General features: G+C 41.9%; 5 protein-coding genes and 1 long non-coding RNA gene across 23 annotated transcripts; 3 read left to right on the forward strand and 3 right to left on the reverse strand.

Moving 5' to 3' along the window:
• The first annotated feature begins 15,025 nt into the window (after positions 1–15,025).
• On the forward strand, positions 15,026–104,661 carry cnsta (consortin, connexin sorting protein a). Of its 3 annotated transcripts, none has more exons than XM_069930863.1 (11): positions 15,026–15,114; positions 28,818–29,229; positions 52,168–52,334; positions 58,076–58,106; positions 58,904–58,990; positions 61,695–61,806; positions 70,301–70,322; positions 72,039–72,135; positions 86,131–87,035; positions 96,154–96,283; positions 101,015–104,661. In XM_069930863.1, exons 2-11 carry the CDS (start codon positions 28,881–28,883, stop codon positions 101,218–101,220), a joined length of 2,106 nt encoding a protein of 701 aa, XP_069786964.1. In that variant the 5' UTR covers positions 15,026–15,114; positions 28,818–28,880; the 3' UTR covers positions 101,221–104,661. The 3 variants fall into 3 exon arrangements, with proteins under 3 accessions (XP_069786964.1, XP_069786965.1, XP_069786967.1); XM_069930864.1 differs by having other exon boundaries at positions 72,093–72,135; XM_069930866.1 differs by lacking the exons at positions 28,818–29,229; positions 58,076–58,106 and adding an exon at positions 58,554–58,603.
• A 19,738-nt stretch (positions 104,662–124,399) lies between these two features.
• Positions 124,400–145,646, reverse strand: LOC138762349 (transmembrane protein 179-like). Its single transcript, XM_069936117.1, has 4 exons — positions 145,192–145,646; positions 141,151–141,288; positions 125,211–125,289; positions 124,400–125,133 (listed from the first exon to the last, which is right to left on the reverse strand). The coding sequence occupies exons 1-4, from the start codon at positions 145,644–145,646 to the stop codon at positions 124,963–124,965; spliced, it is 843 nt and encodes a 280-aa protein (XP_069792218.1). The 3' UTR covers positions 124,400–124,962.
• A 19,289-nt stretch (positions 145,647–164,935) lies between these two features.
• LOC138760366 (saccharopine dehydrogenase-like oxidoreductase) lies at positions 164,936–228,014 on the forward strand. The gene is made up of 12 exons (XM_069930867.1): positions 164,936–165,198; positions 196,064–196,173; positions 200,571–200,651; positions 206,063–206,192; positions 209,210–209,259; positions 210,612–210,742; positions 212,208–212,325; positions 220,746–220,865; positions 220,968–221,024; positions 223,254–223,365; positions 226,493–226,574; positions 227,678–228,014. The coding sequence occupies exons 1-12, from the start codon at positions 165,018–165,020 to the stop codon at positions 227,781–227,783; spliced, it is 1,278 nt and encodes a 425-aa protein (XP_069786968.1). The 5' UTR covers positions 164,936–165,017; the 3' UTR covers positions 227,784–228,014.
• Positions 228,015–231,101: 3,087 nt separating this feature from the next.
• kif28 (kinesin family member 28) lies at positions 231,102–282,257 on the reverse strand. Of its 9 annotated transcripts, none has more exons than XM_069930882.1 (23): positions 282,014–282,257; positions 280,839–281,030; positions 278,211–278,417; positions 274,831–274,866; positions 273,266–273,484; positions 270,310–270,464; positions 269,399–269,510; positions 266,714–266,781; positions 262,327–262,469; positions 261,822–261,943; positions 260,871–260,961; positions 257,908–258,046; positions 256,295–256,418; positions 252,883–253,027; positions 250,669–250,787; positions 250,064–250,171; positions 247,560–247,834; positions 247,016–247,150; positions 243,163–243,329; positions 237,214–237,317; positions 235,654–235,795; positions 233,346–233,518; positions 231,102–233,131 (listed from the first exon to the last, which is right to left on the reverse strand). In XM_069930882.1, exons 1-23 carry the CDS (start codon positions 282,056–282,058, stop codon positions 232,931–232,933), a joined length of 3,222 nt encoding a protein of 1,073 aa, XP_069786983.1. In that variant the 5' UTR covers positions 282,059–282,257; the 3' UTR covers positions 231,102–232,930. The 9 variants fall into 9 exon arrangements, with proteins under 9 accessions (XP_069786983.1, XP_069786982.1, XP_069786984.1 ...); XM_069930881.1 differs by having other exon boundaries at positions 233,346–233,530; XM_069930883.1 differs by having other exon boundaries at positions 233,346–233,530; positions 257,986–258,046; positions 282,014–282,255.
• Positions 282,258–283,365: 1,108 nt separating this feature from the next.
• ahctf1 (AT hook containing transcription factor 1) lies at positions 283,366–414,892 on the reverse strand. 8 transcript variants are annotated; one of them, XM_069930873.1, is made up of 37 exons: positions 414,624–414,892; positions 414,226–414,278; positions 402,668–402,793; positions 393,399–393,652; positions 390,736–390,916; positions 386,716–386,923; positions 386,292–386,408; positions 376,369–376,453; positions 375,477–375,627; positions 374,164–374,296; positions 360,821–361,002; positions 359,344–359,405; positions 355,473–355,601; positions 352,804–352,894; positions 351,608–351,697; positions 347,154–347,294; positions 346,181–346,285; positions 345,964–346,063; positions 345,623–345,746; positions 345,433–345,489; positions 344,791–344,937; positions 339,247–339,437; positions 333,212–333,356; positions 326,871–326,999; positions 324,526–324,670; positions 323,858–324,008; positions 306,710–306,802; positions 302,178–302,373; positions 301,649–301,846; positions 298,316–298,775; positions 297,865–297,985; positions 296,528–296,643; positions 290,542–290,717; positions 286,467–288,906; positions 285,292–285,392; positions 284,784–284,917; positions 283,366–284,655 (listed from the first exon to the last, which is right to left on the reverse strand). In XM_069930873.1, exons 3-37 carry the CDS (start codon positions 402,783–402,785, stop codon positions 284,442–284,444), a joined length of 7,485 nt encoding a protein of 2,494 aa, XP_069786974.1. In that variant the 5' UTR covers positions 402,786–402,793; positions 414,226–414,278; positions 414,624–414,892; the 3' UTR covers positions 283,366–284,441. The 8 variants fall into 8 exon arrangements, with proteins under 8 accessions (XP_069786974.1, XP_069786975.1, XP_069786976.1 ...); XM_069930874.1 differs by lacking the exon at positions 414,226–414,278 and having other exon boundaries at positions 352,804–352,891; XM_069930875.1 differs by lacking the exon at positions 414,226–414,278 and having other exon boundaries at positions 298,316–298,739.
• LOC138760372 (uncharacterized) lies at positions 414,532–416,706 on the forward strand. Its single transcript, XR_011355568.1, has 2 exons — positions 414,532–415,051; positions 416,333–416,706. It is a non-coding gene; the product is annotated as an uncharacterized lncRNA (long non-coding RNA).
• Positions 416,707–530,982: the final 114,276 nt, after the last annotated feature.

The following is a 530,982-nucleotide window of genomic DNA, read 5'->3' on the forward strand; positions in this document are numbered from 1 at the left end:
TGGATGGAGATACAGCACTACTCTGTATGATCCTACTGCCCAGTCATGATGCTGATGGCTCTGTGCAGGTTTTAAACAGCCTGTTAGAAGAGTCAACCGTGTCTTTTAACATCCTGTAACCATAGAGGTCTGTGCCCAAGATGGCAGTGCCTGTGCTGGGCAGTGTACCATGAGCGGTGTCAGACTCTGGGGGAGCAGCGGAGAAGGAGAAGGTTGGGAGATGACCCTACAGGTAAGTCACCACAGCAGTGGGCCAGCGAGGGTCTCAGCTGCAGAAGGATCCACACCAGTTGCTGGCTGTTGGCAATATGCAATCAAAAGACTTGCACAGGCTGCAGGGCTGCTGGTGACCTGCAGCCAAAGGAATCACACCAGTCTGCGGACTGTTGGAGACTGACTCGTGGGAACCATGTAATGGAACCAGGATTTGAGAGGGTGCTGAGGACAAGAAGGGCTCCTGAAAGACCCCGGATGCTAAAATCTTTTTGATCCCATTGAGGGTTTGGATCTGGAGTTTGGGTTGCTAATTTAAAAAAAAATTAAATTAAATCTAAATTTTGACATATGGCGCAGTAACAGCCGATTTCGGCCCATGAGTCCGCGCCTCCCAATCTACACCCAATTAATACACACCCCCGGTATGTTTTGAAGGGTGGCAGGAAACGGACTGTGCGGGATTTGAACCCCAATCGCTGGTGCTGTCAAGGTGTTATGCTAACCACAACGTCAACCATGCCACCCATGATGGTTTGAACAAGAGTTTGTGAGGCTACGGAGGCTGTGGGAATGTTGGAGGTGAATCCGCAGACATTCGGTGACTCTGAAGTTGCTCCCTTTTGCTTCTCTTTCTCTTTTTATTAGAGACGCTGGGCAATGCTCATGGCGACTCTTTGTTTGCCATTATGACAGGCAAAAGCTTAAGTATATTGTGGATGTGTATTGTTACGTGACAATAAAGGAACCTTGAACTTGGATTTCTTGTCAAATTCAGGGCTGAGTCCCCAGCCTTGAATGTCTTCAGCAGCGACTTGACTTCCAATTAGTCACATAAAATTCTGCACATTACTGATGAAAGTGGTATTCATCGAGGCTGTTGGCTGAATCCTTGAATGTGGACTAGACTACTAATTCAATCAGTGACATAAGGATTTCAGCTGTATCCTTGGATCACCACTAAATGAATTTTAATACTAGGCCCTCCCTCCTCGGCTTCTCTTTGTATGTGGGAAATGCCAGTTGATTTACTTTCGCTTTTCTATCAGAACTATCTTATTCTCAGTCACCTACGTGTAAAAGTATTATTCTCTACCAATTGTTGGGTATTTTTTACAGCTTTGCATTCCTTTGTTTATGTCCTCTATAATTGTCCTCAGTAATCCATCATCCAGATTATTTCTTTAAGGGCTGAATCCAGGCAAATAGGACAAGGTCAGCATTGACAAGTTGGGCCGAAGGGCCTATCTCTGTGCTGTCGAACACTGAATGTGAATAAACAGTTTATCCCCATGGTAACACGGGGCTCACCCTCTCAATTACATGATCATTGCCCAAACAATCTCTCTCCACCCTCTCTGCGAACTTGGAATGAGAGAAAACAAGTTAATTCTCAATTCTGGCCGTATACTTTTGATCTGAAACTTTATAAATCGATCCACAGGGTGCTGCCCTAATCTGCCACGATATTAGAGTATTTGCTGTTTTTCTTTCAGATTTTCTTCATTTGCAGTTCTGAGATTTTCATCCAGAATTTTCTGTTCTTATTTTTGATCCTGAATCACTTTGAGTATGACTAAAGTTCGAAAGCAGGCAAGGTTGCTGCAGTGATAGTCTTTTAACAACTGCTGCAGTAGCTTGCATTTGTGAATACATAACCATCAGTGAAAGGAAGAAGTGACAATCTGCCAAGTTGCCCTACGCCAGCGGTTCTCAACCCTTTTTTCCAATTCCACTCGCATAACACCTGATGCCATAGGTGCTCTGTGGAAACAAAACAAGGGTAAGAACCATTGCCATACACAAGCCAGCTTGCTGCCTCAGTCACCACACACATCATTTAAACATACCAGGTATCTCGGTACATTTTGCAAGATTTCGAAGACTGAGTGACTTTTCATAAAGGCTTCAAGCACTATCACAGAACCATCGAATTGTACAGCACTGAATCAAGCCCTTTGGCCCATCGAGCCCGTACTAAATTATTTAGTCCACTGAGTCCCATTCGATCTGGATCCTGACTATACCTCTCCATACCCCTCCCATTCATGTACCTATCTAATCGACTCAAATGTCAAAATTGAACCCATACTCTCATGTCCCTCTTGGGTGAAGAAATTTCTCTTAATCTTCCCCTTCAACATTTTATCTTTCACCTGCCCCCCCCCCCCACCGCCCCATTTCCTCTTGACATTATCTCACTCAACATCATTGGAGAAAGCCTGCTTGCATTTTCTCTTTCTGGACCCCTCATCATTTTGTATACCTTTATCAAATCTCCCCTCAATATCCTAATCTATTCACCCTTTCCCTAAAACTCAGCTCTTCAAGTCCTAGCAACATCCTTATAAATAAATAAAGTTTGTGGAGGTTTGGTATGACACTAGAAACCCTGGAAAATTTCTACAGATGTGTGGTGGAAATTGTGCTGACCAGCTGCATCATGGTCTGGTATGGGGGCACTAATATCTTTGACCATAAAACCCTGCAAAAGGTAGTGGACATAACCCAGAACATCACGGGTAAAAACCCTCCGCACTATCGAGAACATCTACAGGGAACACTGCTGTTGGAGAGCAGCAGCAATCATCAAGGATCCACACCACCCAACTCATGCTCTATTCTCGTGGCTGCCAGCAGGAAAGAGGTGTAGGTGCCACAAGACTCGCACCACCAGGTTCAGGAACAGCTGCTACCCCTCCACCATCAGCCTCCTCAACAACAAACTCAATCAGGGACTAAGGACCCTTACTTGTGCACTTCATTGATTTTTTTAAATATCTCTCTGTATTGCACAGTCAGTTTGTTTATATTCGTTATCTGTTTAAAGTTCTTTGTTTACATGTATATGCTGTGTACAGTTTTTATTTGCACTACCAATAAGTGGTAATTCTGCTTTGCTCGCAAAGAAAGAATCTGAGGGTGGTATGTGATGTCATGTATATACTCTGACAAGAAATATGAAAATATGAAATCTGCACTCTTTCAATCTTATTGAAAGCTTTCCTGTAAGGTGGGTGACCAAAACTGCGAACAATACTCCAAATCTGACCTAACCACAAAACATCCCAGCTCTTGTCCTCAATACTTTGAAGGCCAATGTGCCAAAAGCTCTCTTAACAATCCAATCTACCTGTGACACCACTTTCAAAGAATTATGCCTCTGTATTTCCATATCCCCATGCTCTGTCGCACTCTACAGAGCCCTACAATTAAGCATGTAAGTCATACCCTGGTTTTTTCTCTCAAAGTAAAATGCTTCAAGCTTGTCTGGATTAAATTCATGTAGTCATGTAGTTTCCATTGCACTCTAAATTTCTGGTTGAATTCTGCTGCTCTAAGAGGGGTCATGTGGTTTTGCAAACAGAGGGCCATTTCATGCCAGGCCCCTACCTGGAGGCTGGCTCCAAGTGCGGAGGGAGAACATAAAACTTTTCATAATGCAGCCCTAAAAGGCTACTCCAGCATCACATTCACGTTGAGTGGCGCCTCGTAGTGCCCTCCAGATTTGATGGAGGCAGGGCGACTGGTGCCGTAGTGCCACCTGTTATAAATATGCAGTGGAGCAATGGTTGTCTACCCTACCCATAATCCCCCCCCCCCCCAAGAAGCTGGAACCGCTCTGTGTTTCGCAGAACAGTTCCAGTTGCATGGGGAATTATGGGTAGGGAAGATGGCCATTGCTTTGCTGCATTTTGAGCGACAGAGAATGATCCCAAAGGCTGAAGTGGCCCTGTGAGGCTGTGTAGCCCACACTGTTCACCCGTGATGGCTCCCGCCAGCCTCCACTGCCCTGACTGCTCCCGCCGGCCCCCGTTGCCCTGACAGCTCACGCCCACTGCCCCTGCCTTGAGGGGGCCATAGAGGGAGAGAGGTGAGTGGGGAGATGGGTCTCAGGCTGATGGTGTCATCAGTTAGTCCCTAACCAGCTGCTTGCGGTGGCTATACATTCATGTGGGGCAGGGGAACTCAGTGCTCCACCAATGATCCTTCCCCGAGAAGGGTTGCATTTGGCTACAGTACGTTCAGAAAGGTAAGTCTCCTGATGTAGGGGCAGAGAACCTCCACCTTTACAATCGAGTATTTTCCTTGCTTGAAAGGGCAGAGAGAGAGAGAGAGAGAGAGAGCGAGAGAGAGAGAGAGAGAGAGAGAGAGAGAGAGAGAGAGAGAGAGAGTCAGTTGATGGCAGCAGGTTCTTGGTGAAGGCTGCAAAATTGGAAACTTGGTAAAGACCCCATTTGAAGACGGGTTTTGAGTTCCAAGTTCAGCCTATTCAAAACCCTTGTAGTCAATTACAAGAGGACTTTGGCTAGTTAATGAATTTCTCCTGAAATAGGGGAAAAAGAAGAGGTAACCTGGAAGAATAGGTTATCTTTTTGGAGAAACCCAAGAGGGGGCAAGTTTCTTTGACAAGTCTTTGAAGTGGCTGACTGAAGGAGATGAGTTTGTGTGTGTGTCCAACAAGCAAAGAATATATCTCCCTGAAACCAATAAAGACCTTCCTTTGCGGTAACAATTTAAGGCTCCAGAGCCTGGTTTAGATCATAGATGTTAAATTCTATGCACAATGTGGAAAATTGTCTGATTCCAGTGAACTCGGAGAAGTGAAAAGTGAATGACTGGACAGTGAAACAAAGAAATTTCCTGAGCACGCACATTACATACAAGTGCACTTAGAATAAGAAAGGGGTTGAGTTAATAGTAATGTGTTAGAGATTGATCTTATTATTAAATATGAAGAAAATTAAAAACAGTTTTGTTTAATTAACCAATGTCTTACTGAATTTCTGTTACTGCTGGCTTTTGGAGTCTTCTGGGCTCGTAACACCCATTAACTGGGATAAATTATGTATGGACTGATGCAGTGCAACTGGAGGCCATTATGTCCCATTCTTTGCTTATTCCTATTAAGAGAGGCTATTTAGTGCCCCATTTCATTTTTATTTCTCTTTTTAATTCAGTCAGGAATACTTGACGTTCATTTCTACTCTTATTTAAAGTAGATTGCCATTCCATGGCCCGTGCAATGGGATTCAGAATTCATTCTGAGACATTTGTAAGATGCAGAGCCAAGGGGCTGGATACATTTCACAAGATTACATGATATCCACCGGCTGCGTGCTGACAGCCCCGCCAACTGCCCTGTGCTGTGGTGTCACTAGGGTTGTAGTCACCCGATGCGGTAATTCACAGCAGCGCTGAGCGAAGGAGGGGGTGGGGGCGTTTGCCAGCAGGGTGGTAGGATTGGTGTGGGGGCTGGTGGTGGACTGTTGGGGGGGGGGGGAGCAGGGCAGTAGGATCAGTGTGGGGGCTGGTGGTGGGCTGTCAGGTTGGGAGCAAGGCAATGGGATCGGTGTGGGCTGTCAGAGGGCAGAGATTATCCAACGCTTCCATTTCCCTCCCTTTGTTGGAGAGGTCGTACGCATCCATTGTCATTAAAAAGCACAGCCTATGTCCATCTGGACCTGGCAAGCTGGGTGCCCCTGTCACACTGGAGCCAATGAGAAATGCATAGGCTCTGATACTACCTACCTTGGCAGGTAAATACCGGGATCAAAATGACCTCCCATGCAGTGTTGGTCCTGTTCACAAAGGCAGGCGAAACAGTAAAAAGCTTTCAGGGGCAGTGTGAAAGTACCGACTCGTGAGACTCTGGATGTGCTTGACGAGTTCTTTGCCTCTCAGATGATTATAGTGATTTTGAAAGATTTTAGATTTTTTTTTACAATAAAAATGTCTTTCTAATATACCTGTATCTTAAAAATGTGTTGTAGGGCGGGGCCTGAGAGAATTATGGAACCAATTGCGTGGTATTTTGAGTAGAATTTTAAGATCAAGTTTTTGTATCTGGCCAATCAAGTCGAACCCTGTTTTTGGCATGTTTTTTTGGGTGCTTCAAGGGTTGCCGAAATATATGGTTCTTTCCACACATTGACTGGGACTTCTATACTGAAAGGGCTGGATGGGTTAGAATTCAGGAAAGTTTCTACAATCTACGTATAGAGATCCCATATACAGTGCTCGCCAGTATGTTTGAATCTTGTAGAAGAACATCTGTGCGATGTCTCAAGAAAGCACCCTCTATTATCAAGGACCATCACCACCTTGGCCATGGCCTCTTCACATTCTTTTCATCAGGAAGGATGTACAGGAGCCTAAAGGCGAATACCCAATGGTACAAAAACAGTTTCTTCCCCAGCTCCATTGGATTTCTGAATGGACAATGAACCACAGACATTAACTCACTTTCCCCATCTTTTACACTAATTTACATATATACATACTGAATATTTAAATAGTGTTACTGAACTGTAATTTACAGCAATTTCTGCACCTGTAATGCATAATGCTGCTGTGTAAAACAACAAATTTTGTGACACCGGTTCATGACAATAGATTAGAACCATAGAACATTACGGCACAGAAAACAGGCCTTCTGGCCCTTCTCGTTTGTGCTGAGCTATATTTCTGCTTTCTCCCACTGACCTGCACTCAGTCCATAGCCGTCCATACCCCTCCAATCCAGGTACCTGTTCACATTTTTCTTGTATGTTGGAATTGAGCCCCTCGTTCAACACTCCCACTACTCTCTGTGTGAAGTTCCCTCTAATGTTCCCCCTAAACATTTCCCTTTTCACCCTTAATTCATGTCCTCTGGTCTGTATCTCAGATAACCTCAGTGGAAAAAGCTTACTGTCATAATTTTAACTACCCTCATTCTTCTCATTCCCCTCATTCTTCTACGCTCCAGGGAATAAAGTCCTAACCTGTTTAACCTTCCCTGTAAGTCAGTTTCTGAAGTCCCAGCAACATCCTGGTAAATCTTCTCTACACTCTTGCAATCTTATTGATAACTTTCCCATGGTTAGGTGACCAAAACTGTACACAATACCCCAAATTTGGCCTCACCAACATCTTGTACAACTTTACCATAACATCCCAACTTCTATATTCAATACTTTGATTCATGAAAGCCAATATACCAAAGGCTCTACAACCTGAGTAACAACCTCAGCCTCAATGTGGACAAGATGAAGGAGATGATCATGGAATTCAGGAATCACCACCTTCCACTACACATCAACAACTCCGTACTCAAGAGTGTGGAGAGCACCAAGTTCCTTGGAGTTCACTTAACTAGTGACTTAACATTGACACTCAACATCTCCTCACTTGTCAGGAAGGCACAACAGCGACTTTCTGAGAAGACGGAAGCAGGCAAGGCTACTGCCCACTATTATGTCAACCTTCTACAGGAGCATTTGCGATAGTGTTCTGGCCGGCTTCTTCACAGTTTGGTATAGTTACTGCAGAGAAATGGATCGAAGGTCAATCCACAGAACCACAACAGTGGCAAAGAGGACCACTAGCGTCTTCTCCCCACCCCACCTCCCCCACAATTGACATGATCTACCAGGATCATTGTCTGAAGAGGGTATGCAAAATCATTGAGGACCCCTTCCACCTTGCATACAGCATCTTTCAGCTGCTCCCATCAGGATAGAGATACAGGAGGATCAGAGCCAGCACCACCAGACTGAGGAAGAGCTTCATCCCACTGGGAGTGAGAAATCTGAACGACCAAAGAAACTGCTCACACCAACCATCCAAGGCTCTAATATTCATGAACCAACATACCAACATTTATTTATTTTTATAGATGAATAGTTGTCCTGCTGTAATGGTACACCACCGGCTTACTGCAGGAGGCAACCTCTATACCTGCAGGAGTGTACCACCGGCCTACTGTAGGGGGCAACCTCTATACCTGCAGGAGTGTACTGCCGGCCTACTGCACGGGGCAACCTCTGTACCTGCAGGAGTGTAAGGGGACAGGACAACACCTGGCCGGCTGTCAATCAGTCGGCCTAAATGGATCAAGCCCCACCCGGTCAGGTGACAATCACCCTCCGGGATATAAGCCTGCGCTGGTCTCCCGAGGCCTCACTCAGAGTTGCTGCAGATACAGCCAGCCTAGGTCTGTGGAAGTCTTTGTGGATTAAAGCCTGTTGAACAGTCTTTACTTTGTGTGTGTTTGATTCTGGCTAACAGCGCACCAGAATTTAATCCACAAAATTTTCCCACAGCTGTCATAGAAAATCTCCTGAGCCCAGGGAGCCTCGAAGTCAACCCACGCCACCCAGAAGCCCAGACGCGCTTTGAGATCTGGCAGCACGAGGTCAAGGCAATCATCGAGGTGCACACAGGTAGCATCCTGGACTCAGATCGGAAGAGGCTGGTCCTACTCCGGTCAAAGCTGGGTCCCCACGCCTTCCAGGCATCCAAAGGCTGCTCCACATACAAGAGCACAATGGACACTCTTGAGAACTTGTACAAGCCCCCCGTAGACAGAGGTTTCATCAAGGCGAAGTTGCGACGACTCCTGGAGGAAGGTGTCATAGATCTGTGCAAGGTAGCTCCTCAACACCTGAGCCCAGCAACCCGGGGAAACGGCTGAGTCTTACCTGGGACACATGCGAGAGTTGGCCCAACCACGTCTGGCTGAACCCAGAGTAGGCGCAGAGGAGGTCAAGAGGCTGATCCAGGACGCCTTCGTCCGAGGGCTACACTAGAGGGCCAACCGGCAGAAGCTGCTGGAAGATAGTATCTACGCCCTGACCAAGACAGTGGAAGTGGTCCGAACCCTGGAAGTTGCAGCCCTGCACATCGAAGCCTTCAATTCCAGGTTCCCCCAGGCTCCCTCATGGCCCTCTCACACTGCAGCTGCAGCCCCAGACTGAGCTGGGGAGGAGAATGTTGCTGCAGCAGGTGCCTGGCACCCCTTTAAGTACTGTGGGTCCTGGTGTGGGACAGACCTATGATCGCGCCGAAACTGCCCGGCTAGGAACGGGTACTGTTCCCGATGCGGCAAGAGAGGCCACTTTGCTAAAGTGTGCCTCTCGAAACCAGCCAGCTGCTCAATGGCCCTCTATGACCTCCCCACCTCCACGTGTACGTGCTGGGCGGCACCATTGTCCCCGTTACAACTTCCGCCTTCCCCAACTCCAACGGTGCAGCATCCGGCTCTGCCAGCGACGATCGCAGCATGTGCCCCGAGCATCCAGACCAGCCCCTGCCCTCGCCAGAACCGCTCACCGAGATCTACAGCGACAACACTTCCGGCTCACGGCGTGATGTCACTTCTGGCAGACATAATGACGTCACTGCCTCCGGCTGCGACCACGCCACTTTCCCCGGCGCAACAAACACAACTGGGGAAGGAGGCCAGCCACGCAGCGGGCCCCCATATGCCGTCGCCATCTTGAGCCAGGCAGCGGCCTACATGGAGGGCCCCTGATGATAAGAAGAACAATGTGGTCAACAGGGGCGATGACCAGGCCACCCTACCGACGCTTCCCATACCTCTTGACGCCATTGGCTGCCGCACACTGCACCCACGACCGACTTCGACGTGGTCAACATGGGTGATGACCAGGCTGCCCTATCAACGCTCTCCATGCCTCCATACGCCATAAATCACTGCGCACAACTGGAGAATGACGACTCCGATCCCGAGACGGTCCTGGGTGCCACCACGCTGACTAGGGACATCCCTCATGACCTCGGGCGCTCTCTGATGGATGTGCAAGTCAACGGGCAGGTAACAAAATGCCTGTTCGATAGTGGCAGCACCGAGATCTTCATTCACCCGATCGTGGCCCACTCCCTGAGATTAAAAGTCCACCCCACCACCTGCTTGATTGCCCTCGCCGCCAAGGATAAGACTGTTGGTACCCTCAGGCACTGCTCGGCCGATATAACTGAGGGAGGTGAGATTTACACAGGGTTCAGGCTCCTGGTCATGCCCAAACTCTGCGTCTCAGTCCTCCTGGACCTAGATTTCCAGTGCCACCTGCAGAGTGTCACCCTTCCCTTTGGGGGCCCCCAACTTCCACTCACATTACACAGCATGCCAACCTACCAGCCCCGGCCAACCTGCGGCCACTCCACACTATGCATCGTCCCATCGGCGCTCTTCCCACATCTTACGCTAGGCTGCAAGCTGATTGCCGCCAGAAGTAGATGCTATTGCGCCGTAGACAGAGGTTTCATCAAGGCGAAGTTGCGACGACTCCTGGAGGAAGGTGTCATAGAGCCCAGTAACAACCCTTGGAGAGCCCAAGTCCTGGTGGTCAAAGGGGGAAGTAAGCCGAGGATGGTCGTGGATTACAGCCAGACCATTAACTGGTACATCCAAATGTATGCCTACCCCCTGCCTAGGATCGCCAACATGGTCAACGAGATAGCCCGCTACTGGGTTTTCTCCACGATTGACCTGAAGTCGGCGTATCACCAAATCCCCATCCACCCGAAGGACAAGCCCTACACTGCCTTTTGAGGCAGACAGGCACCTGTACCAGTTCCACTGAGTTCCCTTTGGGGTCACGAACGGGGTCTCCATCTTCCAGTGGGAGATGGATTGCATGGTAAACCAGCACAAGCTAAAGGCGACGTTCCTGTATCTGGATCACGTCACTATCTGTGGCTGTAACCAGCAGGACCACGATGCTAACCTGGAAAAATTCCTCCAGAAGGCCGGGGAGCTGAACCTCACTTACAACAAGAAGAAGTGTGTGTTTAGCACCTCCCGCCTCGCCATCCTGGGGTACATTGTGGCTCATGGGGCCGTCGGCCCAGATCCAGAAAGGATGCGCCTATTAATGGAGCTACCTCTCCCCCCCACGCTAAAGGCCTTCCGCAGGTGCCTTGGCCTATTCTATTACTTGCAGTGGGTCCCTTGCTTCTCGGACAAGGTCCGCCCACTGGCCCAAGCTACAACTTTTCCCCTCCCACCCGAGGCGCAGACAGCCTTCATCCGCATCAGGCAGGACATCGCGGATGCCACGATGCAGGCCGTGGATGAGAACTCCCCTTTCCAGGTAGAGAGCGATGCCTCCGAGTTAGCCCTCGCCGCTACCCTCAACCAAGGGGGGCATCCCATTGCTTTTTTCTCTAGGACCCTCCACGGCTCCGAGCTAGGGCATTCCACCATTGAAAAGGATGCCCAGGCGATTGTGGAAGTGGTCCGCCACTAGCACCACTAACTGGCTGGCAGGAGATTCACCCTCCTCACAGACCAGTGGGCCGTGGTGTTCATGTTTAACACTACCCACAAGAACAAGATCAAGAACGACAAGATCTTGCGCTGGAGAGTCGAGCTGGCAACCTACAGCTACGACATCCAGTACCGCCCCGGGAAGTTTAATGACTCCCATGATGCCTTCTCTCAGACCTGCATGTCTACGCATGACGACAGGCTGCAGGGATTGCATGAGTCCCTCTGGCATCCAGGTGTCACTAGGTAGTACCACTTCATTAAGTCCCGGAACCTGCCGTATACCATCAGGGATGACAGGAACATGACCGAGGCCTGCCGGGTCTGTGCAGAGTGTAAACTATTTCTTCTGCCCGCCCCAGGCCTATGTCGTAAAGGCCACTCGCCCGAAGCACTCCATGCCATTCAGTCGCTGCTATGTACGGCTACCAACGAGACCCCTCATGAATGTCTGTTCACATTCCCCAGGAAGTCGGCGACTGGAATGTCCCTCCCAGCATGGCTCACGTCCCCTGCGTAAACACTTACGGACACACAAGGCTGAACCTCTGGTCGAGCAGGTCTTCCTCCTACACGCGAACCACAACTATGCCTATGTTAGGTTCAGTGGTAGCAGGGAGGACACAGTCTCAACCAGGGACCTGGCACCAGCAGGTGCACCCACCATTCCACGCATCCTTCAACCCAGGACGCCACCGACGGGGCATACACCCCCATCCCAAGGCATCTGTAAATATTGTATTTTGTATAGTGGGTATGATTCCTTGTTACTCCCCCCCCCAGGACAATTTTAAAGAAGAGGGTGAATGTGGTGGTACACCACCGGCCTACTGCAGGGGGCAACCTCTGTACCTGCAGGACAACATCTGGCTGGCTGTCAATCAGATGGCCTGAATGGATCAGGCCCAACCCGGTCAGGTGTCAATCATCCACCGGGATATAAGCCTGCACTGGTCTCCCGAGGCCTCACTCAGAGTTGCTGCAGCTACAGCCAGCCTGGCTCTGTGGAAGTCTTTGTGGATTAAAGCCTGTTGTACAGTCTTTACCTTGTATGTATCTGATTCTGGCTAACAGCGCATCACACCTGCATATGTATTGTTTGTCTATAAATGTGTTATGTCTGGTTGTTTGTCTGTGTGTTTTGCTCTGAAGACCAGAGAATGGAGTTTTGTCAGCTTGTATTTGTACTTTCAGATGGCAATAAACTTGACTTGATTTGAGCTCTCTTTAAAATTCTCATTCTGAAGAGGTCAGGCTTGGAATTTAAAAGCTTGGTGGCAAGGAGGGTGGTCCTAGGTTTCCATGGCATTGAAGACATGGTGAGCAGTGGCCATTGTATCAGGTGGTTTGTGTTGGGAGCAAAAGCAATTTAAAGTAGAACCACTGACTTGAAGAAGGACTAACATCAATGTGAGAAGAGGGAATATGATCAAAATAAAGTGGAATCAAAGATTGTTAGGTGAAAGTGTAAGGGATCTTTGAACATTTTAAACATTATGAACAAACCATCCCCACTGATTCCTGAGAACCTCTACTCCATCTCCACTCAGTGGAGAAGGACCAGGATGATGTTGAGAATCTAGAGGCCATGTACTGGTAACACACAGAGGCCCAGAGATGTGGCGAAGGAGCACCATCTCATAAGCTATCTGCTCACTTGCTTCTTGAGCTGCCCAATCAGATTGACTCTCAGCCTCCTCCACACCAAGAGAAAAAGTCTGGCCTACAAGCCTGCTGAGTTTCTTCTGAACTGTCTCCCAGGCAATCACATCCTTCCTTTGTGTGTGACCAGAATTGAGTGATACACCAAGTGGCCTCGGCAATTTTTAAAATAAAGTTATACTACAACCTCTTTGTTCTTATATTCGGTGACCCTGGCACCACAGAATAATAATGTGCTGTCTTCACCGCCTTATCTACCTGGTCTTCCAACTTTAAGAATCATTGAACCTGTACATCAAGGTCCCTCTGATCTTCAAAGCACCTTGGGCCTTGCCATTCATTCCATATGCCTCACCATCACCATTACTCCCAGAGTTAATCAAACTTGCACTTACTGGGATTAAAATCCATCTGACTTTGTTTTGCCTCTATTTCCAACTGATCAATATTATTCTAAGATTATCCTTTTCATTATCAACACCACTAATTTTTGGGTCATGCGCGAACTTGCTCATGGTGGTGCTGATATTCACATCCAAAGAGTTAAAGTACTGTATACATCAAATGGGATACAGTGGTTCCAGCTCTGATCCTTGTGCTTCAGCTCCATTTCCCCATCAATTTTTTTTCCCTCTATCCTCCCACCTGTATCCTCTTACCTCTTGCATGTGCTCCTTCCCCTTCTCCTCTCCTACCCCCATCTTCTTAATCAGGCACGAGCCTGCTATTTGGTCACACCTCGATGAAGGGCTCAGGACCCAAATGTTGGTGACCTTAGCGTTTCTTTCATTGCTGCCAAGTGTCTCCAGCATGTTTGCTGGACCCCGGTGCCTGCAGACTTTCTTGTTTAAAAACCTAACACAAGCCTTAAGCGACAGGCCCTTCAGTCCACTTTGTCTGTACTGAACCTGAGGCACAAATTCAACTAAAACTGCACCCGATTATGAATCTCTCCAGCACATCATGTGCATCTGGTCAGGCAGTATCCATGGGCAGAAAGGTGGCAGGTGGGTACTCAAGATACCAGCATCTGCAGTTTTTGTGCATATTTATCTATTTATACCCACAATTTCCTGCACATTTACGTGTCCATCTGGAAGATCTTTGGCTTGGCTTCATGGACGAAGATTTATGGAGGGGTATGTCCACGTCTGCTGCAGGCTCATTGGTGACTGACAAGTCCGATGCGGGACAGGCAGGCACGGTTGCAGAGGTTGCAAGGGACAATTGGTGGGTTGGGGTTGGGTGTTGGGTTTTTCCTCCTTTGTCTTTTGTCAGTGCGGTCTTCTTCAAAGGAGGTTGCTGCCCGCCAAACTGTGAGGCGCCAAGATGTACGGTTTGAGGCGATATCAGCCCACTGGCGGTGGTCAATGTGGCAGGCACCAAGAGCTTTCTTTAGGCAGTCCTTGTACCTCTTTGGTGCACCTGTCTCGGTGGCCAGTGGAGAGCTCACCATACAACACGATTTTGGGAAGGCAATTGTCCTCCATTCTGGAGACGTGACCCATCCAGCGCAGCTGGATCTTCAGCAGCGTGGACTCGATGCTGTCGACCTCTGCCATCTCGAGTACCTCGACGTTAGGGGTGTGAGCGCTCCAATGGATGTTGAGGATGGAGCGGAGACAACGCTGGTGGAATCGTTCTAGGAGCCGTAGGTGGTGCCGGTAGAGGACCCATGATTCGGAGCCGAACAGGAGTGTGGGTATGACAACGGCTCTGTATACGCTTATCTTTGTGAGGTTTTTCAGTTGGTTGTTTTTCCAGACTCTTTTGTGTAGTCTTCCAAAGGCGCTATTTGCCTTGGCGAGTCTTAAAGATACTTAAATGCCAATGGAGTCTAAAACCTAGTCTAGTGAGCAAAATGGTCAAATGAAAGCAGTGGCCAGTTTCGAGGGCCGCTGCACCCTGCAGAGGGCGGCAGAGTGGGAGTCAGCGCACGGAGGGGGCCGCTCGGCGCGCCCGAATGCTGATTGGCCGTCGCCTCGCTCGGCGCACCCGAATGCTGATTGGCCGTCGCCTCGCTCGGCGCGCCCGAATGCTGATTGGCCGTCGCCTCGCTCGGCGCGCCCGAATGCTGATTGGCCGTCGCCTCGCTCGGCTCTGGCGGAGAGCTGTGAAGGGCAGCGGTGGTGCCCGGATGTCGGAGGTGCGAGCTGGAGTGCAGGTGCCCGGGGTTTGAGCAGGTGGGATGCCCGCCGAGGGGGAGGGGGAAAGAGGGTGCGGGGGATTATAAAAAAAGACAAATAGAGCGTCACGATTTACGGGAGATCTTGGAACGTCAGGCGGAGCCGCGATTGGAAGGGGTCGGGGTCGGGGTCAGGGTCGGGGCCGGGGCCGGGGCCGCTGGCTCGAGCTCTTGTCCGGGGTGCAGGCAGCGCGGTGCATGGTCCTGCTCCATTGCCCCTCCCGCGTTACCTGAGAGATGCCACTTTGTGCTGTGGTCCTCGCGGAGCAACATCTGAGATCTTTTAAAAGACGCTCAGCAGGCCGGGCAGCATCTGATCTGCGACGTCTCACTCTCTCCACCCCACACCCCCACCCCCCCCACCCCACACCCCCACCCCCCCCCACCCCACACCACCCCCACCCCACACCCTCCCCCCACCCCACACCCCCCACCCCCCCCACCCCACACCCCCACCCCCCCCCACCCCACACCCACACCCCCCCACCCCACACCCTCCCCCACCCCACCCCACACCCCCCCCACCCCACACCCCCCCCACCCCACACCCCCCCCACCCCACACCCCCCCCACCCCACACCCACACCCCCCCCACCCCACACCCCCCCCACCCCACACCCCCCCCACCCCACACCCACACCCCCCCACCCCACACCCTCCCCCACCCCACACCCTCCCCCACCCCACCCCACACCCCCCCCACCCCACACCCCCCCCACCCCACACCCCCCCCCACCCCACACCCCCCCCACCCCACACCCACCCCACCCCACACCCCCCCCACCCCACACCACCCCCCCCCCCCAAGATGCTAACCGACCTGCTGTGTGTCTCTGAGGCAGGTTCTGCCTCTCTTGTTGGATGTGACCCAGTCCTTCACCTGGGTGCCCTCTCCTCTGGGGCAGTGCCTGGCCTGGGTGGGTGCATGCTCGTCTCAATGTGGGCATGTGCTCCCCACCCCCTACCCCCATCTGTTCCATCTATGGGCTATGGCATGCCCCAACCTATCTGGACAAGCATGGATGGCTTCAGAGAAAGTTTTGGAAAATGGAATTGATGTAGAGGCGTTTGATGTTTAAAGAAGTGAATGGGTGTGAGGGTACTTGCAGCAGGTGAAGCATCCACCTACCTGTCCATGCACAGTTTGCTCCTCACATAGCTGCATGTCAATTTTTTTTGCCAGTGTAGAAATCTATGCCAGCTTTGACTGGTTGTGGAAAGGAGTGTCAGACGCACCTGTGCCCGTTTGTTCACAATTACATGACAGGTTGACAAGCTGTGTTGTCTTATTTAAACTGTTTAATTCTCCAGCGGGTCTGTGCCCAAATTGAAATTATGAGTCCCATATGTAATCTGTCCACTTTTCCATTCTCTGTGTGATTCATTTCCATTGCCTGGTTAAGGTATTTTTATATAGAAACATATAACCTAGTTCTCTTGTTTGCTGTTCTTGTGGGTTTTTTTTTGCTAATATTGGGAAATTTTGTTTTCATTGTTATAGACTAAAAGCAAAGATCCATTCAAAGCCTCTCATAAAAGTGAACTTTTCTTCGTAAAAGTGAATTATCGTAAAGCGAGTATTCATAAAACAGGGTATACCTGTATTTACACAGATGCCAAAAAACATGAAAGCAAAATATACACATTGTCAGCAAGTTACAAGATCACCTTTGGAAGATACAATTATTCACATTACTGCAAAACTGTCAATTCCACAGTTACAACAATGAGAAACTACATCTTCCAAAGGTGATCTTGTAACTTGTTGACAATGTGTATATTTTGCTTTTATGTTTTTTTGGCATCTGTGTAAATACAGGTATATCCTGTTTTATGAATACTCGCTTTACGATAATTCACTTTTACGAAGAAAGTTCACTTTTATGAGAGGTTTTGAATGGATCTTTGCTTTTATGAAAATAGCCTTCAATAGTAGTGACTGGGTCTTCACTTTATGCCATTTCGGCTTATGAAAGGTTTCATAGGAATGCTCTAGTTTCATAAAGTGGGGTATACCTGTAGTTCATTTGATTTGCATTGCAGTCAACTGTATAGCTTAACTGTGAAATCAGTTGTGTTGATATGTTTGTTCTTGGCTTGGCTTCGCGGACGAAGATTTATGGAGGGTTAAATGTCCACGTCAGCTGCAGGCTCATTTGTGGCTGACAAGTCCGATGCGGGACAGGCAGACACGGTTGCAGGGGAAAATTGGTTGGTTGGGGTTGGGTGTTGGGTTTTTCCTCCTTTGTCTTTTGTCAGTGAGGTGGGCTCTGCGGTCTTCTTCAAAGGAGGTTGCTGCCTGCCGAACTGTGAGGCGCCAAGATGCACGGTTTGAGGCGATACTACTATTTTGTTACTGGTTTCAGTGATGAAAATTTAATTTTGTGTGGGCTAAACAAATAGGCTGTTCCAAATTGCACTCAATTATTCTTGCATAACATCCTGTATTTAGTTCAGAGATTATTCCATGAGATTATTATCATAATACATGTCACAACTGTGGTTTTGCAGGATAGGTTGACTGCAATATGAATTCATGTTTATTACATCTCCAAAATGCATTGTCCAAACAGTGCTGGAACATTGGCCTTCAAGAATTGCCAATTCATTCAATAGCACAATTTACTGGTGCAGTAAATCTGAAATAAAGCTGGATACATTTGCTGCTGTGGAGAAAAAAGCAAAGTTTACATTTAAAAGACAGCAATGATGACTTGTCTGATGGATATGTTTTAAAAAAATATATATTATGGAAAGGTTTGGTAATGTAGATGTGGTGTTTTCATGTGTAAATGAAACCATAACCAAAGCCTGTAGGCCAATAAGAAGAGCAGTAGCAAATACATTAGAGTAGTGGAGTGTGGAACTTTCAGCTACAAGGAGTAGTTAAGACACAGAGCATTAGTCAAATAATAATGAGAGTGAGGAATAGAAGGCTATTGTTGATAGAAAGTATGTGAGAAGCTTAAATGCTTATTGTGTTGTAAATGCCAAATAATTTTTAAAAACTGAAATATAACTGTCCTTGAGAAAGTACCACATGTACCAAAAGGAGTTCTAAAGGGTTTGATCCAGTCGTAAAGGATTACTAATGAATATGAAAACTGTGAAACTGGCACACTCGGGGTGCCAAACTAGCAATTTCTGGATTACTGTATTGGATATTATTTCCATTTACTCTTTCAATTCACACTTTTCCCAAGAGTGTTACATAATTAAAGCAAATCTGGTGAATCTATGAAATGTTTAGGCTGCTTTGTCTTGGGTGGGTTGAGATTCTCTTGGTTTTGAAACTGAACTGAGCAAGTGGAAGGTATTCCATTTGCACACCTGAATTATGCTTTATTCACAATATATTGACTTTGAGGAGTTAGAAGCTGAGTTATTTGCTGCAAGGATAGTGGTGTAGGTTTGAACAGTAAAAAAAAAAAGTTCAAAAATATACTGGGGATGTAGGTTAATTGGGTATAAATTGGGCGGCACGGACTCATAGGCCAAAATGACTTGTAACTGTGCTGTATATCTAAATTCTAAAAAAAATCCCAAAAGTAATTGCCAGCTTGTCATTTGAACATCGGACCAGAGTGTTTAAGCTATGCTGTAACTGCACATATCCAGTTAGACAGCTTGGGAGTCAGAGTGGGCCGAGTCAGAATGGTAAAGCTTTGGTGAGGTAAGAGGCGAAGGATAGTAGGAGTTCAAGTAAGAAAGGACCAGCGAATTCAAGGAATAAAAAGGATTCAGCAGGTAGGCACACAGGGCAGGTTTCAAATATCATTTTTTTCCTCTAGTCGTAAACAGTGGGAATGGAAGCCAATGCAGAGGAATGCTCCTCTTGCAGAATGTGGGTCATCAGGGAAGCCAGCAATATTCCTGTCTACTTTATCTGAGAGAAGTGCATTCAGCTGCATCTCCTTACAAGCCAAGTTAAGGGATTGAAGCTGGAGTTGGATGAACTGCGGTTCATTCAGGAGACCGTGGTGGGGGGTGGGGGATGGTGTGATATTTGGGAGTTAGAGATACTATCACAACTAGGTGGCAGTAGGTGGGTGACAGACAGGAGAGGGAAGGGGAACAAGAAGGCAGTGCATGACACCCCTGTGGCCATTCTCCTTAATAATTAAACCATTTTGGATACTGTTGGAGGGGATGACCTACCAGGGATAAGCCACGGCGATCAGGTTCTGGCATGAAATCTGGCCAAGGGAAGGGAGGAGAAGAGGTGAGCTGTAGTGATAGGAGGTTCCATAGTTAGAGGGACAGATAAGAGGTTCTGTGAAAGGGATTGAGAATCCTGGATCATATGTTGCATCCCTGGTGTCAGGTCTGAGATATCTCAGATCAAGTTCACGGCATTCTCAGGAGGGAGGATGAGCATCCAGATGTCAAGGTCCATGTAGGGATAAATGGCATGAGTAGGAAGGGTGAGGAGGTCCTGCAAGGAGAGTTCAGGGAGTAAGGCACTAGGTTGAAGGATAGGACCTTCAGGGTTGTGATCTCAGGATTGCTACCTATGCCATGTGCTAGTGAGGTTAGAAATAGGTGGGTAATGCAGCTTAACCCATGGCTAAAGATGTGGTGCAGGAGGGAGGGCTTCATTGGGCTCTCTTCCAGGGAAGGTGGAACCTGTTCTGATGGGATGGTTTGCATCTGAACAGGAGGGGACTAATATCCTTGTGGGAAGGTTTGCTTTTGCTGCTCTGGTATGTTTAAACGAGATTTGCAGGGGAATGGGAACCAGAGTGCCAGAGCAGACAGAGGAGTGGAAGAGGGAAAAGATGATGTGAAAATTGCTTGTTGGAAGTCAATGGTGGAAATATTCACAGATGCATCTATTTCAATGCAAAGAGTATTGTAGAAAGGCAGATGAGCTTAGAGCGTGCAGAAATATGACATTGTGGCCATTAGTGAAACTTGATTGCAGGAGGGGCAGGAATGGCAGCTCAGTGGTCTGGACTTCCATTACTTTAGATGTGATAGAATGGGGGTTATAAAAGGGGGAGGAGTGGCTTTGATGCATTCCTTGATGAAGGGCTCAAGCACAAAACATTGGATATGTATTTTTACTGTTGCTACACTTTGTCCTGCTGAGTTTTTCCAGATTTGTGTTTTTACTGCAGGAAACAAAATGGTGATAGTAGGGGATTTTAATTTCCCACATATTGACTTGACTCCCATACTGTAAAAGAGCTGGATGGCTTGGAGTTGGTCAAATGTGTTCATGAAATTTTTCTAAATAAATATATAGAGGTACCAACTGGAGAGAGTGCAATACTGGATCTCCTATTAGGGAACAAGACAGGACAGCTGACAGAAGTATGTTTAGGGGAACATTTTGGGTCCAGTGATCATAATGCCATTAGTTTCAAGTTAATTACAGAAAAGGATAGGTCTGATCCTCGGGTTGAGATTCTAAATTGGAAAAAGGCCAATTCTGAGGAAATGAGAAAGGATCTAGAAAGCGTGGAGTGGGATAAGTTGTTTTCGGGCAAGGAAGTGTGAAGTAAATGAAGAACCTTCAAAAGTGAAATTTTAAGAGTACTGAGCTTCTACGTTCCCATCAGGATTAAAGGCAAGGGTGGCAGGCTTGGAGAACTTTGGATTTCAAGGGATATTTAGGATCTGGTTCAGAAGAAGAGAGGGGTGTGTAGCAGGTTTAGGCAACATGGTGCAATGAGGTACTTGAGGAGTATTTAAAAATGCAAGAAAACCCTCAAGAAAGAAATCAGGAAGGTAAAAAGAAGACACGAAATTGCTTTGGCAGACAATATGAAATAAAATCTTAAAGGTTTTTATAGGTATTTTAAGAGCAAAAGGTAGTAAGAGAAAAAAAATTGTCCACTTGAAGATCAGAGCGGTTGGCTTTGCATGGAGCCAAAAGAGATGGGGGAGGCCTTAAATATTTCTTTCCATCATATTCACTCAAGAAACAGGCACAGAGTCGTGGGAAGTAAGGAAAACAAGAAATGAGGTCATGGAATCTATACAGATTAAAGAGGAGAAAGTGCTTGCTGTCTTGAAGCAAATAAGGGTAGATATATCCCCAGGACCTTTACAAGATATTCCCTTGGTCCTTGAGTGAGGCTAGTGTAGAAATTGCAGGGGTTCTGGCAGAAATGTTTAATATGTTTTTAGCCTCGAGTGTGATGCCAGAGGATTGAAGGGTAGCTCACATTGTTCCAAAAGTAGCTGGTGTTGCTGGCTCCCTACATAGCCACGTCTGAGGTGAGGAGAACTCTATCCAATGTGAGCCCACACAAGGAAGCAGGACAAGACAACATACCTGGTCAGTTGCTGAAGGACTGCACAGACCATTTGATATCCTCAATCCCTCACTGCAGCAGTCCATATTTACTGCAAGGTTCCAGACAGCCTCCATCATCCCAGCACCCAACAATAACAGGCCTCAATGAATACTGCCCTTTTGCACAGACCTCCATCATTATGAAATGTTTTGAGAGTATGGTGATGGAACACATCAAAGCACACCTCCCAGAGATGCTGGACCCATTTCAATTTGCCTATCGAAGAAATTGTTCCACGGACAATGCTGTAGCCTTGTTCCTTCACTCTGACCTAACCCACCTGGAGAATTCACCTCATATGCTAGGCTGCTGTGCATTGACCAGCTCGGCATTTAATAAGATCATTCCCCAGAAACTGGTGGAAAAGCTGTCCTTGCTGGTACTCAGCACCCCTTTATGAAATTTGATCCTGGAATTCCTAACATAAAGACCACAGTCTGTCCAAGTTGGTAGTGGAATGTCGAGCACCATCTCACTGAGCACTGGTGCACCTCAGGGCTGTATGTGCTCAGCCCACTCCTGTTCATGCTACTGATCCATGACTGCATCACCCGATTCAGCTCCAACAATATCATTGTTTGCAGATGACACAACAGTAGTTGGCCTCATCAACAACAATGAGTCTCACTACAGAGAAGAGGTGGAAAATTTCGTGAAATGGTGCAAGAGTAACAACTTGAGTTTCAACATGCACAAGATGAAGGAGATGATCATGGACTTTGAGGACCAGGAGTTACCACCTTCTGAACAACTCTGCACTAAAGAGAGTGGAGAGCACCAAATCTCTTGGAGTTCACTTAAGTAGTGTCCTTTCGTGGACACTCAACATCTTTTCGCTTGTCAGGAAGGCGCAGCAGCGACTGTACTTCCTGATAAGACTGAAGCAGGCAAGGCTGCCGGCCACTATAAGAGTTCTATTGAGAGCGTCTGGTTGATTGCATCAGTGTAGTATGGTTGCTGCCGACAAATGGATCAGAGGTCAATCCACAGGACCATAAGAGTGGCAAAGAGGATTACTGGAGTCTTCCTGCACCCCCACTCCACCCCCCCCAATCGACATGATCTACCAGTACCATTGTCTGAAGAGGATGCACAAAATCATTGAGGACCCCTTCCACCCTGCACACAGCATCTTTCAGCTGCTCCCACCAGGGAATAGATGCAGGAGGATCAGAGCCAGCACCACCAGGCTGAGGAACAGCTCCTTCCCACAGGCAGTGAGAATGATGAACAATCAAAGGAACTGCTCACACTAACTCTCCGAGACTCTCATATGTACAAACAATATTTATTATTTATTTATATGGATGAAATACTTGTCCTGTAATGTATTGTTTTTATGTGTGTTATGTTTGGTTGTGTGTCTGCATGTTTTTCACCGAGGACTGGAGAATGCTATTTTGTCGGGTTATACTTGTACAGTGAGATGACAATAGACTTGACTTGAGCTGCTGTAATGGCAATGTTGCTGCTGTGGACTCCGTGGAGATGCAGCATTGTTCCACGGGATTCTTCCACCTGATCCTAATGGCGACAGCTCCAAACAGTCTTTAAATTGCCTGTTTTGGGATCCAATGGTGTGTATTTTTAAAAAAAAAACTCCTGCAACCAACTCCTGCCCAAGATGATGACGCCTGTGCTGGGCAGCATACCACAAGGGGTTGCTGACTCCACGCCACCAGAAATGGGAAGGACACCCCTTCCCCCCCCCCCACCCCCCACCCCCCACCCCCCTGAGAAGATTTTTTGGGAAAAGACCGTGGCAGCAGACCAGCAAGAGGCTCAGCAGCAGAAGGACCCACGCAGACTGCAGGTGGCTGGCAACTTGCAGTCAAAGGACCCAGAGAGGCTGCAGGCTGAAGGAGACTGGCTTATGGGAACCAGGTATCAGAACTGGGTGCTGAGGGCCTCGGGTGCTGAAGGCTTGCTGATCGTCTCGGAGGTTTCAACCTGGAGCTCAGATTGCTGATGTTATGAACAGGAGTATGTACAACTGCAGAAGCTGTGAGAGTGCTGGAGACGAATTCATGAACACTCTGTCTCTGAAGGGATTCACTTTTGCTTCTTTCTCCTAATGGTGATTCTTTGCCTGATGGCAGATAAATGTTTTTTAATTTTTTTAAACTTTTTTATTTTTCACACTGTGAACCATATCAATCAAAATACACACAAACATTTCCCTCTTAAATATACACAGTGGCATTTTCTCCCCTTTTTTCCCCCCCTTACCTTCCCTCCCCCCTCCAAACCCATTAAATGTTCAACATATACAATACAATAAAACCATTAAACAATGTCATCGTACAATGAAAATAAACAAGGAAATTGTGTCATCTATTTTTACACACTGGGTCAAGTCATTTTGTCTTATCATTTTAGGGGGTGGAGGTCCGAGGCAAGCCCTCTCTGTTATGTTCCCTGTATGGTTCCCAAATTTGTTCAAATAATGTGACTTTATTTTTTAAATTATATGTTATTTTTTTCCAATGGAATACATTTATTCATTTCCATGTACCATTACTGCACTCTCAGGCTCTTCTGATTTCCAAGTTGACATAATACATTTTTTTGCTACAGCTAAGGCTATCATAATAAATCTTTTTTGCGCTTCATCCAGTTTGAGGCCTAATTCTTTACTTATATTACTTAGAAGAAAGATCTCTGGATTTTTTGGTATGTTGCTTTTTGTGATTTTATTTAATACCTGATTTAGATCTTCCCAAAACTTTTTCACTTGTCACATGCCCAAATTGCATGTACTGTTGTTCCCATTTCCTTCTTACAGTGAAAACATCTATCTCAGGGGTGTCAAACTCAAATTCATGGAGGGCCAAAATTAAAAACTTGGACTAAGTCGAGGGCCGAACTAAATATTTATTGAAAATTTTCAACAACATCTGCATGTTTTCTCTTCTTTCAACATATGTAATGTTCAACATTTTCTTATTAAAATAAATGTTTAATAATAGTTTTGGATAAACTCTTTCCAGAAGCATTAACAAATGAGAAATAAAATATTCAATAAATAATATTTCTCTATAGAGGATTTGTCAAATGTTGCTAGTGTGCTGTCGAATAGTAAAATCTGAGGGCTATTGAGAATGTGGGAGAATAACATGATTCCTGAAACAATCAAATGGGTGACTGATTGTGGGCATGAACTCTAGCAGGGTTATTTGCCATGCCCTTTTTCCATTGGTACAGATATCCTTTGATTTACACACTTTTCAAGTTTTATGCCTAATGAGCTTGTATCCAGGTGCAGGACCATTTTTAACCAGGAATATATTTATCACTGTGACATGAAACTATTGGAAGATCGTTTTATCCTGAGATTAAAGTTCATAATACTTACTCAGGCCTGTGTGCGGGAGGGCGGGGTTTGCGGGCGATCGGGTTGGACAACGACAGAGCGGGGGCATCGGCTCTCGCTGCAGGGCGTCATCTCGGTGGATCAGCGGCCCCGTCACCATGAGTTGCGGGTCGGCCTGCGGCAGGGAGGGGGAGTGGGCAACGGTCCTGGCGAGGTCAGGCCCCCCCTGAGTTTCTGCCGGACCCCCCTTGACCTGCTGAGTTTCTGCCGGACCCCCCTTGACCTGCTGAGTTTCTGCCGGACCCCCCTTGACCTGCTGAGTTTCTGCCGGACCCCCCTTGACCTGCTGAGTTTCTGCCGGACCCCCCTTGACCTGCTGAGTTTCTGCCGGACCCCCCTTGACCTGCTGAGTTTCTCCCGGACCCCCCTTGACCAGCTGAGTTTCTCCCGGACCCCCCTTGACCTGCTGAGTTTCTCCCGGACCCCCCTTGACCTGCTGAGTTTCTCCCGGACCCCCCTTGACCTGCTGAGTTTCTCCCGGACTCCCTCCCCTTGACCTTCTGAGTTTATCTCGGACCCCCCCTTGACCTGCTGAGTTTATCTCGGACCCCCCTTTGACCTGCTGAGTTTCTCCCGGATCCCTGTTTGACCTGCTGAGTTTCTCCCGGATCCACCTTTGACCTGCTGAGTTTCTCCCGTACCCCCCTTGACCTGCTGAGTTTCTCCCGGACCTCCCTTGACCTGCTGAGTTTCTCCCGGACCCTCCTTGACCTGCTGAGTTTCTCCCGGACCCCCTTTTCTTTCCGTGCCGGTGTCCCAGGACCTTTCCAGGGCAGTCTCCGCGCACAGGACCGCGCTGGGATCCCGGTCAGCGGTGGAGGAGCAGGTGAGCGCGGCTAATCCCAATCTAGCCCACGCCACTCCCTACCTGCCCGACCAGCCTCGCTCTCCACGTGTACTCCAGGCACCCGCCGTCGCCCCCATCGCCCGGCGGGGAGCCCCAATCTTCCCTCCGGTGTCCCAACTCCATCTGCAGCTCCAAGAAAAGCTGTGCCACTGGGGTTCCGGGCACTGGAAGTGGCCTTGGCTTCCCCTGACACCGGCCAGGCCGCGCTGCGGTGGGGGGGTGGGCGGGGGGACACAACAGCGTGTTTATAAAACCACCCACCACTACTTTTCAAGGACCAGGATTTTTCTCTCTCTCTCACCCTGGGACACAGCGGTTACTGTGCATGCGCTATACTGGCGTGGCGGCCAGCGGGCCACCTCTAATACATTTTTGATATGATCTTGCGGGCCACCCGCGGGCCAGAGTTTGACATGTGTGATCTATCTGATAATGTTGGATCCCATTTTTTTTAAACTTTTGGGGTGTGATATACAACCTGTGTAACTAATTATACTGTATCATATGTAACCTTGTGTTTATTATATTCTAAATTATATATAGTTCAAGCATAACTTTTCCCATGTTTCATTTTTTATCTTTATGTTTAACAGCAGATAAATGTTGAAGTATATCCTGCATATTACATTTTGAATGTATTATTGAGACAATAAAAAGAACCTTTGACTTTTGAACAACTACTCTTGTTTCTGTGTTATTACAGCTTAACAGTATTTTGCTATTTAAACATATTCTGGATATTTATTTGAACTTCAGACCTTTTCCAGAAAATTATCTTGCTTAACTGATTATCTCAAATTCCTAAAGAGACCTTTGCAGCTATTATTACTGATTTCCAATGGTTCGAAGACTTTAGGCCAGTAGTTTTCAACCTCTTTTTTTCTGCACTCTTATGCTATAGGTGCTCTGTGGTTTGTAAGGGACCACAAGGTGGGGTGGGGGGGGTGGGGGGGGGTGGGGGGCGGAAGGTTGAGAACCACTGCCTTAGTCTGAATCTGGACCAGATTAAACTTGGCACAGTTTTATAAATTTGGTTTATTTCTAGAGGCAAATTTTAGGGGATTAACATTTTTGAAAATTGTGTTAATTCTTATGTATGTAATTATAAAGTATTTTACACTGGAGTCATGTATAATGCTCTTGGGCTCAATTTCACCCCAACTTCCTCACCCCCCCACCCTCCACATGTACAACCCAGGTCCAGAAATAGTTGCTACCCCTCAACCATCAGACTCCTAGGCAACAAACCCAATCGGAGACTCATTTAGGGATTTCTACTTTGCACATTGTTTATTATTATTGAATATTTATTTTCTGTATTGCACAGTTTGTTGATATTGTGTTCTTTGTTTACATTTCTCTCTTTTGTATCCGAATCTTTTCCTGAGTACTTGTCTTTTGCAATATTGTTAAGTAGAAACTCAGCCCAGCCCGCAGGAAAAATAATCTCTGGGTTTCATATATTATTTCTGTACTCTAACAATAAATTTAAACTTTGAACTTTTTTTTAATTACTTTCAGACTTTTATTCTTTGACTGGCCTTGCATGTTCTGTCTCCTTAAGTTAAGATACTATCGTGGTTAAGTTATTGGGCTTGGATTCAGAGGATACAACTTGTAGTCTGGAGAAAAAAGTTTTTGACACGCAATCTCGTATTTTGGATGACTTTGCCTGCCCTCTGAAGTGGTCTGACAAACTACTTTGTTCAAGGGCAAGATTGATGGATAATATCTTGACAACCTGCACCATCCATATAACATTGAAGCATGTTTGTCCATATGCAAACTTGTATTGCCCAATTAAACATTCTTTTGCATGTCTCTTTTGTGATTCTTTTCTAAAAATTCTTTTACTTCTATCTTCATTTTAAAATATTCATTAAAAAAAAATGAACCTTAAAGAAACTAATCATTTTCTGGCACCCTCATAGCTATTTTTAACAAAATACTTCAGCAAAATAAGAATATGATCATATAAGCATCTCTGTTCAATATAATGGACAAAACAATGTTAATTAAAATACCAACTGTATTTTGCTTCATGATTAAAAGGTATTTCACATTTTAGCTGCACCTAAAATTATTTGTATTTGCTCTTGTAACTGAGAGTATTTTGTTGATTTATTAAAATGTACTGTATTTCAAATATTTTCTTTGAAGCTCAATCTGTATATTATGTAAATCTCAGATAAATGCTTCACGTGTCACCTCTTTGGTAACTGTTCCTGCTGCTACAAAAGTTGTGCCATTTCTCTCACACTTAATTTCATTTATTATCCTAACAAATTATTGTTTTTGGTAGTGAAGTTATTTGTTTTTCTGTGAAAATTATTCTGAGGTTTGAAGACTATTTGATTTGGTCCAGTCAGAATCTGGATCAACAAGATAATTTTCTCTTCTTCAAGCTGGTCTGTCTAAATTTATGATAATTGTTCTGTTCTGTTTTGCTTCTCACTGTCAGTCACATTGTTTCTCTGGTTTAACTACTTTTATTTTAGTCATTTGACTGGCAGGAGGGAAGTAGTTGATGAGGGTTAGGGTGCAAAATCTGCTTTAGTTGGATCATGTTGCCTTTCTCATCTGTCTTTTGTTTAATATGCACTGCATAAATAATTTAGCATTGTTGCTGGGAATACGATGCAAAATCCACAAGAAGCAGCACACCAGAAAAGCAGTTTTTTCAAAAACACCTGCATTTCACTTTGAACAAATATCCTTGTATTGTTAATACTGGTTTCTGTTCAAATATTAGGTTTTATATTACACTTAGAAAACTTATTAAAATTCTAGCAAATAACATAGATTGAGAAGCTATAAAAATAGTTTAAAATACGTGTAATAATCGACACCTGTCTAAATAGGTAGACAGGAGCTTCTGTGTGCAAATGTCGAAGAAACGGACCCAATTTTCCTTAATCTTGATATTCCTTTAAATATTCAACAGTGACATAAAATGTGCTGTATAATTACCGTGGATACTGCTACGTGAACATGTTGGGATGCAGTTTTGAGAGTTTTGTGATTTTCTTTTTAAACTCCTTGTCAGTTGCATGTCTATTCACTGTACTACCAATATGTTATTCAGGTTAAAAATAAACAACCATTAAAGCTGTTGTAGTTCTGATTTTGAAAGAACATTTACCTTACTAAATTGATTTTTTGAATTTGTTTACCAGATTAATGTTAAAAAATTTTCTGAAGAAAATTGATGTTTCCAGGCTCATCTCCAGAACATTCTCATGGATGAAGGAGAATTGCTTAAGATTGAACGAGAAACGACGGACAAAGTCTGCAATGAATGTGTGGGAAACTCCACCTCACTAACTTCAGATGAAAATAAAAATCAGATTTGTGAAGCACAATTGGTCTCGGCATGCAATGATGAAATAATGGGAGGCTCTGAGCAGGATTTAATCAATAACAATGAAGGTAACTGTGGTGAAACTGACTTTGAGATGACTCAAAGTGACTGCATAGAGACAGACTGCAATGTTAAGAAAGAAGTTTCAAAGAACATCGCAAACCCAAATGCTAAATTATTACAGGAGAAAGAAATGATCTGCAGCGTATTGAAAGCCACCTCTTCAGGTAAGTTTTCAATTGGAATGATTTATTACTTCAACTAATCAAAGTGTAGCTTTTTTTTAAAAATGGAAGGAAATACAGTAGAATCCTCAAATTTGGACTGCTCAGGGATTAGATTGGTCTGGATTTCCTATTCTTGGGCAATTCTTTGAAAAGGTAAATTTAAGGAGGAATAAAGAAATGAACAGGTAAATTTTAATAGTTTATTCATTAGCAAATATTGGCATGCTTCATTTATCAAAATGAGCAGTTTTAAAGAAAAATAAAATGCTTCTATGCATCTGTGGCGCTTTCACATGCATGCACGCATGTACACAAAAGCCTGCAAAATTTCAGATTTATTGTCAAAGTGCATACATGACTTCACATACAACCCTGAGATTCTTTTTTCCCTGTGGGTAAGGCAGAATTACCACTCCCTGGTAATGCAAAAAGACTGTACACAATGTATACATGTAAACAAATAAAGAACTGTCAACAGGAAACAAATTTTAAAAGTTTGAGAGTTTTCGAAAAGTCCAGATTTCTGGCATGTGGAGTTTTGGACTGTAGTTGTCAGTTTGTGTTTCTTTCAAATAAATTTTCTTGCCAGTTCTTATTCCTGTTCTTGTCCTTTGAAAGGTAAAAATTTTCCTTTGAAATACAGCTCCATCAGATTCATCTTATTTATCAGTTGGATCTCACCGTCTAAACTTTACCACAAATGCCAGTTTTCATCAAGTAATATCTCCCATCTCCCTAGTTTTCAACTCTGTCTCAAAACACTTGGATACCAAGAATGCCCATGTTTGACCACTGTTCATAGACTACAGCTCTGCCTTCAGTACCACAGTCTCCATAAAACTAGGGTCTGGGCCCTAGCAACCCCCTCTCCAACTGCATCCTTAGAACCAGAGAACACAACAGCATAGAAGTAGGCTCTTTGGTCCATGCCAAACTATTTTTCTGCCAAATTTCATCAATCTGCACCTGAATCATAGCCCTCCATAACCCTCTGATCCAGGTACCTATTCAAATTTTTCTTGAATGTTGAAATCAAAGCAGCATCCACCATTCCTGCTGGCAGCTCTTTTTGCACTCAACCCTCTGAGTGAAGTTCCTTCTCATACTCCCCTTAAACATTTCACCTTTCATACTAAACTCATGTCCTTGCATTCTTGTCTTGCCCAACCTCAGTGAAAAAAGCCTGCATGCATTTACTCTATCTAGACCATGTAGACCAGTGAGTCTCAAAGCAGTGGTGGGCAAACAATTGGAAACAATTCTAAGAGACAAGATTTATCCCCCAAGCATCATCTTCTTGGGGGATAATCAGCATGGCTTTGTGATGGGCAAGTTATACCTCATGAACCTAATTATTTTTCAAAGAGATGCCAAAAGATGTTTATGAAGATGGGGTAGTGGATAAGGATTTCAGGAAGGTTTTTGACAAAGTACCCCATGCTAGGTTTATTCAGAAAGCCATGAGCATGGGATCCATGGAACCTTGGCTGCTTTGATTCAGAATTTGTTTGTCTATGGAAGGCAAAGTGTGGTACAGATGTCTCACCTTTTATTCGGAATCGTCGGGACTAGACACTTGCCGTTGTTCAGAATCTTCCAGATTTCTAAATCAATTTGATTTCCATCCCTCTAAGCCCGCCTGAGTCGAGCTGCTGCATGCACACCCCACCCAAATTGCACTGCCGTCTCTCCCCCACGCCCGCCCGAGTAGCATTGCTGTCTCTCCCCCCTTGCCCGGCCAAGTCACGCTACCATCTCTCTCTCTCTCTCTCTCTCTCTCTCTCTCTCTCTCTCTCTCTCTCTCTCTCTCTCTCTCTCTCTCCCCCCCCACTGGTACAGCGGGGAAGAGAGAATTGCCCTCATGGTTCCCCTGCTGTGGTGCTGGTACAGCGGTTTCAGCTGTGAGGGGGATTATGGGTGGCGATGAAGGCTATTGAGCTGCCACTTTTGGGCCAACTGAAAGTGCTGCGACGCTGGACGAGCGTCAGTAAACGTGATTCAGAGGAGTTTATAAAGTAGTGGAATGCAATGGGATACACGGGAGTTGAGCTTGGGTTGTGTCAAGTCATGTTTGGTGCCAAACTCCATCTTTGATGAGCAGGTGTCATCTATTGGGAAAAAAAATGTGATGGTTTTTGGAATTCTGGATAAAAGGTTAGGCTCCTGTAGTAGATGTAACATTCTGACTGTAGGCCACTGACATGGTGTTCCACAGGGATCTGTTCTGGGACACCTGTTCTTTGTATTATAATTGACTTGGTTAATAAGTCAGTAAGCTTACGGATGACACGAAGTTTGGAGGTGCTATGGAGAATATAGAAGATTGTCATAGATATAGGCAGGTTTCAGAGTTGGGCAAAGATGGCAGATGCAGTTAAATTCTATTATGTGCAATGATGCACTTTGGAAAGTCATATCAGGGCAGAGTACGTTGTCAATGGTAAGATTCTTAACACTGCAGAGGAACAAAGGATCTATAGACTTGAACCCCAAAGAGCTGCACAAGTTGGTAGGGTGTTAAGAAGTTGGATGGTGTGCTGGCCTTCAATAGTCGAGGGATTAAGTTCAAGAGTTGTAAGGTAATGTTGCAGTTCTACAAAACTCTGGTTAGACCACCCTTAGAATATTCCGTTCCCTTCTGGTTGTCTCATTACATGAAGGATATAGAAGCTTTAAAGAGATTGCAGAGAATATTTACCAGGATGTTACCTGGAATGGAGAATGTCTTGTGAGGCAAGGTGAACTGAGCTGGTAGTTTTCCCTTTGGAGTGACAAAGGATGAGAAGAGATTAATAGAGGGATACAAGATTTTGAGAGGCATAGATAGGGTGGACAGACAGTACCTTTTTTCCCCAAGGTAACAATAGTAAGAACTAGAGGACATTTGTTTAATGTAAGCGGAGGAAAGTTTAGGGGAGAAGTTCGAGGGAGTTTTTCACACATAGAGAGGTAGGTGCCTAGAATGCATTAGAACATGGAACGTAACAGCACGTGACAGGCCCTTTGGCCCTTGATGTTGTGCCGACTCGTATATTTCTTTTTTTTTAAAGTACTAAAATCCTCATTACCCCGAAACCCTCTATTTTTCAGTCTAAGAGACTCTTAAATGTCCCTAATGTTTCAGCCTCCACCACCATCCCTGGCAAGGCACACCCATAACTCTGTTTTTTTTTAAAAAAGAAACTTGCCCCTGATGTCTCCCCTAAACTTTCTTCCCTTCATCTTGTACATATATCCTCCGGTGTTGACCCTGGGAAACAGATGCTGGCTGTCTATGCCTCTCATAATCTTGTAGATCTCTATTAAGTCTCCTCTCATCCTTCTATGCTCCAAAGAGAGAAGTCCCAGCTCTGCTAACTTGCCTCATTTGAGTTATTGTCCAATCCAGGTAACATCCTGTTAAATCTCTTCTGCATCCTCTCCATAGGTTCCACATCCTTGCTATAATGAGGTGACCAGAACTGAACACAATACTATGTGTGGTCTCAACCAGAGATTTGTAGAATTACAGCATGACAACTCTGCTCTTGAACTCCATTTCCCTATGAATGAAACCCAGAATCTCAAAGTCCATCTTAACTATCCTATCCACCTGTGTGGCGACCTTGAGGGATATATGGATTGGAACCCCAAAGTCCCTCTGTTCTTCCACACTTTTAAGTAACCGACCATTAACCCTGTACTCAGCCTTCTGGTTTGACCTTCCAAAATTCATCACCTCATACTTATCTGGATTGAACTCCACCTGCCACTTTGTTCAACTCTGCATCCATTTATTTAAAAAAAACTTTATTTATTCGTTCCAAAAATAAATAATATTTGAGATATGCAGCAATTAAACATAAACATGAATTTTTTTTATATATAATAGAAAGAAAATAAAAGACCCCTCCCCCTTCAGCCAACTCTCCAAAGGAGAGCCATAAAAAAAGAAAAAAGAAAGAATATTAAAGAAAAAGTTAAATATACATATTAAAATCTAATCAATATAAATTGAAATGTAAATATTCTGAGTATAACAACCACTTATTAATAAAAAATTATAATTATCACGTGAAACATAGGTGTTTTTTTTGATTATTAAACAATATTTCATCTCATTATGCCATCTATTAATATCAATCATATTTGTATCTTTCCATGTACTAGCAATACATTTTTTCACTTCGGGTAAAGCTAAATATACAAAAGCAAGCAGGAACTTATCTAATCCCAAACCTTTCAGAGGTTGCAAACTACCCAATAAAAATACTGTTGGATCTAAAACTATTTTAATCTTATACAGGTATTCTAAAAATGATTGAATTTTCTTCCAAAAAGATTGTATATGTATACATAACCAAACAGCATGAAAAAAAGAGTTCCAACCGTATCACCACATCCAAAACACAAATCTGATTCATGAAATCATATTTTTTAAATTTTTCAGGTGTCAAATATAATTGATGTAAAAAAAATTGTAAATCATTGCATACTGTGCATTTATCAATCTCGTTAGACTATCATAACAGATATCTAACCAATCATCTTCAGAAAAAATAAAACCAATATCCACTTCCCATTTAATTTTAGCTCTATCCCAACCCTTTTTATCCATACCATCCTGTAATATTTGATACCTAGATGAAATATAACCCTTCTCTGATACCTTCATAAGAAAAGCCTCAAATTTAGTCATTCATCACCTTTGTTAACCTCACCAAAGCCTTTGACACCATGAGCAGGAAAGGGCTTCGGCAAATACTAGAGCGCCTCCGATACCCCCCCCCCCAAGTTCCTCAACATGGTTATCCAATTGCATGAAAACCAACAAGGTCAGGTCAGATACAGCAATGAGCTCTCCGAACCCTTCTCCATTGACAACGGCGTGAAGCAAGGCTGCGTCCTCGCACCAACCCTCTTTTCAATCTTCTTCAGCATGATGCTGAACCAAGCCATGAAAGACCTCAACAATGAAGACGGTGTTTACATCCGGTACCGCACGGATTGCAGTCTCTTCAATCTGAGGCGTCTACAAGCTCACACCAAGGCACAAGAGCAACTTGTCCACGAACTACTCTTTGCAGACGATGCCGCTTTAGTTGGCCATTCAGAGCCAGCTCTCCAGCGCATGACATCCTGTTTTGCGGAAACTGCCAAAATGTTTGGCTTGGAAGTCAGCCTGAAGAAAACAGGTCCTCCATCAGCCAGCTCCCCATCGTGACCACCAGCCCCCCCCCACATCTCCATTGGGTACACTGAACTCAAAACGGTCAACCAGTTTACCTACCTCGGCTGCGCCATTTCATCTGATGCAAGGATCGACAAAGAGATAGACAACAGACTCGCCAAGGCAAATAGCGCCTTTGGAAGACTACACAAAAGAGTCTGGAAAAACAACCACCTGAAGAAACACACAAAGATCAGCGTGTACAGAGCCGTTGTCATGCCCACGCTCCTGTTCGGCTCCGAATTATGGGTCCTCTCCCGGCATCACCTACGGCTCCTAGAACGCTTCCATCAGCGTTGTCTCCGCTTCATCCTCAACATTCATTGGAGCGACTTCATCACCAACATCGAAGTACTCGAGCTGGCAGAGACCGACAGCATCGAATCCACGCTGCTGAAGACCCAACTGCGCTGGGTGGGTCACGTCTCCAGAATGGAGGACCATCACCTTCCAAAGATCGTGTTCTATGGCAAGCTCTCCACTGGCCACCAAGACAGAGGTGCACCAAAGAAGAGGTACAAGGACTGCTTAAAGAAATCTCTTGGTGCCTGCCACATTGACCACCACCAGTGGGCTGATATCGCCTCAAACCGTGCATCTTGGCGCCTCACATTTCGGCGGGCAGCAACCTCCTTTGAAGAAGACCGCAGAGCCCACCTCACTGACAAAAGACAAAGGAAGAAAAACCCAACTCCCAACCCCAACCAACCAATTTTCCCTTGCAACCGCTGCAACCGTGCCTGCCTGTCCCACATCGGACTTGTCAGTCACCAACGAGCCTGCAGCAGACGTGGACTTTTACCCCCTCCATAAATCTTCGTCCGCGAAGCCAAGCCAAAGAAGAAGAAAAGAATATCTCTACCAAACATACATTTTACCAAAGATTGAATTTGATAACAAAGAAATAAAGAGTTCTTATCAATACCAAAACCTTCCCTCATCTAATTAAAAGATAAAAACTTAACTCTTTAAAACAATCTCCCAAATTTTTCACACCTTTAAATCTCCAATGCAATAAACTTTGATTATGCATTGAAAAAGAAATAAGTTGATTATTATACAATGGAGTCAAAGCCGATAATTTACCTCTTAGCCCTGTCATTTTATTTTTCTTTATCCATAACTTCATTAAATGTTTTAGTATAGGCACATTATATTGTTGTAACAAATTTATATTCCATCTAAACAAAAACTGATGTATTTCAAATTCAGAAATACTTGCCATCTCAATTTTAGCCCAACTAGGAGGCCGTACCAAATCCATCAATGAACTAATAAATTTAAGTTGGGCTGCTTCATAATAATTTTGAAAGTGTGGTAAACATAGGCCCCCTAACTCATATTTCCAAGTTAATTTATTCAAAGCTACTCTCGAAAATGTACCCCTCCATAAAAACTCCCTAACCATTTTATTCAAATCTCAAAAAAAAATTTTATCAAGTAAATACGGAATAGATTGAAACAAATATTGTATACGCGGAAAGATATTCATCTTAATTGTATTTATCCTTCCCATTAAATTAATAGGTAAATCTTTCCATTTAATCAAATCAATTTTAATTTTTTTCATTAACGGAGCATAATTTAATTTATATAAAGATTGATAATTAACATTCAAAATTATACCCAGATATTTAATTCGATCAGTCCACTTCAAATTAATAATATTCTTATAAACTGAATAATCTCCTTCACTTACCGGTAAAATTTCACTTTTTTCCCAATTAACTTTATATCCAGAAAGACGTCCTTATTGTATTAAACATTCCTTCAAATGCAAAAGTGACTGAGCTGCGTTTATTAAATACATCATCAGCAAATAAATTAATTTTATACTCCTCATCTAAAACTTTCATACCTTGTATCGTGTGTATTTTGTCTTATCAGCTGTGCTGAAGGTTCAATCACTAATGCAAACAAAGCTGGTGAAAAAGGACAACCTTGACGAGTTGATCGAGTTAACTTAAAAGATTCTGAAATCAAACCATTCGTCAATACTCTAGCTACTAAATTAAGATCTTTCATCAAAGCTTGGACCTGAATTGCCATCTTGGATTTCTTAACTTTCTTCGGAGATTTATCTAATAAAGGTTCCAAAACACAATTAAAATCACCACCAACTAAAATATTATCATTAGCCTGACCCAAACATAAAAATGCATCTAAAATAACTATTTCATCATCTGCATTTGGGGCATAAATATTAAGTAAAGTCCAACATTCACTAAAAATCTTACAATTCAATTTAAGAATACATCCTGCCTTTTCCTCCATTGATTGTAATTCAAAAGATAAATTTTTATGTATCAAAATTGCTACACCTTTAACTTGAGGATTAAATGAAGAAGAATATACATGCCCAACCCAGTTCCTTTTTAATTTCATACTTTCCTTCACATTCAAATATGTTTCTTGTAAAAAAGCAATATCAGTTTTCATTTTCTTAATATACGCCAAGACTCGCTTACGCTTAATCGAACTGTTTAATCTTCGAACATTAAAAGTAGTAAACCTCAACTTTGACATATCTACTATTATTACTAAATACCAATAATATCTTTGTATAAAAACTCAAATCAACGTATATAGGCCCTCCAATAGAAAAAAAATTAAAATGAAAATTTAAAAAATAATAAAGAAAAAAAAGAAAATCCCCCCCTCCAAAAAAACTACCAAAAGGTAGTAATCCCCTAAACAAAAATTGAGTGTGGGTCACCTACCAGTGGCTGATGACTAGTAAAGAACTTAGTCCAAATCTCTCCCTCCCCAGCCAAATAATCAATAACATCAAAATATCATAATAACAAAAAAAAGAATAAGAAAATTCTTCTTTTCATCCAAAAGATTCCAATCTTGGAGATCCCATTTCAGATCCCATTCCCGTTTTTCCCATTTCTGCCATTTCTTCTGTTTCCAAACCAACCAGATTTTTCTTTAGGAGATAATGGTAGACTAATGAAAAATGGAGGATATTCAAAAAAGAAATTTTGCGGGTACAGAGTAGATATGTCCCAGTGAGGATCAAAGGAAAGGCTGGAAGTCATAGGGAGGCTTGGTTTTTGAGGAATATTGGAAATTTGGTTAGGAGAAAAAGGGAGGTGTACAAGAGGTATAAAGAACAGAGAGCTGACAATTTGAAGGAGGACTACAAGGAGTGTAGAAGGAATCTTAAGAAAGAAATTAGAAAGGCCAAAAAAAGGCACGAAGAGGCTTTGGCAGACAGAGTAAAAATAAATCCAAAGGGTTTCTATAGGTACATTAAAAGTAAAAGATTAGTGAGGGATAAAATTGGACCCCTTGTAGATAGCGAGGGTAGGCTGAGTGAGAAGTCAGAGGAAATGGGGGAAATTTTGAATGATTTCTTTGCCTCGGTATTCACTAGGGAAAAAATTATTGAACCAGTTGAAGTAAAGAAAAATAGTGGGAAGGTCATGAAGCATATAAGGATAACCGAGGAGGTAGTGATGGCTGTGTTGAAAAAGATAAAGGTGGATAAATCTTCGGGACCGGACAAAATATTCCCAAGGACACTCAGGGAGGCTTGTGGACAGATAGTGGGGCCATTAACAGAGATATTTAGGATGTCACTGGCCACGGGGGTAGTGCCAAAGGTTTGGAGGGTGGCACATGTTGTTCCGCTGTTTAAGAAAGGGTCCAAATGTAAACCTGGGAATTATAGGCCCATGAGTCTGACGTCTGTGGTGGGTAAGTTGATGGAAAGTGTTCTGAGGGATGGTATTTACAAATATTTGGAGGTACAGGGATTGATAGGGAGTAATCAGCATGGTTTTGTCAGGGGTAGATCATGCTTGACAAACCTTATTGAGTTTTTTGAGGGGGTTACAAAAAAGGTTGATGAAGGGAAAGCTGTGGATGTTGTCTATTTAGACTTTAGTAAAGCTTTTGACAAAGTTCCCCACAGGAGGTTAGGAAAAAAGGTGGAGGCATTAGGCATAAATAAGGAGGTAGTGCAATGGATTCAGCAATGGTTGGATGGGAGGTGTCAGAGAGTAGTGGTGGAAAATTGTTTGTCCAATTGGAGGCCGGTGACTAGTGGAGTTCCTCAGGGATCGGTCCTAGGTCCACTATTGTTTGTTATATATATTAACGATCTGGATAAGCAAGTTTGTGGATGATACAAAGATTGGTGGTGTTGTGGACAGTGAGGAAGATTACCGTAGATTAAAAGGTGATTTAGGAAGGCTGGAGGTGTGGGCTGAGAAATGGCTGATGGAATTTAATACAGATAAGTGTGAGGTGTTACATTTTGGAAAGGCAAATCTAAATAGGTCATATGCATTAAATGGTAGGCTATTGAGATGTGCAGAGCAACAAAGGGATTTAGGAGTGATGGTAAATAGTACCCTCAAGGCTGATACTCAGGTAGATGGTGAGGTGAAGAAGGCATTTGGAATGTTGGCCTTCATAAATCGGAGTATTGAATTCAAGAGTAGGGAGGTTATGATGAAATTGTACAAAGCATTGGTGAGGCCAAATTTGGAGTACTGTGTACAGTTTTGGTCACCAAATTATAGGAAAGATATAAACAAAATAGAGAGAGTGCAGAGAAGGTTCACGAGAATGTTGACAGGATTTCAAGGTTTGAGTTACAGGGAAAGGTTGTGCAGACTAGGGCTTTTTTCCCTGGAGCGTAGAAGATTGAGGGGGGACTTGATAGAGGTGTTTAAGATTTTAAAAGGGACAGACAGAGTAAATGTGGATAGGTTTTTTCAATTAAGAGTGGGGGAGATTCAAACTAGAGGGCATGGTTTAAGATTGAAGGGGGAAAATTATAAGGGGAACATGAGGGGAAATTTCTTCACACAAAGGGTGGTGGGGATGTGGAATGAGCTTCCGACAGACGTGGTCGAGGCGGGATCATTGGTTACATTTAAGGAAAGACTGGATAGTTACATGGATAGGAGAGGACTGGAAGGGTATGGACCGGGTGCTGGTCAGTGGGACTAGGAGGGTAGGGATTTGTTACGGCATGGACTAGCAGGGCCGAACTGGCCTGTTCTGTGCTGTAAGTGGTTATATGGTTATATGGTTACGTCTTTGTCCTCTTATATCTGGCAATGAATCAGGAAAAATCATTGCTTCACGATCATTTTCAAAAAACCGAAATTGATAGTCTCCATAAAACAGCTTCAACACTGCAGGGTAGCAAAAAGTAGACTTGTAACCTTTACGCCACAAAACTTCTTTAACTGGATTGAATCGACGTCGACGTTGAATGACCTCTTGACTCAAATCAGGATAAAAAAAGACTCTGCTATTCTGAATCAATAACGGGGCGTCCAACTCTGCATCCCGTCTATATCCTCTTGTAACCTTTGACAACATTCACCTCCATCCACAACTCCTCCAAACTTTATCATCTGCAAACTTACCCATCCTTTCGCCTCTTCGTCCAGGTCATTTATAAAAATCACAAAAAGCTACTCTCTGCTTTCTGCTGTCTCTCATGAGGGACCTTGTCAAATGTCTTGCATATAGACCACATTTACTGCCTTGCCCTCATCAACTCCTAAATTTCTTTTGTTACCTTGTCGAAGATGATGATGGAGGGTGAAACATTTAAAATACCTTAGACAAGCAAATGGATGCAAGAAAAATGGAGTTATGAGTGTTTGATGAGGGAAGTGTTAGATTGTTGTGCAGTTTGTTCATACAGGTTGGCACAACAGAGAGGGGTGAAGGGCCCATTCTTTGCTCTGTTCTATTTTCCTGATAATTTTGTATACCTCTATCAAATCTCCCCTCACTCTCAGACATTCCAAGGAATAAAGTCCTAACCTTGTCAATCTTTCTCTACAACTCAATTCCTCAAGATCCAGCAACATTCTTGTAATTGTTTTCTTTCAATATTATTGATATCTTTACTATAGGTAGGTGAACAGAACTGCACACAATACTCCATATTTGACCATGCTAATGTCTTGCATAACTTCAACACATCACAAATCCTGTACTTAATAATTTGATTTATGAAGGCCAATGTGCCAAAAACTCTCTTTATGACCCAATTTACCTGTGACGCCACTTTCAAGAAAATATGTACAGTACAACTCCGATTATCTGAAATCCTCAGTTATCCAAAATTTTTAAAAAATTTCTGAAATCAGAAATCCTCATTTATCCAAAATTTTTTCGAAGCTAAACTGACTGGGAACATGGGGCAGTGGCAGCAGTGGACCTTGGGCTCCCAGCGGTGGTGGGGACCTTGGGCTCCCAGCGGTGGTGGGGACCTCGGGCTCATAGGGCTTCTGTGGGGAAGTGTCGGTGATCGGCGGGACCAGCATTTTTTCAGTGAGAATTAAACATTATTTTAAGAAGTGAAACACAGAATTCTGTGGACACCATGTTTGAAGTAAAAACACAAAATGAAGGAGAAACTCAGCAGGTCAAACAGTGTCCTTTATGTTGAGAAAGCAGAGATATGTAACTGATGTTTCGGGCTTGAGCCCATCATCAAAATATGAGAAAAAGCTGGTAGTATTGCTACTGTACCATATGTTACATATCTTGTTATTTGTAAATCTGCAGAGGTTTCATTGCAATTGATTTACTGCTTTTTTGGTTTGTTTTTCTAATAAAACTCAATAAAAATAATTTTAAAAAAAAGGAAAACACCAATGAGTGTCAGAATAAAACAGTTGGGTGGGGGAATGGGGCAGGGCAGAGATGATAGGTGGAGCAGAGAGAGAGGGAGGGGAAGCTATGTTTGTGGAAGAAGGCAGACATTTTAGAAGTTCTGGACTGGAAGACCTCATCTTGGGAATGGCAGAGATGGAGAAATTGAGAGAAGGGGATTGAATCCTTGCAGGGGGCAGGTTGAGAGGAAGTGTAGTCCAAGTAGTTGTGGGAGTTGGAGGGTTTATAGTATATGTCTGTGGAAAACTGGTCTCCTGAGATGGAGACAGATCCAGGAAGGGGAGATTGTTATTGAAGATTGACCATGTGAGTTTGAGGTTAGGGTGGAAGTTGGATGTGAAGTGGATAAGCTCATCGCGGCAGTCCCGATGTAGTCGTCTATTATACTGTAGGAAGAGTTGGGGTGGGGGGGGGTCTTGTCTGTGTAGGCTTGTAGCATGGATTGCTCCACAAAACCTCCAAACAGGCTGGGTCCCATGTAGGTATCCATGGCTACTTTAATTTGGAGGAAGTGGGATGATTTGAAGCAGAAGTTATTGAAGATGAGGACAATTTCTGCCAGGCGAAGGAAGGTGGTGGTAGAGGGTGACTGGTCGGATCTTTGGTCCAGGAAGAAATGAAGTACTTTCAGACCTTCTGTGTGAGGGATAGAAGTATAAAGGGATTGGACATCCATCGTGGAGGTGAGGCGGTCCGGTTTGAGGAATCGAAAGTCGTTGAGATGGAGGGCATGTGAGGTGTCGCATTTGTGGGTGGGAAGGGATTGGACCAGGGGAGAAAGTAAAGACAGAAACAATGGGCCTTCCCAGATGGTTGGGTTTGTGTATCTTGGGTAGGAGGTAGAAATGGGCAGTGAGTGGAATGAGGTTGGTAGCCATGGAGGGGAGGTTTCCAGAGGTGATTAGTTTGGAGGTGGTTTTGGAGATAGTGGCTTGATGTTTGGTGGTGGGGTCCTGTGGGAGGGGTCAATAGGAGGAGGTGTCTGAAAGTGTCAACTGGCCTCAGCAAGATAGAGTAGAGTGTGCTAGACTACAACTGCCCCACCCTTGTCGGTGGGGTTGGGATTGCTGCGGAGAGAGTGGAGGGCAGAGTGTTTTGAGGAGGTGAGGTTGGAATATGAGAAGGAGTGAAAAAGTTGAGACAGTTGATGTCTCAGTGGCAGTTGGAAATAAAAAGGTCCAGAGCGGGCAGTTGACCAGGATGAGGTGTCCAGGAGGAGGAAAAAGGCTAGAAGCAGAGAAAGGGTTCTGGGGGGGAAGGGGGTGATGTGGAGAGTTGCAGTTATGGAAGTGGGCCCGGAGGCAGTTGAAGAAGTGTTTGGCATCACGGCGTGAGTGGAACATTAAGGTGTGGGCAGAGGGGGACAAAGGTGAGGCTGCTACTGAGGACTGAGTGCTCCATCTCAGAGAGGGGAAGGTTGAGGGGATAGTAATAACCAAGCAGGGGTTAGAGTGGGGATTGGTGGAATTGGGGGGAAGGGTAAGAGGAAGGTTGGGAAGGTCTGAGGGTGGAGGTGGGGGCAGTTGTGGGGGGATGAGAGGGGTTGGTGAGGTTAGAGGGGTGGGGAAAAAAGAGAAGGGAGGGAGGTCGGTGGGGGGGGGGGTGAGAGGGATAGGGAGGGTAGCCGGGGGGGGGGGAAGCGATGAGGTCTGAGGGTTGGAGAAGAGGAGAGCAGGGTGAGAGAGTTGGGAGTGGATTGGGGAGGAATGTAGGAGGATGTGAGTGGGATCCAGTAGCGAGATCAGGACTATGGTGACAGTCTGTGTCGGGAATTATGTGGTGCAAGTCAGCAGGGGAGGCTCCAGCATCATCTTCTGCAGATCCAGTGCTGGAGTCAGTAGTCAAGGCGACAGGAGTTCTGGTGAGTAGAGAGTTGGGGTCAGTGTTGCGGTGAGCAGCTGTGGCGTCGGGAACTCCGTGGGGTTTGCAGCCGAAGTTGCTGTTCCAGTGAGCAGCTATGGTGTCGGGAACTCTGATGTTATTTTAATGCTTAAAAAGCTTTACCTTGTTGCTTAAACATTGTTACAAGTGATTTGCTGATGGTACTGGGCTGTTTTTAAAAAATGACCAGTTCTCCGAAAAAAAAAATGATCAGAAATAGGCCTGGTCCTGACCGTTTTGGATAAAATCTATATTCCTGATCCCTTGTTCTACTGCACTCCACAGTTCGCTACCATTTACCATACAACTCGTACTCTAGTTTGTCCTCACAAATGAAATTCCATCTGTCATTTTGCACCCCATTTTTCCAGCTGGACCTGATCCTTTGAATACAAGCTTTGAATGTTGTCCACAACTCCTCCAATCTTTGTGTCATCTGCAAATTGCAGATCGATAAAGATGATAAACAACAATGGACTCATCCCTGAGGCACACCACTAGTCACAAGCCACCAGTCAGACTACCACTCTGTGGCTTCTCCTGCAAACCCAATGCCTAATCCACTTTACTACATCATCTGGGATACGGAGCAAATTAATAATCTTGTCCAATCCACCATGTGGGGCCTTAATAAAGTTTATGTACACAACATTCACTGCTTTCCTTTCATCAACTTTCCTGGTAATCTCCTTGGACATGACCTACGATTCACAAAGCCATGTTGACTCACCCTCTTCAGTTCCTGTCTAACCAAGTACTTATATTTCTGGTTTCTTACGGATGTCAGGCTCACCTTTCTATAATTTCCCAGGTTATTCTTAGATCCTTTCTTAAAGCTATTCTTCAAATTTCTGGTACTTCACCCTTGGCTATGGACAATTTGAGTACCTCTGCTGAGCCCCCTGCAATTTCTGTACCAGCTCTGGGTATTTATCCACTTTTTTTGCCTCAATTCAGCAAGCACTTCTTCGTATATAATCTGTAAAGGTTCCATGACCTCACTGCTTGTTTTCCTTACTTCCCACAACTCTGTCCCCATTTCCTGAGTGAATACGGATGGGGAAAAAAGATAATTAAGATCCCCACCCCATCTCTTTTGGCTTGATACAAAGCTGACCACTCTGATCTTCAACAGGACAAATTTTGTCCCTTGCTATCCTTTTGCTCTTATTATTAATAGAAACCCTAAGGATTTTCCTTCACCTTGCCTGCCAGAGCCATCTCATGCTTTTTTTTAGCCCTCCTGATTTCTTTCTTTTTTTTTTTATTTTTTGTGTTCCTCGAGTACCTCATTTGTTTCTTGCTGCCTTAGCCTGGTATGCACCACATTCTACTTAATCAGGTCCTCAATATCTCTCGAAAATCAATGTTGCGGGATTGACACATTGGCTCCTGATTCCCTTGGGAAATTAGCTAAAAAAGTTTTAAACAAGCTTAAAATAGTTTTAAAGTCTATCTAAACCTCCTTACTTTACATCCAAATAAAGAAAAAGTCATAACGACATCAGGAACCCGAGAAGAAAAAAGATTTTGGGCCTACCTCGATAAAGAAGCATGACTCTGGACTTTGATCTGCCTCCTGATGTCATGAGCTGCTGGAGGTGGCTTCTGTCGGCACCACCCCACCCCTAGTGCGGAGAGATGGCGTCGATGGAGAACCCTTAAGTGAATGCGCATGCGTGGTCCGTCAAACTAGGAGCGCAGCAGTCCCTCGGAGAAAAGTCAGGGACTTTGACCTCTGCACAGGAGGAGGAAGAATCGAGCTCAAGAAGAGGCTCTTCAGCCAAAGAAGAGGAGGTAGAAGAAATTAAATCTGGATCTTATTAAAAAAAGACTTATCTGTAATGTTAATGGAACAATTTAAAGTCATGAAAGGGGAAATGAAGGAGGGATTAAAAGAAGTTAAATTAGAGATTAAAGCTGAAATTAAGGAGATGAAAGAAGAAACTGATAAAATATTGGATGTAGTAAATAAAATGAAAAATAGATTAGAGAAAATGGAACAATTACCAATGTGCAGATGATGTTCAACATGTTGATGACAGGATGAATAATATGGAAGATACAACTACTGGTTTAATTACAGTAAATGAAAAACTTTCTGATAAAGTGAATATCTTGGAGTATTTTAGCAGAAGAAATAATATTAAAATTGTGGGTCTGTCAGATTGGAGTCTTAAAATATTTGGAGAAGATAGTTTTGAAAATAAGATTGAAATTGAGAGAGCTCATAGGACCCTGAGACCTAAACCCTCTCTGAATCAGAAACCACGATCCATAATAATAGTTATTGCGCTATCAAGATGGAGAGATGGTTTTGAATTTGGCTCTGAAGAGAGCGAAGGAACAGTAAGGTCCTCTGTTATGGGAAGGGAGTAGGATCTTGCTTTACCCTGATTTGAGTGAGAATTTATTGAAGAGAAGGAGAGAATTTAATACTGCTAAGAAGATGTTATATGAGAAAGGTTACAAGTTTGTTTTTTTGATACCCGACTACTTTGAAGATTTTTGTTCCTGGACAACAGAATTTTTTTTTACAAACTTTGTGCAAGTGGAAGGGTATGTTCAGTCTTCCTTATTTTCTTTTGTTCCTTTATTTTAATTTTTTAATTGGGATGGAAGAATTTGGTGATTTATTTCTTACTTTATATTAATCAATTGAATTAAGTGATTTAAGCTTGCATATTGAATATACCAAGGGAGTTGGGAGGAATGAGAGGTGTTGATTTCTGCGGGATTACGTGTGTGTTTGTGACCGTGGTCACAACCTGTAAAATGAATATCTTTGTATTGTTGTTTTTCCTTTTCTGTCTTTTTTGGATTCCTGGAGGAGGTGCTGCAAATGCATAGATTTTGTTCGATTGTGAGGAGGTCTGTGGGATGGAGTGAGGGAGAAAAATTAATTAATATTTGGTTTAATGAGTAAATTTATAAAGTTTGTTCATTTTAATGTTAATGGGTTAAACAGAATAATAAAAAGAATGTTAACATATATTTAAAGAATTGGGAGATTTTTATATTAACAAAAAGAACATTTAAAATTAAAATGAGATTGGGTACGATATGTGATGTCTTCATTAGTTCCAAAGCAAAATGGGTAACAATTTTGATTTTTTTTTAAAAAACATCTTCCTATTAAAGTTCTAAACATTTGTACAGACCCTGCATATATTGTCAAATATTTTTGGAAATGTGGAGACTTTTAAATTTGTATACTCCAAATATCAATGATAAGAAATTTATTCAAGGTACTTTTTTGAATTTAGCAGAGACGCATGAAAATATTTTAATAGGAGATTTTAATTTTAGATAGATCTACTCGAGTAGTAACAAGAATGAAAGCTGCTAAAGCTACATTGGGTCTGATGAGAGATTTGAATTTGATTGATGCATGGAGAAGAATTAATCCTAGAGAGAAAGATTATTTATTTTATTCCAGTATGTTTGATTCTTATTCTAGAATTGATTTATTTTTGGTTTTGGCTCAAAAAGGTGATTTGAGTGTTGCTGTGGCTTTAGATGCAGAAAGGACATTTGATAGATTAGATTTGGATTTGGATTACATTTTTAAAATTGGGTTAAAGCTTTATTATTATAGTCCAAAAGCAAAAGTAGTAACAAATGGACAGGTATCTATGCCATTTAATTTAACAAGATCAAGTAGACAATCAAGTCACCAAATTTAATTTTTTTAGCTATAGAACCGCTTGCTCAGATGATTCACTTGGAATTTACACATTTACAAAAGGGTTTTGGGGTAGGTCATGAAGAACAAAATCATTTCATTTGCAGATAACGTCTTAATATATTTGACTGAACCTGAGTCATCTTTACATAGATTATATGCCCAATTGAAGGAATATTGGAAAGTTTTGGGTTATAAAATAAATTGGGATAAAAGTGAAATTATGTCTTTGACAGTCGGTGATTATACCCAGTGTCAGAGTGATGGGGAGTTTAATTGGCCAAAAGAAGGTATTAAATATTTAGGAATACGTTTGAATAATAATTTGAAGAATTTATATAAATTGAATAATTTATCTTAAAAAGAGTGAGGAAGATTTTTAAATTTGGATACATTTGCCTATAGTTTTAATTGGAAGGGTGAATTGTATAAAAATGAATGTATTTCCTAGGATACAATATCTTTTTCTGATATTACCAATATTAATACCTCAAAAAAAATTTCAAGAATTAAATAAATAAGGACATTTCTCTGGAAAGGTAAAATGGCAAGAGTTTCTATGGAGAAGTTAACGTGGAAATATGAATTAGAAAGACTACAGATTCCTAATTTTAAGATTATCAAGTGGCACAGATGAGACTTGCTTCTTATATTTGAAAATGTAAAACAGGCATGGGTTAATATAGCACTGAATAAAATTGGAGAAAAGAAATTGGAGGAATTTATATGTAAATGGGAATCAACCCTGTTTGGTTGCTGATAAAAGGCACAACACTATTTAAGTACTTAATGTTTGGAATAAAATTGTTGGAGGGTCTTTATCACCTTGATTAATCAAGGAATTGTTCATGTGGAAGACTGTGATGAGAGAGGGCAGTTAAGGTCGTTTGAACAATTGAGGAATAAATATGATATACCATGGACTACTCTTTTTTATTGATTTCATTTAAGGGCATATTTGAGAGATAAATTAGGGGCAGCAATGTTTTTGTCTAATTGTACTGGGTTAGAATTTAGGAGTGGGTATGTTAAAAAATGTATCTCTTTGATATATTCGTTATTGCAAGAAGGAACTCTTAAATTAAGATTGTATAGATCTAGGCGGAGATGGGAAACAGACATAAATATTATGTATTGGGAAAATTTATGTATAGATTCTATGACGAATACTATTAATATAAGGTACAGATTAGTTCAATATATATTTTTACATCTATTATATCTTACACCACAGAAGTTGAATGGATTGAAATCAGATTCATCAGATCAATATTTTAGATGTGAGGATGTGGGATCATTTGTACATTCAACATGGTCTTGTCCAAATGTGAGACCCTTTTGGATGTCTATGTAATTTTTTTACAACAAGTTACAGGAGGTGTTTTTCTGTTAAATCCTGATCTGTTTTTATTTTGAAATATTGGAAGGTACAATTCCTAAATTGAAATTGTCAATTTAAATTTGTCAAATTAGCATTAGCAATTGTTAGGAAATGTATTGCAATTACTTGGAAATTGGTTACGACTTTAACATTGCCAAGGTGGCATGCTGAAATACAAAGATGTATTCCTTTGGAAAAAATTGCTTATAATCTATGAAATAAATATTCTTATGTTTTTACAAATTTGGCACCCATATATTCAGGTAATGGGATTAAATTTATAGAGGTTTCCTTTGTACCTCTTTGGTCCTGCAAAATTCTCCTGTATATGTTTTTGTTAGAACTGATGAGTTGCACTGCACGACATCTCTCTCTGCATTCCAAGATTCTTTGCTTTTTTTCATACAATTTATTTTTCAATACTTTTTTTCTCTTTTTTGAGGTGGGAGGGAGGGAATTTGGGATGGGTTGAAAACCATCGTGTATGTAATCAATTTGTTTTTTTTTGATATCTATATTATAATAATTGTAGTTACTGCATTTATAGAGTTTCAAATAAAATATTTAAAAAAAGAAAACCACTGTTCTCTTTTTCTGTTAGTCTTTCCTTTAATTCTGACAGGAACATACAAACTCTGTACTCTCAAAATTTCACCTTTGAAGGCCTCCCACTTACCAAGCACATCTTTGCCAGAGAACAACCTGTCCCACTCCACACTTCCTGGATCCTTTCTGATAAATGTAGAATCTCAACCAGATCAGACCGATCTTTTTCTATAATTATAGTACAACTTTGATTATTCAAAATCATCAATAGTCCGAAATTTTTTGGACCCAGAAGTGATGTCTGCTCGGCTCCAAAAGTTATTTTTAGATAATGAAGGATTTCAGAAATTTTGAAGCCAAAATGATGTCATTTCACATCCAAAAAATTTCAGATAAATGAGGATATCCGAAACAATCAGAAATCCTCAGTTTTCGGAAATTTTTTCAGAGCCAAAAAGATGTCACTGGTTGAAAAAAATGTTGAAATTTGGAAAAACCTCTGAGTAGAACTTAAGAGTTTTTGGAGTTGGATTTATCTTATTTTGTTCAGGTTGTTTTTTGGTGAGAATTAAACATTATTTCATGCTTTAAAAAGTCTTCCCTTGTTGTTTGTTGTTGTTTAAACACTGTTGCCACTGAGCTGTTTTTTTTTAAAAAGAAAATGACCAGTTATCCAAAAATATCATTTATCTGAATTAGGCCCGGTCCTGACCATTTTGGATAATGGCATTAGATTACAGTAATAGATCAAAAATATTTTGCATGCGCTTCCGTCACCTGCCTTGTTTCGTTCCCTTATCAGAGAACCAGTATTGAACTCTCTCTTGTTGGGACTGCTACATAGAAAATTTCCCTGAACACATGTTATCCTTTTACAGTATGGGTACCCCAGTCAAAATGTGGAGAGTTAAAATCACATACAGATTGTAACTTTGTCTCTTGCAACTTGCATCTCCTTACAAATTTGCTCCTCCAATTCTGACTATTGGGAGGGCTAGAATATAATCTCATTAATCTGGTCATCCCTTTCTCATTCTTAAATTCCATCCATGTAGTCTTAGTGGGCAAGCCCTTTTGTCTGTCCTGTCTGAACACTCCTGTGACATTTTCCCTGACTGTCAAAGCCGTCCCTCATCTTTCAGACTTCTCTCTCTCTCTCTCAATCCAATCTAAAGAAATGGAGCCCTAGAACATTGAGTCTTATCCCTTTCTGTATAACAGATTGCAATCAGTGAAAATTATAACACTATCTCTTCCACGATCACACTACGCCATTAGGATGTGTACTCAGTCACCTACTACATCCCTCTTCACCCACGACTATAAAACTAAATATTGTTCCAATGTCATCTTCAAATTTGACAATGACATTACAGTAGCGGACTGGATATAAAATAGAAATGAGATGGAATGTAGGAAAGAAATTAAGACTAGTGGCATGGTGCAAAGCTAACAACCTCTCTCTCAATGTCACTAAGACAAAGGAGATAATCACTAACTTTATGAGAGGGGCAGAGTCCATAGATATGTCCACATTGAAGGTTCTGAACTCAAAAGAGGAGATAGCTTCAAATTCTTAGGAATAGATATCTCCAATGACCTGACCTGGGACAAGCATGTTGATGTGACAGTCAATAAAACGTACCAATGCCTCTATTTTCTTTGAAGAGAAAGGAAGTTTGGCAGATCTCCCTTATCCCTCACCAACTATTAATCATGCTCCATGGAAAGCATACTTGCTGCATGCATCACGGCACGGTAGGGCAGCTGGTCTAATCAAAATCAGAAGCTACAGCAAGTAGTGAATGGTGCTCAGAATACACTTCCCTCCCTTTCATGGACTTGCTCTACTTCTTCAACTGCCTCGAAAAGACAGCCCACATACTGAAAGATCCATCACATCCCAGAGACGCTCTATTCTCTCTCCTCCCATGGGGAGAAGGCTTAAGAGTGTAAAAGCACACACCAACAGGGTTAAAACAGTTTCTTCCCTGCGTCCATCAGGCTCCAGAATGAACCCCATAGCACACACATGTCAAACTCTGGCCAGTATAGCGCATGCACAGTAATACAACAAATCCCAGAATGCATTGGCATCAGCCCGCTAATCGCCCCCACCTCCTCTGTTTACGTTGCAGGGTCTCACCGTGGACTCTGGTTTTGGGGCCTGGCCGGTGTCAGGGGAAGCCAAGGCCACTTCCCAGCGCCTGGAACCGGAGGCCTCAAGCCTGACCTCGCCAGGACCGTTGCCCACTCTCCCTCCCTGCCGCAGGCCGACCCGCGACTCACGGTGACGGGGCCGCTAATCCGCCGAGATGCCGCCCTGCAGCGAGAGCCGATGCCTCCGCACCGTCGTGTCCCCCCGCCCGCCCCCCCCCCACCCCCCCCCACCGCAGCGCGGCCTGGCCGGTGTCAGGGGAAGCCAAGGCCACTTCCCAGCGCCCGGAACCGGAGGCCTCGGGCCTGACCTCGCCAGGACTGTTGCCCACTCCCCCTCCCTGCCGCAGGCCGACCCGCGACTCACGGTGACGGGACCGCTGATCCACCGAGATGCTGCCCTGCAGCGAGAGCCGATGCCCCCACTCTGTCGTTGTCCAACCTGATCGCCCGCAAACCCCGCCCTCCTGCACACAGACTTGAGTAAGTATTATGAACTTTAATCTCAGGATAAAACGATCTTCCAATAGTTTCATGTCACAGTGATAAATATATTCCTGGTTAAAAATGGTCCTGCACCTGGATACAAGCTCATTAGGCATAAAACTTGAAAAGTGTGTAAATCAAAGGATATCTGTACCAATGGAAAAAGGGCATGGCAAATAACCCTGCTAGAGTTCATGCCCACAATCAGTCACCCATTTGATTGTTTCAGGAATCATGTTATTCTCCCACATTCTCAATAGCCCTCAGATTTTACTATTCGACAGCACACTAGCAACATTTGACAAATCCTCTATAGAAAAATATTATTTATTGAATATTTTATTTCTCATTTGTTAATGCTTCTGGAAAGAGTTTATCCAAAACTATTATTAAACATTTATTTTAATAAGAAAAAGTTTAACATTACATATGTTGAAAGAAGAGAAAACATGCAGATGTTGTTGAAAATTTTCAATAAATATTTAGTTCGGCCCTCGACTTAGTCCAAGTTTTTAATTTTGGCCCTCCGTGAATTTGAGTTTGACACCCCTGCCATAGCAGTACTAACATTAATTGATCTTCCTTTCATTATAATCCTATATTTTGTAAATTGTGCTCTTTACATGGCTGTATGTAATGTTAGAAATCATCTGTTTGCAGAAGAATTCTTTTCACTATACTGAATATTTTGTGACTGAAGAAAACAAACTTGTATATTAAAACTATACTTTTTGAATGCTTTGAAAGATTGAGCTCTGTTTCTATTTCTCAGTTGGGAAAAAAATTAAAGCAACTGTGATATGTTTTATCTGTCTCTCCATTGCGATGTGTGTCCTGAATATTTAAAAAAAAAATCTGGTGACTGGCTAGAAATTCATGCTACTGTGACTACTTTTGGATCTTCAATGATAATGACTGTTTTTATCCCTTTGTCAGATGGATTATCCAAGCCACTTCACACTGTCGTTTGTCTGGGAAGTGATGAGATAAGAGCAAATTGTCAGCAAGTTGACAGGGATGGACTTCTCCAGGCTCTATTCAACTGTGTCCAGAAAGCTACAGAGCTAAATGATTGCAGTACACTGCCACACCTTCTTCATCAGGTACAGAAAGTGTTATTAAGCAGAAATGTCTGGAGACACTGTGATTGTAATGCAATATACAAAAGTTCTAGGGAAACTCAGCCTCTAGGAAGCAAAAGGATACAAGCAATGTTTATGGCCTGACCCCTTTGCCAAAGTTTGCACAAAAAAGCATAGAAAGGTAGGGGGAAGATAGGAGGGAAGATGGGGGAGTTTGAGGAGCCCAGGTCAACAAGCAAGAGGTGGCAGGTAGATATGGGTGGGAGGTCAGAAGTGATAGGCATATGTAGTAGTTCTCTGAATGGAGAGTAGCTCTCTGAATGGAGAGAGAAGGGGATGAGGATTTGGGGGAAAGGAGACAGGGATGGGGAAAGAACAAGACAAGGGAAGGGCCTAACGGACACTGGAGAAGTCTCTGTTAATGCCCTCCAGTTGTACAGGGCCCAGATAGCGTGTTGTTCCTCAAATTTTCAGGTGGCCTCAGTTTGGCAGTGCATGAGTCCATGGTTAGGCGTGTGGGTGTGTTAATGGTGTGTGCAATTGAAATGATTGGCCACTGGGAGGTCCCCATTATTGCAGCATATAGAGCGAAGGTGATCAACAAAATGATCTCCCAGGCTGTGTCTAGTTCCCACAATGGGAACACCAGATGCAGTAAATAGCCCCAGCTGATTCACAGGTGAAGTGTTGCTTCGCTTTGAAGGACTTTTTGGGGTCACAGTGGTGGTGAGGGAGGAGGTGGGGGCACGTGTAACATTTTCTGAGGTCACAGGTTCCAAGGGAATGATTAGTGGGAAGGGATGAGTGGATAAAGGAATCCTGGAGGGAGTGGTCCCTGCAGAGAAGGGAAGATGTATCTGGTGGTGGGATCATGTTGTAGGTGGCAGAAATTGTGGAGAATAATATGCTGAACACAGGGTAAGTGAGAACAAGGGGGCAGGGGACCTGTATGGGAAATATAGGAGATGAGGGTGAAAGCCAAATTTATGACAGTAGAGGGGAAGCCACTTGTTTTGGAGAAGGAAGATCTCTTCAAAGATTTTCTGTGAGTAGATGCAATGGAGACGGAGGAATTGAGAGAAAGGAATATCATTTTATAAGGGACAAGGTGTGAAGAGGTGTGGTCGAGTTAACTGAGAGTTGGAGATTTTTGTAAAAAACACCTGAAGCGTTTGTCTCCCAAAATGATAGATGGAGTCGGAGATCAAAGAAGGGGAGGATGTTGCAAGAGATGAACCAAGTGAATTTGAGGTTGGTGTGAAAATTAGCAGTGAAGTGGATAAAGTTGATGAGCGCATCACAGGTGCATGAGGTAGCACCTATACAGTCATCAGGGGAAGAATAAAGGAGCCTTGGCCATGTTGGCTTGTAGTATGGATTTCTCCACATAGCAAACAAAAAGACAGGCATAGCTGGGATCTATGTGGATATTGCTATCAGCCCTGAGGACCCTAAAACCCAGCAGCAATAGAAATCTACCAAGACAAATGGTTACTTAAACAAAAGTTTCTTTTAATTTTCTTTAAACATAAAAGCAGGATCAAACTTGAACTGAGTATTATTAACTTAACACCCTTCTAATTCTAAGCGCACGTGTAGGTAATGTGTATATGTTCAAGAAAGTTCTTGGATTCACAGCCCAATCTCACTTCTCACTCCTCCAAGTTCACTGGTATCAGGTAATTCTTACACTGTGCACAGAATTTAACATTTATGAATTTTCACTAGGCTCTGGTGTTTAAAGTTAAATGGTTACCGCTCAGGAAAGTTCTTGTTGGTTTCAGAGAGGGAGATTTTTTGCTCATTGGCCACATACAAACTGATTTCATCTGATCAGCCACTTCATTGTCTTGTAGAAGAAACTTGCCCCATCATGGGTTTTCCAAATTATAACCTCTTCTTCCAGGTCACCACAGAGTTCCTCTTGTTTCCCTTATTTCAGGAGAAACACTAGCCAGCCATTTCCTCTTGTAAGGACCACAAGGGTTTTTAACAGGCTAAACTCAAAACTCACAACCCGTCTTCAAAATGGGGTTTTCAACAAGCCTGCCAGTTCGCCATGTTGCAGCCTCCAAAAGCCACTGCAGAACTGATATCTCTCTCTCTTTTCTCTCTCTCTCTCCTTTCTCTCGCTCTCTCTCAAAAGAGAAATCCTTTTATTCTCTCTGCTTGTGAAAAAAACACCTTTCTAAGGCTCCAAAACCCAATCCTTGAAAGATCTTATCAGCACTTTGAGGCTGGACTGTTTTATTTGCACCTGCTTTTGAAATTCTTTCCAAAGCAGTTTCATTGTCTTTGCAAAATCACTAGTGCCTGAATGTAGTTTCAGCCAAAGCTCTTGCATTTTAAATAAGATTTTTTTTTTGTTACTCTGTTTGTGAAGTGACCTACATTGAACCTCCACAATCTATCTCTTTTAAAGATATATTAACATATATATATAATATAAAATATAATACAACCTGTAACAGTATCCCTTTGACTTGGATAAAGTGGGATGAGTTAAAGGAGAAGTTATTGAGGGTGAGAACAAGTTCTGCCAGGCAGAGGTTGTGGCTGGTGGATGGGGATTGGTTGGGTCTGTAGTTGAGAAAAAATATTTTAAAAATCTTTTAATTTTTACGTTAAATTAATTTACCACAAGGTTCAAACTTATTATGGCCATTGAAAACTATTGCACCTAATTAACCTGCAACCCTGTACACTTTGAAGAATGGGAGGAAACAGAAGCACCTAGGTAAAACCCATGCAGGTCACGGGGAGATCGTACAAACTCCTTACAGACAGTACTGGATTCAAACCTGGGTCGCTGACACAGCAATAGCATTGCGCTAACCGCTACACTAACCGTGCTGCTTTAAGACCTGTGCAGTATGGGGGATGGAGGTGTAGAGAGTGTGGATGTCCATGGTGAAAATGAGGTGGTCGTGTTCAGGGAACTGGAAGGGCATGTGGAGTATCAGAGATGTAGCTACCTAAAATGCAAAACAAAAGGATCATTTGTAGTTCATTGTACCGTTCACATGATGAATGCATGACTTTGAACAATAAAAGATCCTTCCCGTGAGTTTGTACTGTACATAATAAATGTACAATTTTATCGCCTCCTATTATTTTCAGGAATTCCCATTTATTCTTGGATATGATTTAGAGTTCTTTATATTATTGCATCTTATAATAGCTTCCAAGGCAATGAAGTAAGAATGATGCACGAGAACCAGGAATAAATCTGAACAATACAATGTTCAGATTGGATTTGGATCAAATATTCAATTTTTTCATAAGCACGGACTCAAACTTGACATCTCCCTGCTGCTTCTGAATATTGCAGAACTGGGTAATAGTGCTAGCCAATTTGCTTCCTGAAGACAGGCTTGGAATTTAAAAGCTTTGAGACAAGGAGACTGCCTTTTCAGTGGATCTGGATTTCCATGGCCTTGAAGACCTGGTGAACATTGACCACTGTATCAGGTAGTTTGTATTTGGATTAACATTGATGAGTTAAGAGGGAACCTGGCTAGGATAAAGTGGAATCAAAAATTGTCCGATAAAAGTGTACGGGGACAATTAAAATTTAAGTACAAAGCATATCCACTGACTAACTTTGCTCCATCTCTGCTCAGTGAAGGTGGTGTTGAGCAATGAGGGTGGTGCTGAGCAATGAGGCCATTCATTGGGAAAACACAGAGGCCCTGAGATGTGGTGGAAGGAGCTCCATCTCATAAGCTGTTTGTTTACTTGCTTCCTGAACTGCCTCAATCAGGTTGGCTCTCAGCCTCCTCCACACCAAGGGCAAAAGTCTGGCCTACTAGTCTGTAACTGAAATGTTTCATCTCAGGCAACCTCCTGGTGAATTTTGTCTAAACACTGTCCCATGCGATAACATCCTTCCCTTGATGTGACCTGAATGGCACGTGGTACTCCAAAAGGCAAACCAATTTTTAAAAATCTCTTTACTTTATACCCCTCGCACCAGAGGTTAAAAATGTGCTGCCTTTTCCGCTTTTTCTGCATGCGCTGTGTTAGGTCTGCTTTGTTCATGAATGAGTGAGACAAACACCAGGCTGAGTCGAAATCAGGGTTCTTTGTTCTTTATTACCGGATTGTAACACTTGCGACTAACAAAGTTAGCCGGAGAATGCATTCTGCCGTTATCAGCAAAATGGTGATTTTTTATACCCTTGGATACATGCTTAGAACATCATCATATCATTACTTGTCCAATGACTAAAACTGTTGCTATCCTTTCCCTGCTAGCTTCCTGCCTCTCAATCCATCAATGTCTCTCTTATCTTGTAAGTACAAGGATGCATTCTGTTACTCCTTAGTACTGGGTGACTCCTTCTCCGGTCCCATCTCATGATGTTTTACCTAACAGGAGTACAAGGACACCTCCCCTTCTTGTTACTGCCCTGTACAGGGTAACTCCCTACACATTCCCATCTCATGATGTTTTACCTTACAGCTGCCAACTTCAAGAATCCTTGAACCTGCACATTGAACCTTAATCCACCTTGGGCTTTACCATTCATTCCACGTGCTTCACCATTCCCAGTACTTCTAAAGTTCACCAAACTTGCACTTATTAAATTCCATCTGGCTTTGTTCTTCTCATTTTTTCAACTGGTCAATATTATTCTAAGATTATCCTCTTCATTATCAACCCCTCTAATTTTTGGGTCATGTGCAAACTTACCCATTGTGGCTCCTATATTCACATCCAAATCATGAAAGTGTACAACAAATGGTATATTGTGATTCCAGCATTGATACTTGTCCTGCATCACTGATCTCAGGCTTCCGTACATACAAACAACTCTGCAACAGAATGGAGAAGCTGAGATTCTTTGGAGTTAGCGGTTGAGAAGCAGTTTAATAGAGATAAAGTAGATCATAAATGTGGTTTATATAGTGTAACCAGAGAGATTTTTCTATTAGTTATTGTTTGAAGACCAGAGGCTCAAAGTGGACGTAGGAGATATGAAGATCAACATTATTGCACAGAATTTCATTGTTATCACCATAAGATTGGTGGAAACAAATACTTTGGACTTTCAACAAGGAATTAGATGTTTATTTAAAGGAAAATCAGTTGTAGGTTAATAGAGAAACCATGAATAAAAGTGACAAAATTGGTTGTTTACAAGAAACTGCCATTCCAAGAGCTAGAATTATTTTGTCATTCCATGTCAACATATTAACGAAGTTTATTAGTTATATGTTAGGTATTGAAAATACTGTTTTTATCTGTATTGCCAAAATTTATGGAGTTGAATCATAACCGACCAAACTAACAATAAAATTTATACTTAGATTCATCTTTGGAAGAAATATCTTTAATGTTGTAGGTTTTTTTCCCCAAGTTGAGGGTAATGCAGTTTATTTGTCTGAAATCTCTTTGGCAGCTGTATTAACAAATAAAATTACAGTTTATAACTTGACAGGTGACTTGATAATTGCAGCAAGCTTATAAATCTCTGTCAGATAGCGAAAGTCAATAAATATAGCGCTCATCAATGGAACTTTTGACTTAGAGGTGTACTTCTGCAGAATTTTATTCTAGTTCATTTTTGTAATTCTTTGCAGAGTTTAAAAAAGAAGCAGGATCAACAGTTTTCATTATGTGGAGATGAAAGTCTGCAGCTGCTATAGCTTTTTGCATTAAGTTTGGATATTTTTGATCATACAGTTCTTGACATTTTGTCATAAAGTGCAACACAATGTAACAGTTCTGGGATTACCTCTTATTTTCTAATTTTTAGATTGCTGAAGTCTATTTTGATGAAGAAGAATGTATCCTTTTATCTTTCTACTTTTTCATATTTTCACAATTGACTTTCAATACTCAATGTATTAATTTTTGTCCACGGGTGATGAGTTGAGTAGTTTTGTTGGTTTAATTTTTTTCTCTGCTACCTTGACCTTGTTTTGGTGGAGATATGTTATTCTCAATGTTAAATATTTGGAACACCATCAGACCTGAGTTTATGCTCAATATAGTGCATACACTATAAACAAATGTAACTATATAAAAGTCAGTGAGTACCTCTATTCTTATTCCCTCTCTCAACTTGTGGCTGGTGAGGGGAATCAGAACTAAAGTTTATTTGATAGATGAAGACTCACATAGTGACTTTTGAATCCAGCCATCCCACTATCAGGAAGCAGACATCGATGCATCTGATTGGACCAGTTGTATTCATTTTCCCTTTTCATGTGTTCATTCATGTTGTCCTGCAGATACTCGACAATATCCTCTCAGATTATAAGAATCTCAGCAGTAAATTGTGGTAAATAATTTCAAATCTGGAATGCATTTGAGTCAAATAATGCCTTCTTTTGTAATGAGGACTATGCTATGCAAATCAAAATATTTTCTTGATTTGTATTATAAAATCATTATATTTCCTAGTAATGGCACAGAATCTATTATACATTGTTTCTGTAATGTAAGGTTAGGAATATTGTTTCTGTAATCTTAAATCCCAAATTGTTCTCATACCATATGATGGAAGACCTTGCTTTTTAACTTGATCTGTCCATTTGATGCATGAAGAATGTGATTTTTTTTTCCTTTACCTTGCATTTAGATGAGAAAGCAATACAATTTATTCAGCTGGAAAAATTGTATCATCAAAAATTGCTGACAAATCTTGCTGCCATTCAGGAGTGCTGGGGTATGAACGATTTAGATCTGTAATGAACGCTATCATTTAAAAAAGTGTTGCTTTCAATATAATTTGTGCTTCTGGTCCAAAGAACTTCTAGTTACGACTGTACTGTACTTCTGAATTTGGACATCATGTAAATTAAGGCTCATATATTTAATTCTTAAATTTTCAGTCTCCACCTTCATCAGTTGAATAAATTTTAGTAGTCCCGTATAGTGTTTTAGCTGAAAAATATTTATTTTCCCTATTGTTAAAAAACCAAGTAATATTGAAATTATTTTTTTATGAAGAAAAACAAATAAAGTGAAAGTACTCAACAGGTCCTCTAACATTTACAGATAAAGAAAGTTATCATTTCAGATTAAATAATCTTTGACAGAACTAGAAAAGTGAGAAAACAAGTTATTTTTATGTTACAAATGGTTGGGGAAGGATTGGATGTGGTTTTTATGAACTTGGTTGGGAAGCAAGATTAAAAGCTCTGTGAGGAAAGATCGTTCAGATAACTTCATGAAAATTGTGATCTACTCATAGCAGATGGTCCTCCAGTTATATTAGCATTTGTTTGATCTTTTTTCCGATTGGTCTAAGTGGTTAAGTACCCTCAGATGTTCAATAAAAGAGTCAAGGCAGAAAAAAATTGGCTGGGCCGTGGGGCCAAGAGAAATGCAGTACAATTAATTATAGCTTTTTCAAAAAGACAAAGGAAGCATGATCAACTGCATATGGCATATAACTGAAGGTTATATTAAAATTTTGCAACACATTAGTTATATTTCGTTTACAGAGCACAATTCTAGTGACTATCTTGTCAAGGTAATTCAGAAACTGAAGAAGGTAGAAAAAAATTTCCAAGGTTGAAACCAGAATGTTATCTATATTATCACGGCAAGTTACAGGTTTGTGTCACTGTAGAAGAGAAGTCCAAAAATTGACTTGTTAGGCCTTTGACCAGATTTCGCGTTTTCATGTGTGTTGAGACCAAATTTCATTGTTAAAAAATCTGTTTGGGGAATTAAAGATGAACCTTTTTGTCTGGAGAACAATGTGAATGAACTTGATAGAGCAGTGATATTCTGGGAAACAAAGTGAATAAATTCTGGAGATGCTCTCCTAACTACTGAAGGAAGGAACAGTCGTTCTCTGAAAGGTTTAAATGAAACTTGAGGTTAACTTTGCAGGAAGGAAAATGCAATATCAGCATTCATTTCAAGAATACGAGAATATAAAAGTGAAAAAGTAATGCTGAGGCTTTATAAGGCATTGGTCAGACCACGTTTGGAGAATCAAGAGTAGTTTTAGGCCTCGTGTCTAAGGAAGGATGTTATTAGCATTGGCGAGGGTAAAGAGGATGTTTACAAGGTTAGTCTTGGGCATGAGAATGTTCTGGGCCTGTATGTTCTTGCTGGAGTATGGAATGATGAGGGGGGACTTCATGAAAGCGTACCAAATATTGACAGGGCTGGATAGAATGGACATGGAGGTGTTTTCAATAATGGGTGAGACTAGGACCACAGTCTCAGAATAAAAGGATGTCCCTTTAGATCAGAGATGAGAAGTTACTTCAGTCAGAGGGTTGTTGTTTTGAGAATTCCTTGCCATAGACGGCATATTTAAAACTGGGATGGATAGGTTCTTGCAAGTGTGTCAGAGATTATGGGGAGAAGAAAAAGAATGGGGTTGAAGGAAAAAAATACATCATCCATGATTTGAATGACAGAACTGACTTGATGAGCTGAATTAGTCTGCTCCTTAGTCTTAAGGTTTTGAAAGCTGTTCCACTTAAGCTTTTGCTGTACTGCGCAGATTAATGCAATAACATATTTAAAAATACCAATACCTTTAAGGGTAGCAATTCAACAGAGTTGCAGAATAAGTTGTCAAGTTAAATGGAATTATAACCGAGGTGTATGATCAATCATGATTTCCCACTGCGATTGTAATAATTTTGTGTGCAGAACAGTTGAAATCAGTACCAAAAAAGCACATTGAATTTATAGATTTGATTTTTGTTCTTTATTACCCATTATCCACCACTTCTCACCCATCTTTACCCTCTGAAGCATTGAATTTTATGAGAATGAAAGTACTTTTTAATAGTTTTGTATTCCTGGTTTGAGATTAATTTGGATTAAAACCTGAGCCATTAAATTTCCTTTGTTTTAGTTTACATCAAATAAAGTGTAATGTTTGGAATAGTTTGCTCCTGTTGGGCAGAATATTTGCTTGTTTACAAAATTATTTTACTTAATAGGAGAGAAATGTTTCTCCACACATCTGTGGCAAGATAAATGCTGACATTTTTCATGCAAGACTTTACCTCACCAGGCTGTGGTGACTTCTCAATGTTTTTTCCACTAATCAGTATTCTTTTCTCATCATGGACTGCAATCTAATGACAGAAATTAATGTTGACAGGTACATTTTTGGAAATTGAGAGGGCAACACTTAATCACTGAAGCATGACTAATTTAAATATTTTTGCAAGATCACGTGGTGCATGTTCTATGTCATGCAATAAAGCATTCATATATGGCATGTTAATTTGGTATTCTAAGTGGTGTGATAATAAATGAGGGACACAATTTGAAGTACTACAGAGCTTGAACTGTTTTGACAGTATGGCTGATGAATTTGTTTTCATGTCAGGCAAGCCTTTGAGATGTTAATGAGAAACTTTAGCTTCAGCTGACTTTTTCTGATCTTGCAGAAATGAAACTGGAAGCAGCAAAGGCAAGGAAGACTGTGCAACGGGGAACTGTTCAATCATTAGATAATGATAAAATAAGGAGCCTTACAGAAATATGTGCCTCACATTGTAGGTATGTTCACTATTTGCGCTATATTATTGCGTACATTTAGTTCAAGCAAATGTTTGTGACTATGTTTTTGGACATCAGGGACTGTTCCAACAGCACAAAAGGATTGTGTACAACCGTGCACTATTTTAGGGTCATTCGCTGTGAATATTAATTCAATTAAGTATATTGTTTTTGTACAATTGTACATTTGAACTAAAATTCTCTCTGGCTGCAGTTGAACACATATTTTGTAAAACTAGAATATATATGACAATAAATTCCTTATTATTTACATGGGGTAAAAGTTCACTGGGGATTATTGTTTTAGTTACTGGAGCTATACAATCCCAAACTGTGGGAGGATGTGGAAAATTCTTCTTCTTCTTTCTTTGGCTTGGCTTCGCGGACGAAGATTTATGGAGGGGCAACGTCCACGTCAGCAGCAGGCTCGTTTGTGGCTGACAAGTCCGATGCGGGACAGGCAGACGCGGTTGCAAGGGAAAATTGGTGGGTTGGGGTTGGGTGTTGGGTTTTTCCTCCTTTGTCTTTTGTCAGTGAGGTGGGCTCTGCAGTCTTCTTCAAAGGAGGTTGCTGCCCGCCGAACTGTGAGGCGCCAAGATGCACGGTTTGAGGCGAGATCAGCCTGCTGGCGGTGGTCAATGTGGCAGGCACCAAGAGATTTCTTTAGGCAGTCCTTGTACCTCTTCTTTGGTGCACCTCTGTCACGGTGGCCAGTGGAGAGCTCGCCATATAACACGATCTTGGGAAGGCGATGGTCCTCCATTCTGGAGACGTGACCTAAAAAAATAGTAAGAGTGGTAGTCCATTCATTCCTGCACCGCCATTCAGCACGATCGAAGTCTGTCTCAACGGTAAGGTGGTGAACTAGTTAGTGAGGTGTCTTACAGTTATGAATTCGACCCTATCTTGGGTGTTGTCATTTGGAGTTGCATTATTCTCCCCATGACCATGTGGATGTCTTCCCAGTGCTCTGGTTTTGTACCCCATCTCAAAGACATAATAGATTGATTGGTCACTGTAAATTACCCCTTAGTGCAGGTAAGGGGCAAAAAGGATCCCAAGTGAAATGGTGATGGGGATATAAAGTTGCTTGAGGAGAATGAGATCATAAGGCACAGGACTGATGGGAATGCTCATTTGATGTTGATCTGAAGGGCTGAATAGCTGGCTCGTATGCTGTAATATATGATCATCACTTTCCTGTACTAACTTTTGATGCCCTTTGTGTTCAAAAATCCATTTGTCTTGACTGTACTTAGTGACGGAGCTTGCTTTTTTTTTAAAATTTTTTATTTTTCACACCATAAATCACATTAGCCATGATATACACTATTTCTTTTTCACACATATACAGTGACTTTTTCTCCCCCCCCTCCTCCCAAGCCACCCCCCCACCCCCCCCTCTCATCCATTTTAGGTATACAATCTAGGTTGCATTAAGCCAGTCAGACAATGTTGTCATTCAACAAAAATACACCAGAAATTCTACTGAGTCCATTCTTTTCTTTCCTTCTCCTTCCATCAACTTAGGTAATGTTTGTCCCCGGTAGGTTTTCGCTATTGTATTTAATGTAAGGCTCCCATACTTGTTCGAATATTTCAATATTATTTCTTAACCTATATGTTATTTTTTCTAATGGAATACATTTATTCATTTAAATTTAGTAGTTTCTTCCTTTTAATTTGGTTATGTATTCCATTAATATTTAAAGTCATATAGTTCAGCGTAGCCCTTTTATATTTTGTTTATCTTCTCTTTCCGTTTTTCCATCATTACCTTTCCTCCTTTTCCATTTCTGTTTTCTTATTTTCAACTCTTTATAAGACAACATTCCTACAACATCCAACATTTTCCTTATTCTCCTATTTCTATCTTATTTATCCCCAATCTCCCCTTCCCCTCCTGAGTTGTCCTTTATCCCTTGTCGGACAACCACATCTCCCCTCTCCATTTGGATTTGCGAATCCACTCGCAAGCGTCAATTGATTTTGCAGTGACCGCTATTTCCCCCCACCCCGCCCCCCCCAGAAAAGATTTCACTTTTCATATGTCACAAAGGTCACTCTTTTAATTCCCTCCTTATTCTCTCTATTCCATTACCTTCCCTTATTAATTCTTGTCTATACTATCTATATTTTCCTCTAAGTACAGATACATTCACGTATGCACATTGTCTCTATTCACTCTTATACCTCTTTACCCGCATACATATCAATCGTGATCATTTTTACTCTCATTACCCGTCTTCATCCCTCAGTCTATTTTTGTCTTTACCCACATACATATCAATCGTGATCATTTTTACTCTCATTACCCGTCTTCCTCCCTCAGTCTATTTTTGTAATTGTTCTGCAAATTTTCGTGCTTCTTCTGGATCCGAGAATAGTCTGTTTTGTTGTCCTGGAATAAATATTTTCAATACCGCTGGATGCTTTAGTATAAATTTATACCCTTTCTTCCATAAAATCGCCTTTGCTGTATTGAACTCTTTTCTCTTCTTTAGGAGTTCAAAACTTATATCTGGATAAATGAAGATTTTTTGCCCTTTATACTCCAGTGGTTTGTTGCCCTCTCTTACTTTTTCCATTGTCTTCTCCAGTACCTTTTCTCTTGTAGTATATCTTAGGAATTTTACTACAATAGATCTTGGTTTTTGTTGTGGTTGTGGTTTAGAGGCCAATACTCTATGTGCCCTTTCTATTTCCATTTCTTGCTGTAGTTCTGGACATCCTAGGGTCTTAGGGATCCAATCTTTTATAAACTCCCTCATATTCTTGCCTTCTTCATCTTCCTTAAGGCCCACTATCTTTATGTTATTTCTTCTGTTATAATTTTCCATTGTATCTATTTTTTGAGCTAGTAGTTCTTGTGTCTCTTTAGTTTTTTTTAATTAGATTCCTCCAATTTCTTTTTTAAGTCCTCTACCTCCATTTCTGCTGCTACTGCCCGCTCTTCCATCTTGTCCATTTTCTTTCCCATTTCTGTTAAGGTCATCTCTATTTTATTCATTTTCTCTTCTGTGTTGTTTATTCTTTTTCTTAAATCATTAAATTCCTGTGTTTGCCATTCTTTAAATGACTCCATGTATCCTTTAATAAGAGAAAGTATATCCTTTATCTTGCCTTTCTCTTCTTCTTCTATTTCACTGTACTCTTCCTCTTCCTCTTCTTCTACCTCTGGGTTGGCCATCTGTTGTTTCTTTGTTGCCCTTTCCTTCTCTTCTTTCTTGTTTCTATTGTCTTTTGTTGTCTCTTCTTGCTGCAGGTGTTCTGCAGCTGTCGTTGCCGGCTGTGGAGATCGACTCCCCAGCTGGTCCCCCCTCCCGTCAGTGTGTTTTTTTTCATGCGCGGTTGCGCACTTTTACTCGGCTCAGCGAGCCATTTTTGTAGTCCATTATTTACCGACCTGAGGGAGCGGGTTTCTCTCTCCGCAGCGGGCCTCTTCGGACAGGTAAGGCCTTCACCTTTTTCCTCCTTTGTCTTCTCTTCCTCTCTTCTTACCGTTGCTTTCGATTTTTCTTTTTTTGTTGCCATCTTCTTTCCACCTTTATACTCACTTTTCTGTAACTTTTATTTCTGTGCCTTTGTGTTTTCCTTTGTTTTTCCCGACTTTTCTGGAGAGGGCTGGAGTTCACCGTCCGGCCACTACTCCATCACGTGACTCCTGGAGCTTGCTTGATTAAAAAAAAAACTCCAAAGATTCACTGCCATCAGAAAAGAAGAAATTTCAATATGCACAGTCTGAATGGGCGACCACTTATTTTGAGACGCTGACCACCACCTCCCCCTGCCCAAACCATCTTGGTTTGAGATGCTGCAGCCAAGGAAAAATGCCTACATGTACCATATATTTTGGAATTTGCTTTGGCTTTGATTCTGATTCTTAAACCTGATCTCAAGATCAAATTGTTCCACAACTACATTGCTTTAATTAAGGCAAAATGTTCTGAGGTGTGAATTAACTTCTACCCTCCCACCCATACCAACTGTCTGATGTTTGCTGAGTAAATATATTGCCTTTATCTAAAATGAATTGTTTTTCACCATTTTCTTACTTTTTGTTTATTTTTAGTAATATTTTAACCAGCATTAACAAAAAAGTATTTATATTTTAATATTAAAATAAGAACAATATTGCTTGTAATCTGAAATAAGATGTTGGATATTAGAGGAATCCTTGGGGCCCGGCATAACAGTAGCAAAATGTATCTGTACAGTGACTTTAATAACATACGATCTATCACAATAACATTATCAAATAAACAGGCAAGAGGTGGGTACGAGTTGAAGGGCCTCTTCTGGGAGGAAAGAAGAGAAAAAAGATGAGAAGTGATGGGGGAGGGGATAGCTCTCTGAATGGAGAGGGAAGGGATGAGGAGCTGAAGGAAAGGAGATAAATGGAGGAAGAGAGAGAGAAAGAGATGGGAAGGGCCAAATGGAAACCGGAGAAGTTGATGTTCGTGTCATTTGGTTGGAGAGTGCCCAAAGGGAGTATTAAGTATTGTTCCTCCAACTTGCGGTTGGCCTCGGTTTAGCAGTGCATGAGGCCATGGAGACTTGTGTTGGTGTGGTAATGGGGTGCAGATTGGAAATGGTTGACCACTGGTAGGACCCTGCTATTGCAGCAGACCAAAGGTGCTCAACGAAACAAGCTAATTCTACATTTTATATTTTTTTATATTTGCCGCAAGCTTACTTTCGTAATTTATTTTTGCTCTCTTGATTAGTCCCTTTGTCCTCCTTTGGTGCATCTTGAACTGCTCCCAGTCTTCGGTTGTGGTACTTTTTTTGGCCAATTGATATGCTCTCTCTTTGGACCTAATGCTGTCTCTAATTTCCCTTGTTATCCACGGTTGAGTCACCTTTTTTGAGTGGCAGGCGGTGACCAGTGGGGTGCCACAGGGATCTGTACTGGGACCCTAGTTGTTCACAATTTACATTAATGATCTGGATGAGGGGATTGGATGTAATATCTCCAAATTTGCAGATGACACTAAGCTAGGAGGGGTTGTGTGCACGGAAGATCAGGAAGCTCCAGTGTGATTTGGATAAATTGAGGGACTGGGCAGATACATGGCAAATGCACTACAATGTGGATAAATGTGAGGTTATCCACTTTGGTAATACAAACCGGAGGGCAGATTACTATTTGAATGGCAATAGATTAAGAGATAGGGAAGTGCAGAGAGACCTAGGGGTACTTGTACACCAGTCTCTGAAGGCGAGCATGCAGGTACAGCAGGCGGTTAAAAAGGCAAATGGTATGTTGGGCTTCATATCAAGAGAGTTGGAGTATAGGAACAAGGATACCTCACTGCAGCTGTACAGGGCCTTGGTGAGACCCCACCTGGAATATTGTGTGCAGTTTTGGTCACCTTATCTAAGGAAGGATGTTCTTGCAATGGAGGGAGTGCAGAGGCGATTCACCAGGCTGATACCTGGAATGGCAAGAATGACTTATGAGGAAAGATTGCGCAAATTGGGATTGTACTCGCTGGAGTTTAGAAGATTGAGAGGGGATCTCATAGAGACATATAAAATTCTGGCAGGACTGGACAGAATGGATGCAGATGGCATGTTTCCAAGGATGGGAAAATCCAGAACCCGGGGCCATAGTTTGAGGATAATAGGCAAACCATTTAGGACTGAGATGAGGAGGAATTTCTTTACCCAGAGGGTGGTGAATCTGTGGAATTCATTGCCACAGAGGGCAGTAGAGGCAGGTTCATTAAATATATTTAAGAGGGAATTAGATCTATTTCTTCAGTATAAGGGTATTAAAGGTTACGGAGAGAAGGCGGGGACGGGGTACTGAACTTTAAGATCAGCCATGATCTCGTTGAATGGCGGAGCAGGCTCGAAGGGTCAAATTACCTACTCCTGCTCCTATCTTCTATGTTTCTATGTTTCTATCCAGTCTGCCATCCCTTCTGCTCTCAAACTCTTGTTGGCCTGTATTCCTCCCCATGCTCCTCCCCCACCTTTTTATTCAGGTTCCTGTCTCCGTTTTGCTCATACCTTAACAAAGGACTCAAGCCTGAAATGTTGGTTATCTATCTTTGCTATAAAGAAAGCTGCATGATCTGTTGAGTTTCTCCAGACTACAATCACAGCCCCTGCAGACTTCCTTGTTTAACTTCACCAAAGTTAAACAAATTATTTCACTTCCAAGATTTTTTTTCTTTTATATACTTGCAGTAATTTAAGTCTGATATTCATTTATATTTGTTTTTTTTTTTGTTTGTATCAGGGACAAATATTCAGCCACTGTTTGGACATGTAACTTATTTAAACTTGCTTCATATCCCCTGGAAAATTCAATTAGTAGTTGTGTTCTTTTTCCTTGACCAACTAATGCGTTTGAATCAACTTTAATGCAGTAAACAGAAGAAAACCAAATGCTCCTTCTAAAATTGGAGTTGCGATGTTTGTATTGAGGGTGAATCTCATCATTTCAAATGATTCTCTGCCATTAGTTTTCAACCACTAATCATTTTGTGGTTTTAAGTCTTGGGTCCATCTCATGGTCAGTTAAGAGCTACATTTGGACCAAATGTTAAATATTACCATCATTGTCTTATAGCTTTGGAAATTAATGCTTTAAAAACTTATGATACTTGTAATTGACCCCAATCTATGATGTGATCTATAGTCAGTCCTTTCATCATTTGGTGTCACGTTGACTGTTTTATGTTCCTTAGGTTCACCACTGTGCACTATTTCCATCTATGGCCTAGGCTTTCACAGACAAAGCAGGATAAGTCAGCATGAGGTTTAAAGGCAATGTAGAGGAAGGGAAAAAAATGGAATCCATAGTTGCAGAAATAGTGTCTGTGTATTTAAAAAAAAGCCATAAAATGAAGAATGGAAAACATGAGCAAAGCAAGAGCCAAGATTAAATTGACAAGAGCAAGTACAGTTCAAGTTTAAAATGTGGAAAATTGTGTGAAATATTTCCATTACAGTATATAAATCCAAGAATGGACAAGAATGGTTTAGACAGGTAAGGAAGGAGTGAGAATTTGAGTTAATATTTCAGACAGCAATATTTCGTATGCAATTTTGGCCTGTATCTATCGTAGCATTCAAGATCAGAAGCTGTGACAAGGAACCTGTATTATGCTGATTTCAGGAAAAAAGTCTGTAGTTTAGGTTATATAGTCTTAATCGTGCATACCTCTCTTATTCTATAACCCTTCCTCCTTTAATTTCATCCACTTAAATGCCTGAACAACTAATTCTGAGAGTGACTTCCATAGTCTCTGAAAAGGGCTTCCCTTAAATTATGTTCAGACAAGAAGTCATCACAAACAGTGGTGCAATGGATGAGAAAGTTTATGCAAATACAGAGGTTAACGGAATCAAGGTAAGTAGCAGGATGGGCAGTGGTGGGGGCGGAGCATACAAGGTCGATGAGAGTAAATTGCATCAGTGGTTCTCAACCAGTGGGCCACGGTATGGATCCATGTGGGTCTTTAAAAATGTTGAATCCTTTAAATTAGATAAAGATGTGTTTCTTACAGAGCTGCCTTTGACACAAAAATATTGCTTCATCACTGCCATTAGTGGGCCAAGGCATGTTAGGCCAGAAGCCAGGTAGGCCTTAGACTGAAAAAGGTTGAGAACCACTGCTTTAATGGAAGACAGATGAACTGGACACTCTTTTACATGCCCCCCACCCCCCCACCTCACGAAAAACCTCCCTGAAAACTTGAAATCTGGATATTTCTTACCATTTCCCAGTCTTGATGAAAGATCACCAACCTAAAACATCAATTCTGTTTGTCTCCTCATGGATGCTAATTTCACATTTCCAACTTTCACTGTCTTTCATTCATGTAGATGTCAAATACTTTTTTTATTTTAAATTTTTTTATTTTTCACACTGTGAACCATATTGACCAAAATACACACAAACATTTCCCTCTTGAATATACAGTGTCATTTTCTCCCCTTTTTCCCCCCTCCCTTCCCTCCCTCCTTCACTCCCCCTCCCCACCCACTTAACGTTCAACCTATATGATACATTAAACCCATTAAACAATGTCATCACACAATGAAAATAAACAAGAAATTTGTGTCATCTACTTTTACACACTGGGTCAGTTCATTTCGTCTTCTCCTTCTGTCATTTTAGGGGGTGGAGGTCCGCGGTAGGACTTCTCTGTTGTGTTCCATGTACGGTTCCCAAATTTGTTCAAATACTGTGATGTTTTTCTTAAATTGTATGTTATTTTTTTCCAATGGAATACATTTATTCATTTCTATGTACCATTGCTGTATTTTCAGGCTATTTTCTAATTTCCAGGTTAACATAATACATTTTTTTGCTACAGCTAAGGCTTTGAAAATACTTTGAAAATGATTGTAATAGGTATTTTGACAGTGCTATCTGCTAAAATGCAGACTTCTTTTTGATTTGTATTTAAACTCAGTTTGCTTTTTAAATCTTGTCAATGGTTAACATTGAAAGATTGTTTGTTTTTTTTTTCAGCCCAAATCTACCAGGTGGAAAAGTAAGTATTTTCTTTAAATAACAATTAATCACTTAGATCAGGTGTTAATATCATGGTTCAGTGTTGGACGTGTCAGCTGTGACTTAGTTGATAGTACTTCGACCTTGTAATTCAGGAGATCATGCATTTAAGGTCTACTTGGGATACATGAGCATTATGGCTGAATAACACTCGAGTGCAGACCAGGAGATGTGCTACTCCATCAGAAATGCAGCTTCAAATGAGATGTTAATCCAAAACTTTGCCTGAATTTGGATGAATGTGAAAGTATGGCTTTGAAGATGATCAGAGGGGGCCTGTAGTTTGGGTGCTGTGGCCAGTATTTATCCATCACTCAAGGTCATTACAAAAACAGTTTAGTTGTTCATTTGAACATTGCTGTTTGTGGGACATTGCTATCTTTGATTGAACTCCTACGTTGGGAACCATACTTCAAAACCGTTTTGATCATAAATAGTTTTAGGACACCTTGAAAGAGCCACAAAAGTTGTTGCACAAATGCAAATCATTTATAATTTCATTGGTCAACATGAGTTTGGCTGTCAGATTTACTTCTGCAAGCGCTTTTTTTCTATAAAATCCGCATCAATGCGAACTCAAAACTGAATACTGTGGTTCTTTGCGCATTCCTTTTGGTGATTTATTAATTTTATTAGGTAGTTAATATGTCATCTATTGACTGTAGGAAGTAACATGAAGACTGAAGTTTTTATGAAATTTCCAGTATTTTTATTCTCTTCATTGGATTATTTCCTTCAACTGTTTGACTCTGTACACTTTCCAGTTGTCTGACTGAAGCTCGCTTCTTGTTCTTGCTGCGCAATTGGTGATGCTTTATCCATTGTGCTATTGCAGTATCTTTCTCCCCAAAAACAGCCACACTTTTACAAACTTCTTTAAAATACTTTCTTAAAATTCTTGAATGCCGCTTATGTTCATTGAACTCTCTTATTTTTCACTTAATGTGTAACATGAAACTTTAAGAGAGACATTAGGGGTATTTTTTTATATACAGAGTGGTGGGTGCCTGGAATATATTGTCGGGGTGTTTGAGACTCTTGGATGAAAGAAAAATAATGTTATGAGTTAGGAAGGGTTTCATTTTTTTTAATATAGGTATATATAAATTGGCACAACTTCATACTGTGCTGTAATGATATCTCTTGATATCATTAATTGACAAATCAATTAACTTCAGTCTTCTGCTATTTAATAAACCAGAATCCATTGTCTTTTAGGTAGTTCTGAACATATTGCACCAAAGTTGAAAAAAGTAGGCTGAGTCTCTGGAGAAATTATGTAAAGCACATTTGGACAAGATAAGATTTCCCCAAATAATATCATGTTTCTGGTTTGGATCCTCAAACATGGCAATCTTTTTTCCATACATGCCATCTTTCCACAGAGAAATAAGGATGTCAACGATTTTTAATGCTGGGTTGGCAGAGCAATTGTTGCCCTCCCTGTAAATAAAATTCAAATCTATTGACATGAAGGCTAAAATAAATTCTTCATGATTGAAAAGGTATTGTGCTAAAGATTTTGCAAAATTTTCCTTTTGTAAACAGAATTAAACTTTTAAGCATCCAAATAGCAGGTTTTTTTGTTCATATTTCACATAAATATGAATTATTGGGATGATGAAACTGAGAAAATTTTGAATACAATACACTGATGTGATGTTTTCTCTTGCAAGCCTAATTATATGTTTGTCAGATTTCAACATCAGCAGAATGTTTCTACAAAACTGAATGCCATTTCACTTCAAAGGAAGAAGATGCTTGCAAGGACATTACTACAGAAAACAACTCAAGTATGTATGGAATAATTTAAATCTTTAATGTATATATTCCTTTTGTTTAGTGAAAAGGTGAAGGTTTTGATTAAAATCTTAGAATGGTCCTTTGTAGTTTAAAAATGGCCATTACTTGGGGCATCCTTTGAACCTTTGGAGGTTTCTAATAGGTCTGACCTTAATCACCATATTTCAGGTAATGAAGATGCCATTTGGGAGTAAAGACTCCATTAAGCAAGTAATTGCATTAAATTGGACAAACATAAGTGGCATCCATATGACTTGAATTTCTGCATTTGTTCCAATGATCATTAAAACTAAAACATTTCCACTCAAAAAAATCTTAATTTGGTGAAATCAGGCCACAGAACAGAAATAAAATGGGAATGTTTTGTGAACGATCAACTCTGCTATCATGAAATTTTAAATTTGGAATTGTTAAGCTTTTCAAAAGAAATGGTGCCATATAATTTGTTTCACTTCGGTTGGTTAAGCCTTGGTGTGCACTGCCCTCGGCTGATAAGATTTCTAGTTTCATAAGTACCTTCTCGGAAACTAATAATGACAAGCTATGTGAAGTGAAGAAATGTTTATACAGATTGCCCTTGATTCTGCTCCTATATCCTATTGATTTGGTGTGGGATCACCTGTTCACCTGCAGGATTACCTGTTGTGACTATGTTACTTGAGACCGTTCTTATCATCATTAAATGTTTCTGATCATTTAGTCACAGTGGAAACAAATTCCATTGTTTAATTTTAAAAAAAATGGAAACATAAAAAAAGAGGTCATTTTCAATTACAGATGACTCCCAAAATAATGGAGCTATGTTTCAAGAAAATGGGCCTTATCACTGATTTCTGTTACGAGGCATCAAGAAATGCAAATTTCATGAGCACAAATTTTATTCCATATCTCATTTATCAGGGCAAATTTTCATAACCCTAATTAGGGTTGCCTAATTAAAGGTACAAGGACTGCCTAAAGAAATCTCTTGGTGCCTGCCACATTGACCACCGCCAGTGGGCTGATAACGCCTCAAACCGTGCATCTTGGCGCCTCACAGTTTGGCGGGCAGCAACCTCCTTTGAAGAAGACCGCAGAGCCCACCTCACTGACAAAAGGCAAAGGAGGAAAAACCCAACACCCAACCCCAACCCACCAATTTTCCCCTGCAGCCGCTGCAACCGTGTCTGCCTGTCCCGCATCGGACTTGTCAGCCACAAACGAGCCTGCAGCTGACGTGGACATTTACCCCCTCCATAAATCTTCGTCCGCGAAGCCAAGCCAAAGAAAAGAAGGGTTGCCTATCATTTTAAAAAAAACACTTCACTAGAAGGTCTCCAACCCCATTCAAGTGAATGGATCCACATTTGATGCAACAGCTGTGATGTGAAACTGGATTCAAAGTGTACCTGGATTCTCTGCTTAGTAAAAATTGGAACCTTCTCATGGAAAGTATGACACAGAAGGCAGCTATCTAACCTATCGTGTAGTGACAGTTAAAGACCCAGCCTATGACTTATTCCAGGTGGTCTGTGGTCTGCAGGTCACAGCTGTTCAAGAACGAAGCCAAGTACTTACGAAGAACAGTGAGTGTCCACTTCCACTACTCTTTCAGGCAGGGAATTCAGATTCCAATCGTCCTCTGAAAATGTTCTTCCTCATCTCTCCTCTAATCTTTTTACCGATTACTTTATATTTAGGTCCCTGGTATTTCACCCCACAACTAAGGCAAATTCATATTTCCTATTTATTTAGACCTGTCGCAATTTTAAACATTGCAGATCATTTAAATACTTGGCCACCTCTGCTCCACAGAAAACACTACCCCAGCCTATTCGGCTTGACATCACTGCTAGATTTTTCTACTCCTGGTAACATGTTAAATTACCTCTGCAGCTTCTCCAATGAAATAGTACCTTTTTCATACCCTGGATATGACAACTTCATGCAGTACTGAAGCTGTGGTTAAGCTAATATTGTATGCAGTTCTATCTTAAACCTTCAGCTCTAATATTTAGTACCTTGTCAAATAAAGGAAAGCATTGCAAATACTTCTCCAACTACATTTCAGAATCTGTGGTTGTACCCTCTGAGATTTCTTTGTTCCTCAACACCAGATGTTTTGTAATTTGACTAGTCTTGTTATACTTACTCAAATGCATAAATTCAATGGTTTAAATTGAATTTTTGCAACTGTTCTGTATAACTGATCAGACAACATCATGGTCTAAAACATTCTCACTGTCAACATGGCCAGTTCGCGCAGAACCGCCAGTTAGTTTGTCAACCCACTCTGGCCCTATCATAATACTCTAAACAAGAGTACTCTTTAGGAGGCATTAAGGGTTTTTAAAGACATTAATATGACCAGAGGCAAAGCAGCAAAAGAAAGGCATGCATTAAAAATGACCGAATTCAAAGTCATCTGCCACTAGGGGTATCGACCACACCCGGTCGACGAGGGGGGTACTGCTTAGCAGTTTGGGAGGGAGGAGGGGAATTTGTGTGACTGCATTTGATTGTTAAGTTAGTAAGTAGTGGGGGGAGTTTCTGTTTTTGTTTCTTTATTGGAGATTTTTACTAGTTTAGAGGAGGAGCCGGTTTAAATGTAAGAGTAAGTTTTGTTAAGTGCCACTCTATAGGTGATAATGAATAATTTGATTTTTGAGACGTTTAATGTTAGGGGGGGTTAAATCATCCGATAAAACAGAAACGTGTACTGGATTATATTAAAAAGCTGAAGGTGGATATAGCATTTTTGCAAGAAACTCATTTAAATGAGAAGGAACATTTGAAATTGAAAAGAGACTGAGTTGGACATGTGATTGCTTCATCTTTTAATTCTAAGGCCAGAGAAGTAGCCATTTTGATAAATAAGAAAGTACCATTTATTTTTTATTCCTTTTTTATTAATGCTGGTAGGATTTTGGTGGTGAATTGTAAATTATTTTCCGAAGTCTGGATTTTGATGAATGTTTATGCACCAAATGAGGATGATGAAGCATTTATTACAGATTCTTTTTTAAATTTGAATCAATCAACTGGAAATATTTTAGTGGGAGGGGACTTCAATTGTTGTCTAGACCCTTTGTTGGATAAATCTCCAAAGACTGTGAAGAGAACTAAAATGGCAAAGAGAATTATCGAGGAAATGAAGGATTTAAATTTGGTGGACATATGGAGAAAATTGAACCCTACTAAAAAAGATTACTCTTTTCAATTGGCACAGCATAATTCTTTTTCTAGAATTGATTTATTTTTAGTTTCCGCTCAATTGCAGGGTAGATTTCTACAAGCAGAGTATAAAAGTAGAATTTTGTCTGACCACTTGTTGTTGGCCTCTTGTTTAGGTACTGAGAAGGGTAGCAAATACTTAATGTTTGAGATTTAATGAGATGTTATTAAAAAGACCTGAGTTCATTAAATATATTAGGGAACAAATTATTTTTTATTTACAAATGAATCAGGATTCAGTACAAAGTAAATTTGTTTTATGGGATGCTTTAAAAGCATATTTGAGAGGTCAGATCATTAGTTATCTTCTTCTTTGGCTTGGCTTCGCGGATGAAGATTTATGGAGGGGTATGTCCACGTCTGCTACAGGCTCGTTGGTGACTGACAAGTCCGATGCGGGACAGGCAAGCACGGTTGCAGCGGTTGCAAGGGAAAATTGGTTGGTTGGGTGTTGGGTTTTTCTTCCTTTGTCTTTTGTCAGTGAGGTGGGCTCTACGGTCTTCTTCAAAGGAGGTTGCTGCCCGCCAAATTGTGAGGCGCCAAGATGCACGGTTGGAGGCGATATCAGCCCATTGGCGGTGGTCAATGTGGCAGGCACCAAGAGATTTCTTTAAGCAGTCCTTGTACCTCTTCTTTGGTGCACCTCTGTCTCGGTGGCCAGTGGAGAGCTCGCCATAGAACACAATCTTGGGAAGGCGATGGTCCTCCATTCTGGAGACATGACCCACCCAGCGTAGTTGGGTCTTCAGCAGCATGGATTCGATGCTTGCGGACTCTGCCAGCTTGAGTACATTGCAGAGTTCTCTCCAGTCTTAAAAAAAAAATTCTACTAGAACTTTTCTTTCTGAGCATTAGTTATACAGCTAGAGTTAAAAGACAATACTTGATTGAAAGTCAAAATTTGGAAAAAGAAATTGAAAAGTTAGAAAAAGAATTTCAGAAGAATTCTACTGAAGGTAATAAAATCCATTGATCTAAATTAAAATTTCGATATAATATATTGCAATCATATAAATATGAAAAAATGATTCAAAGATCGAAACAGCATTATTATGAGTTAGGCGAAAGAGCGCATAAGGTTTTAGCTTGGCAATTAAAAACGGAACAAGCATCAAGAACAATTAATGCTATTAGGAAAGATTCAGAGATTACTTATAAACCTCAGGAAATTAATGAGGAATTTTTTAGATTTTATAATGAACTGTATACATTTGAAAGTAGACAAAGCACTGAGCAAATTGATTTGTTTTTGGCTAATTTAAATTTGCCATCATTGACTGGGAAGAATATTAATGATTTAGATTGTCCTTTTACGGAATTAGAATTAAAGGAAGCATTGCAATCAGTGTCAGGAGGAAAGTCCCCGGGTGAAGATGGGTTTACAGTAGAATTTTATAAAGAATTTAATGATTTGTTGTTTCCAGTTCATATGGAAGTTCTGAAGTAGGCAACTGAGATGGGCTCATTTCCAGAATCGTTTTTGAGGGCGTTGATTACTGTTATTCCAAAGAAAGATAGAGATAAAAGTGTCTTCTTATCGACCAATTTCTTTATTAAATGTAGATTATAAAATTGTTGTGAAAATATTAACTAACAGACTGGCTAATTATTTGCCAAAATTAGTACATGTTGATCAAACTGGATTTATAAAGGGTCGATACTCAGTTGATACTCACTAAATTGATTTCTATAATTAATGCTGCTAGACAACAAGCTAATCAACCAATAGTAGTGGCGTTAGATGCCGAAAAGGCTTTTGATAGGGTTGAGTGGAAATTTTTATTTAAGGTTTTAGAAAAATTTCAATTTGGACTGATTTTTACTACTTGGGTTAAAGCTTTATATACTAATCTTACACCATAAATAATGACGAATGGTTTGACTTCATCGGCTTTTACATTATCTCGATCAAATAGGCAAGGCTGTCCTCCTTCACCAGCGTTGTTTGCATTGGTAATAGAACCTTTAGCTCAAGCTGTTAGACAAATTTTGGATATCAAAGGTATTAAAGTAGGTGAACAAGAATATAAGATTAATTTGTTTGCGGATGATGTTTTAATATATTTAACATATCCTTTGAGGATGCAGCAAAATTTATTACATCAAGAAGTGTATATCATGGCTAATGTGATTTATGGTGTGAAAAATAAAAAATTTGAAAAAAAAAGATGGCATACTGTCAGGTTATAAGGTTAACTGGGAGAAGAGTGAAATATTGCCAATATTAAATGAGGATTATTTAGATTGTAGACAGATTACTAAATTTAAATGGTCTGATAAGATTAAATATTTAGGAGTTATAGTTAATAAAGATTATCACGATTTATGTATTTTGAATATATAAGCCTTTGTTGAATAAGATTAAAAATAATTTATAGAAATGGAAAATTTGCCATTAAGTTTAATTGGGAAGGTAAATTGTATAAAAATGAAAATTTATCCTCGTATACAATATCTTTTTCAATCTATTCCATGTGGGATTTCGAAGAAATTTTAAAAAAGAATTAAATAAATTAATTCAATTATTTTTATGGAAGGGTAAATTATCTAGGGTCTCTATGCATAAATTAACGTGGCATTATGAATGGAGAGGACTTCAACTACCAAATTTTCAAAATTATTACAAAGCAGCTCAGTTGAAATTTATCAATAGGTTGTTTGATGTTCAACAATCACCGGTCTGGGCTAAAGTTGAGTTAGATCAAATTCTTGAAAAAGAAATGAGTCATTTTATTTACAAATGGAATCCTTTGTTTTGCAAAAATATAATTTACCAGTATTGGGTATTTGGTATAAGAAGGATCAGCTTGTAGGATCTAAAGGGAAAATTTCTATTAAATTACCATTGTATCAGAATAAATTAATTCTGTTTTCTTTAAATAATCCTTATTTGAAAAATTGGAAACTGAAAGAAATTAGTATTGTACAGGATTGTTTTGAAACGGGTAAATTTTCTACATTTAATAGATTACAAGAGAAATTTGGTATTTCTGCAAGTTCTATTTTGGCTTATTATCAAGTTCGAAATTTTTTGCGAATACAATTTGGTAAGGAATTAATTTTACCAAGTCAATCTAAGTTCAAGATTATTATGGTTGGCAAGGACACGAAAGGATTTATATCAGATATGTATAGGTTGTTGCAAGAAAAGATAAAGTTGGAATAGATGGAATAAAAGAGAAATGGGAGAAAGATTTAGATATTGAATTGACTTGGGAGGAATGGTCAAATATGTGTATGGACAGTGTTACAAAATTAATTAATGTGAGATATAGTATGGTTAATTATAATTTTATTCATCAATTATATTTGACTCCTGAGAAGTTGAAGAAATATGGATTTAGATTAACAGATTTGTGTTTTAGATGTGGAGAAAAGACAGGTACTTTTGTGCATTGTGTATGGTCATGTAAGAAAGTTAAACTTTTTTGGGAAAAAGTTCTTAAATTTTTGAGATTTATTTACAATCAGTTTGCAAATGGATATAATGATGTGTTTACTGGAACATATAAATGCTGTTACTTTGGGATTGGTTGATAAGCCACAATTGGCATTTCTGCGGTTAAGGTTAGCGGTTGCAAGAAAATGTATAGCGATAACTTGGAAAAATGATGTGGAATTGAATATACAAAGATGGCATAATAAATTGCAATCGTGTTCATATTTGGAAAAAATAACTTACAATTTACAAAATAATTATTCATTTTTTATTAAAATGTGGAGTTTATATTTGGATTATATGATTATTGATCTTAAGTAAGAGTTGGCACGTTGATTAATTAATTTTAAATGTATAATTTTTTTTAAGCCTCCGAGGGGTGAGGGAGGGAGTCAAGATGATATAGTTAGTGGAGGGGGGGGGGTTATTGTCATTTTTTTTAATACTTATACTATTTCTTCTTTTTATATATCTGTATTTGTATCTTGTATTTCCTTTGTTTTTGTAATATCTTGTAAAATTCTTAAATAAAATTTTCAAAAAAAAACCATTCACAGACTTTGAATAAGTTGTACCTTTTATTTCTAGTGTTTGAATAAGATTTTATTAGATATTTGTAACCAGCACATTAATATGAAGATTTAAATGACGAGCAAATTGGTTGATGTATTTTGGTATCAAATTTCAGTCAGGAATAATCTAAAAAATTCTATGTGGCTGAGGATGTGGGATAATCAATGTGGCTTTGTGTGGTAGGTCGTGTTTAACCAATCTTAGTGTTTTCGAGGAGGTTACCAGGAAAGATCATGAAGGAAATGCTGTGGATGTTGTACATGGGCTTTGACAAGGTCCCACATGGGAGGTGAGTTAAGAAGATTCAGATGCTCAGTATTCATTGTGAGGTAGGAAACTGGATTTGACATTAATGTACAGGAGAAGCCAGAGAGTGGTATTGGTTGATAATTTCTCAGTCTGGAAGCCTGTAACTAGTGGTGTGCTTCAGGGATCAGTGCTGGGACCATTATGGTTTGACCTGGATGATGATCACAAATTACTGTACAGGAGCATAAGTAGGGCCATTGGTCCATATGGTCTGCTCTGCCATTCCAATCATGAGTTGATCCATCCTCCCAGTCAGCCCCTCTCTCCAGCTTTTTCCAAGTATCTCTTGATGCCTTGACTAATCAAATGCCTGTCAAACTATGCTTTAAATACACCCAAAGACCTCACTTCCACAGCCACCAGTAGCAATTAAGTTCCATAGACTCAACCTTCTGACTAAAGAAATTTTTACGTGACCCTGTTTTAAATTGACGCCCTTTTATCCTGAAGTTATGCCCTCTTATCCTAGAATTCCCTACTGTGAGAAACATCTTTGCCACATTTATTCTGTCCAGGCCTTTGTGCATTTGGTATGCATCTAGGTGGTGTTTTCAAACCCCCCCCGACCCGCACATCCTTATTTAAGTACAGAGTACAGCTCATAAGCCAATAAGCATTCCTCAAATGCTGACCCTTTCATTCTAGTAAATCTTCCCTGAACTCTCTCCAACACTAGCACAGCTTTTCTCGAATAAAGTCCCCAAGTGATTTTAACTTTATGCAGTATTGAAGCTGTGGTTAAACTAATATTGAATGCAGTTCTAGCTTAAACTTTCTGCTCTAATATTTGATACCTTGTCAAATGAAGGAAAGCATTGCTCTATAGAATCTCAACATTACATCCCTGCTCTTGTATGCTATTCCTCTAGAAATGAATGCCTTCTTCACCACTGACTCTATCAGGAAGTTAACCTTTAGGTATCCTGCACGAGGACTCCCAAATCCCTTTGCAGCTCAGAATTTTTAATGTGGTAAATTGGATCAGAAAATTTGCAGATGACACAAAGATTAGAGCCATTATGGACAGTAAGGAAGGTCTTCAAAGCTTGCAGAGGGATCTGAATCAGCTGCAAAAATGGGATGAAAAATGGCAGATGGAATTTAATGCAGACATGTGTGAAGTGTTGCATTTTGGAAGGACAAACCAAGGTAGGACATACACGGTAAATGGTAAGGCACTAAGGAGTGTGATAGAGCAGAGGGATCTAGGAATAGATACGTAATTCCCTGAAATGGCATTGCAGGTAGACATGGTTGTAAAGAGTGCTTTTGGCATACTGGCCTTCTTAAATCAAAGTATTGAGTATAGGAGTTGGGATGTAATGGCAAAGTTGTATAAGGTATTGGTGAGGCCAACTTTGGAGTATTGAGTGCAGTTTTAGTCACCTAACTACTGGAAAAATATCAGTAAAATTGAAAGAGTGCAGAGATTTACTGGGATGACACTGCGTCTTGAAGAACTGAGTTACAAGAAAGGTTAAACAGTTTAGGATTTTATTCCCCGGAGCATAGAAGAATGAAGGGAATTTGATAGAGGTGTACATAATTAAGAGGGGTACAGACAGAGGGCAAGTAGGCTTTTTCTGCTCTGGTTAGGTGAGATACAAACCAGAGGTCGTGGGTTAAGGGTGAAAGAAAAGTTTAGTGGGAACATCAGGTGGAATTTCTTCACACAGAGAATAGAACGAGCATGGAACGAGCTGACAGCTAAAGTGGTGAACATGGGCTCAATTTTAACATTTAGGAAAAAAAAACTGGATCAGTACATGGGGATGGGGATGGAGGGATATGCGCTGGGTGCAGGTCAGTGGGACTCATCAGAATAATAATTCACCACTAACTAAAGAGCCTGTTTTCTGTGCTGTCATGTTCTATGGTTGTAGAATAGTCTTGTCACAAAACGCAACGTTGCACACTATTTTGGAAGAGGAAAACAAAGATTTATGCCTGTAAATGCCGGAAAACTGGAGAAACCTACAAAATACCTAAATTTTGTTTTACTGGTGGGTACAGAGCAAAGATAGAGATTTATAATGAGCCCTGACAACCTAAAGTTGGCAAATTTTGCACAGGCTATCATTTGGCCTACTCTAAGGATGAGGGGAGAACACTCCACAGATTATTATTATCATTGCCCTAGACGTCTACTGTTTCAGAACAGTTTTGGAGAGGTTGCAAAAGTTTCTATCAGAGGACAAGGATTTTGAGTCATCGTCAGATTGTATCTAACTTTTGTCACGAACTATCATTCCTCAATATGAAAATAAGACAGAAAGCGCATTGCATAACCTGGTACAGAAATTCTCTCTTGCTAGCTTAAAGCATGTGAAATGCTAGCAGCAAGGCCTAAAAGGAGCAAAGTCTCCAGTACAACACTGAAGAAAACCTGTTTAGAAATGGCCCCACAAGCTACTGAGCTGGCTGTAATTAATTAAGTTTCCGGAACATCAAGTCATTTAGAAACAATTTTTTTAAATTAAATAAATTTGCATTTTTTATATTTTTAAATAAAATTAGCTGCATAAATAATTAGAAACATTAAACAAATAATTTAAATGGAACGGCTTTCTCTTGAAAAACTTAAAAATCCACTTTGAAAGTAATATTGTGAATCCTGCACCGGATCTAATTTGGCACTCCATGTTAGTATTGATTTCCTAATGAAAATACTGAAGGCAGTGTGACGGATTATGTTATATTTAATGTTGTTATATTTAATAGATATGTTTTAAATGGAGAAAAATCGTGGCAATTTTTTTTGTGTAGGTCATATGCAAATACTTCAAAACAGATTTCATTTAAAATGCCAGAGCTCTGCTCAAGCCAGACAGTTCAGGCTCCGGGTGCCTTTGTAAAAACTTTGAAGAATGCCTACAGAGACTTCACAAGTAGGTGTTAATTGGATATGCTGTGGAGAAATGGATTATTGTTTTGGAAAACAACAGATCAATGGAACTCAGAAGTTTGGTTCCAGTGCTGCTGTCTGAGTGCAGAATGCTGTTTTAAGACGGTCATGTGGTTTACTGAGTTTGTGAGAGAGAGAGAGAGAGAGAATTCAGTTTGACAGTTCAGCAGCAGCAGCTGGGACTGGAATAGGACAAGCTGGCAAGCTTGTGGAAAAACCCCATTTTGGAAGATGGGTTATGAGTGCTTAATTCAGCCTGGTCAAAGCCCTTGTGGTCCATTCAAGAGGAGATGCCTGACTGTATAATGTTTCCTTTGAAATAAGGGAAATAAAAAGGAACTCTGTGATGACCTGAAAGAAAGAGGTTATCATCTGGAAAACCCTGATGGGGAAGTTTCTTCGGCAAGACATTGAAGAGGCTGATCAGAAGGAATCAGTTGTGGGTATCCAACGAATCTCTCTCTGAAAACTGACAAGAACCTTCCTGAGCACCAAAGCCTGGGGAAATTCATAAATTTAAATTCTGTGCACAGTATAAGAATTGCCTGCAACAAGTTAACTTGGAGGAGTGAGAAGTGAGATTGGACTCTGAATCAAAGAACTCTTCTGAACTTGTAGACATATTACATATACGTGCACTTAGAATTAGAAGGGGGTTGTTAATTGTAATAAATTAAAGTTTGATCCTGTTTTCGTGTTTAAAGATAATTAAAAGCAACTTTTGATTAAGTCACCATTTGCCTTGGTGAATTTCTATTGCTGCTGGGTTTTGGGGTCCTCTGGGCTCATAACAGCAGTAAAACATGAGCTTTGCAAAGGAGCAAATGGCCACTTTTTGTGTTCTGGATCTGTCAATAAATTTGGGATTTCTGCATTTGATTTGCGTGTGGACAAAAAAAAACCTAAAATTTGATTCAAGTGAGGTGTGTGGTTCCATTTCACCAGAGGACATGTGTACAAAGTGGAGGGAGGGAAGTTTAGGTAAGTTTTTTTACGCAGAGTTGCGCGTTTAAGAGACTCCTGGACAGGCACATGAATGGAAGAAAAATAGAGGGTTATGTGGTAGGGAGGGCTTACTACCTTTTTTAAGGAATATGTGGGTCAGCACAACATTGAGGGTTGAAGGGCCTGGACTGTGCTGTAGTGTTCTCCATTTCCCAGTAAAATTTGGGTTAATAAGAAATGCTTCCCAATGCTATGCTGAATGAAGAAACTGATCTTGGTATTTCTCATGTATGCTTTGTGATCTTATTTAATCAAGCTTTTGTCCAAGCCACATCTTGTTATCATAATCTGAAATCCTCATATCATGTAATCTTTTTAAAATATTTTCTTACTTTTTATCAGCAAGGAAATGCGTTGATTTATCTGCTGTTTTCACTAAATTGTTCAATTTGTCATTCATATTTAATAGAAAAGGTCATTAGTAACAAGATACAATGACATATGCTAGATTGTCATTTTAAACCTATCACATATGTTAAAGATGGGGTATAATTTAATACTGGTGTCCAATCACATTTCTCAGCTAAAATCAATGACAGTATTGATAGGTACCTTTAATTATCTAAATATTGATTTGGATAAGGTTAGAGTTTAGGAGAGGGAAAGGGAGGAATTTCTGAACACCAATTTGTTGGCAGCCCAAGTAGTAAGGAGATGTTGCTGGATTTGTTGCAGGCAAATGAAGTAGTGAACAGCTAGGTAAGATTGAAGTCTGCAGACACTGTGATTGAAGTAAAAGCACGATGCTGGAGAAACTCAGCAGGTCAAGCAGTGTCCTTTATATAGATACCAACGTTTCGGGCTTGAGCCCTTCATCGGGTAATATTGGTGATTGGAACAAGGTCTAGTCTACTAATATTTGAAGAACAAATTTGGATAATGTGCATCTTAGATGAGATACGATGGGATCCTTAGCAGAGTGAAGTAAAATAAGAGGCTGAGAGGAACATGAGTTTTGGAAGACTGGGATGATTTTAATGAAGCACAGAGGATGGCAAATTTCCCACGAGAGCGAGGGAGGGTGTCCATAGCCAAATATACTTGAAGGACAGGTGAATTATTAAAGTAAGAACTGTGCTAAATACAGTGTTTTGAGAGAAAATAAGGTGACAGTTGATTTAAAAGTAAACTCAATAATCATCTGCTACATTCATAATTGGGCTGGGAGTAAGAGGGTAGAACCCATTGGGATAAAAGTGATAAGTGCTTAAAGGCACCAATAAACGGAGCCTTTAGCACATTATCCAAAATATTTAAAGTTAATTTGCAACTAAATCAATTCACCAGACACAGTGGGTAGTCAGCAAAGACTGTTTATTCAAACTTGCCTCCTCTTTTATATTACTTCTGGCCCAGACCCCTGGGTCCGGAAGTGACATCATCACGTGTCTGCAATGCACCCAAAGGGCGCGAGGCTTCTTAAAGTGAAGACGACGGGAGCCCCGTGCCATCTGATAGGTGGGAACCTAACTCTCTAGTGCGCTGCGATGTGGCCTGCAGCTCTGTGCATCCTTTCGGCTAGCTGAGTGAGCAGTGATTAGGCCTGCGGCAGGGTGCGGCCATTCGGCCAGCTGCTCAGGCAGCAGTTGACCCCGCTGCATTACACGACACTGATCTTTTTTCATATTTATACTTATAAACAGGGCCAATAATTTTATCAACAATATAATACATCTCCTTTTATTTGGTGAAATGTCCCAGAGGTATTAGCAAACTAAATTTGACACAGAGGCACATCATTATTACTCAGATGCCAAAATGCTTAGCCAATGTGGTGGATTTTCTGGTGCATATTTAAAGAGGAATGATGCTGCCTACAGGACCCTCTAAAACAATATTTAGCATCGCAGAAATAAACCCATGCAAAGGATTAGTATTAGTAATATTTTCAGAAACAATTGTTCACTTTTTGCATTCATGTGCTGACTTGCTTTCTGGAGCTAAAGTAATTTGCAGTTTCAGAAACATTCTCTTCCACATAGGATTGCAAGGTTTCAAACAGCTATTGGAAGAAGTGGAGAAATTAGAGGTTGGGGATGCTTTTGCTAATTTGCTGTCCCACAGAATCCCATTCTTCATCTTAAACATTGTTTTTATCATTAACAAATATTTTGATTTTCAATGAGAACAAAATAAAAGACTATATTTATTTTGATACATTTAACATGAATGCTGATCTGGCGGTTCTTCCTAAACATTGCAATAACATTGGTTTTTTTTTAAAACGATTCTTAAACTTAGTAAAATGAGAATTTTCTTCTACTTTAATGTAGATTCTTGGCAAGTTGAGTTCACTGAAAATAGGTAATTGTTAGTAAATGTACAAATACCTTGATCGTGTGAGTGCATCCTGCGTGAATGGATAATGTATAAAATCCTTTAAAATTTAATGTCACTTATGCCTGCTTACTGAATGGAGCAGAGCCAGGATTGGCAGATGGGATTTCACTCGGCAATAATGATTCACAGACCAAGCATATCAATTTTTAAAGGACTCTGCAGCAACTAACTGAAACATGTGTTTCTGTGCTCTGCTTTTAGGTTTAACAGCCCAACGACTAGGTGCACCAAGAGTGCAAACTGTAAATTGTGATTATGCATCATTGGAAATGATGGAAGACAGGATAGAAGATTCCACTGAACCATTACAGGTTGCAGTAACAATTGGTGAATGCTGTGCCAGAGACTCTGCAATGTATGCTGCCGAACCATCAGTGGAGGGAGAAGTAGAAGCTGTAAAAGCCAGGATGCACTTTAATGTTGCAACAGAACATTTGTATTTGGAAAACATCAAAACAGATGAAAGCTGCTTTCAGCCACATGTCACAATGCCGGGCAAGGACAACCTGACTGCGAAAAAAACAATCAAGACAGAATCTTTCTCTGATGTGACACAGGTTGTTTTAAATGCTGTTCCATTTTTTCATGAAGAAATAGAAAGCTTACAACATAGTTTGAAATTTGTTGGCAAAACTACTGAAGAAAATGGGCAGTTGAGTTTGAAGTGTAACAAAACATTACAGTTCAATATAAATAGTGAAGCAATATCAAAACATAGCAATCATGTATCACAGAAACATGCTGGAAATAATTCTAATGATTGTATAAATGGAGGCACTTGGTCTGTACGGAGCACAAGTCACTCAGAAGAAACTGTGGAGATAGCTGGTCGAACAACAAAACAAACCCACACAAATCTCTTGAGTGCAATGAGTGAAGAACATCAGAAGATAGATTCAGAAGTGGAGCAGGAAATTCAGTTCAGTGAGTTCCAGATGTCAGATGAAATTTTGGAGCAACAAGGTGATGAAAATGAGGAAGAAGTCTCCTGCTTTAAACATAATGCTGTGTCATCCAGTCAGAAGAATGATACTGAAGAGTTAATGCAATTCGGTGACAATTCACTTTCCTTGGATGAACTTGCGAAAAGAATTCAGATAGAAGAGGTACTTTTTTTAAAAATTAAACTTTCAAAAATGCATCTTTTGATTTTAAATGGATGTTATTCTAGAACAGCCATTCTCAACCTTTTTTCGCAATGCCCCCCCTCCCCCACCTTGGGACTCTGCTCAATGTTTATGGGTCCCCTTCCCTGTGAAGCAATCGTTTAGTTGGTTTCTTCCGCACTTCTCTCCTATCGACTACATGAAAAATAATCTTATGATTTCGGTCCATACCCCCCCCCCCCCCCATGTGCTATGGGCCCCAGGGGAGCTGTACTCTGTTGAGAATCGCTGTTCTAGAATGATAACAGCACAGCACGTTATTTGGCCCTTGAAATTCCAGCTCTGCAAAAGCAGTGCAGCTCGAGCTGCTCCCCTTTCTCTGCTGTCCTGCAATTATTTTTTTCCTTTTCAAATACTGATCTATTTTTGAAAGTCATAATCAATTCTGCCTTCATCTTGCTCACAGCAAAGGTATCCTTCGATGATAAACAGTCATGGTACCAAAATGTTTTTTTAATTTGGTTATTTTCCCAAAGACTTCAAAACTTGTTCTCTGGTTTCCAACTCTTCCAGAATGGGAGCAGTTTCTTTAAGGTGGCACGGCTGACGTAGTGGTTAGCACAATGCTGTTACAGCGCCAGCAATTGTGAACGGGTTTAGAATCCCGTGCTGTCAGTAAGGAGGTGGTCTGTGAGTTTCCTCTTGGGATTCCAGTTTCCTCCTACCGTACAAAATGTACCAGGGGTTATAGGTTAATAGGGCTAAATCCCTCATTATTTTCCAAGGCATTCACAACTTCATAATATGTAGTGACTACAGATGGTAGCTGAATTAATTTTTCATACCTTTCTCACTTGTTGTTTTCATGGTAATAGGGTGGCAAAAATGATGAATTCAGTTCTTGCTGAAACTAGTTTGACATCACGCTATGTGAGGACTGTACAAAATTTTGATTTCACTGAAAAAAAAATTGGAAGGGATGAGTGTCCATGTGAAAGATCTTGAGCCTAATGCTTTCAGGATTTGAAAAGAATAAAAGATTATGCTGAATCATAACATTCAAAGGGGAGGGAGGCTTGATCAGGTGGGAACAGTAAGAATGGTTTCCCTGCTGAAGGAGTGTGTGGTACCACAGGGATGAGCTAAGGGATTGACCATTCTTGAAAAGATTTGGAGGAATTCTTTATCTAAAGAAGATATTTTGAAATGACCATGATTTTGTTGAGTGGCTAAGAAATTAAAATTCAAATACCAGGGAATTGAGGTTTAAGGGTTTGGCCAGGAAAATGGAGTTGAACCTGACAGAAGGGTAACTTTGAGGGGTTAGATTGCATGCTCATTTTCCTTGTGTACTTGAGTTTCCTATGTATTTATTTATGAAAGTCCCATTTGTGACTGCTTTCCCAATCTGCTCTGCCATCTTTAATATTTTATGCATATGTAGAACAGCTCTCTGTTCCTGCAAACTAGCTGATATTAAGCACCCAAATTCAAGAGTAAAACTCAGATGAAATACATTTCTATTGTATAACATATAACAGGTTATGGCATGGAAAAAGGCCATTTTGGCCCTTCAAGTCCACGCTGGTTCACTCAACAACTCCACTAGATCCCCCCCACCTTTTCTCTAACCGCCTCCTATCCATGTATATATCCAGCCTCCTCTTAAATGAAAGAATTGACTCTGCCTCAACTATTTCCGCTGCAAGATTATTCCATTCAGCCACCACTCTTTGAGTGAAGAATCATCCTCTAATGTTTCTCCTAAAATTTTGCCCCCTTACCCTCAACTTGTGTCCTCTTGTTTCAACCTCCCCTGCTCTCAAGTGGAAGAAGAGTCCACTTGTATCTAGTCTAATTCCCTTCATAATTTTAAACACCTCTATCAAATCCCCTCTCAAACGTCTACGTTCCAATGAATAAAGTCCTAACCTCTTCATTCTTTCTCTGTACTCTAGGTATTTTAAGCCAGGCAACATCCTTGTAAATCTTCACTGCACCCTCTCCACCTTATCTATATCCTTCCTATAATTTGGAGACGAGAACAGAACACAATACTCCAAACCTGGCCTCACTAATGCCCTAAACAGTCGCAGCATCGCTTCTCAGCTCCTATACTCTATGCTATGATTTATGAAGGCTAACATACCAAATGCCTTAACCACCCTGTCAACATGGAAATCCACCTTCAAGGAATCCTACACCATAACTCCAAGATCTCTTTGTTCTTGTGCATTCCCCAATGTCCTCCCCTTTACTACATATGTCCTATTTCGATTATTTTTACCGAAATGAAGCACCTCACACTTCTCTACCTTAAATTCCATCTGCCATCTTTCAGCCCAATTTTCCAGACGAACCAAATCCCTCTGTAATCCCTGAAAACCTTCCTCACTATCCACCACTCCCTCTATTTTTCTATCGTCTGCTATTTACTTACCCAGTTAACCACCCCATCATCCAAATCATTAATATAAATTATGAACAACAGGGGACCTAGCACTGATCCTTGAGGCATGCCACTTATCACAGGCTTTCATCCTGACAGACAGTTGTCCACCATGACCCTCTGCTGTCTCTCCTCCAGCCACCTCTGAATCCATCTTACTATTTCTCTATTAATCCCTAGTGACTGAACCTTCCTTACTAACCTTTCATGTGGAACCTTATCAAAAGCTTTACTAAAATCCAGATAGACTACATCAACTGCCCTACCTTCATCCACCTTTCTTGTCACTTCTTCGAAAAACTCAACAAGGTTCGTCAAACATGACTGCCCCTTCACAAACCCATGCTGGGTGCTCCTGATCAATCCCTGCCTATTCAAATATTTATACACACCATTTCTAAGAATACCCTCCATAACTTTCCCTACCACCGAAGTCAAGCTTACAGGCCTATATTACTTGGCCGACACCTCGTGCCTTTTTTTTCTTTTTCAATCTTTTTATTATTATTATAATTTATAAACACATACAGTTCAAAGAGATATTTAAAAAATACATAGTAAGTAATGAATTAATACAGAGATATTAAACAATAATATTACAGAATAAAAATATATCATAAAAAAAAATTTTTTGATCAGTTTAGGGTGTGAACTATCTCTAAAAAAAAGATATAATTAATAACAATATATGAAAAAAGAGGAAAAAAAACCCCAAAAAAGAAGAAAAAACAAATCTGAATTAAAAAAAACTTTAAAAAAAACCTACAGATATAGCTAAACCACGCCGATCACTCCGATCTCATCTTACAGCCCAATTATCATACATAATCATAGAAAGAAAACAGAGCCAGATCAACTCACCACAAATGAAAATATTGAATAAATGGTCGCCAGGTTAACTCAAACTTAGAAGGGGATTCATAGACAGAGTTTCTAATTTTCTCTAAATTTAAACAACGGAACTACATTAGCAACCTTCCAATCCTGCAGCACCACACCCTCCTCCAGTGATCGTTGAAAAATCACTGACAGTGCCTCCGCTATTTGCTCCCTGACCTCCCTTAACGTCCTGGGGAAAATCCCATCAGGACCAGGAGACTTATTCACTTTTACTGACCCTAGAAGCTCCAAAACCCTCTCTTTACTAATCCCTATCTTTTCCATAACTAAGCCATTTGCCTCACTTATCTCACATAGTCCAATGTCCTTTTCCTTCATGTATGTCTTTGTATTTTTTTTTATTTGTAAATTAACTAAAAGAAAATTGTTTATTCATTTGTAATTTCAGTCTGCTTACTTGGAATATTTAGATTTTGAATATGTTTAAGTAGTGGAGAGGGGATGTTACGTAGTAAACTTAGTCATGAGGGCACTCCGTAAAGTTGGAAGTTCAAGGAACTGAAGATAATTTATTGACTTAGCCAAGAAATTAGTTGAAGAGCAGGAGATGAATGATGGAAATAATGGCTAGTTACTTAAATTGGCAGGATGTGATGAGTGGTTTCTAGCAAGGAGGTGTTGTGGCAGCAATGATTGGCTCTAAGACCTTGATTAAATTAGCCGTATCATAAACAGTGTAGATTGAAACACATCACGGATTAAACAGACATTTGTCACCCACTTCAGAATTTAAAAGCACTCTGATTTTATTTTGGTGTTGTTGATGTGATTTGGGGGATTCAGGTTCAAAGATAAAATGTCATGAACAATTATAGAAAATAATCAAAGGTTTGAAGTGCAGCCGACTGCTTCAAAGAAACACATACATTCGCAGTGTGGGAGGTTAAACTCTGAGATCTATTGAGGCTGGAAGGGCTCCTTTTATACAGTTGGAGTTTCCGCTGTTTGTTTGATTGGCTGACATCAGCTGCATGAATAACAATAGCGGGTGGGAACATTCTTGCATGTGAATACCCTTCGTCCCCAGCCTGTTATTGATCTGATAGCTTGGCCAGCGCTATTTTAGGACTGCTGGTCTTGTACTGCTCCAGCTTTCAACTGTGCTAGTTTGCTGTGTTGTTATACTGCTGTTGTGTGGCTTGATCTCCGCGGTGGCAGGCCACCACATGACCCCCCCACCCCCCACCAAGAACCGGCGCTACAGTTCATAGTCCCCAATGTCTTTAGTGGTCTGCCTCTGCGTTGAGGTGCTGGTGTGTCCAGTTTGAAGGTGGCCCCGTTGTTCCAGATGACTCAGAAGGGGCCTTTGTGGGACTTCAGTTGGGTGGACAGTATCTCCCTCTGCGCATGAACACATACTCACAGTCTTGGCGTTCTTTTGGGATGTTGAACTTGGCTTGCCCGTGTCTAGATGGTGGGATCAGAGCCAGGTTACTGACCTTTTCCCGCAGCCTGTTCAGGAAGGTGATTGTATCCTCCTGTTGATCTCTGGCCAGTGGGACAAAATCCCTTTAGATGAGCTTGGCGGAGAATGTGTAGAGGTCTTCCTTCGGGGCTGTATGAATCCCCAGCACTGCCCATGGCAGTTTGCCCACCCAGTTGGGGCCCTTGAGTTTGGTCGTAAGGGTGGCCTTGAGGTGCTTGTGGAAGTGCTCAACCAGCCTGTTAGACTGCGGATGGTATGCTGTCATGTGGTGCAGCTGAGTGTCCCTCAGGCTGGCAACGTTGGTCCAGAGGCTCGAGGTAAATTGTGCGTCTCTGTTGGAGGTTATGCAGCCTGGTAGCCCGAACCTTGCTACTCAGGACGAGACGGGTACCTTGGCGCAGGACCTGGTGGATGTGTTGGCCAGGGGGGATTGCTTCTAGCCACCGGGTGAAACTGTCGACCACAGTGAACAGGTAGCGGAAACTCTGCAAGACTGGTAAAGGTCCCATTATGTCCACATGAATGTGGTCCATCCTTCATTCCATTGGCTTAAAAGGCTGCGGGGGGACCTTGGTGTGCTGCTGTACCTTGGCTGTTTGGCACTGCGTGCACATCTTGACCCACCCACATATAACCACATAACAATTACAGTACAGAAACAGGTCATTTCAGCCCCTCTAGTCCACACCGATTTAAGAGAACTCCACTAGTTCCACTTACCCGCTCCCTCCAATCCCCTCACATCCATGCATTCATCCAATCTTCTCTTAAATGACAAAATTGACCCTGCTGCAATCACCTCTTCCGGAAGCTCATTCCACTCAGCCACCACTCTCTGAGTGAAGGTTCCCCCGTGTCGCTTCTAAACTTTTGCCCCCTAACCCTTAACTTATGACCCCTCATTCCAATCTCACCTACCTTCAAGGGGGAAGAGCCTATTCACATCTACTCTGTCCATCCCCCTCATAATTTTATATACCTCTATCAAATCCCCCTTCAACCTTCTACGCTCCAATGAATAAAGACCCAGTCTTGTATTCTAGATACTGCAATCCAGGCAACATTTTAGTAAATCTTCTCTGCACCCTCTCTACCTTATTGATATCCTTCCTGTAATTTGGAAAACTGCACATCGTATTCCAAATTTGGCCTCACCAATGCCTTGAACAGTCTCAACATCCCCTCCCAGCTCCTATATTCTATGCTTTGATTTATAAAAGCCAGCATACCCAAAGCCTTCTTTACCAATCTATCCACATAAGAATCCACTTTCAACAACGATGAACCATTGTTCCAAGATCCCTCTGTTCCTCTGCATTCCTCAATGCCCTCTCCTTCACTGCACATGTCCTGTTTTGATTATTCTTCCCAAAATGAAGCACCTCACACTTAACAGTATTAAACTCCATCTGCCATCTTTCAGCCCACTCATCTAAGCAGTCCAAATCCTTCTGCAGTTCCCAAAAATCATCTTCACTATCCACAACTCCCCCTATTTTTGTATCGTCTGCATATTTACTAACCCAATTTACCACTCCATCATCCAAATCATTAATGCAAATGACAAACAATAAAGGACCCAACACCGATCCCTGAGGCACACCGCTCGTCACCAGCCTCCATTCTGACTGACAGTTATCCACCATGACTCTTTGGCATCTATCTTCTAACCACCGTTGAACCCATCTGACTATCTCAACGTTAATACCTAGCACCTGAACCTTCCTTACCAACCTTGCATGTGGAACCTTATCGAAGGCCTTACTGAAATCTATATATACTACATCTACTGCTCTACCCTCATCGACCCCCCCCCCCCCCCCCCCCCAGTCATCTTCTCAAAGAAATTCAACAAGATTTGTCAAACATGACTTTCTGCTCATAAACCCATGTTGGGTGTCCCTGATCAGTCCCTGCCCCTCGAGATGCTTGTACATATTATCTCTTAGAATACTTTATATTAGTTTACCAACCACTGACATCAAACTTACTGGCCGATAATTGCTGGGCCTACACCTGGAGCCCTCTTTAAACAGAGGAACCATGTTTGCGACACACCAATCCTGCGGCACCATGCTCCCCCTCTCTAGTGATTGTTGAAAAATCACTGTCAGAGCCTCTGCTATTTCCTCCCTGACTTCCCTCAAGGTCCTGGGGAAAATCCCGTCAGGATCCAGAGACTTATCCACCTTTATATGCCTCAAATGTTCCAACACTCCCTCTTTCCTAATCCCTACATTTTCCATAATTACCCATTTTGCTTCACTTATTGTACACGATTCCATATCCTTTTCCCTAGTGAATACGACGAGAAGAACTCATTTAATATCTCCCCCATCTCATTTGACTCCACACACATTTGTCTGCTCTGATTCTCTAATGGACCAATTTTATCCCTCACTCTCCTTTTGCGATTCACATATTTGTAAAAACTCTTCGGATTTACTTTCACCCTGCTCGCTATAGCCACTTTGTACCTTCTTTTCGCTATCCTTTTTTTTTTAAAATTTATTTAAGATTTCATAACATGAATGAAATAAAGGATTACATTTAAAAAGAATAAAAGTTCTTTTCGCTATCCTATTTTCTTTCTTAAGCTCCTTCTTACAATCCATGTATTTTCTGAGCATCTCGTCCATACCCCGTATTTAATGTCGACCTCCCTCTTATCTTGAACCAACTTTATAATCTCACTTGAAAACCACGGCTCTCTCGAACTTTTGGCCCTGCCTTTTATTCTAACAGGAACATAAAGATTCTGCACCCTAAAAATCTCACCTTTAAATGACCTTCAATTCTTCTCTACCTCCTTTCCATAAAACAAATCAGTCCAAACCACTCCTTGCAAATCCTTTCTCATTTCATCAAATCTGGCTTTCCCCCACTCAAAAACCTTAAATCGTCAGACCAGACTTATCCCTTTCCATAATTATATTGAAACTAATGGTACCATGATCATTGCATCTGAAGTGCTCCCCAATACACACCTCCATCACCTGCCCTAACTCATTCCCCAACAGTAGATCCAACACTGCCCCTGCTGCAAAAAGCTATCCTGCAGACATTTTACAAATTCTAATCCATCCAACTCCTTCACAGAATGTGTCTCCAATCTATATTAGGAAAATTAAAATCCCCTACTAACACAACCCTGTGCTTATTACAAATCTCAGCTATCTCCTTACACATTTGCTTCTCTATTTCTTGCTCCCCACTAGGTCTATAATACATTCCTATAATTGTAACCTCACCTTTTCCATTTTTTAATTCCACCCATACTGCCTCCCTTGACGAGCCCTCCAATCTATCTCACATCAGCACCACTGTAATATTTTCCCTGACAAGCAACGCCATCCCCCCTTACCACAGTGTGCATGCTGCTGTTTACCACCACGCGATGTGTTGGCTCGATCTCCGCGGTGACGGGCTGCCACAGTAGTAATATTTCCAGACAAGGAAGGATTGGGTTTAAATATAATGAGCTGCTTGGAATATTAAGTTTCCCTTGCACAAGCATCCTCTCGAGATCAAAGCCCCTTGCAGACTGGAAAGGGTGCAGAAAAGATTGACAAGGATGTTTCTGAGACTGGATAGGCTGGGACTTTTCTCTCTGGAGTGTTAGAGGCTGCAGGTGGTCAGACATACATAAATTCAAGAGAGGCTGAGATTTAAGGTGAGAGGGGAAAGATTTAAAGAAAAACAACTATTTCACAGAGGCTGATAAGTATGTGGAAGGTCCTGCCAAAGAAAGTGGTAGAGACAGGTAAAATTTGTGACAATTTGAAGACATTTAGACAGAAACATGGATAGGAAAAGTTGATATAGGTCAAATGCATGCAAGTGGGATGAGCTGAGGCAGACAATTTGGTCAACATGGACATTTGGGCCAAAAGGCCACATTCCATGCTGTATTACTCTGACTTCAAACCGAGAGATTATTGGTTTTTAAACATTTATATTTGCCAGGAAAATACCCCTATTCCACTTCACTCGTGTTCTCTTGAGCAGGTGGATCAAGCCTTGGGTGGAAATTAATCTGATAAAATGTATAAATGAGCACCATTCCTTTATCCAGCACTAATGTTACAGGAAATAAAAATGAAAAATTAATACTGGGTTTTATTTTTGCTCAAAAATTGTGAAGCAGTGTTAACTCAGTGTGAAATTCTCATCTTTGACTGTAGATCAGAAGTGGTTCAGCAATGTGCACAAATTGAATTATTCAGATGCCCGAAACGTTGGTTGTCTTTTACTTTATATGGACACTGCGTGGCCCGCTGATTTTCTCCAGCACCTTTTTGTACTGCAATTGAATTATTATATACTTGTATTTTTTCCAACAGAGTATCCATGCAGAAGGTCTTGTTTCAATACTGAAGAAAGGAAGTTCAAACAAAACAGTCACACAGGCACGACAAAAGCGGTCAAAGAGAAGAGTAAGATTTCAGGATCCCCAAGACATGCTTGATCAGGGTAAGATAATGCCATATCAGTATTATTGGATGTTTTCTATGCACGGTTTGGATTAAATATTGGTTCTTGAATTTGCAATACAAATTATGTAAAATTAATTATCAAATGCTCAGTGTTAATAAATAACCCAATTTAGAATGTAAAAAAAGGGTTGAAATCCAGCTGCAAAGATTGCGTCCATCTTTTGTACTTATTGTATAACTTTTCAAGTTACTAGGTTTTGTGAATATAGTAGTTGTTGAATCCAGAGAATGAACATCGATTTAATAAGTTTATGCATATTTTATGGTGTGGTCTTTTAGACATGCACATACAACAGACCATGGGTATATGGTCAGAACTGAGAGCCTTGATGTTACTTAGGTTATCACTTATTTTTTTGATGACTTGATGCAAGTTCTGTTTTGTATATTTTGATTTTCATTGCACTTTTTTAACTCTCCATTTTCACTTCACTTCTCTCAGATCTCATTTGATATTTTTCAGTCTCCCAGATAGGAAGAAGCTATTAAGGATTTCAAATATCCAGTGCTATTGTACTTTATGTGCATCTGGTTAGCAAGATTAAAAGTACAAGTGAGGGGAAGGCTTTGAAAAATTAAGGAATTTTATAGTATGGAAAGATGTCAAGTGGTAGTGAAATGCTTCATTTCATTTGTTACGAGCCTAGAGGACCCCAAAACCAAGCAGCAATATTCGCCAAGACAAATGGCTACTTAAACAAAAGTTGCTTTTAATTATCTTTAAACATGAAAACAGAATCACACTTTAACCTATCACTATTAACTTAACCCCCTTCTAATTCTAAGCGCACGTGTATGTAATGAGTGTACAAGTTCAGAAAAGTTATTTGATTCAGTTCAATCTCACTTCCCATTCCTTCAAGTTTACTGGTTGCAGGCAATTCTTATACTGTGCACAGAATTTAACATTTATGAATTTCACCAGGCTCAGGAAGGTTCTTGTTAGTTTTCAGAGAGAGATTTGTTGTTTGCTGGACACCTACAATTGATTCCTTATAACCAGCCACTTCAGTGTCTTGCTGAAGAAACCTGCCCCATCAGGGTTCTCCAGATGATTACCTCTTTCTTTCTGGTCACCACAGAGTTCCTTTTTGTTTCCCTTATTTCAAGTGAAACATTAGGCAGCCAGTCCTCTTCTCTTGTATGAACCACAATGGCTTTGACTAGGCTGAACTAAACACTCACAACCCGTCTTCCAAATGGTGTTTTTCCACAAGCTTGCCAGCTTGTCCTGTTCCAGTCCCAGCTGTTGCTGCTGACTGTCAAACTGCAGAACTGATCTGTCTCTCTCTCTCTCACAGAGAAAAAAACCGGTTTGACTCTCTGCAAAACCACATGACCCTCTAAGAACACCAAGTTCCCCTCCAGATGGCCTGTGGCTCTGAGAGTTATTTCATCTGTTGTCATTTTGTACAACAGATCCATTAGTGATGTCTCTTGGGCACTCACCAAAGCCTTTGCAAAGGCTCTTGGTGACGGAATGTCTAGCATGAGCAGAACTCCAGTATTTTAAATAAGGTTTGTTTTAAAGTGTTTGTATGTGACCTACACTAAAAAGACCTGGCCCAATTTATCTCCCAGAAAAACATATCCATATATAATACAAACACAGCATAATCTGTCATACACTCCTGGTAACAATGAGATTAAATATTGACTGCAGTTAATATATATCCCGAGAGCAGAGGAGATGCCTTAATAAAAGGTAATTTTCAAAATAAGCTGCGTTAAGGTACTGAAACTGTTCCTAAATTCTTGATTTTGATTATAATACCAAAGTATGATCTCATTGGTTGATGGAATTCTTTGCCCAAAGAAGCACAAGAGGCTGGCTCATTACATATATTTAAGACATAGAGATTTTTCAAAGGTAAGGGAATTAAGGGTTATGGGGAAAAGGCAAGAAGGGAGAGCTGAGTCCAGGGCCAAACCAACTATGAAAGGCAGAGCAGGCTCAATGTGCCAGATGGCCACTGTTGCTTCTATTTTCTATGTTCTTATATTCACAGGGATGCATAATATTAATCCTGTGAGGGAAGTTATTGGAAGTGAATTGAAACTGCTGTATTTTTAAAAGTAGCGTTTTGGGGAAAGTTGATATTCCCTTGCTGTGATGTCTACTGATATATCTAATCCAGTGTTTCCCAAACTGGGTTCTGGAAAGGCATAGGGGTTCCACAGAAGAAATGACAGAGTAATAACAATCTGCGTGGGTGAAACTGGTGACTATGGGCCAGAGTTGGTGCCATGCCATTACCAGGGTGACACACGTGGTGGTTTCTGGGAGCTGGTGGCGGTGACATGAAGATTTGCGGCATCTGGGGAAATGGGCTCCAAAATACCAGTGTCCAGCCTGTCACCTGCAGTAAGTGAACGACAGGAGGGGTGCATGGCCAGTGGTGTCTGGCATGGTGGAGGCAGCCCAGGGCTGCGGCGGGGGTAGCCAGGCCTGTGGCAGGGAGCAAGGGGTGCTGGGAGTAGCCTGGGCACATGGCAGGGCAAGGTTAGGGTGGGTCCTTACTAAAGATCAGCCTGGAGCTTGGGAGGTTGTTAATCCGCTACTGGTGAGTTTATTTGCTTTCTTACTACGATTGTGTATATACCAGGTCTTTTAATCTGTAATTTCCAAGTGCTCCCCTAAAGGGTTCTGTGAACTAAACAGTTTGGAAAGCCCTGATCTAATCCATTGTGGTTCAATGTGAACTGCAGAGCAGCTGGCGATTAAAAACGATCATAATCTGTTCACTGTGCCTTTCGGTGAGTTGCGTAAATCGGAAAGAGAAATTCTGCAGAAAAATAGCAATGACAACATCTACAATTTTTTTTTCCTTCACAATTAGCACTTTTCTCGGGGGTATATTGTAACAGCACTGATTTATAAACAAATAAAGAATACCCTTACTCGTTTCTTTCAGCGCATCATGAAGTCGATTTTCTTTTAGACACTAGACTCAACATTTTATTCTTCAACTCCCCAACACCACCCAGCCAAACCCCTCTAACCTTCTCAATGGCTCACTGCCCCATGGGTCATCCTGTTGGACTCGTACTCCTCCTCCTGCATCTGAGATCCATCACCCATATACTGTCGCTTTAACACACCCATGCATACACGCTATTACACACATCACTTATGTTATCAGCAGCGACCGGCACCACTCCCGACAGAGGCAAGTATGAGATTGTGACAATATCATGCTTTTTTAATAATCATGCAATATATATTAATCCCATGGTGTCAAGATGATTTAGGTTCTTTTCATCTCTTCAAGAACCTCATTGGGTATGTACTAAGAAAAGATAAAGGATTGCAGCCAGTGTATGATATATATGTATATAAATAGATATCTATATAGATATATATTTTTATGTGTGTACAGTAAAACCCCTTGGTATTCGGCATCCACAGGAATTGGTAGATGCCGTACAAGCGAGTTTTCCAGTTGCTTGAGACTCACTCTTAACTAATATACTCCTAACTAATGTACCTGCATTAAGAATAAACAGTTTAAAAGTCAAAAATACTACACTTACACTGAACAAACTTGCATGAATATATAAACCATAAAACATTTAACTTTATTTTCGGTCTCATTCTTTGAAAACATTTAACCGTCACTGCAGCTATAGGTTCCTCCAACTTCACGGAACAGCCAGAAAGAAAAAAAATTACATCATAATTAATTCCCCCACCCCCCCAATTTACAGATAAAAGCCTTACTAATATAGAATACTCATAAAGATAAAGACTCATCATGAAGAAAGCACACCAACACCTCTACTTCTATAGGAATTTTTGGGATTCATTTGTCATTAGAAACCTTGCAAATTTCTACAAATGTATTGTGGAAATTGTGCTGACTGGTTGCATCATGGCCTGGTAAGAGGGGCATAAATATCTCTGAGCAGAAAGCCAAGGAAAAGGTAGTGGATGTAGCCCAATACATCATGGACAAAACTCTCCCCACCATCGAGAAAATCTACATGAAACGCTGCTGTCAGAGAGCAGCAGCAATCATCACGGATCTACACCTCACAGAACATGCTCTGCTCTCACTGCTGCCATCAGGGAAGAGATGCAAGTACCACAAGACTCATACCTCCAGATTCAGGAATAGATGCTACCCCTCAACTGTCATACCCCTGTACAACAGACTAATTCAGAGACTCATTTAAGAACTCTTATTTTCTCATTATTTATTTGTGTATTTGCACAATGTTTATATTTTTGTTTACCTTTTGTATACTTTTTTTTTGAGTAAGTTGTATGTGATGTCATCTATGCACTCTGACAAGAAATTTGAACTTTCTGACAAGAACGTGCCTAAATGTTCCAACAAAGCATCACTGTTGGTCTACATACCCTGCAGATGAGTGTTTGTCTTGATTGAGGCCTTATTCCATGACAGGTATGGAGAGGCAGTGAGATTGGCCTTGAGCACTGGAAACCTGGTGAGTGCAGGTCAATGAAGAGTCCAGTGGTGATTCCAAGTAACAGACCAACTCTAGTTGCTCTTCTTGTGTGACAGTCGTTGAGTGCAATTTTTGATGAGGGCTGCCAGGTTTACTCTATTTGGGAAATACAGGAACAAAATGCAACAAATAATTGCAAATTCACATTTTGTTAAAGTACTTTTGAATTAGTAGAATGTCTGTAGAAATGTAGATTAAAGTGTTCATCATTTTATATTGTTATTTTTCTCCTTAGAGGAAGGAAATGGAGATTCCTGCCTTCTCTTAGTCCTGCTGTGTATTGTCACAGTACTTCTGAGCATCTTGGGAACGGCACTTTATTGCACATTTGGTGATCTGGAGTCCACTGTTTGCAGAGACTTTACCACACAGATGGACTTTTACTCTACTCAGTTTCAACAAGGCTTTGAAAAAGTGAAGCAATGGTTGTTATTTTCTTAAATAATGGTATATCCACACACAGATGCAGGTGGATCACATCTTGATGCTCGTGCTGCAGTGCAGTAACTAATCTGGAATGTAATTGACATTAGGTCACAACACAGGAACTGAAAATACTGAAGCTTCAGACTTCAACTGTTTGTTGCTTGACATGACTTCTTACAAGGAGGACTGAATACACAACTCGATCAATAATGTTCGCAGACCATGTTCAAATTACAGATTAATCAATCATTTTCAGAAGAAATCAGTTTTGTATAATTTGCCTGTTTGGGAACTTGGCACTTAAAGAATGTAATCATTTGGATTTGAAATGATTCATCTGTTCTTTTTATATAGCAGATAATATTGGATTTGATTTTACTTGTCAGTTTTACATTGGTTTCATAAAAAATCATTATCTGTAGGTTTGGATGTCAAAACCATTTTAATTTAGATTTCTTTGCATGTCTTTTCAAAGCTAACATTTTATACAGATCTCAAATTATCAGTGATTGAAATGTATTAATCTTTTGTCCCCACTATTTTTTCCTGCATTTAAAAATAGCAAACAGATGAATGATTTTTTAAGATTGTAATTTAATGTTTAAATGTACAGATTGTCGTTGAAGTAATCTGCCATATGTAATAGGGAATGTTGTTGAGTATTGCTACATTTAATTTGCTGTTTTTCATAATTCTAACAAACTATGGGAGTGAATAAGTTATAATTTGCTATATCAGCCAATGGGCTTCCTCATCATTGTTCTGTTAAATTCATTTCTTTTTAAATTGCGCTAATAATGTTCTGCTTTGTGATGCTTTCCAATTTATGTTTTATTTGAAACAAAGTACAAAGATACAAAACATTCCAAGTTAACATTTATAATTTCCCTCGGCAATGCTGGGAGAGAAGGGATAAGCAAACGAGGAAGAATCCACATAAAATTAGATTTAATCAAAAAGTACCAATTTGGCTGAATTGTCCTAGATATTTACAGCAATGCTAATTGCATATCTCTGCCTTAGGCAATTTTGTGTAATGTTAAATTTGTTTTGTTACATGATAATAAATAGAACCTGATCCTTTCAAGCAAAATTGGTGACATTGGTAATTCAGAAGCCTGGCTCCTTGCAAATTTAACTGGATTCATTTCACTCAACCCTCATAGTTCTTGAATCTTTTTATGTTCTCACTTAAAAACATTCAAGTTGGTATATTCTGAATGACTTTTGGTTTGTTAAGATGAACTTGATTTGTGCTTTATAGCAAGAATAGTGTTTTCCTTGTTGATTTCTCGTCACAACGCTGCTGCCAACATATATATCTGCAGGACAAAAGTTGATTATGCATGTTGGTTCTTAAAAAAAACCAGACATCTTTGAATAAATTTGGCAGTAAATAATAAATTTTATTATTTCTGAGGTACACATACAGGCAAGTACAATGCATGGCATATTTAGTCCAATTTTTGTTGCACCACAAAGCATAACACACTTATCATTTCAAAATTTAATCATCTTTGAATTTAATATTGATCTTGTATATGGAGAAATTATTCAAACCCGTAGAATTAGTTTACATTTCAAAAAATAGGAAAACATTTTGGAAAGGTGTGATGGCCTTCATTAACCGTGGGATCAAGAGCCACAAGATGATGTTGCAGCTATTCAAATTCTTATCTGGACCCCACTGACAATAATTGACACTGCATGTTCAGTTCTAGTCACCTCACTACAGGAAAGATGTAGATGCTATAGAGAAAGTGCAGAGGAGATTTACAAGGATGCTTTTTGGATTGGAAAGCATGTCTTTGTGGAGTGATGGAGGGGTACAAGATGATGATGCATTGATCGTGAATGGCTCGAACCTTTTATCACCAAGGCTGAAATAGCTAACACAAACAGCATCGTTTTAAGATTTTGGTGGTGGGGGGGGGGGGGAGCGGAATGCAAGAGGCATGTTTTTCAGTAGTGGGTACATGGAATGCATTGCCAGCAAGAGTGAGGCAAGTACAATAAGGATCTTTTAAGAGACTACTAGGTACATGGAACTGTGAAAAATGGAGGGTTGTACAGTTGGGAATTTCTAGGCTGCAATCAGTCAGTTATTAGGTCGGCACAACACTGGGCTGTAGATTTGTGTTCTATGTATAAAGTGAGAGCAGGTCTCTCTCCAACTATATGCAGACACTGTTTATCATATTTTTTTAAAATTGAAGAATTACATCAACCTCTTGATATCACTGCATAGCACTTTTTAAGTATTGCTTCCTTTACAGATTTTTATGTTGGCACCTGCAAATGCTGTTTATAACAATTGCACAGTGCTACAAATTCAGAGTATATTGGTCAGTACTGAAAGAAGGTGAACACTTAATGTTTGTTTTAAAAAAACATTTTTGCTCTTTTTCTACCTTTTGGTATGGTAAAACACTGGCAGATTTAGGAATCATCCCAGTAAATTTGTCCTCCGTCTGAATGATATAACCATTTAAGAATTTCAGTAAAGATCTTTAAAGTTTAACAAAGCTTCTTTTAACTTATATATCTAAAACATTGCTAACTTTAATCTTTGAATGTAACACTGCATACTGAAAGACATATCATAGCCACAAATTACTGGCTGGTTCAGTACACAATGAAAAATTAAAGATATGGAACTTCATTTATTTAGTATAAAGAGCGAATCATCTGGATTTATTTTCCTCTTGTTTGTTATTTCACAGATCTAGCATGTAAAATTTCAGAAATGTAAGATTTGAACTCTGTAATTAGATCACTGCATCAGAATCTGCAAATTGTGAACAATATATAAATGTGGCCACAGTCATAATAGTAATTTTATCACTTTATTATTGATTTTAAAATGAAAATCTCTGCTGAGATTGAATGATTGTTGTAGTATTGTAAATGATTTCCATCATCCACCATGCATTTTGGGATCAGAACTTTTGATTTAAATCTCTTGCAAATAGAAAAGTGTGAAATTTTATTTGGTGAATTTTCCCCATCGACTTCTGTATTAAAATTAATTTAATGTACAACCTGTTCATCTCTTTCAATGTGTCACATACTTACTTTTGTCGGGAGTGGTGCTGATGTAAGCAAGTGCGAGTGTGTTAAGCATCTCAGGTTCAGGAGGAGGAGAGTGAGTATCAGGATCACACGTGAGCCAAGGTCAAAGGGGTTTGGGGACTTGAAGAATGCAATGTTATGGTTAATGAATAATAAAGTGAGTTGACCTTATGGTGTCCTGAAAGAAATGAGTGAGTGTATTCTTTGCCTGTGTGATAAGTCAGTGCCATTTATAAATGTATGGCATCCAACAATGCAAAAGCTTAATTGCTACTGTAAATAATTCAGTGTTATGTATATACGACTTGTGTGCATATGACATCACTCATATACAGTATACTAGGGGGAACCATTTTATTTCTGTATTAAACAATGAATGAAGCATCACATCTCCGCGTATAGTGTTTTCTGAACATCAAATACACGATAGACCAGTGACAAGGTTGAAATCACTCTCTCTATGCTCCAAACATTGAACTGAGATTTGAAAAGATAAACGCCGTGGCGGTGAGTGGAACCAACGGCCATCAGCCTCCGCAGTCACTGGCCCCAACAAGCGAACCAGTGGGTGAACGGCAAGGGCAGCTTAAAGTGCAGCCACACGAAAATAGCGCTGGCCTTGCTGCACAGCCAAGGACAGCATGAGGGGAAGGGAATTTTTAAGTAGGGGAGTACCTATGTATGGGAAACCTGCTTTTTGTTCTGCAGGTTGTGATGTCAGTAAAGGGGAGCAACAGCAGGAATGGTGCGAGTATAAAAGTCAGGCCTGAGCCCCAAATAAAACAGAGCTTAACCTGATTACACTACATCTGTGTGTCTTCTTTCAACTAGCCTCCAGCTACAATTGGTGACCTTGACTGATTCGATGACATTTAAACCCAATGATGAGTTAACCAGCAGCAGTTCCACGCAGTCACTGTCAACATTCTGGGCAAATCAACCACGTGTGTTTGACCAGAGGAGGCAATCGCAATGACAAGTGGTGTTTCTATTACCAGAAAAGCGGCACCGAAGCCCACCAGTGCAGGCCGCCATGGGACAGGACACCAGGAACAGGCAGTTGAACCCCACACTGAGGGCTGCCGACAACAGAACAATCTGGACCTACAGTACCTGCAAAGTCCAACTGCTGTTGGGAGGCAGCATCTTATGGGTGTTCATGCTGTCCGCAGTGGAACAGCCACTCCTCGGGACAGACTTCCTGTGTGCTTACAGCCTACTAGTGGACCTCAAGAAACAGAGATTGGAGGAGTCACGTGATGGAGTAGTGGCCGGACGGTGAACTCAAGCCCTCTCCAGAAAAGTCAGAAAAACAAAGGAAAACACAAAGGCACAAAAATAAAGTTAAAGAAAAGTGAGTATAAAGGTGGAAAGAAGATGGCGATGAAAAAAGAAAACTCGAAATCAACGGTAAGAAGAGAGGAAGAGAAGACAACGGAAGAAGAAGGAGAAGGCCTTACCTGTTCGAAGAGGCCCGCGGTGGAGAGAGAAACCCGCTTCCTCGGGTTGGTAGAAAGTGGACTACAAAAATGGCTCGCTGAGCCGAGTAAAAGTGCGCAAGCGCGCATGCAAAAAAAACACACCGACGGGAGGGGTGACCAGCTGGGGAGTCGATCTCCACAGCCGGCAATGACAGCTGCAGAACACCTGCAGCAAGAGAAGAACACAGAAGACAACGAAAACAAGAAAGAAGAGAAGAAAAGGGCAACAAAGAAACAACAGATGGTCAACCCAGAGGAAGAAGAAGAGGAAGAGTACAGTGAAATAGAAGAAGAAGGGAAAGGCAAGATAAAGGTGGTACTTTCTCTTATTAAAGGATACATGGAGTCATTTAAAGAATGGCAAACACAGGAATTTAATGATTTAAGAAAAAGAATAAACAATACAGAAGAGAAAATGAATAAAATAGATATGACCTTAACAGAAATGGGAAAGAAAATGGACAAGATGGAAGAGCGGGCAGTAGCAGCAGAAATGGAGGTAGAAGACTTAAAAAAGAAATTAGAGGAATCTAATAAAAAAGTTATAGAGACACAAGAACTGTTAGCTCAGAAAATAGATATAATGGAAAATTATAACAGAAGAAATAACATAAAGATAGTGGGCCTTAAGGAAGATGAAGAAGGCAAAAATATGAGAGAGTTTATAAAAGATTGGATCCCCAGGATCCTAGGATGTCCAGAACTACAGCAAGAAATGGAAATAGAAAGGGCACATAGAGCATTGGCCTTTAAACCACAACAAAAGCCAAGATCTATTTTAGTAAAATTCCTAAGATATACTACAAGAGAAAAGGTACTGGAGAAGACAATGGAAAAAGTAAGAGAGGGCAACAAGCCACTGGAGTACAAAGGGCAAAAAATCTTCATTTATCCAGATATAAGTTTTGAACTCCTGAAGAAGAGAAAGGAGTTCAATACAGCAAAGGCGATTTTATGGAAGAAAGGGTATAAATTTATACTAAAGCATCCAGCGGTATTGAAAATATTTATTCCAGGACAACAAAACAGACTATTCTCGGATCCAGAGGAAGCACGAAAATTTGCAGAACAATTACAAAATAGACTGAGGGATGAAGACGTGTAACGAGAGTACAAAAGACTGAGAACTAAAAAGACACAAGTTTTGAACTCCTGAAGAAGAGAAAGGAGTTCAATACATCAAAAACGATCTTATGGAGAAAAAAAAACTATTCTCGGATCCAGAGGAAGTAAGGAAATTTGCAGAACAACTACAAAACAACCAGAGAGATGAAGATATGTAATAAGAGTAAAAATGACCACGATTTACATGTATGTGGGTAAAGAGGTATATGTGTGTATATGTATAATGTGCATACATGAATGTATCCGTATTTAGAGGAAAATATAGATAGTATAGACAAGAATTAATAAGGGAAGGAAATGGAATAGAGGGAATAAGGAGGGAACTAAAAGAGTGACCTTTGTTACATATGAAAAGTGAAATCTTTTCTGGGGGGGGCTGGGTGGGGAGGAGTTGCGGTCACTGCAAAATCAGCTGACGCTTGCGAGTGAATTCGCAAATCCAAATGGAGAGGGGAGATGTGGTTGTCCGACAAGGGATAAAGGACAACTCAGGAGGGGAAGGGGAGATTGGGGATAAAGAAGTTTTAAATAGGAGAATAAGGAAAATGTTTGATGTTTTAGGAAAGTTATCTTATAAAGGGTTTAAAACAAGAAAACAGAAATGGATAAGGAGGAAAGGTAATGATGGAGAAACGGAAAGGGAAGATAAACAAAGTATAAAATGGCTACGTTGAACTATATGACTTTAAATATTAATGGAATACATAACCAAATTAAAAGGAAGAAACTGCTAAATTTACTGAAAAAAGAAAAAAATGATATAGCATTTGTGCAAGAAACACACTTAACTGAATTGGAGCACAAGAAATTAAAGAGAGATTGGGTAGGACACGTAACAGCAGCATCGTATAATTCAAAAGCAAGAGGAGTAGCAAAATTAATTAGTAAAAATGTCCCATTTAAAATAGAAGAGGAAATAATAGATCCAGCAGGGAGATATGTAATGATAAAATGTCAGATATATTCGGAGTTTTGGAATCTACTCAATGTATATTCACCTAACGAAGAAGATCAAAAGTTTATGCAAGATATCTTTTTGAAGGTAGCAGATACGCAAGGGAACATATTAATAGGAGGGGATTTCAACCTGAATTTGGATTCAAATATGGACAACTGGGAAAAAAATTAACAGAAAGAACAAAGAAACCAAATTTATAATTAAATCAATGGAAGAAATGCAACTTTTGGATATATGGAGGAAACAACACCCAAAAGAAAAGGAATATTCATATTACTCGGCTAGACATAAAACATACTCAAGAATAGACCTATTTTTGTTATCAGCTAGTATGCAACATAGAGTAAGAAAAACAGAATATAAAGCTAGAATACTATCGGACCATTCACCCTTAATATTGACAGTAAAGTTAGAGGACATCCCTCCAAGAATGTATAGATGGAGATTAAACCCCATGTTACTTAAAAGGCAGGATTTTAGAGAATTTATTGAAAAACAAATAAAAATGTATTTTGAAATAAATACGGAATCAGTGGAAGATAAGTTTATACCATGGGATGCAATGAAAGCATTCATTAGAGGGCAAATAATAAGTTATGTAACCAAGATGAAGAAGGACTATAATCAGGAAACAGAGCAGTTGGAAAGGGAAATAGTAAATATAGAAAAAGAATTAGCAATGAAGGAAGATACAACTAAAAGAAGAGAATTGGTGGATAAAAAAATAAAATATGAAACACTACAAACATATAAGGTGGAGAAGAATATAATGAAGACAAAACAGAAATATTATGAACTAGGTGAAAAAACGCACAAAATCCTAGCATGGCAGCTTAAGACAGAACAAGCTAAGAAAATGGTATTGGCATCAAGGAAAAAAGACAAACAAATTACATATAATCCAAAAGAAATTAAGGAAAACTTTAGAGAATTCTATGAACAATTATACTGAACTGAAAACGAAGGGAAAGAAGGGAAAATAGATGAATTTCTGACTAAAATTGAACTACCAAAACTAGAAATAGAGGAACAAAATAAATTAACAGAGCCATTTGGAATAGTAGAAATACAAGAGATAATAAAAAAATTACCAAATAATAAGACACCAGGAGAGGATGGATTCCCAATAGAATTCTACAAAACATTTAAAGACTTATTAATTCCGCCCCTCCTGGAAGTAATCAACCAGATTGATAAAACACAAAGCTTAAAAGATTCATGTAAAACAGCAATAATTACAGTAATACTAAAGCAAGGGAAAGATCCACTCTCACCAGCGTCATATAGACGCAGATTATACACAGATTATAAGATTATAAGATAATAGCTAAACTATTAGCAAACAGATTAGCAGAGTATGTACCGAAAATGGTAAATTTAGACCAAACTGGATTTATCAAAAAAAGATGCACAACAGACAATATTTGTAAATTTATTAACTTAATTCATGCAGTAGAAGGAAATAAAGCACCTACAGTAGCAGTTGCTTTAGACGCAGAGAAGGCCTTTGACAGAGTAGAATGGAATTATTTGTTCAAAGTATTGCAAAAATTCAGTTTACCAGAGAAGTATATTAATTGGATTAAAGCATTATATAAGGGACCGTTAGCGAAAGTGACAGTAAATGGACATGTATCAAAGCAATTTAACTTAAGCAGGTCAACATGGCAGGGATGCCCATTATCACCTTTATTGTTTGCGTTAGCTATAGAACCACTAGCAGAATTGATAAGAATAGATAATAATATAAAAGGAATAAAAATAAAAGACAAGGAATATAAAATCAGTTTATTTGCGGATGATGTTATAGTGTACTTAACAGAACCAGAACTATCAATAAAAGAATTATATAAGAAATTGAAGGAATATGGAGAAGTGTCGGGTTACAAGATAAACGTAAATAAAAGTGAAGCAATGCCTATGAATAATGGAGATTTCTCAAAATTTAAGAAGAAATCACCATTTAGATGGCAAATGCAAGCAATAAGATACCTAGGTGTACAAATAAACAAAAATCTCGGCCAACTATATAAACTCAATTATTATCCACTAATGAAAAAATTACAGGACGATTTAGAGCATTGGAAAGATTTACCACTAACACTAATAGGAAGGATAAACTGTATTAAAATGAACATTTTTCCAAGGATATTATACTTATTTCAGGCATTGCCAATACAACTGACAGAGAAATTCTTCAAGGAGTTAAAGAAAATAATAAGGAAATTTTTATGGAGAGGGGGGAAACCGAGGATAGCACTAGATAAATTAACAGAATGGTATAAACAAGGAGGCTTACAACTGCCAAACTTTAAAAATTATTATAGAGCCGCACAATTAAGATACCTATCAGATTTTTATCAAACAAGGGAAAAGCCAGATTGGACGAGATTAGAATTAGATAAAATAGGGGAAAAGATAGCTGAACACATATTATATAAATGGGATGAAAAATGGGTACAACATAGAAGTTCTCCAGTATTACATCATCTCCTCAATATTTGGAAGAAGATTCATGTAGAGAGAAATAAAACAAATTATCAATTACCAAAACTAATATTGACGCAAAATAAGCTACTCCCTTTTACAATAGATAACCTTTCCTTTAGAGAATGGGAAAAAAAGGGATTAAAAGAATAGAAAGTTGTTTTTCAGGAAATAGATTATTATCCTTTGAACAAATGAAAGATAAGTACAATATAACTCAAGATACAGTGCTGGCATATTACCAATTGAGATCCTACTTGAAGGATAAATTAGGAAGCAGTTTGAGTTTGCCAGAGGGAAGTAACCTTGAATATGTGATTACAGATACAATGATAATCAAAAGATTTATAACAAATATGTATATTAAACTGCAAGAAAAGGAGAATGAGGAAACAAATGGTAAAACTAAACAAAAATGGGAACAAGATTTAAATATAAAGATAAAAAAGGAAACATGGGAGAAGTTATGCTCTGGAACGATGAGAAATACAATAAATACGAGGTTACGTATGATACAATATAACTGGATACACAGGCTATACATTACACCTCAAAAGTTAAATAAATGGGACCCAACAGTATCTGATAGATGTTTTCGATGTAAAAAAGAAATGGGAACAACAATTCATGCAATCTGGATATGTGAGAAAGTAAAAAAATTTTGGGAAGATCTAAATCAGATATTAAATAAAATAACAGAAAACAATATACCAAAGAATCTAGAGATCTTCCTCCTAAGTAACATAAAAAACAAAGAATTTGGAATTGATTTGGAGGATCTAGCCGTAGCAAAAAAATGTATTATGTCAACCTGGAAATTGGAAGATAATTTGAAAATACAACAATGATATATAGAAATGAATAAATGTATTCCATTAGAAAAAATAACATAGTTTAAGAAATAATATTGAAATATTCGAACAAATATGGGAGCCTAACATTAAATACAATAGCAAAAACCTACCGGGGACAATCATTACCTAAGTTAATGGAAGGAAAAGGAAATGAAAAGAATGGACTCAGTAGAATTTCTGGTGTATTTTTATTGAATGACAACATTGTCTGACTGGTTTAATGTATCCTAGATTGTATACCTTAAATGGACGGGAGGGGGGAGGTAGGGAGGTTGGGTTGGGAGGAGGGAGTGGGGGGAGAAAATGGCACTGTATATGTGTGAAAAGGAAAAAGTGTGTACCATGGTTAATGTGATTTATGGTGTGAAAAATAAAAAATTTTTAAAAAAAAGAAACAGAGATTGGCAGATGCCAAGACTTTTCAAACATTACCCCTCAAAGACGCCAAGCTCCCAGCACTCCACCTGGACGTCGAACATCAATCAAAGTTCCCCACGGCGATGCCCCGGCATGTAATACAGCACCACATCCTGACCCAGGGCCTGCCACTCCATGCAAGGGCAAAGCACCTTCCTCCAGAGAAGCTCCAGCTGGCGAAGTAGGTATTCAGGAAGCTGGAGGAGCTCAGCATCGTACAGTGGTCAAGCAGCCCATGGGCTTCTCCCCTGCGTATGGTACCCAAAACAACTTGGGGCTGGAGACCACGCAGCAACTAATGCCAACTCAACAAGGCCACACCAGATCGGTACCCTGTGCTGCATATCCAAGACTTTGCACCTAACCTGCATGGGGCAAAAATCTTCTCCAAGGTGGACCTCGTGAGGATATCATCAAATCCTAGTTCACCCCAATGATATCCCCAACACTGCTATCACACCGTTCAGCCTTTTCGAATGCTGCTCGGGCTAAAGAACGCTGCACAGACCTTCCAGTGACTCATGGACGCAGTGAACAGAGACCAAGACGCCACCTTCGTGTACCTAGACGACATCTGGTGGCAAGCAGGAACCAACAGGAATGCAGGATGTACCTCTGCAACTTCTACACCTGACTGAGCGAGTTCGGCCTGATGATCAACCCAGCCAAATGTTAGTTCGGATTGGAGGCCATCAGCTTCCTGGGCCACAGGATAACCCGGGAAGGAGTCACACCACTACCCAATAAAGTGGAGGCCATCCAGACTTTTCCTAGGCCCAACATGACGAAGGTCTACTGGAGTTCATGGGGATGATCCATTTCTACCACAGATTCATCCCTTCAGCTGCCAGGATCATGCAGCTCTTGTTTGCCTGGATGGCAAGCAAGGTGAAGGTCATCACCTGGGACAAGGAGTCAGCAGAGGCTTTCGTGAAGGCCAAGGAAACCTTGGCGGGCACCGCTCTCCTAGCACATCGCAGGGCAGACACTCCCAACAACCCTGACAGTAGAACTGCGATCGGCAGAGTTCTGGAGCAGCAGATTGAAGGAAATTGGTGGCTGCTGGCTTTCTTCAGCAAAGATCTGCAGCCTCCAGAAATTAAGTTCAGCACTTTCGACAGAGAGCTACTGGTGCTCTACTTAGCCATCCGCCACTTCAGGTACTTCTTAGAGGGCAGGTCCTTCACGGATCACAAGCCCCTGACTTTTGCCTTGGCTAAGATCTCGGACCCTTGGTCAGTAACGATACCTGTCTTACATCTCTGAGTATACCACAGATGTAAAGCACATCTCTGGCAAGGACAATGTCGTGACCAACACACTGTCCGAGTAAAGTATCCATGCGCTATCAAGGGGAGTGGATTTCACGGCACTGGCAGAGACGCAACTGGAGGTCAAGGAGATGCCCCAATACAGGACTGCCATATTGGAACTGCAGCTCCAGGACATCCCAGTTTGCACAGGTATCACCACCCTCCTGTGCAACATCACCAGCCAGGTCAGATCTATCATCCTAGTGGCTTAGAAATGGCAGGTTTTTGACTCCATCCATGGGCTGGCTCACACATCCATCAGGACCATGGTCCACCTGGTGGCCAGCAAATGTGTGGCATGGATTGCGGAAACAGGTCAGCGGGTGGGTGAGGGCATGCACGCAGTGCCAAACTACCAAGGTACAGCGGCATACCAAGTCCCCACCTCAGCACTTTGAACCCAGAACGAAGGTTCAACCACGTCCACATAGACATAGCAGAAACCCTGGGATACTGGCAAGGATCCTACTATCTATTTTCCGGGTGGCCAGAAGCAGATCTGGTGGCAGACACGTCTACGAGCTTGTGCGCCAGGGCGCTCATCTTGTCCTGGGTGGCACGGTTCGGGTTACCATTCTACGTCATGTCTGACAGAGGGGCCCAGTTCACCTCCAGTAAATGGTCTGACCTCACCAGCCTGTGGGGTGCCCAGCTGCATTATACAACAGCCTGCTACCCACAGTACAACAGGTTGGTGGAGCGCTTCCACAGGCACCTCAAGACTGCGCTCATGACCAGACTCCAAGGACCTAACTGGGTAGACAAGGTACCATGGGTACTGTTGGATATCTTTACAGCACCCATGGAGGACCTCAACATCTCTTTGGCTGTGTACTTAACAGAACCAGAACTATCAATAAAAGAACTATATAAGAAATTGAAGGAATATGGAGAAGTGTCGGGATACAAGATAAACGTAAATAAAAGTGAAGCAATGCCTATGAATAACGCGGATTTCTCAAAATTTAAGGAGGAATCCCCATTCAGATGGCAAACGCAGGCAATAAGATACCTAGGTGTGCAAATAAACAAAAATCTAGGCCAATTATATAAACTCAATTACAATCCACTAATGAAAAAATTACAGGACGATTTAGAGCATTGGAAAGAGCTACCACTAACACTGATAGGAAGGATAAACTGTATTAAAATGAACATTTTTCCAAGGATACTATACTTATTTCAGGCATTGCCAATACAACTGACAGAAAAATTCTTCAAAGAGTTAAAGAAAATAATAAGGAGATTTTTATGGAGAGGGGGGAAACCGAGGATAGCACTAGATAAATTAACAGAATGGTATAAACAAGGAGGCTTACAATTGCCAAACTTCAAAAATTATTATAGAGCCGCACAATTAAGGTACCTATCAGATTTTTATCAAACAAGGGAAAAACCAGACTGGACGAGACTAGAATTAGATAAAATAGGGGAAAAGATACCTGAACACATATTATATAAATGGGACGAAAAATTGGTACAACATAGAACTTCTCCAGTATTACACCATCTCCTCAATATATGGAAGAAGATTCATGTAGAAAGAAATAAAATAAATTACCAAATACCAAAACTAATATTGACGCAAAATAAGCTACTCCCTTTTACAATAGACAACCTTGCCTTTAGAAAATGGGAAAAAAAAGGGATTAAAAGAATAGAAAATTGTTTTTAAGGAAGTAGATTCTTATCCTTTGAACAAATGAGAGATAAGTACAATATAACTGGAGATACAGCGCTGGCATATTACCAACTGAGATCCTACTTGAAAGATAAATTAGGAAGCAACTTGAGTTTACCAGAGGGAAGTAACCTTGAATATGTGATTACAGATACAATGTTAATCAAAAGATTTATAAAAAATATGTATATTAAACTGCAAGAAAAGGAGAATGAGGAAACAAATGGTAAAACTAAACAAAAATGGGAACAAGATTTAAATATAAAGATAAAAAAGGAAACATGGGAGAAGTTATGCTCTGGAACGATGAGAAATACAATAAATACGAGGCTGCGTATGATACAATATAATTGGTTACACAGACTATACATTACACCGCAAAAGTTAAATAAATGGGACCCAACAGTATCTGATAGATGTTTTCGATGTAAAAAAGAAAGGGGAACAACAATTCATGCAATCTGGACATGTGAGAGAGTAGAAAAATTTTGGGATGATCTCAATCAGATATTAAATAAAATAACAGAAAACAATATACCAAAGAATCCAGAGATCTTTCTCCTAAGTAACATAAAAAATAAAGAATTTGGAATTGACTTGGAAGATGCACAAAAAAGATTTGTCAAGATAGCCCTAGCCGTAGCAAAAAAATGTATTATGTCAACCTGGAAATTGGAAGATAATTTGAAAATACAACAATGGTATATAGAAATGAATAAATGTATTCCATTAGAAAAAATAACATATAGTTTAAGAAATAATATTGAAATATTCGAACAAGTATGGGAGCCTTACATTAAATACAATAGCGAAAACCTACCGGGAACAAACATTACCTAAGTTGATGGAAGGAGAAGAAAAGAAAAGAATGGACTCAGTAGAATTTCTGGTGTATTTTTGTTGAATGACAACATTGTCTAACTGAATTAATGCAACCTAGATTGTATACCTAAAATGGATGAGAGGGGGGGGGTGGGGGGGTGGCTTGGGAGGAGGGTGGGGGGAGGGAGAAAAAGTCACTGTAAATGTGTGGAAAAGAAAAAGTGTATAGCATGGCTATTGTGATTTATGGTGTGAAAAATAAAAAATTTAAAAAAAAACATCTCTTTGGCTGAACTCATCTACAGAGCTCCACTGGTGGACCTGGGAGAATTCGTACCATCCCAGGCATACTGCAGGACGACTCTGCAGCGTTCCTCAGAAGGCTGAGGCAAGGAGTCGGCAACCTGGCCCTGACTCCACCTTCCAGGCACGGACACACGAGAACCAACATACCCAAAGAACTACAGGACTGTGAGTATGTTTTCATTCGCAGGGGTCCACACCGTTCACCGTCATTTCTGAGCTTAGTTAACCATTATCAGAAGCACGTACCAAATAAGTCAATGCTGTGCAGCCCACTCCACCAACTGTTTATTTTTTTTTAAAAAGACCAGAAACAGTACTGGAATGATGAGACTAGTCATGCAGTGGACCGCTTGAAAGAAATGCATCGTGACAATGTTCTCGTCCACCAAACATAATAGTGCCCAAGTCGCTATTTTCAGGCTATGCTTGGGCAATTGTTTACAGATTGATGGGTCAAGTGCAATACACGAACATGCTGGTGAAACTCAAAAGGTCACACAACAGCTATAGGAAGTAAATAGCAATCAATGTTTCAGCCCTGAACCCTTCATGAATATGGGGGAAAAACAGGTAGCTGAGTGATGAAAAGGTAGGGGAGGAGCACAGGCTAACAGTTAAGAGGTGATTTCTTTGGCTTTGGCTTGTCTTCTCTATGGGAGGAGAGGTGAGTGTACTCTGGCAGTGGTGACCTCTACTGGCATACTACTCCCAGAAGCCCATGATATCTAGGGTTGCCTAGCATTTATGCTGCCAACTTGGGCACCAGACAGTGCAGTTGGATGTCAATAGACCTATCAACCCTATGCACAGCCAACAGGTGGGACAGGCAGACACATGCTGGTAAACAGTGTCTTTGCTCCCCCCACTTTTTTTGGGTCAGCATCAAAAGCAAGAATGCAGTTATAGCAACACAGCCGTATTGATAAACACTCATTTTCTCCCACTGATGCTGCTCAATCTGCTGAGTTCCTCCAGCAGATTGCTTTAGTTCACCTTGAGTTTCTAATCAATGGAGTGTCAGACCCATACCTTTTATTCTTGGGGCTAGAATCCAGCATTGTTGCGTTATAAACAGGGACAGTAGTCTGTTTCTTCCACAGCAATCAAAAGAGCAAATGAAAGGCTGTTAAGGAGATTGCATCAAGCAGAGGCAAGAATCTTTCTAGAAGTGGCCAGTCTGAGCTCTCGTGCAGTTATCACATTTTATTCCTGGTAAAATCCAAAACATCTTTGGGCTATAATAATTTCAGAATGGATGCTATTTCCTTTCAACAAAGATGATTATTTTGCCCAAGATAACAAATTAAAGAAACAGCTGAGAGTTTGACAAGGCATTGATGAGAAGTTTCATGCTGTGTGTGGAGGCAGTGAGTGGACCCAGGCTAGGGTTTGTGGGGCAGCCATTTTTATTGCAGTTTTAACGTGCAGGCTGTGAGCTCGAGGAGGAGAGAAGGCCAAATGCATAGGGGCAAGTGATATCAGCAGGGTTCAGGCACCAGATTTTAAAAGGTAAGCTCCTTTCCACTTACTTCAATTGTTGTGTGTGGAGGCAGTGAGAAATTAGGTGATTAGGAGCGTGTTCAATTGAGACAAGTGATCCCAGGGCTAGAAAGCAATAGAGTTAAGAGAGTAATAAAAGAGGGATAGCTATTGGAAAAGCCAGCAGCGTTACAGCTTTGTCTCTCAGCGGCTTTGTCGAGCAGCGACTGAGGAAGAGCTTTCTCCTCATAAGAGTGTTAAGTTCCTTTAATTGTGATTATTGAAAGAATTAAATTATGGAGCCAGCAGTTAGGGCAGTCCAATGTTCCGATTGCAGGATGTGGGAAGTCAGGGCAGCACGAGTGTCCCTGATGACGACACCTGCAAGAGATTCGTTCGGCTGCAGCTTCTAGGACACCCGAGTTAGGGAACTGGACAAACTCAGGAACATTCGAGAAGCAGAGGTTGTGATAGATAGGAGCTTCAGGGAGGCAGACACCCCTAAATGTAGGGAGGAAGGCAGCTGGGTGATAGTCAGGAGAGGGAAGAGGAAGAGAAAGCAGGTCAGCCCTGTGGCCATTCCCATTAACAATAGGTGTACAATTTTGGATATTGTTGGTGGGGACAACCTACCAGGGAAAAGTTGTAGTGGTCAAGTTTCTGGCACAGGGACTGGAACTGGACCCTCAGCTCAGAAGGGAAGGAGGAATGTAGTCATGATAGGGCTACAGACAAGAGCTTCTGTGGGAAAGATCAATTACCCTGGATGGTTTGTTGCCTCCCTGGTGCCAGGGTCCGTGATATCTCAGATCGCATGCTCCCGATTCTCAGAAAGGAGGGTAAGCAACCACATGTCATAGGCTATGTAGGGACTAATGACATGGGCAGAAAGGGTGAGGAGGTCCTCATAGGAAAGTTTTGGGATCTAGGAGGAAAGTTGAAGGAAAGGACCTCCAGGGTTGCAATCTCAGGATTGTTTCCTGTGCCACGTGCAAGTGAGGCGAGAAACTCAAAGATAATCCAGCTTAACACGTGGCTAAAGAGATGGTGCAGGAGGGAGAGCTTCAGGTTTCTGGATCATTGGGCTCTGTTCCGGCAGGAAGGTTTGCACCTGAACTGGAGAGGGACTAACAGGTAGTTTTGCTAGTGCTGCTTCAGGAGGGTTTAAACGAGATTTGCAGGGGGAGGGGAAACCAGAGTGTTAGAGCAGATAGTAAGGTAGAGGATCATGCAAGGACTGAATGTAAAGACAGGGTTATACAGGAAAGAAATGGCCTCACGTGCATCTATTTCAATGTGTGGAGTATCGTCACTTAGAGCAAGGATTGCCACGTGGGATTATGACATTGCTACAAGTGAAACTTGGCAGCTCAATGTTCCAGGGTTCTCTTGTTTCAGACAGGAGGAAAGGAGGTGGTGTGGCATTGCTAGTCAGGGAAAATATCACAGCTGTGCATGGACTCGTCTACAGAGTCCATATGCGCGGAGCTGAGGAACAGGAAGGGCATGAGCATGCTAATAAGAGTGTATTATAGACTGCCAATAATGCAAGAGAATTCGAGTAGCAAATCTGTAGGGAGATAGCAAACCAGTGTAAGAAAAAGTTGTGATGATAGGAGATTTTAAAACTTTCCACACATAGACTGGGACTCTCATACAGTAAAAGGACTGGATGAGTTGACGTTTGTCAAATATGTACAGGATAGTGTTCTTCATCAAAATGTAGAGGTACCAACAAGAGAAGATGCAATACTTGATCTTTTAGGGAACCAGACAGGTAAGGTTGCAGGAAGTATGTGTAGGTGAGCATTTTAGGTCCAGTGACCATAGTATCATTAGTTTCAAGTTAATTATGGGGTCGAGTCCTCGAATTGAGGTTCTGAATTGTAGAAAGCCAATGTTGAGGAAATGAGGAAGGACCTCAGAAGAGAACAAAATCATATGAAATAGCAGCAGGACTAGGCCATCTGCCTCGTCAAGCCTTCTCCGCCATTCAATAAGATCATGGCTGATCTGATCATTGACTCAACTCCACCTACTTGCCTTTTCCCCATATCCCTTAATTCCTGTTTTATGTAAAAATCTAACTGAACCTTAAATATGTTTAATGAAGTTGCCTTAACTGGTTCCCTGGTCAAAGAATTACAGATTCACTACTCTCTGGGGAAAAATAGTTTTTCCTCATCTCTGTCTTAAATCTACTCCCTTGAATCTTGAGGCTGTGTCCCCTAGTTCTGGCCTCACCTACCAGTGAGAACAATTTTCCTACCTCTACCTATCCTTTTCATAAATTTGTTTCTATAAGATCTCCTTTCATTCTTCTGAATTTGAGTGTGTATAATCCTAGGTGATTAGTCTCTCCTTGTAGGTCAACCCCCTTATCTGTGGGATTAACCTGGTGAACCTCCTCTGGACTGCCTCCAACACCAGTATATCCTTCAAGTATGGAGATCAGAACTGTACACAGTACTCCAGGTGCAGCCTCACCAGTACCTCTTATAGTTGCAGCATGACCTCCCTGCTCTTGAATTCAATTCCTTTCGCAATGAAGGCAAACATTCCATTTGCCTTCTTAATAACTGGTATCTTCCACCCAACGTTTTGCAATTCATGCACAAGCACTCACGAGTCCTTCTTCACTACAGCATGCTGCAGTGTTTCACCATTTAAATAATAATCTGCTCTTCCATTTTTCCTACCGAAGAGGATGACCTCACATTTACTAACTCCATCTGCCAGACCTTTGCCCTTTCACTTAATTATATCCTTCTGCAGCCTCTCCACGTGCTCTGTACAATTTTCTCTTCCACTCAATTTAGTATCTGCAAACTTAACTACACTACACTCTTCCAGATCCTCAGTGTAAATGGTGAACAGCTGCAGGCTCAGCACCGACCCATGGCACCCCACTTCCCGCTGTCTGCCAATCAGAAAAACACCCATTTATCCCAAGTCTCTGCCTTCTGTCAGTTAACCAATCCTCAATCCATGTCAATATACTTCCCCGGCTCCATTCATCTGTATCTTGTCTCTTGTGTGGCACCTTATTAAACACCTTCTGGAAATCCAAATATACAACATCAACCTGTTCCCCTCTATCTACCATACTCATTATATAACCATATAACCATTTACAGAGCAGCAACAGGCCATGTTGGCCTTTCGAGTCCGCACCAAGAACTCCAGCAAGTTTGTCAAACAAGATCTGTCCTTTCTGAACCCATACTGCATCTGCCTGATGGAACCCCTTCATTCGAAATGTCTATTTCATTTTTAATGACAGCTTCAAGCATTTTCCCTGACTACAGACGTCAAGTTAACTGGCCAATAGTTATCTATCTTCTGCCTACATCCCTTCTTAAAAATGGTGTGCCATTTGCTGTCTTCCAATCTGCTGGAACCAATCCAGAATCCAGAGAAATTTGGTAAATAACTACCAATGCAGTGACCAACTCCCGCTTTTTCTTTCAGTAGGCTGGGATGCATCCCATCAGGTCCAGGGGATTTGTCTGCTTACAGTCCCATTGGTTTTCTCATCACTTTTGTAACAATTATTTTAATTAAGGCCATCAACTCCCTTTGCATTCCTATTATCGTTCTTTGGCATGCTGGATGCATCTTCCACTGTGAAGAATGATACTAAAATGTGTTCAATGCCATTTTTTTACTCAAGATCAATTTCCCTCCCTCATCTTCCAAGGGACCCATGTTGACTCTAGCCACCCTGTTTTATCTACAACTTTTTTTTTAACAATATGTTTTTATATTTTGTGCTAATTTACCTTCATAATCCTTCTTCCCTTTCCTTATTTCTCATCCAGTTGTCTTTTGTTGCCTTTTAAAGTTTTCCAAATCCTTCAGTTTCATACTACTCTTGGCTATTTTGTACTTTAATTTTATACTTTCTTTTATTTCCTTAGTTAACCAAGGCTGACTCTTCCTTCTCTGACTGCCCTTATTTTTAAAGGGGTATACATTTTGTTGAGTTCAGTGAAAAATCTCTGGAAGTCTTCCACTGTTTGTCAAATGTTCTGCCAACTAGCCTGTGCTCCCAGTCTATGTTGACCAATTTCTCCCTCATCCTGTTGTAGTCTCCCCTGTTCAAACATAATACACTAGGTTTAGATCTAACTACTGTACCCTCCATCTGTCTGAGAAATTCAATTATACTATGATCCTTTTTCCAAGAGGGTCCCTAACTACTAGATCATTAATTTTGCCTATCTCATTGCACAATTCTAGATCTAAAATACCATTCTCCCTTGTTGATTCTTTAACATGCTGCTCAAGAAAGCTATCACAGATGCATTCTATGAAGTCATCCAATACGATTTTCGTTAAAGTCCCCCATGACAACTACATGCCTCAGCTATCTCTGCGCTATTTGGTGGGCAACAGACAGCTGCGCTATTTGGTGGGCAACAGACAGCTGCGCTATTTGGTGGGCAACAGACAACTCCCACCAATGATTGTTTTTCCTTTACTATTCTTAATCTCTACCCAGATAAACTCCACATTCTGCTCTAGATTTTACAGTTTCTCACTATTGCCCTGATCTCATCCTTGATTAAGAGTGCCACCCCACCACCTTTACCTTTCTGTCTCTCTTTTCATATTACCTGATACCCTTGAATATTTAATTCCTAATCATGTCCATCTTGCAACCATATTTCTGTGATGACCACTAAATCATTTGCCAATTGGAATGTTATTTTCTGACAAGGATGCATTCAATGACAAAATTTTGTGAATGCAGAGATTTCATGTTCCTACCAGGAATAAGGGGGAAGTTAACAGATATAGGGAATCTTGGTTTTGAAGGGATATTGGAGAGCTGGTTAAGAAAAGGAGGCTGTATATGTGATATAGAAAATAAGGAGGAAATGAGCTACTTGCATAGTATAGAAAATCTAAGAGAATGCCTAAGGAGGAAATTAGGAAGGCAAAAAGAAGTCATGAAGGTGCTTTGGCAGATAATGTGAAGGGAAATCCAAAGAGTTTCTACAAGTATATTAAAAGTAAAAGGATAGCAATGGACAAAATTGGACCCCTAGGAAAAAAAGTGGTCAACTATGTGTGGAGCTTCACGAAATGGGAGAGATCTTGAACAATATTTTTTGCATCAATATTTATGCAGAAAACTGGCAGAGTGAATAAGGATAGGAGGGAAACAAATAGTGTCATGGAATAGATAAAATTTAAGGAGAAGGAGATATTTGCTGTCTTGCAACAAATAAAGGTAGACCAATCCCCTGGACCAGTTACGACGTTCCCCTGCACCTGGAGGGAGACAAATGCTGAAATTGCACGGGCCCTGGCAGATATATTTAAAATGTCCTTAGTCACGGGGATGGTGCTGGAGGATTGTTTAAGAAGGGCTCCAAAAGTAAACCATGTATTGATAGGTCAGTGAGCCTGACATCAGTTGTATGCAAATTATTTGAAGGATTTCTGAGAGATAGGATATATAGCTATTTGGACGGGCATCAGCTGATTAAAGGACAGTCAGCATGGCTTTGTGCGTGGTAGGTCGTGTTTAACAAATCTTGTCGAGTGTTTTTTGAGGAAGTTACCAAGAAGGTTGATAAGGGAAAGGCTGTGGATGTTTATATGGACTTTAAGGCCTTTGACAAGGTTCTATGAGAGGCTGGTTTAGAAGGCAAGGACACTAGGTTTACACTAGAGAGGTTGCAAACTGGATTAGTGGATGGTGGCTTCTCAGACTGGAGGTCTGTGTTGAGTGGTGTGCTTCAGGGATCTGTGTTGGGACCATTATTGTTTGTTATCTATACAAATGACCCAGATGATAATGTGGTGAATTGGATTAGCAAGTTTGTTGATTACACAAAGATAGGAGAAGTAGTGGATTGTGAGAAGACTTTCAAAGTTTACAGAGGGATCTGGACCAGTTGGGAAATAGCACCAGTAAATGGCTGATGGAATTTAAAGCAGATAAGTGAGAGAGGTTGAACTTTGGAAGAGTGAATTAGGGTAGGATATACAATAAATGGTAGGCCACTGAGGAGTGCAAAGGAGCAGAGATCTAGGAATACACATACATTGTTCCCTGAAGGTGGCGTCACATGTGGACAGGGTTATAAAGAAAGCTTTTGGTATTTTAGCCTTTAGAAGTTGGGATGTTATGTTGAAGTTATTCAAGTCATTGGTAAGGCCACACTTAGAATATTGTGTGCAGTTCTGGTTACCCAATAGCAGGAACGATATCAATAAGATTGCAAGAATGCAGAGAAGATTTACTAAGATGTTGCTGGGTCTTTGGGAGTTGAATTACCAGGAAAGATTAAACAGGTTAGGACTATATTCCTTGGAACAAAAGAAGGATGATGGGAAACTTGATAGACACAGTAGATGAGAGTAGATTATTTCCACTTATGGGGGAGATAAATAGGAGAGGTCACAGCTTTAAGCTGAAAGGGGAGAGGTATAAGGGGAACATTAGGGGAAAGCAATAAAGATCATCCTGTCTGTTTAGCCTGTGTCTGGACACATTTTTCCTGTGAATCCACCAAACTCAATTTAATCATTCACACCATCACGAGTCTAGTAAGCACTGTATTTACCATCTACAAAACAGATTACATTCACTCAACATGCACCATGTACATGGAACTATCTGCAGATCCCCTTCCAGTCAAATATGCAGACTTAGAAATACAACTGATTATTAATTGTGAAATTCCCTATCAATAGCACTCAAAATATTTAACCATAAATGGCTCATGGATTTTTTGTTTCCAACTGCCAGCTTTAAGTAACTTTACCATACATTGATCTGCATTATCATTGCCAATCCTCATTCTTACAACCTTTTCTAATTCCAATCGACAGACTTTGATCATTATCCATTGATGCTCTCTAGTGCAGTCTTTGATGGAGGATGCATTTTTTGTTGATTATTTAACGACTATTGATACAAATTGGTCAAAGGCATTCAATGCAATTGACAGCCTTCATTGGAAAATTTGAAATGTTATCTTTCAATCCATTAAACACTAAAATGGAAATCCTTTCCACCCAAAATGTATGCCGATTTCCTCAATGCAAACAATCATTGTTCAACAAACTCTTGGAAGGAATCGGTTTTGTGCCACACAAACTTAGTTACCCATTCAATTTTAAATGAGATTGGATCTCATACTCAAGGAAGATTTGATTTCAATAACTGAAAAATTAAGCAGTTAAGAATTTCATTTCAATTTATTCCAAAACACTGATTACATCTTCAAGGGAAATAGAGGTGATCAGAATCTGCACAAATAACCTCGGTATCACAAATGTTGCAGAGGGGGAGGAAAGAAAACAAGTTGCCACAAAATCCAATTTGCCCCAAAATAGCAAAGGGATGGGTTTGCATACCACAGAAATAAATGCATCTTATTTCCACAATTTCTCTCCTGAATATGCATTTATGCATTGCTCTTTCACTTACAATCATCTATTATATATTTAAACATTCCAGAACACTTAGAACAATTTCTGAATAATGAACTGTAGCAAGTCAACATGTGCCTTATTTATTAAGCACAAAGAAGAATCCACTCAGCAAATAATGTGCACTGGCTCATTCCAAATTACTTACAAATAATGTCAAAGCAAATTATCCATTTACTGACAAGATCAGAAACTGGACCAAAACAGATTTGGTTTTCTTCCAAGACAAAAATTCAAGATTCTATTATATGAACACATGCTGAATCTACTTTCCTGTTAGTGAATTGCAATTCATTTACAGTTTTTTTGACTAAATAAACACATTGGTCACTTGTCCACTACAGTATTCTTGTGATCGTGGGCTTTGAAGTGCTTGTTTGTACTGTACAGAAAAGTTGTCTTTACTACGATTTTGAGAAAATTTCATGAAAGCAAGTATTGTCAATATAATCCACATCACCCAAGCACACCAGAGGCCAAACTGAAAAAAGATAACATAGTAGTTAATGATCAGTATTTAAAAAAATACAAGCAAACCAATTGTGGCATAATATTTACCTGTGCAGTACCAAAATGATCGTAGAACAAAGTTGGAACTTCACTCAGATTAAGAGGTTCTTCTTGGGCATCTCTGCAACTGAAACAACGAATAGTTATTAACTGACTAAACGGCTAAAAAGCATTTCTTTCATAACAGCATCTATTAATCAACAAAAAATGTTCATGGTTGCTTTAATCCAGAACAAAGCTAGTGCATAGGAGCAACAAAAACTGCAAATGCTGGAATCAAGAGTGAACAAAGCTGGAGAGTCTCAGCAGGTAAGGCAGCATCCAAGGAGATATGGTCAGTCAAGATTTTTTTTGTCAGAAACATTTTTAAGACCAAAATGGGAAGAGGAGATATCAAGCACAAAAGAGAGGAGCCAAGAGAGGATAGGATACTGAAGGTGGAGAGGAAGAGAGACAAGGAGAGAGTGGAAGAAAATAGAACAGAAGCAGGTAAATGGAAACAGTAGAACCCAATCAACATTGGGTTACATTCATGCTGTTGGGTTCCAGGAATATAATGTCAAGGTTTGATGATGATGTGGTTTGAGTCAGAAAGCAGTTGAAATGTGTTGGTGGGAGAGGAAGAAGCAAATGTATTTCAGGTATACTTGTGTATCTGTGGGAGTCATCTATTATATCCTGTGCTCCCGTTGTGGCCTGCTCTGCTTAGGAGAGCCTGGGCGCCAACTGGGATCTCCCAGCAGCCAGCAGCCAGCATTTCAACTGACATGCCAGTCCATGGCCTTGTGTTCTGTTAAACCAGGACGATCCTTAAATTGGAAGAGCAAAACCTAATTTTCCTACTCATCATTCTCTAGCCAGATGGCATTAATGTTGACTTGTGCTTTCAACTAGCCAACTCCCCATTCTTCCTCTCTTCTCCATTCCCTCAGCCTTCATTCCTCCAGCCTCCACCCCTTCCCTCTCAATTCATTGCCTTTAAGTGACCAAAGACCCTTTGCCCTAATGGAGGTAAACAAGAAAATCTGTAGATGCTGGGCTCTAGTGCAGTACACAAAAGTGCTGATAAACTCAGCAGGTTGTGCAGCATCCATAGAACAGGAGGCAGTTTCATGCCTGAACCCTTCTTCAGGAGTTTAAAGTCAGGGAGCTGCTGGAATAAAAAGGTGGGTGGAGGGTAGTTGGGGGTGGGAGAAGAGCACAGGCCAATAGGCAAGCAGCATCAAGAGATACAGGAGAGAGGGTAGAAAGTAGCAATGAAGGATAGCTCTCTGATAGAGAAGGGGGAGGGGAGGACACGAGCTCAGAGAGAAAGTGAGCAAGGGAGTGCGAGCCAGGGAAGGGTTTAAACAGAGAATGGGAAACTAGTTGGAGACTGCCAAGATGGAACACAAGCAGTTCTTACAATTTGTGGGTGGCCTCAACTTTTCAGTACAAGGCCATGGATAGACATGTCAGTGTGGGATTTCTAGTTGTTGGCCACTGGGAGTTCCTTGCAATTGCACCAGACAGAGCAATGAAACAAAACTCACCCAGTCTCCCGGATGTGGAGGGAGCCATATTATGAACACCAGATTCAGTAAATAACCCCATACAGACTTACACAAGTGTTGGTTCTCTTGGATCACTGTTTGGGGCCCCAAATAACAGTATACCTCACAAGAACCTCAAATTGAAAAGAGAGCTTCATAAATAAAGAGAAAGTTGCAGAGTTATGGAGTAACTGCTTTACTGGTTTGAAACTACACACTTGGAAGCCTGCCCAGTACCAGGGTCCTTAGCATTCCAATGGGCAGAAGTGACGTCAACTTCCAGGCCACAGCTTTACCCCACGCCGAGCGTCTCTGTATGCCACAAGCTGCTGATGCTGGTTCGCTTGTGCAGGTGAGTTGGCACGTGACCCCCAACCCCCCCCCAGAACCAGCAATGGGAGGTGCAGGAACTGTAACCTGAATACAGTGTTTGGCGTGGTCAGCCTCGTCTCCTAGCAGGTGGTGTAATGACTGGTCGTTCGTTGTCCAGGTGTGCCAGTTTGAGATAGTTGATGGTGAATGCCTCCTCCTGGCCCCCAATTTCCAAAACACAGGTGGTCCCATTGAGTCGCACTACACTGAAGGGTCCTTCATACGGCCGTTGTAGGGGCAGTCTGTGTGCTCCTCTGCTGCAGGTTGTCAGGTACAAAGGAGGGTGCTGCTCTGTGGTGGGACAGTGCAACTGGAGCCAGTGCCCCTAGACTCTCCTAGAGCTTGGTCAGCACCTTTGTCAGCGTGTCTCCTTGGCCATGGGGTGCAGGCATGGACTTGCCAGGTAGTGAGCCATAAAGCAACTCGGCCATTGACTGTGCTAGGTCTTTGGGTTGTGTGTGGATACCCAGCAGCACCCAGGGGAGCTCATCTACCCACCTGGGTCCTTGGAATCATGCCATCAGGGTCAATTTTAGGTGCCTGTGGAAATGCTCCACCAGGCCATTTGATTAGGGGTGGTACACAGTTTGGCATAGTTGGGTTCCCAGGAACTGCACCATTGCAGACCACATGGTTGAGGTGAATTGTGCACTTGTCTGAAGTGATTGGGCAGGGAGGCCAAACCTTACCACCTAGGTTGTGATCAGGGTCCTGGCACATGTCTCTGATGTCGTTTCACTGATTGGAACAGCTTCCTGCCACCTCATGAATCTGTCTACCATGGTAAATAGGTACCTCACCCCTCTTGAGAAGGGTAGTGGGCCAATGATGTCCACGTGCACATTCCTTGAACCTCCTGTGCATTAACTGGAAGGGTTGTATTAGTGCCTTCACACATCTCTGGACCTTTGAGGTTTGGCAGTGTGTGCACATCATGGCCCAGTGTCCAACCTATTTGCATCGGCCATGCAACATGAACCGCTCTGCACTTAGTTGAGTAGTCGCACAGATGGGTGGGTCAATTAGAGCAAGGCATAAAACCCTGCACCTCCAGGCCACAGGTATGATAGGCTGTGGCTGCCCTATGGAGGTCTCAGAGGAATTTGTTACCTGAGCCTGATGGGTACTTCTTTGAGGCAGAGGCTGGTGAGCACTGTTTGGTATGTCCGTATTTTGCTATCCTCCTGAGGCTGGGACTTGCAGTGACTAGATAGATGTTCTTGACAGTGCATCCACCACTATATTGTTCTTCCTTGAGACTTGTAGTGGTGAATTCAGACACTTAGGAGAGATGGCGCTGTTGGCGGGCTGACCAAGGGTCAGTCACTTTGGTGAACGTGAAGGTGAGGGCCTTGTGATCTGTGAAGATTGTGAACTCTCTCCCTTCTAGGAAATAACTGAAGTGCAGAACGGTCAGGTAGAGGGCCAGTAGCTCCCTGTCAAACGTGTTGTACTTGACTTCCAGGGGCCACAGGTGTTGGCTGAAGACGACAAATGGATTCCATTATCCTTCTATTAATTGTTCGATTACGCCACCGACTGCTGTTTCAGAGGCATCCACGGTGAGGGCCACAGAGACGTCCATCTGGGGGTGGACCAGGAGGTGGCATTGACTAGCAAATCCTTGGCCTGGTCGAACATCACTCTTCCGTCCAGGCAACTTTTGGCTTTGGATATCAAACCAAAAGGAAGGCACATAATTTGGGCCGCTGAGGGAATGAACCAGTGGTAGAAGTTAACCATTCTGACAAATTCTTGCAGACCTTTGACTATTTTGGGTCTGGCAAATGGCCTCTACTTTCCCGTCAGGGGAACAGCTCCATGACGGTTGATTTGGTGTCACGAAGTCAATGGTGGACAAGCCAAACTGGAACTTGATGAGATTGACAGCCAGTCTGCAGTCACTGAGGCAGCAGCAGAAGAGGAGCAAATGGGTCAGATGCTCTTGGTGGGTGCAGATGGTTACCAGGATATTGTCCAGGTAGATGAACATAAATTCAAAGTCACACCCTACCACATCCACGAGAAGCTGGAAGGTCTACACTGCGTTTTTAAGGCCGAACGACATCCTCAGGAATTCAAACAGGGTTACGATGACCGTCTTTGGGACATCTTTGGGATGGACTGGGACCTGGTGATACCCACGCACCAGATCTATCTTGGAAAAGATTGTGCCCCGTGAGGTAGGCTGTGAAGTCCTGGATGTGTGGGACTGGGTATCTATCAGAGACAGTTGCATCTTTCAGCCTCCTGTAGTCACCACACTGCATCCATCCTCCCCACAGACTTGGGCACCACATGGAGCAGGGAGGCCCATGGGCTGTCCGAGTGCCGCATGATCCCCATCTCCATCTTGTTAAATTATTCTCTTGCGAGCCAGAGCCAGAGCTTGTCTGAAGGTAGCCTGGGTGTGTCCCTGCATGGGGAAATGGTGTGTCACACCATGTTTGGAGGCTGCCGAGGAAAACTGTGGTGTGATGGACGGAAAATCTGATAACACCCAGGCAAACTCATCGTCTGAGCATGTGATGCAGTTGAGGTGCGGTGCTGGCAACTTGGTCTCCCCTTCGGCTGTGACGCAGCACAAATTCTGACACTTGCCCTGCTGTCTTGTTTGGTGCACCACAAAGCGTCCACACAAGTGACCATTTTTCACAGGTCGGAGAAATCCTTGTTTGCTAGTAGGAGGTTTTGAAAGTCTTGACATCGACCAGCCTTCGTCCCTTCAGATCCACTAGCAAACAGTGCGCACGGAAGAAGTGTTCCCCCAGCAATGGATGGGACACCGTGGCCAGTGTGAACCTCCACATGGATTGTCTGGAACTGAATTGCAAGGGGGCCGACCTGTGTGCCATCATTGCTGATGGTGCTGCCATTAGCTCCAGCCCCACCCCTCTAGTTCTGGCTCAACTGGGGGAGCAGGGCATTAATTTCAGCTCCTGCGTCATCCCAGACATACAGGAAGCTATTGCAATGGCCAGCCGCTGTAGCCATTAGCAACAGCTGGCCTTTTAGTTTCCCTGAAACGAGCATGGAAGCTGGCATCGGCAGGCCCCAGATCCCCATCTTTGATGATAAAAGCACCAAGATTCGGAACTAGTGTCGTTGCTTGGTGCAGTGTTGCAGGTTTAGTTGATGGGATAGTGTGGCAAGGCCTTTGGCCGTGATGCAGCACTAATTCTGACATTTGCCCTGATGTTTCATTTAGTACATCATGAAACATCTGCATGAGTGGCCACTTTTCACAGGTTGGAGAAGTCCTTGTTTGGTAGTAGGAGGCAGATATCCTCTGGCATCTGCTCTAAAGAGAGCTGTTCAAAGTGTGGACAAGACTTATGGCTGTTTACCAGTGCCAGCATGTCACTCATTAGGACTGACAACACCTGGTCACCATAGCAGCCACGCAGTCCATCTGCGGCATGAGAGGTCAAATGTGCCAACAGGGCCTTGAGTGCTTCATACCTGCCAGTCTCCAGAGGCTGCTGGAACCAGACAAGGGACCAAGCAGTCCAGAAAGTCGGCAGTTTTGGCAAAATTGTGTTTTGAAAACTTGAGTCATTTGTGTTGTCTAATTCTGCTGGAGTTGTTTGCCTTGGGTCCAAATGCCTTTGGACCATCTCGGTCATCAATATGGCTGCTAAGCCACTAAATAAGGAATATACTGAACCTTGCAGAGTTCTGGAGCAAATACTTTACTGGTTTGAAATTGCACATTTAAATTGGCCCATCTGGTCCCAGAGTCCTTCACACCCCAGCGGGGCAGAAGTAACGTCAACTTCCAGGCGGGAGGAGTCATGTGATGGAGTAGTGGCCGGTCAGGGAATTCCAGCCCTGTCCCGAAAAGTTTAAAAAAAAAACACAAAGCACAAAAGTACAAGATTAAAATTTATAATAAAGTAAAAATAAAGGTGAGAAGAAAATGGCAGCGAAGAGAGAAAAGTCGAAAACAACGGGAAGAAAAGAGAAAGAAAGAATGTCGGAAGAAGGTGAAGGCCTTACCTTCAGAGGCCCGCCACGGAGAGAGAAGCCTGCTCCCACAGGTCAGTGGAAGTCCCGGGCTCGGGACTACAAACATGGCTTGCAGAGCCAAGTAAAAGTGCGCAACCGTGCATGAAAAAAAAACACACTGACGGGAGGGGGGGAAAAGCTGCGGAGTCGATCTCCACAGCTGAGAGAGACACCAGCAGCAGGTGCAGAACACAGACAATAACGACAAGAAAGAGGGTAAAAAGAAAACAAGGAAACAACAGATGGTCAACCCAGGGGAAGAAGAAGAAGAACAGAAAGAAGTGGAAGAAGAGAAAGGCAAGACAATGGATGTATCTTTTTTTAAAGAATATATGGAATCAGTGAAAGAATGGCAATTACAAGAATTTAATGAGATAAAAAGAATTAAGAAAGCAGAAGAAAAAATGAATAAAATGGAAATGGCCATATCAGAGATAGGAAAAAGAGTGGAAAATATGGAAGAACGAGAAACATTTGTAGATATGGAAGTAAAAGACTTAAGAGAAATTAGAAGAATCTAATAAAAAAGCTAAAGAGGCACAGGAGCTGTTAGCTCAGAAGATAGATATAATAGAAAACTATAATAGAAGAAATAATATAAAGATAGTGGGCCTTAAGGAAGATGAAGGCGGCAAGAATATGAGAGAATTTATAAAAGATTGGATCCCCAGGGTCCTGGGAAGACCAGATATTACAGGAAGAAATGGAAATAGAGAGGGCACATAGAACTTTAGCCCCAAAACCACAACCGCAGGAAAAACCAAGATCCATTTTAGTAAAATTCTTAAGATATACAACAAGAGAAAATATATTGGAGAAAGCAATGAAGAAAGTAAGAGAGGACAAAAAGCCACTGGAATATGAAGGTCAAAAATTTTTTTTCTATCCAGACATAAGTTTTGAACTCCTGAAGAAGAGGAAGGAGTTCAATACAGCAAAAACGATCTTATGGAAAAAAGGATATAAATTTATGTTAAAGTACCCAGCGGTACTTAAAATAGTTATTCCAGAGCAACAAAACAGACTATTCTCAGATCCAGAGGAAGCAAGGAAATTTGCAGAACAACTACAAAACAAGCAGAGAGATGAAGACATGTAATGAGAGTAAAAATGACCACGAACTATATGTATGTGTGTAAAGGGGTATATGTGTGTATATATATATATATCTATTATATATATATATATATATATATATATATATAGTGTGTATACATGAATGTATCCGTATTTAGAGGAAAATATATAGAGTATAGACAAGAATTAATAAGGGAAGGAAAGGGAATAGAGGGAATAAGGAGGGAATTGAAAGAGTGACCTTTGTTACATATGAAAATTGAAATTTTTTCTGGGGGGGGCTGGGTGGGGAGGAGTTAGGGTCACTACAAAATCAGTTGACATTTGCGAGTGAATTCGCAAATCCAAATGGAGAGGGGAGATGTGGTTGTCTGATAAGGGATAACGGGCAACTCAGGAGGGGGAGGGGTGAATGGGGTTAAAGAAGTTTTAAATAGGAGAATAAGGAAAATGTTTGATGTTTTAGAAATGTTGTCTTATAAAGTGTTCAAAACAAGAAAGCAGAAATAGATAAGAAGGAAAGGTGATGATGGAGAAACGGAAAGGGAAGATGAACAAAGTATGAAATGGCAACGCTGAACTATACGACTTTAAATATGAACGGAATATATAACCAAATTAAAAGGAAGAAACTGCTAAATTTACTGAAAAAAGAAAAAATTGATATAGCATTTGTGCAAGAAACACATTTAACTGAATTGGAGCACAAGAAATTAAAGAGAGATAGGGTAGGACACATAACAGCAGCGTCATATAATTCAAAAGCAAGAGGAGTAGCTATATTAATTAGTAAAAATGTGCCAATTAAAATAGAAGAGGAAATAATAGATCCAGCAGGGAGATATGTAATGATAAAATGTCAGATATATTCGGAGTTTTGGAATCTACTCAATGTATATTCGCCTAACGAAGAAGATCAAAAGTTTATGCAAGATATTATTTTGAAGATAGCAGATGCGCAAGGGAACATATTAATAGGAGGGGATTTCAACCTGAATTTGGATTCAAGTATGGACAAAACTGGGAAAAAAATTAACAGAAAGAACAAAGAAACCAAATTTATAATTAAATCGATGGAAGAAATGCAGCTTTTGGATATATGGAGGAAACAACACCCAAATGAAAAGGAATATTCATATAACTCGGGTAGACATAAAACATACTCAAGAATAGACCTATTTTTGTTATCAGCTCGTATGCAAGATAGAGTAAGAAAAACAGAATATAAAGCTAGAATATTGTCGGACCATTCACCCTTAATATTGACAATAAAGTTAGAGGACATCCCTCCAAGAATGTATAGATGGAGATTAAACTCCATGCTACTCAAAAGGAAGGATTTTAGACAATTCATTGAAAGACAAATTAAAATGTATTTTGAAATAAATACGGAATCAGTGAAAGATAAGTTTATACCATGGGATGCAATGAAAGCGTTCATTAGAGGGCAAATAATAAGTTGTGTAACCAAGATGAAGAAGGACTATAATCAGGAAACAGAGCAGTTGGAAAGGGAAATAGTAAATATAGAAAAAGAATTAGCAATGAAGGAAGATACAACTAAAAGAAGAGAATTGGCAGATAAAAAAATAAAATACGAAACACTACAAACATATAAGGTGGAGAAGAACATAATGAAGACAAAACAGAAATATTATGAACTAAGGGAAAAAACACACAAAATTCTAGCATGGCAGCTTAAGACAGAACAAGCTAAGAAAATGGTATTGGCATCAAGGAAAAAAGACAAACAAATCACATATAATCCAAAGGAGATCAAGAAAAACTTTAGAGAATTCTATGAACAATTATACCAAACTGAAAAAGGGAAAGAAGGGAAAATAGATGAATTTTTAACTAAAATTGAACTACCAAAATTACAAATAGAGGAACAAAATAAATTAACAGAACCATTTGAAATAGTAGAAATACAAGAGATAATTAAAAAATTACCAAATAATAAACACCAGGAGAGGATGGATTCCTAATAGAATTCTATAAAACATTTAAAGATTTATTAATTCCTCCCCTCCTGGAAGTAATCAACCAGATTGATGAAACACAAAGCTTACCAGATTCATGTAAAACAGCAATAATTACAGTAATACTAAAGCAAGGGAAAGATCCACTCGCACCAGCATCATATAGACCAATATCATTACTTAACACAGATTATAAGATAATAGCTAAACTATTAGCAAACAGATTAGCAGAGTATGTACAGAAAATGGTAAATCTACACCAAACTGGATTTATTAAAAAAAGACGCACAACAGACAATATTTGTAAATTTATTAACTTAATTCATGCAGTAGAAGGGAGTAAAGCGCCAACAGTAGCAGTTGCTTTAGACGCAGAGAAGGCCTTTGACAGAGTAGAATGGAATTATTTATTCAAAGTATTGCAAAAATTCAGTTTACCAGAGAAGTATATTAATTGGATTAAAGCATTATATAAGGGACCATTGGCGAAAGTGAGAGTAAATGGATATATATCAAAGCAATTTAACTTATGCAGGTCAACACGGCAGGGATGCCCACTATCACCCTTATTGTTCGCATTAGCTATAGAACCACTAGCAGAATTGATAAGAACAGAAAATAATATAAAAGGGATAAAAATAAAAGACAAGGAATATAAAACCAGTTTATTTGCGGATGATGTTATAGTATACTTAACAGAACCAGAACTATCAATAAAAGAATTATACAAGAAATTGAAGGAATATGGAGAAGTGTCGGATTACAAGATTAACATAAATAAAAGTGAAGCAGTGCCATTGAATAATGCGGATTTCTCAAAATTTAAGAAGGAATCACCATTCAGATGGCAAATGCAAGCAATAAGATACCTAGGTATACAAATAAATAAAAATCTCGCCCATCTATATAAACTCAATTATTATCCACTAATGAAAAAATTACAGGACGATTTAGAGCATTGGAAAGATTTACCATTAACACTAATAGGAAGGATAAACTGTATTAAAATGAACATTTTCCCAAGGATATTATACCTATTTCAGGCATTGCCAATACACTTGACAGAGAAATTCTTCAAGGAGTTAAAGAAAATAATAAGGAAATTTTTATGGAAAGGGGGGAAACCGAGGATAACACTAGATAAATTAACAGAATGGTATAAACAAGGAGGCTTACAACTGCCAAACTTTAAAAATTATTATAGAGCCGCACAATTAAGATACCTATCAGATTTTTATCAAACAAGGGAAAAGCCAGATTGGACTAGATTAGAATTAGATAAAATAGGGGAATAGATACCTGAACACATATTATATAAATGGGATGAAAAATTGGTACAACATAGAAGTTCTCCAGTATTACATCATCTACTCAATATTTGGAAAAACATTCATGTAGAAAGGAATAAAACAAATTATCAATTACCAAAACTAATATTGACGCAAAATAAGTTACTCCCTTTTACAATAGATAACCTTTCCTTTAGAGAATGGGAGAAAAAAGGGATTAAAAGAATAGAAAATTGTTTTTCAGGAAATAGATTCTTATCCTTTGAACAAATGAAAGATAAATACAATATAACTCAAGATACAGTGCTGGCATATTACCAATTGAGATCCTACTTGAAGGACAAATTAGGAAGCAGTCTGAGGTTACCAGAGGTAAGTAACTTTGAATATGTGATTACAGATACAATGATAATCAAAAGATTTATAACAAATATGTATATTAAACTGCAAGAAAAGGAGAATGAGGAAACAAATGGTAAAACTAAACAAAAATGGGAACAAGATTTAAATATAAAGATAAAAAAGGAAACATGGGAGAAGTTATGTTCTGGAACGATGAGAAATACAATAAATACGAGGTTACATATGATACAATATAACTGGATACACAGGCTATACATTACACCTCAAAAGTTAAATAAATGGGACCCAACAGTGTCTGATAGATGTTTTCGATGTAAAAAAGAAATGGGAACAACAATTCATGCAATCTGGACATGTGAGAAAGTAGAAAAATTTTGGGAAGATCTAAACCAAATATTAAATAAAATTACAGAAAACAATGTACCAAAAAATCCAGAGATCTTCCTCCTAAGTAACATAAAAAACAGAATTTGGAATTGATTTGGATGGTGCACAAGAAAGATTTGTTAAGATAGCTCTAGCCGTAGCAAAAACATGTATTATGTCAACCTGGAAATTGGAAGATAATTTGAAAATACAACAATGGTATATAGAAATGAATAAATGTATTCCAATAGAAAAAAATAACATATAATTTAAGAAATAATATTGAAATATTCAAACAAATATGGGAGCCTTACATGAAACACAATAGAGAAAACCTACCAGGGACATTCACTACCTAAATTAACGAAAGGAGAAGGAAATGAGAAGAATTGACTCAGTGGAATTTCTTGTTTATTTTTATTGAATGACCAGATTGTTTGACTTGTTTAATGTATCTTAGATTTTGTACTTTAAATGGACGGGGGGGGGGGGGGTGGGGGGAGGTAGGGAGGGTGGGATGGGAGGGTGGGGGGAGAAAATGGCACTGTATATATTTGAAAAGGAAAAAGTATGTATCATGGTCAATGTGGTTTATGGTGTGAAAAATAAAAAATTAAATAAAAAAACTTCTAGGCTGCAGCTTTACCCCATGCTGAACATCTGAGGATGCTGACCCCAGTTCACTTGTTGTGTGGGTGAGCCGCTACAAGGAACTTATTAATAAGCAACATGGACTTGTGGCTGAAATAATGTCTCAAAATTATCAAGCCCGTTTCTTACCAACTGGAAGTAAATGATCTAATCAAATCAATATCAGCTGATATATTCCATACATTCATGTGATGGGCCAGTTGATCCATCTGGTCTATGCCAGATCATTGAGCAATCCCATTCCATAGAACACCATAGCATAGAAACAGGCAGTTCTGCCTTTCTAGTCTGTGCCAAACTATTTTTCAGCTAGTTCCACTAACCTGCACCCCTCCCATCCAATTTTTCTTAAAATTTTCCAATTCAAATCATAGCTCATTCCACACTCCCACCATTCTCCACATAAAATTACACAAAATGTTCCCTTTATACTTTTCCTCTTTTACTCTTAACTAGGTTTTTTTTTTAAACCCTCCCAACTTGTGGTTTTCATGTAATCCATTCCAATCAATTTCACACATGCTTACAAAGGACAATTAACCTACAAATCTAAATGAAAAAATCTGCTGGAAGACCCAACCAACATTACCCTCTACCAACATCCTCCTCCACCTGGCAGAGCTTGTCCTCACTCCAAATAACTTCAACTCATCCCATTTCCTCCAAATCAAAAGAGTAGCCAAGGGTCCCAACTATGCTACTTGCCTACAAAGGCAAGACACCCTCCAACTCTTCCTCCAGTATATATACTACATCAGGGCTACCTCATGAACCTGCAATGAGCTGGTCAGCTTCATCCACTTTGCATCCAACTTCCACCCCAATCTCAAACTCACCTGGTCCATCTATGATAACATTCTCCCCTTCCTGGATCTCTCTCCATCTCAGGAGACAAGCTTTCCACCAACATACTACAAACCTTCCAACTCCCACAACTAACTGGATTACACTTACTCTCACCCTGCCACCCCCATCTCTCAATTTCTCCATCTCCACTGCATCTGTTCCCAAGATTAGGTCTTTCAGTGGAGAGCTTCTGAAATGTCTACCTTCTTCCACAAACATGGCACCCCCTCCACCACCATCAACCAAGGCCTCACATGCATCTCCTTCATTTCCTGCTCATCTGCCCTGGCCCTTTTTCCCCTAGATGTAACAGAATTCACCCTCATTCTCACCTACCATCCCACTAACCTCCACATCCAACACATCTGCAGAATTTCTGGCACTTACTACAGGATCCCACCACCAGACACATTTTTCCCTCTCGGCCTTCTGCAGAGACCACTCCCTCTGCGATTCCCTCATTCCTCCTCACCCATTGCACCTTCCCCTGTGCCTGCAGGAGGTGCAACACCTGCACCCACACCTCCTCCCTCACCTTGGCCTGGGGACCCAAACAGGCCTTTCACATGAAGCAGCACTTATACATCCAGATGACTTAGCTACTGCATCCAGTGCACCCTTTGTAGCATTTCCTTCATCAGAAAGGCCAATCGCAGACTGGGCAATTGCTTCCCTCAGCACCTCCGCTCCATTTGCAACCACAGCAACCTCCCAGTGGCCAACCATTTCAATTCTGGGTCATACTCCCATGTTTGCCCATGGCCTTGCATACTGTCCCACCCTGATCACCTGCAGATTGGAGGAACGCCATCTTATTTTCTGACTGGTAACCGTCCAGCTACAGGGCATGAACATTGACTTTATTGCTTTCCATTAAACCTGTTTCCCTTTTCTTCCCCTCTCCCCCTTTCTTGTCCTTCCAGTTCTTTCACCCACACAGCTCTACCATCTTCCTCCCTCCTTTCTCTACCTATTATCTCTTGCCTTGCCATCCTTCCTCCCACCCCTTTTGTTCAGATGTATCTTCACCTTTGCTACATAAAGGACACACTTTGACCTGCTGAGCTTCTCCAGAATCTCGTGTTTTTACTCCAACCACAGTCTCTACAGAATTTTGTGTTTTACTGCTGGAGGAACTCAGCAGGTTAAACAGCAAGAATGATTGACAAAGTACAAACCCTTAATTAAGGATTGCTGTTGTTCTAGATGCCAACATCAGCAGGCTTGCCTACCAATCTGAATGTCCCTGGAACTTAGGAAGTGGAAAAATATAATGGAAGCTTCACAGACTGCACTGGAGGTCAGGACTGAATAAGGGTCACCTGAGCAGCAAGACTGCAGCTCCACTTAAATTCAAGCGTCTTCACAAGATAAAATAACCATATAACAATTTACAGTATGGAAAATAGAAGCTGTTGTTCCTCCAATTTATGTATGACTATTTTAGCAAGACCATGGACAGATCTGCCAGTGTGGAATTGAAATGGCTGGCCACCAGAAGGTCCTTGCTCTTGCAGGGAAACAGAAGTCTGCAGATGCTGAGATTGTGGTAAAAACATGTGGGAGGAACCCAGCCAATCTTGTATCGTCCATAGGAGGTAAAGATATATTACTGATGTTACAAGCCCGAGCCCTTCAAGGTAAGAGTGGAAAATAAAAGGGCACTTGCATAGAAGTTTCATGGGGGGAGGGGGGGAAAGGAATGGGAGAGGGAGGAGTACAGACCAACAGATAAGAGGTGTTAATTGAATGGGAGGGGAAGGTGAGAATTGATTTTGCCTTTGTGAAAGGAAAGAGGGAAGAGAGGGAGAGAGCTAGAGGACTGAGAAATGGCAAAAGATTGGGGGTCAAATGGAAACCAGTCAATGTTAATGCCATCTGATCCTGACCTCGAATTCACTTGACCCATTTCTAAATACTCTATCGATCTGTTTCAATCTTGGGATTAAACATCTTCCACAAGCCCACAAACTCAGCCACCTCAATTACACCTTTTCACATTCTGTCCCCTGTAAGAATTCCATTTTCTTTCAATCCCTCCATCTCTGGCACAACTTCTCCCAGGGCAAGGTCTTGCATGCCAGATCATTAGACAGGTCCTCCTTCAAATGTGGCTTTCTTTCCACAATCAACTCAGCCCTCATCTGCCTATCCTCCATTACCTACACACCTGCCCCCTCCCTCCCCCTCGACAGGATTCACCTTGTCTTCACCTACCACCCCACCAGCTTCCACAAACATCATTGTCTGTTATTTCTGCCATATACTACACAATCCCACCACAAGACACTCCCCACTCCACCTTCCATAGGAACCACTCCTTCCTTAACTCATTTACCCATTCTTCCCTCCCCACCAATCATTCTCTAGACACCTTCCCCTGACCACAAGAGATGCTCCACTTGTGCCCACACCTCTTCCCTCACCACCATTCAGGGCCCAAAACAGCCCGTGAAGCAATCCCCACTTGTGATTCTCCAGGAGTTTATATACAGTATCGCGTGCTCCTATTGTAAACTCCTCTACATCAGAGAGACTGGACACAAACTGGGAGATAGTTTCATTCAGTACCCTGGCTTGTCTGCTGCAATAGCATGGATCTCTCACTTGCCATCCATTTCAATTCCCATTCCCTTGCTGACAGACCTGCCCATGGTCTCATGCTCTGCCAGACTGAGACCACCCACAAATTGGAGGAACAACTCGCATTCTGTCTGGGTACCCTTCAACTAGATGGCATTAACACCAACTTCTTCAGTTTCCATTAGGACTCCCCACATTCAATCTTTCCCCATCTCTTGTACTCTTATCATATCCAATAAACACTTGTCTATTGGTTTGTACTCTACCCCCAACTATTCTTCCCCCTTTCCCCAGCCTTCTATACAGACACCAGTCTCTTTTCGCATACCTTGAAGAAGGACTCAGGCCCAAAATATCAGTAAATACATCTTTACTTTCTCTGGACCCGAAGACCAAACAAGTTCCACCAGCATTTCTGTGTTTTTAATTGCTCTTGCAGTGGACAGAATACTTATTCATTCCAGTTAATCCTTCAAGCATTAGGAGTTTAAATTTTAAAATCAAATGGGGATACAGTACAATTCCAGTTTAAAAAATAGCAATTAAAAAGAGCACTAGTGCCTTCTGGTTCAAAATTCTCCAGCAAATCTCAAATCCTAAACTTGCTCATTTGGGTCTTCAGCATTTTATTTTGGATATCTGAAGTTCACCAGTAATTCCCAACAGAGCTCCAATAGTGTGCAAGCTTGATGCTGTTCACCACCCCACTAGCTGGGGAATTATCTACTGATCTATTTGAATGAAAACATGGCAGAGACAAGGGTTACCTCTGAGCTTGTCAAATCAGGTCAGCAACCCACAACATATTTAGTAAAGGATCGTTAGCATACTAGGCACAGATATACAAGGGGAGCTCACCATTGGCAGCACTAGCCACACTTGATCAAATTACATCATAAATTCCATTAATATGTCATACCTGATTGTCTCATTACCCTTGTTGGTGACTGAGCCACACCATATTTTGAGCCCATCACTCACTGTGGCACTGGCAATCAGCATGAACAAAGCAATAGTGCAATTCAGAAGCAAGCCTATAAATTCTGAAAAGGGCGATCTGCAAATAAAAAACAAAGCATTACATAACCATTGACCATAGCCATCTTCAAGTATCTACAGTACATTTAAATTAAATGGATAGCCAGTCTTATCAAATACATTTAGACCACAACATCAAGGTGAAGTAGGCCATTCAGCCCATTGAGACAGCTCCACTATTTCATCATGATTGGATCCATTCTCCCACTCAGCCCTATTCTCCAGCCTTCTCCTTCTGACACCCTGACTATTCAGAGACCTTAAATACACCCAAACAACTTGGCTACCACAGCTGCCTGTGGCAGTAAATTCCATCAGCTCTAACCTCACATTGTGCACATCTCCACTATACATGCCACCAAATCTAGCGTTGGTGAATCTTACAATTCAGTTTTGTATAACCAGTCTCGGAAGCAATGAAAAGATTTTAAAAAATTAGACTTAAGCAGACAAACAAAAAGAAAATGTAAGTAACAACTTTGTTCCTTTGATAGTCAAGCAGTCAATTGCAAATTTACTCAACATATTCACCAACATTGCCCACCATTCCTGCCAATTTAAAAAAAAAAATGAAACAGAGGTCAACCAGAAACTAGAGAGAAAAATAATCAACATCAACTTTTCTACACTACCAAGTTCAAAGTTATTGTCAGAGTAAATACATATCAATTGCAACCCCAACATTTTTTTTCCAGTGGGCCAGACAGAATTTCTAGACATCTGTACTGTATTCAAGAAAAGTGTAGCGGCTACTACGGTACATGCTACTAAATGAAGGCAAACACACAAAGGTAGTCAACTCAAGGCTGGTTTATTGCAGACATACACAGTCCTTTTATTCCCTGCCTGTTAATGAGCTAGTTAGTGAAGGGACTTCATCTGATCCACTCACTGTACTTTGGCAGCCAGCACGGCTAGCCAGCGATGTGTCAGGTAACTCTGTAAACTGACTGTGGCGCTTCACAATACCGCGTTGTGCGCCCGCTACAAAAGGGTATTTACGCAAAAGGAAAAATGTACACTAACTGTCCAAACAAAAAATATTCAGTAATAAATCATCTGAAAAGTCCTTAAATGGGCCTCTGATTAAGTCTGTTGTTTAGGAGGGGTAGCAACTGTTCCTGAACCTATTGGTACAAGTCTTGTGGGTACCCAATTCTAACTCTGATCAGAAACTATGCCAGGACCACCACCTGCACTACTGAAACACCACTTTTTTCTGCACTAACTACAATTATGAATATTAATTTCATGTGCATCAGCTCATTCTCTCTGTGTGTCATTTCACACACTGTTACTGTTCTTAGATATGTACAATATCTAAATGCAGCAAATACAAATGTACATTGACTCTCCATGTACTATTTTTTATTTATTGTCAGGTGGTATAGAAATGTTTGCACTGTGCTACTGCCACAAGACAAATTTCATAACTTGTTCATGACAAACAATTCTGATTCAGATGTACTGAAATTCTTATGTATAGGACATTAAATAATTTCTCAACATTGGCAGGAAGTACAGGTACAACAGTGCCAAGCATTCAAGAATTTAAATGAGGATTGTTTTAAAGCAGGGAAATTTATTACTTTTAGTAGAATGAAGAAGTTTAAAATAGCTGAGAGTACCAGATTTTTGTTATCAAGTTATGAGATTCTCTTGTGAGAAGTTTGGTCAAGATCAATTATTGCCAGCAGGGACAGAGTGGAGTCATTGTGTACTGGCCCGTGCACGGAGGCATGGACCGGCCCACAAAATGGTCGACGAATGTGGCAACCGTGCAGCCCAGCTGGGGGGGGTTAGAAAGAAAAGAACACCATACATTGTCCCAGGTGACTGTCACACAGCAGGAAGACAGGGAACTCTGGGGGGAATGCTGGCCAACCCAAGCCCAGAGCTCCGATGTGGGGCCCTGATGTCAGTGTGAGGGGCCCATACAGCAGAGCTGCCAGTGCAATAAATCAGTCTTCGACTTGTATGTGTCTTCCTTCCAACTCACTGTAGTGCGCACGTTACACTGGTGACCAACAGGTCCAACCACCAGTTGGACCCAAAGATGGAGCAGAGCCAGTGACCATCCTCACAGTCCCTCTCAGGCTTCCGACATTCCGGGGGGAGGGGGAGTCACAGCTGCACATGGTTTGAGCAGACAGAGGCTCAGTTCCAGCTTCACCACATCACCGCCAATGACACCTGCTACTTCTATATCGAGAGCACCCTTGATCAGGATACAGGGTCGTAGATTTCCTAAAGCAGCCTCTGGAGCAAGGCAAATATGTGGCCCACAAAAAGCTACTAATTAGCACTTTTGGTTTTTCCCCAGCGCGAGCACACCGCCTGATTGCTGAATATGGACGGATTGGGGTGGGGGGGGAAGAACAGGGCCCTGTACACCCTAATGAGAGAGTTGCTCATGTTAACTAAGGGACACAAGCCTTGCCTCTCTGAGCAGATTTTTCTGGAGCAGATGGCCAAGAATATACAGCTCTCGCTCACTGACGAGGACTTCAGCAACTCCTAAAGCTCTCTGTATATTAGGAGACTTATAGAAGGTCACCAAGACAAATGGTTACTTAAACAAAAGTTGCTTTCAATTTTCTTTAAGATAAAAACAGGATCAAACTAACTTATCACTATTAACAAGCCCCTTCTAATTCTAAGTGCATGCGTATACAAGTTTAGAAAAGTTCTTTAATTCAGTCTAATCTCACTTCTCCAAGTTCACTGGTTGCAGACAATTCTCATAGTCTGCACAGAATTTAACAATTGTGAATTTCTCCAGGCTTTGGTGCTTTAAAGGTAAATGGTTACCGCTCAGGAAGGTTCTTGTCAGTTTTCAGAGAGAGATTTGATGCTCGTTGGGACACCCACAACTGCTCCCTTTAGATCAGTCACTTCAGTGTCAGGGTTTTCCAGATGATAACCTCTTTCTTTCAAGTCACCACAGAGTTCCTTTTTGTTTCCCTTATTTCAGGTGAGACATTAGCCAGTCCTCTCCTCTTGAATGAGCCACAAGGGCTTTGACCAGGCTGAACTAAGCACTCACAACCAGTCTTCAAAATTGGGTTTTTCCCCACAAGCTCGCCAGCTTGTCATGTTCAGTCCCGCCTTCTGCTGAACTGTCGAACTGAATCCCCCCCCCACCCCCTCTTGCACCCCGAGACAACGACAGGACCCTCTCACAACAGCCCACTGCGCTCAGACAGACTGCAGCTAATCTTCAGAGTCTGTTGCTTCCCAAGGCAATCATTGGTCGTGCTGTAGAGGAATGGATGAACACCGACGTGTGAGCTCCTCATCGGCAAGTTTGTGCAAAGGCACCCGGAGCCTGGGCTGTCTGGCTTGAGCAGAGCTCTGGCATCTGAAAGGAGATCTGCTCCGAAGTGTTTGTATGTGATCTACCACAATTTATCTCCTCTAAACAGTAGCAAATATAACAATCTGTCACACTATTGAAGATCTCGTCCTTTTTATTTTGCTTTGTCGAGTTAGAGTGGGTTTGGAGAGGGATTCTTTACTCATCTTTCTTTGGCTTGGCTTCGCGGACGAAGATTTATGGAGGGGTACGTCCACGCCTGCTGCAGGCTGACAAGTCCGATGCGGGACAGGCAGACGCGGTTGCAAGGGAAAATTGGTTGGTTGGGGTTGGGTTTTTCCTCCTGTCTTTTGTCAGTGAGGTGGGCTCTGCGGTCTTCTTCAAAGGAGGTTGCTGCCCGCCGAACGAATACACCGCATGCATTACTGCAAAGCATAGGAATTTGATGGGATTTTAAATGCATTAATGAAATGAGCTGAAATATGTCTGCAAACTCAGCAACTCAACCAAATTGCCGCTCGTCAAAGACCACGTTACGTCATGGTGAGAACAAGCCACTGGAAAGGCTCCAGAGCGATACGTGATAGCAGTAAGGCGACGACTTACTCCTCGAGGCCCTGGTGGAGGACGTGGATGCTCCGGAGTCCCTGCAGCGCCGAGTAAACGCAGCTGAAGATCCCCACGAAGAGGCTGAAGCGGCACGCGGAGTCGGGCCCCCAGCGCGCCAGGTGGAAGGAGTGCGCCTGCGCGGGCCCGGCACTCCCGCTGGCGTTGCCGCGCCGCCACTGGCCCGCGGCGAACAGCAGGCAGCGCCCGCCCAACTCATGCTGGTCCTGGCCCAGCGGCACCGCCGCGAACAGGGCGAGCACGAAAGCGAGCAAGTAGGCGGTGAACTGACAGAAGAGAAGCTGGTGGCTGATCCCCAGCATCGTCGAGGGCGGGCGGGCGGGCGGACAGGCACCTCCTTCTTCTCCTCCTCCTCGCACCAGTGCAGGACCCGGCTTCAACCGATCACGCGACAGCCACCACGTGCGGCACGCGGGCTCAGCGGCTCGGACCATTCAAATCAAGGCGGGGAAAGGGAGGGGCGGGGCTTCATTTTAAGGGCCAGCCCCCCCCACCCACCCCCACCGCCTCGTGAAGAGGCGGACAAAGTGCGCCTGGCGCAAATGCATTTGGCTGAGGCAGGAATCTGTGAGCCCGTGCCCATAATGCGATTGATAGTGGCCTTGCCTGGCGACCGCGTGACCGTGGCCGGCAGTGGAATGAGTGGGGTGGAAGTGGGATCCAGGCCGCCCGCCTTCCCCATCCGCACTCCCAATGCCACGGCCACAGACATTCCACGCAGGTCCCGGCCGGTCACGGACATTCCACGACGATCCCGGCCGGTCACAAACATTCCACACAGGTCCCGGCCGGTCACGGACATTCCACGCGGGTCCCGGCCGGTCACGGACATTCCACGCGGGTCCCGGCCGGTCACGGACATTCCACGCGGGTCCCGGCCGGTCACGGACCTTCCACGCGGGTCCCGGCCGGTCACGGACCTTCCACGCGGGTCCCGGCCGGTCACGGACCTTCCACGCGGGTCCCGGCCGGTCACGGACCTTCCACGACGATCCCGGCCGGTCACGGACATTCCACGACGATCCCGGCCGGTCACGGACATTCCACGCAGGTCCCGGCTGGTCACGGACATTCCACGCAGGTTCCGGCCGGTCACGGACATTCCACGCAGGTCCCGGCCGGTCACGGACATTCCACGCAGGTCCCGGCCGGTCACGGACATTCCACGCGGTCCCGGCCGGTCACGGACATTCCACGCGGTCCCGGCCGGTCACGGACATTCCACGACGATCTCGGCTGGTCACGGACATTCCACGACGGTCCCGGCCGGTCATGGACATTCCACGATGGTCCCGGCCGGTCACGGACATTCCACGCGGTCCCGGCTGGTCACGGACATTCCACGACGGTCCCGGCCTGTCACGGACATTCCACGCAGGTCCCGGCCGGTCACGGACATTCCACGACAGTCCCGGCCGGTCACGGACATTCCACGACGGTCCCGGCCGGTCACGGACATTCCACGACGGTCCCAGCCAGTCACGGACATTCCACGCAGGTCCCGGCCGGTCACGGACATATCACGAGGTCCTGGCCGGCCACGGACATTCCACACGGGTCACGGCCAGTCACGGACATTCCACGCGGGTCACGGACATTCCACGCGGGTCACGGACCGGACACGGACATTCCACACAGGTCACGGATGTATCACGCGGGTCCCAGCCAGCCATGGACATTCCACGCGGGTCACAGACGTATCACGCGGGTCCTGGCCAGCCACGGACATTCCACGCAGGTCCTGGCCGGCCACGGACGTACCACACGGTCTCGGCTGCCCACCCACCCACCCATTTGCGTCCCTGCTTACCGCAATCAAAACTATTATGGACGCAACAGTCGCCCCCTGAAATTTTAACCTAAACATTGGTCCACAAAATACGACTATTACACGAGTAAGTACAGCATGTGTACATTTTGATTATTGAATCTAAGACAAATGAGCAGTTTTACAATGCCATACATTAATAAATATTATTTCGTACACACATTTCTTAATATTTGTATGATTTTTTTTGGTAACAAAATGTGCATATTAGAGGGAAAACGTGTTCGCATCCTGCCACTCTTAAATGTCTGAAGTTTGTCCTCTGTGGCTCTTATGTAAAGAAAGTTTGAGTACTCCTGCACAAAGCAGCCCAAAAACAGGCCCTTCGGCTCTCAGTGCCTACTATGATAACCATCAGATGTAGTAGCAGATATAGGCTATTTAGCCCGTCCAGCCTGTCATGAACTGATCCATTTTTCCACTCAGCCCCATTGCCCAGCCTTCTCTCCATAACCTTTGATGGCCTGACTAATCAAGAAACGATCAATCTCTGCCTTTAAATACACTGTTACGGAGTCTAGAGGACCCCCAAAACCAGCAGCAATAGATATTCACCACAACACAGGGTTACTTAAACAAAAGTAGTTTTTAATTATGTTTGAACAAGAAAACAGAATTAAACTTTAACTTATTACTTAACCTGCCTAACCTGCTCAATTCCCCCCCCTCCCCCCACCTCTAATACTAAGTGCAGGTGTGTGCAATGTGTATATCAGCTTAGAAAAGTTATTTGGACCACAGTTAAATCTATCTGGTTGCAGACAATTCTTGTACTGTGCACAGAGGTTGGCATTAACAAAGTTCACCAGTGGTGCGCTTAATAGGCAAATGGTTACTACTCAGGAGGGTTCTTGTTGGTCTTCAAAGAGAGATTCCTTTTGTTCCGGGACATCCGCACCTGATTCCCTTCCATCAGTCTTGCTGATGAAACTTGCTCCCTTCAGTATTCTCCAGATGAGCCTCTTTCTTTCAGGTCACCTTTCAGATAGCTAGTCTTCTCCTTTGACCAAGCAGTCTTCCAAACGTTTGCCAGCTTTGTCCTTCTGGAACTGATTTCTGTCTCCTCGCTCTCTGTTTCACACCTGTAATGGAGGATTTAGACCAGCTGATGCAAGAAGGGATGCAGTTGGATAAGAAGACATAATCTCAATTCCACCATGGGGCCCAGGGATGCAGTTGAATCAGTAGACATTATCCAACTTCCACCATGAGGCCAAGAGATGCAGTTGTCTTTTGTTGGTCGGAGACTGTCAGGAGACCTTGAAGATAATTAAATCATTTGTTCAAAGAGATAAGATCTGAAGTAAACAACGTTTGGGTAATATAAGCCATGGTCCCACTGCTGAAGTATGAGATTCTCCAAGAGGTGGCAACATCTCTCAGCAAGAAGAACTTCAAGATTCCAAACCGACGTCCCAGTCCGGGGAGGTGGAGAAGCTGCTACCGGCGCCCAGAGAACCTACTACAAGTGTGCAGTCATCGCCTCGCTTTGGCAGTTGGGACCAGTCCAGGCACTGATAAGTATAATTGGGAAGGGCTTGCATATTGTAGTGTGAATTCAGCTTTAGATTTAGTAATAAAGCCTTGTATAAAATGAACTGCTCTCGGTGTGTGTGTGTCTATTTTCTTTCGGTAGCTCAAACACTGTGACCAATCTAAAACGAACAAAATGAGAGGTATAAGTTTACCCAAGACAACGCCCTTCCTCTCTGAGAGCAAAACTGTTCTCTCTCCCTGCAAAAATCACATGCTCTCCCAGGCAAGCTGTATGCTGCAACTTTATTGCTCTTTTTGAAAAAAAGCACTCTGCAAAAGTCCTGCAAATATTCTGTGTTTTAAAATGTGGGTGTGCAAGCTGCTCTAGCAATGCCTCCCAAGCCACCCCATAATACTTTGTCACACACCCAATGACCTGTCCTCTACAACCACCTCTGGCAACAACTTCCACAGATTTATCACTCTCTGATTGAAGAAATTTCTCCGCATATCTGTTCTAAGCGGACACCCTTCAATCCTGAAGTGGTGCCCTCTTGTCCTAGACTCTCCCAACATGGGAAACAACCTTTCTACATCTACTCTGTCCAAGCCTTTCATGGACAATTAAAACAGCAATTTAAACTGTCTATTTGTCCATTTCCTGCCATAGTGTCAATCTAAATAACTACTAAACTGTGAATATTTATCTAGCCTTTGATATTTTTATCTCTTTTTCTGAATTGCATTTGTGTCATTTGAATTTTTATTATTGAAGTTGGTGTTTATTGTGTATCCGTTAGGATGGAGCAAGTAAGAATTTAGGTGCCTCTACATTGTAGTTACGTTAATGACAATAAACTCAATGTACAGAGGCACCTAAATTCTTACTTGCTACATCCCAATGGGTACATCAGAAAAATAACAATAAACTTACTGTGATCATTAAATATTGCTCTAGTTTCTGCATCCACCTTGCCTGGCAATATGCTCCAGGCATTTACCATTATCTGTGTTTAAAAAAAATCTTGACTCATGTATCTTTTAAACCTTCCCCCTAACTTAAATCTATGCATGCCTGATATTTCCACCATGGGAAAAAGACAATGAATATATTATCCTAGCTTTGCCTCTCATAATTTTATAATCTTCTATCAGGTTAACCCTCAATCTCCCACACTCCAGAGGAACCAATCCAAGTCTGTCCATCTTCTTATAACAATGGATGCTATATATGCTGTTGTATGGAAGATATTCTTCTTTGGCTTGGCTTCGCGGACAAAGATTTATGGAGGGGTAAAGTCCACGTCAGCTGCAGGCTCGTTTGTGGCTGACAAGTCCGATGTGGGACAGGCAGACACGGTTGCAGCAGTTGCAGGGGAAAATTTGTTGGTTGGGGTTGGGTGTTGGGTTTTTCCTCCTTTGTCTTTTGTCAGTGAGGTGGGCTCTGCGGTCTTCTTCAAAGGAGGTTGCTGCTCGCCGAAATGTGAGGCGCCAAGATGCACGGTTTGAGGCGATATCAGCCCACTGGCGGTGGTCAATGTGGCAGCATGTGGATGAGATAGAGCAATTTGTTGAGGGTAGCTTGTGTTGAATTAAATTTCCAACACCAGTGGTTCTCAACCGTTTGCTTTCTGTATTCCCTCATAACCTTTGATGCCTTTACTAATCAAGAATCTTTGCTTTACGGGTCGTGGCAAGATGGCGTAGGGAGCGGACGTGCATTCCCGGTCTCCCCCAGGCAGTTATATAAACACCCGTTTTAAGAATATTTCTTTTCTGTTAAAAGTCTTTGTTTTGTTTATCAATTGTTTTTAGTTTAAAATGGCAACAAAGATTAAGGAAAATAGAGTTCAAATACAGAACAAAACTACACTCTTCGACTTTGGAAGAAACTCGGCCTACTTTCCCAGACAGAACCACGGAGTCAAGGCTGGAATTTTCTTAAGAACGGAGCTCATTAATTGGACTGTCGGATAAGCTGGCCTTGGACACCCCTCTGAAAGATGTTTAAAATGGCAACAAAGATTAAGGAAAATAGAGTTCAAATACAGAACAAAACTGCACTCTCCGACTTTGGAAGAAACTCGGCCTACTTGCCCAGACAGAACCACGGAGTCAAGGCTGGAATTTTCTTAAGAACGGAGCTCATTAATTGGACTGTCGGATAAGCTGGCCTTGGACACCCCTCTGAAAGATGTTTAAAATGGCAACAAAGATTAAGGAAAATAGAGTTCAAATACAGAACAAAACTACACTCTCCGACTTTGGAAGAAACTCGGCCTACTTGCCCAGATAGAACCACGGAGTCAAGGCTGGAATTTTCTTAAGAACGGTGCTCATTAATTGGACTGTCGGATAAGCTGGCCCTGGACACCCCTCTGAAAGATGGTGATGAATATTGATTTGAAATGTTTTATGAAGATAAATTGCAGTAATTGGCATTGGTTGCCCGTGAGTTTTAAAAATCCAGATAACATTAAAGTTTATTAGTGATTTTTTTTTGGATGGAATATCGGAAGGATGAATTTATTATCTATAAATACAGAACAAAATTACATTCTTTGACTTTGGAAGAAATTTGACCTATTTGCCCAGACAGAGCCGGAGTTGGTGCTGGAATTTTCTCAAGAACAGAACTTATTAAAGTTGATTTCGGACTCCTTTTTGAAAGATGGCGACGAATGTTGATTTGAAATATTTGAAATATTTTCTGAAGATAAACATATATATGGAACTCCTTGACCTGCAATAAGGTTTATCAGTGATTTTTTTTTTGGATGGAATATTGGAAGAGTGAATTTATTATCTGTGAGTATGCATACATTGCAAACAGATTTTAATAGTTTTGAAAAGGTTTTTTTTAAACTAAACAACAAGATCAGTTTAATATTGAGAAAATTGGAAAAAACGGAAACTTTATTATTAAATTTGGAAATTCAGTAGAAAGAAACTATGAACAAGATTGATGATTTATAAAATTAAAGTTGAAGGAGCAATGTCCAAGAAGAGTTAAAAATTTTGAATAAGTTTTTCTTGAAAATAAATAATAATTTCAACTTAACATTGAGAAGATTGACAAAGTGGAAAATTTGGTATTAAATTGGGAAACACAGAAGAAAGAACTTATGAATAACATTGATGCTTTAGAAGATCAAGACCGAAGGAATTATGTTCAAGAAAATTTTAAAAGATTTGAAAAAAACTTTTTTTGAAAGTAAGCTACAAATTCAACTTGAGACTGAGAAGAATGGAAGATTCGGTGTTGAACTGGGATGTTCAGAGGTGTTTTAATTCAGTGGATGAAATTCAGGAAGACTTGAAAAAAAAATTAAAAAAAAATCTTTTATTGATTGTAAACAATGTTTAACAGTGTTGGGAGGGTGGAAAGGGTGCAAAATTTAATATCAAGTTTGGATTTTCAAAAAAAAGAGTTTATGAATAAGATTGGTTAAATTGATGGACCGGGGTTTTATGGATATAAGAAATGATGATTTTTCGGTTTATACGTGTATTTTGTCTGCCGGGGGGGGGGGGGGGGAGGGGGTGGTACTTCTCTCCCGAAAGTCATATGCCACTTGTGGTTTATACCACACCCATTTGGGTTTTTGGGAATTAACCACCACAAGGTGGTTTCCTAAGGGGTTAGGGGAGGTGGGGATGGGGGGTGAAAATTTGAAAATTATTTAGTATCTATTATGTAATATTATACTAAGTCAATTTGAAATGAATGTATGGAGATACTATAAATAAATTTCGGAAAAAAAAAAGAATCTTTGCTTTAAATATATGCAATAACTTGGCATATTCCACAGATTCACATCCTTCTGACTGAAGAAACGTTTCCTCATCGTTGTTCTGAAGGAAAATTCTTTTATTTTGAGGTTATGCCCTCAGGTACAAGACTCTCCCAGTGCTGGAAACATCTTTTCCACACTCACTTTCAATATTCAGAATGTTTTGATGAGACCCACCCCCACCCCCTCCTTAGAACCTACAGCGAGTACAGGCATAGAGCCATCAAATCCTCCTTATTTGTTAATCCTTTCATCCTTGGGACCATTCTCATAAACCTCCTCTGGATCCTCTTCAACACCAGCACATCCTTCCTTACATATGTTCCTCAGCTGCCCCATTTTGTAGAAATTACCCTGCTTAACATTGGAAACATTTGGCCCTTTGAGTCATTATCAGTTAACTGCAATAGTATGATCATAGCTTTATAGAAGGAGGAATTATACAGATCATAATTAGTCTGGCTAGTCGTGTAATTATAAGCTGCATTTCTAATTTTGGATTGGGTGAATCAATATTCAAGACTACAGTAGCACAGTGACTAAGGACTGAATAGGAATGTTTGCATTTTCGATTTAGATTTATGAATTTGAATCCCATGATGGCAGCTGGGAGATTTCAATGTTGTTAATTAGATATATCTAATGAAAAAAAATTAAACTCTTGGACTCCTTTTTGTTGCAAAATCCTTGCTGGTTCAAAGGTTCCTTTTATTGTCATGTAATAATACATTAATAATATAATATACATGATATACTTCAACCTCCTTCTGCCATAAAGCAAAGTCACCATGAGCGTTGCCCAGAACCCTTAACAATAGGAGAAAGAGAAGTAAAAAAGAATCCTTTTGCACTGAGTGTCCATGGCTTCACCTCAAGCGCTTCTGCAGGCTCACGTACTCCTGTTCAAACCATCTGGAACGTAAGCTCCAGATCCAAATGATGATACGATCAGGAAGCCTTTAGCGTTTGAGGTCCTTCTTGCCCTCACCACCCTCTCAAGTCCCCGTTCTGGTATCTGGTTTCCACGAACCAGTCTCCAACAGCCCGCAGCCTGTATGGGTTACCAACATATTTCAGAGAGTAAATTTGTCATCTTTACCAGGGAGACTATAAATTCGCCAATGTCCCTCCTCTACCTTAGGAGTCAAGGTTGATCTATTTCCACTCTGGTTCTGAGGTGGCTGATGGGGCATCCACGGACAAGTGTCTCTTGACATGGCATGTGGGTTGTCTAGAATGTATGCAATATGCCCCTGTAGCTCCCATCATAGCGAATTTAGAAGTTAATTGATCCATAGTTCCAAGGTCCTGATATTGATCTTGATTGTCAAAGAGAGGAAATGGTAAAAGATTGTTCCCTTTTGAATATTTCATCCAAGACCCATGAGAAAGTTTTTGATTCGAGAGAGGAGGTGGTTCTTCCCATCCTCCAGATTAACTTCACTCTAACAGGAAGTTAGAAGGGCAGGTACAGTTTTGAAAAAGATTGAAAAGAAAGTTGATACAAAGGCATAGGCTTGTTCGATCCTTAACTGCCTCTTCAGTTCAGGGACAATTCAGAATGTCTAATAAATGCTAACATTCGAATGTATGACACAGTGGCTCAGCGAGTAGAGTTGCTGCCTCACAGCTCCAGCAAGCCTGGTTCAATCCTGACCTCTAGTGCTGTGTGGCGTATACCTGTGACCATGTGGGTTTACTCCAGGTGCTCTGGTTCCTTCCCAAATTCAAATTTCAGTGCAACATTGTGTAGTGGTTAACACAGTGCTGTTACAGCACCAGCGACCTAGGTTCTGGTGCTCTCTGTAAGGTGTTTGTATGTTCTCCCAATGTCTGTGTAGTTTCTTTCAGGTGCTCTGGGTTCCCCCCACCGTTTAAAAAATGTACTGAGGATTGTAGGTTAATTGGGTGTAATTAGGCGTTACAGGCTTGTGGGGTGAAAGGGCCTGTTACTGTATGCCGACGTTTAAAAATATGAAAAAGTTCCATATTTTGTTTGGGATGCACAATGCCTAATGGGTATAAACAACAATATATGATTACAAAAGATTAAATCTGTTTGTGTTGCCCCTCTTTTCTCCTTATTTTCACCCTTCAAGAAGCATCAAAAGACCCACAAGGAAATTAATTTCCTTTCAAAGAACTTTCTGAAATGGACTGGTGTTTTGTGTTGGGAAACAATTGCATGTTTAGATATCTTTGTTTTCTTTAGAATTCTTCACAATTTCTGCCTAATGCAAAGCTATGAATTTCTCTTCTCCTATAATTCAGATCGTAAAATTACTACCCACTTCCCAGCTGAGGATCAGCTTGGTACCCTTACCAGTAAAAACTTATAAGCTCTTTCACTTAAATTGGCTAACGATAACGTTAGGTCATCAGAGGAACTGAGTAAAAATATTTGTTCAAATTTTCTGGTCAAATCCAATGGTAGTATGATCAGACAGGTTTAGTCAAATGTGGTAGTGGTCTGACTACCACATTAACCCATTTGATTTTACCTTATCAGGGATATTCCTTTTATTCTACCTATGCCTCCCCACCTTTTCTGCTACTGAAACTAATTTGTTTTCTCTCTTTCTGAGTTTAAATGAAGAGTCTCAGAGCTGAAATGTTAACTCTTTTTCTCTTTCCACAGAGACTGCCTGACCTGCTGAATTTATTTCATACTTCCAGCATCTGTAGTTTTTTAAAATGTATTTTCATTTAGCATGTCTCTCTTAGGTTCGGAGAAAAGTAAATCAAGATGTACCAGAAGTCATAATTGAAATGTCACAGAATTCCCCAATGGCTTTGGACCGAGAAGATTTTAACAAGGGGGAGAATTTGAGTTTGAGGTGTCTATGAATCAATATCAGTCAGTGAACATAGGATCAACAGGGTGATCAACATCTCCTCACATGTCAGGAAGGCGCGACAGTGACTGCACTTCTGAGAAGACAAGCAGGCAAGGCAACTGGCCACTGGCTACCATAATGTCAATCTGTAGTGCTGCTATGGTCGCAGGCAAGGCAACTGGCCACCATAATGTCAATCTGTAATGCTGCTATGGTAGCACTACAACTTCCAGGAGGCATCACACCAGCCATGTGATGTCAGTGCGTGTTGATGTCAGCGCGTGATTCCGGCTTTAAAAGGTTGCATGGATGATGCAGAGTTAATCCGTTTGATCCACTCTAAAAACACCTTGTGTGGTTATTTCATTGTGGCCACTGTGATTCCAGTGGCCACAATTGGTGACCCCGACGAGTCCAAAACATATTTTTGGACAAACATGGACTCTGGAGCCGTTGCGGAGAAGCTACCACCTTTCTGGACAGCTGAGCTTGAACTGTGGTTTCAACAGGCTGAAACACAATTTTACCTTCGCAAAGTTGAATTGGACACCGCTCGTTATTACCATCTTGTCAGTGCCCTGGACCAAGGTGTCGCTAAGGTCGGCAACCTAAAAGACAATCAAACCTTCCTAGCAGTTCTGTGGCTGGGCCATGTAATGGTGCTATGGAGGCACTACAACTCCCAGGAGGCATCGAACCGCTATGTGACGTCAGTGTGTGTCAAGCACGTGATTCTGGCTTTTAAAAGGTTGTGGAGGTGACACAGAGTAAATCTATTTCATTCACTCTAAAAACGCCTTGTGTGGTTATTTTGTCATGACCACTGTGATTTCAGTGGCCACAAAGCTACAGGAGCTCTATAGAGAGCGTCTGAGCCAGCTGCATCATAGTGGGATATGGTTGCTACAGAGAAAAGGATTGGAGTCAATCCACAAGACCATAAGAGTGGCAGAAAGGATCACTGAAGTCTCCCTCTTCCTCATCAACATGGTCTACAGGTGTAGAGCTTAGGAAAAGACAGGAGCTCTTCATAGGTGGCCGACCAGTCTGGAATGATCCGACCTAGCTAGGGACACAACCCTTTAAGGCCCAGACAGTAGGCGTGGCTTAGCTCTCAGCCAATTGCTGTAAGCACAGTCTAGATACTGTAACTATATACATTGGTGATAGATCTGTACTATCACAACAGGATCGTTGTCTGAAAAGGGTACACAAAATCAATGAGGACCCCTTCCACCCTGCACACAGCACCTTTCACCTACTCCTGTCGGGGAAGAGATACACGAGTACCAGAGCCAGCACCACCAGGCTGAGGAACAGCAGTGAGAATATTGATCGACCAAAGGGTCTGGTCACCCTAACCATTTGAGACTCTCTTATCCATGAAACAATATTTATTTATTTGTATATATGATTACTTGTCCTGTATTTGTGTCTGTATGCGTATTATGTCTGGTTGTGTCTGAATGTTTTGCACCGAGGACTGGAAAATGCTGTTTCATCGGGTTGTACTGGTGAAATCAAATGACAATAAACTTGACTTGATGCCTATTTGGGTAAGCGTAGTGGAGTTGAGTTAAATAACAGAGATTGGAGAGCTGCACTCTATTATCTAGTTTGAAGGTAACAGGCGTGAATAAGGGCTTCAGCACCAAATGATCTACTCTTTGCAGACGATGCCGCTTTAGTTGCCCATTCAGAGCTAGCTCTTCAGCGCCTGACGTCCTGTTTTGCAGAAACTGCCAAAATGTTTGGCCTGGAAGTCAGCGTGAAGAAAACTGAGGTCCTCCATCAGCCAGCTCCCCACCATGACTACCAGCCCCCCACCACATCTCCATCGGGCACACAGAACTCAAAACGGTCAACCAGTTTACCTACCTCGGATGCACCATTTCATCTGATGCAAGGATCGACAACGAGATAGACAACAGACTCGCCAAGGCAAATAGTGCCTTTGGAAGACTACACAAAAGAGTCTGGAAAAACAACCACCTGAAGAAACACTCAAAGATCAGCGTCTACAGAGCTGTTGTCATACCCACGCTCCTGTTCGGCTCCGAAACATGGGTCCTCTACTGGCATCACCTACGGCTCCTAGAACGCTTCCATCAGCGCTGTCTCCGCTCCATCCTCAACATTCATTGGAGTGACTTCATTACCAACATCAAAGTACTTGAGATGGCAGAGGCCGACAGCATCGAATCCACGCTGCTGAAGATCCAACTGCGCTGGGTAGGTCATGTCTCCAGAATGGAGGACGATCGCCTTCCCAAGATCGTGTTATATGGCGAACTCTCCACTGGCCACCGAGACAGAGGTGCAGCAAAGAAGAGGTACAAGGACTGCCTAAAGAAATCTCTTGGTGCCTGCCACATTGACCACCACCAGTGGGCTGATATTGCCTCAAACCGTGCATCTTGGTGCCTCACAGTTCGGCGGGAAGCAACCTCCTTTGAAGAAGACCGCAGAGCCCACCTCACTGACAAAAGACAAAGGAGGAAAAACCCAACCCCAACCCACCAATTTTCCCTTGCAACCGCTGCAACCGTATCTGCCTGTCCCGCATCGGACTTGTCAGCCACAAACGAGCCTGCAGCTGACGTGGACATTACCCCTCCATAAATCTTTATCCGCGAAGCCAAGCCAAAGAAAAAAAAATGAACTGAGTGGCAGATGGTGATGTCCAATATTTTGGAGGCGAAAGTGAGGATACCTGATGAGGATATGCACTTGGAAACTGAGCTCAGGATCAATGCTGCAGGCAGTCAGGTTCATGCTCGGGTAGTGTTACAGAAGAGACTTGGCTTTTAAAAGTCATTCAGCCATGCATCATCAGCAAAGCTGATGGCATCCTACTTGGACTTGGACTCCTCATCCAATCAGCCACGTAAATTGTGAACATCAGGGATCCCAGCACAATTTAAGCCAGTCCATTAGCTGCAGGGTCTCAAACCAAAGATTCCTGCTTTTTATTTTCTGTCTGTAAACTAACCTTTGGTCCACCTTGTATACTATCCACAATATTTACAACCAAGCCTCAGCAATGCAGAGGGATGGAAGCTAAATCCATCATGGTATTCAGGATGGATTACTGAAAATCTTCTTTCTTCTTTGGCTTGGCTTCGCGGACGAAGATTTATGGAGGGGGTAAAAGTCCACGTCAGCTGCAGGCTCGATTGTGGCTGACAAGTCCAATGCGGGACAGGCAGACACGGTTGAAGTGGTTGCAGGGGAAAATTGGTGGGTTGGGGTTGGGTGTTGGGTTTTTCCTCCTTTGTCTTTTGTCAGTGAGGTGGGCTCTGCGGTCTTCTTCAAATAATGGCCTCCTAACCACACATAGGAGTACACTCTGAACAAATTGTTTTCTTCCCCAACTCTTTCAAGTTTATTTGAATGTACTTTGGTTTGAAAATTGAACTTTTAAAAGTTAAAATTTAATGAAATCTTTTTGATGGGGAAATAGCCAAAAAAAGCTCCCAAAAGTGGACAGTTTATTTTGATAATTTTCTTAATTCTAAATCATTTGCTTACCCTAACAAGATGTCAGATTAAGGCACAAATGCAAAATTGAATATAATGGATACAGTAAATGTGAATTAAGAGCAGAAGATACTGGAAATACTCAATAGATCAGGCAGCATATGGAAAGGGAAAACCATTAGAACTGGGGAGTGTTATGACATAAAATAAATGTTAAATTGCACAGAAAGAAAGATCTGCAATAAGTGGGGGGGGGGGGGGAGGCAGGACAAATTAAGTGATATGAGAATTATGTTACAAGGCAAATAGAGGAGACAGATATGGTAATAGTGGAATTTCCCGAACCTTTTGAACACTACCTCGTGTGGATATGGCATTCTGACCATGATAGACTTCGACATTGAATGGGATAATACAATGAATAGAGTACAACCCGGAGAGAACAAAAAAAATAGACAAATTACTGTGATGATGTAGGGGGTCTGAGAATTAGTTTATTTTTATCTCGATAATTTTATCAAATTATTTGCATAAATTATTTCTATGAATACTTCGAGATACTACAAGTAACTATTGATGTAGTTTTAAACATATATATTTCTCTGTGTTTACTTATGTACAATGTAATTGTCATTTTTTTAATGTATATGTTAAACTCAATAAAAATATTTTAAAAAGAATTGGTTTAATTTGAAAGAAATTGCCCTGTGGGAGCAGTTCTTTCGGTATTGGAATAAAAAGCGTGCCTGGCTGCAAAGTTGACAAGTGAATGGAGGTGATTTTTTTTTAAAAAAAGGAAAGCATGAAGGATGAAACAAAGGAGGATGAAGGATGAAAGAAAGGAGGAAGGATGAAGGATGAAAGAAATTGGAAGGATGAAGGATTAAAGAAAGGAGGAAGGATGAAGGATGAAAGAAAGGAGGAAGAATGAAGGATTAAAGAAAGGAGGCAGGATGAAGGATGAAAGAAAGGAGGAAGGATGAAGGATGAAAGAAAAGAGGAAGGATGAAGGATGAAAGAAAGGAGGAAGGATGAAGGATGAAAGAAAGGAGGAAGGATGAGGATGAAAGAAAGGAGGAAGGATGATGGATTAAAGAAAGGAGGAAGGATAAAGGATGAAAGAAAGGAGGAAGAATGAAGGATTAAAGAAAGGAGGCAGGATGAAGGATGAAAGAAAGGAGGAAGGATGAAGGATGAAAGAAAGGAGGAAGGATGAAGGATGAAAGGAAGGAGGAAGGATGCAGGATGAAAGAAAGGAGGAAGGATGAAGGATGAAAGAAAGGAGGAAAGATGAAGGATGAAAGAAAGGAGGAAGGATGAAAGATGAAAGAAAGAAGGAAGGATGAAGGATTAAAGGAAGGATGAAGGATGAAAGAAAGGAGGAAGGATGAAGGATTAAAGAAAGGATGAAGGATGAAAGGAAGGAGGAAGGAGGAAGGATGAAAGAAAGGAGGAAGGATGAAGGATGAAAGAAAGGAGGAAGAATGAAGGATTAAAGAAAGGAGGCAGGATGAAGGATGAAAGAAAGGAGGAAGGATGAAGGATGAAAGAAAGGAGGAAGGATGAAGGATGAAAGAAATTGGAAGGATGAAGGATCAAAGAAAGGAGGAAGGATGAAGGATGAAAGAAAGGAGGAAGAATGAAGGATGAAAGAAAGGAGGCAGGATGAAGGATGAAAGAAAGGAGGAAGGATGAAGGATGAAAGAAAGGAGGAAGGATGAAGGATGAAAGAAAGGAGGAAGGATGAAGGATGAAAGAAAGGAGGAAGGATGAAGGATTAAAGAAAGGAGGCAGGATGAAGGATGAAAGAAAGGAGGAAGGATGAAGGATGAAAGAAAGGAGGAAAGATGAAGGATGAAATAAAGGAGGAAGGATGAAAGGAAGGAGGAAGGAGGAAGGATGAAAGAAAGGAGGAAGGATGAAGGATGAAAGAAAGGAGGAAGAATGAAGGATTAAAGAAAGGAGGCAGGATGAAGGATGAAAGGAAGGAGGAAGGATGAAGGATGAAAGAAAGGAGGAAGGAGAAAGGATGAAAGAAAGGAGGAAGGATGAAGGATGAAAGGAAGGAGGAAGGATGAAGGATGAAAGAAAGGAGGAAGCATGAAGGATTAAAGAAAGGAGGAAGGATGAAGGATGAAAGAAAGGAGGAAGGATGATGGATTAAAGAAAGGAGGAAGGATAAAGGATGAAAGAAAGGAGGAAGAATGAAGGATTAAAGAAAGGAGGCAGGATGAAGGATGAAAGAAAGGAGGAAGGATGAAGGATGAAAGAAAGGAGGAAGGATGAAGGATGAAAGAAAGGAGGAAGGATGAAGGATTAAAGAAAGGAGGAAGGATGAAGGATGAAAGAAAGGAGGAAGAATGAAGGATTAAAGAAAGGAGGCAGGATGAAGGATGAAAGAAAGGAGGAAGGATGAAGATGAAAGAAAGGAGGAAGGATGAAAGAAAGGAGGATGAAGGATGAAAGAAAGGAGGAAGGATGAAGGATGAAAGAAAGGAGGAAGGATGAAGGATGAAAAAAAGGAGGAAGGATGAAGGATGAAAGAAAGGAGGAAGGATGAAGGATTAAAGAAAGGAGGCAGGATGAAGGATGAAAGAAAGGAGGCAGGATGAAGGATGAAAGAAAGGAGGAAGGATGAAGGATGAAAGAAAGGAGGAAATATGAAGGATGAAGAAAGGAGGAAGGATGAAAGATGAAAGAAAGAAGGAAGGATGAAGGATTAAAGGAAGGATGAAGGATGAAAGAAAGGAGGAAGGATGAAGGATTAAAGAAAGGATGAAAGGAAGGAGGAAGTAGGAAGGATGAAAGGAAGGATGAAGGATGAAAGAAAGGAGAAAGGATGAAGGATGAAAGAAAGGAGGAAGGAGGAAGGATGGATTAAAGAAAGGAGGAAGGATGAAGGATCGAAAGAAAGGAGGAAGGATGAAAGGAAGGATGAAGGATGAAAGAAAGAAAGAAGGATGAAGGATGAAAGAAAGGAGGAAGGATGAAGGATGAAAGAAAGGAGGAAGGATGAAGGATGAAAGAAAGGAGGAAGGATGAAGGATGAAAGAAAGGAGGAAGAATGAAGGATGAAAGAAAGGAGGAAGGATGAAGGATGAAAGAAAGGAGGAAGGAGGAAGGATGAAAGAAAGGAGGAAGGAGGAAGGATGAAATAAAGGAGGAAGGATGAAGGATGAAAGAAAGGAGGAAGGATGAAGGATGAAAGAAAGGAGGAAGGATGAAAGAAAGGAGGAAGAATGAAGGATGAAAGAAAGGAGGAAGGATGAAGGATGAAAGGAAGGAGGAAGGATGAAGGATGAAAGAAAGGAGGAAGGATGAAAGAAAGAAGGAAGGATGAAGGATGAAAGGAAGGAGGAAGGATGAAGGATGAAAGAAAGGAGGAAGGAGGAAGGATGAAAGAAAGGAGGAAGGATGAAAGAAAGGAGGAAGGATGAAGGATGAAAGAAAGGAGGAAGGATGAAAGAAAGGAGGAAGAATGAAGGATGAAAGAAAGGAGGAAGGATGAAGGATGAAAAAAAGGAGGAAGGATGAAAGAAAGGAGGAAGAATGAAGGATAAGAAAGGAGGAAGGATGAAGGATGAAAGGAAGGAGGAAGGATGAAGGATGAAAGAAAGGAGGAAGGAGGAAGGATGAAAGAAAGTAGGAAGGATGAAGGATGAAAGAAAGGAGGAAGGATGAAAGAAAGGAGGAAGGATGAAGGATGAAAGGAAGAGGAAGGATGAAAGGAAGGATGAAGGATGAAAGAAAGGAGGAAGGATGAAGGATGAAGGAAGGAGGAAGGATGAAGGATGAAAGAAAGGAGGAAGGATGAAGGATGAAAGAAAGGAGGCAGGATCGAAGGATGAAAGAAAGGAGGAAGGATGAAGGATGAAAGAAAGGAGGAAAGATGAAGGATGAAGAAAGGAGGAAGGATGAAAGATGAAAGAAAGAAGGAAGGATGAAGGATTAAAGGAAGGATGAAGATGAAAGAAAGGAGGAAGGATGAAGGATTAAAGAAAGGATGAAAGGAAGGAGGAAGTAGGAAGGATGAAAGGAAGGATGAAGGATGAAAGAAAGGAGAAAGGATGAAGGATGAAAGAAAGGAGGAAGGAGGAAGGATGGATTAAAGAAAGGAGGAAGGATGAAGGATGAAAGAAAGGAGGAAGGATGAAAGGAAGGATGAAGGATGAAAGAAAGAAAGAAGGATGAAGGATGAAAGAAAGGAGGAAGGATGAAGGATGAAAGAAAGGAGGAAGGATGAAGGATGAAAGAAAGGAGGAAGATGAAGGATGAAAGAAAGGAGGAAGAATGAAGGATGAAAGAAAGGAGGAAGGATGAGGATGAAAGGAAGGAGGAAGGATGAAAGAAAGGAGGAAGAATGAAGGATGAAAGAAAGGAGGAAGGATGAAAGAAAGGAGGAAGGATGAAGGATGAAAGGAAGGAGGAAGGATGAAGGATGAAAGAAAGGAGGAAGGAGAAAGGATGAAAGAAAGGAGGAAGGAGAAAGGATGAAAGAAAGGAGGAAGGATGAAGGATGAAAGGAAGGAGGAAGGATGAAGGATGAAAGGAAGGAGGAAGGATGCAGGATGAAAGAAAGGAGGAAGGAGGAAAGATGAAAGAAAGGAGGAAGGATGAAGGATGAAAGAAAGGAGGAAGGATGAAGGATGAAAGAAAGGAGGAAGGATGAAGGATTAAAGAAAGGAGGAAGGATGAAGGATGAAAGAAAGGAGGAAGAATGAAGGATTAAAGAAAGGAGGCAGGATGAAGGATGAAAGAAAGGAGGAAGGATGAAGGATGAAAGAAAGAAGGAAGGATGAAGGATGAAAGAAAGGAGGAAGGATGAAAGAAAGGAGGATGAAGGATGAAAGAAAGGAGGAAGGATGAAGGATGAAAGAAAGGAGGAAGGATGAAGGATGAAAAAAAGGAGGAAGGATGAAGGATGAAAGAAAGGAGGAAGGATGAAGGATTAAAGAAAGGAGGCAGGATGAAGGATGAAAGAAAGGAGGCAGGATGAAGGATGAAAGAAAGGAGGAAGGATGAAGGATGAAAGAAAGGAGGAAAGATGAAGGATGAAGAAAGGAGGAAGGATGAAAGATGAAAGAAAGAAGGAAGGATGAAGGATTAAAGGAAGGATGAAGGATGAAAGAAAGGAGGAAGGATGAAAGAAAGGAGGAAGCATGAAGGATGAAAGAAAGGAGGAAGGATGAAGGATGAAAGAAAGGAGGAACGATGATGGATTAAAGAAAGGAGGAAGGATAAAGGATGAAAGAAAGGAGGAAGAATGAAGGATTAAAGAAAGGAGGCAGGATGAAGGATGAAAGAAAGGAGGAAGGATGAAGGATGAAAGAAAGGAGGAAGGATGAAGGATGAAAGGAAGGAGGAAGGATGCAGGATGAAAGAAAGGAGGAAGGATGAAGGATGAAAGGAAGGAGGAAAGATGAAGGATGAAAGAAAGGAGGAAGGATGAAAGATGAAAGAAAGAAGGAAGGATGAAGGATTAAAGGAAGGATGAAGGATGAAAGAAAGGAGGAAGGATGAAGGATTAAAGAAAGGATGAAGGATGAAAGGAAGGAGGAAGGAGGAAGGATGAAAGAAAGGAGGAAGGATGAAGGATGAAAGAAAGGAGGAAGAATGAAGGATTAAAGAAAGGAGGCAGGATGAAGGATGAAAGAAAGGAGGAAGGATGAAGGATGAAAGAAAGGAGGAAGGATGAAGGATGAAAGAAATTGGAAGGATGAAGGATCAAAGAAAGGAGGAAGGATGAAGGATGAAAGAAAGGAGGAAGAATGAAGGATGAAAGAAAGGATGCAGGATGAAGGATGAAAGAAAGGAGGAAGGATGAAGGATGAAAGAAAGGAGGAAGGATGAAGGATGAAAGAAAGGAGGAAGGATGAAGGATGAAAGAAAGGAGGAAGGATGAAGGATTAAAGAAAGGAGGCAGGATGAAGGATGAAAGAAAGGAGGAAGGATGAAGGATGAAAGAAAGGAGGAAAGATGAAGGATGAAATAAAGGAGGAAGGATGAAGGAATAAAGGAAGGATGAAGGATGAAAGAAAGGAGGAAGGATGAAGGATTAAAGAAAGGATGAAGGATGAAAGGAAGGAGGAAGGAGGAAGGATGAAAGAAAGGAGGAAGGATGAAGGATGAAAGAAAGGAGGAAGAATGAAGGATTAAAGAAAGGAGGCAGGATGAAGGATGAAAGGAAGGAGGAAGGATGAAGGATGAAAGAAAGGAGGAAGGATGAAGGATGAAAGGAAGGAGGAAGTGGGGGGTAAGGCGGCGTTAACACGGCCTGGCCCCGCCCTGGCGGTGGGCGGTGTGCGGCCGCGGGTCTGCTTGACGACACAGGGTGGGTGGTGCCCGCCTTCTGCTCCCCTGACACTCGCCCATCGGACGACTCGGACGAGGATGGCGTCCAGCCGGCCCTACCAGCTCATTGTGTTCGGCGCCTCCGGCTTCACCGGAAAGTATGTGGTGGAGGAGGTGGCCCGGGTGGCAGCTGAGGCCGAGGAGCCTCTGACCTGGGCCGTGGCCGGTCGGAACCGAGACAGACTGGAGCAAACGCTGGAGCGAGCGGCCGGCGTCCTGGGTGAGCGGGGTGGGGGGGGGGTGAGCGGGGTGGGGGGGGGGTGAGCGGGGGGGGTGGGGAGAACGGGTCACGGAGAGAGTGGGGGGGGAGAACGGGTCATGGGGAGAGTGGGGGGGGGAGAACGGGTCACGGAGAGAGTGGGGGGGGGAGAACGGGTCACGGAGAGAGTGGGGGGGGGAGAACGGGTCACGGAGAGAGTGGGGGGGGGAGAACGGGTCACGGAGAGATTGGGGGGGGGAGAACGGGTCATGGAGAGAGTGGGGGGGGGAGAACGGGTCATGGAGAGAGTGGGGGGGGGGAGAACGGGTCATGGGGAGAGTGGGGGGGGAGAACGGGTCATGGGGAGAGTGGGGGGGGGGAACGGGTCATGGGGAGAGTGGGGGGGGAGAACGGGTCATGGGGAGAGTGGGGGGGGCAGAACGGGTCACGGAGAGAGTGGGGGGGGGAGAACGGGTCACGGAGAGAGTGGGGGGGGGAGAACGGGTCACGGAGAGAGTGGGGGGGGGAGAACGGGTCACAGAGAGAAGGGGGGGGAGAACGGGTCACGGAGAGAGTGGGGGGGGGAGAACGGGTCACGGAGAGATTGGGGGGGGGAGAACGGGTCATGGAGAGAGTGGGGGGGGGAGAACGGGTCATGGAGAGAGTGGGGGTGGGAGAACGGGTCATGGGGAGAGTGGGGGGGGGGAGAACGGGTCATGGGGAGAGTGGGGGGGGGGAACGGGTCACGGGGAGAGTGGGGGGGGAGAACGGGTCACGGGGAGAGTGGGGGGGGAGAACGGGTCACGGGGAGAGTGGGGGGGGAGAACGGGTCACGGGGAGAGTGGGGGGGGAGAACGGGACATGGGGAGAGTGGGGGGGGAAGAACGGGTCGGAGAGAGTGGGGGGGCAGAACGGGTCACGGAGAGAGTGGGGGGGGGAGAACGGGTCACGGAGAGAGTGGGGGGGGGAGAACGGGTCACGGGGAGAGTGGGGGGGGGAGAACGGGTCATGGGGAGAGTGGGGGGGGGGAACGGGTCATGGGGAGAGTGGGGGGGGAGAACGGGTCACGGAGAGAGTGGGGGGGGGAGAACGGGTCACAGAGAGAGAGGGGGGGAGAACGGGTCACGGAGAGAGTGGGGGGGGAGAACGGGTCACGGAGAGATTGGGGGGGGGAGAACGGGTCATGGAGAGAGTGGGGGGGGGAGAACGGGTCATGGAGAGAGTGGGGGGGGGAGAACGGGTCATGGGGAGAGTGGGGGGGGGAGAACGGGTCATGGGGAGAGTGGGGGGGGGGAACGGGTCACGGGGAGAGTGGGGGGGGAGAACGGGTCACGGGGAGAGTGGGGGGGGGAGAACGGGTCATGGGGAGAGTGGGGGGGGAGAACGGGTCATGGGGAGAGTGGGGGGGGAGAACGGGACATGGGGAGAGTGGGGGGGGAAGAACGGGTCGGAGAGAGTGGGGGGGCAGAACGGGTCACGGAGAGAGTGGGGGGGGGAGAACGGGTCACGGAGAGAGTGGGGGGGGGAGAACGGGTCACGGAGAGATTGGGGGGGGGAGAACGGGTCATGGAGAGAGTGGGGGGGGGAGAACGGGTCATGGAGAGAGTGGGGGGGGGAGAACGGGTCATGGGGAGAGTGGGGGGGGGAGAACGGGTCATGGGGAGAGTGGGGGGGGGGAACGGGTCACGGGGAGAGTGGGGGGGGAGAACGGGTCACGGAGAGAGTGGGGGGGGGAGAACGGGTCACAGAGAGAGGGGGGGGGAGAACGGGTCATGGGGAGAGTGGGGGGGGGGAGAACGGGTCATGGGGAGAGTGGGGGGGGAGAACGGGTCATGGGGAGAGTGGGGGGGGAGAACGGGTCATGGGGAGAGTGGGGGGGAGAACGGGTCATGGGGAGAGTGGGGGGGGAGAACGGGTCATGGGGAGAGTGGGGGGGGAGAACGGGTCATGGGGAGAGTGGGGGGGGAGAACGGGTCATGGGGAGAGTGGGGGGGGGGGGAGAACGGGTCATGGGGAGAGTGGGGGGGGGAAGAACGGGTCACAGAGAGAGTGGGGGGGGGGAGAACGGGTCACGGAGAGAGTGGGGGGGGCAGAACGGGTCGGAGAGAGTGGGGGGGCAGAACGGGTCACGGAGAGAGTGGGGGGGGAGAACGGGTCACGGAGAGATTGGGGGGGGGAGAACGGGTCATGGGGAGAGTGGGGGGGGAGAACGGGTCATGGGGAGAGTGGGGGGGGAGAACGGGTCATGGGGAGAGTGGGGGGGGAGAACGGGTCATGGGGAGAGTGGGGGGGGAGAACGGGTCATGGGGAGAGTGGGGGGGAGAACGGGTCATGGGGAGAGTGGGGGGGGAGAACGGGTCATGGGGAGAGTGGGGGGGGAGAACGGGTCATGGGGAGAGTGGGGGGGGGGGAGAACGGGTCACGGAGAGAGTGGGGGGGGAGAACGGGTCACGGAGAGAGTGGGGGGGGCAGAACGGGTCGGAGAGAGTGGGGGGCAGAACGGGTCACGGAGAGAGTGGGGGGGGGAGAACGGGTCACGGAGAGAGTGGGGGGGGGAGAACGGGTCACGGAGAGAGTGGGGGGGGGAGAACGGGTCACGGAGAGAGTGGGGGGGGGAGAACGGGTCATGGAGAGAGTGGGGGGGGGAGAACGGGTCATGGAGAGAGTGGGGGGGGGAGAACGGGTCATGGAGAGAGTGGGGGGGGGAGAACGGGTCATGGGGAGAGTGGGGGGGGGAGAACGGGTCATGGGGAGAGTGGGGGGGGGAACGGGTCATGGGGAGAGTGGGGGGGGAGAACGGGTCACGGAGAGAGTGGGGGGGGGAGAACGGGTCACAGAGAGAGGGGGGGGGGAGAACGGGTCACGGGGAGAGTGGGGGGGGAGAACGGGTCACGGGGAGAGTGGGGGGGGGGAGAACGGGTCACGGGGAGAGTGGGGGGGGAGAACGGGTCACGGGGAGAGTGGGGGGGGAGAACGGGTCATGGGGAGAGTGGGGGGGGAGAACGGGTCATGGGGAGAGTGGGGGGGGAGAACGGGTCATGGGGAGAGTGGGGGGGGAGAACGGGTCATGGGGAGAGTGGGGGGGGAGAACGGGTCATGGGGAGAGTGGGGGGGGGGAGAACGGGTCATGGGGAGAGTGGGGGGGGGAAGAACGGGTCACGGAGAGAGTGGGGGGGGGGAGAACGGGTCACGGAGAGAGTGGGGGGGGCAGAACGGGTCGGAGAGAGTGGGGGGGCAGAACGGGTCACGGAGAGAGTGGGGGGGGAGAACGGGTCACGGAGAGAGTGGGGGGGGGAGAACGGGTCACGGAGAGAGTGGGGGGGGAGAACGGGTCACGGAGAGAGTGGGGGGGGAGAACGGGTCACGGAGAGAGTGGGGGGGGGAGAACGGGTCATGGAGAGAGTGGGGGGGGGAGAACGGGTCATGGGGAGAGTGGGGGGGGGGAACGGGTCATGGGGAGAGTGGGGGGGGGGAGAACGGGTCACAGAGAGAGGGGGGGGGAGAACGGGTCACGGGGAGAGTGGGGGGGGAGAACGGGTCACGGGGAGAGTGGGGGGGGAGAACGGGTCATGGGGAGAGTGGGGGGGGAGAACGGGTCATGGGGAGAGTGGGGGGGGGGAACGGGTCATGGGGAGAGTGGGGGGGGAGAACGGGTCACGGAGAGAGTGGGGGGGGGAGAACGGGTCACAGAGAGAGGGGGGGGGAGAACGGGTCACGGGGAGAGTGGGGGGGGAGAACGGGTCATGGGGAGAGTGGGGGGGGGAGAACGGGTCATGGGGAGAGTGGGGGGGGAGAACGGGTCATGGGGAGAGTGGGGGGGGAGAACGGGTCATGGGGAGAGTGGGGGGGGAGAACGGGTCATGGGGAGAGTGGGGGGGGAGAACGGGTCATGGGGAGAGTGGGGGGGGAGAACGGGACATGGGGAGAGTGGGGGGGGAAGAACGGGTCGGAGAGAGTGGGGGGGCAGAACGGGTCACGGAGAGAGTGGGGGGGGGAGAACGGGTCACGGAGAGAGTGGGGGGGGGAGAACGGGTCACGGAGAGATTGGGGGGGGGAGAACGGGTCATGGAGAGAGTGGGGGGGGGAGAACGGGTCATGGAGAGAGTGGGGGGGGGAGAACGGGTCATGGGGAGAGTGGGGGGGGGAGAACGGGTCATGGGGAGAGTGGGGGGGGGGAACGGGTCACGGGGAGAGTGGGGGGGGAGAACGGGTCACGGAGAGAGTGGGGGGGGGAGAACGGGTCACAGAGAGAGGGGGGGGGAGAACGGGTCATGGGGAGAGTGGGGGGGGGGAGAACGGGTCATGGGGAGAGTGGGGGGGGAGAACGGGTCATGGGGAGAGTGGGGGGGGAGAACGGGTCATGGGGAGAGTGGGGGGGGAGAACGGGTCATGGGGAGAGTGGGGGGGGAGAACGGGTCATGGGGAGAGTGGGGGGGGAGAACGGGTCATGGGGAGAGTGGGGGGGGAGAACGGGTCATGGGGAGAGTGGGGGGGGGGAGAACGGGTCATGGGGAGAGTGGGGGGGGGAAGAACGGGTCACGGAGAGAGTGGGGGGGGGGAGAACGGGTCACGGAGAGAGTGGGGGCGGCAGAACGGGTCGGAGAGAGTGGGGGGGCAGAACGGGTCACGGAGAGAGTGGGGGGGGAGAACGGGTCACGGAGAGAGTGGGGGGGGGAGAACGGGTCACGGAGAGAGTGGGGGGGGGAGAACGGGTCACGGAGAGAGTGGGGGGGGGAGAACGGGTCACGGAGAGAGTGGGGGGGGGAGAACGGGTCACGGAGAGAGTGGGGGGGGAGAACGGGTCACGGAGAGAGTGGGGGGGGGAGAACGGGTCATGGAGAGAGTGGGGGGGGGAGAACGGGTCATGGGGAGAGTGGGGGGGGGAGAACGGGTCATGGGGAGAGTGGGGGGGGGAGAACGGGTCACAGAGAGGGGGGGGGAGAACGGGTCACGGGGAGAGTGGGGGGGGAGAACGGGTCATGGGGAGAGTGGGGGGGGGGAGAACGGGTCATGGGGAGAGTGGGGGGGGAGAACGGGTCATGGGGAGAGTGGGGGGGGGAGAACGGGTCGGAGAGAGTGGGGGGGCAGAACGGGTCACGGAGAGAGTGGGGGGGGGGGAGAACGGGTCACGGAGAGAGTGGGGGGGGGAGAACGGGTCACGGAGAGATTGGGGGGGGGAGAACGGGTCACGGAGAGAGTGGGGGGGGAGAACGGGTCATGGAGAGAGTGGGGGGGGAGAACGGGTCATGGGGAGAGTGGGGGGGGGGAACGGGTCATGGGGAGAGTGGGGGGGGGAGAACGGGTCACGGAGAGAGTGGGGGGGGGAGAACGGGTCACAGAGAGAGGGGGGGGGAGAACGGGACACGGGGAGAGTGGGGGGGGAGAACGGGTCATGGGGAGAGTGGGGGGGGGGAGAACGGGTCACGGAGAGAGTGGGGGGGCAGAACGGGTCCGAGAGAGTGGGGGGGCAGAACGGGTCACGGAGAGAGTGGGGGGGGAGAACGGGTCACGGAGAGAGTGGGGGGGGAGAACGGGTCACGGAGAGAGTGGGGGGGGGAGAACGGGTCACGGAGAGAGTGGGGGGGGGAGAACGGGTCACGGAGAGAGTGGGGGGGGGAGAACGGGTCACGGAGAGAGTGGGGGGGGAGAACGGGTCATGGGGAGAGTGGGGGTGGGGAACGGGTCATGGGGAGAGTGGGGGGGGGAGAACGGGTCACGGAGAGAGTGGGGGGGGGGAGAACGGGTCACGGGGAGAGTGGGGGGGGAGAACGGGTCACGGGGAGAGTGGGGGGGGGGAGAACGGGTCATGGGGAGAGTGGGGGGGGAGAACGGGTCATGGGGAGAGTGGGGGGGGGAGAACGGGTCGGAGAGAGTGGGGGGGCAGAACGGGTCACGGAGAGAGTGGGGGGGGGAGAACGGGTCACGGAGAGAGTGGGGGGGGGAGAACGGGTCACGGAGAGATTGGGGGGGGGAGAACGGGTCACGGAGAGAGTGGGGGGGGAGAACGGGTCATGGAGAGAGTGGGGGGGGGAGAACGGGTCATGGGGAGAGTGGGGGGGGGGAACGGGTCATGGGGAGAGTGGGGGGGGGAGAACGGGTCACGGAGAGAGTGGGGGGGGGAGAACGGGTCACAGAGAGAGGGGGGGGGAGAACGGGTCACGGGGAGAGTGGGGGGGGAGAACGGGTCATGGGGAGAGTGGGGGGGGGGAGAACGGGTCACGGAGAGAGTGGGGGGGCAGAACGGGTCCGAGAGAGTGGGGGGGCAGAACGGGTCACGGAGAGAGTGGGGGGGGAGAACGGGTCACGGAGAGAGTGGGGGGGGAGAACGGGTCACGGAGAGAGTGGGGGGGGGAGAACGGGTCACGGAGAGAGTGGGGGGGGGAGAACGGGTCACGGAGAGAGTGGGGGGGGGTGAGAACGGGTCACGGGGAGAGTGGGGGGGGGAGAACGGGTCACGGGGAGAGTGGGGGGGGGGAACGGGTCACGGGGAGAGTGGGGGGGGAGAACGGGTCACAGAGAGAGGGGGGGGAGAACGGGTCACGGGGAGAGTGGGGGGGGAGAACGGGTCACGGGGAGAGTGGGGGGGGGAGAACGGGTCACGGGGAGAGTGGGGGGGGGGAGAACGGGTCACGGGGAGAGTGGGGGGGGAGAACGGGTCATGGGGAGAGTGGGGGGGGAGAACGGGTCACGGAGAGAGTGGGGGGGGGAGAACGGGTCACGGAGAGAGTGGGGGGGGCAGAACGGGTCGGAGAGAGTGGGGGGGCAGAACGGGTCACGGAGAGAGTGGGGGGGGAGAACGGGTCACGGAGAGAGTGGGGGGGGAGAACGGGTCACGGAGAGAGTGGGGGGGGGGAGAACGGGTCACGGAGAGAGTGGGGGGGGGAGAACGGGTCACGGAGAGAGTGGGGGGGGGAGAACGGGTCATGGGGAGAGTGGGGGGGGGAGAACGGGTCACGGAGAGAGTGGGGGGGGGGAGAACGGGTCACGGAGAGAGTGGGGGCGGGGAGAACGGGTCACGGAGAGAGTGGGGGGGGGCAGAACGGGTCACGGAGATAGTGGGGGGGGAGAACGGGTCACGGAGAGAGTGGGGGGGGAGAACGGGTCACGGAGAGAGTGGGGGGGGGGAGAACGGGTCACCGAGAGAGTGGGGGGGGGAGAACGGGTCACGGAGAGAGTGGGGGGGGGAGAACGGGTCACGGAGAGAGTGGGGGGGGGAGAACGGGTCACGGAGAGAGTGGGGGGGGGAGAACGGGTCACGGGGAGAGTGGGGGGGGGAGAACGGGTCACGGAGAGAGTGGGGGGGGGAGAACGGGTCACGGAGAGAGTGGGGGGGGGAGAACGGGTCACGGAGAGAGTGGGGGGGGGAGAACGGGTCACGGAGAGAGTGGGGGGGGAGAACGGGTCACGGAGAGAGTGGGGGGGGAGAACGGGTCACGGAGAGAGTGGGGGGGGGAGAACGGGTCACGGAGAGAGTGGGGGGGGGAGAACGGGTCACGGAGAGAGTGGGGGGGGGAGAACGGGTCACGGAGAGAGTGGGGGGGGGAGAACGGGTCACGGAGAGAGTGGGGGGGCAGAACGGATCACGGAGAGAGTGGGGGGGGGGAGAACGGGTCACGGAGACAGTGGGGGGGCAGAACGGGTCACGGAGACAGTGGGGGGGAGAACGGGTCACGGAGAGAGTGGGGGGGCAGAACGGGTCGTTGAGAGGGTGGAGGGGGGGCCGAACGGGTCATGGAGAGAGTGGGGGGGGTAGAACGGGTCACGGAGAGAGTGGAGGGGGAGTACGGGTCACGGAGAGAGTGGGGGGGGGGAGAACGGGTCACGGAGAGAGTGGGGGGGCAGAACGGGTTACGGAGAGAGTGGGAGGGGGAGAACGGGTCACGGAGAGTGTGGGGGGGGGAGAACGGGTCACGGTGAGAGTTGGGGGGTGAGAACGGGTCACGGAGAGAGTGGAGGGGCAGAACGGGGCACGGAGAGAGTGGGGGGGGGAGAACGGGTCACGGAGAGAGTGGGGGGGGAGAACGGGTCACGGAGAAAGGGGGGGGAGAACGGGTCACGGAGAGAGTGGGGGGCAAACAGGTCATGGAGAGGGTTGGGGGGTCAGAATGGGTAATGGAGAGAGAGGGGGGCAGAACGGGTCATGGGGTGGGCAGAACGGGTCATGGAGAGAGTGGGGGGGGAGAACGGGTCATGGAGAGAGTGGGGGGGGGAGAACGGGTCAAGGGGAGAGTGGGGGGGGGGAACGGGTCATGGGGAGAGTGGGGGGGGGAGAACGGGTCACGGAGAGAGTGGGGGGGGGAGAACGGGTCACAGAGAGAGGGGGGGGAGAACGGGTCACGGGGAGAGTGGGGGGGGAGAACGGGTCATGGGGAGAGTGGGGGGGGGGAGAACGGGTCACGGAGAGAGTGGGGGGGCAGAACGGGTCCGAGAGAGTGGGGGGGCAGAACGGGTCACGGAGAGAGTGGGGGGGGAGAACGGGTCACGGAGAGAGTGGGGGGGGAGAACGGGTCACGGAGAGAGTGGGGGGGGGGAGAACGGGTCACGGAGAGAGTGGGGGGGGGAGAACGGGTCACGGAGAGAGTGGGGGGGGGAGAACGGGTCACGGAGAGAGTGGGGGGGGGAGAACGGGTCACGGGGAGAGTGGGGGGGGGGAACGGGTCATGGGGAGAGTGGGGGGGGGAGAACGGGTCACAGAGAGAGGGGGGGGGGAGAACGGGTCACGGGGAGAGTGGGGGGGGAGAACGGGTCACGGGGAGAGTGGGGGGGGGAGAACGGGTCACGGGGAGAGTGGGGGGGGGGAGAACGGGTCACGGGGAGAGTGGGGGGGGAGAACGGGTCATGGGGAGAGTGGGGGGGGGAGAACGGGTCACGGAGAGAGTGGGGGGGGGAGAACGGGTCACGGAGAGAGTGGGGGGGGCAGAACGGGTCGGAGAGAGTGGGGGGGCAGAACGGGTCACGGAGAGAGTGGGGGGGGAGAACGGGTCACGGAGAGAGTGGGGGGGGAGAACGGGTCACGGAGAGAGTGGGAGGGGGGAGAACGGGTCACGGAGAGAGTGGGGGGGGGAGAACGGGTCACGGAGAGCGTGGGGGGGGGAGAACGGGTCATGGGGAGAGTGGGGGGGGAGAACGGGTCACGGAGAGAGTGGGGGGGGGGAGAACGGGTCACGGAGAGAGTGGGGGCGGGGAGAACGGGTCACGGAGAGAGTGGGGGGGGGCAGAACGGGTCGGAGAGAGTGGGGGGGCAGAACGGGTCACGGAGAGAGTGGGGGGGGAGAACGGGTCACGGAGAGAGTGGGGGGGGAGAACGGGTCACGGAGAGAGTGGGGAGGGGGAGAACGGGTCACCGAGAGAGTGGGGGGGGGAGAACGGGTCACGGAGAGAGTGGGGGGGGGAGAACGGGTCACGGAGAGAGTGGGGGGGGGAGAACGGGTCACGGAGAGAGTGGGGGGGGGAGAACGGGTCACGGGGAGAGTGGGGGGGGGAGAACGGGTCACGGAGAGAGTGGGGGGGGGAGAACGGGTCACGGAGAGAGTGGGGGGGGGAGAACGGGTCACGGAGAGAGTGGGGGGGGAGAACGGGTCACGGAGAGAGTGGGGGGGGAGAACGGGTCACGGAGAGAGTGGGGGGGGGAGAACGGGTCACGGAGAGAGTGGGGGGGGGGAGAACGGGTCACGGAGAGAGTGGGGGGGGGAGAACGGGTCACGGAGAGAGTGGGGGGGGGAGAACGGGTCACGGAGAGAGTGGGGGGGCAGAACGGATCACGGAGAGAGTGGGGGGGGGGAGAACGGGTCACGGAGACAGTGGGGGGGCAGAACGGGTCACGGAGACAGTGGGGGGGAGAACGGGTCACGGAGAGAGTGGGGGGGCAGAACGGGTCGTTGAGAGGGTGGAGGGGGGGCCGAACGGGTCATGGAGAGAGTGGGGGGGGTAGAACGGGTCACGGAGAGAGTGGAGGGGGAGTACGGGTCACGGAGAGAGTGGGGGGGGGGAGAACGGGTCACGGAGAGAGTGGGGGGGCAGAACGGGTTACGGAGAGAGTGGGAGGGGGAGAACGGGTCACGGAGAGTGTGGGGGGGGGAGAACGGGTCACGGTGAGAGTGGGGGGGGGAGAACGGGTCACGGAGAGAGTGGAGGGGCAGAACGGGGCACGGAGAGAGTGGGGGGGGGAGAACGGGTCACGGAGAGAGTGGGGGGGGAGAACGGGTCACGGAGAAAGGGGGGGGAGAACGGGTCACGGAGAGAGTGGGGGGCAAACAGGTCATGGAGAGGGTTGGGGGGTCAGAATGGGTAATGGAGAGAGAGGGGGGCAGAACGGGTCATGGGGTGGGCAGAACGGGTCATGGAGAGAGTGGGGGGGCAGAACGGGTCATGTAGAGAGTGTGGGCCGAGAACGGGTCATGGAGAGAGTGGCGGTGGCAGAACGGGTCACGGAGAGAATGGGGGGGCAGAACGGGGCACGGAGAGAGTGGGGGGGGGAGAACGGGCCACGGAGAGAGTGGGGGGGGAGAACGGGCCACGGAGAGAGTGGGGGGGGAGAACAGGTCACGGAGAGAGTGGGGGGGCAGAACGGGTCATGGAGAGAGTGGGGGGACAGAATGGTTCATGGAGAGGGTGGGAGGGGCAAAACGGGTCATGGAGAGTGTGGGGGGCCAGAACGGGTCATGGAGAGTGGGGGGGCAGGACGGGTCATGGATAGAGTGGGGGGGAGAACGGGTCACGGAGAGAGTGGGGGGGGGGGAGAACGGGTCACGGAGAGTGGAGGGGCAGAACGGGTCATGGAGAGAGTGGGGGGGGAGAACGGGTCATGGAGAGAGTGGGGGGGCAGAATGGGTCATGGAGACAGTCGGGGGGGAGAACGGGTGAAGGAGAGAGTGGGGGGGCAGAACGGGGCATGGAGAGAGTGGGGGGGCAGAACGGGTCATGGAGAGAGTGGGGGGGCAGAACAGGTCGTTGAGAGGGTGGAGGGGCAGAACGGGTCATGGAGAGAGTGGGGGGGGAGAACGGGTCATGGAGAGAGTGGGGGGGCAGAATGGGTCATGGAGACAGTCGGGGGGGAGAACGGGTGAAGGAGAGAGTGGGGGGGCAGAACGGGGCATGGAGAGAGTGGGGGGGCAGAACGGGTCACGGAGAGAGTGGAGGGGGAGTACGGGTCACGGAGAGAGTGGGGGGGGGAGAACGGGTCACGGAGAGAATGGGGGGGGAGAACGGGTCACGGAGAGAGTGGGGGGCAAACAGGTCATGGAGAGGGTTGGGGGGTCAGAATGGGTCATGGAGAGAGAGGGGGGCAGAACGGGTCATGGGGTGGGCAGAACGGGTCATGGAGAGAGTGGGGGGGCAGAACGGGTCATGTAGAGAGTGTGGGCCGAGAACGGGTCATGGAGAGAGTGGCGATGGCAGAACGGGTCACGGAGAGAATGGGGGGGCAGAACGGGGCACGGAGAGAGTGGGGGGGGGAGAACGGGCCACGGAGAGAGTGGGGGGGGAGAACAGGTCACGGAGAGAGTGGGGGGGCAGAACGGGTCATGGAGAGAGTGGGGGGACAGAATGGTTCATGGAGAGGGTGGGAGGGGCAAAACGGGTCATGGAGAGTGTGGGGGGCCAGAACGGGTCATGGAGAGTGGGGGGGCAGGACGGGTCATGGATAGAGTGGGGGGGAGAACGGGTCACGGAGAGAGTGGGGGGGGGAGAACGGGTCACGGAGAGTGGAGGGGCAGAACGGGTCATGGAGAGAGTGGGGGGGGAGAACGGGTCATGGAGAGAGTGGGGGGGCAGAATGGGTCATGGAGACAGTCGGGGGGGAGAACGGGTGAAGGAGAGAGTGGGGGGGCAGAACGGGGCATGGAGAGAGTGGGGGGGCAGAACGGGTCATGGAGAGAGTGGGGGGGGAGAACGGGTCATGGAGAGAGTGGGGGGGGAGAACGGGTCACGGAGAGAGTGTGGGGGCCGAACGGGTCACGGAGAGAGTGGGGGGGCAGGTCGGGTCACGGAGAGAGTGGGGGGCTGGCAGAATGGGTCACGGAGAGAGTGGGGGGGCAGAACGGGTCACGGAGAGAGTGGGAGGGGGCAGAACGGGTCACGGAGAGAGTGGGGGGGCAGAACGGGTCACTGAGAGAGTGGGGGGGCAGAACGGGTCACGGAGTGAGTGGGGGGGCAGAACGGGTCACGGAGAGAGTGGGGGAGCAGAACAGGTCACGGGGAGAGTGGGGGGGCAGAACGTGTCACGGAGAGAGTGGGGGGGCAGAACGGGTCACGGAGAGAGTGGGGGGGCAGAACGGGTCATGGAGAGAGTGCGCGGGCAGAATGGGTCATGGAGAGAGTGGGGGGGCCGAACGGGTCATGGAGAGAGTGGGGGGGCAGAACGGGTCATGGAGAGAGTGGGGGGGCAGAACGGGTCACGGAGAGAGTGGGGGGGGGCATAACGGGTCAAGAAGGGAGTGGGGGGGAGAATGGGTCATGGAAAGAGTGGGGGGGGCAGAACGGGTCATGGAGAGAGTGGGGGGGGCAGAACGGGTCATGGAGAGAATGGGGGGCAGAACGGGGCACGGAGAGAGTGGGGGGGGAGAACGGGCCACGGAGAGAGTGGGGGGGAGAACGGGTCACGGAGAGATTGGGGGGGCAGAACGGGTGATGGAGAGAGTGGGGTGGCAGAATGGTTCAAGGAGAGGGCGGGGGGGTCAGAACGGGTCATGGAGAGAGTGGGGGGGAGAACGGGTCATGGAGAGAGTGGGTGGGGCAGAACGGGTCATGGAGAGAGTGGGGGGAGCAGAACGGGTCATGGAGAGAGTGGGGGGGGCAGAACGGTTCATGGTGAGAGTGGGGGGGGGAGAACTGGTCACTGAGAGAGTTGGGGGGGCAGAACGGGTCACGGAGAGAGTGGGGGGGGAGAACGTGTCACGGAGAGAGTGGGGGGGGCAGAACGGGTCAAGAAGGGAGTGGGAGGGGAGAATGGGTCATGGAGAGAGTGGGGGGGCAGAACGGGTCATGGAGAGAGTGGGGGGGCAGAACGGGTCATGGAGAGAGTGGGGGGTGGCAGAACGGGTCATGGACAGAGTGTGGGGGGAGAACGGGTCACGGAGAGAGTGGGGGGGGCAGAACTGGTCACGGAGAGAGTGGGGGGGGAGAACGGGTCACGGAGAGATTGGGGGGGCAGAAAGGGTCATGGAGAGAGTGGGGGGGGAGAACGGGTCACGGAGAGAGTGGGGGGCGGCTGAACGAGTCACGCAGAGAGTGGGGGGGGCAGAACGGGTCACGGAGAGAGTGGGGGGGCAGAACGGGTCACGGAGAGTGGAGGGGCAGAACGGGTCATGGAGAGAGTGGGGGGGGAGAACGGGTCATGGAGAGAGTGGGGGGGGCAGAACGGGTCATGGAGAGAGTGGGGGGGGCAGAACGGGTCATGGATAGAGTCGGGGGGGGAGAACGGGGCATGTAGAGAGTGGGGGGGCAGAACGGGTCATGGAGAGAGTGGGGGAGCAGAACGGGTCATGGAGAGTGGGGGGCAGAACGGTTCATGGAGAGAGTGAGGGGGCAGAACGGGTCACGGAGAGAGTGGGGGGAGAACGGGTCACGGTGGGAGTGGGGGGGGCAGAACTGTTCATGGAGAGAGTGGGGGGGGAAGAACGGGTCACGGAGAGAGTGGGGGGGAAGAACGGGTCACGGAGAGAGTGGGGGGGGAGAACGGGTCACGGAGAGAGTGGGGGGGGAAGAACGGGTCACGGAGAGAGTGGGGGGGGAGAATGGGTCACGGAGAGAGTGGGGGGGGAGAACGGGTCACGGAGAGAGTGGGGGGGCAGAACGGGTCACGGAGAGAGTGGGGGGGGAGAACGGGTCACGGAGAGAGTGGGGGTCAGAATGGGTCATGGAGACAGTCGGGGGGGGAGAACGGGTGAAGGAGAGAGTGGGGGGGCAGTACGGGGCATGGAGAGAGTGGGGGGGCAGTACGGGGCATGAGAGAGTGGGGGGGCAGAACGGGTCATGGAGAGAGTGGGGGGGGGAGAACGGGTCATGGAGAGAGTGGGGGGGGAGAACGGGTCACGGAGAGAGTGTGGGGGCCGAACGGGTCACGGAGAGAGTTGGGGGGGAGAACGGGTCACGGAGAGAGTGGGGGGGGGCATAACGGGTCAAGAAGGGAGTGGGGGGGAGAATGGGTCATGTAAAGAGTGGGGGGGCAGAACGGGTCATGGAGAGAGTGGGGGGGGCAGAACGGGTCATGGAGAGAATGGGGGGCAGAACGGGGCACGGAGAGAGTGGGGGGGGAGAACGGGCCACGGAGAGAGTGGGGGGGGGGAGAACGGGTCACGGAGAGAGTGGGGGGGCAGAACGGGTGATGGAGAGAGTGGGGTGGCAGAATGGTTCAAGGAGAGGGCGGGGGGGTCAGAACGGGTCATGGAGAGAGTGGGGGGGAGAACGGGTCATGGAGAGAGTGGGTGGGGCAGAACGGGTCATGGAGAGAGTGGGGGGAGCAGAACGGGTCATGGAGAGAGTGGGGGGGTCAGAACGGTTCATGGTGAGAGTGGGGGGGGGGAGAACGGGTCATGGAGAGAGTGGGGGGCAGAACGGGTCACGGAGAGAGTGGGGGGGAAAACGGGTCACGGAGAGAGTGGGGGGGCAGAACGGGTCGTTGAGAGGGTGGGGGGTCAGAACGGGTCATGGAGAGAGTGGGGGGGGGAGAACGGGTCATGGGGAGAGTCGGGGGGGGAACGGGTCAAGGAGAGAGTGGGGGGGCAGAACGGGTCACGGAGTGAGTGGGGGGGCAGAACGGGTCACGGAGAGAGTGGGGGGGCAGAACGGGTCACGGAGAGAGTGGAGGGGGGAGAACGGGTCACGGAGAGAGTGGTGGGGGGCAGAACGGGTCACGGAGAGAGTGGGGGGGGAAGAACGGGTCACGGAGAGAGTGGGGGGGGAGAACGGGTCACGGAGAGAGTGGGGGGGGCAGAACGGGTCACGGAGAGAGTGGGGGTGGGAGAACGGGTCACGGAGAGAGTGGGGGGGCAGAACGGATCACGGAGAGAGTGGAGGGGGGGAGAACGGGTCACGGAGAGAGTGGGGGGGCAGAACGGGTCACGGAGACAGTGGGGGGGAGAACGGGTCACGGAGCGAGTGGGGGGGCAGAACGGGTCGTTGAGAGGGTGGAGGGGGGCCGAACGGGTCATGGAGAGAGTGGGGGGGGTAGAACGGGTCACGGAGAGAGTGGAGGGGGAGTACGGGTCACGGAGAGAGTGGGGGGGGGAGAACGGGTCACGGAGAGAGTGGGGGGGCAGAACGGGTTACGGAGAGAGTGGGAGGGGGAGAACGGGTCACGGAGAGTGTGGGGGGGGGAGAACGGGTCACGGTGAGAGTGGGTGGGGGAGAACGGGTCACGGAGAGAGTGGGGGGGCAGAACGGGGCACGGAGAGAGTGGGGTGGGGAGAACGGGTCACGGAGAGAGTGGGGGGGGGGGAGAACGGGTCACGGAGAAAGTGGGGGGGGGAGAACGGGTCACGGAGAGAGTGGGGGGCAAACAGGTCATGGAGAGGGTTGGGGGGTCAGAATGGGTCATGGAGAGAGAGGGGGGCAGAACGGGTCATGGGGTGGGCAGAACGGGTCATGGAGAGAGTGGGGGGGCAGAACGGGTCATGTAGAGAGTGTGGGCCGAGAATGGGCATGGAGAGAGTGGCGGTGGCAGAACGGGTCACGGAGAGAATGGGGGGCAGAACGGGGCACGGAGAGAGTGGGGGGGGGAGAACGGGCCACGGAGAGAGTGGGGGGGGAGAACAGGTCACGGAGAGAGTGGGGGGGCAGAACGGGTCATGGAGAGAGTGGGGGGACAGAATGGTTCATGGAGAGGGTGGGAGGGGCAAAACGGTCATGGAGAGTGTGGGGGGCCAGAACGGGTCATGGAGAGTGGGGGGGCAGGACGGGTCATGGATAGAGTGGGGGGGAGAACGGGTCACGGAGAGAGTGGGGGGGGGGAGAACGGGTCACGGAGAGTGGAGGGGCAGAACGGGTCATGGAGAGAGTGGGGGGGGAGAATGGGTCATGGAGACAGTCGGGGGGGGGGAGAACGGGTGAAGGAGAGAGTGTGGGGGGCAGAACGGGGCATGGAGAGAGTGGGGGGCAGAACGGGTCATGGAGAGAGTGGGGGGGGAGAACGGGTCATGGAGAGAGTGGGGGGGGAGAACGGGTCACGGAGAGAGTGTGGGGGCCGAACGGGTCACGGAGAGAGTGGGGGGGCAGGTCGGGTCACGGAGAGAGTGGGGGGCTGGCAGAATGGGTCACGGAGAGAGTGGGGGGGCAGAACGGGTCACGGAGAGAGTGGGGGAGCAGAACGGGTCACGGGGAGAGTTGGGGGGCAGAACGGGTCACGGAGAGAGTGGGGGGGCAGAACGGGTCTCGGAGAGAGTGGGGGGGCAGAACGGGTCATGGAGAGAGTGCGCGGGCAGAACGGGTCATGGAGAGAGTGGGGGGGCAGAACGGGTCATGGAGAGAGTGGGGGGGCAGAACGGGTCATGGAGAGAGTGGGGGGGCAGAACGGGTCACGGAGAGAGTGGGGGGGGGCATAACGGGTCAAGAAGGGAGTGGGGGGGCAGAATGGGTCACGGAGAGAGTGGGGGGGGAGAATGGGTCACGGAGAGAGTGGGGGGGGCAGAACGGGTCAAGAAGGGAGTGGGGGGGGAGAATGGGTCATGGAGAGAGTGGGGGGGGCAGAACGGGTCATGGAGAGAGTGGGGGGGGCAGAACGGGTCATGGAGAGAGTGGGGGGTGGCAGAACGGGTCATGGACAGAGTGTGGGGGGAGAACGGGTCACGGAGAGAGTGGGGGGGGCAGAACTGGTCACGGAGAGAGTGGGGGGGGAGAACGGGTCACGGAGAGAGTGGGGGGGGCAGAAAGGTTCATGGAGAGAGTGGGGGGGGAGAACGGGTCACGGAGAGAGTGGGGGGGGGCTGAACGAGTCACGGAGAGAGTGGGGGGGCAGGTCGGGTCACTGAGAGAGTGGGGGGGCAGGACGGGTCACGGAGTGAGTGGGGGGGGCAGAACGGGTCACGGAGAGAGTGGGGGAGCAGAACGGGTCACGGGGAGAGTTGGGGGGCAGAACGGGTCACGGAGAGAGTGGGGGGGCAGCACGGGTCACGGAGAGAGTGGGGGGGCAGAACGGGTCATGGAGAGAGTGCGCGGGCAGAACGGGTCATGGAGAGAGTGGGGGGGCAGAACGGGTCATGGAGAGAGTGGGGGGGCAGAACGGGTCATGGAGAGAGTGGGGGGGCTGAACGGGTCACGGAGAGAGTGGGGGGGGCATAACGGGTCAAGAAGGGAGTGGGGGGGAGAATGGGTCATGGAAAGAGTGGGGGGGGGCAGAACGGGTCATGGAGAGAGTGGGGGGGGCAGAACGGGTCATGGAGAGAATGGGGGGCAGAACGGGGCACGGAGAGAGTGGGGGGGGAGAACGGGCCACGGAGAGAGTGGGGGGGGAGAACGGGTCACGGAGAGATTGGGGGGGCAGAACGGGTGATGGAGAGAGTGGGGTGGCAGAATGGTTCAAGGAGAGGGCGGGTGGGTCAGAACGGGTCATGGAGAGAGTGGGGGGGAGAACGGGTCATGGAGAGAGTGGGTGGGGCAGAACGGGTCATGGAGAGAGTGGGGGGAGCAGAACGGGTCATGGAGAGAGTGGGGGGGGCAGAACGGTTCATGGTGAGAGTGGGGGGGGGAGGACGGGTCACTGAGAGAGTTGGGGGTGCAGAACGGGTCACGGAGAGAGTGGGGGGGGAGAACGAGTCACGGAGAGAGTGGGGGGGGGCAGAACGGGTCAAGAAGGGAGTGGGGGGGGAGAATGGGTCATGGAGAGAGTGGGGGGGCAGAACGGGTCATGGAGAGAGTGGGGGGGGCAGAACGGGTCATGGAGAGAGTGGGGGGGTGGCAGAACGGGTCATGGACAGAGTGTGGGGGGAGAACGGGTCACGGAGAGAGTGGGGGGGGCAGAACTGGTCACGGAGAGAGTGGGGGGGGAGAACGGGTCACGGAGAGAGTGGGGGGGGCAGAAAGGGTCATGGAGAGAGTGGGGGGGGAGAACGGGTCACGGAGAGAGTGGGGGGGGGCTGAACGAGTCACGCAGAGAGTGGGGGGGGCAGAACGGGTCACGGAGAGAGTGGGGGGGGCAGAACGGGTCACGGAGAGTGGAGGGGCAGAACGGGTCATGGAGAGAGTGGGGGGGGAGAACGGGTCATGGAGAGAGTGGGGGGGGCAGAACGGGTCATGGAGAGAGTGGGGGGGCAGAACGGGTCATGGAGAGAGTCGGGGGGGGAGAACGGGGCATGGAGAGAGTGGGGGGGCAGAACGGGTCATGGAGAGAGTGGGGGAGCAGAACGGGTCATGGAGAGTGGGGGGCAGAACGGTTCATGGAGAGAGTGAGGGGGCAGAACGGGTCACGGAGAGAGTGGGGGGAGAACGGGTCACGGTGGGAGTGGGGGGGGCAGAACTGTTCACGGAGAGAGTGGGGGGGGAAGAACGGGTCACGGAGAGAGTGGGGGGGAAGAACGGGTCACGGAGAGAGTGGGGGGGGAGAACGGGTCACGGAGAGAGTGGGGGGGGGAATAACGGGTCACGGAGAGAGTGGGGGGGGCAGAATGGGTCACGGAGAGAGTGGGGGGGGGAGAACGGGTCACGGAGAGAGTGGGGGGGGCAGAACGGGTCACGGAGAGAGTGGGGGGGGAGAACGGGTCACGGAGAGAGTGGGGGTCAGAATGGGTCATGGAGACAGTCGGGGGGGGAGAACGGGTGAAGGAGAGAGTGGGGGGGCAGTACGGGGCATGGAGAGAGTGGGGGGGCAGTACGGGGCATGAGAGAGTGGGGGGGCAGAACGGGTCATGGAGAGAGTGGGGGGGGGAGAACGGGTCATGGAGAGAGTGGGGGGGGAGAACGGGTCACGGAGACAGTGTGGGGGCCGAACGGGTCACGGAGAGAGTTGGGGGGGAGAACGGGTCATGGAGAGAGTGGGGGGCAAACAGGTCATGGAGAGGGTTGGGGGGTCAGAATGGGTCATGGAGAGGGTTGGGGGGTCAGAATGGGTCATGGAGAGAGAGGGGGGCAGAACGGGTCATGGGGTGGGCAGAACGGGTCATGGGGTGGGCAGAACGGGTCATGGGGTGGGCAGAACGGGTCATGGAGAGAGTGGGGGGGCAGAACGGGTCATGTAGAGAGTGGGGGCGGAGAACGGGTCATGGAGAGAGTGGCGGTGGCAGAACGGATCACGGAGAGAATGGGGGGCAGAATGGGGCACGGAGAGAGTGGGGGGGGAGAACGGGGCACGGAGAGAGTGGGAGTGGAGAACGGGTCACGGAGAGAGTGGGGGGGGAGAACGGGTCACGGAGAGAGTGGGGGGGGGCAGAATGGTTCAAGGAGAGGTTGGGGGGGCAGAACGGGTCATGGAGAGGGTGGGGGGGGCAGAACGGGTCATGGAGAGAGTGGGGGGAGCAGAACGGGTCATGGAGAGAGTGGGGGGGCAGAACGGGTCACGGTGAGAGTGGGGGGGGGAGAACGGGTCACGGAGAGAGTGGGGGGGGCAGAACGGGTCAAGAAGGGAGTGGGGGGGAGAATGGGTCATGGAGAGAGTGGGGGGGAGAATGGGTCATGGAGAGAGAGGGGGGGGGGCAGAACGGGTCATGGAGTGAGTGGGGGGTGGCAGAACGGGTCATGGACAGAGTGTGGGTGGAGAACGGGTCACGGAGAGAGTGGGGGGGGCAGAACTGGTCACGGAGAGAGTGGGGGGGGAGAACGGGTCACGGAGAGAGTGGGGGGGGAGAACGGGTCACGGAGAGAGTGGGGGGGCAGAACGGGGCATGGAGAGAGTGGGGGGGCAGAACGGGGCATGGAGAGAGTGGGGGGGCAGAACGGGGCATGGAGAGAGTGGGGGGGCAGAACGGGTCATTGAGAGAGTGGGGAGGGAGAACGGGTCATGGAGAGAGTGGAGGGGGAGAACGGGTCATGGAGAGAGTGGGGGGGCAGAACGGGTCATGGAGTGGGGGGGGACAATGGGTCATGGGGAGAGTGGGGGGGGGAGAACGGGTCGAGAGAGTGGGGGGGCAGAACGGGTCATGGAGAGAGTGGGGGGGCAGAACGGGTCATGGAGAGAGTGGGGGGCAGAACGGGTCATGGAGAGAGTGGGGGGGGGAGAACGGGTCATGGAGAGAGGGGGGGGAGAACGGGTCACGGAGAAAGTGGGGGGTCAGAACGGGTCGTGGAGAGAGTGGGGGGGCAGAACGGGTCACGGAGAGAGTGGGGGGGGAGAACGGGTCACGGAGAGAGTGGGGGGGGAGAACGGGTCACGGAGAGAGTGTGGGGGGAGAACGGGTCACGGAGAGAGTGGGGGAGCAGAACGGGTCACGGAGAGTGGGGGGGCAGAATGGGTCATGGAGAGAGTGGGGGGTGGAGAACGGGTCATGGAGAGAGTCGGGGGGCAGAACGGGTCATGGAGGGAGTGGGGGGGGGAGAACGGGTCATGGAGAGAGTGGGGGGCAGAACGGGGCATGGAGAGAGTGGGGGAGCAGAACGGGTCATGGAGAAAGGGGGGGGAGAACGGGTCACGGAGAAAGTGGGGGGCCAGAACGGGTCGCGGAGAGAGTGGTTGGGGCAAAATGGTTCATGGAGAGGGTGGGGGGGCAGAAAGGGTCATGGAGAGAGTGGGGGGGCAGAATGGTTCATGGAGAGGGTGGGGGGGCAGAAAGGGTCATGGAGAGAGTGGGGGGGCAGAACGGGTCATGGATTGAGTGAGGGGGCAGATCGCGTCATGGAGAAAGGGGGGTAGAACGTGTCATGGATAGTGGGGGAGGCAGAACGGGTCATGGAGAGTGGGGGGGGCAGAACGGGTCATGGAGAGTGGGGGGGGCAGAATGTGTCATGGAGAGAGTGGGGGAGGGTGGGGATAGTCATAAAATTGTGGGGTGGAGCAACAGCAGCAGGAATGGCAAAATCAGGAGGAGAGGAAAAAGGGGTGATAAGCAATAAGGAGAGTTGTGGGGGGGAGATGGAAAGTCCAAGTGACTTGGTGATTGGGGTGGGGGAGATGGAAAGTCCAAGTGACCTGGTGATTGGGGTGGGGTGGGGGAGATGGAAAGTCCAAGTGACCTGGTGATTGGGGTGGGGTGTGGGAGATGGAAAGTCCAAGTGACCTGGTGATTGGGATGGGGATGATGCAAAGTCCAAGTGACCTGGTGATTGTGGTGGAGGAGATGGAAAGTCCAAGTGACCTGGTGATTGGGGTGGGGTGGGGGAGATGGAAAGCCCAAGTGACCTGGATTGGGGTGGAATGGAAAGTCTAAGTGACTTGGTGATTGGGGTGGGGAAGATGGAAAGTCCAAGTGACCTGGTGATTGGGGTGGGGTGGGGGAGATGGAAAGTCCAAGTGACCTGGTGATTGGGGTGGGGTGTGGGAGATGGAAAGTCCAAGTGACCTGGTGATTGGGATGGGGGTGATGCAAAGTCCAAGTGACCTGGTGATTGTGGTGGGGGAGATGGAAAGTCCAAGTGACCTGGTGATTGGGGTGGGGTGGGGGAGATGGAAAGCCCAAGTGACCTGGATTGGGGTGGGATGGAAAGTCTAAGTGACCTGGTGATTGGGGTGGGATGGAAAGTCCAAGTGACCTGGTGATTGGGGTGGGATGTAAAGTCCAAGTGACCTGGTGATTGGGGTGGGGGGGAGATGGAAAGTCCTAGTGACCTGGTGATTTGGGTGGGGGAGATGGAACGTCCAAGTGACCTGGGGATTGTGGTGTGGGAGATGGAAAGTCCAAGTGACCTGGTGATTTGGGTGGGGTGGCGGAGATGGAAAGTCAAGTGACCTGGTGATTGGGGCGGGGGGGATGGAAAGTCCTATTGACATGGTGATTGGGGTGGGGTGGGAGAGATGGAAAGTCCAAGTGACCTGGTGATTGGGGTGGGGGGGGATGGAAAGTCCAAGTGACCTGGTGATTGGGGTGGGGGAGATAGGAAGTCCAAGTGACCTGGTGATTGGGGTGGGGGAGATAGGAAGTCCAAGTGACCTGGTGATTGGGGTGGGGTGGGGTGGTGGAATGTTCAAGTAACCTGGTGATTGGGGTGGGGGAGATGGAAAGTCCAAGTGACCTGGTGATTGGGGTGGGGGAGATGGAAAGTCCAAGTGACCTGGTGATTGGGGTGGGATGGAACGTCCTAGTGACCTGGTGATTGGGATGGGGTGGGAGATGGAAAGTCCAAGTGACCTGGTGATTGGGGTGGGGGAGATGGAAAGTCCAAGTGATCTGGTGATTGGGGTGGGGGAGATGGAAAGTCCAAGTGACCTGGTGATTGGGGTGGGGTGGGGGAGATGGAAAGTCCAAGTGACCTGGTTATTGGGGTGGGGGGGGAGATGGAAAGTCCAAGTGACCTGGTGATTGGGGTGGGGTGGGGGAGATGGAAAGTCTAAGTGACCTGGTAATTGGGGTGGGATGGAAAGTCCAAGTGACCTGGTGATTGGGGTGGGATGGAAAGTCCAAGTGACCTGGTGATTGGGGTGGAGGGGGGAGATGGAAAGTCCAAGTGACCTGGTGATTGGGGTGGGGTGGGGGAGATGGAAAGTCCAAATGACCAGGTGATTTGTGTGGGGTGGAGATGGTAAGTCCAATTGACCTGGTGATTGGGGTGGGGTGGGGGAGATGGAAAGTCCAAGCGACCTGGTGATTGGGGTGGGATGGAAAGTCCAAGCGACCTGGTGATTGGGGTGGGATGGAAAGTCCAAGTGACCTGGTGATTGGGGTGGGATGTAAAGTCCAAGTGACCTGGTGATTGGGCTCGGATGGAAAATCCTAGTGACCTGGTGATTGGGGTAGGATGGAAAGTCCAAGTGACCTGGTGATTGGGGTGGGGGGGGGAGATGGAAAATCCAATTGACCTGGTGATTGGGGTGGGGGGGAGATGGAGGGACTGGTAGTTTGACCCAGGGATAGGAAGGAAGGACCAGTCTGCCATGGGAAGACAGAGGCAGATATAGTGAGGCTTAGTGATGGGGAAGAGAGAGAGAGGGGTCGTCTGGTCAGGGGTAGGGGACAGGCTAACCTGTGGATGGGGGAATGGAAGGGGAGGCCGTCTGGCCCCGTGATGAGGATGGAGAAAAGACCAGAGTAGGGGGAGGGACATTCTACCCATTCATCAGGAGCTTGACTATGGAGACAGAGTTGTGAAAATAGTTTTGTGCAGAGCAGAACCAAGTGCAGAAGAATAACATTTGAAGAGGGTGATGATGGCAGAAGTTGGTGCATGATGAATGGGGTGTTTTGCTCAGGATGTTCTTGAGCATGTTCTGTTGCAACGATTCAGCCTAATGAAGCATTTTCCATCTCACTTCTGATGAGGCGTACAAGCAGCTTAGATTTGTGAAGATCCAGGAGCTGTTCTAGTAACAATTGAAAATATTTGGGTGGCTCAGTAGAGATTATAATGAACCATTAATGCCACAGAATGTTATTGTGTGGTTAACAGTCAACAACCGAGATGTGATAGACTTGGTTTATTTTGAAGCAGTTGTACCCAGGTAAGAGCTCAAGATTGAGCAAAAATATTATTTTTCATGAAAGTTTTTGTATCCAGGATATAGGCATTAGACACCTTGGAGTCATAGAATTGTACAGCACAGAAAATGGCCCTTTCAGCCCTCCTGTCCATACTTTTATTTCATGCTAATTTCATTTTCCTGCTTGAGACCCATAACCTACGCCTTTCCTATCCAAATGTCTTCACTGGTATAACTGCACCTCCTCTGCAGTTCATCCCAGATATTCACTGCTTCTTTGAGAAAAAAATTGACCGCTCCAATCCCCTTTAATTTTCTCCCCTCTCACCTTAAACCTGTGCACTCTAGTTCTCCACTCCTAAGCCCTAGGAAGAAGATTCTCTCTGTCCTACCCATGTCACTCATAATTTTATAAATATTTAAAAGGTCAGTATCCTATGTTCCAGTGAGAATGACTCTAGCTTCTCCAATCTCTAGACGCTTTCAGGTGTATCCTCCGCCTTAAGAGTGGCTGTGGGAGTGGATCCCAGCCTGAAGACTCACCTTTCAGGTGGCAGCCCTAAAAGGCTGCTACAGCCCACCTGAAAGGGCCTGTTTATCCAGAGGCGCCTTGTAGCGTCTCTGCATCTGAAGGCGGCGGGGCGATGGTGCTACCCATCATAAATATGCAGCATTGTAATGGCGGTTTTCCCTACCCATAATCCCCCACGCAGGTGGAACTGCTCTGTATTTCCCACATAGTTCCAGCTGCGTGGGGGTTTATGGGTAGGGAAGACCGCCATTACTGTACTGCATTTTGAGCAGCAGAGAGCGGCCCCAGTGTAGGTGCGGCCAACCGGGGTGTGACAGCGCACACCGGCTGCCCCTGCCGCAACATTCCCCACCCACCACCCCGACAGCCACCCACGCCCCACTGTCCGACGGACCCTGCCTTACTGGACAGGGGCCGACAGCGGGGCTGTCAGGCAGCAAGGAGTTAGGTCGCTGGCTGATAGTGTCATCAGCCTGCCCTTTAGCAGCCGCTTTCAGGCAGCTGCATTCAGGTTTCTGAGGGAATCAATGCTCCAGCGATTATCCCTCCTGGAGGAGGGTTAGAAAATGCACCTCGGAGGTGCCTCCTGCTCTTTCAGGTGGGTACCCCAAGAGCCGCATAGGGGTAGAATATGTGGCTTTACGTCGGGGTATTCTGGCCACCTGAAAGATCCTTCTTTCTAACTATAGCTCTCCATTCCAGGCAACATCCCAGTGATGTGTATTTGAAGAGGAGTGGAACTAGTGAGGTGGGGGAAAAGAAGAGGAAGCTTTGGGGGAAAAATACACTGAGGGTGATAACAAGTTGTCACAAGTTTTTCCGACATTGGGATGTTCAAGAAACAGTGATGTTTAAAAGTCTGCAGTTTTTGACTCCCTGAATGTGTAGTTTGCAGGTTACCTCAGGACTATGCAGTTACTTGGTATTTGAGTATCCAAGTAGGTGTGTGGGATAATGGCCTATGGCATGAAGTCCTTAATCAAAGTTATAATCAGTTTAAATTATGCTGGTTATTATGTTTATAAAAATGAGTTAATTTAATTAATTTCAAACTTAATTGCCTTGGAGCCCTCCTAATCTGCATCCAATTCAATAATAAACATTAATAGTGTGTTTAGTCTCTGCAGCTGCAGACGGCTCAACAATTCAGACCTGTAATTTAGTCTTGACAACATGGCAGAGGAAAAACTGCATCTAAAAGAATAGGTTGAATTGTACATGGTATGGTTGAAGTGTTAGCTCTTACTGTAAATTATGCCAAATTATAAACAGCCTTTTTTAGTGTGTATCAGCTGCAGAAGGGCAGTGAAGCTTGTTGAAAGCCAGCCAATATTTTCCATTCATTGGTGGGAGATAAAAGACTAAATGGATCTTTGCTCCTATTGCACTGACAGGATCGAGCACCTGGTTTCCATTCCATTTGTGAATTCAAACAGATGATTGTGTTGGATAAATTGGTTGAATGCTAAAGTGTCAAAAAATAAACCACAGAAATGACAGAGGTCATTTTTTAAAGAATATACAGTAAAAGTTTAAAAATCTGGATGCCGAAAATGCGGGCTTCTCAAACTTTTTCAATTTAGTGGGCTTTTGTGTGCATGTGTACATGTGTAAATGCCACAGATGTGGAAATAAACAAATAAATATTTTTTATACCTTGTATATTATATGAAAAATGTTTAGTTAATAAACTTATCAAAATGTACCTGTTCATCTCTTCTTTAGTCCTTGGCATGGTTGGTGTAGTGTTTAGTGAAATGCCTTTATAGCGCCAGAGATTGGAATGGGATTTGAATCCTGTCCTGTCTGTAAGGAGTTAGTACATTCTCCTCACGTCTGAGTAGGTTTTCCCTGGGGACTCTGGTTTTCTCCCACCGTTCTGTTCGAAACTAGGTTAATTGGGTGTAAATTGGGCAGAACAGACTCGTGAGCCGAAATGGCCTTTTACCGAGCTGTATGTCTAAATTTTTAAAATAAAATTTAAACTTCAAATTTGAATTTTAAAATTAATACCTGAAAATATGGAAAATCCAAAAATGCAGAATGATGCAATCCCAAAGCAGTCTACATTTTAGGACTTTTACTGTATCACTACTTAAAATATGACATTATAGCAATTTTAATCACACCTGCAAGTTGCAGTTTCTTTACTGAGTTGGGGAACTGGTGGAGATGGATGAAATCCAGATAATTCGGGAGGCAGAAGCAGTGTGAGAGAGGAGCTTCAAGGAGACAGTCTTCCCCCCCCCCCCACCCCCGAAAAAAAAAGTCAGGAGCCAGGTAGCTGGATGATTGTTAAGAGGAATATGCAAAGGAGTATTACGGAATAAAGGAGATGAACTTAGAACATGGATCAGTATGTGGAACTATGACGCTGTGGCCAGTACAGAGACTTGGCTGGCGGAAGGGCATAATTGGCTAATTCAGGTACTGGGGTTTAGAAGTTTTAAAAGGAATAGTATGGGAGGGGGTGGGTTAAGAGAGTACCATTATTGGTTAGGCTATAGAAAGGGAGTACAGTGCAGAGAGTGTCTACTGTGTGTGGAAGCCAAAAATAGGAAGGGAACAATCACTGTACTAGAATTACTCTGTAAGTCCCCAAATTGCCCTCGGGACATTAAGGAACAGATCAGCAGGCAGATTTTGGAATGTTGCAGAAATTGTTGTTATGGGAGACTTCAACTTCCCTAATAGTGACTGCAAGAGGGATGGATAAGACAGAATTTATCAGGTGTGTTGAAGAAGGATTCCTGACCAGCTGATGAGAGAAGAGGCCATACTAGATCTAATACTGGGTAACGAACCAGCTGATGAGAGAAGAGGCCATACTAGATCTAATACTGGGTAATGAACCAGCTGATGAGAGAAGAGGCCATACTAGATCTAATACTGGGTAATGAACCAGCTGATGAGAGAGGAGGCCATACTAGATCTAATACTGGGTAATGAACCAGCTGATGAGAGAAGAGGGCATACTAGATCTAATACTGGGTAATGAACCTGGTCAGGTGGCAGAAGTCTCGGAAGGGGACATTTCAGTGAGAGTGACCACAACTCCCTGAGCTTTAGTACATCTCTGGACAGGGATAAAAGCAGACTAAATGTGAAAGTGTTTAATTGAATAAGGCTAATTATGATGGGATGAGGCAGGAACTAACAAGAGTAAATTAGTCCTAGATGTTCAAGGGTGACAGCACAGAATTAATGTGTAGGAAGTTTAGGGATCACTTGTGCAGGATTCAGGATAGATTTATCCCACTGGGATAGGGGAAAGGGAACTGTGATTAACTGGTGAAGCAGCTTATTAAGAGAAAGAAGGAAGCATACATTGGAGACAAGAAACAGGAAGGGCTCATGAGAAGTGTATGGTAGCCAGGAAGGAGCTTAAGAAAAGACTGAGAGACCTTGAAGGGGGGATGAGTAGGCCTTGGCATGTCCTTTTCTTTCTTTGGCTTGGCTTCGCGGACGAAGATTTATGGAGGGGTAATGTCCATGTCAGCTGCAGGCTCGTTTGTGGCTGACAAGTCCGATCCGGGACAGGCAGACACGGTTGCACCGGTTGCAGGGGAAAATTGGTTGGTTGGGGTTGGGTATTGGGTTTTTCCTCCTTTGTCTTTTGTCAGTGAGGTGGGCTCTGCGGTCTTCTTCAAAGGAGGTTGCTGCCCGCCGAACTGTGAGGCGCCAAGATGCACGGTTTGAGGCGATATCAGCCCACTGGCGGTGGTCAATGTGGCAGGCACCAAGAGATTTCTTTAGGCAGTCCTTGTACCTCTTCTTTGGTGCACCTCTGTCATGGTGGCCAGTGGAGAGCTCGCCATATAACACGATCTTGGGAAGGCGATGGTCCTCCATTCTGGAGACGTGACCTACCCAGTGCAGTTGGATCTTCAGCAGTGTGGATTCGATGCTGTCGGCCTCTGCCATCTTGAGTACTTCGATGTTAGGGATGAAGTCGCTCCAATGAATGTTGAGGATGGAGCAGAGACAATGCTGGTGGAAGCATTCTAGGAGCCGTAGGTGATGCCGGTAGAGGACCCATGATTCGGAGCCGAACAGGAGTGTGGGTATGACAACGGCTCTGTATACGCTTATCTTTGTGAGGTTTTTCAGTTGGTTGTTTATCCAGACTCTTTTGTGTAGTCTTCCAAAGGCGCTATTTGCCTTGGCGAGTCTGTTGTCTATCTCATTGTCGATCCTTGCATCTGATGAAATGGTGCAGCCGAGATAGGTAAACTGGTTGACCGTTTTGAGTTTTGTGTGCCCGATGGAGATGTGGGGGGGCTGGTAGTCATGGTGGGGAGCTGGCTGATGGATGACCTCAGTTTTCTTCAGGCTGACTTCCAGGCCAAACATTTTGGCAGTTTCTGCAAAACAGGACGTCAAGTGCTGAAGAGCTGGCTCTGAATGGGCAACTAAAGCGGCATCGTCTGCAAAGAGTAGTTCACGGACAAGTTGCTCTTGTGTCTTGCTGTGAGCTTGCAGGCGCCTCAGATTGAAGAGACTTCCATCCGTGCGATACCGGATGTAAACAGCGTCTTCATTGTTGAGGTCTTTCATGGCTTGGTTCAGCATCATGCTGAAGAAGATTGAAAAGAGGGTAGGATTAAGGAGAATCCCAAGGCATTCTGTGTGTATGTGAAGAACAGAAGGATGATGAGAATGAAGATGGGGCCGTGTAAGGATAAAGGGGGCAATGTGCCTGGAGATGGAGGAGGTCATAAATGAATAGTTTGCTTCAGTATTCACAAGAGAAAAGGACTTTAATCAGGGTGAGGTTGGAATAGAACAGACTTTTGTGCTGGATGATGTTGAGAATAAGGAAGAGGAAGTGTTGGATCTTCTTAAAAACAGGTTGCTGTGAGAAGGGAGGGAAGAGATAAATGTGGCATTGGCTATGATCTTTGAGTCCTTGGGCATGGTAGGTAGTGGAGGATTGGGGAATGTAAAATGTGGTCCCCTTATTTAAAAATCCAGGGAAGTACAGACCGTTGAGTCTTATATCAGTGGTGTGCAAACTATCGCATAGGATCTCTGATCATTTGGAGAAGTAGTCTATGCAAGGATAGTTGGCATGGATTTATGAAGGGAAAGCTGTGCCTCAAGCCTAATTGAGGTTTTGAGGAGGTAACAAAAGAAATTGATGAAGATTGGGCAGTAGATGTCCATATGGATTTTAGTAAGGCGTCTAACAAGGTTCCCCATGAAAGACTCATTCAGAAGCCATGAGGCATGGGATCCACGGAGCCTTGGTTGTGTGGAATAAAAGTTAGCTTGCGTGAAGAATGCAGAGAGTAGTAGTGGACCAAAACTGTTCTGCCTGGAGGACAGTGACCAGGGATCTGTTCTTTGTAATTTTTCTAAATGACCTAGATGAAAAAGCAGAAGGATGGGTCAGTAAGTTTTCAGGTGAATTGAAGGTGGAGAGTTGTGGATAATGCTGAAGGTTGTCATATGTTACAAAAGGATATAGACATAATCCAAAGTTGGGCAGAAAAGTGGCAGATGGAGTTCAATTCCGATGAGTGTGAGGTGATGCATTTTGCAAGGTCAAACCAGAAGGCGGAGTACAGGGTCAGATTTTTAAGTGTAGAGGAACAGAGGGACTTGGGGTCCAAATCCATGCATCTCTCCAGTTGCTGCGCAGGTTGATAGGATAATTAAGAAGGCCTATGGGATTTTGGGCTACATTATTCGGGGGATCGAGTTCAAGATTTGAGAGGACATGTTGCAACACTACAAATCTCTGGTGAGACCACACTTAAGAGTATTGTGTTCAGTTCTGGTCACCTCATTATAGGAAGGATGTGGAAGCTATGGAGAGAGTGCAGAGTAGATTGACCAGGATGTTGCCTGGATAGGAAAATAAGTCTTGTGAGACAATGTGAAAGTCCCTGCTTTAGACATGACAAAAATTTCCAGGCCACTGTAACTCAAGACAAACACCTTTATTGCTTTGGAAGCCTGGGCACATCTTTGTAACAAGAGGCACTGCAAAGTAGCTCATCCTGCTCCAAGGGAGTCTGCCTTGCCTACAATGTACAGCAGTATTTGTAACTTGAGGGTGCAACCCTTACAATTTGCATTGATCGTGGCAAGGTATCTGGTAATCGCTTATGGACTGGTCACATCAAAAATGCTTCCTGGCCTTAAAAACAATTAATAGTCTTTACCAGTGATCCTGGCTGAGCATCTGCTAATTACTTTGAAACTTGTTTTTATATATAAATGATGTTTACCCCCATAGTTAGTCATTCCACTTTCATCAGGGAAGTTTAATTTGCTGTTATATTAGCAATACAAACGATCATCCAGGCCTTGGTTAAGGGAGAATTTCCCCATCCCAAAACAATTGGGATCATAATGCTTAGGGGAAAGGGCTGAGAGAAAGAAATCCACATTCACAATAAGAGGCCACAATAAAACATTTATTTTCCAAAATTGGAATATAAACTTTATTATCAAGGTTAGCAAAGCTGGACCTTTTCCCTTTGGAGCACAGAAGAATGCTAAAAGATTCTGAGAGGCATAGATAAGGTAGACAGCCAGTGCCTTTTTCCCAGGACAGGTATAGCAAACATCAGAAGACAGCTGTGCAAAGCAAAGGGAGGAAAGTTTAGGGAGACATCAAAGGCAAGTTTGTGAGTGCCTGGAATGCTTTGCTGGGGATGGTATTAGAGGTATTTAAGACTCTTAGACAGAAAAATAGCACGACATTGAGGGCTGAAGGGCCTGTACTGTGCTGTAATGTTTTATGTTCTAATTAAAATATGTTGTGTTTTGTTACAAAGATGAAGATTACGTTGAAAAGTTTGTTTTCTGAAGTAAGGAGATTAAATCTTTTCAATTAATTGATTTTGTTATAGGAACTCCGGAAGTCAAATCTAAAGAATGCATAATCTGTGATATAAATGATCCATCCTCACTTGCTTCAATGTGCCAGCAGGGAATGGTCATCCTCAATTGTGTAGGACCAGTAAGTATACCTTCAGAATTCTAAAGGAGGAAACGTGTCAACCTCACTGCAGTGTGAAGTTTGTGGCTTTCAATGTTTAATTACCATCCTGGTGTGATATAAATGTGTATGTTTTTTTAATTACAGGTGGAGTTTTAACATTTATTAAATGGTGTACTCTCATCAATAGATACAAGATGGAATCATGGAGACAGAAATTGGCCATTCCATCTCTCAAGCCTGCTCTGCCATTGAATTAGGATCATCATGGCTGATCCAACATTTTGCAAGCCCCCTTTTCTAATAACCCTGATTCCCTTACTATCACTCTCTGTCTTAAAAGCACACTACATTACAGCACAGTACAGGCCATTTGGCCCATGATGTTGTTCCAAGGTTCCATAGATTCCATGCTCATGACTTTCTGAAGGAGCATCCCATGGGGGACCTTGCCAAATGCCTTACTAAAATCCATATACACCACATCTACCGCCTTCCTTCATCAAGTTCTTTTGCTACTCAAAAAACTTACAAGCTCATGAGGCATTACCTGCCCTCACCAAGTCATGCTGACCTTTTTCCTGAGTAGACTATGCTTCTCTGAATGCTGCTAAACCCTGTTTCTAAGAATCTTCTCCAATAATTTGCAAACCACTGATGTAAGATTCACTGGTCTATAAATCCCAGAATTCTCACTATTATCTTTTTTTAAACAAAGGGACTACATTTACCATTCTCCACCCTCCAGTACCTCCCCTGTGGCCAGGAAGGATGCAAAGGGAGTGCCCCAGGAGTCTCTTCCTTCACTTCCTTTTGTAACTTGGGATATATCTCATCTGGTCCTGTGAACTTGATCCTAATGTTTTTTTTTTAAATTCTGCTCAATTTCTTTCTTTTTAAAATATTTTATTGCTATTTTATTGTATGACTAATAAAACAGTACAATGTAATGTGCTACAAGATTAAAAAATAATCTTTAAAAAGATTTTAAAAGATTTAAAAAATTAAACTTGACTTGCATAAGCTTGATCTATACTGATCCCTCTCTCTGGTGAACACATGCAAAGTATTTTGTTGAGGGCCTCCCTGCCTCCAGGCACATGTTACCTCATTTATCCTTAAGTGGCCCTACCTTCACTCCAGTCATCCTTCTATACTTTGTTTGCATAGAATATTTTTGGGTTTTCCTCATTCCTATTTGCCAAGTCCTTCACATGTCACCTTCTAGCTCTCCAGTCCTTTCTTCATTTCTTTCCTTGCTGCCATATAATTCTCATGAGCCATTCCTGTCTTTTGTTTCCTAAACCTTGTACATGCTTCCTTATTCCTCTTAACTAGTTGTCTCACCTCTTTTGTTAACCACAGTTCCCTTATCCTGCTGTCTTTTCCCTGTCTCAATGGGATAAACCTATCCAGAACTCTGTGCAAGTTGTCTCTAAACATCTTGGCTTTTCTCTGAGAAATCTGTTCCTAATTTACTCTCCCCAGTTCCTGAATAATCCCATAATAATTAGCTCTTTCCCAATTAAACTCTGTACCTTTTTTTTGCTCCTATCCTTGTCTTTTTTTAAAAACTTTATTTATTCGTTCAAAAAACAAATAATATATGACATATACAGCAATTAAACATGAACATGAACATTTTTTATATATAGAAAAAAAAGAAAAGAATTCCCCCCCTTCAGCCAACTCTCCTAAGGAGAGCCATAAAAAAAAAGAATATTAAAGAAAAAGTTAAATATACATATTAAAATCTAGTCAATATAAATTGAAATGTAAATATTCCAAGTATAAGAGCCACTTATTAATAAAAAAAATTATAATTATCATGCAAAACATACGTAATTTTTCCATTATTAAACAATATTTCATCTCATTATGCCATCTATTAATATCAATCATATTTGTATCTTTCCATGTACTAGCAATACATTTTTTCACTACGGATAAAGCTAAATATACAAAAGCAAGCTGGAACTTAACTAATCCCAAGCCTTTCAGAGGTTGCAAACTACCCAATAAAAATACTGTTGGATCTAAAACTATTTTAATCTTATACAGGTATTCTAAAAACGATTGAATTTTCTACCAAAAAGATTGTATATGTATACATAACCAAACAGCATGAAAAAAAGTTCCAACCGTATCACCGCATCTAAAACACAAATCTGATTCATTAAAACCATATTTTTAAAAATTTTTCAGGTGTCAAATATAATTGATGTAAAAAATTGTAATTAATCATTGGATAACGTGCATTCATCAATCAAGTTACACTATCATAACAGATATCTAACCAATCATCTTCAGAAAAAATAAAACCAATATTCGCTTCCCATTTAATTATAGATCTATCCGAACCCTTTTTATCCATACCATCTCCTATCCTTGTCCATACCTTTGACAAAAGTTAGGGAGTTGTGATCACTGTCATTGTAATGCTCCCCTACTGAGAGGTCTATCACCTGATAGGTTCATTACCCATTTCAATATCTAATATGACCTGTCCTCTCCTCTATGCCCACATACAATATCAGAAATCCTTCATGGATACCCAACAAATTCTGTCTTATCTATCCCTCTTACAATCAGGAGGTTCCAGTCAATATTAGGGAAGTTGAAGTCTCCCATAACAACAAGCCTGTTATTTTTGCACCATTCCACAATATACTCCCAATAGAATGATTGCTCCCTTCCTGCTTCTGACTTCCATCCACATTGACTCAGTGGACAATCCCTCCACAATGTCCTCCTTGGTGAGCAGCGCCAATAACTTGGCCCTTTGAGAGGACAAATATCAATCTTAAATAGGTATCCTCTAATTCTGAGACCATGACAGATGCTTCTGGACTCTTCCGTAGAAGGAAACATCCTCTGCCTATCCAGCTTCTACTTGTAATTAAACCTACCATTCCCAGCCACATTCTCATTAATTTTTTCTATTCTCATTAATCTTTTCTGCATCATTCCCTGCTTAATATCTTTCCTCTAGATCAGTAGTTTTCAAACTGCCCCTTAAACTCACATACCTATGCCATAAGTGCTCTTAATTAGTAAGGGATTGCTTAAGGTGGTATGTGAGTGGAAATAGAAAGGTATGAAAACCACTGTTTTAATCGTCCCTAATTGACTCGATATGTGCACCGTTTCATAACTCCAAAGGAAATGGGCCAATGACAATTTTTCTCAAGCAAAATATTTCAGTAACAATTGGGTCTAGAGCAGTGGTTCTCAACCTTCCCTTCCCACCCACATACCACCTTAAGCAATCCCTTATCAATCACAGAGCGTTTATGGCATAGGGATTACTGAAAGTGGAATGTAAGTTTAGGGGGCAGTTTGAAAACTACTGCTCTAGAAGGATGACAAAATTTGTGGATGGTACTTCAGGTGGCCTTCTCAACATTAAAAGACAATGGAGCAGAATTAGGCCATTTGGCCCATCGAGTCTGCTCCACCATTCAAATTGTTGCTGATGTATTTTTTCCTCTTGTGTACATTTGTAATGTGATGTCTGTCTTCTGAAGAAAAGCCTGGCAAAAATTCTGTTGTCACAGCATGGTAAGCCTGGAAAGTATAGGATGAAAATGAATGAATTATCATTGCCTCATCTAACAACAAAAAGCATCAAGTTGGAAACAGGCAAAAATTGTTGCGGTGTAGGGTTTCATAAGTTGGCACAACATGGTGGGTCAAATGGCTTGTACTGCTTCTAAAAATACAATGCCTCAATCAATTATTTCTGCTTGACTACTTTTATCAGCTTGCATTTTAAAAATGCATATACAGGTATTTGCTTTGATGATGGTCTGATAAACATGCCTCTAATTTTAAAAACTTTCATCATGTATATTCATTACTGTGATAGGATGTAAAATCCCTTAGATAAAAATAAATAATCATTGAGTAGAATTCAATTGCAATATTTCAATATTAGTTAATATTATTTTAATATAATTTCTGTTTTGAAAGTTTTTTTTGTTAAGTATTATTATGCCATAATTCAATATTTGAATATATTTAAATGTGTCTTTTAGGTTTTGTGGCCAGGGTGTTAACTAAAAGATGAACGCTTCAAAAAAAACCAATGTATACTATCTAGGTGAAAAAAAAAGTGAATGTCTGATTTTAAAATAGGCTACTTTTTGGAAGTATTAAAGGAAGAGGCTGGAAATGCACAGTAGATCAGACACCACAGTTTGCCAACATTTCACCAGGACGAGTCAGTTCTGTCTCAACAAGAAAGAAGAGTGTGTTGAAAGTTTTGAGTTCTGTGTCGAGTCCTGATAGCAGTAATGTGGTAAATTGCAAGATGAGGGTTGTTCTTTTTAAGCAATTAAATCCTTTTTTTTTCAAGAAAAAGTTAAGAATTCTAATCCAACTTTGCTATTCACTAATTTCAACCCATCTATTTTCAGTATAGGTTTTTTGGAGAGCCAGTGGTGAAAGCTTGTGTTGAAAATGGAACTCACTGTATTGACATTAGTGGTGAACCTCAGGTATTGATATTTTTCTCAATAAATTATCAGATATTCAATAAAGATACAGGTGTCTAACCTTTTATCTGGGATTCGGAACACTGGCACTTGTTTCGGTAGATGGCATCTGCTCATCAAATATGTTTTTACACATAAGTAACGTTAATTTCCTGTAATAAGTTAATATACTTACCTCCTGAATGGCTGTTCACACAGGTAGGGCGTTTACACTAATTAAGGTTGAGTTACAGTGATTTCAGAGTTAGGATGATTTTGGAGGCTGGATATTTGAGGTGGGTGTAGGTTGAATGAAATATAACTGAGTTTTTAAAATGTTGTGCAAATTTTCTCCCATTTTCAGAGGGAGACCCTCATCTCCGTGGGTGCCCTCTTACCTTCGGTGGAACGGTGACTCTCGGCCCCCAGCACCCGGTGGGAGAGAAGCAGGTGGCAGCTGGCTCAATGCGGGATCAATGGCCATCTTCCTTACCCATAATCCCCTATGCAGTTGGAACCGCTCTATGTATCCCCTGATGCTGGCAGAGTGGTTCCAGCTGGTTGGGGAATTATGGGTAAAGAAGTTGGGAATTGCTCCTGCATTGAGCCATTGCCGCGAGCCGGTGTGGCGCTGCTACGTTGGGAGTTAGATGTGGGGGGGGGGGGAAGAGATGGCAGATGGACAGGGAGGGGGTTGTGCAGGGCCAGAGGGGCCAGAACTACCACTAGGCAAACTCAGCAGCTGCCTAGGGTGCAGATCTCAGAGGGGCTCGGGGAGGGTGGCTGAATGTCCAGTGTGTTACTGGACCCGGTGCCTAGAATGAGGTCTTCGGCGATGGCTAACATTATCGCCCTTTTCCATATCCAACTGAGCTCCTGGGGTGTGTCTGAGGGCTGGCCCGACAAGCTGGTGGAGCACCTGAAACCTCCCAGCCCCCGGCTCCACTGCACCAACGGCCTGCTCCTCCTGCAGCTCTTCACCGAGCTGGCTAAAGCTGCGTCCGAGCAACTCATTTGCCACCAGATCGGCCCTCTTCTCTTCGAGGAGCTGGACGATCACTTCCTCAGCTGCTCTGGAGCTGTGAACATCGTCAAGAACGCCGTCGTCTTGTCCTGCAGCTCTGTTCGCTGGGGCCAGGACTCCAACATCATCAAGGTGCTGTCTGTGAGCCTGCTGTAGGCTCTCCATCATCCACTTCAAATAGACTGGCACTGGCTCTGGGGGGGCAGGGGTGTGGGTTGGGACGACGGGCAGCCTGTGGCAGGGAGGTTGGCGATGGACAGCTGGGCACTAGGAGCGAGGCATTTGCCTAAAGACACCACTGTAGTGGTAGCTACTAAGGGAAATGAAAGAAGGAGACTACACACTGTAAGTTGCTTGCACTTCCAACAGTTTTTTTGAAAAGCCCACGCTATTCCTTATAAGGCAGCCCATAAGTCCTGCCCACGCACCGGCAGTGACGTCACGATGTAGCCAAGTTCATGTGCGCGGCCCTTTAGAGCACGGGAGAAGATGCGCCTGGCAGCACAATCTTGATGCAGCTGCTTCGCTGCCACAACCGTAACAACGTTACGCCTGCGACTTGATGTGTGCTGCTAAACAGCCCCCCCTCAGCGTTCTGCTAACCCTGAGCACAGTGGGGCTGGACCTTTGGGAAGTCGGCCCCGGTGTTTGGGTTGCGCTGAGGTTGAGATGTGCGGGCTTCAGACGTCGGCTGTGAACAGTTCCTCTCTACCCATAATGTCTAGCATGAAGGTTTTGCCTGTGCTGTATAGGACTTTGTACGGGCCCTCATAGGGTTGTTGGTGCGGGGGGGGGGGGGGGGGGGGCGTGCGGAATGTGGTCCACGGCAGACAAAAACAAAATCTGTAGTTAATAAGTCCTGAAGAATGGACCCAGGCTGGCGCCTGTGGTGTGAGGGTGCGAAGGAGGCTAACCTGCCCCGTGTTTCTCGCTGCACTCCCCTCCGGGTCTGGGACTTGGGACGGTGGGAAGAATTCACCTGGCAGGATTAATGGGGCACTGTACAACAATTCCGTGGAGGAAGACCACAGGTCCGCTTTGGGTGCAGTTCAGATGCCCAGGAGGACCGAGGGGAGCTAATCCACCCAACTGAGGTCGGTTAAACGGGCCATGAAAGCTGACTTCAGGTGGTGGTGGAAGTGTTCAACGAGACGGTTGGATTGTGTGGTAGGCGGCGGTGTAGTGCAGCTTAATGCCCAGGAGAGTTGCTTGCTGTGTCCACAGTGCCGATGTAAACTGTGTCCCTCTGTCACTGGAAATATGGGCTGGTATCCCAAACCTCGCAATCCAATGCATGAGCAGTGCCCGGCGCAGGAATTATTGGAAGTGTCTTTTAGTGGGATGGCTCCTGGCCATCTTGTGGTGCGGTCTACAACCGTTAGCAGGTACCGGCATCCCGGAAGACAGGTAGTGGACCCACCTCCTATGGAGTGAGGATGACTGACATTCCAATGTCGTCCGGGTGGATGGGAGTTTGGTGATAGCCACACACTAAATTGACCTTTGAGAAAACCTTCGCATCATGCAGGTTGGCTGTGAAGTCTCACATATGTGGGACTGAGTAGCAGTCAGGCGTGGTAGAGTTGTTTAGGCGGCCTGAGGACTTGGGGACCATGTGAAGTGGGGATGCCAATGGACTGTCGGACCTGTGGACCATTACCAACTCTTGCATCCGAGAAAATTCTTCTTTGTCCAATTACAATTTATCCAGGGGAATCCTTCTGGCTTTGGCATGGAGCGGGGGGCCTTGGGGTCGGGATGTGGTGTTGCACCCCGTACTGTGGCATCGTGGAAGTGAACTGTGGCCTGAGGATGGATGGGAATTTGTACAGGATGCGACTGTACTCATCTTTTGGGGCGCTCACTGTGGCCACGCTTGCTTTGTGAGTGTTGGCTGCTTTAAGTTGGACAATTTGGAATGTATGGGCATGGACCAGGCATTTGGCCTTCACGTCCACCAGCAGGCTGTACACTCATAGAAAATTTGCACTGAGGAGTGATGTGTCCCCAGCAGTTGGTGTGAAATTCCACCAGAAATTTTCTATGCCGAGTTGTATTTGGACATTGTGCATGCCAAAGGGCTTGATAGCGGTGTTGTTTGCCGCCCTGAGAGTGTGACCTCTTGGGCGCGTTCATATCACCAGGGCAGTTGGCGGGATGACACTGAGTTTGGCACCCGTGTCAACCAGGAAGTGCCAGCCACTAGCCTTGTCAATGATGTACAATAGGCTATTGGTGTGGCCAGCCGCCATAGCCATTAGCAGCGGCTGGCCTGGGTTTTTTCCAAAAGCATCTTTGCGCTTGTTCCCCCCCACCTCCCCCCAGTGTTGGTGATTTTTAAAAAAAACACTAGTTAGTGTTTGGTGCCTTTGCTGGGTCACAGTTGTGCTCAGTTCGGATGCGGTCCAGTCTAATGACCTGGGAGGGGATGAGTAAACTGGTTCGTGGCGGACTCGTTTTTGCGTTTCATGTACCACAGAGCATCTGCTCTGGCCGCGACCTTACATGGGTTTGAGAAATCTTCGTCTGCCAACAGTAGTTGTATGTTGTCTGGCATCTGTTCTGGGAAAGCCTGCTCAAACGGGAGACACGGCTTGTGGCCCTCGGCTAATGCTGCATCTCATCCATAAGGGCGGATGGTGCTCTGTCTCTTAAGCTGTCCAGGTGCATTAGCCTGGCAGCGTGCTGTCGTCTGGACAGGCCGGAAGTACTCAGAATGAGTTTCTTGAGGGCTGGGTATTTACCTTCCTCCGGAGGGTCGTGTATCAGGTTGTCCACCCTGTGTTGCGGTGTCTTGGACTAGGGTGCTGACAATGTGGAAAAACATTGTTGAGTCTGCCTGAGGTGAAATTGCGCTTCCGCTTGCCCGAACCAAGTGCGTGGGCGAAGTGTCCAGAGGTTGGCAATTTCATAGCCACTGCGTTGACTGCTGTAGTGCCCATGGTATAGAGTCCAGAATCATTTGGGCTTGTCGGGGTCACCAATTGTAGTGGTAGCTACTAAGGGAAGTGAAATAAGGAGGCTATACATACTGTAAGTCGCTTGCACTTCCATAGGTTTATATTTGAAAAGCCCACCCTTATAAGGCAGTCTGTAAGTCCCACCCCGTAACAGTGCGGAGCCATTTTGCCTGCATCTCGATATATGCTGCCATACCACCATTTTAAAATGATTCTGAAATCCAGAAGATTCCAAACAATGGCAGGTGTCCGGTCCCAACAATCCGGATAAAAGGTTAGGCACCTGTATCTCCTTAAGAAGGCTCCTTTTATAAATACTGAGAAAAATTTCTGAATGTTCTTATGTTGTTACATCTACAGCCATTATATACAGTACATGCATGAGTATTGGTGCGGTTCCATTTAACTTAATCAGACATTACATTACACAATTGTTGGCATGGAGAATGAAGCACTGCTTCAATCAATCAGCCAAAATCCAAAACTAATAAGCAGAGGATGGAATTTTGGTACATAAAATTCCAAACCATGAGGTGTATATATATATATATATATATATAAAAAATGTTTATTGATCTCTTGTGGATGTGGTCCGCTGTTTTAATCAGGCTACTTTCCGTTGTTGCATTTCATCTGTTGGTAGGATGTTATAGAAATCGCTTTCTCACTGTTTCAATAAACAGCCGATATTCAGCCCATGAAAACAATACTTTCTGACTTGGATTCTAATTGGTGTTCTCACTGGCCCCTTTGAAACATTGAACGTTTCTTTTTTAAATGCTGATATTTTTTTTTAAATTGTTTTATTTTCCTTGATATTCAACATTTGCAAATTTATATATTGATTGTTCAAATAACTTTTCAAAATGTATGTGTAATTAAAGGCAAAAAATACGTAGAAAATAAAGCACAGAAATGGACCCTGTCGGCCACCAGATGCCAACTGTATCAGTTTACACTGATCATATTTGCCTGCATTAGACGTATCCCTCTTTGCCTTTTCTATCCAAGTACCTGACTAAATGCTTTTTAAATGTTGTAATTGTATCTGCTTCACACCTCTTCTGGCAGTTTTTTATAGATATGCACCACCCACTGCAAATCGTTATTGCCTTAGATCTCTTAAATTTCTTTCCTGTTGCCTGTAACCTGTGCCCTCTAGTTCTAGAATCGCCCTGTCCTGAGAGAAAATACTGACTACCTCTTCTATATCTACACATAATTTTATAAATCATCGAGTTCACCCCGACTCATATGAGAGAATAAACCCATCCTATGAATCTCTCTCTTTTTATGACTACAGCCCTCCATTCCAGACATCTGAGTGAATCTCTACATGTGTATGAGTTTATACCACTGTCACCGCTTTCACTCATTTATGGACTTGCATCCCAAAGTCCCTGTGTACAGCAGTACTCCCAAGCTCTGATTTACATTTGTCTTATTCACAGTTTTTGGAAGGCATGCAACTAAAATATGATGAAGAAGCTGCTGTAAAAGGAGTGTATGTGGTTGGAAGCTGTGGATTTGATTCAATTCCAGCAGACCTGGGTGTACTTTACACCAGGAACCAGTTGAAAGGTAATTAATGATGAGTTCCGTCATTTTAGTTATTGAGCAGCTACAGTACTTTCACAGTACAGTGATAGGTACAGTTAAGTCTAAGGAATCCTAGATGTGGAGGGTATCAAGGGCTGGGTAAAGAATGAAAATGGAAGGTACGTCAGTATAGAAAACTGAAAACTGGGGATCCTTGACTCGAGTGTGGTAAGTGTTGAAGAAACAGTACAACTCCGATTATATGAAATGGTCGGGAATGGGCCTATGTAGGATAAACATTTTTTTTGGAGAATTGGTCATTTTTAAAAAAAAAAACAGCCCAGTTGCAACAGCAAATCACTTGTAACAGTTTTAAACAACAAACAACAAGGGAAGGCTTTTTAAGCATTAAAATAATGTTTAATTCTCACCAAAAAAAAAATGCTGGTTGCTGCCGGGAGCCCAAGGTCCCTGGTCAATCGGCTCCGAGGAAAAAATTCTGATTTGTTTTGGATATCCTCATACGAAATTTTTAAAAATTTTTGGATAATTGAAGATTTTGGAGAATTTGATTTTGGATAATCGGACTTGTACTGTACTTCTATTAAAATAAAATTGGAAGCATGAGAAAGTAAGAAATATCATTCTAGAATTGTATTGGGTATATTAAGGACAGGACCAAAAACTGAGAAATAGCAGTGCCTATTAGGAACCAATGAGTTAATCGGTGCTCTGAATCAGAGGGTACTGGGAAGATCTTCAGTTAATATTTCTAATTTGTTTTCACCAAGGAGAAAGACTTTGTAGTTGGAGAATTCAAGGAGTGGGAGGATGATAAAATTCTAAAACCACTCCCCATTTGAAAAGGAGATTACTCTATTGATGGCATTAAAGACCCACTTTTTTTCCCTCCAAAAATTGGCTCAATATCCCCCGGGTCTTGTATGCGAAGTTGAAATTGAGCGCTTCTCGCCCAGCTTCAAGAAGCCTGCAGAAGTGCTGAGGCTGTCCAGGAAGTGGGCACCTTCCCTCAGGCCAACCAATGCAGCCCCGGCCAGCAGCGGAAGACTGTCTGGAGCCACCACCGCTGCTCACTTCCCCCGGTGAGGAGGAGGACGACAGTGGCCTCCGTCAGAAGCACAAGAGGTGCAGGAGGAACCTGTTTGCCAACTTACCCGTAAATACATTAAAAAAAATTCTTAATATTCCCTGCTGAAATGGCGGAGTGGGGGGTCTTGTATGCCATCAAATATGTTATATGCCTTAGTGGGTTTAAAGGTGGACAATTCCTCAGGGATTGATGAGGTGTATTCCAGGCTGCTGGAGAAGCAAATGAGGAAATTTGGGCTTTGACAGATATTTTTAAAATCTTTGCTGGCCACATGCAAGGTGCCCAGATAACTGGGGTTCAGGGATAATGTTAGGTAAAAACATCATGAGCTGGGAATGTAGAGGGAGTCTCCCAGTGCTGGGCCGTAACAAGATGCAGTTGTGACCTTGTACTCTCAAGATAAGAGTGGGGATGACAAATTGATGTGCAGGAGGCTAGCAGAGAGGGACAGCAACAGTTTATTCATTGGACAATGTCATGGTATGGTAATTTACTAAGTACGTATCCTAAGGTATATAAAAAACACCACTTGCTGATAACGGCAGAATGCGCCTTCTCCAACTAACACTGTTAGTTGCAAGTGTTACAATCCGGCAATAAAGAACCTTGATTTCGACTCAGTCTGGTGTCTGACTCACTCATTCATGAACAAAGCAGACCTAACACTAATGTGTATAATGTCAGACATAGAGAAACTATTTGATAAATTCCAAGGTATGGGATTAATGTGCACTTGAGGAGGCAGGGATTAGTCAAAGACAGTCAGTGTAGGGAGTGCAGTCGGATCAATTTGATAGAATTTTACAGGATCTAACAATGTAGAGTATTCATGAGAGCAGTGCAGTTAGTATAGCTGACGTGAACTTCACTAAATACCAATATCCCTGACCCAAAGGATTAGACCACATGGATTCCATGGCAGTTTCATAAATTGAATCCATAATTAACTAGGAAATAGCAGGCAGAAGGTAAGATTCAGGAATTATTCTTGTAATTGGAAGCCTCGGACCAATGGTGTACGATGGGATCAAAGCTGGGACCCTTGGTGTATGTTCTCATCCAAATAATTTATTAAATTTGCAGATGTCATGAAAATTGTGTATCTTCATGGTGAGGCTGCAAGCAAAGGTTACAGGACAACATCAGTAAGCTGGTCAGTGCAATGGAGGGTGGAGTTTTGATTTTGATAACTGTGAGGTAATGCATTTTGGGAGGACTAATCAGATTAGGGTGTACACAATGAATAAATGTGCCTTAGAGAATTGACAAATGAAATGTACAAGTCCAAGGATCCCTGGAAAGTGGGAGAACAGGCAGATTAAGGTGGCTAAACAAAATTTGCAGACACTGATTGTAGTTTACTCAAAAAGTGCTAGAGAAACTCAGCAAGTCTTGCAGTGTTCTTTAAAGATGCATAACCATCATTTTGGTCTGAGCCCTTTATCAAGATATGAGCAAAATGCAGGCAGGCGCCTGAATAAATGGTTGGGGGAGGAGTACAGGGTTACAGGCGAGAGGTTTAAATGGATAAGGGTGGGAAGGTACAAGAAGAAACAAAAACTGAGAAGTGCTAGGGGGAAGAGATAGCTCTCTGAATGGAGAGAGAAAGGAGTGGAGAGCTGGAGGAAAGGAGACAAATGGATGGGGAAGAGAGGGAGATGGGACTGGGCTAACAGAAACTGAAGAAGATTGGAGTCTGTTCATTGATTTGAAATTCCCTGTTGAATTTTGTCTGTTCTGAGAAGAATCTCAAATGCTTGCTCCTTAGTTCATTTTATTTCATTGTTTCATTTGCCTCTATGAACAACCATAGTGTCCAATGCAATGCACTTTTAGCGAGACCTTTAGAGGAATGAAAACTATTTAAATTGAACAATGAGATTTTTCGAAAAAATGTATGCAATAAAGGATGAGAGATTTGTGAGACTTTTATATTGTTACTTTTCAGGTATTCTGACTGCAGTTGATAGCTTCATGATATTTGAGCCAGGACCAGAGGTTTGTCTTTTGTTCATTTTAACCAAACTTTGGAATAATAAATTTGGATAGTTAAACTATATTCTGTCCAGTTTAAGGGAATGCAGTTTTTTTTGAATATTTTATTTATGATTTTCCAAACTTAGCATTGACACTGATAAAGTTGATAAATGAGTTTAACAGTTTCAGCATTGACTACAATTTAAAATTATCCATTTTATACAGTTTTCTGCAGAGTTCAAGCTCTTTTCATCTACCTCCCTCTCCCCCCCCCCCCCCCACCCCTGCACTTAACTAACCACAGGTTACACACAACATTCAAGACACTCACAACAAAGGTTTAGACATGTATCAGAGTTTTAATGGTAGCCAGTGCTTAGGCTGTTCTCTTGACTTTTCGTAGTTGGAATGGGATGTCACACCCTGCCCCCCCCCCCCCCATTAAGGGATAGATGGGGACGGTAGGTCAGCGAGGCACACTATAATTGTGCTCCTATGGAATTTTTAGTATGGTTGCCAAATTTTCAAAAAGGCATTATACTTTTTTCTGAAGTTGTAAGTAATTTTCTCCAGGGAACACAACTTTGTATTTCTGCGTTCAAGCGAGTAATGCTCAGGCAGGTGTCAGATTTCCAGGTAACTGCTATGCATTTCCTGGCCCCTGCCATTGCAATCAATAAGAATTGGATTTGAAATTTGGACAGGTTCAAGTCTTATGACCATTATGTTTCCCAACAGGAACAATTCTGGGTCCTGAGGGAATTCTTTACCTATGATTTTTTTTCTAGGTCTTGGCCTAGTCCACCTGGAAGAGTCTCACCTTGGTACATGTCCAGGTTGCGTGCACAAAGGTTCCTTTCTCAATGCCACATCTAAAGCATTGGTCTGACAATTCTGGTTTAGAAAGATACATTGCCAAGATGAACTTGTGTGTGTTTTCCCCCTTCGAATCATGGCCTCTAATGTCACTGCACGTTGGTAGGGCCATAGTTGGACCTAATTTGTCCTGCAGGAGAGATTTTATCTGAAGGCAACAGCGAAACATCTTAGTTGATAAATCATACTTATGACCGAGTTTTGGGAATGCAGTTCTTTCTTGGATGCTGTTTGGATTGAGTCAGAGGATTCGACTGGGAAAAATAATTTGAAGTGACTTGAAGTGCCCTTCCTTCTTTGTGAAAGTTATAGTACTTGAATAGTTTTGTATCTCAGATGAAAATAGGCATTAGAAAGTATTCAATTAGTTATGCACTATATTTCCAATCATTTCGAGATTAATTGTTTTTTTTCTGTGACATGAATTAGGAAAAGGGTTTGAATCGCCTCATTTTAGTTTGAAATTCCTGCTACTAAGTCATTTCTGTCTTTAATAGGGTGCCAGTTTTCATGATGGAACTTGGCAGTCAGCAATCTACGGAATATCTGATCAAGATAATCTGAGGAAACTGAGAAGACAGTTTGGATTCAAACCTCTGCCCATTATTGGGACGAAATTGAGAAGGAGGTGAAATGAAATTCCTCATTAAACCAAATCTATGGCTACTTGGATTAGATTGATATCATGGATGAAATAAGTACAGTGTTCTAAAATTGAGCTCTACTGACTTTTATCCTATAATATATTAAAAAAGTATGGTAACATTGATGTTTTGAAGCCAATTCATTGATGCTTAATTTAGCTCAATTGTGGATGTTACAGTTATTGAACCACAGATGATTCATTTAAATGTTGTTTTTGGAAGGGTGATTACTATGGAGGAATGCATTGATTTTAAATTGCACACTCCCCCTGATTGAGGAATCATAAATATACCTCTATCTTATGAAAAGTACTAGATGAATCTATTGCCCGCACTCACACTACTCCCACATGTCTAATGGAATTGAAAAGTGTAGCATAACTTCTTGGTGATTCTGAATGTAGCTTTTCATCAAATGTCAATGTTCTGATTTATTCTGTCCCCAATCCACTGTCTGTCCATCCTTTTAAAAACCTCTGCATTGTTTTGGTGGCCATTAAGTAATAAATTTCATGCATATATCACTTTTGGGCGCAACCGGTGTTCCCATTATGGTCTCCACTACGTCAGAGAGACAGGGCTCAGACTGGGAGATTGCTTCGTCAAGCACCTCAGCTCTGGCAACTGCAATAGTGTGCCACCCATTTCACTTTCCTGTCCCATTCCCTTGCTGACATGTCAGTCCATGGTCTCATGCAATGCCATACTTGAGAGACCACCTGCAAATTGTCTGGACACCCTCCAATTGGATGGGATTAACACTAACATCTCGGGTTTCTTCTTTTGCCTTACCCCAGCTCTGTCTCTCTTTCCTTTTTTCCTGTCTCCTTTCACAGAGCCAAATTCAACTCTCATCTTTCCTTTTATCAGATCCAATTAACACATTTTGGCAGTTAGGTATGGTCTCCTCCACCTCCCATTCTTTCCCTCTTAATCTCGTGTTTAATTAAGACACCCACATGCTTTTTGCTTATACCTTGAAGGGTTCAGGCCTGAAACTTCAGTAATATATCTTTACCTCCTATGGACACTGCGTCACTGGCTGAGTTCCTCCCACATTTCTGTGTGTTTTTACTACAATTTCAGTGTCCTATTCTTTCATGTGGGTCCTTGCATTTGTTCCTTTGTCACTGTGTTTTATATTCCATTACCTCATTAAAATGCTTTTGACCAGCTTGCACTCCACTTTGGTATCTAAATTTTCCTTATATTAACATGCAGAGAAAGTATACTTTTTAAAAATATTTATGACCTTAAATAACATTTATTATTGATACCTTAATTTTTTTAAATATGCAGGAAAAGTGTATATGGGAAAGATGAAAGATGAGGGAGTGGGCGCTGTAGGAAGAATTTTGTTTTTTTGGTGATGGTGCAAGTTCAAAAATGCAGTTCAACAATGGCATAAATGTACAAGTGGCTAGAGATCTTGATGTTTTCTCATTGCAGAAATGGAGTATTTCATAGTGATAAAATGAATCAATATGCTATTCCATTCCCGGGCTCTGATGCCTCTGTCGTCAAACGGACACAGCGTTACCTCTATGAGAACTTGCAGGAAAGTCCTGTAAGTACATTTAGTTTCCTTTTAATAGTCACAATCTCTTTATCTTTATTAAAAATTGCATTGCACAGGCATCAAGTGAAACTGTATTGTAATTCTCATGACTGCTAAGCAAATGCTTATTGATAATGTTATTGCTTTCCTCAAAAGTGTAATTTTTTCATTCTTATGAGGCAAGGTTAGCAGAGATGGGACTTTTCTCTTTGTAGCAAAGAAGGAGATTTGAGAGAGGTGGACAAAATTCTGAGAGGCATGGGTAAGGTGGACAGCCAGCACCTTTCTCCCAGGGCAGGAATAGCAAACACTACAGGACGTTGATTGTTGTATGGAAGGGATCGTGGAGTGTGGCAGAAAGCAAGCTCCAAAGTTCAAACCGCAGTTACCAATGATCTTTATTAAAAGACCAGTTGAACAATAAAACAGTGCAATGGCTCTCTCTTTTCAAGCACTCACACACTCATGCCGAACTGTGGGATCCATTGGGGAAGGAAGGGGCTCGGTGCAGTGGGAGATAAGAAGGGAGGATTCCTTGAGAATTAGACCCCAAGGGAAATGTGCCCTTGTATCGGGGCTACCCATGGGGATTTCACAGCCTCCCACCCCAGGGAACACTGTGGACTGTGGCTCTGCTCCAGTATCTCTGGGCACCGGAATAACCCGGCTAGCCTTAGGGAGCACAGTGCCCCATTATTTTTGGTCCTCATGGATAGCATCCACGATCCAGTCAGGGAGCAGGAGCATTGCCATGTGGAGAGGAAAAAAAAAGAGAAGCAGCCCACTCTGCTGAGCAGGGACCAATTACTGGACCCATCCAATGGCAGTGCGTGCTCAGGCTTGTAGGTAGGCATGCACCTGATTGGCTGGTTGCTGCACAGCAGGGTGTAGCTTTTGATAAAAGGAGATCACTGATTGGCTAGCGATACATCCGTACAAAGTGAAGGGGGAAAATTTAGGGGAGACATCAAGGGTAAGTTTTTTTTTTAAAGAGTTGTGGGTGCCTGGAATGCATTGCCAGGTATGGTGGTGGTGGCTGAAACATTAGGGGCATTTAAGAGATTCTAAGATAGGCACATGGATGAAAGAAAAAGAGAGGGTTATGAGGTAGAAAGGGTTAGCATATTTTTGGTAGGAATACACAGTATAGGTCGGCTCAACATTGAGGGCTGAAGGCCCTGTATTCTATGTTCTTGTTGCAGAGCCACATGCTTCTTTTGGAATATTCTCCTTCAGCAGAAAGAAAAATGAGATAACCACTCAACACTTAGGCTTGGATGGTTTCTTCATTCACTCTTTTGGCTCGCAGACAAAGGCTTTTTGAAATGTAGTTGTTTCTCAGAATGTGGTCATTGGCCAGGCCAGCATTTTTGACAATTGCTTGAGGAGACAGTCTTTCTAATGAAATAACTCTCATGAGGGGATTTGTAGACGAGAGGTGCTGTTTTAAATCCAGCGATGGTATAGCTATTATATTCTTCCAAGTCAGGATGATTTGCAGCTTGCGGGGATATTTGCAGGTGATAATATTATCAAGTGTTTTGTGACCTGTTCTTTGTGTTGGAGATCACAGGCTTAAAAAATACCGGTGGAGGAGTTGTGGTAAGTTACTGCAGCCAGTGGTGAAATGATCGTATGTTTAAGTTTATGAGGATCAGGCCTTTGCCCTCAGACAGCTCCAAGAAAAGTGCAGAGAACAAAACAAAGGACTCTGCATCACCTTTGTTGACCTCACCAAAGCCTTTGACACCGTGAGCAGGAAAGGGCTTTGGCAAATACTAGAGCGCCTCGGATGCCCTCCCAAGTTCCTCAACGTGGTTATCCAACTGCACGAAAACCAACAAGCTCGGGTCAGATACAGCAATGAGCTCTCCGAACCCTTCTCCATTGACAACGGCGTGAAGCAAGGCTGCGTCCTCGCACCAACCCTCTTTACTATCTTCTTCAGCATGATGCTGAATCAAGCCAATAAAGACCTCAACAATGAAGACGGTGTTTACATCCAGTACCGCACGGATGGCAGTCTCTTCAATCTGAGGCACCTGCAAGCTCACACCAAGACACAAGAGCAACTTGTCCGTGAACTACTCTTTGGAGATGATGCCGCTTTAGTTGCCCATTCAGAGCCAGCTCTCCAGCGCATGACGTCCTGTTTTGCGGAAACTGCCAAAATGTTTGGCCTGGAAGTCAGCCTGAAGAAAACTGAGGTCCTCCATCAGCCAGCTCCCCACCATGACCACCAACCTCCCCACATCTTCATCGGACACACTGAACTCAAAACGGTCAACCAGTTTACCTACCTCGGCTGCACCATTTCATCTGATGCAAGGATCGACAAAGAGATAGACAACTGACTCGCCAAGGCAAATAGCGCCTTTGGAAGACTACACAAAAGAGTCTGGAAAAACAACCACTTGAAAAAACACACATGTTCGGCTCCGAATCATGGATCCTCTACCGGCATCACCTACGGCTCCTAGAACACTTCCATCCTCAACATTCATTGGAATGACTTCATCACCAACATCGAAGTACTCGAGCTGGCAGAGTCCGCAAGCATCGAATCCATGCTGCTGAAGACCCAACTGCGCTGGGTGGGTCACGTCTCCAGAATGGAGGACCATCACCTTCTCAAGATCGTGTTCTATGGTGAGCTCTCCACTGGCCACCGAGACAGAGGTGCACCAAAGAAGAGGTACAAGGACTGCTTAAAGAAATCTCTTGGTGTCTGTCACATTGACCACCGCCAGTGGGCTGATCTCGCCTCCAACCGTGCATTTGGCGCCTCACAGTTCGGTGGGCAGCAACCTCCTTTGAAGAAGACCACAGAGCCCACCTCACTGTCAAAAGACAAAGGAGGAAAAACCCAACACCCAACCCCAACCCACCAATTTTCCCTTGCAACCGCGTCTGCCTGTCCCGCATCGGACTTGTCAGTCACCAACGAGCCTGCAGCAGATGTGGACATACCCCTCCATAAATCTTGGTCCGCGAAGCCAAGCCAAAGAAAGAAAGAAAGGATCAGGCCATTCCAGCAGCAACTTTGTTCTGGTTGATGGTAAGCTACTTGAGTTGTGTAATGTTTCTGACTTGTCCCTTTAAAGATAGGGAAAGGGTTTTGGGATATGAAGACAGGTGCCATTTGGTGTTTGATACCCAAGTACTGCTGTTCTTGTTGCACAAATATTTATGTGGCTGGTCCAGTTGAGTTTCTGGTCAGTAGTGACTCCCAGAATGTTGGTGGTAGAGGATTCAGTAATTGTTAATGTTACTGAGTGCCCATGTTGGACTTTTGATGGAGATGGACCTTTCTTTGCCATTTTGTGTTTCTTTCTACCTATTTTTGCACATTGTATAACTGAATGCCAGCATGGAGCACTTCCTTCACTGATGAATGTCATCAATAAACTGTGATGGACAGAGGTCATTTATGAAGAGTTGAGGATGGTTAGGAATGGGAAACTGCCCTGAAGAGTTCTCACAATGACGTAGCTGGATGATTGACCAACAATAATGATCATCCCTTGTTAAAAACAAGGCTTTTTAATCAATCAAATGGTTCCTTAGTGTGAAGATCAATCTTCTTATTTCAGAATTCACAGAATTTAAACAGTCACCAGTTCAAGCCTCAGTACTGGTATTGTACAACCTACTCAGTCTACGCAGGGACAGTCAGCATGGCTGATTCCTACTACCACCGTCAAGTAAAGGCTAAAAGCAGAAAACAGAAAAAAGAATATTGGAGATAAATAAAACAAACCTCCCAGCAATTGCAATTAAAGGATGTGTAAATTACTAAAGTAGAAATGGGAGAGTGTAGCAGTGCTATGGTGGCACAACAACTCCCAGAAGGCATTGAACTGGCCATGTGATGTGAGTGCGTGATGACGTCAGTGTGTGATTCGGGCTTTTAAAAGGTTGTGCAGGATCTGAAGAGTAAATACATTTGATTCACTCAAAAAAACGCCTTGTGTGGTTATTTCATCGTGTCCACTACCGGTGATCCCGACAAGTCTAAAAACATATTTTTGGACAAACATGGACTCTGCAGCCGTTGCTGTGAAGCTGCCAACTTTCTGGACAGCTGAGCCTGAACTGTGGTTCCAACAGGTTGAAGCGTAATTTCATCTTTGCAAAGTCGAGTTGGACACCACTCGTCATTACCATCTTGTCAATGCCCTGGACCAGACTGTCGCTAAGTGGGTCGGCAACTTCCTATGGGATCCACCATGTACCAGCAAGTATGACACTTTAAAGGCACTTTTATTACAGGTATATGGTATGTCCTGTTGGGAAAGGGCAGCAAAACTACAACATCTCAGTGTGTTGGGAGACTGTGCCCCTTCAGAGCTAATGGATGAAATGCTGTTTTGGCATCTGACGCAAGTCCCAATATGTTATTCGAGCAGCTCTTGTTATCGAAGTGTTCATTTGAAGACCCAAGGGCTGTAGTGGCAGAGGCAGACATTCTATGGCTGGCTAAAAAGGTCAGCAAGGAAAGTCAAGTCTGCACAACCAACCCCTCCACTCTTGACCCCGTGTCACATTCTATTGCTCTTAGCACATCACTCCCGACAAGCAGACAACGCTCCAACATGGGGAAGCAGCCTGTGGACACCACCTCTTGGTGTTATTATCACAGGCATTGGGAAATAAATGCCTGCAAGTGCCTTCCACCTTGCTCATTTGCAGGAAATGCCCAGGCCCACCACCAGTAAGGGCTGCAGCGGTTGGCGAAAACCCTGCAAGCCTACTGCATGTCCTAACAAACATTTCTGGTGGACACTGGTCCAGAAGTATCCATTTCCACTCACCGGTTTTGACACATGCCATCTTACCCGGGACCTGCAACTACGAGCAGTTAACTGTTCCAACATTCCGACCTTTGGCACCAGGAAGATGAATGTCAAGTTTGAGAATCATCTCTAGGCATTCATTATAGCAGCAGTATCCCAACCTTTGCTTGAAGCAGATTTTCTTTGGGCTCATTCATTCCTTGCGACTTAAAAGGGTGTCGGCTAATAGATGGAACTACTTTTTAGATCATTCCTCTGGCAGATGCTTATACCCCTGCCCTGCACCCTCCAAACATGAAATAAACCAGTAGGTGAATTCTCCCAGCTGTTGGAGGATTTCCCTGCAATTATTATTCTCCAATTTGCAGCCTCCACTGCAAAGCACTGTGTTACTCACTGCATTTGTACTAAAGGCCCACGTATCCAGGCTAAAGCACGTCGCTTGCCTGCAGAGAAGCTGCGTTCAGCTAAGGTAGTGTTTGCCAAGATGGAGGAACTAGGCATAATTCATAGATCCGACAGCACCTGGCTATTTCCATTACACATGATCCAGAAACACAATGGAGGTTGGCAACCATGTGGAGATTACAGGCAGCTTAACGTCGCCACCATTCTGGATTGTTATCAGATACTTCATATTCAGGATTTCTCAGCTAATTTGCATGGAGCAAAGATCTTCTCCAAAATAGACTTGGTGCAAGGCTATCACCAAGTACAGGTAGAGCTGGAAGACATTTCAAAAGCACCAATAATTGCCCCATTTGGGTTGTTTGAATTTTTACGAATGCCATTCAGATTAAAAAATGCTGCTCAATCATTTCAACGGGTGATGGATGCTTTAGGATGTGGTATGACCAATGTCTTCATTTATCTCGACGACATCTTCGTACACTTTTTATTCATCTTCAAGAATTTGGACTGACCATCAATCCGGATAAATGCATTTTTGGCCAAGAAACTATTGATTTCTTGGGGCATAGGATTACTCCGGAAGGCGTGATTCTGCTGCCATCCAAAATTGAGGCCATTACCAAATACTCAAAACCTGCTATGGTTAAAAGCCTGCAGAAATTCATGGGAATGGTAAATTTTTACTGTCGGTTTCTTCCGGGAGCAGCTCATATCATGAAACCTCTTTTCAATTTACTGTCCATTGGATGAAGTGGGAAACAAGGGTGCCTTGAAGACTAAGGATTTACTGACTCATGCTCATGCCCCACTATGCTCAGCTACCCAGGTTTAAATGCAGTATCCACCTTTTCTACAGACACTTCCAGTATGGCCGTAGGAGGTGCACTTCATCAATATGTCAACGGACAACGGAAACCTTTACCATTCTTCAGCTGTCATCTTCGTGAAGCAGAGAAGAAACAAAGTGCTTTTGACAATTTTCTATTCTTTTAATTCCTTTTCTCTCCCATTCTCTAAAGGAAAGGTTATCTATTGTGAAAGGGATTAGTTGATTTTGCGTCAATAATAATTTTGTAGTTGGTAAGTTGTTTTTTTTCCTTTCTAAGTGAATCTTCTTCCATATATTGAGTAAATGGTGCAGTACTGGTGAACTTTTATATTGCATCAGTTTTTCATCCCACTTATAAAGTATATGTTCCGTTACCTTCTCCCCTGTTTTATCTAGTTCTATCTTGGTCCAATCTGGTTTTTCCCTTGTCTAATAACAATACCTTAATTGTGCTGTTCTATAATAATTTTTTAAGTTTGTTAACTGCAAACCACTTTATACCACTCTGTTAATTTATCTAACGCTATCCTCGGTTTTCCCCCCTTTTCATAAGAATTTCCTTATGAACTCTTTAGTTCATTGAAGAATTTCAGCCCTGGACAACTCGACAACGACAATTATAATTCATTTCAGAATTTCCCACAAAAATACTACATATTTCCAGAAAATACAATGTAGTAGCTGATGCACTGTCCCATTCTGCTCCACTCAAGGTTTCGTCTGTAGATCAAGGTATTGACTACACAGCTTTGGCCGCGGCCCATGAGATGAATGCTTATTGGACTTCAATCATGAACCTGCAATTGAAGGATATCCAGTTTGGAGTTCATGGAAAACTACTCCTCTGTGATGTATCACCGGGACACCCACGTCCAGTAGTTCCAGTATCATGGAAACGTTGAATATTTGATTCTGTGCATGGTCTCTCACATCCATCAATTAGATCGACCGTTCGTATGGTTTCAGACAGGTTCATGTGGCACAGTCTTAAAAAAGACATTACACAAATGGCAAGGTCCTGCATTGCCTGCCAGAAAGCAAAAATTCAGTGGCATACTAAGGGACCACTGAAGTCCTTCCCAGCAGTCACTCATCATTTTGCTTATGTCCACGTGGACATTGTTGGTCTGCTTCCTGTTTCAAGAGGATACTATTATCTTTTTACAGTAATAGACAGGTTTACTTGATGGCCCAAGGCCGTGGCTATGGTAGATGCTACTGCAGATACTTGTGCTTGGGCGTTCCTCAGTTCCTGGGTGTCTTGTTTTGGTTTACTGGCGAATGTTACTTTGGACAGAGGACCACAATTTACTTCCTTGCTGTGGACAGCCTTGTCTCGCTTGCTCGGTGCAACAATTCATCATACAAATGCCTATCATACCTAGGCTAATGGAACGGTGGAAAGATTTCATCAACATCTCAAGTCAGCCTTGATGGCTTGGTTAGAGGGCCCAAACTGGGCTGATTAGCTGCCCTGGGTATTATTGGGCATTAGAACAACACCAAAGGAGGATCTTCATCTGCAGAGCACTGTTGGTGGTTCCAGGGGAGTTTGTCCCCGACCATTCTAACTCTAGTGATGATCCTGAGTTTTTGACTCTATACCACTATCTTCGCATGGAGAACACTCTTCCTTTGTGACTGAAGACCTCAAAAACTGCAAATATGTCTTCGTCTGTAGGGGAACACTTGGTCAACCTTTGCAGACACCTTACGAAGGAACTTATAGGATACTCAAACTAGGTCAACCTGTATTTTGGACATTGGAGGGAAGCCACAACCTTTCGCTATTGACAGGCTTAAACCAACTTAGGTGGAAAAATCTTCCCCACTGCAGCAGCCAACAGTCTGTTGCAGTTGAGTTCAACCACTTTCTGCCCGTTCCGGGGGGGAGGGGGGCATGTAATGGCGCTATTGCGGCACTACAACTCCCAGAAGTCATTGAACCGGCTATGTGAAGTCCGTGCGTGATGACATCAGCACACGTCAGGCGCGTGATTCGGGCTTTTAAAAGGTTGTGCTGGTTCTGAGAGTAAATCTGTTTGATGCACTCTAAAAGTGCCTTGTGTGATTATTTCATCATGTCCACTGTGATTCCAGTGGCCAAAAGAGTGCCAAATGGTCTATTCAAGAAGGGCAGCCACTTTAATTAATTGGCTTGCCTTTGTGTGATGCCAATATCTATATTGGAGGGAGCATGAGTTTAGGAAATTTTTGAAAGCTACAATTTAATATCCATCAACTTCGAACAATTTTGAAGATGTGATGCTGCGTTGGCTTCTGAAACTATGATCAAGATCAAAACATTAATTCAGTTCAACATCTTTTAAATTAATTTTATAATCAGATGCGCTGATCTCATTTAATGTTTTTGCTTATTTGGTTCTCTTTAGGTCCAATATGGTGCCTACACTGCTGTAGGTGGAATTGGGTCAGTCATAATGCTGATGTTAGTTGGATTCTTCTTCTGGTGTTTCACCAAGTGTAGATTGGGAAGAAAGCTTCTGATCAAAGTAAGTGACAATAATTGGTGGATCTATAAAATGCTTGTATCCATTCAGTTTTAATTAAAATAAAAGGGCAATCTATATAACATTTTATCTTGTGTATCACAGTATCCAGAGTTTTTCTCATGTGGATATTTTACAAAGCAAGGGCCAACCGAACAGCAGGTATGTTTGTTTCCCTATTTCTGTTTTGAGTTTATTTAAATCAAACTTGGTCCTTTCATTTCAAATAAATAGTATTTGAACATTCACTTTTAAGATGGTCTGGCTTCCAGTAAGATGTGATTTTTTTTTTGTTCCTGCCTAAACTATTTATAAAGTTTGGGGAACAAAATATGTGAAATGCATGTTAATTACATAGTACAGTTTTAGGAGAAGGCCACTCCGATATAAAACCTACGACCCAAGGACCTCGCTGCCACGTCCCAGCTTGCTTGGCCACGGCACACGAACCATGGGTGTAAAGGGTGGGGCCAGTACTGCGCGCACTGCACTCCACCTAAAAGCTCCTTTGCGCAGGCCCGAGGACAGGTCCACGTCCTCCCCCTCCACGTCCTCCCCCTCCACGTCCTCCCCCTCCACGTCCTCCCCCTCCATGTCCTCTCCCTCCACGTCCTCCCCCTCCACGTCCTCCCCCTCAAATAGCTGACGTGGACTTTTTACCCCCTCCATAAATCTTCGTCCGCGAAGCCAAGCCAACGAATAGTACAGTTTTAAATAGAAAATTATTCCATGAAGTAAAATGGAGTCTGAAAGTAAATCAGAATTTTACACGGTAGAGAGACCAATGACCTGTAGCATGTTTGCCTGATCTTCACAAACTTTGCCAAATTGGTCCCCATTCCTGTTCAAATTATTCTTGACATCTGTTTCTATTGCCATTGTTAAAGTTGTTTCTCTTTTGCCAGTCAATCTCCCATCATTCTGGTCATTTAATGTGCGTCACTAAGCAAATGAAAATTTTTAGATCTTATAATGTCATCGACCAGCAGCAATAGAAATTCAAAACAATGGTATCTTCAAAACAATAATTTTTATTAATAATATATCTTTAATTCTAAACTTGACCCCAACTATTTTATCTATTTATATATCTATATACACACACACAAAATTTTTTTATATATATATATATATATAAATATATATATATCTATATCTATATATATATATATATATATATATATATAATTTTTTTTGTGTATATATTTTTATATATGTATATAGATTACCAAAACCATTACATCTTGGGCACAATTCTGAAATGACAAATTCAAAATTCAGTCTTAAAAATCTTGTGCTGCAACTCAGAATGTTTAAACTCATGTTAAGTAATTATGATGTTAGCAGTCATCAGACCTCAAAACTCACAAATTCTTGTCGAGTTGCTTTCAAAGAAATGGTTCATTGCAACATCCCCCCCATAGGGGTTATGAAGCTTGCAACTTCTGCAATGCTTTCAAAGACCCAAGCAAGGGTCAGATGAAGTAACCATTAAAATGGTCATGATCCTGATGCAAGAATTATCTTGTTTTCTTTACCCAGATTTGGGTCAGTCAGTAGCACTGCTCTCTTGACAAGGAGAAGCAGCAGGAGTGACCATCTTCTCCTGAAGTCACTTTAGTTCTGTCTCTCCAACTGATTTTCTGATGAATTAAAAATGCTTTCCTCATGTCTAAATCATAACTGCTTAAGCAATGCATGGTTTTTAGGTTTCAATTTCCCAAAAACCTCTCAACTGGCAGATGGGTGTTTGTTTGGACAGGTGTCTCTTGTAGTTAACAGTCTTTTCAGTTGAGGCCTTCTTCAGGTGCCTTTCCCTGTTCCCTCCCCTCCCCCCGATAGTAACTTTACTAAAATATAGCACATAAAATAAAGATTAAGAATAACATAAGCCTATAACAATCTTCATTTTCATTTTATCAAAAAAATTACAAATTTGGAGCAACTAACAGTTCTTTGTCAATTTAGCTTCATCTTATGATTACAATAAATCATTATCTGGTTAATTGTGCAACCCTATGATTTGATACTCAGATAAAGCTCCCAAATGTAAACAATGCTTTAGCGAGGCCTCAACCAGTGATTTAATTACAGCCTTACTTTTTTTTAAACTATATAATTATGCAACATTTCAAATTACATCATTCTTTTAAAGAGCTGTATTTATAATGCTACTTTTACATGTTTGAATTTTTACCACATTTATTGTAATGAAAGATGATTTTGGGCAAACGTTTGCCTCCACTGTATTTGATGGTGGAAAGCTGCCCTAGTGATTGTTTATTGCAGAAAAGTACGAAAACTGAAACCAAACGTGCACTGTTTAAAACCACCAGAGAAGGTGCAACAAATAAAGGTACATGTTGAATAATCTTGTATTTTGTTTTGTAGATGGAAGGATCCTCTTTCAGCTTTACTTTCTTTGGTGAGGGGTATAAGGAGGATCAAGATCCTCAGAAAGGCAAGCCTTCTGTGAAAATCTGCACCCGAGTGAGAGGACCAGGTATATTTTAAATTTGCATTAAACTTTCTTTTGAAATAAATCTCGTTATACCCTATTGTTTAGCAGAGGTGAGAGGATACATTTATGGTAAGTCAGGATGTATGGAGGAATCTGGAGCTCCTGATGGAAACCCTTGCAAACTCCATATAAGGAATACCTAGGGGCAGGGTTAAATTTAAACTGATATTTGAGAGTACCATATATTTCGGCATACAAGTTGTGAAACCCTAAAAAGTTTCTCGGGTGTGGTATCGACTTATACACCAGATATACTTTTGAGGCCTTAAATTCACCAAAAAAAACCATATGGACGTCACTTCAGCATACAGTTCAATGCTGGAAGTACCTCCCCACCACTGGGCATCACCATAACTACTCCTACCTGGGACCCTGAGATTGCTGTCGCTGCTCCTGCTGGTAGGCTGAGGTTCCTGCTCCCTCCCACCTGGTAGGTCAAGGCTTTTTTAAAAAAGTTACTCAATTTACAGCTTTGTAATTTGTGATTGGAGTTTTAAAAAAATGTTTTGGGTTGTTCCTGGGAGGCCCGGACAGCCAGAAAATGGGGGTCGACTTATCTAATCAGAGTAGCTTGCATTTAAAATTATTTGTTTTAATCACAAATTGATTCAAGTAAACTATGAAAAGCACAGTGTCTAGACAATTTTTCAATCAGTGATAGGAACTCTATTCAAATGAATAGGACTATGCTACATATAGTCATAGAAAATGAAAACAGGCCCTGACTAGTCAGCCTCCGCTGACTAGAATGTCCAACCTGCCTGTTTTGGCCATATCACTCAAAATGAACCCTATCCATGTATATGTCCGTTTTTTAAAAAAAAACTTTGCAATAGTATTTACTTCCACTCCTTTGGCAGCCCGTTCCATTACACTCACTATTCTCAGTGCTTAATAAAAAAAAATGTTACCCCTCCCATTCCCTGTCAAATCTCTTCCTCTGTTCTGGGCAAAAGACTCTCTGCTTTCACCATTTCTGTCCTTACGATTTTGTATATTCTGGATGTGCTGGAAACCTAGCTGTGAATTGCATTTGCCCCCTCAGTTTGTGATATTTGTGCTATTTCCTATCGCTGACTTGCAAGCTGCAAGTCATCAGAAGAGGTGGCCATGAACTTGAAGTTGAGAAAATAGCAGGAAAAGGCCATGTGGCTCCTCAGCGTTCAAAGTGATCCTGGTGGATCTATCCCAGGCCTCATCTCCTCTCCTGTGTCAGTTTCACCTCACCCTCGTACCCTGATCCTTCAAAATATATCCTTAAATACCTCCAAAGCTCTGGAGTAGACAGTTCCAGAAGATCATCATCCTTTACAAGTTATTGTTCTTCTACACCTCAGTTTAGGACAGAAGCTGGATGTGTTTGAAAATACACACCTTCAGTATTAAGGACACTTCCCTGCTGTTAACATACTCTTAAATGGACCCCTCATTGATGCCTTGCCCTTTTTAATGCTGTACCTTACATTTTATAACTACACTTGTAGTTATTCCACGCATTAGGGTTACCTGGATAGCATGCAAAATGTATTTCACTACCTCAATGTACATAACCAAAAACCATTCAATTCCGTTCAATTATTGTCCACTAATCTTTTAACTATGCTTAAGATTCTCCCACTAGTGGAAACATTTCAATATCTTGTATTTTGGATTTTTCAGTAAGATCACCCTTCATTCTTCTAAACACTGAAGGACGTAAATCTGATTTCTTTAGTTACTCATGAGACAACCCCCTCATTGCAGGAATTGAGTTGATTGCTTCTGGATCGCCTCCTGTGCCATTGTATTCTTTCTTAAATCAAAGGGTTTTGGCTATTGTATCCAACTATTACAATGGATCTAATCAACTCACCAGATCCATTGAATCCGCTGTTCATTCTCTTTACTGGAAATGCTTACACATTTCCTGTAAATGTTTCAATCTTTTCAATAGATCTGGCAATCATTTTTATGATAACTTAAAATATTAAGGTTGGCATGGTTAGCAAAGTGGTTCATCTTGAGTGATGGGTGTTGGACAAAGAAATTGACTCCAGGATCAGCAAGGCCAGCCAGGCTCTGGGGTGACTGCACACCAGTGTGCTCAGTCAATGTAATGTCTGCATCGCCAAAAAGCTGAAAGTCTATAGAGCCGTGGTCATCCCTTCTCTCCCATATGGATGTGAGACCTGGACTCTGTACTGAGATCACATCAAACCTCTGGAGAAATTGCACATGCACACCATCCATTCCATTATTAGAATCCATTGGCAAGATCGTGTCTCCAACCTGGAAGTTTTAGGTCGTGTGAAGTCCACCACCATTGATCATCAGCCCAAATGCAATGGGTGGGACTCGTCATCAGAATGGACAACCACTGTATGCCTCGCCAGCTGCTCTATTGTGAGCTGAAGACTGGAAGGAGACCTCGAGGTCATCCATGCAAGAGCCAAAAAGATGCTGTGAAGGAAACTCTATGCTACTGTGGCATCCAGCCAAGAGAACTAGAAGTGGCGGCTGCTGACAGGTCCTGTTGGCAAGCCCTGTAAGATGAAGCCTGCGCCAGTTTCGAAGACAGGCGCTGCCAAAAACTGGTGGAAGGCCATGAACAGTGTCACAGAACAGCAGCGAGTTATTACAACAACAGACTTTATGTTTCCAGACTGGGACTGCAAAGTATCCACAGATGAACTGCACAACAATGTCTTCTTCAAACCGAAGGACGACCAATACACAATATAGTGTAATGCTATTACAGAACCAGTACTATCTAAAGAGTTTGTACGTTCTCCCCGTGTCTGCATATGTTTCCTCCCATCCTTCAAAATGTACAGGGTTTGAGCAGAACAGGCTTGTAAGTTGGAAGGGCCTGTAACCATGCTGTATATCAAAATTTAAATTTCATATTAGACTTTAAACTGGTTTTTCTCCTTGAAATTATTTTTACACCAGAAGTACATTTTATTTATTTTACATAAAGGTTTATTGATTTATTTAGCCACCGAGGTGTTTTTCTTTCTGGTGACTAAAGTGGCAAATATAAATGTTCTTTTACCTGCTTTCAGTGGTGAAGAGTATGTTGCTTTGTTTGCATTATTTCAAAGCTTGATTTTCCCCCCCCCTGCCCCAGAACCAGGTTATGTTGCAACATCAATCGCTATGGTGCAGGCTGCTGTCACAATTCTCTGGGAGAAGAAGTCTTTGCCAAACCGGTGAGCTTCATTACTCAGAAGAAAATAGTTACCGCTTTGAAAATTGAGGTAGAATTATAGAGAATGGAGTGTGGAAACAGGCCCAACTTGCCCATGCTGATCAAAAACATCCCACCTGCATTTGGCTCATATCCGCTAATAGTATCCTACTCGTGTATCCATTCAAATATTTCTTAAATGTCCCACCGTCCATTCACCACTCTATGTTATATCATTCCCCTACTCACTTTAAATCTAAGCCTTCTAATTAATGATTTCCTTACTCCTTGCAAAAGACTCTAGTTCATCTGATCAATTCTTCTTGTGGCTTTGTGTACCTTCAAGATCACCCTCATCCTCCTCTACTCCAAGGAATAAAGCCCAAGCCTGGTCAACCTCTCCCTCTAAACTCAGGCCCCCGAATCCGAGCAACATCTTCCCAAATTTTCTCTGCACCCTCTCCAGATTGACCACATCTTTCCTGCAGCATAATGAAGACAATGGGGCCTCAACAAAGTCTTGCACCACAGCAACATGACCTCCTTACCTTTTTTACTCAACGCTCTGACTGTTGAAGGCCAGTCGGCCAAAAGCCTTTTTATCCACCTGTGACATTACTCTCAAGGTATGATCAATCTGTATTCCTATATCCTCTGTTCTACAGCGTAATCCAGATCCTTGACATTCATTGTACAAGTTCTACCCATGTTAGAACTCTCAAAATGCAACACTCCACATTTGTTTTAAATTCCATCAACCAATCCTCTGCCCATTTGCCCAACTGATCAAGATCCTGCTGCAATCTTTGTTAACCATCTGCATTATCTATAATACCAGATCTATATCATCTGCAATGATATAGATGACAAACAACAATTGACCCAACACCAAACCCTGTGGCACACCACTAGTCACATGCCTCCAGTCTGAAAAACAAGCTTCCATCTTCACCCTCTGCTTTCAACCATGAACCCAATTTTCTTTGTCAATTCAGAAATGGTATTCCATTTGCCTGGGATTATATTTCAGGCCTATGCTGTTTCCAATTACTAGGTGAATTGATTTATTTGAGGGTTGGAAATGCAGATTTAGCCATTTGTTGCAATTACTTTTCCATCTTTCAGGGGTGGGGTGTACACGCCTGGAGCAGCATTTTCAAAGACAACACTCACTGAACGACTCAATAAGCGTGGCATTGAGTTCATGGTCATCAGCAAGCCTGAAGCTTAATTGTTCCCCATTCGAAGCATGATATACTGCAAGAACTCACAGTCCCGCTTTTACCACAATGACAAGATTGCACTAGTAAGAAACCTTTATTTAACCAATTTTTAACAGCAGTTTACTTGCCCATGTTGCAGTGTAGCTCAAGAAAAATAAATGGTTTCAGACATGAGGATTCTAAAAAGTACTTTTAATGTCCATTTCTAATGACAATTAAACATGTTGATTGTAACTGCACTCAAAGTTGACTCGTTTCAATTGAATTTGTGAATATTTTATAATGAACATAAAGCAAGGAGCTAAGCATTGCATTTAGAAAATATTGCAAGGGGTGTGTGGGAATTGAATATTCTTACTAAATCAGATACATGATCGTTTAAGTTGAATAAGTTACAGATTGTTATCCATGACATGTCATTTCCTTGGTGGGGGTAAGTGGAACTATAATATATCTAGGAAAGAGGAATGGTTCTGAAGGAGAGAGGCAGGTTTCAAGGAATTGAAGTTCAGTACACAAAAGTGCTGGAGAAACTTAGCAGATCACACAGCATTCTTTATGTAGGAAAGGTATAACCAACACGTCAGACCTGAACCCTTTGTTAAGGCATGAGCACAAAGCAAGCAGGCACCTGAATAAAATGATGGGGGGGAGTGTCAGGAGGAGACCCAAAGGCAAGAGCTCATAGGTGAAGATAGGATGGCGGGCAGAAAAGAAAAAAGCTGGGATGTGATGGCTCTCTTGAGTGAAGAGGGAAAGGGTGGGGAACTGGAGGAAAGGAGACGGGCAGGGGAGGGACCTAACAGAAATCTGAATGCCATCTCGTTGGAGAATTCCCAGATGGAATATTAGGTGTTGCGGGGGACCTCTGTTTGGCAGTGCACAAAGCCCTGGACAGACATGTCAGTGCAGGAGAGGGGCATGACATTGAAATGGTTGGCCACTGGAAGGTCCCTGCTGCTACAGCAGACAGAGTGAAGGTGCTCAACGAAACAGTTTCAGATAATTGACATTTATTAAAATCAATATCAATCAAATACATTTCAAATTCATTTAAATTGCAACAAGTGAAAGACATTTATGTACAAGGAAGGGAAGGTGTAAAGGGATAGGGCCAAGGCAGATGTGAAAGTAGTTCACATTGATGATGATCAGCCTGGACAGGTGGGCCGAAGGGCTTGTTTCCTTGCTGTATTTACCCTGACTAAGCAAGCATGCTATTAAAGTCCTTGCATATTTTTCAATGGCTGAACACGAGTCGCATTCAAAGACAAAATTCTTTTGAGTGTTGGAGTGTTAGGTGTCTTGCTGTGAAAATGTTTCAAGGCAGGCAGAGTTTGGTAATCAGGGAGCCAAAATTGGGGACTGTTGCCTCTGCACCCAAGCTTGGAGGGCATACACAAATGGGTAAGCGCCTCTTATTCTGTCATGATAGAAAGGCAAGCACAAGAATACACACAGAACCACAGAGCAATACAAAGACCTTGCAGAAATGAGTGATATTAATGTCCGGTAGATTTAATCCTGGTTAATACCAGAATCTCATTCAAAGGTTCAAGTGAAATAGTACAATATTGTACAATATTGTATTCTTCCTTACAAATGTGATAGGCATCTCTTTGAACCCATTGTTACAAGTTTACATTTTGCATATCTCCTTTCTAAAGACAGGAAAATGGCTGACATCAATCAATTATTTACATGTACAGGTCATAATTAAAAGATGTCATTTCTTGCATAGGAATTTGGCAGGTCTGGTTTCTAATACACAGTAACATTCATGTTCTTTTTGCCCAAGTTTTAGACTTTAACACATGTAAATGTGTAAATGGTTGGTCTCACAATAATAAGCCATCAGGATTAACAATGGGGAGAGAAACTTCTAGGTTGGGACAATATTACATTGAAACTTAACTGCACCCTACGGCCATTGTTAAGTCAAAACGGGACTTAAATGTTGTAAAGTTCAATCAGCTGCATTTGTGCAGGAAGCCATTTATGAATGGGTTGCTCATTAACAGGTGTTTGGCTCGACTGGCAAAGTCAGTTAGCGCTTCAGCGTTGAAAGGTATTATAGATTCTGCAAGTCTGCTGTAGTGCTGTTAAGCCAGTTTCAGGAAGAATTTTGGGCCATTAACACCTTTGTAAACTCAGGACAATGTATGCAGGAAATTGGCATAGGGAATAAGGGTGGAAGGGAAACAAATAGAAGTGTCATGGAACATATGGAGTTTAAGGAGAAGGAGGTGCTTGCTGCCTTGCAACAAATAAAGGGAGACAAATCCCCTGGACTGGAAATGATATTCCTGCTGAAATTTCTGGATATATTCAAAATGTCCTTAGACACGGGAGGTGCCAAAGGATTGGAGAATAGCTTATGTTGTCGCGCTGTTTAAGAAGGGTTCCAAAAGTAAATCAGGCAATTATAGGCCAGTGAGACTGACATCAGTTATATGTAAATTTTTTGAAGGATTTCTGAGAGAGAGGATATATAGATATATAGATATTTGGACTGTCATCAGCTGATTAAGGACAGTCAGCAAGGATTTATGCATGGTAGGTCGTGTTTAACAAATCTTGTAGTTTTTTTTGTGTAAGTTATCAAGAAGGTTGATGAGAGAAAGGCTGTGGATGTTGTTTTTATGGACTTTGTCAAAGGGTTTACTAAAGTTCCACATGAGAAGTTGGTTCAGAAGGTTAGGGCATTAGGTATATATTAGAGAGGTTGCAAACTGGATTTGAAATTGATTTGATGGAAGAAAACAAAGTGTGGTGGATGGTTCTCAGACTGGAGGTCTGTGTTGGGACCATTATTGTTATCTATATAAATGATCTAGATGATAACATGGTGAATTGGATCAGCAATTTTGCTGATGACACAAATATAGGAGGCGTCGTGGACTGTGAGGAAGATTTTCAAAGCTTGCAGAGGGACCTGGACCAGTTGGGAAATTGGGCCAGTAAATGGCTGATGGAATTTAATGCAGATACGTTTGAGGTATTACACTTTGGAAGACCGAATCAGGGTAGGACGTACAAAGTAAATGGGTAGGCCATTGAGGAGTGTGGAGGAGCAAAGAGATCTGGGAATAAATATATATAAATATATATATATTTATATATAAATATATATAAATAAATATAAATATATAAATATATATATTATATATATAAATAAATAAATTGTATGTATATATATATAAATAAATAGATATATAAATAGATATATATATATATATATATATATATATATAAATAAATAGATATATAGATAGATATATATATATATATATAAATAAATATATATATATACATTGTTCCCTGAAGGTGGCATCTCATGTGGACAGGGTTGTAAAGAAAGCATTTGGCATCTTAGCCTTTATAAATCAAAGTACTCAGTATAGAAGCTGGGATGTTATGTTGAAGTTATTCAAGTCATTGGTGAGACCACATTTAGAATATTGTGTGCAGTTCTGGTCACCCAGCAGCAGGAAGGATATCAATAAGATTGAAAGAATGCAAAGAAGATTTACTAAGATGTTGCTGGGTCTTCAGGAATTGAGTTACCAGGAAAGATTAAACAGGTTAGGGCTATACTCTTGGAACGAAGAAGAATGAGGGGAGACTTGATAGAGACAGAGTAGATGTGAGTAGGATGTTTCCACTTGGAATGGGGGAGATAAATATGATAGGTCATAGCTTCAGCTGAAAGAGGAGAGGTACAAGGGGAACATTAGGGGAAAGTTTTTCACTCAGAGAGTGGTAGGAGTGTGGAATGAGCTGCCATCTGATGTAGTGAATGCAGATTCATTCTTGAGATTTAAAAATAAATTGGATAAATACATGGATAGGAGAGGTCTGGAGGGTTATGGAGAGTAGGTCAGTGCAACTAGCTAGTTTTATTGGTCGGCACAGATCAGAAGGGTTTTCTGTGCTGTAAAGTTTTATGGTTCTATTATTGTGTGCTTTTAAATAATTAGTGTAATTGGGGATTCAGCCTGACTGGAAGAAACAGGGCTGCTCAGTACACTTACACATGGGGTTTTTCCTAACAACAAGTTTTAAAACTCTAGCTTTAAAACTCTAGCTTTAAAGGTAGAGAATTCTGTATTTAATAAAAACAAAACCACTGGTGCTTTTTCATAACTTTCACTTCTGGATTAGCATAGAAATGCAAATTTTAACAAATGGGCATAGGTTTTCATCACTTTCTGGTAGAACTTAAATGTAATGGCATGCTCACTGGCTAGTATTGAGCTGGCTTTATCCCAGCTGCACTTCCTCGTCCTCTGGCAGCTTGCTAAAAAAAAATTGTTCGATCCCTAGTAATCAAATCATTGCTTCTATTAGCACCCTGAGATGCATCTCATCAAGCACTGGGAATTTATCCACCCTCAAACCCTCTAAAACAGGTAATAATTTAATACTAAAAAAATCTGCAAATCTAAAAAATAAATGCTGGAAGGACTTGACAATCAGTGGAAAAAGAAACAACATCGGAGATGGGAATAAGCTACAAATTCTTTTTCAACTGGTACAGGATGGGCCTGAGTCACACATTTCTGATTCTGCATGACCCGTGGTAGATACTATATCTGAGGGAATTGCCTGGAAATAATATCCAGACGATCTTTAAAAATTGTCATTGGTATTTAAAGTATTTTAGTAAATTTTAGGTGCATCACCTGGTAATAATTTATTTTTTAATCCTCTTGACCATACAAATTATATTTAATCTTTCAGTAAGTTTTTTCAGTGTTGCTGCAGTAAAATTTTCCCATCATGCTTTTAAAATTGTTTCCATTGCAATAAAGAATATTACAGTTCCATTAGCACTTTATCATTTAACAGAAGATTAATACAAGATGATAAATTAACAATGGGGTAAACAGACATTCAAAGCAGGGGACTAAAAGCTTGATGAGAGGTAGATTTTAATCCAGTTCTTGGAGAAGTTTTGTGAGGATTCTAGAGCCAAAGCTAGTGGGAGAAAGGAAGTCCAAACCATAAAAGGCTAAATTTAGTTCTCCAAGGGTTACAGAAGGGTTCCCTTCTAAGTGGAAACATGCCTCTTTCATGCAATTGGAAGTTATGATTGACTGGGCATCTGTGGACCTTATTGAAATGGAAGTATTTCCCGTGAATTCTTTGCTTTTTATACTTCAGAAAGGCTTCGCTTGGTGGAGTGGAACTTGTTTTCTCCTGGTCTTGTGGTGTTTTCCCTTTTTTTCTTAACGATGAAGCTAACATCATTTTTCAGCTTGTTTATGCAAGATTCAAGTTGATCCCCGAAATTCTTTATTCCCTGACTTTGCTTGTGCAGATACATCTGCAGTAATTCCATATCATTCTCGACCTACAAAGTACATATTATACACTAACTAAAATGGCACACAAGGAAATATACTGTCTGATAATGTTGAATTACCGGCCACAGCATTTTAAATGTTTATCACCACTCAATGCATTGCAGGTAAGAACTGCAGAGTGCAAAAAGACACAATTTCGGGCATTTGGTGTTAATTATTGTATGTAGCAGGTAATAGCAAGTGAATTTGGATGCAACATACCGGTGGTCGATGCTGCCTCAGTCCTGATATTTGGCTTTGCACCCTGTTCATGCTTTTATAAAATGTTTTAAGAGCCTTAGCAAAGTCAACTTCACAGCTGGCCTTCGATGTGCTCCTCCAACCAAAGAGTTGTGGATTCATTTGATGGAAGGGCTTCCCTCCGGATCTTGAGGCTAGAGATAAATCTAGGATTTCAGAAAGGAGCAATATTGGAACCCAGAATGAAGCATAGGGTGGTTTCCTGGACTGAATGCTATATTGACACCTAGACAATTTTTATTTTAGTGCAATTCTGGGTTTTGTTGGCTGAAACGCCTGTTAAAATATTCTCAGTGCAAGCAATATTAAATATAGAAACAGGTAGAAACAGCAAACATTAATAGTAGTTAAGGAACGTATCTGAACCTTGGATGCAGTTTTCCTTCAAGCCTGGCTCTCTTTACCAACTTGTGCACCTGCAAACTAATTATACAAGTTAGCAGGCAGCTGTTTCTAAGGTGACAATTAATATGTTTCAGGTCCAATTGGGGCATAAATATTATTAAGGACGATTGGGAATTGAAGTCAGAAAGTGCTTTTCACAAAAGATAGTGGTAATCTGGACTCTCAAAGCTTTTTGCATTGGGTAGAGTTAGTAAAGACCACCCACGCTCAAATTCACCTGGGGGCACAGCTCCTAGTGGCTAAGTGGGCTTTCTAATCCAATAATTTTAAATGTTCTGGCAATTAACTGCAGATTTTTACAGATATGTCAAAAATGTAATGCATTTGCTGCTAAGGGGACTGCAGTAAAACACCTGGTATCTGGAATTCAAGCAACCGATTTTATAAAAAGTAAATAAATAAGAATAAAATAATAGGTAAAAAAATAAACTTTTTAAATTGTAATAGTAAATATTCTTGCAGTAACAGAAAAACTTTTCGTGAAGATGGGAGCAGAGTGCCTTGGTTGTTCTTTGCTCGTAGCAACTGTTTGAATAAAGTGGTATCACCCAGGATGAAGAGCTGGTTGATGCCGCTTACCATTAGGATGATTCTCTTAAGTGTTCCCTTATTCCCTGCTGAGTCAGAGTTGCCCTGGTCAGAGGCTTTATCTGTAAACTTAAGGGAGGGGGTGTTAATTATCTATAATGTTGTTCATCTTTCGGGTGGCTCCGTGAAGGGGGAGGAACCTGCAGATGCAGCAACGGTTAAGTGTTTTCAAAGCATATGACTGAAAATAAAGTAAAATGCTTTATGTTCACTAGAAGTACAGCATTTTTGTCTTTTAAACTGTTTATTCTTAATGTAGGTGCATTAGTCATTGTAAAAGTAAGTCTCAAGCAACAGGAAAATATACCTTGATGAAGGACTCAAGCCTGAAATGTCAGTTATGTAATTTTGCCGTTGCTATATAAAGGACACTGTTTGAATGGCTGAGTTTCTCCAGCATTGTGTTTTTACTTTAGGAAAGTAAACTTTTCCGGCATCCCCATAAGTGCCAAATATCAGGGGTTTTTACTTTACAAGAACCTGTGGCCCATTGCTCCACAATGTTTTAAAATATTTTTATACACCCCTTTAGGCTGTAGCCTGCTGATGTCCATGATCTTAGATACAATGGTTCTACTGGAAGACTGGGCTGCCCAGGCAAAACGACTACAGTAAAATCCCCATTATCCAGAATTCAAGCAACCAGCTTGATGTTGCTTGGATTGGAGAAAGTGTCTCTTGAGGCAAGGTTAGCAGAGCTGGGGCTTTTCTCTTTGGAGCGAAGGATGAGAGGTGACTTAATAGAAGTCTACAAAATTATGAGAGGCACAGATAGGTTTCCCAGGGTGACAGCAGCAAATACTAGAGGACATCTGTATAAGGCGATGAGAGGAAAATTTGGTGGGGGGGGGGGGGAAAACACATCAGGATTGTTCTTTTTTAAAAAAAAGAGATAGGGGTGCCTGGAATACATTGCTCAGGGTGGTGGTGGTGGAAGCTGGTACAGTCGGGACATTTAAAAAAGCTCTTGGATAGGCACATGAATGCAATAAAAATAGAGGGTTACGGAAAGATTTAGATTGTTGAGTTGGTTTATAGAAGTTGGCACAACATTGTGGCCCAAGGGCCTGTAATGTTCTGAGTTCCATAACCTAACAGAATGACCAAACTGATTTCAGGGGTTGAATGGGTTAATCCTGATGCTGTCAAATTGAATCTTGGTCCTCTGTTTTATGTTAAACAAAGTTTAATCTTGTGTTAGATTTATTTGTACGAAATTAAATATTATACAAGATGACCCAAATTACTTTGCATTAGATTGTTAGTTCTTCATTACCATCACTCATTTTGTTTATGGCGGTCTGCAGCATGACGTTGTCATTCCTGAGGGTTCGGTTGATATTTCTCAGCAGATCAGTCTCTTGCTCCAACTTTGATAATTTAATGTACAGTTCAGAGAACTGCTCATCTCCCTTGTCCTACAAATTGATTAAGAATTTTAGCTTTCAAACATAGCACAATGCATGTATATTATGTATCCTCTAGTCCAAACCATCTCTTTGGACCTTTGGAAACAAAGTGAGTTGTTTTATTTGGTTTGGTTTGCATAAAAACCAGAAAATTATTTCCATGCTATACTATTGGATACAACCTGTACAGCCTTTGTAACATTCTGATATTTAAAACAAAACAACATTTACTACTATGGTAGTAACATTGGGAGTAACGTTGCTTAACCAGCATTCTGGTTATAAAGGTTCTATTAGGCATTCCTAATTATTTAGTATCATTCAAAGTGCCCATCTTTGTCATCAACAAGTTAATTGTTACTGTTGATTACAAATTTCCACTAATCCACTCAGTGAAGTGATCATTACAAAATGGGAGCTACAAGTTCTCCACATTTCCCTTGTTTTTGTATCCCCTTCAAGGGGCAGTTTGAGAAACATCACATGATACTGAATGGAATTGTTCTGTGATCACTAGCTATTCTGCATTTAGAACAGAATAGTACAGCACAGGAACAAACCCTTCAGCTCATGATGTTTGCACCACTAGTATGCCAATCTAAACAAATCCCTATCGTTCTATTCCCTGAATAATCATGGGGATGTCTAAATGCTGCTTAAATATTGCCGACATTTCTGCTTCCACCACCTTCCCTGGTAGTGCACCCATCCACCTACCACTTTCTATGCCAAAAAAAACCTCAAATCTCCTTTAAACTTTTCCCCTTCTCATCTTAAACCTCTAATATTTGACGTTTTCACCCTGGAGAAAAAGACTGACCGTCCACCCTACCTATGCCTCTCATAATTTTATAAACTTCTTTCAGTTCAACCTCTGACACTGCAGTGAAAAAAAATCCAACTTTGTCCATCCACTCCATTTAGCCAATACTTTCTAATCCAGGCAACATGCCAGTGAATCTCTTCTGAACCCTCACCAAAGCCTCTACATCCTTCCTGTAATGCAGCAGCAGGAACTGCTCACCAATGTGATCCAACTAACGTTTTATTCAGATGAAATAGGACTTGCTAATTTTAATTTTCAAGGACGTGACACTCACGGTATGCCTTCTTTACCAACCTGTCCTCGTGTTGCCTTTTCAGGGAGCTACCCCAATATCCCTCTGCATAACCTCCATATCACCCTGTCATTTACTGTCTACTTTCCTCTTGCATTTGAACTCCCAAACTGTTCAAGCAGGTTAAATTCCATCTGCCTTTCCAACTGATCTATATTCTTCATTAGCCTCTCACAAACTGCAATTCCACCAAATAATATCACAACATTCACTCTGTTGAAAAAAAAGTGCCTTGTAAATCTCCTCTAGAAAATAAAATGACAGGAGCAGTTAGTTTACAAAAAACAAGCTGTAAATAAGAATACTTACCTCATCCTTATTGGAGAGTAGCTGTGATCCAACATAATCTATAATTATACTGCCTTTGTCGGTAACCTCAAAATTACCAGGAAAGACCATTTCTTCACAGCCTTCTGCACGGTAGAAGGAAAATCAGATCAAACCCACATTCGTTCTATCAAAAAAAATGTGCACATTAAAAGAAAAACAAACTGCAACCTCCTGCGTAATTAAATGGATTGCCTTACCCAGTGGTACTTGAACCAGATTAACATAGATTCGGAACTTTCACTAGCCTTTTGTGAACTATTCTGGAGAGTCTTTCAGGCTTGCATTTTAGCAAGTGGGCTAGTCATAAGGGTGAAAAGACAAGGTCCACTTAAAATGTCAAAAAAAAACAAAGCAAAACTGCAGATGCTGGAAATCTTCCGATGAGAGGTCTGACAATCCCTCTCCACAGATTATCAGTAGTATTCGTTGTTTTGTGGCAGCAGAATGCAAACATTTATAAACTACCTGACAAAATAAATAAAAATTTTGCAAGAAAAAGCCAAAGGTAGTGTCTGTGGTTCATTGTTCATTCAGGAATTTGGTGGCGGAGGGGAAGAAGCTGCCCTTGTGCTGCTGAGTGCTTGTCTTCAGGCTCCTGTACTTCTCTCCTGCCCAATGGTAGCCTAGCCTGGGTGATGTGGGGCGGCGGGGGGGGGGGGGGAGGGGTCCTTGAGGATAGAGGCTGCTTTCTTAAGATACTGCCTCTTGTAAATGTCCTTGATGGAATGAAGACAGGTGCCTGTGATGTCACATACCAAGTTAACAACCCTCTAGAGTTTTTTTTTGTCCTGAGTGATGACATCTCCATATCAGACAGTGATGCAACCAGCTAGAATAAAACTTGGAAAACTTGCCGCACAACACAGACCCTTCGGCCCACCAAATTGTGCCAAACCTTAGAAAAATAGAGGGCTAAGGGAAAGCCGAGTAATTTCCAAGCACCATGATTCTATCCAAAAGTCTCTTAAAGAACCCTAACATATCCACCTCCACCACCTTTGCTGGCAGCCCATTCCACACCCCCACTACTCAGCATAAAACAAACTTGCCACTGACATCTCCTCTGTACCTACTTCCTAGCACCTTAAATCAGTGTTCTTTTGTGGCAATCGTTTCAGCCCTGGGAAAAATCCTCTATTTACACGATCAATGCCTCTCATCACCTTTTTCACCACTATCAGGTTATCTCTCAACCTCCACTTCTCCAAGGAGAAAAGGCTGAGTTCACTCAACCTGTTTTCATAGGGCGTGCTCCCTAAACCAGGCAACATCCTTGTAAATCTCCTCTGCCCCCTTTCTATGGTTTCCACATCCTTCTGGTAGTGAGATGACCAGAACTGAGCACAGTATTCCAAGTGGGGTTTGACCAGGGTCCTATATAGCCGCAACATTACCTCTCGGCTCCTAAATTCAATTCTATGATTAATGAAGGCTAATACACCAAATGTTGTCTTAACCACAGAATCAACCTGCACAGCTGCTTTGGCCTCCAATGGAGTCAGACCCCAAGATTCCCCTAATCTTCCACACTGCCAATAGTCTTACTACTAATACTATATTCTCCCATCATATATGACCTATCAAAATGAACTACTTCACACATCTGCCACTTCTCAGCCCAGTTTTGCATCCTATCAATGTCCTGCTGTAACCTCTGACAGCCCTCCACACTATTCACAATACCCGCAACCTTTGTGACATGCTAACCCATCCTTCTACTTCCAAATCACCAAGAGTACGAGTCCCAGAACAGATCCCTGAGGAACACCACTGGTCACCGACCTCCATGCAGAATATGACCCATCTACAACCACTCTTTGCCTTCTGTGGGCAAACCAGTCCGGATCCAGAAAACAATGTTCCCTTCAATTCCATGCCTCAATAAGCCTTGCATGTCACATCTTATCAAATCCCTTGCTGAAATCCATATCTTCTTTGGCTTGGCTTCGCGGACGAAGATTTATGGAGGGGGTAAAAAGTCCACGTCAGCTGTAGGCTCGTTTGTGGCTGACAAGTCCGATGCGGGACAGGCAGACACGATTGCAGCGGTTGCAAGGGAAAATTGGTTGGTTGGGGTTGGGTGTTGGGTTTTTCCTCCTTTGCCTTTTGTCAGTGAGGTGGGCTCTGCGGTCTTCTTCAAAGGAGGTTGCTGCCCGCCAAACTGTGAGGCGCCAAGATGCACGGTTTGAGGCGTTATCAGCCCACTGGCGGTGGTCAATGTGGCAGGCACCAAGAGATTTCTTTAGGCAGTCCTTGTACCTTTTCTTTGGTGCACCTCTGTCACGGTGGCCAGTGGAGAGCTCGCCATATAATACGATCTTGGGAAGGCGATGGTCCTCCATTCTGGAGACGTGACCCATCCAGCGCAGCTGGATCTTCATAAGCGTGGACTCGATGCTGTCGACCTCTGCCATCTCGAGTACTTCGACGTTAGGGGTGTAAGCGCTCCAATGGATGTTGAGGATGGAGCGGAGACAACGCTGGTGGAAGCGTTCTAGGAGCCGTAGGTGGTGCCGGTAGAGGACCCATGATTCGGAGCCGAACAGGAGTGTGGGTATGACAACGGCTCTGTATACGCTTATCTTTGTGAGGTTTTTCAGTTGGTTGTTTTTCCAGACTCTTTTGTGTAGTCTTCCAAAGGCGCTATTTGCCTTGGCGAGTCTGTTGTCTATCTCATTGTCGATCCTTGCATCTGATGAAATGGTGCAGCCGAGATAGGTAAACTGGTTGACCGTTTTGAGTTTTGTGTGCCCGATGGAGATGTGGGGGGGCTGGTAGTCATGGTGGGGAGCTGGCTGATGGAGGACCTCAGTTTTCTTCAGGCTGACTTCCAGGCCAAACATTTTGGCAGTTTCCGCAAAGCAGGACGTCAAGCGCTGAAGAGCTGGCTCTGAATGGGCAACTAAAGCGGCATCATCTGCAAAGAGTAGTTCACGGACAAGTTTCTCTTGTGTCTTGGTGTGAGCTTGCAGGCGCCTCAGATTGAAGAGACTGCCATCCGTGCGGTACCGGATGTAAACAGCGTCTTCATTGTTGGGGTCTTTCATGGCTTGGTTCAGCATCATGCTGAAGAAGATTGAAAAGAGGGTTGGTGCCAGAACACAGCCTTGCTTCACGCCATTGAGACGGGTTCAGAGAGCTCATTGCTGTATCTGACCCGACCTTGTTGGTTTTCGTGCAGTTGGATAATCATGTTGAGGAACATCAATGTCGCATCCTCCAAAAATTCAATCAGGTTTGTAAGGCACAACCTGCCCTTGAATAGTCATGTTGACTATTCCTAATCATATACCTCTCCAAATATTCAGAAATCCAGGCTCCTGTGATCTCCATCAACTTACCAACTACTGAAGTAAGACTCACTGGTCTATAATTTCCTGGGCTATCTACTCCCTTTCTTGAAAGAAGGAACAACATCTGCAATCCTCCGGTTTCTCTCTCATCCCAATTGATGATTCAAAGATCATCACCAGAGGTTCAGCTATCTCCACAGTAGCCTGGGGTACATCCCATCTGGTCCCGGTGACTTATCCAACTTGATGCTTTCCAAAAGCTCCAACACATTCCTTTCTCTTAAGATCTACATGCTCAAGCTTTTCAGTCTGCTGCATGTCATCACTATAATCGCCAAGATCCTTTTCCATAGTGAATACATTAAGTACCTCTGCTATTTCCTCTGGTTCCATATGCACTTTCTCACTGTCACACTTGATAGGTCCTATTCTTTCACATCTTAACCTCTTGCTCTTCACATAGTTGTAGAATGACGAGGCCTTCTCATGGCCCCTTCTGGCTCTCCTAATTTACTTTTTAAGCTCCTTCCTGTTAACCTTATAATCTTCGAGGTTTCTAACATTACCTAGCTCTTGGAACCTTTTGTAAGTTTTCCTTCTTGACCAAATTTTTTACAGCCTTTGTACACCATGGTCCCTGTACTCTACTTCCCCTGTCTCATTGGAAGAACTTATGAAGGACTTAACACAAATATCCCTTGAACATTTGCCACATTTCTAATGTACTTTTCCCTGAGAAAATCTGTTTCCAATTTATGCCTGATAGCCTCATAATGCCCCTTACTCCATTTAAATATTTTTGTAACTTGTCTGTTCCTATCTATTATAAAGGAGAAAGAATTATGATCACCATCTCCAAAATGCTGTTCCACCTGACCAGGTTCATTTCCCAATACCAAATCAAGTACAGACTCTCCTCTTATAGGCTAATATACATATTGTGTAAAGAAATGTTCCTGAAGATACTTAACAGACTCCACACCATCTAAACCCCTTGCTCTATGGAGATGCCAATCGCTATTTGGGAAGTTAAAACCCCCCCCATCACGATAACATTATTAAACCTTTCCAGGATCTGTTTCCCTATCTGCTTCTCAATATCCCTGTTCCTATTGGGCAGCCTATAAAAAACACCAAGTAATGTTATTGACCCCTTCCTGTTCCTAACCTCCACCCACAGAGACTCCGTAGACAATCCCTCCATGATGTCCACCTTTTTTCCAGCCATGACACTATCTCTCATCCACAGGGCCATGCCCCCACCTCTTTTCCCTCCCTCCGTCCTTTCTGAAACATCTAAAACCCGGCACTTGATGTAACCACTCCTGTTCCTGAGCCCCCCAAGTCTCTGTAATGGCCACTACATCATAGCTCCAAGTACTGATCCACATTAAGCTCATCTGCTTTGTTCACAATACTCCTTGTGTTAAAATAGACACATTTAAACCATCTGTCTGAGTGCGTCCTTGCTCTATCACCCGACTATCCTCCTTCACACACGGTCTCCATGAGGTATCCTCCTCTTCCCCAGTCGCTTCAGTTGGTTCCAATCCCCCCCCCAAAGATTCTAGTTTAAAGTCTTCCCAGTAGCCTTAGTCAACCTCCCGCCAGGATATTGGTCCCCCTGGGATTCAAGTGCAACCTGTCCTTTTTGTACAGCTCCCACCTACCCCAAAAGAGGTCCCAATTATCCAGAAATCTGAATCCCTGGCCCCTGCTCCAATCCCTCAGCCACGCATTTATCCTCCACCTCATTCTATTCCTATACTCACTGTCTTTTGGCACAGGCAATAATCCAGAGGTAACTACCTTTGTGGTTCTGCTTCTCAACTCCCCATCATCTTTTTTCAGGATCTCTTCCCTTTTTCTACCTATGCCATTGGTACCACTATGCATCACAACCTCTGGCTGTTCTCCCACCCACAGCAGGATATCTTGGATGTGATCTGAAACATCTCGGACCCTCATATTTGAAACTGCCAGTGACTGCTGAATGAGCTCAATGGAAGAGAAGCCACAATGAAAAGTATTATTGAGAAGTGAATTGGATTGCTGTAATTACAATGTCCTTTCTGACTCAGACTGTTGAATATTGGAGGTTGAGGACAATTGGAAGGAGTGGGAAACAAGAGCCTTGTGATTGGAATGTCATTTTAACATTTTAAAAATACTTGGGATATTGCTCCATTGGCTGCCGAGTTCTCAAAACGATGTCATAATCATATGGTGTAAAGACAGCTCCTTTGCTTCAACCACTCATTTACAGTAACCCTGTAAATATAGTAAACTTGTCTTTTTTGCCCATCATTCCACACATCTTTGGGATGTGGGAGCACCCATTAGAAACTCCTGCAGTTCCAGGGAGAATATACAAACTCCACACAGGGAGCACTGGAGACCAGGATTGAACACAGGTTACACCCATGTTCAATGACACCCATGTTCAATGACTCATCCCTTCAATCTTTAACTGCAACAAAGAATATTAGTATTAGTTGCTCATTTGGAGAGAGGGAAGGCTACTGGAGGCAAAATTTCCAGCCTTAATTCATTCTTTCTTGTGTGAAATGATTTGCCTCCAGTAGGTTTCCCTCTGCCCATAATAAAATGTAAAAGTGAACAGATTCATTATTACCTTGGAGACCCCACAGATCCAGAACCAGGGCATGATTTTGCAGATAGTTCAATAACTCCTGTGATACACATTTGACTGCGAACTGCATTGTGTGATCTACTTTTGCATTTACTGTGTTCCAGACAGGTTCCGAGTGGAAAAGGTACGGATGATTCAGTACACGATATCTGAAGGGATTAGAATGCAGTTGGTCTTTTCTTTACCTTGGATCAGCAGATCTTCATTTTATTACATAAATAGTGAACACAGCTTTAGAAATGCATAGATATTGATAATTCTACATCAGACTTAATTTGTAAACATGGAATCTTGTAAAAAAGGGCAAAGGTTTCAGATACCTTTTTTTGGTGTTCATGACAAAGCAAAAAGCAGTGCAGAATTTTAAATATACAACAGTAGTTATTCAGAGACTATCAAACCATTCAGTTACTCTTCAGGCTATGCAAAAATCACACAGAATGTGAAGTACAAAAACAGTTAGTGCTGGGATTTATATTCCATGCAAAGCCCCCCTGTCATCTATTAACATAGTTTTCTCATATTATTCCACGTATGAACCAAGCCCTTCCTTAGAACTTCTCCACTTAACCACATAAAGAGCCCATTCAATTCAGAGAACTGGTGTTCAGGATTCTCCTTGTGCTGAAGTCTGCATTTTAAGTTTAAATAGCACAATATTTTCCAGCATATTCTATTCTGTTCAGACCCTCAAATTCCCCCCAGGGTCAAGAGAAACAGGATTCATCTTATGAGTTAGCTGCTCCTTGCTAGGTACAAGAGTTTTTAAAAAAAGGTTTCATTAGGTTTAGTTCAAACATGTTATGAATGAATATTGTTGAAATGAATAAAATTATTAGATGTTCACTGTGAACACAGGTTCCCAAGAATGTAAGGCTAATGCATGTTAATGAAAAGTTTATCACTGGTGTCATTTTTAACTAAGTTTGGATACCCGACTATGGAATTTAGAATCTATGATGCAAGGGTTCCCTCAGGTCTCACATATTTATTAACAAAAATAACTCCCCCTCCCCCTGGGTCTATTGTGACAACAGGACTACAAACAGGCTGGTTCTGTCTCAAAGTACCAGAATCCAAAGTGGAAGTGATGGAAGTTGGCGATTTTTGTCTTTCTTTTAGTTGGGCAATCTGTCAAAATCATTATTTATTCAAAACATACAGATTTTCCCAGAGCGAAGTCCATATAAGATTGATTCCATGTTTTCACCAAACTCGTACATTTTTGTCTGTATGCTTCTGGTACCAGCTCATAAGCTTTCAATACTGCTTGTTTAACAGTATCATAATTTGCCACTTGCTCTGTTGTCAAGCTAGAGGATGCAACTTGTGCTTTTCCCTTCCATACACTTTGGAGCATAAGAGGCCATTTTTCTTTTGGTCATCTTGGGCTCTCTGAATCTATATCTCCCTCATCAAAAGGAGGAACTAGATTCACCTCTCTCCTAGCCAAAAACCTCTGCCCAGGAGTTACAGCCTCAATTCTCTTACATCCCTCCATCTCAATTTTTATCTTTTCTAATTGAAACCGTTTGTCCCTTTCAATCTTTTCCAAGTCATATTTTCTTCATCTTTCATCATCTCCCTTCCATTTTTCAGCTCCCTCTGCCTCATATTGTTGGCTCTGCAACTCAAATTCCATTTTTCTCTCTTTCTTCCACCCTTAATTTCTCCAACTCCAATTGCAATTCAACAGATCTATCCTTTGGAAATTTTTCTAAGTCTTTCTCAACAAATTCTCCCTCATCTATATAATATTTCACTATAATCCTCTGGATTTGTATTATCCTCATCCAATGCTTGACTTCAGTCAGCTTTAATGCCTTAGAAATAACCATCAGTTCTTCTTTTCTCTTGCTCTTCAGCTCTGGAGGTGATGGTTGTGACAAAAATGTATCATCATCCATTGCTGCTGTTTTTCCACACACAAGCTTCAAATTAGCTTGAAAAAAAATAAACCAATTAACTAATAAATCAAAAAAACTCCAATTTTAAAATCAAAAGGACAATCCCCCATAAAATGTTACGAGCCTAGAGGACCCCAAAACCCAGCAGCAATAGATATTCATAACAACAAATGGTTACTTAAAAAAGTTGCTTTTAATTATCTTTAAACATGAAAATAGAATCACACTTTAACAACTCTAATTCTAAGCGCACGTGTGTGTAAGTTCAGAAAAGTTCTTTGGTTCACAGTCTAATCTCACTTCTCATTCCTCCAAGTTCACGGGTTGTAGGCAATTTTTATACTGTGCACAGAATTTAACATTTATAAAGTTCACCAGGCTTTGATGCTTGAAAGGTAAATGGTTATCGCTCAGGAAGGTTTTTGTCGGTTTTCAGAGAGAGATTTGTTGTTCCAGGACAACCACAACTGATGTACTTCCATCAGCCACTCCAGGGATTTGCTAACGAAATTTGCCTCTTCAAGGTTCTCGAGATGTTAACCTCTTTGTTTCAGGTCACCACAGAGTGAAACAGAGAGAGAAAACCTGTTTGACTCTCTCTGCTTGCAAAACCATATAACCCTCTTACTCTCTCTTTCAGAGAGCAGTGGCTCAAAAATGCTTTTTCATCTGTTGCCTTTTGTAAACAACAATCAAAGCTCTTGCAAAAGCTGTGAGGTCTCGATATGTCTAGCATGGGGCAGAGCTCCAGTATTTCAAATAAGATCTGTTTTAATGTGTTTGTATGTAACGCATTCTAACAAACCTTTCCAAATTTATCTCCCAAAAACATATTTATATACTTTGACACAGTATCATTACAAGCCATTGGTTAGTCCTCTCCTGGAGGACTGCACAGTTTTGGTCTTTCTTTTGCAAAAAAAAGGGTGGTGCTGACATTGGAGCCAGTGCAGAGAAGTTTCACTGGATAGGTCCCTGGAGTTTTGGGGTTGAAGGTGTGCAAAGCTGTTGGGCCTGTACTAATGGAGTATCAAAAGATTCTGAGGTGGTTTAATAGGGTGGAATTCAGTGAAGGTATCTGGAACTATTAGTTGCACCATTTCAAATGGAGAGGAAGATCATTCTTCCCTCACCTTTGGTGAATCTTTGGAATTATCAACTCTTGAGAGCTGTGGAGGTAGAGACATTCAATATATTCATAGTAATAATTATCAATATTTGAACTACAAGGGATTCAAAGAGTCTGGGGAGAAAATAGGCAAGTGGTATTGAAGCCAAGATTGGGTCAGCCATGACGCCACCGTGTAGTGGAGCAGAATTGAGGGACAACCCTGCTCCTGCTTTCTTACGTAGGTTAACATACAGTTTGTACTTAACCTCTTCACACACTATGGTGAACTAGATCCCCAGGGCTGTGGTAGAGGTCAATAGCATCAACAAATTTAAGACGAATATTTCTTGCAGAAAAAGTGAAGGGATAGATTCAGACTTCAGAACATTGCAGTGGACAGGACTGGTGATCATAGAGTTATTTGTTACAGAAACAGGCCATTTGGACAACTGAGCACCTGTTTACACAAATCATTCACAATCTCATTTTATTCTCCCCATAAATTCATCAACTTTCCCCAGATTCTACCATTCTAGAGTTAGTTTGCAGTGGAAAATTAACCTATTGACCAGCATGGGTTTGGGATGTGGAGCAGGCAAGACGGAACCAGGCTCTCACAGGAAGCCCAAGCAGTCACAGAGAATGTGCAGACTTTAGCACCAGTGGTCAGGCTTGAATTTGGGTTGCAGAAGCTGTGAAGCAGCCACTCTACTAGCTGCTCCTTTTCCTGCCAATTCCCTGGTTCACAGAGGACCTACAGAGTGTTTCATGCATATTGAAGCTGCAATCAAAATGTTTAAGAAAAATAATTTCTTACGAAATCTGAATTCCTCTCTTGATGTTTTCCTTCAGCCATTTAATCCCCAGGCATCGAGTTATCTGAACTTGAAAATCTAGCCTGTGTCCCACTAATTCTGTGGGGTCAATAAGAATCTCCTTTTCACCCAGAGGTCTGCAAAACAGAAGAACCTATTCACTCAAAATTCTTGAAACATATTTAATCAGGTACAGGTAGCAATGAGTAATTCTAAGAGCAATATAGTGTCCCTAGACCCGATTCATGCAATCTGCTCAGCGTACACTGGCATGGCAAAATGAGATGGCATGTTTACATTTCAATCAAAACTGCTGATCAAATTTTAAATGGGCTGGACCTGGCTTGCTGACCAGTCTCCACCAAACCTGTGTGTCTGACTACCCTCAATTCATCTGGATTTGGAAGCTCCCGATTCCCCCTCTCCCCAAGAGGTTCATTCCTGTTAAAGGATTCTGATGTGGAAAACAGTGTTCCTCTTTTCAGTATTCTTTTTGTTCCAGCAGACATTTTAAAAAGGAAAATACCAGTCTCTTCTGAAACTTACTGTCCACTTGGGTTGCATGGCACCAGGTTCATCTGTAAAATGGCCTCCTCTTTGCCCTGGGAGTTACGAAACTCTACATGTTCCTCCAACACAATGCAGTAGCTCAGAGACTGAAGCCAGACATAAGCAGAACCTAAATGAACTGCTTCAATAGGATCCCAGAATGGATCATTCTCTCTATCCTCGGATATATTCTGCCCATCAACAAAGCGCTGATAGACATCTTCCATTATGAACTTCCTGTTCACGAACTTGGCCTTTGACCAGACCCATATCTGTTACAATGAACAACAATTGGCATCAGTCCTTTTAAGACACAACTCACAAGAGAATGCATGATAATTGGACAAATTCTTTTGATAACTGAGGAAAAGAAAACAAGAGCAGAGAAGCCATGGTCAAACTTTGTAAAACATTGGTTTGGGTACTGTTAGGTCTGCTTTGTTCATGAATGAGTGAGACAAACACCAGGCTGAGTCAAAATCAGGGTTCTTTGTTCTTTATTACCGGATTGTAACACTTGCGACCAACCATGTTAGTCGGAGAATGCATTCTGCCGTTATCAGCAAAATGGTGATTTTTTATGCCCTTGGATATGTGCTTAGAACATCATCATATCATTACTTGTCCAATGACTAAAACTGTTGCTATCCTTTCCCTGCTAGCTTCCTGCCTCTCAATCCATCAATGTCTCTCTTATCTTGTAAGTACAAGGATGCATTCACATCTTGTTACAGCCCTGTACATTCCCATCTCATGATGTTTTACCTAACAGGAGTACAAGGACACCTCCCCTTCTTGTTACAGCCCTGTACCGGGTAACTCCCTACACATTCCCATCTCATGATGTTTTACCTTACAGTACAGATAGCCTATGGTGTACGGTTCCAGTCATCTGTGACTGAAAGGGTGAGATCACAGCCCCAGCGACCCAAGTTCAATCCTGACCTCTGATGATCCAGCTCCCACAAGGCTCTGGGGTAGAAAGTTCTGGAGATTCACCACTTCTATGAGAATACCTGCATATGAATCACATAATCCAAGAAAAGTGCGGCACAGAAGAAAGTCATTCAGCTCATTCTGTCCATGTTGCCCAAATACTGTGCTATTCAAACCACAATCCAGTTCTTGAGGCTTTGTAGTTAATAGCACATCAGATATTCACCGAGATAATTTCCAGACATAACGATGTGTCTGCCTTGAACATTGTCAATATTGGGGGAGGGGGGGGGGACAATTCTTCAATTCCATTTTTATCCTTCAATCCAACCATATTCCCAGCTACTGAGCTTGAAGAGAAAGAGGTGATTTTTATTCTTCGTGACTTAATATATTAAATAAACACCTCAATCAACCCTATTTTGCTCCTGATCCAATCGTTTAGCAAAATTTTCACTGCCATCTGACATTCCAGTAAATCCTCTGTGCAGGTAGGTAAGTTTTCAAAAGACAGGGGATCTGAGGCTATGGGAACTGGCAAGGAAATTGATCGGACTGATAAGATTCACCCAGATATAAAGTAGTATATCTTTCTGCCTTGTAGCACGAACTACTCAAAATTGGAAGAGTGGAGACTGATCAAATTGAATGAAAAGCAATTCTCATTGATGGCTGTAGAAAAAACTTTTCTGCACCCGCCAAAGTGCTCAACTCCCTTAACAGCCAATGGCATCAAAGCAGGAAGCCCCATTTTCAATTTGGAAGGTGCAGAAAAACAAGGGGAAGGTCTGAAGAGGAGTCAGATGTTGAGCTTCAGAGTATTAAGTGAATGACTTCCTTCCCACCTGTCCTGGGTAAACGTACCTCTCACTTTGTTCGTTTTAGATTCGTCACAGTGTTTGAGCTACCGAAAGAAAATAGACGCACACGCCGAGAGCACTTAAGTTTATACAATTCTTTATTACAAATTCTAAAGCTGATATCAAACTACCATACGCAAGCCCTTCCCAATTATACATCAATGCCTGGACTGGTCCAAACTGCCGAGGAGAGGCAACGACTGCACACTTGTAGTAGGTTGTCGGGGCGCCAGTAGCAGCTTCTCCACCTCCCCTGACTGGGACGTTGGCTGGACTCTAGAAGTTCATCTTTTTGCTGAGAGATGTTGCCACCTCTCGGAGAGTCTCAAACTTCAGCAGCGGGACCATAGCTTATATTACCCAAAAACTGCTTACCCAAGCACTTATTCCCAGCTCAAAAAGGAAGGTGAGCGAGCAAGCTAGCATGCCGAGGCTTCTATCGAATAACACAACTTTCTAGCTTATCACTTTGAATACAATGGTTTATTTTGCTTCAAGGTTAGGTCGCTATCTGACAGTCTGTGACCAATATACTAACAAGCAGTAAGATTAAACGTTCTTGGCACACAGATGTCTTTTTGTCAGATAACTGTATCTCTGGGCCCCATGGTCTAATTTAGCTTATGTCTGCTGAGTCTCAAAGCAGGTTACTGATTCTCAGCCTTGCAGAAGCAAAAGCATGGTTTAAATCCCCCAATACACCACCTGATCGGTTACTTTGTTTGTCACCTTCACCATCACTTCCTTCGTCAGGTCAGAGCCTCTGGAGTCTGTTAGCGCCAAGTTTTTCACTTCCAGATCAAAACTGAAATCCTGTTTTTGTAAAATTAAAATAATTGTCCAAGTATCAAAAATAAAATTCCACTCCAATGTTTTCAACAAATCCAAGACCCAACAGTCTTGAGAGCATAACCTCAGTTGATCCTTCAGCACAGCACTGACAAAACATTAGATTGAGCACCATTTGGCCCTCCTGCTAACACAGACATTCTCTGCCATCATTTGGTGTCCCAAACCCAGAAAGTCAAATATATTTATTTGCTGTTCATGGAATTTTAACATGGAGAAATTGCATCAAAAAGGGTAGGATATTGGAGGTATTACTTAATGGAGGTTCTTCCAGTGTTGAACCAATGGAGATAGTGAAGTTTTCCAATATTTTTCTTATTTTAAATAATAGGGGAATTATGGGTCTGGGAAAAAAGTTGGGGAAGTGGAGCTGAATCCATCGATAGATCTATTCCTATTTCTTACTGCCTGCCTGAATGAAGAGTAGAGATTGCTGCAAGGGAGAAAAATGGAGCGATTACCTTATGCAAGTCTCCACTGATCTGGTTCGCTTCCACCACCATTGGTTTCACTCGGATGTAATCATACAAGACAGCAAGCACACTTGGGTCGACACTCCTGTTGTTCCTACCCATGTGACCTGATCAATGGATAGATAGCAAGGAACTCATTAAAGCCTCAAAATTCATTGTTTAATAATCCATCAAAAGGTGGCCTCTGTGTCACTTTTACCAGGTCTAAAGCAATAATGTACATTCATTCAAAACCAATGAAGGAGGGTAGCCAACGACTGCAGTATTTCAATGAAATTTAAAGTCCAAGTTGGATTGGTATATTGTCAGGATCTGCAACTCAGTAGCAGTGTTCAATGGATTAATTGCCAAAAATACTGATACAGCCTGAAAATCATGTTTAACCACCAAAATCATAGAATTTTTAAAGAATTACCATACAGCTGATCAAAAATTAAGATAAACAATAGGCAATAGGAGCTGGAGTAGGCCCTTCGGCCCATTGAGCCAGCACTGCCATTTTACAGATCATGGCTGATCACTACCATCAGTACCCCTTTCCAGCCTTATCCCCATAACCCTTAACTCCTTTGCCCACTAGAGTCTTATCTAACTCTCTTTTGAACATAATCAGCGAATCTGCCTCTACCACCCTCTATGGCAGAGCATTCCACAGATTCACACTTCTCTGGGTAAAAAAATGTTTTCTCATCTCCGTCCTAAAGGGCCTACCCTGTATTCTTAAACTATGCCCTCTAGTCCTCGTCTCCCCCATCATTGGGAACAAGTAATCCGACTTCACCCTGTCTATCCCCCTGATGATTTTGTATACCTCAATCATGTCCTCCCTCATCCTTCTAAACTCCATCGGTTACAAGTCAGTTTTTCTATGTCCATGTTACTTCCATTTCTCAGTCTTAAAAGTGCTCATCTAAACATGATGAGGGTTTCTATCTCCACCACCCTCTCAAATAGCACGTTCCAGAGCCCCACTATACTTCGGGTGAAAGATTTTCTTCAACTCCTTTTCCATTTCTTTCCTGATTGAAATTAAGCTGACATCTCCATACTATTGATCCAAGAAAAACAAGTTAGCCCATCGACTGCATGGACACTTCCCACTGCCTTGGGAAAGCTGCCAACATATTGAAGAACCCATCCCACCACACGCTTCACCTCCTTGTGGCAGGCAATAGATCCACGAGGTTGATACTATGAACTGCCATGTTCAAAGACCATTCCTTTCCTGCAGTCAAGACTCTTGAACGGATCTCTGATATCCCAGCACTTTTCCTTATATCCTATGCTTTGCCCTTGTAATACTGAACTCTGCAATATACAACAGCACCACACATTAATCTGCACTCTTGTTTCATTGTTTGCCCTACTTAATTATGGGTTAATTTGCTTAGATTACATGCAAAAAAAACGGAAGTCTTAGGATTACCCAGATGATTGTGTCTGGACTCAATGGGCCAAATGGCCTACTGTGTAATAATAAATGAGAGGGTTACCAAGAATCAACCAAATATTATTGGACAGCAGTTTAGATCAGGAGCAGGTTATTTACATTAGCAAACACTATAACCATATAACCATTTACGGAGCGGAAACAGGCCATGTTGGCCTTTCAAGTCCGCACCGGTTCACTGATTTTGTGCGCCCTCTTCAGGCATTGGTGATTTTAAGTGGAGTGTATCTTTGAGAATTTTAACATCTATCCATAGGTTCTCTGTACTTTGGATGTGAAATCTCATATTAAAATATTCAAAAACATTGGCTGGGAGAAGCCAGTGAGTGGCTGTGGACAATTACTTCTCAGACTGGAGGCCTTGGACTAGTGGTGTGCTGCAGGGATCGGTGCTGGGACCAGCGTAGCTTGTCATCTAGATCCACAATCTGGACAACAGTGTGGTGATTGGATCAGCAAGTTTGCAGACAATACTCAGATCAGCAAGGAAGGTTTTCAAAGCTTGCAGAGGGATCTGGACCAGCTGGAATAAACAGCAGATGGAATTTAACATGAACAACTGTGAGGTGTTGCGTTTTGAAGGACAAACCATGAAAAGATGGTGAACGGGTATTCGGGCACTAGTTGGTGGTTTAAGACAATTCAAAAGGTCTCGTAACAGTGTTTCCAATGCCAGCTCACACATCATCTGGTTTTTATTAAGGTCACCATACATTATTATTATTAGACATACAATTCTTTACATTGCTTACCCAAAGCTTCTCTGTCAAAGCCTTCAACTTTTGCCAGCTCTGACTGGAAGAAATCATAATCGTATTTGCTCAAGTCCTCATTATTGCGTTCGCTTGGATATCCCACGTAAAGATAAGTGCTGTTGGATCCCAGAATAAGTCTGTCCTGAAACAAATTATACAAAAAAAATTGGTCTTTTTAAAATTGTCTTTATTTTCTGATTACAAAACGATTTAATCTCATCTGTACAGCTGGTGTAAGGGATCAGTGAACATTACAACGTGAAAGCATTAGTTGTTTGGTAGAATATTACAAAATGCCTTGCATTTCCACAATGGGAACACAGAGTATTGCTTCACCTAGAATTTTTAAATAAAAAAAAAATTAAATATACAGTTTCAGGAAAAAAATCTAAATTTGTTAATCTATTAGTTGCCAAGATACTGGAAATGAGAAAGAAGTCAGCGAGGGGACTTCAGATACATCCCCTGTATACAATTCATATTAAATTTATCTTCTTGTAGTTCTATTTGATCTCAGGATCTTGATTCCCATTTAGTGAGGAACAGGCTTAAATAATTTAATTTGTGCTCAGTGAGATCAATACTATGGTTTCTGAAAACACCTGTGCACAAGTGTACAGTCAAATGCAGACTATTTTACAAAACAAGACCCTAAGACAATAGGAGCTGAAATAGGCTGTCTAGTCTGTCATGAGCTGATCCATTTTCCTTCTCAGGCCCACTGTCCACTCTTCTCCCCATAACCTTTGATATCCTGGCTGAGCAATATCCTATCAATCTCTGTGAAAAATACACCAAATAACTTAGGGTTCACAACCGCCTGTGCAACAAATTCCACAAATTTACCACCCTCTGCCTCAATCCTGTGCCCTTTTGTCTTGGACTCTCCCACCTTTCTACATCTACTCTGTCCATGCCTTTCAACATTCAAAATGTTTCAATGAAATCCCTCCTCAATCTCCTAAATTTCAATGAGTAGAGGCCAAGAACTGACAAAAGCTCCTCAAATTATAACCATTTCATTTCCAGAATCATCCTTGTGACCATCCTCTGAACCCTCTCCAATGTTAGCACATCCTTTCTTAAATGAGCCCAAAACTGGTCGCAATACTCCCAAGTGAGGTCGCACCAGTGCCTTATAAAGGCTGGACACATTTCTGCTCATATATTTTATTCTTCATGAAATGAATGCCAGCAAAGCATTTGCCTTCTTCACCACCGACTCAACATGCAAGTTTACCTTCATGCTATCCTTAATGAGGATTCCCAGGTCTTTTTGTCACTAGGTATTTTCAGTTTTCTCCCCATTTAGAAAATAGTTTGCCAGTTTACTTTTTTTGGCTTAATTCATTGGAATATCTCACGATGATAACACTCTTTCTCAATCGAGCCATGCTTATATGGTGTTTGGTCAATTAGTGTTTCAGTACAAATTGTTTTATACTCTGAGATGGTGTAAGAATGGGCAAAATACACAGAGACCATATCCAGCACAGAACAGGCCAGTTCGGCCCTACTAGTCCATGCCGTAACAAATCCCCACCCTCCTAGTCCCACTGACCAGCACCCGGTCCATACCCCTCCAGTCCTCTCCTCTCCATGTAACTCTCCAGTCTTTCCTTAAATGTAACCAATGATCCCGCCTCGACCACGTCTGCCGGAAGCTCATTCCACATCCCTACCACCCTTTGCGTAAAGAAATTTCCCCTCATGTTCCCCTTATAATTTTCCCCCTTCAATCTTCAACCATGCCCTCTAGTTTGAATCTCCCCCACTCTTAATTGAAAAAGCCTATCCACATTGACTCTGTCTGTCCCTTTTAAAATCTTAAACACCTCTATCAAGTCCCCCCTCAATCTTCTACGTTCCAGAGAAAAAAGCCCCAGTCTGCATAACCTTTCCCTGTAACTCAAACCTTGAAATCCTGTCTCTTCTTTTACTGTTTATGCTCAGAAGGAAATGTCTCCATCTCGGGAGACATACTCTCGACAGACACCTACATACTCACCAAGTCCCAGTTCTACTTCGACTATACCTCTTCCCACCCTGTCCTCTGTAAGGATTCCATTCCCTTCTCTCAATTCCTCCGTCCCCATCGCATCTGCACCCAGGATGAGAACTTACATGCCAGATCAACAGAGATGTCCTCCTTTTTCAAACAGCGCACCTTTCCATCGACCACCATCAAATCGGTGCTCAACCACATATCCTCTATTACCAACACATCTGTCCTGGCCCCTTCCGCCCCCATGTGAATCAAGGTCAGGATTCCTCTTGTCCTCACCTACCAGCCTCTGCATCTAACACATCCTCCCCCGCTGTTTCTGCCACCTACTACATGATCCTACTACTCAACACATATTTCCCTCCCTGCCTTCCGCAGGGACCGCTCCCACTGTGACTCTCTTGTCCACTTCTCCCTCCCCACCAATTATCCCCTTGGGACCTACCTGTGACTGCAGGAGATGCTTCACTTGCACCCCACCTCCTCCCTCACCACCATTCGGGGCCCCAAATAGACCTTCCAAGTGAAGCCACATTTCACTTATGAATCTGCAGGGGTCATCTACTGCATCCGGTGATCCTGTTGTGGTTTCCTATACATTGGAGTGACTTGGACGCAGACTGGGAGATCACTTTGTTGAGCATCTCAGCTCTGTCTGCTGCAATAGCATGGATCTCCTAGTGGCCACCCATTTTAATTACCTATCCCATTCCCTTGCTGACATGTTGATCTGTCGTCTCAAGCACTGCCAAACTGAGACCACCTGCAAATTGGAGGAATAACACCATCTTCCAACTAGGCACCCTCTAACCGGACGGCATTAATATCGATTTCTTTGGCTTTTGTTAAAAGCTTCCCCCACCTCTGTCTTACCTTTCATTGTCTCTTTTTGCTCAAAGATGACAAATTCTTACCTCATCCCTTATCATATCCAATTAACACCTTGTGTTGGTCTGGATTCCTCCCCCAGCCAGCATTGTTTGAATTCTGAGACTTTGAGATTTCCTGCTTCTGGCTCATTCGGCTTATTTCTTGAGAAGGGCTCAGGCCCGAAACATCGGCAACATATCTTTGCTTTTTAGGGATGCTGAAAAGACCGGCTGAGTTCCTCGAGCATTTCAGTGTGTTTTTACTATAATCACAGCATCTGTAGACTTTCGTGTTTCACTCAGAAGGAAATGAAAGCCCAACTTAGCAAGATTAGGTCCAAAATGAAGAATTTTTGCTGGATAATGTATGTGCATTTTACTAAACTTCGCTTTGAAATTGTTCATCCATTGGTTTTTAAAAGCACAGAAATATATTTATCATATACTTTAACAAGGTAGAAGGGAGTAGCACACTCTGCAAGACACCTTTTAGAATGGAGCACGGCAGGCTGTATTTTAAGAGCGAGACACCTACCAGATGTGCAAGTTTAACTTTGGTATGAATGAGGACTCCATTTAAAATCACTCTGGCTTGCCCATGTGGCTCTAGCGATACTTTGCTGTTCTGGTTTGTGATGGTGGCATGTTTCTCAGCAATACTGTATGAGAAAAATGACATGAAGTGGCCCAATAAACCACATTCTTTCATGGATTAAATACTTCTGGATACACACACTGCACCACATTGTATAGATAAAAGGATTTTAAAACTGCACACCACCACACATCAAACCATTGTTGAGTGGTTTATTTATTGCACTGTATCTGTTTAAAATATTTTTCATATTTTCCATGAAAAAGTATAATCTTTGCCTTAACTATAACAGCATTCAAAACTCCAACCCAATGTAGAAAAAAATTATATCCTTCATTCTTTTATTTTCTATGATTGCAACCCATCCCCTCAACATACACACAATAATTAACTTAAATGTTTTACCTCAATTACTCTATCAAAGTCTTTTGTAATTTTATCCAAAGCTCTCTCGCCTCCTTTGCTACAGTGTAAACCTTCTCAGGCTCTTCTCTTGTCAGAACAATCATTGCCCTCTCAGGGTCTGCTCTGATGAAGTTTCAATGGACGCTTTTGATGTCCATTCCTCAACAGGGTACCCTCATCTGAATGAACAATAACTGCTTTCCAAACGATATTTGAAACATGCCCTTAGGAACTTCCTTTCCTTCTCTTTTATACAGTTCTGCTCATAAAACTAAAATTCTGGGGCTTATCAGCTTTTAAATGTTAGGGAATTGTTTGTTTGAACCCCTATTTTAGCTCTTCCTTCACAGTTATTTCATCGTCTTTACGAACATAGAATACAGCACAGTACAGGCCCTTCAGCCCATGATGTTGTGCCAACCTATGTTAAACCTACTCCATGATAAATCTATCCTTTCCCTCCCTCATGTGCCTATCTGTCTTTAAATATTCCGATTTTACCAGCCTCCACCATCTCTCCCGACAATGCATTCCAGTCACTCACCACTCTGTGTAAAATAAACCTACCTCTGATGTCTCCCCTAAACTTCCCTCCACTCACCTTAAACAAAAGTCCGTTGTATTGGCCGTTGCTGCTCTGACTGTCCATCCCATCAATGCCTCTCAAATTTACACACCTCTATTAAGTCACCTTTCATCCACCAAAGTTTTAAAAAAACCCTAATTTGCTCAACCATTTTATAATGAGTCTATTCTAACCATTTTGTTCTCTCATCAAGACATTCCACAGTAAGTCACAAGCCCCTCCTGCGAACTCTTCTGTGAATAGTGGGATGAGGTGAGAAGCACCGATGTGCAGCTGAGCTGAATGCAGTCTTACCCTGATGACAACATCATTAGGCAACACTGGTTAGTAGTGCTGTGATGGAGACAGAATTGTAACCCTTCTCAACAGACATGACTGAGACTGGCTGTTTCATGACCAAGGATCAGCCAATTTTAAAACTGCTCGATATCAAGTCTCCCTCCCCCCACCATTTGAGTTACAAAGTTGCACTCTAATAACATTAGCATCAAATAATCTGAATTTATGTCATACAATCAAACATAATTGATCACTTTCAATTATTATAAAAATGGATTGTTACTTTTTGGAGAAACTTCCGCTTGGCATTCCCACAACACCCCTGTATTTCTTGAAAAAATTTGTTTCCGTTTCCACATACCCCAAACCTCGAATAATAATTGCCTGTGGAAAATTTCCAGATTGTCCCACGACAGATTCTCCTGGAACAAAGCACAAGCATGCAGAAGTAATTTGTTCCATTTGAAATATTAGTGATACAGAGAGCAGGTATGTTGTATTCTTAGCGAGGCTTGTATTCATTGAAGTTTAAAAGAGTAAGAAACCGATAAAATTCTATTAAACTCAACCGAATCGAAACACGAAAGATCACAGATACTGGGTTCCAACCCAAATTGTTGACAATTTTTTCCGCTGATGTGCTCGACTATCTGAAGTCCCCCAGAGGTCACAACCTGGGTAGCACAGTTAGCACATCACTATTACAGCGCCAGTGACCTGGGTTTGAATCCAGCGCTGTCTGTAAAGAGTTTGTACATTCACCTTGTGATCTGCATGGGTTCCCTTTGGGTGCTTGGTTTCCTCCCACCATCTAAAACATACGGGGCTGTAGGTTAATTTGGGTGGGATGGGTTTCATGGCCGGAATTGGCTTCTACTATAAAATTTGAAAAAATGAATTTAAACTTCCTGATGCAGGGTATGCCATTGATAATCAAGATCAGGGGAAATTTGTGAACCCAAAACAGTTTTTCGTGGAATTCTCTATGACAGAAAGCAAGTCATTAAATAATATTTGTGAGGTAGTCCGATATATTTGTCAATGCTCAAGGGATATTGGGTGTGGGGCGGGGGGCTGGGGAGAAAGGCAGAAACAGAGCACTGAAGTGAATGATTAGACCTGATTGTAGTGATCAGTAGAATAAGCCAGCCTACTGCTGCGCCTATTTTGTACATTGAGTGGAGGAAATATGTAAACCAGAACTTCCCCTGGCTGTAAAAAAATAAAAGTAATTACTGGGACTGTTAGAACATTACAGCATAGCACAGGCCCTTTGGCCCACAATGTGGTGCGGCCTATATATATTATAAAAAAGCTAAATCCTCCCTCATAACCCTCTATTTTTCCATTCAGGCCTGTAGAAGAGTCTCTTAAATGCCCTCATTCTTCCAGCTTTCAAGGTATTCCAGGCACCCACAACTCCTTAAAAAAAATCTTAACCTTACTCCCTTCACTTTGTACAGATGTCTTCTGGTGTTTGCTACTCCTGCCCTGGGGAATAAAAGGTGCTGTCTACCTTATCTATAACCTCTTTCACACTTGCAAGTGGTCCCAGGAATTAGCCGCCCATCGGCCTTTAAAGTGCCTAGTGTGAACGTCATTTCACACTGGGGATTGACGCCCTTGACCCCTACTACAATCCCCGGCGTCTGCAGACACTGTCGTTGCAATCAGGTAAGTGTAAAACAGATCATTGCATTGCGGGATTGAAATGACCCACGTTTTTGCTTGAGTGCAGGAAGAAAAGATTAAAAAGAAGGTAAACTTTGCTGTGGGAAAGTCGCGGTTGTGGACAGGGAGGAGAGAGAGAGAGAGAGAGAGAGAGAGAAAATAAATAGCAATAGCGGACAATATTTAAACAGCGTGGGAAAATTGGTAGCGCTATAGTGCGCAATTTATAAAGACTGTGGGGAGAAAGCAAAGGCAGGCCTGACTTCCCAGAATACCGTGCGACAAAGAAACCCCTCTATGAATGCTCCATGCATGCAGCCGGGCATGCAGCCCTTTCTCTGCTGCATGGAATTCTGGGAGGTCAGGTCTACCATCACTTTTTCCTCATGGTATTTATAAATTGTACACAAGTACTACCAACTTTCCCATGCTGTTTAAATTTTATGCAATAATGCTACAAACTTTCCCACGCTGTATAAATTGTGTGCTACCAACTTTCCCCACCTGGTTTAAAAATTGTCTGCTATTGCTATTTATTGCTCGCACTTTCCCATGGTCCCTTATAAAGGTTTATATAGGTTGGCACAACAATGACAGGGGCTGAAGGGCTCATACTGTGCTGAACATAAAGCTTAATTATGTTATAATTAGGCATGATTAATTTTGTTCAAATATAAGATCATAATACATTGATCAGGATTTAGGGCATTTCCACCATCGCTCAATGCGTCATGAAGGTTAGAAGAGTCCTAACTCCAGGGATGGCTCCTTGCAAGTGTGAAAGCATTCAGTGTCCCAGTTAGGAGTAGGCAAGTATGAAAAGCCAAACCCCCATTCCTATCCCAGGACACTGAACAGCCAATTTAGTGGGACGCAAATGTGAAAGGGGCTTCTGTCTCTCATAATCTTGTAGACCTCTGTTAAGTCTCCTCCAGTCCTTCTTCACTCCAAAGAGAAAAGCCATGGCTCTGCTAACCTTGCCTAATAAGACATATATCCCAATCCAGGCAAAATTCTGTAAATCTCATTGGCACCCTCCATAACTTCCACATCTTTCCTGTAATGAGGTGACAGAACTGAACACAATATTTTAAGTGTGGTCTCACCAGAGATTTGTAGAGCTGCAGCATCACCTCATGACTCCTAAACTCAATCCCTGATTAGTGAAGCCCAGCTTACCATAGGCCTTCTTAACTTTCCTATTGACCTTGTGCAGCAACCTTGAGAGATGTATGGATTTGAACTCCAAGATCCTTCTGCTCTTCCATACCGTTAGTAACCGACCATTAACCCTGTACTTGGCCTTCAGGTTGGTCCTTCCAAAATGTATCACCTCACACTTATCTGGATTGAACTTGGTCATAAAACATTTGATTGCATTAGTTCAGATGTTGTTTTATCCTCAATGTTAACCAATCCAAATAGATTCTACTCAAGACAAGGTTGAGCTGAAAATGGATACGAGTTGAAATGCAAGTCAGTTGTAGCCCAGGTGAAGATCAGACCAAACAGAAAGAACAGCAAGTAAAACCCAGACTTGGGTCAGAAGACAGCAGCAGTGTTGGAGGCCAGTACCATCCTGGATGAAGTGCCTGACAAAGGCCGTGAGCTGTGGATCCACATTGACATTCGACAGATACGGGAACATCTGAATCATGAACCGTTCCTAGAAAACAGAGGCAAAAAGCTTACTCATGCTTTCTATTAGATCTCTGACTCAACCCAGCTTAGTGGCCACACAATCCTGTGGTAATTAGCACAGGATTTGCAAACCTAACAAAAGGATGTCAGAAATGAACAAGGTCATTCCAAATTACAAACAATTTTCTTACATTTCAGCTGGTGGTTTAGAATTTCAGCCTTTCCTCTCAAACATCTGTGTACTGCAATGGCAGTACTCCCCTACAGCAGTTCTCTGGTAGAGGTCATGTGCTGTTAGGATTTGTAACACCCATTTCTTTCCGAGCCCTGAGTTTCCTGACTTTACAAGTGCCCTGGTACAGTTTTGACTGTGTATTTCTGGGCTTAAATTTTTAAAAAAATCAAAACTTAAAAAAAAAGTACATATGTATTTTTATGGACACTTTTTTGCAATTAAAAAAATTATTTTCCATATATTAAATATTACAAGATACAAGGATAATGATCCATTTCCAGGTGAATGCATTTCCATCAAATTGGCCTGATTCTGCTGAAAGGTCAACTGAAAAGTTAACTCTATCTCTTTCTGATTTGTTAAATATTTCCATTTTAATGTCAAAGTTGCAGCATCTGCTGTGTTTTGCATTCTGATCATACACAGATTACTGACTGAGGCTGATCTGACTGAAAGAATCTTGCTTTCAATTTCAATAAGATTCCACCTGCATTGAATTCGTCCATCGTTATTGAATGAAGATCTACCGGGACCAATGCCTGAAGAGGGCGCACAAAATCAGTGAACCGGTGCGGACTCGAAAGGCCAACATGGCCTGTTTCCGCTCCGTAAATGGTTAGATGGTAAAACAGGATTCTTCCTACTTTTACCTGCATGAGGTTTACAAACTGATGCTTCCATTCCTTCTGTGCTTTCTCAAGCCGTTGCTCCCAAGATGTCTGAATCTCCACCAACAGGAGCTCGTTTCCGGCCAGCAGGCGCCGTAACTCTGCTGGTGAGGGAAAAGCAGCATGCTTTAGATTTAGATCCACAGAGGGCAAGTGTGAGGGGTCATTGAGGATGGAAGGGTAGGATTTTCTGTTGGGGTAGTACTATGGTAGGTGTAGCAGATTAAGGAATCCTGCAACTTTTGGTTTGTAACTTGCATTTTAGATCATTCTCCGAATTAAGTGCCAACTCCCTAAATATTCATTTTAGATCATTCGTTTTAAATATTCATAAATATTTTAAATATTCATTTTAAATCATTCTCCTAATTAATTGCCTTCTCCCTAAATATTCACAAATTTTGTGGTAACAGATCAGCAAATCCGGTCTGATTGTGAATTTAGCTCGAGGACTTTCACCAACTAACTTCAACTAACAGGTACCTACCTGTTTCCTCTTCCACCCTTTTTCCAGAGTTTCTAATCTTAGTAATCTTCAATTGCAGCTTGGCATTCTCTGCCTTTAGCTCTTGAACAAGTCGCTCCGTTGCATTTTCATTTATTACCGCCTTGTTCTGAATATTTTTCGTCCTTTGTGCATTGAAGAGAAAATGAATAGGGAGATTAATCTGTATAGTCCTTCCAGTCTGTTCCATCTTTGAATTGTCTGTTAGCCAGCTCAGAGAAGTGAAACACAGAAGTCTGCAGACACTGTGATTGTAGTAAAAACAGAAATGTTGGAGGAATTCAGCTGGTCTTGCAGCATCCATAGGAAATAAAGATATATGACCGACGTAGCAGACTGGAGCCCTTCTTCAAGGTATACTCATATACCTTGAGGAAGGGCTCAGACCCGAAATTTTGGTTAATACCGTATATGCTCATGTAAAAATAGTGGATTTTTAAAATATAATTTTTAACGTTAAATTTATGGGGTCGACTATTACATGAATACTACTTTTGACCACGATAAGTACCTGTATTAATTTGAACCATTGGGAGCTTCAATGGGTGGGCAGGTCCTAGGTGAAAGTCCGCAGTCGAGGCGTCAGGAGATCAGATGGACTGGCGGCTGGGGCTAAAACTAGGAAGGTTGACTTTTATACAGTATTGACTTTTACACGAGTATGTATGGTGCATCTTTACCCCCACCCCATGGATGCTGTGAGACTGGCTGAGTTCCTCCAGCATTTACTATATCTAGAATCTACTGAATAACCTCTGGAGCTCCATAGGGAAAAATTTTCCTAAGATTCACACAAGAAGATCCTCCTGATCTCCATTTTTTTAAAATAATTTTTTTATTTTTCACACCATAAACCACACTGACCAATATACATACATTTTCCTTTTCAAATATATACAGTGTCATTTCCCCCCCCACTCCTCCCATCCCACCCTTCCTACATTCCCCCCCATTCATTTAAAGTACAAAATCTAAGACACATTAAACCAGTCAAACAATGTTGTCATTCAACAAAAATAAACAAGAAATTCCACTGAGTCAATACTTTTCATTTCCTTCTCCTTTCGTTAATTTAGGTGGTAGATGTCCCCGGTAGGTTTCCTCTATTGTGTTTCATGTATGGCTCCCATATTTGTTCAAATATTTCAATATTATTTCTTAAATTATATGTTATTTTTTCTAATGGAATACATTTATTCATTTCTACATACCATTGTTGTATTCTCAAATTATCTTCCAATTTCCAGGTTGACATAATACATTTTTTTTGCTACGGCTAGAGCTATCTTAAATCTTTTTTGTGCACCATCCAAATCAAGTCCAAATTCTTTATTTTTTATGTTACTTAGGAGGAAGATCTCTGTGTTTTTTGGTATATTGTTTTCTGTAATTTTATTTAATATCTGGTTTAGATCTTCCCAAAATTTTTCTACTTTCTCACATGTCCAGATTGCATGAATTGTTGTTCCCATTTCTTTTTTACAACGAAAACATCTGTCAGATACTGTTGGGTCCCATTTATTTAACTTTTGAGGTGTAATGTATAGCCTGTGTATCCAGTTATATTGTATCATACGTAACCTCGTATTTATTGTATTTCTCATCGTTCCAGAGCATAACTTCTCCCATGTTTCCTTCTTTATTTTTATATTTAAATCTTGTTCCCATTTTTGTTTAGTTTTACCATTTGTTTCCTCATTCTCCTTTTCTTGCAGTTTAATATACATATCTGTTATAAATCTTTTGATTGTCATTGTATCTATAATCACATATTCAAAGTTACTTCCCTCTGGTAACCTCAAACTACTTCCTAATTTGTCCTTCAAGTAGGATCTCAATTGGTAATATGCCAACACTGTATCTTGAGTTATATTATATTTATCCTTCATTTGTTCAAAGGATAATAATCTATTTCCTGAAAAACAATTTTCTATTCTTTTGATCCCTTTTTTCTCCTATTCTCTAAAGGAAAGGTTATTTATTGTAAAAGGGAGTAACTGATTTTGCGTCATTATTAGTTTTGGTAATTGGTAACTTGTTTTATTCCTTTCTACATGAATCTTCTTCCAAATATTGAGCAGATGATGTAATACTGGAGAACTCGTTGTACCAATTTTTCATCCCATTTATATAATATGTGTTCAGGTATCTTTTCCCCTATTTTATCTAGTTCTAATCTAGTCCAATCTGGCTTTTCCCTTGTTTGATAAAAATCTGATAGGTATCTTAATTGTGCGGCTCTATAATAATTTTTAAAGTTTGGCAATTGTAAGCCTCCTTGTTTATACCATTCTGTTAATTTATCTAGTGCTATCCTCGGTTGCCCCCCTTTCCATAAAAATTTCCTTCTTATTTTCTTTAACTCCTTGAAGAATTTCTCCGTCAAGTGTATTGGCAATGCCTGAAATAGGTATAATATCCTTGGGAAAATGTTCATTTTAATACAGTTTATCCTTCCTATTAGTGTTAGTGGTAAATCTTTCCAATGCTCTAAATCGTCCTGTAATTTTTTCATTAGTGGATAATAATTGAGTTTATATAGATGGGCGAGATTTTTATTTATTTGTATACCTAGGTATCTTATTGCTTGCATTTGCCATCTGAATGGTGATTCCTTCTTAAATTTTGAGAAATCTGCATTATTCATTGGCATTGCTTCACTTTTATTTACGTTAATCTTATAACCCGACACTTCTCCATAATCCTTCAATTTCTTATATAATTCTTTTATTGATAGTTCTGGTTCTGTTAAGTATACTATAACATCATCCGCAAATAGACTGATTTTATATTCCTTATCTTTTATTTTTATCCCTTTTATATTGTTTTCTGTTCTTATCAATTCTGCTAGTGGTTCTATAGCTAACGCGAACAATAAGGGTGATAGTGGGCATCCCTGCCTTGTTGATCTGCTTAAATTAAATTGCTTTGATATCTATCCATTTACTGTCACTTTCGCCAATGGCCCCTTATATAATGCTTTAATCCAATTAATATACTTCTCTGGAAAACTGAATTTTTGCAATACTTTGAATAAATAATTCCATTCTACTCTGTCAAAGGCCTTCTCTGCGTCTAAAGCAACTGCTATCATTGGCGCTTTACTCCCTTCTACTGCATGAATTAAGTTAATAAATTTACAAATATTGTCTGTTATCCGTCTTTTTTAATAAATCCAGTTTGGTCTAGATTTACCATTTTAGGTACATAATCTGCTAATCTGTTTGCTAATAGTTTAGCTATTATCTTATAATCTGTGTTAAGTAATGATATTGGTCTATATGACGCTGGTGCGAGTGGATCTTTCCCTTGCTTTGGTATTACTGTAATTATTGCTGTTTTACATGAATCTGGTAAGCTTTGTGTTTTGTCAATCTGGTTGATTACTTCCAGGAGGGGAGGAATTAATAAATCTTTAAATGTTTCATAGAATTCTATTGGGAATCCATCCTCTCCTGGTGTTTTATTATTTTGTAGTTTCTTTATTATCTCTTGTATTTCTACTATTTCAAATGGTTCTGTTAATTTATTTTGTTCCTCTATTTGTAATTTTGGTAGTTCAATTTTAGTTAAAAATTCATCTATTTTGCCTTCTTTCCCTTCGTTTTCAGTTTGGTATAATTGTTCATAGAATTTTATAAAGTTTTCCTTGATCTCCTTTGGATTATATGTGATTTGCTTGTCTTTTTTCCTTGATGCCAATACCATTTTCTTAGCTTGCTCTGTCTTAAGCTGCCATGCTAGAATTTTGTGCGTTTTTTCCCCTAGTTCATAATATTTCTGTTTTTTCTTCATTATGTTCTTCTCCACCTTATATGTTTGTAGTGTTTCATATTTTATTTTTTTATCTGCCAATTCTCTTCTTTTAGTTGTATCTTCCTTCATTGCTAATTCTTTTTCTATATTTACTATTTCCCTTTCCAACTGCTCTGTTTCCTGATTGTAGTCTTTCTTCATCTTGGTTACATACTGATCTCCATTTGAAGTAGCTCAATGGACAGGTCTCTGGAACCAAGCAATGAATATTGGTTTATTCTCCAGTGGTGTACTGAGGAACAGGCACAGGGTCAGAAGTCAAGACTCTATATGCCTTGTTGACAGTGTTTTAAAAAATCCCAGATAATTATTCACAATTCTTTATATTTATCCCTCAACTAAAATCACAAAAAAAAAGCAGATTTACTCATCATTGCATTCGCACGACCGAGTAGCAACTGTAGTGTGACAAATAGTTCACACGTTGCCATAACTAGAACCACTTCAAAGAAAAAACCTCAGTGGTAATAGAGCACTTTGGAATGGAGAAGTCAGATTTAAAAATGTGAGCAAATTTTCTCAATTCTTCTCCAATAAAGCTTGACAGTTTTACCTTTCAGTATAGCGTAACGTTGAGAGAGTTTCTTCGTAACAAATATCAGCTGGACTGACTGTTGCAATCTGTAAGAGAATTCATGATTCATTTTGAAAGCTGCACTCATCAAGTGGAGGGAATGATCATGTAAGAATGGATCACTGATAATAACATTAATCAGTCCAAGTGGGGTGGATACAAAGTGGTTGTCTGCCAGTGGATAAAGAGGACAATGGATAAAAGTTCTGTTTTTCTTACCTAAGTGAATAACTCAACATTTATCCTAGTTACATTTAGACTTAATGTGTCTAAATTCTCTTGAAGTCGCTTTGTACACGCCTCACAGCCTCACCAAGTTGGAACTTTTACCTTCAATTCTCCTGGTGAAATTATTGCTAATGTATTGTGAATAGCTGGAGTCAAAGGGGCGAGTCACGTATCACCACATGCCACCCTGGAAAAGATCCCCATTTCCTTCTCTCGGGGCCCTGCACGACAACCAATTTTCAATTTATGCCATACACAAAAGTGCTGGAGAAATCTAGCATCTATAGGAAGCAAAGGATAACGAAGGCCTGAGCCCTTCGTCAAGGTACGAGCAAAAATCAGGCAGGTGCAGAGTTACAGGGAGAGAACAGTTGGGATGGAGCAAAAGCAAGTTTATTTATGTAAGGTATCCTCAATATTGAAGACAAGTGTAGGGTCAGTAGCAAACCCAGATCGCTGCAGATCGCAAAGTCTGCCCATTCCCAGTAAAACTCCGTTTCACTGCATTAAATATCAAGTTACATTTATTGACTTATTGAATTACCAGCAATTTAAAAATGAGAAAGCATTGGAAACAACAGTTTTTCTTTAAATACCTGTAGATTACTTCTTTTTCCCCTCTCCATCAGCTGTAACTGCTGAAGAACTGCAGGAAGTTGGCATTACACCAGCAATCTAACACTGGGTGTTGTCGGCATTGAGAAGACTGCTCACATCCAATGCATACAAACTCACATATTAGATACAGGAAATGACCTTTCAACCCCAGCCCTCTGCTTGACCATTTTATGATTGGAGCTGATCTGTTTGGAACTCTGAATCCCATCTCCTCATTTATCATCTGCGTTCAAATGTTTAAGAGCTCTACCTCTAATGCCATTTAGGAGAGAACTTTAAAGACTCAACCTGCAGTGAGAATTTTTTAAATAATAGGCAAGATCTTTTCAAATGGTTTTTCAACACAAACAAGTTTCCTGTCATGAGCTTTTATGTCCCCACAATATTTGATGCATCATCTTAACAAATGTTATTCAGATATCCAAGTACGATACATCCGTAATCCACAGCACAAGTTACTTGTTTAAAAAAAAATCCAATATATTGGCTAAACATGATTTCCCTTTCACAAGTCACAGCCTCATGATTAGTGCAACGCTGTTACAGTGACTGGGATTCGAATCCAGCACTGCCTGTAAGTAGTTTGTATGCTCTCCCCATGTCTGCGTGCTCCAGTTTCCTCCCACCCTCCAAAATCGTATGGGGTTTTAGGTTAATTGGGCGTCACAGGCTCGTGGGCCGGAAGGGCCTGTTAGCGCCCTGATGGTTCGAATTTAAATTTTTAAATTTGTCCATGCTCACTTTGCTAATTACTATAAATTTTTCTACATGCTTCTTTTAAATCTTTAACAGCTTCTAACATTTTTCTTCATGATCGATGTCAAGTTAATGCCCTGTTGTTTCCTACTTTCTCTTGTCCTTTTTGAATAAAGGAGTTCCATTTGTCATTTGAAATAAAAGAGATTCAGTTGATACTTGTTATCTGCTGGAACCTTTCTGAAACACTGGGAATTTTCAATAATTAAAGCCAGTGTTTCAACTATCACACCTGCCATTTCAGGAATTTATACAATTACGTGTTTAGGCAGGAATTCCAAATATCTTGGTAGTTACATGAGGGAGATCTGGACCATCGTATCACACAAGACTTTAAACACTTGTGGAAGTCACCCCACACCTCTGAAATGAAATCAGACTGCAAAAGAACACACAGCAAAAATATCTCTTCGAAGCATGCAGGTTTTATTATAAATGTTCAATATGTATATGGGAAGTGAGGATGACTCGTCAGGAGATTTCTCAGTCAAACATCTCCTTGAAGTCTCAGCTCTTACTTCAAAAGGTACAGATGGTTGCTTCTATATTTATACAATTTCAAATGAGTAAGGAGCAGAACGACCCTCACTCTTAATGTTACAACATTCTATATAAGAAAAAATGGTTTCCTCGCCCTGGCACCTAGCTTTTTGGTGTTTACTTTTCATAAGACAAAATAGAATGATGTTGTGCTAACTTTATCTTTGCTTTTCATTTTATCTGTCCTTGCAGAGTCAGTGCCTATTCTCAAAGCTTGCAAGGTCATTTGTTTGCAACTGTCTAATTGTTTTCAGCCATCTTATGTCATACTAAAAGTTTGTCAGCCATCTTGTGTTAAAAGCAAGAGTGTTAGCATTGAGATACAAGTCAAAAGCTTTAAAATAAGTAAGATAAATCATTCTTTAAACACTGAATACATAAAGATCAAGCTTAAGAGAATATATGAGGCACAACTCAACAGGCCAGGAAACTGAGAAGGTAAAATTACAAGAAAAAAAAAGCAAGAACCAACTCTTGTGGATTTTTTTTCCCTCAGGAAGAGCAAGGTTCCTGAGCATTTACCATGAGAGTCTTGCTGTTTCCACCCAGAGCAGGCTGCAGTAGTTTAGTAAGTGTGGAGTTCCTGTAGGGCACATGGAGCATCCTCTTCCCCATAGCAATTTCTGCCAATGCACTGGGGAAAAGCATAGAATAAAATGACGTAATATTCAATGGTGTCAACTCGAAACCACACAATGCAGGAAGCAGCACATCACAGCTGGCGAGTGAACAAATAATTCAGAGTCAAGGTTCCTTTTATTGTTATATAATAGTACATTAAAAATGTACCATGCACGAGAATTCAAATCCTATTGGCCACTTTGTGATAAAAAGGCACAGAAATGCTAGAGGAACTCAGCGTGTCTCGCAGAGCCATAGGAGGTAGATATATTACCGACATTTCGAGGAGAGGGAGGCTACAGGGAAGAAGGTTGGGATGGGGAGGGAGGGAGGGAGGTTTAACAGAAGCCAGAGAAGTCGATGATAATGCCATCCGGTTGAACTGCCCAGTTGGAAGATGAGGTGTTGTCCCTCCAATTTACCGGTGATCTCAGTGTGGCAGTGCATGAGACCATGGACAGACACGATAGCAAGGGATTGGGATGGAAAATTGAAATGGGCGGCCACTGGGAGATCCAAGATATTGCAGCGGACAGGACCAAAGTGCTCAACAAAGCAATCTCCCAGTCTATACCCAGTCTCTCCAATGTGGAGGAGACCACGACAGAAGGACCAGATGCAGTGTTTCACTTCATGCCAGTTTATAAATTGGAGTTCAGTTTAAAATGATAAAAATGTAAAACAGATCAGGAAAATTCATCAGTGCTCTATCAGGGAGTCACCATGGTCAAAGTAAACGTTCTAATGGCCACATTTGAATAAACCTGCAGTACGTAGCTGGTCTGGTTGTTTGGTTTCGGTGAGTGCCTCACCTGATAACGTTTCCCAGAGTGGTCAAGCTGAGATTGATGGCAGTTCCCTCTCTCAGACGGTCCCCCTCAGAACCAGAGGTCTTTTGACGCTCACTGCCAGCCAAATCCACCAGGTTTATGTTCGACTGTTTGGTTAGGTGGTCTTTTAAAAACACCTGTGTGGAAGTACATTAAACAAAAGCAGGCAGATCTGTCAATTGTAACTTAGTTTCTTTGAAATTGATCACTTAAAAAAAAACCATTTTGTTGGCTGTTGGCCTATGCACCTCCCCATGCCCCTTCTTCCCTCTTCTCTCTCCTACCCCCACCTTTTAATTCAGGCGCCTGATGCTATTTGTTGATACCTTGATAAAGGGCTCAGGCCCGAAACATTGGTTATATCCCTTTGTTTCTTAGAGATGTTGCGTGACTTGCTAAGTTTCTCCAGCACTTTTGCAATGCACAACTTTTTTTTTAAAAACTCTGTGGGAGTGCGCTTCAATAAATATTAAATAAAGTCATTATGTTATTTAGCAGATATTTTAAAATTAACAATACTTCACAGAAACTTGGAACCCAGCAGTGTGCAAGTCCAAGCTATTGATCACCACTGTATAAGTGGAGTATTGGATAAAAATGCCTTTACTTTGATGGCAATATCTGGATTCTGTCAATCATCAGTTCTCTGCAGGACTGATTATTCCATATTTCCATTACAGTCTGTTTTTTTATGTATATTGTATGATTAGTTCAGTGATTTTGATAATATTGATACAGAGCTAAATATTCACCAGAACACCATGGGAAGTTCAACAGCTCTGCTTTCAGGAGTAAGGTGAGGCTCTTAATTCATATATATACCTGCAATGGAATTTAACCCCAGTCTTGTGACTCAGAAGGCAAGAGTGTCATCATGAATCCATGGCTGACATCAAGGCTTTCAAATCAGGACAGCAGAGTCTGAGCTGTAAGGAGAGGCCAGAAAAGCTGGGCCTTTACTCCCTGTAGCATAAGAGGCTTATAAAATCATGGGGGGAATAGACAAGGAGAATAGTCACAATATTTTCCCCAGAATAGGAGAGTCCAAAGCTAGAGGGCATTTATTTAAAGTGAAGGTGGAAAGACTTGAAATGGTTCTCTAGATAGAGTAAATGCAATGTAGGCTTTTTCCACTGAGGGTAGGAGACATGGGTTAAGGGTGAAAGGGGAAAAGTTTAGGGGGAACATTCAGAACCATTCTCTGGTTCTGTGGAACTTCTTCACACAGTAGTGGGAGTATGGAATGAACTACCAGCTGAAGTGGTGAATGTGGGCCAATTTTCACATTTAACAAAAGATTGGACAGGTAAATGGACGGGAGGGCAATGAACTGGGTGCAAGTCAGTGGCACTAGGCAGAATGATAGTTCGGGGCAGACGAGATGGGCCGAAGGGCTGGTTTTCTGTGGTATAATGATTTATGTTCTGTGGTTCTACTGTCAGCTCCTACAGAGGGTGGAGGGATATGGAATCAGCTGCCAGAGGAAGTGGTAGAGGCACGTACCATTACAAGGTTTAAAAGACATTTGGACAGGTACATGGATTGGAAAGGGATGGAAGGATATGGGCTAAATGCAGGCAAATAGGACTAGGTTAAATGGGCAACTTGGTCAGCCTGGATGAGTTGGGCTGAAGGGGCTGTTTCTGTGTTGTACAACTCTATGACCCTATAAACCAGCCCTTCTCAACAGGGGTCATACACATTTAATGGGAGCCATGGTCTGAAATCATAAAATATTTATGTTCTTGTAAGTTGGACAGAAGTACAAAAGAAACCAACTAAACTTGACAGCGTCACAGGGAAGGGGGGGGGGGGAGGGGGAATAAACTTGGAGCAGAGTCCGAAGAGGACCATAGTTAAAAAGTTGAGAATGGCTGTTATAAGAAACATCAAGAAGAGGTTTCTGAATTCCAAAGGCTGTCTTCATGAGTTGCTTCTGAAAAAGGCCATGGAAACTAATTTTCTAGTATTAGCAAACTTGAATCTTCCCATTAGTAGAGAGTCCGGAGGCAGGGGTCCCAGCCCCAGGTCATGGCTGCAGAGAATCAGAATCAACAGGTCCAGGTGACCTATCTGTGGCTTCTCCACAACAGAAGCCAGCAGGAGACCGTCATTAAATATATTCAAGGCAGAGGTAGATATAGATATATTTCTTACTGCTGAAGGGATCACTGGATATGGGAAGAAAGTGGGAATAGGATACGGGAGTGGATGGTCAGCCACAATTGGGTTAAGTGGTGGACCAGGCCTGAGGGCAGAATGGCCTTGCCCTGCTTTAATTTTCAACATTTCCACCACTTTTATGGGGAGTCAATTCTGGAACACGTTAACGAAATGTTTAGCAACTTGCATTTCATCTCTGCTTCCTTTACCAAATCTGTGCTCCCTGGGAAGTGTTTTGCCTCTTTTACCCTTCCATCAAATCTCTCCCTCATTTCATCAATCCAAGGTCGTCTGATATTGTCGATTTCTTTCTTCCCTACTTAATTTCCTTTATTCTCTGAAGGCTTTAATTTCCTGAAGCAGTTACCAGAAGTAATTAAATGTCCAGTGTTTTATCAAAGGTTTGTGTAGCTTCCCATCCCACTTAAAAGTCGAAGATTTTGCTGCCTTCAGAGTTGTGTGTGCGTGAAGTGTCACTGCGGTTCCTCAGTCCCTTGAAAATTAGTTTGATCTTACTTTGCCCTTTTATTCCTCCAAACACTGAGATTTAATGTGAATAAAGAGCAGTTCATCCTCCAAAAGCTGTCCGTCGTTCAGGACCTGCTTCTGTCTCACATGACCAAATTCCCCATCATCTGCAAAACTGTGTTACTGGTCTCCAGAGCAGTTCCTTAACAGTCAACTTTGGTCAAGTTATTTTAACTGACAGCAGTCACTGACCAAAATGAAAACCCTGCCGGAATTGATGTTGCCAAATGACTCGACAAGCTTGTACCTGCTTGAACTGGACGGTGATGATCATATGTGAACGGCTGCTGGTCACGTTGATGTTGGTGGATGCAATGGTCCTCTTCCTCGTCCCTTCCTCCATCAACTGTTCAATTTGGTTGTAGTTTTCACAAGGTACTAACTTCACGTCCTCCACATAGAAACCCCTTTGGGAGTTTTCTCGCACTCGAAGACCTCCAGGATGCTTAGACAACAAGTCAATGACCTATGAGATTAGTTGTAAAAAAATAATAATTCATGTGGAGTTATGGAGAGTTTAACACTATTTCAGCCACTGTGTTAGTCTGTGTGACCCAGAGACTGAAATGAGTCTAATATTACAGAAAGGCAGCTGGACAATTATCAAGCTTGTCAAAATTGCTGTAGCTTTTCTGGCAAAAAAGTCAAGACTTCTCAAGAGAATGATTTTCACTAAAATATGTAAACCCTTGATCACCGATTTTCCTCGAGATGTCAATTTTTTTTCTGATTTGTTTAGCTTTTGATCTTTCTATGCTTTTTTGTTATTAACATAGTTTCAATTTTTTTTAAACCTTCCTTCTGCCATCTCCCTGCACCATCCATCCAGCAGTTCTGGGCAAACACTCTAATCCACTCCTTATTGGCTCGTATTTGTGTCCTTCATTTATGTCACTCCTTATTGGCTCGTATTTGTGTCCTTCATTTATGCCACTCCTTATTGGCTCGTATTTGTGTCCTTCATTTATGATGTCACTCCTTATTGGCTCGTATTTGTGTCTTTCATTTATGATGTCACTCCTTATTGGCTCGTATTTGTGTCTTTCATTTATGTCACTCCTTATTGGCTCGTATTTGTGTCCTTCATTTATGATGTCACTGTGCTTCTAAATCATGCAAAGCCTCATTTCGCCTCAACCTTGCGCCCTTTTCCATTGGATAGTGCAGGTGGCAGACTGTCTAATGAACAGAAGTGGAGAACCTTCAGCACAGTCACAGTTATTGGCAATGCACTGTCAAATCTCCGACAATAAAAATAATTTGGCATGGAACCCATAGTTTGAAATCAAGTTGATGGATGTTAAATGCCGGGGACCAAGTTTTATTCTCGGTCTGTCAATGCTTGATACTTTACTGCTTAAGAACAGCAGAACTTGGAAAGAAACTTCCAGCTACTGTACAGATTAGCAAATAGAGATTCGTGTAACCATTTCTACGCAGAGCTCGGCCTTCACACAGAACCTATGGGAGCATATCCAGACCACGGCTGTGCAAGATATCGCCATGCTTGAAAGGCAACATGAAACTCCTTTTCTAATGAGCTGAAGTACTGTTGACTTGTAATATGCTATTTACTTATTTATTCCATTGGAACTAATCCTCCAGATCATTTTATAGATGAGGTGAAAATGTTCTTGATATAGTTTCTAACAAAATATGCACACCTGGAGAATTGATGTTTAACACAGTTGAAAGTCCATTCAACCTTGGTACATGCCTTTTCTTTTGCAACAATAAAGCAGCTGGCTAATGCACATACTGGTGGCAAAATTGAATACTACATTTTGGTGTCAGTCAGGAGAAAAACATTACCTTTTCATTGTAGATTTCCAACATGCTGAAATAAATCTGTAAGGAGAATAAAAGAAATTTGGGACTTGTCTTATTACACAGCAAAATAATCTATAATCTCCTTTATATCATTAACCTCTTGTACTTCAAATGGTGATTCACTACCATTGCTTTCAAACAGTGGCATTTTTACCATTGACATGTTTAGGAAAGAATAGGTTAATTCAAACCGATTCACCGGATTAAATCAGAAGCCATAACAGCAATGATTAAGAGGTTTGTTAACGATCCTAAACCTAAATTTGCAACGTCGTTGTGGAATTCCAAGAATTTCTTAGATCACACAGAGTATGATTGTCACACTATAGGAACAAATGATGAGGCAGCAAAAGTGAAAGTGCAGAAGAGATACACTAAGATGTTGCCAGGAATAGAGGGCTTTAGTTATCAGAGATTGGATAAACTGGGTTTATTCTCACTGCAATACACATGGCTACAGTACAACATTCATTCAGGTTTATAAAATCAAGAGGGGAGATAGTCAGACCAAGATTGGAGGAACACTACCTCATCTTCCAACCGGGCACCGTCCAACCAAATAGCATCAATATCGACTTCTCTGGTTTTGTTAACCCTCCCACCCCCCCCTCACTTCTTCCACCCACTTTGTCTCTCCCTTCCCTGTCTCCTTTCACACAGACATGATAATTTCTCACCTCTGCCCTTATATCCAATTAACACCTTTTGTTGGTCTGGGTTCCTCCCCAGCCAGCACTGTCTGAATTCTGAGATTTCCTCCTTTTGCCCATTCTGCGTACTTCCTCGGAGAAGGGTTCAGGCCCAAAACGATGGCTTTTTATGGATGCTGAAAGACCAGAGTTCCTCCAGCACTTTGGTGTATTTTTACTACAGGTACAATCACAGAGTTTGCACGATTTCGTATTTCAATCTAGACAGTCAGTCCATGGCAGGGGAGTCTAGAAATGGAGGGCACAGGTTTAATGTGAGAGGGAGCAATTTAAATCTGAGGGGTAAGTTTCCCTCCACAGCCCCCAACACACAAAGGTGAATATTTGAAAGCAGCTGCCGGAGGCAGAAACCGTTCTAATGATTAAAAGGCATTTGGACAGATATTTAGATTGGAAAAATGCAAGGAATACAGACCTAATATGGGGTTAGCGTCATGGTTAGTAAGGGCATGGTGGATCAAAGAGCCTGCTTTGATTTTGTAAACATAGAAACATAGAAGATAGGAGCAGGAGTAGGGGTCATTCGACCCTTCGAGCCTGCTCCGCCATTCAACGAGATCATGGCTGATCTTAAAGTTCAGTAACTCGAATACCTTGAATTCATTCAAAAATGTTGTGCAGAGAACCCAATATGTACTAATGTTCATGGGTGGAGGAGGTGGGGAAAAATGCTATTTAATCCAGGCTGAAGGACTAATCTTTTCTAGTTAATTTGGCATTATCTTGTGCCTAAGCATTTTGTGCTAAATCTTTGCCATGCCCAGAACCAGTTCGTTAATTTGAGAGATACCTGGTCTCCAATTTAAGGTGGATGCTTGATTCCTCACCAAACTTATTCTGCTGTAGCCCCACTCTCCCTTCATACCTTCACATTTATTCCTAACTTTTTCATTTTGATTTTAGTTTTTCATTTCTTTCTGATTCTCCTTTTCATTTATCTTTAGTCATCCCTTATACAATTTAAACATACAGGCCCTTTCAGCCCACGAGTCCAGGCCGCCCAATTACACCCAATTAATGGTGGGAGGAAACTGGAGCCCCTGGGGAAATTCCACGCAGACACGGGGAGAATGTACAAACTCATTACAAATAGTGGTGGATTAGAACCCCGTTCGCTGGTGTTGTAATAGCGCTGCGCTAACTGCTCATGGTAACAGGTGCACAGGCGCCTGTCTACATTTTGCTCTTATCTTGATGAAGGGTTCAAGCCCAAAATTTTAGTTATGTTTCTTTATCTTTGCTATATAAAGACCTGCTGAGTTTCTCCAGCATTGATTTTACTTCAATCATGGTGACTGCAGACTTTTGTATTTTAATTTTGCAAACATCTGTAACCCTGTGGTGGTTTGTGTGTCACGCTCCTCCTGTTCCTGCTTGGTTTGGATATTTCCACATTAATTCCACCATCCATCTGCTTCTCTTTTCACTCCTCCCTCCCCCCCCCCCCCCCCACAAAAAAAAATCATTTACATAGACCTGAACTGCAATAGATCTCATGAAAAACTTTTTGGAAGGACGAAGCCAAATCTGAGGTACCCCTGGAAAAATTAATCGCAGCAGCAAAGAACAAAGTACAGAACAAATATTAATGGAACATCTAAATCCACTGGGAGCAACTCAAAAACTCAAATAAACTGGAGCAGGTCCCTCACACCTGCCCATTTGATGATTGCGGCTGATCTGCCCCAGGCTTCATCTCCCCAGAGCTCTTTTCTCTCATCTTTTAATGATTTTTATGCATCTTTTGATACGTTCCAAACTCTAGAAAATTTACCTACATTTACAACCTCAGCTCTGTGATTATCTCTCTCCCCACTCCCATAAGTAGAAACACTTCAAGCTTCCTCTCACTCTTCTACCCTCCAAAAAGAAAAGCCCCAGCTCTGCTAACCTTGCCTCACAAGACTTATTTTCCAAATCCAGGCAACACCTGGTAAATCTCCTCTGCACCCTCTCTATAGCTTCCACATCCTTCCTATAATGAGGAGACCAGAACTGAACACAATGCTCCAAGTGTGGTCTCACCAGAGATTTGTCAAGTTGCAACATGACCTCTCTGATCTTGAACTTATTCCCCCATTAAAGAAGCCCAGTATCCTAAGGGCCTTCTTCACTATCCTATCAACCTTGTGTGGCGACCTTGAGGGATGAATGGATTTGGACCCACACTTCATCCACACTAACCAACCATTAAGCCTGTACTCAGCCTTCTGGTTTGTCCTTCCAGAATGCATCACCTCACACTTATCCAGATTGAACTCCATCTGCCACTTCTCTGCCCAACTCTGCATCCTGTCTAGATCCTCTTGTAACCTTCAACAACCTTCCATCCACTTTTCACCATTTTCGTCACTGACTGCACCAAGATGAGCAAGGAAGTTGTCCAGGTGTAAATGCAGAAAATGAATTTTCAATGACATACTGCATTTCGTGGTTTTGAATTCTTGAGGCATGTTAAAAATGACAAGAAATCACATAGGCTATGATTTTAAAAAGAGTATGTGATAGGAAAATTTTAAGACTATTTTGATGATCAGTAGCCCCAAATCCAAAAGAAAATACACCCAAAAGCAGGAAGCAAAATCTTCATTGTCCAGTTGTACCTATTGATCCCAAATGACCACAATCCTTAACATTATTGCTGATTCTTACCTGGAACTGTTTATCAGCTTCTTGATTTTGTTTAATTGTTTTAAACAACTCATCACAAGTTAATGGAATTATTCCCTTGTCTGGTCCATATCCAATCATGGAGTAGCTTTTTCCTGAACCAGTCTGTCCATAGGCCAACAATGTTGTGTTGTATCCCTGCCACGCATTGCTCAACAATTCTTGGCCCAGATCATTAAACACCTTTCTCTAAGGAAGCAAGGATTGAACAAAATTACACATTTGTCCTTTCTCACATTATCCCTTTTATTTTTTACCCGAGGAAACTGACTCCGCTTCGACAAGGGAATTCCCTGAAATGAACACCATCTTCATGCCTTGGCTCTGAACCCATTCACCCCCTTGTCAAATGAATAGCTGCTGTTAAACAATCCATTTGAGCCAGACCCTAACCCTAACCCTAACCCCTAACCCTAACCGCACATTAAACACATGTAGTGTTTCTGGGTAGAGTTGGAGGTTTCTATAACTCTGTGGGAAGAAGTGACTTCTTGATGCCACCCTGAAAAAAAAAGTTTTTAATTTCAAGGATATTATTCACCTGAAGAATAGCTCATATCTCCACATTCCATCAAATCCTCCAAATCACCCTCAAGTGCCAAAGGGAAAGAAGACCACTACTCCAGATATAATTGGGTCCTTGTATTCTGGACCTCAAAGTAAAAGCCAACATTCCATTAGTTCTTTTGAAAGAATAAGCACAGGAAGTGGAGCTGAGTGGGAGGATAGATCAGCACATGATAGAATGGTGGAGCAGATTCAATGGGCCAATAGGCCTATTTCTGCTCCTAGATCTTGTGAACTCTGACAAGGGTTCATTTATTCAAAGTTTTCAGAACTCATCACCGAAACAAAAGATACACAGAAGCCATAGCTAGATCATTGGATCACAGATTCTCATTGGGCAATTACGTGGAGCACTGTTGACCATCATTTTCACTTACTCTGCAAAATTTCTGGACACAAGCAGCTACTTCCCTTTCAAATGGACTGTGAACCCAAATCAGGTCCATTAATAAATTTGTTTTACTTTGAACTGCAGCCTTGAAGTTGGACGTCATCCTGGTCACTACTGAATTACTTGTTACTTACCGGCAAAGTGGGAAGTTTTTGTCTCAAGCAATTTCTAAATCCTGACAATGGCTTAGAAGAAAACCTGCCTGATATTTTAACCTAGGACTGGTGCCCAGATTGTGGTGGGACAAAGGTGAAGGACATTTTACAATCACTAAATGCACAATAGACATTATGCAATATTTGTAATCATTATTTTTGATAAATTCAACTATTTTGTTCTTAATTGCAGTTGAGAGTTATGCAAACTTTTCCTAATGTGCACAGGTTGATGTGATGAGATTGATATATCTTATTTACAAAGGAGAACTGTTTAAAGTCTTTTCATATCTTCAATACCATATCCATACACTTTCATCCGCTTGGCCCTTCCCCACAGTGCCTGCACATTGGCTGTGCCAAGCCTCAGCACATACCCCTGCAGCCTGGAATGGCCCAGTTAGCAGCGATCCTTCACCGACATCTCTGGATGCTGGAAGACCAATATTCTGGCAGACCAAAGTGCGTCTTTCACCAAGATGATGGTCTTTCAGTAGCTCTGCATGTGCCCTCGGGAACAGCCTGTAAATCAAGAGTCACACTGTCGCTGGGGATGAACTGTAACAAGGATCTTTGTGTCCTTCCCCAGACACTCTTTGCAAATCCACATTTTGCAGAGGTGGGACACTGTCTCCACTCCACCACAGTCATCTCAGGGACAGCGTACATTCTTGTCACATCAGAAGGATCTGACCAGGAGGCCCCTCTCACAGCCAGCCAGGCCAAGTCCTGGTGCTGATTAGTTTTTTTTTTAAAAACCAAAAATAGATTTTATTCACAATAAATTATCCACGAAAGGAAAATCATTCAAAGTTTCGTCTCATCCTTAGTTTTGTATCCATACATTTCCATCACTGGACATTGTTACATGCATTTCTACTTACACCATTATCACCACAGTGGCACCTTGTCGTTATTCCCCACTCTTTTGTTTGAGGGGCTTCCCCTGGCTCTCAGCCCCTCAATGCCAGGTAACGAAGAACTCTAGATTTAAAGATATTACTCTTCATTCTATTTATTGTCCATCTAACAGTGTAGACTGCTGGGTAGCATCACATTAAGGCACCATATTCCAAAAACTTATCTATGTGAATGTAAGAGCCAAAGTATCCTTGCAGTTAGATCTCCAATGGTCTCCATGTGAGAGAGAACCTCAGATCATGCAACTCATAATTCTAATTGATGACGATTCTAAAATTGATGACAAGTTGTTGCATTTTATCACCAGAAGTTTGACAAATTACAGACATCCATTCACCAATAAAATTTTAAAGAAATGGATTTCCAAAACTTATTGTAGTTAGGCTATGTTCCAAACTCTAGTGATAAAACATAAAAGCAAGAACACCGGGGCTAGAAAGAATTTTTCAGATGCGCATCTCTCATATGTGGCAGGACATTTGCAGCTCTCCAGTACCAAAGAGTTAGCTGATGTCTTGCACACCAGATGGAGAAGGTATATCTGGTACTGCTAAGAGAACTACAGCAACATCCCACCTGATCTGCATATTTGCTTGTAGGTCCATCGGGAATAAGAATTCCTTCCTCATTTCTGACAAATCCGCTGTGTGACCAATAGGCCAGGTCAAAAGTGAAAGTCTTTGTATTTCTCCGATTTCTGGGATCCCAAATTGTGATACGGTTTAAAGCAAGGGAAATGATGCAAACACATCCTGCATCCTTCTCAGTCTGTTAAAAATAACCGTGAAGACATGTGGGAGTTGTACAGTATTTTAAAAAAAATACTTAATATCAGGTGTGTGGAGAATATCCATGGCAGCAAGGCAACAACAACTTGAAAGATCAGTTACAATTGTGTGGAATAGTAGAAACAGTGTTTTCCTTCTCTTTAAAAATTTCTCTGAATCTCCTCCTAAAGGTGGCAGGGATCAGGGATTCAGTTCTCCTTTATACAAGTTAGGTATTAATGTGAATAGAATTCAGTGAGTCCACCAATAGCAGAAAGAGTGGGAATTGCAGTTCCCCCGGTAAAGCCTTATGTCCCTGATTCTGCATCCATGCACAAGGAAGATTTTAATGAAATTAACCACCTGGAACCTGGCTCAGCATTTCCAAGGCAGCCCTTTCAAGTTATTGACAATTGGGATTCTCAGGACACACACCTCAAATAACAGAGGCAGCTTTTTATTCAAGCAACATCAGGGCACTCGATATTGTAGCCAAGCCAGTTTAAGTGTCGGAAGGATCTCTCTCCTCTCTGTATGCATGTATATACGTATAGAGTGTGTGTGTGTGTCTGTGAATTAGGCCTCATGAACCTATGCACCCATACATTTGTATTCCAACAAAATGTGCTGCAATTCATTCACCAGATCAATGAGCACATTGCAAATTTGGTTAATGAAAATAAAAATATAGGCACAACCCTTTAAGGATAGATTAATAAAAGAATTTAGTGTGGCACCCTTCATTGGAGCTGTACAAGAGCAATAGGACTGGTCACTTCATTATGGGAAAATATTAAATTATATTTCTCCATGTTGTTCAATTTAATTCTTAACTGAGGAATGTACATTCCTGACTCAAACAATGCCATTATATTTTGGGACAGAAATATTTTGTGACAAAATGTTTTAAACATCATAGGTTCTCAAATAACTCAAGTTAAATCACTTGAAAAATTCACAATATTGGATATAACCCTCACTCACCTGGTTAAAAGCTCGAACACGGACGGCCACTCTCACGCTGTCCATATTTGGCCTTATTCTTCCTTTATTTACATTTCCACAGAAACCAACAATGCAATGGCCCAGCTGGTTGGTTCGCTCTGATGTTTATTTCAGCATTCAGCATGCTAATGGTGCATTTTTAAAGAACTGTTCACCTTTCTGCTGAGGCTCTGTGGTTGTGCACGACTGCGAGGAGGAAAGAGAATCAGGAACGGTAGCCTGGTGTCAAATGTAGCATTTGGGTCGGAGTAGGGGAAGGAATTGACTGGAAGCAGGCCAACATTTAGAAAGCTGAATACCTCAGGAAACGTCCCATTTAAAGAGGGTTTGAGGAGGAGTTGCATTTCACATTTGCATTTTTTTAAAAAATCTGCAATTTGTATGAAACTGCATTATTCAGATTGATAAAATAATAATGAAACAGTAAACCTGAAACTTGATGACACTGGTCTCTCAGGTAACTGAATAGTTGTACACAATTCTCCAAAGTTCCTTTATTGTCACACAATAGTACAGAACATGAAATTACCTTCTGCCTGCCGTAAGACAGAGTCACCATTAGTGTCGTCCCTTAGAGAGCATGAGAAGCAAAATAGGGTCTCTTCAGAGTAGTGTGTTTGTGGATTTTCCTGCAACCTTTGCAGCCTCACAGACTCTTGTTCGATCCGTCGGCAACCTGATCTCCGGATCCAAACCTCCGAAACAATCAAAAGTCTTCAGCACCTGAGGTCCTTCGCGAGCTCTTCTTGTCCAAGGCACCCTCTTTAAATCTAGAGTTGTTTGTTCTGAAAGCTGGTGAACCAGTGCCCAGCAGCCCACGTGGGCCCCTGACCGCAAGTCGCTCGAGCCTCTGTGGGCCACTGAGCTCCTCTCTGGTCCGCTGTGGATGACAGTTCCGCAAGGTCATCCCCTCGGCTTCTCCCTCTCAACAGGGGTGTCCCTCTCAACAGGGGTGTTTCTCCCCATTTCTGGTCCCCTACACTGGTCCACTGGAGTCTGCAACCCCCTGTGGTTGCTGTCAAGCACAGGCACCACCATCTTGGGCAAAGACTCCACAATTGCAAGATCTTATTTACAAACATAATTGGCTCCTTTAACAGGACTTTTAAAGTCTGTACAAAGCCATTGGGATTAGAACCAAGCGAGCAGTTGAATCCTTTGAAGCAATGTTGTGAATCTGCTCTCTAGTCACTACCAACTCCACCATTTTAAAAAAAAAAGAACATTACAGCTTAGTCCAGGCCATTTGGCCCATGACATTGTGCTCACCTATATTGAAAGTTACATGAATGACAATAAACATAGACAAAGAGAATAAGAGGAATCCACTGTAGTGAGAAATGTCAGCAATCTTTTTATTTTTTGAAAATTTGCCTGGCTTACCAGTATTTGCTGAGCTATCTCAGTTTGTTGTGTGATTTGTAGCAGCACGGCAAGTATATCTTGATGAAAAAAAAGAAACATGATACAAGCTTTGTGACAAAAGTAACTAACGCAATGCAGCGTCATATGACACAAAATTAGTATGTTACAAATATACCAGGCGAGATTTCAAAAATTGGCACTTGGCTATCTTAAGGGAACGGAAAAGCCCTTGCTTCAGAGGGAAAGTATTGTCAATGCAAAATATTTTCCACCCCTCAATTAAAATTAATTGAAGATGGAATCGCCTGCTTCTGCTCCCATAGGGACCATTTGTTCCTGTATCCAAAGTAATTTTAGTTGGATGAATATTGGAAACTGTACAAAATATCTGCTGCCATTTTAGAAGCACTGGATCCAAACAGAGTTGAAGCAATGATTATCGATGGAATCAGCTTACTAAACTGGAGGCAATTCTCTACATTTAGTAGAGAGATACAAGATTAAATGCCAATTATATCTGGTTCTTTTTTAACTAAACTGAATGATGTATGGTAGCTTAAGATAGCTAAGAACACTGAACCTTGCCTCAGATTATTGACAATCTTATAGTGTCTAAAATAATTATAAAAACAAACTTTAAAGGTGTTAAACTGCATATACGGTACCATTTACCCCATTGGTAAAATTATCCATCACAAAAATGGAAAACATATCAAACTGCCATGTATACATTTTATTTATAACTCCCCTAAAATGTCAAAAATATTTACATTTAATTTTATATATGTTAATAAAATGTATGAAGATTCATTACAAAATTAAATTGTGAAACATTTGCCTAAAAACAAAAAAAGCAGTTACAATACTCCATATGGAGCTACGTTCCCCTTACAGACCATTTGTTCATGAAATGTTAAAATAATTTATATAAATTATTTTCCGAAAATTAGATGAACTTCAGAAATTTCACAGTTCTGTATACTGTATAACTCTTATATATAAACTGCATCCAAGTATTAAATTGATAAAACTGTAAAATGTCTTATTTGTGTCTGTTCACTTTCCGGCGTGTAACTGGCTTTCGAAACACTGGGTTCATTTTGCTCCTCTTATGACGAAGTGTCATCTTATGCTCTACGCACCCAGCATCATCTGTTCCTTTTCCTTGATTGGATAACGAAGACAAAGGACTTGCTAAAGGAGAAAGAAATTCAATTTCCACAGGTGGTGCTGTCCAGGAACCCTTTTTGGTTACTCTGTCAAGACAAAAGCAACACACGGCAGTTTTTAATATCAGCAAGAGAAACGATAAGCCTCAGTGTCTCTTGTCTGACTGTGCAGACCTGCAAGCACCACCCTTCCTATCCCTGCAAATATAAACTACCTGGGACTCTTCTTCACTCGAAGTCTTGTGGTTCTGTGTCTGGTATGTATTTTCTCCTCTTGTTTACTTTTCCCCTCTTCTCCTTTTCTAACCACTTTTATTTTTGGCACAGCATCCTTCAAAATATCCAAATCCTGAAGCACACAAAAATTTTAAATTGGTCTCATCTTTAAGCAAAAATACATTAAAAACATCTACAAACATAGCAAACCATTTGCTCTTTCTTGTTACAACTCAATTAATCACTCAATAATAGTTTTTGCTGGGTATAAAATAATGGGCAGTGAAAAAAATGAGGTAACCCATATGCATAAGTTGTTTATCGAGCATACAAGTCAGCAATGAAAAACAAAGCCCAAAGGCAAATCCTTTAATGCATTCTTGCCCAACCTACTCGTTTACCCAGAAAACTGCCCTTAGTCTCTCTGATTATTTTTCTTCCCTAACCTTTAATATAATTTTGTTAAATTAGATATTAAAATGTTATTTGTTAACCCCTTTTCATTACCTGCAAGGGTGTTTTGTTGGGTCTTCTAGATCTTGTTAGAGGAGTAGAAAAAGTAAACTCTGGCTGCTGCACAGTGGGATCTTGTAGCGTGGTCTTTTCAACTATTAATGAGAAGATTAGAAACAAAATTCGTTAATGTATCAATGGCCCATGAAAAATGCAAATACATTTAACAATATGATAAGCTCTGAAAAGCTCAAAACAATTAACACACATGTAAAGCTCAATTTCAAAATCTCACAAAGCACATATCCAGAAGGTGTTATGTGAAAATCTTGAACCGTAATGGGACACTTTAAAGTCTTAGTTTCTTTATAATAAGACTTAGAAAATTAGACTCTGCTCTACTTTACCCTCACTCACTAATGTGCAAAAGAATTGTAGCAAAGTTTCATCAGGTGTATTGGCTACTGTGTCTTAAAGCAGGAAAGGTAATTGCTCGTTATAAAATTACATGTGGACTATCATCCCTTACTACCTTTCAGAAATGGAAAATAAAATACTGAAGATGCTGGAAATCTGAACTATTGCCAGAAACGCTGGAACTACTGATAAGACATGTTTCCTTGATCTTTACAGGTACCAAGCAACAAGAGCCAAATAGTAAGGAATTAAGAGCAAAAATGAAAAGTCCTGAATTCTATGTTAACTTTATTTCTCAGTCATACAAATAAGAATCTGTTTTCCAGCTCTCAAATGGCTTTACTTTTGTGATAGGATATCCAAGCTTCACAGGGCTTCTGAATCAGAAGGACACAATGGTTTGATGTAATTTTTCCAATCAGCCATCTTGCTGTTAAAGTTCAATTCTCTATTCCATACCCTTTGCTGGAAAAGGAAGTGTAGAATCATCGCATGCTGTCCTTAGGCATTAATGTTAAAGGCAATAATGCTTGTTTGCAAATTTTAGACAATGATAAGAAAGGCAACATAATGTTGAGGGAAACCTGGAACATTACAGCAACACAGTGAATCATGGGTACCATTGAGAAAGCATGCATTAATATCATGTACTGTTAAATAATTTCTGTAAATCAACAGAACACATTTCTTAATTATAATTTAAGGCCATGGTATCCATTTGAGACATGAAGAAAACAGCCAAAACAGACGTGCTTACAATGCTACGTATTAAATTAGAATATGAATAACTTCAGATTTTGAGACATAATTACCTTTTGACTTTCTTGAGGATCTTGTGAGAGGAGGAGAGAAAGAATAAGAATCCTCTTGGGCTAAAATGATCGCATGTGATTCTGAATCTTTACCAGGTTTTCTCCTGGCTGGTTTATGGGTGAAAGTTACCGTAAGCTGTTCCTCTTGCCTATCATCCACAATATTATCTTTGACCTTGGACTTTGGTGTTTCTTTGCTTGTGACAGGCTGCCCCCTTCTTGTCATCTCAGCTTTAACAGGCAAGGTAATCGCCACATTTGAAGTCAATTCTGCAATATTTTCTAGTGCCACAAGGTGGGCATCTTTGGCCCTACTTCTTGTAAGTCTGCTGGGTGTAGGTACCACAGGTATGTGTTCATTAATCTCTAGCACTGAAATGGGATTGTTGAGCAGAGCATCAACTTCAGAAAGTTTCCTTCTTTTTTGTCTGGAAGACCGCTGAGAAATAGAAGTAACTTCTGGTTGTTGTCTTGGTGTTTTCAAAGAGTTGTCCAAGACGTGTTCTGCATCTGCTCTGACAGCCGCACTTTTTCTCTTAGATCTCAAGACAGGCATATTGGTATCAAGCAAATTGGTTTCTGTGTCATGTGGTCTGTGAGTGATTGTTTTTCTAGTAGACCTTGTAGAGATATGGATAGAGTCGGATTTTTGATAAAGTTGCATCCCTTTCTGCTCCTCCAAACTATTTTTCACAACTTCATTTATCCCTGTAACAATTCTTCTGGTACTCCTCCTTGGTTTTGCAGGCATTTCTGTGGTTGGTTTAACTTTCTGTATTTCCACAAATACCAGTTCCTCATGATCCATGGAACTGATTTCACCCACTTTATTCCTATTTCCTTTAAAGGACCTTGTTGACATTGCCACAGACTCCATTTGTTTCGCCTGCATAACGTTTCTATTAACATCCTCAACCGTGTCTGTTTTTGTTTCCTTTTTTGCCTCTCTCTTATACAAGCCACTTCCCTGCTTTATTATTCCAGTATCGACCTGCACAGGAAGCTTTAACATTTCAGACTTTTCACCTTCAAGGACTGCCGCTAAGTCATCCGTAGATTGACCCCTTTCAAGGGCCACCACTGAATCATCTGCGGATCGACCCCCTTTATGGAGCTCCACTGAATTATCTGTGGATTGACCCCCTTTAAGGACCTCCGTTGAAATATCTGTGGATTGACCCTCTTTAAGGACCTCCGTTGAATTATCTGTGGATTGACCCCCTTTAAGGACCTCCGTTGAATTATCTGTGGATTGACCCCCTTTAAGGACCTCCGTTGCATTATCTGTGGATTGACCCCCTTTAAGGACCTCCGTTGCATTATCCGTGGATTGACCCCCTTTAAGGATCTCCGTTGCATTATCCGTGGATTGACCCCCTTTAAGGGCCTCCGTTGAATTATCCGTGGATTGACCCTCTTTAAGGACCTCCATTGAATTATCCGTGGATTGACCCTCTTTAAGGGCCTCCATTGAATTATCTATTGGTTGATCCCCTTTAAGGACCTCCGTTGCATTATCTGTGGATTGACCCCCTTTAAGGACCTCCATTGAATTATCTGTGGATTGACCCCCTTTAAGGACCGTTGAATTATCCGTGGATTGACCCCCTTTAAGGACCGGTGAATTATCCATGGATTGACCCTCTTTAAGGACCTCCATTGAATTATCTGTGGATTGACCCCCTTTAAGGACCTCCGGTGAATTATCCGTGGATTGACCTCCTTTAAGGACCTCCATTGAATTATCCGTGGATTGACCCCCTTTCAGGGCCTCCGGTGAATTATCCATGGATTGACCTCCTTTAAGGACCTCCGTTGAATTATCCATGGATTGACCCCCTTTAAGGACCTCCGTTGAATTATCCATGGATTGACCCCCTTTAAGGACCTCCAATGAATTATCTATTGATTGACCCTCCTCAACAACCTCCATTGAATTTGTGATGTCTACTCTAATTGGATCAGGCACACAAAATACTGAATCAGCAAACTTATATTCATCTTCCAATTGTTGAAGAACAAAAGAATTGTTCTTTGAACAAAGCTGTTCTTCATTGTCAAAAACATTATTCTCTGGAGTCTTTTTAATAGATTCACTCATTTTAGTTTTCAGTGAGTCTAACAAAATTGTTTCCCCTTTGTTCACAAAAGCAGGCTTTTGATTAATCTCTGTCGGCATTAGCTGTTCCGTATCTTTATCTTCATCACCATTTTCCAATGCGAAAGTGAAGTTGTCTTCAATGTTATGGTATTCTCTGACCAGAACGCCATCCCTTTCAGCCTCACTCAGAACTTTAGCTTTGTCATTGGATTGGTCTGGAAGGTCATCAACATGCATAACTGTTTGAAATAGAACTGGTTCATGCAGTTTCAGTTCGATGGACACCACTGAGCAAGACTCTTCTCCTTGAGCATCAAGTTCGAGTCCTTCACTGACATCCTGTAATCATAAATAAAATTGCTGTAGTCATTCTTTTAAGCAGATGTTGACACAGCATGCATAATCCATGTTTAAAGAGAATTAGTGATCTATTTTAAATACTCCTCACAAATGGATAACAAATTTGAAGATAATGCTGTTTTACCCATTTATGCTATTTTTCTCAAAGAACAGTGCAACCTTCATTGACAGATAAAAGCAATTTTGAAAATAGGAAAGATTAATTGATAGATTTGCCCTGAGCAAGAACTTTATAAAAGTCTCTCAGCCCCACTGTTCAAAAAGCTTCATTTTGGTATTTGCCTGAAATTGCTTCAAATGAGGTGGAAGTTGAAATCACACCTCAAGAGTAGATCCACCTTGCAACAATAACACCAGATTTGTTGTGACACAGTTAGCGCAACGCCGTGAAAGTGCCAGCAATCAAGACTGGGGTTCAAATCCCGCGCTCTCTGTAAGAAGTTTGTATGTTCTCCCCATGTCTGCGTGGGCTTCTCTTGGGGCTCCAGTTTCCTTCCACTGTTCAAATGTATCGGGGGGTTGTCGGATAATTGGGCGTTATCAGGCAGCATGGACTCGTGAGCCAGAAGGACCTGTGACCATGTTGTATGTCTAAATTTTTAAAAAAGCACCTTCTCGAAACAAGAAGCAATAAACTTGGCCACGACATGGTTAGACGCGAGTAAAACGTTGTGGGAAAGCACTGAACTGGAGTTTACTTTTTGGTCTGAAAGGGAGGCGAGCACAGTGGTGGAAATCCTAACAAAAAGGATATCCAGATAGATATTCAAAGGTAGATTTAAATAAGCAACATGCACTGAAGAAAATAGGATTTAAATAAAATTTGGTTCAAAAGCGAAAGAAAATTTGAGGATTTCAGGCAATCCTTAGCACAAAGTTTTCACATTTAATGTTTACGGCAATGCAGAAAAACTGAAGAACAATTTAAAATTTTACCCTCATGATTAACAGCGTAGATCTGATCAAAATAAATGAGGCATTATGCTGAATGATTGAGTTGAAGGGCATCATTCAATGAAAAGCCCAATACCAATTAAAATTTTTAAAAAATCACAGAAATCTATATTAATTATGACCTGATTTCACTTAAAATCTTTGCACTTCAAAAGCCACATTTATGGTGGAAGCTAATCTGAAAAGTAAATGGGATTGGTACCTGTCCATGAATGGAAATAGTTAATTGGTAGCAATGTGTTCAGATGATATTTTTGGAGTATAATGTCATAAAAATGGACCTAGAAGTAGTTACAATCTTGAAAACCTACAAACATTAAAGAGCAAAGGATGGAATGCTTTCACAGCAGGGCATAGGGCACAGTTATAATTTGTTCAAAAGTTGTTCCTTTATGCTAATCAGAGGTCCATGTCACCAAAACTGTAAAACTGGCCACTGTGTCTTTGATGTGAACCTTCAATAATCCAGAAATACAAAATCCAAGACAAAAGATAATTACATGTCAGCAGATTGGAAAGTGATTTTTGAAGTAATTTGAGGCCTACATTTTTTTTGCTAAATTACTGAGAAGCACCTTGTGCATTTACACAAATTGGAAGTAAGAAAATATATTCTGTAGCAGCATTCGAGTGAGAACTAGAGTGTATTGTTCACATTACCTGTAAAAGCTGAGTATTTTCTGGAAGTGAAACTGCTATCGACTCATCCTGTGTACATTCAGCAATATCGTCCATCACTTTAATATCACTTTCTTCATATCCTGATAATGCTAATTCCATTTTCTCATTTCTTGTCTCTTTTTCAATAATGTCCTCATCATCAACTATGATCAAAGCTGGCAAAAAAATAAAGAGAAAAAAATTATCAGTTACATTTTCCTTGTATTTCAATATAAAATAAAAAGGTATTGTATAAATCTTGTCTTTAGAGCTCAGAGGATTAAACAGTTTTGTTTATTCTCCACATTAGGCAACCATTTTATTCAATATGTCAAAAGGAGCCCTTTATAAATGTAGACTGTTGTGAAGTCTTCTACCTTCACAATTCCCACAGAACCCCTTTATTCCACCACCATAGAAAACAAAATTGCATGCTGTTTCAATACTTCAATGCATCAAGGAGAGAAAAATAATAGCACACATCTTTTATTATGGATAACCTCTGAAGTTCTAAATTAAGGAATTAAATAAAAAAGATCAGTGCAAGAACATTCAAAAGGCACAAATTGAAAAAACAGACCTCCAATCAGATAAATGGGTTGCCAACTTGGGTGAATCAGGCAAAGGGCTTGTTCTATGCTCTTATGTATAAATGCTACCATCAGATGACAAAAGAACAATGTCTGTTCCTGCAACAAAATGAATGTTGAATAATTTGTGTCACTGAAGTCAGCTGTTGAATGTTAATAATTTTGGGTGCATTTCAGAGACCAGATGGAAGAAGGTAACTTTCCATCAACTGGTTTACTGATATCAAGGTTTATCAGGATAATATAATGAGAACAATTATATTTTTTGAAATGAACAGAATTTATTTCATGCTGTAATCTTTTGAGATGGAATATCTGAACATGCTTATCAACTTTTGAGAGTTATGAAGCAGTATGAAAGTCGCCGTAATCAAATTTGTCAGTGTGGACTGTGCTTGAAACATAATGAACTATGTTTGATTAGTAACAGTCAACATGGATTTGTGAGGAGAAGATCATGTTTGACAAACCTTTTTGAATTTTTTGAGGAGGTTACTAAGAAAATTGATGAGGATAAAACAGTGGATGTTGTAGAAATGGACTTCAGTAAGGCCTTTGATAAGGTTCCTCAGGGAAGGTTATTTAGGAAGGTTCAATCATTAGTATTAACATTGAAGTAGTAAATTGCATTCAACAATAGTTGAATGGGAGATGCCAGAGGAGTAGTGATAGATAACTGTTTTGTCAAGGTTCAGTATTGGGTCCATTACTACTTGTCATATACATTAATGATCTGGATGATGGGGTGGTAAATTGGATTAGTAAATATGTGGATGATACTAAGATAGGTGGAGCTGTGGATAGTGAAGAAGGGTTTCAAAGCTGGCAGGTGGAGTTTAATGCAGATAAGTGTGGGGTGTTACGTTTTGGCAGGGCTAATCAAAATAGGACATATGTGGTGAATGGTGGGGCATTGAAGAGTGTAGTAGAACAGAGGGATCTAGGAATAATGGTACATAGTCCCCTGAAGGTGAGTTACATGTGGATAGGGTAATGAAGAAAGCTTATGGTATGTTGGCCTTTATAAATCAGAGTATAGGAGCTGGGATGTTATGTTAAAATTGTACAAGGCATTGGTGAGGCTAAACTTGGAGTATCAACTCTCAAAAGTTGATAAGCATGTTCAGATATTCCATCTTTTGGTCACCAAAGTATAGGAAAGAAATCAACAAATTGGAGAGAGTGCAGATAAGATTTACTAGAATGTTGCCAGGATTACACAGTCTTAGTTATAGGGAAAGGTTAAATAAGTTAGATCTTTATTCTTTGGAGCGTAGAAGGTTGAGAGGGGATTTGATTGAGGTATTTAAAATCACTAGGCGTATGGATTGAATTAATGTGGAGAGGCTTTTTCCTTTAAGGGAGAGATACAAATGAGAGGACATGAGTCAGAGTTAGGGGGCAAAAGTTTAAAAGAAACATGAGGGGAGGTCTTCTTTGCTAAGAGAGTGGTGGGTGTGTGGAATAAGCTTCCAGATGAAGTGGCAGAGGTAGGCTTGATATTAGCATTAAGGAGAATCTGGATATGTATATGGAGGGGAAAGGAATGGAGGGTTACAGGTTGAGTGTAGGTCAGTGGGTTTAGGTGGGAGTAAATGTTCGGCATGGACCAGAAGGGCCAAGTTGGGCTGTTTCTATGCTATAATTGTAATTACAGCCTTTCATAACCAAAGTTCAGATCTTTTCCTTTTAACTGGTAAACCAGTTGATATTTAATTTTTAAAATTTAATTTAGACATACAGCACCATGACAAGCTATTTTGGCCACAAGCCCTGCTACCCAATTAACCTACAAGCCACGGTATGTTTCAAATGGTGGAAGGAAACCAGAGCTCCTGGGGAAAACCCATGCAGACACGGAAGAACGTACAAACCCTTACAGACAACATGGGATTCGTATCCCAGCCCAATCGCTGGCACCTTAACAGCATTGCACTCTCCGTTCCGCCTGAGCTGCATCAGGAACTATATAACATTATGCATGTTTTAAGGTGGTCTCTGTTTAATCCCTTGTGAACCCCATCCCACCTCGATTCTGCATCCCTTAATGTTTTACCCAACATTAAACTATTAGTGAAATAAAAAAAAGTCTGCAGATGCTGTGATTGTCGTAAAAATGCCAGAGGAACTCAGCAGGTAATAGGAGGTAAAGATAATATAACCAACATTTCATGCTAAGCCCTTCATCAAGGGATGAGAAAAAAAAGCAGGCCTGAATAAAATAATGGGGGGGGGGGGGGAGGAGGGAAGAAGGGGCAGGGGAAGGAGCACCATTAAGCATTAGTCTCAATATTTCCACCATCTCACCTGAAGATTTGGTTTCAGCAACTAACCCAGCTCCCATTTTAAAGTTAGAATCTATATTCTCAGCCCTGTCAAAGGAAATAATTTCTTTCTACACAATTAATTTTCATCATTTTTTAAAAACAGATCAATTTGATGACCTCTAGCTCTTCTATGCTCAAAGGAATACCATCTTAATCCATGTAGAGCCATACACAAAAGTATTGGAGAAACTCAGCAGGTCATGCAGCATCTATAGGAAGGGCAATCAACATTTCAGGCCTGCGCCCTTCATTAAGGTGTGAGAATAAAGCAGATAGGCACCCGAATAAAAAATGTAGGTAGAGGAGAACAGGCTAGCAGACAAGACATCATAGGTGGGAGGGTAGAAGAGAAAAAAAATGGAAAGTAATATGGGAAGGGGTAGTTCTCCAAATGGAGAGGGAAAGGGGCAGGGAGCTGGTATAAAGGAGACACAGGGATTGAGATAGGAATAGACTCAGGGGAGTGGTTTAACAGAAACTGGAGAAGTCAATGTTAATGCTGTCTGGTTGGAGAACGTCCAGATGGCATTGTTCCTCCAACATGTGGGTAGCCTCGGTTTGGCAGTGCATGCTGGTGTAGGAATGGTGTGTGGAATTAAAATGGTTTACCACTGGGCAATTTGCCCTCATAAGTTAACATCGTTTGGCTCAACAACTTCCAAGATATGACACTAGGCTTTTTCAGGTGCATTCTACGCTAAGAATGTGCCTGAAGAAGCAGAAGTGGCCCTTTAAATTGCCATTCAGGTGGCAGCGTTTAAAACACAACACTGGCCACCTGAAGGACACAGCTGCACAGGATGCGGCTCTGAGCGCACTCCAGCTCCTGCCCAGTGTCAGCTGTGACCAGCAGCCTGACCCTTTAACATCCGCTTTCAGCCAGATGCATTCAGGTGGCTGGGGGAGCCACTGAGCTGAGCTGATTATGCCTCTCGGAGGAGGGTTACGTAGCTCGCCTCAAGAGCGCCTCCTGCACATTCAGGTGGCCTCAAAACAGCCGCATATTGCCTAAACATGCGGCTTTACATGCGGGGCAATTGGCCACCTGAAAATGCCTACTGAGAACCAAAAAGTGGTTCTCCAAGTAGGGTGCAACCACAGTACGAAAACCTACTTCACTACTCTTACCCAGCTAGTGGAGACATTGCCACATCATGTTTAATGGGATTTTAAAGCAATTATAATGATGCGTCAAACACTGAAATAATAATCGTTCTCATGTCTCAAAAATCAAGATACTGAAAAATCTGCACTTGCAAATGCTTTTGATCAATTCAACTTGGGGGCATTTCCTCTTAATTCAGTTTTAAAACCACCTCAGTTTTTTTTGGGTGGAGTGGGAAAAGAGGAATGTTGTATTCAAGGCAAAAATGAGTACACTTGGCTTTGACAGCTGAAAGGCTTATTAAATTTAGGGATATGCAGAGTCCAGAATTGGTGAAGGACACTTGTAAAATATGGTCAGGTAAGACCATAGAAAAAGTGCAAAGAATTTTTAAATTGATGTATTGCTTAATTGGGCACTAGTGTGGATCAGCAATCGTAAAGTCTAATTTGAAGCAATAGGCAATGGTATTTTAGACCTCAAGGAGAACAGAACTTCAGCAAAATGGTGACTAAATGCACCAATAACATTTTTGTTTGCCCACCCTCAACCAACATAACCATTAAACCAGGATTTTTATATTTGAGGAGTGATGAACAATACTTTGAAATGGGGGGGGGGGGGGGAAGAAGAGAGATAATGAAGACAGGAGGGATAAATAAATTAAAATGGGGCTTTTAGAGGTATTGACAACATAGATTCCTTCCACAGCAGGAAAAGTTATACTGTGCTGAACATATTGTTTGATTAGCTTTACAACAAGCAAGGAGAAAAGCTCTGGATTCCCAAAATGCAGGTACACTCAGCACATTTATATACCGGCTAGAACTGTGACTGAAAGTCACCCAGAGAAACAGATATTAAAGTGGATTATATGTTTGTAATTGTACTTGCAGTCATTCAATATTTAGAATGGCAACTAAAATGGATTGCCATTACAGCAATTGTTTTTAAATTTGTATTTAGTTTAAATGGCTTGTTAAACGTGAAATATATGCAAAGTGGATGTTGTCCATGGATAACCCTTTTGTTCCTGGGGAAAATGTAGTTGTCTTTCTCCAAGAAAGATTGTTTTAAGAGCAAATATAATTTAAAGGAAGAGAGATAAGTGTTTTAGGATTAGGTTTGACATGCTCATTTGACGTAAACATTTGTCAAAAGGCCTCCTGCTGCCTGATGAATATGTTGAAAAGATATTTCTGATAACTGCATCTATTTCCCTCAATTTTATGCTATAATGACAAATTGTCAAGTTATCTGGATAGTGTCTAACTAACATAATAAAATGAATTAAAGGAAGTTGACTGCTTATTATGAGACGACATTAACAATCCTGAAATGAAGTAAATACTATAAAGAAAAAAAATACTTAAAATGTGACCAATATGCAAAGTATTTAAGAAACTCTTTAAACAAGAAAAACAGCTAGATATTCATGCCTCTTGCTCATGTTAATAAATCATGATCTTTCAAGGGCATTCTGCAATCTACAAGTACACAATACTAGTTCACAGAAGGTTAAAGACAACAATTCAGGCAGTTTGGTTTATGACATTTTACACACATTTTTGTTTGGAAGATATGTGGCTCATTTGGATTTCATAGATAAATCCATTTGTTATTTTCAGATGTTTCTTGGTAAATAAACCTGTTGACTCCAGATGCTGCATTAAAATCAATTTGAAAGAAAAGCTAGCTCACCTGCAGAAGTAAGCTGGTTTTATTTAAACTACAGTAAACCCCTCTGGCACCTATAGGGATTGGCAGATGCCAGATAAGTGAATATTCCGATTGCTTAAGATTGCACATTGCCTGATTGGCAAATTAACTGCAAGAGGGTGCCAATTTAAAACCTGTATTTTTTTTAAATCAGCAATTTTTTTGGGCTGGTTGGTTGAATTCTGGGTAACAGGGATTTTGGTGGAGATGGAAATTTTAAACTGAAGAGAAGCTAGGATACATACGAACAGCATCTGTTGTGGATGGGTATCGTAGGTCTTCACTCTGGATTACTCTTTCATTTTCCTCAGCTACCTGAGATAACAATTGGTCTTCTTGCCTTTCTGGATCCATTTTCTCACTGCATATTCAAACAGATAGAACAGAATCAACAGTGCAGAAAGTGGTCTTTTAACCTAATTTGTTAACGCTAGTATTTATATGCACATTTTCTCCCACATCATAGCCAGAAACATGTTTTCAACATGCAAGTATTCATCGCACCCACTTTGCATATTTTTTATTCCCTTATGTACTCATCTCATTTCCCCTTACATTCTAATCATCCTGTATAAAACATTTTCCCCATTATGGGTTATTATCTCCATTTATAATCCACACCTGAAATCACCTCATTCAGTTCTTAACTTAAAAGATGTTGATCAAGTATACTCTGCGTTCTAATTGTTCTGTTAACATCGTTAATGTTGCAATGTTCTACCACTATAGAGTACCCTTGTTTTGATCTAAAATACCTTAAGAAATCAGACTGGCAATTTTAAACCTCAACACACATCTTGGCTAAATTTTCAGAGAAAACTGCATGGGAACAGAATCTTCTCATTTCCACTTTCCCAGAAGTTTGTTGCATTCAATTCATGATTCAGTTCATAAATTCTTCTGGGTCCATAGTCATACAGATGAAAATTGACACTTCAGTCCATTTACATTCTTGAATTTTAAAAAATACAGGAGATTCTTCCAGACAGAAAATTTAAAAAAAATTCCACTTAATTTAATTCTTTCTAAAAGCATGAGGACTATTTTATCAATCAGCGTAACATTGAAAAAGAGATTGAACGCCAGTTCGTATGATGGAAAGTCAAATGTGGCAGCAGTTCATGGATTAACTGGTTCATCTTGTAGGTCATGCTCTGGTAAAAAGGTAATTAATGAGGGGAGTCAAGTACTGCACTCTTTCTGCAACCACTGGCTTCAAAGTGCTCCTTCTAGACCCCACATACTTCTGTCAGATTATGTCACTGGCCTCCTCTTTCAAAGAGTTCTTGGGAACTATTATTAAGCCTGGTGTATTGAGCAGTCAGACAAACTATAGCCAAGTTGTACAAACAGACAAATAATGCTCACTGTCTGGATGAACCCCACATACAATGGATACAAGGGCAGAGAAGGGAAACAAATCCATTTTCAAGGTCAGAATCTAATAATTGTAGAGCAAGTAGTTTTAGACTTGGGAGAATTTTCATCCCTGCAATTAAGAGTCAGTAACAACAAAAAATACTGGGCAAATTTTGTATTCCAAGTAATGCAAAAGTTAAATGTAAAATTATTGCAATCATACCTCTCATTAGAAGATTCCAGGTTATGCATCGGCAGAACTGCTTCTTCATTATTTGAGCAGATGAATGGTGCAGTATCAGTTACTGATGGGCACATTCTTTCATTCTTGTCAACGTCCAAAACTATCAATAGAGAGTGTATAGCAGTTACTAAATTTTCCTGTGTTAAAATTCAGTCCAAGGAAGGAATTGAGGAAACACCAATTCCCTCTTCTAACCAAGAGGGCCTACTGTACACAGCAACACCCTAAAACTAATCGGCAAATAACAAAGTCTTAATAGATTACTCCTTCTTACCTTCAGCAGGGATACAAGTTCATTATTTATGCAGAGAGGCCTCTTTAATGAATATAACTGTCTCTTGCAACGTTGCATAATTACAAACAAGCATCAACATGTATAGCAGGAGATTGATGTGCCAAAATAAAACAACAAATTTTGGCAAAAACATACCTTCTTCACATTGAAAGGTTGGTCCATTATCGACGTGGCACAGTTCATTTTCAGTCACTTCCTTGTTATTAGGCTGAGAAATTTCACCTGTCATGTGCCCATCTGTGACATTTACAGAAATAGCATCACAACTTAAGATTCTCTCCTCATGCAAGACCAATTCGTCCGCAGAAACCGTTTTTCCCATTTCCTTGGATATGTCCCCTCTATCCAGGGACTCTGCAGCATCCACATATTCCTCCATGGACCAGTCTTCTGTTTTCCCAGAGCTATCCACGTCATCTTTATTAGCATCTTTGTCAGTTCTAGAAAGATCAACCATTTTCACTCGTCCAAAGAGTACTTCATCATCTGGGGTTAATTCACTTGTGACCTGATTGTCTGTAGTTGAAGGCCATGATTCAATAGATGGTGTGCGTGGGATCTGTTTAGATGATGAAGGTGGCAATTGTAATTCATCCTTGATTTTAAAGGAAAATGTCATTAAAATAAATTAACTAATAGGCTGCCTCCTTATGAAAATCAACACAACAATAAAGGGAAATTCCAGTGACCGACCATTTTAATTCCACAAACCAACCCCACACCAACATGCTCATCCATGGCCTCGTTCACTGCCAAACTGAGGAACACCACCTAATATTTTGACTGGGCACTCTCCAAACAGACAGCATTAACATTTACTGGACCAGTTTCTGTTACACCCCTTCCTCAAGTATCTCTATCCCAATCCCTTTGTCTCCTTTCCTCCATCTCCCCAAAACCCATCCCTTCCTCATTTCTTTTTCTCCTCTTATACTCTCCCACATATTAGCCTGTGCTCCTTCCCTTGCCCCTTCCTCACCTTTTTATTGAGGCATCTGGTTGCTTTTTGCTCATACCATGAAGGGCTCAGACCTGATCCATTGGTTAATCTTTACTTCTTGTAGATGCTGTGCAACCTGCTGAGTTTCTCGAGCACTTCTGTGTATTGCAGTTTATAAATTCTATTACACTTTTGCTCAGTGTGAAATTATTTTGAAAGACTAGACCATACAGAGTATTTTTTGAAAGCTACTCTATGTAGAACTTATGAAATGGCTGCGGAGTTATCAAAGGGGGAAAGAAATAATCAATAGCCAAGCTCCCTTTGTAAGTGTCTCCTTGACCACAATTTCATTCAACCCATTACCAATAACAGCAGGCACATAGGACAGAGCTCAGCAAGATGGTCACAACTTTTACTTTTGAAAGTGCCACAAAACTATTTGGGGCCCCCGTCAATCTCCCCAATCATCCTCAGAAACTTAGTAACACATTTCAGAAATGAACTCAATACTCATTTCAAAATAGATGCCACAATCAGAACACTAAAAGGTATTGACTAATTACAACTCCAATTATCTGAAATGATCGGGACCAGGCATATTTTGGATAAACGATATTTTCAGATAATTGGTAATTTTTAAAAAACAGCCCAGTAGCAACAGCAATTCACTTGGAACAGTGTTGAAACAAAAAACAAATTATAAGCATGAAATAATGTTTAATTCTCACCAAGAAAACAAGCTGAACAAAATCAGATAAATCCAACACCAAAAACTCGAAATTCTACTCAGAGGTTTTTCAAAATTTTTTTCAACCTGTGACATTAGTTGGACTCAGAAAAAAATTCAGATAATTGAGGATTTTTGATTGTTCCGGATATCTTTTTATCAAAAATTGTTTGGAGGTGAAATAATGTCATTTCGGCTTTGAAATTTTTCGGATAAATGAGGATTTCTGATTTTCGGAGCTTCGAATGGACATCACTTCCCGGTCCAAAAAATTTCGGATAACTGAGGATTTCGGATAATCGGAGTTCTACTGTAGCTTGCTGACATTTTCACCTAATGGTTTAGAGCTACTTCCTTTCAAAAGGATCATTCTTTTTGTTTAAAAATATCTTAGTTAATTCTGATATACAAGCATCATACATTTTCCTGTGTACCCCAAATACACCAATTAACCTACAAGCTCTGTACATATTTTTGAAGAGTGGAAGAGAACCCGGAAGAAATCCATGCAGACACAGAGAGAGCATACAAAATCCATGCAGACACCATTGGATTTGAATCAGAGTTGATGGTGCTGTGACGGTGTTACGACATTTTGAGAGGGGAGGTCGTGGCTCACAAGCCGAATTAAGTTGTTTGAAGGTAGGATGGAAGATGTAGTTTGTATGAATTTTAGTAAGGCATTTGACAAGGCCCCTCATGAGAGACTCATTCGGGATCCATGAAGCCTTGGCCGTGTGGATTCAGAACTGGCTTGCTGAAGGTACCAGTTCCTCCTTGGTCTTAAACCTACTTCTCCAAATCTTGTCCCTACGTCCCCTAGTTCTATTCTCACTTGCCATCTCCCTGCTCTAAATCTTGTCCCTACGTCCCCTAGTTCTATTCTCACTTGCCATCTCCCTGCTATCTTCGCTATTCCTTTCACAATTTTCTTTATTTCTAAAATATCCTTCCTCATCCTTCTAAATTCCAATAAGTGTAGTCCCAGGCTACTCAGTCTCTCCTCAAAGCAAATACCCTAATTTCCAGAGACAATCTATTGAGCCTCCTTTGCACTTCCTCCAGTATGGCGGCCACAATTCTCCATGTGCAGCCTCACCAGTACTTTGCAGTGTTATAGCAGATCCTGCCTGCTGTTAAATTCAACTTTTTTCTCACAAGGAAGGCCAACATCAATTTGCCTTTCTGTATGTGCTTTTACCAGCTGCACTTGCAAACTAACCTTTTGTAATTCACATCCCAGGTCTCTGCACAAAAGCATGCTGCAATTTTTTAACCATTTGAACAATGGTCCAATTTACTACTTTTCCTTCCAAAATAGATCTCATATTTACCAGTGTTGTACTCCATCTGCCAGACCCTTGACCCACACATGGATGGCACTGTACTATTACAGTTCCAGCAACCCAGGTTCAAATCTGGCACTATCTGTAAGGAGTTTGCATGTTCTCCCAGAGAGGTTATACTATAATTTTCTAATTGGCACTGAACAGAGTTGTTTACTGGGCCATTTCAGAGATTACCTGAGAATCAACCAACCAAAGCAAAGCTTCCCCCTCCCCACACCGACCAATTTAGCCATTTCACAAACACTTTGATGTATATACGTTTCTATACACTATCCCAGATTTTACCACTTCAATGTTAATTCCCTAGCTGCCTTGGTGCGATTAAGCCTGTTGTAAGGTTAAGAGCCCAAATCTCTGTATATTCTTCCAGTATGCAACCATGCCCATATTCACTGTAATACCAGTCAAAAATCTGAAAGCTTTCAAAAGCTATGCCACAAAGAACATACCCCATTAGTCCATCGAATAATTGGTTTCTCTGTCACAAAAGAAATTTTGGTCCCTTTAGAATGAAATGGAGGAGTTGAAGATCTACTTGGTGATGCACATGGTGATGCCAAGGGTGTGGAGCGAAGGTTGGATCGCAAGATGGATTGAGGAGTAAAATTGGCAAAAGTGGCTTCTGTAGACATAAATGCTCTTGCTTTCTAAAAAGGAAAAACAGATTTTTTTTAAACATTACCATTGCACACCAGATTTGATTATTACACTTTGCCATTAAAACCATTCCACAAACCTCTGAAAATCAAAATACTACTTATTATAGTAATACTATGAGAAGCAATGCATATAACATATTTAAATTAGAAGCAACTTATTTCAATGGTTGAGAATATATTCCTTGTGTTATTTCTTTTCCTGACAAATTTCCATAATGGAGGTACATCAAAGACTACAAATATGCTTGGGGATTTTTCTTAAACTAAAAGTTAAAAAATGCAATATAGTCTGTCCAAGAAGTATTTAGAAGTTAAATACCTTCACCACAGGGGGTGTTTGCAAAAGTTTAAGTTCTGATGCCTTGGAAATGCCCCCACGGTAGCCTCCATTGACAGTATGTAACTGCAAAGGACTGGTTGTCATCCAAGAAGAATCAGCCTTAGTTTGTGTATAACGAATGGGCTCTGCTTTCTTGGTTGCAGGTGTCTTCAGCTGTCGCATAGACTCTAATAACCTAAGTGAGCAAGATAGAGGTCAGAAATACTCACTACGAGGGCAACTGTATCCTACATTTCCAGAACAAAAGTCACCTCAAACTATTTGCAGGAGTTCAAGGTTCCTATTATTGTCACAATAATACATTTAAAATGTAACAAAAATGATATACGTTAACTTGTGCAAGAAGTGGCCACCAGCATCCCTCACAGTAAGGAAGAAAGAGAAGCAAAAGAGAATCAAGTTTACTGTCATCTGATTGCACATGTAGATCCCAATGAAACAGCCTTCTCTGGTCCTCGGTGTAAAACATGCAGACACACAACCAGCCATAACACACATTTAGACAAACAATATACATGCAGGACAAATAAGTAAATAATATTTCACGAATACAAGTCTTGGACTCTCATTTTCATGAGAGTCCTTTCAGAGAAACTGAGTGTCTGTAAATTTTCCTCCAGCAATTCTGTAGCCTCTGCAGCCGCACACACACCCATTTGATTCATTGGGAACCTGAGCTCCGGATCCAAACATTCAAAGTGATCAGGAAGCCTACAACACCAGAGGTTCTTCAGGAGCCCCTCTTGCCCTCAGCAATGTCTCGAATTCTGGCTCCGATTCCTTGTTCCCATTACCCAGTGTCCAGCAGCCTGCTGCCCAAGTGGATCCCCCAACTGCAAGCCATCAATAGCCTGTGTGAGTCCCTCAGCCGTTGTGCCCCTTGCTGGTCTGATGCCTTGCTCACTATCCTGTAGGGTCGTCTCCCATGCCTCTCCTTAATGGGAGTATTCTCTGTGTTTCTAGTACCTGCCATCTTGGGCACAGATCTCGTGGTTGCAGGATTTTACTTATTACTATGATGGCTCCTTTAACAGGGCTGTTTAAAGCCCATATGGAGCCTCCGGCATCAGGATAGGGCAGTCGATATGTTTGGAACAGCGCTGCGTCTTCATTCTCTGAGGTCTGCACCAGCGGCAGTGCTGCCGTTACATTAGCTCCAGCAGTGCAGACTAAATGCAATTAAATTATTGATAACAACAGAACATGCTCAAGATACTCAGAACGTATTAATGTTCCTTCCAGGATGAAAGAGTGTTGCTGCATCTCTCTACAGAAGAAGCCCAAGCTGAATATTTTTTTGCATTTTCTTTAATTTCCAATCTCTAGAATTCACTTTTTTTGGAAGTACTCAACTTCAGATCCCTTAGAAACAATACTCAAGAAGATTGATTATATTGATATTTAAGAGCAAGTTTTGGCACCAATTAAACTCTAAACATATTACCGTATTTGATGGCATATAAAATTCACTCCCCCCCCCCCCAAAAATGGCTCAAAAATATCACCAGAGTCTTATAGTACATATGAAGTTGAAATTAGTGTGATATTGGTGAGTAACACTGACCGTGATCATTTTAACTGTGTGGCTCTCTAGTATCACCACCATCTATTATTGGGGGCTGTCCTGGGAAGGGGGGTGGGGAAGAAGCAGGGTGGGGAAGAAGCAGGGTGGGGGATCAATGTGGGGGCTGGTGACGGGCTGTTGGGAGACTCTCCCGACGGCCCGCTGCAAATCCCTGCATTAGTCCCGCTCTCTCCCAGCAGCTCGCTGTCGGTCCTCACACTGATCCCACTGCCACGCTCCGCCCCCCCCCCACCCGGGAGAGAGTAGGGCAGTGGGTCCAGCGTGGAGACCAACAGCGCGGTTTGTTTATATAAAATGTTTTCTGCTTTAGCTAAGCTGCTTTTATTTTCTCTTGTAAATTACAGCAGCAGAAATTATTATTTTTCCTGTTGTGCGAGTTGCATGTTTTGTCCAAGGTTTTTTTATGCTATACTGTAGCTACATATTTCAGTAACATTAAATGCTTACCCGTAAATACATATTAAAAATTCTTAACATTCCCTGCTAAAATGAGTGGGTCTTGTATGCCATCAAATACAATAATTAAGATTGTTCAACGAAAGTAAAACCCCTGTTATCTGGAATTCAAGGAATTGGCAGATTCAGGCAACCAGCAAAACATAAATGTGGAAATACGTGAAAAATACAGAAGTTTAAAATTGTGTACCTCATCATTAGATCACCAATCCACGCATTACTCAATCTCAAACAACCAGAAAATTTACTGACTAATCCCCTTATGTGCCAGATATCAGGTGTTTTACAGGACATTTCATTATCCAGTTAATCAAATTAGTTTTTCCAACACAATTTGGATCTCATATGTGCAGATCCAGAGATTATTAATCCTGACTGGAAATAAACCATTATAGGGAGGTGTAAATGGCTAATATATGCTCATGGGAAATTAATTCAAAATATCTCAATAAATAGCTTCCTTTATAGCAAACTTCAATCACAATTTGTCAACATTCTGAAGTTAAATAGATTTTTTAATTTTGCAAAAGGAAAATAATTTTAATTGAAGAAGCAGCATGAACTTACAGATAAAATTTCAAAGTTAAGATCATTTCTGGATTGAGTTTATTCACAATTATTATCAGCAATATCTGATCGGCAGAATCCAACATGGAAGAAGTCAAAGGAAAATGTATCCCCCCGCAGCACTGCAAAACTGACGTGAATCAGCATTCAACAAATGAAACCCACTGCAGTCTTGAATATAGACATAAGCCATGCAGAAACAAAGACATTGTCCAAAGGTAGCTTTAAGGGTTTAAAAAGCAATTTATTATTTTTCTTGCACAGAAAGCAAAGTTAACATTTAAACTATTGCAAAGTGTGTTTTTTGGAGATATCACCGTGATGAAAATATAATCAGAAGAGGATCAGACTTGGATATGGTATTGTATTTTTATGTTTTTGGGTGGTAGAGATCAAGAGCTTGATAGGTGTTGCTTTGAAAACCTAAATGGTTGCAGTGCCTCCTGTCAACGCTACATAATGCACAACTGGGCTAAGTCAACAGTTCGGGTGATCGATAGACTAATCATGTAGATTGGTTTGTCCTGAATGTTAATGAGTTTCTTGGAGCTGATAAGCAAGGGATATTTCATGACACTCTTGACGTGCCTTGTGTGTGATGATTGAAAACATCAAGACAGGAGATATCATCCAATGCAAAATTCTCCACCTCTGACTCCTTGTTCTTAAATGTGTGGCTGGTCCAATCCAGTCAGTCAACGGTTACCCTCAAGATTTATAGATTTATGGCAGGTGATTGTAATGACAGAAAAAGTCATGGGCATTGTTTAAAATCATTGGTTGTGAAAATTTATTCTCTGGTTTTTAAGTGTCATTAATTAAGATAGATTCTTGACCAGCTTTGCAACATTGGGGGGGGGGGGGGGGGGGGAGACAATGTTTTGTGTAGTGGAACAACTTTTGTCTGTGGAAATTTTATTTTCCCCTGATCTTCATTAACTGATTTTACTGGGAGCATTACAATTCCTGATGAAATACAATCTTGATTTTAAAGGTTGGCATTCTCGCCTTTCCTTTGGAATTCATTGATTTTGTCCAGATGTGAGCCAGTCATACTGAAGCCCAAAAGGAAAAATTCAGTAGGCAATTGGTTAATTTTTAGTGGATTGGGCAGGTCTAAGCAATTTTTCAACTATAAAGCACAAGAAATAGAAGAAGGCCACCTGGTTCTTTGAGATTGTTTTGTTTTTAATCAAGGTTATGGTGGATTTTTCATGGTGTGGAGAATTACAAATATTCACCACCCAATATGTGAAGAAAACCTTCTCATTTCAGTCCCAAGTAGCCTATCTTTATTCTGAAACTAGGAACCCAACTCAAGTCTCTTCAGCTAGACAACATTTACCCACCATCTCATCTGTCTGCATTTTCCACACACTGAAGAACACGTCTACACTGCTCATTCTCCCTTCATGTTCCAAATTTGTCAACCTGGGAACCAACTTAGTTCATTTTATTTGCAATCCCTCTTGGGCTGATACATTTAAAAAAAAATAAAGGCATGGCTATATCAAATCTGGGCACAATACTCCAAGTGCTGTGTAACCAAGGCGCTAGACAATTGCTGCAAAGCTTCCTTAACACAGTATTCAATATTTTTCTTAATAGTCTTTTAACCAGACAATTATCTACTTTTGCTCAGCAGGGGGGCAAAAAGGTTAGTTGATATTGCCATCAAATCAGTCATCATCTTAATAAATGACTGGATGCGCCGGAGTGCAGAATAGCCTTCTGTTTCCACTTTGTAATATATAATAATCACTTATTCTGATCCTGGCGTAGAAGTCACTTTAAAATGGAGCATCGAAGGGATTAATATACCAGATATAGGGTGTGCCCACAAATCCAAAGCCCACTCGACAACAGATACAACACCCAGCAAATTTGTTGAACAAATTAATACCTGGATAGTTTTCTTGAGCTTGAATTGATTGGTGTCCCAACAAAAGCATCAGATACTTCAGTAGACTTGAGGTGCAGTTCACTGCACCTAGGACTGAATTTTAAATGGCAGGAAATAACAGGAATCAATGAGCATGTTTGTTTCTGTTCAACAATAACAGATTTATTTGCACGTCACTCTGTAATATACATGCAAGTGCTATTAAAAGGTAGAAAAATTCTACTTAACATTCAATACTACTGCTCCTATGTATTAACATTTTGTAAAAGTGCTTACAAAATTCCATTCATAAAATGTAACAAAATGGAGAATCAGTTTGTTGGCATACTGGCGGAAAGACTAAGATTACTGCTTGCAAAACTTAACGTTACAAAAGCATAACACCATATAAACTGTCGTTCACCCAATAGACAATTGAACAAAAATTAATCAAATTATGAGATCATCTCAACTAACATCAGTTCATATCCTTTATCTCCTCCAATGCTAAACACAAAGTAGCTTACCATTCTTTTGGGTGCTTGATCAAAATTTGCACCAAGTTACAGTGTCCAAGATTTTGTGGTCATTATGCTTCAAAACTGTGAGCATACACTGTCAAGAGGTGGTTGAAGCAGGGACGTTATTTACATTTAAGGAAAGACTGGATAATTACATGGAGGGGAGAGGATTGGAGGGTGGGGATTTGTTCCGGCATGGACTAGTAGGGCCAAACTGTCCTGTTCTGTGCTGTATATGGTGAATACACCATAAAACTGATGCAATTTCTTGCATAAATTCCAAGCTTCTCACATTTCTCTTCAAGCTCCACTCATAGGGTTTGGTTATAAAGACAAGAAAGCCCAGCAGTGCCTCTACTTCCTGTGAAGGCTGAGGAAAGTTAATCTCCTACCCTCCATCCTCACTACATTCTACAAAGGATGTATTGAGCATCCTGTGCAACTGTATCACTGCCTGGTTTGGAAGTTGTACCACCTGGAACTGCAAGACCCTGCAGAGGATAGTGAAGTCAACGGAAAAGATCATTGGGGGGCTCTCTTCCTACCATGAAGGGCATCTGTAACACTCAATGCAGATGAAAGACAATATACACATACCCCTTACGTCAACTGTTCTCCCTTCTGCCATCTGGTAGGAGGTACCATAGCACTCTGGTCCTTACATCCAGATTGGGCAACTCCCCCCCCCCCCCCCACCACTCCCCGCCAAATCAGGCTCCTGAATTCCCAGAACATATGTGGATAGTATACCGTGGAGTTTTACTGTATGTCTTAATATTTTAATATTTCAATGCGTTTAACTTCTATTCTAACTTGTATTTATGTAAATCTGCTCCATGGTCCTGGAGAAACACTCTCATCTTTACTGTATGAGAATGGTATGAACAATAAATAAAGGTGACGACTTGATATTTGGGCTGGAAAGTGATTATGCTGGAGGTTTAAGTCTACAAATAAGCTACATACCATATTTGCTGACACACAAGACCCAATTTTCCTCCCCCAAAAAATATCCCCCAGGTCTTGTGTGCGAAGTTGATCGTGAGCCATGCCGACAGTGATCACCGCCATCTAATCATTGTGCACTGAAAACCCCTAGTCATGTTCACGAGCCGCTGCCATTTTGTGTATTTGGTGTTTACCGCAATAGAACAACGAGTATTATCGTAATAACATCAGAAATACAAATGCACGGTGATAGCAGTGGAAGATTATACCCTCGGCTACAGGAGAAAAGCGCTTAATCTATGGTATTGGATACAAACTAAAAGTGGTAAACTGTGCTTAGAAGCATGGTAATAGAGCAGTAGAGAGAATTTTTGGGATACTGCTTACAGCAAAAATGATTCGAGAATGGAAAAACCAAGAACAACAGCGACAGACTGCTAAAAAGGTAAATGTAACCTTCATTGTCCATCCCTACATTGGCCAGAACGTGAGGAGTTTAAAAAAACTGGGTGATCAATGAGAGGAATTCAGGGAAATGAGTTTCTACCAAAATGATAATGAGGCCAGGAGATTAGAACAAGGGAATCAGGGCTTTGCAGGAACAGAAGGTTGATGTTAGCGGTTTATGAAAAGGCGGGGTTTATCAATGCATACAAAAACATCCAATGCACAGGAAATGCCAGTGGATTATGAAAACAAAAATTAGAATTACATAAATTTGTAATAAATGCATGAAAAGAAACTTGTTTTGAACTGGGCCAAATAGGGAATGCGGATGAACATTCGATGTACCATCCAACAAAATTGAGGAAGTGTGAAACGTCCCATCATTCCACAGGTGTGTGAGCGGGTGAAGAAATCTTGGGAAAATGTAAATGGAATTATTGTCAAGGCTTTTAAAAAGCGTGGAATTAATAATGCCCTTGATGGCACCAAAGATGATGCATTATTTGAAGGTCGTGATATCAGCATTAGTGATGCTGAGTTTTTGTGCTTCGATAACAATGACGTGGATGAATTTTCAGGCTTTGAAGATGATTAAAGTTTTTATTACAGAACACTGTTGTTTTCCAAACTTCTTAGTGTCTTTGTTTATAACCATAGTGGTAGCTTGTTCTCTTTATAACATTAAATGCTTACCCGTAAATACACTATAAAAATTTTCTTAATATTCCCTGCTGAAATTGGGGAGGGGGGTGGGGGGCAGTGGTGGTCTTGTATGCCCATGGGTCTTGAATGCCATCAAATACAGACAATGAATCTGTACATAATTATGGCTTAAATTCTTCATTTAAAATATTGATTTTGTTATGGATTTGGTTAATAAAATTATGATAAAATGTCTTTAAAAAGGTATAGATTGTGGGGATTTAGTTTAAGTATTTATATAGGGACACTTTACAGACATCTCAGTAACACTTCACAAACAGATTTAACAATTCACAAAAGACATCTCATTTGAAATGCAAGAGCTATGCCTGAGGTGGAGCCTACAAGTCTGTAGAGCCTACAAGTCTGTAGAGACATATAACAGCTTTTTTGGAAAGGACTTCACAAGTAGGTGTTAATTGGATTGATGTAATGATATAAACAGCAGTAGGCTGACTGCTCCGTTTTTTACCCTGCTGACCCACAACTGTGCAGCGAGATTCAGTTCTAACCACATCAAGTTCGCTGACGAGATGACCGCAGTAGGGCTCATCAGCTTACAGAAAGAAAGTGAAATAACTAATAACCATATAACCGTTTACAGCACGGAAACAGGCCATGTCAGCCCTTCAAGTCCGTACCGGTTCATTTGAACAACTCCACTAGCTCCTCCGCAACTATGTTTTAAAGGAGATAAACTGTGGCAGGTTTTTTAATGTAGGTCACATACAAACACTTCAAAACAGACCTCATTGAAAATGTCAGAGCTCTGTTCAAACCAGACAGTCCAGGCTCTGGGTGCCTCTGCAAAAACTTTGAAGGATGCCTGTAAGGACTTCACTTCTTTTTTCTTCTTTGGCTTGGCTTCGTGGACGAAGATTTATGGAGGGGTTAAATGTCCACGTCAGCTGCAGGCTCGTTTGTGGCTGACAAGTCCGATGCGGGACAGGCAGACACGGTTGCAGCGGTTGCAGGGGAAAATTGGTTGAAGTAGGTGTTAATTGGACATGCTGTAAAGTAATGGATTATTGTTTTGGAAAGCAACAGATGAACGAACTCAGAAAATTAGGTCCGGAGCCGCAGTCTGCTTGAGTGCAGTTGGCTGTTGTGACAGAGTATATAGATATGTTTTTGGGGGAAAAATTGGGGAAAGGTTTGTTAGAGTAGGTCACATACAAACACTTTAAAACAGATCTTATTTAAAATACTGGAGCTCTGCTAATGCTAGACATATCAGCTGCACAGCTTTTGCAAGAGCTTTGGAGAGTGCCCAAGAGACTTCACTTGTTTACAAAAAGGCAACAGATGAAAGAGCTTGTTGGAGCTGCAGACAGTCTGAAGGAGAACTTGCTGTTCTAAGAGGGTTATGTGGTTTTGCAAGCAGGCTTTCTCTGTGTGAGAGAGCGAGACAGAGATCACTTCTACAGTGTTACAGTCAGTAACAGCAGTTGGGACTGGAACAGGACAAGCTGGCAAGCCCCATTTGGAAGACAGGTTTGTAAGAGCTTTGTTCAGCCTGGTCAAAGTCCTTGTGGTTCATGCAAGAGGAGAGGACTGGCTGACTAATGTTTCACTTGGAATAAGATAAACAAAAAGGTGGACTGGTGCAGAGACAACACCCTACACCTGAATATCGACATGACAAAGGAGATGGAAGTCGACTTCAGGACAGCCCAAGGGGACCACTCTTTGCTAACCATCGATGGCTCCACCGTCAAGGAGGTCAAAAGCACCCAATTCCTTGGCATGCACCTTGCAGAGAATCTCTCCTGGTCCCCCAACACAGAATCTATTGCCAAGAAGGCCCAACAATGCCTTTACTTCCGAGGAGGTTGAGGAAAGTTCAGCTTCCACCCTCCCTACATTCTACAGGGGATGCACTGATGCACTATGTAACTGCATCACTGCCTGGTTTGGGAACTCTACCATCTCAGAACGGAAGCCCCCGAAGCAGATAGTAAAGATGGTTGAGGGGATTATTGGGGTCTCTCTCCCTGCCATGATGGACATTCATAGCGGCTGTTGTTTGTGGAAAGCCATAAACATCATGAAGGACACCACACACCACTCTCACAATCTGTTCTTCCATCCTGGCATCCGGGAAGAGGTACCGAAACATTTGGGCTCTCACGACCAGATTATGAGACAGCTTTTTTCCCCCCAAGCCTCGAGGCTTCTGAACTCTGGGAACACAGGACTAGTATATGTAACATGATATTTAATGAGTAACATTATTTATAAAAATTGTTTCTAAGGTCATTTATCCACGTAAATAACCAGCTCCACAACCCGGAGAAACAAGATCTCGTTTTCACTGTTCACTGCAAGGCTTATGGCATGAACGCAACTCGACTTGATGGAATAAATGGACTATTGTTTTAAAGGAACATATGTCCAGGCTCTGAAAATGATTCTGGTGCTAGCGATCCAAGACTGGTTGAAGTTTGCTGTTCTGGTTTTGCAAACAGAGAAAGGGAAGAGAGAAAGAGATCGATTTGCAGCAGGAGTTGGTGCTGGAGGTTGCAAGAGTGGCACTCCTGGGTTTTGAGTTCTGAGTTCAGCTTATACTTAATCCTTGTAGTCAATTACAAGAGGAAGTGGCTGGTTAATGTATTTCTCCTGGAATAGGAGGCGAAAAAAAGAACTCTGTGGTAACCAGGAAGAAGAGGTTATCTTTTGGAAAACCAAAGAGGGGGCAAGTTTCCTCTGCAAGGCACTGAAGTGGTTGATTGAAGGAGATCAGTTTGTGTGTATCCAATGAACAACTCTTTTAAACCAACAAAGACCTTCCTTTGTAGTAACAATTTAAGTTAAAGCACCAGAGCCTGGTGACAATCATAAATGTTAAATTCTGTGCACGGTGTAGAAAACTGCCTGATACCAGTGAATTTGGAAAAGCAAAAATAGAATGATTGGACAGAGAAACAAAGAACTTTCCTGAACACATACACGTGCGCTTAGAATAAGAAGGGAGTTGTTAGGTTAATAGTAATAAGTTAAAGATTGATCCTGTTATTATATTTAAATAAAATTAAAGTCACTTTTGTTTAAGTCACCATTATCTTGGTGAATTTCTGTGGCTGCTGGTTTTTGGAATTCTCTGGGCTCGTAACAAGTTGGGGCTTGTCCTTATGATTCGAAACATTTGGAGTTTTGGGATCTTAAACTTTTGGAATTTTATGATTTATTAGTAATTTGTTTTTCCAAGCTAATTCAAAGCTTGTGTGGTAAAATAGCAGCAATGGACATTAGTGAATTTTTGGTACGACCATCACTTGCAGAGCAGCAGGGAAAAAGAAAATTGGAACTGTTGGTCATTGATAGAGAATTAAAGCTAGCTGAAGTTAAGTGTTTTATGAAGAAAATAGAAATACAGAGCATTAGAGTGAAATATATAAATGAGGGGACATTTGAAGGAAAGACTAAGACAATTTTCCTGAGGATGTCTTTTGAAATGCAATTGCAATTGGAAAAATTGAGGGTGGATGAAACGGGAGTTTGAATTGAAGAAATGCAATCATGAGGCAGAGGAAGTTGAAAAACAGGAAATATGAGGATGCTGAAAGAGGAAATACGAGTTGAGACAAGCTGAAGGAAAGAGACAGTTTGAATTGGAGAAGTTAAAACCTGAGATGGAGAGAGAAAGAAAAACTGCAGCTCAAACTCCTGCAGGGAATATTATGGCTAGTCAAGAGATGTTTTTAAAAAAAAAAATAATTTAATATAAAACCACATAACAAACATCACAATATTTCAATCTTAATCCAAGTACATATGGTATTTTATGTAAAAAAAGGGAAAGAAAAAACCCTCTAAATCTCCTGTCCCTCCCCCAATCATCTACAAAGTAAAAAAAACATGCACTACCGGTGTCCCCACCCCCGGACCACCCGACTCGCGCTGCCATCTCTCTCGCCAGTTTCCAGATTTTGGAGCTTTCTGGATTGTAGATGTCCAGATAAAAAGATCATATTCCTGTGTGTGGTGGTGGGGGGGGGGGGGGGGGTGTGTGGTTATTTTCTCAAGTGGAATACAACTCCGAACTTCTGGATGCCATCTATCCATTCCCAAATAAATATCCAACTTCCAAGTTATAGCAATACATTTTCTAGCTTTTGCCAAAGCAAATTTGAACAAATTTTACTTGATACGCATTCAATTTTAACTTGGGTTTAATTCCACCTACATCTACCAGTAAAAATAACATTGAATCACGTGGGTATCTAACTCCAGTTATTTGTTCAAACAAATGACCCAAATCAAGCCAAAGAAGATTTAATATGGAACACTCCCAAGTCGAATTCAAAAAAGTACCAACTTCTTGTCCACATCTAAAACATAAATCTGAATAAATATAATTCATATTATATGTTACTTTTGTGGTGTTAAATATAACTGATGAATAAAATTATATTGAACTAACCAATATTTCATATTTATTGTACTTTTCTTCTTTGGCTTGGCTTCGCGGATGAAGATTTATGGAGGGGGTAAAAGTCCACGTCAGCTGCAGGCTCGTTTGTGGCTGACAATTCCGATGCGGGACAGGCAGGCACGGTTGCAGCGGTTGCAGGGGAAAATTGGTTGGTTGGGGTTGGGTGTTGGGTTTTTCCTCCTTTGTCTTTTGTCAGTGAGGTGGGCTCTGCGGTCTTCTTCAAAGGAGGTTGCTGCCCGCCAAACTGTGAGGCACCAAGATGCACAGTTTGAGGCGTTATCAGCCCACTGGCGGTGGTCAATGTGGCAGGCACCAAGAGATTTCTTTAGGCAGTCCTTGTACCTCTTCTTTGGTGCACCTCTGTCACGGTGGCCAGTGGAGAGCTCGCCACATAACACGATCTTGGGAAGGCGATGGAGACTCTCTCTACTTATCGAATCCATCTACATTCATCTATTTGTTTATTTAAATCTACCTCCCATTTATTTTGTGGCGATGTGTCTGGTGTTCAGGCGAACTGGCTCCTATTGTAATGCACGCGCGGTCAGAGCAGCTTGCACCCAGACGACTCTGGGCATCTTCCCCTTCCCATCAATGAAAGGGCTGTTGCGTTAAGACTTCCTATCTTCTGGACGTTGCAGTCAAGCAGAGGCACAGTTCCAGATCAGACAAATAACATCAAACTCCATGAAGTACTTCCACACGGTGAGCTCCTTGGACCAAGAAACCGCTGCCTGGTGTAAGGTAAAACATCATGAGATGGGAATGTGTAAGGAGTTACCCTGTGCAGGGCTGTAACAAGAAGGGGAGGTGTCCTTGTACTCCTGTTAGGTAAAACATCATGAGATGGGAATGTGTAAGGAGTTACCCTGTGCAGGGCTGTAACAAGATGTGAATGCATCCTTGTACTTACAAGATAAGAGAGACATTGATGGATTGAGAGGCAGGAAGCTAGCAGGGAAAGGATAGCAACAGTTTTAGTCATTGGACAAGTAATGATATGATGATCTTCTAAGCACGTATCCAAGGGTATAAAAAAATCACCATTTTGCTGATAACGGCAGAATGCATACTCCGACTAACATTGTTAGTCGCAAGTGTTACAATCCGGTAATAAAGAACAAAGAACCCTGATTTCGACTCAGTCTGGTGTTTGTCTCACTCATTCATGAACAAAGCAGACCTAACAATTTGGTGACCCCGACGTGATCTCCCTGATACGTGGTGCTGTGACCTATTCAATGAAAGGAGAGAATCCCCTGATTTTGACAGTAAAGGCGGGGCAGCGCAACCCGTGGAATATGAAGGGATGGAGCTCTAAGACATGCGAGGGGGGCACAGGGAGAGAACATGGTGTCGGAGACCTCTTCTATCTAATGATTGGAGTGTCTATTAATGGAAAAGATCCTTGGGGAGTGGTGAGATTCGACTTACAAACATACACAAAGGACATAATTAAACCCACTTCGAAAGAGGGGGAAGTGAGAAAATTCGACGGTACGAAGATGTCCAGGGGAGAGAAGATAGCAATTGAGACAGGTATTGATGAGTCAAACTCCTGGATAGATCAGATGGGTAAATATGCGGACCAAGCAGGGTATGGGAACTGCTGGGTCTGTGCCCGAGGAAGGCCATTATTACGGATGAGCAGATCAATTTTTGAGGAGACAGATGCTATGGACTGCGCCTTGAACCTAATGTCAGAATCCAACCCACTGAATAGGTGTCTGATATGGGAACAGACGTTTCCCATAGCTCCGGCTAATGTAGCTCCCCCTGTCTTTAGATCCACAGGCATAACTAATGTTACTTGTTTTGCCAACAACAACACAGCAGCGCACGTTTTCCATGTGGGTTGGCTGCCCAGCGACTCGTGCAGGACTCATGTTGATCTCTCACATAGCAGTAGTGCAACCCGCTTGACCCAGGCTAGGGCGGATATTTGGTGGTTTTGTGGAGGAAGAGTGCTGTACAACTGGCTCCCCGCTAACTGGGATGGTCGGTGTGCTCTAGTAACCCTTAATGCGCCAGTGCTGATTGTCAAAAGGCAGGAGGGAGACGAGGATTCCCTAGAATTGCGCCACACAGAGAGTTGGCTGTGGAGAAAAAGGAGGAGTGTTGGACTCTTGGGGCCGGGAGGAAGGAACCCTGATGGGGTATGGATTGATGCCATTGGCCAAGCCCGGAATATTCCGGACGAATTTAAATTAGCCGATGAGATTGCAGCTGGGTTTGAAAGCTTTCCTGTTTTTAGTGCAATTTTTCCCATCACTGTAAATAAGAATGTTAATAGGATCAACCTTATTCACTATAATGTCCAGCGCCTTGCAAATTTGACCAGGGACGTTGTTGAGGCAATACATCAACAACTGTCAGAAACTTCCCTTATGACACTTCAGAATAGGATAGCGATTGATATGGTCCTGGCAGAGAAAGGTGGAGTGTGTGCTATGTTTGGAGATCTATGCTGCACTTCTATCTCTAATAACACAGGGCCAGATGGATCACTCACTAAGGGGTTAACGAAACTTAGGGCATTGGCGAAAGAATTAAAAGCCCAGTCTGGAGTCTCCAATCCTGTTTTATCCTGGTTACAGGGAGTGTTTGGGAGATGGAGCACATTGTTAGGACAACTTTTGCTGGGTTTGTTCATTTCTGTATCAATTTTTATCACTTGTGGCTGTTGTTGTATTCCATGCATTCGAACGCTGGTCACGAGGACCATAGAGAGAGCCTTTGCTGACCGTGATGAACTGCCTCCGAAATATCAAGCTGTGCAGGCTGTGGAGCAAGACTATCTCACATTACAGGAGGCGGAGAAAGTTGCTGAGATCGATCTGGAGTCTGAAGGGGAATGTGATGGGAAGGAGGGATTGTGAATTAGATTGTTACACATATAATTTTAACCTTGCTTGTAACCTAAATATTATAACCTTGATTGTAGAACAAATATTATAACATTGATTGTAACACAAACATTATTAATCAGATTGTAGAACAAGTATTATGAATTAGATTGTAGACCATATGTTAACTTGGGAATTTACTAATGTACGGGGGGTTAGCTAGTTTTTTGCTTGGGGGCAAATGGGATGAAACTTGTAAACGGGCAATGGGATCGGGGTGACGGATGGGGGGTGTACGCAAAGGAGGGTTGGGGGAGCCCTCGCCCACCAGCCGAACTACCCTGTGAACAGAACCCGTATAGAGCTTGGCAATAATAGGCGAACTAATGTAACGCGGTGGTAGCATAGTCAGGGCGAGATTGTCCTCTAAAGAGGACAAAGGAGGGATTGTAAGGTAAAACATCATGAGATGGGAATGTGTAAGGAGTTACCCTGTGCAGGGCTGTAACAAGAAGGGGAGGTGTCCTTGTACTCCTGTTAGGTAAAACATCATGAGATGGGAATGTGTAAGGAGTTACCCTGTGGAGGGCTGTAACAAGATGTGAATGCATCCTTGTACTTACAAGATAAGAGAGACATTGATGGATTGAGAGGCAGGAAGCTAGCAGGGAAAGGATAGCAACAGTTTTAGTCATTGGACAAGTAATGATATGATGATGTTCTAAGCACGTATCCAAGGGTATAAAAAATCACCATTTTGCTGATAACGGCAGAATGCATTCTCCGACTAACATTGTTAGTCGCAAGTGTTACAATCCGGTAATAAAGAACAAAGAACCCTGATTTCGACTCAGTCTGGTGTTTGTCTCACTCATTCATGAACAAAGCAGACCTAACACTGGGTAGATGACTTCATCTGTGCCCTCCAAAAGAAGGCAAATATGCAGCACTAAAAGCACTGCTGCTTCAGACTCTCAGATGCAAAAGACCAGACCTTGACGGTCTGGGCAACAGGACTCTGTCAGCTTTAATGGAGGAAATGCTAGCACTGGCAGAGGGACAGAAGCCCTGTCTCATGTTTGAACAGGCATTTCTCAAGCAACTGCCCAACAATATCCAGCTGATCCTGGCAGACTCAGACTTCAGAGAACCCCGGAAGATAGCAGCCAGAGCGGACATCCTCTCAAAAACCAAGAGAAAGAATGAAGCTGCTGTCAGCCAGCTGTCCTGAAAAAGGATCCCGCAGCCAGCCATGCTCAGTGGGACACAGGAGCCCCGTTGAAAGACAGAAGATACAGAGGACCCACGATGCTTCTACCATCAGAGATGGGGGACTGCTGCCAACCACCTTGCATGTTTCAGGAAAATGCCAGGGAGGTGGCTGGCCATCCAGTCAGCTTGCTGCACGTGTGGGACAAAAGATCTGGGCACTGTTGCCTTGTGGACATGGGAGCAGAAATCAGCATCATCCTACTCACTGGAGATAAGGACCAGACAGTGTGGACCCACCTTGAGAGCCGCAAACAACAGTTCCATACAGACCTACAGCAAACGCAAGGTCCATCTACAACTCTCTGCCAACACATAAATGGGACTTCATGTTGGCTGTTGTGGACAAACTGCTCCTGGGGACAGACTTCCTTTGGGCCCATGGTTTGTTGTTCGTCCTGAAGGGTCAGAGGATGGTCCACGCTGAAACCTTTCAAACATTCCCTCTCGGGTAAGCCAGACTACCTGCACTACATGTGGACTCAGTCACGTTGTCCAACGACGAGAACAGCAGGCTCCTTGCCAAATTCCCATCAGTACTCAAACCACAGTTTACCTTGACCATGCCGAAGCATGGAGTGCGGCACCACATCATCACTCAAGGGCCACCCCTACAGACAAGGTCTAGATGACTACCCCTGGACAAACTCCACCTAGCCAAAGAGGAGTTCAAGCACATGGAAGAGCTCAGGATCGTCCGCAGGTCCGACAGCCCGAGCCTCACCACTACACATGGTGCCGAAGATAGCCAGAGGTTGGTGGCCAGGTAGGGACTATAGACAGCTGAATGAAGCCACCACGTCAGATCACTGCCCTCTACCACACATCCAAGACTTTGTAGCCAACTTACATGGAGCCTGCACCTTTTCAAAAGTTGACCTGGCTACATGGCTACCAATAAATCCTGGTGCAGCCAGGGGACATCCAGAAAACTGCTTTGATCACCCCCTTTGGCCTATTTCTGCTGATGCCTTTCAGGCTAAAAAAAAATGCAGCACAGACCTTTCAGTCAATGGATGCAATGGGCCAGAATTAAGATTTCCTATTCATATACCTGGACAACATCCTGATTGCCAGCAGGAACCGTGCGCAGAGCACTTATCCCACCTCTGCCAGCTGTATAGCCAACTGATCAAGTTTGGATTGACCATTAACCCAGCCTGGGCCACAGGATCTTAAAGAACAGTATGACTCCACTGCCCAACAAGGTAGAAGCCATCCGACAGTTCAAACAGGCCTACCACAGTCAAAGGGTTGCAGGGATTTGTGAGCATGGTAAACTTCTACCATCGCTTCTCCTATCAGCAGCCAGCATCATGCGACTGCTGTTTACCCTGATGTCGGGTAAAAAGAAAGGCTTCACTTGGAACCAGGAGGTCAAAGCAGCTTTAGTCCAAATGAAGGGGGCCCTGGCAAATGCTACCATGCTAGTACACCCCAGGACTGATGTTCTGACAGTCCTCAGTGGATGCATCAAACATGGCAATCGACGGAGTACTGGAACAACTTGTGGATGGACATTGGAAGCCCTTGCCCTTCTTTAGCAGATATTTAAGACTACCTGAGTTGAAATACAGTGCTTTCAACAGAGAGCTGTTAGCACTCTACCTGGCGATCCAGCCCTTCAGGTACCTTCTGGAAGGCAGACTGTTTTCAGCTTTCACTGACCATAAGCCCCGAAACTTTGCTTTCACCAAGGTATCAGACCCCTGGTCAGCCTGGCAGCAGTGGCACTTTTCATATATATCTTGGAGTTCATGACAGTAATCCAGAATGTCTCTGGTAAAGACAACATCATGGTGGACACTCTATCCAGGCCAATCATCCAAACATTAGAATAAAAGAATATGGAGATATATTTGGATATATCTGGGGGATCAACTACTTAGAGCTAGCAGAGGGTCAACGAGGACACACGGCCACAGGACCGCAGTCTTAGGCCTGCAGCTGCATGGGTCCAGGTGAGCAGACGCTCCTTTGCGATACAGCCACAGGCCATCCCCGTCCCATCATCCCCCACAGCCCGGAGACGGTGTGTATTCGACTCTGTGGACAGCCTTGCGCAACCCTCCATCCGCACCACAGTCCGTTCTTGTGGCATGGCCTCAAAAACCAAGTCAGCAACTGAGCGAGGACGTGCACTCAGTGTCAGACAGCCAAAATCCAGAGGCGTACTAAAGCCACCCCCCAACCCCCCGCAGCAGTTTGAACCCACAACCCGCAGATTAGACCACATCCACGTCGACATTGTAAGGCCAGTGCTGGCATCATGGGGAGTATGACACCTCCTCACCATGGTGGACCGTTTCACCAGATGGCCAGAGGCAGTTCCCTCACAGACATTGGCTCCAAATCCCGCGCCAGGGCCCCAGACGCAACTTGGGCAGCACATTTCAGCATCCCAGCCCACATCACATCGGACGGAGGGGCCCGGTTCACATCAAGCTTGTGGGCTGCCACAGTCAGCTTGTTGGGGACCCAGCTGCATCAGATCACAGCCTATCACCCGCAATCAAACAGCCTGGTGGAGCACTTCTAGAGACACTTGAAATCGGCACTTGTGACCAGACTGAAAGGCCCAAATTGGGTGAATGAGCTTCCCTGGGTCCTACTCTGGATCCTCTCAGCGCCCAAAGAAGACCTACAAGCTTCTTCACCTGAACTGGTCAACTGAACCCCTCTGGCAGTCCCGGGCGAGTTCCTACCTGCCCCGAGGGGGCAAGAAGCAGACAACACGGCGGCCCTGAGCAAGTTCTTAACCAAAAATTTCACAAAGAAATCGCAATTTGTTAATAGCTAATTTTTTTCTTAATTCTACTAAAATAAATTTCCCTGCTTCAAAACAATCTTTAATTTTCTTAATACCACAATTTTGTCAAATTTAAAAAATATTTCTATAAAAAATGAGATGTCTATTTTGAAATAAAAGTGTTCTTCCAGACATTAAACCTCTTCCTCCAATCTCTTTATCGATTTTATTCCAAAGTTCAATTATATGTTTCATCAAGGGTTTTTATTTGCTATTAACAATTTTGCATTCCGTTTATAAATGAAGTGTTGTGGATCAATTTCTTCAATTTTATCTATACCCATGCTGCAAAATCTCAACTGTGCTGCTTTATAATAATTCATAAAATTGGGGAGCTGTAAACATCCTAAATCATATTTCTACGTCAATTTCTCCAAAGAGCCATTTTCCCTTTCCATAAAAATTGGAATAAATATTGTATGAGGAAAAACATACATCTTAACACAATTTACTCTACCCATCAAAGCAATAGTTAACATATTCCATTTTTCCAAATCTTTAATTTTCTTTAATAAAAATAATTTAATTTAAATATTTCTATCAAATCTGATTGCACGTGAATACCTAAATATTTTATTCCAAGATCTGGTTATCTAGATTCAATTACTTCTTTACATTTCTGATAATCTCCATTAACTCATCTCACTCTTCTCCCATTTTATATCCAGATATATCTCCATATTCTTTTATTCTAATTTTGTTGTTGCAAAGAATTTAAAGGATCTGTTAAATAAATGAAAACATCATCAGCAAATAAATTTATTTTATATTCTTCTTGTTTTACCTTAAATGCCCATAATCATTGAATCTCGTCTTATTAATTCAGCTAACGGTTCTATTGTGAAAATAAATAAAGCTGGCAACAATGGACAACCTTGTCTACTTGACCCTGTTAATTCAAAAGATATTGAAATCTGTCCATGTCACTACTTTGCAATAGTTTGTTTTAAACACATCATTCTAGCCCAGTCTATAAAAATTGAACCCAATTTACATTTCTCTTAAACTTTAAAGAGGAAGTCCCATTCTAATCTGTTAAAAAGCCTTTTCAGCATCCAACGTAACTGCCACATTCAGGTCTCCTTTTTTTTTGAACCAAGTGTATTAAACTAAGAAGCCTCGCAACATTATCTGTAATTTCTGACCTTTAACAAACCCAGTTTCATCCATATGTATCAATTTCAGTAAATATTTTGCCAATCTATTTGTTAATGTTTTGGCTAATATTTTATAATCAACATTTAATAATGAAATTGGTCTATAACCGTCTAACAATTACAGCACGGAAACAGGCCATTTCAGCCCTTCTCATCCACATTGAACTAAGTACTCTTCTCTGGTCTAACCTACCTGCACCCTGCCCAAACCCGCCATTCCCCTCCCATCCATAAATCTATCCAATTTTTCCTTAAATGACAAAATTGTCCCTGCTGCCACCACTTCTCCCGGAAGCTCATACCACACAGTCACCACTCTGAGTAAAGAAGTTCCCCCTCATGTTACTTCTAAACTTTTGCCCCTTAACTAATGACCTCGTTTCAATCTCTCCTATTCTCAATGGAAAAAGCTTGTCCATATCAACTCCATCTATCCCTCTCATAATCTTAAATACCTCTTTCAAATCCTCTCTCAACCTTCTATGCTCCAAGGAATAAAGGCCTAATTTGCTCAATCTTTCTTTGTAATCTAGATGCTGAAACCCAGGTAACATTTTTTGTAAATCTTCTCTGCACTCTCTCTACCTTGTTGATATCTTTCCTATAATTCGGTGACCAGAACTGCACAAAGTAATCTACATTTTGACTCACCAATGCCTTGTACGGTCTCAACATCACTTCCAAACTCCTGTGTTCTAGGCATTAATTTATAAAGGCCAGAATACAAAAAGTCTTCTTCACCACCCTATCCACATGAAATTCTACCTTCAGGGAACGATGCACCCATTATTCCTAAATCTTTCTGCTCCACTGCATTCCCAACACTTGAGGCAAAAAGGCAACTGTACTTGGAGAGGTAAATCCAAGATCCAACACTGTCAGAATAGCGGAGGGTCAAACACTGAGAAGACATCAAAGGAGTTTGCTGAAAATGCCAGAATACTGCAGGAACAGAAATGCAGAGGATTCGGCTGCACAAAAACAGAAAACACCACCCATGCTAGACAGTAGTAGACCAGCAAAGTCAACACAAGCACCTGTGTTAAGATCCATGAGTTGTCAAAGCTCCTGACAGAATAAATCCAAATTTTTTTAAAAAACTGCAGACTTAAAAAAGTTTGTGCTGCTGGTGTTCACGTAACGTTTGTGTTGAACTTTAAATTGAAATGTATTAATTTATCATGTTTGATTAAACATCTCAAGGAAAGGTGACGTAGTGATAGAGTGGTACCACCAGGAGTAGGAGACCGAACAGGTATCATCTGGGGAATATTGCATCCTGCGAAAGTTGTTGCATCTTTAGTAATTCAGGATGGATGCCTTCCCATAAGATCTGCATCTGTTTTTAGTGCTGGTTGCTTAGTTAATAAATCTAGTTGTTTTAAAAAGAACCCAAGTTTCTTTAATGTAATAAAAAGAAACATCACAATACCCCTGCCACTTAATACACAGCTTAGGGCATGTATGGTGAGTCAATTCATATTCCGGCTGTTTACATGTACAAAAAGAGATAAATTTGAGTGCCTGCCTTTTTGAGCTCAGAATTGCCCAGAGCCGCCACCAGTATTTGCATATTCGAAGGGATTCTGTCAGTTGGGATGCGGCAAGTAACACTGAGCAATAAGTTAAATCTTAAGATGGCAATTATAAGCATTAAAAATATATTTAATTGCTTACACTATTTTATTTTTGAAAAGTACAAAATCTAAGCATATTGCAGTGTGATAGACAAGGGAAACGAGAAGGAAGAGAAATCCCCAGAAGAACTGCTTGTCCTGCATTCTAGCTTCAGTCTCCAGTGACTTATTCAGTCACATCTTTATTCATTGCAATCCTGTGGAAATCTGGTTACCATATGAAATGAATCGTCTGACATGGCCAAAATTGATTTGTGAACGAATATAGAAATGGAACCTACTTGTAACCCAGAGAGGGTCTGTATTCAAGTTTGACGTCACACACCGTTTCTTGTATCATAATTATGCACACTAAAAACTATCCTCAATGGTATAGTAGACAAAGGTCACTACAGTACCTATTCAAAGGAGACGGAGTCACGCCTTGCATATTCTTTAGCCAGACTTCATTAACCTTTGAAAGTACTGAATTGATGAATGTTGCACGAGTAACCACACTTCCAGAAGTGGATCGCTTCACCACAGTGGATAATGGTTTGGGCCGCTTAACTGTTGGCAAAAAACTGAAGTCATGGATCCATATACTTTATTAGTTCATTAAGAAACTGGTAGAACAATAGGCTCAACAATCAAAAAGATTACACAAATTGTATCATTCATACACAAACATATCCAGTTATAGTGAGACAAATAACAGACATTTAAGCCTGTATGTTGCTCTGAGAACAGCAAGATTGACTTCAATTAGCAAAGAGATAAATAACTAATTGCAGGAACATCTTTCAAAATTTAAACTTTCCTCTTGCACGAATATGCTACCAAATGTTAACTGATACCATGGAGTGGAAGGAAATAAAAAAGCACCATAATCATTTACAGATGTTGTAAATGTTGTAAGCAAGTGTTGCAGTATCCAGAAGAGATAAAGATATCTGCTTTTTTCCCCCTTTTTGATGCATCATAGAAGATGTGCTTAAATGTCTTTTTCCAGATGATTCAAATTTTTGGTAAATTTTGGATGGGGCATTTTACAACATTTGAAACAAATCCTGAAGCATCAGCTTACCTTCACGTAATATTGCTAAATGATGATAAGGTTTTGAACGTTCAGTTGCAAGCTTTCTCTGTACATTTGGAAGGACTTTTCCATACTGTTCCAAGATAGAATTTCTGGTCGCTGTTCTCTCTCGCATTTGAGGATCATGATCAATCTGATAAATATATGAATAAAATATATGAATAAAAATATATTTCATTTCCTCATGCCTTATTTTCCATACATTTTTAAAAAACTTTATTTATAATATAAAGTTACAAGAATATATATAAATAAAAAAACAACCCCTATTACAATTCTTCATTAATAAAATACAAAGCAATAAATTAGTAAGTTAATATACTACCTCTCCCCCACCCAACCACCCCACTAAAAAAAAACCCAACCTACCCCTATCTCCACCAAATAACTGAGCCTTTTACATAAATAGATAAGTGCCTCTTTGTTATATATTTTAAAAATTAACATCTACTCAGACCCATATATTTGAAATAGGGTTCCAACATTTTAGTAAAAAAAAATTATGTAAACTATGTTATTTTTTCTAAATAAATACATGATTTCAATTCATTATGCCATCTTTTAATACTTATCTCTACATCATCCTTCCATGTTACCGCAATACATTTTCTTGCCACAGCTAGAACCAAGCGAATAAATGCAATTTGAAATTTATCCAATTTTAATCTCTCTTTTAAATCTGTCATGAGTCCCAATAAAAATAATAAAGGATCAATTAATAGATGAATATTATACAAACGTTCTAAAAATTCTCTAATTTTCACCCAAAAATTTTGCTTTCCATACATTTCTTTCTTCAGAATTAAACCATTTCCATTGAACGAAGAAGTGCAATTTGATATGAATCAAATTTTTGATCTCTATAACTAAACCAAGCAAATTTTGTTCAACTAAAAATGTAGATTCATTTAATTATGGTTCAATTTGATCAATTAAAAAAGTTGGAAAAATTAGTTTTAAATTCGACTGTTCAAAATTTATACGCTCATGATTTTCCTCATTCTTGGGAGAATACCCTCTTACATTAAATAATATTTTCTGATTTTTGCTTAAAGGCATCCAGCTTCTGAGGAAAAGGTATCCAAACAACAACTTAAACATAGCAAGGAAAAATTAATAACCTTGCAATAATAATAAATGGACATAAACTGAAGAATAAAGTACCCTTTGTGGCAAGTGGCTGTGTTGTTATTAGGGATAACATGAGAGAAATGACAAGAGACTTCAACTTACGAGAACACAAGAACTGCAGATGCTGGAATCTTGAGTAAACTCAAATGGTCAGGCAGCATCCATGGAGAGCAACATTTTCAGACATGACTCTTCATGCAATGTGTTCTTTACCAACACGATCATAAGACATAGGAGCAGAAATAGGCTTTTCAACCCATCAAGTCTGCTCCACTATTTAATTGAGCTAATCCATTTTCTCCATTGAGTCCTACTGTCTGGCCTTCTTCCCATAATCTTTGTGGCTAATCAGGAACCAATCAAAAGCTGCCTTAAAAACACCCAAGGACCTGGCCTCCACAACTACCTGTGGCAACAAATTCCAGAGATTTTTACCACTTTCTAGCTGAAGGAGTTCCTCCCCATCTTTGTTCGAAGCAGATGTCCTTCAATCCTGAAGTTGTGCCCTCTTGTCTTAGACTCTCCCACTGAAGGAAACTAGCTTTCGAGATCTACTCTGTCGATGCCTTTCAACATTCGAAATCTTCAAATGAGATCTCTCCCCCACCCCCCCTAAATTCCAAAGAGGACTGTCGAACACTCCTTATATGATAACCCTTTCATTTCTGGAATCATCCTTGTGAACCTCCTGAACCCTCTCCAATGTCAGCATTTGCTTAAATGAGGAGCCTAAAACTGCTCACAATATTCCAAGTGGGCTCTCATCTGTGCCTTACAACATGACACACTCATGCTACATATGATACATTTCCAGCTACAACATAGAAGATGTTTAAACTGGGCCATCCAAATTATTGTGACAATCTGAGTGTCTAACTTTTTGGTAGATGACTGAATGTCTAATCTACCAGAGCATAACCCAATTATATGAAAATGTGTGAAAAGGCTAACAATCTCTTGTCGCATCAAAATCCAGTGAGATGAAATGATCATACAAAAGTTTTCACATTAATTCTTAGAAATATTGCTCTTTTGTGCCATCGTCCATTGTCATAATTCTGCTCTCAACTTTTCACTACTGTCTGGGTAAGATGCAATTCTCATAGATTTATGATACATCAGACTACGGTCTATGAAAGCTGCTAAAATTCAGCTGCCAGATAATTATTTAAAAGTCAGATATATGCAAGTTTTCAACTCACCAAACTTGTTTTTAGTGACTGATGAAGTTGCAAGGCAGGTACATAGTTAGCCCGTTGAAGGTGATGTATTAAAAGAAATTCCTGATTTTGCAGATTTCCACTGTTTTTCAAAAACTTCTCCAAACATTCCTGTAAAATGATAAAGACAAATTTCTAAACCACTTTGTACATAACCTTTTTAGTAGGATGGCAGCATTAGCATAAAGCAAACCTTACAGGTCAAGTGTTGAAGGTTTTTAAAAAATGTTGGTACTTCTCTGTCAAACATTATTCATGTGCAGACATTCCTTGTTTACCACAGGGATGTGTTCTTGGAAAAACTGCCACATGAAATCTTAAATTGTTAAGTTTGGATGCACTTTGACCATCTCAGTAGTTTGTAACTATGAATAGTGGGTTGTTTGCTTTTTCTTAGAGTGATAAACAGTGTAAACCAAAGAAGCATCTTAAAGCATCATGTCATACCAAAATTTCAAAATCAAATATTTATAAATTGAGAAAATACTGCAAACGAACCATTGCTCAAATCTTACATACAATGCATGAAAATAACTGGGTGCTCTTGAGTCATTACAATGAGTCAATCTGTTTAGAATTGCATTGCAATTCAACAATGCCCACATAGCAAAAGTATTTAATTAGTTGTACAGTAAAATTATTCAGCACCTATGAGAATTATGGGTGTCTGATACTGAGACTCACTCTTCTAATACACATGCATTAAGAATATCCGTTTAAAAGACAAAAGACAGTGCAAAATACATAATTAAAGACTACAATACTGATATTTTTCTAATTAATTTGCAAAGTTCACTTTAATCAGTTAATTCCCTTAACTTACAAAATTTAAATTCGAACCCTGGTGCTGTAATAACGTTATGCGAGACGCTACGCTAACTGCACACTGTCATAATTAACCCCCTCCCCTCATGGTGACAACCTGACCCACCTCTACGCAACTGTCCCGGTCAGGGACTCAGTACATCCTAACTTGCCTTCACCCAAGTGTCCTGGTCAGGACCTCAGCACATTCCGACTCGCTTCCACGCAAATGTCTTTGGCGCACCTTCCTTTAAATTCAAAGCCCATTCACGAGTGCAGTAACAGCCTTGTTCTAGCCTCTGCGCTAACCAGGTCGCTGTGCCCCCCTCCTTACGAAGTTTACAGATAAAGCTTTACCAATGTACACAACAATAAACTAATAAAAATATTCTCACTAGGCAGGGACAGGGAGGCGCTCTGAGAGAGTTGCCCCAGCTGTGAGTGGCACCCGCCGGCTCTTCATCCTGGGCACCACCATTTTATTTTTTTTAAAATTTAGACATACAGCATTGTAACAAACCAATTCGGCCCTACAAGTCCATGCCGTCAATTTTACACCCCATTAACCTTCACCCCGGTACATTTTTGAAGGGTGGGAGGAAACCGGAGCCCCTAGAGAAAACTCACATGCAGATGGGGAGAATGTTCAAACTCCTCATAGACAGCGCAGGATTCGAACCCAGGCCCTGTCCCAATCGCTGGCGCTGTAAAGGGGTTGCGTTCACTTTAGTCAAACAGTTGCTGCGAATGGGGTATGACCAGGGTGCTCCGCTGGCTGAATGTTCGCTCCCATCTTCACAAAGGGGTTGGATATTGCTTTGGAGAACCTTTACTTTTACAATATTAAACTTTTATTTTATTCTTTTTGACATATGTGTTAACCTCCTTTCAAAGTTCATCCTTTCCTTCCTAGTGACCCTAATTTTCCTTCTGTACACGTTTAAAAGCTTCCTAGTCCTTTATTTTCCCACTAATTTTTTTGCCTCTTTGTATGGTCTCTCTTTTGATTTGTGTAATTTTTCCATTCGAATATTCCTTTTTTGGAATATACCTGTTTTTCTCAGAATCTCCGGCCATAACTGCTCTGCCATCCTCCATGCTAGTGTGTCATTTCAGTTAACTTTTTCATATCTTTGTAATCCCCTTTATTCCACTGGTATATTGACACATCTGATTTTAGTATCTCTCTCTCAAAAGGTTCTTATCTACAGCTCCCTTATCAACTCTGGTCCATTACACAATACCCAATCCAGAATTGCCATTTCCCGGGTCAGCTCAACCACAAGCTGTTCGAAAAAGCTATCACATAGGCATTCTATAAATTCTCTCTCAGGATCCAGTCCCATCTTGGTTTACCCAATATACTGGCATGTTAAAAATCCCTCGTGACGACCATAACATAGCCCTCTGATGTATCTTTTCTATTTGCTGTTGTAATTTGTTGTCTACTTCCTGGCTACTATTTGGAGGTCTGCATATAAATGGCAAAAGTGTCCCTTTTAACTAAACTCACAATGATTTTATATCTTCTGATCCCATGTCATGTTTAATGATTTAATATTATTCCTTATCAACTAAGCCTTGCCACCCCCATCTGCTGCCCGACCTATCCTTTCAGTGTATTCTTAAACATTCAGCTCCCAATGACAGCCATCCTTTACTCATGTCTGACAGCCACAACATCATACCTCCCAATCTGTAGCTGTGCTCGAAGGTCATCCACTTTATTTCTTATGGTGTGTGCATTTAAATACAAAACCTATAGCCCTGTATTTATTACTTTTTATTTGACTCTGACCTTGTTATAATAAAACTCATCTCAACGACTGCATTTTTGCTCGAACTGCCTGTTCTTGCACACAAACTCCCTACCAGCTGATTTTATGCGTGTACAAACTGCCTCTTCACAATGGTTCCCACTCCCCTGCGAATCTCGTTGAAACCTTCCCCCAAACAGTATTAACAATTCTCCCTGCCAGGATTTTGGTTCCACACTAGTTCAGGTACAATCCTTCCCACTTGTGCAGATCAGCCCTTCCCCAGAAAAGGTTCCAATGATCCAAGAACTTGAAATCCTGCCCCCTGGGGGATTTGTTCAGACCTTCCCTCACTTGTGACACCAGGAGTAATCCAGAGATTACCACCTTGGAGGTCTGCTTTTCAACCTCTTTTCCAGCTCCTTAAATTGAGGTAAATGATACATCTCAGTTTAAGTGGTAAAGCAATACGAGGGCAAGTACACATGAATGCAGTAATATAGAAGCGGCAGATTAGTCAGCCCCACCAATAGATATAATCATGGCAGGTCAACCCCAGGTCTCGTGTCCTTTTTTTTGTTAATTCCCCATTGTAGTGAATGCTATGGCAGCACTACGGAATCCAGAAATGTCCACATGGTGCGAGGGTGAACCAGTAACTGACTTTATTGTTTGAATTCTTTGCTCTACGCGCAGGGGAATACCCACTTTCAATGTGCGCATGTGCCAGCTTCCAGAAGCGATGTCAACGTGTCGCGGCGTAACTCCCTGACCAGTTGGTGGTGCACCACCCAGAAGCGGGATATCCCTTGGGCAAAACGTCGCAACTGTGGGCTTATCCTAGGGAGTGAAGGGGGACCCGCGCCATTTTGAGTTGGATGACTGGGACGGCTATTCAGCTCGTCTAAGCATGCGATTTCTCAGCCATTACCATTATCTGCCTGATCTTTCTAAAAATTGATCTACTTCAACTCTAAGTGCTTACTTACTTTTTCAAACATTCTTCTCCATCCCTCTCTTGCCTTAAGCCACCTTCCTCCTCTTCAGCAATGCACTTTGGCCTTCTACCTGCTCTGGATCTTTCCAATTCCATCTCCCACCAAGACATCAACCATTTCGACTTTACCACTCCCCTCATTTATTCAAACCTCAACCTCTCAGAAAACTCTGCCCTCCATTCTCTCTGCACCAATCCAAACCTCACTATCAAACCCACAGACAAGGGTAGTGGTGCTGCTGTGGTCCAGTGCACTGACCTCTACCTTGCCAAGGCCAGACAATGGCTCTCAGGCACCCCTTCTCACTTTCCCTTTGAACAGAGACCCACCAAGAAATATCAAGCCACTGTCTCATGCACCATCATGGACATCATCTCTTCTCATCTTCTCCCTCCACAGCCTCTCACCTTATTATTTCCCAACCCCTCAATACCTGGTTCTATCTCCTACCAAAGATCAACAAACCCCTATTGTCGCAGTAGACCCATTGTTTCTACATGCTCCTTCCTCACCGAATTGGTATCTTACTCCATTTTGTTTCCACTTGTCCAGTCCCTTCTTACCCACAGCTGCCATATCTCACGTCCTCCATCACTTCAACAACTTCCAGTTCCCTGAAGTCAACCACCTCATTTTAACCATCTCTAAACACATCCATCCCCGATAATCAAGGTCTCAAAGCCCTTAGTTTCCATCTCTGCAAAAGCTCTCCTCCTTCTCAATCTGTCTCCATTTTGGGAGACAAACTTTCTACAGATATTTTCGACAAACCTATCAACTTCCAGTTACCTTGAGTGCACCTCTTCACATCCTTTCCTCATTAAGGATTCTACTCCTTTCTCTCAATTCCTCCACCTCTGCCTCAGCTGCTCCCAGGAATGAGATCTTTAAATTTAAACATACATCACGGTAACAGGCCCTTTTGGCTCATGAACCTGTGCCACCTAATTGACCTACAACCCCTGAGATGCTTTGAAAGGTGAGAGGAAACAGGAGCCCCCATGGAAAACCTAGGCAGACACAGGGAGTATATACAAACTCCTTCCAGGCAGTGTGGGGATTCAAACATCTGTTTTGATCGCTGGGGCTGTAACATCATCGATGATGTCCTCCTTCAAAAACAAATGTGGCTTTCCCTCTACAGCATCTAAGTCCTTATCTTCATCTCCACTATTACTGGCACATCTGCCCTGGCCCCCTCCATCCCAAGAAGCAATAAGGACAGCATTCCCCATATCTTCATCTAACACTGTACCAGTCTCCACATCCATAATATTATTCTCCACAATTTCCATCATCCACGACATGATCCCACCACTTCGCCTCTCCATTTTCCCCAAGTACCACTCCCTCTGGGAATCCTTCCAAGTAAATTAACACTTCATTTGTGTATCTGCAGACGTCACCTACAACATCTGGTGCGCGCTCTCCCCTCCCCTCTCTCTCTCTCTCTCTCCCCTCCCCCCTCTCTCTCCCCTCCCCCTCTCTCTCCCCTCCCCCTCTCTCTCCCCTCCCCCCTCTCTCTCCCCTCCCCCCTCTCTCTCCCCTCCCCCCTCTCTCTCCCCTCCCCCCTCTCTCTCTCCCCTCCCCCCTCTCTCTCTCCCCTCCCCCCTCTCTCTCCCCTCCCCCCTCTCTCTCCCCTCCCCCCTCTCTCTCCCCTCCCCCTCTCCCTCCCCTCCCCTCTCCCTCCCCTCTCCTTCCCCTCCCCTCTCCCCTCTCTCTCCCCTCCCCTCTCTCTCCCCCCCCTCTCTCTCTCCCCTCTCTCTCTCCCCTCCCTCTCTCCCCTCCCCTCCCTCTCTCCCCTCCCCCCTCTCTCTCCCCTCCCTCTCTCTCTCCCCTCCCCCCCTCTCTCTCTCCCCTCCCCCTCTCTCTCCCCTCCCCCTCTCTCTCCCCTCCCTCTCTCCCCTCCCCCTCTCTCCCCTCCCCCTCTCTCTCCCCTCCCCCCCTCTCTCTCCCCTCCCCCCCCCTCTCTCTCCCCTCCCCCTCTCTCTCTCCCCTCCCCCTCTCTCTCTCCCCTCCCCCCCTCTCTCTCCCCTCCCCCTCTCTCTCCCCTCCACCCTCTCTCCCCTCCACCCTCTCTCCCCTCCACCCTCTCTCCCCTCCACCCTCTCTCCCCTCCACCCTCTCTCCCCTCCACCCTCTCTCCCCTCCACCCTCTCTCCCCTCCACCCTCTCTCCCCTCCACCCTCTCTCCCCTCCACCCTCTCTCCCCTCCACCCTCTCTCCCCTCCACCCTCTCTCCCCTCCACCCTCTCTCCCCTCCACCCTCTCTCCCCTCCACCCTCTCTCCCCTCCACCCTCTCTCCCCTCCCCCCACTCTCTCTCTCTCTCTCCTCTCTTCCTCCCCCCCCCCCCCTCTCCTGCTGTCCATTTCCTCCAGCTTTACACCCTTCTCTCTCCTTTCAGGGAGTTACAACCTCCCAAACATTTTCAGTTTTATTCTCTTCTGCCCTTCCAGCGATATGCACCAATGACCTGTGTTCTACCCCTGCCCCCCTTCTTCTCTCCTCTCCCATCTCTTTATTTAAGTGCCATTTTTAATTACTAGATTAATAGGATACTGGAAATTGTCTTTTTTTCCTACCAAAGACAAATGTCACGTATCTGTGTGAGACCAAGAGGACAAAGTTGCCCATGAAAATTATACACATTTTGAAGAATACCAAGAAAAAAAAGTTGTAAAGAAAACATTTTCAAAATTACATTAAGTGATTAACTGCTCATTCCCAATTAATGGTTTCTTAATAATTAATAGGATTCTTGCCTGTTCGGTCCCAGTAAAAGGGAGTTTAAGTAGCTCCTCCATCAGTCCATTTTCCTGACACAATTCGTAAACGTGCTTCGAAAGATCCTCTACATTTACTCTGTTAGCATTTAATCGAAGTAGATGCCAAGCCTCAACCATAGACCTGAAAATGTTTTAAAATGACAAAACATGTCGTTATAAATTTTTAATAATTTCTTGACTTAAGTTTAACCATTATAAAAATCCAAATTTAAAGATGAACATCAATGATGTTCTAGACTTCATAATAACCTTCAATCAAACATAGACCAAAGAACTGAACTTCAGAGGTAAGAGAGACTGCTCTGGACAGCAGTGTCCAATGGGCAAAACTGATATTGGGACACAAAATGGGAAAATTCTCATGGTGTGAGTTGAACCTTGCACAAATTAAGATGGTTCTGACTGTTGGATATCAACAGTACTGGATCAACATCACCCTGGACAAAGCAGCTGGTTTGATTGGCATCCCATCCACCATCTCAAACATTAATTCCAACCACAAGAGAGTAACTCCAAAACTTGCAACATTTTCCACCAAGGACAAGGATAGATGGGAACACCCTGCTAGCATACCATCCTGACTTGGAAATACATTGCCAGGTCTTCTTCATTGTTTATTCTAAATTCTGTGGTTCTCTCCAACAATGAGATCTTCACCAGAGAGGACTACAGTTCCAGTTGGAGGTTCAGTGTTAAGGGTTATATTGTGGGGGTGTGACGTCATTCGTCATACATGTAACTGACGTAATCATGTTAACATCTGGAGGGTAATACAATGTACTGGAGTTTTTGGAGTAATAAAGAATACTGAACAGTTAGTTGGTGTGTGGAACTCTTTGTAAGCCCAAATATACAACAGACTGGTGATGAGGATAAATTCAAACCTCACTGGCAGAAAGGACACACTACTAAATGCATTGGTGGTGAGGAAAACCGAATATCCAAGCAAACAGCTCTGCCTCAGAGAATTGTCATACTAACAATATCACATGATGTTCCCCACAATCGTAAACATACCCTGTTTATAAGCGTAATGGAGAGCAAGACTTTCAAATTATTAAAGACGCTGATAGCCCCAGATCTACCAACTACCAGAACGTACACTCAATTATGTGAAGTCCTGGGGACACATCTGAGACCCAGACCGCCAGTGGTGGCAGAAAGGCAAAAGCTTTACAGCAGAAATCAAAAACCAGGGGAATCAGTGAATGAATTCCAGGCTGAGCTATGATCCTTATCATGACACTGTAATTTTGGAGATTTCCTAAACCAAGCAATAAGAGATCATTTGGTTCTAGGCTTAGCAGAAAGAGCTACGAGACAGAGCGATTGCTCAGAAAAGGGGATATAACCCTCAATGTAGCCTTAGAATCAGCCTTGGGAGCTGAGGCAGCTAGAAGAAATATTGACTTTGGCATTTCAATGATGGTGGGTAAAGTTTCCGGCCAAGGATGTTTTCACTGTGGGAAAAGCAACCACAGCGCCGACGAGTGTTTCTTCAAGAAGTCCAGATGCCATCTGTGTGACCAAGAGGGACACATCAGATCTAAATGCCCCAGAAACAGGGGAAAGAAAAAGAATGAGAAAACAGAAATACAGAAAACAATCTACCATATGGACAGTAGAAGAAATGGAAGGAAATGATAGCCCAAGCACAGCAACGATTGACTCAGATGACGACAAACCAGTGAATGTGGTGCACATCCACAGTATGAAAAACAAAAAAACTAGAAATACTGGTCAACATGACGATTAACAATGGAATTGGAAAATGGAATTAGACAAAGGAGAAGCAGTCTCCCTAATGCCCATCAGCCTTAAAAGGCAGTTACAACCACAGAAATGTCCTTAAGGACAGTAACTGGGGAGAAAGTCAAGGTGTTCAGAAAATGTAACATGATCGTGACACATTGGGATCAACGCCAAAGAAACTCCCATTGTTTATTGCTGGGAAGAAACTGGCTATTACATATCCAATTGGACTGGATGGAAATCAGATCAATAGTGAGCCTATGGCCAGAAGAGAATGACAAACCAAAGCTGAAATCACTTCTTGACAAGTATCAGTCAGTTTTTGGAAAGGATCTGGGAATAATCAAAGGAGTAGAAGCAAAATTACATCTAAACCCAGGTACGGAACCCAAGTTCTGCAAGCCCAGGACATTACCCTTCACCATGAAGGAAAAGATTCAGGCTGAAAAACAATGGTTTACTGAAGAAAACACAATACAGCGATTGGGCTAGCCCCATAGTACTGGTCTGGAATCTGAATCCATGGGGATTACAAAATCACCATCAACCCAGCACTAAAAATACCAGAACACCCTATGTCCAGAGCCAAGGAACTCTTCCAAGCCCTGAATGGGGAAAACGAAATTCACAAAATATCGCAAGCTTACCTTCAAAGAGCCCTGGACAACACATCTAAGGAATATGTGGAAATAAACACGCATCTGGGACGATACATATACAACTGCATGCCCTATAGAGTATTAGCAGCACCAGCAATATTTCAAGCGGTAATGGATAAACTACTACATGGAATCAAGGTGGGATGTTACCTCGATGACGTTAGAATTACAGGCTAAATGGTACCGAGCACCTCACCAACCTAGAGAAAGTGCTGGTGCGCCCATAGCAAGCCAACATACATTTCCATCAGGACAAGTACGTTTTCATGGTATCCTCTGTGTCATACCAAGGTTTCACCATCGACAGCAAAGGGGTAAGAATGGATCTGGAGGGGACAGAAGCCGTCTGCGAAGCACCCTACTCCATAAGTCGAACAGAATTGCAATCACTTCTGGGATTAATCAACCATTATCGAAAACCATTATCCCCAACATGTCCACTCTATTCAGGCCATTAAACCAACTGCTGAAAAGGGATCAAAAATAGTATTGGAATGAAGAAACCAGTAACGCAGCAGACAGGTTAAAAGAGACACTGACATCCCATGATAATGTCCTCATCCACTACGTCCCAAGTAAAGAAATTACCCTGGCAGTGGATGCTTCACCAATAGGACTGGGACCAGTATAATATTCTGGCTAGCGATAATATTCGGCATAAAACATTTCCATCCCATCAATACTTGTATGGTCGAAAATTTACGCTGGCAACTGACAACCAACCACTCAATCTGATCCGAGGCCCAAAGGTACACCAGTACGAGCCCCAACCGGGATCCACAGGTGGGCCATATCACCTGCTTACAACGTTGACATAAAACACAAGCTGGCGGCCCAAAACAATATTGCCGATGTGCTATCTTCCTGACCACTGCCCGAGACAGAATTAAAAGAAGAGATAATCAAATGGACGGCGGAAGCCACTGCCATAAATCAAGAACAAATCAATCACTTACCAATAACAGTCAAAGTAATCAGCAGGGAAATGCGTAAGGAGGCCACCTGATACAAAGTCCTATACTTCACCTTGAATGGATGACCAGAGGCTGAAGCCATCGCAGCTGAACTAAAACCATATTGTCAACGACGACATGAACTGTTGATCGAAGAAGGATGTTTACTATGGGGATTCTGAACAATTATCCTCGCCAAATGGCAAGCAGCCATCCAAAGAGAATCATCCAGGAATGGTAAGAATGAAAGCCTTAGCACGGATGCAATGTATGGTGGCCCACCCTTGATATGGACATAGAACAAACCGTGAGGAGATGTAGTACCTGCCAAGAGATGCAATCTTAAAGCCCCCATGGCCGAAGCAAACCCATGGAAATGGCCATCATGACCATGGCACAGAATTCATATAGATTTTGCCAGACCCTTTATGGGGGAAGACTTCCTGATTGTGGTAGATGTACACTCAAAATGGCTAGTGGTGCGAAAAAATGAGAAAAATTATGACGGAACTGACCATCGTGAAACAGCAAGACGTCTTCACAACATATGGGTTGCCAACAGAACTGGTCTCGGATAATGGGCCGCAGTTCACATCAGACAGTTTCAAAACCCTCGTAAGCTATAATAACATTCGGCAAATCAATTTAGCACCATATCACCCAAGCACCAATGGGAAGGCCGAACACTTTGTGCAAACCTTCAAAAGGGGCATGAAAGCCAAGAAAGAGCAAAACACAATGTGAGATCACAAAAATCGCAGATTTTCTGTTGGATACCATAATACGCCCCATTCCACAACCCAATGGATGCCAGCAGAACTGATGTTTGGATGGACTTTGCGCAGTGTTTTCAATGGTACAGCTAAACATCGGCCTTCACATACAACAATCTGCATCACCAAACAAACCAACCAGAACCACCAGCAAGTGATGGTATGAGATTTTTGAGTTAACAAAGAATCGTGGGTAAAAGGGGTCCTTACAAAATTGAGTCCTTGTGCATAGTTGGTGCTGGTCAATACCAAAGCATGGAAAAGACACATTGATCAGATAAGAGCAGTGGATGACCCCAAAGCTACATCCATGGGTTATGATATAGACAAAGACCCTGTAGACCTAAATGACATTCCCTGGTTTCCATCCATCCAAGAAACACTACCCATTGGGGATGGACCCCAAACATTACCAAACCCTGCTCCGGAAGGACGACATCAAAGTCCAATTCCAGAGGGATAACAACAAAGTTTAGCCTTACAGTCTGCCCCACCATTTACAGCCAAGAGTCTTGGAAAAATGCTGAAGGCCAAAAGCCCGGGAAAGGCCCAAGACCCAGAGAAGACCCTGGGCCGTCAAACTCAATGACCTGATCCACCTGCCCTTTGGCAGTCTAAAAGGGAAAGATGACCCCCAGAACGATTGAAAAACTATGTAACATAATGGGACATTATTCATATTTTCTAATATGTACCCACCTCAGCAAACACTATAACCTATTCACTTATATTTACTGCGGGTCGCCATGTGTATTTGTAGGCAGTCCTTGAGTAATTTCACTTCACAGTTCTACCCAGGGGTGTTGGGGGGGGGAAGGAAGAGTGTTAAGAGTTAACACTGTGGGGGTGTGACTTTATTCATCACACGTGTACTGATGTTATCACGTTAAGTCAGGAGGGGAATACAATACAATGTAGTGGGGAACCATTTTAGTTTTTGGAGTAATAAATACTGAACAGCTAGCTGGTGCGTGGGACTCTTTGTAAGCCCAAATATACAACATTCACCAACTTAAAGGGCCACAAGGATCAGCATTAAATGATGAATTAAATATATTCAGACAAGATTTTACCTCAAATTTGTAGATTTACGTAATTTTTTTACTCATACTGAACTTAAAGGAATCAAAGAATATGGGGCTTAGCTTCAGAAAGTGGTACTGAGGTAAAAGATTAGCCTGATCTTAATGGTGGAGCAGTCGTGAGAGTCTACTGCTGTCCGGGTAGAGAACTTAATTTCGCTAAATGGATTTTTAAAAACTGCCTTTGATAAACATCTACTAAATCTTTTTGAAAATGGTTTATAGATAATTTTAATTGTAGATCATCAGATGCATGAAAATAGCAGGAATGGAGGAATATGGATCATGCACAGGCAGAAGAATTCATTTAATTTGGCATGTTCAACAGACATTGTGGACCAAAGGGCTTGTTCCTTTACTCTTCTGTTCCATGTTCTACATGTGTGTGCTTTGAAAACAAAGATGGATCCAGTTCAACAATTTGTTAATAAAATTCTTTGTAGCTTTATGTCCTTCCGAAATAAAGGCTTTGTTATTGAATGAAATGCAATATTACAATACTTTTTGTGGCAGTCATATGAAAGAGCAAAAGAAAGGCAGGCGCCAGAAAAAAAGTGGCTTGGAGAGGAGCACAGGCCAACTGACAAAATTAAACATGGATAGGAGAGAAAAGGAGAGGCAAGGAGAAATACAGAAATCCTTTAACAAAAGACCAACAAAGTACAGAACTGTTCGTTTGCAAGGATGTCAAAATTGGTAATAACACAGCAACTGCATGTTCAAGTAAATCTACAATCATTGGTTTGGGGGGTGGGGGAGAAACAATAATAAACTGTTGTTACATTCAGTTACCTGTTAAACAGTAGGACAGTGAGGTGAAGTTTAACCTCACTGCTACTAGACATTGTAGGTTTCATTGCTTGCACATATCGAAGAGCCTTCCTGTACTCTCCTTGGCACATCAAGGCCTGTATGATCCGCACGTGCTGCCACGAAGATAGTGATCTGCTGGTAGCTGGATGCAAAATACGATCCAAACCATTCTTAGAAAATAAGGAGTACAAAGGTAAAATCAAAATGTAATATTTTCAACTGAAGGACTACTGCAATATTGAGTTTAGACTCAACGGTCCTAACACTAATGATTTTTGTGATTGTTTCAACTCCATAATGTGCTAGAAATAAATCTGTTTCACCCAATATGTCTAATATTAATCTTCATGAAAGTATTTAAGTAGCAGAGTTAAATTAGAGCTAATTAATGCTCCGCTGATAGACAGGAAGCTTGAAAAAAAAGTGAACTCAAAACTTGCATTCAGCATAAACTGTCATTTTGACGACAAGAGAACATGGTTTAAGATTGTTAACAGGGCAATACTGAACTTGTTTTTGTAGCAAGACTCTAAGCTGCACCTGACCTACTCTGCAGAAGCTGCTTCGCTATATTAAAGGCTTCCATAAATCCAATCGCCTACTTAAGAGGCAAATAACAAATTTCTTTTGTTCCTACTTTTAAGCAAATCACTCCAACTTTGTTTCACCTACTCATTAGATGTAACCCACTGAAAGTGGACAATTTATCATACTACAAATTCAGACATTTGCCTCAGTACAATTATGATTACAAATGCTAGACATAGGAAATAAAAACAGAAAATTATGGTAATACTGGACAGGTCAGGCCGCAACTGTGGGAGACATTGATTCTTTATCTCTTCATAGATGTTGCCCAACTCAAGAATCACGGGCAGATGCAGCAAAGAAGCAGGTCCTTTGGCTTCCTGAATCCAATATCAATCACTCATTTACACAAATCCTATATTAATCCAAAGCACAACACAATACAATTTATTGTGTTCAGTTCTAGTCACCTCATTACTGGAAGGATATACAAGCTTTAGAGGGGGTACAGAGGTAGATTTACCAGAATGTTGCTTGGAATAGAGATCATATCTAATGGGGAAAGGCTGCACGATTCTGACCTTTTCTCTTTGAGGATGAGAAGTGACAATATAAAATTATAAGCAACATACAGTAGACCAGACAGCCGCTCCCTTTTCCCCACAATGGCCAATACCAGAGGACATTTGTTTAAAATGAGTGAAGGAAACTTTATGGGAGAGGTCAGAGGTAATTTAAAAAAAACCACACTGAATGGTGGGTAACTGGAATGCAGTGCTGAGGATAGAGGTTAAGGCTGACACAATAGGGACATTTTAAGTAGTGAAGATAGGCACATGGATGGAAGAAAAATGGGAGGTTGTGTCTTTGGATTTAGATCTATGCTCTAATCCATTGGGTTTTTTTCCCCCTCATTTTCTGTTTTTATTTCTTAGTTGGTTACATTCCTTAATTCATAAGATAACATCAAATGGTTTGACAAAGACTGGTTTTGTACAATTGGCTAAATGACCACAAAGCAGCTTCCTTGTTGCCACATTGGCCCAAGCACAAGAATCATTGCACGACTACCTAATTATCCTCATATGTGCCGGATTGTGGACAGCCTATTATCTCCTTTGCATAGTCTCTTTCCACATCATTAAAAGCTATATATTTAAAAAAAAAAATACCCATTACATCCATATCTCCTTAACTAGGGAGAACTCCAGGGTGAGAAACAAAATCCTTGATGAGGGCCAATAATTCAAACTGGCATTCATACTGGACTCCATCAGGAACCAGACATTGAAGCCAAGTCAAAGCACCAGAGCAAAGCTGTCAACAAGCTTGGTGCTTCTCTGTGCACTTAGAAGAACCCTGAAGTCAGTGGCACAGTGATGTGCACAGAGATTCCAGTCAATTACTTATAACCATTCACTCTCTCTCCCCCCCCCCCCCCCCCCCCCCCCCAGTTATGCATGCTGCTCTTAGTTAAAATTCTTCAGGGCTAAATCCATTATCTAACCTCATCCAACCACCAATTGTTCTTTTATACAACTAACTGTTATGAATTTCAACTATTGGGTATTTTACCCAAAAGGTCACACAACTGTCTGCAAACATTAATATTTGACAAGATTTAAATAATACAATTTGACATTTGTTCAGCCATCTTGGGATTTGGTTGGAAACTAAATTCTTCTGAAACATTCAATAATCATTCTTGTTCCAAATTCCTTCTTTCACTGTCTTTTGGGAAATTAGTAACGGGAATAAAGATAAATAGCAAAGAATTCTTAAATGAATTAAACATCCTCCATTTTCATCGACCTCAAGAAGTCAACACCTACAGGTCCTCCTCAATATTTAGAGGTTTCTTCCTCATTCTGTCCATAATCTAACAAATTCAGACTACTTCGAGACCAGATATACAATGGGCATGCCTTTTATTCCACTTTGTGTTGGTATCATAACCAAAGGATTAGTATTCAGATCCCTATGGTCTTCCATTTGTGAAGAATGGGTCCAAAATGTATAATTTCTAAACAGATGTACAATACATTTCCGATTATCCAAAAACCATTTTACTGAAATTCTCAGTTATCCGAAAAAATTTTTTTGGCTGAGACATGATGTCACAAGTTGAAAAAAGTTGATTTTTAAAAAATATATATATACACACCATGCTCAAATGGGGCTCTGATGTGCTGTTAGCGCCATTGAATCAACGGAGCTCTCACATTCAAGGATACACATGCAAAGGCAAGATTTCACAAAACTGCTCAAATGGGGCTCTGACTCCACTGGAATCAATGGAGCTCTCATGTACTGTTCAAAGATACAGCTCAGGTGGGGCTCTGTCATGGGGTTAGTGCCATTGAAATTAATTGAACTCTTGTGTACTATTCAAAGATATAGCTGCAATGGCAAAATGGTCTGCAGACAGCACTGTTGATGTCAGTGAGAAGGAGGAAGCATTTATGCCTGTCTATAGAACAGAAAGTCAAACTGCTGCCGAAACTGGACAGTGGTGTAAGTGTGAAACATCTAAGAGGAGTATGTTGTTGGAATGACCACAATCTATGAGCTGAAGAAACAAAAGGATAAACTGTTGAAGTTCTATTCTGAAAGTGAAGAACAGAAGTTAGCGAGATACAAAAACACTGCATAAAAGTAAAAAAAGAACTGGAGCATGTACTGATGGAGCAGATCCGGCAGCGTCACAGTGAACACATGCCACTTAATGGTTTGCTGCTCATGGGACAAGCAAAGCTCTATCATGATAAACTGAGAATGGAAGGGAACTGTGGATATTCAGTATGCTGATTGAGCAAATTTAAAAGACACGGCGTTAAAATGTTAAAGAAGAGAGGTGGAAAAGCATCTGCTGATCCTGAAGCAGCAGAGAATTCATTGACAAGTTTACCAAGATCATTAATGATGAAAACCTGATGACAGAACAAATTTGTGATGCTGGTAAAACATTACTGTTTTGGCATTTTTGCTCAGAACACTGGCAACAGCTGATGAGATAGCCCCTACAGGATGCCAAGGACAGAATAACTGTGCTGGAATGGGTTAAAGCAGTAGGCATGGATGTCTGGCGGTGATAGGCAAAAGCTTGCATCCTCATTGTTTTAAAGGAGTGAATTTCTTACCAGACCATTATTATGCAAATAGAAAGGCATAGGTCACCAGGGATAGCTTTTTTGATTGGTTTAACAAACATTTTGTGCCAGCAAGGCGTGCTCACTGCAGGGAAGCTGGACTGGATGACGATTGCAAGATTATTTTTAAAATTCCTTGACAACTGTTCTGCTCATACTCCCAGCTGAAAGACTCAACAAATAATATCATGTCATGCACCTTCCCCAAATGTGACTTCCTTAATTCAGCCATGTGACCCAAGGTATCCTTAGATCACTGAAGAGTGAATATATAAACACTTTCTTGAACAACATGCTGTCACCGGTAAATGAAGATTTGGGTGTGACAGGTTTCCAAAAGGAGTTTACCAACACTTGGAGCAAAGTGACTAAAGACACAGTTATACATGCCTGGCACAATCTCTGGGCCGCATCTATGTTCCTTGATGAAGACTATGGTGATTTTGAACGATTCAGTGTGTCAGGGAGAAAAAAAATTGTTTGACCTTCTTACGTATGCAAAAAAAACCCTCAGTGTCCGTCAGTAAGCTGGAAGAGGATATTAAAGATGTTTTTCAAGTCACTTTTATTTATCATTCATTCCATGCTCGCACGGTAAAGACAAGATAATGTTTCTCCAGGACCACAGACCATATTTAAATAAGTTAGAATGGAAGTTAAATGCATTAAAATATTAAAACATATGCAATAACAGTCCACGATACACTATCCACGTATGTCCTGGAAATTCAGGAGCCTGGAGGAGAGAAATGTTGTACATCTGGACACAAGGACCTGAGTGCTAAGGTACCTCCGACCAGATGGCAGATGAGAAAAGTTTATGAGAGGGGTGTGTGGAGTCCTTCACAATGGTTACTGCTTTTCACTTGCATCGAGTGTTGTAAATGTCCTTCATGGTAGGAAGAGAGTCCCCAATGATCTTTTCCACTGATTTCACTATCCTCTGCAGGGTCTTGCGGTCCACAGTGGTATAGCTTCCAACCCAGGAGCTGATGCAGTTGCACAGGATGCTCTCAATATATTCTCTGCAGTGAGGATGGGAGATGAACTTTTCTCAGCCTTCACAGGAAGTAGAGGTGCTGGGCTTTCTTGGCTATGGAGTTGATGTTAAGTGCACTCCAAGGAATTGGAAACTCTTGACGAACTCAATGGCAAAGCTGTCAATGGTCAGCGTTAACATTGATAATGATGCTTCAGTTGTTAATTCACTGACCAATGGTGAAATAGATGAAACAACGCTGCAGCTCGGTGAGCGCGATGAAAAGGACTTATTTGACACTGCAGAAAAAATGCCTATACACGACATTGTGAACATACGTGATGGACTTTTTGATGGACTAGAGCAGTATGCATTCATAAAAGAACAAGAAATCATGTCAGTGTATAGAATCAAAGACTGACTGCTGAGACAAAAAAAACCTTTGTTAATGAGGCAGAAATTCTAGTCCTTGTTGCTGCATTTTGTAAGCAGAGATCACATGACTTTTTGGTAAGAATTAAACATTATTTCATGCTTGAAAAATGTTATTTAACTGCGGATACAAGTATTCTGCTGATGCTACTGGTCTGCTTTAAAGAAATCTCAGTTATTTGAAAAATCCTGATAACCAATATAGGTCAGATCCCAAGCATTTCAGATAATTGGAAACATACTATACCACAATTGATTAGTATAGGTGGATTATAAGTGGTCTTTTAAAAGTCTGTAAATTACCTTATAGAGTTTTAAAATAAATATTTTTCAACAATCAATTAATTAATTCAGCTAGTTAGCCCCCTTATAACTGAGAAAAATCAACAATATACCTCAATTGACAAAACAATATTTATTTCTGGTGTCACTTACCTCATGATCATTATGATCCAAAAGCCAAAACCCTTGAATGAGGTTCACCAGACCCACAGGTATAGCGAAAGCAGGTGGGAATGATTCAATTGAAGACTCGTTTTTGTTAGGAACAGATGAGAGAACATCCAACAGAAGGTAAATGGCCTTAAAATTGAGTCAAGGTTCCATAACACTGCACAATGACCCACAACCAATTACTCAGACAATTAATGTCACAATCTATTACCAGCAAAGGCCAAAATTCATTATCTTTCTCCACAAAAAGTGTACTCATGACATTAACTTCATTCAATATTTTCTTCAGAAAAGCATGTAGCTGGCAAAGAGAAACAATTTCACTCAAGCAATAAATGCACCAAAGACATTTACTTGGAAGTTGCTCGAATGACTTCACACCTCTGGACTACAAAGTAACCCCAGATTGGCAAATTATCTTCCAAACAAGTACAATACTATTCACATTTTTCTCACTCGACTTGATATATGGTATTTCCTCAATGCAATTTGCTCATCTTCAGAATTTTCAAGTGAATGCTGTTCTATTTGGCTATGGAAATAGCATTGCAAACTTGTGGTAGAAATTACTTGCAGAATCAGTGAAGCAGAAAGGCAATACGCATAAACAAATTTGAAGGATACAATGGCATGCTTTGTCGTCTCATCTACATTCTCCAATAAATATACATCGAGAAGTGCCTATTATAAAAAATCAAGTTCAGTTTAATATTTGCAACATCTCTAACGAACCCGTTTTGCCATTCATGAATCACAACCTTATATGAATCATAACCTTACATGAATCACAACCTTATATGAATCATAACCTTACATGAAGTGATGACGGGGGATATTTTCCTGTTCCTCCTTCATCCTTCTTCCATAATTGTTCAATGTGACCCCCAGTCTCTGATACCATCCCATCAATCAACAGGCAGTCTGAGCACCATCTCCCCCTGAATAAAGCAAAGTTACAATAAGAATATTCTAATTTTTAAAATAAACTAGTACTTCATCAAACTAATTTTCTGGGAAAAGGACCTAGATTTAAAAGCTATAAATTATGATCAAGGAGCATAAAATCAAAGGTGGAGTTTGAGGGCACTTATTTAGCAATTCTGAGAATCATAGCATTGGACATACAATTTCCCCCCCAAAAAATCAGAAACCTACTTTGACAAACGCTCCAATTTGTGCCGTCTGTTGGTATAATAGTTTTGTATTACTGGATAGTTGTAGATGGGCTTTGATAATTGTAATAGGTCAGCATCATCTGAGAAAAAAAGCAAAGAAAGCATTTTCATCAACTCTACAGGTTGACCAAATATAACTGTAATAAAGTCATTTTGACGTAAGTGACAAGCATTTTTCCAAAATATTCTGAGCTTACCTGAACCCTCTGGAAGTAGGCCTGATCGACAAAACCATAACACAACTTGAGCATATTGTGAAAGCAGAGTGCTCACAATACGCTTATTCATCAAGTCAACCAGTCCTGTATAAAATATTTAACATTAGTGTAACGTGCTTGAAGTTCATTTGTTTTTGACATGAAAAGGAGCAAAGCTAAATATTTAGTTAGCAATTATTGTTTTCATTGCCAAATATGTGCCACCTAGCAGTGAAAATGTCCCAAAATTTGCTAATACTCCTGCATTAATAAAAAAGTTTAAAAGACAAAAAAACTACATTGTACTTACACTGAACAAACTTCATTTGTATGAATATATAATCTTCAAAGCATTTTACTTTATTTTCAGTCACATTCTTTGAAAACATTTAATTGTTGCTTCATCTGCAGGTTCCTCCCCCTCCAAAAAGCTGCCCAAAATACGAACAACAACCTTATCTATAATTTAAATCAACCCCCCCCCAACTGAGTTCATAGATAAAGCCTCTAATTGGGGTCAGAGATGAGAAGATGCTTTAATAGAGTTACCACAACAGGGAGCAGCATCAACCAGCTCTTCATCCTGGGTGATGATATTGTTGTTTCACACCAGTTTATTCGAACAGCTGCTATGAGAAAAGCATGACCAAGGCATTCCACTGGCTAAATATTTGCTCCCATATTCACCAAAAGTTTAAGTGTTACTTCAGAGAACATTTATTTTTACAAGTTAAACTTGCATGTTTTTACTTATTGTTTTATTCTTATTTATTTTAATTTTAAAAATTTATTTTGTTTGTTTTTTTGCTTTAGGCTGATGGTTGCTTGAATTCCAGATACCAGGATAACTGTTTCAAGCAACCGGAAAATACACATCAAGCATTTACAAATCTCCATAGGTGCCAGATACAAAGGGTTTTAAATTAACACAATATTTATACAAAGGAATGATGCATAACAGTTAAACACACACCTCGCTCAGTTAACTCCTGGGCCTCTGTCAGGAAACAGTTAACAATGGTGGTGAGGTTGCTAAGTAACATCTGGCAGTGCTGTAGAGACTGGAGTGTGTGGGGGTCAATGAAGTGGGACGATCCATCAAAAAGTGGAACACCTATTGTTTAAAGGACAAAATGAGACAATCTACAATTCATGGATATTGCAAACTTTTCAATGCAACTTTGAGCATATTTCAGTGAAACATGAAAGTCTGCAGACACTGTGATTGTAGTAAAGACAGAAATACAGGAGGAAATCAACAGGTCTTGCAGTGTCCAACGGTGGTAAACCTATATTATCGACGTTTCGTGCCTGAGCTCTTCAAGATATACAGCATCTTTAATCAGAACTGTTAAATCTAACTAGTAAATTGCTGAACTTGCATTAGTCAGTATCTTAATAAATTTAATCTTCAATAAATTTAGATTTTACTATTATTTAGGCTCTCAAACAGAACCATATGGGCAAGTTAATGATTTCAACCACATTACAAATAGTTGCCAAGCAAACACTTGCCTCTTCCAGACAGAATAATGCAAATTATTGTCAATTGGTAATGATCCCACCTTCAAGAGATATACTCACGGTTGATTTGCTTATCTCCCAGAAGCTGGATAAATACAATTTAGAGTTCTGAAGGTAGGTCACCAGAAATAAAGTGTCTGACAATATGACAAGCAAGATCACACTCAAAGAAAGATAATAAGCAGCTTGTCATGCATGACATTAAGCAAAACACAAATCAGTTCCTTGAATAGAAATTATAGATGATAAATCTTCAAAAATGTTGAGGCCAAAATAAAATGGCTATATTTACGAGTGAAATGTTCATTCGTTGTTAATAAAGTTAACTACATATATAAAACTATTGCTTCTTCATGAAAAGGCTAAAATGCACTTAATAGTCATGGAACAGACAATAGTAGATGAGAGCAAGATTGGTTATAGAACCAAGTTTTAATAGTAAGGCACAAGGATAAGATACATAGAGGAATCGGTTTCCTGATAAGTCACGTTAACAGGTACTGTGACCCATTTTTTTACTTTTTGATCTGGCCTGTTGTCCCAGAAAGATTTCAATCTTCAGAACAGTTGCTCAAGAGAAGGGTTCAATCTTCAAGGCAGTTGCTCCAGTAACTAAGTTGCTCTAGCAGCAAATTTTAGTTGTTTTCTGAGCAGCTCATGAGACGCAGGTCAAAAATGTTCAGTGGGAGTTTCGTGGTTAACCAAAGAATGTATTATCAATGAGTAGGTAAGACAACTAATCGACTGTCTAACATTACTAACAAAAACAATTACTTCAAAGATACTAACTCACTTTGCTAAAGATGACAAGAATGAAGGGGGCTACTAAAGGATAAAGAAGGCAACATGTGGCTGGAGGCAGAGGAGGTTGGAGAGGATCTAAATGAATACTTTGCATCCGTATTCACAAGAGTAAAGGACCTTGATCACGGTGAGGTCAAAAATGAACAGGCCTGTGTGCTGGGCAATGTGGAGATTAAGGAAGTGAAAGTGTTGGATCTTCGTAAAAATATCAAGGTTGATAAGTCCCCAGGCTTCTGTGGGAATCTTTGAATCTTTGAAACCTCTTTGGCTGCAGGGGAGGTGCCAGAGGATTGGAGAACAGCAAATATAGTCCCCTTCTTTAAAAGGTAATAGAGAGAATCCTGGGAATTATAGACTGGTGTTTCTTATGTCAGTGTAAACTAATGGAAGATTCTTAACAATAGGATTTAGAATCATTTGGAGAAGTACAGTCTAATTACTCAAGGATAGTCAGCATGGCTTAGTGAAGGAAAGGTCGTGCCTCACAAGACTGAGTTTTTTGAGGAGGTAACAAAAAATTGATGAGGATTTTAGCAAGACATTTGACAAGATCCCCCACAAACGACTCATTCAGAAAGTAATGAGGCACATGATCTGTGGAACATTGGCTGTATGGATAAAAAAATTGGCTTGTTAGAAGAAAGTAGAAAGTATTCTGCTTGGAGGTCGGTAACAAGTGGAGTGCTGCAAGGATCTGCTTCAGGACTCTGTTCTTTTTGTTTTTTATAAATGACCTGGATGAAGAGGCAGAAGGATCAGTAGGATTGTGGTTGACGTGTAGGTTGGAGGAGTTGTGGATGGAGCTGAAGGTTGTCGAAGTTTACAAGAGGATATAGACAGGATGCAGAGTTGGGCAGAAAAGTGGCAGATGGCGTTCAATACAGGTAAGTGTGAGGTGATGCATTTTAAAAAGACTTGATAGAGGTCTACAAGATTATTTGAGGCATAGAGAGGGTGGACAACCATCATCAGTTTGCTAGGACAGGATCAGCAAACACCAGAGGACATAAATACAAAGTTAAGGGAGGGAAGTTTAGGGGAGACATGAGGGGTAAGCTTTTTTTTTGTTTTTACGCAGAGAGGGTTGGTTATGGGGTAGGGATACTTTAGTATTTTTTATAGGAAGGGATATATGGGTCGGCACAACATTGAGGGGCAAAGGGCCTGTACTGTGCTGCATTGTTCTATGTTCACAGTAAATAAGAAAAACAAATACTTGGAAGAGTTTATTCTGGATTTTCAGGCTGGCTTTCCACAAAGCCTATGTGGTGATGGGCAGCAAGTGGAAAAAAAAAGATAAAGTACAACACATTACCATATTTGATGATATACAAGACCCACACATATACCCCCACCCCCATTTTAGCAGGGAATATTAATAAATTTTTTTAGTGTATTTACATGTAAGCATTTAATGTTTTTGAAATATATAGCTACAGTGTAGCAGAAATAAATGGAAAAAACATGCAACTAGAACTTTAATAATACTGCTGTAATTTACAAGAGAATACAAAAGCAGCTTAGCTATAGCAGAAAACATTTTATAAAAACAAACTGCCACTGTCCATCCCCACGTTGGTCCTACTGCCCCACTCTTGTGGCAGCCCACTGTTGGTCCCTGAGCCGGTCCCACTGCCCTGCTCTTTCGGTGGGTGGGATCAGTGCAGGGACTGGTGGCAGTCTGTCATGGGTGAGGAGCGGGGCAGTGAGACCAGTGTGGGGACTGACAGCAGGCTGTCAGGAGTCTCCCAACAGGCCACCACCAGCCCCCATACTGATTTCTCCCCACTCCCCTGACAGCTCCCAATGGTGATGCTCATTAGCCACGCCACAATGATCGCTGTTGGCTTTACTCACCATTATCACCCCAATTTCAACTTTGCATATAGAACCCAGGGGATATTTTTGAGCCTTTTTTTGGGAAAAAGTTGGGTTTTATATGCCATCAAATACGGAACTTTTAATTTTGCAACATCTTCAGCAGTATGATTATGAATTACTTCACTTAGTGAGCTGTTGGGGTTGAGAGGATGGGGGAGATGGAGGGGAGAAGAGAGAGTATGAAAAGAGCCAAGGATAGTGGGTGATAGATTGCGAAGCGACTAAATTAGTTGGCTAGAAAGACAACTTCTGAAAGTTTTTATGGAGCAGAGAGAAAGGCAAAAGTGAAGCGACTGAATCTTTGGTGTATTGGTCCATTTATTAATAATGAAATCTGGGAGGGTTGGCAATTGGCGGAATCAGTGACATGGGGTAAATACTTCAAAAGGCAAAAATCAGGGTACAAAAGTACCACCATGAGTAACCAAGACGTGATATTAGTAAGTTTGATTTACATTCCAGATATGTAAATGGCAAGGAGAGTCAAGAATACAGTAATTGTCCATTTTGCCACAAAACTCAGTGGTTAAAGTACATCCACACATGCTGTGCCTGAGTAAATATGATGATAATACACATCTATAATTTTTTTAATTTTCATAAATCTAGAGTCCTCACTGGTAAACTCCACAGTACTGGAAGATGCACACAGATCATAACTGTCCATAACACCTTTTAATATTTGATTTTTCAACATGGACATACACACAAATCAGAGCATATGCTTCTAGAAATTAAAATAGATAATAAGGAAGCAACTATTATTTGGAGATGGTAGATATGTTGGCCTCTATGCTTCAGTTTTCCAGCAATAATTTGTGCTTTGGGTTTCACAGATTGATGTATTACTTAAAATAAATCTTTTTTTTTTTAAAGCCCCAAAAGTGCTTAAAATTGGTTAGGCGTAAACATGCAAAATCATCTTCGATGATTAACTGTTTTTAATAAATATGTTGAGAAATACAATACTTTTCTTCCAGGTACAGTATAATTCTATTGAAGGGTTAGAAGATTATTGAGCAACAGAGACAAAAATACAACAGGCCAAGAAAATCTTCTCATAGGTATAAATTGATTTTCAGTTGAATAGCTAAGCAGCCTGGATATAATATTTTAACTGGTGAGCCTCCACCACAGAAGGCTGTTGGTTAATTTCAAATGAGAAAAGCCACATACCCTGCATAATAAGTAAAGTGTATTCACTTGTCATGTACTTACAGACCACGTCCAGTTCTTCTTTTGTACGAGTTATTTTTTTCCAGGTCCATTCGAGCACAAAACGCAGACTGGCAGCTGACCTAGGTTGCTCTTGCAGTGAAGAGTTAGAGAAAAAAAAAATCACAATGCATAGTAGAAACACAAGCACAAGATTTTTTTTCCCCACTTATGCTCAAACGCACATCGTCATTCTTGAAATGTTAAGTTGTTTGTAATATTCTATTGGATTCAATTCTACAAAATTCAATTGTTCTATCCTCAAATTATTAAAGTAATGAGAGAGTAATTAGTATTGAATAAAAATAAGATTAATTTATTTCACGAAGGTCAAGGTGAGATGTTTTGATGATGAATTTTATTTTATTTATGACATGTTCAAATTCTTGCAGTCTCAGTTGACAAAGTAAAACCTTTGTTTTTTTGTGTGATCTTTGAGCAGATAGGACAGCGTACAAAACAATTAATGATGGGAAATCAAATTTACAAATGTTTGGATGCAAAAGGTTTCTTTGTTCACACTGACAAACAATAGCTGAGCCCAAAAAAAATTCTTTAGCTTTTCTTTGATGGTCAAATTACACAATTATAGAGTGTTGAATGCTATTTAAAGTCAGGGTGATACTTGAGAAGAAATGAAGAGGCTAGGCAACCACCTAACAGCTCTAGCTGACAAGAATATTCTTACTCAATGCAGCTTTCTGAGATGACCAAAATTTGGTTACCATGCCCATGTGCAATGTTAATACTTGAATAAGATAATGGTGACTCTGGTGACAGATGCACAAATTTCAGAAGACAAGAAAACCTAGAGACCTCTTAATACCATTACATTTTACTGGGATTAAGACTTGAAATGGCTTTTGGTAGAGCACATAGTATTCAAAATGAAAATAGTCTGTCTATTAATAACAATTCCACACCCTTTCCCACTTGCCCATTTCACTGTTTTGGTTAGTTAAGTATCCAAGCACATGACATGCTCAGAAGCAACAGAAACACGAAGCCTCGGACCATTCAATTTTCTATCAAAGGGAAGACTTGACCAATACACCTGAGCAGACTATAAGGGGGCCAGAGCTCAAATCAGAATAACTGCCCAAAATACACTTTTTAAATTTACATATATTGTATTCATTTACAAGATCCCTGAAAAATTTAATACTAAAAGAATGAAAATTATCTATTTCAACACTTACCTTCTGTTGTCCATTGTTTGATGCATGTTGTTATTAAGCCCAAAGAACTGGATTCTATACCTGCTGACAAAATGGCTTCACGCTTTTCCTCCTCAAAGAGAGAAAATCAAAATTATAATTGGATTTAAAATTCTAGTGTCCGATTCAATTTTAAAATACCTGCTTCTTTCTTTTGGGACGAGGCAAGAAACCAGAACGCTCAGGGAAAGCCCACAGAATTACAGGGACAACGTGCACACTCGACACACAGTAGCAGGAGTCAGGGTCAAACTCAAGTTGCCAGAGTTGAGTAAGTGGCTTAACAAATGTACCACTACAAAACTATGATTAAGGTCTCTCTTTGAAAGGCACTTATGAATCTATAATGATGTGAACATCATCAGAATGTTCCATTTAAGAAACCGATCCAAATTAACTATTTTCAGTTAAAAGGAATGTCCAAAAAAAAATTCTCTGAAAAAAAATAATGAAAACCTCTTCTCCAAATATTCAAGCAACCCAACAGCAAAATTTAGTTGGTTAAAAAAAAACTGGACTGCACCGTAACAGATTTGTGTTAACCTTTAAACTATATTTCTCATATACAAAAATGTCTTAGTTAAGTAAATTATAGAGTTAAAATATTGTATCTGTGTTCTTGGTAAGTTAGTTATGGGCTGGTACAGGGTCACACACAGGATACAGCACATTTAGGGTTAGGGTTACTTCCAACTTACGTGAGTTACATCCACCCGCACATACGACCAAATTTAAAAAATCTTCATTAAAGCTACTGTACAAGTTCATATTTTATAGTAAAAGTACTGTACACAGTCCGAGGTCCTCATTCCTCATTACGGTACTAAGTCGGGGACTACCTATACTCAGAAGGGAGTTCATTCTCAGAACTGATATGTCTTGAAAAGATAGAGCTAAAGGATCTGAAGTGGTTCTTAATTATTCAAGGACAATGGAATGCTTTTCTTTATTGAAAACTGAAGTATCTAAGTACTCAACAAGAACTGCTAAAGGTAGCCATCTGTTTTTAAACTAAACCATAAGGCTTCTTGAACAAGAGAAACGAAACTCAGAGCCATGTGAGTGATAAACTTAAGCCTTTGAAAAGAGGTGAGGCAATCTTTCGGAGTGGTGTTGTCTACAAGAAAGAGGTATGAAGATAACATGGTTTACAAGAAAGTGGAGTTTGCAACTCTTTAAAATTCCAATAACCGATCACATGATTTTAAAGAATTGGAACTGACCTGAATGATTATGTAAATAGTCATATGATTTGGTGAAATATATTATCAAATTCAGACATTTTTTTGTTCAGTTCAGTTTGGAGTTGAGAGAAGTCAAAACCCTGTGACGCACAGGGTTGAAACCTTGTGAAAGACAGGGTTGAGTTACAGTAACCAGAATAGGTGCTGTTGTGTACGTTACTCCTGGGATAAAGGGAACCCAGAATCAGTGCTTTTGAAATAGCAAAGACCACTTTGCTTTCTCTTTGGAAAAGAAGACAGAATTCTATTGGGTTTATTTTTGTATGATCACTTTGTTTAACCCTGGTCTGCATTTGTGAATTCATCGTGGAAGAAAATAGCCTCATTCTTTGTTTCATGGAAAAGAGGGCAGAATTGTAAGTTAAGAGTCCTGTTTAAAAGCTCTTTGTAATTATTTCTGAACTGAGAATTTAAGACCTTCTAGCAAGACTAAAATGATGCTGAAGTTTTAAAATCGACTTTTCATTGTGGAACTTTATTACACACATTAACATTTTACATTTACGTAGAGTGGGATTAAATTTAGAGTTAAGTTTAGGGATAAGTAAGAGATGTTATGTTATTAATAATTGAATAAAAAGGCTATTATTTTGAATTTTCCATTGCTGTTCCTGTGTTAGTGCTAACAAAGAACCTTGAGTCCCAAGGGTTGTTAGTTCATAACTAATTCAATCATTGCTGACTCAATGCTCACGTTTAAATCATCTGACAGAACTGACAAAAATAACAATTCATTCTCATCACTGATGATCAAGAATAGTTTATCCAACAACATTCCTGCTCAATAAATTTAGGTGTTCAGATTGAATCTTGTAATTTTTAAAAAATTACATGTGCACAGTAAGTGAACATCACTGGCACAGTACAAGACTAAAAGTGAGGTAGGCAAGTCAAAGAATACATGCTGATTTAATACAACTAAATTTTTAAATAGAAACTCAACCAACATTTGTTAGGTTCAATGTTGGTTAGAAAACAAAACAAAGAATTAAAGAGTTATTCAAGTGTCAAGTTTGTCTCAACTGACAGGATGCCCTCTTCCCTGTTTAAAAAGCACTATTCTTGTTTGTTTTAGTTTTTTTCATTTTGTTTAGAACCTCTCCTTTTAAGTATCTCATGACACTGAAGATCCAATATAAATCAAAGTTATTGGATAAATAACAAATAAAGGAAACAGATTCAATGAAATCCTAATCCGACAATAAAATATAGCAATGCAAATCATTTTGAATATTAATATGATTGTGACAAGAGGTTTATAGTATTTAGTTTCAAAATCAATTAATGTTCAGAATTAAGTTAACTTTATGCTAAACACAAGACTCCAGTATAAGAAATGGTGTTTACTATCGTTTGCTATTCATTTATACAAATCAAAATAATGCAAGCAATTGTCACTTTACTTACTTGTGACAGACAAGAAGGCTGGATATCTGCTAGTCTTGGAGACAAAAGACCAGCCATAAGGCAACGGCTATAACCATCTGGTACAGCTTCACTAAGAAAAGGGCCGGCTTTCTTCAAGTAATTCAATGTCTGGAAGACAGGTTTATCAAAAGTTTGATGGCCAGCAGTCCTTCAATAAAAGCACCTCAAAATGATCATGACTATGTTAGCCCAATAGAGAATGTTCCAATTTCTTAGCGATCATGGATTAATGTCTATACAAAGACTATTGGACGTTTATAAAATCACGAGCGGCAAATCAGGAATATAGCCTTTTACCCCTGTTTAAGGGAGTCTTAAAACTAGAGAGCAGTTTTAAGATGAGTGTAAAAATTAAAAGGGAACTGAGGTGGACCTTTTTCGAGAGGATGTTGAGGATATGGATCAAGCATTGGTACCAATAGCATAAACAGAAGTCCCTGTAGACAGATTTAAAGGAATTAGTAAAGAGGTTAAGTAGGTCTCAGGATTTCCAGACAAGTGAGCACAGAAATAGGATGACACTATAAAAGAAGACATGAGGTTGCTTTGGCAGACAATGTGAAGGAAAATCCTACGGGTTTCGGCAAGTATATTAAGAGCAAAAGAATAGAAAGGGAAAAAATTGGTTCCCTTGAAGATGAGAGTGATGGGGGAGAACTTAAATGGATTTTTTGTATTAGTATTCACTCAGGAAACTGGCAAATTATCGAGGAAAGTAAGAAAAACAAGCAGTGAGGTAATGAAACCAATACAGATTAAAGAGGAGGAGGTGCTTGCTGTCTTAAAGCAAATAAAGGTGGATAAAGGGGCTCTGACAGAAATATTTAAAATGTCCTTAGCCACGGGTTGTGGTGCCATTGAATTAGAGGGTTGCTTGTATTGTTCCGTTGTTTAAATTAAATTGTGTTGTTCCGTTGTTTAAAAAAAGGCTCCAAAAATAATACTGGAAATTATAGGCCAGTGAGCCTGATGACAGTACTAGGTAAATGATTGGAGGTTATTCCAAGAGATCAGATATAAAAGTATTTGGATAGCCAGAAACCAATTAGGGAAACCAACGTGGTTTCGTGCATGGTAGGCCATGTTTAACCAATTTAATGAGTTTTTTGAGGAGGTTACTAGGAAAGATTACGTTATTTAGGCTGTGGACATTATTTACGTGGACTTTAGCAAGGCCACATGGTATGGGTTAGTCAGGAAGGTTCAGATGCTCGGTATTCAGGCAAGGTAGTAAACTTGATTTGACATTGGCTAGACTGGAGAAGCCAGAGAGTGTGGTGGATGATTGCTTCTTAAACTGGAAGCTTGTGACTAGTGTTGTGCCTCAGGGGTCAGTGCTGGGACCAATGTTGTCATCTATATCAATGATCTGATAAGATGGATTAGCAAGTTTGCAGATGGCAAAGTTTGAAGGCACTGTGGACAGTGAAGAAGGTTTTCAAAACATGCAGTGGGATCTGGACCAGCTGGAAAAATGGGCTTAAAAATGGCAGATGAAATTTAATGCATGCAAATATGAGGTGTTTCATTTTGAAAGGACAAACCAAGAAAAGGCATGCACAGTAAATGGTAGGGCACAAAGGAGGAGTGTGCCAGAACTGAGGGATCTGGGGATACAGATATACAATTCCCTGAAAGTGGTGCCACAGGTAGAAAGGGTTGTAAAGACAGCTTTTGGCATATTAGACTTCACAAATCGAAGTACTGAGTATAGGAGTTGGGATGTTATGGTAAAGTTGTACAAGACATTGGTGGCAAGGCTAAATTTGGAGCTTTTTGTGCAGATTTGATCATATAACTACAGGAAAGAAAACAGTAAGATTGAAAGAGTGCAGAGAATATTTACTAGGATGTTACCTGGTCTTCAGGAACTGAATTACAGGAAAAGGTTAAACAGGTTAGGACTTTATTCCATGGAGCATAGAAGGGAGATGTGATATAGGTATTTAAAATTATGAGGGAGATAGACAGAGACAGGTAGACTTTTTCTATTGAGGAAGGTGTGATACAAACCAGAGGACATGTGTTAAGGGTGAAAGGGGAATGTTTTGGGGAAATACAAGGGGGAACTTTGTCATACAGTGAGTGGTGGAAGTGTGCAATAAGTTTCCAGCTGAAGTGATGAATGCAGGCTCAATTTCAAATTTAAGAAGAATTTGTACAGGGACATGGATGGGAGCGGTATGGAAGGGGTCAAGACTGTGGAACTAGGCAGAAAAATGGTTTAGCACAGACTAGAATAGTGGAAGGGACTCATTTCTGTGCTCTAATGTTCCTGTGCTGCCATGTTCTATGGTTCTATGTAAACATAGCTGTGAGTACTGGAGGAAAGACTTTCGCCCCTTGTAAAAGAAAGACCAGTTCTGGAGGATGTTGTGAATATACGCCTGCATGTGTATGACTTTATCACGTATATATTTTGTGCGCTGCGGGAAACCATTTTAGACTAGTAATAAAGGATAGTGCATTTCCTAAACTTAGAAGACACAACAGATTGGCAACAAGGATTGTAACAAACTTCTTCTACTCTCTAAGCATTGAGAGAAGACTTAAAGAGGAAATGCAAGGCTACCACATCAATGAGCCCCACAGGCTCAAACACTGAAAACAAAGGAAAAGAAAAAGCATTTCACGTTTGGCTGGATAGAGTCTCAGAGATGGGATACGGGTTATCACGACAAAGTTCACTGGTATTATGGCGTTCAGTCAAGATCGATGGGGCAGAATGGCAATAGGCAAATTAGAAGTAAACAAGCTGCAAGGTTAAAATTTGAATATTAATAGATGTGGCATCTAAAATGCAACAAGTGTGCAGCAGCTGTGGTTTAGGCAGGTTCAACAAAAAAAGGAAGTGAATAGGTAATAATGTTGTGGGTACATTCACACCTCAAGGACCATAGCAGTTCAAGGAGGCAGCTCACCATCACCTGAAGGCCAACTGAGGATGGGCAATTAAAAGTCGGCCTATGAAGTCCATACCCCTAAATAAATTTGTTAAGTCATGGAGATTGGTAATAAATGGATTGTTCTTGTGGTGAACTGGAATGGATTTAATGAGCCAAATAGCTTCCTTTCACGCTGTAAACATTGTCAAAGTTCAAATTAATTACACTGAGACCAGTATCTCAGTCATTACTTTATTCCAAATGACAATAAGGCCCAAAGCACTGAAAGTGCAGAGCATCACAAAATTAAAACATCCTATTTTAATCTTACTGATTAAACTGCAAGGATTGATCAGACTAATTTAATATTCTGTGGTAAACAAAACCTGTAGATGCTGGGGTCTAGTGCTGTGCACAAAAGAGCTGGAGAAACTCAGCTGGTCATGCAGCATCCATAGAAAGAAAACAAGTCTACGCTTTGGGACTGAGTCCTTCTTCAGGAATGCCAAAAATTAGGGAGATGCTGAATAAAAAGGTTGAGAGGAGAGAGGGGAAGGGGAGGATCACAAGCCAACAGGAAAAAGAAAATAGATGGATACAGGGGAGAGAATATATTGAATGAAGAGACTGATGGGTTAGTAGGTAAAGACAAGGGGAAACCAGTTCTTGTGGTAACTGCAGGGCGATGAGGGTAAAAGGGGTTGAGGCTGGTATGCAGGAAATAGAGGAAATGCAGGAGAGGGCTGAGTTAATGGCAGTAGAGGGGAAGTCAAGTTTTCTGAAGGAGGACATCTTAAATGTTTTTGAATGGAAAAGTCTCATCTTGGAAACCAATATCTAATTTCATTAACATTGGATCAGCTCAAATCAGAATTTAACCCATTTTAAAATGACATACCATCTCAAATAAATAAAGTTAAATTGAAGTACTGTTGTTCTTTCACATATTTTTTTCTCAAACTCACCTCCTTTTGAAATCCAGAACCTGTCATATGTACAAGTCCAGTGTTTAGCAAACAAGTTGCATCTGAAAGGAAAAAAAAGTCATTTAAAAATGAAATCGTAGAACTACAGCCATTTATTTATAGCTGAAATTTTAGTTTCTCTATGAACAGCCATTCTCAACCATTTTTTAAAAAAAAACTATGGCCTCCCCTTAGGACTCTGCTCAAAGTTTACGGGCTCCCTTCCCTGGCCATTTTGGCCCACAAGTCCATGCCACCCAATTAACCTACATCCCAGAAGGTTTGGAGGGGTGGGAGGAAACCCACGCAGACACAGGGAGAACGTGTAAATTCCTTACAGACAGCGTGGGATTCAAACCCCAGACCCGATCACTGGCACTGTAAAGGTGAGCACTAACCACTACGCCAACCATGCTGCCTTTTTCTTTAAAGTTGGTTTCTTCCATACTTTGCTCCTACCAACTACATTTTTTTAATAAAAAAATTATGATTTAGTCCATGGTCCACCTCAAACATGTTGGAAATGACTGCTCTATACTACAAAATTTTGTTTTCCTGTTTAAATTCTGCCATTTAAACCAAATAGCATAATTACAAAACACATCCTACAATTTCAATTTGTGCCATTTACACTTCAGCAGGCAACAGATCACTTGATGTAAACATACAGAAAGAGATCAATGTTTAGTATCATCAACAAAACTAGAAAACACTGAAGAATGTTAAGTTTTGAGAAATAAAAACCTCTCAAATGTTCTGATGTTTTAAAAAAACCTGTCCTACACCTTGCTGCCACATCCATTTTTGTGAAAGAATGTAACGAAATGATGATTTTAGACTCAGTAAAACATCTTTACACTTCAAAAAGCAAAACTAATAGATCCAGACAAGGAGACAAGAGAACAGATGTCCAAAACGCTTAACAAAGTGGTGTGTTTTAAAGAACATCTTAAAGCATGAGAGAGGGGACAAGAGGGTGAATCCTTTAGCTTCAGCAGCTGGAGGGATAGTTGCCAACAGATAAAAGAAAGAATACAAATTGAACAGAATTAATATGAAGTTCAATAAAATGCAAATTACAAAAGTTTTTTCACTAAAGACATGCGATTCCCTGGTTACCAGGATAACATTTCTATTTGGCCACTGCTTAAGCAAGAACAAACCTTATGAACTTTGGTAGGCTCACTGATCATTAGTGGGCAAGAAAAACATCCCAACTGTTACTTTGAAAGTTAATTCTGTTAAAACTGACATAAACATTCATCAATAGTTACTACCCAACTTGCTGAGTATTTCTAGCATTTTTATTTTTTGCTTGATCTCTGGTTTGGCTGGATAAACAGTGGCCATGAGTTAGCAAAGTGTTTTTTTAAAAAAAATCACATCTCAAAATACTTCTGCATTCGATGTCACAAATAAAAAGCAAACTTTATCTCACATCTTACAACAAGAATGCTACATTGTAAAGTGTACTCACCAAAACTGTAGGTACTAGGATTAAAAAACTGCTCTGGTGGGGGATAAGAAGGTGGAACTCCACGACTAAGGCTTCTTTCGTGCACTAAGACATCCAGCAGATAATATGGAAATGTCATGTCCACCACAGCATCAAGGGACCATAATGCAAAATAGGGGCAGCTACCAAGATTCTCACTCACTCTAAAAAGAAAACAAAAATCATGCAACTGAAGTCAGATATCATAATTATAAACTTTTTTTGAAAATTTTATTTAACTTCATATGCATTAAAACCTGTACATACATTTCTTGTTCAAAAATATTAAAAATTAATACATGGTGATTTTTGAAAAAATTCCCTCCAATCCTCCCCCCAACAGCCCAATAAAAAAGGAAAAGAGAACATGTGGACATTATTTATAAAAACTTATTAAAACTATCAAATAAAATCTAACATATCCTAATATTTTTAGGAGTCGAAGATTTCAGGCTGGGCAATTACAACCCAATTCCTACAATTTGAAAATACGATCTTCTGAAAAATTTCAAATTTATAATGTAAATTATATGCAATCTTTTCAAGTGGTATACAACTACCTATTTCAGTATGCCATCTATTTATTCCCAAGTACACATCTGACTTCCAAGTTACTGCCACACATTTTCTAGCTACCGCAAGGCTATTTTAATAAATTCTTTTTGATAGTTATTTAATTTCAATTCTGTGTAAAAATATTTCCAAGTTAAAAAAAAAATTGGATCTTGAGGAAACATAACTTATGTAATTCTTTCCAAAAATAAACCCAATTCTACCCAAGAGGGTCTTAATTTTGAACATTCCCAGAGTGTAAAAAAAAAGTACCTATTTGTTTATTACATCCAAACATTTATCTGAAAAATTAGAATTTAATCCATTTAGTTTCATTTGAGTAAGATGATACAGTTGATGTACCATTGATTACAGTTGATATTGTACCATTCTGTACCGGACATAAATTGTTTTAGTCACACTATCCTGACAAAGTTCTAACCAAGTTTCCTCTTGAATATCTATTTTCAAACCTTTCTCCCATCTTTGTCTTGACTTATGGTTTATTCATTCCTTTTAGCAAAATTTAATATTTATATCTGTGATTAATTGTTCCAAATAACTTGGTTCAGGTAATATCAAATCTGGATCAACATTTTCTCTTAAATATCCCTTTAACTGATAGGAAAATATTGTATTGCTTTGTATTCCATACTTAATTTTCAATTATTCAAATGTCATTAAAGTTGAACCTTGAAAACCATCTTTTATTGTCTTAATTCCTTTGTTAAAACAAATATTTAAAAAAATATTATTTATTGTAAAAGGAATAAGTGGATTCTGACTCAGTATCATTCCTGGTATATGAAAATGTCTTATTCTCATTTCCAAATGTATTTTATTCCAATATTTTAAAAAGATGTTTTAATAGAGGAATATCTCGATCTCCAATAAACAACTTATCATTCCATTTATATATAAAATTCTCTGATTTATCTTCTCCTATTTTATTCTTTTCTATAGGAATCCACGCTGGCTTCTCTCCCTCAAGAAATATAGAGAGAAATCTCAATAATGCTTCTCTATAATCATTTTTACAATTTGGTTAATTGTCGTCCTCCTAATTCAAATTTCCATGTTAATTTGTCTAATGCAACTCTTGCCATTTTCCCTTTCCAAATAAATTTCCTTACATACTTATTCAGTTCTTGAAAAAATCTTGATGGTATAAATATAGGTAACATTTGAAATAAGTTCTGTACTCTAGAAAGTATTCATTTTTATACAATTAACCCTTCCTATTAATGTTATAGGTAGTTCCTTCAATTTCCGTAAATCATCTTCTATTTTCTTCAGCAATGGTGTACAATTCAAATGTTACGTTAATTACTGCTGATTTTAATACCTAAATATTTAATTGCATCTCTCTGCCATTTAAATTGACTTTCCCTTTTACATTGCTTATAATCTGCCATTACTATTGGCATTATTTCACTTTTATCACACATTTATTTCATAACTGGATACACCACCATATTCTTTTAATCTTAAATACAATTCACTTAATGACTTTTCTGGTTCAGTCAAATACATTATGTCATCATCTGAAAATAAACTAATGTACTTTCCTTCCTACTTTAAAACCTTTAATATCATTATCAAGTCTAATTAATTCTGCTAAAGGCTCTATTGCTAAAATGAATAATGAAGGTGACATTGGACATCCTTGATTACTTGATCTAGTCAATATAAAAGATTCTGATATTTGCCCATTTGTTACCATTTTCACTTTATAAATGTGGGTGCTTTCTAAATTTTCCTAAAACTTTCAATAAAAAATCCGATTCAAGTCTATCAAACACACTTTCAGTGTCTAATGTAACTACTACACTGGGTTCCTCTTAACTGTGTTAAATGTATTATACTCATCAAATGTTATATTATCCGCTAATTTCCTTCTTCTAAAAAAAATCCAGTTTGATCCACATTTATTAATTTAGGTAAATATTTTGCTATTCTATTTGCCAACATTTTAGATATTATTTTATAATCCACATTTAACAATGAAATAGGTCTAAATGAAGATGATTTCAAAGAATCCTTCTCTTTTTCAGAATCACTGTTATTGCTGTGTTAAATGATTCTGGCAAATCATTCATCTTTTCACCTGTTCTAATACTTCCTTAAGTGGAGGAATTAATAAATCTTTAAATGCTTTATAAAATTCAGAAGGAAAACCCATTTTCTTCTGGAGACTTATTATTTTGTAATGAACGCAATGCTTCTTTAACCTCCTTTTGTGTTAATGGAGTGGCCAATATCCTTGAATCTTCAGTATTTAATTTTGGTAAACTTTGAGACAAAATTTGTTTTTTTATTGCCATCTTTTAACGATAATGATTGATATAAATTTTTATAAAACCCCTTATAATTTTCATTTATTTCTTGTGATTTATAAGTAATCTGATTTGATTCTTAGTTGCTATGATTGTTCTAAATACTTGTTCTGTTAATATCTTTGCTTAGTTCTCATTATATCTTCCTATTTTATGTTTACAGTATTATACTTTAATTTCCTATTTATCAACATTCTTTTTTTCTTCATTTGATTGTATATAATTTTTTTCTAACTCATTTCTTTCTCAAGTTGTTCTGCTTCTTCCATACAATTTTGTTAAAGTCTTAGATGTATAACATTATTTGAACTCTTAAATATGCTTTCATTGCATCCCAAAAAACATATAATTTCTGAATTAGAATTTCAAAAAAATATCGGTATTTGCTTTTCCATAAACTCTCAAAAATCTTTCCTTTTTAATAACAGAATTAAATCTTCATCTGTAAGATGGTTTCTCTTTATCTTCTATTGATATTGCTAAAAATAAAGGCGAATGGTCGAATAAAATTCTTGCTTTAAATTCAATTTTTTTATTCTACCCTGCAATTGTGGAAAAGTTAACATAGAACAGTTAACATAGAAGATAGGAGCAGGAGTAGGTCATTCGACCCTTCGAGCCTGCTCCGCCATTCAACGAGATCATGGCTGATCTTAAAGTTCAGTACCCCGTCCCCGCCTTCTCTCCGTAACCTTTAATACCCTTATACTGAAGAAATATGTCGAATTCCCTCTTAAATATATTTAATGAACCTGCCTCTACTGCCCTCTGTGGCAATGAATTCCACAGATTCACCACCCTCTGGGTCAAGAAATTCCTCCTCATCTCGGTCCTAAATGGTTTGCCTATTATCCTCAAACCATGGCCCCAGGTTCTGGATTTTCCCATCCTTGGAAACATCCCATCTGCATCCATTCTGTCCAGTCCTGCCAGAATTTTATAGGTCTCTATGAGATCCCCTCTCAATCTTCTAAACTCCAGCGAGTCCAATCCCAATTTGCACAATCTTTCCTCATAAGTCATTCCTGCCATTCCAGGTATCAGCCTGGTGAATTGCCTCTGCACTCCCTCCATTGCAAGAACATCCTTCCTTAGATAAGGTGACCAAAACTGCACACAATACTCCAGGTGGGGTCTCACCAAGGCCCTGTACAGCTGCAGTCAGGTATCCTTGTTCCTGGACTCAAACCCTCTTGATATGAAGGCCAACATACCATTTGCCTTTTTAGCCGCCTGCTGTACCTGCATGCTCACCTTCAGAGACTGGTGTACAAGTACCCCTAGGTCTCTCTGCACTTCCCCATCTCTTAATTGTGCTGATATTAAGAAAAAATAAAATCTGGAGAAAGATTGAGGCCTCCAGTTTGAGGCCTTTTCGAATAAAAATAATCCCTTTCTTTTGGATAAATTGTCCTCCATACATCTATTAATCTTTCATAAAGGATTCTGCAACTTTGGCAGCTTGACTTTTAATAGCACTTCTCCCAGATCTATCCAACAATGGGTCAAGACAAAAATAAAACCTTCCACCTATTAATATATTTTCATTGCCATTGGCCAAATTCAAAAATGTTTCTAGTTACAAATTTCTCATCATCTAAATTTAGTGCAAAAATATTCAAAAAAGTCCAAAATTCAGAAAAAATACTTGACAATGTACTATTATATATTTACCTATTGGATCCACAATAATACCTTGCATTTTAACTGGAAGGTTTTTATTAATCAAAATCGCTACCCCTCTAGCCTTGGAATTAAATTAAAATACTGCAACACATCTTACCCAATCTCTTTTCAATTTCTGGTGCTCAACTTAATGAGCAAATTTTTCTCCAGGCTCCACAAAGGATATGCAGGCAAAATACTATTGAATTGCCCCACCACAAAATTTGTAGATGAGAAATTAAAATATTACTTATTTGGAAGCTAGATTTAGTTACAATGAAGCAAAAATTTTTTTTTGAGGCAATCAACCACAAAGTCCCTTCAGTTTGTATTTTTGTTGTAGATTCCAGAACTTGCAATCTCTTGCATCTCTGGATGATTTCTCATAACTTATGAAATTCTGAAACTTGGCATTGTTTATTTTTAAATTAGCAAGTGCGCACACTTCATTTCCTTAAACAGCATAACTACCACCACGCAACTGCCAAAGTGTTTGGCCTGGAAGTCAGCCTGAAGAAAACTGAGGTCCTCCATCAGCCAGCTCCCCACCATGACTACAGCAAAAAACGGTCAACCAGTTTACCTATCTCGGCTGCACAATTTCATCAGATGCAAGGATCGACAATAAGATAGACAACAGACTCGCCAAGGCAAATAGCGCCTTTGGAAGACTACACAAAAGAGTCTGGAAAAACAACCAACTGAAAAACCTCACAAAGATAAGCGTATACAGAGCCGTTGTCATACCCACACTCCTGTTCGGCTCCGAATCATGGGTCCTCTACCGGCATCACCTACGGCTCCTAGAACGCTTCCACCAGCGTTGTCTCCGCTCCATCCTCAACATTCATTGGAGCGACTTCATCTCCAACATCGAAGTACTCGAGATGGCAAAGGTCGACAGCATCGAATCCACGCTGCTGAAGATCCAACTGCATTGGGTAGGTCACGTTTCCAAATGGAGGACCATCGCCTTCCCAAGATTGTGTTATATGGCGACCACTGGCCACCGTGACAGAGGTGCACCAAAGAAGAGGTACAAGGACTGCCTAAAGAAATCTCTTGGTGCCTGCCACATTGACTGATATCGCCTCAAACCGTGCATCTTGGCGCCTCACAGTTTGGCGGGCAGCAACCTCCTTTGAAGAAGACCGCAGAGCCCACCTCACTGACAAAAGGCAAAAGGAGGAAAAACCCAACACCCAACCCCAACCCACCAATTTTCCCCTGCAGCCGCTGCAACCGTGTCTGCCTGTCCCGCATCGGACTTGTCAGCCACAAACGAGCCTGCAGCTGACGTGGACTTTTACCCCCTCCATAAATCTTCGTCCTCGAAGCCAAGCCAAAGAAGAAGAAGAATAAATAAATATTTAACCTTTGATATTAATTCTTTAAACAATTCAATCCAAAAAAAATTGCATTTGTGGGCACAAGCACCAATGTTACTGGAGAATTCCTCAACTCAGTCTGGGATATTTCAGTTGCTCAACTTCTGTAGATCAACCGTGCTGAGGGTGCAATAATGCCAGTCAGAGAAATACAAATGGCTCAAAAGCTGCATTATCATAATCCTTTTTGTGATGTCATAATTGCAGAAGCAATGACTTGCAGAAAAGGATGCTGCCCAGAGGAACTCTTGCAATAGCGTCCTTGAACTAGGAATGATCACTGTCCAATAACCAGAAGAAACTTCCTAGTTTTACCAGGGTTCCTTGGGACAACTCAGGTCAAATCCAGCCTTCACATCAAGGGCAGTCACTCTTGCTTCTAAAATTCATTTCTTTAGTTCATGGCTGTAAAGCTGTCCTGAGATCAGGGGCCAAGTAGATCTAACAAAATCTTGTTTGCAGCTTAACCCCAAGGAAACCCTGGCCTCAATTGAGATATTCCTTTTATCCTATTCATTCCCTCCCCACAATATGCAATTCTTCTTTTTCTCCACATGCACTTCTGATGGGGGAAACTATGGCTTGTACCATAATTCCTTTCCTTTCCCAAATTGCTGCTTGATCTGTTTTGTTTCCCACTCTTCGCTTTTTTTAAATGACATTTTGTGACTAGTTCAACATAGAGTAGCACTAAGGCACAGCAGTAAGTAATCCAGAGATTTTTGTCTCTGTTACATCTGTGGAGGTAATGTTTTCTTTTAATTTTTTTATTTTTCACACTATGAACCATATCAATCAAAATACACACAAACATTTCCCTCTTAAATATACACAGTGCATTTTCTCCCCATTTTTCCCCCCCTACCTTCCCTCCGCCCCTCCAAACCCATTAAAAGTTCAACATATACAATTCAATAAAACCATTAAACAATGTCATCACACAATGAAAATAAACAAGAAAATGTACTTTTACAGACTGGGTCAATTCATTTTGTCTTCTTATCATTTTAGGGGGTGGAGGTCTGCGGCAAGCCCTCTCTGTTGTGTTCCATGTACAGTTCCCAAATTTGTTGAAATAATGTGACTTTATTTTTTTAATTATATGTTATTTTTTTCCAATGGAATACATTTATTCATTTCCATGTACCATTGCTGTACTCTCAGGTTCTCTTCTGATTTCCAAGTTGACATTATACATTTTTTTGCTAGAGCTAAGGCTATCATAATAAATCTTTTTTGCGCTTCATCCAGTTTGAGGCCTAATTCTTTACTTCTTATATTACTTAGAAGAAAGATCTCTGGATTTTTTGTAATGTTGATTTTTGTGATTTTATTTAATACCTGATTTAGATCTTCCCAAAACTTTTTCACTTTCTCACATGCCCAAATACTGTTGTTCCCATTTCCTTCTTACAGCAATAACATCTATCTGATAATGTTGGATCCCATTTTAAAAAAACTGTTGGGGCGTGATATATAGCCAATCATATTGTAACCAATCATATTGTATCATGCGTAATCTCGTACTTATTATATTTTTCATAGTTCCAGAGCATAACTTTTCCCATATTTCATCTTTATGTTTAAATCTTTTTCCCACTTTTGTTTGGGTTTGTAGCTTATTTCATCATTTTCTTTCTCTTGCAGCTTGATGTACATGTTTGTTATAAATCTTTTTATTATCATTGTGTCTGTAATCACATAATCAAAGCTGCTTCCTTCTGGTAATCTCAGTCTGCTTCCCAATTTGTCCGTTAAGTTGGTTTTCAGTCGGTGGTATGCAAACATTGTACCATATTTGTACTTCATTTGTTCAAATAAATTATTTTCTAAAAAACAGTTTTCTATTTTTTAATTCCTTTTCTCTCCCATTCTCTAAAGGAAAGGTTATCTATTGTGTGAAAGGGATTAGTTGATTATGCGTCAATAATAATTTAGTAGTTCGTAATTTGTTTTTTTCCTTTCTACGTGAATCTTCTCCCATATGTTGAGTAAATGGTGCAGTACTGGTGAACTTCTATATTGCACCAGTTTTTCATCCCATTTATAAAGTATATGTCTGGTACCTTCTCCCCTATTTTATCTAGCTCTCTATCTTGGTCCAATCTGGTTTTCCCCTTGTTTAATAAAAATCTGATAGATACCTTAATTGTGCTGCTCTATAATAATTTTTAAAGTTTGGTAGCTGCAAACCACCTTGTTTGTACCATTCTGTTAATTTATCTAGTGCTATCCTTGCTTTCCCCCCCCCCTTTCCATAAGAATTTCCTTATTATTCTCTTTAGTTCATTGAAGAATTCCTCTGTTAAAGGAATTGGTAACGATTGAAATAGGTATTGTATCCTTGGGAAGACATTCATTTTAATGCAATTTACCCTCCCTATCAATGTTAGTGCAATTCTTTCCAATGTTCTAAGTCATCCTGTAATTTCTTCATTAATGGCTGATAATTTAATTTGTATAGGTGGCCTAAATTATTATCTAATCTAATACCTAGGTATCAGATTGCTTGTGTTTGCCATTTAAATGGAGATTCTTTTTTAAACTCTGTGTAATCCGCATTATTCATTGGCATCACTACTTTTATTTGTGTTGATCTTGTACCCTGATATTTCTCCATATTTCTTCAATTTCTTATGCAGTTCTTTTATTGATATTTCTGGTTCTGTTAAGTATACTATGATGTCATCTGCAAATAAACTGATTTTATACTCCTCCTTTATTTTTATCCCTTTTATTTTATTTTCTGTTCTTATCAGTTCTGCCAATGGTTCTATTGCTAAAGTGAACAGTGAGGGAGATAATGGACATCCCTGCCTAGTTGACCTACTTAATTTAAATTGGTTCGATACATATCCATTTACTGTCACCTTCGCCAATGGTCCCTTATATAATGCTTTAATCCAATTAATATATTTTTTCTGGTAGGTTGAATCTCTGCAATACTTTGAATAAATAATTCAATTCTACCCTGTCAAAGGCTTTTTCTGCATCTAAAGCAACAGCCACTGTTGGTATCTTATTTCCTTGTACTGCATGGATTAAATTAATGAACTTACAGACATTGACCGTCTTAATAAATCCAGTTTGATCTAGTTTTACTATTTTTGGTACACAGATGGCCAATCTGTTTGCTAATAGTTTTGCTATTATCTTATAATCTGAATTAAGTAGAGATATTGGTCTACATGATGCTGGTGTTAGTGGATCTTTCCCCATCTTTGGTATTACTGAAATTATTGCTGTTTTGCATGAATCTGGTAAGTTTTGTGTTTCTTCTATCTGGTTCATTACTTCCAGGAAAGGAGGATTTAATAACTCTTTGAATGTTTTATAGAATTCTATTGGGAGTCCATCCTCTCCAGGCGTTTGATTGTTCGGCAGCTTTTTTAATATATCCTGTATTTTCTCTATTTCAAATGGTTTTATCAATTTGTTTTGCTCCTCCTTGCAATTTCGGTAGTTCAATTTTAGCTAAAAACTCATCTATTTTGTCTTCTTTCCCTTCATTCTCAGTTCGGTATAATTGTTCATAGAATTCCTTAAAGTTTTCATGAATCTCTGTTGGGTTATATGTAATTTGTTTGTCCTTTTTCCTTGATGCCAATACAGTTCTTTTAGCTTGTTCTGTTTTAAGTTGCCAGGCTAATATTTTGTGCGTTTTTTTTCTCCGAGCTCATAATACTTCTGCTTTATTTTCATTATGTTCTTTTCCACCTTGTATGTTTGTAATGTTTCGTATTTTATTTTTTTGTCCGCCAATTCTCTTCTTTTTGTTGTATCTTCCCTTGTTGCTAGTTCTTTTTCTGTACTTGCTATTTCCCTTTCCAGCTGTTCTATTTCTCGATTGTCGTCCTTCTTCATCTTAGTTACATAACTTATTATCTGCCCTCTGATGAACGCTTTCATGCATCCCATAATATAAATTTGTCTTTCACTGATTCCGTATTTATTTAAAGTACATTTTCATTTGGCACTCAATGAATTCTCTAAAATCCTGTCTTTTAAGTAGCATGGAGTTTAATCTCCATCTATATGTTCTTGGTGGGATGTCCTCCAGTTCTATTGCTTATAACAGGGGTGAATGATCAGATAACAATCTAGCTTTATATTCCGTTTTCCCAACTCTCCCATGGATATGAGCTGACAACAGGAACAGGTCAATCCTTGAGTATGTTTTATGTCTACTCAAATAATATGAGTATTCCTTCTCCCTTGGGTGTTGCCTCCTCCATATATCCGAAAGTTGCATTTCCTTTATTGATTTACCATAAATTTGGCCACTTTATTCTTTTTGCTAGTCTTTTGTCCAGTTTTATCCAACTTTGGGTCCAAATTATGGTTAAAATCCCCTCCTATCAATATATTCCCCTGCGTATCTACAATCTTCAAAAAAATATCTCGCATAAACTTTTGATTCTCTTAATTAGGTGCATATATATTGACCAAATTTCAGAATTGTGAATATATCTGACTCTTTATCATTACATACCTCCCTGATTGATCTATTATTTCCTCCTCTATTTTGATTGGTACATTTTTATTGATTAATATAGCTACTCCTCTGGCTTTTGAATTATATGATGCTGCCGTTACGTGCCCTACCCAGTCTCTCCTTAATTTATTAAGTTCCACTTCAGTTAGATGCATTTCCTGCATAAATGCTATACCTATTTTTTCAGTAAATTTAATAGCCTCTTCCTTTTAATTTGGTTATGTATTCCATTAATATTTATAGTCATATAGTTCAACATGGCCATCTCATACTCTTGTTTGCACTTCATTTCCACTTCCTCACCACCGCCTTTCCCCTTTTCCCCATTTTCATCTCTCAGTTTTCCCTTTTTGAACTCAATATATGACAACACTTCTAAAACATAAAATACTTCAACAACTCCCAAGTATAAAATTCCGTTAACCCCAAGTGTCCCCCACCCTCTTCGAGTTGCCCCTTGTCCCTTGCCGGGCAACCACAACTCCCCTCTCCATTCGGATTGCGAACCCTCTCGCAAGCATCAACTGATTTCGCAGTAACTGCTATTCTCTCCCACCCAACCCCCTCTAGAAAAGACTTTTATCTTCACATTTAACAAAGCTCACCCTCTTCTTTTTTCCCCCATCCTTTTTTTCCCTCTCCCTTACTTCCCTTTTCTTTCCCTTTAGTTCTTATACATTATTTTTACATCTTTATATGTAGTTTGTTGTCATTCTTCATTCTTGTTACATCTCTTCATCTCTCCTTCTGTCCTGCAGGCATTCTGCAAATTCTCGTGTGTTCTCGAATCTGGAGAAAGGTCTGTTTTGCTCCCCCGGGATAAATATTTTAAACCACAGCTGGATATCTTAACATAAATTTTTAGCCTTTTTTCCATAGGACTGATTTTGCTGTGTTAAACTCCTTCCTCTTCTTTAGGAGTTCAAAACTTATGTCTGGGTTAAAAAAAATATTTTTTGACCCTTGTATTCCAATGGTTTATTGTTTTCTCTAATTTTATTCCTTGCCCTCTCCAATATATTTTCTCTTGTTGTGTATCTCAGAAATTCTACTAAAACTGATCTTGGTTTTTGTTGTGACTGTGGTTTCGAGGCTAATGTTCTATGTGCCCTTTCTATTTCCATTCCTTCCTGTATTTCTGGCATTCCCAGGACCTTTGGCATCCATTCTTTTATAAATTCTTCCATATTTTTGCCTTCTTAATCTTCCTTCAGGCCCACTATCTTTATGTTGTTTCGCCTACTATAGTTTTCCATCATATCCATCTTCTGAGATAACAACTCTTGTGACTCTAACATTTTTGTCACTATCTTCCAATTTTCTTCTTGTCGTTCACTTCCATTTCTACAGCCATTTCTCATTCTTCCACATTTTCTATCTTTTCCCTATTTCTGTCATGACCAGCTCTATTCTACTCACTTTTTCTTCTGTACTTTTCATTTTTCTTTTCATTTCACTAAATTCTAATGTCAACCATTCTTTTAATGCTTTCATTTGTTCTTGAAATTTTTAAAAAATCTTTATACTGTCCATCTATTTTACCTTCTATTCCTCTGTGCAGAGCTTGGTCTTCTTCTTCTTCTTCTTCTGTGTCTGCACCTGTGTTTGTGTCTTCTACTTCTCTTCCTTGTATCTTGACTTTCTTGTTGAGCTGCTTGCCTCAGTTTGATTTCTAGCATTTGTATCTTTTTTTCCTTCATAGATGATGCAAAGTCTGATTCCATGTCTGTATGATGCTGAGCACCACCAGAATTGTAAGAAGGACTTTTCATGGTTGATTGCGATGGGTTCAATGTGACTTTGCCTTTTTCTGAGTTGGTGCCCTTCTTGTTACTGAGCAACCTATCCAGTTTTCCTTTCTCTCTATTCAACTTCAGGGGTAAATGGTGGCTTGCTAGCTCACCACAGAAAATATTTAAGAATCAGCCATGCAATGTTGGGTTTGTAGTCACAGACAGGCCGGGACAAATAAGGTTGGGAGGTTTTCCTTCCCGAAGTGATCAGATGACAGTTTGATAGTTTTTGTAGCTGTCATTATTGAGAATAGTAGTTTTTTTCCAATTCTAGATTACTAAACAAATTTAAATTCTACATTCTGTCATGATGATATTTGAACTCAGCAAGTCTGGTGTATCTGCACTAGACTGATGACTTTTGTGTCACCACTATACCCTTGAAATGGAAACTTAATTGAAAATTTAAGCTTAAAACTATTTCATTTTTGATAGTTCTTAAATATTTCTGAACTTAAGAGTACCGCTGATCATGCTCTGCAACCAAATTCAAAGTGACTGTGGGTGGTAAATGAAGGCAATTAGCTTTTGCTAGCAAGATCACCCTTTGTTAGATGTTAAAGGCAAATGCAAAATTTATCTGATAATTGAATCAACTGCAAATTATTGGTGTAAATGCTGTGTTAACATTTCTCCATGACACTTCCACTATTCAATAAATGCAATCACTTGATTTCCACTCTTGAGCAAGTTTCTTGATCACTGTTTCAAATCTCCATCAGCTTAATGTTAGTCAAACTTGCCTTCACAGAAACTCTGAAATGTAAATACACTTTTTGTCAAGGTTAAGCCAATTTTAGGGATTGCTACCCTAAACCTGTTTGTACCAAGTTGTTTGCTCTTCAAATCCATGTCTTTTCTGTACAGAAAACCTGTTTACATGAGGAAAATGTTATTTTTTTTCAAAATGCAATGGATCTGTAGCTGCCCATAGCTACTGTGGTGTACCTTTTGAGAAGTTTCCAACAGATGGCACCCTCTCATTAATCAATATTAAAAGTCTACCATAAAGTCTTTCAAACCTTCTTTTCCCCATCAATTGGAAATCTGTCATTAGATTCACTTGCACTTCAGTCATGAAAATAGAGGACCTTACCTTAGTGAATCAGGCATCTGTGCATGATACCAACGATTGATATCAAAAATGCCCAGATAAGTCGAGGGTTTACGTTGTCCATATGATTCCACCTGCCAACTGAAAACTGATACACTGCTGTCTGGTGAAGTGGCTGTAAGCAAAATGATCATATTAAGCATTATTTTTGCTTTGGAACAAAACAAAGATTAAAATCAATCATTTCAATTAGTCAAGAATTTCAGACTTAATTTGGAGTCACTGAAGGGTTTTAACCGAAGCAATAATCCCTCATCCCCATCACCAAAGCTGCATGGCCTATTAGGTTCCTCCAGCAGATGGCTTTTTGCTTTGAATTTAATTTGATTGTGAATTTTGCCGAAGGCTGTAATTTAGAGACTGTATTGGATATCACAGGATTTCATTACCCAATACATGTTCAAGAATTTTATCTTTCAACTAAGTGTTCAAGAAATAAAGCTAAACAACACAAGTTTATGCCTTGGGCAATGACAGGAAAGAACCAGAATTGTAACAATTATACTATTGATCTTCCATAAAGTGCACTTTCCTATTTTTAAATAATCAGATGTAGAGTAAATATCAACCAAAATCTCCATCTCAGCATGTTATGAAGAAACAAGAGGGCAATAATGAACTTTTCATGGAGGAGGGAAGTCAAGAGGAAAGGCTGTGTTTTTTTTTAAAATATATATTTACACAAACAAAAATAGGATGCAATTCCAATGTCTTCTTCTTTGAACTCCTGTTGCATGATCCTCTTTAAAAAATTTGCACGCTAACACAAAGAATATGGCGCAAATACATCTCAATTTGTCCTGAACAATTTTAGAAAGCAGCAAGCCTGAGTATAATTCATCCATGCTGATAAGTTCAAATTTATCCCAAAAGCACGCGTTTTGTTTTATGGTGGTAAAGCTTGATCAAATATTTTAATATCAGGCAATTTGTTGGCTTGCAGCAAGGAAACAAAATGGAGGATGCTAAAGGGAAAAGAAAGGGTAGAAGAGAGTAATAATATTGTTATTAGAGTAGAAGTACCCAATAACAAGGGAGCATTGGAGGCATTTCTAAGCAGCCTTACCACCCTCTACCTGGTTGAAATCAGGAAACATCATTTTGTAAAATGAAATTCTTGCATGATATCCAATTATATGTTAAGAACAATCAATTGAATATTTTACAATTTTCCATCTAGTGAATAGCAGGCACCGATAAACAGATTTGGAGAAAATCAACAGCGTTTCTCACCAGCCTTTAAAAATAATCAAAATTGATTTGACGTGCATGTTTAAGTAACAGTTTAAACTCACCCTCGGTCATACTTTCCTCTCTGTCAACATGATTCCGAAATTTCTCTATAGTCTGGCAGCCCAGCAGCCGTGCATGAGTATTCCGCGTTCTAGAAGAAACTACTTCACAGGCAAGATCGTGAGTATAACGCTCTTCACAGTATTCCAATCCCTTCAAGACAACAGAAAGACCTTCAGAAATGGATAGAAATTGTATTTTTCCCTCCTCTGCCCATCTTAACCACCATGGCACATAGTTTATTTGAAATTTAGATGATCAAACTATGACTTCAGAACCATTCCCAAGGTAAAACTTTAGATTTATTCATTTTACTTCATTTGTTCTAGTTTAATACGATGCTATCTATACATTAAATAATAACCAGAAGCTACTCCTTCTTTTACAACTTTTTACTTAGATACAGGCACAATATTACAAATCACAAGATTGCTACTTCCTGGTCCAATTCTGCCCCAATTGAACTCACATTGTTCCCTCACTCCCCATGAGTAAACAAATACAATATGAACAAATCAAGAACAAAAGTAAATATACTTTGAACTCCTACACTGAAGGGAGATGTTGTAGAATTTGTAACAAATTAAAACAGGGAATAACCAGCTGTATAAGGCTTTTATTTTTTTCAGATTCTTGAAAGTGTAAATAGTTGTCAAAATTTTAGCAGCCAAACTTGTTCTGAATGTTTTTTGTCACCATTCAGACTAACTTCAATTGTTCAGCATTAACTCGATTACTTTGTGTTAAGAACTTAAAAACACAATGCTGGAGAAACTCAGCAGGTCGGTGTCCTTTATATAGTAAAGATAAAGATATACAACCAACATTACTGGCTTGAGCCCTTCATCAAGGTATATTATGATGGTTCTATGTCAGAAAGAAATATGTCAGTACCTCGTAGAGAGTTTGTCCTGAAGTTAAACTCTTTCGATCACCAAATGCCAACTGCAGCAGGTGCAAGCTTACCACATCTCCTTCACTGAAAACAAAAATAATGCACATTGTAATTCCTTTCAATTATTTTATCACCATCAAAGCTTTAAAGGTGCTTTAAAACAGTGGTTCTCAACCTTTTTTGCCCTAGGCCCCACTTTAATTTTTCAAAAAAACTTCAGCCCCACCATTTGCGGAAAAAAGATACATCTTCAAGTTTTAATTAAATCATTTACTGCAAGTGTATTTCAATGCAATTAAAGTCACGAATACAATGAAACACATTTCATATTCAACTACTACAATATATCAACCATCTCAAACTCACATTCAACAATTGTCATCATTTCAGTGGGAAACTTGCCCCTGACGCTGGCTGCAAATTTTTTGATTCAAGGGACTAATTTTGTTCGTTTCAACCTTAAATCTTCATGTTTTGTCATTTCCAATCAGTTTCTCTCAGCTTGTAGCAAATCACTAACAGTACTGAAGTCACATTTGAAATTTAGATGATCAAACTATGACTTCAGAACAAGACAATGGAAAATGCATCAATGGTTCCCTTGCTAAAGTAGTCGAGTTTTTTCAATCTCATTAGACAGCCACATCATGGTTCCTTTCACTTTGAACAGTTTTCACAGATTCATCATGTTGCAACTCAGGTAACTCCTCTTGGTATTGCACTAGAAACTTCAGTTAAGTGCATCAGCAATGGCTAAGTTAACCAAGATGGAAAATCCATTGCTTTTAAAGTCACCAAATCTATCATTGAAGTCGGTAACCAACATTTTCAAATGGTCAACAATGTCTATCCCAAGTACAGTACCGAAGAAATTTTTTAAAGAATTAAATAAAGTAATTTGTCTGTTTTTATGGAAAGGTAAATTGTCAAGAGTTTCTATGCAAAAGTTGACATGGAGATATGAATTAGGTGGACTTCAATTACCACATTTTCAAAATTATTATGAGGCAGCGCAATTAAAATTTATTAATAGGTTGTTTGATATTGATCAACCGTCAATGTGGGCAAAGATTGAATTGGATCAGATTTATTTATAAATGGAATCCTTTTTTATTGCAAGAGTATAAATTGCCAGTATTGAGACATTTAATGGATATTTGGTATTATAGGATCTAAAGGTAAAATTTCAGCTCAGTCACCATTATATCAGAATAAAATAATTCCTTTCTCTTTAAATAATCCTTATTTGAAAAATTGGGAAATGAAAGGTGTAAAATTGGTGGAGGATTGTTTTGAAGCAGGTAAGTTTCTCTCTTTTAATAGATTTCAAGAGAAGTTTGGTATTTCTTTTTTGCTTATTACCAGGTTCGAGATTTATTATTAGAAAACTTTGGACAAGAATTGACGTTACCAGGTCAAACGAAATTTGAGATACTAATTGCTGATAAAGAAGGGGTTTATTTCAGAAATGTACATGTTATAGCAGGAAAAGATGGAAAAAGCTGATGTTGTGGCGGCGCACAGCCTAATGGCGAACAGGCCCGCTTGTATCGCCACATGACAGGGCAGCCATTAGAAGATGGCGTCGTCAGGGGGGGATTTCTTCTTGACTCCAGCATCCCTTCCAGCACGCACCCTGGGCAACGATTATGATGTCACAGTGTACCAGGTGACTGAGCTCGTGCTGCCCTTAAAGGGGCACGCTGAATTTGAATAAAAATAGTCATTAACGACCATCGGTGTGGTGGCAGTGATTTACTTCAGCTCCTCAGAGCGCCACAATGTATATAAAATGAAAGGTAAGTAGGAGAAAGACTTGGTTATTACTTTGTCTTGGGAAGGTCAAATATGTGTGTTGATAGTGTTAAGAAATGACTTAACGTGCGATATAGTATGGTTAATTATAACTTTTTACATCAATTGTATTTAACTCCTGAAAAGTTGAAGAAATACGGTTTTAGTTTGTCAGATTTGTGTTTTAGATGTGGGGAATGAGGTACTTTTTACATTTTGTATGGGTATGTAGAAAAGTTAAATCTTTTTGGGAAAAAGTTAAAAGGTTTTTGAGAGATTTGTTTAGAATGGATTTGCAACTTGACCCATTGATGTGTTTATTGGGCTATATGACAGGGTTAATGACAGGGTTGCGACTGGATAAACCACAACTAGCATTTATAAGATTAGGGTTAGCTGTAGCAAGAAAATGTATAGCTATTACGTGGAAAAATTATGTGATGATGTGGAATTGAATATACAAAGATGGCATAATGATTGCAATCATGTTTGTATTTGGAAAAGATAACTTATAATTTGCAAAGTAATTTTTTTTGTTAAAATGTGGAGTTTATATTTGGAGTATATGGGTTTGGATATAAAATTAATGTAAAGGGTTGGCACACCAAGCAGTAACCATCAAATACCTGGTAGTAATATTTTTTTTAACTCTGGGGGTGTGGGGGGGGGTGTGGGTGGGATGGGATAGTTTAGGTGGGAAGTGGAGAGGGGGAGGGGGGTAATGAGGGTTATTTTTTGTTTAAATTTTTCAAGCTTTGTAAAACCTTAAAAACCTGCCGGTCCCGTGATCAGCAGTAAACTCGTAATAATGTCCCACCTCATCCTGTGGAGCGCAGGATGTGAGGTATATAAAAGCCTGTAAAGTCTAAATAAAAGTATTGTGTTGACTAATCTGGCGTGTGTATTGCTTTGGTAGCTCTACCAAAGTAGCCGCTACAAAGGTGAACCCGACTGCAAGATTCAGCCGAAGCTTGAATCTCTGGTTATCATGGACACACCTACAGCAGCAGTTAATGCAGTGGTGCTTCACTTGCCTCCTTTCTGGACCCATCAACCTCTGGTAAGGCTTAATCAAGCTGAAATCCAGTTTCGTCTTTGTGGCATAACAACAGAGGATACGAAATTCTGGCACATCGTAGGTGCATTGGACGCTGATACTGCATCTACTGTAAGTGAATTTATTGCCAATCCACCAGCGGACAACCAGTACACCACGTTCCGCCAATTTCTCCTGGTCACGCTGGAATTGACTAGACATGAGTATGGTATGTGGCTTTCAAATATGGAGGGCCTCGCTGACAGTAATCCATCTGATCTAATTGTAGCATTTTAGAAACAGTTATTATTTTAATGGTAGGAGTTCTGAAACAGTTATAGAAGGTAGAAAGAAAAAAGCTAAAATGTTCTTTGTGTTAAATGGCGCATGAAAAAGCAAAGTAAACAAGATAACAGAGGAATTTAAGCAGACATAGAAATATGCACGTATACACAAAGAGCTTGTTTAATAGGGGTGGGGAAAGGAGGTGTGAGCACGGGATAAGAGAAAGTTGGAGTGAGTCAAGAGTCAGACGAATAGGGAAAAGTGCCAAACCAATCCAAGAAGGACAAACATAAGACAAATGTAAGGGGAGGTGAAGTGAAAATTGTATAAAAACAAAGAGGCTTCCTGCCCTCGGGGTACTTTCCCGAGGTAAGGGGAGAGTACCCAACCTTGCAATGTTGTAAATATAAATAAATGTTCTTTGTTCTCAACTTTTGTCTCGAACATATTTTGTGAATGCGAAGGCACTTCTCACATAATGAATGAGATGCTTGCATTAGCAGATGGTCATTCTCATTGCTTACTTTTTGAGACTATTCCTGTCCAAATTCACGGGTCGCGTCATCACAATTGTTAATATGGATTTCCGCCGTCCCCATGACATATCATGGGAGGCTGACAGGCTCCTTCATACTCCAATGCAAGAGTCTGCTCACATACAGCCTTTTTTCACAGCAGATACATCTTCCGTGTCCTACGAGCCTCTTGTGTCTGCGGTTCAGACAAAGAAGGAGGAACGAGCTGACGGCCAGCGAAAATAGTGTTTTTACCATCGCTGTTGCGGAAAAATATGCCCATAAATGTGTCCCACCATGTAGCTATTACAAAAAAAGTCAGGAAACAAAAAACCCGTCTGCCAGTAGTGGCCTCAGCAGCTGGTGCAAGTATTGGCCTATTGTATCTTCAAGATGACGCTGGTAAGTGCAAGTTTCCCGTAGACACGGGTGCTGAGGTTAGTTTGCTCCCGCCAACCTACTTTGAAAAAACACAAACACTACCACCTGGCTCTTCAAGCAGCAAATGGGACTTCCATTCCCAGCCCTGGCACATGACGGGTCACGATTGGGATAGGAGGTGTGACAATCCATTGGAATTGCATCTTGGCTTCTGTTGCAAAGCCCATTTTGGGTGCAGGTCTTTTTTTTTAAGGTCCCATGACTTGCTAGTAGGCATGAAGTGGAGGAAATTGGTTCATGCCATCACTTTTCAAACATACCCGTTGGAATGCAGCAAAGGGAGTTTCCCAAATCAGGGGTGCATATTCTGCACAAAGATGCCTATGCTGCCCTGTGCAACAAATTTCCTGGTATTCTTTCTCCTAATTTCAATACCTCCAAAACAGCCCATGGTGTGTCCCATTACGTAGACACTTCAGGCCCGCCTATTTACGCCAGGGCTCATAGTCTTCCACATGATAAGTTGCGGCAGGCAAGGGCAGAATTTATTGCAATGGAGGAATTAGGTATCATTTGGTGCTTCAACAGTCCTTGGGCATCACTGTGTTTACAGACCATAGGCCACTTGTTTTTGCCTTCAGCAAAATAACAGATCCATGGTCGGCCAGGCAGCAGCATCACTTATCATACATTTCCGTATTCACGACTGGAGTGCGTAATGTCTCAGATAAAAACAATCTCGTCACAGATATGCTGCCCAGACTGACTGTACATCATATTCAGGGTGGCATTGATATTCCTGAATTCCAATATGCTGACATACGGTACGGCCATTACTAATCTGGACATATGACAGGTGGCACCACAACTGGGTGGCCCAACCCTATGTCACGTCTTTGGGCTTCCCAAGACTGATGATTCCAGCATCTTGGAGGCGATGCCTATTTGACCAGCTTGTCTCATCCGTCCATCAGAACATCTGTCAAGCTCACGTCGAATAAATACGTATGGCATGGACTGAAAAAAGACGTCACGCAATGGGCCCACACATGTACCTCCTGCCAGACTGCCAAAGTTCAGCAGCACACGAAGGCGCCTCTTCAACCTTTCCCAGCAGTACGCAGGTAGTTTGAACACGTGGACCTGGTCGCACCATTGCCGCTATCTCAAAACACGAGATACATCCTAACTGTTGTAGAGTTTCACACGCTGGCCAGAGGCCATTCTGTTGCCACCCAGTGACACTGAGACATGTGCCAGAGCATTAATTGTCAACTGGATCACTAGATTTGGTGTCCTGACACACATAACTTCAGATCGTGGAGCACAATTAACTTCTGCATTATGGACTGCCTCTGCACCACACCACAGCATACCACCCACAGTCCAATGGCCTTGTGGAACATTTCCACCGGCAACTCAAGTCTGCACTTGGGGCCCGATTCACCGATCCCAATTGGGTCGATGTGTTACCATGGGTTCGAGTGGGAGTGCGCACGGCTCCAAAGGAAGATTTGTCTGCATCATCCGCAGAGATGGTTTATGGTACGGTTCTTACAGTTCCAGGGGACATTCATTTTGCATCCAACTCTGACCTGGACGTCCTTCAGCAGCTTTGACGTTGCAATCAGGAAACCTGTTCCAATCAACTGGCATGGAACCCCTAAACGGCATGTGCCCCCACCACTCCTTGATGCTGATATTGTTTTTGTACACAGACAGGTCCTAGGAGCACCATCACAATGACCTTGAGGGCCTTTTCCACGTGATTAAGAGGGACGGGGTTGTGTATACTTTGGACATTGAGGGGCATTCGCAGCTGTTTAGTGTGCACAGACTCAGCCTGCTTATGTGGATTCCACTTCACCCATTCAGTGCCCCCAGCCCAGACGGCGAGAGCATCCACCTAAGGTGCATGCAACCGCTGTTTTAGTTTCTGGTGACAGTTCTGGGGGGTGGTGCAGCGGCTGTGTAGTGGGACAAGCTGGCGCACAGCGTGGTATTGCGAACCGTCGCCAGCACGGTTCTTCAGCGGGCAGGCAGAGCCATGAGACAGACAGTTGGGTACTCGCCCACTTAATGGGCTGCACTTGTGCGGTGCTGCATGCCAAGTAATGGCACACTGGTTTACGGAGTCTCCTGCCGGAAGGCGTGGGACGCTCAGAGCGCTTAATTTAAACCTGCCGGTCCCATGGATCGGCAGCAAACTCAATGATGTCCCACCCTGAACCGTGGAGCCTGGGATGTGAGGTATATAAAAGAAACCTGTAAAGACCAAATAAAAGTCTTGTGTGGCTAACCTGGTGTGTGTGTGTGTGTGTGTGTGTGTGTGTGTGTGTGTGTGTGTGTGTGTGTGTGTGTGTGTGTGTGTGTGTGTGTGTGTGTGTGTGTGTGTGTATTGCTTTATTAGCTCTACTGAAGTAACTGCTACAATATCATTGTTTTTGCATCAAAAAGCATCATATTTGCTACTTGAAGTTGCTTGTTCAATGTACTTAGTTTCTCAAAAATGTCCGTCAAAAAATTCACGTAAGCTTTGTCATCTGTTAGCAAAAGCTTGCATTTAAGGTTTGTCCTTCAAAAACTCGCTGAGGAGATCAAACAGTTCCATAAACCTTTTGAAGCAGTTTCCCTTTGACAACCACCTTACTTCAGTGTAAGCAATAATCTCACGTGTTCTGCATTTTTTTTTAAACACAAAACTGCTTAAACAGACGTTCACATTTGGCGTTAACTTTGATACACTTGATCACAGAATGCAGCATCTTGTGTCGAACAGAGGAAATTTTCTTGGCAAAGAATTTTCTCAGTGTATAACACAATGCATGACCAACATGTTTGGATTTTCATCCTTCATTACTTGTAAACATCCTGCTATAACAGGTGCACCATCTGCAGGACAAGATACAATGCTTCTTTTTGGTATTTCTTCATCCAAATAATTTTTGAGCTTGCTGTAGATATCAGCTGCAGTAGTGATTGTTTCTAATGATCCACAAGACAACATCTCTTCTTGAAACTCTTCCTGATCAATATATCTCACGTATGCCAATAAAAGAGCCTCACTGTCCCATGCAGTAGACCCATCCAGTTGTATTGAGCACTTTCGTGATTTCAACTTCTCAATAAGCTATTTTTCAACATCTTGTCCCAAGTCATCTATCCTGTTACACAGCACTATTACTGTCATTGGTCTGACATCTTTGTCATCCTTTTGGAGAACTGTTTTGAGAAACAATGATATTGCAAGTTTAATCAGTTCCTTCCCATATTTTGCTATCAAGGGTACGATTCAGGACTGTAGTTTGCACAGCAAATAATGAAGCGACTTTTGATCTATTTTCAAACTTCTCTTTCAGTGATTTAAAATATTCCAATTTTGAATTGACACGGTTAGGATATTATACCCTCTAATGAACTTCAAGATTGCCTGCTTTCATTGTTTCATTTATCAAAATCTGTTGGCATAATAGGCAAAAAGGTGTACAGCAGGTATAAACCCAAACTTCAAGAACTCTACTGAATATTGACAAACCTTTTGCTTGCTTGGTCTGCTCATTTTGAATATACAACAGCGTGAGCTCCCTGAAACAGATTAATACAACAGAACAAGCTCCCTGAAATAGATTAATCAATATTTTATCGTCTTAGAATTGAAATTGTAATAAATATAATGATCGAATCAAAGGAAGAATACTGACCCTAGTAGTAAGCACCATTTCTGAATTGTTTTTTTTTAACCTCTCCCCCCCCCCCCCCCCCCACCCTCGCAGAGAGTGCAAAACTGCACTAGCCACATTCTTTACTTTCTGGGGTCCCCATTTTTTCTCCCTGATTTTGGCATCCCCCTCAGGCTGACACCTGGGGCCGACCCCCTGCCACTCATCCCCCCAAATCAACGCCAGTGCACAAAGCTACATACAGATCATTCACTACTGAACTGAAAAAGTAAAGGGGTATGGACGGAGACATGATTGTTGAGATAATTTGGAATGAATAATAAGACTGGTCAGAAAAAAAAAATATAATGTTAACCAAGGATAACAATTAAAATAAGAGAAACAATGGAGTGTTACAGTTATATTATATATAAATATGTTTTTAAAAAGAGATAGATTGTGGGACCTTTAGTGTAGGTCACTTCACAAACAGACATTAACATTTCTCAAAAGACATCTCATGTGAAATGCAAGAGCTATGCATAAGCAGAGACTTTATGTCCACAGTGACTTTACAGAAATTTTGAAGAATGCCTATGGAAACTGTCTGATTGCAGTTTGCTGTTCTAAGAGGGATCATGTGGTTTTGCAAAGAGAGAGAGAGAGAGAGAGAGAGAGAGAGAGATATCAGTTCTGCAGTAGCTTTTTGAGGCTGCAATATGCTTATTGAAAACCCCATTTTGAAGATGAGTTCTGAGTTCAGTCTGTTCAAAACCCTTGTAGTCCTTACAAGAGGAAATGGTGACCTGGAAGAAGAGGTTTCATTTGGAAAACCCATGATGAGGCAAGTTTCTTTGGCAAGACTCTGAAGTTACTGATTGGAGGGAATCAGTTTGTGTGTGTCCCAGTGAGCAACAAATCTCTCTCTGAAACCAACAAGAACCTTCCTGAGCAGTAACCATTTACCTTTCAGCACCAGAGCCAGGTGAAAATTCACAAATGTCAAATTCTGTGCACAGTATAAGAATTGTCTGATACTGGTAAACTTGGAGAAGTGAATGATTGAACTATTAAAGCAAATAATTTTCGTGAACATGTATATATTACATCCACATGTGCTTAGAATTAGAAGGGGATTAAGTTTTAATAGTAGTAAGTTAAAGACTGATCCTGTTATTATGTTTAAAGAAAATTAAAAGCAACTTTTGTTTAAGTAACCATTTGTCTTGGCGAATTTCTTTTGCAGCTGGTTGTGATAGTACAGATTCTATCACCAATGTGTATATGTACAGATGGTAGTGTAGGATGACTGTATTTGCTGAGAGTGTAGCCACACCTACTGGCAGGTCTTAAAGGATTGCTCCTAGCCAGACCAGGTCATTCTGGACTGGTCGACCTACTTGTGATAGGCACCAGTCTTTTAGTTAATAAAAGCCTTGGTTTGGATCAACAAGTCTTTGGTTCTTTCAACGCGCTCTACACTGGGTTTTGAGATCCTCTGGGCTCTTAACAGGAGAAACATCAGAGAAGCATTGGAAGAACAAAAAAATGTTATAAAAATAAAAAGAACAAATTGATTTTACTTGGAAGTTACCACAATTGGGTTGTACTGACAGTGTTGTCAAGTCACATCTTTTATACCAACATCAGTTTATTTTTTCAAACCAACTGAAATATTCTTAAGCCTCACCAAAATATTCCCACACTCCATCGGTGGGGCTTACGCCCCCACCTTGAGTATCTATGTTTCAAACTAAATATTTATTGCCTCCTGAAAATGACAGAAATTTAAAAATTAAAAAGGCTTTTTCTTTTGAAATACAAAATACTATGAATTCAACTGTAAAATGACCATTTGCTTCTGATACATTGTTGTTCAAATTCATGAGACATCCAACCTTTATTGTTTCAATTATTCTTTCCAGTGAAATTTAAAGTTCTCAAGGATAATTTCCACAATTGACAATCAAGTTCCCACCGTTTGCTGCACAATGATTACTGTAGAAAACTATTTCAGTGAATCAAGAACAGGTAGTCTCCTGCAGTTGGAGATAACATCAATTATAAAGAAGAGCTTCAAAAGAACTTCGTACAAATGGTGTGACTAAGTTCATTTATGTGGACGTGGCAATCTAAAGTCCACCACCTTTCATTTCTTGGGTGAGCACAAAATATACAAAAAATACCCTCACAACAGCCACGCTGCATACCATAAAGTGCATTTTCTTTCATAATTCTGAGCAGACACTCACCCATCCTGAGCAGACTGCACCACCCAAAGGTAACAGCAATTCCGAGGATCATTTTCAGGTTCTTGAAAGGTGAATGCATAGACAGGAACAGTCCCTCCTTCTAACTGAGAGCAGTATCTACATCACAGAAAAGATTTCTATAAAAATGACTATTTTGTTCTTGTAACTTCAGAATCCCTCCAGCATAAAAATTAAACATAGAAAATTTCAGGAAATCAGTATAAAACGGGAACCTTTGAAAGTGCTGGAGATAAGTTGGACATAATCATACAAAGTGATTAAATTATTTGAATTTAGTTGTTTATTGTCACGTATACAAGATAACAAGAAAAGCGGTACTTTACATGCCATCCAGGCAAGATAACCCATACTTAAGAGCAGTAAAACAAAAATTACAGGGTACAGTGCTAGGGAAATCACTTACTCCTTCTTCAGAGTCTTCAGGTTCCAGAGTTGAACGTAACCATTTGCAAACCCAACAGCAAGCTGATTTGTTCTGAGGACATATTTCATTGCAGTGGCTGCTATCCCCAATGGACTCTGTAACTGGAAACAAAGGTGCCGCCCTTCCCTCATCACACTTTCTCTCATTCGTGGAATTTCAGTAGGAGATCCATTGACCACTTCGAGATCTGAAAGATTCATTAGAATACAAGTAAACATATTTTTATGTCAACATGCAGTAAATTCAGTACCAACTAATGGAACAAGAGTGACCAAACCAGAGCTTTTCTCTTTGTAGCAATGAAGGATGAGAGGTGACTTAGAGGAATACAAGAAAATGAGAGACACAAATAGACAGCCAGCATCTTTTATCCTGGGGTGACAATGTATCAGAGAACATCTGTTTAAGTGAATGGTATAAAGTTTAGAGAGGAGTTGTCAGAGGTAGGCTTTTCCACATGCACCCCCTCCCCCCCAACCAAATACATTGCTAGGGATGGTGGTGAAGCCTGGTACAATAGGGATATACAAAAGATAGGTACATGAATGCAATAAAAAGAGGATTATGGGTGTGGTGTAGGTTATTGTAGTTTGCTGCAACATTGTGCACTACAGGACCTGTACTGTAATCTTCTATGTTCAAAGTAGGGGGAAAAAAATGCATAAACAACCTACGCAGAAGCCTGCATTCAACATTTCAAGGTACTGGTTCAATTTATATTTAAAAATTTGGATAGACAGCAGAGTAACGGGCCCTTACATTCCACAAGCTTGTGCTGACCAAATAATCCAATTAACCTACAATCCCTGCACGTTTTGAAAGGTGGGAGGAAATTGGATCACCTGGAGGAAACCCACGCAGGCAAAAGGAGAACGCAAAAACCCCTTGCAGACAGCACGGGATTTGAACCCGAGTCTTTGGCACTGCAACAGCATAGCACTAACCATGTTGCCCTGGAAAATGATATTGTTTGAAAAACAATATTGTCAAATACATATTCAAAATTGCATTAGAATCAGAGCCACATGAGTGGAATAACATTGAACAGAACAAAGTTTAATTTATGTTTTCTTAGCAGACTTCATGAAAATGCAGTGCCTTCTTCCATCTTTATTTCTGACTGAGGACAACAGCAGTAGTTTCCCGAACTTGGGCGACTTTAGTGAACTCTTAAAAAACACTAAATAGGGTGTGGAGGAGAAACTAAATTTTTGTATTTGACCTTTTGTCAAAAATCTCTCCTTTGACACTTTTTCTACATCCAATCACCACTGTTAGGAAGGTTTAAAAAAAAGGCCAACAAAGAATTGTTAACTCACAAAGCAACTTACATTACGGTGTCCCAGAGAATTGCTAAATATAAAAAAAAGCACACAAATTGGAAACATGAAAGGCTTGATCAGTCTGTTTAAGCCACTGCTCTGAGAGCATTCGACATTGTTTAAATACAGTGCCCTCCATAATGTTTGGGACAGACATTTTTTTTCCCCCCATTTTGCCTTTGTGCTCCATAGTTTCAAATTTGCAAAAAAACAATTTACATGTGATTAAAGTACACATTCCAGATTTTATTAAAGGATAGTTGTATACATTTTGGTTTGACCATGTAGAAATTACAGCACTTTATATATATATATATATAATATATTATATAGTTCCCCCATTTCAGGTCACCATAATACTTAGAACATTTGGTTTCACAGGTGTTTTTGACTACTCAGGTATTGCTACATTTGTGCAGGTAGAGAGCTAGTCTTGCTTCTAAGCTTTTGATCACATTTGGAGTCTATCGTTGCCATTTTTCAACATGAGGACCAGAGTTGTGCCAAAGAAAAATCTAAGAAGTCATTATGCAGCTGAAAAACAAAGAATAAAACAGTAAAAAGGCATTGCCCAACCCTTAGGATTACCAAAATCAACTGTTTGGACATCATTAAGAAGAAAGAGCATACTGGTGAGCTCAGTAATCATAAAGGGACTGGAAGCCCAAGACTTCCACTACTGATGACAAGAATTCTCACCATAATGGAGAAAAATCCCCAAATACCTGTCAGACAGATCAGAAACACTCTTCAGGAAGCAGATATGGATGTACCCATGACTACTGTCCGCAGAAGATTTCATGAACAGAAATAAAGAGGTTACACTACAAGATGCAAACCACGTTAGCCACAAAAAACAGGATAGATTACAGTTTGCCAAGAAGTATTTAAAAGAGTCTGCAGAATTCTGGTAAAAGATCTTGTACATAGATGAGACCAAGATTAACCTGTATCAGTGATGGCAAGAGCAAAGTGTGGAGGCGTAAAGGAACTGTCCAAGATCCAAAGCATACCACCTCATCTGAAAAACATGCCCTTGACATGTATGGCTGCCACACAAGTACAGGCTCACTTCTCTTCATTGATGATGTAACTGCTGATGCAGTAGAAAAATGAATTCCGAGGTGTATAGAAACATCTTGTCTGCTCAAGTTCAAGCAAATGCCTGCAAACTCACTGGATGGTGCTTCATTGTACAGCAAGACAATGATTCCAAACATAATGCGAAAGCATAAAAAGGAGTTTTTCCAAAGCTAAAAACTGGAAAATTCTTGAATGGCTAAGTCAGTCACCCAATCTGAATCCAATTGAGCATGCCTTCTATCTGTTGAAAGCTTAAGGGGATTAGACCTGAAACAAGCAAAAGCTGATGATGCCTGCAGTAGAGGCCTGGCAAAGCATCACCAAAGATACTCAGCACCTGATGATGTCTATGAATCACAAGGCAGTCATGACTTGCAAGGGATATGCAACAAAGTAATTACTAAACATGACTAATATACATACCATTGCTATGTCCCAAATATTATGGTGCCCTGAAATGAGGAGTCTATATATAAAAAAAAGTGCTGTAATTTCTACATGGTCAAACCAAAATGTACACAAATAACCTTGACTAAAATCTGGAATGTGCATTTTAATTACATGTGAATTGTTTGAGTACAAATGGAAAACAGTGAAGCAAATAAAGGAAAAAATGTCTTTATCCCAAACATAGAGGGCACTGTAGATTGGGATCAAGTTTAACATGTGGCTCATCCAGCATTTTGAATATTATAAAAGCTGTCAGGCAACAAAGAATGATTGAGCCAAATGTAGAGAAAAGAATGGTATGTGCAGTACCTGGTACAGGAAACTGCAGAATGATGAGGTGAGGGCAGAGTGGGGATGCTTTAAAAAAAAGCCAAAATATACAGTTTTGAGAGACTGTGGAGCATTGATACATACTAAATCACCTGATATAATATCAATAATTATATTCATACTTGTCTTCCAGTGCCTTGATTAGATTTTAAGAATAAAAAACTGTTGGTCAATTATTAACAATAACACATTTCTTCTTTATTGATATGTATTAGGCTTCTAACATCAAATACTTTCAATTAACTCCCTACTTTATGGCAGCACAACCTGAAACATATCACACAAAAAATCCTGCAATTCAGAACATTAATGCTTGAACTTGGAGATGGATCCCAGTTTACATATTGCAGCATTCTACTCCCCTGATGAGAACAGCAACCCACGCTCTTGATTAATGGGACTAGGCAAAAAAAAAGTGGTTTGGCACAGACTAGAAGGGGCCTATTTCTGTGCTATAATGTTCTGATTCTCCTGCATATCCTATATGATTGATTTAGGTTGTTAAATGTGGGACAGTTGCAGATATGTGCTTTTAGGGGAAGGTATCACACCTTCAGTTAAACTAAATTACTTCCCTTTTGATACTTGCCATCTGTCCTTTACTAGGAAGTGCTGACTTGTGTTTTTAATACCAAGTGAGTGTATGAAAGCCAAGTGTTTTGATCATTATCTTGAAGTTTGTACTTAACTGACTCCTGTTAATACGACTGACCACAATTCAAAATGGTGCATGACTGACTCCAATACATTTTGGGATGAACCAATGCAAATAGCTTGAAGAACAATCAAATCTTATTTTCTAAAGCAAATTTACCTGCTGGCTCTTGCTCACTTTGATTGCATGAAAAATCATCCAGGCACAGATCGATAAGAAGAACATGTCCAGTGTCAGTTACAACAGCTGCGATACCAAAAAACCATCGGAGACTTTGGTTTAAGCGCTGTGTGCTAGTTGTGGCACCTCCGTGATTAACAATCGGTTCAATGGCTTTTACCTACGAGATCAATTTAAAAATGTTGCAGTGATATTTGAATTTTCTACCAACATATGTACAAAAAGCAGAATTAAAATGTTACAGATATTTTTTAAACAACACGAAAACAGGCTCTTTGGAAAGGCTCTCTCCAAATGTTAGATTTTGGTTTTTTTTTATATAAACAGGACATTTGGAGAGAGCCTCTCCAAAGAGCCTGTTTTCGTGTTGTTCTGTTTAAAAATATCTAACAACACGAAAAAAAGGCCATCTTCTTCAAGGAGAAAAATCAAGAGGAGTGGAGCTAAAGGGCAAAGATGGAGCTAGTTAAGATTGCGTGACTTGTTCATGCATGTGTTCACGTTAAATAGCTGGTGTCCAATGACCAACCTATCAAAAGAAAGCACACACATGCATCCTTATTCTAAAGAACAGGAATGCAAGCAACTTGAACAATCCTTCAAGACTGAAGATAAGACTGGAGCACAAACTCATCAAATGTTACATTTTCTTAGAGGTCTTTTTAACTGAAGGTCTTTTTTCTCACTTGGGTAGGACAGAGTTCCAAGTAACAAGACCAGTCCACCTTATCATGTACAACCAACTGGAAAATCAGAGTGAAAACAAATGCAAGTTTAAAACAAAATTTCATCAATAAATTCAGCATACACCAACATATTATGTAGCTCTGGGTGAAACAAGGCCAAAGTGGGTACAATCGGTTAAATGGTTGCATTCTTGATTGATAATGTATAAAAAAAGGTCATTTAAAAAAAGATTAAATTTAATTTGGCATCCTGTTTATGCAGACAGTGTGGGCCAAAGGGCTTGCTCTACATTCTAGAAAATATCTCCATCTTGAAGAAACAGGAGCAACCAAATCCCAAAAAAAAACCACAGTATTGGTCTAAGTCAGAATGTATGCAAGTTGTTATTTTAAAAAAAATAGAATCTGCTTATCTGCATGCCATCATGACCTTGGCTAAATTCAAATGCATTTGTTTTAAACTAAACTGTATTTGCAATATTATCTACCATATATATATATATATATATATACCCTCTAAAGTAGAAATGTTCAAACTTCAACAGCTTTGTAATTTCAAATGGGATCTTACAACCTTTATTAAAATTAAACTTGCATGCCCAATATTGAACTTGATTTTAACCAAGTCCCCAATTATACTTTGGTATCACAGGACAATTTGTACATCATGATGAAATTCCTCATGCGAAATGCATGCCACTTTTATTTACTCAATTCCACAAATTAAAACAAAGGATAAAATAAACAAAAAAGGTGGAGGGGCAGGTAGTGAGGAGGAAACAGAGGAGGAGGAAACAGAGGCTGCAGAGAGGCTTGGATAGATTCGGAGAATTGGCAAGTGAAATACAATGTTGGAAAGTGTTTGGTCATGCACTTTAGATGGAATAAAAGGGAAGACTATTATTTGGATAAGGAGAAAATTCAAAATTGGGAGTTTCAAAGGGACTTGGGAGTCTTCGAACTTGATAACCTAAAGGTTAACCTCCAGGTTGAGTCGGTGATGAAGAAGGTGAATGCAATGTTGGCATTCAAATTGAGAGGAATAAGATACAAGAGCAGGGATGTGATGTTGACCCTTTACAAGGTATGGGCGAGGCCTCACTTGGAGTGCAGATATAGTTCTGGGCTCCTTATTTAAGAAAGGATGTACTGGCATCGCAGACGGTTCAGAGATGATTCACAAGAATGATTCCTGGAATGAAAGATGAGAAATATTTGACAGCACCCCTTGAAGTTCAAAAGAATGAGGGGAGACCTCATAAAAGCATTTTGAATGTTGAAATGGCTGGACCAAGTAGATGTGGCAAAGTTGTTTGCCTTGTTAGGGAAGTCAAGGACAAGAGGGCACAACAGGATTGAAGGGCACCAATCTATAACATCGATGTGGAGAATTCTTTTTAGCCAGAAAGTGACAAACCTCTGGAATTTTCTACTATGGGCAGCTGTAGAGGCTAAGTTGTTGAATATATTTAAGGCAGAGATTGAAATCTATCTGAATAGTCAGGGTCTCAAAGGTTATGGGGAGAAGGCAGGGAGTGGGAAAATGGATCAGCTCATAAAATGGCAGAGTGGACTCATTGGGCCTCATGACTTACTTATGCTCCTATGTCTTATTGTTAAAATGAGGCAAGCACCCAATCACTAAAAAACTTCTCTTCCATAAGAAGAATTTGTTTAAAGAAAGTAGTAAAGGCATCTTTATAAAAGGAGAAACTCTAAAATAGTATGAAAGGAGCACAACACGTTGTAGGAAAAGTACACCTCATTTAAGATAAATAGAAAAAGTTATTTTTCACATTTTCCTTGCACATCAATGCAGAGGATGTGGGAAAGTAACTAAAATTTTGAAAATAATTTATTGGAAAAATAAATTGTTAACCTCAATTAAGTAGTTATCTAAAAACTAATTGATCAAATAAGAAGTATGTGGACTTTCCAGTGGAGGGTGAAACATACCTTTCCAGGGAGGAACACAGCTTTAACCACTCGGGAAACTGAGAGGTCATAAAGGCAGAGGATGCTACCTTCAGCTTCTTTTAATCCAATCAACAGTCCAGTTCTTTTCAACCAACAAAATTCTTTGACTGCCAGAATAGTAGGAAGATGCTCCCCAATTCCACTAAACCTATAGGCTGACAGTCGTTCACCTGTGATCGAGTTAAGCAGCTCCAAATGAGCACCACAAGCCAGCCAAGACAATCCATTTCTGCCTGAAAGAGAAACCCAGCAGTTAGTAATCTATGTTTGTACTAGAATATGTGAACTTACTTCCAGAGGAAAAATAATCATCTGAAAAGCAAACGAAAGCAAGCTTCTGTGCTGTCCAAACCTGCGATCAGTTCCACTCAGATTGTATACCCTGAACAATCCTCAGCAAGATATTTAAGTTTCATTCAAAATGTTACAAAGGAAAACCTTAACTTGTCGAAAGCAACTTGGGATGCGCAACATTTGCAGGTGAAACCATCCAAGGATAATTCGTTACTTTAAAAAAGATAAGCAAAGATGTGATCAGATCTGTGTGAAAATGGTGGAGACAGGCACATTCATGCTTAAACAATTTGAAACAAGGTCACCTTTGATACAGTGTGTCCCTCTTCGTCTAATCCTGCAAAACCAAAGCTACTCGAGGTGCACAATCCTTGCTTAATATGGCAACGCCATGTCATGGAAGGAAGGGATAGAGCTTTCCTAAGGCACTTTCAGGTGGCCAAAATACCCCTATGTAAAGTCACATATTCTACCCCTATGTGGTTGTCGGGAGGCCACCTGAAAAGGGAGAACCTGGCCAGGAGGAGCACTTACCTAACCCTCCTCCTGGAGGTATAATCTCCGGCTCCGAGAATCCCCCGTTGCCCCTGAAAACAGCAGTGGGACTATGGGCACAATTCACAGGAGCCAGCGTTCGCTCAGACATGGTTCTCCTTCAGCTGGCACATTCAGGTGACAGAAAGGAGTCTTCTCCGCGGCCACCTGAACGTCCCAGCTGCACTCCCCTAGTCGTGTCTGCTGGTGCATTATCTGCATTCAAGCTGCTCTAGAAAATGGTCCATATTCCAGATATCCTGCTATGTGAAACACCATCTCTTTGTAGATCCAGAAACACAATTGTGTGGAGGGCGATTGGTATTCACCACCCCCAGAACACAAATTCTATAAGAGCTAATTTTATTACATACCTCATTTTTTGAATGGTGATTAATGAACAAAGTAAGGGCAAATTTTCTTTACCTGGACAGGGTAGGAGGAAGGTGTGGGGGATTGATGGCTGCATCTTTAATAATTAATGCTTCCTTAAAGTCTCAGGATAAGTTCCTTTATTTTTGCACTGCTGGTCTCCTCTCTCCCCCCCCCCCACCAAACTCGCTGTGCCGTCTCACTCCCCACTTGCAGGTTTTTGGAGCTTTCCGGATCTTAGATGTCCAGATAAAGGATTGTGTACCGTACAATTTATACAGCGTGGGAAAGTTGGTAGCACTATTGCGTACAATTTATACAGCGTGGGAAAGTTGGTAACATTATTGCATATAATTTATAAAGACTGTGTTAAAAAGTGATGGCAGACCTGCCCTCCCACAATTCCATGCGGCTGTATGCATGGCTACATGCACGGAACATTCATGGAGGGGTTTGTCTGCTGCATTCCGGGAAGTCACGTCCGCCATTGCTTTCTCCCCCACGGTCTTTATAAATTGTGCGCTATAGCACTACCAATTTTCCAACGCTGTTTAAAAATTGTTTGCTATTGCTACTTATTCCCTGTCTCCCGCTGCCACTTTCCCACAACAAAGCTTATACCTTCATTTTAATCTTTTCTTTCTTCATGTTCCTGCACTCACGCAAAAACTTCGGTCATTTCAATCCCACAATGCAATTACCCGCTTCACACTTGCCTAATTGTAACGCCGGTGGCTGCAGACGCCAGGAATTATACTAGGGGTCAAGGCCATCAATCCCCGGCATGAGATGACATCATCTGATGCAGCCATTGAGCTAATTTTGCTTTCACACTAGACACTTTTAAAGGGCCATTAATTCATGGGATCACTTGCAAGTGTGAAAAGGGCTACTGATTCTATGTTCCCCTATTCCCAGGAGTAACACATACAACAGCACCTATTCTGGTTACTGTAACTCAACTCTGTCTTTCACAAGGTTTCAACCCCTGTGTGTCATAGGGGTTTAACTTTTGTCAACTCCAAAGTGAACTCCACTAAAAAATGTCTGAATTTGAAAAAAATATTTCTCCAAATCATGTGAACATTTACATCAATGAGGTCAGTTGCAATTCTTTAAAATCATGTCATCAGTTATTGGAATTTTAAACAGTTGCAAATCCCAGTTTCTTGTAAATCATGTGATCTTCATTTTTCTGTCTTGTAGACAGCACAACTCCAAAAGATCATCTCACTGTTTCAAGGCTTAAGTATATCACTCACACGGATCTGAGTTTCATTTCTCTCGTTCAAGTGGTTTTGTTTTAAAAACAGATGGCTTATTTCAATTTTTAATAAAGAAAACACTTTATTGTCCTTGAATAATTAAGACCCACTTCAAATCCATTAGCTCTATCTTTCTAAGACACAGATTCTGAAAATGAACTCTCTTCTCAGAATACAATGGGGTATCTGTAAATGTGCTGTGACCTGTGTGTTACACTGTACCAGCCCACAACTAACTTACTAAGAATAGTTACAATATGTCCCAAAACATATTTATATATGAGAAATATAGTTAACACAAAGGTTAACACAAATCTGTTACAGTACTCTCAATCACACAACACATAATCAGTCACATCAGACTTAACACTTCCAACACTTGCAACTGCTGACACTGATACAAACAGTATAACCCAGTCTCATCGGCCTTAACACTACCGATACTAGCAACTGTGTATAGATTTATAACAACCAAGGATTACAACATGCTATCTGCCATTCCTTGTCTACCATGTGCATCCAATGCTATCTAACAGCCACAATCCGTGTAGTGCACACCTTACAAACGACTCCCACAGCATTGTCCAGTTTGCAACCTGGAGTGGAGCAGGGTTCGTGTCAGGACCCAAGAGCAAAAAAGAAAACTATTGCATGTAGTGGACTTTATAGTACAGTAAGCTGGAGGGTCTGGCCCAGGTAACCATGAAGAAATTAAAGGAGCCAGTGATCAGGTATGCAATAATGGGTGAGCACAGTCCAAGCTTGATTGGCAGGTGATGAGACTTCAGAATAGGTTCCAGAATGAGAGGTCACATGACCCACCACAGTACACCCTTCCTCTCTAGAGGCAGGTTAAATCTCTATGGGACCATCAGCATAATGATTAGACTGTACGTCCCCATGGACTTGCACTGGAAGATACGTCTCCAATCCCTGCTCCTCCCAGGTCCTCAGCAGTGACAGCCGCAGCTGTGCTGCCTTAGTCTATTCATTAGGTTCTCTATGGAAAAATTGACCTTGGATTACAGTCTGGAAGATTACAAACGCCAGACCAAGAAATACTATTAGGCAGCCCAGTGGAGGTACATCGCCTCACTTTTTGAAAGGGGAGGTGTATCATCCTGGGCACAAATTGACCTGTACGCAGTGGGCGAGAAGGTAGCAGAGGACTTTATTTATAAATGGGACACTAAATTGTTATCTGGGAAAACAGACAGGCCTATACCAAAACAAATTATCCTCACTTGGAACAAAATTAACCAATATTTAGGAATCAAAGTGGGGCTGTCCCCAAAAACACCCCAGACTAGATTAATACCATTGAAGGTTCCCAGACACCTGGCGTCGTAATGGTGTCAAATGTGTAGAGGAATGTTATGAGCAAGGGCAACTAATGTCATTTGAACAACTCAGACACAAGTATGATTTATCAAATAAGACATTCCAGTGCTACCTTCAGTTAAGATCTTTTCTATAGGACAAACTCGGTCCAACTATGGCCCTACCAGAGTGCAGTGACATAGAGGCTACGATTCGAAGGGAGAAAATACATGGAGGTTCATCTCGGCAATGTATTTCTTGCTCCATGCAGAAGGATCCAAACCAGACCTTCACAAATCAAGGCAGAGGTGGGTGTCAGTCTTAGGGATAGCAAATGATGAGTGGTGGTGGTCCGACCTGTGTCAAACCAACATGACTGCAATCATTAATGCGTGATACAGGCTGGTACAATACAATTTTATGCACCAAATGTACCTGACGCTGCAAAAAAATTGAACAGCTCGAAACCAGAATTATCAGACCAATGCTTCAGATGCGGCATTGAGACAGGAAACTTTGTGCACGCAACCTGGAAATATACCACGGTGAGGCCTTTTTGGGTGGAACTAGGCCAAGTCCTAGGAAAAATTATAGGTAAAGAATTCCCACAGGAGTCGTTCCTGTGGGAAATATAATGGATATTAGACTTGCAATGAATCTGTCCAAATTTCAAATCCAATTTGCATTGGCTGTGGCCAGGAAGTGTAGAGTGGTTACCTGGAAATCAGACTCCTGCCTGAGCATTGTGCGCTGGAACATGGAAATGCAAAGTTGAGTTCCTCTGAAGAAAATTACTTACAAATTAAGAAAAAGTATAATACTTAAAAAGAAATTGGCAACCATACTTAAATTCCAGAGGAGCACAACTATAGTGTAGACCATTGTGCCTCACCACCCTATCTCCCCTGTCTATCCCTCAAATGGAGGGGGTGTCAACCCCATTCCAACCAGGCAGTCAAGAAAAGAAAGCAGCCTGAGCTCTGGCCACCGTGCAGTTAGAAACCCACAAATCCCTGATCAATGTTTCACACCTTTGTTGTGAGAGTCTTCAATGTAGTGTTAAATGTTTAGGGTATTGGGTGGGGTGGGGGGAAATAAAAACGGAAAGCATTTGAACTCTGCAGAAAACTTTGTATAGAAATTATAATTGTAGTCAATGTTGACACTTAAACATTGACACTGATAATGTTGATAACGGAGTTGGAGAATCAAAATATTCTTTTTAATTATAGAAGAATACAAATGGATGGAGAACCTATCCTGGACTGACAAGAACTCCTCATTAGTCAGGAAGGGACAGTAGCGCATGCACTTCCCAACTTCAAAAAGCCATTTGGCTCAAGAATTCGCCATTCAAAAATCATGTGCAACTTCAATATCTTGGCGATTTCAATCACTTGGTTCCCTTTAATATCCAGAAATCAACCAATTTCTGTTCAAAACTAATTCAATTGACAGCCTCCACAGTGGGTAATTTTAGAGATTTAATAATTCCTCTTCATTCAGCAATTTCTCTTCATTTCAGTCAAGAACGGTTCGGCACTTACTTTGAGGCTGCTATACCAGAATCTGGATTTCAAAGGTGAAGGAAAAATTCAGCCTATCAATCCTTAGAAAAATTTGGTAAATTTAAATGTATTCTACTAAATTCTAAAGAACATAAGCCTAACCTGTTTAATCACTATTCATACTAACTCACAAGGCTCAGAACTAGTTGTGCGAATCACTGATGCATTATTATAGACAAAAGGCACATAATGGCCCAAATGCAGTCTCACCATAGTCATATTCATTTGTACAATCCTCTTGCTGAACCCTTGTTGGGTTTCAGCAACTATTTGAACATTAACATTCTCTCCCACCCACTTGTCTACATCTCCTTGAAGTCCTCACAGCCACTTTCCCTCTCAATTCCAGAGGTTTTCATCAGCGAACTATCAGATAACTTGGTTCTCTCAGTCAATTGTTGCTTACAGATTGTGAACAACCTGCATCCAAACATAAATCCATGCAATGCCCCAATGTTCACCGCCTGCAAACAGATTCATTTCCACCTTGCCTCCAACTTAATCACCCTGACAATCTTCAGCATAGGACCTGATCAAAGTAAACACTTCTTACAACAGTCATTATAATTACTAACAAAAACCTAAAGAATTGTTGGGAGATACAAAATGCTGCACGACAACAAAAATCACAAACTTCAAAGCCTAATAGATCACAAACAAGAGAAAGAATTTGACTGCAGGCTTAGAGACAAGGACAAAGGGAGGTGAGACAAGAGGCACACTAATGAGCTTGTGTTGTAACAGAAATGAAATAGCAATTCTCCTAAATAAATGAAAACCTTTTTATACAGATTTGACAACAGGTGGCTTATTAGTAATTATACTCCTAACTTCTGCTCATTACACATGTGGAGTTTAGATCCAGTAAATCCTGAACAGCTGTAATTTTTTTTTCAAAAAATCCACACATGTAAACAACTAGGCATTCAAACTAGACAATAAGGTCTCCAAAGCGAGAGCTGGAGCTTGCTGGAATGCACCTCATTTTAATGGAACTAAAATTCAATTAGTCTGCTGTGCCATCAAAATGCTTCCCAGCACAGATAGCATGCAGATTGGTGTTGAGACTACACTACCTGTGCAAAACAATAAACTCATGGAAAATGTTTATACATTTTCATCTTGAAACGTGACAAATGCTGGGCATGAATTAAATTCAATTAAAACCCTTATGTCACAAACTTAATCACAATAAGCTACCAGAGAAAAGATAACACTCTAGAAATAGTACATATTTTGCAACACCCATTCAAGAAAATTCCATAAACTAGGTTGAATTAAAACCCAGAAAAAGATCATTCCTTGCCCAATGCTACACTGCCATCCTGTTCTACTCAGAGCACAGTTTGAATACACCAACTTTAACAAGAGTTACCTCAGTTACCTCACTGATCCAGACAGAACACACCACATTCCACCACAACTACAATTTTGCTATTTCAAAGCACACTAACAGATAGTGAAAAAGCAATTATTCGCCTGACTTAAACAATAGGGTTTTATGATACAGATGCAGGGTGCATCTTAAGTACCACAATCCACAGCCGTGCAATGATTCACATCAGTACTCAACTTCTAACAGACATACGTCATTACACATCTTCAGACCTACAGTGAAAAGCATCATTTTTTTCCTGCACAAAAATAGAATTAAGTTGTAAAATATACAATTATTTATCTAAGTGATGGAGTTAACGTGTGTGTAACTTGGTCATTCTAGTAAAAGTCCTAAAGTCCGTACCATTCGGGGATTGGTTCAGTCTAGATTTTCCAGCTACTCAAGACAGCGCTTTTAAAATTCAAATTTAATGAGATCAGAACATTACAGCACAGAAATAGGCCCCTTGCCCCTTCTTGTCTGTGCCAAATCATTTTTTTTTGCCTAGTCCCACTGACCTGCACCCCTCCATAGCCCTCCATACATCTCCCATCCACATACATGCCCAAATTCTTCTTACATGTTAAAATTGAGCCTGCATTTACCACTTCAGCTGGAAGCTCATTCCACACTCCCACCACTGTGTGAAGAAGTTCCCTCTAAACTTTTCCCCTTCACTCTTAACCCATGTCCTCTAGTTTGTATCTCTCCTACCCTCAATGGAAAAAGGTTACCTACATTTACCCTTCATAACTTTAAATACCCCTATCAAATCTCCCCTCATTCTTCTACACTTCAGAGAATAAAGTCCTAACCTGTTTAACCTTTCCTTGTAACTCAGTTCCTGAGGTCTGGGCAGTAAATCTTCTCTGCACTCTTTCTATCTTATTGATAGCTTTCCTGTCGTTAGGTGACCAAAACTGCACACAATACTCCAAACTTGGCCTCACCAATGTCTTATACAACTTTACTATAACATCCCAACTTCTGACTCAATGTACTTTGATTTATGAAGACCCATATGCCAAAAGCTCTCTTTACAACCCTATCCACCCATGATGCCACTTTCAGGGCATTCCCAGATCCCTGTTCTACTGCACTCCTCAGTGTCCTCAGAGAACAAATGTTCATTTTGATGGTTTATTAACGAAACATTTTTCACATAAAATTCTTCAATTTCCGCGACTTCCGCATGGTTGCTTGTGCATCTGTGGCACTTACTCATACACATACAAAATGCAAAAGCCAAGAATTTGAGAAGTATGGATTCTCAGATGATCCTGATTTCTGGCATCCAGATTGTTCTACTTTTAGTGTATATTAACTTAACCACACTCAATTCCCTCAGGTAATTTTCCTAGAACAGACTAAATATTCTAGAGCACACATGTCAAACTCAGGCCCGCGGGCCAAATTTGGCCCGTGATATAATTATATTTAGCCTGCAAGATCGTATCAAATATGTATTAGAGCTGGCCCGCTGGCTGCCGCGCCAATATAGCACATGCACAGCTAATACTACAAATCCCAGAATGCTTTGCAAATGCATTGGCGCCGGCACGTCAGCCCGCTAATCACTCCCACCTCCTCTCTTTAATTAGCATCTGCGACCTGTGCCGAACTCACGAAAAATGGCCAAACGAAAGACAGAAAACAGGACCTTTCAAGACAGGTGGGAGGCAAACTCTGACCCCAGAGTTTGATGAACTTGCATCTAAGAAGAGATGCCAAGTATCTGGTTTCGACCCAGGTGCATCAGAGTAAATCACAGTGGAGCAAGCTAAGCTTGGATTCATATTTTCTTTGGTTAACTTTGGACTGTTCATTGTTGAAAGATTGGATTTTCATTGAAGCAAGTTGTTATTTTTTTTTTGACTTGTTGGCTTGTGAAAAAAAAATGCATTTAAAAGGAGCTTAAAGGCTATAGAGAAATATTATTTATTGAATATTTTATTTCTCATTTGTTAATGCTTCTTCTGGAAAGAGTTTAACCAAAACTATTATTAAATATTTATTTTAATACGAAAAAGTTTAACATTACATATGTTGAAAGAAGAGAAAAAACATGCAGATGTTGTTGAAAATTTTCAATAAATATTTAGTTTGGCCCACGACTTAGTCCAAGTTTTTAATTTTGGCCCTCTGTGAATTTGAGTTTGTTTCTAGAGGAAACAATTCTCATTTGTTTGGCCTCAATCTTTTTATTTTACTGTCCAAATAGACACAGTATAATAATGTTTTAATCAACACTTATGGCTCCAAAATCTGTGCTTTTTAACTCTATTTAAATCCTAGCATCAACAAACCACTTAGCACCTTGCTTAGCACTCAGGATGTATTGGCAGGAATAAGAATGCTCATGGAATTAGTTGTAAAAGAGTCATTATAGTGTAATATATAAACAAAGTATAAATAAAAATCTAGAAATAAAATCTTTTTAAAGTATTCCAAACCATGAATTTTAGTGTCTTAGAAGACAAACAAAATGTGTTTTGAATGAACATATTTATTGTTTACCTGTGGCAATTTTCCCATATAGTCCGACATCTTGTGCTGACTCGTCACCAAGAGCTTCAATTGTCACTTCTGGAAACTGTAGTAAACTACTTGTAACTTGTGCTGTTAGTTCACACATACTTCACTCTGAAACAAAATAAACCAAAATATATGGAGTAATTCAAAGCAAATAAGCAACTATTTCACCATTTAAAATCTTACTAGCATCTAGTATTTATGGTGCAAGACAGAATAAACATACATATTACATCAGCAGTAATTCAAATGATAGTGAAAGCATATACAGTAGTTTCCACCCCCCTTATCAGCAGGGGGTATGTTCCAAGACCTGCCGTAGATACCTGAAACTGCAGATAGTACTGAACCCTATATATACACTACGTTTTTTTCCGATATATACCTAGGATAAAGTTTAACTTATAAATTAGAAAAAATAAAAGATTAACAATAACTAATAATAAAAGCAATTATAACAATATTTTTTTAAAAAGGGTTGCTTGAACACAAGTACTGTCATTCTGCGACAGTCAGTCTGAATACGATAATGTACTGTATTTTCAGAGAGTGGGTAACTAAAATTGCAGAAAGTGAAACCATGGATAAGGATGAACCACTGTATTGGAAATTAATTCTATGGTTGTTTCATAATAGTAGGGAAAATTATAAATGATTTTACCTTTCGGGATCTGATTTTTGGCAGCATCACCGGAGAGCTGTTGTGTGACTAGGGCATGTGCAGATAGTACTGGGGCACACAAGAAGCATGGGATGGATACATCTATACACTGGTATTAGCAATATATTGCCCAATTGACAGATGTCACTTTATGGCAGTGGCACCCAAATAGAATGGAATCTTTTGTTTAAAGTTTTGGAAAAGTTTAAGTTCGGGCTTCTTTTCATTGGTTGGATTAAGGCTTTACATAAAAGTCCCACTGATGACAAATGGACAGGTGTGTTTACCTTTTGTGTTATCTAGATCAACTAGACAGGACTCCCCTTTGTCACCAGCTTTATTTGCATTGGTTATTGAACCTTTGGGTCAGATGATTAGACAGGACAGTACTATTAAAGATATTAAGGTGAATTCTGATGAATATATGATAAATTTGTTTCCTAATGATGTTTTGATATATTTAAACACAGCCTTTGCAATCCATGGGAAACTTGCATAAACAATTGGGACAGTATGGTGAGGTATCCAGATATAAAATTAATTGGGGGAAAAAGTGAGATTATGTTTGTGGAAAAATAAAATGGCAAGAGTATCATTACAGAAGCTAACTTGGAAATGTGTATGAGGAGGTTCGCAACTTCCTAATATTAAAAATTATTATGAATCAGCTCAGTTGAAATTTATTAATAGGATGTTTCAAGTGGATAACCCTTTGATATGGGCCAATATTGAATTTATCTCAAATTGGTGAGAACTTGATGGATCAATTTATCTATCGATGGAACTCTCAGTTATTAAGTAATTATAATTTACCCGTGTTAAAACATTTAATGGAAATATGGAACAAAATAAATGGAATTATAGGTACCCAGGGTAAAATTTTGGCTAAAACACCTTTGTTTCAAAATAAGCTTTTTCCCCTTATGGTTAATAATCAACTTTTTAAGTTGTGGGAACAGAAAGGAATTAAACTGGTAGAGAATTGTTATGAAGCCGGATATTTAATTTATTTCCAAAGAATTAAAGAGAAGTATGAAATATCTTTGAGTACTTTTTTCTTATTATCAAGTCAAAGCATCATTATTGGATAATTTTGGGCATATCTTAAGGCTACCTAGACAGTCTAAATTTGAGATTTCACTTACTGATGGTGGTAAGAAAAGATTTTTATCTGAGATGTATGCTTTACTACAGAATAAAATGCTTAAACCAGATGTTTATAAATCTAGAATGAAGTGGGATGATTGGATGACTATATGTGAAGACAGTATGACTAAAACTGTAATTGTAAGGTATAGATTAGTTCATTATAATTTTATCCATCAATTATATTTGACTCTGGAGAAGTTAAGGAAATATAAATATATTTCTTCTGATTTATATTTTAGATGCCATAAGGAAGTGGGTACATTTTTACATTCAGTTTGGTTATGTGAGACAGTTACACCTTTTTGGAGCAAAATTAAAGAACTTTTGGAGGTTATGTTTAAATTTAAAATTTCACTTAACACCATATTTTTATTGGGCTATATTAAAAAATTGAGTTTGGAGTTAAAATTAAATAAATTTCAAATTGCATCTTGGAGATTGGCTTTAGCTGTCGCTAGGAAATATCTTGCAATTACTTGGAAATATTAGACTAATTTGAGTATTCAAAGATGGCAGGTGGAAATGAGATCTTGTATTCCCTTGGAAAAAATAACAATTTACGAAATAATTATACCTTCTTTGTTGAAACTTGGAGCATGTATATGGAATATATGCGATTTAATCATTAATATCTTCTTTCCCATACATTGATGGTGTTGACCCAATCCATGGCAAATAATTGAACAGCATTATGTTAGTTGATATCTTTTTTTTCCCCTTCCTTTTTTCTTTTGGGGTAGTTTAGAGGAGGGGGGGGGGTTTATAGGGGATAAAATATTATGCATTGGCTTGTATTTTGATTGTATGATTTATTATCATTTATAAATAAAATTTTCAAAAAAAGCTCAGGCTGCAGAATAACTACTGAAACAAAGTAATCACCTTTACAAAGAGTAGGGACCCCAGTTACAAGCTGTGTTTCACTGCAGCAGTCCACAATTGCATGACACCATTCCCTTGACTGATGGCATGCAAAAAAATCTTTGGCTCAAATATTCTTCCAACTCATTCTCAATCCAAATAATGTCCCCTACAAGTTTACTGGAAAATTTGTTGCATAAAAATTGCATGCTATTTTACAACTAGTTTCCCCAAGCACAATCTCACCACTGCTATTCACTCTTACACATGCCCAATATCACCCACAAACATTGCTTCTGTCAACTTTATCTTACCACCACCATTCTTCTCTCGTGTCTCCAAATGATCCAATTGTATGGAAACATTCCTCTCCAATCAAATCTTACTTACAAATAATTGACTTTATCATTCTCTCTACCAGCTGGCTTAAAGTGATTGAGGCCATTGCTACTTGAATCCAAAATTAGTTTCACACCACACATTCATATTCTTCAAGAACATCCATTCCATCATCTGACACTGCTCTTGTTTCAGATCATCAACTGCTGAAATACACATCTATGTCATTGCTATCAAGATTATCATTTCAACAATTGGGATATTTGGGCGGCATGGGCTTGTTGGCCAGAAAAGCCAATTTCCATTCTAAATTTTTAAAAGTCATTTAAAATTTAACATCGCAATATTTGTTGTTTTATGGTAGCATTAGAGGTGCAAATATTGCTATAAAATTACATTTTAAAAATAAATAAATTGGTGTAAAAAGAAGAGAAAGTGAGACAATGTCTGTGGTTTATTGTCCATTCAGAAACCTGCTGGCAGAGGGCAAGCGGCTGTTTTTGTGCCACTGGATGTTCCTCTTTAAGCTCCTGTACCGCTTCCTGATGGTAGCGATGAGAAGACAACATGACCTGGTGGCGAGAGTCCTTGAGGATAGAGGCTGCTTTCTTAAGACACTGACTCTTATAGACATCCTCAACGTTGTGAAAACTGACGCTCATGATGGCACTGGCCGAGTTCTCAACTCTGTTGTCTTTTCCTGTCCTCCATACCAAATATTGATGCAACCAGTCAGAATGCTGTTCACTATTGAAATTTACAAGTCTTTGGTGACACACCAAATCTCCTCAAATTCCTCATGAAGTATAGCTGCTGGCGAGTCTTCTCCACGATTGAAGAATGAAGGCACCAGAACAGATCTTCAGAGATGTTGACACCCAGCAATTTGGTTCTTAACCCTTTCCACCACTGATCCTTCAATGAGGACTGGATTGCGTTCTCCTGATTTCCTCCTCTCAGGACAAGAAAAAAAAACTCAGAGGGTTCTTAACTCAGCCTGAGACATGATAGGCACCAGACTTCACTCCTTTGAGGACATCTACATTGGGTAGTGTCTCAATAAAGCAGCCTCTATCTTCAAAGAGCCCCACCACCCAAACCATGTCCTCTTCACGCTGCTACCAGCAAGAAAAAAAGTACGGGAGCCTAAAGATGAGCACTCAGCAGCACAAGGACTGCTTGTTCAGATTCCTAAATAATCAATGAACCAAAGACACTGCCTTATTTTTCGTGCACTAATTTGTATTTTTTAAAAATTTATTGGTGTAAAAGTTTGCACTATAATGCTGCCACAAAACACCAAATTTTGTGCTTGTTCATGACAATAAATTCTGATTCGAATTCTGAAGTCCACAACAGCTCCTTAGTTTTGCTAAAGTTGAGGGCAAAGATTGTTGTGACACCACTCAACTAGCTAATCTATCTCACTCCTGAATGCTTCTTCATCTCAATCTGTGATTCTACAGAAGACCAGTGTCATTGATAAATTCAATTCAAATAGCTTTATTGTCATTGTACATGTCTTTTTCTTTGGCTTGGCTTCGCGGACGAAGATTTATGGAGGGGGTAAAAAGTCCACGTCAGCTGCAGGCTCGTTTGTGGCTGACAAGTCCGATGCGGGACAGGCAGACACGGTTGCAGGGGAAAATTGGTTGGTTGGGGTTGGGTGTTGGGTTTTTCCTCCTTTGCCTTTTGTCAGTGAGGTGTACATGTAATACAACGAGATTAAAAAGACAGCAATTCAAGGTTTCCAATGCAGCACCACAAAAGTTAAATAAATAATTTAATTCACAGTGCCGTATATGTCCTTTATGTGAATGGAGGGGGGGTGTTGGCTGTATGTATGATGGATGCGTTCAGTATAGAGACAGCCTGGGGGAAAAAACTGTTTCTGAGTCTGTTTGTTCTTGTCTTGATTGACCTGTAGCATCTGCCAGAGGGTAGTAAGTCAAACAGATGCAGGGCAGGGTGGGTGGGGTCCTTTATTATTGCTTGTGCTCTACTGAGGCAACGAGAGGTGTTGAGATCCTTCAGGAGGATAGGGAACATCGAATTATCTTTTCTGCTGCCCTCACCACCCGTTGAAGTCTTTGCCGCTCTTCTTCAGTGCAATGGGAGAACTGTGCTGCAGTACAGCAGGATGCTCTGTCTGGTGGAACTGTAGAAAGTAATCAGCAGCTTCTGACCCATCTTGCTTTTTTTGAGCATTCTCAGGAAGTACAGGCACCTCTGAGCCTTTTTGATGACTGCTGAAGTGTTTACAGTCCAGGAGAGGTCGTCTGAGATATTGATGCCCAGGAGGGTGAAACTGTGGACCCTCGTCACACAGTCACCATCTATGTAGAGGGTGGGGTCACTCGTTTATGAGCCCGGCAGCACTCGCTTATGAGCCCGGCAGCACTCGCTTATGAGCCCGGCAGCACTCGCTTATGAGCCCGGCAGCACTCGCTTATGAGCCCGGCAGCACTCGCTTATGAGCCCGGCAGCACTCGCTTATGAGCCCGGCAGCACTCGCTTATGAGCCCGGCAGCACTCGCTTATGAGCCCGGCAGCACTCGCTTATGAGCCCGGCAGCACTCGCTTATGAGCCCGGCAGCACTCGCTTATGAGCCCGGCAGCACTCGCTTATGAGCCCGGCAGCACTCGCTTATGAGCCCGGCAGCACTCGCTTATGAGCCCGGCAGCACTCGCTTATGAGCCCGGCAGCACTCGCTTATGAGCCCGGCAGCACTCGCTTATGAGCCCGGCAGCACTCGCTTATGAGCCCGGCAGCACTCGCTTATGAGCCCGGCAGCACTCGCTTATGAGCCCGGCAGCACTCGCTTATGAGCCCGGCAGCACTCGCTTATGAGCCCGGCAGCACTCGCTTATGAGCCCGGCAGCACTCGCTTATGAGCCCGGCAGCACTCGCTTATGAGCCCGGCAGCACTCGCTTATGAGCCCGGCAGCACTCGCTTATGAGCCCGGCAGCACTCGCTTATGAGCCCGGCAGCACTCGCTTATGAGCCCGGCAGCACTCGCTTATGAGCCCGGCAGCACTCGCTTATGAGCCCGGCAGCACTCGCTTATGAGCCCGGCAGCACTCGCTTATGAGCCCGGCAGCACTCGCTTATGAGCCCGGCAGCACTCGCTTATGAGCCCGGCAGCACTCGCTTATGAGCCCGGCAGCACTCGCTTATGAGCCCGGCAGCACTCGCTTATGAGCCCGGCAGCACTCGCTTATGAGCCCGGCAGCACTCGCTTATGAGCCCGGCAGCACTCGCTTATGAGCCCGGCAGCACTCGCTTATGAGCCCGGCAGCACTCGCTTATGAGCCCGGCAGCACTCGCTTATGAGCCCGGCAGCACTCGCTTATGAGCCCGGCAGCACTCGCTTATGAGCCCGGCAGCACTCGCTTATGAGCCCGGCAGCACTCGCTTATGAGCCCGGCAGCACTCGCTTATGAGCCCGGCAGCACTCGCTTATGAGCCCGGCAGCACTCGCTTATGAGCCCGGCAGCACTCGCTTATGAGCCCGGCAGCACTCGCTTATGAGCCCGGCAGCACTCGCTTATGAGCCCGGCAGCACTCGCTTATGAGCCCGGCAGCACTCGCTTATGAGCCCGGCAGCACTCGCTTATGAGCCCGGCAGCACTCGCTTATGAGCCCGGCAGCACTCGCTTATGAGCCCGGCAGCACTCGCTTATGAGCCCGGCACCACTCGCTTATGAGCCCGGCACCACTCGCTTATGAGCCCGGCACCACTCGCTTATGAGCCCGGCACCACTCGCTTATGAGCCCGGCACCACTCGCTTATGAGCCCGGCACCACTCGCTTATGAGCCCGGCACCACTCGCTTATGAGCCCGGCACCACTCGCTTATGAGCCCGGCACCACTCGCTTATGAGCCCGGCACCACTCGCTTATGAGCCCGGCACCACTCGCTTATGAGCCCGGCACCACTCGCTTATGAGCCCGGCACCACTCGCTTATGAGCCCGGCACCACTCGCTTATGAGCCCGGCACCACTCGCTTATGAGCCCGGCACCACTCGCTTATGAGCCCGGCACCACTCGCTTATGAGCCCGGCACCACTCGCTTATGAGCCCGGCACCACTCGCTTATGAGCCCGGCACCACTCGCTTATGAGCCCGGCACCACTCGCTTATGAGCCCGGCACCACTCGCTTATGAGCCCGGCACCACTCGCTTATGAGCCCGGCACCACTCGCTTATGAGCCCGGCACCACTCGCTTATGAGCCCGGCACCACTCGCTTATGAGCCCGGCACCACTCGCTTATGAGCCCGGCACCACTCGCTTATGAGCCCGGCACCACTCGCTTATGAGCCCGGCACCACTCGCTTATGAGCCCGGCACCACTCGCTTATGAGCCCGGCACCACTCGCTTATGAGCCCGGCACCACTCGCTTATGAGCCCGGCACCACTCGCTTATGAGCCCGGCACCACTCGCTTATGAGCCCGGCACCACTCGCTTATGAGCCCGGCACCACTCGCTTATGAGCCCGGCACCACTCGCTTATGAGCCCGGCACCACTCGCTTATGAGCCCGGCACCACTCGCTTATGAGCCCGGCACCACTCGCTTATGAGCCCGGCACCACTCGCTTATGAGCCCGGCACCACTCGCTTATGAGCCCGGCACCACTCGCTTATGAGCCCGGCACCACTCGCTTATGAGCCCGGCACCACTCGCTTATGAGCCCGGCACCACTCGCTTATGAGCCCGGCACCACTCGCTTATGAGCCCGGCACCACTCGCTTATGAGCCCGGCACCACTCGCTTATGAGCCCGGCCACACAGAGCAAGTAGAGCAGTGGGTTAAGCACACATCCTTGAGGTATACCTTTGTTGATTGTCTGTGAGGAGACAACGTCGTTTCTGATCCTTAATGACTGTGGTCTTCTGATGACAAAGTCTAGGATTCAGTTGCAGGAGGCCAGGTTTTTGAGTTTGTTGACCAGTGCAGAGGACTAAAATCTGAGCTGCAGACAAAGAGGAGTAGCCGAAGCAAGCGTTGCTCTTGACTAGGTGATCCTGAGATGAGTGGAGAGCCAGTGATTTACATCTTCTGTTGAGCTATTGTGACAGTATGCAATTGCAGTGGGTCCATATCTTTATTTAGTAACGAGTCATTTTTGGCCATGACAAACCAACCTCTCAAAAGTATTTCATTACAGTGGATGTGAATGTTACTGGGCACCATTGAGGCAGCTCACACTGCTCTGTTTAGGTACCGGCATGATTAAATGCCTTTTGAAGTAGGTGGGAACCTCCAGGAGGTTGAGAATTTCTGTAGTACCTGCCACAGTACTCTGCCAGGTACACCATTAGGGCTTGACGCCATGCAAGGGCTCATCCTCGAAGGATTTTCTGATGTTTCCCTCGGAGAAATATCACAGGGTTGTCAGCTTCTGCAAGGATTCACATTGGCACCATAGAGTTCTCCTTTTCAAAGTGAAAAAAAGTGTTCAGCTCATCGAGTAGTGAAGCATCACAGTCATTTATTCTGTAATGACCTGCAATCCCTGCCTTAGCTGGTGAATACTGGACTGTCTCTAGCTTCCCTTGGAATTGCCTCTTTACAACTGAGATGGCAGTTGAGATAGGTCGTACCTGGATCACCGGTCTTAAATGCCCTTGACTTCTTGATTCAATCACGGCTTCTGGTTGGGGTGCGTGGCATGCCACAGACTTGATAAAGTCTGTGACAGGAATGGCATAGTCTTTCAAGTTTGAGGACAAGTCCTTGACTGACCATTTCTAGCCATGGATGCTGTCTGATCTGACTTACTGAGTTCCTCCAACAATTCTGTTTGCTATTAAATGTGCTGTTCATTTAGCCTCAAATCATTAATTATGTCTGTATCATTATGGAGGACTTTAACGTGCTCATCTACAAATGGCATATTGAAAACCATTAGGAAACATACTGCCAGAAAACAAAAGAACACACAATCCAGAATAACAATATACTAAAACTGTACTTTTTGAATTAATCCATTTTCTGTGGAATTAAAAAGCAAGCTTTGAAACTTTTTCCTACAGGAGAAATAAAACAAAAATTATTCACATGGCGGGGTAGCACATAGAGGGATCGCAGTCATTGAGATGAAAAAAACAACTCAATTTCTTGAATATTGACAACATTTCTGTTTTTACTCAGATTATCCAAAACGGTCAGGACCGGGCCTACTTTGGATAAACCATATTTTCGGATAACCGGTCATTTTTGAAAAACAGCCCAGTGGCAACAGCAAAGCACTTTTAACAGTGTTTAAACAACAAGGAAGGCTTTTTAAGCATGAAATAATTCTCACCAAAAAACAAACTGAACAAGATAAATTCAACGCCAAAAACTCAAAATGCGACTCAAAAGTTTTTCCAAAATTCCAAAAAAATTTTCAACCTGTGACATCAGTTCGACTCTGAAAAAAGAAATGGATAACTGAGAATTTCTGATTGCTTCAGATATACTCATTTATCCAAATTTTTTGAGGCAAAATGACATCATTTCAGTTTTGAAATTTTTTGGATAAATGAGGATTTCTGATGATTCTGTTGATCTACAGGAAACTCTCCTTTAACAAAGATTTGGTTTCTTGTTCAAGAGTACAAGCAATCGATTCCTTCAATCAAACTACAGAGTATTGCATCTCCAAATAAGACTGGGTGGGTTCAACTCCCTGTGGGCTTTGCCACCATAAAGATTGAAGAGGCTTACTTCCTACATGGAGCATCCAATGGATTATCCAACACACAACTTAATGTAGCCAATTTTGTCATTCTTATAGTCTCAAAGCCTTTTGTTTCTTTCTAAATTGCAGACCCAACCAGTCCTCCACCACCACTCTCCTTCACCTGGCATAACTTATTCTCACCCTCAATAACTTTTCCGAGTCAAACAGGTAGCCATGGGTCCCAGCTATCCTTTCCTTTTTGTTGGTTAGGTGGAGCAATACATGCCACTAGCCTACATTGGAAAGGCTACACAACTCTTCCTCCACTACATAGACAAATACATTGTTGCTGCCTAATGAACCCGAGAGGAGCCGTCAACTTTATCCACTTTGCCAACCTACCAACATTCAGTTACCTTGACTTCATCTTTTCACACTGTTTTCTCTACCGGGAGGGGGGGGGGGTGGGTGAAGATTCTATTATTTTCTCTCAATTCCTCTGCCTCCATTGCACCTGCTCTAAGAATGAGGTCTTCAATTCCAGAACATCCGAGATAGTCTCCTTCTTCAAAAGACTACTGCCATCAAGTCTGTCCATACCTGCATCTCCATTTCTCATACATCTGGCCTAACCCCAACTGCCCCTAAACACAACAAGGACAGAATTTCCCTCATCCTCACCCAACACCTCGACTGCCTTTGCAGGTTCTGCCACTTTCAATCTGATCCCACCACCAGACACATCTTCCCTTTTCCTCCCCATCTACCTTCCATAGGGACAGCTTCCTCCGTGTCTTCTTTGTCTACTCATCCCTTCCCTTTAATCACCCACTTAGTTCCTACCATAAGACAGCAGGAATTGCGATACTGGCGTCCACACCTTCTCCCTCACCACACTCAGGGGCTCAAACAGTTTTTCAAAGTCAAGCAAGTTCACATGCATCTGCCAGGGTCATCTAACTCATCCAGTACTCCTGTTATAGCCTCCTCTACATCAGAGGGACTGGACAGACTGAGAGTTAGTTTCATTGAGCACCTTCGGTGGGGATCAACCATTTCAATTTTGCTCCTCACTCCCATGCCAACATGTCTGTCCATGGTTTCATGCCCTGCCAAAATGAGGCCACCCACAAATAGGATGAACAATATCTAATACTCTGTCTGGGCACTCTCCAACCAAATGACATTAACATCAACTTCTCCATTTTCCATTAGGTACCCCCCACCCCCCATACTCTTTCACTTTCCTGACCAATCTGTCTCCTTTCCCCCAGCTCTTCACACCCCTCTCTTTCAGAGAGCCATGCCCCCACCCCCCCATCACTCCCCAGTTTTTTTTCTTTTCCCCCTCCCAAACTGGCACAGGGCACAAGAAAACAGGGAGACCACCTCCATTTGAGGAGAAGCAGTGATGACCCACTGAAAAGTGACGAGAGCAGCAAACCAATGAAGGGCTCGGAGGCTGAAGAACACACGGGCTGTTGGCGACTTGTGACAAGGGAACCCACACAGCTTATGGACTCCTGGCGACTGCAGTCAAGGGACTCACTCCAGACTGCAGAAGACTAGTTGAAGGGCCACCAGGTATTGGAATAGAGATGCGAGAGGGTACAACAGGCTTCCTGATTGTGTCAGAGGTGAGCATCTGGAACTTGGGCTGCTGATGGTTTGGACTGAGGGCTGTGTGACTCCAGAGCCCTCAGGAGGTGAATCCACAAACAGTGATTCTAGGCTTTCTCTGACTGAGAGGTGCTGGGCAACTTTTGCCGATGGCAAATCTTTGTCTTACAGTCTATTAAAAGTAATTTCATGCAATATCACATTTTCAGACAAATAAACTAGAATCACTTCTGACCTTTTGCCTGTGCTCCGACTCTTGCCCCTCCCCCATCGCTTTTTTTCAGGCGCCTGAAGAGATCAGGTAGGAAATGCTGAGTTTCTCCAGCATTTTTGAGTACTGCAGACTTTCACGTCAAAAAGACAACGTTTGCACCCAAGAAAATCTTGCAGGCACATTCTTTCCTCGTTCTCCAGGTGGAGAACCACGTTCCTCCCCCCCCCCCCCCCCCTTCCATTCGAGGCCTACCTCACACGGAGTCAACCCCCATCCCCACCTCACGTCTGCCGCCCAGCCTCGCCAACTCAGAGTAACCCCGGGGGGGGAAGCACCGACATCGGCCTCCTCCTCTCCCCGCAACGTCATCTTAGCCCCAGACCGAATCGGGTCCCGGGCGGACGCCCGCTAACTCCTACCTGCTTGCAATCGGGGTGCAGCAGCACCGCCACCCCCACAGGATGGTCAGGTCCAGGGCCCCGGCCCCGATCCGCGACTCGCTCCTTTCGGCAGCGCACGCAGTGACTCGGGCTCGCTCACCCGCCCGGGCGAGGTGCTTGGTTGGGGGGGGTTGTTTTTCCCCACCCACCCCCCTCCCTCCCTTTTGTGTCCCTCCCGCTCCTTTCCTTTCACTTCAACGCCAGCGCCATTTCTCCGCTGGAGCTGCGCACTCCGCTCCGACCCTCCCGTCCGGCCACCAACTCTCGCGAGATCTCGCGCGCGCGCCCCCCCCCCCCCCACCCGGGGCAGAGCGGGAATCCCTCGCGCTTTCCAAGCCGCGGCCGTTTGATTCCAGCAGGACGTGACCTCATTCAAACTCGCAGCGAGGAGCCGGTCGCCGCAGAATGTGAGTTCTTGGTTGAGAAGAAACTGGTCTCTCTCTTCCCTTCCCCCCCCCCCCCCCAACTATTTGTACAAAGTTCAGCCCATCTGAAGAAGGGGAAGCAGGGAAGGGGGGAAGATGGGGGGGGGGAGAGGGGGGAAGGGGAGGGGAGAGAGGGGGGAAGGTAGGGGGAGGGGAGGAGGGGGGAGGGGAGAGAGGGGAAGGGGAGGGGAGAGAGGGGGGAGGGGAGAGAGGGGGGAGGGGAGGGAGGGGGGAGGGAGGAGGGGGGAGGGGGGGAGGGGGAGGGGGGAGGGGAGGGAGGGGGAGGGAGGGGGAGGGGGGGGGGAGGGAGGGGGGAGGGGGGGGGAGGGAGGGGGGAGGGAGGGGGGAGGGGGGGGGGAGGGGGGGGAGGGGAGGGGGGAGGGGAGGGGGGAGAGGGGGGAGGGGAGGGGGGAGGGGAGGGGGGGAGGGGGGAGGGGAGGGGGGAGGGGGGAGGGGAGGGGGGGAGGGGAGGGGGGGAGGGTGGAAGGTAGGGGGAGGGGAGGGGGGGAGGGGAGGGTGGAAGGTAGGGGGAGGGGAGAGGGGGAAGGTAGGGGGGAGATGAGGGGAGAAAGGGAAGGGGAGAGGGGTGGAAGGTAGGGGAGAGGGGGGAGATGAGAGGGGGAAGGGGAAGAGATGGGGAAGGGGGAAGAGATGGGGGAAGGTAGGGGAGAGGGGGAAGGGGAAGAGATGGGGGAGGGGGAGGGGGGAAGGGAGGGGGAGGGGGGAAGGGAGGGGGGAGGGGAGGGGGGAGGGGGAGGGGGGAGGGGAGGGGGGGAGGGGAGGGGGGAGGGGAGGGGGGAGGGTGGAAGGTAGGGGGAGGGGAGGGGGGGAGGGGAGGGTGGAAGGTAGGGGGAGGGGAGAGGGGGAAGGTAGGGGGGAGATGAGGGGAGAAAGGGAAGGGGAGAGGGGTGGAAGGTAGGGGAGAGGGGGGAGATGAGAGGGGGAAGGGGAAGAGATGGGGAAGGGGGAAGAGATGGGGGAAGGTAGGGGAGAGGGGGAAGGGGAAGAGATGGGGGGGAGGGGGAAGAGATGGGGGGAAGGGAGGGGGAGGGGGGAAGGGAGGGGGAGGGGGGAAGGGAGGGGGAGGGGGGAAGGAGGGGGAGGGGGGAAGGGAGGGGGAGGGGGGAAGGGGAGGGGGAGGGGGGAAGGGAGGGGGAGATGAGGGGGAAGTGGGAGAGGGGGGAAAGGTAGAGGGAAGATGAGGGGGGAAGAGGGAGAGGGGGGAAAGGGACACTTATTTGAGTAGTTTTTTTGAAACCACAGTTGCAACTGAAGAGATTTCTGTAAAAACCACAGAAGTAAAACATGAAAATCTGTAGTTGAAGTAAAAACACATCGTTGGAGAAACTCATCAGGTTGAACAGCGTCCTTTCGGTACCTTGCCATTCAGCCTTGGGAGATCCTTTGTATAGCAAAGGTGAAATAACATAGCCAACGTTTCAGGCTTCAGCCCTTGGTCAAAGTAGGGGGCATAAAATGTCGGCAGGCGTCAGAACAAAGGATTGGGGTGTGGTCCGGCTTTTGAGCCCTCTGCCCTCCATCTGGTGCCACCTCAAGCCGGGCGTTAAGTTGTTCTCCATTTGACCCCACACCACAAAATAAGTGGCAGAATAAAAAGCACTGACCTGTTAAATGTGGCATGCGCGGCTATGTTTTTCTCTCGTGATGAGGGGGAAGTGTTACAGCAGCGCACAAAATGGCGACTGGAGCATGAGCAATGGCGGGGGGGGGCGCGGGGAAGACGAGAGCAGGTCAGCAGAAGCCCGAAAAGTCGCTGTTAATACCATCTGGCTGGAGAGTGCCCGATACTAAATTAGACATTGTTTCCCAAATTTACCATTGATCTTGGTGGGATAGTGTTACACATGTGAGTATGGGAGTGTGACACAGCTTCTAGGAGGTCTCCGTGTGACAGAGTATTTTAGTGGTGGTTTGGGAGGAATTGTTAGAGCAGCTTGCACACGCACATTTTAAAACACAGAATATTTGCAGGAGGCAACAAAGTATAACAAAGTATCGACAGCAGCTTGCCTGGGAGAGCATGTGATCTTTGCAGATAGGCCAGAACAGTTTTGCTCAGAGAGAGGGAGGGTGTGAAACAGAGAGGAGAGACACGGAAATCAGTTCCTGAAGGACAAGCTGGCAAACTTTGGAAGGGTGCCTGGTCAAAGGAGGAGATTTGCGGTCTGAACGGTCTGAAAGAAAGGGGATCATCTGGAGAACCCTGAAGGGGGCAAGTTTCGAAGCAAGACTGATTGAGAAGGAATCGGTTGCGGATGTCCTGGAAAAGGAATCTCTCTCTGAAAACCAGCAAAAACCCTCCTGAGTGGTGACCATTTGAGAATAATATCCTTACATTTAGATGAGGGATGTTTTTCATCAACTTGAAAGAGCAGAGTCTTCATTTCACGTCTGAAACCTAAATCCTATCCAGTCAAGTTTATTATCATCTGATTACACAGTGTTCTCTGGTCCTTAGTGCAGATACACAAGCAGACACAATACACATGCAGGACAAGCATTTCATGTATGCAAATACAAAAATATTTCCTGAATATGAGAGTCTCAGATTGTTAGTGTGAGCAGTTCTATTGGCCTGTGATTGTACAAGTACAACCTGACGAAACATTGTTCTCTGATCCTTGGTGCAAAAACATGTAGATACACAACCAGATATAACTCACATACAGACAATTAATATATATGCAGGACAAGTACAGTATTATATTTATATAAATAAATAAATTTTGTTTTGTGCAAATGAGTGTCTCGGATGGTTAGTGTGAGCAGTTCCTTTGGTCGTTCAGCATTCTCACTGCCAATGGGAAGAAGCTGTACCTTAGCCTGGTGGTGCTGGCTCTGATACTCGCGTATCTATTCCCTGATGAGAGCAACTGAAAGATGCTGTGTGCAGGGTGAAAGGGGTCCTCACTGATTTTGTGCACCCTCTTCACCCCAGTAGATCACATTGATGGGGGGGGAGGAGGTGGACACCAGTGATCCTTTCTGCCATTTCTCTGTAACAACCATACCACACTGTGATAAATTTATAGATAGTTGACATAATGGTGGCTGGTAACCTTGCCCACTTCAGTCTTCTCAGAAAGAGCAGTCACTGTTGTGCCTTCCTGGCCAGTGAGGAGATATTAAGTGTCCATGATAGATCACTAGTTAAGTGAACTCCAAGGAACTTGGTGCTCTCCACTCTCACTTCTGCAGAGTTGTTGATGTGTAGTGGAGGGTGATCATTCCTGGTCCCCCTGAAGTCCGCAATCATTTTCGTCTTGTCTGCATTGAGACTCGGGTCGTTACTTTCACGCCATTTCACGAGATTTTCCAGTTCTTTATAGTGCAACTCATTGATGTTGCTATGGAAACCAACTACTGTTGTGTCATCTGCAAACTTGCTGACACTGTTGGAGCTAGATGTGATGATGCTTTTTTTTTAATTTTTGTATCAATACAAAGTATAAATTCAATAATATAGTAACTTAATAAACCATACAAAATTATACAATAATTTTCTGGAAATTGGTCTTGATTCACAATACCCATCTCAAACAATAGCCCCTTACCGGGAATTTATCAGGAATTTAATGGATCACCTGCCAGTGTGAACACTACAAAACCCAGTAGGGCGGGTTGCAAATCAACCCAAGACTGATACAACCCAGGAGGTTGTATCAGAGCTGAGCCGTTTGGACTGGGCTCCAATGTGTGCGGGCCACCCGCTATTACCAGTAGCATTAGTGACATCAACAATTGAGCCTTTGTTTCTCTTACTTTTTTCACAGTAATCATTGTGTAACAGGTAGATTTTCAGTTGTACGTGTTGACAAAAAAATTTAATGGTTTATTTGCTGAGTCATTATGTGTTGCAGACACTGCATGAGCAAAACCAAGGAGCAGCAGGCACACTTTTGATCAACTAATTTTTAAAGTAACTTTTGTATTAATCTGCTCTTACAAGTTTTAACTTTTTTAATTTAGACATACAGCACGGTAACAAGGCCCTTTTGGCCCACGAGCCCATGCTGCCAAATTACACCCAATTAGCCTACAACCCCCATTTTGTTTTAGACATACAGCACAGTAACAAGACCCTTTTTGGCCCTCAAACATGTGCTGTCCAAATACAACCAATTAACTTACAACCACCACTCCCCTTCCCCCCCCCCAACTATATGTTTTTTGAAGGGTGGGAAGAAACTGGAGTACCCAGAAGAAACCTACGCAGACATGAGGAGAACGCACAAACTCCTTACAGACAGCGCAAATTCAAACCAAGGTTGCTGGCATTGTAACAGCATTGCACTAGCCGCCACACTAACTGTGCCGCCCTCAAGTTGCACAGTTGGCTTTATAAATCCATGTATTTTTCTTTTTCTTTGTGAAAATATAATTCCATCAATCCTAATTACATCATTAAGGAGAAATAAGCACTGTCTTAAATTAGTACTTATTATTTTCATAATTAAAGATTTTTTTGCCAAATTGGTCCCCTGCTTGAAAATTATCTTGGTACATGTGACGATATACAATTTAATTTGGCCACTGGCACGTGCACCAAGAGATAGTTTTAGAGATAGCTTCGTTGAATGAAGTATGAACTCATGACTGACTGACATGACGATTTTAATCTAAATCAAAACAAATGTCCACATTTGCCTAGAAATAGACAACAAAAAGGGGAGGAGTCACGTGATGGAGTAGTGGCCGGACGGTGAACTCCAGCCCTCTCCAGAAAAGTCGGGAAAAACAAGAGAAAACACAAAGGCACAGAAATAAAAGTTACAGAAAAGTGAGTATAAAGGTGGAAAGAAGATGGCGACAAAAAAAGAAAAGTCGAAAGCAACGGTAAGAAGAGAGGAAGAGAAGACAAAGGAGGAAAAAGGTGAAGGCCTTACCTGTCCGAAGAGGCCCGCTGCGGAGAGAGAAACCCGCTCCCTCAGGTCGGTAAATAATGGACTACAAAAATGGCTCGCAGAGCCGAACAAAAGTGCGCAACCGCGCATGCGCGAAGTTTCGCGCATGCGCGATGCGAATGAAGAAAAACACACCGACGGGAGGGGGGACCAGCTGGGGAGTCGATCTCCACAGCCGGCAACGACAGCTGCAGAACACCTGCAGCAAGAAGAGACCACAGAAGACAATAGAAACAAGATAGAAGAGGAGGAAAGGGCAGCAAAGAAACAACAGATGGCCAACCCAGAGGAAGAAGAAGAGGAAGAGTATGGTGAAATAGAAGAAGAAAAGAGAGGCAAGGTAAAGGATATACTTGCTCTTATTAGAGGATACATGGAATCATTTAGAGAATGGCAAACACAGGAATTTAAGGATTTAAGAAAAAGAATAAACAACACAGAAGAGAAAATAAATAAAATGGAGATGACCTTAACAGAAATGGGAAAGAAAATGGACAAGATGGAAGAGCGGGCAGTAGCAGCAGAAATGGAGGTAGAAGACTTAAAAAAGAAATTGGAGGAATCTAATAAAAAAACTAAAGAGACACAAGAACTACTAGCTCAAAAAATAGATACAATGGAAAACCATAACAGAAGAAATAACATAAAGATAGTGGGCCTTAAGGAAGATGAAGAAGGCAAGAATATGAGGGAGTTTATAAAAGAGTGGATCCCTAAGACCCTAGGATGTCCAGAACTACAGCATGAAATGGAAATAGAAAGGGCACATAGAGTATTGGCCTCTAAACCACAACCACAACAAAAACCAAGATCTATTGTAGTAAAATTCCTAAGATATACTACAAGAGAAAAGGTACTGGAGAAGACAATGGAAAAAGTAAGAGAGGGCAACAAACCACTGGAGTATAAAGGACAAAAAATCTTCATTTATCCAGATATAAGTTTTGAACTCCTAAAGAAGAGAAAAGAGTTCAATACAGCAAAGGCGATTTTATGGAAGAAAGGGTATAAATTTATACTAAAGCATCCAGCGGTATTGAAAATATTTATTCCAGGACAACAAAACAGACTATTCGCGGATCCAGAAGAAGCACGAAAATTTGCAGAACAATTACAAAAATAGACTGAGGGAGGAAGACGGGTAATGAGAGTTAAAATGATCACGACTGATATGTATGTGGGTAAAGACAAAAATAGACTGAGGGATGAAGACGGGTAATGAGAGTAAAAATGATCACGATTGATATGTATGCAGGTAAAGAGGTATAAGAGTGAATAGAGACAATGAGCATACATGAATGTATCTGTACTTAGAGGAAAATATGGATAGTATAGACAAGAATTAATAAGGGAAGGTAATGGAATAGAGAGAATAAGGAGGGAATTAAAAGAGGGACCTTTGTGACATATGAAAAGTGAAATCTTTTCTGGGGGAGGCGGGGTGGGGGGAAATAGCGGTCACTGCAAAATCAGTTGACGCTTGCGAGTGGATTCGCAAATCCAAATGGAGAGGGGAGATGTGGTTGTCCGACAAGGGATAAAGGACAACTCAGGAGGTGAAGGGGAGATTGGGGATAAATAAGATAGAAATAGGAGAATAAGGAAAATGTTAGATGTTGTAGGAATGTTGTCTTATAAAGAGTTGAAAATAAGAAAACAGAAATGGAAAAGGAGGAAAGGTAATGATGGAAAAACGGAAAGAGAAGATAAACAAAATATAAAAGGGCTACGCTGAACTATATGTCTTTAAATATTAATGGAATACATAACCAAATTAAAAGGAAGAAACTACCAAATTTAAATGAATAAATGTATTCCATTAGAAAAAATAACATATTGGTTAAGAAATAACATTGAAATATTCGAACAAGTATAGGAGCCTTACATTAAATACAATAGCGAAAACCTACCGGGGACAAACATTACCTAAGTTGATGGAAGGAGAAGGAAAGAAAAGAATGGACTCAGTAGAATTTCTGGTGTAATTTGGTTGAATGACAACATTGTCTGACTGGCTTAATGCAACCTAGATTGTATACCTAAAATGGATGAGAGGGGGGGGTGGGGGGGTGGTTTGGGAGGAAAGGGGGGGGGGGGGAGAAAAAGTCACTGTATATGTGTGAAAAGAAATAGTGTATATCATGGCTAATGTGATTTATGGTGTGAAAAATAAAAAAAATTTAAAAAAAAAAAAAAAAAAAAAAAAAGAAATAGACAACAAAATGAAATTAGGCCCAAGGTATTTGAATTGGATTATCTCATACCATCAAAAAAAATAGTATTTTAATATTTAATGAATACTCAAAATCAATGATTTAATGTTGATTGAAACAATTTAAAAAAAAATTGGCTATCTGCTGGAAATACTCAACAGATCAAACAGCATCTATGAAGAGAGAAACAAAGCTAATGTTTTGGCTCAAAACATTTTGGCTTACCAGATGCTGTATGATCAAAGTTTTTCCGGCAATGATTGTTGATTTTATTGATGGATTACAATTTACCAACTAGCAGTTATTTACATTTTCAAAGGGCAAATCTGAAAACGTGATCTTGTTTTGCTTGTCCAATACTTTATTCAATTTTTTGTTATTCTCAATATCAAAATTTAATTTTCAGATTACTTCAAACGCTTTTACTCGTGAATAAGAAAAACTCAATAAATTTGTGTATCAAATATTTTCATCAATATTAAAGTAATAGAAACTATAAAAATGTTTTGTAGAACTTTTAAATGCTTTCAAGCATAATTAATTTGCACTACCTTTATGTCCTCGTTTAATTTAAATTACTATTATGAACTAAAAATACTGCAAGCACACAACTTGTGCAGCGAAGCAAAGAAACAATGAAAAGGAGTAGTTAGTTGGAAGTATGAAAATCTGGAAGAGGTTTCTGTGGCAGAGAAATGTGAGGAAAAAGGATTCAGGCTAGGGATCACTAAAATGATTGTAACAATGGGGGCGACTTACAATCGGGATCCAACAGTGTTCAAATACTGTCTCCTGGTATGCCAAGGGTTGAGTCTTCTTGCCCCCAACCCCCCCTCTCCCTTATGAGTATTTCATTGCCCGTATATGGTTACATTTGTGACTCAATTCACTTCAGTTGTCATGCTTTAGGTCATTTTTAAACTTTGGTGGCACCTGAAGCCTTCATTATCAAACAAATTACAGCCAGTGGAATTTTCTCAAACTTACCAAGATTTTTTTTCTATTATTTGAAATGTATTTCGTATTCTCTGCAAACTTTCCGTAAAGAGTCCTGTAATTTCAAAAAGAGCAACTTAAAGGGAAATAAATTCATTTATTTTCCTTAAAGCCTCTATATACTATGTTACAATCGAGAGAGCACATGGCACAATAATTAAAGCAGTAGTTACATTGTACCACCAATCCTACATTTGGATTATCTTTTTTAAAAAAAAGTACAATTGTTCAATTTATTTGTTATCTGATTGAACAAGTACAACCCAATGAAACATTATTCTCCAGACCTCGATACAAAACATGCAAACACACAACCAGACATAACACACATACAGAGAAACAATACATATGCAGGACAAGTATTCATCTATACAAATAAATAAAAAATATTGCTTCATGAATATGAGAGTCTCAGATGGTTAGTGTGAGCAGTTCCTTTAGAAGTTCAGCGTTCTCACTGAGCATGGGATGAAGCGGTTTCTCAGCCTGGTGGTCCTGGCTCTGATCCTCCTCTATCTCTTTCCCAACAGGAGTAGCTGAAAGATGTGTGTGGGGTGGTAAGCCCTCTTCAAAGATCCCAGTAAATCATGTTGATGGGTGGGGATGAAGACCCCAGTGATCCTCTCTGCCACTCTTATGGTCCTGTGGCTTGACCTCCGATCCATCTCTCTACAGCAATGGTACCACACGGTGATGCAGCCAGCCAGGACACTCTCAGTAGAGCTCAGGATCAGAATTTATTCTCATGAGATGTGTTGTTTTGCAGCAGCAACAGAGAAGCTCCTGTAGAAGGTTGACATAATAGTGGCCGGTAGCCTTGTCCGCTTCAGTCTTCACAGGATGTGCAGTCGCTATTGTGCCTTCCTTACAAGTGAGGTGATGTTCAGTGTCCATGACAGGACACTAGTTAAGTGAACTCCAAGGAACTTAGTACTCTCCACTCTCTTCTACCGAGTTTTTGATGTGTAATGGAGGGTGGTCGTTTCTGGTCCTCCTGGAGTCCACAATCATTTCCTTCGTTTTGTTCCGTTGACATGCAGATTGGCTCTCTTGCACCTTTTCATGAGAATTTCCACCTCTTCTTTGAAATGAGACTCATTGGTATTGGTGATGAGGCCCAACTACTGTATTCATAATGTTGAGGTTTATCTGTATTACAGATCTTCTTAGTCCCTGGGTCTTGCCCAGGGATGATGGTGTGACTAGTGGCTTCACTGCAAAATGATCATGATTTTATTGCACCTATTCTTATTTGTAGCAGCTGAACTGATAGCTGTAATGAAAAAACTATAACGGTAAATTGATTCAAATAAATTAAGAGGGAATAAGTACACAAGGTAGTTAATAATATTCTCTAATTCTGGTGCAAATAAAATGACTTGCAACTGTGCAGACAGTCTGTTGGAGTAGTCTATGATTTGCAAACCAAGGGGAGGTTCAAGCGTCTGATAGCTGTTGGAAGGATTGTTTGTGGCCCCCAAATAGTAATGAAGATGTAGATGCAAATGCAGCATTTCCTCTAGTCACAGGGGTAGGGACCAAGGAAACAATGTGGATGGGGGAGCATCTACTGCATCCAGTTCTCCCATTGTGGCCTCCTCTCTATTGGAGAGAGTGGACGTAGACAGGGAGATGGTTTTGTTGAGCACCTTCACTTTGTCCACTGCAATAGTGGGCCAACAATTTCAATTCCACACCTCACTCCCACGCCGACATCTCTACGGCTCCACGCACTGACAAACTGAGACCACATTCAAATTGTCAATCAGGGCACTCTTCAACTGGATGGTATTCACATCTACTTCTCTGGTTGCAGTTAGGCCCCTTCCCTGTCTCTCTTTCTCCCTCACTCTCTCTTTCCCTATCCCTCTATCCTCTTGCTCTCCACCCACTTTCCCTCTCCATTTAGAACTATCCTCACCCCCATCACTTCCCAGCTATTTTCTCTTCTGGCCTCCCACTTATATTCACCTATGACCTCTTGCCTATAGGCCTGTGCTTCTTCCCCTGCTCGCCCTTCCCCCCACCCCCACCCCACTGTTTTATTTAGGCACCTGCATGCTTTTTGCTCATACCCTGATGAAAGGCCCAAAAAGTCAGTTATGCATCTTTACCATAAAGAACACTGTGACCTGCTGAGTTTATCCAGCACTTTTGTACATTAAACTACAATATAGACTTTATTGTTTACCTAACAATTCTGGCCTCCTTTCAATGCTGAATCAGTTTAAACCTTCCCCAGCAAACCACTAAACTTTTGAACCCACTCTATTTCAAGTGCAAACTGCCTTATCTGTACAGGCCCAAACTTCCCATATCATGGTATGTATTGTTAGGTCTGCATTGTTCATGAATGAGTGAGACAAACACCAGACTGAGTCGAAATCAGGGTTCTTTGTTCTTTATTACCGGATTGTAACACTTGCGACTAACAAAGTTAGTCGGAGAATGCATTCTGCCGTTATCAGCAAAATGGTGATTTTTTATACCCTTGGATATGTGCTTAGAACATCATCATATCATTACTTGTCCAATGACTAAAACTGTTGCTATCCTTTCCCTGCTAGCTTCCTGCCTCTCAATCCATCAATGTCTCTCTTAAACTGTTGCTATCCTTTCCCTGCTAGCTTCCTGCCTCTCAATCCATCAATGTCTCTCTTATCTTGTAAGTACAAGGATGCATTCTGTTACTCCTTAGTACTGGGTGACTCCTTCTCCGGTACAAGGACACCTCCCCTTCTTGTTACTGCCCTGTACAGGGTAACTCCCTACACATTCCCATCTCATGATGTTTTACCTTACAGTATGTCAAATTAGAATCAAAATTTATTGTCATGAACAAGTCACAAAATTTGGTGTTTTGCGGCAGCGTCGTAGTGCAAACCACTTTTACAACAATGAATATAAAAAATAATAGTGCACGAAAAGTAAGGCAGCGTCTTTGGTTCATTGATTATTCAGGAATCTGATGGCAGCGGGGAAGAAGCTGTCCTTGTGCCACTGAGTGCTCGCCTTTGGCTCCAGTACCTCCTTCCCAATGGTAGCAGAATGGCCTGGGTGGTGAGGGTCTTTGAGGATAGAAGCTGCTTTTTTAAGACACTGCCTCTTGTAGATGTCTTCAGTGGATTGAAGGCTGGTGCCTGCGATGTCGCAGGCTGAGTTAACAATCCTCTGGAGTTCATTCTTGTCCTGAGAGTTCGCACCTCCAACCCAGACAGTGATGCAGCCAGCCAGAATGCTCTCCGAGGACATGGAAGCTCCAGCGAACTTTCTCCGTGGACATGGAAGCTCCAGGAAGCTCAGAGATGTTGACACCCAGGAATTTGAAATTCTTGACCTTCCACTACTGAGCCCTCGATGAGGACTGGGTCGTATTCCCCTGATTTTCTCCTGAAATCCACAATCATCTTCATTTTGCTGACATTGAGCGCAAGATTGTTGGCATGACACCACTCAATGAGCTGATCTATCTCTCCTGTACGCTTTCTCATTGTCGTTTGTGATTCTGCCAACAACTGTGGTGTCATCAGCAAATTTGAAGATAGCATGGGAATTGTGCCTGGCTACACAGTCATAGATGCATAATGAATAGAGCAGTGGGCTAAGCACGTGTCCTTGGGGTGCGCCTCTGTTGATAATCAATGAGGAGGGGATATCGTTTCCAATTCGTACTGACTGTGATCTTCCAATGAAGAAGTCAAGGATCCAATTGCAGAGGCCTAGAGTTTGTAGCTTCTGGACCAGCTCTGCGGGAATAATGGTGTTGAAGACTGAGCTGTAGTCGATGAAGAGCAGTCATATGTATGAGTTGGAGTTTTCAAGGTGATCCAGAGCCAGTGATATTGGATCTGCTTGGAGCAATTGTGACTATAGGTGAATTACAGTGAGTCCAGTCCTTTGTTTAGGTCCATGTTAATTCTGGCCATGACCACCTCTCAAAGCATTTCATCACAGTAGAAGTTAGTACAACTGAGCGATAGTCATTGAGGCAGATCACACTACTCTTCTTGGGCACTGGGATGATTGATGCCCTTTTGAAATAGGTGGGAACCTCTGACTGCAGCAATGAGAGGTTGAAAATGTCCATGAACACTCCCACTAGTTCGTTGGCACAGATTTTCAGTACCTCAGGGTCTGACACCTTATGAGGATTCACCCTCTTGAATGATGTTCTGACGTCATCCTCAGCCTTTGCAGGGATTCTAGTAGGTACTGTTTGGTTCTCCTTCTCAAAGTGGGCATAGAAGGTGTTCAGCTCATCGGATAATGAAGCACTCCCTGCCATAGCTGGCATGTATCTCCGTCTCTAGCTTCCTCTGGAATTGTCATTTTGCTTCGGAGATGGCCTTTCACAGGTCATACCTGAACTTCTTGTAGAGATCTAGATCCTCTGCCTTAAACACCCTTGATCACACCCTCAGCAGGTTGTGAATCCTCTGAATCTTCCAGGGCTTCTGGTTGGGAAACACCCGGTATGTGCATGTGGGCACACACTCATCCATGCAGCTCTTGATGAAGTCGGTGACACATGTGGCATTTTCATTCAAGTCTATGGAAATCTATATATTCCAGTCCTGCAGACGCTCCTCCACCTTCCTCAACCATACTTTCGCCATCTTCACTACTGTTTCTATGGTCCTCAGTCTCTGCTTTTATGTCAGGAATAGAAGTACAGCCAGGTGATCAGGCTTACTGAAGTACGGTATGGCTAGGTAGGCATTCTTCATGGCTGTGTAGCAGTGGTCGAGTATGTTGGCTCCCCTGGTCTCGCAGGTGATATGTTGGTGGTAGTTTGTCATAGACTTCTTTTAGAATGTTCATTTATTCCCATGGCTATAGAAGATATGATACTGCAGGTCTCATAACTTCTACATACACTGAAAAACCATTACTTTTTAAACCAATAGTTTGACACATAATCCATAATATAATATGATCATTCTTTCAGATACTGATCAACAGTTTTTTACAGAACCCACACAAGGTAGCGGGAACAGACAACATACTTGTTCAAACTTGAAGGACTGCAGAGACCAACTGATGGAGGTCCTTACGGACAACTTCAACACATCACTGCAGCAATCCATGGGTTTCAAGACAGCCACTATCATCCCGGTACAAAAGAGGGCGACAGTAACAGGCCTCAATAACTACAGCCCCATGGCACTGACCTCCACCATTATGAAATCTTTTGAGCATCTGATGATAGAATGCATCTAAGTGCACTGCCCAGAGCGGGCATGTGAATTTTCCGCATTTCTGCAGTTTTCCACAGTTTTAAAATCCATTTTCCACCTATTTGAATGATTTCCACATTCAAGAGCGAGGCTAGGGGCCCATCGGTCTTCTCACTGTGACCTTCGAGCAGAGGTGCAGCAGACCTTGGGCTCCCAGCAGCAGCAGCAGGCCTCAGGCTCCTGGTGGCAGCTCGGATGGGGTGGACACCAGGTGGGGCAGGTCTGCGGCCAGGAGTTCGGATGGGGCAGGGGTGTGGTCCACGGTCGGGATCTTGGACAGGGCGGGCACCAGATGGGGGTGGGGCTCCGCGGTTGGGTGCTTAAATGGGTGGGGCTCCAACCAATGAATAATCCCAAGTAAGTTTTTCCATGGAGACTCTTGGCATCTTAAAATTCCATATAAATTGACTGACATGCTTGTTTAGTGGTTTTTTTTAAAAAAAACTTGTTGGTATAAGAATGGGCAAGGATTGAAAGAAATATTGCAGTCTTGGCATCACTTTCATCTGATCCTGCCCATCACAGTAGCCAAGTTTCTTCATAATCACATTGTTTTTAATTATATCATAAATTGAGACAAGTTGTACTATTTCTGTCATTGCATCCACAAAAAAAACATGTTTCAACTGTCACCAACATCCACAATTTTAAAAAAACAGGGGCAAATAATTTGATTTGGAATGTGATTTAACTGGAGATCCTGTCTTCTAGCTCCTTTCTTTTAAACAGGCAGAAAATCAAATTTGCTTTTCACTGGTAATCTGATTTTATATTCAAGTATCCAGAATGTGACTTTAATCCAAGAGTTTTGGGTTCAGAGGATTGAGCGTTAGTCATTGGTTTATGACTGACATCGAGGCAAACACAACCAAGGAATCCAAACCAAACAAGAAGCATGACCAACAAAATATAAAACAAACTTTCTCCCAGCAACTTTCAACTTCTCATTAAGGAGGTTCAGGTGAAGTAGGCATGAGGGGCCTCAACTGATGCCTTACCCACCCCGCCCACTGGAGGCCACAGCAAATTTAAGGGGGGGCGACAGACTGAAATCATAAAATGTTTTTTGTGTTTTTTTTAATGCAGTCAGTAGGAAAGAAGTACAGAAGACACTAACTAAACTTTATTGCTTCACAGGGAAGAGGGCCCATAAACCTTGAGCAGAGTCCTAGGGGGGGGCCATAGACAAAAAAAATGTTGAGAATGGCTGATTAAAATTATCTTAAATGTTTTTAGTTACTGAGTAAATTTAGTATTGAATACTAAAATAGGTAAAATATGCTGGTGAATAAATCACTGCTAATGGGTCTAAAATTAATGTAAATGCAAAGTGTACGGTTTAAGAATTGATATTTATTTCCATATTACAGATTTCATGTGAAATTCTTGAGAATGATCTTTCTGATGACTTTCAAATGAAGGAAGGTATCATGGCTTTCCTTGACTTGGGGTAATCAGCAAACTTATCCAGATAATATCTAAATATAATAAATATGATCTGAGCTCAAAGAAGAGTGGGAATCAACAAATTAAAGAAGACCAGTGAAGAAATCCTGGAACACCACTCAAGTAACGTTTAAATATATTTAACAATCAACACCATACAAAATGTCAAGAAACCCCTCCCTCCACCCCTCCCCTCTATATAAGCCCTATTAAACAGGAAAAAAACGAAGAAATAAAAGCATCCCATTTTCAGTGCGTACAGTAAATCACACGAAGACATGATAATAACACCGTTAAAATATTTACAGAGGTCGACTGGTAAGTCAGTAATGATATTAACCCTATGGTGGCGCCAGTGAGGTACCTATATGCTCTAAATAAGTCTGCCAGATTTTTAGGAAGGTGTTATATCCCTTCCTAAGATTATATGTAATCTTTTTCAAGTGGGATGCAGCTGTTCATCTCTGAAAACTACCTGTCCATGAGTAGATGGGAGTCAAACCTCCCATGTTACTGGGACACGCCTCCTGGCCACACATAAGGCAATTTCTATGAATTTAATTTGAGAATTAGTTAGCAGTCTACCAACACTGGTAAAGTTCCCCAGAAGATAAAGTTCTGAGACTACTGGGAAGGTGACTCCCATGATCTTGGTTAGGGTGCCACAAAGGCCGTACCAGAGGCATCTCATCTTCATGTAGAGCCTGGTAGAATGTTAGAAGGGACCAACCTTTATGCCGCACCTTAAACACATCTCTGGTATCTCAGATTTATATTGGTGTAATTTCTGTGGGGTGAGGTGCAGCTGATTGAGAAAATTATAGTTGACTAATCTATACCTGGCATTGATAGTTGCCAACAAATTACCCTGACATAGACCTAACCAAAGTTGTTCAATTGCTATGCCTAAGTCTGATTCCCATCTCACTCTAGATTTATGCAAACCTGGCTTTGGGCTCTCACTCATCAATAAAAAGTACATTCTAGAAATATATTTATACACATTTTCTTCATGGAGTACTGTCTCCTTTTAATTGAGTCCCAGTATAGTCATTTCAGGGCCCAAAATGGCCTAAGGAAGGATCATAACTGTAGGTAACAAAAGAAAGGTCTTATTGGACAAGTCGTATTTCTTCTTCAACTTTTCAAATAGCATGAAAAGTCCTTTTTTTAACAATCTTCCAGGTGTTGTATCCCCTTATGATACAAGGCTTCTAAAATGTTGTTGTTCAAAGTCATGGGTATAAGTTCATTTTGTTTTCAAGGTGTCTTCAGTGACATTCCTCTTTTCAGTCCAGAGCCTCCACAGGACTCATACCATATTCTAACCAAATGTTTTAAAATGGGGTTATCTGTCTTGCTGGCTATAATTCTGGAATTCCATTTATAGATAAAATCATTATATACTTTCACTTTTAGAGAGTTCAATCCAATTTGTACTCAGGAGGGGGTATCAGTCCTCTTAAAACATTAAGAAGTGCATCTCATTTTGTCCGCCAAATAATATTTTTTTAAACTAGGGAACCGGATGCCTCCTAATTTATAATCCCTTGTTAACTTTTCCATGGATATTCTGGGTACTTTACAATTCCAGCTAAATTGCCCAACATGCTTATTAATGGGTTTTAAAAAAAGGTTTGAAGAAGTGGAATGGGCAAGAACCAAAAAAGGTACTGCAATTTTGGAAACATATTCATCTTTACCCAGTTGACTCTGCCAATTAGGGTGATAGGCAAGTTCATCCACCTACTCAAATCTTCTTCAATTTTACTAAGTAACAGGAGGTATGTATAAATTCTGATAATTATCCATCATTATTCCAAGGTATTTAATACCACCAAGGGCCAGTTGAATGGATTTGTTCGCTGGTACTCAGTATAATCAAAATTTGTTAGTGAAATTATTTCACTTTTTTTCTCCAGTTTACCTTGTATCTCTAATAAATTTTCAAAATTCTGATTATTGAAGTAGGATAGGATTCAGACACCATCTGTATGAGTTAGTTGATTTTTCTGGCATCAAAATAGAGAGAGTCAGAGGTGAATGATCTGACAAGGTTCTAGATAGGTATTCAGATCGAATGTTCAGTGAATTAACTGTATTGATAACAAGAGGCCAATCCTAGTATGGGATTCATGGTGGATGGGGGGGGGAAATAAAAGGAGTAGTCCCTGGTTTGAGGGTGTGTTTGCCTCCACACATCTGTCAAATTTAAATCTTTCATAAAAGCCAAGTGGTTGTGGCTGCTTTTATTTTGGAAACTGTTTGCATTGATTTGTCCAGAATAGGATCCAAACAGAAATTGAAGTTGCCTCCTCCAAGTATATTTTGTTGTTCTCCCTGAAACCTTAAGGAAGATGCCAATAGTTAATCATCATCAATAGGTGCTGAGTAAAGGTGACCATTACCTCATGGGTTAATGAGAGTTTCTCCAATTATTACTGCCGAGTTTTTGTTTATCAGGATGGCTATCCCCTGGCTTTGGAATTAAAAGATGACAATATTACATGTCCTACCCACTCTCTCCTTCATTTTCTATTTTCCTGTGTAGTAAACTGGGTTTCTTGAATAAAGGCAATATCAGTTTGCATTTTTTTCAGATGTGCCAAGACTCATTTATTTTTAACCAGTCCATTCACATTAAAGTTGAAAAATTTCACTACCTTATTCAATAATTATCACATATATATACCAAACTGTTATGACCTCCCGTAAAATCTCCATACAAGTAAATATATGTCTCCTGTGGCAAAATAGCAAAAGATCAGATAAGGCACTGACATGGTTGACAAATTTAAAAACAAAAATAAGAAAGAAAGAAAAAAGCCCTCCCTCCCCCCTCCCAATGCCAACCTCTGAACATTCGACATATCTTCCCCATTAGGCTGGGATGTGCAGCCTGCACTCACAGAGTTTTCTTTGGCTTGGCTTCGCGGACGAAGATTTATGGAGGGGTAAATGTCCACGTCAGCTGCAGGCTCGTTTGTGGCTGACAAGTCCGATGCGGGACAGGCAGACACGGTTGCAGGGGAAAATTGGTGGGTTGGGGTTGGGTGTTGGGTTTTCCTCCTTTGTCTTTTGTCAGTGAGGTGGGCTCTGCGGTCTTCTTCAAAGGAGGTTGCTGCCCGCCGAACTGTGAGGCGCCAAGATGCACGGTTTGAGGCAATATCAGCCCTCTGGCAGTGGACTCACAGGGTACAGCATATCTAACTCTCAAACATTTTGCCTGGCCCAGGCCTCCTATCTAAAAAATATAAACTATTACACAAGATTATTCAATTGTGAAAACAACAATAGGGTTTTTAAAAAACACTCAATTCAGAAACAATTACTGTGAAAATCAACCACCATAGAAAACTAATCAGTTTAAATTGGGACTCATCTATCTATTGTAGGTGGAAAAAGTGACTACAGTTTAAGGTACTTATCCTCGGTAGTTCATGAGGTCCACGATTGCCTATCCAATTTTCCTCCATCTGCTCTAGCTCACCATTTTATTCTCCTCCTGACCAATTACGCAAGAATGTCGTCACTTTCCTGGGTGCCTTGAAGAATGCCCTCCCTCTTCAGGGAATATGACCCTTAGTGTTTCTAGGTGAAGCAAGGCAAATGGGATGTTCTTAGACTGGAGCTCCTTCTTGACTTGGTCGAACGGCTTCCTTCACTTCAATAGACATGAACTTAGGTCAGGAATAAATAGCACTGACCTGTTGACGTATGTAATGGGGGCCTTGTCCTCTCTTGCTTACCGCACAGCAATATGCACGATACCTTCCTGGTCCTGATACCTCAACAGACATATCAGGATGTGTCTTGGTCTCTGGACTGCAGATGGGCCAGGCGCAGAAACTCATTGGGCCCACTCAATCACTATTGGTTCACTAAAATGTTCTCAGACCCAGAATTCTGGCTAGTAACTGTATTTCTTTGTTTCTTACTCATGCTCTAGCTATTCAACTAGTTTAAAGGCGATTTTGAGCGTTTTAAACTGAATTGTTCTGAGGAGCGCCTGGACTTTCGTCCTATCTCTGATGCATCAAGTGACACACAACAGCATCTTTAACATAATAATACAGTACATAATTGGATGATGGAGAGATGGCTACTGTTGGAGAGGATGGACCTGGTGCTGGAGAGTCAGAATTTGATCTGCAGCCCTTGCAACAGGTTTACGTTTTGAAGGCATGGCTACTCTGTTATTATGCATGTACAGTACAATAGTTTCAGGGATTTCCTCTGGTAGATTTGTTACAGTACAAATACAGTACAGATGTATTAGAATTTTTGCCACATGAAGCATGGAGGTGGAATCAGCTGCAAAGAAGCATCTGTTCATTTCTCGCTGCCTTTAACCCAAGGAGGCAGTAAAGAGTCATCAAACAAGTCACTCGTAAACCAGATGAAATAAGAGTATACAGTACTGTCCACACCCAATGTTCAAATCCGTACTTTTCAATTTCAAATCTGTTCCCGTGCTTGTGATGTGCAGTACGCTACTCTCTCACAATGCTGGGTGATGGCAGAGATTGCATGAGAGTATCGTACAACGTACTCTCTCACGATGCTGACTCAACCATGCCTGAACTGGAAGTTGACGGCATTCTAATTCCAGCTGGCTTGTCAGTTCATAAGTATGAGTTGTTCATAAATTGGACTTTTTTAATTTACTAATTTTACAAGAGTATTTTAATTTTTTTGTTCCGCTGGTAGTTTTGGATGTTTGTGAATGTCAAAACCTTTACACCCAGGAAGGCACTGCTCTCCACTTATGCTGTTCAGCTGGCTGTTGGCCACTCATTAGAAGGCAGCTCATCAGTCAGCAGATACCCAAGACATTTGACAGTGAGCTCATCTCCCACAGGTGTCCTTTTTATTGCTGTGAGTAGGGCAATGATAGATAATAACATTGGACAGGGTGTAGAAGTAGCAATACATCAGCCCTGCATCTAGAAGTCTGAGTTGGATTATATGGCTACAAGGGCATGTCAGTGGTCAGGAAACCTGTGGCGAGTAACTCAGCTCCTAGCTCCCTCAAGTCTGCCCACCATCAACAAAGTTCAAGTCAGGAGCATGCTGGAATACTCTCTTCGTGCCTAGATAAGAACACCTTCATCAACACCACAGAGAATCAAGACCATACAGGACATAGCAACCTGCTTGATAGGCATCCCATTAGCAACCATTCACTCACTACACTCCTGATATACAGTAGCAACATTTCGTCCGAACTGCATGATGTACTGCAGCAACCTACCAAGACTCTAAGCTGCACCTTCCCAACCCATGATCTTGGCCAGCTAGAAAGACAAGGGCAGAAAAATATGGCAATACCCACACTTGGAAGTTACCTCCATACCACACACCATTCTGACGAAAGAAATATATCACTGTTCCTGCACCATCATATGGACAAAATCCAGAATGCCTTCCTGAAGAGCATTGTGAGTATACCCACACCTCACAGACCTGCAGTAGTTCAAGAAGGCAGCACTTTCTCCAGGGCAATTAGGGATGGGTAATTAAATGCTGCCTCAGTCTGCAAAGCCGACATCACTTAAACTAATTTCAAAAAAGTTATCGATTATGCCACTTGATTCCTTCAAGACTGATGAGTCACGTAGCATCAGTGTTAAGAATACTCCTCAAATATGACTTTTTTGCTCTTTTTCTTGTAGAGTCTAGGCAGCAAGTCTCAGGAGTGCAAAAAGGGATATTAACATCTAGTCCTACATAACATACATATTGCTCTGCATGTTAGTGCCTGATTAGTTCATTTAAATTATAAATGTAGACATACAGCCCTTCTGGCCCATGTGCCTGTACTGCCCAATCTACAACCCCTCTAGATTTGAAGGGTGGGAGGAAAGCAGAGGAAATCCACACAGACACGAGGAAAATGTACAAACTCCTTTCAGACAGGAGGATTGGAACCCAGGTCACTGGCGTTATAAAAGCATTGTTCTAACCGCTACACTAACTGGGCCACCCAAAGTATTTCATATTTACAAATATGTGGTATTTTCAGAATTGCCAACAGAAAATGTTGTAAACATCCAGCAGGTGAGGTTACTCTGGTAGAAAGAGAAATAGTTAACATTTTGGATATAAAATCCTTCATTAGGTTGAAGCAGATCATCTACATGAAACATTAAATTCTCTCTCTCTCCACAGAAGACTCCTGATCTGCTGAGTGTTTCCAGCATTTTCTCTTTTAACTTCAAATTTCCATCAGTTTATGCCGTCCGTGGTACTTTGTGAATTACCTGTGATGATGGTGAGCACGAAATCCCGAATGACAAAGGCGAAAGCAAAGGCTGGCAAAGTGCAAGTTGCAAGAGCGAAACCAAACCACTCCATAATTGCACCAAAATAATTTGCTCCAGACATGTATTCAAATAACCCACCTGCAAAACGAAGGACAGATAATTATAGATCATCCTGAATTCTGTTTTTAATGCAACAATACAACATGCACTTTAAAGGTTGATAAAGGGCCCAAGTCCAAATTATTGGTTATCTTTGCTATATTAAGTACACCGTTTGACTTGCTGAGTTTCTCCAGCATTGTGTCTACTTCAACCACAGTGTCTGCAGATTTTGTGTTTTATCCTATATACTTTAAGTTGGTAATTCAATCCAAGATTCTTTAAATTATCCCTTAGCCTTTGTAAATGTAAGCAAGCTACTGATTTCATACAACACCAATCACAACATGTTCAGGCACACGGAATTTAAAGTACCATTTCAAAATGCAACTAAACAGTGAATTCTTCATCCTGACACAACCTGACTTGCAGAGTATTTCAAGCATTTTCTGTTTTTATTATAGATTTGCAGCATCTTCAGTGTTTTTTTATTTTCATGAACTTAAACAGCTCTCTCCATCTCTTACCCCAAAACAGATAAACCTTGCTCTAGCCTCAGGCCATAGGAACATGAAAAATAGGTGTTAGTCTTTCAAATACAAGGAGACATCAGTGTGAGAATCCTGCCAACTGGCAAATTCCGGGCTGCAGGAGTACATGCTGAGGGGCACACTGAGACTTAGTGCAGCCAAAGTGAAGGTGTTGTGGGGAAGGACCACAGTCTAGGGTCCTCCCATTACTGGGGATTGAGGGGCTGAGAACAAGAAGTCCCTCAACCAACAGAGGGAGAAACAACAAGGTACCACAGGGGTGGTAATGGTGTATTGAGATTATAAATGTATAGATATGACTGACATTGTGCGTATAAAAAGATGTGAACAGTTTTTTTTTGTAATTAATTTATTGTGAATAAAGTATATCTGGTTTAAAAAAAAGGAGTAGCCCTCCCAGTCAAATATTTCTTATACCACTGGAACATCATCCTGTGAACTGCAGGCATGACCTCACTGGCCTACCTGCTTGGTTCAGTGTGGCAGCCAGGGCGAAGAGACCTGATAGAGATGGCCGTTTGCTTCAAAAGCAGTATAGGGACAGACCTTGGAACGGATTGGCAGCCTTCAGGTCACTGGTTGAATGGACCCAATTCTGCGCAATATCATTCACCCTATCCGAAATTTGAGGAAGGAGGTATGTATCCAGGAGTGTGAAATTATTAATTGTTTGGCTATAGTCAATTACTAGTCTGGACTTATTTTTCCCTTTTACTACCACCATTTGCGCTCTCCAAGGGCAAGTGCAAGGTTCAATGATTTGAGCAAACATTGAGTCTCTGATTTTATGAACTCCCGATCAACAGCACAGTACCACCTGCTCTTCATAGCAATCGACTTGCAATTCAGAGAAAGGTTTGGGAAGAGGGGTGGGAGATCCATATTAAGTGTGAAGAGGTTACATGTAGGTTCTGATTTTAATGGCCCTCTATTCCGAGTCATTATGGGGGGGAGGGGACCAGAATATTCCAAGGTTATGCTTTGAAGATGACACAAGAAGTCAAGTCCCAACAGTACTGGAGCACACAAATCATTAAACACATGACCGAAGTTTACAAAATTCCCCCCCCCCCCCCCCCCAAAAGACAAATGTACAGTACAATGTTCTTGGATACAAGTAGAGTACAAATGAGGCAACAGAAATATATGGTAATTGGAAGGATACCATTTAAGTGTGTATTCCCAAACAGTCTGAGAGTCTATGAAACTTTCTGTAGAGCCATTGTCAATTAACTATCTAGTTGGGAGTCCGTTTACCTTGACAGTCACTAAAGAGTTGATGTGGGCTGTCTTGGTCCAGAACCATCAATGCTCGGACCCTGGAGATTCCATAGTCCTTGCTTGAGCAGCCCCGTCCTTCCTGATGCACCGGCAGGCAAGATGGCGTTGACCTCGTGGCATGGCAAGATGGCTGCCCTTCATCCTTCTCTGACAATGATGCTAAATTCCAATTTGAATCATGGCAAGATGGTCACTGAGGCTTTTCACACCGCTTCCCACTGCCACCCTCCTTCAGCAAGTAGCATAGCAGGTAAGCTCTGGCAAGTTCAGGGCTGAAAGTGATGGCTTGGGTCTGGAGTTAGGAGCTGTGCAGACTGGATTTCCCAGGTGTTCCCTTTGCGTGGAAGACCCTTGCCCAGTGTCCCCTCTTGCCACAGCTGGAGCAGGGCATTGAGAGTGAGGATGCTGGCTTCTACCGCAGAAGAAGCACTCCCTGGCGCGGGAGTGCTCTCTAGCATGGGAGGCAGCTACCATTAGAGCAGGGGCAGCGGAGACTGCTGGTCTTGGGAAGGGTTCGCAGGGGAGAGCATTGCCATTGTCCTTGAGGTCGTTGGTCTCAAGCTGGCCTTGTTCAAGGGACTTGGCCAGTTCAATGTGGCTGGCCAAGTCTTTCTTACCCGACTCAAGTAGTTGCTGCCTCATGTATCTCAAGCGGAGCCCCTGCAAAGAGGGTGTCCCAGATCTGCTCTTCCTCACGAACACGACCGGTAGCCGTTTCATACCGGCACTTCTTGGCAAGAGTCCACAGGTCAAGCAGATAGTTGTCGATTGTCTCTCCAGGCTGTTGCCGACATAGAGCAAGTCGATGCCTTGCTAGGACCTTGTTTGCACTTCAGGTACCAAACCTTTAATGCCTCAATGGCAGCATCAGAGGTTGCACATTCCCGAATGACTGCATACCCTTTAGTTCCTACCCTGGAAACGAGGACTCTTCAGTTCATCAGTGTTGAACATGTCCCTGGTCGCGTTCAGTTGGGCCTGGAAGCAGTCCAGCCAGTAAGAAAACTCCTTAGCAGCATCTGGGGATAGAGGGTTGATCAGGAGCATATTCAGCTTGAGCAGCTCCTCCATCTTTTTGATAATAAGCTAATAAAATTGTAGCACAAATCAAAGCTCTCATGACTGGAGGGAGAACACATGGTCTTACAAGGGCCCTCAGTAGGGCTGTATTGTCTACTCTTAGTGGCCACAGTGGAGGCGGAAGGACCTGAGGGTGTCCAGGCCACAGGTCAGTGTGTGATTGGGCCTCTTTGAGGAAATGATCAGGGGCTCCCAGAACTGGCTATGACTGATGGTGAGGGAGGGGGGTGGGGTGGAGTGGGGCCTTTCAAACTGCATCAGCACACCCTTAATCTAGTTCATATGACAGATGCGCAGAGGTGGGGCATCACCAGCAGTCTGAAGTTTTGGTACCCCCACAGTTAGGGTCATGGTGCAGCTCCTGCAGATTTCTACAGAGAAGGATTTGGAGGCTAGTGCTACCTTGCACCTCACGAGGGACACCAACTGGAAATAAAGTTGGGCCGTGCCCAGGTGTCTGAAACTCTCAGTGCTTCTTGTGTTGAACAGGCAACGAGTAGTGGCCATTTACCTTGATGTCCATCATTGATCGCACCAGTTCTGGTCCAGCATGATGGAAGCCAGCATTAGCTCACTGTCAAAGTTGCTGCTGCTATGTTATTGGGATCGCACGTGGTGGAGTCCAGACGTGAAGCTGGCTGTAACATCACTCGGAGTCGTTGTCCCCTTAGTCCGGACGTTCGGTTCTCAGCAACCAGAAATGGTGGCACGCGGCACTGCTCGAGTGGGGCTTAGAGGGACATACGTTGGCATAGTATCCTTTCCTCCAGCAGTTCGAGCAGGTCGCACTACAGGCCGGACAGAACTTTCGCAGTAGTTGCACCTCGCGTCATTGGCAGTGGGCAGTCAGGGGCCGCCCGTTCTCCCCACCTGGCAGCCGCTTAGCCCATTGAGTTGGCCTTGTTGTGGTTTTCTGATGTCCAAAAATGAGTCAGGAAGCACGGAGAATTCTTCAGAAAAGTTTAAGCCTTCATTTTGCAAACAAAAGTTGAGACAAATCAAAGCCTGGAATCTGAAATTCCTGTTGCTATGAGACACTGCCCTCTTTTTATATTATAGTCCTGACTTAATTACATTTCTGCACCAAATCATTCATAACCTCGTATTTTCATTATTCTCCTCCCATTAATCTAATCATGTTTAGAACCATGTATTTCATCATATCCAGCCACCTGCTGCCTTCTATTCATTACTGTGGCCTTGTGTAGTAAATTTATAATGGATTATTACTTTTGTAATATGGTGTGTGTAAATTGTTACATAGCAATGGATGGTAATTCATGTGATTTACTTTCCATATACTCCTCACTTTGAGACCTAAATGGTCTCACACAAGAGAGAGAAGACAAAGTGCTGCACACATTAAAAAGTCAGATTAAACCATAGTAGTTAACCCCAAAGTGTATTTCTTATCTGCACTGCCTGCATTCCAAACCCACCTGTTGCTGCCTTATGAAGGTCGTACCAATCTGTAACCTTGTTCAGGCTTCCATTTTGTGTTTTAATTCACTTTAATACTACATTTCTTAGATTTTTCTTTTGGTTTTTTTTTAATTAGTTAATATCACAATTGCATGTAAGATATGTGATCTCCATGGCCCTCCAAATATTCAGGTTAGCCAAGCAAGCCCCCAGTCCCTGTCTAAAATGGTCTAACTGATTATGGATATCTTGCAATGCCTCTGAGATATTGAAGGATTCATCTGTAACCTTTGTAATGCACTTATCTCCTATAATCGAGTATACACCACCCTGGGTAGCAAACTGATGATCCAATGCATATCTGGTTTGTTGTGAGACAAGCCTCGATTCTACCAATTCTCAATTAACAGCAGCCTCCAACCCGGCCACTGTCTCGTTGCCTAACGCCATCAAGCCACAGATGAGATTATTGCGATTCTTGGCAGCCACCACTCCAGCTGATCTTCCAAGGGATAGGGAGCTGAGGACTTCCTATCCAATGTCAGATCCTAGGGCAACAGGATTGTTATGGTCCACACAAATTCCTTTGACATTCCTCAGCGATGATCCGGCCGCTGACTCTAGCATTTTCTGGGCATGGGATGACAAGAGTTCCTAATGTCCCAATGGCAAACAAGGCAGGGAGGCTGTTTCCTGTAATACATGTTTTTTTCTTTTTTGGCTTGGCTTCGCAGACGAAGATTTATGGAGGGGTAATGTCCATGTCAGCTGCAGGCTCGTTTGTGGCTGACAAGTCCGATGCGGGACAGGCAGACACGGTTGCAGCGGTTGCAAGGGAAAATTGGTTTGTTGGGGTTGAGTGTTGGGTTTTTCCTCCTTTGCCTTTTGACAGTGAGGTGGGCTCTGCGGTCTTCTTCAAAGATGGTTGCTGCCTGCCGAACGGTGAGGCGCCAAGATGCACGGTTTGAGGCGATATCGGCCCACTGGCGATGGTCAATGTGGTAGGCACCAAGAGCTTTGTTTAGGCAGTCCTTGTACCTCTTCTTTGGTGCACCTCTGTCTCGGTGGCCAGTGGAGAGCTCGCCATATAGCACGATCATATTTAGGCTTTCTTTAACTGACAACATGTGGTGGGGTCTCAGTACATTTGTTATACCAATGTCTGGGATCTTTCTCTCTATAAGCAAAATCAAGGGTGATTTTTCCTACCCTTACTTTATTTTTCCCCATTGTTTTTCCCAGCAGCATCTCCACAAACCACCTGAGTTCCTCAAGTTAATTCAAACATTCCTTCCTTAAACATGTAGTAAGTGAGCCTCTCTTTTTCAGTCTGTTAATGTCTTAGATGGCCTTTTTCCTTTTTCAGTCTGTTAATGTCTTAGATGGCCTTTTTCCTTAAGTCTGTTGGTATATCTAGTGAGGCTGTCCTTCAAGCATTACTGCACTCAATGTTATTTCTGAGACCTGAAATTGTCCTTTCCAGCGAGTTCCCAATTTCTTCCCATCCAATTCTTTACCAGAACATAATTCTCAGTTTGACATTAGGATAATCACCACTTTGATTTGTTGGATCTGCCTCTTTTAGGTCGGCCTGTTATAACTGTGAACACATCTCTCAAAAAAGTTTTAGTTAGGTTACTCAAATGTTTGCTTATGTCATCACCTAATGATAATAAATCCATCCCCACTGGCTGTGCAGGCTTTGCTCCCCAAGATGTCTGTATTGGCTGTCCATGGACCATCTCTGCAGCAGATAGCCCTGACTTAGCCTGCGGTGTCGTCTGCATTTAAAACAATGCTAGGGGTAGCACCTTTTTTTTTAACCAGGATTATTTTGTTGGCAGTTAATACATTCCTTCCTTTGCAAGGTCCTACTTTCTTAGATAAGTGATGTGCCACTCCTCCTTAGTCAATCCACATTATTGCATATATATATATATATATATATATATATAATTAAGTAGTACAAGTAAAAGAAATTGCATTTGGTACAGAAATTATCCAGCAGGGGTGGTTCATAATTGATTTCTGGCACACCCCCTACCGTTAACAGAGCTAAATGAAATGGTAGAAGTGTCCCCGGAACTTATGCTTCACCCCCCATATCAGGCAAGACCATTCTATTCAAGCAGTTTATCACTTTCTGAATCAACGATGAAGGGACAGTTTCTAACAGCAGCTTAATTTTACATCAAAGCTAAGTCAGAAACCTTCTTCTTTATCATTAACTGGTGAGACACAGGTCTGGCCACTGTGGCTGCTGGGGTACATATGGGATGGTCTTGCCCACAAGGAATCTTTTGATTCCTCATTCTCAATCTGCTGGAATAGGATCACCCTGCCTGACATTGGGTCCCCAGGGTTTTATTCTTTCACCTTCTGTTTGTTAACCATTTGGTGCCTGAGGGAATGTGTTACCATTTTAATCATAATTATCATATTAATCTGAAATGCTAAATCAGTTTTCACATTCTGTAGATCATGCTGGTCTGTTTCTTATTTAAATTTAATTTTTATTACACATCTTATGTGGAGAAAAGTTTAATTTCGGCCTTAAAAAATATACTGCACTGACAGGGCGGGAGCTGCCAATCATTATTACTTTGATGACCAAGCAATAATCCAGACATGTAATTGAGATTCCCCAAAGTTTCTTCCCCTGTGGTTCCCTTTATATCTCCAGCTCCTTTTTTTTTCACATTAGTTGTTTTTCCATGGCTGTATTACTACCATTATAAATTTTTCTTCCTGCTCCGTGTCATTGGAACATGCATGGGACCGGTCTCTAATCTGATATATCATTACCTTTTTACTCTATCATACATTTACCTGGCCAGCCCTTTCCTGGCCTCCTGCTCAATTCCTACCTTTTCTGAGTTGCACAACTCCCAGTCCAATTTAAATTTCTACTATACTCAGATACAAATAATACATCCCGGGGTCCCCACATCACTCATTTCTGACATTTTACCCTTAGGAGTGTTTACTCCTGATTTATCTCACACCTGTTCCATGTTGTCCTTTTGTTCCTCTGAGCCCACTTCAGGGTCCTGACCTTTGCGTGGGGGATTTCCCCTCTCTTCACCGTCTAAGGCACTGGGTCAGAGCTAGGACAACATGTTATGTTGGACAGTACTTTTATCCCCTCACCGGGCAAATCCTCCAACCCTTATCCTTGGTGTGCTCAGGATGTGAAACTCTTAGTTCATCTGGAGTCCGTCAGAGCTATGCTATAGGGAGGGAGGGATCATTTGATCTAACACCTTAAGAGAAGAACTGGGAAAGTGTCCCATGGGCCCATTCTTTAGTCTTTAGATGCTAGTTCAGCCGGTCACTGACCCCATCTAGTAAGCATTCCTCAATCTTGGACTCCTAACTGGTTTGCCAAATGTATTGAAACTGCCACTTCCCGATGCAAAGATCACAGCACATAGAACTGGTCCAGTTACCTCTTTATTGGATACTGTTAACCTGAGAGAACCCTTACTGCTTTCAGCCTTGAAAACAGTCTCCAGAGGTTTCTATTCAACAAATGGATGCATCAACTTTTATTCACTTGAAAACAAGTTGAACTAAAAGATTACATCGTTATTCTACATACAAGGTAAATTACCATTACATCCAAGGTAAATCACATCCCTTGTAGCCCCTCCTCTATCAAGGTTGAATAATAAGAACACTAAATTACATTTACTCCACATAATGTCGATTTATTTTCTTGATTCTCCTCCTGTTCAGGCTGTTTCTCCAGTTTTTTTTAACTTTCTTTAGTTATCGTCATTGCCTGACACGTTTTCCACAGTCTCTTTCCTGTCCTGCCCATGCAGACCCCTACTCACTTAGGGCGGGATCCACAGAACGTCTCCTGCCCGTGCAGTTCCCTACTCACTTAGGGCGTGATCCGCAGGACTTTTTTCCTGCCTGTGCAGACCCCTACTCACTTAGGGCAGTATCCACGAGGACTTACCAACACCATGTGGAATTTTTCCTTTAAGCTTCACCTCCTGCTCTCTTTCGTTCTCATATTTCGGATTTATCTTTAGGTTTATAATGTTTATGTCGAAGATACCTTCCTTTGGTTATTTAGTTAACAATTTTTTCATTCTCTTTTCCCATTTTTCAGATTGTTTTATGATATCATTTTCAGATACTGGGAACTTTTTACTTAATATTTCAATTGCATTGCACTACTTTGTTCAGCACATTTCATTAACTAGTCCAGTCACAATCTTTGTTTCCGTCCTATTTACTCTTGTAGTCACTATACTATATTCAATGCTTCTTCTACTTTTTCCCTAACACTTTGTGGTTTTAAATTGTCCAATTGATCCCAATTTTATCTAACTTACCTGTTTTGCCCATGCAGATCCCTACTCACTTAGGGTTAGGGTTAGGGTTAGGGTTAAGGGTTAGGGTTAGGGTTAAGGGTTAGGGTTAGGGTTAGGGTTAAGGGTTAGGGTTAGGGTTAAGGGTTAGGGTTAAGGGTTAGGGTTAAGGGTTAGGGTTAAGGGTTAGGGTTAGGGTTAAGGGTTAGGGTTAGGGTTAGGTTTATCCACCAGGACTTATCAACACCATGTGGAATTTTTCCTTTAATCAAACTCTACCCCTTATTACTACTCACCCACTGAGCAGTTTTCCTGATCAGTTCTCCGAGCCTCCAATTTGTCAGCAGATTCTTTGGATTGGGGAGACCTTCTGACTGTTGTTTGGCACTTCTCTGTCCCCGGAGACCTCCTGTTCCCAACAGATTTTAGTCCAAATTTAAAGCAAAAACTGCTCACCAGTTTTGCGGGTGGCCACCCTTTATCTGTCGGTTCTGCGAAGATCCCTGAGGGGCTGGGAAGCACTCTTTGACCAGCCACCTATTTTGTGACGAGTCTCTTTCCGACCCTGCTCATAGGAACTTAGGAAGTAGGAGCAGGAGTTGGTCAAAAATGGCCCATCGAGCCTGCTCCGCCATTCAATACGATCATGGCTGATCTAATTTATGACCTAACTCCACCTACCTTCTTTTCCCCATATCCCCTAATTCCTCTATCATGTAAAAATTTATTTAACTGAATTTTAAATATGTTTAATGAGGCAGCCTCAACCATTTCCTGGTTAGAGAATTCCAAACATTCACTACTCTCTGGGAATAACTATTTTTCCTCATCTCTGTCCTAAATCTACTCCCCCGTATCTTGAGACTGTGTCCTCTCGTTTTAGTTTCCCCGGCCAGCTCAAAAAACCTTCCTACATCTATCCTATCCATACCCTTCATAATCCGATGTTTCTATAAGATCTCCTCTCATTCTTCTGAACTCGAGCGAATACAATCCTAGATGATTTAATCTTTCATCATAAGTTAACCCCTTCATCCCAGGGATCAACCTAGTAAACCTCCTCTGGACCGTCTCCAAAGCCAGTATATCCTTCGTCAAATATGGAGACCAGAACTGAACACAGTACTCCAGGTGCGGTCTCACCAGAACCTTATACAGTTGCAACATTACCTCCCTACTCCTGAATTCAATTCCTCTAGCAATGAAGGCCAACATTCCATTTGCCTTCTTAATAACCTGCTGCACCTACAACCTAACTTTTTGCGATTCATGCACAAGCACTCCCAAGTCCCTCTGCACAACAGCATGCTGTGGTTTTTCACATAATATTCAGTTCTTTTATTTTTCTTGCCAAAGTGGATAACCTCACACTTACTAACACTTTACTCCATCTGTCAGACCTTTGCCACTCATCCAGCTTAACTCTACCCCTCTGCAGACTCTCCACATCCTCATTACAATTTGCTATTCCACTCAATTTGGTGTCATCCGCAAACTTGGCTACACCACATTTTGTCCCCTCCTCCAAGTCATCAATGGAAATGATGAACAGTTGTGGGCCTAACACTGACCCCTGTGGCACGGCACTTACCACTCTCTGCCAACCTGAAAAACTCCCATTTATCCCGACTCTCTGCCTCCTGTCAGACAACCAAATTTCAATCCAGGCCAATATACTTCCCCGGACTCCACTTTCCTGTAACTTACTGAGAAGTCTCTTGTGCGGCACCTTATCAAACGCTTTCTGGAAATCCAAATATACAACATCCCCTCTCTGTGGCAAATTCTGTTGTGGCTTTTTGATGTCAAAAAATGAGTCAGGAAATGTGGAGAACTCTTCAGAAAAGTTTAAGCCTTTATTTGCAAACAAAAGCTGAGACAAATCAAAGCCTGGACTCTGAAATGCCAGTTACTATGAGACACTGCCCTCTTTTATATTATAGTCATGATTTAATCATATTTCTGGACCCAATCATTCATAACCTCGTATCTTAACAGGACGTCATCCCTTGGCTCGCTACAATTATTTTCATTATTCTCCACCCATTAATCTAATCATGTTTAGAACCGCGTGTTTCATCGTATCCAGCCATCTGCTGCCTTCTATTCATTACTGTGACCTTGTGTAGTAAATACATAATGGATTATTACTTTTGTAACATGGTGTGTGTAAATTGTTACATAGTAATGGATGGTAGTTCATGTGGTTTACTTTCCATGCTGTGTGGGAGATTATATTGTGTGTCCTGTCAAGTACATGGCTTATTATGAACCTGCTCGCTTATTGGGATGGCACCAGGTGACCCACAAATAGGAAAGGGACCCTCAGGTCAGAGTATAAAATCCCTGGGTGGACCAATGACTGTCAGGGATTTAGCCGTTTGGCAATGTGGCTGGCAAGCCAAGCCAGTCGATTGGATCGACAGGTTAGACCCCCACGAGCAGAAGATAGGGCACCATGTGATCTCCTTTCTGGTGAAACTGGGGTTTCCTGGGACAAGCAAGAGTAGTGGGCAAGCTCTATGGTTGCTAATATCCCTACTGAGGCACCAGTGGGATATCACATCAGAATTAAGTCAGCACACTGAACAGATAGGATCCATGGCTATCATGATGGGTCCATGCAGGATGCACTAGACATTGCTAGGATGTGCAAAATCCGCATGGAAATGAAGTAGATCAAAGCTGCCTGCGAGCTGATCAAAGCGCAGCATCTTCAGGCAGCCCATCGATTTGGCTGGCAGGTTGACCTCGTTAAGGTCAGTGCGATCATTATGCATGGGGAGGAGAGTGCTACATTGTCGGGGGATGGGGATGCGTGGTTGGACAATAATGACTTCGCAGAGGCTGAGTCCAATTGCATGCGCCCTCCGCCCTATGTCCTGGAGACCTTGGAAGCCTGGTTGGCGACTGCACAGTCCCAGCACCAGACTGGGGCTCAGTGCAATGGAGAGAGTGCCAGAAACAGTGAGGGTACAAACGAACGGGAGAGGGGTCAGTGCGAGTTTATAGAAAGAGAGTACTCTGCCAAGGAATTGGCTGTGCTGGTGGACAGATACTGCCAGAAGGTGAGTGAGCATCTAGCCGCCTAGCTACTCTGGTTGTGAGATGAGGGGGACCCCCATGTCCACTTTTCCCACCTAGAGGCTAGGTGCATCCTGAAGGGATCATGGAGGAAAGCATGCTGTGTGACCAGATAGTAGCTGCAGTGCGGGCCACATTTCCCACATTGTTGGAGTGGAATCTGACATGCCAACCTCAGTGGCATACTGTTAGCGAGGGCACGAGGATCACCAGGGAATGGGCCCTTATTACCAACCTCTACAGTGGGGCTCCCAGGCATCACATCTCTGAGAACATCAGGTTAACCCCAGCCTTGGCGGAGCACCTAGTCACTACCATCTGTCCCAACCTCAGAGGGGTGGTCTTGCCTTTGATGGGAACAGCAAGCAGCAGGATTCATGAAGCCATTGTCCTGCTGGAAGGGCTGGAGTACTTAGAATGGGGAACACCCACAAAAGGGGTCCCTGCACAAGTTTGCTAGGTGGAGACAATAGCGAAGTCAGTAAGGATTTATACCATGCCCTAGTATGTGTGGGAGTGGATTGTTCTCATTTAAATAACATTCCACCGCCACCATGTTCGCTATGTGGCAGGAATATTGCGAACATAACCCGCAAAAATGTACCACCCACCGCATTGTCCACCACACCTCCCACCGCACTGCCTACTGTGCCCCCTACCATACAGCCTTCTGCTCCTCCCCCACCTGAAGTGGTCCCTGCCATCCCTGTGATAATCTCTCTGGTACAACAGGAACTGGCCAACAATAACACCCTGTCGCACCAGACCAGCTCTGGAACAATGCAGTCCCTTCTCAATAGGATGGAGGCCAGGGACCCCAGCAGATCCACTCAGCAGTCTTGTCCAGAGGCCATTTATTTTAGTGGCCATCCACAAGGAAAAGGGAAATACCCAGTGCTGGATGGTGCTGGTCAACACAGGGGCAGAACATACTATTATCCCTGGGAATCGCGCAGGGTGGAGAGATCTGAAGTCAATATAGAGAGGCTAGGGGGTTCCATCCTCTCTGCCAGAGAGGTCACTCTTTGCCTTTCTATTGGGAACAAGCCTCCCTGCCCTGTCCTGGTCCTGGTAGCAGCCTCCTTCAAGTGCATCCTTGGAATGAATGTACTTAAGAGGCAGTGAACCAGTCAGGGGAAATTTACCTTGGTGTCGTCAGAGCAGCCAAATGGACTCCCCTTGACATCCCCCCCTCCCAGGTGGTCTGCACCCCTCAGTATCAAGTGCCAAGGGGCAATGACGAGATCACGGAAACGATCAATGCCCTCCTCCATGAGAGGGTGATAAGACCCACCGTGTCCCCCTACAACAGTTCAGTCCAGCCTGTCTGAAAGAAAAACAGGACATGGCGGAGGACTATTAACTACTGTAGGTTAAATAAAGACACCCACCCCCTCCCCTTTGCCTCAGCTGTTCCCGACCTAGTCACATTGGTGGAGGATATTGTGGGCAGGGTCAATAAACCCTGGCATGCCATGATCAACCTCGCCAATGCATTCTTTTCCATCCTTTTAAACCCTGACTCCAAAGATCAGTTTGTCTTCAGCTGGGATGGCACACAACATACCTTTTGCCACCTACCCCAGTGGCATGTCCACAGTCCCACCTTCTACCATGGTTAATAGTCTGCAACTTGGCTTCCCTCTTGACATCGATGCAAGCCACTTCATAGATGATATCCTCATTCAGGGACCCAAGGAGGAGACAGTGGCACAGGCACCGGACTCCTTCATGACTGGGCTCTGTGATCATGGCTGGACTATCAACCAGGGGAAGGTATAGGGTCCCAGCTAGACGGTCCACTTCCTGGGAATCCAAGGGCACTCAGAACAGAGAGACATCCCAGAGATGCCGGAAAACAAAATCTACACCAGAGCAATGCCCACCAACCAACAAGGCTCAAAATTTTGTTGGCCTTTTGAGCTACTGGTGGTAGCACATTCCCACCTTTTTATGTTGCTGAGCTGCTGTATGCCTTCTCCAAGAAGAATACCACCTTCCACTGGGGCCCTGAACAGCAGCTAGCCTTTGAAATGGCTAAACTCCAGATCTCAGCCACCATTACTATGGCTGAGTGGAGCCTATGGCAGAACATCAATGATTGTAGACTTCCACTCGGCTTCTGGACAAAATTCCCATTGAGTCCACTTTGAATGCCAGCTCCTGGCATGCTATATGGCTTTCCTCACCACGGAGCACCATCATGCGCTGGATCAAGTCTTCCGATGCCACTCACAAGGAGGGACGTGCGCAGTGTTCCTCCATTGTGAAATGGCGTTGGTATATTGCTGACCGGGCAAACTCGTGGCCAGAAAGACTCAGCAGGCTGCATGAGAAAGTCATGTCCCTTCCTGAGAGTCACGATCCCCTGTCCGAAGTCCCTGCCATCAGCCTCTCTCTTGTATCCTGAGGTCAGTCCTTTGTCTCCTTCACTGATGAAGAACAGCAGCAAGCCTGGTTTACAGACGGTTCCAGTCGGTGGAAGAACACGAAGCTGATTATGGTGAGCAGCAGCTCTACACCCGGCATGAGTAAGACCCTTACACAAGAGGAACCAGGGGGGTCCAGCCAACTCGTAGAATTGGCTGCAGTAACACTGGCCATAAAATCAATGACTGGACCAGTGCATATTTATACCGATTCATGGGCTGTGCCAATTGGGATGGCGGTATGGATACCTCGCTGGTACAAGACAGGGTGGGAGATCCACAATCGCCACTATGGGGTCAGCAGCACTGGAGGTACATCTGGGAGCAGGCTGGGTAGAGGACCCTCACAGTCCAGCACGTGGATGCCCATACCAACAGCTACAGAAGAGGCCATCTACAATGCCACTTCGGTCCATGCAGCTCAAATCCGGATAGTCTCCACCCACTCCAATGAGGTATACTCCAGTGCCCTGGCATCAAGGGCTCACAGGAAGAGCAGTCACCTGGGATCCAACAAGACGCGATAGTAAGCAGAGGGTTTGGGTGTAGCACTAACCTCGGATCAGGTGCAGACAGCCGTAGATAATTGCCCCATATGCCAACAGATTAAACCACGGGGCTGGTCGACAGGGACACTGGGGTACATTCGGCACAGTGCAGGAGCAGTCATGAAATTTGTTGTTTTGTGGCAGCATCACAGTGTAAACATTCATATTATAACCTTCTCACGACATTACTATAAAAAAAGAAATAAAATAATAATAATAATAATTGCAGTGCATGAAAAGTAAGGCAGTGTCTTTGGTTCACTGATTAATCAGGAATCTGGTGGCAGCGGGATGAATTGGTTCTTGTGCCGCTGAGTGCTCGTCTTTAGGCTCCTGTACCTTTTTCCTGATGATAGCAGAGTGAAGAGGATACTTTTTAAGATACTGCCTCTCCCAGACGTCCTCGATGGAGTGAAGTCTGGTGCCTGTGATGTTGCAGGCTGAGTTAAAAATCCTCTGGAGCTTATTCTTGTCCTGAGACTTGACGCCTCCATACCAGGCAGTGATGCAACCAGCCAGAATGCTCTCCACGGTACACTTGTAGAAATTTAAGGGAGTCTTCAGTGACATACTGAACTGCCTCAGATACCTCACAAAGTATAGCCAACTGATGAGCCTTCTTTGTGATTGCATCAATGTGGATGCTTCAGGACAGTTGCTCAGAGACTTTGACACCCAGGCATTTGAAGTTCTTGACCTTTTCCAATACTGAGCCTTCAATCTTCAATGAGGATTGGGTTGTGTTCCCCTGACTTCCTTCTGAAGTCCACAATCATCTCCTTGGTTTTGCTGACATTGAGCACAAGGTTGTTGTCGTTACACCATTCAAGGAGCTGATCTATCTCCCTCCTGTACACTTCCTCATTGCCGTTTGTGATTCTGCCGGCAAACTTATAAATAGCATTGGAATTGTGTCTGGTTACACAGTTGTGGGTGTATAATGAGTAGAGCAGTGGGCTAAGAATTCATCCTTGGGGTGCGCCTGTGTTGCTAATCAGTGAGGAGAAGACGTTGTTTCCAATTTGTACTGACTATGGTCTTCCAATGAGAAAGTCAAGGATCCAGTTGCAGAGTGGGGTACAGAGGCCCAGAGTATGTAGCTTCTTGACCAGCACTGAGGGAATAATGATATTGAAGGCTGAGCTGTAGTCGATGAAGAGCAGCTGAATGTATGAATTGCTGTTTTCGAAGTGATGCAGAGCTGAGTGGAGAGCCAGCGATATTGAATCTGCTGTGGAGCAATTGTGACAATAGACGAATTGCAGGTGGTCCAGATATTTACTTAGGTACATGTTAATTCTGGCCACAACCAGCCTCTTGAAGCATTTCATCACAGTAGAAGTTAGTGCTACTCGGCGATAGTCATTGAGGCAACTCTTCTTGGGTACCGGGATGATTGATGCCCTTTTGAAGTCGTTGGGAACCTCTGACTGCAGCAATGAGAGGTTGAAAATGTCCATGATCACTGGCTAGTTGGTTGGCACAGATTTTCAGTCCCCTGCCAGTTATACCATCGGGGCCTGACGCCTTGTGAGGGTTCACCCTCTTGAATGATGTTCTGACATCACCTTCAGTGACAGATATCACAGGATCCTCAGCCTTTTCAGGAATTCTAGTAGGAATTGTTTGGTTCTTCTTCTCAAAGTGGGCATAGAAGATGTTCAGCTCATTGGGTAGTGAAGCATTACAGCCATCTACAGTGTTTGCCCTCACTTTGTAGGTTGTAATAGCCTGCACTCCCTGCCATAGCTGGCGTGTATGTGCCTGTCTCTAGCTTCCTCTAGAATTGCCACTTTTCTTTGGAGATTAAACATTAAAGCACTGTACAGGCCCTTCAACCCTCCATGTTATGCCAAATCATATAAAAGTGCTCAACCCTCCCTCTACTTTCCTTTCATCCATGTGCCTATCCAATAGTCTTTTAAAGGCCCCTAATATTTCAGCCTCTACCACTACTCCTGGCAAGGCATTCCAGGCCTCAACAACTCTGTGTAAAAAAAATCTTACCCCTGATGTCTCCCCTATACTTCCCTCCCTTAATCTTATATGCATGTCCTCTAGTGGTTGTTATTCCCACCCTAAGAAACAGGTATTGGCTGTCCAACCTATCTATGCCTCTCATAATTTTGTAGGCCTCAATCAAGTCTCATCTCATCCTTCTGCACTCCAAAGAAAAAAGTTCCAGCTTTGCCAACCTTGCCTCATAAGACATGCCTTCAAATCCGGGCAACATCCTGGTAAATTTCATTTGCACCCTTTCCATAGCCTCCACATCCTCACTATAACAAGGCGACCAGAACTTGCTACAATACTCCAAATGTGGTTTCACCAGAGACTTATAAAGCTGCAACATGACTTCTGTACTCTTACACCCAATCCTCCTATTAATGAAGCCCAGGCTTTTTTAACTATCCTATCAACCTGAGCAACTACCTTGAGGGATGTATGGACATGAACCCCAAGATCCCTCTGTTTATCCATGCTCTTAATTAACCGATCGTTAACCTTGTACTCAGCTTTTTGATTTGTCCTGCCAAAATGTATCACCTCACACGTGTCCGGATTGAACTCCATTTGCCATTTTTCTGCCCAACACTGCATCCTGCCTATATCCTCTTGCAACTTCTGATAACCTTCAGCTCAATCTACAATTCCTCCGATCTTCGTGTCATCCGCAAATTTACTTACCCAACCTTTTGTATCATCATCCAGATCATTTATAAAAATAACGAAGAGCAAAGGACCGAGAACTGATCCCTGTGGCGCTCCACTAGTCACTGCCCTCCACGCAGAAAACCTCCCTTCCACCACTAATCTCTGTCTTCCTCCTGCAAGCCAATTTTTTATCCAGTCAGCCAAGGTTCCACTGATCCCATACCTCTTGACCTTCCAGAATGTGTCTCTCATGAGGGATCTTATCAAACGCCTTAATGAAATCCATATAGACCATATCTATTGCTCTACCCTCATCAATTTCTTTCCTCAAAGAACTCAATTAGACTCATAAGGTACAACCTTCCCTTTACAAAGTCATGCTGACTATTCTTGAGTAAATTATTCCATGTAGCTGCACGCTACTCGAAAGAAGTCACTCACACGTAGTGTCATCAGGTTAAGCTCTGAGTTTTATTAGGAGTCAGGCCCGACTTTTATACTTGCACGGTTCCCGCCGTGGCCCCACCTTGGCTGATGTCACAACATGTTTTTAGCAAAAGTAGGTTTCCCACATGTGGATACTTTCCTGCATAACAATGCCCTTCTTCCCTGCATGCTGTCCCTGTCTGCTGGCTGTGCAGCGAGGGCAGTGCCATTTTGGGGTCACAGGCCTTTAAGCTGCCCTTGCTGTTCACCCACTAGTTCGCTTGTTGCCACTGCACAGGCTCCTGGTCATTGGTTGCGCTCGCTGCCCAGGGTGCTGGCTCGACCGCCGCAGAGGCGGTGGGCCACCACATGACCCCCCCCCACCAGAACCAGCAGTATTGTCCTTGTTATTGTCCTTGGTGCCCGAGGGAAAAGTCTCTGCACCCTTCAGTGGCCTCTTTAGCGTGGGCGTCCCAGGTCCAGGTGTGCTTGCTTCAGCCTGTCTGTGGTGAAGACCACCATCTTGCCTTCGACCTCCAGCTCGAATGTGGCCCCATTGTCGCAGATGACCTGGAATGGACTCTCGTATGGCCTGTGAAGAGGCAGACGATGTGGACCCCTGTGAATATTCACGGTCCTGCAGGTCTTTGGGTATGATGGTCCTTGCTTGTCCATGCCTGGAAGGTGGAATCGGGGCCATGTTTCTGACTCTTTCCCATGGCCTGCTGAGGAACGTTTCCGAGCCATCCTGCTGTCAACCTGGGGATGATACGAATTCTCCCTGGACCACCAATGGAGCTCCATAGACGAGTTCAGCTGAAGAGTTGTTGAGGTCCTCCTTGGGTGCCCTGTGTATGTCCAACAGCGCCCATGGTAGCTCGTCTACCCAGTTGGGTCCTTGGAGTCTGGTCATGAGTGTGATTTTGAGGTGTCTGTGAAGCGCACCACCAACCCATTAGATTGTGGGTGGTAGGCTGGGCACCTCACAGGCTGGCAAGGTCAGACCACAGATTGGAGGCGAACCATCATCCTGATGGATGGGTGAGCCAATCCGTGGATGTAGTCGAAAACCTATTGTCTCCAAGCTGCCGGGATGATGGGTCTGACCTGACCAGTGGTCACGTCGCTCAGGAGGGTGGTGTTACCTTGCTGACTGGGATATCCTGGAGCTGAAGTCCCAATATGCCAGTCCAGTATTGGGGCATCTCCTCGTCCTTCTTCTGTGCTTCTGCCAGTGCCGTGAAATCCACTCCCCTTGATAGCGCATGGATACTTTGCCTGGACAGTGTGTCGGTCACCACGTTGTCCTTGCCAGAGATGTGCCTTAGATCTGTGGTATACTCCGAATGTAAGACAGGTGTCATTGCAGGCGGGCTGACCAGAGGTCCGAGATTTTAGCCAAGGTGAAAGTCAGGGGCTTGTGATCTGTGAAGCCAGGAAGACCTGCCCTCTAGGAAGTACCTGAAGTGGCAGATGGCTAAAAACAACTCCAGTAGCTCTCTGTCAAAAGTGCTGTACTTCAGTTCTGGAGGCCACAGATGTTATAGACAATAGACAATAGACAATAGGAGCTGGAGTAGGCCCTTCGGTCCGTCGAGCCAGTACCACCATTTTACAGATCATGGTTGATCACTACCATCAGTACCCCTTTCCAGCCTTATCCCCATAACCCTTAACTCCTTTGCCCACTAGAGTCTTATCTAACTCTCGTTTGAACATAATCAGTGAATCTGCCTCTACCACCCTCTGTGGCAGAGCATTCCACACTTCTCTGGGTAAAAAAATGTTTTCTCATCTCCGTCCTAAAGGGCCTACCATGTATTCTTAAACTATGCCCTCTAGTCCTCGTCTCCCCCATCATTGGGAACAAGTAATCAGACTTCTCCTTGTCTATCCCCCTGATGATTTTGTATACCTCAATCATGTGCCCCCCTCATCCTTCTAAACTCCATCGGATACAAGTCCAGTTTTTCTAGCCTTTCAGCATATGTCAACCCCGCCATCCCTGGAACTAACCTTGTAAATCTGCGCTGCACACCCTCTATAGCTAGTATGTCCTTCCTCAAAATTGGAGACCAGAACTGGACGCAATACTCCAGGTGGGGTCTCACCAGGGCCGTGTACAACTGCAGAAGGGCGTCTCTGTTCCTATACTCCAATCCCCTCTTTATGAAAGCCAACATGCCATTTGCCTTCTTCACAGCTTTCTGAACCTACATGCTAGTCTTCAGTGACCGGTGAACAAGTACTCTCAGATCCATTTGCTCCTCCCCACTCCCTAGCTTGTCTCCATTTAAATAATACTCAGCTTTCCTATTATTTCCCCCAAAATGGATAACCTCACATTTGCTTACATTGAACGTCATCTTCCATTCAGCAGCCCACTCCCCCAACCTGTCCAAGTCCCTCTGCATTCGGCCGCCAACTTACTTCGACCTGCTGCTCCAGAACTCCGCCGATCACTGTTCCTGAGGCATCCACCATCAGGGTTGTCTGATCTGTGATGTATCAGGAGAGCGGTGTCCACCAGGGCTTTCTTGGCTTCCATGAAGGCTTCCGCTGACTCCTTGTCTCAAATGACATCCTTCGCCTTGTCTGCCATCCAGGCAAACAAAGGCCTCATGATCCGAGCAGCTGAGTGGATGAACCTGTGATAGAAATTGATCATTAGTAGTCCCTTGGTTGTGTTGGGTCTGGGGAACTTCCAGATGGCCTCAACTTTACTGGGTAATGGTGTGGTTCCTTCCTGGGTTATCCTGTAACTCAGGAAGTTGATGGCCTCCAATCCGAACTGGCATTTGACTGGGTTGATCGTCAGGCCAAACTCACTCAGTCAGTTGCAGAGGTTGTGGAGGTGCACCATATGCTCCTGTTGGTTCCTGCCAGGATGTCATCCAGGTACAAGAAGGTGCCATCCAGGTCTCGGCCCACTGCTTCCATGAGTCGCTGGAAGGTTTGTTCTGTGTTCTTCAGCCCGAATGACATTCAGAGAAATTCAAAGAGGCCGAACGTGTTATTATGCCAGTCTTGGGGATATCATCGGGGTGAACCCGGATCTGATGATATCCCCGCACAAGGTCCACCTTGGAGAAGATCCTTGCCCTGTGCAGGTTAGCCGCAAAGTCCTGGATGAGTGACACGGGGTACTGATCCAATGTTGTTGCCTCGTTGAGCTGGCAGTAGTCAGCACATGGTCTCCAGCCCCCAGTTGCTTTGGGTACCATGTGCAGGGGAGAAGCCCATGGGCTGTCCACTGCCGTATGATGCATAGCTCCTTCAGTTTCCTGAATTCCTTCTTTGCCAGCTGGAGCTTCTCCACTGGAAGCCGGTTTTCTCTTACGTGGAGCGGTGGGCCCTGTACTCCATTTAGGGTATCACCATAGTCAATTGGGTGTGCACCTCAGGGAACTCATAGGAACATAGGAAGTAGGAACAGGAGTAGGCCAAAAATGGCCCATCGAGCCTGCTCCACCATTCAATACGATCATTGCTGATCTAATTTATGACCTAATTCCACCTACCTGCCCTCTCCCCATATCCCCTAATTCCACTATCATGTAAAAATTTATCTAACTGAATTTTAAATATGTTTAATGAGGCAGCTCATATTTAAACTCCGCTAGGACCCTGGCATACTCATTGTCCAATCTCAGAGTCCAAGTGGAGTGCAGGGAGCCTGGCATCTTTGAGGGTGAAGGTTTGAAAAGTCTTGGCATGGACTAATCTCCTTCCCTTAAGGTCCACGAGCAGGCTGTTGGCGTGCATGAAGTCTGCCCCAAGGAAGACTATGGTCAGCATGAACACCCATGAGAAGGTGCTGCCTCCCAACTGCAGTTGGACCTTGCAGGTACTGTAGGTCCGGATTATGCTGTCGCTGACAACCCTCAGTGTGGAGCCCAACTGCCTGTTCCTAGTGTCCTGTCCCGACAGGAGCAGGACGCTGACCTCTGAATGAATCTGGTAAGCTTTGTGTTTTATCAATCTGGTTGATTACTTCCAGGAGGGGAGGAATTAATAAATCTTTAAATGTTTTATAAAATTCTATTGGGAATCCATCCTCTCCTGGTATTTTATTATTTGGTAATTTTTTCGTTATCTCTTGTATTTCTACTATTTCAAATGGTTCTATTAATTTATTTTGTTCCTCTATTTGTAATTTTGGTAGTTCAATTTTAGTTAAAAATTCATCTATTTTGCCTTCTTTCCCTTCGTTTTCAGTTTGGTATAATTGTTCATAGAATTCTCTAAAGTTTTCCTTGATCTCCGTTGGATTATATGTGATTCATTTGTCTTTTTTCCTTGATGCCAATACCATTTTCTTAGCTTGTTCTGTCTTAAGCTGCCATGCTAGAATTTTGTGCGTTTTTTCCCCTAGTTCATAATATTTCTGTTTTGTCTTCATTATATTCTTCTCCACCTTATATGTTTGTAGTGTTTCATATTTTATTTTTTTATCTGCCAATTCTCTTCTTTTAGTTATATCTCCTTCATTGCTAATTCTTTTTCGATATTTACTATTTCCCTTTCCAACTGCTCTGTTTCCTGATTATAGTCCTTCTTCATCTTGGTTACATAACTTATTATTTGCCCTCTAATGAATGCTTTCATTACATCCCATAGTATAAACTTATCTTTCACTGATTCCGTATTTATTTCAAAATACATTTTAATTGGTCTTTCAATGAATTCTCTAAAATCCTGCCTTTTAAGTAGCATGGAGTTTAATCTCCATCTATACATTCTTGGAGGGATGTCCTCTAACTCTGTTGTCAATATCAAGGGTGAATGGTCTGATAATATTCTAGCTTTATATTCTGTTTTTTTTACTCTATCTTGCATACGAGCTGATAACAAAAATAGGTCTATTCTTGAATATGTTTTATGTCTACCTGAATAATATGAATATTCCTTTTCCTTTGGGTGTTGTTTCCTCCATATATCCAAAAGTTGCATTTCTTGCATCGATTTAATTATAAATTTGGTTACTTTGTTCTTTCTGTTAATTTTTTTCCCAGTTTTATCCATATTTGAATCCAAATTCAGGTTGAAATCCCCTCCTATTAATATGTTCCCTTGCGTATCTGCTATCTTCAAAAAAATATCTTGCATAAACTTTTGATCTTCTTCGTTAGGTGAATATACATTGAGTAGATTCCAAAACTCCGAATATATCTGACATTTTATCATTACATATCTCCCTGTTGGATCTATTATTTCCTCTTCTATTTTAATTGGCACATTTTTACTAATTAATATAGCTACTCCTCTTGCTTTTGAATTATATGACGCTGCTGTTACATGTCCTACCCAATCTCTCTTTAATTTCTTGTGCTCCAATTCAGTTAAATGTGTTTCTTGCACAAATGCTATATCAATTTTTTTCTTTTTTCAGTAAATTTAGCAGTTTCTTCCTTTTGATTTGGTTATGTATTCCATTAATATTTAAAGTCATATAGTTCAGCTTAGCCATTTCATACTTTGTTTATCTTCCCTTTCCGTTTCTCCATCATCACCTTTCCTTCTTATCCATTTCTGCTTTCTTGTTTTGAACACTTTATAAGACAACATTTCTAAAACATCAAACATTTTCTTTATTCTCCTATTTAAAACTTCTTTAACCCCATTCTCCCCTCCCCCTCCTGAGTTGCCCTTTATCCCTTGTCAGGCAACCACATCTCCCCTCTCCATTTGGATTTGTGAATTCACTTGCAAATGTCAACTGATTTTGCAATGACCATAACTCCTCCCCACCCAGTCCCCCCGGAAAAGATTTCAATTTTCATATGTAACAAAGGTCACTCTTTTAATTCCCTCCTTATTCCCCCTATTCCCTTTCCCTCCCTTATTAATTCTTATCTATACTCTATATATTTTCCTTTAAATACGGATACATTCATGTATACACACTATATATGTACACACATATACCCCTATACACACATACATATAGTTCGTGGTCATTTTTACCCTTATTACATGTCTTCATCTCTCTGCTTGTTTTGTAGTTGTTCTGCAAATTTTCTTGCTTCCTCTGGATCCGAGAATAGTCTGTTTTGTTGCCCTGGAATAACCATTTTAAGTACTGCTGGGTACTTTAACATAAATTTATATCCTTTTTTCCATAAGATCGTTTTTGCTGTATTGAACTCCTTCCTCTTCTTCAGGAGTTCAAAACTTATGTCTGGATAGAAAAAAAATTTTTGACCTTTATATTCCAGTGGCTTTTTGTCCTCTCTTATTTTCTTCATTGCTTTCTCCAATATATTTTCTCTTGTTGTATATCTTAAGAATTTAACTAAAATGGGATCTTGGTTTTTGGTGCGGTTGTGGTTTCGGGGCTAAAGTTCTATGTGCCCTCTCTATTTCCATTTCTTCCTGTAATTCTGGTCTTCCCAGGACCCTAGGGATCCAATCTTTTATAAATTCTCTCATATTCTTGCCTTTTTCATCTTCCTTAAGGCCCACTATCTTTATATTATTTCTTCTATTATAATTTTCCATTATATCTATCTTCTGAGCTAACAGCTCTTGTGTCTCTTTAACTTTTTTATTAGATTCTTCTAATTTCTCTTTTAAGTCCTCTACTTCCATTTCTACAATTATTTCTCATTCTTCCATATTTTCCACTCTTTTTCCTATCTCTGATATGGCCATTTCCATTTTATTCATTTTTTCTTCTGCATTCTTAATTCTTCTTTTTATCTCATTAAATTCTTGTAATTGCCATTCTTTCACTGATTCCATATATTCTTTAAAAAAAGATACATCCATTGTCTTGCCTTTCTCTTCTTCTTCCACTTCTTTCTGTTCTTCTTCTTCTTCTTCCTCTGGATTGACCATCTGTTGTTTCCTTGTTTTCTTTTTACCCTCTTCTTTCTTCTTGTCGTTATTGTCTGTGTTCTGCACCTGCTGCTGTGCTGCAGGTGTCTCTCTCAGCTGTGGAGATCGACTCCGCAGCTGTTCCCCCCTCCCGTCAGTGTGTTTTTTTTCATGCGCGGTTGCGCACTTTTACTCGGCTCTGCGAGCCATTTTTGTAGTCCCGAGCCCGGGACTTCCACTGACCTGAGGGAGCGGGCTTCTCTCTCCGTGGCGGGCCTCTTCGGACAGGTAAGGCCTTCACCTTCTTCTTCCGACATTCTTTCTTCCTCTTTTCTTCCCGTTGCTTTCGACTTTTCTCTCTTCACTGCCATTTTCTTCTCACCTTTATTTTTACTTTATTGTAAATTTTAATCTTGTACCTTTGTGCTTTGTGTGGTTTTTTTTTAACTTTTCGGGAGAGGGCTGGAATTCCCTGACCGGCCACTACTCCATCACGTGACTCCTCCCCGTACTGTGGATCTTTGATGATTCCTGCTGCTCTCCAATGGCTGGAGTTGTATTTAAATGGTCAAGAGCAGTTGAGGCATTAGTTACAAAAGTTTCACCTGTTTTAAATGTTGTTTTGTCTACATTTAGAGTATTGTGTGCAGTTCTGGTTGCTGTATTACAAAAAGGATGGAGAGGCTTTTGTTGAATCTGGAGTCTTTGTTGATAATCTTTATTTATTGTCATGAACATGGCACAAAATGTGTTGCCCAGAAGGTTCTTTGGAAATATTATCATACAGGATCAACCTGTATCAGTAAGCAAGGCAAGTGAAAAAAGGAAATAACCTAGGAACCTAATCTTTTATACTGTATACCATTCCGAACCTGTTTCAATAAGAAATTTGTGAACAAGTATTGACAGTCACACTTCAACTTTGCAGTCAAAGAAACTGCAGAAGTATAGAACCAGATGTCTTAGGTTACTTAAAGTTCACAAATGTACAGGCAAGCCGAAAGAAAGCTAAAACTACAAGGAAAAACACAATAAAATCAACAATCTTAACCCCAACTTTACATTTTGGAGTGGATGCAGAAAATATTTCCAGGGATACTGCCTGGATTGGAGTGTATCAGCTTGAAGGAGAGGTTGGACAAACTCAGACTGTTTCACCTGGTATGTCAGAGGCTGGGGACAACCAGTTAAAATTATGTATAATTATGTAAGGCAAAATCTTTTACCCAAAGTAATAAATGTCTGGAATGCTTAACTGGGGAGGAGTAGAAACTGGTACAATAGCAACATTTGAGAAGTATTTAGGCAGGCACAGGAACAGGCAGGGAATAGCAGTATAAGGACCATATGCAGCCAATTGGTGTTGGTTTAGATTGGCATTGTGGTAAATACAGACATAATGGGCTGGAGGGCCTGTTCCTGTGCTCTGCACAGGAACATGAATAGACCACCTGGTCCATCAAAACTGCCTACGATTCAATATATCAAAGTGGTGGTAACAAAAGGTAAATATACAGCCACATGGCTGACTGAATAATGTGGGTTATGGGTGACTTGTATTGACCAGAACTGTCTCCTGGAGTCTTGTCATTATCCATTGCACATAGTCTCCAGTAGTATAAATCCCATGCAGAAGATAAAAACCATACTTGCATCTGGGCATTCCAGCAATGGGAGGTTGCTGTGATAGCTGGAAACAGGCAACCCTAGCAGGGTTTATCGCCCAAACCCAATTTTGTCACTTTCTTGAACTGCTGCAGTTTATCTGGGAAAGGTTCCAGGAGTTAGACCTAACAAAGTTCCTTTGTTAAACTGTAATAACATAAAAATGTAATATAGATTACATACTTCAACTTTTGTAAGGCAAAGATTCACCATGAGCATTGCTCAGTGCTCTTCATGGAAGAAAGCAAAGCAAAAGACTTGCCTTCAGACACTGGGTGTCCGTGGATTTGCCTCCAGTTCTCCTGCAGCCTCTGCAGTTGCTCAGACTCTTGTTCAAACCATCGGCCACCCTGAGCTCCAGATCCAAACTTCAAAAACCATCAGGAAGGCCTCAGTGCTCAAGGCCCTTTGGGAGCTCCTCTTGCCCTCAACACCTTCTTGAATCCCAGAACCAATACTTTGTTTCCTGAAACAGTCTCCAGCAGCCCACAGCCTGTGTGGGTCCTTCAACCACTAGTCACCAGCAGCCTGAGGCCTGTGTGAGTCCTTTGACCACGTGTCACTAACAGAATCCATGCGACCTTCAGCTACTGAGCCCCTCACTGGTCCACTGCCATAGTCACCTTCCCATTAGGATTGTCTCCCATGCTTCTCCTTGTCAACGAGAAGAGGGGGTGTTCTCCCCATTTGCTGCTGTGCTGCTCCCCTGGCATCTGCAACCCTTCGTGGCATGCTGCCCAACACCGGCACGGTCTCTGAGGTTGCAGGATCTGAAAAGAAAACACCGTCAGCCCTTTAACAGGCTATTTTAAGCCTGTACTGAGCTGTCAGCATCATGACCAGGCAATAGAACTCTGTGGAACAGTGCTTTGTATCCACTCCTCACTCTCCTGGGTCTGCACCAACATTACCATTACCATGATGTAGCAACTATGAAGCATGGTGATACTTCTCCAAGCCAGGGCGGTTTGCGACTTGAAGGTGAATCGGCATGTGATGTTGTTCCTATGTACCCTTGACTATGACAATAGATGTCACAAATTTGGGAGACATTTTCAGAGTATTTTAGGTGAGTGCATTTTGTGGATGATACATACAATGAACACCATGCAGCAGGGGTGGAGGGATTGAATGCTTGGAGTGGCAGGCACCAATCATGCAAGCTGATTTGCACTTACCATGTGCTATGGAGTAGATGGTCCTTGGGATAGTAGGAGGTGAATTAGATCCAGGATATGAAGAAGAACATTAGAACATCAGAAAAGAGAATGGGGCTGATATTCTTCAATACATTTTCACTCTCCAGATGATCGTGATCTGTTCAAAGATGGTGGCTTTGCTGATCATGGCACTTAGCTCTCTCTCTCTCTCTCTCTCTCTCTCTCTCTCTCACTCTTTCACACTGCCAGACTGAGTCCATCCACAAATTGGAGGAACAGCTCCTCATCTGCCATCTGGGCACCCTCCAACCAGATAGCATTAACATCAACTTCTCCGGTTTTCATTAAACCACCCCCCCCCCCCCGAAGGAGTCACATGATGGAGTATTGGCTGGTCAGGTAGAACTAGCCCACTACAAAAAAAGTTAGGAAAAAACAGAGCTCAACAAACAAAAAATTCAGGAAATAGAAGATGAAGTTACAGAGAAGAGCCAGAAGATGGCACCCAAAAAAGAGAAAGTAAAAACAATGGAAAAAAAAAGAAGGAAAATCACTGGAGAAGAAAGAAGAAGGCCTTACGCGGGAGCAGGGAACTACAGTGGTGAAGAGCAGCCGATCTCTGAAGTTGGTGAGTGGCCAGCAAAGTTGCGACCTCCCGACTGATGGACTTCAAAAATGGCTCTCGGAGCCAAACAAAACTGCACAACTGTGCAATCAAAGACAAAGTGAACACCGGCGGGAGGGGGTTCAGCCAAGGAGCAGACAGCGACAGGGCGACCACCTGAGAGACACCCAACATCGGGGGGATCAGCTGGAGGAAACCTACAATCAAGAAAAACAAAATAACGGCAAGGAGAGAATAAAGGAGCCGGAAGAGGAAGAACGGCGACAAGGTGATCGACAACGAGACGATCTACAGCAGGAGGCCCAGCAGACAGATGGCCTGAGATTGGAGGCCCAACAGCAGGAGGCCCAGCAAGAGGAGGCCTGACAAAGACATAGAAGTAACTCATCAGAAAGAGCAGAAGAGACACAGATACAAAGAAGAGAAGAAGACACAAACACAGGTACAGACACAGAAGAAGAGGAGGAAGAAGACCAAGATCTTCACAGGGAAAAAGAACGTAAAGCAGATGGACAAAATATAGTTAAAACCTTTTTTGAAGAGCAAATGAGGTCATCATTTGAATGGTTATCATTAGAATTTAGTGCAATTAAAAGAAAAATGAAAAGAGCAGAAGATAAAATACAGTTTAGAACTGGTCATGACAGAAATAGGGAAAAGAGTAGAAAATGTGGAGGAATGGGAAACTGCTGTAGAAATGGAAGTAAATTATTTAAGAGAAAAATTGGAAGAAAGTGATGAAAAAATTAGAGACACAAGAGTTGTTATCTCAGAAAATTGATAAGTTGGAAAACTATAGTAGGCGAAACAACATAAAAATAGTGGGCCTGAATGAGGATGAAGAAGGCTCAGACATGAAAGAATTTATAAAAGAATGGATCCAAAAGGTTTTGGGAATGACAGATATGCATGAAGGAATAGAAATAGAAAGGGGACACAGAGCACTAGTACCGAAACCGCAGTCACATAAAAAAACCGAGATCTATCTTAATAAAACTTTTAAGATATATGACAAAAGAGAATATACTGGAGTGGGCAAGGAATAAAGTTAGAGGAGATAATAAGTCATTGGAATATAAGGGGCAAAAAATATTTTTTTACCCGGACATAAGTTTTGAACTCTTAAAGAAGAGGAAGGAGTTTAATACAGCGAAAACGATTTTATGGAAGAAAGGTTATAAATTCATGTTAAGACATCCAGCTGTACTTAAAGTATTTATACCTGGGGAAAAAATAGGCTGTTCTCAGATCGGGAGAAAGCACAAGAATTTGCAGAATGTTTGCAGGACAGAAGAAGGGATGAAGAGGAGTGACAAGAAAGAAGAAATAATGTATATGTAAAGATCTAAAGATAGAAAAGAGAAGGGAAAGGAAGGAAGGAAGAAGGGGAAAAAAGAGAGAGTTTTGTTATATGTATAGAAAAACAGTGTTTTCTGTGGGGGGCTGGGGGGGGAGAGAATAACCGTCACTGTGTAATCAGTTGACGCTTGCGAGTAAGATCACAAACCAAATGGAAAGGGGAGTTGTAGTTGCCTGGTAAAGGATAAGGGGCAACCCAAGGAGGGGGGGGGGGGTTCTTTTGGGGTTAAGGTGTTATTAGTTGTGGGGATTGTTGGAGTATTTTATGTTTTAAGTGTGTGTTGTCATACATTGAGATTAAAAAGGGAAACTTAAAAGACAATAATGGAAAAAAGGGGATGGAGGTGGCGAGGAGGCGGAAAAGACGTGGAAACAAGATACAAGATGGCCACGCTGAACTATATGACTATAAACATTAATGGAATACATAACCAAATTAGAAGGAAGAGACTACTAAATTTACTGAAAAAAGAAAAAAAATAGATATAGTATTTGTGCAGGAAACGCATCTAACCGAGGCGGAACATAACAAATTGAAGAGATATTGGGTAGGGCACGTAGCAGTAGCATCATATAATTCAAAAGCTAGAGGTGTAGCTATATTAGTTAACAAAAATGTACCACTCAAGATAAAGGAGGAAATAACAGATCCAGCAAGGAGGTATATAATGATAAAGTGTCAGATATATTCATAATTTTGGAATTTGCTCAATATATATGAACCTAATGAGGAAGATCAAAAGTTTATGCAAGATATTTTTTAGAAGATTGCAGATACACAAGGAAATATATTGATAGGAGGGGACTTTAACCTTAATTTGGATCCAATGTTGGATAAAACTGGATAAAAGACAAGCAAAAAGAATAAAGTAACCAAATTTATGGTTAAATCAATGCAGGAAATGAGACAGCACGCAAAAGAGAAGGAATATTCATATCATTCAACTAGGCATAAAACATTCTCAAGGATTGATATGTTTTTGTTGTCGGCTCGTACTCAAGGGAGAGTCAGGAAAACTGAGAATAAAGATAGACTTCTTTCAGATCATTCACCCCTGCTATTAGCAATAGAACTGGAGGACATCCCACCAAGAGGAGGTTGGGAGGTTAAACCCCATGCTACTTAAAAGGCAGGAATTTAGAGAGTTTATTGAATGCCAAATTAAAACATATTTTGAAATAAACACAGAATCGGTTAAAGATAAATTTATATTATGGGATCCAATGAAAGCCTTCATTAGAGGGCAGATAATAAGCGATGTAACTAAGATGAAAAAGGAATACAATTGGGAAATAGAGCAGCTGGAAAGGGAGATAACAAATACAGAAAAGGAACTAGTGAAAATGGACGATATAAAGAAAAAGAGAGAATTGGCGGAAAAAAAAATGAAACATTACAAACGTACAAGGTGGAGAAGAACATAATGAAAGCAAAGCAAAAGTTTTACGAATTGGGAGAAAAAGCACATAAAATATTGGCCTGGCAACTTAAAACAGAGCAAGCTAAAATAACTGTATTGGCATCAAGGAAAAAGGACAAACAAATCAAAGAAATTTTAAGAACAACTATGCCAAACTGAGAATGAGGGGGGAAAATGATAAAATAGAAGAGTTTTTAGCCAAAATTTAACTACTGAAATTGCAAGTTTCTTTGGCTTGGCTTCGCGGACGAAGATTTATGGAGGGGGTAAAAGTCCACGTCAGCTGCAGGCTCGTTTGTGGCTGACAAGTCCGATGCGGGACAGGCAGACACGATTGCAGCGGCTGCAGGGGAAAATTGGTTGGTTGGGGTTGAGTGTTGGGTTTTTCCTCCTTTGCCTTTTGTCAGTGAGGTGGGCTCTGCGGTCTTCTTCAAAGGAGGTTGCTGCCCGCCAAACTGTGAGGCGCCAAGATGCACGGTTTGAGGCGATATCAGCCCACTGGCGGTGGTCAATGTGGCAGGCACCAAGAGATTTCTTTAGGCAGTCCTTGTACCTTTTCTTTGGTGCACCTCTGTCACGGTGGCCAGTGGAGAGCTCGCCATATAACACGATCTTGGGAAGGCGATGGTCCTCCATTCAGTAGAGGATCAAAACAAACTGATAAAACCATTCGAAATAGAGGAAGTACGGGATATATTAAAAAAGCTGCCAAACAATAAAACACCAGGAGAGGATGGATTTCCAATAGAGTTTTATAAAACATTTAAAGAGTTATTAATTTCTCCTCTTCTGGAAGTAATGAATCAGGTAGAAGAAACACAAAACTTACCAGACTCATGCAAGACAGCAATAATTACAGTAATACCAAAGACAGGGCAGGATCCATTAACACCAGCATCATATAGACCAATATTCTTACTTAACTCAGATTATAAGATAATAGCAAAATTATTAGCAGACAGATTGGCTGACTGTGTACCAAAAATAGTAAAACAAGATCAAATTGGATTTGTCAAGAAAAGACGAACAGCGGACAATGTCTTTAAATTTATTAATTTAATTCATGCAGCTCAAGGGAGTGAAAAAAACAGTGGCAGTTGCCTTAAATGCAGAAAAAGCCTTTGACAGAGTAGAATGGAACTACTTATTTAAAGTGTTACAGAAGTTCAATCTGCCAGAAAAATATATTAACTGTACTAGAGCATTATATAATGGACTGTTGGCAAAGGTAGCAGTAAATGGATATGTATCGAACCAATTCAAATTAAGTAGATCAACAAGGCAGGGATGTCCATTATCACCCTCATTGTTCGCCTTAGCAATAGAACCATTGGCAGAGCTGATAAGAAAATAAAAGGGGTAAAAATAAAGGAGAAGGTGTATAAAATCAGTTTATTTGCAGATGACATCATATACTTAACAGAACCAGAGATATCTGTAAAAGAATTACATAAGAAATTGAAGGAATATGGAGAAATGTCGGGGTATAAGGTCAATACAAATAAAAGCGAAGTGATGCCAATGAGTAATGCAGATTATACAGAACTTAAAAAGAATCTCCATTTAAATGGCAAACACAATCAATCCGATACCTAGGGATCAGGATAGTCAATAACTTAAATCACTTGTACAAACTAAATTATCAGCCATTAATAAAGAAATTATAGGAAGACTTAGAACATTGGAAAGAATTACCACTAATGTTGATAGGGAGGGGGAACTGCATTAAAGTGAATGTGTTCCCAAGGATTCAATACTTATTTCAAACGTTACCAATTTCCTTAACAGAGAAATTCTTTGTTGAACTAAGGAGAATAATAAGGAAATTTTTGTGGAAAGGGGGGAAACCGAGGGTAACGCTAGATAAATTAACAGAGAGGTATAACTAAGGTGGTTTGCTGTTACCAAACTTCAGAAATTATTATAGAGCCACACAATTAAGGTACTTATCAGATTTTTACCAAAAGAGAGAAAAACCAGATAGAATTAGATAAAATAGGAGAGAAGGTACCAGAACATATACTTTATAAATGGGATGAAAAGCTGGTGCAATATAACAGCTCACCAGTATTGAATCATTTACTTAATATATGGAAGAAGATACACGTAGAAAGGAAAAAAATAAATTACCAAATACCAAAAATGCTATTGACGCAAAATCCACTAATCCCTTTTTACAATAAATAACGTTTCCTTTAGAGAATGGGAGAGAAAAGGAATCAAGAGAATAGAAAATTGGTTTTTGGGAAATAATTTATGAACATTTGAACAGTTGAAGGACAAATATGGAATAACTCATGGTACAATGTTTGCATACCATCAACTGAAATCTTATTTAAAGGATAAATTAGGAAACAGATTGAGATTACCAGAAGGAAGCAGCTTTGAATATGTGATTAATTAAAAGATTTAAAACAAATATGTACATTAAGCTCCAAGGTAAGGAAAACGATGAAATAAGCTATAAATCCAAACAAAAGTGGGAAAAGGACTTAAATATAAAGGATGAAACATGGGAAAAGTTATGTTCTGGAACTATGAAGAATACAATAAACACAAGGTTACGTTTGATACAGTACAATTGGTTACACAGGCTATATATCACTTCTCAAAAATTAAAATGGGATCCAACAATATCGGATAGGTGCTTTCGCTGTAAAAATGAAATGGGAACAACAGTACATGCAATTTGGGCATGTGCAAAAGTGAATACATTTGGGAAGAACTAAGTCAGATATTAAATAAAATCACAAAAAACAACATTGAAAAAAAATCCAGAAATTTTTCTTTTAAGTAACATAAGAAGTAAAGAATTAGTCTCAAATTGGATAAAGGACAAAAAAGATTCATTATGATAGCCTTAGCAGTAGCAAAAAAATGTATAATGTCAACTTGGAAAATGGAGGAGAGCCTGAGAATACAGCAATGGTACATGGAAATTAATAAATATATTCCATTGGGAAAAAAAATCACATATAATTTAAAAGACAAAGTTACATTGTTTGAAAAAATCTGGGAACCATACATGGGACATAACAGAAAGAGCTGGCCTCGGACTTCCACCAGTTAAAATGATAAGAAGATAAACACGATCAAATTTAATGTGTGTAAGTAGATGACATGTCTTTCTTGTTTGTTTTTCCTTTATGTGACGATGTTGTTTTATGATTTTGTTGTATTGCATATGTTTAATATTTATTGGTATTGGATGGGGTGGGAAGGGGGAGGGAGGGAAGGGGAGAAAAGGGGGGAAATGTCACTGTGAATGTTTAATGAGAAATGTCTGTACATATTTTGGTTGATATGGTTCATAGTGTGATAAATAAAAAATTAACTCCCCCCCCCCCACTTCTTCCCCTGTCGCCTTTTTCACAGCTCTGTCTGTCTGTCTGTCTCTCTCTCTCTCTCTCCCCTTTTCCCTCTGTCTCCTTTCACCTCTCCTCCTATCATATCCAATTAACTCCTTTTGTTGGTCTAGACTACTCCCCCTGGCAGTCCTCAGTCTTTATTCTGACACCTCCCTGCTCTTTGCTTATTCCTTGAAGAAGGGCTTAAGCCCAAGATGGTGGTAATATTTCATTACCTCCTATGAACGCTGTGAAACCAGTTGAGTTCCTCCAGCATTTCTGTGTGTTTTTACTAAAATGAGTGTCTGCAGAGTTTTGTCTTTCACTCTCTCTCTCTGCCTCTCCATCCCTCTTTCACTCTCTCTTTTCTCCCCTTCTCTCTAGCGCTCCCCCACTTTGTTTTTTCTCAATTCTACTCTTTTTCTGTCTCACTTTCTACTGTAAATTCATTTCACACCAAGTCATGTATAAGAAAACATTCAAACTTGCCCACTTCTACTAAAATGTCCTGCCTTCTAAGCATTTTCAAATTCCAATCTATGATCTATGACAGGAGTAATTTTATATGATCTGTTCATTTCACAGTCTTGGGTAAAGTGTCCTACTTTAGAAGAAGTGAAATTTGTCCTTCTCGGACTATCCTTTATTCAACTTGTGTTTGGGAATATCATTATATGGGTTTGTACAGTTCTAAAAACAGAAACAGGTCTCACACCATCCATAGGAGGTGAATATAGGATATTAGCTATAGAATATCTAGTTTTGGGAATTATGATGAAGAAACCATCACACAGACTTTACCAGTAAGCTGGGAGAGAGAGAGAGTAACCAAAGACATTCCAGACAAGAATCAATTCTCACCTCTTCTACTTGAGCCATATCCTAATGCCTGCCTGATCTCTAACACAATAGTGCTAACTGACCTGTTAGACATGATCTCAAGGCTGCAATAAGCGTCCAGCACCACTCCATCCCTGCTTTGAAGTGTTGGCCACCATTGTCAACTTCAAGAATTTAAGATTACTAGGAAACTAGCCATTTATGTGTAAATTGGAAACCAGAAATCAGGCAGGAAGAGAATAGAGCAACCTTCTATGAGCAATCTTACTATGAGCAACCTTCCAGATTTCTGTTTATTTTTTGTATACTAGAAGGATGTTCTTAATTATAACTGGTGCATGAGATTAAATGACCAAAAACAAATCATTTCCTTGGTTTTAGGAAGAGAATATACAAAATGTATATTGGTAAGCTGGTGCCTGCCACATTGACCACCGCCAGTGGGCTGATATCGCCTCAAACCGTGCATCTTGGCGCCTCACAGTTCGGTGGGCAGCAACCTCCTTTGAAGAAGACCGCAGAGCCCACCTCACTGACAAAAGGCAAAGGAGGAAAAACCCAACACCCAACCCCAACCAACCAATTTTCCCCTGCAACCGCTGCAGCCGTGTCTGCCTGTCCCGCATCGGACTTGTCAGCCACAAACGAGCCTGCAGCTGACGTGGACATTTACCCCCTCCATAAATCTTCGTCCGCGAAGCCAAGCCAAAGAAAAATCTGTACCAATCAATACCTTCAAAGAAATGTTAAGAGGCTTCCATGTAGCCAAAGGCATAGGAAGAGATGGAGGGAGGTTTAAACAACAACCTTAGTTTGATTTGCACCTTGGAACTGGCACAGACATGTGGAGTTAGACTGTTTCTGGGTGGTTCTATTCCATGCATGATTTTAAGGGGAAGTCAGATAAGTAGCAAAACTATAGAAGGGTGTGTAATGTGAAAACAAGCGTGATTGGAGGCTGCTCTAATGGACTATAAATACCAGCATGGAGTAAATAACAACTTTGTGTCTTAAATGCTCTAATTTTAAGTGATTTTCAGAAGCTGAAAAAGGTCACCTGGAAATCAGAACAACACCACCCCATCTTCTGACTGGTCACAATTGAGGACAAATTAAATTTGGTTCATTTTTCATTTCAGATCTAAATGCATGCTGTAGCATTTGATGGTTCAAAAGCCTTTCAGGAAATACCTTACAGGCACATTATACCCCAAATAAGGACATTAAGAAATGGTTCAGATTGAGCCATACTAGTATGACATAACATTTGTTGAGAAAACAGCGCTTCAAAATGCTTACTGGAGTGTACATTTTTACAGATATCTTTCTACATTCAGAATATTCACTTTCAAGCCACCCTTGTTTTTGGTAAAAGAAAACACTCTAATTTTCTTTAAGATGAGGACTCTTTAATCTCAATCATAAATTAACCTAGTGTTCCTGCAAACTGAAAGGAAATTCAATCAATAATTGGTTAAATTAAAAATTAACAGAGAATGCCTAAAAACTTCCATTCTATTGAAATACAACAACTCACTAACAGAGACAAGATACCCAAGTGAGCAGGAAGACAGCAAGTTTCTGGACAACTGGAACAGTGAGAAAATTAAAAGCTTTTTTTTAAAAATAGCAGAGGGATTCCTCTGTCACTGAGACCCAACCATGAGAATAGAGGGGTCACGCCCCCACATCCTGACACACAGTTATAAATTATGCCAGTTGGCCAAACATGTGTACAGTACCTGACATCTTTGTATTTGCCTATGTGAACAATTACACCCACATTGGCAAGGAGGGAATGATAAATATTACTGTAAATACCTCACGACAGACAAGGTGGCATCCAAAATTTTAGTGAAGCAGACGGAAAAAAATAACAAAAAATACTGCATGTGAATAAAACAAGGTCAATAAAGGGACACCATGCTAGAAGGGATGTTCCTCTTGCCATGAGGCCATTTTTTCATGTTTATAATCTGTTTACTGAATTATTGTGAGTGCATTGGTGTAAATTTTGCTGTTTTAATTGTTGAAATGATAGAGCTTTCACAATTAGTTTAACATTTATCAAGGGAAATAATTCCTTGCTATGGACAACCTGAGGTACTGGACTCAGATAATAGTCTTCCCTTTGTATCTGGGATAAATAAAGAAATGAATAAGGAATTGGGGATCCTGCAATATTTCCACTACTCCCATCAAACCCAGACAGCAGGAATAGTAGAATGTGCGAATAAATCATTAAAAAAGTTATACTGGCAAAAGTGACTAAGGAAGTGTGGCTAAAATTGGCTAAAAGTGCTACGCCTAGCATTATTTAAAATACAAGTGACACCACAGGATAAGTCAGGGCTATCTGCTGCAGAGATGATCTATGGACAGCCAATTCAGGCACCTTGGGGAGCAAAGCCTGCACCACCAGTGGGGATGGATTTATTATCATCATGCCATAACATGAGAAAATATTCTTGTAATCTGCTTCTTTGAGCACTGCACTGCACTCATCAAGTCCACCTAAAGGAGGATAATCCAACAGAATATGGTAAATATCCTAACGTTGAATATGAAAATTACATCCTCATGAGGAAATGGATCAGAGGAAATTAAGAATGGCCATTCCAGGTGCTGTTAAACACTGACTTCAGTAAAGCTTGAAGGACACCCTCACTGGATACACTGAACAGACTGAAGGAAAAAGGCCCACCTAAAATCTAACGACTTTTTATCTTAACATAAAAACTTTATTGTTATGACTTTTTGTTTTGATATGTGAACTGAATATCAGAGTCGTGACTGAAAAGAGAAATTTTGAGTGACAGGAAACAATACTTTACAGGGAGTGATAATGGATTTTTAAGACTAAACAGATCACATACAAGTGCAAGTCATGATAAATGTGGAGGACAGCAGAATAACAGGATATCTTTTGAGACCCACAGATACATAACCATACCAAAGGACATAGGACATATCCACGGCTGACTACCAATTTGACGTAGTCCTGTTCATTGGGATATGTGGTTCTCCTCTATGGCTCATGTACAGAAGCTAAACTAATACCCTGATTGGCCAGAGGTAACTGGGTTCAGAATGAAGAGAGGTATGTCTAGGATAGAACAGGTCTTCATGATTCTGTTCCCCTGGGACAGTACAAGAAAGGCTGTAATGGACAGACACCACCCACCACTTGGTGGCGCTGCTGCGCTTCTGTTCGGAGGACACACTACCTGCCAATCAAGGTCAAAGACTCACCCCAAGCCATCAAGGGGACCCTTGCGATTGATCCTTGCGATTAAATCACCAGGTGCTGCAGTCCAGGCAGCCTGCCCAGACTCAGCCCTGATCTTCACCCAATTAGCCCAGGTGAATCGCTCAGCTGACTTCTGCTGAGCCCCTGCACTTGGCTTCAAGCCATTGGCCACAGCAGCCAACGGGGCCCAGCCTGCCCCGAGTGATTGTCTCCCCAGTACTGCCTGCAGAACAATAAAGGACCATGTGCCCCTTTGTTCTGCCTCTTTTGGACTTCTCGTGGCACGTAAATAGCACCTTGCACACTGGGTTCGGGTGAGACCTGAGATTAAGTAACAAGAACTGTGTCTGTACTGGTCAAGGGGTGGGGGCACGTAGTATCACTTTGATTCTGACTGTTGAATGTGTATGTCCATGTAATTTCTCCCAGTCTCTGTCGGTTCCTCCCTTGTTATCCGAAGTGTACATTTACTCCTTGTGTACTGTGTGGATATGTGTGTATAGGTTTGCCTAGCATATTGACCCTGTTGTCCCGTTTGCATCCCCGAAATAAGCGAGTGCTTTCTACCTTAACTTTGGTCTGGTTTTTAACCTGTGGGATCCACACGAACCCGAACAACATTGGCATCCTAAGAGCTGGTATGCCAACTCAGCGTTGGAGTGGGGGGGGGGGGGGTGGTGTTATTGACTAATGAAACGGTTAAGGGACTTCCAAGTAGCTGGGAAGTTGGTTTCTCAGCTGTAAGCAGAGATGGTTGCCATCTGTGCTGTGACAATGGACCCTGATTTTATTCTGGCTGGTTGTGGGAGATGGCGACTAGCATCAACCGCAGGAGACAGAGTGCAAGTAAAATGCTAGTTTTAATAGGCTAATATATACAGCTTGGCCTTGCCTCTGTGCAAGCCTAGGCCAGAATGAAGGGGGATGAGCTGCAACCGGTTTATATATACAAGGTCACCAGGTGGTGGTTCCTGGTGGCCTAGTGGTGTAATAACATACCACCACATTCACCCCCCCCCACTAAAAAATTTTTTGCCTCCCTCCCCCCCCCCTTCTCTTTTCCATGCGTTCATAAGTCCAGTATCTGGCAAGGTTTCCTTTACCTCCTGGACCTTCGGGGTACTGGGGCGGAGGAGGGGGATGGAGGGTATTAAGGGCTGAGGGTCCTGGGTGGGAATAAGCTGAGGAGGAGTAGGGCTTCCCATTGGGGTACTGGTTGTTGGGGGTGTGTTTTTCAGTGGGGCCCCACATGGGGTGTGTTGTTTGGAGGGGCCCCATGGGGTGGCGTGACAATCGTCCATCCTGGTGTATCGTTCTTCATGCTGGTCCATAGGGGCTCCATGCTCCTCCCACGTCATCCATGATTCCTTCTCGCTGAACCGTAGGGGTCTCCGGCTCTCCTGCGTCATCCATTGTCCCTTCCTGCTGATCAGTAGGGGTCGACTCTCCTGCAATGTCCACACGTCTGGCCGGTGCAAGGTCCCTGGTGGCCACCGAGTCTTCCCGTCCATCCCTGAATGCGTCATATGCGTAGTGGGGGTTCACGTGACTCACTTCCACTGGCTCAATCAGAGGATCCATTTTGTGGGGCCTGCAGTGTTTCCGAGGAGCGCTGGTCCCAGTGTTATTAACCATCTTCCCAGCACCATGCCTATCGCGGCTTTCCTGAAGAAAGAAAACATACAGTCATGAGGTGTTATGTTAGTGGCGGTACACAACAGCGAGTGTATGGAGTGCAAGACCTCCGGTAACACATCTTTCCACCTTGCCATGGGTAGATCTTTTGACTTTAAGGTCAGTAGGACATTAATGTTGTATTGTATTATATTATTTTATTTTATATCTTTTCTTTAAATGTAATCTTTTTTTTAATTCCTGTGATAAAACCTTTAAATAAAGTTTTTTAAAAAAAAATAAAAAAAATAAAAATAAGAAAAAAAATATATAAAAAAAAAGGGGGGCGTGGCAAGATGGCGTAAGGAACAGACGTGCCTTCCAGTCCTCTCCTGACTCTGTTATTGTTTTGTCTATAAGTGACCGTTAAAACTTTTTAAAAGACTAGAAATAGTTAGAGGTGTTGAATCAGTTTCTAATGATACAACTGCTGAAAAGAAGTAAAAAAAAACGGCAACAGATCATTAAGAAACTGCATTTCCTGAGGTTATCTGAGCCTACCTGTATACAAGAAGCCAGGACTCAGCGTGGAATGGATCCAGGAAGAGAGGTACAAGATTCGGTAACGGAGCTCCGCTCTTCATTGCTAGGGCTCTTTAAAGATGGCGCCCAGCAGCCCTTGGAACAAAGGGCTAGCCAGGCGCGTGCGCGTGAATTAACGCCTGCTGTGAGCGCTGTCAGTGAATCCTTGACAGCTAGAACAGCTGGGACGCTGCCAGCTGAAGACCCGACTTTGAAAAGACGTTCACTGATTGATGTAGTGGTGGCGCTGCGAAATGCACCACCAGTAATGAAGACTTCAACAGACATCGATGTAATGAAGGCATTTGATATAATATGGGTTAAGGATAACCCTGGCCATCAGCCTCCAGATACTGCTGAGGAGGTTGTGGCAGGGGTTTCCACACGCAGTCATACTGTAAGAAAAGCAGTTAAACCAAGGGAAGGAATAGAAGACCCTTTGGCTACACAGAAACAGCAGGATCCTACTATGCCTGAATCTATTCTAGTAGATATGCTTATTAAGAATCTTGAATCTAAGTTATCCTCTACGATAAAAGAAACAGGTAAGGCTTTAGTTCAAGTTAATACTAAGCTTAATACTTTGGTGGACATTAATACCCAACAGATGGTTGATTATGGAGCTTTTAAGCTTGAAACGAGCGAAAGACTTGATGTTTGTGACCAAGGCATAGACGAGGTACGAGATCAAATACAAGATGTAAATAAAACAATTGAAACTTTACAAATTCAGAATAAAAATTTAGCGAAAAAGGTTGATTATTTGGAGAATCAATCTAGACGGAATAATATAAAAATTGTTGATTTGCCAGAAGATATGGAAGGATCAGATCCAAGAAAATTTTTCACTGAATGGATTCCACAAGTGTTAGGACAAGACAAGTTTCCGGAAGGCTTAATATTGGAACGTGCCCATAGAGCTTTGAGAAGAAAGCCTTTTCCAGGACAAAATCCAAGACCTGTTCTGGTTCGTTGTTTAAATTATTATGATAGAGAGACAATTCTGCATGTGGCTATAAGAAATGCACAACAAAGAAGATCTCCCTTGATGGTTCAGAATAATCGTGTTTTTTTTTTAAATCCGGATTTGAGTCAAGAAGTTATGTCTCAATGACGTGAATTTAATTCTGTGAAAGAAGCATTATGGAAAAAAGGATATAAAGCAACATTTAGATACCCTGCAGTATTGAAGATTTTTCAAGATGGCTATCAACCAAAATTTTTCGATAACCCTAAGGAAGCTATGGACTTTGCTCAATTGTTTTCAATTACGCAATTTCAGGAAAGACATAGTCCACCACGGTCTCCAAGGAGAGTGGAAATGCAAGATGGGAACCGAATTCCAAGAAGAAATGGAGACAATGGTGGTCGGAGTGATAAAGCTGATTAAAAAAAAAAAAAATTCTGAGAAGATTTTAGATAATGATGATAGTTTAATGTGAAATGGGAGTTGGGAGAGGGAGCTGGGCGGGCATCATTTTCCAGAAGTCATCAGCTATGTGTGAGTTATCTCACACCCAATACCTTGTGGGAGTTACCGCATTGAGCGGTTGAGACAGGAGGAGGAGTTTGCAACCTCCTACCTGTTTTTTTCATTAATTTTTGGATTAAGGAGTGAAGTTTTTTTTAATTATTATCTTTAATTTTTTTTTTCTTTTCTCTTTTTGTAGTTTTAGGAGGAGATAAGGGGAGGGGGTGTTTTTCTTTTTTTTTCCCTTTTTTTCTTTTCTTTTTTTTCTCCTCTTTTTCTTTGTGTTATTGTAAGTAATGTCTTTTTTTTAAACTTTATTTAAAATTTTATGACATTAATAAAATAAAAATTACATTTAAAGAAATAATAAAAAATAAGATAATAAAAATTAGAATACTACATCATTAAACTACACAAATGAACCCCCCCCCAATAATTATAACACAACATTAATCGTCTAATTTAAAATTAGTCCAACCCTCCCCCCAAAATAAAGAGTGAAGAATTAATTAACAATGTTGTAAATAAAATAGAAAAAACCCGTTACAAAAAAAAGATAAAACTTAACAACAAAAAAAATTACTAACAACAAACAAAATCAATACTAAAATAATACCCTTAAACATATATTTAAATCAAACATAATACATGTATTTAACAAATGAAATCCACTTTAAAACTAAGTTCAAATATTAAAATCATATATCAACCACATATCTGTTATACAAAAAATCATAATTAATAATACATAAATACAGAATTTCCATTAATACCAAGTTTCCTTTATAATTAATCGAGAGAACAAAAACATCCCTTAGAAAAACAATCAGATAAACTTTTTATTCCCTTCCCCTCCCCTATATAAAAAAAAGAAAAAAATGTTCAAACTCTTATAAAATTCTCCATATTCTTCATTTATAACATCTTCAAAATTATCTATTGAAATTAACTTAATTTTATTAAACTCTTCTCCCTCAATGTATTTGTACTTGGTTTTCTTCTTTTTCTTCTTATCACCTTTCCCCTCATCTTCCTCTTCATCTAATTCAACATCCTCAATTTTTGACTTATTATCTTCTGTGACATCATCCTCTTAAAAAAGAGAGAAAAAAGAGAAACCCCCCCAAAAAAAGAGAAAAAAAAGGAGAGAAAAAAACCTCCTAATTCCCTCTCAATTACAATCAGAAAACAAAAAGAGTTGAAAAAAAATTATTTATTTTAAAAAAAATAATAAAAAAAACCTTCGCTTCTTAACCCGAAAATTAAAAAGAAAAAAAAACAGGTCGGAGGTCACGACTACCTCCTCCTGTTTAAACCGCCCAAAGCGGTAACTCCCCCAAAATATTGGGTGTGAGATAACTCACAGGTAGCTGATGACTTCTGGAAACTAGTGCCCACCCAGTTCCCTCTCCCAACTCCCATTTCATTAAACTATCATCATTATTTAAACTATTTAAACTCTTCTAAAAAAAAATAAAAGATTTATTTTTTTAAATCAACGTTACCACTTCGGTCACCATTGCTTCCATTTCTTTTAAAAATCTGGATCCCACCTTACATCTCTACTCTCTTTAGAGACCTTGAAGGACTACATCATTCCTGAAACTTTGCACAAAGCTTTGGTACTGGATGAAAAAAAAAACCTGTTTCCAGCCACCCTTGTAGATTTACCGTTTTAATGCTGTCCAAGTTTTCTCCACATACCTTTTTTGTTATAGTCATGATAAAAAGGAGGGAATGTAGAATATAAGCTATAGAATATCTAGTTATGGGAATTATGATGAAGAAACCATCACACAGACTTTACCAGTAAGCTGGATGAGAGAGTAACCAAGGACATTCCAGACAGGAATCAATTCTCACCTCTTCTACTGAGCCATATCCTAATGCCTGCCTGATCTCTAACACAATAGTGCTACCTGTCAGACACAATCTAAAGGCTGCAATAAGCGTCCAGCACCACTCCATCCCTGAATGGCATAGTTTCTGCCTTGAAGTGTTGACCACCATCGTCAACTTCAAGAATTTAAGATTACTATGAAACTAGTAATTTACTGAATAATTTACTCATTTACATGAATAAATTGGAAACCAGAAATCAGGCAGGCAGAGAATAGATACTAACGTGTACTGTGAGCAACCCTTCCAGATTTCTGTTTATTTTTTGTATACCAGAAGGATGTTCTTAATTATAACTAGTATATGAGAATAAATAACCAACAACAAATCATTTCCCTCTATTAAGAGGATATGCAAAATGTAAAACACAAACTGTAGCAATACCTTCAAAAAAATGTTATCCAATTTGTATGCAGGAAAATGCCTTAAATATTGTACCCTGTGACTGTGTTCTTTGAGTACTAGTGAGGTGACTCTGTCTACCCAGCACTGGAACCCCTCATTCCCACTGGCATGACTCTATAAAGACTGTGTTTTGGACTTTGTGGTTTGTTACTGTACCTTTTTGTACCCTGACAGGAGCTCGACTTTAACATGAAGATATATTACTGACGTTTCAGGCCTGAGCCCTTCCTGTCTCTTTTATTTGCTCATACCTCGAGGAAGGGCTCAGGCTCAAAACACTGGTAATATATTTTTATTTCCTATGATCGCTGCGAGACTGGTTGAGTTTTTCCAGTGTTTCTGTGTTTTTACTACAATCACAGAGTCTATAGACTTTTGTGTGTCAGTACGGTTCTTCTATTCTAATCAGTTTTATTCTGTACTGTGACAATAGACCCTGATTTTATTCTGGCTGGTTGTGGGGAGACCTGTAAAATTATAGGTCAAGGCTGCTGTACGTAGAGCTCTGACAACATCACTAAATGGGTGAACCACCTGCAAAAAGAGAGATACAGGACTGACATAAAATTGGTGCCAAATGCCTGACTGTTACACCTATCTCTTTGCGCAATGCTTGCCACTAGATGAAAATTTTTTATTATGCTCCTAGCTACCCTTGTAGATTTATTGTTTTAATGCTGTCCAAGTTTTTTCCACAGACTTTTTTTAAAATTATATTCATGATAAAAAGGAAAGAATGTTAAAGTTTGCAATTTTATAATGTCCAGACATTATTGTTATAAGAAAAACATTATTAGAGATTTATATGTATTAAAACACCAAGTCAACGTGTGCATTGAACATTGCCGGCAAAGAGGAAACCTTCACCTTCAACTGCCTGAAACCGGCCCATGTAGACATCAGCCAGCCAGTTGAGTCTCAGCCCCTGCAACACAGAGGTAGGCCACCCAAGCAGTAGCGGACACTCCGTTCATCGGTTCGGGGATTGGGGGGGGGGGGGTCATATAGTGGCTCGTGAATCGAGTCGCGACCTGGCTCATAAAATGACCCGTGAACGCAATGATGGCAAGAGCCCAGCCGTTCTTCCGCGTGACCTGCACAACGGGAAACAGCAGACAATGGCAGGAACGCCAGCCAGTCGGAGGCCGGCGCTGTGATGATGTCACCCCTGTCGTCAAAGGCAGGGAGTGCATATAAACAGAGCTGGCAGTGCAATAAATCAGTCTTCGACCTCGACTCGACTGTGTGTCATTCTTACTCCACGCTTTGTGTTATGTGGATCGCATTAATTGTTCTCAAGGTTTCTTCTGCCCTTACTTGCCAGAATAAGATTTTATGGGTATTTTCTCCCAGTTCAAAAAACTGCTGTCTAGATCTTAAAATTAGTTTTTCCATCTTGTGTGTTTGTAATGTGCTGTATTTGAGCTTCTTGTTCATCAGATTTCTATATTTCTCTTAACAATATAACAATTACAGTTTGGAAACAGGCCATCTCAGCCCCTCTTGTCCGCACTGATTTAAGTGATCTCCTCTAGTCCAACCTACCTGCTCCCTGTTCATAACCCTCCAATCCCCTCATATGCACTTATCCAACCTTCTCTTAAATTGACAAAACTGACCCTTCTGCGACCACCTCTTCCGGAAGGTCATTCCACTCAGCCACCACTCTCTGAGTGCAGAAGCTCCCTCTCATATTGCTTCTAAACTTTTGCCCCCTGTGACAGTACAGATCTATCACCAATGTATATAGTGTATATAGTTACAGTATCTAGACTGTGCTTACAGCGATTGGCTGAGAGCTAAGCCATGCCTACTGTCTGGGCCTTAAAGGGTTGTGTCCTTAGCCAGGTCGGATCATTCCGGACTGGTCGGCCACCTGTGAAGAGCTCCTGTCTTTTGCTAATAAAAGCCTTGGTTTGGATCAACAAGTCTTTGATTCTTTCAACGAGCTCTACAATTTTATTAGCAAATAGAATTTTTTTTGAAAGGGATGGAGCGTTTAACTCGGCCAGAAAAACTTGATATCGACCCATAGTCAGCTACAGCCTTCAAAGCCTTTAAGTTCTGGCTGCTGAACTTTGAAAACTTCCTGAGATTCATTGAGGTGGAGGAGGATAATCAGCGTCTAACAGCATTGCTGTCTATGGTGTCCTTGAGAGTCTACGAAAACATCCAGGATGAGACCACTTACACCGCAGCCATAAAGGTACTGAAAGAACTGTACGATCAACCGATGAACAGAGTTCATGCCCGGCTTGTGCATGCGTCGAAGAAGCAACAGCCTGGCGAGTCCAGCAGGGCATATTTACAAGTATTAAAGGCGCTGGGCAAGGACTGTAACTGTGTGGACAAAACTGCTGCTGAGATCACAAACAATCTCGTCCGGGATGCCTATGTGGCCGGGCTCCGATCGAACGAAGTGAGGCTGCGCTTGCTCGAACAAGGGGTAGAAAAACTAGAGGACGTGGCCCGGATTGCAATCACAATGGAGGATGCAGCCTTAAAGTCCACCGAGTTCTCTAGGGACTGGACCCCATGTTCTGATGTGAGTAGAGTGCCCTTCTACCCTACCACCCCCCGAGATACTGACGACCTGTCAGCTGCTGCTACACCCTCCCCTGCGAACCCAAGATGTTATTTCTGCGGGAGGGACAAGCACAGCAGGTCCCAGTGCCCAGCAAGAAAAGCCAGGTGCCAGAAGTGGCTAAAAAACGTCCACTTTGCTGCAGTCTGTAGGTCTAAAATGGCTGCCGGCAAACACAGTGCCTTGTGTGAAGCCCAACCGCCACTATCCCATTCAAACTCTTCTTCCCCAGAGCTCTCGTCCAATGAGAGCGAGGGGTCCCCTGCACGGCAACACCTGACGTCACGGAGATGCCGAACCTGGAAGGGGCAGCCCACCCTCGCAACCATGGTGTTGGCCCGCCTCTCGCCTCCGTGCGGAACACTCGACCCGGCCTCGGTCCCGACTGTGGCAACCGCTGATGCTGCCACCGCCACAGCCACCCCCGGGGCTGACGCTACTGCTGCTGCTGCCTGCTCCCCGTCTGCCGCTGCCTACGCCGCCGCCAATGCGGCCACCATGAACGACTGGGGACCCACCGCGGCCAACCAGGTACTCATCCTAGCGTTCATCGCTGACGACTGCCGGGGCCCGACCGCCGCGACTGACGACCTACCCACTGCCAACCGCGAGCAACTACAAACCCCACTACCGCTGACGCCGCCACAACAGCACTTCCGGGAGGTCTTCCAACCTACTCCTCCAGCGTTGACTACGTCTATTACGTCATCCCGTTGCGTGATGTCATCCCGTTGCGTGACGTCATCACGCGGAACTCCCCTGTCAACTGCTTCAATAACGCTAAACCAGCAATGCTCTCATCCCCTCACCAGAGCAATGGAACTGATTAAAGTGCATGGACACTACACCAACTACACCAATTGCTTATTTGACTCTGGGTCAACTGACAGTTTTATCCAGCCAGATCTGGCCCTCCGTTGGGGACTTGACATTATCCCCACTACCCAGAGGATCTCATTAGCGACGAGGTCGCACTCGACTTGGATAAAGGGGTATTGCATCGCCACGCTGGAAGTACAGGGCGTAACGGTCAACCACTTCAAATTATTCATCCTTCCCCAATTGTGCACCCCAGTGTTGCTGGGATTAGACTTTCAGTGTCAGTTCCGAATGGTGTCCCTACACTTTGGGGGACCTCTCGCCCCCCTCTCGGTCTGCCATCACCCCACCCCCGAAGCACCCGAGCAACACGCCCCCATGCCCCGGGGCCAATCCTGCGGCCTTTCCACACTCCGGATTGCCCCGCCAGCACTCTTCGCAAACCTCACCCCTGGCTGGAAGCCTGTGGCCACCAAAAGTCGGCAATATAGTTACGAAAACAGGCACTTCATTAGGAGTGAGGTGCGTAGATTGCTGGATGAGGGCATCATCGAACCCAGTTCAAGTCCCTGGAGAGCCCAGGTGGTGGTTGTCAAGAACACGGAAAAGCTACGGATGGTGGTCAACTATAGCCAGACCATTAACCGCTTCACGCTCCTGGATGCGTACCCCCTGCCATGTATCACGGATGTGGTGAACCAGATCGCCCAATACCGCATATTCTCCACCATTGACCTATGTTCGGCCTATCACCAGCTCCCGATCCGCTGTGAGGACTGATCATTCATGGCCTTCGAAGTGAATGGGCGGCTATATCAATTTCTCAGGGTACATTCGGGGTCACGAATGGTGTCGCGGTCTTCCAGCGGGAAATGGACCGGATGGTGGACCAGAACGGGCTAACCACTTCCTTCCCATATCTGGACAATATCACCACCTACGGCCACGACACACAGGACCACGACGCCAACCTAGACAAATTTCTTCAAACTGCCCGTCGGCTGAACCTGACTTACAATTTGGACAAGTGTGTCTTCCGGACCACACGACTCGCGATTCTAGGTTGCGTGGTGGAGAACGGGATAGTCATGCCAGATCCTGACCGCATGCATCCCCTAGTGGGTTCCACACCTCGCCGACAAGGCGCGTCCTCTTATCAAGACCACCTCCTTTCCCCTCTCGACCGAAGCCAGAGCGGCTTTCGATCAAATCAAATCCGACATCGCTGCTACGACGCTGCATGCGATCGATGAGTCTGTCCCGTTTCAAGTCGAGAGCGATGCATCCGACTTTGCCCTGGCAGCCACCTTGAACCAGGCCGGTTGGCCTGTAGCCTTCTTCTCCAGAACCCTCCAGGGTGCAGAGAGTAGACACTCCTCGATCGAGAAGGAGGCCCAGGCCATAGTTGAAGCGGCGCGTCATTGGAGACATTACCTCGCTGGGAGGCGCATTACACTGTTGACTGATCAATGCCCGGTCTCTTTCATGTTCAGCAACACCCAGCGTGGTAAGATAAAAAAACGACAAAATCGCCAGATGGAGAATCGAACTCTCCACCTTTAACTATGACATCCTGTACCGGCCTGGTAAGCTCAACGACCCGCCTGATGCACTCTCCAGGGGGATGTGCGCCAGCATACAGATGGACAGACTACAGAAACTCCATGAGGCGCTCTGTCATCCAGGGGTCACTAGGTTTGCCCACTTTGTGAAGGCGCGCAACCTACCCTACACAGTCGAGGAGATCTGCTCCATGACCCGAGCCTGTTCGGTGTGCGCTGAATGCAAGCCCCAGTTCTTCCGTCCGGATAACTCCCACGTTATCAAAGCCACCCGCCCCTTCGAGCGTCTTAGCGTAGACTTTAAGGAGCCCCTACCATCCACCAACCGTAATAACTACATCCTTATGGCCATCGACGAGTACTCCCGCTTCCCGTTCGCTGTGCCCTGCCCAGACACCACTGCCACCTCAGTGATACAGGCCCTTCATTGTATCTTCACCATTTTTGGGTACCCCAATTCCATGCACAGTGATAGGGGGTCCTCATTCATGAGTGCAGAGCTGCAACAGTACCTTCTGGAGTGTGGTATCGCTTCAAGCAGGACCACGAGCTATAACCCATGCGGTAACGGCCAGGTCGAGAGGGAGAATGCCACCATATGGAGAGCGGTTGCACTGGCTCTCCGGTCTAAAGGTCTCCCCACCTCTCACTGGCAGGAGGTTCTCACTAGTGCCTTACACTCTATCCGCTCCCTCCTATGTACTGCAATAAATGCCACCCCCCACGAAAGGATGTTCCTTTTCCCGAGGAAAACCGAATCAGGAACCACTGTACCGGCATGGCTCACCGTCCCTGGCCCCGTCCTTTTGTGACGCCACGTCAGGCACTCAAAGAATGACCCTTGGTCGACCGAGTGACTCTACACCACGCGAACCCGCATTACGCCTACGTTGAGTTCTCAGACGGGCGGGAGGACACTGTTTGGGAGTGGGACCTAACTCAGGACGCGGTAGACCCAGCAAACCCCACAGCCCAACCTTCCCCAACTCTTTATTCCCCAGGCCCCGTGCCGCAACAGAAGGACCAACAGCACCCTAACGACCCGGGCCACCCTGCTGACAGCACGACTGGGGAATTGAGCGAAAGAGCGGTCACACCCGACGAGCCCGCTGGTGACACCACTCCAGCGACCCCAATCCCGGCACCACGGTGGTCACGCCGGATGGTCAGATCCCCTGACCGCTACAGTCCTTAACCTACCCTTCCTTTCATTCTCTCCCTCATTTTTTTGTTTTTTTTTTCCAGGGTCAGTTCTCCAAGAAGGGGTGAATGTGATATTACAGATCTATCACCAATGTATATAGTGTATATAGTTACAGTATCTAGACTGTGCTTACAGCGATTGGCTGAGAGATAAGCCACACCTACTGTCTGGGCCTTAAAAGGTTGTGTCCCTAGCCAGGTCGGATCATTCCGGACTGGTCGGCCACCTGTGAAGAGTTCCTGTCTTTTGCTAATAAAAGCCTTGGTTTGGATCAACAAGTCTTTGATTCTTTTGACGAGCTCTACACCCACTAACCCTTAACTTATGACCCCTTGTTCCAATCTCACCAACCCTTAAGGGGAAGAGCCTATTCACATCTCCTCTATCCATCCCCCTCATGATTTTATATACCTCTATCAAATCCCCCCTCAACCTTCTACGCTCCAATGAATAAAGACCCAGTCTACTCAATCTTTATTTGTTTTCTAGATACTGCAATCCAGGTAACATTTTAGTAAATTTTCTCTGCACCCTCTCTCCCTTATTGATATCCTGAAGCTAGCTGCTACAAGCTATGGCTTTGCAAAGGCTATAGCACAGGAGAAGCTATAGCTGCATGCAGGTTAGCTCAGAAAGAACATGCTGTTCCTGGAAAGAATGACATGAACCCAGTTGAGTGTAGTTAACACTGACAGCTTTATTGGGCTCACAGCCTTGCTTTTATTCTTAAGATGAGGGGCGTGGTCAAAACCCTCTCAGCACTGATTTGTGTGTTTGTGATCTGCTTTCCCTGATAGGCCAGTTAATCTCTTTTGGTTGTGGCCAATTGGAGGGCAGCGGTGTGGACCTTGTGCAGCCTGCTAGATCGTCACATTTGTCCTTCATTTTATGAGGCCCGGGGGGGGGGGGGCAGCTGCGAAGGGCCACCACAATCCTTCCTATAATTTGGGGACCAGAAATGCACACAGTATTCCAAATTTGGCCTCACCAATGCCTTGAACAGTCTCAACATCCCCTCCCAGCTCCTATATTCTATACTTTGATTTATAAAGGCCAGCATTCAAAAAGCTTTCTTTACCACTCTATCTACATGAGAAACTTCTTTCAAAAAACGATGAACCGTTATTCCAAGATTCCTCTGTTCCTCTGCATTCCTCAATGCCACCCCCCCCCCCCCTTCACTGCATACTTCCTGTTTGGATTATTCTTCCCAAAATGAAGCACTTCACGCTAATCTACATTAAACACCATCCGCCACCTTTCAGCCCACTCTTCTAAGTGTCCAAATCTTTCTGTAGTCCCAGAAAACCCTCCTCACTATCCACAACTCCCCCTATTTTTGTATCATCTGCATATTTACTAACCCAATTTACCACTCCATCATCCAAATCATTACTGTAAATGACAAACAATAAAGGACCCAACACCAATCCCTGAGGCACATGGCTCGTTACCAGCCTCATCCTGACTGACAGTTGTCCACCATACTCTCTGGTGTCTATCTTCTAACCACCGTTGAATCCATCTGACTATCTTAACATTAATACCTAGTGTCTGAACCTTCCTTACCAACTTTCCATGTGGAACCTTATCAAAAGCCTTACTGAAATCCATATAGACTACATCTATTGCTTTACCCTCTTAGTCTTCCTAGTCACTTCCTCAAAAAATTAAACAAGATTTGTCAAACATGACCTTCCCCACACAAACCCATGTTGGGTGTCCCTGCCTCTCTAGATACTTTCCACTAGTTTACCAACCACCGACATCAAACTTACTAGCCTATAATTGCTGGTCCTACACCTGGAGCCCTTTTTAAACAGAGGAACCACATTTGTGACACACCAATCCTGCGGCACTATGACCCCTCTAGTGACTGTTGAAAAATTACTGTCAGAGCCTCTGCTATTTCCTCCCTGACTTCCCTCAAGGTCCTGGGGAAAATCCCATCAGGATTTATCCACCTTTATATGCCTCAAAAGCTCCAATACCCCCTCTTTCCTAATCCCTACATTTTCCATAATCATCCCTTTTGCTTCTCTTATCCTACACGATTCCATATCCTTTTCCCAAGTTAATAAAAAAGAGAAGAACTCATTCAATATCTCCCCCATCTCATTTGGCTCTGCGCACATTTATCCCCTCTGATTCTCTAAGGGACCAATTTTATCCTTCAGTCTCCTTTTGCCTTTTACATATTTGTAAAAAGCCTTCTGATTTACTTTCACCTTGTTTGCTATAGCCTTGTACCTTCTTTTCGTTATCTTCTCTACCCTTTCTTTGGTAATCTTTTTCCAATTGAGCTATCTCCTGTTCTAAAGCACTAACTTCCTTTATATGTCTCTTTTTTATACTTTTTGTATATCCCTTAAATAAACTTTCGAAGTGTCCCAAGTTAAGAAGTTGACCTCAGTAGAGGAGAAGTTCACCTCACAGAACAACTCAATTAGAGTTCTAACAAAACTACAACATTCAGGATTTCCCAACAGTAGTGTATTTAAGTGCCATCTATACATCACAGGTTGTATGTCTGGCATTATAATAGGAAACGTCAAGGGTACATGATCTGACAGTAGCTGAGCTATATATTTGGTTTACACTATCCTACCCTCCAATTGAGCTGATGCCAAAAATAAATCAATTCTAGTGTAGGAATCGTGTTGCCTCGAGTAAAAAGAATAATCTCCTTTCAGATTCAGTCTTCTCCAGACACCAATAAGATTTAGATCTTTCATAAAGGTGAGGGTAGATTTAGCCACCCTGGCCTTGGTTACTTTCTTTGCTGACTTATCCATGACTGGATCCAGACAAAAATTAATATCCCCTCCAATCAAAATATTTTGCACCCATCACTTACTTTAAAAAAATATATCCTGTATACATTTTTTGTTATCATAATTTAGGGCATAAATATTCATAAGTGTCTAGGATTCTAGGTATATCTGGCAGTCCATCATCACAAACCTCTGTTTGGGTTGCAACCACATCTCGGACCACAATGGAGCATTTTTCTTTATCAGAATAGCTACTCCTCTTGCTCTAGAACCATAGGAGGATAATGCCACTTGACCCACCCATCCCCTCTTTATGTTCTTGTTGGGTGAGTTGGGTCTCCTGTAAGAACATTATATCAGATTGCATTTTCTTAAGGTGTGCCAAAATTTTCTTTCTTCTTACTGATCTGTTAATCCCATTAACATTGAAACATACAAATTTATTTGTTTTATCCTTTATCCCAGAGCTTTTTTATTATCCTAAACTTTGCTTCTAATTTGAATACTTATCAGAAACACAACTAGATTTTTGTATATATTATAGTGATATTTATATTGTTACAGAGTTCTGTGTTGTGTATTGGCCTATGTGTTGTGTGGTTTTATGTGTAAAAAGTGACAGTTTGCCTTAGAGAGCCAAGGTGAAGGTGGACTGCTGAGAGAGTGGGAGACAGACTGAGCATGTGCAGAAAATGATCTAAATAGTTCTGGACTTGGACGATAAACCACCACTGGGTGGTGCTCTAGAGTGAAAGAAGGCCCAAAGAATGAGTCATGGTCTGGAGGACAGTTTAGAATGTTGGGATTTCAAAAAAGGATGAACTTTCCAAAGGCAGCCAGAAGGATCCGGACCAAGCCAGTGGTTCCTCTCTGCAGCAACACAAGACAACTTTGAATTTAGTTCTCTCTCTCTCTCAAAGATCTTTTGGCTTCAGTTTACCAAACAAACTGAATTTTGTTTATGATCTTTGCTTCAGTTGAGATCGAAGTTTTGTGAGTCTTGTGTGTTTTGTGTCTAAGTTTTTCTGTGGGCTGGATGGAAATATAACTTAGACTTTAATTACATATGTTATATTTAGGCTGGGGAATTTATTAGTTTTACACTGTTATAGAAATTTGCAGAGTAACCAGTGGGCATTGTATGCTGGGAAAAACAACACCTTGCACTTTACAACATCAGTAATACTGATCTAAAAGAAAAGTGAGCTCAATTAAGGTCTTTGTCCTGTTGTCAAATTGGTGAGAAAACAGCTTGGGTTCAGATTGAAATGAATAAAATCGGAGAAACTATCCCAAGCAACTTTTGTATAAGTGGAATAGTGAATTAATAAAAGGGGAAAATAGAAGTACCAATTTTAAAGCAGTTATTGAAGGGATGGAATGGAATCCATGTGGAGAGAGGAATTAAAAATTATCAAATATCTAAAATGTTGTTAAAACAAAATCTATTTATTCCTTTTACTTTGAGGAATTGTTTATTTGATATTTTGTACAGTAAAGGTTTACAGAAAATAAAAGTTTGTTTTGTTAGATTCCTTTTTTATGACTTTTGAACAAATGAAAGAGAAATATGACATGGAAAATAATACAATTTTTTCATATTGTCAACTTAAATCATATTTAAAAAAGTAAGGTGTGAATTTACAACTTCTGTAGCAAAGACAATTTGTATATTTAATTACAGATACATTTATTAAGAAATTTATTACTAATATGTACATAAAATTGCAAGATACTATGGGGAAAATGGATTTATATAAATCGAAACAAAGATGGGAAAAAGATTTAAACATACAAATTCAAGAAGTATGGTCCAGATTGTATCATAAGAGTCAAGAGAGTATTCTTTTCTTTGGCTTGGCTTCGCGGACGAAGATTTATGGAGGGGGTAAAAAGTCCACGTCAGCTGCAGGCTCGTTTGTGGCTGACAAGTCCGATGCGGGACAGGCAGACACGATTGCAGCGGTTGCAGGGGAAAATTGGTTGGTTGGGGTTGGGTGTTGGGTTTTTCCTCCTTTGCCTTTTGTCAGTGAGGTGGGCTCTGCGGTCTTCTTCAAAGGAGGTTGCTGCCCGCCAAACTGTGAAGCGCCAAGATGCACGGTTTGAGGCGTTATCAGCCCACTGGCGGTGGTCAATGTGGCAGGCACCAAGAGATTTCTTTAGGCAGTCCTTGTACCTTTTCTTTGGTGCACCTCTGTCACGGTGGCCAGTGGAGAGCTCGCCATATAACACGATCTTGGGAAGGCGATGGTCCTCCATTCTGGAGACGTGACCCATCCAGCACAGCTGGATCTTCAGCAGCGTGGACTCGATGCTGTCGACCTCTGCCATCTCGAGTACTTCGACGTTAGGGATGTAAGCGCTCCATTGGATGTTGAGGATGGAGCGGAGACAACGCTGATGGAAGCGTTCTAGGAGCCGTAGGTGGTGCCGGTAGAGGACCCATGATTCGGAGCTGAACAGGAGTGTGGGTATGACAACGGCTCTGTATACGCTTATCTTTGTGAGGTTTTTCAGTTGGTTGTTTTTCCAGACTCTTTTGTGTAGTCTTCCAAAGGCGCTATTTGCCTTGGCGAGTCTGTTGTCTATCTCATTGTCGATCCTTGCATCTGATGAAATGATGCAGCCGAGATAGGTAAACTGGTTGACCGTTTTGAGTTTTGTGTGCCCGATGGAGATGTGGGGGGGCTGGTAGTCATGGTGGGGAGCTGGCTGATGGAGGACCTCAGTTTTCTTCAGGCTGACTTCCAGGCCAAACATTTTGGCAGTTTCCGCAAAGCAGGACGTCAAGCGCTGAAGCGGCATCGTCTGCAAAGAGTAGTTCACGGACAAGTTTCTCTTGTGTCTTGGTGTGAGCTTGCAGGCGCCTCAGATTGAAGAGACTGCCATCCGTGCGGTACCGGATGTAAACAGCGTCTTCATTGTTGGGGTCTTTCATAGCTTGGTTCAGCATCATGCTGAAGAAGATTGAAAAGAGGGTTGGTGCGAGAACACAGCCTTGCTTCACGCCATTGTTAATGGAGAAGGGTTCAGAGAGCTCATTGCTGTATCTGACCCGACCTTGTTGGTTTTCGTGCAGTTGGATAATCATGTTGAGGAACTTTGGGGGACATCCGATGCGCTCTAGTATTTGCCAAAACCCTTTCCTGCTCACGGTGTCGAAGGCTTTGGTGAGGTCAACAAAGGTGATGTAGAGTCTTTTGTTTTGTTCTCTGCACTTTTCTTGGAGCTGTCTGAGGGCAAAGACCATGTCAGTAGTTCCTCTGTTTGCGCGAAAGCCGCACTGTGATTCTGGGAGAATATTCTCGGCGACACTAGGTATTATTCTATTTAGTAGAATCCTAGCGAAGATTTTGCCTGCAATGGAGAGCAACGTGATTCCCCTGTAGTTTGAGCAGTCTGATTTCTCGCCTTTGTTTTTGTACAGGGTGATGATGGTGGCATCACGAAGATCCTGAGGCAGTTTACCTTGGTCCCAACAAAACTTGAAAAACTCATGCAGTTTGGCATGCAGAGTTTTGCCGCCAGCCTTCCAGACTTCTGGGGGGATTCCATCCATACCTGCTGCTTTGCCACTTTTCAGTTGTTCGATTGCCTTATATGTCTCATCCAGGGTGGGAACCTCATCCAGCTCTAGCCTTAGGGGCTGTTGAGGGAGCTGGAGCAGGGCGGAATCTTGGACTGAGCGGTTGGCACTGAAAAGAAATTGGAAGTGTTCTGACCATCGGTTGAGGATGGAGATCTTGTCGCTGAGGAGGACTTTGCCGTCTGAGCTGCGCAGCGGGCTTTGGACTTGGGGTGAGGGGCCGTACACAGCCTTTAGAGCCTCGTAGAAACCCCTGAAGTCGCCAATGTCCGCGCTGAGCTGGGTTCGTTTGGCGAGGCTAGTCCACCACTCATTTTGGATCTCCCGGAGTTTGCACTGAAGTTTGCGCAAAATCAACCTTCACTTCAAGCCAAAGCCCAGGAACAATAAAGCCCCCAGAAAGAGGTTCAATGTTGGAAACCTGCAGTCAGACGAAGCGAGAGGAAACTTCCAGGCAAACCTCAAAGCAAAGCTCGACGATGCAACCCGCCTCACGGACCCGTCCCCTGAAACCCTCTGGGATCAGTTGAAGACTACCATACTGCAATCCACTGAAGAGGTACTGGGCTTCTCCTCCAGGAAAAACAAGGACTGGTTTGACGAAAACAGCCAGGAAATCCAGGAGCTGCTGGCAAAGAAGCGAGCTGCCCACCAGGCTCACCTTACAAAGCCGTCCTGTCCAGAGAAGAAACAAGCCTTCCGTCGCGCATGCAGCCATCTTCAGCGCAAACAAGAGAGTATTACAAATACAATTAATGCCAATATCAAATGGTTCAATACAATTTTTTACATCAATTATATTACACTCCACATAATTTAAATGGTCTTAATTCAAATTATTATGATAAATGTTTTTGATGTAATAAGGTAATAGGGAGTTTTTTTACATTTGGTTTGGTCCTGTGTGGAAGTGGAGGATTTTTGGAAGGATTTGAGTAGATTATTAGGACAAATTATGAAGATAAAAATACAAAAAAGATCCGAGCATATTTGTGCTTGGTAATGTAAATGAAGCAGATACAAAATTGAAGTTGGATAAATATCAAACAAAATTTTTGAGTATAGCAATAGCAGCAGTGAAAAAATGTGTGGCAGTAACGTGGAAAACAGAGAATTTTGTAACAATAGATGGATGGAACATTGAAATGCAAAACTGTATACCATTAGAAAAGATTACTTATAGTTTAAGGGATCAGAATTGGAATTTTTACAAGATTTGGGAAGCATATATAGATTTCGTTAATAAAAGTCCATCCATAACCTCCACATCACCCGCTCCTCTCAATTAATATTTAGAAAATAAAATAAGTATGGGAGGAAAATATTAATAAGAATACATGTATTATAAATGTATCTCTCTTTTCAGGGGATAGGAGGGAGGGGGTGGGGGAGAAAATATAAACATTTTTTGTATCATTTTGTATTATGTTGTTATAATGTATTATCTATATACATTGAGTTGATTTTTGTATTGATACAAATGATTATGTCTGCTTGAGCATTTATTTCCTGGCTTTCATATGTAACCATTTTTGACCAAGAATACCTTTGGCTTCTGGACGTTCCGCTCACAACTCAAGTAGCCAGATCTCAACAGATACTAGATTGAGATGGCAACTGTATGTGAGTTTCATTAGAGGAGAACAATTAATTTCCCCTCCTTTTTATTACAATTTTATAGTCTCACATAGACTGTCCTGGAAAGGACTAGGTGTGCAGCTGCCCTCTACTGGCCACTCTAAGAATAACATTCCTGATTACATTAACATGAGAACTGATTAATTTTAAAATTAAACTTTAATATACAGCACTGTAACAGGTCCTTCCGTCCCATTAGCATGCACTGCTTGATAAACCGTGTTCAGGGGGATTCTGGGGGTGAATCCAATAACACTGAAAGAAACATCGGGGGTGGAAAAAGTCAACTGCAGCCATTGGCTTTGTCACTACAATCTACTTCCATAGAAACTGAAAGAAATGCAGTATGTTACCAACATCTCTCACCAATTTTTATAGATACATTCATACAAAGTATCCTGTCTGGATGCATCACAGCTTGGTCGAGGAATTGCTCTAACCAAGACCGCAAGGAATTGCAGGGAGTTGTGAAATCAGCTCAGGCTTTCATCCAAACAAGCCTCCCCTCCAACGACTCACTTCCCATTGCCTCGGGAAAGCAACCAATATATTAACGGGTCATCATGTACCATCAGATTCAGGGACAGTTTCTTCCTCGCTGTTGTCAGACTATATTTTAAAAGATATTTTAATTGAAGTTTATAATAATATAATGAAATACAAATTACAAGAAAAAGACAGGAAAAAGCCCAATGAATTCAAAACCCCTGCCACTATTCAAGGTTGGGAAAAAAAACCTAACGTGTGGGTATCAAGTGATGACAATCTGGAAACAGATAGCACAGCATCAAAGGATATGACAACCCTAAAACTTTAGATTATGGTAATGGTCCATAAAAGGGCCCCATATCTTTATGAAATTAGTATTTTAATCTTTAATGGCACATCCAACTTTATCTAAACTTAAACAAGACATATCATTTAACCATTGTGTATGGGTAGGTGGAGTGCTATCTTTCCATTTAATCAAAATTGCATGTCTGGCCATCAATGAAGTAGAAGATAATATTTGCTTTTGAGTTGAAATCAGTAAACGTCATCAACATGAAATGATCCAAAAAGAGCAATTAAAGAGGAAGTTTCCAATTTAACCTTAAGAATCACCAATAATGTTTGAAAAAAAATCTTTCCAAAATTTTTCCAAACTAGGGCAAGTCCAAAACATGTGAATCAAAGAAGCCTCAGCAATTTTATATTTGTCACATGGAGGGTTTATATCACAGTAAAGTTGTCAGACTATTGAGTAAACTTTTCTTGAGTAAAGTCATGCTGCCCTTGCACTGATTTTAACTGAACTTTGTCTCTGCAACATTATACTCTGCATTTTTGTTTCTTTTTGCATTTAATAGCATGGATTGCATGCAAACAAAGACTTTCAGAGTGTATCCATATGCATGACAATAAACAATTCAATTCAGTAGAACAGAAGGGTACTTGATCAATGATATTTTAAAATAGATTAGAGTGTAGATGGCAACACCAGCAATGTCCAAACTGGCTCTGAATTGACTAGCTTGCTGGAGAATTTTAGCCGCAAAAATGTTTGTAAGTCTCACATGGGTGGAGTGGTTAAGGACAGCAGATTTCAATTTTGGGAAAACCTCAGTTAACAAGATTCTTTTTGCACCAATTCTGAGACATCATAAACTGGACAGTCCCAAGCAGGGAATCATGATCTTAATTGTCCGGTCCTCATGGAATAGTGTAGCTCTCTGGCCAAAATTATATCCATTTTATGGTAGAGTTCATCTTATCTTTCTTCTTCTTTGGCTTGGCTTTGCGGATGAAGATTTATGGAGGGGTAAATGTCCACGTCAGCTGCAGGCTCATTTGTGGCTGACAAGTCCGATGCGGGACAGGCAGACACGGTTGCAGCGGTTGCAGGGGAAAATTTGTTGGTTGGGGTTGGGTGTTGGGTTTTTCCTCCTTTGTTTTTTGTCAGTGAGGTGGGCTCTACGGTCTTCTTCAAAGGAGGTTGCTGCCCGCCAATCTGTGAGGCGCTAAGATGCACGCTTTGAGGCGATATCAGCCCACTGGCAGTGGTCAATGTGGCAGGCACCAAGAGATTTCTTTAGGCAGTCCTTGTACCTCTTCTTTGGTGCACCTCTGACACGATGGCCAGTGGAGAGCTTGCCATATAACACGATCTTGGGAAGGCGATGGTCCTCCATTCTGGAGACGTGACCTACCCAGCACAGTTGGATCTTCAACAGTGTGGATTCGATGCTGTCGGCCTCTGCCATCTCGAGTACTTCGATGTTTGGGATGAAGTCACTCCAATGAATGTTGAGGATGGAGCGGAGACAATGCTAGTGGAAGCGTTCTAGGAGCCGTAGGTGATGCCGGTAGAGGACCCATGATTCAGAGCCGAACAGGAGTGTGGGTATGACAACGCCTCTGTATACGCTTATCTTTGTGAGGTTTTTCAGTTGGTTGTTTTTCCAGACTCTTTTGTGTAGTCTTCCAAAGGCGCTATTTGCCTTGGCGAGTCTGTTGTCTATCTCGTTGTCGATCCTTGCATCTGATGAAATGGTGCAGCCGAGATAGGTAAACTGGTTGACCGTTTTGAGTTTTGTGTGCTCGATGGAGATGTGGCGGGGGCTGGTAGTCATGGTGGGGAGCTGGCTGTTGGAGGACCTCAGTTTTCTTCAGGCTGACTTCCAGGTCAAACATTTTGGCAGTTTCCGCAAAACAGGACATCAAGCGCTGAAGAGCTGGCTCTGAATGGGCAACTAAAGCGGCATCGTCTCCAAAGAGTAGTTCACGGAAAAGTTGCTCTTGTGTCTTGGTGTGAGCTTGCAGGCGCCTCAGATTGAAGAGACTGCCATCCGTGCGGTACCGGATGTAAACAACATCTTCATTGTTGAGGTCTTTCATGGCTTGGTTCAGCTTCATGCTGAAGAAGATTGAAAAGATTTAATGATTCAATAAAAGGACCAAAATATATAAGATTTGGGCTAATTGGTTCTTTGGACCTGATTCACCATTCATAGGTCTTGTGGGATCACGAGCAAGGGTATTTGGTATGAGACTTTAGAACCCAGTTTTGAAGGGTGCTGGGGCATATTTTCACACTATCTTGAATTTTTGACCACAGTTTTGCTCTACCTAACATTTCAGAGCACATGTTGGTGTAATTTGGGAGAATATTGGAGAATAGTTTGGAATAACATATTTTAAACCACAGGGTGGAATTTGAGTAAGGAGGAGTGTGTGACTTGGACCACATCTTGGGGTTGGTGTTAAATGATTTAGCATATTCTGAATTAATGTGGAATTGTAGATCTGCATGGAAAATCTGTGATTTTCTAGCACAATGTGAGCTTTCAGAACAGATTGGACGAGAGTGGGCCTTCAGAGTACATTTTTGGGGCAGTACGGGATTTTAGAGCAACTTGGAGCAGTGTGGGATTTATGATCACCATTTGATATTGTGTGGGATTTAGAGCACATTGGGATTGAGGGATTGCAAGATTTATGGTCAGTTTGTAATATGCTGCAGTGCGAATAAACAGGCATAGACAATGAAAGGCTGTATTACAGGCTTTAATTAGCTTAAAACTTGCACACAAGGTTCTGTATCCTTTCTGGCTCTGTGTGCTCTGCTCATGCCTAGACGGTAGCGTGAGCCTTTATGTGGGGCTGGTGATCGGCAGGGAATAGGTGGAGCCAGTTTCCCAGGTTACCTCCCTGCAGGTACAATGGGATGCCCCCTGCAGTAGGCAGAGCAGAAATGCGGACAGGCGCAGGCGGTCATTGACAGTCCAGTGGTTGTATCACCACACAGTTTAATAAGTTTAAGCAGGTCTGAGATTCCAACTCCCCATGTGGATGAAAGTGAGGGCTGTTGGAAGGATGAGCAACCTACCTGGTACAATGGTTAAGGAAGCCATTCAAGAGGGGAGAGAGAGGAGAAATGTAATCGGGTATAGTATAGTTAGGGGAATAGACAAAGTTTTTTGTTGTAGCAATAGAGCATCCTGAAGGCTGTATTGCTTGCCTGGTGCCCGGATTCTGACCTCCAAAGGAATTTGCAGTGGAAGAGGAAAAATCCAGTTGTTATGGTCCATGTGGGTATGACGATGTAGATAGAATGAGGAAAGAGGTTCTGTTGAGGGAATTTGAGGAGCTAGGGCCTAAATTTTTTTAAAAAGGTAGTAATCTCTGGATTTCTAATTGAGTCACATGCAAATTAGCACAGGGTCAAGAAGATTAGAGAGTTAAATGTGTGACTCAAGGATTGATCTGGGAGAAGTGGATTTTTAAAATATAGACATACAGAACAGTAACAGGCCATTTTGGTCCATGAGTTTGTGCCTACTAAATTTACAGCTCTTAAATCTACACTCCTGTATGTTTTTGAACAGTGGGAGGAAACAGAGTCCCTGGAGAAAACCCACACAGACACTGGGAGAATGTACAAACTCCTTACAGACGATGGGGATTCGAACCCTGGTCCAGTCCCGATTGCTGGCACTGTAAATGTGTTGTGCTAACTGCTACGCCAACTCTGCCACCCGTATTGGGGAAGGAAGGAACTGTTCAAAGGGGACATGCTCCATCTGAACCAATGATGGGATCTGGATCCTGGCAAATTGCATAACTAGGACTGTGGATAGGGCTTTAAACTAAATAGTCTTGCAGGTGGTGGGGGGGGGGGGGGGCGACTGGATGAATAAAGTAAAAGGGAAATGTGGGACTAAAGTGAAAGTGTGAAAAAGAGCAGAGTGGATAAATGTTAAGTGTAAAGATTACAAGATTTTAAAAGCTCAATGAGTGTGATGGCACATTATCTGAATGCCTGTAGTATTCAAGACAAGGTCAATTAAATTATGGCACAAATTAATACAAAGGGGTATGATTTTGGTACAACCATGATCACTAAAGAAGGGGTGCAGAGCCAATTAGTTTAACATCTGCAGTTGGAAGCCATCATTAAAGAAGAAATAGGGAGGTTTCTTGAACGAATTGGATCCATCAGGCAGACAGAGCATGGATCCAGCAGAGGCAGGTTTTGTTTGACAAACTTACTGCAATTCTTTGAGGATATATAAAGCAGAGTAATTAGAGGGGAACAGGTGGATATTATTTACTTGGAAAGCATTCAATAAGGTACTACATAAAAGCTTATTCATAAGGATGTAAGGAATTGGGGATGATGTTTTAGCATGGATAGAGGATTGCTTAATGATTAAAAAGCAGAGATTTGGGATATATAGGTATCTTCCAAGTTGCCATTTTGTGGTGAGCGGGGTGCCGCAGGGATCGGTACTGGACCTGCAACTGTTCACAATATACATTAATGATCTGGAAGAGGGGACTGTGTGTAGTGTATCTACGTTTGCTGATGACCCTAAATTAAGTGGAAAAGAAAACTGTACAGAGGATATAGAGTTATATAGATATAACAGTACAGACAGATATAAGTAGGTTAAGTGAGTGGGCAAGGGTCTGGCAAATGGAGTACAATGTTGGTAAATGTGAGGTTATTCACTTCGGAAGGAAAAAAATGAAAGATCTAATTATTACTTCAATGGCAAGCAAATGCAGCACGGTGCTGTGCAGAAGGACTTGGGGGTGTTGGTGCGTGAATTACAAAAGGTGAGTTTGGTGATAGAGGGATTGAGTTTAGGAGCAGGGGGGTGGGGTATGTTGCAACTGTACAAGGTATTGGTGAGGTCACATTTGAGTCCTGCATGCAGTTCTGGTCTCCTTACTTGAGGTAGGATGTACTGGCCTTGGAGGCAGTGCAGAGGAGGTTCACCAGGTGGATTCCAGAGATGAAAGGGTTAGCTTTTGAGGAGAGATTGAGTCGCCTGGGACTGTACTCGTTGGAACTCAGAAGAATGAGAGAGGATCTTGTAGAAATGTTTAGAATTATGAAAGGAATAGATAAGATAGAGGTAGGTAAGTTTTTTCCACTGGTAGGTGAGATGAGAACTAGGAGGCATAGCCTCATGATTCAGGGTAGTAGATTTAGGATGGCGATGAGGAGGAACTTTTTTTTCCAGAGAATGGTTAATCTATGGAATTCTCTGCCCATGGAAGCAGTGGTGGGTTACCGCAGTAAACATACAGGTATTTAAGACAAGATTCGATAGAATTTTGCATAGTAGAGGAATTAAGGTATATGGGGAAAAGGCAGGTAGCTGGAGATGAGCCTATCATCAGGTCAGCCATAATCTTATTGAAGGGCAGAGCAGGCACTATATTGGCTGAATGACCTGCTCCTATTTTTTATGTTCTTAACATAGTAGGGCTTTAGAGTAGGCTGATGCAGGATGGGATGTATGAGCAAAACTTGGAATGCTGTGCACTCATTTATTCTGTGGCAATTCCCAGCACAGAGGAGGACTAGCTTCTAATCAAGTGAAATAAGAAAATCTGCAGATGCTTTGATTGTTAATACAAAAAGAAATGCTGGAAAAACTCAGCAGGTCCCACAGCATCCACAGGAGGCAAAGATCTATAACAGATGCTTTGGGCCTGAGTCCTTCGTCAAGGTGCGAGTAAAAAGCAGGCAGGAGCCTAAATAAACAGGTGTGGGGAGATGAGAAGAAGGGACGGGGGGGGGGGGGGAGGAGCACAGGCCAATAGCCATGGGTGATAGGTGGACATGGATAAAAACTGAGAATTGACCTGGGGAAGGGGTAGCTCTGTGAGTATAGAGCTGGAGGAAAGGAGAGATGGATAGGGGGTGGGTTGGGGAATGGTGCTGATGGAAACTGGAGAAATGGATGTTAATGCCATCTGGTTGGAGGGTGCCCTTCCAGTCAAATTATTATGTTTCTGAAGAGGCTGATGAAGCCAATGTAAGAACTACTGTTACGAGCCCAAAAGACCCCAAAACACAGCAGCAATAGACATTCACCAAGAAAAAAGTTGTTTTTAATGGTCTTTAAACATGAAAACAGAATCAAACTTTAACTTATCTCTATTAACTTAACTAACCCAACTTAACCCCCTTCTAATTTTAAGCACAGGTGTATGTGATATGTGTGTAAATGTAAGAAAAGTTCCTTGGTTCACAGTTCAATCTCACTTTTCCTTCTTCCAAATTCTTTGGTTGAAGAGAATTCGTATACTGTGCACAGAATTTAACATGTATAAAGTTCACTGGGCTTTGTTGCTCGAAAGCTAAATGTTTACCGGTCAGGAAGGTTCTCGAAGGGTTTGCAGAGAGAGATTTGTTGTTCCAAGATTTCCACAACTGAGGTACCACCATTAGTCACCTCAATGTCTTGCTTTTTTTAAAAATTTTTTTATTTTTCACACCATAAATCACATTAGCCATTATACACACTTTTTCTTTTTCACACATATACAGTGACTTTTTCTCCCCCCCCTCCCTCCTCCCAAGCCACCCCCCCACCTCCCATCCATTTTAGGTATACAATCTAGGTTACATTAAACCAGTCAGACAATGTTGTCACTCAACAAAAATACACCAGAAATTCTACTGAGTCCATTCTTTTCTTTCCTTCTCCTTCCATCAACTTAGGTAATGATTGTCCCCGGTAGGTTTTCGCTATTGTATTTAATGTAAGGCTCCATATTTGTTCGAATATTTCAGTATTATTTCTTAAACTATATGTTATTTTTTCTAATGGAATACATTTATTCATTTCTATATACCATTGTTGTATTTTCAAATTATCTTCCAATTTACAGGTTGACATAATACATTTTTTTGCTACGGCTAGAGCTATCTTAACAAATCTTTTTTGTGCATCTTCCAAATCAATTCCAAATTCTTTGTTTTTTATGTTACTTAGGAGAAAGATCTCTGGATTCTTTGGTATATTGTTTTCTGTTATTTTATTTAATATCTGATTGAGATCTTCCCAAAATTTTTCTACTCTCTCACATGTCCAGATTGCATGAATTGTTGTTCCCATTTCTTTTTTACATCGAAAACATCTATCAGATACTGTTGGGTCCCATTTATTTAACTTTTGAGGTGTAATGTATAGTCTGTGTAACCAATTATATTGTATCATACGTAGCCTCGTATTTATTGTATTTCTCATCGTTCCAGAACATAATTTCTCCCATGTTTCCTTTTTTATCTTCATATTTAAATCTTGTTCCCATTTTTGTTTAGTTTTGCCATTTGTTTCCTCATTCTCCTTTTCTTGCAGTTTAATATACATATTTGTTATAAATCTTTTGATTAACATTGTATCTGTAATCACATATTCAAGGTTACTTCCCTCTGGCAAACTCAGATTGCTTCCTAATTTATCCTTCAAGTAGGATCTCAGTTGGTAATATGCCAGCGCTGTATCTCCAGTTATATTGTACTTATCTCTCATTTGTTCAAAGGATAAGAATCTACTTCCTGAAAAACAATTTTCTATTCTTTTAATCCCTTTTTTTTCCAATTCTCTAAAGAAAAGGTTATCTATTGTAAAAGGGAGTAACTTATTTTGCGTCAATATTAGTTTTGGTAATTGATAATTTGTTTTATTTCTTTCTACATGAATCTTCTTCCAAATATTGAGGAGATGATGTAATACTGGAGAAGTTCTATGTTGTACCAATTTTTCATCCCATTTATATAATATGTGTTCAGGTATCTTTTCCCCTATTTTATCTAATTCTAATCTCATCCAGTCTGGTTTTTCCCTTGTTTGATAAAAATCTGATAGGTATCTTTTTGTGCGGCTCTATAATAATTTTTAAAGTTTGGCAATTGTAAGCCTCCTTGTTTATACCATTCTGTTAATTTATCTAGTGCTATCCTCGGTTTCCCCCCTCTCCATAAAAATTTCCTTATTATTTTCTTTAACTCTTTGAAGAATTTTTCTGTCAGTTGTATTGGCAATGCCTGAAATAAGTATAATATCCTTGGAAAAATGTTCATTTTAATACAGCTTATCCTTCCTATTAGTGTTAGTGGTAAATCTTTCCAATGCTCTAAATCGTCCTGTAATTTTTTCATTAGTGGATAATAATTGAGTTTATATAATTGGCCGAGATTTTTGTTTATTTGTACACCTAGGTATCTTATTGCCTGCATTTGCCATCTAAATGGAGATTCCTTCTTAAATTTTGAGAAATCCGCATTATTCATAGGCATTGCTTCACTTTTATTTACGTTTATCTTGTAACCCGACACTTCTCCATATTCCTTCAATTTCTTATATAATTGTTTTATTGATAGTTCTGGTTCTGTTAAGTACACTATAACATCATCCGCAAATAGACTGATTTTATATTCCTTGTCTTTTATTTTTATTCCTTTTATATTATTATCTATTCTTATCAATTCTGCTAGTGGTTCTATAGCTAACGCAAACAATAAAGGTGATAGTGGGCATCCCTGCCACGTTGATCTGCTTAAGTTAAATTGCTTTGATACATGTCCATTTACTGTCACTTTCGCTAACGGTCCCTTATATAATGCTTTAATCCAATTAATATACTTCTCCGGTAAACTGAATTTTTGCAATACTTTGAACAAATAATTCCATTCTACTCTGTCGAAGGCCTTCTCTGCGTCTAAAGCAACTGCTACTGCAGGTGCTTTATTTCCTTCTACTGCATGAATTAAGTTAATAAATTTACAAATATTGTCTGTTGTGCGTCTTTTTTTGATAAATCCAGTTTGGTCTAAATTTACCATTTTCGGTACCTGCTCTGCTAATCTGTTTGCTAATAGTTTAGCTATTATCTTATAATCTGTGTTTAGCAAAGATATTGGTCTATATGACACTGGTGAGAGTGGATCTTTCCCTTGTTTTAGTATTACTGTAATTATTACTGTTTTACATGAATCTGGTAAGCTTTGTGTTTCATCAATCTGGTTGATTACATCCAGGAGGGGCGGAATTAATAAGTCTTTAAATGTTTTGTAGAATTCTATTGGAAATCCATCCTCTCCTGGTGTCTTATTATTTGGTAATTTTTTTATTATCTCTTGTATTTCTACTGTTCCAAATGGTTCTGTTAATTTATTTTGTTCCTCTATTTGTAGTTTTGGTAGTTCAATTTTAGTCAAAAATTCATCTATTTTCCCTTCTTTCCCTTCGTTTTCAGTTCGGTATAATTGTTCATAGAATTCTCTAAAGTTTTCCTTAATTTCTTTTGGATTATATGTAATTTGTTTGTCTTTTTTCCTTGATGCCAATACCATTTTCTTAGCTTGTTCTGTCTTAAGCTGCCATGCTAGGATTTTGTGCGTTTTTTCACCCAGTTCATAATATTTCTGTTTTGTCTTCATTATATTCTTCTCTACCTTATATGTTTGTAATGTTTCATATTTTATTTTTTTATCCGCCAATTCTCTTCTTTTAGTTGTATCTTCCTTCATTGCTAATTTTTTTTCTATATTTACTATTTCCCTTTCCAACTGCTCTGTTTCCTGATTATAGTCCTTCTTCATCTTGGTTACATAACTTATTATTTGCCCTCTAATGAATGCTTTCATTGCATCCCATAGTATAAACTTATCTTCCACTGATTCCGTATTTATTTCAAAATACATTTTTAATTGTTTTTCAATAAATTCTATAAAATCCTGCCTTTTAAGTAGCATAGGGTTTAATCTCCATCTATACATTCTTGGAGGGATGTCCTCTAGCTTTACTGTCAATATTAAGGGTGAATGGTCCGATAGTATTCTAGCTTTATATTCTGTTTTTCTTACTCTATCTTGCATACTAGCTGATAACAAAAATAGGTCTATTCTTGAGTATGTTTTATGTCTAGCCGAGTAATATGAATATTCCTTTTCTTTTGGGTTTTGTTTCCTCCATATATCAAAAAGTTGCATTTCTTGCATTGATTTAATTATAAATTTGGTTACTTTGTTCTTTCTGTTAATTTTTTTCCCAGTTTTATCCATATTTGAATCCAAATTCAGGTTGAAATCCCCTCCTATTAGTATGTTCCCTTGCGTATTAGCTACCTTCAAAAAGATATCTTGCATAAACTTTTGATCTTCTTCGTTAGGTGAATATACATTAAGTAGTTTCCAAAACTCCGAATATATCTGACATTTTATCATTACATATCTCCCTGCTGGATCTATTATTTCCTCTTCTATTTTAAATGGCACATTTTTACTAATTAATATAGCCACTCCTCTTGCTTTTGAATTATACGATGCTGCTGTTACATGTCCTACCCAATCTCTCTTTAATTTCTTGTGCTCCAATTCAGTTAAGTGTGTTTCTTGGACAAATGCTATATCAATTTTTTCTTTTTTCAGTAAATTTAGTAGTTTCTTCCTTTTAATTTGGTTATGTATTCCATTAATATTTAAAGTCATATAGTTCAACATAGCCATTTTATACTTTGTTTATCTTCCCTTTCCGTTTTTCCATCATTACCTTTCCTCCTTTTCCATTTCTGTTTTCTTATTTTAAACCCTTTATAAGACAACATTCCTAAAACATCAAACATTTTCCTTATTCTGCTATTTATACCCTCTTTAGCCCCAATCTCCCCTTCCCCTCCTGAGTTGTCCTTTATCCCTTGTCGGACAACCACATCTCCCCTCTCCATTTGGGTTTGCAAATTCATTCGCAAGCGACAACTGATTTTGCAGTGACCGCTATTCCCCCCCACCCAGCCCCCCCCCAGAAAAGATTTCACTTTTCATATGTAACAAAGGTCACTCTTTTAATTCCCTCCTTATTCTCTCTATTCCATTACCTTCCCTTATTAATTCTTGTCTATACTATCTATATTTTCCTCTAAGTACAGATACATTCACGTATGCACATTATACCTATACACTCTTATACCTCTTTACCCACATACATATCAATCGTGATCATTTTTACTCTCATTACACGTCTTCATCCCTCAGTCTATTTTGTAATTGTTCTGCAAATTTTCGTGCTTCTTCTGGATCCGAGAATAGTCTGTTTTGTTGTCCTGGAATAAATATTTTCAATACCGCTGGATGCTTTAGTATAAATTTATACCCTTTCTTCCATAAAATCGCCTTTGCTGTATTGAACTCCTTTCTCTTCTTTAGGAGTTCAAAACTTATATCTGGATAAATGAAGATTTTTTGCCCTTTATACTCCAGTGGCTTGTTGCCCTCTCTTACTTTTTCCATTGTCTTCTCCAGTACCTTTTCTCTTGTAGTATATCTTAGGAATTTTACTAAAATAGATCTTGGTTTTTGTTGTGGTTGTGGTTTAAAGGCCAATGCTCTATGTGCCCTTTCTATTTCCATTTCTTGCTGTAGTTCTGGACATCCTAGGATCCTAGGGATCCAATCTTTTATAAACTCCCTCATATTCTTGCCTTCTTCATCTTCCTTAAGGCCCACTATCTTTATGTTATTTCTTCTGTTATAATTTTCCATTATATCTATTTTTTGAGCTAACAGTTCTTGTGTCTCTATAGCTTTTTTATTAGATTCCACTAATTTCTTTTTTAAGTCCTCTACCTCCATTTCTGCTGCTACTGCCCACTCCTCCATCTTGTCCATTTTCTTTCCCATTTCTGTTGTCATATCTATTTTATTCATTTTCTCTTCTGTGTTGTTTATTCTTCTTCTTAAATCATTAAATTCCTGTGTTTGCCATTCTTTAAATGACTCCATGTATTCTTTAATAAGAGAAAGTAAATCCTTTATCTTGCCTTTCCCTTCTTCTTCTATTTCACTGTACTCTTCCTCTTCCTCTTCTTCTTCCTCTGGGTTGGCCATCTGTTGTTTCTTTGTTGCCCTTTTCTTCTCTTCTTTCTTGTTTCCATTGTCTTCTGTGTTCTCTTCTTGCTGCAGGTGTTCTGCAGCTGTCGTTGCCGGCTGTGGAGATCGACTCCCCAGTTGGTCCCCCCTCCCGTCGGTGTGTTTTTTTTCATGCGCATCGCGCATGCGCAGTTGCGCACTTTTACTCGGCTCAGCGAGCCATTTTTGTAGTCCAATTTCTACCGACCTGAGGGAGCGGGTTTCTCTCTCCACCGCGGGCCTCTTCGGACAGGTAAGGCCTTCTCCTTCTTCCTCCGTTGTCTTCTCTTCCTCTCTTCTTACCGTTGATTTCGATTTTTCTTTTTTTGTCGCCATCTTCTTTCCACCTTTATACTCACTTTTCTTTAACTTTTATTTCTGTGCCTTTGTGTTTTCCTTTGTTTTTTCTGACTTTTCTGGAGAGGGCTGGAGTTCACCGTCCGGCCACTACTCCATCACGAGACTCCTCCACCTCAATGTCTTGCTGATGAAACTTGCCCCATCAGTGTTCTCCAGATGATAACCTCTTTCTTTCAGGCTACCACAGAGTTCTTTTCTGTTCCCCTTATTCCAAGAGAAACATCAGACAGATAGCACTTCCAGCCATCCTCCGCTCTGGAGCTTTTCTGTTTCAGTTCCAACAAGCTTCTCCTGCTTGTTTCAGCTGTCTGTTCAGTCTCGCCCCCCTTGCTCTCCAACTGCCAGAAAGCCTGTATGACTCTCTCATTTGCAAAACCCCTGACCTTCTCCAGCAAACAATAGGAGTTAGTCTTCTTGGTCAAGCTGTTGTCTTTAAGCAAACAAAAACCCAGGAGTTGTCTTTCTGTGCACTCTGTCAAACCCCTTGCAAAGAGCTTTTAAGCCAGAGTGTCTCCTGCCTGTTGCTTTAATGATGTCATTTCAATTAGCATCTACTTGTAAAATGTGCACAGCATTCTCCATAGTTTCTGTAGTTACTGAATATGAATTCTTCAATATTTCAAATAAGATCTGTTTTAAAGTGTGTGTATTTATGTAACCTACTCTAATTTTACCAATTAATCTCCCAAATACACCTACAAATATTCCATCACACTACAAACCCTTGTACAAATGATACAGGATGTTCCAGATGAGCTGGTAGAAGGGTGATTTGTTATATGATTGATCCTTCTGCCTTTTAGTCAAGGTTTTGTTTTACCAATATATTAATGCATAGACTGCAGCAGGGTGGGCTTTTAGAACAGAATTTGGAGTGGATTTAGGAATGCAACTTTGAACAGCATGAAATGTAAAATCATAGGAACAGTGTGGGATTTTGAAGACCAGTTTGAAATCATTTAGGACTTAGCTCAGAGTGGAGTAAAGCAGAGAAGTGTAAGCAGAGTTTAGAGCAGTAATATAACAGCACAGGTTGGAATCTTGCAGGATTTTACAGTAGGATGTTGTGCTGTGCAGGATATTCAAACACAGTGTTGGGGCGTAAAGGATTTTAGAATGTAGATTGAAGTCTTATGGGATTTAGAATATATTTTAAGAACTGTGTGGGCTTTCAGAGCACTATTTCAACAATGCGGGTTTTCACATCCTATGTTGGACTATTGTGGGATTTCAGAGCACAGCCTGAGATAGTGAGATGTTAAAACCAAAATTAGGGCATTGTGATAATGTTTCAGCAGATTAAAGCTGAGGGATTTCAGAGCCCAATATTATGAAGCAGTGTGGCACTCACACCACAGCTTAATGCATTTCTCAGTGGAGGATATGGTTTTTTTCCACAGGCTGGTATTTGAGGTTCTGACATCAATGTGGGAATTACTAGCTCTTTTGAAAATGGTTCAGAAAGTGCTGACAGGTCTGGTGGAAGGATGGTTTGTGAGTAACACAGACATCCACATTTTTCATTCAGCTCCCAACAAATCCTCTTGCATCCTGAATGCTTCTTTTTCACTTAGAGTGGTTACGGTCAAGGGATTTCCAGAGTCAATATGGAGACTACATTTTTATCAAGGAATCTTTGGGAAGATCTGAGAAACGTTTTTTCAGTTTGCTTCATAATCTCTAACATGGATGAGTTCAGAACAGCATGTCTGCTAAAGGAACTTGGTCTTGAGAACATAAACAATGCATCCTGCCTAATGGTGTACTTAAGAGTCTCAAAGATAGTTGTGTTAGCTTCGGAGAGGAAACTGAGGACAATTAGTTCATAATTTCATATGGTGATGTTTTTCCACAACTTGAATTGACTTTTCCAGGATGTTAAGGTCACAGATGCAGTTTGGACCATGGTTTACACTGTCCAGATTGTTTAGAGCAGGGATTACTCCTTCCTGGCCATTCATTTGATTTGTACCAGTTTGGGAGTTTAAAACAGAGTGTGGAATGCTGGATACAGTGTGCAGTAGTTTTGGACACAGATTACATTTACAGTAGTGAGTTATTGGTGCAGTGTTTGCAGCAGAGGAGTCTGTTGGTGCGATTGCACTGTGCAACAAAATTTTTCAAAAGGTTTGCTTCCTAAAAAAAAGGATCATGAAAAGACAACTTCCATCTGAACACAAAGATAATTTCAGATTTGCTGTATCACGTAGAAAGTTAGAGAAACAGGAAATGAACTCTTATTGAATATAACATGTTTAATTGCATAATGCTGTTGACACATTGCATTAGTTTAACTGACCTAAAATGTTTTGCCACTGATTTTCGTTTGCACTCAGCATCTGATACGTCTTGAGTCAGTATCCAACAATAGTCGGTCAGCAGTGATGGATTCCACATTTCCATGGTCACAATATCCTGGTGACACCTTTCAACATGTTCATCACTGACTGCACCAACATCAGCAGGGAAGACGTCCAAGTGTGAATGCAGAAAATGAATTTTCAACGACATGTTGCATTTCGTGGTTTTGTCTGCTTGAAGTAGACTCAAAATATGACAGGAAATCACAAAAATAGGTTACCGTATATTTTGGCCTACAAGTTCTCAAAAAGGGGAGGTGGACTTATTCACCAGATATACTTTTGAGACCTTAAAATCAACTCAAAATCAAAAATTGCCAATCTGACCCCTGAAAAGCTGATTGGGCGTATAAGTCAACTTATGAAAAAAACAATAAGAAATCCAACTGCGGATTTTCATTGAAATGTTTATTGAAAACAACAACACAATTAGAACTCTTCAAGATCACTATCATCATCTGCAAAAAAAAACCAAAACCCATCGAAATCATTCTTGGTGTCATCATCTGAGGCAAGCACATCCATTCTCTCACTGTTTAAACAGTCATCATATGGGTCCCAGGCAGTTCATCGTCATCGTCAGTGTCCCATTAGGCATCATCTTCCGTGCCATCAATTGCACAAGAGATCCCGCTTTTTTTGAATATTTTATTTAAATCAGCATATATATGATAACTATAACAATTAATAGCAAATCACAATATCACAGTAAAAAATAACTAATAATAACATGGCTATATATTAATTTGGATTGCTTCAGATGACAATCAAGGATCCCAAAAAGAACATTTTTCTAAAAACTATTACTCATTTAGGGAAAACTTTACTGGCTTGGGGAATTCAAGAGAAAAAAAATGATAATTTTAATCTCATTGTTCTAGCATACAGGCTCCTAATTGGTAAAAATACATAATATTTACCCCTTAAATGATATGTAATTTTTTCTAAAGGAATGAAACTTTGAATCTTTGTAGGCCATCTTTCTAATGTTAATGAAACATCTGATTTCCATGTAACAGTGATACATTTCCTTGCTATTACTAAAACTAACTTAACAAATTTCAACTGAAAATCTGACAAAGATAATTTAGGAGATATACTTTCAAAATTTCCTAACAATAATAATTAAGAATTTAACAGAAAAGTAACACCAGTAATTAGTTGTAGAAACTTACTAACAGAAACCCAAAGAGGATTAACCTTTGAACAAGACCATGTAGAATGAAGAAAAGTTCAAACTTTTCCACATCTAAAATTTTGGTCCGATATATTCGATCTCCATCTACTCAATTTCTGAAGTGTAACATATAAATGATGTAAAAAATTATAGTGGAGTAATCTATACCTTACATACCCCAACCAACCAATTTTCCCTTGCAACTGCTGCAATCGTGTCTGCCTGTCCCGCATCGGACTGGTCAGCCACAAACGAGCCTGCAGCTGACGTGGACTTTTTACCCCCTCCATAAATCTTCGTCCGCGAAGCCAAGCCAAAGAAAAAAGAACATACCTTCTTTACATAAATCTTGCCAGACATGCTGGTCTATTGTTATTACTTAAATCTTGTTCCCATCTTTCTTTTGAGTTGAACAAACCTACTTTAGGTGTTTGTTCCTGTAATATATGTGCTATTAAAATAAAACTTTTAGTCATTCCATCAACTATAATTTCTTCTAAATCTGTAAGATGTTTTAGAATCATATCCAATTCTAATTTCTCTCTTAAGTAGATTCTTAAATGAAAATAACAAAATAACATATTACGAGAAATATCATAGTTAATTTTTAATTGATCAAATGACATCAATCTATCATTATAACAATCTCGCAATTTTGAAATTCCTTTATTATTCTAAATATTCAAAAAGAGATGATCTTTTGAGAAAAATTAAGAAAGGATTAATTAATGGTGATTTTAATGATAAAAGATTTCCATCAATTTCTAACTTGATTTTATTCCAAATATTAAACAAATGCTTTAATATTGGAGCATCTTTATCCATTGCTATTAATTTTGGTTCTCATTTGTAAATAAAATCTTCTGATGTAGTTTCTCCAATTTTATTTAATTCAGTTTCTACCCAAGATGGTTTAGTTTTTACAAACAAAAAACAAGAAATCTTAATTGTGCTGCCCTATAATAATTCTTAAAATTAGCAAGTTGTAACCCTCCTAATTCATATTTCCATGTTAACCTTTTTAACGATTATCTTACCATTTTTCCTTTCGAAAGAAATTTCCTAACTTGTTTATTTAAATCTTGAAATTTTTTTTTAGGTATAGAGATAGGTAAAGTTTGAAATAAATATTGAATTCTCAGAAAAATATTCATTTATCTTCTTAAATATTGGAATATAGTTTCAAATTATTATTAATATGTATACCTAAATATTTAATATTAGCTGTCCACTTAAATTGAACTTCTTGTCAACATTGTGATTAGTCTCCTTGTACAGTTCCATTACTTGGCTTTTATTCCAGTCTATTTTATATCCTGAAACTTTCCCATACTCTAACAACTGACTATAAAGTTTAGGTAGTGATAATTGTAGTTGAGTTAAATAAACTAATACACTGTCAGCTGTATTAGTTTATTTAATAAACTAATTTTATGTTCAGTTTGATTTATAACAAACCCTTTCAACTGTCTATCATTTTTAATCTTTTGTGCAAGTGGCTCTATATCTAAAGCAAACAAAGCTGGTGATAAAGGGTATCCTTGTCTATTTGATCTAGTTAAATTAAAAGATTGAGTCATCTGTCCATTTGTTATTACTTTAGCTTTAGGATTTCTATATAATGCCTTAATCCAATTTATAAAGTTCAAACCAAAGCCAAATTTACTCAAGACTTTAAATAAAATATCCCATTCTAACCTATCAAAAGCTTTTTCTTCATCTAAAACCACTTTTACTCTTAAATCTTTTTTTTCTTTTGTGCTAAATGAATTATACTTAATAACCTTACTATATTCTCTTAAGTTTTTCTATTTTTAACAAAACCTGTCTGGTCCATATTTATAAATTCAGGAAGATAATAATTAATCCTATTTACAAAGACTTTTGCTATAATTTATCAACATTTAATAATGATATAGGTCTTTATGAAGCTGGTTTTAATGGATCTCTATCTTTTTAAGGAATAATGGTAATTATCGCTGTGAAAATGTTTCTGGAAGATAATGCAGTTTGAAAGCTTGTTCTGTTACCTTCATAAATAAAAGAATCAATAAGTCTTTAAATTATTTATAAAATTCAATTGGAAACCTGTCCTCTCCTGGAGATTTATTATTTTGTAAACAATTAAGTGCATCATGAACCTCTTGTTCAGTAAAAGGACTACCTAAATTATTTTTACCTACTTCAGTTAAACTTCAGTTAAATTATGACAAATATTCATCTCTAATCTACTCATCATGTAACAATTTTTTTAAAATAAAATTCCTTAAATATATCATTAATCTTTTGTGGTTTAAATGTCACTTCACTGTTATTCTGTTGTATTGCATTAATTGTTCTAGAGAATTGTTCCACTTTTAATTGCCAAGCTAAAGCTGTATGAGATCATTCTCCTAGTTACTAATATTTCTGTTTAGACCGTAACATCATTTTCTCTGTTCTATATGTTAACATTGTATTATATTGTAATTTCTTATTAGTTAAACTTCTATATTTGTTTTCTGAAGATAATTTTTGAATTACATTTTCCAATATTGTTATTTCCTTTTTTAATTTATCTATATCTTTCATATATTCTTTTTTAAGTTTCAAAGTGTAACTTATAATTTCCTCTCTTAAACAAGCTTTTAACGCATCCCAAATAATAAACATATCTTCTGTTGAATGTAAATTTTTATCACAAAACAATTCTATTTGACAAAAATCTACCCTTTTCAATAGTAAAGAATTTAATCTCCATCTATATACTGAAAGCTGTTTTTCTGCAAATTCAAATTCAATCAACAATGGAGAATGGTCAGATAATATTCTTGTTTTATAATCAACATTTAAAACTCTTGGTTGATTTTGAGCTGAAAGCAAAAAGAAATTGATTCTAGAATTTGTATCAAATATACTAGAATAAAAAGAATAGTCTTTATCCTTAGGATGTATCATTCTCCATATATCAATTAAATTCAAATCCTTCATTAAAGATAACAATGTTTTAGCTGGTTTTGATTAAACTATAGTTCTCGATGATTTATCCAACAAATGTTATAAACAGAAATTAAAATCTCCACTACTAAAACATTTTGATATTCAAACCAGAGGCCATGGCTTGAGATTGCAGGGGGAAAATTATAAGGGGAACATGAGGGGAAATTTCTTCATGCAAAGGGTGGTTGGGATGTGGAATAAGCTTTCGGCAGAGGTGGTTGAAGCAAGGACGTTATTTACATTTAAGGAAAGACTGGATAACTATATGGAGGGGAGAGGATTGGAGGGGTATGGACCAGGTGCTGGTCAGTGGGACTAGGAGGGTGGGGATTTGTTCTGGCTTGAACTAGTAGGGCCAAACTGGCCTGTTCTTTTTTTTTTTAAACTTTATTTAAGATTTTATAACATGAATAACATATAGGATTACATTAAAAAAAATTAAGAATAAAATAATAAAATTACAATACAGTATCAGTAATCTAAATAAACTATACCCTCCCCAATAATTATTACACATTAATAACCCAACTCAAATTAGTCCAACCCCCCCTTTCCCCCCCAAAATAAAGAGTGAAGAATTAATAAAGTTAATAATATATGTGAGAAAAAGAAAAACCCACTTACAAAAAAAACAAAAACATAACCGATTAAAATACTAACAAAAAGAAAAGTAATTAATACTAAGATATCAGACTTAAAAAACATATTTAAATCAAACTTAAATGCATATATTTAACAAATGGAGTTAAGATGAAACATATTTAACTCAAACTTAATATAAAAAATTAGTAAAGTTAGTAACATTATCTATCAAAAATTCTTAAACAATAATCAATTCTTAAAAAAAAATTGTAGCATGGAAAAAAAAGATGAAAAAAAAAACTTTCTCTATAGAGATAAACCTTCACCAAATATCAACTAACTTCACATCTATCATCATATTAGTCACATAAACCACCATCTTAAAACAAAATTCAAACCTCATTAAGCATTGTACAATTCAATTTTTGTACTCTTCCACCATTTTTCCCTTTTACTCTTGAATAGTTATCCAATGAAAGCTCCAATACCACATTTAAATATCCCCAATCATTACGTTAAAATTCAGATATCCAAATAATAAAAACACATCTACAATGAAATCTATATCTTCAACAAATGGAGCATAAACCACAAACAAAATTCAAGCCTCATTAAGAATTGTACAGTTCAATTTATAACTTTCACCATTATTTCCTTCGTTCTATAACTAAAATAGCAAAATAATATACACCAGAATTACCACTCCTTTCACCTTAAAGTTAAAGAAAAAATATTTAAAAAAACTTATCCATCCCATTCACATTTAAATTTCAAATATTCCTTATCTACTGAATAAACTTTACAAAAAAAAACCACATCAATTTTTAGTTTTTTAAACAATCAAATACTTTCTTATGCTTTTTTTTTATTTAAACAAAAAAAAACCCCTTCACTCTTTAATCTAATAATACAAAAAAAAGGAAAAAAAAACGGGTAGGAGGTTAAAAATACCCCCTCCCGTCTAAACTGCGCAATGCGGTAACTCCCAAAAAAAAATGGGTGTGAGATAACTCACACATAGCAGATGACTTTCAGGAAATAGTGCCTATCCAGTTCTCTCCCCCAACTCTCACTTCATTTTAAACTAACATCATCATTATTTAATATCCCTTATTTTAAAAAATAACATTAGAAAAAAAAGGACAACTCTTCTTTTAATCAGCTCCAACTGCCGAGTCACCATTACAACCATTCCTTCTTGGAGCACGGCTCTTTTCTTCCATCTCTTGTCTCCTTAGAGATCGCGGCGGACTATGTCTCTGTTGAAACTGAGTAATTGACAGCTCTTGAGCAAATGCTATAGCTTCCTTTGGAGAATCAAAGAACTTTGGTTGGCAACCATCTTAGAAAACCTTCAAAACAGCTGGATATCTAAAGGTTGCCTTGTAACCTTTCTTCCACAACAACTCTTTAGCAGGATTGAATTCCCGTCGTTGGAACATAACTTCTTGACTCAAATCCGCATAGAAGAAAACTCGATTATTTTGAATCATCAAGGGTGATTTTCTCTGTTGTGTATTTCTAATTATTTCTCTGTCGTAATAATTCAAGCAACGAACCAAAACAGGTCTTGGATTTTGACCTGAAATAGATCTTCTACGCAAGGCTCTGTGAGCACGTTCCAGTATTATACCTTCCGGGAAATGTTCTTGACCCAGCACCTGCGGAATCCATTCAGTAAAAATTTTTCTTGGGTCTGGTCCCTCCATACCTTCCGGCAAACCAATAATCTTTATATTGTTCTGTCTGGATTGGTTTTCCAAATAATCAATCTTTTTCACCAAATTTTTATTTTGTGTTTGTAAGTCTTCGACCATTTTGGTCACATCAAAAACTTGATCCCGTGTTTCGTCTATATCTTCTTCACACGAATTAAATTTATCTCTCACTTCAAGCTTAAAAGCTCCAAACTCAGCCATCTGTTGAGAATGTATTTTCACCAGAGTATTAAACCTAGTATCAAGTTCAGTCATAATCTTGAATAATCCCTGCATTGTATAAGATAATTTAGATTCAAGATTCACAAAAATCTTTTCAATTGGAAGAGATTTTGGCTCAACAGATTCCTGCTTCTTCTGCATAACCAAAGGATCTTCTGTTCCTTCCTTCATTCTGGTTGCCTTCCTTATAGTATGACTGCGTGTGGAAACCCCAGCCACAGCCTCTCCAGCAATGACTGGAGGACGCTGGCCGGGGTTTTTCCCAGTCCATAATGTATTAAGTTCTCCCAGTACATCAAGTTGTATAGGTTCTTCTATTTCAAAAGATGAAGTTTGCAGCGCCACCTCTACAGTTGACAAATGCCTTTGAGTAACTCTTTGTTCTAAAGGCTGTTTGGCGCCCTCTTTAGGGGGCTCTACCAATGTAACATAGAGCTCTACATCCGAACACTGTACCTCTCTCCTGGGATCCATTTCACGCTGAGTCCCGGTGTCTTTCCTGTAGGTAGGCTCCAAAACTTGAACTTTTGGAAAATGTAGTTTTTTGATGATCTGTTGTCGTTTTTTTTTTGCTCTTTTCCACCAATTGTACCATCATAAGTTAAATTAACAGCACTGAAATTATCTAAACTTTTAAAGAATTTTAACGGGCATTTCTAGACAAAACAATAAGATAGAGTCAGGAGAGGACTGGAAGGCACGTCTGATCCTTACGCCATCTTGCCACGCCCCCCCCCCCCCCAAACTGGCCTGTTCTGTGCTGTATATGGTTATATGTGCCAAATTCAAAAAAGTATCTTGTATAAATTTTTGATCATCTGTATTTGGTGCATATATATTTAACAAAGTCCACTCCTCAGAAAATATCTGACAATTTACTTTTACATATCGACCCGCCAGATCTCTAATTCCATTTTGAATTTTAACTGGTAAATTTTTCTGAACTAAAATTGCGACTCCTCTATCTTTAGAATTAAATGTAGTAAAAAACTACCTGACCTACCCAATCTCATTTTAATTTCAAGTGTTCCTTTTCAGTTAAATGAGTCTCTTGTAAAAAAGCAATATCTACACCCAATTTTTAAATGCAAGATACATTTTATGGGTCTGTTAATCGCATTAATATTAAAACTCAAATCTTAACTGCTTTATTCATTTTCATTATCTATACATTCTTAAAAATTCCTTTCAATTATTCTTATCCAGGAAGGATTCCCACAAGTTAATTTGGTCTTGAATGTCAACATCTGCTATCCAAAAACAACAAAATTACTCAAAATAAATACATTATAGATAGTTATTATAAAAAGAAAGAAAAATAAGATGAAACAAACCCCCTCCCCCAAAATGCTAGAGATATTAGCATTATCACCCTCCATTTTACGGGCTGTGGTCAAACCACAAAAACACATGCCGCCGTCAGAAATCAACAAATACATCTCCTGACCCCCGGGGGAAAAAACTTTTCTGTATAAACAATAATACTCCCCCATACAGAATTTATTCATCCAGCAAGAAGAAAAAAAGGGGAATGACACCCCTCTTTTATACATCAGATTTGACTTATTTCAACAAATCATCATCTATTGTTACTTGAACTTTAGACAATCTATTTGCATACTCTTCAGCCTGTACATGACATAAAAAATATATGCTGCTGATCTGGAAAAAATACTTTCAAAGTAGCTGGATGACAGAGAACGAATCTATAACCTTTATCATATAAAATCTTCTTAACTGGATTAAACTCTCTTCCTTTCTTCAATAGAGTTTGACTCAAATCTGGATTGAAAAAAGCATATCCCCTTCATAATTCAAAGGTCCATATTCTCTATTTCTTCTCATCACACAACCAAGTATCCTTTCTCTATCCTGATAGTTTAAAAATCTAATCAGGATATATCGAGGTCTCTGATTAGGACCCGGCTTTGGTCTAAGAGCTCTCTCAATTAAGATCTTGTCCTGAAAATGTTCTTCTCCAAATACCTTCGGTATCCATTCTTGAAAAAAATTGTATCACATCTTGATTTTTTAAAAATCTTCGGACATCCCCACAATTTTAAGATTATTACTTCTGCTGTAATGTTCCAAAATATCAAATTTCTCAAGCAGTTTTTCATTCACAGAATTCAAACCAGTTATTGTATCTTTATTTATATTTGACCTTCCTTCAACATGTTGTCCTTCTTCACACACATCTTGGATTTTCTCTTCCACTTTATCAATTCTTTGTGAAACATTATTGATCAATTTAGCTGTTCTAACTTACTTTAATTCTACAGTTAAAAGTTTAAAATTACTCTCCAATGCATCAGAAAATCTATCAATTTTAACTTCAATTTTATCCATTTTCTTTTTTAAAGTCTTTTTCTTGCCTTTAGATCTTTCTTCTTCTGAACTTGTCATTTTTTTCTTCGCCTCCACAAACCTGAATCCTCTTCCACAGGATAAGTGTCACCCTCCTGTTCAGAAGTGGAGACGCTGGAGTGGCCCTTTAAAAGACTTGAGGCTTTTTTAAAAATCTCGTTGCAATGCGCACGCCCAACTTTCTTGCACATGCACAATGCAGCCTTAGTTTTTCTAGCGGCGCCATCTTTGCGGGGTGCCGCAGAAAAGGCTCTGGAGGATGGTCCTCACTAGCGGATTCAGATCCAATTTCAGTAGCCTGCTTTGATGAAAAGGTAAGCCCGAGTTCTCTTTCCTTTCTCTCTTCCGATTTTACTTTTAGTGTAGTTTTTGCAGCTTTTTCTTTTTTTTGGTGACATCTTTTTTCCTTCTGTTGAGTACTTTAAAGTAACTTTAAAATAGTTTTTATAACTTTAACTTTGCTTAATATACACATTTTTCAGTAAATCCCTCGGGAGTCTGTAGATTGCGTAGTGTTCCTCAAGGCATTACGTGACGTCCCCACGATCCCGCACTTTTTGAATGATTTTATCACAGTCTCTACTTTCACTTTGTCCCATACCTTGAGCACGAAGCCACACAGCACATCAAGTGATGCAGCCCCACCTTTTGTAAATGACCTTTCTTCACTTGACATCCATATATTCCATTCAACATGCACATAGTCTTTGAATGGCTTGTTCAAGCAGACATTGAGAGTTTGCAATACAGACATCAAACCACCCAGGATAACCACCATGTGTTATGTTGTGTTAATCTACTTTTAGTGTTCTCAATTAAGTGGCTACAAAACATATCCCAGACCATCAAAATCCACCTGCTCCATACATTATCGATCCACAGTTTAACTCCATTTTCATCCATCCAGCATTTCTCATGAAAATGTACAAAATTACCTGGAGGGAATTTTATTTTCTGTTTAAGTTTGTGTTTGAACATCACCATGGGTCTTAACTTTGTCACGTTGGCCATGCATAACACTTCTTTCTTCCTCCAATCTCTTACCATCTTCTCATATACATCAAATTTTCTTGCAGCAGTACAATTGTTTGTTTTCTTTGTCATTTTGATCACTTTCAATTTGAAACTCGCTTCAAACTTGCATTGTCTAATGTGTGGTTTTGATAAGCCCTCCATAATAGTGATCACCTCCAGCCAATGTCCAGTAGATCAATACGTGTATGCAGCAAAGAGAATGCTGCAACTAACAGAGCATGCACTCTGGGAGTTGACTTATATGCTGGTCAATGGCCAATCTCAGACATAGCAATCTTTGGGGGGGGGGGGGTCGACTTATACGCTGTCAACTAGCCAGCCAGAAAATTGGGGTCGACTTATAAGCCGGATATACCATAAATCCCTTAAAATCAGGCTAAAAAGGGGGTCGACATAGGCTGGTCGAGTTATATGCCAAAATATATGGCATATCCTAAAAAAAATATCCTAGGAACATTTTACAGTGATTTTTGTGATCAGCAGTCAAACTTTCATAAAATATATCCAAATATGTTCAGGAAGCAAAATCTTCATTGACCAGTGTTGTTAAGAGCAGTTTGCCCTGCTTGAGTTGTTGGAGCACAGTTTGTACAGAGTGGGTTGGTATAGTAGTTTGTACGGTGTGGGTTACTAGAGTACAGTTTGTACAGAGTGTGTTGCAGCACAGGTTTTAGAGTGAGTTGTTGAAGTTCAGTTTGTACAGAGTGGGTTGTTGTAGCACAGGTTGTACAGAGTGGGTTGTTGGAGTACATTTACCATGGTTTGAGTTGTTGGAGTAAAGTTTTCACAGAGTTATACAGTTTTCACAGAATTAGTTGGAGTATATTTTGCAGTGTGGATTGTTGGAGTTAAGTTTTCAGAGTTGTACAGTTTTCACAGAATAGGTTGTTGGAACAGTTTTCACAGAGCAAGTTGGTGTACAGCTTCACACTGTATGTTGTAAAGTAAAAGTATAACAGTAAACTGTAAATATTAAATTAAGAGACAAGAAATACGTAAGACAGATAATAAATATTCATAGTAATCCAAATGCAAAAAAAGTGAATTGCAGTAGTCCAGTCCTTTTGTGCTGTCAGAGCAGTCCATGACCAGTGTATAATGGGGAGGTTCAAGAGTCCAATATCTCTTGGAAAGAAACTGTTCTTGAAACTAGAGGTGCTGGTTTTCAAGTTTCTGTACTTTCTGCCTGAAGGGTGCAGTGAGAAAGTCTGATCATGGCAATGTTGGCTCCCTTCTTGAGGCAGTGCCTCACTTAGTTGTCTGTAATGGAAGGGAGGTCAGAATCTTTGATGAACCTGGCTAAGTTTGCTATCTAATGTAGCCTTCTGTGTTCCTGGGCACTTTGCCAAAGGACAGTTTGCCCAGCATGGACTGTGGGAGCACAGTTTGCTATATTGTGGGTTTGTGGAGCACATTTTACAGAGTGTGGATTGTTGTCATATAGTTTGCACAATGTGGGTTGTTAGGAAATATTTGCATAAATCTTTATTGGATTCTCTCTAAAGCTTTTGAATCCTTCCTATATTGAGGTGACAAGACTGAATATAATTGAGGCCAGACCAGTATTTTATTAAAGATTGGTACAGCTTCCCTGCTTTTATACACTAGGCCTTTGTAATTAAACTCCAGAACTGTGCATGACTTGTTAATCACTTACTCAATCTGTCCTGACTGGAACCAGGCCATGCACCCCACCCCGTCCACACTGATCCAGTGGCACCCATCCATATGAATCTCATTTTCCAGCACATTCCCCCAATGTCTTCAATGCCTAGGTAATTCAAATGTTCTTCTACGCACTTAGTCAGCTGCTCTGCCTCCACCACCCTCTAAGGCAGTGTATTCCAGGTACTCACCACTCTCTAGGTGAAATTATGCTTTCTCCATCTGTTATGTGGAAATGTTTTCTGCAGTCTGTCCAGTCAATGTTTTTCATAATTTTGTTTTCCTCAACCATGATGCCTAGTAACTTTCTCTGCTCCAGTGGCTCATTTCTCCAGTCACTCTTTATAACTGAAACTCTCTCTCCCAGGCAGCATCCTAGTTAATCTCCTCTTCACCCTCTCCAGAGCAATCATATCTTTCCTTAAGTGTAGTGATCAGAAATGTACATAGTAGTTTTATAAATTTGGAGCAAAAGCTCCTTGATCTTATATTTAATGCCCTGACCAATGAAGATCAGTACCCCACGTGCCTTCTAAACCACACTGCCTATATGAGCTGCCACCAGACACATGCCCAAGATCTCCCTGATCATGTACCTCTTTAAGAATAGTATTCATTATTCTGCATTGCCTTTCCTTCCATTTTTTACTAAATGCATTACCTCACATTTCTCTGCATTAAATTTCAACTGCCACATCTGTCCATCTTTTCCTCATCCCTGCATTTTGTTATTTCACAAGTTTGTATCCCTGCCATCTTTGTTCCGTATGTGCCAAGCCTGTTCTGAAGCAGTCCATGTACATATCTACTTCATTACCTTCAAAAACTCTATCCATTGCGTTTCTATCATGTTGATAAGGCAAGAAGGAGAGGTGAGATTGAACTGTGAACCCAAGAAATTTTCTTGTGCTTAGAATTAGGAGGGGGTAATTTGGGTTAGTACAGAGTATAGTATAAGAATAGAGTTAAGTTAAAGTTTGATTCTATTTTCATGTTTTAAGTTGATTAAAAATAACTTTTGTTTTGAAAGCCACTTGTCTTGGTGAATGTCCATTGCTGATGGGTTTTGGGGTCCTTTGGACTCGTAACAATACGTGCATCCTGGAGTGGCTGTACAGGCCGATCCTTGACACTACCCCACTCCACAAAAAGGAACAGCATGTGTGCAAATGGATTTTAGGTGAGTAGGAGGTTGCACAGGTCCCTCTTGACATCCCCTCCTGGATCCAGCAATATGGTGAGGTTCAAGATGGCTGGGGGAAGTTCTGTTGCAGTGAATGGCTAGACCAAGTTTTGAAGCACGTGTTTTCTTTTTTTTAAAAATTTTTTATTTTTCACACCATAAATCACTTTAGCCATGATACACACTTTTTCTTTTTCACACATATACAGTGACATTTTCTTCCCCCCCCTCCCTCCTCCCAAGCCACCCCCCACCCCCCACTCCCATCCATTTTAGGTATACAATCTAGGTTACATTAAACCAGTCAGACAATGTTGTCATTCAACAAAAATACACCAGAAATTCTACTGAGTCCATTCTTTTCTTTCCTTCTCCTTCCATCAACTTAGGTAATGATTGTCCCCGGTAGGTTTTCGCTATTGTATTTAATGTAAGGCTCCCATATTTGTTCGAATATTTCAATATTATTTCTTAAACTATATGTAATTTTTTCTAATGGAATACATTTATTCATTTCTATATACCATTGTTGTATTTTCAGATTATCTTCCAATTTCCAGGTTGACATAATACATTTTTTTGCTACGGCTAGAGCTATCTTAACAAATCTTTTTTTGTGCATCCTCCAAATCAATTCCAAATTCTTTGTTTTTTATGTTACTTAGGAGAAAGATCTCTGGATTCTTTGGTATATTGTTTTCTGTTATTTTATTTAATATCTGATTGAGATCTTCCCAAAATTTTTCTACTTTCTCACATGTCCAGATTGCATGAATTGTTGTTCCCATTTCTTTTTTACATCGAAAACATCTATCAGATACTGTTGGGTCCCATTTATTTAACTTTTTAGGTGTAATGTATAGTCTGTGTAACCAGTTATATTGTATCATACGTAACCTCGTATTTATTGTATTTCTCATCGTTCCAGAACATAATTTCTCCCATGTTTCCTTTTTTATCTTTATATTTAAATCTTGTTCCCATTTTTGTTTAGTTTTACCATTTGTTTCCTCATTCTCCTTTTCTTGCAGTTTAATATACATATTTGTTATAAATCTTTTGATTAACATTGTATCTGTAATCACATATTCAAGGTTACTTCCCTCTGGCAAACTCAAACTGCTTCCTAATTTATCCTTCAAGTAGGATCTCAGTTGGTAATATGCCAGCGCTGTATCTCCAGTTATATTGTACTTATCTCTCATTTGTTCAAAGGATAAGAATCTACTTCCTGAAAAACAATTTTCTATTCTTTTAATCCCTTTTTTTTCCCATTCTCTAAAGGAAAGGTTATCTATTGTAAAAGGGAGTAACTTATTTTGCGTCAATATTAGTTTTGGTAATTGATAATTTGTTTTATTTCTTTCTACATGATTCTTATTCCAAATATTGAGGAGATGATGTAATACTGGAGAAGTTCTATGTTGTACCAATTTTTCATCCCATTTATATAATATGTGTTCAGGTATCTTTTCCCCTATTTTATCTAATTCTAATCTCGTCCAGTCTGGCTTTTCCCTTGTTTGATAAAAATCTGATAGGTATCTTAATTGTGCGGCTCTATAATAATTTTTAAAGTTTGGCAATTGTAAGCCTCCTTGTTTATACCATTCTGTTAATTTATCTAGTGCTATCCTCGGTTTCCCCCCTCTCCATAAAAATTTCCTTATTATTTTCTTTAACTCTTTGAAGAATTTTTCTGTCTGTTGTATTGGCAATGCCTGAAATAGGTATAATATCCTTGGGAAAATGTTCATTTTAATACAGTTTATCCTTCCTATTAGTGTTAGTGGTAAATCTTTCCAATGCTCTAAATCGTCCTGTAATTTTTTCATTAGTGGATAATAATTGAGTTTATATAATTGGCCGAGATTTTTGTTTATTTGTACACCTAGGTATCTTATTGCCTGCATTTACCATCTAAATGGAGATTCCTTCTTAAATTTTGAGAAATCCACATTGTTCATAGGCATTGCTTCACTTTTATTTATGTTTATCTTGTTATCCGACACTTCTCCATATTCCTTCAATTTCTTATATAATTGTTTTATTGATAGTTCTGGTTCTGTTAAGTACACTATAACATCATCCGCAAATAGACTGATTTTATATTCCTTGTCTTTTATTTTTATTCCTTTTATATTATTATCTATTCTTATCAATTCTGCTAGTGGTTCTATAGCTAACGCAAACAATAAAGGTGATAGTGGGCATCCCTGCCACGTTGACCTGCTTAAGTTAAATTGCTTTGATACATGTCCATTTACAGTCACTTTCGCTAACGGTCCCTTATATAATGCTTTAATCCAATTAATATACTTCTCCGGTAAACTGAATTTTTGCAATACTTTGAACAAATAATTCCATTCTACTCTGTCGAAGGCCTTCTCTGCGTCTAAAGCAACTGCTACTGCAGGTGCTTTATTTCCTTCTACTGCATGAATTAAGTTAATAAATTTACAAATATTGTCTGTTGTGCGTCTTTTTTTGATAAATCCAGTTTGGTCTAAATTTACCATTTTCGGTACCTGCTCTGCTAATCTGTTTGCTAATAGTTTAGCTATTATCTTATAATCTGTGTTTAGTAAAGATATTGGTCTATATGACGCTGGTGAGAGTGGATCTTTCCCTTGTTTTAGTATTACTGTAATTATTGCTGTTTTACATGAATCTGGTAAGCTTTGTGTTTCATCAATCTGGTTGATTACATCCAGGAGGGGCGGAATTAATAAGTCTTTAAATGTTTTGTAGAATTCTATTGGAAATCCATCCTCTCCTGGTGTCTTATTATTTGGTAATTTTTTTATTATCTCTTGTATTTCTACTGTTCCAAATGGTTCTGTTAATTTATTTTGTTCCTCTATTTGTAGTTTTGGTAGTTCAATTTTAGTCAAAAATTCATCTATTTTCCCTTCTTTCCCTTCGTTTTCAGTTCGGTATAATTGTTCATAGAATTCTCTAAAGTTTTCCTTAATTTCTTTTGGATTATATGTAATTTGTTTGTCTTTTTTCCTTGATGCCAATACCATTTCCTTAGCTTGTTCTGTCTTTAGCTGCCATGCTAGGATTTTGTGCGTTTTTTCACCCAGTTCATAATATTTCTGTTTTGTCTTCATTATATTCTTCTCTACCTTATATGTTTGTAATGTTTCATATTTTATTTTTTTATCCGCCAATTCTCTTCTTTTAGTTGTATCTTCCTTCATTGCTAATTTTTTTTCTATATTTACTATTTCCCTTTCCAACTGCTCTGTTTCCTGATTATAGTCCTTCTTCATCTTGGTTACATAACTTATTATTTGCCCTCTAATGAATGCTTTCATTGCATCCCATAGTATAAACTTATCTTCCACTGATTCCGTATTTATTTCAAAATACATTTTTAATTGTTTTTCAATAAATTCTCTAAAATCCTGCCTTTTAAGTAGCATGGAGTTTAATCTCCATCTATACATTCTTGGAGGGATGTCCTCTAGCTTTACTGTCAATATTCAGGGTGAATGGTCCGATAGTATTCTAGCTTTATATTCTGTTTTTCTTAGTCTATCTTGCATACCAGCTGATAACAAAAATAGGTCTATTCTTGAGTATGTTTTATGTCTAGCCGAGTAATATGAATATTCCTTTTCTTTTGGGTTTTGTTTCCTCCATATATCCAAAAGTTGCATTTCTTGCATTGATTTAATTAAAAATTTGGTTACTTTGTTCTTTCTGTTAATTTTTTTCCCAGTTTTATCCATATTTGAATCCAAATTCAGGTTGAAATCCCCTCCTATTAGTATGTTCCCTTGCGTATTAGCTACCTTCAAAAAGATATCTTGCATAAACTTTTGATCTTCTTCGTTAGGTGAATATACATTGAGTAGATTCCAAAACTCCAAATATATCTGACATTTTATCATTACATATCTCCCTGCTGGATCTATTATTTCCTCTTCTATTTTAAATGGCACATTTTTACTAATTAATATAGCCACTCCTCTTGCTTTTGAATTATACGATGCTGCTGTTACATGTCCTACCCAATCTCTCTTTAATTTCTTGTGCTCCAATTCAGTTAAGTGTGTTTCTTGGACAAATGCAATATCAATTTTTTCTTTTTTCAGTAAATTTAGCAGTTTCTTCCTTTTAATTTGGTTATGTATTCCATTAATATTTAAAGTCATATAGTTCAACGTAGCCATTTTATACTTTGTTTATCTTCCCTTTCCGTTTTTCCATCATTACCTTTCCTCCTTTTCCATTTCTGTTTTCTTATTTTAAACCCTTTATAAGACAACATTCCTAAAACATCAAACATTTTCCTTATTCTCCTATTTATAACTTCTTTAGCCCCAATCTCCCCTTCCCCTCCTGAGTTGTCCTTTATCCCTTGTCGGACAACCACATCTCCCCTCTCCATTTGGGTTTGCGAATTCACTCGCAAGCGTCAACTGATTTTGCAGTGACCGCAACTCCCCCCCACCCAGCCCCCCCCAGAAAAGATTTCACTTTTCATATGTAACAAAGGTCACTCTTTTAATTCCCTCCATATCCTCTCTATTCCATTACCTTCCCTTATTAATTCTTGTCTATACTATCTATATTTTCCTCTAAATACAGATACATTCACGTATGCACATTATACCTATACACTCTTATACCTCTTTACCCACATACATATCAATCGTGATCATTTTTACTCTCATTACACGTCTTCATCCCTCAGTCTATTTTGTAATTGTTCTGCAAATTTTCGTGCTTCTTCTAGATCCGAGAATAGTCTGTTTTGTTGTCCTGGAATAAATATTTTCAATACCGCTGGATGCTTTAGTATAAATTTATACCCTTTCTTCCATAAAATCGCCTTTGCTGTATTGAACTCCTTTCTCTTCTTTAGGAGTTCAAAACTTATATCTGGATAAATGAAGATTTTTTGCCCTTTATACTCCAGTGGCTTGTTGCCCTCTCTTACTTTTTCCATTACCTATTCTCTTGTAGTATATCTTAGGAATTTTACTAAAATAGATCTTGGTTTTTGTTGTGGTTGTGGTTTAAAGGCCAATGCTCTATGTGCCCTTTCTATTTCCATTTCTTGCTGTAGTTCTGGACATCCTAGGATCCTATGGATCCAATCTTTTATAAACTCTCTCATATTCTTGCCTTCTTCATCTTCCTTAAGGCCCACTATCTTTATGTTATTTCTTCTGTTATAATTTTCCATTATATCTATTTTCTGAGCTAACAGTTCTTGTGTCTCTATAACTTTTTTATTAGATTCCTCTAATTTCTTTTTTAAGTCCTCTACCTCCATTTCTGCTGCTACTGCCCGCTCTTTCATCTTGTCCATTTTCTTTCCCATTTCTGTTAAGGTCATATCTATTTTATTCATTTTCTCTTCTGTGTTGTTTATTCTTTTTCTTAAATCATTAAATTCCTGTGTTTGTCATTCTTTAAATGACTCCATGTATCCTTTAATAAGAGAAAGTATATCCTTTATCTTGCCTTTCTTTTCTTCTTCTATTTCACTGTACTCTCCCTCTTCCTCTTCTTCTTCCTCTGGGTTGGCCATCTGTTGTTTCTTTGTTGCCCTTTTCTTCTCTTCTTTCTTGTTTCCATTGTCTTCTGTGTTCTCTTCTTGCTGCAGGTGTTCTGCAGCTGTCGTTGCCGGCTGTGGAGATCGACTCCCCAGCTGGTCACCCCTCCCGTCGGTGTGTTTTTTTTCATGCGCGGTTGTGCACTTTTACTCGGCTCAGCGAGCCATATTTGTAGTCCAATTTCTACCGACCTGAGGGAGCGGGTTTCTCTCTCCACCGCGGGCCTCTTCGAACAGGTAAGGCCTTCTCCTTCTTCCTCCGTTGTCTTCTCTTCCTCTCTTCTTACCGTTGATTTCGATTTTTCTTTTTTTGTCGCCATCTTCTTTCCACCTTTATACTCACTTTTCTTTAACTTTTATTTCTGTGCCTTTGTGTTTTCCTTTGTTTTTTCCGACTTTTCTGGAGAGGGCTGGAGTTCACCGTCCGGCCACTACTCCATCACGTGACTCCTCTCAACCACGTGTTTTCTATGTGGCCATTGACCCTATGAGAATGTTCATCTGCCCTTTGACAGATAATTTTTTTTATCCTGCAGGGTGTCTAGCCACCGTCCACACCAGGCAAGCTAGTGGGGGAGCCGGTTTAGTCGCCGACCACCTGACCATGTGACAGGTAGTACTGTATTACATGGTACCAGTAGCACTCAGATCAGTGACCTGGCATTGATTACAGTGAACCAGTGTGGACTCAAAGGGCTGACATGGCCTGTTTCCGCACTGTAAACGGTTATATGGCTATGATTTGGCCTTAACAAATCCTTGTTGACTTGCCTCAATTAAGCCATTTCCCTTCTACTGACTATGAATGCAGTTGCACATCAATGTTTCTAAAAGCTTTCCTTCCAGTGAGGTTAATCTATCTGACTCTCAATTGTTAGGCTTATCTTTGTTCCTCTTTTGGACATGAGAGAAACATTTGCCACTCTGTCGATCTCTGGCACCATTACATAAAACCCAAAGGTTATTCAAGATTATATTTGGTGTCCCAAAATCCTAATATCTCATCCAATCCTAGTGACTTATTAACCAACTTTTCTACTATCACTGTGATATCATATTTTAATTTATCCAGTGTCTCTACTACCACCTTGACTATTGCTTTAGAAGCACTCTCTTCCCTGGTGAAAACAGATGAAAAGTCCTCATTTAGTTCCTTAACAGTAACATCAATATTCATGTTCAAGTTCCCATTTTTTTCCTTAGAACTCCATGCTATCAACTTGTATGCTAACAAAACATTTTTTGAATTCCCACTATGCCAACACTATTTTTTTCTCATATGCTCTCTTTGCCTTCTTTATTTTTGTTTGCACTTCCATTTGATTCTTTTATAGTCTTTATCAGCGAGCAACTTCTGGAACAGCAGGAAGCCACCACGAATTAATCTGATTTGCCTCCAATTTTCAGTCACCTCCCCCCTTGTTTTCTACCCATTCCTTTGCTTTCCACTTTTGCCTATTCCCTTCTTCTCTTTTCTTCTTTCCCCTCCTTCACCCCTTGATGTGCTCTTCCTTCTACAACTAAACCTTTCTCTAGCTCCCCACTTCCTTCCCATAATCTATGGTCCTCTCCAATCAAAATGCATCTTCCTTAGCCCTCTTCCTCCTTTCACCTAGCTTCTTGCATTATTCTGATTTATTCCCTCCCCCATTCATCTGCATCCCTCTCCTACCTGTATTTGCCTATTGCCTGCCAGCTCTTGCTCCTCCCCCTATCCCTATCTGGCTTCTGCCCTTATTCTTCCCAGTCCTGATGAAGGGTTCTTGATGCAAAATGTTGACCTTCCATTGTCATGAGTTCCATTGCTGAGTTCCTCCAGCAATTTTGTGTATTGCTAGAGGGTATAGATTTAAGGTAAGGGGAGAAATATTTAAAGTGGACTTAAAGGGCATGCTTTCCATATGGACAGAACTGTCAAAGGAAGTGGTTGAGGTGGGGACAATTATAACATTTGAGGGATCTTGATATGGTTAGGAATGGTTTAGATTAATGGTTTTCAAACTTTTTCTTTCCACTCACCTACTACCTTAAGTAATCACTATGCCAGAGGTGTTCTATGATTAGTAAGGGATCACTTAAAGTGGTAGTAGGCGAGTGGGAAAAATGGTTGAGTACCACTGCTCTAGATCCAATTGTTACTGAAATATTTTGCTTGAGAAAAGTTGTCATTGGCCCTTTTCCTCTGGAGTTATGAAACTGCACATAACGAGTCAATTAGGTACGATTAAAACAGCGGTTTTTAAATTTTTTTCTTTCCACTCATGTACCACTTTAAGTAATCCCTTACAGAGCATCTATGGCATAGGGAATACTTAAGATGGTATGTGAGTGGAAAGAAAAAGTTTGAAAACAACTGGTTTAGATGGATGTGGACTGAATACAGGCAAATGGA

The sequence above is a fragment of the Narcine bancroftii genome, chromosome 4, assembly GCF_036971445.1.
Source record: "Narcine bancroftii isolate sNarBan1 chromosome 4, sNarBan1.hap1, whole genome shotgun sequence".
Lineage (NCBI taxonomy): Eukaryota > Metazoa > Chordata > Chondrichthyes > Torpediniformes > Narcinidae > Narcine > Narcine bancroftii.

Coding starts and splice junctions, on each gene's coding strand:
- ahctf1 (XM_069930872.1), bottom strand. CDS start 402,785: ATGTGTGAACTAACAGCACAAGTTACAAGTAGTTTACTACAGTTTCCA. Junction 393,653..402,667: donor ATATGGGAAAATTGCCACAG/GTAAACAATAAA, acceptor TTTCTCTTTCAG/GCAGAAATGGATTGTCTTGG. Junction 344,938..345,432: donor AGACGACAAAGCATGCCATT/GTATCCTTCAAA, acceptor CTCAATTTTAAG/GCCATTTACCTTCTGTTGGA.
- cnsta (XM_069930863.1), top strand. CDS start 28,881: ATGGATGAAGGAGAATTGCTTAAGATTGAACGAGAAACGACGGACAAA. Junction 29,230..52,167: donor ATTGAAAGCCACCTCTTCAG/GTAAGTTTTCAA, acceptor TCCCTTTGTCAG/ATGGATTATCCAAGCCACTT. Junction 58,991..61,694: donor TGCCATTCAGGAGTGCTGGG/GTATGAACGATT, acceptor CTGATCTTGCAG/AAATGAAACTGGAAGCAGCA.
- LOC138760366 (XM_069930867.1), top strand. CDS start 165,018: ATGGCGTCCAGCCGGCCCTACCAGCTCATTGTGTTCGGCGCCTCCGGC. Junction 209,260..210,611: donor TATTTGAGCCAGGACCAGAG/GTTTGTCTTTTG, acceptor TGTCTTTAATAG/GGTGCCAGTTTTCATGATGG. Junction 220,866..220,967: donor GAAGAAAGCTTCTGATCAAA/GTAAGTGACAAT, acceptor TGTGTATCACAG/TATCCAGAGTTTTTCTCATG.
- LOC138762349 (XM_069936117.1), bottom strand. CDS start 145,646: ATGGTCCGAGCCGCTGAGCCCGCGTGCCGCACGTGGTGGCTGTCGCGT. Junction 141,289..145,191: donor CTCCACCAGGGCCTCGAGGA/GTAAGTCGTCGC, acceptor TTTTATTTGCAG/ATCGCCCTTTTCAGAATTTA. Junction 125,134..125,210: donor ATCATTTTGGTACTGCACAG/GTAAATATTATG, acceptor ATCTTTTTTCAG/TTTGGCCTCTGGTGTGCTTG.
- kif28 (XM_069930881.1), bottom strand. CDS start 282,058: ATGGACAGCGTGAGAGTGGCCGTCCGTGTTCGAGCTTTTAACCAG. Junction 250,172..250,668: donor TCAGTGGAGACTTGCATAAG/GTAATCGCTCCA, acceptor TTACAAAAACAG/GATTTCAGTTTTGATCTGGA. Junction 233,132..233,345: donor TGAGGCAGCATCGACCACCG/GTATGTTGCATC, acceptor TGTACTTTGTAG/GTCGAGAATGATATGGAATT.